The sequence below is a fragment of the Schistocerca gregaria genome, chromosome 6, assembly GCF_023897955.1.
Source record: "Schistocerca gregaria isolate iqSchGreg1 chromosome 6, iqSchGreg1.2, whole genome shotgun sequence".
Classification (NCBI taxonomy): domain Eukaryota; kingdom Metazoa; phylum Arthropoda; class Insecta; order Orthoptera; family Acrididae; genus Schistocerca; species Schistocerca gregaria.
This window is the reverse complement of record NC_064925.1, coordinates 300,428,224-301,004,939: the sequence shown is the minus strand read 5'-3', so window position 1 is coordinate 301,004,939 and position 576,716 is coordinate 300,428,224. Positions and strand designations below refer to the sequence as shown.

The 576,716-nt window shown below is 42.2% G+C and overlaps 1 protein-coding gene across 2 annotated transcripts; it reads right to left on the bottom strand.

Moving 5' to 3' along the window:
• Window positions 1-96,961: 96,961 nt before the first annotated feature.
• LOC126278393 (protein borderless) lies at window positions 96,962-567,490 on the bottom strand. Of its 2 annotated transcripts, XM_049978493.1 has the most exons (13): window positions 567,363-567,490; window positions 485,603-485,680; window positions 411,027-411,104; window positions 380,265-380,404; window positions 260,105-260,327; window positions 233,062-233,343; window positions 212,403-212,593; window positions 205,848-206,066; window positions 155,935-156,197; window positions 151,071-151,243; window positions 144,308-144,343; window positions 122,590-122,775; window positions 96,962-100,818 (listed from the first exon to the last, which is right to left on the bottom strand). In XM_049978493.1, exons 3-13 carry the CDS (start codon window positions 411,088-411,090, stop codon window positions 100,559-100,561), a joined length of 2,037 nt encoding a protein of 678 aa, XP_049834450.1. In that variant the 5' UTR covers window positions 411,091-411,104; window positions 485,603-485,680; window positions 567,363-567,490; the 3' UTR covers window positions 96,962-100,558. The 2 variants fall into 2 exon arrangements, with proteins under 2 accessions (XP_049834450.1, XP_049834449.1); XM_049978492.1 differs by lacking the exon at window positions 485,603-485,680 and having other exon boundaries at window positions 567,363-567,486.
• Between the last annotated feature and the right edge of the window lie 9,226 nt (window positions 567,491-576,716).

The following is a 576,716-nucleotide window of genomic DNA, read 5'->3' as shown; positions in this document are numbered from 1 at the left end:
ATCCACCTACCGCTTTGACATAGGACCAAAATTTCTTAGGATTTTCTGCCAAGTCAGTACATAGAACTTTACTTTCGAATTCATTGAAAGCCTCTCGCATAGCCCTTCTGACACTACATTTCGCTTCGCGTAATTTTTGTTTGTCTGCAAGGCTTTGGCTATGTTTATGTTTGCTGTGAAGTTCCCTTTGCTTCCGCAGCAGTTTTCTAACTCGGTTGTTTTACCACGGTGGCTCTTTTCCATCTCTTACGATCTTGCTTGGCACATACTCATCTAACGCATATTGTACCATGGTTTTGAACTTTGTCCACTGATCCTCAACACTATCTGCATTTGAGACAAAACTTTTGTGTTGAGCCGTCAGGTACTCTGTAATCTGCTTTTTGTCACTTTTGCTAAACAGAAAAATCTTCCTACCTTTTTTAATATTTCTATTTACGGCTGAAATCATCGATGCAGTAACCGCTTTATGATCGCTGGTTCCCTGTTCTGCATTAACTGATTCAAGTAGTTCGGGTCTGTTTGTCACCAGAAGGTCTAATATATTATCGCCACGAGTCGGTTTTCTGTTTAACTGCTCAAGGTAGTTTTCAGATAAAGCACTTAAAAATATTTCACTGGATTCTTTGTCCCTGCCACCCGTTATGAACGTTTGAGTCTCCCAGTCTATATCCGGCAAATTAAAATCTCCACCCAGAACTATAACATGGTGGGGAAATCTACTCGAAATATTTTCCAAATTATTCTTCAGGTGCTGAGCCACAACAGCTGCTGAGCCCGGTGGCCTATAGAGACATCCAGTTACCATGTCTGAGCCTGCTTTAACCGTGACCTTCACCCAAATCATTTCACAATTCGAATCTCCGTCAATTTCCTTCGATACTATTGCACTTCTTATCGCTATAAACACGCCTCCCCCTTCACTGTCCAGCCTATCTCTGCGGTATACATTCCAATCAGAGTTTAGGATTTCATTACTGTTTACGTCTGGTTTCAGCCAACTTTCTGTTCTTAGTACTATATGGGCGTTGTGACCGTTTATTAATGAGAGCAGTTCTGGGACCTTTCTATAGACGCTCCTGCAGTTTACTATTAGCACATTAATATTGTTATTCCTTGTTGCATTTTGCCTACTCCTGCCTTGCCGCGTCTCAGGAGGCGTCTTGTCGGGCCTAGGGAGGGAATTCTCTAACCTAAAAAACCCCATGTGCACTCCACACGTACTCCGCTACCCTCGTAGCCGCTTCCGGCGTGTAGTGCACGCCTGACCTATTCAGGGGGACCCTACATTTCTCCACCCGATAGCGGAGGTCGAGAAATTTGCACCCCAGCTCTCCGCAGAATCGTCTGAGCCTCTGGTTTAAGCCTTCCACTGGGCTCCAAACCAGAGGACCGCGATCGGTTCTCGGAACGATACTACAAATAGTTAGCTCTGATTCCACCCCGCGAGCGAGGCTTTCCACCTTCACCAACTCCGCCAACCGCCTGTACGAACTGAGGATGACCTCTGAACCCAGACGGCAAGAGTCATTGGTGCCGACATGAGCAACAATTTGCAGTCGGGTGCACCCAGTGCTCTATCGCCGCCGGTAGGGCCTCCTCCACATCTCGGATGAGACCCCCCGGCAAGCATACAGAGTGAACACTGGCCTTCTTCCCCGACCTTTCCGCTATTTCCCTAAGGGGCTCCATCACCCGCCTAACGTTGGAGCTCCCAATAACTAATAAACCTCTCCCCCGTGTGCCTGCTCGGACCTTCCTGAAGGAGCGGCCACATGTCCACTCACAGGCAGAGCGGGCGATGCCACACGGCCAGCCTCCACATTGACCCTCAGCCTCGTGCGCCGCGAACGCCGCTGAACCCGCCACTCCCCTTGGGGAGAGGGTGGCCCAACCGCGCACGGTACCCGCGAAGATGTCTCGACAGCAGGGACAGTGGGTGAAGCATCTAACACCTGGGGTGCACCATGCGACGCACCAGACTCCCCACTGCCGCTACACTCCGAGGCAGCAGCCTGAAGACGGCTGACCGCCGCCATCAACACGCTCAGCTGTTCGCGAAGAGTGGCCAGCTCCTCCTGCGTCCGTACACAGCAGCCACACATCCTATCCATCCTAAGAAATCAATTTACTATAGAGTGTTAATCAACTTTTAACTAGACTGCTAATTCACTAAAGGCGGTTGATTATTGACTAAACTGTGATTGCTAACCACTTCTTGTAGAAACAAGGAAAATAGCACTACCTGTCTCTGGACGGTATTGAAAACAAACACTAGCACTACTAGCACTATGGCTGACTAAAGGGACTCTCTCTGACTGTATTCAAAACAAACACGAGATCTATGGAACACTTAATAGCACTCGACTATTAAAGCTTCCTAAAAGCAAAAACACGCAGAAGAAGAAGTGACAAGTAAGAAAAATACAGATAATACTTAAATTAAGGTAGCTCGCTGCACAGCAGACGTGAAGCAGACGGCGGTTAGGGCGACACTGACACTACTGGCACTATGGCTGACTAAAGGGACTCTCTCTGACTGTATTCAAAACAAACACGAGATCTATGGAACACTTAATAGCACTCTACTATTAAAGCTTCCTAAAAGCAAAAACACGCAGAATAAGAAGTGACAAGTAAGAAAAATACAGATAATACTTAAATTAAGGTAGCTTGCTGCACAGCAGACGTGAAGCAGACGGCGGTTAGGGCGACACTGACACTACTGGCACTATGGCTGACTAAAGGGACTCTCTGACTGTATTCAAAACAAACACGCGATCTATGGAACACTTAATAGCACTCTACCATTAAAGCTTCCTAAAAGCAAAAACACGCAGAAGAAGAAGTGACAAGTAAGAAAAATACAGATAATACTTAAATTAAGGTAGCTCGCTGCACAGCAGACGTGAAGCAGACGGCGGTTAGGGCGACACTGACACTACTGGCACTATGGCTGACTAAAGGGACTCTCTCTGACTGTATTCAAAACAAACACGAGATCTATGGAACACTTAATAGCACTCTACTATTAAAGCTTCCTAAAAGCAAAAACACGCAGAAGAAGAAGTGACAAGTAAGAAAAATACAGATAATACTTAAATTAAGGTAGCTCACTGCACAGCAGACGTGAAGCAGACGGCGGTTAGGGCGACACTGACACTACTGGCACTATGGCTGACTAAAGGGTCTCTCTCTGACTGTATTCAAAACAAACACGAGATCTATGGAACACTTAATAGCACTCTACTATTAAAGCTTCCTAAAAGCAAAAACACGCAGAAGAAGAAGTGACAAGTAAGAAAAATACAGATAATACTTAAATTAAGGTAGCTCGCTGCACAGCAGACGTGAAGCAGACGGCGGTTAGGGCGACACTGACACTACTGGCACTATGGCTGACTAAAGGGACTCTCTGACTGTATTCAAAACAAACACGAGATCTATGGAACACTTAATAGCACTCTACTATTAAAGCTTCCTAAAAGCAAAAACACGCAGAAGAAGAAGTGACAAGTAAGAAAAATACAGATAATACTTAAATTAAGGTAGCTCGCTGCACAGCAGACGTGAAGCAGACGGCGGGTAGGGCGACACTGACACTACTGGCACTATGGCTGACTAAAGGGTCTCTCTCTGACTGTATTCAAAACAAACACGAGATCTATGGAACACTTAATAGCACTCGACTATTAAAGCTTCCTAAAAGCAAAATGTCTTCCAGACATTGTCATAGGTTTTTAACGCATTCACTCAGTATAATTTAAATATATGTGTGCATTATTTTGTTATGTAGAGAGACGTTCACATTGCTTACACCGACGCTTCTGCCTGTTAGAGCTGGTTTTTTATGACTCTGTGGATATTGTGGTCTTTTATTCTGTTCGTCGTCTGAGATAGTGGTCGGGCAATTCACGCAATGGTGACAAAAAAAGAGCGAGACTAGCTGTAAGTGCACATTCGTTGTTTTATTCTGTGTCAGGGATGTCCTTTTACGTTTTTGTTCTCCACTAGCAGTTTGCTGGATGATTACGCAGCTGCCGATATTGCGGCTACATTTATGTTTCTACATTAAGAATTGTTTTCTTATAGTGTATGTTACAAAGTACGTGGCTACACGCTGCCCAATGATTAAACTTTCGGACTTAGCTCGCCTTTCGTTTTCGTTATTTCAATCTTTGAAGTTAAAACAGGAGCGATGTGCAACGTTCCCTTTCCGACGCCTTTCTCATTTACTGTCATTACTGTCAGGGAACGAGGACGCGGTAGTCAGGCCCCCGGACCTACATGTAAACACGAAAAAAAAAGAAAAATGTGGTTAAGGCAACCTTTCATGAGAAGTGGTAAGAAACAAACATCGTATCTGGAACACGGGAGGTGGCGGGATCTAATTTCGGAATTAGTCTTAGTTTTAACCTAGCCTTCTCCTCTCAATGATGGAGGAGGTCACCGTGAGCGATATTTGATTTGGATTCCACATTACACTACCGGTCCCCTTGCCTCGATTGGATAACTGGTTGGTTAGGGTCACGCAAGTTCACAACGTGACGTCCAATTGAAAAACTTGTACCAGGCCACTGAACGACACACGAAAGAATCATTATCTATGTACGTAATTCAGTTTGTACGGACACCTCAGAGTGCGAGTGCTGCTCGCACTTGTTAGGTTTTTTATTTTCTAGAATGAAATTTTCACTCTACAGCGGAGTGTGCACTGATATGAACCTTCTTGGCAGATTAAAACTGAGTGCCTCACAGCTGTGAGGACGGGCTGTGAGCCGTGCTTGGGTAGCTCAGTTGGTAGAGCACTTGCCTGCGAAAGGCAAAGGTCCCGAGTTACATTCTCGGTCCGGCACACAGTTTTAATCTTCCAGAAAGTTTTTATTTCCTGTTTCGTGACATTTTGAGTAAATTATAAACTTTTTTCAGAATATTGGCAGCTGAAATCTATTTGCAGATTTTGATTCCTCAGTATTTTAGGAATCATTATGATAAAGATTTTTTCCTCTGACAATCTGTTAATGGCTCAAATCGCAAGTGAATTTTCAAGAACTGATAAGGGAGCTATGGATACACCGTTGAGTTGTTCATTACTAAATGGCCCTGTATCTGTCATCTGATCGCTTATTACTTTCTACCCGACCCTACAATTACGTGACAAATGTCATGGGACACTTACTAATATAGTGTGGACGTCTTTTTGCCAGGATTAATGCAGCAAGTCGATGTGGCAGGTAAGCAAAATCTCGTTGGAAATGCCCTGCAGCAATATTGAGCAATGTTGACTCTACGGCCGTAGGATTTTGTGCACGGGCTGGACTGTCGCTTATGTCCCACAAATGTTAGGTGGGATTCATGTTGCGGGATTCGGGTTGGCAAATCATTCGCTCGAATTCTCCAGAATGTTTTCCAAACCGGTCGCGGACAATTGTGGACCAGTAACATGTCGCATTGTCATCCCTACAAATTACGTCCTTTTTTTTTGCTGCAAATTATCTCCAAGTAGCCGAACATTACCATTTCCTGTCAATCATTGGTTCAGTTGGATCGGCAGACCCTATCATTTTCATGTAAACACAGCTCACACCATTATGGAGTCACCACCAGTTTGCACATGTTTTTGTTGACAACATGGCTTCGTGGGGTCTTCACCACTGCAGTCGGGACTGCTATTACCAGGCCACGGTTTTCCATTCGTCTAATGTCAAACCGACGTGGTCAGGTCCCAGGAGAGGCGCTGTAGGCAATGTCGTGCTGTTAGCAAAGGCTCTCGCGTCAGTCGTCTGCTGCTCTAGCCCATTAACGCTGAATTTCGCGGCACAGTCCTAAAAGATACGATCGTTGTACGTCCAACATTGACTTCCGTGGTTATTTCACGCAATGCTGCTTCTCTTTCAGCAGTGACAACTCGAGCGGCCCTGCTCTCGGTCGTTAACGGAAGGCCGTCGGCCATTGAGTTGGCCGTGGTGGTGGTAATGCCTGAAATTTGGTATTCTCGGCAAACTCTTGACGACTTAAGACGTGGAATGACGCATTTCTCAAGCTGCAAATACTATTCCGCGTTCAAAGTCTGTTAATTCCCGTCGTGAGGCCATAATCACGTCGGAAATCTTTTCACATGAATGGCCTGTGTAAAATGATAGCTCCTCCAATGCACTGCGCACTACCACCATCTGTATATGTGCGTATCACTTTTGCCGCCTCAGTGAATATTAGCCTGCAGCGTTGTGCGGCATTTCACGTGTGTGCCTAGTCGTGTCGTGGGCCTGGGAAGCTTCGTTGTGCTACAATCTCTCAGTAAACACAATTGGCAGCAGAGGGTCAACACGAGTTCGATTGCGGTGTGTGGTAATTAAACGAAGCGGACGCTTGCCTGATTCAGAAGACTTACAAAACTGCATCTGCTCTGTCACGCTGGTTGTGGCTGACAGACTATGTCCCAGCAGGAAAGATATCTTGGTTCGCACTGTTTTATATCGCAGATCGAAGTAGACTAGAAAATAATCTAGTTTTCTTTTTTTTTCACAATAGCGTTCTGGGTGTACTCAACAACAACAACAACAAAAAATGGTTCAAATGGCTCTGAGCACTATGGGAGTTAACTTCTGAGGTCATAAGTCCCCTAGAACTTAGAACTACTTACACCTAACCAACCTAAGGACATCACACACATCCATGCCCGAGGCAGGATTCGAACCTGCGACCGTAACGATCGCGCGGTTCCAGCCAGTCAGCTACGTTGTCATAATCAGGTCGGTCCTAAACACCAACTAGCTTCTTGCAGAAATACCCGTCAGCCAACAATACCGCTCACGTTCTTACTGTATTGTATTTAGCAACTTGGCCAAAATTAACAACCTTAACATGAGAAGAATAACATCAAAATTACAAACTTTCAATACGCATGCACCTAATCAGTTACATCATTGCAATTAACGTCTTTCTCTTGTCAGTAAATACATCGAAAACCGGTTTGGAAATTTTATCACTAATTAATCAACACACCATTTGCTATACGGAAAAAAATCACACTTCAGTTGAAGGGGACTAGTACTCGTACGTGTATAAGTGTCAATAATCGACTTTTTAATTTTTGTCTTAAAAAATCTCTGTAGTTTTCTGAATTAGAAAAAGTTTACTTAGAGGAAATTGCTCAAAGGGAACCCGAAAATTAGAGGAATTTAGAAATATCTGCACACCTAACGTCGCCCCCATGTCACACAAATAGCTCTGTTGAAAGCAGAATTTCATTTTCAGGTGTTTTATGACATTTTAGTCTCTAATGTCTTTGTAAGACAAGATTATTAAAGAAGTAATTACAAGGTGGTATACAAAATCGAAATGAGAGTTTTAACAACATTGTATGGGAACGGATACCAAACAGTGTTCTGGTGGGCCTAAACACTTTGGTAATAGGAGTACAAGATGCTCTGCTATCTTTCTGAGTTGATACAGTATCAGTTTAAGCTCATGGAATTGGGGCAGCATCTGGTGGACTACACATGCAAAGAACTTTGATTGTCATTGGCCGCATGAGACTATTCGAAGCTAGGAAATCAATGTTGGAAGGTACCAAAGAAGTAATAATAATAATAAGAAGAAGAAGCCTGAAAAAGAAAATAGAAGGGAGAACAATACCAGAAAAAAGATGAATATGGACCTGGGCTGCATCAGTGTTATGCAAGGTAGGTAGAGAAACAAGTTGTAATTTTAACCTGAATTTCCTGGAAGAACCTGCGATTCGATCCTGCGACAGTAGGAGCAGCGAAGTTCCGGACTGAAACGCCTAGAACCGCTCGGTCACAACGGCCGGCGATGTACTGGCGAACATTGGTTAAAACATATTAAAAACAGATGGCTGAAATTTTTTTATACTGTCTTAAAACATACTTAGGTAAAAAAATAGAGTAACCTTATGACTATAATTTGAAAATTAAAGACTTTTTTAAAGGAAAATGAGTTAATTACTGGAATGTTAGATATGAGTTATTAAAAAAAATAATTGAACCGTAATTTATGATAACAACATATTTGTAAAAGTCTGCTTGAAAGAAAATAGTATTTAGAGATTACAGAAAAAATATACTTCGTCTTTGTTTTTGTTTTAAAATGTGTGTACCTATGCTGTACATAAATAATTAACTTGTTTTATTTCAGTTGCAACACAAAATGGAACTTATAAAAATGTCTGAGACCAAAAGCTGTGGTTTATACATCAAAAGGTTCCCAAAAGATCTGTTGAAAGACGGTAAACATTACATGGACATACAACTGCTATTCTTTTAGATTCACTAATTAGAAAACTGACAAACTTTTCAAGACTTCCACTTGTGTTCGCGAACTAGTCCCTTAAACAACTGTTACTGAATTCTGGCTGTACAATTACACAAAATATAAGTAGATGCTACACTGTACTCATTGTCACTGGGAATGCACCTACGTTCACTATTTACATTCCATTGGTTAATTCTGATTCTCGAAACGAGTTTTGTCATCATTTCAATTCAAATGTCCTGTAAACTATAAGGTGAGATTATTGAAAAGCTACCTCACTTTAATCCTAGGCGAATTCTTGACGAACGCTGGAGTGTTTCGGGAAATCAGCTGTAACCTTATGACTCTAATTTGAAAATTAAAGATTTTTTTAAAGAAAAATGAGTTAGTTACTGAAATGATAGATTTTAGTTATTAAAAAATAATTGAACCGTAATTCTTCTTTCCGACTGACGAACAAGCAGCGGCCCCAGTTACGTCACTGCTCCTCTGGTCTGCCTTCCACGCAGGTAGGTTTAGAGAAGTACCCGGAAGTTCATGTATGATTGATTAAATACTACCGAAAAAACACATCCTCTTAACTCGTAGCACCGCCAACCGTAGGGTCCGCAGCTGCTATATATTTTTCGTGAAAATTGGCCAATGAACATCTAGAAAAGTCTAAGACGCGAGGAAGAAACTGCGGCAGCGTATTGCACGCACGTGGAACCCTAGGGGTCCATGTTAGTGTTGCATGATGATGAGAGGAGGCAGCGGCTATGACAGCCTCTTACTCTAGAGTAGATCAAGCGAACTGCCGAGCTTAACATTCCCGTTCCACGGTCGAAACAGGACTAAGAGTGTCACACGCCTACACTCCATGTGACACGGCTAAAATATTTGGAAATCAATCCAGGACACTGACTCCAAGAAAACTTTACACCATTACCTTCTTCAGCCAAATACTGCTGCTTTCATCATCAGGATTCGAACCGGCTTACCTCCGAGTAGAGCGTCACCGTAGAGGCGTGCTACGGAGGTGGGTAAGACAAGAAAAAACATAATTGGCGAATGGAGTACGATTTGCCTAAGGTAAAATAGTAAGCTATTTTCGGCTTCGTATTCTGAGCCATTTTCAGTATTACTCCAAGACATATTTTCATTTTTTCCGACGAAACATCTTTCAGTGAGTGTCGCTTTGAACCTATTGTTAGTAGAGTCATTGTGTGTTTTTTCTGTCAGCTCCGTACACGTTTGATGTGGTCACAATTTCGCTAGTAAAAAGAGGAAATATTCGAGCTCCGTTGTTGCGCAAGGAATTTTAGCGGGAATTCGCGCTTGCTCAGAATAAAGGGAAGTTGATTAGGTCACCACCACTATACACCCTCTGTTTTCGTCCGACTTAACTGCTACAAATTATGATCACTTTCTTTTTCGCCGCTTTCCTCGTAATTATCTCAGTGGACAGAGGGAGAGATTGTTCTAACTCAGCCCCGTCAAAAATCTTCTTCATCCTCAGTAACATCCATAAATCCTTTCGCAATAACATCTTTACCTCGTCGACTTCTGCCGTCCATTTCCACAGAAGCAATGATCGCGCAAAGACATAATGAGATGCTCACGCCTAAGTCCATTAATCCAGTACATTGTAAGTTGTACAAGTGCTGGTAGTCGGTTTCTTTTTTATTTCTTGTATGGGATGTGACTGACATGGAAAGCCCAAGTTTTCGGCCTCGGCAGCCCCCGGATCACTTTTGAATATCCCAAAAACTGCTAATTTTTTTTTACTTTTCCATTTTTTCCCATTTTGACAATGAAGGGGCCTATTTTTGACAAAGGCTATTCTGTGAATTGTCAAAGCATATTGAGTTTGCTAGAACTTTAGACCAAAATAGGCTCGCAAGACCTAACAGCTTCTGAAATACACATTTTCAGAGTTTCGCAAATTTTACAAATTTTAAGCTAATTATCATGTTTCATCGTAGGAAGTTGTCTTTATTTCTTCAGTAACCCGCCTGATATCGTTAAGTGATCATTTATTGAATTTGACATATTGAAGGGCGGTGGCGGAGGGGATGTTCGGTGGGAGGTCACTTTTCACAACAAGGCAACAGTAATGGAAGGAAAAAGTGTTCATAAACATTGATTTAACAAACATTTACATCACGTTCATACAGAAAAGTGTAAATGTAGTGAGTGATAGTGTACACGAAATGTGAATTAATCGTGTTTCCTCCTGAATGAAATTTTCACTCTGCAGCGGAGTGTGCGCTGACATGAAACTTCTTGGCAGATTAAAACTGTGTGCCGGAGCGAGACTCGAACTTCCGAGTTCGAGTCTCGGTCCGGCACACAAATTTAGTCTGCCTAGAAGTTCCGTGTTTCCTTCTCTTCGAAGGAGCAGAGACCAGAAAATCCGCCAATACCCCTCATTCCGTGCCATTTTCATCGTCCTGGACGTCCTGCGAAGATAAAGATTTATTTGTTGATTATTCAAAGGTGAAATATTGTCGGAAAGTTGTAATGTAGTATACTTGTGCGTAAGAATTAACTAATAGAGATAATGGCATCAGTAACATGTGTGGGTAAGTATTAATTAACGGAAATAATGCTAACCTTCAACAACAGTACGAGTGTAGGAGTACCGATGTTGTTCCTCGACTTCTTTTGACAGCCTATCCATCTCGTCGTCACCGTCATCGAGCTCGTCCGAATCGTGGGTGTCGAAATCGACGTCTACCATAACTTCAGGCAGGTTTTCGCAGGACTGGCCATTAGGGATCCGAAGATAACTGAACATTTGAAACCTGCTTTAACGCATCAGCATTTCTGCAGCCCTTCTTGCAACTGCAGGACATCATGTTTACCATGCTCGAGGGGAGCCACTTCTCTCGATATCATTTTTGGTGAAAAGTCTTGGACTGTAGCAACCCCTCCCCATTCGAGCGGATTCTTTTTGTAATCCAACCATCGCTTTACCTGGGGGTATGTACGAAAAGAATGTAGCTTTGCAGCATGTTGCCTGGGAGGAAGTCGGGCCAGGTTGAAACAGGTCTTGTGAAGAGGTGGTAAGCGCATGTCGTAAGAGGGTTTGAGTGGACCTATCCGCGCGATACAGCTCAATGAAAACTTTTCCCCAGGCTTTTTCAGGTAGATGTCCAAGGTTTCGCAGCTAGAACAGAAGAAATTAGAGCTGTCTCTATAAGGTGTGCATATTTCTGTAGTATTTAAAGCAGCCCCAGTTACACTTGACCAAAGAGGCACGATGTGGAATCGCAGCCACTGAAGGCATGAGTGAAAATGATGAGGTGACTGCGAATGTTGAGATGGTTGAGTAGAAGACACCTGGCGTTTTGCCTCCTCCATAGTTCTGAAGCTATGTGGTACCTCACGTGGGACCAGTGACGATGACTAACAAGTCTGTGCATTCTCCTGCAGTAAGGACGACCTGAAAATCAGACGCCTTTCCTATAGCTGTAGTTATGATAAGCGTGACAGTATCTTTTTCAGCCTGAAAAACCACAACGTGTTTGGATTCAAATTTCACTGACGGAAGGTGGATGAACCTTAACCTATTTTTATCATTTGATAAAAAATTTTCTTGGGACACGTTCCGAGTGATGTTTCCTCAAATATCACCTCGGGAGGAGAATGTGTCTGACCTCGGCGAATACGTTCTGAGCTCTCTGTACTCTTTTGGTGAGGCTCTGTTGGATGACCATCAAACACTACAGCTATGTTCTGACCCTACCATGCTCCATATAGTGCTTATATCGGGCAGCTATCAACTCAAATGAGGAGTGCTTGGGCCACACCACTTTGTGCAGGAGATGGCAACTATCTACATTAACAAATGAAGTTTTTCCTCGTAACTCGTCAATATTGACAGGCTGGAATGCTGCATACAAAGAAGATTTATTGCCCTTCCTCATTCCCTCTTGAGTGAATAGATACACCGGGTTCTTAAACTCTTCATCCGAATTTTTCAAAACGCTTATCCTGTGAAACAGTGTGAGAGGATCGATAGTGAGTTTCCTGATGCCAGAGGGAACAGTACGAACAGCAGATGAAAGACATATATTTGGTATTGCGCTTGAATTTGACGTTTTGGAAGTTTATAACGACAACCTTCAGCATTTCTCTCTTTGCAGCACATCTTGCTAAATGACAGTTGCCAACTTTCTCTCCTACAACTCCGCTGCTTAAGGGTATTACCACAACAGTTTTACGAAATAGAGGATACTTCAAAAACACGTCGTACAGCTTCTTTTTATCAGCTTCATCTCGGGTAATTCACAATGATTTTATTTCTGCTTTTTCTGATTTCTGCAATTTACTTGAAATATTAGATTAACAGAAATCATTACTAAATTTCTATCTCCCACTAAGTTTCGACATCACTATATATCTACGTATCCTCACCTTTAAAAACATTACACTGAAAAAATATTTACTTCACTTATTCTTTTCAGGCAGGTTATTGAAGATATGAAGAGAATTGCCTACAATGAAACATTAAAATTTTGAGGTTTCTAAAACTTCCCAAAATTTGAAAAGCTGTATCCCAGAAACTATTAGATCATGCGATCCCATTTTGGCCTCAAATTGTAGCAAATTCAATTGTTTAAAAATGTATGGTCTTCGTCGAAAACGTGATCCTCCATGGTCATGATTGGGTTAAAACGAAAAAGTGAGGAAATTTAGCACTTTTGGGATATTAAAAGAGATATCGGCGGCTGCCAATGTCAAAAACTTGGACTTTGCATCTCAGTCACATCCCATGGAGAAAGAAATCACTTGGTGCAACTGAGGCTACCATTTTCATGACAATGTTACTGGACTAAGTAGCCTATTAGACCCTATTGTATAGAGCAAGAAACTTGCACTATCTGATGATAGGAGTTGGTACTACAGCACCAAACATATCTGCCTTTCCGGTCGTTGTGGCTGAGCCGGTTCTAGGCGCTTCAGTCCGGAACTGCGCTCCTGCCACGGTCGCAGGTTCGAATCCTGCCTCGGGCATGGATGTGTGTGATGCCCTTAGATGTTAAGTCCTATAGTGCTCAGAGCCAATTCAACTATATCTGACTGCCTGCAGCAGCATACGGGACGAAACACGTTCCCAGAAGTTCGCCGTTCGAGCCAAAGTAGAAAATCACAACGTTGAACGAGGTCCGATTTGATGTGGAAATGGTCAAGCTCCATAAAGCAAACACGGAACACCATTCAGTGCACGTTACTATGGCAACACCTAAGTGTTCGGCACAAGTGACTTTCAGGGCTGCGGCTGCCGGTCGCACTTGGCTGTTGAAAGCCGGCGACAGCACTGCAACCTACCGGGAATCTTCTTTCGCCGTATGGAGTATAGTTTTAAGCATTATTTAGTTTACTAAATTTAAATCTATTTATTTTCGTTTAACATGTTGAGGTAAGACCTTGTAACATTTTATTTATTTCAATAACAAGAGAATCTATGAATTTTAATGATTAAACCACTGTCTGAGCAACCAAGTTAACATTTTTCAAGACGCTGCAACTGCCCAACACAGCTGACTCTTATTAGCCAGATTCACATATTAAAGAAAATCACTATTTACGATTAGTAAGTATCTGCATCATACATCTGAAATAAAATTTTCCACTACTGTTCACTTGTCCATATATACATTTAAACAGACTAAGTAACAAGGGTGACTTACACTTGTTTTCACGAATCCCCAAGATAAAGCCAACCTCTATTCTACACTTCTAGTATCTCTACCGATAAGCAGAATTGGCTGTTCCCCATTTTTCACCTAAGCAAAGTGTGTCTTGATTGATAACGAAATATAACAAATCACGACAAAAAAGTGATGCGAGCATATATCAACAAACGACTTTTGCTGGAGCTTTGCTTGCAATGAGAAGCAGATGGTTTCTGTTGACAATGTTGTGGCACAAGTTCATAAAAACGCACAAAATACTATAGCTGTTGTTGCTGATGATTTGGGTTTAAGGAGATGACACACTTGAGATCATCACTGTCTTATGCACCCCCTCCTTCCACCCGCTCCCTCCTCCCCTTGCCACCGTCCCCGGAATTGAAACAGTGTACAGCATCTTATGTGTCTAGAGTAAATGTATGCGCAAGTGTGAGAAAGTTTTGTGTTTGGGTAACGTGCATCTCAGGCGCTACGTGGAAACCAGTCCGGAAGCACGCTGCTATCTGGTCGGTTAGAAGACAATAGTGGACCATTACGTGCAAATTTGTGGGTCAAACTGACGATAACTCCAAAACTACCCACAGATTTTTGAGCCTGAGGCTACCATTGGTTCCCACGTTGCACACTACAGGGGTTGTGCGGTGACAGCTATTGCTGTTGTGGAGATGCAAGTATTTGAATGATCTCCATCAGATTACGATAATAATCAAGGTATCTCTTGTTACGCATCAGTGTATTTCTCAAGGGATAAATTGGAGATTGCTCTATAATGTGCTCGAGAATCTACGAATATTTTAGAATGGTTTCCAGTGTTTTAGAATATTTTCGAATGTTCCAGAATACAGCTTGAGAATGGCACATTTAGTGACTTTAACAAACTTAACACATAATTCCAAAGAGACTATTCCTCGCTGGCTCCGCCCCCAATCCCCTCAGCCCCTCATACCCCGCCTCAACCACACACCCACAAAATGATGAAAGAAAAGATTTCCCTGTTCATGCAGTAAAATTACCGTATTATTCACAACGTTTTAATTTATTACTTCAACACTATTAACTCCACTCGCGAAAGATTTTTCAGACTGCATTCACATCTACTAGAGCATGTACTTGAAAAAAAAATTGGTGTTCGGCACTAAGTTCAGGAAACATTACGTCAAAATCAGTGGGATGCGAGCAAAACTGCAGCATCACGTTTTAATCAGAAAGAAACTATGTAAACAAAGAATGGTTGCGTGTGAGAATACAGAATGATACCAGGGGAGGATAAAGATACTTAAATTCATTCATACAATGATAAATCAAGACGAAAGCATAAAGTCGTCAACAGGATTTCTAAATGTGCTCCAAGTTTCAGGTGTGCCGTCATAAACAATATCGTAAAAGCAGAAAATTACCGGAAAATAGAAAGGTAGTTAGTATCCATACCACAAATTCCACTCAGCCAACGTACCATTCAGCTTTAATAGGCACCATTATTCGATCTAATTGACCTAACGCTGTTTATCGATAAAGCACAAGCGTAAACAATCCATTGTTGTCGAGTAAATTTAAAAGAATCGTCTTTCTCACATGGATAGCATCCTATGCGTAGCGTGTCCGCTCGTCGGACTACCACAAAACATAACATATTCGTATTTGTTCCCGAAAGCAATAGATAAAATGTAGTTTTTAACTGTATACTAAGAATCAGATCCTAAACAAATGAGATGATGAATTTCAAACTTATTTCCAGTTCAGAAATTAAACGGAAAATAGACCAAGCGATGCAAGTATTTCTGAGCTAGTATCTAAAGAAGCTCTTGTGCTAATTTTTAATAAGTGAAATGTAGTTTAAAGAAACAGAAATTCTGGAAAACCTTTTGAGAGTTGCTGAACGTTTTACAGCAAACGAATATACATTCCAGTTTATGATTTTCTGAAATTATTGCGGGATTTTATGGAAATCCTGTATAAGTATACCTCTTCTACTAACAGTATAGCATCGCATACTAGACCAGGTAGCTTTCATTTATTTTTATTTCATCCTTTCCTGTCGATAACGTTGGGGGTTTGGCAGTATGGCGTCCAACTCTTCAACTAGAGGCTTTCAACAAGACATGATGGCTTTAGAAATATAATTAAATGGTGCAAACGTTACAAACTATCTTAACATTTATAAAACGATGTATTTTAATGCTATTTGCGGTACATAAAGTTACAGTGTTGATTTAATTGCACAGTCAAAAATAAAAATCAAATGACTAAAAGATAAATATTGAAATAGAAGTTGTAAATGAGTCGAGAAAAGCTGACGTACTTTAAATGTAGCACTACACTTTCGCGAAAACGTTGAGGAACCTGAGTAGAAAAGGTGTTTTAGAAAGGGTAAACGTTGAGTGTTGTGTAGAATTGAAAAGTATGAGTATAATTTTAGCAGTCTGTTAGGTGGTATCTACGGAAGAGAAGGTAAGAGTTCGGGTGGACAGGGGGAAGACTCAAAGGGATGAAATACGTGGTGTGCGGGTACAGCCGTAATGCAAAGAAGAGAATGGATGGGGAAATATGGAGAGGGAAGAAGGAAGGGGGTGCACTGATGTGGGATAGATGGAGAGGAGTTAAAGTTGATATGGTGGATAAATATCGGGGCTGATGATCATTGTGTGGGAAGGGAAGTCAGTGAAAACTGCGCTGGGACAATGTATGGAATGTGTGTAGGTGTAGAGACGGTGAAATGTGTTGATAAAGATGTGGCACCGTACTTGAATTTGTTTCCAGAGGAGGAAAATATGATGTTGTTGGAAGCTAATTTGCTGGCAGTGTATCATATACGGAGGTGTTGAATGTGGGTGAGAGACGGTTGAAGATTTACGTGGGGAAAACGGATGATAAAGCAAGACGGAGCGCAAAGCTCTCAAAGATATGGATGGCTACTAACTGACAGACATGCGCTTAAGATCTCACAGAAAAACGATCTACTCAGGCAAGTACTCTTGCACTGACAGTTCCCGTGAATAACCTCCGGACATGCCGCTTACGTCAGGGCGGCCGTGGACTGATGACGCACGCACGTTTACCTGTGAGCGAGGCTCGCGCGGAAAGCGAAACGGTCCCCAGCCACTCATCACCCAGGAATGCACTCACAGGCATACCGGCCGCTTTTTCTCTTATCTCTTCTTCTGCCCCCGTGCTGGTCTCCAAGCAAAATATCGCATCCACTCTACTTCACTCGCGGCTGTGACGAGCTCCCGGAGGGATGGAATAAATCGGTCATGGAAAAACAATCTGCTTTATACTGCGCTCCCTCTTTTCTGTCGTGTGGTGGATGATATGCTAGTTAATACAATACAATTAAGCAATTACACATTGTTCTCGCAAACGCCGTTAATCTCAGGAAGTGTTAGTAACTGCGTTATTGGTAGTACATTGTGTACGTGATCCTTTGACAAAGTGTGGCATTCTGGTCTTCAATCAACCACACCCGCTCCCACATTTTTTTGCCTACCCCAGGTGTGTATGAAGGCTCTGTCCTATCCTCCGTTCCTTTCATCTTGTACGCAGTAGGGCACTCCAAAACAACCAACACACCTCTCTGTACCTCCTGCAATAAGCTGGCAACACCGGCTACCTAACCACCAATTACATCCTCCAAGTTCCTCCCATTTCTCCCCAACGTTGCTTGAATCTCCTGGTCGAGTTGTGTAACTTCAAGTTAATTCACAGAAAAGCCATATCACCATCTTTGCTTACACCACTCAGCGTTTCTATCCTCCGGATTTCCACCTCATCATGTATAACCAACCTATCCCTCCGACTAACACAGTAAAGTATTCAGCTCTAACTCTGGACTGAAATCCACCATAAACGTACAACGCTGTACGATCCAACTCATCGAAAGGTACTAAATATACTAACAGGCTGCAGCTGAGGTCTACATCCTTCTCTCAGTATGCTCATCTACAAATTTCTCAGCCAAACCATCCTACAGTATTCCAGCACTGCCTGGATGTCTGTCTCCCCTAAATTCCACAAATTATTTGAAATCTTGGAAAGACGTGCACTCCATCCAACCTCCAGCATCGGGCTACCTTCCTCAACTCACATCCTACAGCAACTCGTCCACCTTCTTCTCTTCTTAGAGCACCATCGTATCCGATATATTAACCATAGAACCCTGTCCCAGCAACCAGTATCCCATCCACTAATCACCAGTCCAGGTACACTGCTATATCACTACATTCCTATTCTACCTTCCACGCCCCTTCAAACCTTATCCAATCTCTGGAACTCTAACTTACTCCAACAACTCAACGATGAAATTTGTCTCAACATTTACTCGTCTTTCCAGTCCTAGTTACAACGCTACAACTCAAGCCACCTTTCCATCTTTTGCCCTCTCACTCGGGCTCCCTTAGCGACTTCCTTAAGTCACTACCTGCATTTTCCCGTCACCATAATCATTATCACACACCACTAGGACCACGAGTATATCATAACAGCATTATCATCATCATCAGTGATCATATTTTATAAGTGGCGATCAAACAGATACCGTTGGTAGGCGGTACATTCCAGAAACCGTATGCCAATCGCGTAAATCAAAGTGACCATTGTGGCAACCATGCCACCGATGCATCGACTGAAGATACCCGTTTCGTAAAACAACGTGTCCTGTTGCTTGAAGTCCGTAACTGCCTGCGCCACATCCTCGACCGACAGGAGTCGTTGATCCTTCAAGAACTTTTTTTAAAGGGATTGAAGTCGTGGTAAACCCATGGGGAGAGAGCAGGACTACAGGGGGTGTACTCGAGTGCCTCACACTTGAGTTGGCGCAACCTCTGCGTTACGACATTTGCGATATGGGGACGTGCGTTGTCATGAGCAGGACGGAACTTGGTGCAACCCTCCTTAAGAGCGTTTTTGGACACACTCTTTCTACATTCCTCTATGAATTTTACCTGTTTTTATCCTTCGGCAGCTAAGAAAAGAATAACAGCAATTCGGTCCTGTAGGGACGCATTTGGTAATGAGTACTGCACGTTTACGAATTTGCCACTTATACAGGGTGGTCCATTGATCGTGACCAGGCTAAATATCTCACGAAACAAGCGTCAAATGAAAAAAGCTACAAAGAACGACACTTGTCTAGCTTGAAGGGGGAAACCAGATGGCGCTATGGTTGGCCCACTAGATGGCGCTGCCATAGTTCAAATGGATATCAGCTGCGTTTTTTAAAATAGGAACCCCCATTTTTATTACATATTCGTTTAGTACGTAAATAAATACGAATGCTTTAGTTGGACCACTTTTTTCGCTTTGTGATGGATGGCGCTGTAACAGTCACAAACATATGGCGCCTAATTTTAGACGAACAATTGGTAACGCGTGTTTTTGATGTACGTTGATCCACGGTTGGGAATATATGGGCTATTTAGCCCCGACCCATGTATAAACTTTCTCGTACTCATATGCGCATGCGCATTCAAGTAACCTCCCTCGTCTTGCGCATGTGCATAGATAGCGGGTCAGGCTTATAAGAGAACGACCATTTGTAGCTGCAGTTTATGGCAGGTCATGGTCCATAGAACATGGGCCTGTGTGAGATGAAGCGTGCACCATTAAGTTAAGTAGTGGTTTTGACTTTGTACATATGTAGTGTTTGTGTTTTCCTTTTCTTTTTTGTATATAAATGTATAGCTATGGTGTTCTTTTGATCATTGACAAAGGTCTTCTTAGGCACTTGTGGGTTTTATTGTTGTTCTGCAGAAGATGTAGTTATCTACGCCGAAACCTGGGTTAACACTTAACACTAGGTGCTTTTTTCGCAATCGAGGAGGGTTTCAGTTTTTCATTAATACGTTGTACAGGTGTTAATTAATTCGTTAGAAGTAAAGTTTTTCAGTAATTTCTCAGCATCAGCTGTAGGCATCCTTTCAGACGCTAGAAACGTTGACAACATCTTGATCATTTACAAACTGCCTACCGATAGTAGACGATAAAATTACCTTCACTACCTTCAGTAAAGAAACTAGTTATGGTCAACTTCTACCTCTCACTTCAGTACATCCACATTCTCAAAACAAAACCTTTTTTTATTCAGCTATCCATAGAGCCACATTCATCTCCATTTCTAGTAAAAATTTCAAATCTGAAATCAGTCTGACTAAAACTATTGCAGTCAATAATAGCTATGACCCTTCCATGCTAGATAACACTTTTAGTAGTAAAACCAATAATAGAATCACAATTCTACGCATTTCTGATTATGAACCTAATGAATTTCCTCTATACCATTTTTGGGTCCAGTTTCTTAGAAAATACAGCATCTCCTTCGAAATAAGTATTACTGTATAGTAGCCTAATAATTCTTTAAAAAATAACATCATGCATAACTTGAATCCTTACATCATACATAACTTGAAACTTACGCTTTCTCCTTTGCACCCGGTTCTAGGCGCTTCAGTCTGGAACCGCGCGACTGCTACTGTTGCAGTTTCGAATCCTGCCTCGGCCATGGATGTGCGTGATGTCCTTAGGTTAGTTAGGTTTATAGGTTTAAGTAGTTCTAAGTTCTAGGAGACTGATGACCTCAGAAGTCAAGTCCCATACTGCTCAGAGCCGTTCCTTTCTTTTTTTTTTTTTTTGCTGATTAAAATTGTATGAATGACGATTCTCTCCTCAGTATAATCTCCTAAACTTTGTTTTACCTTCCAATATTATGTTTTTTCTGTATATTGCCTGAACTGTATTTTCTTTTGTAAAAAAGGCGGTGACTTTCATACACTGGTTCCTATTTTTTACCAGTAATGTTTAAAACTGTCCTTGCAATGCCTCATTTTCTCTTAAGTTGTCTGTATTTCACTCCGGCGAGATGGCACGAATGTGTTTTCTTGTCCTCCTCGTCGCTGCCTCGACGTGTTAGCCATTTAGTCTGTATTATACTGCTCTTGGTCCTAAGCGATCTTGAGGTTGTGATTATATTTCACGGAGTATTTCATTGATTGACTATTATGTTATACTTTCGCATTCAAGTTTTTATTCTTACGACATTTCTGTTTGGACTAGGGCACCTTTGGTCAGACGTTTTAAATCTGTAGTGTGATGACATGTAAGTACGTTCTGTTTGTACGTAACTTATGAATGTAATCCTATTAAGTGTATATAATTTCAGTCCATCTCAATAGATATTTAGGTGTTCCATGTAAGTTTTTATTCTGATGAAGATTGCCGTCGTGCAATCGAAACCGTGGTCAAGTGACAAAAGTTTGTGCAAGCTATAATTAAATAGCCTTGCGTTTGTTGGATCACAGCCAATAAAATGTTTAAAATATCAGTTGCTGACATAATCTGCGCTCTGTGCTACCAACAGAAACTGCAACGTTTAACTTCATAACGCAATTCTGACACTACAACTGCTGCGTCGCTGACGTTTGCAGATAGGAAAAAGCAAGGAAGTCGACATGGAGTGTTCCAAACAAATCCAGTAAGCGTGAAACCTAACGTCGGACACACTGGACAGCTTTTGTTACGCCACTTACCTCTGGTTACCATTGTTAACGGAGTGGTTATCGCCAAGCGTTAACGCGCATCATTTCCCTTTCAATTCTTGCTCTAAGGGGGATAAGCAGGCTGCTAGCTTGTTGATGTACAGAATACCTAATAATAAATCAGTACTTAAATATACAACTGTAAAACTGGCAGTCTATTTAAAATGTGCAACCGATTTCTTTTTGGCCGGTACGTTGACATTTTTCCCTTGATACATAAGTATTATTCCATAAATCGAGAGCCAATAATGATGACGTTTTCAATGATATCGATACATCGGATCACTGATGTTCTTAAAAATATCGGCAGTCCTTTTATACAACACTTACAGTAAGTTTGAAACATGCCCATGATCCAAGATCGTGTACCATATTATTGAGCAACTGACAATGGTACTGCTTCTTTTTTTCACATATTAAAGGGTTTTGTGTATTACTGGCATTTCATTACTGTGTGTAATACATAAACATAAAAAAAATAGTCCTCTTCAGTTCCTTGCCATAAAAACTGTGTTGTAAATACGTATATCACATACTTTTTGCCCTAACTCTGTGGCTGTCTAAAATTTACAGATACAAAATTTCTATCAATGAACAAAGGAAAACCCCGTTTTGTACATCCATCAGCTATAATGACCGCGAACCATAGGTCCCTTTGACGCGGTTAAAACTGATTCCGACTGTATTTAAAGATGTTGTTTAATTCGATTTTGATGTTTTATACCACATTCCTTTGTCCATATCTGATACAGTTTTGTAATTATCCATAAGATACGGCCCTCTATGAAACTTATTATCTAATCGTGATCTTTAGTTGTTACAGACCCTCAGTTCATGGTAGCAAAATATGCGGTAATGGATTTATCCGTTTAGAACATTCGACAAATGAATTTGTTACAAGCATGTGACAATAGAATTTCAGAAGGTTTGCTTGGTATCTACGGAGTCAGCAAGCAGTCAATAATATTGTGTTGTTGTTAAATATGTGTCATGCGTATTAAAGAAACATCGAGTGACGGTAGAGTCAAAGACTATACTGCAAGGTGCTTCGATCGACGTTGTTTCCATAATCGATTATCTGTAGTAGTAGAGGGTATACAGAATTTGTCGGGGGACGCAGAAAAACAGTGCAGTCGTTGTCATAATCCGAAAGGTCATCATCATTGGCTTTCGGAGCAAGTATGGGAGCATTTCCGAAACGGCCTAGTTTCTAAACTGTATGGATGCCGGCGTTGTTAAATTATACCGTGCATGGCAAAACTGCGCCTTCGAAAACCGGAGCCGAGTCAACTTGCATCATGAACCATAGCTGAGAGGGGTGAACGATGGCTGCAGAGGTGTATATGGACGAATAGACGTGTAATTGTCGAGGAGATGATCGCCTAGGTGAAAAATGTCTCCTCAATGACTGTTCAGCGAACGTTGATGCATATGGTCCTCCGGAGCAGGCGTCTGATTCATGCACCCATGCTGGCTGTTGTTCATCAGCGACGAAGACTGCAATTTGCACGTTAGTACCGCAACTAGACATCCATTGAGGGAGCGGTATTGTTTAAAGAATCTTTTCGTAGGATTCTCTGGGTGATTTCGCCAGCCTGGAAGGCACAATGCAATTATCGTTGGGAGCCATGTCGACCCCTAGAGGCAATTTGATTTTCGTCGGCACAATGGCATCCATCGGCAGGACAATGCGAAGCGTCACACAGCTCGCAATGTACGTGCATTGTTCGAACACCAGCAGGCTGAGACTACTGTCCTGGACCTAAATGCCATTTTGAATGTGTGAGGCCATCTGGATCGGACTTCTCGCGCCATGGATCCTTATCCAAGAAACCTAGCGTAGCTGCCCACGGAACTGGACTCTCATACCTGTTGGAATCTTCCAGAACGTTACTGACCTCTTCCTGCACGTCTCGCAACGGTTCACGATGAAAGGGGTAGTTTTATTTTATTTAGCGTATGGCTAATATAGACATATCATGAAATTACATATACATATGTACATATTGGCACACAAGAAACTTAAGTTAGTCTTTACAACTGCATATCCAGTCCTTCAATCCAGCGCACTGCATCTGGAGTTGCTAGCAGGAAGTCCTCTTTGGCGCCGTGATAGGCTCGAATCCTGCATTCACTGACAATGTGGTGAACAGTCTGGTATGGAGTCCCGCAGTCACAAGCTGGATAAGGCAGCTTCTTCCACTTAGAGCACCCCTGCATCGCCCATGGCTGGTACGGATTCTGTTGAGAGTTGACCAGGTCTAGCGTGGTAAGTCGAATCCACGTGGAAGTTTAGCACCTGAGAAGATGTTATGCAGGTGCACATCTGTCACTGCTTCCCACTGACCTTTCCATTCTTCAAGAGGTTTGAAATTCTTAGCAACCATGTCAGCAGCATCGCACACAGTTGGATGGCGTGATTTCAGTCTCTTGCGATTTAAAAGTGGCAGGTCGCTATGCACGGGTAGGTTAGAATTCCTGGAGATCTTGTGGAATTCTCTCATAAGGGCAGTACATCTGCGTAGATCAGGAGGCATTATACCGGTTAACAGTGGAAGCCCAAAAACTGGAGTAGATCTGATTGTGCCAGATTTTATGCGTATTGTCGTATTCAGCTGGGTATCAACAAGCCTTGTATGATGACTGTTCATCCAAACAGGTGCACAATACTCAGCACTTGAGTACACCAAGCGCAGAGCTGAAGTTCGCAGGGTGGTTGCTAAAGATCCCCAGGTAGTTCCGCATAGGTTATGGAGGATGTTGTTTCGAGTCCTTAGCTTTTGAGCTAAGTTAAGAAGGTGTTGTTTGAAGCATAGTGTACGATCCAGGATGACACCAAGATATTTTGGGTTCCAGTTGTGACGAAGAATTCTGCCTCTGAAACTTACTTCCAGTTTTCCCTTCGCCAACTGGTTATTTAGATGGAAGCAACACACTTCTGTTTTACTCACACTGGGTTGGAGTCTCCAGATTTTGAAGTAATTGTCTAATGCAGACAGGTCATTGGCTAAAATCTCTTCTGTTGTCTTCATTTCCTGGTGTTTGACGGCTAGAGCCAGGTCATCGGCATAGCAGTATTTTCTGGACGAAGTGTCAGGTAGATCAGATAGATACAGGTTGAACAGTAAGGGTGAGAGAACTGATCCTTGGGGCAATCCGTTGTTCAGCTTCCTCTCCTTACTTATGTTGCTTCCAGTGATTACCTGGAACCTCCGATCACTTAGCATGCTGTTAATCAGTCGAGCCATTGTTCTGCAGGGTATGATGCGGAGAAATTTGTAGATAAGGCCTTCCCTCCCCACAGTGTCGAAGGCGGCAGTTAGATCAACAAATGCCACAGACGTTTTCTGCTTCATTTGGTATCCTGACTCTATGAAGGATATGAGAGACAATACTTGGTCGCAGCAGCTGAACCCTGGTCTGTAGCCTACCTGATCAACTGGAACGTTCTCTAAGATAGCGCTACTTATTATGTTATATATTAGCCTTTCTAAAAGCTTGTAGCAGCAGTTGAGTAGGGAAATGGGGCGATAGTTTTCTACTTTGTTGCTGGGTTTGCCAGGTTTTAGAACAGATATTATCTTCGCCTTTTTAAACTCAGATGGAAGTTGGACCAGTCAACAGGATGTCAGTGAAGAATTATGTCTGCCATTTCTTAGCTTTTCCTCCCATATGGATCAGGAATTCTGGATGGATACCATCAAATCCAGGTGCCTTAAGAGGTTTGAGGTCCTCCTGTCCAGAGTCAATGTCTGAAACTGTGAAGGGATGGATATACTCAGATGATGGAGATGGCTTCTTTTTCAGGTCACAAGAAACATTGGACCAACTATCAGAAAGGGGTAGTTATTCAGGCTTTTGATAGGTGGTTAAATGGTTGAAATGGGTCTAAGCACTATGGGACTTAACGTCTGAGGTCATCAGTCCCCTAGACTTACAACTACTTAAACTTAACTAACCTAAGGACACCACACACATTTATGCCCGAGGCAGGATTGGAACCGGCGACCGCAGCAGCAGCGCGGGTCCGGACTGAAGCGCCTAGAAACGCTTGGCCACAGAGACCGGCTGACAGGTGCTCACATTAATGTGACTGGTCTGTGTATCTCAAGGCACATAGATGGAATCTTTCACAAACACTGAAAAAAATAGACTGCTGTAACCAGATGACTCTGAAGCCGAATGGTGCAATGTGAGCTGCAAAGTCTTAGTCTCCACGAAAGTCACGCCTCACTGAATTGGAATGCTGGATCAAAGAACTCAAAATATGTTTCGTTGGTGTGTTAGCGTCATGTCGCCGCACAGTAAGAATTGGACGCCCCAGGGAGCTGGGTATCTGCTCCACAGACACAAGTGTCGGTAACCTCATGAATCGGCAAGTTACAATTGGCACAAAGGTAAACTTTTACTTTTGATGGGTAAATTTTTGTCTCCATTCCTGTTGAAGATATAGTCTAGTGAAACAGTATGAATCATTCTGAGACGCCCCGTACATAACTCGGAAAAAAGTGATATTAGAGAGTAAAAGTTCTCGTTTTTTTTGCTTTTCATATAGGGCGCTCTATTGATCGCCGGCGCATGGAATGTCCGATTAAATTAGCACCCAGCGAGCGACATTCTTTCGTCATGCGAGACAGCCGAGCGTAGCGGCGGTCGCTATCTGCGGTGGGTAGGAAGCGCAGCGTTGGGTGTTGCTATCTGCGAGAGAGCTGGCCGGCGTGCAGCAGCAGGCGTCTTTGTTTACTGCGCGGGAAGCCCGGCCAGGGCACCATCTGGTCACGCGTGTAGATGTGCCGTGGCCCACGGGAGCCGGCCGTGTTATTGTTCTCAGGCTGCTTTGTGTCGCCAGCCGGCGCTCCCCGAAACAAATGAGTTCAAGTTTCTCAGGCCAGAGATTTTAGCGCAGATTACACTCAGTCGGCAGCTAAAGGCCACCGCAGGCGGAAACACCTAAACCCGCGCTCCACTGTCGCGTTCTTCTGGCTAGGGGACCTCACGAACTTCGTCGCACCAATTTGATTCATACTGACAGGATGTGTAGAACACGAATAGGACTTCAACATATGGAAACAGGGAGACGCAAGTTTCAACACTTTTCGACAAAAACGAGTTTGAAAATCTTAATCGTTCATCGTAAGATCGTTACTAATCAACGATTCCCCAGTCGCAGGAGTTCGGGAATCTTTTATTGATGTCAGTTATTTGGGGGTTGATATTCTTTCCCAGTCGCTGTTATGTGGCTGCACGTTTCCAAATCACGCTCCCTCTGTGTAGATCCTATTGCCAGAGATAGATTGGAAGGTGGTTTGGTCCAGTGCAGGCCTGCGTATTTTTCCGATGGACCTGGTGTCGTCATGGTACCATGCCGTTATAGCCTTCTTCCCGTCAACGTTCGACTTTTTCGCATTGGCCTCAATGAGACAGGCCGATACAGTTGTCACGTTATGTCTTCAGTTGGGCGCCTGCACACACAGACATTGGAGTTGGCTCCGCCGAGAATTGGCCTTTCTTGCCAGAATCTCCACGCTCCCCGCGCCCGGGTTCCCGGGTTCGATTCCCAGCGAGGTCAGGGATTTTCTCTGCCTCGTGATGACTGGGTGTTGTGTGATGTCCTTAGGTTAGTTAGGTTTAAGTAGCTCAAAGTCCTAGGGGACTGATGACTATAGATGTTAAGTCTCATAGTGCTCACAGCCATTTGAACTATTTGTGCAAATCTCCAGTGAGATTCTCCTGCGTGTCGATTCAGCATCCTTTCCCAGAGAGAAGAACAATTTTGTGGCTTGTCAGCCATTATGTTTATTATGTGCTGCGGAGCGGGTAGGACCCGGACAGTAGGAGCCGGACACTTGCGCTTTTTACCAGGATATGGTTACGGTCCATTGGAGATGGCAAAGGGTGACACGCTACCGTGAGCTTTTTGCGAATATGCAGTATCGGGTGTATAATTCCTTTTCTGTTCGGAACTCTTATTCCTGTTAACTTGCTTTTGGTAAACCTGACAAAAAAAAGAGGGTTTTGAGTTCATCAGTGCTCTTGGTATTTTCGTCATGCTCCCTTTTCAGGTGAATTGTTTGACAATTTATTTCATTTTTATAGCCCTGTTTGTCTTGTTTCTTTTTTTGTTTAATTTGTAAGAAATAAACAATATTGTTGCAAGTCATGGCTGGAAATGAACGAAAGCGTGCAGGATCAAGACCGATGTTGTTTCTTTCTTTTTTGAGCAGCAAGTAGTAAGGTTTCAACGATAAATAAGTAAATAAATATAAAACATAAAAACTGTTACCATGTGTGGGGGATCAACACTGTGAGACGGAGAGCGTAGAGGCATCGTGGACAGGCCTCAGGATTCAACGACTTTCCTGCCCCCACAAAAAAGGAAGCTAGTAAACACTTAGTTCTGTGAACGAGAGGTCAATAAAAGGAAGACAGAGAGGCAGTAAGGTCTTAGTTTCATATGTGGAAGACCTGTGGACTGAATCGAACTGCCGGTACATTTATTTTCACGTAATTCTAACAACTGTGTGATGACCGAGAACCTTTGACGAATGCAAACCAAGTTTCTTCTGCAATACACACTATAAGAAAACACTGCAGGTACGAGAATTGATTGTGCATTAAAGTGTTGTTTTTAGTTTATTACTGTTACAGTAATTTACTTCCTCTTTTACTATATTGAAGAAATGGCAGACAAATCTTTAAGGTCTTAAAGGAAATGGAGCATTGTACTTCATTGTAACGTCACTTCGTGAAATTTTATCCATACCCTGGTTGGTGCCATTCTCTAATGCAAGTGATGCCCGACCACGACAGCGAAGAACTACCGTGTAAACCAGATGGGGGCGAGTGTTCCAGGCTGCCGTAAGCCTCGACACGTATAAATACGGACATTATTGTTTCAGCAATGCTGGACCCCGTCATGTGTTACGTCGTCGTTCCTCTTGGCATTGTTATTAAAATAGTAGTTAGTACTGATCACTTTTCCGATTCTGCTTGATAAATCAATAGTTTAAACCAAAAAACTTTTTGTGAACAAAAGTTAATCCTTTTAAAACGTTTGTTTAAAAACGAAACATTTTAGCACAGCTGTTGTAGGCAATCGGTATTTTCTTTTTTTGCTCAGTATTACTGAAAAGTAACAAACGGGTGTTACACTCGAGGCCAAACACATACCAAAAAATACCAGTTATTCATGACTAAAATGACTGTATCGGTTGTAAACTGTTGGTTTTTCCCATCCCTACGAGCCTTGTGACACAGCGGTACGTCGACTATATTCTGTGTCTTCTTTTGTTGCCCTTCATGGAAGCAACCCTGGTGCTACATTTCAGGAAAATAATGACAGGCCGTGCACGACGAGAGATTTTAGTGCTTGCCTTCATGTTCGCCAAATCCTACCTTGGCCAAAATGGTGACCGTATCTCTTCTCAACGGAGAACGTTTGAAGCGTTAAGAGCAGATCCTTCCTACCATCTCGTAATTTCAACGACGTACAGCGCGAACTCGACAGAATTTGGCGCGATATGCCGCAGGAGGACTTCCAGCAACTGTATCAGTCAATGCCCAGTCGAAAAATCGAAAATTGCCTGTATAATGGCCACAGGCGGACCACCGCGTTATTGACTTTCTCAATTTGTAAAGCTCTTTCTCTTGAATAAATCGTCCACTTTTTCTCAAATTGTAATCATTTCTTTTTCTGTACATGTAAATCACATCTACCGCTTTCCGTCCAATTAGGATAACTTCTTCGCAGTGCGTTTTTTTTTTTTTTTGTCTTAGAGTGTACTTTAAGGTAATTAATGTTCACAGTGACATATCACCAGTAGTATAATGGAACGTCAGTGGATCTCTTCCTTCCTTTATGCGCAGCACGTTACACATATTTACGTTCGTGGTAAATTACCAGTGCCTTCGTCGGCCGTCAGTTTTCTGCAGGTCTTCCTGCAATTCGCTAGAGCCCTCTTACGTTGCAGCCTTGGTGTAGGCAACAGCATCGTCAGCGAAAAGGCAAACGGAGCCTCTAAGTTAGGTATTACATCACTGATATAAATAGTTACTAGTAGTGGCTTTATAACACTCCACTAGGATGCTCCAGACATTACCTTTACATTTATAGATTTCGTTCCTTTAACAACGACTTGTTGAGTTCTGTCAGCAAGGACGTCAAATGTAATCACAAAGCTTGTCCTACACTCGGTAAGCGCACATTTAGTTCAATAAATGAAAGTGTGGAACTGTATCCAATGCCTTCCGCATGTCAACGAAAGCGGCATGAATGTGAACTCCTCTGTCTACGGTGCACTGAATCTCACAGAATAACAGAGCGAGCTGAGTTATGGAAGATCTCTGTTTGCGTTGCATATGTTTATTTTTATAGGGAAAATTTTCCCTCTCCACTGTTGACCGGTTTTAAACTATTATCGCGTTAGCGTCCGCCGCTTCGCTCGCGTAGGCAGTATAGTCTCCTCAGACACTTGTTATTTGATTTTTCTTATTCGAATTTCTTTCTTTGTTATTCTGGCAAAGCCAATTTGTCGTGGTGACTGTTAAATATCTTACACAAACTGAAGCACATTCTAAACCTTCCACGCTAATTAAGGTCACAGAAGCATGAATTTTTCCGAATGAAAGGTTCCAGAGTAGACTCCTTGTCCAGTACACAGTTTTATTTTGCACGGGATTTCATATCTGACTAAAATTTCACTAAACATTTAAACTTCAAGACGAAGAAAGCTGATCATTAAAACTAAATAGCCTAAATACATATCTCAGAAGCAAAAAACGCCACAAGCACTTCTCAGCTGCAGGATGGAGATATATCAATGTGAAATAATGCATCCTAAACCGGATAAAATTCTGTGGTTGATCAAAACTCTAAACTCTGCCTAAAAGACCGTTTACCGACATTCGTTCCCGAAAGAACCGAGGGTAAGAAGAACACAAACCACTAAAAAGTCGTATAGCAGACTGCAGTAATTTCCAGTAGCGCTAAATTGAAGGGGCAAACCATGTTTCCAGCCATTACACCTCCACCACAAGCTAAAGCAGCAACGTAAACCAGAAATTATGTTAAACTTGTCTCGTCGTAATAATCAAGCTGCCCGCATCTCGTGGTCGTGTGGTAGCGTTCTCGCTTCCCACGCCCGGGTTCCCAGGTTCGATTCCCGGCGGGGTCAGAGATTTTCTCTGCCTCGTGATGGCTGGGTGTTGTGTGATGTCCTTAGGTTAGTTAGGTTTAAGTAGTTCTAAGTTCTAGGGGACTGATGACCTAAGATGTTAAGTCCCATAGTGCTCAGAGCCATTTGAACCATTTGAGTAATCAAGCTGCATTCTTATACCTCCCTCTTGGTAGGCAGGTGTAAAACATATCCTAAGACATCATGAATTGGGAAATCAGTGAATGTCACATACCATTATCGAAGAACATAACATTATCCGTCCAAATTCGTATAATAATCTAACACCTGTCCACATCAAAAGAACCTTTATTACTCCCCGTAGCTATTTTATTCCCAAAGCACATCACACTGTACTAACAACGACACTGCTGTCCTTATAAGTCAGTTTAACATTTACAAAACAATACGCAAGCACAACCCTGAGATAGATCCGATATAAGAGAAGGTGTTGAGGCAGTGCGCACTTTAACAAAAATTATTATTTTGACACATTCGTAATAAGTAACGTAAAAGCAACTGTGTGTAAGGTTACTATAGTTTCTCTAAGTTTACTGCAGAGAGACATTTCAAAAGTAAACACATTGGAATGACGTTTATCTACAAATATTACAAAGATGCGGTTGGGATTCATCACCCGATAGAGGAATTATCCGTAATTGATCAACTGAACTTTACAAGGGAAACTTATGTTTAACAGTGAAAATAAGCACCAATTAAATTATCTGCCATTTTCTGTCAGGAAATTATACTGAAATGAATTTTAAACAGTGACATGCAATGTCTAATCACTTTCTTTTTCACATTTCAACAGTAATTTTCGACGGTTCATTGCGTAGATAAGCTATCATCACATTGTGTTGTGTTATCTCTTCTCCAGTCCATTCAGCAAGGTTCCAAGCAGAGAACCCAACACAGCTGTACGACAATTCTTTGTTTTTACCTACTTCTTCGCCGGCCGCGGTGGTCTCGCGGTTCTAGGCGCGCAGTCCGGAACCGTGCGACTGCTACGGTCGCAGGTTCGAATCCTGCCTCGGGCATGGATGTGTGTGATGTCCTTAGGTTAGTTAGGATTAAGTAGTTCTAAGTTCTAGGGGACTAATAACCACAGCAGTTGAGTCCCATAGTGCACAGAGCCATTTGAACAATTTTTGAACCTATTTCTTCATGGACACATCACAACTCATTACGTTATATGCTACGTGTTAATGGTGATTTCAATGCACCGGTAAATTGGTGGTCATAATCATCGTCTTCGACACAATCAAAAATATTGAAATCACCCGAAACCCCCAAAGACTCTGTTGTTACATGATTAATTCTGGTTTTCTTTGTCTTCCCTTCTGTCTGCGTAATAAAACATCCATTCTTGTTATTCAAGCCAAAGACTCTGTTGTTACATGATTAATTCTGGTTTTCTTTGTCTTCCCTTCTGTCTGCGTAATAAAACATCCATTCTTGTTATTCAAGCCAGTATATTGTTTCTTTTCGTTCCTTATTTTCTTCTTCATTTCAGCTTCTTATTCGTTGGTGTGCGCATCTTTTTTCGTTCCAGCGCATCATTTCAGTTGTCTGCCGGAACACGCTAAGTAATCAGATTCTTTGCGTAAACCCATTATATTCAGAAGGCGGGACGTTTTAATAACATCTTCAGATAAATGTAAACTACTAATAATTATTGTCTGTTATATTTACCTCACACTCTGATTCTTCACGTCAAATGGTGTCTGTCGTTTTGTTCCTGTTTGTTACTCACAAGGATCAGAGGAAGGATGCGAAGAAAAAGTCGTCATGTTTAGCGCGAGCTTGAAATACTGAATGCGTACGTTTACCCACTGTGCGGTATCACCCAGCAACACCTAACGTATTAGCCACAATAGGTGAAGATTAGTTAACAATACGATAACACGCCCATATACCGAAGATGTGATAAACATAGTGAAAATGACCAATAGATGATGTCACCAACAAGACGATAACAATAGCGAAATAGGAACTGACAAAATAACAGGACATCGGCGGAAATAGAGGTGTTTTAGTCGACAGACTTCTTCTAGAATGAATTTTCACTCAGTAGATCAGTGTAAACATAAGTGAATTTTCCCAGCAGATAAAAGCTGCATTTTAGATCGGGACTAGAATCTGCGACTCTTTCTTTCGCGACCACGCGCTATGCCGACAGAGCTATCCAGACCCGACTCACGATCGAACACTCTCTTGCAGGAATGTTAATTCCGCAGGTATGCAGGAGAACTTCTGTGAAGTTTGGAAGGTAGGAGAAGAGGTACTGTGCGTCGTACCGGGTTCCGAACCTGGGGACCTATTTGCCTTTTGCAGGCAAGTGCGCTACCAACGGCAAAATGTCACAGTTGCGATTATCGGTCCGGCACACAGTTTCAGTTGGTTGGAAATTTCGAAGATGTTATTGTCGATAATACATCCCAAAAGATTAAAAACTGGAAAATTTAGTACTACAATGGGAAAATAGGAGTTCTCATCAAGGATGTAAATGTCACTTCGCAACTGAATTGTACATGAACGGTAAACGACCAGAACTGAGCCACGATCTAAGAGAACCAATCGACATACTACAGACGAAACATTCCATTACAAGTGAAACATACAAACACTAACAACACATATGCCGTCTACGTAAGATATGATGTCGCAGTTCAAACAACGAACCGATGGCTCCTATTGTTCACTAGATCATAAAGATGTCAGATTCCATGGTTACAGTTGCTTCTAATAAAACTAATCAAAAAATATGGTAAATCGATAGGGGATTAGGTGGGGAGAGGAAGGGCGTTATACGTACGAGACGTAGCCTTTACAATAAACAGATCTACTTCGCAACGAAACGCTAGAGGGAAAAATATGACCCGTGTACGATCAGACCCCTGAGAAAAGAGATGGAGAAACAAAGTGCCACCCCGGGCAAGACCGCTGTAACCATCCGTCGGTAGCAGGCGGCAAACTTGGCACAACACTCGAAAATATTCCAAACATAACTCGAAAGTATCCCAGATTGACGAATGCAAACGGTTTATCACGAAATAGCGAGGAAAAGGAGAACAAGTTAGCTGCGAGTGTCCGTCTAGCTGCAGCCAGTATTTACAAGAACAAAAATCGACATTTAGTCAAAGATACGATACGCTGACTGCCTGCATGTCGGTGCCAACAATCTCTGCCTATACTGGATGTCTAATTGGCTCTGTCTGATGGTCCCCGCTATAGGCCCATGTACTTTGTTTCTGACTACCTGCAACCTGGTGGCTACCTAGTGTCACTCGAAACGCAAAACAAAATGCTTTCCACTTCTGCGCCATTCCTATTGATTGGAATGTTTCAGATTTCTGGAGAAGAACGAAATAAACTGTTCAAAATTAGAGCAAACAACAGTGACAGTTCCGCTGTACAAAATCATATTGTATTCCTAGAGAAAAGATCAAAATTCAGCGATATGACAGTGTGGTCATTCAACAGACAAAAATCTAGTAAACATAACTGTAAAGTGCATATTTTAAGAGATTTGAGCTCATGTGTTCAGTAGGAGAGGCGTGTTTCGCAGCACCGAAGATGAACAAGTACTCGTCGTTCGTCAGGTACCCACTTCGGGGCCCTTATTTACTCCACAGTTTTTACTTTTTTTTTCTTAATCATACCATCACCTATAAAAACGAGTAAAGCAAAGAGCTAGCAGAAGAAGAGTTTTGTTCCACAGAATAGAAGATGAAGAAGTGCTCCTGGCTCCGCATTTTACAGCCATGGCCTCTAGCCGCCCAATCATACTGCTTCACGTCGAGACTTTCATTTCGGTTGGGTAGCGTGCTCTGCTTAACATTCACTCTCACTCCGTTCTCTACTTCCAATTTCTTCCTGACGCTGTGAACACCGTTCCGCCTGCCGCCAGCTTTTAATGTACGGCCATTTGTACCGTTGGAGTAGTGTTAGCATTTGACATTATCTGTATAGTTTAATGAAAATGTTCTTCAACATTTATGCTCATCTGGAGGAACAGACGCTGCCGACGTTCAATAGCTTTTTTTAAATCCTGAAATGTATTATCAAATTGTGAATATTCTATTACATCAACTGTATAGTTTACTACAGACACATGAAAATTTGTGTCGAAGAGGCTATCCGTGCACGCGTCCCGGACTGATCCAAGCTTCGATGTATCACTATGTGTCGAGGTCCCACGGCGCTTGCCCACCGTCGTTTAATTTCCACATAGGGAGAGATAGTGTTTTTTCCTCGCCAAGTGGACTTGTTATGGCATGAAATACAGTGAGTGCACGTATGTATTCATGCACGTACGTATGTCTGAAAGACATCTGCATTGAATTGTTCAAACCCTGTCAAATACAGGCACGCCATGTTACAGACCACCTGTGCCACACTCTAGCCCACCTGTCCAGTTATCAGTTTACACGTTTAATTCAGTGAATAAATCATTTGTTCAACGTCCTATGGTAATAAAACAAACTGTTACAAAGGTAGATAGTTTCCTTTTGTAGTCCGGACTTCATCCTTTGCACGATACTGTTTCTCCTGAATTTGCATGATCGTATGGAGAGCGTCCCTTCTCTGTGCATCAGAGGAGATCAGTCTTCTAGCATCTTAGGGATATGCTAAAGAGCTCAACCAAAACCTCGCACTGGGATTCGGCAGCGGGCAACCTCAACTTATTCAGACATTGATGTAAAGGCATTGTAAATTACGAGTGCAGTGATTCGGACCATCCAGATCAGACCTTAGATCCCTCAAACGTGTCGGCTGGTCTGCTGAATCACGTTTCTTCCTTCACCAAATCGATAACAGTGTCCAGAAACCTGTCATGCAGATAAATGGCTGTTCGAAACACACACCAGGCAACTGATTCAGGCTGGTGAGACCAGTATTACGTTATGAGGGACACTTACCAGAGGTTTAAAGGAGCCGTTGGTAGTAAGTGGAGACATCGTGCCAACTGTGGACTTTACGAAAAATACTGCAGACCTTGTGGTTGGCAGGAGAGCCAACCCGTATAACTAAAGGAGGCCGAAATGCACGCGTTTTAGTTCACGCAGACTGGCGTGAGGTCTGGAGCATGACAAGGGAATTAGAATTGAGAAAAACAGACGTAGCTGGTGGAATACTTAACTTTAATCCATTCATGGAGAACGTCCCTCTTTATGGTACATGATTCACAATATCAATAGTACGGATACTGGCGCCTTCCTAGGTCGTAGCAAATAACGTACCTGAAGGCTATGCTAACTATCGTCTCGGCAAATGAGAGCGTAGAAGTCAGTGAACCATCGCCAGCAACGTCGGCTGTACAACTGGGGCGAGTGCTAGGAAGTCTCTCTAGACCTGCCGTGTGGCACGCGGGTCCGACGTATACTACCGGACCGCGGCCGATTTAAAGGCTACCACCCAGCAAGTGTGGTGTCTGGCGGTGACACCACATTCCTCCCCCGCAAATCGGCGTACGGTTGTGGCATAAGGCTTCCGCCCGCCGCGAGGAGGACCGCATGTTAACGTATGCGACGAGGTGGGGAGCCTAACAACAGGCGAGGCTGTGCCACCCGCATCCTGCCATTCGGATCGCGGGGAGGTAGGAAACGCCTGAAAACCTGCTCCAGGGTGCACGCCAACATGCGGTGTATGCGCCCGTAGAGTGACAGGAGGAGCCGAAGGGTCGACCTCCATCGGGCCGGGGCACCCGACGGGCGAAGACGACATACGGTCCGGAGCGGGCAAGAGTTCCATGTCGGAGGACAACTGGTCACGGGAAGCGATCGGCGGCGCGTGACCCAGGGAGGCGCCCGCCGGTTGCAGCGACGCGTCCACTGCGGGCGTCCCGGCGGGAGAACAGGCGGCGGCGGCGGCGGTGGCGGTGGTGGCGGCGGCGCGTCGCCGTGGGGCAAAATGGAAGGAAGCGTCGGTAACACCTGGGGCTGAGGCGAGCCAGTAGATGGGTCCCCAGGGCGCTGACCGGACGGCACCGACGCTGAAAGCAGACGGCGAGCGGCAGATCCCGTGCGACGACAGATGCGCAGCTGATTGAGATGCCGACGCACCGCACCAGAGGCCCCAAAACCAGACACATAGCACGTCCGAGGCCGCGAAGAATGCGCCCTTCGGGCCAACGCCGTGAGCCTCGATAGTGGCGATAGTAGGCAACGTCGGCTGGAGCAAAAGCAGGTGTCTGCCGCTGCACACAAACCTGATGCGGCTGATGTAGCAAAGACGACCGTGGAGCAACTCAGCCGGCGAGCGACCATCTCGGGGCTCAGAGCGATACGAAGACAAAAAGAGCAATAGCGCGTCCTCCCGAGAATGCGACTCTTTCAACTGCAACATCTGTGACTTGAATGTCCTGACCAATCGTTCAGCGGCACCGTTTGACTGTGGCGAAAACGGCGCGGACGTCAGATGTTGAATACCAGCGGCCTTGCAGAATGACTGAAATTCTGCGGACTTGAATTGTGGGCCATTGTCGGAAACAATAGTCTGTGGAGGCCCTTCAATGCAAAAGATGGCGGATAACGCTTGGATGGTGGCAGATGACGTCGTGGAAGACATCCGGACAACAAAAGGAAAATTACTGAATGAATCTACCACAACCAACCATCGAGCATTCCAGAATGGACCAGCAAAATCGATGTGTAAGCGTTACCAAGGGGAAGTGGCTTTTGGCCAAGCAAAGAATTTCCGCGGTGGTGCTGATTGTTGTTCGGCACACACCATGCAAGAAGGGCACATTTTCGTAATCGCAGTATCGATTTCGAACCAAATACATTTCTGACGAGCAAGTTGTTTCGTTCTCACTATACCCCAATGTCCATGGTGGAGAAGCTGTAAGACATAGGACTGTAACGAACGCGGGACCACGACCCTGGACTGATCATTATCAGAACGCAACAGCAAAACACAACATCGTACAAAAAGTCTCTCCTTGTGAGCAAAAACTCGGCGAACCAACGGGTCCCCGATCCGTGACTTTGACAAGGGCCATTGGGTAGCAACAAAATGCAGAACGAGAGCAAGGACAGGGTCGGCAGCTGTGGCTGTAGCTACACAACGAAAATCAATCGGGAACGATTATACCACGTCATCGGTTTCCGCATCAATAAACATGCAAGCAAGTTCGGAGGAATCAAATGCCCTATCCTCAGCAACAGGCAAGCGGGACAACGCATCGGTGTTTCCGTGCTTAGCACTGGACCGATACAAGATCTCGTAGCGGTACAGCGAGAGGAAAATAGACCAGCGAATGAATATCTGCGCTGCACGTGGAGATACAGACTTGGTCGGATGAAAAAGCGATGTAAAAGGTTTGTGGTCCGTGATTATGGTAAAGTGACGACCATACAAGAAATCATGAAACTTTGGAACACCAAATACGAGAGCCAATGCTTCTTTCTCGATCTGTGAATAATTTCTTTGTGCAGACGAGAGCAATTTGCCCGCAAAGGCAATAAGGCGATCGTGCGACCCATCTTTGTGCGCAAGCACAGCTCCGATCCCGAAATCCGATGCATCCACCATCAACAAGAGGGGCATCTGGGGATCGAATGGCGTAAGGCAAGTATTGGAAAGCAACGCCGATTTCAACTGGCGAAAGACACGTTCGTATTCCGTCCACCAGCTTCGCAGTGATTCGCCGAGTGTAAATGTGTATGAAGGCGAAGACAGAATGCGGCAAAAGCGGTCTGTACCTAACACTGGATTGGCAATGTAGGGCATGTAGAGAGGCGGGTACCTAGAAATGGACGGAGCATGTGAATTAGTCCGGAAGGAAGACGCGGCTGACGTCAGCGGGCTGCTGAATATTTCAGCGGCTTGGTACGGCCGCGCCAACAGCTGACCAGCGGGGAGGTCAAAGCCGCTGCCGTTGCGTTGGCTCTGCGCGGCTGTGCCGGCCAAGGCCACGCGCCGGCGGAGGTCGCATTTCATGGTATGAATCGCCGATAAGACTCTCGGTCGCTCGGTCTTTGTCCAGTCCTAAAGATTTTATCTACTCTGACAGACAGTTTTTGCTCCTTCTGAGAAAAACATCTGTTAACAGCTGAAGAGAATATTTACTAAATGACACTTCTCGAAGGAAGGAAAATGTTCAGCGCTGTGTACAAGGGGAGATAAGGTACAAAAATACATAGAAGAGTCCCGAGCTACCTCTGACTCATGCACAACGTACACTACTGGCCATTAAAATTGCTACAACAAGAAGAAATGCAGATGATAAACGGGTGTTTATTGGACATATATACACTCCTGGAAATGGAAAAAAGAACACATTGTCACCGGTGTGTCAGACCCACCATACTTGCTCCGGACACTGCGAGAGGGCTGTACAAGCAATGATCACACGCACGGCACAGCGGACACACCAGGAACAGCGGTGTTGGCCGTCGAATGGCGCTAGCTGCGCAGCATTTGTGCACCGCCGCCGTCAGTGTCAGCCAGTTTGCCGTGGCATACGGAGCTCCATCGCAGTCTTTAACACTGGTAGCATGCCGCGTCAGCGTGGACGTGAACCGTATGTGCAGTTGACGGACTTTGAGCGAGGGCGTATAGTGGGCATGCGGGAGGCCGGGTGGACGTACCGCCGAATTGCTCAACACGTGGGGCGTGAGGTCTCCACAGTACATCGATGTTGTCGCCAGTGGTCGGCGGAAGGTGCACGTGCCCGTCGACCTGGGACCGGACCGCAGCGACGCACGGATGCACGCCAAGACCGTAGGATCCTACGCAGTGCCGTAGGGGACCGCACCGCCACTTCCCAGCAAATTAGGGACACTGTTGCTCCTGGGGTATCGGCGAGGACCATTCGCAACCGTCTCCATGAAGCTGGGCTACGGTCCCGCACACCGTTAGGCCGTCTTCCGCTCACGCCCCAACATCGTGCAACCCGCCTCCAGTGGTGTCGCGACAGGCGTGAATGGAGGGACGAATGGAGACGTGTCGTTTTCAGCGATGAGAGTCGCTTCTGCCTTGGTGCCAATGATGGTTGTATGCGTGTTTGGCGCCGTGCAGGTGAGCGCCACAATCAGGACTGCATACGACCGAGGCACACAGGGCCAACACCCTGCATCATGGTGTGGGGAGCGATCTCCTACATTGGCCGTACACCTCTGGTGATCATCGAGGGGACACTGAATAGTGCAAGGTAAATCCAAACCGACATCGAACCCATCGTTCTACCATTCCTAGACCGGCAAGGGAACTTGCTGTTCCAACAGGACAATGCACGTCCGCATGTATCCCGTGCCACCCAACGTGCTCTAGAAGGTGTAAGTCAACTACCCTGGCCAGCAAGATCTCCGGATCTGTCCCCCATTGAGCATGTTTGGGACTGGATGAAATGTCGTCTCACGCGGTGTGCACGTCCAGCACGAACGCTGGTCCAACTGAGGTGCCAGGTGGAAATGGCATGGCAAGCCGTTCCACAGGACTACATCCAGCATCTCTACGATCGTCTCCATGGGAGAATAGAAGCCTGCATTGCTGCGAAAGGTGGATATACACTGTACTAGTGCCGACATTTTGCATGCTCTGTTGCCTGTGTCTATGTGCCTGTGGTTCTGTCAGTGTGATCATGTGATGTATCTGATCCCAGGAATGTGTCAATAAAGTTTCCCCTTCCTGGGACAATGAATTCACGGTGTTCTTATTTCAATTTCCAGGAGTGTATTATACTAGAACTGACATGTGATAACATTTTCACGCAATTTGGGTGCAAAAATTCCGAGAAATCAGTTCCCAGATCAACCACCTCTTGCCGTAATAACGGCCTTGATACGCCTGGGCATTGAGTCAAACAGAGCTTGGATGGCGTGTACAGGTACAGCTGCCAATGAAGCTTCAACACGATACCATAGTTCGTCAAGAGTAGTGACTGGCGTATTGTGACGAGCCAGTTTGCTTGCCCACCATTGACCAGACGTTTTCAGTTGGTGAGAGATCGGGAGAATGTGCTGCCCAGGACAGCAGTCGAACATATTCAGTATCCAGAATGGCCAGTACAGTACCTGCAACATATGGTCGTGCATTATCCTGCTGAAATGTAGGGTTTCGCAGGGATCGAATGACTGATAGAGCGACGGGGTCGTAAAACATCTGAAATGTAACGTCCACTGTTCAAAGCGCCGTCAATGCGAACAAGAGGTGACCGAGACGTGTAACCAATGGCACTGGCACCCCACACCATCACGCCCAGTGATACACCAGTATGGCGATGACGAATACAAACTTCCAATGTGCGTTCACCGCAATCTCGCCAAAGACGGATGCGACCATCGTGATGCTGCAAACAGAACCTGGATTCATCCAAAAGAATGACGTTTTGCCATTCGTGCACTGACGTTCGTCGTTGAGTACACCATTGCAGGCGCTCCTGTCTGAGATGCAGAGTCAAGGGTAGCCGCAGCCATGGTCTCCGAGCTGATAGTCCATGATGCTGCAAACGTCGTCGAACTGTTTGTGCAGATGATTGTTGTCTTGCAGACGTATCCATCTGTTGAATCAGAGATCGAGACGTGGCTGCACGATCCGTTACAGCCATGCGGATAAGATGCCTGTCATCTTGACTGCTAGTGATACGAGGCCGTTGGGATCCAGCACGGCGTTCCATATTACCCTCCTGAACCCACCGATTCCATATTCTGTTAACAGTCATTGGATCTCGACCAACCCGAGCAGCAATGTCGCGATACGATAAACCGCAATCGCGATAGGCTACAATCGGACCTTTATCAAAGTCGGAAACGGTATGCATTTCTCCTCCTTACACGAAGCATCATAACAACGTTTCACCAGGCAACGCCGGTCAACTGCTGTTTTTGTATGAGAAATGTGTTGGAAACTATCCTCATGTCAGCAAATTGTAGATGGAAAGAGAAAGGGGCACTTTTCGTTGAACGTTTGTTGAGTACGGATCGTAGCTCTTAAGGAGGGTTTCAGGTGATAGGAATCAGGTTGAGTTAGGACTTCGTTATGTTTAACTGGTGAAATACTTAAGAACTTTAGCTGATCTGAAGCTTGTGAAGCGAGTTATTTTTTTTTGAATGATTTTTAATCTTATATTTTGTGGAAATTGGTTTTGTCTTTGTGTGTCGATTTTGTGCCACATGTTTGGTAATCGATGACCCTTCTGGTTCACCACGGCACCGCAATAGGCTTTATTTTAACAGTTTGCTTGTTTAATGAGCTAGAATTTCTGCAAGAATATCTGTTCTTTCGTGCGCTTTCAACAAAGCAGCACAACAGTTTGATTCAGAAAGCACCACGTGCTCTAGTTCGGCCGGTTGCAAGCAGCAGACGCAGTATGTTAAATAATTATCGCACAGCCTTGTGTATTGGCTACATCTCTGTGTGAATAGAGAATGCGTAGAATCGTAATGCAAATCTCACTTAGATATTTTTATGATATTAATGCAAAGGAGATGATAGTATAATTGTCTCCAACCCCCGTCTTCTGTGTTTCTTCTTGCTGTAGTTTAATTGTGCTCTGTTTCATTCTCACGTAATTCTTACTTAAATATTTTGAGTCAGGCACCAGTTATGTGTAGTTAGGATGTGCAACCAAATATTTAGTTACAATAAATAATTTACGTGAAACATAAATCCTTTGGTGTCGATCTTACCCCCTACTCTGATTTCCATTCCTGAATTAATCAAGTTGCTTCATGGACGACATGGAGTGCTATTTATCTGGATGCTTAAAGAAATTTGCGCACTTGTAATTAGATTATTAAACTAATTAAACTAATAATTTTCCAGATCCGTTTCCTCTAAATGGTTAGGAAGGGCTTGGGGCTATTGGCGACCCTGAATTTCTGAATTTTTATCATTATTTGTGAGAGAGTAGCAGCTAGCAATGCGAGATAACGTATATGGCTCGATGAGCAACGTCGTAAACACAGTAATACGTTACAAACTCCCTATGCAATCTATGCATACAGAATCAAGTACACTAATAGGTGCATAACCAAAGCCATCCGGACATGGATTACATGAATTTTTGTGGAGAGTGTACTTCTAACACTGAAGAACAACTTGGTCTCGTAACTAAAACAGAAACGTCTGAAAACATAATGCAGTTTGGCAATTTTTCTATGGTAAATATTAACATTTTCGTCCATTACCTTTGTGTTCCCCATCCGCTTTACACCGTACTAATAGCTTCCAAGTGGTCACCAAACCACGAAACACGGATACGCCCGCATCTCGTGGTCGTGCGTTAGATTTCTCTCTTCCCACGCCCGGGTTCCCGGATTCGATTCCCGGCGAGGTCAGGGATTTTCTCTGCCTCGTGATGACTGGGTGTTGTGTGATGTCCATAGGTTAGTTAGGTTTTAAGTAGTTCTAAGTTCTAGGGGACTGATGACCATAGATGTTAAGTCCCTTAGTGCTCAGAGCCATTTGAACCATTTGAACCAACAGGGATACAAGAAGACAAACGGCCTAAGTTAGTGAATGCCTGTAGTGAATACCTCAAGAGCACATTTCACTACACCGTGTCTCAGCGAGTGTCTTAGGTCTAATCTGCAGTCTCCACCAAGAAATACTGAACTGAGCTTTATACACTATCCGTCACTGGGTAGTGTGACAATCTGTCAAGAGCCTGAATAACCATCTTTTGCAGTGCGAGACAGGTAGGACGAGAGTCTATGATGATGAGATTATGGCCGCGCGGGATTAGCCGAGCGGTCTTAGGCGCTGCAGTCATGGACTGTGTGGCTGGTCCCGGCGGAAGTTCGAGTCCTCCCTCGGGCATGGCTATGTGTGTGTGTCCTTAGGATAATTTAGGTTAAGTAGTGTGTAAGCTTAGGGACTGTTGACCTTAGCAGTTAAGTCCCATAAGATTTCACACACATTTGAACATTTGATGAGATGATGATGTTTGGTTCGTGGGGCGCTGAACTACGCGGTTATCTGTCCAAATTCCCAATCTTTACTTAGTCCAATCTCGCCTCTTTCATGAATGATGATGAATTGATGAGGACAACAAAACACCCAGTCTCCGAGCGGAGAAAATCCCCAACCCAGTCGCGAACTGAACCTGGGGTCCCGTGATCCAGAGACAGTAATGATGGCTACTAGACCACGGGCAGCGGACGAGAGTGATGTTCTGGAATGTACCAACAGGGATGTGGAACCATACTCTTTCCAGTTTCGAGGCCATCCGCACGAGGTTTTTCAGCTGAAGATCTGTAGCATGAAAAGCCCAATCGAAGTGGTTCCACAGTTTCTCGATCGGATTAAATCCAGCGAGTTTGGTGTCGAGAGGAGTATAATAAACTCATCCTGGCGCTCCTCGAACCACGCACGTACACCGAGGGCTGTGTGACTCGTTGCACTGTCCTGCTGGTAGACGTCATCTTGCCGAGGAAAAGAAAAACGTAGGCGCCAACGGCCATCAGCGGAGAGTGATTCATCTGAAAAGACCATCTGTCGCCACTCAGTGGGCATCCAGTTACGATATTCGAATGGAAATACCAGCCTTCGTCGCCGATGAACAGCAGTCAGCGCAGATGCATAAACTGGACTCCTGCTGCAGAGGCCCACACACAGCAATTTTCGCTGAACGGTCGTTGAGGGCACAGTGTTGGTAGCCCCTACGTTCATCTGGCAGTCAGTTGCTCAACAATTGCACGTCTGTTCGTCAGTACACGTCTCTGCAGCCGTCGTTTACCCCCGTTATCTATGGCCCGTGCTGCACCACATTTGCATCGGTAGCGCCATTTTGTCACGCATGGTATACTTTAACCACGGAGACACGTGAACAGTTACAGATTATGCACTTTCGGAAATGTTTCCAAATTTGGCCTGAAAGCCAATGATCACGCTCTTTTAGAGGACAGATAAATTGTTCCGTTTTCATATTACATCAAAGATTGCAATATTTCCGCGTCCACCCAACACGCTTTATGTGAGTTCTGTTGCTTCCGGTGTGTGAGTGATTATTGCACGTACTAATTCTGTCAGAGTCAGCAAAGGACTTGGAAGATCAGTTGGACGGTATGGATATTGTCTTGAAAGGACTATATAAGATGAACATCAACAAAAGCAAAACGAGGATAATGGAATGTAGTCGAATTAAGTCGGGTGATGCTGAGGAAATGAGATTAGGAAATGAGACACTTAAAGTAGTAAATGAGTTTTGCTATTTGGGGAGCAAAATAACTGATGATGGTCGAAGTAGAGAGGATATAAAATGTAGACTGACAATGTCAAGGAAAACGTTTCAGAGGAAGAGAAATTTGGTAACATCGAATATGGATGTAAGTGTCAGGAAGACGTTTCTGAAAGTATTGTAAGTAGGCTGTATAGGTTCTTTTATTGGTACCGCCACGTAGCGCTCTGTATGAAAATCACTGGCTGTGTGCCGTCTGTGCCTGGTTTGTATTGTTGTTGGCTATTGTAGTGTTCGGCAGTTGGATGTTAACAGCGCGTAGCGTTGCGCAGTTGGAGGTGAGCCGCCAGAAGTGGTAGATGTGGGGGAGAGAGATGGCGGAGTTTTGAGAGCGGATGAGCTGAACGTGTGTTCATTAGAGACAGTAAATTTGTAAGACTGGATGTCATGAACTGATATATATTATGACTTTTGAACACTGTGAAGGTATATATTGTTTGTTGTTTAACATAATCTTTCATTTGCTAACTATGCCTATCAGTAGTTAGGGCCTTCAGTAGTTAGAATCTTTTATTTAGAAGGCGGTATTGGCGCTCGCTGTACTGCAGTAGTTTGAGTAACGAAGATTTTTGTAAGGTAAGTGACTCATGAAAGGTATAGGTTATTGTTAGTCAGGGCCATACTTTTGTAGGGATTATTAGAAGTCAGATTCCGTTGCACTAAAAATATTGTGTGTCAGTTAAAGCACAGTCTTGTATGATTTTTCTAAGGGGACGTTTCAGTATTTGTATGGAGTGTAGCCATGTATGTAAGTGAAACATGGACGGTATATAGTTTGGACAAGAAGAGAATAGAAGCTTTCGAACTGTGGTGCTACAGACGAATGCTGAGGATTAGATGGGTAGATCGCATAACTAATGAGGAGGTATTGAATAGGATTGGGGAGAAGTTTGTGGCACAACTTGACTAGAAGAAGGGATCGTTTGGTAGGACATATTCTGAGGCACCAAGGGATCACCAATTTAATGTTGGAGGGCTGCGTGGAGGGTAAAAATTGTAGAGGGAGACCAAGAGATAAATACACTAAGCAGATTCAGAAGGAAGTTCTAAACATTCATGGTGGTGTCTGTTTGTTCTATATCGTGTCTCCCTACCACTTTTTTAAGGAATTGACTAGTTTCAACCTGGGACCTGTTGCTGGTAAGGAGACGCCAGACCACATATGACATGTAGAATTCAGAAGAGTTCAGTGAGACTAGCGATGATATAACCAAATACTTAATGATTTCAGCGTCAGCTCCACTGCAATCCCTGTAAAAGAATCTTAATACTAACTAAATTTAATGGAATGGGTTCAAGGCTTTCCTATTTTTAGTTAGCTGGTGAAATAACGTCGAAAAAGCAGTTACGTTTACCATTGGAAATTCTATTCTACTCACAAAACATCGTTTATAAGTTGTACTATTGATAAAACGAAATGTTTTAATACAGGATGGTAAAAACCAACTGCGTTCAACAAAAATGCAAACGAATATTCCCTGAATGGGTTTCCAAGTTCTACAATGGATTGAAGGATGACCTATGCCATATCACATCTATAATCTAGGTTTAAATTAAGTTTCACAAAAGAGAAAAACTATCAAAATGGTCTACAGTGACCCTCAATTACCTTTAATAACTTATCTAACCTATCGTAAATTATGGTCGCTGATGTGGCTTCTCAATAATTATATAACAGAGAAATCATCGCGTTTCAGAGTTTCACTTCAAGTGGCAAATGTGAACACCATGAGCTTTAATTTACGATCGACACTAGTATTACGCAAAAAAGGGGGTGTAACAGATGACACTTCTGCAGTTCTAACTGAAGCCTTAAGCGGTCAAAAATGCGGCATCGCGTACGTTCATTACCTTGTCGGTGTTTAGGCAGCGTCAGGGCGGTGGGCAGCACAGCTCCGCTCACCTCGCCATCTCGGAAACAACTCTAACTTCTCCTTACCACAATTTACCGAAGTTGGTTTAAAAAAAAACTATCTGGCTGTGATTTCATCTGACCAATCATGGTCTCAATGTCAACCTTAAGCTCCGGGCAATGTTTTTAAAGTTTGCAACGTAACAGGGACGCGAGAAAGTCTCACGCTAAAATCTGCAGCTGGTGTGGTCCTTTTAGCGTTGTCATAAGATCTATACTGTTCTTCTGGAGGGCTCTATCTTTTAAAATGGGCTCGGGGGTGGTCCTAACGTAACAGAGACGCGAAATAGTCTCACGCTAAAACTTGTGGGTGGTAGTGGCCCTTTTTGTGTTATCGTAAGATCTATACTGTTTTTCTGGAGGGCTCTAGCTTTTAACATGGGCTGGGGGGGGTGGTCCTTGACGTAACAGAGACGCGAAAAAGCCTCCCGCTAAAACGTGTGGGTGGTGTGGCCTTAGCGGTAGGCTGGCGACGTGGGTGCCCAGTCTGTCCCTTATCGTAGAGACTTCTAGCTTAACACGATTCTGCTCTCGTCCTCTGTTCTCGTTTCTCCCCTCGGAACTGCGTCTGTCTCACAGTGGGAATGTATGACATGCCTTTAGGCATTCTTGTGTTAGTCTGTGGTATTCCATTTGCTCACTCGTTACGCGTACTTTGGTTAATTTAATGTCACTATTTATTTGGAGCTATGGGACATACTACTGGACTTGCTTATCATGTCAGGGTTTTCATGGAAGGTGTTGGATTTGCCTGCCACCTTACAAAGTAGGTTGCAGTAGGTACTGGGAGTTGAAGAAGCTTTCACAGGATAGAGTAGCATGCAGAGCTGCATCAAACAAGTCTCTGAACTGAAGACCACAACTACAACACTGTCGAACATGTGTGGTGATCGCGTTAATGTGACTGAACCGTATATAGGAGATATTAGTCATTGTCCACAGGATCTAGGACTATATCAGGTTTAAAAAAAGATCGTGCCAGTATACACTGATCTTTATTGTCACACACACGTTTTATACCTCAAGTACTGTACAGTTTATATCAATAAATTATTTAAAATTATTACTACTCTGTTTTGCCATAATTTCCACTGCAGCTTAGCCAGCCATATTTCGCCCTGTGTCAAGACTGTACATACAAGGCTTGTCCAGAAAGCAAGTTCCGATCAGTCTCGAAATGAGAAGTACATTGAAAATCAGAAATGTTTTATTTGCGACAGTTGGCTCCACCTTCCAGCTACTTCTCTACACAGTCGTTGCTCCAGCTAGGACATCTGTCGCAGCGTTATACCAACTTTCCAATACCCTCGTCATAGAAGGCAGGCGCCTGTGCTTCCTGCCGATTCTCTACGCTCATCTATAGCTCGTTGTCTGTGCGAAAATGTTGTCTTAGTAGCCAGTAGTTAATGTGAGCAGAGATGAAAAAAAGAGGGAGCCCATTACCGCCAGTAATGCGGGTCATCAAACGCTTCCCATGGAAAACGCTGCAGGAGCAATTTCATTGCCCCATCAGAATGCGGCAGCAAATTGTCAGGAAGTAGGAACCGTATGACAGTTCTGCAACGTGGGTTGTATAGCATCAGGCGAAATCTCTCAAACGCTTCAAACGGCTCTGAGCACTATCAGTCCCCTAGAACTTAGAACTACTTAAACCTAACTAACCTAAGGACATCACACACATCCATGCCCCAGGCAGGATTCGAACCTGCGACCGTAGCGGTCGAGCGGTTCCCAACTGAAGTGCCTAGCACCGGCCGGCGCGAAATCTCTCACCAGGACCTCATAATTGGCGGGAGACACTATTTTCAACGCATCTTTATGTGCTCACCATGCGCACAGAATTGAAAAGAGCGAAGTGACGCAACAGACATCGGTACTAGAGACAATGGTGAACGCATATGTGCAAAGCTTTATTAGATTTTCACAGTGGTTTCCATTTCTTGACCGATCGGAACTTACTTTCCGAATATCCCTCGTACTTCATCGTGGATGCACGTCGCCTCAGGAGAGCAAGTGCTTTCCTTGGTTCGATGGAGGGGTACCTCTCCCTGCCACAGTTATATATTTCACACCAAGTACGTTCGGTGCCTGAAAAGTGTAGGACACGTGATCTTTAAATAATCTACTTACATTTTGATCCTGAAGCCAAGTTTGTGACACATGGCTCAAGATTAGTGTTATAAATATGGAAGTAATGGAGAGAAAATTTCTGATCATTAATATGTGACACATAACACTTTTTGCGTTTTGGTATTAAGTTACTTTGGACAAAAATCTTTGCATTTTTCTGTATTTGTCATTAAAAAGTAATTTAACTACTATCTGTTTAGTTTAAAAAATCAAATTGACTTTTACTTACATCACCTCAAGCACTATTTAAATCACTATATTTAGGAAACAGTTTTATATGAGGCTGAATATGTTGAAGAATAGTGGTAAATTTCACACAGAAGGTTAACAAATCATTATTTCTACATCTACATCTACATCTACATACATACTCCGCAATCCACCATACGGTGAGTGGCGGAGGGTACTTCGTACCACAACTTGCATCTTCTTTCCCTGTTCCACTCCCAAACAGAACGAGGGAAAAGTGACTGCTTATATGCATCTGTACGTGCCCTAATCTCTCTTATCTTTGTGGTCTTTCCGCGAAATATAAGTTGGCGGCAGTAAAATTGTCCTGCAGTCACCCTCAAATGCTTGTTCTCTAAATTTCCTCAGTAGCGATTCACGAAAAGAACGCCTCCTTTCCGCTAGAGACACCCACCCGAGTTCCTGAAGCATTTCCGTAACACGGGCGTGATGATCAAACCTACCAGTAACAAATCCAGCAGCCCGCCTCTGAATTGCTTCTATGTCCTCCCTCAATCCGACCTGATAGGGATCCCAAACGCTCGAGCAGTATTCAAGAATAGGTCGTATTAGTGTTTTATAAGCGGTCTCCTTTACAGATGAACCACATCTTCCCTAAATTCTACCAATGAACCGAAGACGACTATCCGCCTTCCCCACAACTGCCATTACATGCTTGTCCCACTTCATATCGCCCTGCAATGTTACGCCCAAATATTTAATCGACGTGACTGTGTCAATGGGCTACACTACTAATGGAGTACTCAAACATTACGGGACTCTTTTTCCTATTCATCTGCATTAATATACATTTATCTATATTTAGAGTTAGCTGCCATTCTTTACACCAATCACAAATCCTGTCCAAGTCATCTTGTATCCTCCGACAGTCACACAACGACGACACCTTCCCGTACACCACAGCATCATCAGCAAACAGGGAACAGCATCCACTCGGCTTGAGAAAAAGAACAAGCCGCTATAAAATATTAGTTATCCGTAATTTACTTAAAGGCTCTTTCACATCATCAAAATTTTGCTGCTCAAGACTTCCGCTGAGTAGCTCCACATGAACTGCAAGAGGTGGCCACAGTTTGCCTCGTTTCAACGTTGTGGCCCTAGACATTGAGAGAATATTAGAAAATGCTCATTCTCAAGTGATTCTGTTGCCTGTGCCGTAATGTGACAATTTGGAAATAAAGAAATGAGACACGACACTCTGGAAACAGTACTGAGTTTTCGATTACGTCTTCATCAAGACAAAGTTTGCTTCGAAAAAATAAAACGAAGTAGTACTGTGGGAAAAGGTGTAGACAACAACGTGTCTGGAACCACGAACTGTTTACTGGTTTGAGATGGAGATACCTACGACCGGGAATAAGTGTTTCACTTGCAGTCTAGGGTTGTTGGATATCTAATAAATTCGTTACAGACTAACGAGACTCTGAACGCCGTTTCGTTATTGCTTGAAATACTTGGTTACTGTTCTTTTTTTATTATATTTTTAATCTTATGAGACTTAACTACTAAGGTCATCAGTCCGTGAGCTTACCCACTACTACTTAACCTAAATTATCCTAAGGACAAACACACACACCCATGCCCCAGGGAGGACTCGAACCTCCGCCGGGACCAGCAGCACAGTCTATGACTGCAACGCCCTAGACCGCTCGGCTAATCCCGCGCAGTACTCGTATTCTTCGTCGCTTACAGTTAGTGCCCGACACGGGACGAGTGGGTTGTATTCGTAAAACTCCAATACCTTCCTCCCAGATACGTTTTACGTGTTACACATTTTACGCGCTCCAGTTTCTGCTGTGAGGCAAACGCCGGCGTTTCAATTGCCCACGGCGTTCAGCGGGGTTTTTAGCAGGGCTTTGTCACGCAGACGGATCACAGCTTCTGTCCGGCGATCGCACAGTGCGTGGCAGGGCCTGTGTAGAGGCTCACCGCCAAACGGCGCAATTGCTGTGTCTGCCCGCAGCGGGCGGTGTGAGACCAGTTCTGCTACTTCAAACGCCGTGAGCGAGCAACGGATGGTGTGCGTGTACCGTGTTCACCCTTCCACACACAATATCCGGTTCGTTCCAAACTGCGACAAAACTGCCTAAGGTGTAAGGACTTGTAATGATTCCTTAATTTGACAATGTTATGGCAGCGGTGTCACCAGCTACAAGTTCTCGCATAACACCAGAATCAGTTCTTTCAGTGCGAACAGGAAATCTTCTTGTTCTTCTTCGTAATCATATCTTCCTCAGGTTAGTGGTCTGCAGTTCCTTTTTAAGAAACCAAAAGCAATGAGAAAAAATCCGGGAGGTACAATGCATGTTAACACTCGTCGATTGTAACAGTGAATTTTTTGAAAAACAGAGGAGTTTGTTGTTGATCGATTATAGTTTCTCAATTAATATCTCTGGTTCCGCCAGCAGGTAAATTAACTTTCATCTACGGGCATTGTGTAAACTGTATCAATGGCTGAATCCTTGTATTAGTGCCACTTAATTTTGACGTCACAACCGGATGTAGTGAAACATTTCACCACCCAGTAGATCGTGCGCAGTGTTCGTGACCTACCGTGCTTTGCTTATTCAATATTGTCTTCTCGGTAGCTGCGTCCGTCTCACCTAAATCACACTGCAATTAAGAAACCAGGATCCTAGATTATGTTTTCCAAAATCAAAAGTCAAGACCGTATTCATTGTTGAACAGATATGACGACCACAGTGCGATTTCTTTGTTATCACTCACACACACAATATTCATGTGACTAGGCCTCTTACACTTAATAATCGTCACATTAGGTTGTTCAAAAACTTCCAGTCTTTAACAATTTTCACGATACGAGTTAAATGTTCAAAGCCGAATACAATTACACTTTTTTGGTACCGACCGGGAAAGTTAAGCTTCGGTTTCAAGAATTATTACATCACATTCCGGCACCGACTTGCCGCACTTATGCTCCATGAGAATCTGACCGAGAATTAACTGAGAACTGCACCAGCTCAAACCTTACATAGACGAGTGCTTGAATATTTGACCATTTCTGTTAATATATTATAGTTTATAATTTCCCAGGGTTAAAATGATCCTTTCTAATTGGTTTTGAACTTAACTAGTGGGTTTTATTACTTAAATAACATGAGTGAGCTGTATCAGTTGAAATACGCAGAACTAACTTACGCATCCGCAGTGGGCATGGCAGCCCCCTCTAACAATAATTTTTACTTATTCAAATTTACTTAATTCTTAATTAATGCACTCAAAAAGTTGAGACTGGAGTCATTTTACGTAGAAAAATATAGGTAGCAAAAGTATCAAAACAGATCTCGGAATTATTCAGTAGTTTTGTCACAATTGGCACTGAAAGCATACAGGCTAAAGATTTCAAGTCTTAATATCTATTTAACTAATAGACTAATAGATCAGTAAAATTTAGGCTTTCTTTTGGATGCAGTCTTATAGCTGAATTCGATCTATTTGCTCACTCGAATTTTGCTTAATATGTATTGCACAATATACGTCATTGTTCATAACTTTTAATAGAATGCATTTCCAATAAAACTAATTAGCTCATTACTTTCAGAATAGACATTAGAATGTACTGAAATAATAGATTTTGCTAGGGGAATTTTATTTAAACTATTTCTGAATTATGTGGTATGAGGCTGAAAGTCACAGAATCTGTAGTCGGAATATGAGTAGTGAAAATAAAAAAAAAAGAAAGTTCATTGCTTAACTAAGTTACTGAAGGAGTGTAAAACCAAAACAGGATATCAGTGGGCAACCCTGCTTCGTTACTGCCGTTTAGGTGTAAAGTGAATTATACATCTGTCTTTACAATCCTTAAAGTCACTTCTTCTTCTTCTCTTCTTCATGTATTAGGCGAAATTGCCTGTTATGGTACCCATCGTTGCTCCTGTCTTCCTCTATCTCTTCTTCCTTTCACTTATTAATTTCTACCATTTAAAGGGAGTCTGTCACTCTTCTTTCTTTCTAGATGTTCATTCCATCTGCTCCTATAATCTAGAATTTTATCATTTAGACTAAACATTTTTAGTTCTTCTCTATCATTTAGACTAAAATTTCTTAGTTCTTCTACAATATCTTGATTCCTTGGTGTGTCTTCTATTGTGTAACCTTTAACTCGTCTCGCAATTTCATTTCTTGTACCTGATACAGTTTTCTTGCTTTTTGCTAACCGCCCAGATCTATCTTCCTTAGAACAGTGCGGGAATTGTAACTGTTTTGTAGAAGTTGGGTATCTACTCTAGTTTTATTTTTAAGGTTTCTGGTAATTGTTCCATATGTCCTGTTGAATTTACTAAGAGTATCACACAATGTAGGTTTTAACGGCCGGTATTGTCTTCACTTAAAGCTTCCGGGCTGATAGGCCGTGGTCGATTTATAGAATTCTCCCTCCGACTACGAGAGACATCCTGCAAGGTAAAGCGGCGAACTAAGCATAATTTCTACATATTTCTTGTAGTGACACCTCGCCTTTCTGTTATTATGTGGTGTTAAAGCAGATTTTCTTCGTCAGACGGTATGTCATCTAACCCATTGTCATCTACTGTTTCAGTTTCAGTTTCTTGTGGTGTATCATCATACTGTAATCCTTAGTAATAATTTATCCACAGTCTTCTTCAATATTGTTCATTTATTTCTCTCTTACTGTTGCGGTTAAAGTTTTTAAAACTTCGCAGGCTATCTGCTGTCTTCAGTGAACATCATTCTCGATATTAGAAATAAATCTATCCCAGTTTTCTTGGTGTGCCTTTCTTAGTACACATTTCACAATATTTCTTCTCCCCTTACAGGACTCCATATTTTCAGCTGGTGGGTAGCTTAAGTAGTTCATATATGCATCCTGTTTTCTCTAACAGTTTTTCTTGTATCCTGAAACCAAATTTTTTGGTCCTTTGTCCTTTATTTCCCTTTTTCTACTGGAGCTTCTCCTACTAGTATATGTACCACATTCTTTAGATTTTGCCATTCTTCCTCTTTATTTTCTTTAGTTTGCAAGTGTGCTGCCTCTTTATTTAATCTGCTTTGGTAAAGATGTTTGATGCTGTCCTCTTCAAACAACTATTTTATACACTTTGATGTTGTTGGTTTTACTTGTCTTTTTCTTCTATTTCGCTAAAAGATCTGTTCTGGAGATTAGGAGAAAATTATCTGATCCTGTCTCTGGTCCTCTCCAAACTTTTTATCTCTTGCTTTACCTGCTAGCTTATCATTTATTAAATTGTAGGCAGTTATTGATCTAAGACCTCTACTGGCCTAAGAACACTTAAGCATATCTCTTTTCTTAAAAAGTGAATTTGCTCTCTTTAGATAATCGTAAGTGGCAAAATCCCTTAGTACTTTTCCACGGTCATTACACACCGGTTCTTTAGGAAGCCCTATTATATTTATTGGGATACTTCCTATTCTGGCATCGAAACCACTCATCATAGTAATCTTCATCAGTAGCACTGTATTTATTCAGAGTCTTCTGTAGTTTTTAATGGGAGATCCTAGCTCATCCTTGCTTCCTTCTTCTGGTGTATATACGGTCATAACGGTGGTTTTTCCTTTTCTTAGCTTCAGAATGACCGTGAGTATTCTTCCGCTTCTGTATGTGTAACTTGTGATCTCTTTTTCCCTTCTCTTATGCGGGAATAAGGCTACTACTTTGCTTGGTCTTACATATTTTTCGACTCCACTATAGAACATAATCATCTACTTTTTTATTACGTCTAACATTCTTTTTCGTTTCTGTGATTTGCTAGAACATCAGTATTCATGTTTGTTTAGTACATCTACTAGTTCTATCTCTTTTTAGGAATTTCCTCTGACATTTCAGAGCGTACTTTAGTACACCCATTGATCCATTTTCGTTTATTCTTTTTTATGGATTTTCCATTGAATTTTGAGACCATGCTGTTTCGGAGACTCCATGGAGAACCAGCAGTAGTGTGTGTTTTCCGAGAGTTGGTTGCCAGTCATCTGCTAAGCCCCCTTTCTAGGAGGACCAGGGTTTCCTCTCTGGGTTATCTCACTTAGCCAATGTGTTGTGTATGGCGGACAACCCACCTTTCATCCTCCTCCCGTTGATCACATACCGTACAGCGACTATATGCCATGCAATAAGCAGAGATCACGCGTCTCATATCTTCGTGGACGTGGGAGTAGCGTTTTTCGGCAGAGCTTGCATGAACTCTTCAAGGTCTGATTTATTCATCATATTTCAGATGACGTTTCTCAGAGTTCTGATTCTAAATAGGTATCAGTAGCCTGAATAGACTCTGGGATTCTTTGCCAAATTTTGACCATTGGAGATAGAAAAGGAAAAGCAAAATGAAAGACACAGACGGTTCTCGACACATAATACCGTTGGGATCGAAAAAACAAAAGTTGGACAAAGCAGGCTCAAAGAAAAGAAAAGAAAAGAAAAAACTGAAGAAGTCTGACACAAGTAAGTGGAAGTAATGCCAGAGTTAGCTAAGTGTTCATGTGGTTGCTAACGCCAGCATAGCTCAGTGGATTACTGAGGCACACAAATCTCCCCAACAACGTTACGGTGGTAGTCCATCTGTTTATATAGTAAAGTCAGCCTGATATTAGGTTGAGAGTAACCAACACACGAACGTTTTTCTCCATAAATAGTTATTAATATGCCTCAAAGTTTCTCTGTACTTCTTAACTAGGATTGTTTAAAGAATTTAAAGGCTTCGGAAGTAGACAACATTCGATTAGAACTACTGATAGCCTTGGACAAGATGTATGAGAGAGGCGAAATGCCCTCAGACTTCAAGAAGAATGTAATAATTCCAAGTCCCAACGAGAGAAAGTGTTGACAGGTGTGAAAATTACCGAACTATTAGTTTAATAAGTCATGGCTGTAAAATACTGACACGAATGGAAAAACTGGTAGAAGCCGACATTGGAGAAGATCAGATTGGGTTCCGTAGAAATGTTGGAACTCGTGAGGCAATACTGGCTCTAAGATTTATTTTAGAAGATAGATTATGAAAAGACAAACCTACGTTTCTAGCTTTTGTAGAGTTAGAGAAAGCTTTTGACAATGTTGACTGTAATACTCTCTTTGTGATTCTGAAGGTGCAGGTGTCAAATACAGCGAACGAAACGCTATTTACAATTTGTACAGAAGCCAAATAGCAGTTATAAAAGTAGAGGGGTAAGAAAGGGAAGCAGTGGTTGGGAAGGGAGCGAGATAAGATTGTAGGCTATCCCCGATGTATTCAGTTTATATATTAAGCAAGCAGTAAAGGAAACAATATAAAAATTTGGAATAGGAACTAAAATCCATGGAGAAGAAATAAAAACTTTGAGGTTTGCCGATGACATTGTAATTCAGTCAGAGACAGCAAAGGACCTCGATGAGCAGTTGAGTGGAATGGACAGTTTCTTCAAAGAAGAATATAAAATGAACATCAACAAATGCAAAACGAGGATAATGGAATCTAGTCTAATTAAATCAGGTAATGCTGAGGGAATTAGATTAGGAAATGAGACACTTAAAGTAGTTGATGAGTTTTGCTTTTTAGGGAGCGAAATAACTGATGACGGCTGGAATGGAGAGGATGTAAAATATAGACTGACGATGGCAAGAAAAGCGTTTCTGAAGAAGAGAAATTTCTTAACACCGAGTACAGATTTAAGTGTTAGGACGTCTTTTGTAAAATTATTTGTTTGGAGTGTAGCCATGTACTGATGTAAAACATGGACGATAAATAGTTTAGACAAGAAGAGAATAGGAGCTTTCAAAATTTGGTGCTACAGAAGAATGCTGAAGTTTAGATGAGTTGATCCCGTAACTAATGAGGAGGTTTAATTGGGGACAAGAGGACTTTGTGGCACGACTTGACCAGAAGAAGGGATCGGTTAGTAGGACATGTTTTTAATCATCAAGGGATCACAAAGCTAGTATTGGAGGGAAGCGTTGAGGGTAAAAATCATAGAGGGAGACCAAGAGATGAATATACTAAGCAGATTCAGAAAGATGCAGGATTCGGTAGTTATCTGGAGATGAAGAAGGATGGAGAGCTGCATCAAACCCGTCTCTGGACTGAAGACCACAACAACAACAACAACATTTAAAGGATTTAAGAAATCAGGACTCTATTAATAGTTTCCGCTGTTGAAGTCTAATCAAAGTAGTAACACTATAGCTCCGATCAGCGATTTAGTTACGAGGTAGGTCTAATTACCACTTGACAACATATATGAAATTCTCTCTGGTGTTGAATCAGTATTCCTCTGACACGTCACCGAAACCATTCGAGACCAAACAAATCTCCAATTCAAAGTAACGAGTTACATACCTTCCATAATATCAAAACTCGTTAAAGTCAGAGATATTGCTTTATTCTTCGTGCTCACGACAACGTGCTACTAACAACGTTCGTATTTCGTGTAAAAATCAGTATAAGCACCTTCGCTTAAAACGTAAAACAGTCCGGCCGCATTGTGAAAATTAAATCTCGAAGTCTTCTGAAATAAAATAATATTCTTTTTTTTTCATACATTCTTCATAACCGTCTCCAATGACGCTAGTCATAGGACGAAGATTTTTTTTTTTCAGTGATCTAGTTTTCAATGACCTGCTCACCAGTTCAGATGTAACAGTATTAACAACATTTGACATTTCATTTTATTTCAGTTTTAACTAAAGGAACAGCAGGACAACGTCTTCCAACTTCGTAGCAGCTAATTGGCCGCCGGTCAGACTGCAATATCGCACAGCTACCTCTGACGCAGTGCCACCCACAGCCGGTTGGAACACCTTGTTTCTCGTGATAAGTACGAAGCAGATAAAGCAGAAACACAAAATCAATAAAATAACTGCAGTAAGATTAAAATATAATTACACAAACATGTATCAATACTTATTAGGCGTCGCTCAGCAGAAATTTTATGCTTAATGTCGAGTCAATGTTTCATTTGTAAACATTAGAAGTGACTTGAGTGGGAACTGTGTGTTGCAGATCAGTTACTTCGACCTACATATGTTCCTTGCGGACTGGCCAGTTCCATTACAATATTAAACTGTGATCGGTTCTTAATGGAAAGATTATCGTGTTTACGCGAATCCAATGCTCACAGTTTTTACGGTTTGCAGTATTCAATATCGGGGCGCGCATGAGATTTAATGTCTCCTTACATTCGAGTACAAATTTATATCCGTTGTTCACCAGCAGTATCATTCAAATTTTAGGTATTGTTACTTAAATCACAGCGCATTGTTTTAACTCACAGCTTCATTACATTATTGTTGACCTATTACCTCCGAGTGTGTTTGTGTTAGGTAGTCACGAAATGGAAGGCAAACAGAGAAGAGTAAAGTAATTTTTTATGCGGAAACATGTGGTAGCAGGAGGGCAGAACAATTGCTCAATACAGCTGAGAGTAACATTCTCTAATGGAAGAAACAGAAATTGGCGTTATTCGCGACTACCACTATTATAAATAAAATTACTGACCCTCACAATGGAAGACATCCTAATGTTGAAGTAAAAGTTATAGGATTCTTCCGTGAATAGCGGAAGAATGTGACTAGTAGCACTATAAGAAAAAGAACAAAAGAGGTAGCTGCAGTGCGTAACATACCGAGGCAAGAGTTTAAGGCTAGCCGTGGACAGGTTGATCGCTTTATGAAACGGCGTGCAGTACCGAAAGCTGAATCCAGGATTATGAGAGAAAACTTCCATAATTTCAGCAGCATGTCATCACACTTGGGAAAGAGAAAATTTTTTCGATGGGGCGAATGGGCAACGCTGATGAGACGCCAGTTTTGTTTAATATGTCACGCAATTATACGACAGTTGAAAAGGGAACAAAAGAAGTTACCATCGAAACATCAGGGCGTGAAAAACAGCGCTTCAGTGACGCTGGCAATTACAGCAGATGGGTGCAAACTTCCATCTTTCTTCATCTTCAAGCAAAAACAAGCCCAACGACCCCTAAAAAAGTAAAGCTCTTCCCTGATGACGTCATTCTTCAATGTCAAGATAAGGCAAGAATGACAAACTTTAAGCTTGACTGGCTCCAAAAGATTTGGGAAATCCGTTCTGGTGGGCTTTCCAGACAGCTATAAATGCTTCGTCTAAATAGAATTCATGGTCATCTCACTGACGACGTAAAACACATACTGTGTCGAAGGAAGGTTCACAGAAAAATTGGAAAGAACGATCATAACTAACGATGTTCAGAAACGATAGTAATGAGTAGCAATTAATTTGTGAAACACACATTTTTCGACAACACCAAATACTCATGGCACAAAATTTTGTCGTTACTTTTACAACCCTATCGCAGTCACGTTGCGATACTGGAAAACACACACACACACACACACACACACACACACACACACACACACACTTACTCAAAACCACAAAACTTAGTGGCCAAAACTCACGGGTCTGATTGTCCCGGTTGACGTCCAGTGTATGATCGAATGATACAGCTGGACGTGGATTTTGCCGCAAGTGTACACACGATGTCTAGAGTGCGCTAACGATCCAGTTATATAAGTTTCTTATTCCCAGGTAAAATATTAATTTCAAACATGAAGTTAGGAAAATATTAATTTAAAACGGTTTGTTATGGTGGCAGAAAGGCAACAAGTGGTGTAAAATCCTTTTATTAGAAAATTTAAAATAAATTGTTTCATATAACCTGCACAGAATGTATCGAATGTATCCACTAGCTGGCATCGCACATTGCAGTGTGCTGGCTGATGTGAATGCGGTGGAGCAACACCACCTACTTGCAAAGTCCGTACAACTGCGAGAACCTGAAGATGTGACGTTAGCGAGAAGCGGCGATAGTCAACAGCTGCCTTGTGTTGTATCAACAACGTTTTGAGTGTATAAATGCTCGTTGTGCTTTGTGATCGTTACGAGACTGTTATTTAAGTACACGGAAATCATATTATGCGTAACTAAGTCGTACTTGTGTGAGTTTAATGCAACGTAATGTACATTTGTCCCGTTTTATCTTCATTATGGTTATGAAGTGTGGAGTACTGCTAGGTAATGAAAATTACATAGCAGAAAATAAGGTTCATGTGATGAAGCTTCCTAAACACGATATTATGAGTTAGAAATGACTCCATTCCATTCCAAGTTAGGATTTCACAGTTACTAATTATTTAGTTCTAAATTTAACACGTACTTTTGTCCTGAATGTAGTTTGTTAATGCATATTTTAGATTATGGTATACTATTGATTGCCCGGTCAGTTGTCTTGATTATATTATGACAACTATACTTCACTGCTTATTTTTCAGGTTCGTCACAGAATTTCAAAGCTAGATAAATTGTCTAGGAAGTAATGGTCGCAGATGGTAAAACCATAACTGCTCCATTTTCAGGACCACAGCTTGAATCAAACGCTATGCCATGCGCTGTTACGACCTTCCGGTCTACCTATTTTCAGTTGCAGGACCATCTAAAGAGGGACCAGAAGAAAAAAAGAGCAAGTTGGAGGTAGCAGCATTGCGAAACCAAGATTAGCCGTAATGAATATTTCGAAATAATATCATTTCATAGCCTTCAGGAACTGAGAGATAAAGTTAATGTATTATCTTTGCAGAAGAATTGGGTGAAAGTAGCGAAAGAAGAGTGTTTTATTTGTATGTATATTAATGTATTTGTGCGGTCCCATTACTTAGTGTGTACTGTGATCGATATTCATTTGAACGTGGTGGTCTACTGAAAACAAATATCATTAAACAAAATTCTAGTTACTGAAAGTGTTCTTGAAATTGTACTGGTAACAGGAAAATTGTTTGATTACAACAGATTGATGTGTACATTATAGAATTTTTTAATAAAAATAGTTTGGAAATGTGTGAATGTTTTACTGAGTAACTACTGTACTTGTAGAAATGCTGCAGATGTCCCTAACGGTTCATACCTACAAAAATAGGACATTTCGTTAAAGAGATGCGCTGCTTTGTTCATAAATCAGCTAGTCATGTTGTATATGCTATACACCAAGTAATCACAGTTGTGCCTTATTACTCGTTTTTGTCTCATTTCTAGTAAAGCAACTATACAGGGTGTAGTGGACATAAATGCAGATATTTTTATATCTGATACTTTAATATGTACACATATTATTGTGTTGGTTGTTTTTTGTCTGCGTCGAACAGTCATCCCACAAACACGTCACGAGTGTTGTGACCGGATGTTTAGTGCACAGTTATAACTGCACCACTAAGTGGGCTGTGCCTCTTAGTATAGACAAACTGTTTTGCTTCCATGCTTCCGCACTTCAACACGAGACCTGCTGCCTAGGTGAAAATAAACATTAATGGCTTGCTCTTTCCACGTTTACTTGGAGCTACTGACTTACTTAAAAGCATACGGCTTGTAACAGCCGTAATTATTATTCTGCTAATGACGTAAATACTGACGTAGTATTGTGAGTGTTCAGGCTTTCCCGACTGATCCGCTGCAAACACCCTTCTCGCATTTGCCATCCTATCATACTGTGTAAATCCCACAATATTTCATATATGCAACAGCTCGTCATCTTCAGGTGATGGTACTTTCTGATTTCACTCCTTCAAGACGCGACTGATGATATAATTTTATTTAGTACACAGTTCTCACTAATTAACAAATATATCTGTTACACCCTCGATGTGTTTCCTTTATCAGCTGACATCGTTCAAGTATCAACTCACAAATCGCTAATTTTACTTGCGACACAAGCCTTTTGAGTTGGCTGCTTCATATAAGAATCGCCGATTATCTATGATTTCACAGTGCGATTGTTTGGCCTTGTCTGTTGTTGGTGTTGAGTGGAGGCTCGCAACAGTCGTCTAAGAGCCACGACGTCTACAATTCGCCTTTGTCTTGCAAGAGACAAGTTCTCGATGGTGAGTGTTCATCGGAGATGAGGGTATCATCTGTAGTGCCCCAGGGAAGTGCAGTAGGTCCGCTGTTGTTTTCTGTCTATATAAATGATCTTTTGGGTAAGGTGGACAGCAGTGTGCGGCTATTTACTGATGATGCTGTGGTGTACGGGGAGGTGTCGTCGTTGTGTGACTGTCGGAGGATACAAGATGACTTGGACAGGATTTGTGATTGGTGTGAAGAATGGCAGCTAACTCTAAATATAGATAAATGTAAAGTAATGCAGATGAATAGGAAAAAGAATCCCGCAATCTTTGAATACTCCATTAGTAGTGTAGCCCATTGACACAGTCACGTCGATTAAATATTTGGGCGTAACATTGCAGAGCGATATGAAGTGGGACAAGCATGTAATGGCAGTTGTGGAGAAGGGGGATAGTCGTCTTCGGTTCATTGGTAGAATTTAGGGAAGATGTGGTTCATCTGTAAAGGAGACCGCTTATAAAACACTAATACGACCTATTCTTGAGTACTGCTCGAGCGTTTGGGATCCCTATCAGGTCGGATTGAGGGAGGACATAGAAGAAATTCAGAGGCGGGCTGCTGGATTTGTTACTGGTAGGTTTGTTCATCACGCCCGTGTTACGGAAATGTTTCAGGAACTCGGGTGGGAGTCTCTAGAGGAGAGGAGGCGTTCTTTTCGTGAATAGCTAATGAGGAAATTTAGAGAACAAGCATTTGAGGGTGACTGCAGTACAATTTTACTGCCGCCAACTTATATTTCGCGGAAAGACCACAAAGATAAGATAAGAGAGATTAGGGCTCGTACAGAGGCATATAGGCAGTCATTTTTCCCTCGTTCTGTTTGGGAGTGGAACAGGGAGAGAAGATGCTAGTGGTGGTACTAAGTGCCCTCCGCCACGCTCCGTATGGTGGATTGCGGAGTATGGATGTAGATGTAGATGTAGATGAACCGTATACCCCCAGAATTCCGCGGTGTTTCTGTGCAGTCCAGACGCTTTCCACACAACAGCTGTACAATCCCTATTACTTCGCCTTGTAACGCATGTGTCGAGGGCACAGCTCTGTCCAGACCAGTCCGCGCCACAAATGAAGAGAGATCAGGTGCACTGGGGTACACAGCCGGATAACTCCACTCCACTTCATTCCGTTGCAGTCGCTCAAGGTGTCGACTTTGCGATGTTCATCGAGCAGCAGTTAATGCTATTTCGTGACAAGTGTTGTCTTCCATTACCTTTGGAGCAGCCTTGTGTTAACCATCCGCGAGTTGCTTCAGGTGTTTAGAATTACGAAGCACGCTGCAGCTACGATGATTACGTCTGTGCTGTAATTGCATTTGAGCAGCGTAATGCTGGCGCTGTAAATCGACACGCAGTGGTTTAAGGTCTGTTGTCCGACTCATGTTACTGTCATAGTAATCACGACCCATGTTAATTCATTTTGGGCCCTGTGTAGGGACTGGTCATTATGCAGAAGACATTATTGTTTGTGTCAACGGTTGTTCTTTTGACCTGTCCAGTAGCAAGTCCATTGCTCGTCTAGCTGCTGCTTTATTACGAGTGATACGTTGGGAAGCTTGGGACAGGGCTACCTCACATTTATGTGTCATTTCTGAACAGATGCATTGCCAGTCTATACTGAAGAGATAACAAGTTATGGGATGGCGATATGCACATACGCTGATAGGGTAGTCTCACGTACAGAACGTATAACAAGGCAGTGCATTGACGGCGGTGTCATTTATACTCAGGTGATTCATCTAGGAAGGTTTCCGACGTGCTACATTCACACCACGAAAATTAACAGGCTTTGGAGCAGTGTGGTAGTTGGAGTAAGATGCATGGGACATTCCATTTCGGAAATTTTTAGGGAATTCAATATTCCTAGAACCATATTGTCAAGAGTGTGACGATGTGCCACGTTTCAGGCATTGACTCTCACCAAGGACAACGCCGTGGCCAATTAACTACATGTAACAACCTGACAGCAGTGGCATTTGAGTATAGTTGTCAGGGCTAACAGACAAGCAGCACTGCTTGAAATAACCTCAGAAATGAATGTGAGATGGGCGAGGTCTCCTTTAGGACAGTGCGGCGAAATTTGGCGTTAATGGGGTATGGTAGCAGGTGACAGACGTGAGTGCCTTAGTTAACAGCACTACGTTCCCTGTTGCGTCTCTCCTGGGCTCGTGACCATATCGGTTGGACTCTGGACGACTGGAAAACCGTGACCTGGTCAGATGAGTCCCGACAAAAGTTGGTAAGAGCTGATGGTAGCGTTCGAGTGTGGTGCAGACACCACTGTGTCATGGGCCCAAGTTGTCAACAAGGCACTGTGGAAGCTGGTTGTGGCTCCATAATGGTGTGTAAACGGTTATGGAAATTTTATGTTCGACTAAAAATGGGTCAAATTTCTCTGAGGAGTATGGGACTTAACTTCGGAGGTCATCATCCCCTAGAATTTAGAACTACTTAAATCTAACTAACCTATGGACAACACACAGATCCATGCTCGAGGCAGGATTCAAAGCTGCAAACGTAGCAGTAGCGCGGTTCCAGACTGAAGGGCCTAGAACCGCTCGGCCACACAGGCCGGCTATGTTCGGCTACTTCATTTGCAGCCATTCGTGTTCCCAAACAACGATGAAATTCTTATGGATAACAAGTGTCGCTGGGCCACAATGGTTCACAGTTTGTTTGAAGAGCATTCTGGACACTTCGAGCGAATGGTTTGGCCACCTAGATGGCCTGATATGAGTCCTATCGAACATATATGAGACGTAATCGAAAGGTAAGTTCGAACACAAAATCCTAATTGTAGAGGCATCTTGGCTCAGTATTTCTGTAGGGAGCTCCATCGACTTGTTGAATGCTTGCGAATACGAGTTTCTGCACTACGCCTGGTAAAAAGATATTAGGATGTAGCTCATGACTTTTGTCACCTAAGCGTACGAACATTGGGGTTTGCGAGGCCAGGGGTGTCTTGAGCAGATCTTCAACATCACAGAGAAAATTATTGCACAAGCGTAAGTCGCCGCATAGGACGACAAGTGCTTGTCGAACGGACGTCACGTAGCGTCCGCATAGCCAAGTAGATTGACAGCCGGTCTGCTTTGAATAGCCGGCCGGTGTGGCCGTGTGGTTCTAGGCGCTTCTGTCTGGAACCACGTACCGCTACGGTCGCATGTTCGAATCCCGCCTCGGGCATGGATGTGTATGATGTCCTTAGGTTAGTTAGGTTTAAGTAGTTCTAAGTTCTAGAGGACTGATGACCACAGATGTTAAGTTCCATAGTGCTCAGAGCCATTTCAACCATTCTTTTTGCTTTGAATATGATAGCCGCCCCCGTGAATTTGAGGCACATGAAGCCCATTTCTACCAGAACAGTACCTAGGTTTTCACCACCCGGTGATTGATCTTATAATAACTCCCTTCCCTTAACCATATAAAAAGTAAACGACTGTGAGACTGAACGATAGCTGTTAGCGTTGTAGGCACATGATGTTGTAAGAAAACTATAAGGGGCGATCAAAATTTTCTGTTTGAGGGCGCTGCAGCAGCGGTTCTGCAACGCTGTGAGACTCCGATGCCAGTGTGTAAGTACCAGCATATAGGCAACGGGCTAGTGTGGCATTCGTGTCTTTGCGACGTCCATGCAGTATATGCGGAAACGTTAAATATGGAGACGTTTCCATCAAACCAGTTCAAGCAGGGCCAACGTGCAGTTATCCTTTCCTTGGCTGTCGATGGACAAACACCGGTAGACATCCACTGGAGAATGAAGAATGTGTATTGGACACCGTATCTGTCGAAAACCATCGCTGTAGAATGGTGCACGAAGTTACATGCTGGTCACGATTGGACATAATACGCTTGTGATCGCGGGCTCAGGAAGTCAGCCTCATCCATTACGACCAACAACAAGCGGGCGGTTGATGATGTGATTAGGGAGCCCCAGCGTATAACCATTTATACGCAGGCAAAGAATCGCGACATCAGTTTCGGTAGAGTGCAACACATTATCCAGCAAGTGTTGGGCTACTGTAAGGTCAGCAGGCAGTGGATGCCATGTGCGTTGGATGCCGAACAAAAAGTGAACCATATGGCTATTTGCCTGAAGCACCTGATGCGTTTGGAAGTTGAAAGCAACACAATTCTTGAGCTCACTAATGCAGGGGACTAAAACGGTTGCCACCACGAGGAATCGGAGTCGATAGCGTCGACGATGCAGTGGTGGTGTCATCCATTGCCCTCTGAAGTTCAATAGCCAGCCATCTGCTCGGAAGGTGATGCTCACCCTGTTCTTTCATCACTAAGGCCCATTGTTTATTGATTTCAAGGAACCTGATGGCTCCATATGTGGGGAGCAGTGCTGCACAACTCCGAAGAAATTACGGCATGCAATTAAGGTAAAAACTGCGCCAGGGATGTTGCTGATTCATGGTGACGCACGTACCCATATCACAAATGTTGTGGCGTGAAAGTCACGTCAACTCGAGAATGGTTGATTCTTGTCTCACCAGGATTTAAAGATTCTTGTCGCACGAGGATGTGCAACAGGCTGTTACGAACTTCTTAATGCAACAGGATGCGGTGTTTTACCAAACGGATATCTTCAACCTGGTGCATCGATGATATGATTACCTCAGTGTTCACGGTGGTTTTGGCTGACTGACATATCAATTCATGGCTGTAGACTACGACCTTCGAACGAAAACATTTTGATCGCTACTTATATGTAAGTGGAGCACAAAGGAATGAAGAATCACTCTAGCGACGATAGCGGCTACAAATGGAGGAATTCATTCTCATAAGCGACACTGACAAAAAGCAGATTGGTAGTCGGTTGGGAACGAGCATCTGAGAAACAGCGAAGCTGGTCAGCTGTTGGCCTGCTGCTGCCGTGCAAATGTATGGAAAGTAATTGAACGACGGTGAAACCACGAGAAGAAACAAAGTGTTCGACGTCCATGTCTCAACATAGAGCTTGCTCACTCTTCAAGCAGGATTGGCAGCGAACTATTGCAGGCCTGTCGAATTTGTAATTCATTTACCACAATATGTTTCGGGACTATGCTATCCCAATATCAATTGCTATAAAATAAACAAACAGAAATAAAAACATCGTAATAGTATAAATACTCAAAATAATATCCATGATGTTGTAGCTGCATAGATAGCCTGAAAAATGAACATGGTGATGACAGTGTTATTAATTATTGTGGTAGTAGTGGTGGTATGGACGCTGCTGGGGTAAAAACCTTTTTTCAATGCTCTTCGGAGTGGTATCATGTTCGCTATGTCCAGTATCTGGGAAACGGTGACTTTAATGCATTCAAAGAAGTTTTGGAAAGGCAACCATATGGGAACAGTATAAATACAAGCAAACTGGAATGTACAGGACATGTGCAGAAAAGAAAGGATGCCAGGCTGAGAAGGTTGAAATCAATTATGAAAGAATGACGAGGGAACCTTAGACAGGAAAGGAAAATTGACTGATTACATGTCATACCACATTCAAAACTGCTATGTATTAACTAACAGGCAACAAACATCCAATGTTGAAGAAATGAGGAAAGAGGTATGGGCTTCGCATTTACACGCTGCATCCATAGATGAGCATCTGGAATACGGTTTTGGCCGCACAGCTGAGAAGAGCAGGTATATCTATACAATAGGTGACTAACAACTGGCGAGAAATGGTCATGACAGGTTACCGACAACCATCTTGGAAGGAATCGTGTCCTTGTCTTCGAGAGACATCCTGGCCAATACACAGCCTTCATCTCATTAAGGAACGACAAGAGAGCCGTACCAGAGCTTACAACAGATAAAGAAGGACTCGTTTCACTGATAACATCATAGTGGTGGATGCGCCTTGCATCATTTGTTAGCGCTACCTCACAAGCTCTCTCGTTAAGTGGGATGTCTATGACCCAGGCGTTCTCCTGCAGCGAAACGCTTGATACGTTGTGGAACTTCATACCTTACCAGAACTCGAAACTACATAGGAATGAGTATAGTCATTAAGTTACATGTACAGTTGTTAGTTACATGTTCCAATGATGGATTCACAGTAGTTATAAAGATGCCTATGCGTCAATTTGCTGCCAGTTATGATAAATAATTTTTACTCCTTAGAAGAGGGACGCAGCACAGAGGCTAGTTGGGAGAAATTAGACAGGCTGTTAAGAAACAAGGAAGATGGGAATGTTCCTTTCGTGCGTGGCTTGGAGCTTCCGTGGCGTCGAGGAAAGTCACACCCACGTTCGCTGCCAGTCCGCGCATGGACGCTAAAACAGTGTGCCCGGATAGCATACTGGTTAAGGCAACTTTTTTCATTTCCTCTCCCTGCCCGCACCCCACCCCACCCCCTGCATCTTCAATTAACATAATATGAAATAAAGAATTCCACAATTTCTACACAAAATGTGCAGAAAACAGCTAGGCCTTGATAACATGAACTTTTTGCTTCCGTTGTTCGTGAATATTTCGGTTTTCCCTATGTCGCCAGGTCCGCTCCGTTCAATGAAACACTACCAGCCAGCTAGCTACCGGGTCCGCGGTCTGAGGTCAGGGCTCCGCCTGCTGGGACCGTGCTCGCCCACTTCCAGGCAACACTCGCCTAGAAATCTAGACAAAGCCGAAGCAGTATTCCACGTGACTCACGGGAGAACACTTTCGAATGGTTGCAGTCTTTACGTGCTGGAAGCATAATTTGCTTCAGCGATCAGGATCACCGTCTACTGACTTCAGAAACTCAACTTTGAACACTACACCGGCTACACACGAGAGAGATGCCGACAAACTCCTTGATTTCACCAACTCCCAAATGGTTCCGCGAAAACACACTGTAACAAAATGAAAAAAGGACACCATGAATGCGTCGGCTCAGAAGAAACATTCTTGAAGGCGTATACAACAAATGATCACACAGACAGAGCCATACGCACTGGAGTACAGCCGGCAGTGCGTGCGAAGTGTGAGCGCTAGTACCCTGTTTACCCTCATATTGCAGCGATGCTGACTGCAATTCTCCCACGGAGACGATAGTAGATGTGGCGAATTTAGGCTTGCGGAATGGCCTGCTGTGCTGTTTCCAACTGGTGCCTCAACTAAGCCAGATTTCCCTTCGGTTTAGCACACGGTACAAGATGACGTTCGTCCAGTCCCAAATATTCTCCATGGAGGACCGATCTGAGGATTTTCGTGGTCAGGGTAGTTGACGCTTGACGAGCGAGTTCGATAGCACTGAGATGATGGATGCGTGCATTGTGCATTCTATTGTTGGAAAGGACATCGCCTTGTTGATGCAGGAACGACAGGTTGACTTTCTAAAATTTTATGTCATTTTAGAATATTCTCAAGCGGCTTCGTATACGGAAAAAAGTCTAAAAACTTGTAAATAGATGCATGTTAAAATATAAACGCTTTTACTGAAACTTTCTGCGAGTGGGTTGTGACACGAGGCGTTCTGCATCCCCATTGATACACACCTGTTTTGAATAAATTCTGTTATTTTTAGATAAAAGGCTTCGACACTGGTAGAATTGGGAAGAAAAGCGGTCTGAATATTAGATTTTCATTTTTGAGTAACTTAGATGATGTTATAACAAATAATTTATTAGAACTGTACTAAATCTTTACGTATTTTTGCAACATGAAATTTATTTCCTACTCAGCTCAGAGTAACAGCCACCCTCTCGTCCTGAGTTGTATCTTTCCTCATGTACGTCACTACCAACTGAAAAGAATGGTCTGAGCACTGCCAGAAGCCGTCACTGTCGTAAATGAAAACTGAAATTTTTCTCACTCAAAATCTGCTCGAAGTGTCTCTTAAAGGAAATGGGAAGTCTGTAAACTCCTAAAAGCACCCATCCTTATTATCGAAAGTACGATCGTATGGTGTATCAAGTAAAATGCTAGGGCACCCCATGTGGCCTTGGATGGATAGGCATCGTCAGATGTACGAGTAATTCCAAGTATGCCACAGAGAAGTGTTTTTGGGTCCAAGCTGTTCAATGTTGTATGCAATGACCTTGGAGACAATATTAACAGTAAAATCATATTTTCCAAGCTGATGCCTGTATCTATAATGAGGTATTCCGGGAACAAAGTTGTTGAAATATTGAGTTGGATATTGCTGAGATTTCAAAGTGATGCAAAAATTGGCAACTTCTTTGAAGTATTCAGAAATGAAAAAAATTGCACTTCGAAAAACAGACAAGTTACTATCCTATGACTATAATATCATTGAATCACACCTGGATTGAGTCAACGTATAAAAATAGGCTAAGTGGGTGTATCAGTTTTAATGGATACGAAGTGGAACGTTCATACAGGCTCAGTCGCATGTAAAGCAGGTGGCAGACTTCGGTTTGTTGCGAAACTGTAGTCAATCTACACTGGAGATTATTTATAAAGTGTTTGCACAACCCCTGATAGAATATTGATGAAGTACATGGGTCTCATGCAAAGCACGAATAATAGGTGCTTTTGAACGTGTGCAAAGAGGGGAAGCAGTAAGTATGACAGGCTGGTTTCATCCACGGGGAAGTATCGTAGTACCTGATCTTTCGTATGCTTTCAGTCGTGCCGGGAGTCGATAAATCGCGGCTGGCTTCCAAGTGGGTGATCTTTGCTTAGAAGGTTCGCGCGTAAGGTACTGAGCCTCTGGCGGCCGCGCGCGCTCTCGCTCTCTTGGAGTTGAACTGGCGAGCAGGAGGGAAGTAGTGTGACAAGCAAGCGGTCGGGTGTGTCCGGGCTTGGATATGTGGCGTGGGTTGTAAAATGGGGGACGCTCAACTGCGCAGCAGGTATTCGGTAGAAACCACAAGCGTTAAACACGGCTTGATTTGTTCATACATGATATATTGCAAACAACAGACACTGATGAACACGTAGGTTACGTCCTGAAGGTGAATCTGAAAAGGCTCTGAAGCTGCACAGTCCAGTCAACGTCAACGTGTGATAACCGCATACAGACGCCAGGCGAAAGCACTAGCAGTGGAGGGTATATAAAACGTGTCAGGCGGACGCAGAAGAACAATGCTTTCGTCGTCGTAATGTAGAAAAGGAGGGACTTATCTTACGTTCAAAAGGTCCTGATGATTGGCTTTCACCACCAAAGGTGGCAGCACTTTCGGTGTTATGCCTCTTCATGTTTTTAGGAAATATGATCTGTATTGCAATTTTGATTTCATACATCTTGATGAAATGGTGTGCAGCAGTTAATGATCCTGCTTGCGTGCTCTAGGGAAGGAATAACAGTAAGCTTTGCCTGTGTTAAAAGAAATAGGGTTGCCGGTTTAAATGACTACAGTACGAGAGCACGGCGACTGCGGGCCGAGGGACGCGCGTTCTTTCTGCGGAACCTGGCTGAAAACATTCCCGGAGAGTCAAGTTCCGCGTTCTCATTGTGCAGGCATGTTGGTTGGCGCCCTTCGGGAGGCAGCCACGTCCAGGTAGACGGACTAGCGCCGAGAAGTCACCGCTGCAATGCCCAACGCATTGTAGACCAGCAGTGAAGCCGAGGGTGGACCCTTGTTAGGCAGCAAGCCGACAAAACAACTATGAGCGTTCTGCAAAATTCCGCGGGGCAGGGCCACTGGCGTCAAGACGTCCAGACTCTGTTACAAAACATATTTGTGAAAGCACGAGGCTTTTAACAACTTTATGGCTGTCGTTTGTAAACTTTGAAATGGACGCAACAGGAGAGATAACACAGTCTCTTTATGGAGGGCTGTGGTCACAGCGTAAAAGCATGAGAAAGAGGCCGTGAAGCTGAATCTTTTTTTCCTTTTCTCCCAATTAACTTTAAAGTCTCTGACTGGTCAAATCGGTGTATGCAGAGCAAAGGGCCCTCTTCCACCTTCGAATACCAAGCTCCAGCTAATGATTGGCTTGTGTTAAAGGGGAGGAAGTCTAAGATGTAAATGTGCTTTGCTACTGAGCTGAGGAGGGGGCGGACAGAAAGAGGAGATCACACTTGTACTGGCGCTTTGCTAGTAAAGAACTGCAGGTCTCTAGCTACACGGAGAGACTGTGCCAGTCACCTTCTGAACCATCAGAGGTACTGCTTCTAGCATCACGCACACAACGAGTGATGCATGGGCGTACTCATTTGTATTGAGTCTGCCGTCTGAACATTTGACATATTCCGCCACGCATAGTCGTGGCACAGAGTCAAACTGGTTTGGCAGACCAGCAAACGGGTCCACCTGCACACTGGAATCCATCGGGGTTTCAGAGGTTCGTAGGAAAGTACTTTCGTTCCTAATTAACCCAACATGAGACCGCGTACTTGCATTCTTCGCTCTCACGCCCTCACTAACACACTGCGGCCATCCATGACTTCAGTCACCGAACGCATCGTTGTATGCCGCCCTGACCAGCAAGAGGGTAAGGTATTGTCTGCTACCTCATAGGGCTCCAATATATGTTTCTCAACACCCTGTTCTTTCGAACCACATTTTTCTTTATGGAATGATAGAATATAGATGCTTGTTGGTGGAGTAGCTTCTGTGCCATAACCCTGATTCAGGTGTTTGAAATCAGATAAAGCAATTAGCGTTCTGGTTAGCGTCGTGCGTCGATCCCCAGCTGATCACTTTGTCCACTACAGACCCCATGTCAGTGAAAGCGTTTGTCAGATAAAAATGTTTGTGTGACGTTTCTTTAGTCATTTTTGTTGTCTTGTGATGTTAAGGATGAATACATCTATTGCCATTAAATCACAACTTCTCCCTGTGTTCTGATTAACAGTATCTTCCCTTTTTTTTTATTAAAGTCTATATTTGAAACGGAAGTAGAAGGGTTTAAACTGTTCGCGTGTTGACCTCATTAAGGTATACCATGCATGGCAAAATGCGGCCATCCAAAGTCGTTTCTGAGGTAAGTGTGGTGCACCATGGACCATAGATCACTTGGGTGAACGACGGCAGCGGAAATGTGTAAGAGTGAATTGACGTGCAACTGACGGCCCAGATGAAGCAAGGAGCTACCAATAGTGCCTCCTCAACGACCGTTCAGCGAACTTTGCTGTGTATGTAGCAGGCTCCTGGTTCACACACCCATGCTGAATGCCGCCCGTCGGTGACGAATGCTGGAATTTGCACGCCAGTACCGCAACTGGACGTCCACGGAGTGGCGACGGGCATCCTTTTCAGATGACTCACGTTTTATGCTCCGTCGGGCAGATAGCCATTGGCGTGCACCACGCGAAACGTCTGAGAGCAAACACTATGCAACAATCGTCGGTAGGGTCCAGGAAGGAGGAGGAAGCCTTACGGTCTAGATAATTTTTCGTAGTATTCCTGGATGATTTCGTTATTCTGAAAGGTACAATGGATCTATTCTTGGAGAACATCCTTCACTATTTGCAGTTGATTTTTCCTCGGTTTGATGGCTTCCACCAGCAGAACAATGCAACGCGTCACATCGTTCACAGCGCACGTGCGCGGTTCGAAGAGCATCAGGATGATTTACCGTATTCACCTGGCCACCAAACTCTCCGGATTTAAACCGAATCGAAAATCTGGGACATCTTTGATGAGGCTCTTCGCACCATGGATTTTCAAACGAGAAACATAGCGTAGGTGGCCATGACATTGGAATCGGTATGGGTCCACATTCCTGTCGGTACATTCCAGAACCTCACTGTCTTCCGGTACGTCCGCATATCGAAAGTTGTTATTCTGGTTTTTGATAATCGGTTACATTAATAAGACTGGACGGTGCATTTATCAGGCAGGATTAACACCGCTTTGAGATTAGCTGATGATGTGGTCGTGTACAGCGCCTGAACTATAGTAGCGAACTGCACAATTGTAAGACTGATGTCTCTAACAAATAGAAAGAAACCGATAGATTGTGATTAAATCTTTAACAGTGAACATTTTGACCACCTCATACCGTAGACTATTTAGAGGGAGCGATGAAATAGGATGATCACGTTAAATCAGCATTAGGGAAAGAAAACAGAACAAACTGATTTGTTGGAACGGTGTCTTCAAAAGAAATTGCATTCAATGTGCTAGCGTGGCCAGTTCTATGGTTTTATTCAAGTGTTTGGACACCTTATCAAGTACGCATGGAAACATACATCGAACGAATTTAGGGACGCACAGCTACGGTCTAACCAAGTCGGTATAGCCCATACGAAAGTGTAACACAGATGCTCGGGGAACTTATAAGGAGCGATCAAAAAGCTTCCGATTTAGGGCTTAGCTACAGTGTATATGCAATGTAGAGCGATCCTGGTGTAGGTATATGTGGTGAATCACATAAACTTTATACTGCAAATATTGCGGAAATGGGAAGTGTTATTAATGTGCGGTTTTCACAGAATGGACTGGTAGCCAGGGGCGCGTATTTTTAGCCAGTAAACAGATTGTAATAAAACTAAAAAATGTATTTTTTGTACAGACATACACTTTTTAAATGGAATAATGCCAATTGACATTAACCAACTAAAAGCAGGGTAAACTAGAATGTCAGTGATGTGTGTAGAAAGATTCTTGTGGGAATCGCTTACGATATATAGCATTTTGAAAAGTCTCCATACCGACATTTGTTTGTGCTATTCAACCAACGAAGTTAGTAGGTACGTTGTGGTTATATTTTCTTACAGTCGCTTGTGCGTTCCTTGACTGCATTGCGATTTGTTTGTCAGGAAGTGTGTAACGGCCTACGTAGTAGGTCGTGAGTGGATGATGGGATTTACCAATGCAGAAAGAGTGTGTAGGAAAGGTACAGTTTGTTCTTGTAGGGGTATGTGGCAAGATATCCCTATAGCCGTCATCCATCTCAGCAATTATTTATCAACATATTCAAGCTGTTAGCTGAAAGTGGTACTGTAATATCTAAAAAACGTAGCAGAAGGAAACAAGAGGCGAAGAAGAGGGGAAAATTAATGTTCTTGCTCCTGTTTCAGTTGATCAGCACTTACACTCACCTGCGCAATCGCAAGAGGAAGTGTCACGAATCAGGCAAGTGTCCTACTCATTCTCTATCAACATAGGTTACATCTGCATCACATTTTTCTCCATCAAGAGCTGTATGGAAACATGTATGATAATCGTATTAACTTTTGTAGATAGGCTTGTTTCTCGTAGATGGAACACTGAAAGCGCAGCAGTATTGCAGCCTCCTAACAGAATATCTTCCACGGATGCTACAAGACATTCGTCTGCAGAACACGAGGAACCATTGGACCAACATGATGCCTGTCCAAGGCATAGTCCTCGAAGTACTACAGTATGTTTTCACAAATTGTTTCAAAGCATTTCGGTTAGAAGCAGATGACCTGAACCCTGGCCGGCCTGCTTCCCGGATTTGACGCCTGTAAACTTTCCTCTGTGGGGAAAGCTGAAAGACGCTGTGTACAAGCATATACCAACTACACCCGATGATATGCGATAATGTATTACTGTAACCTGCTAGGGCATCTCCGCTGAATGCTAGCAAAAGTGCAGTCCTTCCGTACCAGAATGGAAGCGTGTATTCCCGCTGCCGGTGGTCAATTTGAATACGACCTGTGGTGATCAGCTGTCTCGTCAATGGTCACAATCTACATTAATCCGCTCATCATGAGAATAAACCTGATTTAAACAAATACAAACGCGATGATAGATCAGAAACCGTAGCACAGGTACACTGGTGTTGTTACGCTCTTGGAAGTAGGTCATACTTGATGTATTAGATATCTTGTTACTAAGTTACGTTAAATGAAACTTTAAGATATTCAAATGTATTAAAAGCCATCAAAGTTTTTCTTAATCACACTTAGCTACGTAGTTTTTATTTTAAAAGACGGCCGCGGTGGTCTCGTAGTTCTAGGCGTGCAGTCCGGAACCGTGAGACTGCTACGGTCGCAGGTTCGAATCCTGCCTCGGGCATGGATGTGTGTGATGTCCTTAGGTTAGTTAGGTTTAAGTAGTTCTAAGTTCTAGGGGACTAATGACCACAGCAGTTGAGTCCCATAGTGCTGAGAGCCATTTGAACCATTTTTTTTTTATTTTAAAAATCGTGAACAGGCACAGCCTCCGCAGCGTTGTGCTCTGATTGTCGCGCTGTTAATGCGCAGTATGAAAATGGCTGAGGCTGCTTCCTGTTCCGTAGTGAATCACGCGCGTGGAACACGGTTAAAAAGTGCTGTTGTTCTTTAATGTTGGTAACTATAGGAACTATACAAGTGCCACTCTCAGAACTTTTCAAAATACGATATCTCGTAAACAATTCGCGCTAGTAGCCTGAAACATACACAGTGATATATTGATTTTCGCATTTTTAGTCTATTGTTTGATTTAGAAAAGCGTATGTTTACACAAAAAAGCACTTTCTGAGCATGTTACAGTCCGTTGACTGAATAACAATACGAGCCCCTGGCTACCAATCCATTCTGTGAAAACTGCGAAGCAATAGCACTTCCCATTTCCACAATATTTGCAGTGCAAGTTTTAGGTGTTTCAACTTGTGTAAGCACCGACATATGGGTAATGTAACTAGTGGGGAATTCTTGTCTTTCCGACGTGCGTGCTGTAAATGCGGAAACGTGAACTGTGGCGACGTTATTACCAAATGTGTCCAAAGAGGAACAATGAGCTGTTATTCGTTTCTTTGCTGTCGAAGCGCAGACATCTGTAGACCCATCGGCGAATGAGGAATGTGTATGGGGTAGCATGTCTATCGAAAACCAATTTTGTAGAATGGCGCGCCAATTGTCATGCTACTGACAATTCGACAGAAGACGCCGTTCGATCTGGAAAGCCAGTAGAAGTAACGGCAACTCAAGTGGGAGACACTCGATTTCTCACCCTGCAGTCCTGATCTCTCACCATGCGGTTATCACTCTTTCGCTCCCTTAACAGGGGCCTTGAAAGGTCGATGATTCCTTTCGGACGAGGATTTGCAGCAGACACTAGGACGCGGTATTTTATCAAACAAATCAAACTGGTGCGTCGCTGAGATGATTGCCTCAATGTCAATTTTGCCTGATTGGCATACGAATTCTGGATTGTAAGGCTTGCGAACGGAAACTTTTTGTCGCTCCTTATAGATACCCTAGAAAGAAATACGGCGTAGTTCTCGCGATACCAAGTTGGCCAAATTTAGTGTATTCGAAGGAGACTGGGAGACACCTATCCTGCCACCAGCATATATCTTGTATAGGGATCGTAAAAATAAAGTAACATGATTACCGGCCGCCGGTTGGCCGTGCGGTGTAAGTAACGGCTTTCCGGGCGGGAAGGAGCTCCTGGTTACTGGCACGAATCCGCCCGGCGGATTTGTGTCGAGGTCCGGTGAACCGGACAGTCTGTGGATGGTTTTTCGACTGTTTTCCATCTGTCTCGGAGAATGCGGGCTGGTTCTCCTTATTCCGCCTCAGTTATACTATGTCGGCGATTGCTGTGCAAACAAGTTCTCCACGTACGCGTACACCACCATTACTCTACCACCCAAACATAGGGGTTACACCCGTCTGGTGTGAGACGTTCCCTGGGGTGTCCATAGGGGGCCGAACCGCACAATAACCCTGGGTTCGGTTTTGGGCGGCGGAGAGGTGAAGTAGACTGCGGTCGTCGTCGTGGGGTTGTGGACCACTACGGCTCCGTCGTTTCTAGGTCCCCGGTTAACATAAAATACAATACAACATGATTATCACGTTTGCAGAAACCTGTAAACAGTTACTTCCCTCTGTCAACGCGTGAACGGAATAGGAAAGAAAATAAATAATATTGGTAGGATGTACCCTCCGCCATACACTACATAGTGGCTTGGAGAGTGCATATGTAGATGTATAAGTAGCGTCAGCACAGCAACAAGCCCCCTGTACTAGCAAGTATTCACTGGTGTGCCACAGATGTAGTTAAAAATGGCTTAGCGTAGTGTAGTACACAAAGAATGAACGCAGGTAAATAGCATTTCAGTGTAAAAACTGACAGTTGCAATTACACCCCTCTTAGCCGATTGACTTTGCACATTAAAAAATAATAACTTCCTCTTGACTACAAAGTCTGACGGTTTGAGACAGCCGGCCGGTGTGGCCGAGCGGTTCTAGGCGCTTCAGTTCGGAACCGCGCTCCTGCTACGGTCGCAAATTCGCTTTCTGCCTCGGGCATGGATGTTTGTGATGTCCTTAGTTAGGTTTAAGTGGCTCTACGTCTAGGGGACTCATGACCTCAGATGTTAAGTCCCATAGTGCTTAGAGCCATTTGAAGCATTTGGAGTGAGACGTTAGACATGGGGAGTAGAGACTAATATTCAAATTGTAGCATCATATCATTGATTACCCCTAACGAATTATCCTGGATCGTTGTCCCCGGTGACTAGCACACCCCTGTTTACTTCTTCTACATTGGCGTATTGATCGACATTGGATGACAAGAGCCTTGACAAAGTTCCTCAACAATTGCTGCATTGGAACCACGGCTAGACCAGCCTACAACTGATATAGCATCGCTCACTACGGGAGACTCATTGCGACGCCATCTCGCGCTCTCATCTCTTGCGCTTTTGAATACGAACAATGAACTGAGAACGGGCATCACAAACGCGGAACATAACTGCCTCGAATTTACAATTTACAGTTCAGTTAACAGCAACAGAATTGCCCTTCAGTTTCTAATATTGGTAGCTAACATTCAGATAATGTTGTCAACGTTAATGAAGAGAATAGTTTAACATTTACGAGTATGCATTAAATGTGTTTTATAATCAGTAAGCCAAATGCATAGCCAGTGACGGGCAAGGAGAAGCAGGGAGGCTAGCTGCTGCCCCCATCCCCACATCCAATATCATTCATGCCGAATCCTGCTCTACCACACAAACAGACGTTATAATCTCAGTATGTTTAAAGGGAGTTAGGATATTTTACTCCCCAACATCAAGTAGATACAGAGCTATTTGCCATTAAACCACAGAACCATGTTTTCAACAATGTTCTCTTTGCTTTTGCAGATGCTATGTGGCTGTCGTTATTTTTTTCATAAATATTGAAAATATCGGTGAGTAACTGCAATCTAAGATAACGCAAGTCACAGATGATAATTATAAATCACCTGTGCCTTCTTTCCTTCGTCTTCCTGTTTCTGAAGATGAGTGCGATGAACACAGAATTCAATTCTAGTACATCACTGATGTAAATCAGTTGCCTTCGTTGTCTCGTTCGGCGTTAATCGTAAACTGCTGTACTGAAGCGTTAATCGCCAAGTAAGTCTGTAGACACTGCGGAAGATTCATTAATATAAGGGGCGATCAAAACTTTTCCGTTAGAGTGCCACACCAATCCCTTTCCTAAATGTCGGTGCTTATATACTCGCATCGGTGTCGCGCTGAATTGCAGCAACACAGATATCCCTTATACACCGAAGAGCCAAAGAAACTGGTACACCTGCCTAATGTCGTGCAGAGCCGCTGCGAACGTCTCAAGTACTGCTGCAGTGAACTGACACCATGAATTTTGCAGGGCTGTCCATAAAGCCATAAGATCACGAGGGGCGGAGATCCCTTCTGGACAGCACGTTGCGAGGCACCCCAGGTATGCTCAATAATATTCACATTCGCGAAGTTTGGTGGACAGCGGAAGAGTTTAAGCTCAGAAGAGTGTTCGTGTACCCACTCTGTAGCAATTCTGGACGTGTGGGGTGTCGCATTGTCTTGCTTAAATTACCCAAGTGCATCGGAATGCACAATGGACATGAATGGATACAGGTGATCAAACGGAACGCTTACGTACGTGTTACCTGTCAGAGTGGTATCTAGAGGTATCAGATGTCCCTTATCACGCCAACTGCATATGCACCACACTATTACAGAGCCTCCACCAGCTAGAACAGCCCGCTGCTTACTTGGTGGGTCCACGGATTCATGTGGCTGTCTCCAAACCCGTACGCGTCCACCCGCTCGATACAATTTGAAGCGAGACTCGTCCAACGAGGCAACAGGTTTAGAGCCATCAACAGTCCAATGTCTGTGTTGACGGCCAAGGTGAGGCGTAAAGCTTCGTGTCGTGCAGTCATCGATGGTACATGAGTGAGACTTAGGCTCCGAAAGCCCATATCGATGATGTTTCATTGAATGGCACCTATTGGTGGCCCAGCATTGATATCTGCAGCAGTTTGCGGAAGGGTTGCACTTCTGTCACGTTGAACGGCAGTTTGCGGAAGGGTTGCACTTCTGTCACGTTGAACTATTCTCTTCAGTCGTCGTTGGTCCCGTTCTTGCAGGATCTTTTACCGGCGGCAGCGATATCGGGGATTTGATTTTATACCGGATTCCTGATATTTAAGGTACGCTCGTGAAATGGTCGTACGGGAAAATCCCCACTTCATCGCTACCCGGAAGATGCTGTCTCCCATCGCTGGTGCGCCGACTATAATGCCACGTTCAAACTCATTTAAATCGTGACCTTTACTACGGGTGAAATTAAATGTTTATAATATTTTAAGGATCAAGGAAGAGGTGATAGGCTATTTGGCCAAAAAAGTTATCTACTTGGATTAAATTAAAGAAATTTTCAACGAAATATGTGTAATCATGTCATGATACGTATCTGAACGCTGTCTCGACAGCAAAATATGTACACTTTTTCACTTAATGTTTTTTATTTTTATTTTATTTTAATTTTTTTAACGATTCGTAAGGTTTTCAACCATTGGCGAGTCGAGGACTTTTCAGTCAACTAGAGCACTTGAAGTGAGGTATTCGACATCTGTAGTGTTCCTGTGTCGTTGCCGATAACAGGCGTCCGACAGAGGTGTATATATATAGAATTAAAATGATAAAAATATCAATTTTTTTAAGGTGTTAAAAGAGGTCAATGTACACCATAGATGTTAAATAAAAGATGTTATCTTTTGACACGTAGAAAATTGTTGTTAGTTTTTAATGAAGGCAGATCACGTCACAAGGTTACACGAAGGGAATGGTGGTTGAGGGGGTTATGTGAGCGAGAAGATTTGGGTAGGGTGTGGGATGGACACGCTGGGTGGAGGTTGCTTAGTCAGGATTTTGCAAAAGAGTGGATGAAGAGACGGCCCTTTTGGTGAAGAGAAACATTCGATTTATGTCGTGGAAGGAGAAACACGCCACCGCCGCTTGTGTGGCCAAGTGAAAGCAGACCTCAGAAGGGGCAGTGGGGGTGTAAAAGCCTCCGCCGCCAAGGTGCCGAAGACCCTCTGAGTGAGACGCTGCGGCTGGCGACGGAGGCTGCTCTCTCTCACCGCAAAAACTACGCTGCTAGCTATCTAAATTAAAAGAGACAGATCGCAGGCATGCACTTGAGTTATCCATGTTCTCTTTACTACAAAAGGGGAAGATAACTTAATTGAAAATAGACAACGAGAAGCCTCATTAGAGCATATCATCTAGGGAGATTCTTTTCTTGTACAACCGTCACTTTCCATAAAAATTAATGATTAAAGCATCAGAAAGGTGGGAGATCTGACGACTCCTGGCTGATTAATACAACCAGTGGTTGGGTCAGCCTGCTGGGGAGACGATTGTTCGAAACTACTGGCTACTGGCACTTCCAGGGGCGCAGATGTGCAGCGAGACGACTCTAAGTTTGAGTGAGTAATTTTTATGTGATGGAGTTAAGTTTGCTTTAGTTTTAGCTCGACAGCATTTAACCTTTGCCAAATTTTTATGACGGAAGTTTGAGTGAGGTATTTGATGAGTTATGACACACAGAGCATTTTACTCTTTCGGCGTTGTCTCTTCTTCCCGACAAACCCCTCGTGGAGTCGTTAATTTTAAAGGAAAGATCCAGCGTAGAATAGCACTTTCTCTTTTTGGTAGCCTTTCAGTGTTATATCTTTGTTCAATGAGTAATCCTGTAGTTGACGTATCCATCTTAAGTGATTAGAATTTTTGAACACGACCTTATGTGGCAAATGAAAAATACAGAGGTGAGCGAGTGTGCTGGGACTCACCCCAGTTCACTACTAAAAGCGCCACATCAACATAACGCGCCTGTGTGTAGGTACAAAGGATTGCCCAAAAATCTAAGAACGAAATTAAAAAATTAAATATCTTTTACAAACTTCATCAGTGTATGCTTCAATATGTTAATGTTAACACTGTAAAATCTCATAACGATCAAATGAATATGTTTCGCTATACATATTATTTTAAGAAAAAAAATAAGTGGCGCTAAATAATGAAACTACAAAGCTAAAAATTGTTCAGAATATGCAAATGTATGTCACAATCAAACGTTAAAAGTCTCAACTTGATCGGATCAATATCTTGGTCAAATTAGGTGTGTTTTCGAAAAATGGAAGGCGCTAAGTATTAAACTCAGAAACATGAAAATTCGTATGTATCCTCAATTACACATAAAGCCACTAAATTTGTTACACGAATAAGCTACCTTTTGTTACTTTTCAAGTAGTTTACGAGGAAATTAATTTTTAAACGAAAACGTCCATATTCATAACAGATTATGTGTTATTTGAATTTGTTATACAAAGTTATAATTACAACACTGGGTTACTTTGAAGCTGTACGACGTTTCAAGACTTTAGTGTAAATAACAACCATTACAATGAATCTAAAAGAGGCATGTTCTGCTGTCGCTTCCAATCTAAAAATTCTTGCTGTCAAAGTTTAAATGCAGTCGAGCTAAAACTAAAGCAAACTTAACTCCATTACATAAAAATTAAGAAGATTGCAAGTTATCCATTACATAAAAATTAAGAAGACTACAGAGATATTAATTAATATGTGACCGAGAATGTGGCCATTTAGTTTCTGCTACCTATGCCTATACCAGTTGATAGTAGATGTTCCGTTTGGCAGTCTGCTGCGGCCATGTATAAATACAGTCAGAGACACAGTAGGAGGAGTTCCTTCGCACCGAGACATCAGTCGGTCTGTATCAGTCAAACGCCTGTGTAAGCTGTGCCTCGGATGACGTCATAGCCGGATAGCTACCAAAAGTGTTTTCGGTAAAAGTAGGAAGTGATATCACGAGGAGTGTACACCGTCGTGGATCGATTTTCTCGGAGGTAAGTGTTTGTGTGCCGCCCGTAGTTTTGCCAAAACCGTGTGGCAAGTGGGGAGATTAGTTTCCACTTGTAAGGTGAGCAAATTAACTTTGGTGATTATAAGCCAGGGCCATTGACCATTTTATCGTGAACTTTCCGTAGAGGTTGCCCCTGAACTGTTAATAGAGCTGCTTTTGATAGGGACAATAACGTTAATCAGAAATATTGTTTGTGAGTGTGCATTTTTACTGAATATATTAATGGGTTACAACTCAAAATTTTTATTTATTGTCGTAGTTCCTGATCCATCGAGTAAATAGCAAGTAGGAAGAGTTTCTTTCTCTGAAAATAGTGTGGACTTGCAAACTGGAAATTATGGTAAGTAAGTTCTCCATCGCTTTCAGACTAACCGCAAAAATAGTTTTTAGACTCTTGTAGACGAAGGAAGAGTTTTGTAATTTACACGCCGCCACACACTTCATATATTTGATTCTGGGTGGTTATAGGGTCGCGTTGGCATTCTAGGAATTCCTGCTGATGCTGCTCACCTACTGCATTCACAGCCTTGTCTTTACCCCTCGTGCAACCGGGCACAGAGGTGACAGTTTGGACTGCGAATAGTGCCGCTGGGACAACGTAAAGGCTGAGCTCGGTCTGTTGGCATCGGAAAGTGACGTAATTCATCACAGACACTACTAGCTCCCCGTCTTATGTTGCTTTCCAAGCAGAATGCAATGCAATAAAGGGCGCATAACCATTCCACACTTGCAACCATAACTTCCATAAAAGAAAATATTAAAATAACAACAAATCTGTTCTTCTGATGAGACTGCAGATCGTCTCTAACACTATTCAATACCCTCGTTGATGATATGTTGGGATAATGGCTGAAAGGAATAGACTTCTGTACCTACATCATCAAGCAACGGAATTATGTAAAAAAACAACAAAAAAACAAAAACACTGTGTACTGATGACAAACACCTGATATCCAGCACACAGGACACTCTCAAAAAGGGTCATTTAGAAGTGAAGCACAACTGCGAAGAGCTACAACTTAACCATCTCGAACCAAAAAATTTATCGTCATGGCTTTTAATGTCCACGATCCAAGCAAAATTATAGTAAAAGACAATAAAACAGAGAGAGTTAGTGACTTTGGGTGTATGTATTGATCCAGTTTTAGGCTGTACTGGTATTATCTGCTAAAATGATCATTCTCAGTCCCACTAGGTGTAGCTTAGATGTTTTACACAAAAAGACAGTTTTTGGAATATTATGGAAAATACTTAACTTTGGGAGTTCCATAAGGCATTGTAACAACTCAAAATTAGTTTAAAAATACTTAAGAAATTTATACAAAAGTTTTGTGTGTATAAGTCCGTTAATAATGTCTCAAAAAGGCAGAAAAAAACTTGTTTGGAAAAACAACTGCATAATTACAGGGTAAATTACAATCTTTCTGTGTTTTATGAAACGCGTTTACGTATTTATATCTTTGAACTATAATGCCAATATGCAATTATTTAATGAATACTGTCAAATATGCTCATTGTTATATATTATTTATGCCTCAGCGTCTGCGACCGCCAAGTTAGTGCCGTTTTAGCCATAGTTAAGGCAGTTAGTCTGTGTTGTTTGGTGCACTAAATGTTTGTTGATTGGTGCAATAAATGACTAGTGTGAGTTGTACTTACTGCAAGTACCATACATCCAGGTAGAGTTAGACTTCTCCCTCCAGAAGAATATATTTTCAGAATTTTTGTTAGTTTCGCATTTACCATTCGAGCTTTTTTCTCACGGTGATGGACACCGGCAGTTGTTTGGATAGTGTAACCTTTAATTTTCAAAGTTAATTATTTGTTAAGACTACGATTTTTTTCTTTTCACAATTTTTCAGTTATATATGTTAACAACGACATTGCTAATATTTGATTTAAGTGCTTAAGCCGTGGTCCAAGGCATGGTTCTCTGTCGTGGGCCATGGCTTTATGTCCATAAATCGAATATCAGCAACATCGCAAATACCGGCTGTGAAAGTCTAGCCTTTAACATGTTTACATCACTCAAAAATCATGAAAATAATAAACTTAGTAATCATAGCAAAGAAATAACGTTGTAAAAATATCATGTGAACCTATTGGAACAACTGCCATTGTCGACAGCTGTGAGATAAAACTTCGAATGGTAAATATTCTGATCCACTCGCAACGCCTGTCACACAGATAACCCTTCCATCACAGAAGGTAATCGAAACTGCATATACGTCAGGCGAAGCCAATATGCCAGCATTCCACCGGTCTTCCGCTGTCGCCAACGGAGATGGACTACACTGCAAGTCACTCGTCACGCGTAACCAATAGGATGCAGGTGTACTATTGCTCCATGCTAGCAGCCTATAGTATGGAGCTGCAAAATCACTCTGCCCTAGCAGCCAATACGACGGAGCTATAGTATCACCCCACACTGTTACTTAAATCATGCCCTGCAGCTTAGCAGACAAAGAGTGAGTGTGTATTATTCATTGGCGATTTATCCCGCAGATATAGATTTCGACTGTGTCCACAGCAGTAACCGCTAGAGGTCGAGCCACGCCCTGAATCTTACCAAGGGGGACTAGAGCTGTTCGTAAGTGTTTACAGCGGGATAGGAACTGCCTGGTGTAAGTCAAGTTTAACACACACAGGATTCTTACTAATTTACAGTGTACACGGATCTGAAAATGTGTTCTTTAACAAACGTGTGCTTTGGAACTTTGTATTGTAATCATTTCTCTAATTATGTTTTTGGAAAGCGTATCTGATGTGCGAGTGACGCTCCATTTAAACTGACAGCAGCGGCACCCCAGAGTCTGTTGTCGAAATTGTACTTGCTGGTAGGAACATATCAATGAGTTTGTGTGGAGATTTCAACTGTTGAATTGCACGTCTCCTAACATCGGGTCGTCAATCGCATCGAAACCCCCACCACTGTTCATTTGAGCTCCACTGGTCTGTTGTTTACGAATGTGTAGATAAACTTACTTTGTGAGCATTGCAATGGCTAGTTAGTATAAAGGGATGGTATTACTGCGTTTCATAATTATTAAACATACTTTTTCAATTTCTTCCAGATTTGTTTTTTAAGGTACCGTGCGACATATGTGCTGCCTCCGCTCAGACCTGCCGGTTATTGTGGCCGAGCGGTTCTATGTGCTTCAGTCTGGAACCACGCGACCGCTACGGTTGCACATTCGAATCCTGCCTCGGGCATGGATGTGTGTGATGTCCTTAGGTTAGTTAGGTTTAAGTAGTTCTAAGTTCTTGGAGACTGATGACCTCCGATGTTAAGTCCCATAGTGCTCAGAGCCATTTGAACCATTTTTTCCCTCAGTCCTCCCCAAAGGTCGGGTCCTAGGTACTCTTGGATATTCTACAACTTTCAAATTTTCGCTATGTGTTAAATCGAGAATACGCTGCTTACCAGTTGTTTCGTGCGACAGACTCGTGAACTGGTTTTAATCGGTTTAAAGGCTCCCAAATGGCGTGTGAAACGAAAACTTTCCCATATGGAAGTCATTACTTTGCAATAATGACACAATTTATAGTTTCATAGAGTCTTTACTCAGGGAGAGAACTTTAAGCATAGGTACTGTCTTGAAAACGTACTACAGTACGTCCGAAAGTCCTTTTACTGCTTTTCTTTGCTCACGTTGTGTATTTGTACTCCATATGTCTTTTTCTTTCTTTTCAGATGGCGAGAACAGGTACATATGGTGTGAAAGAACGTGTTCTGGCAAGTGCGTGGGCTAATGGACGTGCACGCTCCGGGGAAACCATAAGACACGTGCAACGGGATTTTGCGGTACGATTCCATAAAGAAGCTCCGCAAAGCGAATGATACTCCTTTGGGAACAGAAACGCTTCACAAGTGAATCGATTTTGGACGGAAAGAGGACAAGACGATCATCAACATGATAACAAACATGTGTAGCAGTGGTGGATTCTGTGGCCAGATCTCCCACAAAATCATGACGGAGAAGATCTGATGAACTTGAAATTCCAAAAACAACTATACGGATACACGTGAAGAAATATCTGGAATTAAAATCTTTTAGGCCAACATTTGTGAATGAGTTGTGGGATGACATGTGGCAAAGACATAAAGCTTAAGCAATATTACGCGATGCATTTGTGAGGCTCCCACAGCAGAGCAAAGTTTTCTTTTCAGACGAATGTGGAATTTATCGACCTTGTCGGATAGGGACATTTTCCTGGAGCAAAGAAAACCTATATTATTATGAAGAATTATTCCCCTATTTATTATGATCTTGGTGGAAATGTCCAGTAAGCACCTCATAGGGCCGAATTTCTTGGACGGTGCGAGAATCAACGTTTCCACTTGCAACTGTTGCACTAACGATGCATTCAAAAGCTCTAGAACTGAACATTTTTTGTAAAATTTCGCTTTAAGAAGACTGAGCCCACTACTCTCTCCGTGTTCGAGAATTTTTAGATGAAATATTACCCCAGAGATGGGTTGGGAGTGGGTCAGTGCATTTACTAGCGCCGATTGAATGGCCTCCGAGGAATGCAGATCTGACCTTGTGCGATAATGCCCTGTATGGAATAATTAATCAGCATGTTTGCGAAACAAAGATACCAGACAATTGAAGAATTGAAGCAAGCTGTTTCGGAAACATTCAAGAAAATCCATTGCCTGTGCTTCGGAAAATTTTCGCACAGGGCCAGGCGCCGCATCATTTTATGCCACGACAATGATGGTGCTCTTACTGATGTTCTAGATCACTAAACAAGGTGGAACATAAAGTATCAACGTTTGTTACACATCTTCTGTGACACGTTCGAAATACATAGACACACATCATGACCAAGGAAGAGGAGGTAAAAGTACTCTCGGACCAGATTGCTGAAGATATTATCCGCTTCATTATTTCCCCTGTATTTAAAAATTTCCACCCATTTGAGTTTCCCAATGTCCTCTATTTTACCCTGGTTGCCCGTTCGGTGTTCCATTCATACATTCCCGAAACCGTTTCCAGTCCCTGTTTTCCCGACTACTCATGCTCTTTCAACTCCTTCCCTCTCAACCTTGGGCAGTGCCTCCGCCCCTAGCACTCTAGGTTCATCACGTCGTCACACTCCTCACCACAGATCAGACCTAATGGCCTTTGACCGTACCTCTAGCGTCTCCTGTGTCAGATCCATACCTTCATTCTTCGTCCGCTCTCCACGATGACCTCCTCCCATTTACCCGATACCTGGAGCTAGCCATGAGGCTGAACCGACACCAGCGCAATCTTTCACAACTCACCAACAGCTAGCTCACCGAGCAAAATTAGCTCCACCGTATCAGCATCACCTTGTATTTAATAATATCACATTCGTGTCTCCTTTTCGATGTTACTTTTAGCATCGGTTTTATGTTAAATACCTGGAGGCTGAACAGCAACTACATCGCTGCTGGCAGAACAGGAGGAAAGCAAAGGAAAAAAGAACACCAAATAATAAAAAAATAATAATAATTAATTCGAATTAGGGTCCACAGACTGCGCAGAGATACCTTAGGTGAAGTTATTTTTCCTTTATTTGGTTGTAATTACTAGACAAATGTATGCACGTATCACGCAGTCATCTGATTTCGGACGTAACAACAACTTGCCGGATAACTCAGAAATATGCATGTATTGTCCAGATTATTTTTGCACCTTGACAGTTAGTTACATGTTCTATAGACGGCCTCCATGGTTTCTGTCGAATGATGTGGAACGTGTCAGTTTGCAGGCAAAGCAAACATGATTTGTTTGTGAGAATGTCTACATGCTAATTATTTCCACGTTACTGAATACCACACTGACCTAAATTTTATACTTGAGATCATGAATGAGATTTTCACTCTGCAGCGTAGTGTGCGCTGATATCAAACTTCCTGGCAGATTAAAACTGTGTGCCGAGCCGAGACTCGAACTCAGGACCTTTGCCTTTCGCGGGCAAGTGCTCGACCAACTGAGCCACCCAAGCGCGACTCACGCCCTGGTCTCACAGCTTTACTTCTGCCAGTACCCCGTCTCCTACCTTCCAAACTTTACAGGAGCTCTTCTGCGAAACTTGCAAAACTAGCACTCCTGAAAGAAAGGATATTGCGTAGACATGGCTTAGTCACAGCCTGGGGGATTTTTCCAGAATGAGATATTCACTCTGCAGCGGAGTGTGCACTGATATGAAACTGCCTGGCAGATTAAAACTGTGTGCCGGGCCGAAACTCGAAATCGGGACCTTTGCCTTTCGCGGGCAAGTGCTCTACCAACTCATTTCTTTCAGGAGTGTTAGTCCTGCAAGTTTCGCAGGAGAGCTTCTGTAAAGTTTGGAAGGTGGGATACGAGGTACTGGCAGAAGTCAAGCCGAGACTCGAACTCGGGACCTTTGCCTTTTGCGGGCAAGTGCTCGACCAACTGCGGACGGGGCGTGAGCCGTGCTTAGGGTGGCTCAGTTCGTAGAGCACTTTCCCGCGATAGGCAAAGGTCCCAAGTTCGAGTCTCGGCACGGCACACAGTTTTAATCTGCCAGGAAGCTTCACCTGAGATCATATTATCCCTCAACGAGATTTTTACAGTCTTACTTACTAGATTTTAATTAAAAATTCGCCCGTTAGCAAACGGAGTGGATCGGAAAAAAAAGATTTCAAGCTTGATTTTAAATTTTCTTTCCTGTCTCTACGATATTTTATGTTATTTATAAAAAATCACAAAATTTTGTGGCTATACATCTCCCCATTTCTAGGCTACTAACAGCTTTAGTAACCATTATGGACGTGTTATTTTCTTCTAATATTGTATCTGTGAACATCAATGTTCTTCTCAAATTGTGGTGGATTACTTATGAGGAATTGCCTTAACGAGTATAAATATGTTAGGAGTGTTTAATACGCTTAACTGATTAAAAAGGTGGTCAAGAGATGGTTGTGCGAGAACAACCCATACTAATCATTGTGCTCGCTGCTACGAGAACAGAACTTTCAATCTTAGTGATGAGTTACTCTTCCCAAAATATATACCATGAGACATGAACGGAAACATGCTAAGCACATTAAGATTTCTGTTTCCTTTAAAAAAAGTAGCAATAACGTGTAGAGTAAGTATCAGCTGCTGACTTTAGTAATCCAAACGGTCGATGATATGTTTCCCGTGATTCAGTTTTCATCAATGTGTAAGTTGTACTAACAAACTTGGAACATTCAACCCTATTCACTAACTCCTGTTCATTTACTATATTCATCCTTGGTGATATTTCACTTTTGTAAATATACAGATACAATATAAATACACTTTTCTTTAAAAATTAAGAGAGATCATTAGTTTCTTGAAGAACAATGTATACAATTCCTTCTTCTGCATTCTACCCAGCAGTATTAATTACTACGCTTGTGATATCTGCATACATTAGTAACTTTGCTTTGTGTTTAATTGATGAATGAGCTGCTCGTACACATTCCAATGTATAAGCAGTAAACAGAACATTTTCGAACTCATCACAGGTACACAGATTTTGAGGAGGCAGCTTATAAATATGCATTGTGTTCGAAGTCAGCCCATTCCGTATATATTCTTGTTTAACAGCCAAATAAAGGAAAAATTACTTCGAATAATAATATCTTAAATCTGTGCTAATACCTAGTTATTTTGTTTTATTTACCTTGATTATGAGCTATGTTATGATAAATAGTTGGTACCAAAGTCAAATTTCATAGCATTTGATCTCCTACTACATTGCAGGAATGTTGCGCTTTAATTTTTGACGTGCGTATGATTGGGATCGTTTGCTGTAGCTGATCTGTTTCGAGATTTGTTTTAAACTTTTTACTTCATGATCTAACTACGGTTATGGTAAAATGATAGATACCGTACTACTAACTTGAGTAAGCAACAGGAACGACGAAATGTAATCATTTCTGGCCTCGTTTGTTATTTTACCCTGTGACGTCATGCAGTGAAATTTGCTGGCGTAGTCGAAAGCGAACCATCATCATATTGTGGACTCATATCAAACAAAAATTTTTCGTGCATTTTAATATTCATTAATAGATCAAAATTCTGCGTAATAGTTATTTAGCATCATTAAAAAGTAGCTATTAGTTTTTCACATGATTTCGATTCACAGACTGAAATACATCTCATTCAGAAAACTAATATTTTATCGTAGTGTGTATAAAATAGATAAAATATCTCAAATGGCGCTACTGAGTTTGAAAATATTCCAAAAGAGAATAAAATACCTCTAAAATTTCCTGTGGAAATTTCTCACTGTACTCTGAGACCGCAAGCTATTAAACAGAAATGAATTTCTCTACTGAAGTTGATGTATTTACCTGTTATTAGAAATCCTTTTTGCCGAAAAGTTACTGCACGAGATAAATATTCAACTTAGAATACACTGACCTAAACTGTGTGCTGTCTACTAGCACAAAATTAAAACTCAGAGGCGAGTTGGAGTTTCTGGCGGCGGGAAATTTACACTACGTAGCCGCCCTACACGAGGATGTTCACAAAACGTACGCAACAACAAAAACTACGATTAATTTTGTAACCACTAGTCTACACAGTAAAATACATACATACTGTTGACTTCTTTGCAGAACAACATGAACAAAAAGCAAAGACTAAATTAATTTATAGTTTATCCGACAAGTACTGTTGCTGCTCTGATGCGCGTCCTCTTTTATTCTATTCACATCAGTTATAAAGTGTTGCGGCCATACAACACTGCAATTAGTACTCACCTCATTAATACCTGTTTTTTCTGGCTGGTTTTATGCGACCCACTTCGAGACTCCGTCTCTTGAGTGCAACCTCCTCTTCTCACAGAAAGAATTCCAAGCAATTTATTTATTTGTTGTATGTGTCCCAGCATCTATCTTCTCCTGTAGTTTTTCCTTCTACTGTTTCTTCTAGCACTTTGGAAATTTTCTACATATTTCTCCCGCCCGACAGTTCTACGGAAAAGCTCCTTACAATGTTCTTATATGTCCATCTACTTTGTAACATACGTCAGTAGCATCACACCCAAAACACGTCGGTTTACTGAGGGCCTATGTTCGCTACCAGTAAACTTCGATTGCCGAGGTATGGCCTCTTTGCCTTTGCTACTTTGCAACAACTTTTTATATGCTACTTGCTTCGTCCGTTGTGAATTATTTAACTTACAGTGTAGCAGAAGTGATTTCTTGAATGGCGCGGCTCTGGTGGGATCGTCTAATAAGTTCTCAAGGTTTTACTGTATGCAAGATGGTAGTAGATTTGAGCACCGAGAAACGAATCTAAATTCATTGTGAACTGTGCTAATGTTCAGCCGAGCGAGTGTTTGTTGTATTTGCATCATTAGAAGTCCCGCGTGGCAGTGCAAAATCAATTATTTAACTCTGAGGGAAACCGGTATCTAAATTCTGTATACGTAAATAGAATACAGATCGTTCTAGATGGACCTCACGTATGTTGCATTGTTCTGAAAGATAGAGCCTGATTCATTGTGAAGATAATTTATGAACATGAATGAGAGATGTGTCAACATAAGGCGCGTAAGGGAAGACATTAGCCTGATACTCTGTCATCTGTGTGTTCTCGGATTAACTACAGGTGCCAAACATTACTGTGACAGCAATTCCTTGCAGCTGAAACATGTGCTTTATTGGAGGACACTGCGTCTCTGAATTATATTTTATTTACTGTACGTCCGTGTTCTCATTTGCTGCTACACCCTGTTCCACCACAACAGTATTTGGTTGATGTTTTGCTTCCCAACATAGCCCACAGTGATAGCATGGAGAACGGGAAAGCAGGATTTCCTTTGAAAGCCCAACTTCTTCGGGAGATGTAAAAGTCGTGGTCCGTGGTGCTTGCGACACGCAACAAACTTTAGGTGGGCGTTGACCCGCTGCACGCTGCGCACCCGATTTAATACAATCTACGTGGAACCAAGGCTCTCAAGTGATTAAGCACTGACACTGCTACGTTAATAATTGTATGCAACTGATGATACATCACATTCGAGCATTTGGTTTAGTCATAATGGTAGTCAGGTGGAATAAATCTCAGTGTAGTAAACTGATCTACCGACGCTGCTAACTTCCAACTTCGTCACGATTTCATTTTATTAAGGGTCTTATAGTGCTACATACCTGTCCTTTCCTGAACATTGCTGTAAGTTCTCCTTTTGACGATCAACTGAAGTATGTCTCCCGATTCCCAAGGTTTCTCGTAGTTACCTTCCTTCTACCTGCATTTGTTTGTTCAGCTTCTGATTGTTCAATTTAGGGATGTTTTTAGGTCTTCAACTGAACTGCGTTATTTGGAATTCGGTATCGCAGTGTCTATCATCCTAAAGTACTTCACACGCACATCATCGTTACGCAATAACATAGTATTTAAGTTCTTCACAAGTTGATTGGTTTTCAAATAAGGATTTAATAAGACGTCTGTAATAGCTAATCTTTTCCGTTTCGTACTTATTCTGTCCAGCTCCACTAATTTAGAAAAATACTAGTTTAATTTTACTATTCAGGTATGCCCTGCTTTTACTTGATTTCCCGTGGTCCACATTTCGCTCACAGGAGTTGGACAAATATATGGAAACAGCGCAGATGCTAGCCAAGCCTCCACGTTACGCTGTTGTATCTGACGACGAACGAAATCTGTGCAGTGTCTTCAGTGTGTTGCAGGTGTCAGTCGTGCTCACAACAGTATTCTGCGTAGTTGCGAGGGCATTAAGTCGGAGACAACTAATTCGAACGTAGGCCAAATGTTGCTCTATGGTGGGTGCTTCTGTAACTAAGGTGGGGAAGTGTTTTGTGTTTCACTAGGCACCATACCGAAGAGTTATTCCGCATACAGGAAAAGTGGCGAATATCATCCGCTTCGTGCTAAGGTCGCAGGTTCGAATCCTGCCTCGGGCATGGATGTGTGTGATGTCCTTAGGTTAGTTAGGTTTAAGTAGTTCTAAGTTCTATGGGAATAATGACCGCAGCAGTTGAGTCCCATAGTGCTCAGAGCCATTTGAACCATTATCCGCTACGTCACAACACGGACGAAACTATGTGATGAGCGATCGTGACAGGTAATAACAAAAGAGGACTGTGACGAATAGCAAGAGGACGACAGCTAAACCAGGCAATGCAGAACTGAATGTCCCGCGGACCTTGTCAGCACCAAAACAATGCGAATGGAGCTCCATGAGATGAGAATTTGGGTGTGAGCTGGAATTCCAAAACCACTCGTCAGTGATGCAAATGCCTGTAACAGGAAAACGTGGTGCCCAAGTCATAAAATCCAGATTCTGGAGCAATGGAAGGAAGTCGTGTGGTCGGATGGGTCTCGTTTCACGCTGTTCCAACTTCTGGCCGAGTTTACGACGGGATTACGCTGCCCCAAGCCTACGATGCAGACCACGTGCTGCCAAGAGTGAAATACGCCAGGGATTCAGTGCGGATTTGGGCAGTCCGCGGACCCCATGGTTACTCTGCAAGATAGCGTTACTGCCAAGGATTACGTGACCATTTTGGCTGATCAGGTCTACCCCATGGTACAATATACGGGTCCCAGTATATCCTAAGATGACATGTCCACTGTTCACACAGCTCCAATCATTCAGGACTGATTTTATGAGGAAAGCAACTTCCCTGACCACCACAGTCATCATATCTCAATTTCATTCAGCCTCTGTGGTCTTCTTTGGAGAGAAGGGTGAGTGAACGCCATCCAACGCCATCATTGTCACCTGAACTTGCCACTACTTTGCACGAAGGAAGCTATAATATTACCTTGAAAACCATACAGTACCTGTATTTAACCATTCGAAGACAATTAGTAGCTGTTGTCAATGCAAACGGGTCTCATACATTGTGTTAGGCTTGGTAATGTGTTGTGATTTTTGTGTTTCGGTATTGTATTGTATTGTATTGTATGTTAACTGGGGACCTAGAGACGACGGAGAGGCTCCGTCCCCGCCGCAGCCGCAGTGGTCCACAACCCCACGACGACTACCGCAGTCCACTTCACCCCTCCGCCGCCCCACACCGAACCCAGGATTGTTGTGCGGTTCGGCCCCCGGTGGATCCCACGGGAACCTCTCACACCAGACGAGTACAACCCCTATGTTTGCGTGGTAGAGTAATGGTGGTGAACGCGTAAGTGGAGAACTTGTTTGCCCAGTAATCGCCGACGTAGTGTAACTGAGGCGGAATAAGGGGAACCAGCCCGCATTTCACGAGGTAGATGAAAAACCGCCTAAAAACCGTCCACAGACTGGCCGGTTCACCGGACCTCGACACAAATCCGGCGGGCGGGTTCGTGCCGGGGACCAGGAGCTCCCTCCCGCCCGGAAAGCCGTGACTTAGTCCGCATGGAAAACCGGGCGGGCCTGTGTTTCGTCACTTCTGCATACACCCTTTACGCATATTGTTGCTCCCGGTATATACAGATTCAGATACTTCCGCATTTCTTTATCTATATTCCGTTCGTTTCTTTTGTTTCCTATGGTGTTGTTTGTTTGTTCCAATTTGGTTATGATGCCTTCCATGCTTCTGTTGCTTGCTGCAGAGATGTAATCTATTTTATCTTTGACGTATCTTCAACGTGTTCTGCAAGTCTGACACATACCCAGCTGCTAATTTTCCTTTCAGTACTTTTATTTACTTTAGATATTCCTTTACTTATCTTGAAAACATGTATTCTATTCATTACATCAAACACGACCAGCTTAAGTTTGACGAAACCCACCTGATTGTCTTGCAATATATATATATATATATATATATATATATATATATATATATATATATATATATATGGAGAGAGAGAGAGAGAGAGAGAGAGAGAGAGAGAGAGAGAGAGAAGGCATATATATATAATGTAAAGAAAAACAAATAATGTCACATGTAGGCAGCACGAAGATATTCTTACTTAACCAACTATAAACTGGATAGATAGTTATTGAGACAATCGATTCTCCGAGCTTTAAATCTTGTGTCTTGTGAAGAGGAGGAATGTTATTTTATAGATGGCATATAATGTGTGATAAGCAACGCATTACGGGAATCAAAATGCTCCAACCCGGCAACAGCACGAGCACTACTGTCAGTTCTTACAATAGCAACAGTGAATCAATCGTTACCATGACTAAAAGTATACTTATTAACAAAAATAAAACTAAAATTACATCCTACAAACAAACATGTATCTTCCAGAATAGAGGTACTTGCAACTTCTTTCAGCTTTGCTTTTTGCAATACCCACTCCAGTGTCACTCTTCGCTTCTGTGCTTATAAGGCTTGAGAAAATAATAGGGCGATAATGCGCTCGTCGATACATTTCAGAAAATTTGTCGTTATGCACTGTAAGTTGTGAGAAATTTCAAAGTATCTAGTGAAACAGACATTTTCTCGCATGGGGAATCAGAGCCACACAGTTATTGAGGTTAACTACATAGTTCATATCACAACCTTTAGTTTAACTGCAATTGAAATGCAATTGTAGAAACAATGTTGTTAACATTCATTGTTCGATCTAAGGAATAATTCAGGTTCACTACGTTTTGTGTGGACGCTCATTGTTAAAATTTATTCTGCACCGTCCATGCGTGTATAGAAGTCTAGAAATAGAAATGAATTTGGAACATTTAGGCTTAATCTTACTTAAGTACACAGTTTTGAAGCCATAAAAATTGTTTGCCGTAGAATATACTCATGACTCTTTTCAACAAGTAACGATATAAATACGGAAAACATTATCATTTTCGGTAGACTGTTTTGCATATTGCACATCATAAGGATCTAAAATTACAGTGACTTAGTCAATTAACTGACTAACTAGCTAATACAAAAATAAGACATCGAGAAGCAAAAGAGTCATCTTTTTGGCGCAAATGCGTGATATTGGAACAAAAACTAGTAGATTCCTTTATTATAAAATAAATATCATAAAATGTTCACACAGTACATTTTATTTTAACAACTTATGAACACAGCACTTACTAAATTATCACTCATTGTCATCTACTTCCATTGTTTTTGGATATAGATCACATTTAAAAGGCACTTAGATTGCTCATAAAATACATATATACAAAACTGTAACACTCATAATAAATATATCAACACATTACGGGGAGACTGGTATTTACTTTCAGTATATACAAAGAACTTTGAAGACTATTCCAGAATGAGCTGACATCATTCTGAAAACATTCAAAAGAAGTTTCTGTCGAAGTTATGTCAGCTGCTGAAGAAGGCAGGATTAATACTTCATTCTAGACATAAAATGGCGAATTTATGAGCAGGTGGATATCAATCTGAAACAAAAGGCATTTACTTGGTTCGTTGCATGCCTTACGCCACTTGTGCTAACAAAATCTTGTTTTTGCATCAATTTTAAACTGTTAAGTAACCGGTTGTCCGAACGAAGGTGTTAGCGGATGCAAAAAGGAAACAAGTGAAACTAAAGAGAGGTAACATGTGTTAAACGTTGCTAACGAATATCTGACTGCAAGCCAGGTGTGTAGGAGCATAAGATGAAAATTTCTATGCTACAGTTCTTTCCAAATGACAGAAATATTATTGCAGATGACTGTTGGAAATATCAAAGAAAATTTGCTAGCCTGTAAGACTAGATGCATGTACGGTGTTTTTCTAATTTTCGATACTTAACGAGACTCTTTCTGTGCCACATACTTTAAAATGATAAAATATTTGGACATGTAACGTACTCTTTTTTAAAGATCTGTAACGAACATATTTGGCTACTGAATGCTACTACTAGTGAATACTTTTCTTCTTTCTATAAATTCTACACCACAAGTTAGAATGTAAGTGATATGAAAGGATTATTTAAACAACAACAAATAACGTCACACGTAGCCAGCACGAAGATGTCCTTATTGAATCAGCTATAAACAGGACAATTAGATATTCAGACAATCGATTATCCAGAGGCAGTTAAAAAGCAGAAGAATGATCGAAAGGAACTAATCACTTCTTCGTTACCTTCAGGGGGAGGGGGGGGGGTAAGGGACCGAAAGAGGGAGAGGGAGAGGGGGAGAGAAAGAGAGAGAGAGAGAGAGAGAGAGAGAGAGAGAGAGTTGTCACGTTGAACTAAATTACATGGGCTGGACTACACTGATCGAGAGGAAATATCTTATGAAAATAAATGCTCGTGAGAGATACATTCAAACAAATAGATGTTTCAAGGTTCTTGTTACGTGTCTTAGATACAGTGCGTAAATATACATTTAACTGGATATTATTGATAGTCCAAAAAGGAATTGATCAGTCAGTCCGTCACGGTTAATATTCCATACTCATTTTCTAAGCTGTCAATCGTTGGTGCAAGATGGAGGAGAAGAAACTTTTCACTCGCAAACTTGGGAAATGAATTATTTTAAATGTTTATTTAAACTGGACAGTAGTAAGAAGATTCAGTCTATTTTATACCCCACAGCAACAAATAGTAATGTACACCTAATATTTTCTTTGATGCAATTACTAAAATGCTTTATGTCGTTAACTGGTGTCAGCCAGCATTGTCCCTCAACGGAGCTAGAGAAGAGAAACAAATGAATATGTATTTTGCTTTGTGAGCACTATGTGTAGTCGGCAACATGATAAAAGTGAAACGAAAATTAATTTTCATAACGACTGAAATCAGCATTAGATGGTCACCAAGTTATGATCTTCCTACTGGATAAAACGGTGGGTGCATGAGTTACAAGAGGACTCTACCCCACGTCCTATCAGCGACGTCGTGGCAGAGTATGCTGAGTTTACATTGATGGCCTAGTTAACAGTTCCCTTTTAACTGAAACATTGATTAATCTTTTCAAAAGGAAAAAAGTAGTTTATGAAACCCTTTTCTGGGAAGTCCAAAAAAACTTATGTACAAAGCTTATAGTGATAAGAGGTATGCTGAACCCTCGAGACCTAATTTTATGATATAAAAGTTCTGCGATACTTTAAAAAAAACTTAAAACAAAGAAAAGTGATCACAAATACTGAGTGCAGTTTTTTCAAGTGGATCATGGTACACGTCGTGACATCAAAAATGAAACAACATTAAGTCCACAGTGACTCCTGTTCCCTCTTCATCATGGAAGTAACGTTATTTTCAGATGTTCGAACATGTACCACGTTCCTGTCGAAAATTTGGACGTATTGTTACTCAATAAACTACACTTTTTTTAAAGATTAATTTTTGTTAAAGTCTACATCACTGAATTTTACTTTGAGATATTGTCGTATCTTTTTTATACTATGAGTCGTATTTGAAGCCTCTTATAAAAGTCTTTTAGAGAGACATTCGTACCTAGAATTCTCTTAAAAATGCCTATTAAACAAAAGGGAATTTTAAGTAAACCACGAATGTAAGTTCTACCGACTCTTCGCCTATGAGTATCGCGTCTGCACATAACGAGTGAAGTAATAGCCCTCACATGGCACTTGCACCCTGAGGACTTTATTCCGACTGACAAAGTGTTACTTGGTGCTTTGAATCGGTATGAAAATTAATTTCCATTTTACAATTTTATGTTGTTTCATAGGTGTAGAGTTAGTAAAGCTTACGACACAAACATTTTGTGCTCACTGTACAGCAGATTGGTACGAACATTAGCGCCGTTAACAAGACGGCACTTATATACCATATTTTATGTATTTACGAAAATGTTGACTTGTGTTCATCTTCTAACGATGCCACTAAAGCTCCATTGTATTAGGCATATTTCTGAAATAGATGTGCCTCGTCTTATTCAAAGCGTATGATTTACAAACGTATATTAGTAATATTTTAAAATAAGGCCTATTTTACTGTTTTTAGATGTAAACAATCCACTAGTTGTATTTTGTTGTTCTCCATGTTTTGCTACAAATCTATAGATGACCACTGCTGAACGAAACAGGTAGTCTGAAGACCTAAGAAGCTTGTGATCATAGATGGAAATAAAAATATTTATTCTATACTTTTAGGATCACTGTTCTATTTGGACCATGTGGCAGCTTGTAAAAGGTAAATAAGTATTTTATCTTTATAGTATACCAGTTCCTATGATGGCCAGTGGTGGGTGATACCTGTTAACGGAAAGAAAACACTTTGTGTGAATGCATAAAAAAAGTGTACAATGAAAAGTCACTCCCTGTCTCCATGACAAAGTATCATTTCTATAAATGTTGAAGTCAGGGAAACTATACATGGTGGGGAAAATAAAGAGTGACTCGGAAAACTTTTCGTGCACCTTAACTCCTGCAACCCAACAAACCTTACCAGCCCCCTTAACATAGGCAACCCGAGTTACATCGTCCTCAACGGCGGCGTATGATGTAACGCGGGTTGCATATCATAAGGAGGCTTATGAGGTAAATTGGGTTGCCGCAGTTAAGGTGCACAATAATTCCGCACCAGTTTCCTTTTGCCAACCTTGTACGTAGGGTAAGTTCGTCATGTTAGTCGATTTTCCCTGGAAGTTGGGGATCAGTAGCCAGATGAAATCTGGCTGGCTGCTTTAGTGGACGCCACGACGGACTGGTGGCTCTCAACAGCGCGGCACGCCCTTGAGCCTGGAGTTGGAGAGGACGGCGGAGCGGCGTAGGTGTAGGCGGCGCAGGTACCAGGCGGCGGCGGCGGCGGCGGCCACCAGCAGCGCCGAGGCGGCGACGCCGAGCGCGACGGCGCGCAGCTGCTGCTGCTGGCTGGGCACGCGCACCTCCACCCGAGGGCTCGTCGCCAGGTACTCGTTGTGCGACCGCGCAGACACCTCGAACTGGTACGTGGCGCCCTCCTCCAGGTGCGGCACTGCGAACACGCTCGCGTAAGCGTCTGAGCCACACACTGGCCAAAATGATACCGCTTCAATTACTAATCTCTAAAAAATATAGTTGCGTAATGAAAATTTTGTTTGATACAATGACGGATATAACGTCGTTTCACGAAACTCTTCTCTTCTTAATGTTTCGGCCAGAATTGCGCTGAATATCTTCAGAGGCGTTGCTCCTCTTTCGGGGAGGCTCAAAGGAGGAGCAACGTCTGTGAAGACATCCGGCGCAGTTCTGGCCGAAACGTTAGGAACAGTACCTTGTACCCCGAAAGGTGCACCAGCAGCAAAACTTTTTTGTTTGCCGGTGGCGGAGACTGCCGAAAGCTGAAAAGAGCAGTAACATGGCTGATCGCTTACTCTAAAACCAGGGGTCTCCGAACTACGGCCCGCGGACCGAAACGAGCACGCCAGGGCCGGCAAACCGGCCCGCGTTAGCTGGCCGCACATCGCCGGTATCCGGCCCGCCGAATAATTGAGGTGGTACGTATACTGCCAACAATTGAGTTTCGAGGCCTATCGGGACCAATACACTGCGACATTGGCTCTGCTACTCGCTACAAGACTACATAACTAAACTTATTGAGGCGCCGCTTGAAATAACAATACGTTGACATACTCTACATCTGTTACGTCTTGCAGTAAGAGTGTTGCTAACAATTATTTTGAGATTTCGTTAACTTTGCAGGGCGCTTTCGTGAAGAATGTGCAGTGGCATACTTTTCTTGTTGGTGAAATTCTCCAGAATAAAATACGCCAGAGTTTCGGTCAGGTACGTCCACCAATCCAACTTGTTGTGGTCTTCAGTCCTGAGACTGTTTTGATGCAGCTCTCCATGCTACTCTATCCTGTGCAAGGATCTTCATCTCCCAGCACCTACTGCAAAATACATCCTTCTGAATCTGCTAAGTGTTTTCATCTCTTGGTCTCCCTCTTCGATTTTTACCCTCCACGCTGCCCGCCAATGCTAAATTGGTGATCCCTTGATGCCCCAGAACATTTCCTACCAACCGATCCCTTCTTCTGGTCAAGTTGTGCCACAAACTTCTCTTTTCCTCAATCCTACTTCATTAGTTATGTGGTCTACCCATCTAATCTTCAGCATTCTTCTGTAGCACCACATTCCGAAAGCTTCTATCATCTTCTTGTCCAAACTATTTATCGTCCATGTTTCACTTCCATGCATGGCTACATTCCATACAAATACAGTCAGAAATGACTTCCTGACACTTAAATCTATACTCAATGTTAACAAACTTCTCTTCTTCAGAAACGCTTTTCTTGCCATTGCCATTTTATATCCTCTCTACTTCAAACATCATCAGTTATTTTGCTCCCCAAATAGCAAAACTCCTTTACTACTTTAAGTGTCTCATTTCCTAATGTAATTCGACTACATTCCATTATTCTCGTTTTGCTTTTGTTGATGTTCATCTCATTTCCTCCATTCAACTACTGTTGCAAGTCCTTTGCTGTCTCTGACAGAATTACAATGTAATCGGCGGACCTCAAAGTTTTTATTTCTTCTCCATGTATTTTAATACCTACTCCGAATTTTTCTTTTGTTTCCTTTACTGCTTCCTCATTATACAGATTGAATAACATCGGGGAGTGGCTACAACCCTGTCTTACTCCATTCCCAACCACTGCTTCCCTTTCATGTCCATCGACTCTTATAACTGCCACCTGGTTTCTGTACAAATTGTAAATAGCCTTTTGCTCCCTGTATTTTACGCCTGCCACCTTTAGAATTTGAAAGAGAGTATTCCACTCAACATTGTCAAAAGCTTTCTCTAAGTCTACAAATGCTAGAAACGTAGGTTTCCTTTTCCTTAATCTTTCTTCTAAGATAAGTCGTAAGGTCAGTATTGCCTCACGTGTTCCAGTATTTCTACGGAATCCAAACTGATCTTCCCCGAGGTCGGCTTCTACTAGTTTTTCCATTCGTCTGTAAAGAATTCGTGTTAGTATTTTTCAGCTGTGGCTTATTAAACTGATTGTTCGGTAATTTTCACATCTGTCAACACCTGCTTTCTTTAGGATTGGAGTTATTATATTCTTCTTGAGGTCTCAGGGTATTTCGCCTGTTTCATACTTCTTGCTCACCAGATGGTAGAGTTGTGTCAAGACTGGCTCTCCCAAGGCTAGCAGTAGTTCTAATGGAATATTGTCTTCTCCCAGGGCCTTGTTTCGACTTAGGTCTTTCAGTGCTCTGTCAAACTCTTCACGCAGTATCATATCTCCCGTTTCATCTTCATCTACATACTCTTCCATTTCCATAATATTGTTCTCAAGAACATCGCCCTTGTATAGACCCTCTATATACTCCTTACACCTTTCCGCTTTCCCTTCTTTGCTTAGAATTGGGTTTCCATCTGAGCTCTTGATATTCATACAAGTAGTTCTCTTTTCTCCAAAGGTCGCTTTAATTTTCTTGTAGGCACTATCTATCTTACCCCTAGTGAGATAAGCCTCTACAGCCTTACATTTGTCCTCTAGCCATCCCTGCTTAGCCATTTTGCACTTCCTGTCGATCACATTTTTTAGACGCTTGTATTCATTTTTTCCCGCTTAATTTACTGCATTTTTATACTTTCTCCTTTCATCAATTAAATTCAATATTTCTTGTGTTACCCAAGGATTTCTACTAGCCCTCGTCTTTTTACCTACTTGATCCTCACTGCTTCATCCCTCAAAGCTACCCATTCTTCTTCTGCTGTATTTCTTCCCCCCATTCCTGTCAATTGTTCCCTTATGCTCTCCCTAAAACTCTGTACAACCTCTGGTTCTTTCAGTTTATCCAGGTCCCATCTCCTTAAATTCCCACCTTTTTGCAGTTTCTTCAGTTTAAATCTACATTTCATAACCAATGGATTGTGGTCAGAGTCCACATCTGCCCCTGGAAATGTCTTACAATTTAAAACCTGGTTCCTAAATCTCTGTCTTACAATTAATAATCTATCTGACACCTTTTAGTATCTCCAGGGTTCTTCCATGTATACAACCTTCTTTCATGATTCTTAAACGAAGTGTTAGCTATGATTAAGTTTTGCTTTGTGCAGAATTCTACCTATGGCTTCCTCTTTCATTTCTTAGCCTCAATCCATATTCAGCTACTATGTTTCCTTCTCTCCCTTTTCCTACACTCGAATTCCAGTCACCCATTACATTTTAGTCTCCCTTCACTATCTGAATAATTTCTTTTATTTCATCATACATTTCTACAACTTCTTCGTCATATGTAGAGCTAGTTGGCATATAAACTTGTACTACTGTAGTAGGTGTGGGCTTCGTATCTATCTTGGCCACAATTATTGCTTCACTATGCTGTTTGTAGTAGCTTTCCCGCATTCCTATTTTCCTATTCATTATTAAACCTACTCCTGCATTACCCCTATTTGATTTTGTGTTTATAACCCTGTAGTCACCTGACCAGAAGTCTTATTCCTCGTGCCATCGAGCTTCACTAATTCCCACTATTTCTAACATTAACCTATCCATTTCCCTTTTTAAATTGTCTAACCTACCTGCCCGATTAAGGGATCTGACATTCCACGCTCTGATCCGTAGAACGCCAGTTTTCTTACTCCTGATAACGGCATCCTCTTGAGTAGTCCCCGCCCGGAGATCCGAATGGGGGACTATTTCACCTCCGGAATATTTTACCCAAGAGGACGCCATCATCATTTAATCATACAGTAAAGCTGCATGCCCTCGGTAAAAATTACGGCCGTAGTTTCCCCTTGCTTTCAGCCGTTCGCAGTACCAGCAAGGCCCTTTTGGTTATTGTTACAAGGCCAGATCAGTCTATCATCCAGATTGTTGCCCTTGCAACTACTGAATAGGCTGCTGCCCCTCTTCAGGAACCACACGTTTGTCTGGCCTCTCAACAGATACCTTTCCGTTGTGGTTGTACCTACGGTACGGCTATCTGTATCGCTGAGGCACGCAAGCCTCTCCACCAACGGCAAGGTCCATGGGTCATGGTGGGGGGGGGGGGGGGGGGCCATCAAATATATGTAATTAAATAAAAATCGTAGTTCGTTTCAGTGCTAGCTATTCCCACAACCTTAGATTTTTGCGATTTCATCTTTCCTTTAGCCTCACATTACGGCGATCATGGAGTGCTGATTTTTATTTAATTACATAGATTTGATTGGTGGACGTACCTGACCGAAATTCTGGCGTATTTGACTATCCTTCATGTGCCTGTCTTGCGCATAGACTTCTGAGTTTGTATATTTTGCTTATTTTTTTCATAGTTTCACACAACGTCTTATTGTTTTCTCGATTGATCTGTGTTCAGTTTTCCAAGGCCTATCCACTGTGCCAACTTATAACTAAATCTGAGGGGGGTGCGATGGGGAGGTTCCCTTATAAGTACCACTGAAAGAGCCCAAACAGGGATGAAAAGTTCGTGTACTCCAGTTTAAGTTCCCTCTTGCTCTTACCCATAAACATGTAGAGTCCGAAGACTGGTTAAACGTAGCGGTGACCGCAAAGATCAACTGATTGCAATTCTAAATATATATAAATGACCTTGTGGATAACATCAGAAGTTCATTGAGGCTTTTTGCGGATGATGCTGTTGTATATGGAGAGGTTGTAACAATGGAAAATTGAACTGAAGTGCAGGAGGATCTGCAACGAATTGACACATGGTGCAGGGAATGCAATTGAATCTCAATGCAGACAAGTGTAATGTGCTCCGAATACATAGAAATAAAGATCCTTCTTCATTTAGCTACAACATAGCAGGTTAGCAACTGGAAGCAATTAATTCCACAAATTATCTGGGAGTAGGCATTAGTAGTGATCTAAAATTGAATGACTATATAAAATTAATCGTCGGTAAAATAGATGCCAGACTGAGATTCATTGGAAGAATCCTAAGTAAATGCAGTCCGAATACAAAGGAAGTAGGCTACAGTACAATTGTTTGCTCATTGCTTGAATACTGATATCTGGTGTGGGATCCGTACCAGATAGGGTTAATAGAAGAGATAGAGAAGATCCAACGGAGAGCAGCGCGCTTCGTTACAATATCATTTAGTAATTGCGAAAGCGTTAAGGAGATGACAGACAGACTCCAGTGGAAGACTCTGCAAGAGAGACGCTCAGTAGCTCGGTACGGCCTTTTGTTGTTCCGAGAACATACCTTCACCGAGGAGTCAATCAGTATATTGGTCCCTCCTACGTATATCTCGCGAAGAGAGCATGGGATAAAATCAGGGAGATTAAAGCCCACACAGAGGCATACCGTCAATCTTTCTTTCCACGAACAATACGAGACTGGAATAGAAGGGAAATTCGATTGAGATACTCGAGGTCCCCTCCGCCACACAGGTGACTTGCGGAGTATAGATGTCGATGTACATGATTGTAAATTGGATTTGTTTGTTCGGGGGAAGAGACCAAATAGCGAGGTCATCGGTCTCATCGGATTAGGGAAGGACGGGGAAGGAAGGCGGCTGTGCCCTTTCAAAGGAACCGTCCTAGCATTTGCCTGGAGCGGTTTAGGGAAATCACGGAAAACCTAAATCAGGATGGCCGGACGCGGGATTGAACCGTCGTCCTCCCGAAGGCGAGTCCGGTGTGCTAACCACTGCGGCACCTCGCTCGGTCATGATTGTAATGCTCTTGCCAGATGGTAATATTACCTCTCCAGTTGGTGGGACAGTCCTGTACCAACCTCTTTGGCGGGTAGCTTGCGGATAGCGTATCGGTGGTCGCTGGGACGCTGCCTCCCTTGTAGCCAGCGCGTTGCGTCCAGAGAAAGGCCACTTTCACGCTACCTTTTATTGCATATATTCAGATTTAAAAACATAAAAAACCAGTTTTGTTGAGAGACTGATCTGTTGATTTGTTTCACGTATAGGTTAAGATGGGAAGTAGCAGTTTGGTTATGCGTTAGCGAAGCCAACGAATGTGATACTAAAAAATAAAAAATAAAAAAAAGAAATAAAAATAAAAGCCTGATTGAGGAGGAGACAGACTGATATCTGCATCTTAGACTGCTTGAAAAAATCGCCAAGAACATCACGTTATTGTCGCCACTTTGTTTACGGTATTTGCCGCATGTTTCCTATATCACTGCCAAAGCCGACGACCCGTATCGATCATTCCTCAACATCCAGCATGTTTACTCCGTGTGCCAACAGACATCCTCACAGCTCGAGCTGCAATGCACACGTGATGCCCTGAGGTGACAAAAGTCACAGGATACCTTTTAATATCACGTTGAACCTCCTTTTGCCCGGAGTATTGCAGCAACTCGACGTGGCATGGACTCAACAAATCGTCGGAAGTCCCCTGCTGGAATATTGAGATATGCTGCCTCTATAGCTGTCAGCAATTGCGAAAGTGTTTCCGGAGCATAATTTTGTGTACAAACTGACCTCTAGATCATGTCCCATAAATGTTCGATGGGATTCAAGCCAGGCGATCTCGATGGTTAAGTCTTTCGCTCGAATTGTCCAGAATGTTCTTCATCCAGTTGCAATCAATTGTTGCTCGCTGTTGTTTCATTGCTTTTGGGAACATGATGTGCATGAATAGTTACAGATAATGTATCCATTTCCTGTCAATGAGAACCCAGTCCATTCAATGTAGACATAGCCCTCACCATTACGGAGCCATCACCAACTTGCTCAGTAGCTCAGTGACCACATCGGTTCGTGGCTTCGTGGAATGTGCACCACACTTGAACCCTACTATCAGCTCTTACCAACTGAAATCGGTATTCATCTGACCAGGCCTCGGTTGTCCGTTCATGTAATGTCCAACAGTGTAGTCACGAGCCCACGTGAGGCGCTGCAGGCGATGCCACTCTGTTAGCAAAGGCACTCGTATCGGTCGTCTGCTGGCATAGCCCATTAAGGGCAAATTATAACGCACTGTCCAAAAGGATACGTTTTTCGTACCTTTCTGTATTGATTCCGGCACTTATTTCATGCTGAGTTTCTTGTCTGTTAGCACTGACAACTCTACGGACGCAGCGCTGCTCTCGGGCGTTACGTGAGGGCTGTCGGTCACTGCGTCGTTCGTGGTGAGAGGCGATGTCTCACGTTTGGTATTTTTGGCACACTCTTGTCTCTATGGATTTCGGAATTACGAATTGCCAAACGATTTCTGAAATGGAATGTCCCATGCGCCTAGCTCCGACTACCATTCCGTGTTCAAAGTCTGTTAATTCCCGTCGTGTGGCCACGATCACGTTGGAAACCACATCACATCACGCACCTGAGTAAATGTGACAGCTCCGCCAATGACTTGCCTTTTTATACCATGTGTACGTGCTACTACCGCCATCTTTGTATGTGCATGTCGCTATCCCATTTGTCACCTCTCTGTATTCTGCTCGCGCGCGCTAGAGAGATAACTTATCTTTCACTTCGTTTTTATAGCTCTTCTTATTTTGGTCAAAGCTATCAATTTTGGAAACTAGTTTAAATCTGACAGTTTATCACTGGTTAAACCTCTTACAGCGCCTAACGTCTCCTAAGGGTAAGTATTACTGATTTCGTGGAATTGCATACCACATGGTGGCTAAACTCCTTCAGGTGGTTTGTTGAATCTGATTAAGGATGGTAGGATTTATTTAACTATCACGAGACACAACTATTATTTTATCCGTCAACATACGTTATACCTATTCGATTTAGTTTTGAGAAGTTCTCTATTTTTATTTTTATTCTGCATAACCATCGTTTTAATGATAAATGTACAGCATGTAGGACTTTAGTTGTTTTCTGTATTATCTGTGAACGATGTATTTGCTTTTTTGAATACAAAACTTAAATTAGCTTAGATTTCTTAACTTTTTTAATCGTTTCTTAATCCACGAGAGCTCTGTTCCACTAAAAGCCACGTGTACGTCATGAAAACGTGATCATTTAGTTATTATTAGAGACAGATCTTTCCCAGACCTGAATAATGCATTCCTATTTTCGTGTTTGATAAAGTATAACGACTTGTGGTACTCTTGTCCATCACGTATCGCCAATGTTATAATATTCAGTACGTAGCTGAATAGAGCATAATTACGCCGATAGTAATATTTTCTCCAATAGTTACAAAACATCTGCGTGTACATTTAAATTTAAATATCGTATTAAAAATCCGTTGTGTTTACACGTTCAAAAGGGTCCAATGCGCATTAATTTACTATAAAACCGTTGCATTAGTATTCAGCATTAGTCTAATTAGGAGAAACACTTAACAATCATGAATTTTCCCACATTCGAATGTAATTAGCTAGTTTACATCAGAGTTAGCCCCTTACAGCATATAAGAATACTTCGTCTGCTGCACTTGTATTCTTTCGTATAATGCACTAAATGGCATCTTACAGTGTTTCCTTGGAGTTTGCAACGGCGAGCACCGCGCCATGGAGATCATCCTAGACAAGTTATCTACTATGGGCTTCTCGACAGTTAAAAAATATGTCGGATATTCGACATGAAACGGTTCATCTAGTTTAGACTTGAAGTTGGCTCAGTCTTGAAGGTGTATACAGGTTGTTAAATGAATTTTCATGTGTTTTAAGAATTAATGCTTGGATAATAAACCAAGTCGTTATCCAGTACATGGTTTTTCTGTCAGGAACTTGGAAATGATTACAAGATAAATTTTGAGACTCTGCACAGTTGTCGTGCGACTGGCACCGGGGCATAATTGCAAGAAGTTGCAGTTCGAACCCTCGCATCTGGCACCATTGGAAATTCGCTTTGTCGACTGGTCAAGTCACAATCGCCAAGTTTTTTCCTGTTCCTGTCCGCGGAGTTGGAGAAGGTTGAATTCTTAGTCAAATTTAGCAGTCGCTGTTCGGGAGGCTGGTAAGTACGACGTGCCACTTCATTTGGGATGTGATTTTTGCTTTGACTTAATCAGTTTGCAGTTTTGGGATGTTTCTATAATTGTCAGTTCATTTGTCGGAAGTATTTTACTGGAGCCTCACAAGTGATAATGTTCCTATTGGCTCAAATGGCTCTGAGCACTATGGGACTTAGCATCTATGGTCATCAGTCCCCTAGAACTTAGAACTACCTTAACCTAACTAACCTAAGGACAACACACAACACCCAGCCATCACGAGGCAGAGAAAATCCCTGACCCCACCGGGAATCGAACCCGGGAACCCGGGCACGGGAAGTGAGAACGCTACCGCACGACCATGAGATGCGGGCGTTCCTATTGTTTATTTAGACTGAGTTATGGCCGACTTTGTTCCTCATGCAGTCACAGTGCACTTAAAGCATCATGATTCCGATTAAGTTTCGTGACGTCCTCCTACTGTGGGTCATAAACCAGGTTTCACAGCTCGAGCTAGGTCTAGATGATGAACTTCGCCTACCGTCATATTTGAGTGTATGAATTTTTGTAGCATTTGAGTGTCTCTGTTATGTTCTTTACTTAACCTAATCTTCGCTGACTACTGATGACTAACTTTGATGGAAAACAGATACTCCTTAACTACAAGCAGTGATAGGAGTATGTGCGTATGAACCGTTTATTCAAGTTGACGAGCTGGCTTCATTTCATGAATAAATGTAATCTAGCATCAACTTAGTACGCACAATTATTCCAGTAGGAGCTCCAGCAGACCAGCCAACCGTACAATGAAGTCTTTTACGATTGGATATCGAAGCTGTTGTTGTGTCTTCCTGGCTGTATGGCCGTGGTCGAAGAAAGTTTTCTGTTCCTGACTTTTGGTCCAGACTTCCGCTGGACATTTTCGGTGTTGCTCCTAGCGACGCTGAGTCTTGCCGACTGCCGAGTCGGACTACGGTGAGTGACATAAATACTGTGTGAAGTGGGCGTGGGCAGCGGAGATAATTTTTATTACGTACACTGAAGGTGGAAGATAGGGGGGGGCGGAAAGGAAAGGGAAGGAACTAATGATGTCAAATCCTTCGGGACTTGATGAAGAATCAACTACGACAAGTGAAAATGTGCGTCGAACTGGGACTCGAACACGGGATAGCCTGCTTATGAAGCAGATGCGACAACCACTGCGCCTTCCCGGCGACATATCGTAAAGGCCCTGACTATCACGGTACGGGTCCGGGCCGATTCACATTCCCGGCCAGAGCCTCCTACCCGCAGCCGCTGTGCATGCCCATCATGCTCACCGTTTTGAAATTCCCACAGGAGGTAGAAGGAAATTGTGTAGCGCGAATGAAGGTGATGGATTCATTGCCGATCAAAGTGAATTGATTATACGAATGCGTGATGACTCTTCTTTCGGACATGACCTTTAATGGCACTTCTCTTGTTGATACAGCCAAAAGAATGCCTGGACGCTGGATTAAAACATCTCAAGAGGCTTTCAGGAAGAATGGCTCTTGAGGTCAAGTAGTAAACAGTGTTCTGCGTCCGAATAACAGTAGGAAAAAGAACAACTACGAAATGAAGTAATGGAAGAACATAGTTTCACTCTCCTTTTTCAAAAAAAGTAACTGGTTAGGTTGACAAGACTTTACAGAAGAACGATATCAGGCTGGTTTTAAGACTAACTGAAAAAAAACATGCCAGGCACTCCGATATGAAAGGACAAACGCCTCCTCGTGTCAGCAAGTGGAGAATATAATATTCTGTGTACCTGTGGAATGGTCTAAATTGGATATACCAAGAGAAGGCGTGAATACATGAGTGAAAACTCATAAAAGTCTTTGCAACTAGGGAAAACAGAAAAATGAGCTGCAGTGGAGCATGGTACTCAATCAAGAAATCATGAAGTGAAGTTTCCTGACACTAAAATTCCATCTACTATGACAAACCAACCATTATCCACGAAAATACAGAGAAGCAATCGAAGTATAAAAACAACGATAATTTTAACAGAAAAGAAGAACGCATGACATTTAGTGCTAAATGGACAAGGGTTCTGCAGAATCACTAGGTAAGTTTTTATCCTCGACAGGTGACAGTCGATAGTTAAGTTTTATGTCTGACAAGATTACCTCTACTGATAACGTGTAAACTCGAGCACGCCCGCTTTAATCAGTGTCTTGTCCCTCTCCGACATCCGACTGATCAGTCGGCAAGACTCAGCGTCACCAGGAGCACCACCGAAGAGGTCCAGCGCAGCTCTGGACGACTGGACGAAACGCCAGGAACTGGCAAATTTCTTCGACCGTGGCCATAGACCCCAGAAGACTCATGAGCAACCCCACCATCCAGTATTCCAGGTCTCATTAACCCGATTTATACTGTAATGAAAATGTATGCGATGGCACATGTTGAATTTTTATCCCCCGATCAGCCGCTCTGAAGCCTGATAGAAATACCATTGCGCAATTTAGTATAAATTCAATTAACGTTTTATGTGGTTTCAGTCGGCTTGGCATTCAATGAGGGGTAAAGAATGATACGCACTTTTTGTTCAAAAAGAACTAGTAACTACGAAGAAGTTCATGTTATATGGTGAAAGTATGTCCTGCAGTAAACTCAGTTACCAATATTTAGACGATATCTATATTTTATAGGCGGTGGGCAGCTTTTAGAATAATAAGGAGAGATGTCATGACGCCACAGACTTGAAGCTCATGTCCGCCAAGTTAGGTGTAAAGGAATCATATTTCAATGTAAGTGAATTTATTCAACTGACATTTTGTTTTAAATACATGAGTTTAGGATGTGCTTTTTACTTTCTTGTAGTGGTTTTACATCAGTAATTTGACTTTAGACTTCCTGTCGACACAACTCGAAGAGCGCTCTGGTTGAAGTGTGTGAGAAGTAAATATTGCACACCACCCAGACATAGCAAAATATATTACCACCATTTAAGGGAAGAGAACGTAGACTGAACGTAAGTTTCGTCATTCCGTATCAAGGGAAACGCTAGATAATGAAGACAGCCTTTTCACATCACATACTTATTTTGGTGGTTGTTAGAAAAGTGTAACAAAAACAAAGTTACATTAACGAGGCCATATGCGTCGTATTACTAGATGAAACATGCTCTTATGACCAGAAAAAGTTTGACATTGCCTTCGTGGCACTGTGTTATTCACGAAAGGATAGTAATATTTATTTTGGCCACATGGGGTAGCAGAGAGGTTTAGGGCGTCTTGCACGGTCCACGCGGTTCCCCCCGTCGGAGGTGTGAGTACTCCCTTGGGCATGGGTGTGTGTTGTCTATAGCGTAAGTTAGTTTTAGTTAGATTAAGTAATGTTTGGGCTTAGGGACCGATGATCTATGCAGCTTGGTCCCATAAGATCTTACAAAAAATTTACAATTTACAAGTAATATTTATTATTTAAAACAACTGTTGCGTGGACACGACGCAAGTTAAGAACAAGAAGCAACTGCAGATAATAGTCTGCTAATGTTTAGGACCCACTAGCATCGCAGCCCCAGCTTCAAAGCTATGTACAGCTTCAGTCTGTAGCGCCACCTCCCCTCCGCATATTTCCACGCCCCGTTCCATAAACACAGAGTAACATTGCATCACTGGTGCCAATGTAGTCTTTGGTCGCAACTGGAGCTACTATACCTGTTAAATCCATTTTATTCCTTAGTAATGATGAAAATGATGATGAAGGATTCGCAACACCCAGTCTCCTGTCGGGAAGCGAACCCGGACCCCCTTGCGTGGTAGGCGGTAACGCTACCACTACGCTACGGGGGCGGACTCCTGACAATATTAATGGTGGTTATTGTCGAAAGCTCGGACTTTCATAGCAAATTAATGTGGGAAGTTTACTGAGAAATATTTATACAACAAATCCGGAGCGAAAAATTTTGTCGTAACAAGAAATTTTAATTTTTCTGGTGTAGATCTCTAGCTTAGATGGAAATGCAATCCTGACTGAGATTACGTTAAGCCCCATTTACATCGAATCGATCAGAAGAGAACGCGCAACAGCGAAAGACAATTCCCTCTAGTATGAAAAATAGGCATTCATGAGCTAATGGCACTCGGTCGTCCCCATTTCACATTCGCTTGTGTTCGCTCGTGCTCCGGTCGTTGTACGAATTTCAGTGAACCATCAGAGGAAGTTCACGACATTTATCCTTCGGAGTTTGCTGCACAGAAAGCTTTTCATCTATCTGGTATCTGGTTTACTTCTATTTTTGACATTACTTTGGGTGAGCGACAGAGCGTGTTATGGAATTTATCGGTGGCTCATCTTTTGCTACATATAGCACTTGTCGATAGAGTTAAGAAAGGGATTATCCAAATTTGGAAATTTGTGGTACGTTCTATGGAACCAAACTGCTGAGGTCATCGGTCCCTAGGCTTACACACTACTTACTCAAAGTAACTTACGTTAAGGACGACACACACACCCATGCCCGAGGGAGGACTCGTACCTCCGACTGGGGGAGTCGCACGAACCGTGGCAAGATGCCGTACAGTTTACATAATAAATAAACATAATTGTTGTTTTGTATTCAATAGACCTTAGTTCATCATAAACCTCACTCACTTTCTAGACGGTTCACCGTTCCGGTTTCTATCGGAATCTAGTAAGACACTTATCGCATACACAAACAAAGCAATCAAAATAAGGTAACGTACTCCGCAGGGCTGGAATTATCCGCTATATTTCAAAGATTTATTTTGCAATACAAAAGAATCTACAATTATTGCTTCACAATTCATATAGCTATAATAATATGAATAATATTATCACACGTAACTTAATTATTTTTCACACGAGCATTTATTTATAAATTTACTTATCTAATTTCATTTCCATTTCAAGTCACTGAGGTTAAAATTATTAATGGTAAACTTTGAAATCAATTTCAAAGAAAACATTATATATAAGTAAGCTATTTACATGGAGGTAAAAAGAGACTGGAGTGGTCATTACGTCACAAACCTGAAGCCGATGTCCGCCATTTTACATTACGTTCACAGCATTTGTACCTTCGTGGTTCACCGCGGTGATACTTCCCCGTGGTACTCTCTGACGTGCCCCTATCGTTTCGAGCGATGGCGACATCTGTCGACTTTTTTGTTCGTGCCCCATATACTGATTGGTGTGAAGATCTAATTTTATCATTAAAAATTCCACCCTGCGTCGTTTACGGGCGTACTATTCGTTACGATAGTAATCTAAAGTGTAAAGGAATCACATTTCATTCGTTAGTGGAGCCATTCAAGCAATATTTTCTTTTGTATACATGAATTATTATTGCGCTATGTACTTTTAATCTTTCCCCTCCAAACCGCAGACTTCCGACAACGTAGCCGCACTGTATCAACGGCCTCGTCCCCTCAAAGTACGTTGCCATGTCAACGCTCTCGTTGTTGGTGTGGCGTCTCATGCCTTCTATTTCTCCCACCGATAATTATGCAATGTTTACATTTTCTCCCACTTTGAAAAAGATTCTGCCTAGAACAGCCGGAGACAGAAACCACATGTATATGAGTTTTGTGTGTGTGATTCGATGAATTGTGTGTGTGTATGTGTGTGTGTGTTGGCCGAAAACTTATGCGAACACTCTTATCGTCGTGCCTACCTGCTGCTCGGCATGCGAGTACCAATCTAACCGCTACACGGTATAGTTATTCTCTCGTGAAGTTTGTTGTATATAATCCAATGAAATTCAACACGAGCAGTAATGTACATAATTACAATACAAGAAGAAAAAAATTACGTCCACTACGCCACATTAAGGTTGTCTATAGCACAAACAGGGCTTCACAATGATGCCACCAAAAGCTTTGATCGCTCTCCCGGTGATACAAGATGCCTGACAAGCGGCACAGTAAAATTAAAACTAAACTGAAACTGTTTCTCTTCGACAAACCTTCATTTTCCGTGGAAGACTATCTATTAATATAACATGTAAATGATGATATTTAGGAATTACTAACATCTGTCTGTCTTTAATTATAAAACGAGCTAATAAATGAATGACTTGGAGACATATTTACAAAAAAAAAAAATTAGAAATTTAAACAGACAAAAATTCAACATAAAATGACTCGCTTCACATCATTAAGATTTCTCGTGAAAATGATATGTGGAACATGTAACTAATTAAACTATGAAAACTTCAAAATGAAATTCAGAAGTAAATTGAAGCAGATGATTAAAGTAAACGTACATTCCAGTCGTGACACGTTTGGTTATTACTGAAAAACTGACACAGTTACTGGCCAGAAATATTCCGGGAAATGAAACAAACATGCTACTCTTGGAACGGTAAGCCTAAATGCTACGCAGGTTCAGCTATCATTACTAAAAAAAGTGACTTAACATACGTATTAAAACAAAATATCCATTTCTCGGGATCGGAGCGCGTGAGGTCATCCCTTAACAAATTTATAGTATTGCACAATGCTGGAACGTGTTTAAAACATGTTTTTCTTTACCCTGTAAATTTCTGTTATTGTTCACACACTGAATGACGTATGAAGATTGCGAAATGAGAAGATGTGCAAACTACATTGAAACTAATACATTGAGAGTCTTGTAAAACAAGAACTCTATTCTGCATGGAGGAAAACTCCTATGCAGTTATGTTTCTTCGACATTTTAATAATCGTTCACTTTGTCGACTTGCTCAAGATACCATAGCATGCCTTGCTTTTTCCCTCGTTGCACACGTTCTCGTGCTGGCACAGAACGCGTAGGTATGATTTTTGCAAACGTGGACATTACAAATATCGTGCTTACGAGTTGAAAGCTGAAAATGTAACGAACAAAAAGCAGTACCAGTAAGCAAACAAGTATTAGTTACGGAGTTCCAGCTTCGTTTGCTATCGATACAACACAGTAAAAGTGGAATTAATTGGATTGCGAAATCATGCTCCTCACATCACTTCCTTCTCTCCTTGATTATTCGACATATGTCAACAAAAAACAAGTTAGATTAATGAGGTCAAATGAGCCCTTTGACGAGAGAAAATACGCATTCAATAACAGTGAAACGTTTGAAATTGCCTTCCTGACACTGTGCTGTTTCTGGTGAAATAGTGGTTTAATAAACTTTCGGAAACTTTCGCTTACTGTGTTTGACAGAGTTGTTTGTGCCTTGAAGTCATTTATGAAATTTAGTACACTGATTTTGAGCTATATTGCTTATTGTATGCAGTGAAATATTACCGAAAAATTTTCGTTCACTGTACTTAACTTCGTTGAGTGTTCCAGATGCCACTTGGATTTTTGGTTTTAGATAAGAAATTATGTGAAGTTTTTGTGGTGTTGGTAATGGTTGTGGTTTAGTAGTATTAATAAAAGTAGATGCTTTCTTAGCAGATAGCGAAATTCTAGATCATTATTGTTAGTTCTATAAATATTTCTTTTGTTCTAATTGAACTTAAGTAATGTATACATGTTCCTGCATTTTTGTCCAACACCTGAGTGTGAAAAATTTTGGTTTAATGTCAAGGAAAGCTGCCGTTTCTGTGTTAAGGGTACTACCTCCAAGCATTTCACGTTTGCACACAAATTGTGACAACTAAACTCTTATTTTCCAACACCATTTTGCTTACTTCGTAAAAAGCTACATGCTGCCCATATAAAATAATCTTCTCTGAATATCAAAGATGGCTCTAACTGTACAAGGTGTCAGAGGTGCATGTGCAGATACAATCGTCATTGGTACCTCAGTACCCACTTTGGAGTATTAATTGTTTTTCCTGTGTGTCCAACAGGTTTGTCAGAAGTACGTCACGTAATTTATTACCTGATTTTTTCTGCATGGTCTTAACTGCAGCACTAAGTGGACTAAGCCTACCAGTGTAGACTAACAGTTTTACATCCATGCGTCCCCATTTCAGCACCTAAGCTACTGTTGAGAGGTAAGTAAGCGTTAATGACTTCCTCTTGCCACATATACTTGGAGCTACTAACCAACCTAAAACACACTACTCCTAATAGCTATAATTAGAGTTTCGCTCTACCAAAACTATGATTTGGTAGTTTTGGTACAACAAAGAAATGACGTAGTAGATCATAGGATTATCAATGGTGTTGGTCGTATTGGTAGGAAAAGAAACATAATTGAATGAGTGATAGAGAAATTAGAAGCATACATCCTTTCTGTTTTGATTGTTCACAGAATTAGAACCGTATATCGTTCAGTGTTAGCCAGTCGAGTACATCCATACACAAAACAAATTGTACTTTATAAGTAATAAAGGTAGTTGAACTGTAGTATCCCTTTTCTCATATGCAGCATATATATTTTGTAATATAAATATCCAACAACAGTAATCAATGTAATAAACCCAAAGTGGTAATAAAAAAGAAGAGTAGATGTAACTAAACCACGACGAATAATCTTTGCTTTTGGTCTACAGAACCTACAACATTATAAATGTTGAATTCTCTCCGACTCTGACTGCGGATTTGATTAGACTCTTGTATTGGCATCTTGGGAGTCATCCTTTGTGTAAATGAATTATGTTATTGAAATAATATTAGATTTTCGTAAGTTACTAACCTCATCAGTAAAATGATTTTCTGAATAGATGTAAATGTGGCCATCTATAATAAACGCTATCGATTAGTAATTTTATCGAGGGCATTACTGAGAGCCATGTTGCTCCATTTTCACTTTCTCATTATTTCCCAAATGTTAGCTGCCACATTTTGTAAAAGAAGTCCAATTGCCTTTAAGGTTGAATCAGTTTCCACAGATTATCATTTTGTAGTCATGTGTGTATGCAATGTCAAAACGGATTGATACCAAACAGGGATAAGCCCAGCAATCAATATGAATATTGAAAGAATTTCAAGGCTTTATAAAAAAAAGTTAAAAGATATAAAAGTCATTGTTTATTGCAAAATCAGAGGTAAACATTTTTTTAATATGTTGTTGGCTAATCACATTAATATGAATTTCATTTACAAAATTGTCAGAACTCAGATCTTGTGGTGTATGCGCCGGCGTAACATCTGTCCTCTTACATAACCAAAGTAATTACTTTTGATGGAAGTGCAGTTTGTTGTTGTTGCTGTTGTTGTGGTCTTCAGTGCTGAGCCTGGTTTGATGCAGCTCTCCATGCTACTCTACCCTGTGCAAGCTTCTTCATCTCCCAGTACTTACTGCAACCTTCTTCCTTCTGAATCTTCTTTGTGTATTCATCTCTTGGTCTCCCTCTACGATTTTTACCCTCCACGCTACCCTCCAATGCTAAATTTCTGATTCCCTGATTTCTCAGAACATGTCCTACCAACCAGTCTCTTCTTCTAGTCAAGCTGTGCCACAAAATCCTCTTCTCCCCAATTCTATTCAATACCTCATCATTAATTATGTGATCTACCCATCTAATCTTCAGCATTATTCTGTAGCACCACATTTGGAAAGCTTCTATTCTTTTCTTGTCCAAGCTATTTATCGTCCATGTTTCACTTCGACGCATGGCTACACTCCATAAAATACTTTCACAAATGACTTCCTGACACTTAAATCTATACTCGATGTTAACAAATTTCTCTTCTTCAGAAACGCTTTCCTTACCGTTGCCAGTCTACATTTTATATCCTCTCTACTTCGACCATCATCAGTTATTTTGCTCTCCAAATAGCTAAACTCCTTTACTACTTTAAGTGTCTCATTTCCTAATCTAATTCCCTCAGAGTCACCCGATTTAATTCGACTATCCGCGTTTTGCTTTTGTTAGGGTCATCTTATATCCTCCTTTCAAGACACTATCCATTCCGTTCAACTGCTCTTCCAAGTCCGTTGCTGTCTCTGACAGAATTACAATGTCATCGGCGAACCTCAAAATTTTTATTCCTTCTCCATCGATTTTAAAACCTATTCCGAATTTTTATTTTGTTTCCTTTACTGCTTGTTCAATATACAGATTGAATAACATCGGGGAGAGGCTACGACCCTGTCTCACTCCCTTCCCAACCACTGCTTCCCTTTCGTGCCCTTCGACTCTTATAACTGCCACCTGGGTCCTGTAAAAATTGTAAATAACCTTTCGCTCCCTGTATTTTACTCCTGCTACCTTTATAATTGGAAAGAGGGTATTCCAATCAACATAGTCAAAAGCTTTCTCTAAGTCTACAAATGCTAGAGACGTAGGTTTGCCTTTCCTTAATTTTCCTTCTAAGAAAAGTCGTAAGGTCAGTATTGCCTCACGTGTTCCAACATTTCTACGGCATCCAAACTGATCTTCCCAGAGGTCGGCTTCTACCAGTTTTTCCATTCGCCTGCAAATAATTCGCGTTAGTATTTTGCAACTGTGACTCATTAAACTGATAGTTCGGTAATATTCACATCTTTCAACACCTCCTTTCTTTGGGATTGGAATTATTATGTTCTTCTTGAAGTCTGAGGATATTTCACCTGTCTCCTATATCTTGCTCACCAGATGGTAAAGTTTTGTCAGGGCTGGCTCTCTCAAGGCTAGCAGTAGTTCTAATGGAATATTGTCTACTCCCAGTGCCTTGTTTCGACTTAGGTCTTTCAGTGCTCTGTCAAACTCTTCACGCAGTGTCATATCTCCCATTTCATCTTCATCTACATACTCTTCCATTTCCATAATATTGTTCTCAAGAACATCGCCCTTGTATATATCCTCTATATACTCCTTCCACCTTTCTGCTTTCCCTTCTTTGCTTAGAACTGGGTTTCCATCTGAGCCTTTGATATTCATACAAGTGGTTCTCTTTTCTCCAAAGGTTTCTTTAATTTTCCTGTACGCATTATCTATCTTGCCCCTAGTGTGATAAACCTCTACATCATTACATTTGTCCTCTAGCCATGCCTGCTTACCCATTTTGCACTTCCTGTCGATCTCGTTTTTGATACGTTTGTATTTATTTTCGCGTGCTTCATTTAGTGCGTTTTTATATTTTCTCCTTTCATCAATTAAATTCAATATATCTTCTGTTCCCGAAGGAGTTCTACTAACCCTCTTATTTTTACCTACTTGATCCTCTGCTGTCTTCACTGTTTCATCTCTCAGAGCTACCCATTGTTCATCTACTGCATTTCTTTCCCTCATTCCTGTCAACTGTTCCCTTATGATCTCCCCGAAACTCTGTTCAACCTCTGATTAGGCAGTTTACCCAGGTCCCATCTCCTTAAATCCCCTCCTTTTTGCAGTTTCTTTAGTTTAATCCACAGATAGATTGTGGTCAGAGCCCACATTTGCCCCTGGAAAGGTCTTACAATTTAAAATCTGGTTTCTAAATCTCTGTCTTACCATTATCTAATGTATCTGATACCTTCTAGTATCTCCAGGATTCCTCCATGTATACAACCTTCTTTCATGATTCTTGAAACAAGTGTTAGCTATGATTAAGTTGTGCTCTGTGCAAAATTATACCAGGCGGTTACCTCTTTCATTTCTTCCCCCCAATCCATATTCACCTACTGTGTTCCCTTCTGTCCCTTTTCCTACCCTCGAATTCCAGTCACCCATGACTATTAAATTTTCGTCTCCCTTCACTATCTGAATAATTTCTTTTATCTCATCACACATTTAATCAATTTCTTCATCATCTGCATAGCTAGTTGACATTTAAACTTGTACTACTGTAGTAGGCATGGCCATCGTGTCTGTCTTGGCCACAATAATGCGTTCACTATGCTATTTGTAGTAGCTTACCCGTACTCCTATTTTTTATTCATTATTAAAGCTATTCCTGTATCACCCCTATTTGATTTGGTATTTATAACCATGTATTCACCTGACCAAAAGTCTTGCTCCTCCTGCCACGGAACTTCACTAATTCCGACTATATCTAACTTTAACCTATCCATTTCCCTTTTTAAATTTTCTAACCTACCTGTTCGATTAGGGAATCTGACATTCCACGCTCCGATCCGTAGAACGTCAGTTTGTTTGTCTTGATAACGGCGTCTTCTTTACTAGTCCCCTCCCGGAGATCCGAATGGGGGACTATTTTACCTCCGAAATATTTTACCGAAGAGGACGCCATCATCATTTAACCATACAGTAAGGTTGCATGCCCTCGGGAAAAATTACGGCTGTAGTTTCCCCTTGCTTTCAGCCGTTCGCAATACCAGCACAGCAAGGCCGTTTTAGTTAGTGTTACAAGGCCAGGTCAGTCAATCATCCAGACTGTTGTCCCTGCAACTACTGAAAAGGCTGCTGCCTCTCTTCAGGAACCACACGTATGTCTGGCCTCTCAGCAGATACCGCTTCGTTGTGGTTGCACATACGGTACGGCTATCTGTATCGCTGAGGCACGCAAGCCTCCGCATCAACGTCCGTGGTTCATGGGGGAGGGGTTACGTAAATAAAAATAATTATATTTGTGGTTTTGTATTCAACAGAACTTCCTTAATCGTAAGCCTCACTCACTTTCTAGACGGTTCATCGCTTCCAGTTTCTAGCAAAATCTAGTAAGACACTGATCGGATACACAAACAAAGCTATCAGAATAAGGTAACGCCACATAGGTATGCAACACACTTAACATACAGCTCCTGCAGTTATGATCTCAACTGACCAGTTCCACTAGGAAAACAACCGTAGTCTGCATTAGCCTATGATAGTTTTACAACTCTAGCTTTAATTATTATTATGTTATGATGTTCCGCCATTGTACTCAGTTACCAACAGAATTATCTGCACTTACAATTTTACAGTATATCGTCGTATCCTGCTTGCCTACTGTTAGTGTCAACAATAATTAGATTATGTTCGTTATCTCTTGTTCACTTCCATTGCCTCTAGTGTAAACCCTTGTTCACAGATACAAGTGAATGACAGTGAACACTGGCCAGTTGTCAGCGCATGCACTTTCGGCTGTGTTCGCTATCACTCGCTTTGGTGAGAGGTGTGCGTACTGACCCACGAAGAAGGTGTCGGTGGTGTCTGCGCGGCCGTACAGCTGCTGGCGCGGCCCCTCGGTCCAGCGCACGGTGTACGACTTGAGGTCCTCGCTGCCGAACAGCGGCGGCTCCCACGACACCATGTAGCCGTCGTCCGTCAGCTGCACCGACACGTTGTGCGGCGGCCCGATCTGCTGGAACGAGCCTGCGCACAGCATTCCGTTCTGAACAGTCACTGCACCAAACACTGACAATACTAAACAAAATACACAAAGAATACCAACGCTGTACACACACGTGCAGTTCCTGTCAGGCTATACTTTGTCTTGGAATAAGTAAATATCACGTGAAAATGTTAATTTAATATTTTTTTATTTTTTTCTCGAAAAGTGAGTGATGAATTTATGACGGGGCCTGCTGTGTAAAATATTGTTACTAGACTAAGTAGGTGAGGTCTGTGAGTGCCACAACAACGCAGAGTATAGCAAGCAGTTATTAGATTAATCAGTAGAGATCAGTGCAATAGCCGGAGACAGATAACATACAAACTACTTCGAAGAGTATACGTGCTGTCAGTTCTTTCAGGCGTGTCCAAAAGAATACACATCATGTTGACTCTGGAGCAACTGTGAATCAAGACCACAGGTGTGCAAATTCTCCTTCCAGCATGTCTGCCTCTGGCTCCGCCGCAACCATTAAAACTGTTCAGCCTGCCGAAATGGAGACACCAAATTACATATGTTCTGAAGTACATTTGTTAAAGTAGACCAGCCAGGGTTACCACGAATCTGGAGAGCTTCATGTGACCCGTCAACAGGTTGCGTTATCAACGCAACGCGACTAGTCAGGTATAGGTAGGTAGATTAATTACAGCTAATTTATCATAAAGGTAGGAGAACCAAATGAACTAACTAAACTTAAATGAAATTTAAGAGAAATTATCAATTAGAGAATATATACCACCCAAGTTCAAAGGAGGAAAAGTTCTTGTGCGCTTACGAGGCAAATCGATAGGTGTCTCGCAATGCAAATTGTACAAAAAGTCACTAAACGCTCATTCAGGAACCTCGACTATGTTACGACAGGTTTGTAAATCTGACGAGCAGTTTACTCACTCCATAAATATTTTGAAAGAGGACAAAGACTTACTGGCTGACAAGTGTGTGAAAATCTGTACTAAGGACTTGAGTCCATTTAGCAATACATAGGCTTTCTAAATTTATGGCAAACATTCATTGAAATAAGAGAATGTCGTATACAACAAAGTGCGAAAAATGTTAAGTATGAAAGTAAAGCTCCTTTTTCAGATATGTGCTCCTTAGGTTGACATAATATGAAAAACGACCTTCGTGTTTCCTACATTGCATTTGCGGAATTTAGAATCTACTATATTGGCAACTTATAATAACGCACAACACACAGTCTGATAAAAGAAATCAATATTCGTATAATTGGTGCTACATTGGCCGAAACATACTAATGTTACAGAAACTATACTTCCAAACTTTTACTCTAGTTGTGGCTGCCATTGCAGTATAATATTCTTCAGCTTCTTAGGTCAAAGTCACTAATCTAGATTTTCAGAGATCGTTCTGCTCATTACAGAAAATACGTATTATAGATGACCTGATGATGGTTCGAACTGAGAAAAGGCAGTACTAGTCGAAACTAGTAAAGTTGCATTGAAATAAATAAGCCCGAAAACCGGTGAAAATGAAAAAAGGATAAATAAAATCCCATTTTTGATCCACTCTGACCGAAAATAATTATACACTGAAGAGCCAAAGAAACTGGTACACCTGCCTGATATCGAGTAGGGCCCCCGCGACCAGCAGAAGTGCCGCAACACCACATGGCAGGGATTCGACTAGTATCTGAAGTAGTGCTGGAGGAAATTAACACCATGAATCCTGCAGGGCTGCCCGTAAAACCGTAAGAGTACGAGATGTTGGAGGTCTCTTCTCAACAGCACGTTGCTAGGCACCCCAGATATGCTCAATTATGCTCATATCTAGGGAGTTTTGTAACCAGTCGAAGTGTTTAAACTCAAAAGAGTGTTCCTGGGCCACTCTGTAGCAATTCTGGACGTTTGGAGTGTTACATTGACCTACTGAAATTGCCCAAGTCCTTTGGAATGCACAAGGGACATGAATGGATGCAGATTATCTGACAGGATATTTACGTACGTGTCACCTGTCAGAGTCATATCTAGACGTATCATGGGTCCCATATCAATCCAACTGCACACGCCCCATACCGTTACAGAGCCTCCACCAGCGTCCTCGGCTCCGAAAGCCCATAGCGATGATGTTTCGTCGAACGGTTCGCACGTTGGCACTTGTTGATGACCCACCATTGAAATCTGCAGCTATCTGGGAATGGTTGCACTTCTGCCACGTTGAACGATTCTCTTCAGGCGTCGTTGGTCCCGTTCTTGCAGGATATTTTTCGGTCGTAGAGACTCGGAGATTTGATGTTTTACCGGATTCCTGAGATTCACGGTACACTCTTGAAATGGTCATACAGGATAATTCCCACTTCGTCGCTAGGAGACGCTGAGTCCCATCTATCGATCACCGACTACATCATCACGCTGAAACTCACTTAAGTCTCGGTAGCCAGCCATTGTAGCAGCAGTAACAGATCTAACAACTGCGGCAGACACTTGTTGTCTTATACATGCGCAGCGCCGTATTCTGCCTACATACATATCTCTGTATTTGAATACGCATACCTATACCAGTTTCTTTTGCTCTTCAGTATATACTGCATTGAGACGTAATAGTCGGGTAAAAAGAGACTTTTCGTCACCTTTCGAACCCTACTCATAACACAGAATAAACTGCTGTGTAGTGTAGCACAGATGGAAGACAGACAGGCAAGTAGGACACGTCCAATCTGCTTGGGTTGGGCATAGCTTAGCTTGGACACGAGTAACCAATCTGCTGCTAATGTGCGGCAGCTTACCTACCTAGCTAACAGACGACCACGGGCAGTTTAACATCGGAACGTGTAAACCCCTCATGAAGACACAAAGGAAAAAGGGACATTAACTGCCAGTGGTCACTGATTTAAATCAATGGGGAAAGTTAAAAATTTGTGCTGGATTCGTACCAGGGCCTCCAGCTTACTAGAAATATGCGCTGATCACTAATCCACCCTAGTACACCTCCTGTTAGACCCTAAATTCTCAACTTATCGACACGCTACTGACGTAGTGCCCCTGCTTGTTATCCTTTTACTCGCAGACATGTCCAAAATAATAGACACCATGCATTCATATAACATGTCTCAAAGGGCAGTGAATCCATTACATTTAGTGCGAATGTTCAATTACGTTTGACCTCCTGCAGGAGGACATGGACGGGAACTGTTGATAGGTGTACTAGGTGGGAATGTGGGCAGACACTGTTTTCGGGTAGCGCAGAGGTTAATGTAGCTGCCTAGTAAGCAGGAGATTCAGGTTTCGAATTCCGGTCCAGCGCACATTTTCATTCATCGCCGCTGATTCCGCATAAAGTCTCGATGCAACTTACATAAGTAGTTCCCTCGGTTTCCTTTTGTTTCTCCCCCCTTCACCTTCAATTTACATAATACCAGATCTATTCAAAAAGTAAGTTTCGATCGGTCGTGAAACGGGAACCAATGTAAAAACAAAAATGTTTTATTTGCAACAGTTAGGTACACCTTCTAGCTACTTTTCTACGTAGTCCCCGCACCAACTTAAAAATGTGTCGTAGCTTTGTGCCAGCTTTCCAGTACTCCCGTCATAGAATAGAGCAGACTGTGCTTTCCGCCAATTCTCTACGCTGGTCTACAGTTCGCAGAATGTGCCAAAATATTGTCTTCAACGCCGGCAGCTCATGTTAACAGAGATGAAACTCAGGGGCACCCACTTATGGGCTGTATTGCGGGTGATCAAACACATCCCATCGCAAATGCTGTAGTAGCGTCTTCATTGCCCAAGAGAGTGCAGTCGAGAACTTACACTACTGGCCATTAAAGTTGTTAGACTCAAGAAGAAATGCAGATGATAAATGGGTATTCATTGGACAAATATATTATACTAGAAATGACATGTGATTACATTTTCACACAATTTGGGTGCATAGATCCTGAGAAATCAGTACCCGGAACAACCACCTCTGGTCGTAATAACGGCCTTGATACGTGTGGGTATTGAGTCAAACAGAGCTTGGATGGCGTGTACAGGAACAGCTGCACATGCAGCTTCAACACGATACCACAATTCATCAAGTGTTGTGACTGGCGTATTGTGACGAGCCAATTGCTCAGCCACCATTGACCAGACGTTTTCAATTGGTGAGAGATCTGGAGAATGTGCTGGCCAGGGCAGCAGTCGATTATTTTCTGTATTCAGAAAGGCCCGTACAGGATCTGCAACATGCGGTTGTGCATTATCCTTCTGAAATGTAGGGTTTCGCAGGGATCTAATAAAGGGTAGAGCTCCGGGTCGTAACATATCTGAAATGTAACGTACACTGTTCAAAGTTCCGTCAATGCGAACAAGAGGTGACCGAGCGTGTAACCAATGGCACCCCATACCATCACGTTAGGTGATACGCCAGTATAGCGATGACGAATACACGCTTCCAATGTGGGTCCACCGCGACGTCGCCAAACACGGATGCGACCATCATGATGCTGTAAACAGATCCTGGATTCATCCGAAAAAATGACGTTTTGCCATTCGTGCACCCAGGTTCGTCGTTGACTACACCATCGCAGGTGCTCCTGTCTGAGATGCAACGTCAAGGGTAACCGCAGCCATGGTCTGCGAGCGGATAGTCCACGCTGCTGCAAACGTCGTCGAACTGTTCGTGCAGATGGTTGTTGTCTTGCAAACGTCCCCACCTGTTCACTCATGGATCAAGACGCGGCAGCACGATCCGTTACAGCCATGCGGATAAGTTGCCTGTCATCTCGACTGCTAGTAATACGAGGCCGTTGGGATCCAGCACGGCGTTCCACATTACCCTCCTGAACCCACCGATTCCATATTCTGCTAACCTTTATCAAAGTCGGAAACTTGATGGTACGCATTTCTCCTCCTTACATGAGACACTACAACAACGTTTCACCAGGCAACGCCGTCAACGGCTGTTTGTGTATGAGAAATCGGTTGTAAACTTTCCTCATGTCAGCACGTTGTAGGTGTCGCCACTGGCGCCAACCTTGTGTGAATGCTCTGGAAAGCTAATCAAGTGGTTCAAATGGCTCTGAGCACTATGGGACTTAACTTCTGAGGTCATCAGTCCCTTAGAGCTTAGAACTACTTAAACCTAACTAACCTAAGGACATCACACACATCCATGCCCGAGGCAGGATTCGAACCTGCGGCCGTAGCGGTCGCGCGGTTCCAGACTGTAGCGCCTGAAAAGCTTATCATTTGCATATCACTGCATCTTCTTCCTGACGGTTAAACTTCGCGTCTGTAGCACGTCATTTTCGTGGTGTAGCAATTTTAATGGCGAGAGTGTATATAAAGAGCAGACACAACACGCAATATATTTAGGAACGATTGACAAATACTGGGGAAAGAAATACAGTAGAAGAAGAACGGGCAATTTTGAGACTTGATATATTGAAGGCAGCAGAGGATCAAGTTGGTAAAAAGACGAGGGCTAGTAGAAACCCATGGGTAACAGAAGAGATACTGAATTGGATTGATGAAAGGAGAAAATATAAAAACACAGTAAATAAAGCAGGCGAAAAGGAATACAAACGTGTCAAAAATGAGATCGACAGGAAGTGCAAAAATGCTAATGAAGAATGACTAGAAGAGAAATGTAAGCATGTAGAGACATGTATCACTAGGGGTAAGACAAACACTGCTTACAGGAAAATTAAAGAAACCTTTGGAGAAAAGACAACAATTTGTATGAATATCAAGATCTCGGATGGAAAACCAGTCCCATGCCGATAGGGAAAGGTAGAAAGGTGGAAGGAGTATTTAGAGTGTCTGCGCTAGGGAGATGTATTTGAGGACAACATTGTGGAAATAGAAGAGGACGTAGATGAAGATGAAATGGGAGGTATGATATTGCGTGAGGAATCTGACAGAGCACTCAAAGACCTAAGTCAGAAGAAAGCCCTAAAAGCAGTCAACATTCCATTAGAACTATGATAGACTTGGGAGAGCCAGGCACGACAAAACTACCATCTGGGGAGCAAGATGTATGACACAGGTGAAATAACCTCAGATATGAAGAAGAAGATAGTAATTCTAGTCCCAAAGATAGCTGGTGTCTACAGGTATGAAAATTACCGAACTATCAGATTAATAAGTAATGTCTCCAAAATACTAACACGAATTATTTACAGACGAAAGGAGAAACTGCTAGAAGCCAACCTCGGGGAAGATCAGTTTTGATTGTTGGAACACGTGAGGCAATACTTATCCTACGACTTCACTTAGAAAATAGATTAAGGAAAGCCAAACCTACGTTTCTAGCATTTGTAGACTTAGAGAAAGCTTTTGACAGTGTCGATTGGAATACACTCTTTAAGTTTCTGAAGACGGCGAGAGTAAAATACAGGGAGTGAAAGTCTATTTACAATTTGCACAGAAACTAGATATCAGTTATAAGAGTCGAGGGGCTCGAAAGGAAAGCAGTGATTGAAAAGGGGGTTAGACAGGATGTAGCCTATCCCCGATGTTATTCAATCTGTATATTGAGCAAACCAGTAAAGGAAACAGAAGAACAATTTGGAGAAGGAATTAATACCTACGGAGAATAAATAAAAACTTTGAGGTTTGCCGATGACATTATAACTCTAGTAGAGACAGCAAATGACCTGGAAGAGTAGTTGAACGGAATAGACAGTGTGTTGAAGAAAGGAGGGTATAAGATGAACATCAACAAAAGCAAAACGAGGATAATGGAATGTAGTCGAATTAAAACAGTTGACACTCATGGAATTAGAACAGGAAATAAGACACTTAAGGTAGTAGATAAGTTTTGTTATCTGAGGAGCAATATAACTGATGATGGTCGAAGCAGAGAGGATATAAAATGTAGACTGGCTTTGGCAAGGAAAGCGTTTCTGAAGAAGAGAAATTTGTTAACATTATAGATTGAAGTGTGAGGAACTCTTTTCTGAAAGGAACTGTATTGAGTGTGGCCATGTATGGAAGCGAAACATGGACAATAAGTAGTTTGGACAAGACGGAAATAGAAGCTTTCGAAATGCGGTGCTACAGAAAAATGCTGAAGATTAAATGAGTAGACCACGTAACTAACGAGTAGCTGCTGAAGAGAACTGGGGAAAAGAGGATTTTGTGGTACAACCTGACTAAAGGAAGGGATCGGTAGGACACGTTCTGAGGCATCAAGGGATCACCTATATAGTATTGGAGGGAAGAGTGGAGTGTAAAATTCCTAGAGGGAGACTAAGAGGGGGTTGCAGTAGTTACTCGGAGATGAAGAAGCTTGTAAAGGATAGAGTAGCATGGAGAGCTGCATCAAACCAGTCTCTGGACTGAACACCACTACAACAACATATAAAAAAAGATAAACTATGGTTCTTTAGAGATCGGAGAGACATAGATTTTGTGATTAAGTTAAGAACATTATTCTGTAAATCTCTGAAGAAAGTGAGAAGAAATTGACAGATATATGTGAAAAGGATGATAACGTAAAGTGATCAACGTTAACGAAGCAGTTATCAAAAGCTAAGTAAGAAAGTTTCTGTCACAGGTATATTTACGAGAATAATATTTCTGTTTGTGTGTTCAATTAAATAAATGTTTAGTCTTCAGCTTCGGAGTTAAGCAAACTGAATTTTCATCATTTACTTAAATCTACAAAATTTTCTCCTCAAGGCAGGGGTTTGAAGAAAATATAAATATTATTCAGTAGGTAAATGGGGAATGATAAGGTGGACTGCACAAGGAGAGATAAAGTATTAGTCTGGCACTATAGAGGGTGAGTAATCAGCGGCAGTGTTGGCTGTCAGCAGAACACAAAGCTGCGAGAGGCAGACTGCATAACAGCAACATCATGGCGCCCAGTATGAGCACTGACAATTCAATCAAAGGTGGTAGGTCCGCTATTGAGTGGGTGGATGATGTTTAAATTATTTACAAGGGGAGTGACGTGTTATCATTACGCTCAATTTCGTCCACATCACACTTATAATTGTTGACTCACACACTTAAGGTCTTACCTGTTTGTGAAACATTTAAATCACATGCTTGTAATAGATGTGATCAAACTAAGTAAGCACAACGGAATCACTAAAATCCGGTATAACCGTGTACTGGAGAATTAGCTTCATCACGAAGGCTTAGAAAGCTACTTCTTAAATATATTTGCTCTGTAAAGGAATGGGATTCTGAATAATCTTAATGAAGTGGGGACTGAAGTCAATTTGTTTGATGACCAGCATGGAAAAGCCTCTTTAGACACAGAGACTATGATCTGCTTAGGGGTTGGCTACTACCTCGTCAGTGAAAGGCAAGCATTGGTAGTATAACTTTAGTTGGATTAGTTTAATGCCAAATATTGAAACAGTCTACAGTGACAGGTCGGAGATCTCTCCAGGTAAGATGGCTGCTAGCTAAATTACTCTGGTGGAAGACCACGTGCTATTCCATACCATAGTACGAAATAACAAACTCACTCACTGTTCCAGTGCGGACAGAAACGAAGTAATGCGGCACACGTCTATCTGAATTTAGAGACTTTTAAACAGAGAAGATCGGTATAAGCCTAACGACAAGTAACATACATCGTCAGCACGAACGGATGCAAGTCCCTCCAATAAAATAAAATCGCGGTTCCATATTTCACTAGAAATAAGAAGCTTCACATGCAAAAAAATTATTTGAATATAAAGAGAGTAATTTTTTCAGCGTGAAGGTGCTGATATCCACAGGTTTAAACGCTTCCTTATTCACAAGTTGAAAATTAAATGATCGTATAGCATTCTTTGCGGGCAGGACCCATCTGGGGAAGTCGAGTGCAAGTCTTATTTCAGTCGACGCCACATTGGGCGACTGGCGTGTCGGTGATGAGGATGTAATGATGAGAGGACAACACAACACCCAGTCCACGAGCGGAGAAAATCTCCAACCCGTCCGGGTATCGAACCCGGGCCCACTGCATGGGGGCAAGCAAGTTACCACTCAGCTAAGCAGGCGGATGATTGCGCTACCCGGGATGAGAAGGCTACTAACCTTCCACACGGCAAGCCACAGGACCATCCAAATAGCACGATTTTAAGAATTGCGGTTAAGTTCGGCGCTGCTTTTAAATCGCGTCCCGCCAACAAGTTTGAAAGGAAAGTTGAACGACACATCCCTCGGCTCCCAGAACAGAAGGAAGGAAACCTTCACTGGCTAGCATCTCCACCCCTATATTCTAACTTCATGCAAGTTTCAGCCTCAGGTTTTAGTACATGAGGAGGCATGGCTGGTTCCTCCAAGCATCGGCATGAAAAAGGATAATGAAGCAAATCAAAACTAGCGGGAAAATGCTCTGAGCGGAACACAAAATAGGGGAATATGCTCCTATTTAAAAGACTCTGGCTGATAAGTGCGGTACCACCACCACCTCTGTAAATTTAAAAATTTTCCAAAAAATTTTCCATGAAAATATATCACTCACTTTTATGCTGAAAGAGGAGACAATGGCAGCAGGAAAGTGACTGAGAAGTAATAAATCCTCTTTTCAACATGAAACTCATCTCCCCCTCCCACAAGGTACCCTAACTCTAACTCGCCGACATCCACCAGTCAATCGCTGTGTCTTTCATACTCGTCCACTGCCACTTGCCCATTCTCACTTATTCATCCAAACTCGTTGTCATTATCTCTTTGTGTCTCTCTGTCATTATCTGCTGTGCCACAGCCACGGCCCCTTCGTTCTACCACTACTGTCTCCTCTCACTCTCAGGGCCTCCCTATTGCTCTCTCTCCCTACAGGTATCTCATTCATTCATTCCCACTGATGCTGGCTCTCATAACTGCCGCTGTTTCTCTCGTCCTCGCTGTAGTTGCTCACTGGATCTCACCCACTTCTGCTTTCTCCGTCTCTTTTTGCCTCTCCCCCTGGCACTGTCTTCCTCACTCTTTCCTTAGCTTTGTCCTGTCACTGTCAACTATGGTCCCCTGCGACTGTGTCCTCTCTTTCTGCCTCACTGCCATTGTCTCCTACGCTCTTTCTGTCCCACAACCACGGTCTACTATCTTCTTCTCTTTTTCCCTGCCACTATCTCCTTCTCCTCAGTATAAAAAACGCGAATATGTTCAAATGCCAATATTTCTGCGAACGTTTTTAAGGTGATGAGGAAGGTAGAATGACGCTGCTGGTACCCAACTTTTCAGTCAGCTCACTGCAGAGGGGTTACACTCCGCAGCCTCTCAGGGACATAGCCAATGTTAAACAATGCAAGGCATCGCCTAGAAGCATTACGGATGAATTTGCATTGTTCACAAGTTGTGCCCCATGATGTTATCAATCACCCGTAAATCTCAGATACACATACTCTGCAACACATTGTATATGAGGCAAGTTACAGACGCCATACTTGAAGAATGTAATAATTCCTCTTCCAGGGAAGGCAGGTAGAGACATTTGTCAAGATTAATGAACTACAATCTTAATACTGCATAGTTGCAAGTTACTCACGAAAGTTATTTATAGAAGAATGGAAAAACTGGTAGAAGTCGTATAAACGAATATCAGTTAGCGATTTGAAGAAATGCAGGAAACTCGAGGCCACACTGACCCTATGACGTACCTTAAAATGTTAAACAAAGGCAATCCTACGTTGATAGCATTTGCAGCTCGATTTGTATTATCACGTAATAGGGGAGAGAGTGTGGCAGATATGATACGCGAGTTGGGATGGAAGTCATTAAAGCAAAGACGTTTTTCGTCGCGGCTAGATCTATATACGAAATTTCAGTTACCAACTTTCTCTTCTGAACGCGAAAATATTTTGTTGAGCCCAACCTACATAGGTAGGAATGATCATCAAAATAAAATAAGAGAATTCAGAGCTCGAACAGAAAGGTTTAGGTGTTTATTTTTCCCGCGCGCTGTTTGGGAGTGGAATGGTGGAGAGATAGTATGATTGTGGTTCGATGAACCCTCTGCCAAGCACTTAAATGTGAATTGCAGAGTAATCATTTAGTTGTAGATGTATTTCCATAATTGTAGAATGCTTCTTGAAATGGTAATTTGAAATTCTGTAGGTAGCAGAAACAAAATGTAGATTGTACAGGGAAGATATATTCGGTTTAAGAAGCGATGGACATGAAAGAGAAGCAGTACTCAGTCTGTACACTGAGGCAGCAGCAAAGAAAACCATTAAGAAATTTTCTAAGGGTATTAATGTTTGAAAGAAATAAATACTCTGCTATTTGTTGATGACATTGTAATTCTGCTGAAGACGGCAATGGTCATGCTAGAACAGTTGTACAAAATGGATAATAACTTGAAATGAGATTTGAAGGAAAATTTAAGAAGAAGTTAAATGACGGTAATACAATGTAGTCCAGTTAAATCAGACGAAGCTAAGGGAGTAAATTTAGGAAATGAAACACTAGAAGTAGTGTAACGTCCCCTTAGAAAAATTGTACATGACTGGTCCATATGAAACGTCCCCTTAGAAAAATTGTACACGACTGTGCTTAAACTGACACACAATAGTTTTTAGCGCAACGCAATCTGACTTTCAATAATCCCTACAAGAGAATGGCCCTGACTAACATTAACCTATATGTTTCACAAATCACTTACCTCACAAAAATCTTCGTTACTCGAACTACTGCAATACAGCGAGCGCCACTACTGCCAGCTAACTAAAAGATTAAAACTACGGAAGTCACTAACTACTGATAGGTATAGTTAGCAAATGAAAGATTTTAATAGAGAACAAACAATGTATTTACCTTAATAGTCATAATATATATGTAACAGTTCATGACATCCAGTCTTACAAATTTCAAAACTCCGCCATCTCTCTCCCCAAGTCTACCATTGCTGGCGGCTCACCTCCAACTGCGCAACGCTACGCGCTGTTAGCATCCAGCTGCCGCTGCCCAACACTACAATGGTAGACAACAATGCAAACCAGCCACAGACTGCACACGGCACAGCCAGTGATTTTTCCTACAGAGCGCTACGTAGCGGCGGCGTTACCAATAAAAAATACTTAAACAGCCTACTTATAGTAGTCAATGAGTTCCGCTATTTGGGCAGCGAAATAACTGACAAGGGCGAAAGTAGAGAGGATATAAAACACAGACCAGAAACAGCCAGAAGACTATTTCTGAAAAACAGTCATATAAATATCGAACATAAATTTAGGTGTTAGGTAGCTTCTCTGAAGGTATTTGTATGGAGTTCAGCCTCGTACGGAAACTTAACGTCGACAGTAAACAGTTCAGACAAGAACAGAATAGAGACATTTCAAACATGGTGTTACTGAAGAATATTGAAGATTGATGGGTAGATCGAATAATCAATGAGGAGGTATTGGGTATTGTCGAGCAGCTAAATTACTCTGCCAGAAATATATTATTGCTTCCCTGATGAATTTCTATTAACCCACACATTGAAATTAAGGCTAGTACTCAACAATGTACAGGATGTATAAACATTTGTTCTTTAAGAGATGCTCCAACTTCTTGTTTAGTTCAGCACTTCGAAATCGAGTTACGTTTATTACTGCTGGTTCAAATGATTTTTTATGTGTTTATGTTATTCATTATTTTAGTCTCCATGACCACATCTAGCTTCTCATTAAACTATGTACTCTACTCTGCACAAAGTTCATTGAAATTCCTTTTCCTTTCCGCAACGGTGAACTCTCAACTTTATACGGATATGCACTAAATATGCACCAGAAGGAAGCGGTGTCTTGAAAGATCACTATCTAAATCAGATTGGGCAAGGTCTGTTAATACATTCTTAGGTGAATAATAATTTAAGTTATTTAAGTTATGAACGACTTTAAAAGTATCTAAGAAGTACAACACTAATCTTCTTTTTACACAGTTTCGTTGCATATATTCAGATGCTTGCCATGATTATGAAATGATTTGTATTACAGAACTCAACTCCTTTATGGGGTGAGGCAGTCATCGCAGTCAGGATGTAAAACATATTAGTTTGTGGTTAGATGTAGCCCAGCAAAAAAGAAGCAGCTCCTTGTTTTGGACATGATAAATTCAGAAATCCTAAAAGTTCATTTACAGTCAACATTATGAAAAGCTACACGATAAATTCTTGTCTTCCTTCAATCTATTTTCCAGGTAAGTAGCAGGATCAGTATCTAATGGCTTTCGCTATGTTTCTCCTTGATACATGTTTATGGTCCCCAAAGCCGGTTTCTGCCAGAAGTCCGTACTTTTTAGATAATTCACGTTAAAGTGTTTTATTTTCTGGTACAATCACACAAAATTACAAAAACATATTACATGTTTCGGCCATCACCGACTACTTCCTCCTCTACAAGAGTGAAATGAAATGAAAATGTTGTTTCACTTAACCAGCCAAATCACTGGAGTCCCAGCGCACGTCCGATGTTTTCTTTTAATATTAATGTTTACAGACATATAATAAAAATGAGGTGTCATGTGGGATGAATCAACCATACAGTATGGTATTGCGGATACTCCTTCAGATCTCTAATCACATTAATCAAGTAAAAAGATTCTCTTTATTCAATACTTACTGTTTGAAATTTTAAATGATTTTAAAATTTGATTTTTAAAAGTAATTTCCGTGTAGTCAATACATAATTTCCTTGTAATTAAAACATAGTAACTAATACCACACTTTTTTAATAAAATTTTAAAGATTATTTTCACTAAAAACATTAATGTGCACTTTTGATGAGTGTCAAATATGTTAACCAATTCTTTCATAGCTTCTTGGTAGAACAAATTCATAAGTATAAATGAAAACCAAATATTGTATGCGTTCTACAGGATTAACTTATTATCTCAACTGGTTTTCATCTTACGAGGCCGTCATAAATCTGATACTTTTCATTTATAATAATTTTAAATATATATAATAATATATATAATAATGTTAAATGCATCAAAGGTGCATGAATAGGTACACGCAAACCAGGAAATTAACTTTTATATGTAATTACTCGTAATTAAAATACGATAAAATTTATACATTGTTTATACAATTTTGTTTGTTATCTTTACTAAAAACACCAGTGCGTGTAGTTTTTAATTGGTTTCAAGTACATCAAATCTATTTGCAAGAGCACACATGAATAGTTAGGTACATGGTCGCCAGGATTTAGCCTTTATACACAATACAGTGACGACGGCTAGTAGAAATCTTTGGGTATCAGAAGAGATACTGAATTTAACTGATGAAAGCAGAAAATACAAAAATACAGTAAGTGAAGCAGGCAAAAAGGAATACAAACATCTCAAAAATGAGATCGACAGGAGGTGCAAAATGGCTAAGCAGGGAAGAGGACAAATGTAAGGATGTAGAGGCTTATCTCACGAAGGGTAAGACAGATACTGCCTACAGCAAAAATAAAGAGACCTTTGGAGAAAAGAGAACCACATGCATGAATATCAAGAGCTCAGTTGGAAACCCAGTTCTAAACAAACAAGGGAAAGCAGAAAGGTGGAAGGAGTATATAGAGGGTCTATACAGCGGCGATGTTCTTAAGGACAATATTATGGAAATGGAAGAGGAGCTAGATGAAGATGAAATGGTAGATATGATACTGCGTGAATAGTTTGACGGAGCACTGAAAGACCTATGTCGAAGCAAGGCCCCGGGAGTAGACAACTTTCCATTAGAACTACTGACAGCCTTGGGAGAACCAGGCCTAAGAAAACTCTACCATTTGGTGAGCAAGATGTATAGATCATGCGAAATTCCCTCAGACTTCAAGAAGAATATAATAATTCCAATCCCAAAGAAAGCAGGTGTTCACAGATGTGAAAATTACCGAACTATCAGTTTAATAAGTCACAGCTGCAAAATACTAACCCGAATTTTTTAAAGACGAATGGAAAAACTGGTAGAAGCTGACCTCGGGGAAGATCAGTTTAGATTCCGTAAAAATGTTGGAACACACGAGGCAATACTGACCTTACGACGTATCTTAGAAGAAAGATTAAGGAAAGGGAAACCTACGTTTCTAGCATTTGTAGATTTAGAGAAATCTTTTGACAATGTTGACTGGAATACACTTTTTCAAATTCTGAAGGTGGCAGGGGTAAAATACAGAGAGCGAAAGGCTATTTACAATTTGTACTGAAACAAGAAGGCAGTTATAAGAGTCGAGTGACATGAAAGGGAAGCAGTGGTTGGGAAGGGAGTGAGACAGGGTTGTAGCCTTTCCCCGATGCTGTTCAATCTGTATATTGAGGAAGCAGTAAAGGAAACAAAAGAAAAGTTCGGAGTACGTATTAAAATCCATAGAGAAGGAATCAAAACTTTGAGGTTTGCCGATGACATTGTAATTCTGTCAGAGATACCAAAGGACTTTCAAGAGCAGTTGAATGGAATGGACAGTGTCTTGAAAGGAGGGTATAAGATGAATGTCAACATAAGGAAAACGAGGATAATAGAATGTAGTCGTGATGAATCGCGTGATGCTGAGGGAATTAGATTATCAAATGAGACACTTACAGTAGTAAAGGAGTTTGGCTATTTGGGGAGCAAAATAACTGATGAAGGTCGAAGTAGATATAAAATGTAGACTGGCAATGGCAAGGAAAGCGTTACTGAAGAAGAGAAATTTGTTAACATCGAGTATAGACTTAAGTGTCAGGAAGTCGTTTCTGAAAGTATTTGTATGGAGTGTAGCCTTGTATGGAAGTGAAACATGGACCATAAATAGTTTGGACAAGAAGAGAATAGAAGCTTTCGAAATGTGGTGTTACAAAAGAATGCTGAAGATTAGATGGGTAGATCACATAACTAATGAGGAGGTACTGAATAGAATTGGGGAGAAGAGGAGTTTGTGGCACAACTTGACTAGAGGAAGGGATCGGTTGGTAGGACATGTTCTGAGGCATCAAGGGATCACCAGTTTGGTACTGGAGGGTAGCGTGGAATGTAAAAATCGTAGAGGGAGACCACGAGATGAATACACTAAGCAGATTCAGAAGGATGTAGGCTGCAGTTGGTACTGGGAGATGAAGAAGCTTGCACAGTATAGAGTAGCATGGAGAGCTGCATCAATCCAGTCTCAGGACTGAAGAAAACAACAACAACAAGAACAATTCAGTGCTCATTCATTGCCTTGCATCAAGGTATCACCAATTTGGTACTGGACGGTGGCGTGGATGTTAAAAATCGTAAAAAGGAGATCAAGAGATGAATACACTAAGCAGATTCAGAAGGATGTAGGCTGCAATAGGTACTGGAAGATCAAGAAGCTTTCACAGGATAGAGTAGCATAGACAGCTGCATCAATCCAGACCAACACAACAACAACACATTACTGTGCTCATTTATTTACTTATAAAGTGTTTCTGGCAATACGACTGTGAGAGAACTACTTCTTTCTCTTGTGTTTTATATTCTTTAATTTCTTTGGAAACTGTAAAGCTTCATTTCACTTATTTTCATTGCATTTGCTCTCATGTAGCTCTGACAATGGCTGGTGATGGCCAGAAAAAGTTATTTAAATTCGAAATTTTGTGCGATTGTGTCAGAGTAAAACACTTTTTAAAGATAATTTTTTCTACCACAGACCTTGTCATGACTACTGGAACGGCATTCCTTCCAGGAACGTAATTGTTGTTGGTCTTATGCAATCATGCTTCCATATTAAAGCTGTCAAGATCTACCTTCTTCTTTGTTGGGACTGTTATAGGCATCTGTAAGTCCGAAGATATTTTGCTTGTTTCATACATATTACATACCTGTTGCCGCTGTTTTCTCGTTGTTAGGATCTTAATAATTCTGGCGGTAAGGTAACGAGTGTTACATCGCGCTCTTCCCAGGGAAGGACCTCGGATGAATTTTTGAAATCAGGTAGGCAGGTCGAGGACAGAGCGAGGTCGCAGAAGGGAGGATGCGAGGCGCCAGTACTTGCTTGAGTTGACATGTTTACGATCTGGCTGGCGCCACTACGCGCGTCTGGCGCCAGGAAGCAGCGCATCTGCGGAGCAGGCGAGTATCACTGAAGCCTCCCAGTGGCACAATGCCACGGTTGTCATGATGTTGTTGCTGTGGCCTTCAGTTCGTAGGCCATTTCGATGCTCTCTACACTAGTCTCTTCTGTGTAAGCCTCTAATCTCTGCATAACTACTGCAGCCTACATCCTCATGACCCTGCTTACTGTTTTGCTTATTGTATTCATCCTCTACGATTATAACAACTAGCAATTACCTAACTGAAGATTCGTTGATGCCTCAGGAGGTGTCCTGTCAGTTCACTCCTTTTCTTTATTCAAACTGTTCCATCAGTTCCTTTCTTCTGCACTGCTATTCAGTACCTCCTCGTTACCCATTTTATTTTCAGCATTTTTCTGTAGCATCATATTTCAAAAAGCTTCATTTCTCTTCGTGTTTGAACTGCTTCGTATCCACATCTGACTTCCATCAGAGGCTACATTGTAAACAAATTTCTTCAGGAAAGGTTTGAGAACACCTACATTTATATTAGATGTTAACAAATTACTCTTTTCAAGACACTATCCATTCCGTTAAACTGCTCTTCCAAGTCCTTTCTCCTCCCTGACAAAATTACAGTGCTATCGCTAAACTGCAAAGTTTTCATTTCTTCTCACACAATTTTAATTCCCTTCCTATTTTTATCCTTGGTTTCCTTTACTGTCTGCTCAACGTACAGATTCAATAACATCAGGCAAGAGTTATTAACACTGAACGAATTTTTCAATCTTTGGAGTGTGGAACGTACGTGACGACTTACTGGCGATGTAATGAGTCACCGTTGGGTAGCTCAAATTAATAGAACACTTGCCCACGAAAGGCAAAGGTCCTGCATTCGAGTTCCGGTCCGGCATATAGTTTCAATCTGCCATGAAGTTTTGTTATGAATCTTTTTCACATGTCAGTTATTCACTGTGAAGTTATATGTCTGGCGCGTGCAGCTACCGTCAACAATTCTTTCCAAACCTGAAATGAAAACCCTGCAACGTTTGATTTTACACGTTTCTTTTAAAACGTCTTTCGAAGTACTTGAGCTATCTGAATCGAAGTAGGAGGGTAAAATACTTCGAACCAAACAACTAGTTTCGAATAAAAAGCAATATTTTATATAGTATTAATCATGTAAATATGGTTCTCGGGTAAAATGTCGAATGTCGTTGAGAAAACTTCACAATATTTTGTCGGCGCAGCTAACCGACATCTTCAGGTACGGCGAAGAAGCTGTTCAAGCTGTGGTCGACGCTTCCTACTTTTGACATTCAGAACAAATACTGCGCAGATTTCGGTAACCAATAGCCCAGATATCCTGACCAGTGGTGAGAGATACATCTGCGCCACCTGTCGGACGATGAACACACGCGCTGAGGCTGTCAGTCATACGGTGCGCTGCCGTAGGCTGCCCCAACGTTCTCTGTCGGAAGCCTCGTGCTGGAATACAAGTCTGCGCTGGCGAGTGCCCGTCCTCGACGCTGTCCACCAAATATCTGTCACCATCGCAGCGTCATCCCTTGTATGACCAACAGTTCTTCTTTGTGTTCGCTGTGATTTCAACACGGCCAGCGGTGGATCCCACGCCATGCTGAGTTGGTATCCTGTGCCAAGCAAATTAGTCGATGTGCAAATCTCCACTACTTCTTTAATAACAATATCTCAGACGTGTGTGTCTCGATGGTCCAGATGTATGTGTCATCGATGTTCGACACATCTCTCCTCTACGGTACAAGTTTATCCAATGTATAGCCCCCAGCTACAGAGCTGGCCTTCTTAAGGGGACATTATCCGTGAAATACACTGCAATTAGACATTTTCTGTTTCCTACTCCATAACGTACTTTGGACTTTCCTGAACATTGTGGTGTACAATACATTGAAATCAGACAATTGTGAGATCTTCAAATCATATTTTGAATGTTGACGTGTGACTGTCAAATTTCGTGGCTACATATATACTGCCAGAGTTGAGCAGTCATATCTAGGGAACTACACAGTCTAGAACGCTTTGAATTGCTTTGTTTTGTGTCACTGCTAAGTCTCAGAAGTTGGCATTACGAATAAACAAATCAGTCCTTTGTTTCTGATATTAGTTTTCATTGAAAATAGTGTGATTATGGACTATTTTGGTAGTAAGATAACTTCTGTTGCTTTTTATTAATATTATTTCATTGAAAATAGTGTGATTATTGGCTATTTTTGTAGTAAGATAACTTCTGTTGCTTGTTATAAATATTATGGGAAGGCCATCAGAGATAACTGTGACAATTTAGAGAAGATGAAAAGAGCTGTGTGGAGCACTTTCTTTCATCGAATATCAACCAGTGAAAAGCCATATCATGCTTTGTGTCCACCTCCACAAAACACTTTGCGTAAATATAGGCATGCTGAATTCACTGTCATCCTGCATGAATTTACACATAAACATTCTCTTACTTTGGTAGTAATGGAGGCATTCAAACCTATTTACAGAGATTTGGCAAATCTTGAGCTACTAAAGAAGTGTTTACATGGGAAGACCCAAATGAGTCCTTCAATAATGTTGTGTGCTGCCGTATGCTAAAAATGTATTTGTTGGCCTTATGACTCTAAAAATAGGAGCGTCTGATGCTGTAATAGCTTTCAATGGTGGAAATTACGAAAGACTTGTGGTTCTTGAGATGTTAGGGGTAAGATTTGGACAGAACACAGCTAAAGGACAGCGGTAACTGGATGAGCTTCGTGTACGTGAAGCAGAGTTAGCTGGTCAGCAAATAACAAAAGAAGCAAGAAAGAAAGGAAGAAGCCAAGAACTGGGTTGTTGTGACACTAAAGAAGACACAGACTATGGGCCAGGGCGATTCCAGTGCAAAAAAGACGCAGAAATGTAAGTAAGAATTTATAACGAAAAAGCTTTAAACCTCAATATCTCTGAACAAAATTTTTTCCAATAAATGACCCGTTTTCTAAAAACGTACAGATGGTAGAGACATGAATTTTCACAACATACCACGTGTGAGACTCAACATATATGGAACTAGAATACTTAAAATATCCTGAGTTGTTTTGTTTTTATGATCATTTATTTACAAAATTCTGCCGAAAAAAAGATAACATGCCCCACAATAGAATTTTAGTAATAATTCTAGTTCAGTGTATTTCGAAAGGTGCATTCAATAATTATGGAAAATTGTAAATTGTAAGTTGGTGTCTTAAAAGGTTTCTAAGATAATGGGTCACAAAATTCGATAATTTAACATTGGCGGCATAGGACATAATAATGTCCCGTTAAACGAAGATCATCTTTCACTGAGCATAAAAGAGTTTTGTGATTCATTGGTGGAAGAAAGACGCATTTAACTTTATGTTTCTTCAATAATCTTATTTTCGAAGAAATACCGCCGATGTATGGGTAAACGACCATTGCTCTTTGTTCTTTACTTTTTTCCAGCTCCTAGCTTTCTCTAGCACGCCACGGGTCCCTTTCAGAATATCCATTCTCTAAAAATACTGTAAGAAGGAAGCATAGCTCATCACATAAGCTGTCAGAGTCCGATATGGTTCGTGCTCTATGGACCAAAGTTCTAAGCAAGCCACTTCGTTCTGGCGAGAACCATATTTACAGCCAGTCTGTCGGGAAAGCATCAAGCAACACAGTATTAATCAATTAAAACTTCAGTACGAAAAGACCGATTACTTTCTGCGCATGCTTTCTATATAAAACGTAAGACGTGATTTATATTCTTCAGATCAAATACTGTTTTTTGATATGCATGACGATGAGATTTCCTTTTTATGGCGGTAATATTGCCGTGAATTGTTATGTGAAAACGGTCCAACCATATAAACATGATTTGAACCCAGTTAAGATCTCCGTTTTTTATCATGAATCACGGAATTATACAGTTAAATGACATTCTGGCTAAGTTAATACCATATTATGTTTAATGCTCAATACCTCATTATCAAGTATAGATCGTTCGACACACCAACAACGACGTCCCGTTATACAGGTATTTGTTGTGTTCCTACACATTTCAATGTATTTGCTTATGTTAAGAGACAGGTGCAAACCCAGTCCCAGAAAATAATTTTCCGAAAATGTCCCTCTGTATTATAATAGCTTTTTCGAAAAATAATCGTTCTGTAAGTCAACTAGAAATACAGCAAGTCTCACTTGCTTAGCATCCAAATTTAAAGGTTAAAATACTGGAACGGACCGACTCATCTTTAACGGTTAACGTACTGCAACAGAGCGACTGTAACTTCTTCTCTTCCCACACCATTTCCTGCAGAAAATAGAGACGGATTCACTCTTAAAGCGCGCGCAGGGAGTACACAGTCGATACTCGTATTGTTTAATGCAGAAACATCGATCCAGACACGTTTCTAGGCAGTAACGTATATGTCTCACTCTTTTTCGCATTTGCAATTTCCATTGAAGGATTTGTGTTGTCCGATTTAACGCATCCTGTGTAGTGACTTCACAGCGTAAACATTTCATCAGATCATTCAGTACCATTAAGACCTTTTTTGAAAGTTATTTCATTTACATAATCTGCCATCGAAAGAAGATAAAACTGAATGTATTTGTAGTACTTACATTCATCATTACTTACCCAGTTCTTGTGCCGAACTGTTGTGGACAGGACTACCTAAAAAATACGATCAGTATGTCAGTCCCAGAAACACCTTATGCTACTGCACTGGTAAAATATGTAACAATATTGCCTTCAACTCTGAATATACGTACTCAGTTTATTTCAAACAAATTTCATCGAAATATCTGCATTGACATTTCGTCTTTTCCAGCGATTAGTGTTTGATTTTGTTGGTAAAAACTTGATGTCGTTTAGGTATATCCTATTTGTATCCTACTAAGGTGATATTAATCTGGCAACTTTACGCAACAGCACTTACAGAGAATTTTTGGAAGAGCTTGTTAGTTCAAAGCATTTGTGGTAAGAAAATAATTTGTGATTTCTTATGATGTAATGACTGATGACATAAACAATAGTTTAACTCTAGGTTGTTTGATTTTAAGAACATTTTATTGACATTTTATGTTACTAGGGTGCAATTAAAACTTCTAAATATATCTTTTTTTTTCTTTCGCTCAAAAGAAATTTTTTATAGAAGCAACCCGACTTACTATAACACACTTCCTATGTAAGGATTCTTCCAATGGTGTCGGATTGGAAATGTAAGTTGGTTGAGAGCTCCAAATGTAACAGGAGTCCTAAACTGTTACTCTGCGAGAAAATGACTGGTCGGAGGTTTTTAGATTGGGATAAGTCGCATTCTGACAGATCGGTTACTCAGCTCGCACCGCTTTATACTGCTTAATTTGACGTAACAAACAAAAACGCTTCTGTCCCCTATTCAAGGTGTTCATGGTGTTCATTTTAACCGAAGACATTGCAATATCATGGAAACAACAAATCAGATTTAAAAAAATATATTTTCCATTTTGTTTGTCTTGGAGAAGGCCATGCAACGACACCACTCTCGACCCGCCTCTCCACTCAGTGTGTGGTCGGTGAGGAGCAGCTTTGAGATCTTCATTGGGAATCCCCGTTTTTTATTTCAGATAGCAAAATATACATACGTTTTGTCTATAGCGTTTCCTTCGTTTCGCCAGAGAAGGAGCAGTAATCGGAGGAACAGAAATGGGTCCACAACCGTAATTTACGCGTGCTACTCAATGGCCGTTGAATATCCGATGTCAGGCAGGACTCCACCTCCACGATGCGGGTGTAGGACAGGCCAGTGTTTCGTAACTTCATTGAAAACCCCATTCGCGACGCTGTGTTCCTCCGACATTCTGAACAGGTGACTACTCGACGAGTCACCCTGGCCGTATAGCGAATTACGATGTATCGCAATAGGCAGTAAACTGCGATCGGAGGTCACCTACCGTGCAGACGTAGAACAGAGAGCGGCTCTAATCATTAGAATATTTGTTCAGTGTTTATCGCCTGCACACCCAACTACCATTTGGAGAGCAGACGTGCAAGTGGACGACGAATAGTTGCGGATACTGTTGCCTCATATGCCGAGCGTTTTCCAGAGAAAACTGTCTCGTTCGTTCTTTCAAAAGGTTGTGAACATCTTCATGTCTGATGGCAGCGTACAGACCAGCAAAAGAAAACGAAGCACACATGTAACAGGAGAAGCTAATGAAATAGCTGTATTAGCGGCAGTGCACCACAACGATGGATAAGTTGCCGGAAATTACACCGCGATTCTGGTATTTCCGTAGGAAGTACTGTCGCAATAACGCATCGTCATAAGCATCATCCATACGACGTGTCACTGCGTCAAGAACTCCATGGTGCCGATTTCCATAAACGGGTAGTGTTTTGTGAATGGGCACATCAAAAAATGCAAACGACCCCCTTGATCTTTTCCGAAGTACTGTTTTCCGAAAAGTCTACATTCACAAACTATGGTAGTGTTAACCAGAGTAACATGCAGTATTGGAATGCAGACAATTCCCACTGATTACGGCAAGCTGACCGTTAACGTCCTTGGTCGGTCGACGTATCGTGGGGCATCACGGGGATCAAACTCACTGGACCGTATTTTATCGACGGCACGTTGAATGGAAGCAAACATTGAACGTTTCTGGAACAGGAACTACCGGTACTACTGCAGGATGTTGCCCTGGATGTTTGGAAACGCATCTAGTTTCAGCATGACGGTTGCTCAGCGCATTACGCAACTGTAGCACGGAAGGTGTTTACATTGGTTGGTGGATTGACAGAGGTGGCCCTATTAATTGGCTCGCTATGTCGGCGACTCGACGTCGCCAGATTTCTTTCTGCTGGGATATGTAGAAGATAAGGTGTACCAGAAATTGACAACAGGCCGCGAAGGCTTGATCGATCGCATCAGAAACGCCAGTGCTGACATTCCCGCAGATATGCTTCTGTCCGGTGCACGGTCATTTGAAATGCGGATCACTAAGTGTATTTAAGTTGGTGGTACTACTTTTGCACGCTTACTCTAATTGGAAAAGTAGAGTAGCGTTCGATGCGAGCGACGATCATTGTGACTCGTGGAGTTCGATATGTCGGAGGGCTACAACGTTGCGAACAGGGCTTCCAATTACAAGTTCTGAAATACTGACCTGCTCTACGCTCACAGCACTGAGGTGGTGTCCCACGCGCCATTGGATATTCCAGAGACCTTGAGTAGTATGTCGTAAATTACGATTGTGTGCCCATTTCTATTCCTCCCATTACAGTGCCGTCAGTGGCGAAACAAATAAAATGCCTCAGTCAAAACGTTTGTAGATTTTGCCGCAGAATCGTAATTTGCAATAGAAAACTGGGGTTCCCATTGAAGTTTTCAAAGTTGTCCCCTGCCACCCACGCACGGTGTGGGGTGGGGGATCGAGTGTGGTATGTATGTCCCCTCCGAGAAAATTGGAATCATAAATTTTTTTGATCCGTTGTGTAGTTTTCGAACATTTGAATGTCTTCAGTTAAAATGAAAACCCTGTCTAACTAACAGAATGCAACTTTGAACTTAGACCACGAATATCAACGCGATTGGACGACATATCTGTACGTGCGGTAGCTAAAATGCTACTGTAGTTTTACGAAATAATAAAAACATATGTGTGGGAATAATTATTCTAAATTTTATCTTTCAACAGCGAGACAAGTGTTGTTACGTCACCAGAAAAGTAATTTAACACTTTCATAGATCCATTATGTGTGCTGATAAAACACGTAGGATCTCCATAGTTTCGAATAGTGCTCCGCACGCTAATAATTTGATTAATCCTCATAGGAAACAGTAGACTTAAGTGAGATATGTTAGTGGCAGTAGACATGGCATAGGACACTGAAAACAACATCGCTAGTTGAGAGGTTTTTCAGATGTGTATTTTGAGAACGGAAATTTTTAGACGTCTGGTCATGTTAAAACATTTCATCTCGAAAACCATGGACATGGAAAGCGTATATCGTACAGATTTATAAGATCCTGTATACCATTTATTGCGAAGAGAAGGTGAACCGTTCGTATGTGTTTCCGTCTATGAGCGAATTCGCTAAGAAGTCTATTTTGGCTCTTTGTCAGTCGAGTAGACGTAAAGTCAAAACACTGTTAAGTTCTATAGAGTTTTGTGAGGCATAGTTTGTGAGAAAAGCTTTGAAATATATCCGTAAACTGATCTGTTTCTAGGGGATACTGGGGTCAAAGGCATAACTTCGGTACTGAGCATACATTTTTAGGAATGAAAAGTCTCTTTTAGTGGTCAATGGATTGTTCTGGTGTAAAATAAGACTAAAATACTAAATTTAAAGAAGTGGCGTGCTTCACCAAAATTTTAGAACTTGTACGAAGTGAATGCTAATATGTTAGAAAATAACTATAATATGTGCAATATTCAGAAAACTTAATGTCAAACACGTGAAAAATATGAAATTAGTGATACTTGAATGTGAAAGTATAGGTTGCTGCTGTATGTGGACGCAGTAATATACCGAAAAAAGTATCGCTATATTGGTATTAACTAAACAATTACTTATTCGACAGAGTAGAGTATACCATCGAATTTCAGCGTATTCTAAAAATATAAAAGCTACTACAAACAAACAGAAATTTTGGTGAATAACGCAAACAGCCACAAATATTTTTAAAATTCTTTATTTCTGTACTAGAGCCCGTTTCGAACTACCGTGCCCATCTTCAGACGGCTAACATTTCCAAATGCATTGTTGCTTTCTTTGGCAGCATGTCGTCTGCTCCTGCGCTGCACACCAAATGTTTAAATATTTAGCTCCATTTTATAGGATGTTTCATTAAGAAAAACACGCCGATGTGGATGCATTTATTTAGATGTAACTTATAATCGTTTGACGTACTTATATGTGTTTCAGTGGGTGGCGATTAGTTTTGTTGTGGTAGTTATGGTTATCCACATTCTAAATAAATCACTATGGCCCACTTTATAATTTTCTTAATGTTAGGTGGAGTGCTATACATGTGCTTTGCATTTGATGATTTAGTTTACAATGCAAAGAATATCCATTGTGAGAAGATATAAAGATGTCAATCATTCCCCGTAGATCACAGACATAAACTTAACAAAGAAGATGCGTGGGATGTGTAAAATTCAGCATATTAATAATGGAAAACTGGTTGTATTCTAAGAGTGAACTCATTATTTAAGATCTATAGGACGAGTTCTTTTCATATTCTTTTATCAAACGGCAGCGGAAATTTTAACTATATATTATGAACACACCAAAATCAACACACTCAGAGTAGCCTGATAAGAATGTTTTCAAATTTTTAACGCTTCCTAAAAACCTTTTACAATGTAACTTGTAAAATTTCTGTTTTAAACAACCTTTTTACGATGTCACGTCAAAATTATGAAACCTGTTTACTTATTGTCTGTGTTGCCTTCACCCCACAATCCAGCTTTTTACTTTTATGTCCCTCAAGTAACTTATAAAATGTAATGATCCTCTGCAGTTCTGTAATATAACTCTTTGTATATGTATTTATGTAATTCATAATTTTAATCTAATGGGTTTATGATATTCCGTTAAAATTTCTACTACCGTACGAGTCATTAAGAAACATGAAAACAATTTCTTCCTTACCCTTTAATAATAATTTCTATATTAGAATACAAGCATTTTCCTGTTTTTAACTTGTTCAGTGTTGAACATCCCACACATGTTTGCTTAGTTTACATCTTTTATCAATGGGAAATCGATGAAACCTTAAAATCTCTGCTTAATGGATGGGGGAAGTATGAATCTTTCTACCTCTACTTAATGGATACTCTTTGGACTGTAAACAAAATCACCGAATGCAAAGCACATGCATGGCACTCTAGAATATTGTGATATTGTGAAGAGTGCCACAAATATTTACTTAGAATGTGTGTGCTGTTAGCTATATAGCATAACGATCACAACAAAAGTATCTGCCATCCACTCGAACATATGCAAGTGAATAAAACTCTTTCTCCTTACATCCAAATAAATGCAGGCCTACGAGCATCTTTTTATTAATGAAACAACGTAGAACGTGGCTCTAAATATTCAAATACTGTTGCAGAACGTAGGAGCAGACGGCGTGCAGCCGGCTAAAATGTCAATGTAATTGGAAATGTTATCCATCTGAAGATGGACATGGTAGCCCGTAAATGGTTATAGCTTTGGAATAAAGCATTCTCTGGTTGCGTTATCCAACAACAACCATTAATGGCCATGTAGTCCACAAGTTTAAACATGTAGGAAAACAACAATCAACTGTTTCTCGAGTTCGTGCTCACATTGTGATAAACAGCTTACTTCAAGCAGATACTGATACCTACTGGCTGGGAATAGACAGAAATGAAACCAAATGATGCACAGCACGTGCATGACGTAAAGTACATCACAGAATAAGGCACAGTGAGTTTAGTTTATTCCGGGACCTAGAAAAAATGGAATTTTGATGTTGCATACTTGATGCGTTATGCTTGACAAGGATGAGGGGCGACGAACGCTCTGGTCAGCTTTTCAAAAATCAGCGGCACTTCACACCCGCGTGATATACCTCCACCAGTGTGACAACTAATGACGGATTGCAGGCAGAATGCTCATCACTATGTAATGCGGGCATTAGCGTTAAAGGAAACTGGTACTGCACTATTCAGCAGTATGCACCTCATGCCTCTTGGATTCTTAATTGCGGTCTGAAATGAAAGGAGACTGTCATCTCAAAACGTATTGTCTGCTAAAGGTAATACCCTCTCCAAATTCCGAATAATACACAGTTGGAGATGATATCTGGAATTTTTCATTGGTTGTGCGAATGAGAAAGAAAAGAAGAAAAAGGTAACAAAGCTTCTGAAAAGCATTCACTCGAGTCAGCCTGCCGGTGTCATTTGCAGTGAGAGTACCAGTTACTCAATAAAGAGATAAAGAGATGCTTTTGGCAGTAATAAAGAGGTATTGATATGTCAATGTTTCTTGTGTGAAGATTTCGGAGGTTATTGTTCCACTCTAGCTCCATATATTTTATTAATTGCAGGTTGATTTGAATTTGGAAGAGTATTAAATATAGGGGAAGACAGAGATTGGAATACATACAACAAATAATTGAGGGCACATGATGCATTTGCTACTCTGAGATGAAGAGTCGACGCAGGAGAGAGATTGGTAGATGTCGCATCAGGCAAGTCTGAAGAGTGATGACTGAAAGCATTGATGACAAAAAATGTTGCAGAATATTACACAGACGTCGGGCAATTTTCATTCACAACGTACAAAATGTTCTACCATGAACCAACGGAACAGTCAGTTAACGCAAATGTGCAGTGTCCCGGGAGCCTCGACACAGGAGCTGTGGCCGCGCTGCGCTCACCTTTGGTGCGGACCTGCAGCATCTTGCTGAACATCCCGTCGCCGTAGGAGTCCTGGCTGAGCACCATGAACTCGTACGTCCTGCCGGGGCCCAGGTCGCGCACCGTCGCCTCTGTGCTGGTGCGGGACGCCAGCTTCATCGTCCGCCACTCTGGCGTGTCCGCCGGCCGGTACCTGCCGGCAGGTCAAACACAAGCTGCATACTTGCCAACAGGATACTAAGTAATATGGTCACCAAGTCTTTCTTAACGGAGCCTTGTTTCGACTTAGGTCTTTCAGAAATCTGTCAAATTCTTCTCGCAGTATCGTATCTTCTGTTTTATCTTCATCTATGTCCTCTTTCATTTCTACAACACATCCCCAAATACAACTAATCTAGATCCCATCTCCTTCATTTTCTGTCTTTTGGCTATTTCTTCAGTTTTAATCTATAGCTCATAACCAATAAACTGTCGTCAGACTCCACATTTGCTCCTGGAAATCTCTTACAATGTAAAATCTGGTTCCTAAATCTCCGTCTTACCATTATATAATGCATCTGAAACCTTCCGCTTTCACCAGGTCTCTTTCAGTTTTACAGCCTTCTTTAATGTTCCTTAAACCAAGTGTTTGCGATGATTAAATTGTGCTCTATGCAAAATTCTACCAGTCTGCTTCCTCCTTCATGTCTACTCCCCACTACATAGTCAGCTACTATTTTCCTTCTCTTCCTTTTCCTACTATCGAATTCCAGTCCCCCATCACAATCAAATTTTCGTCTCCCTTAGCTATCTGAATGATTTCTTTTATCTCATCATACATTCCTTCAATCTCTTCACCATCTGCGAAGCTAGTTGCCACATAAACTTGTACTACTGTCGTGGATATGTGTTTGTGTTGGCTATGATAATGTGTTCACTACGCTGTCCATAGTAGTTAACTCGTATTCTAATTTTCTTATTCATTATTAAGCCCACTCGTGCATTACCCCTATTTGACTTTCTATTTAGCCTCCTGCTACTGAACTTCACTAATTCCCAGCATAATTTCAAGCTATCCATTTCCCTTTTTAAATTTTCTAACCTACCTGCTGCGTTAAGGGATCTAACATTCCACGCTCCGAGCCGTAGAACGCCAGTTTTCTTTCTCCTGATGACAACATACTCCCGAGTAGCCCCCGCCCGGAGATCCGAATAGGGGACTATTTGATCTCCGGAATATTTTACTCAAAAGGATACCATCCTCATTGTAACAGATCTACGTGCCCTTGGGAAAAATTACGGCTATAGTTTCAACCTGCCTTCAGCCGTTCGCAATACCAGCACAGCAAGGCCACTTTGGTTGATGTTACAAAGCCAGATCAGTCCAATCGTGCAGATTATCGCCCTTGCAACTATTGAAAAGGCTGATGACCCTCTTCAGGAACCAAACTTTGTTTGACATCTCAACAGGTACCCCGCCGTGGTGGTTGCATTTAACGGTGTAGTTGTATAAATCAGTAGAAAGACCAAAGAAAAGTGGAAGGATGGAATCCACGAGGATTTGATGCAGACAAGCAGAGAATGTGATTGACAATAGGAAGCACAAAACAGAAAGCAATAGAAGAGGAGCCTTGTAGCTGAGTGCAGTTCTCTGGACATTATCATGCAAAGTAAAGTAAGTAAGTTGAATACTCTCGAAATCGAGATTTGCTGAACAATGTGTAGTGTCCGCATCCTAACTCGATTCTTTTAAAAAACTGTCAAGGTTAACTCACAAAAGATGAACGAATGTATGGACACATTCAAGAAGACGGAGCAACAGCCCACACCGCTTCCATATCTTGGTAAGTCGGCATGTGTGCTCGTTGAGGGGAGGACAATCAGCACAGGCAGTGAAGCCTCTTGGCCACCTCGACCGCCTGATCTCTCTTCCTATGACTTTTAACTGTGAAGTAAATTGGAGGTTCAAGTGTACATACTGGGGAAGCTGCAACAAAAACGCTATTGCTGCCGTCGCTATGAGTCTGACAAAGCGATCACAGTGCTGGTGGCCATCTTCTGTGACGTCTATCCCTCCTGAGTCCCAAAATAAAACAGCCAGTGATAGTTTTATTTTGGCCATCCAGGTTGAACGACCTAAAACTTGCCACTCAAATATTGCGAAAATGGAAAGCGCTATTCACGTGCGGTTTCCACAGAATGGATTGGTAGTCAGAGACTCGTATTGTTTGCCAAACAATAGATTGTAATAATACTTAGAAAGTGTATTTTTGTGCAAACATACACTTTTTAGTGGAACAATGGCTGTTGATATTAACAGACTAAATGTATGGTAAATTAGAATGACAGTGGTCTTTGTTGCAGGATTCTAGTGTACGTCGTTTACGAGATATCGTATTTTTTAAAGTTTCCACAGTGACACTTGTTTCTATCATTCAGCCAGCACAGTTGCTAGGCACAATGTCGTTATGTTTGGTTACAGCGTGCGTGTGTGTTGCTTGAGTGCATTACGACTTGCTAATCAGTTAGTGTGTGGGAGCACAAGCAGCAGGTTGTGAGTGGACAGTGAGATTTACCAATGCAGAAAAAGCCGACGTGTATAGAGAGGGTAGGGAGAATGCAGTTCGTTCTTTTGCGGTGTATGCGGCAAGATATCGCAATAGACGACAACCATCTCGGCAGTTATTTGTCAACCTCTTCAACTAGTTAGGTGAAACTGGTACTGTAACATCTAGACAACGTAAGAGAAGGAAAAAAGTGACGACAGAGGAGGGGGGAATTAACGTTTTTCTTGCTGTTTCTGTTGATGCGCACGTTAGCTCCCGCGCAATCGCACGAGGAAGTGGCAAGAGTGAGGCTTGTGTTGTACTCATTGTCCATCGACATAGGTACCATCCGCATCACATCTCTCTCCAACATCAACGGCTGCATTATTAGAATAGTTTTAACTTCTGTATATAGGTATTACGAGATAATACACTGATGTATCATTTATCTTGTTTAGTGATGAAGCCACATTCACCAGTCATTGCCAGGTAAACTTCCGAAACATGCACTATTGGTCTGTTGACAATCCTCGTTGGCTTCCAAAGGTGGAACGTCGGCGTCCATGGAGTATAAACTTGTGGTGTTGGTTAGTGAACCATCATCAGAGAGGCCACTTTTTCATAGACGGAACACTGGACTCGCACACGAGTGGCAGGCTCCTATCACGCTATCTTCCACGGATGCTGGAATACGTTTCTCTGCAGAGTAGGGGGAACGTGTGGTACCAACATGATGGCTGTCCAGCCCATAGTGAACGAAGTACTACAGCGTGTCTTTACGAACTGTTTCCAAATTGTTCCATTGTACGGGCAGAACCCGTACCTTGGTCGGTCTGTTCTCAGAATTTGACGGTTATAGACTTTTCCCAGCGGGGAAAGCTGAAAGACTCTGTCCGCAAGGACATGCCAACGACATTCGGTGAAATACAACGTCGTACTAGTGAAGCCTGCTCGGACGTCTCGCCGGCCGTTGTGGCCGAGCGGTTCTAGGCCCTTCAGTCCGGAACCGCGCAGCTGCTCCGGTCGCAGGCTCGAATCCTGCGTCGAGCAAGGCCGTGTGTGATGTCGTTAGGTTGGTTGGGTTTAAGTAGTTCTAAATCTAGGGGACTGACGACTTCAGATGTTAAGTCTCACAGTGCTCAGAGCCATTTGAACTATTCGGACGTCTCTGCTAAATTGCTAGCACCAGACTGTAAGCGCGTGTTGCCGCCGCTGCTGGTCATTTTGAAGACAATCTCTAACGGTGAGCGTTCTCGATGCTGGTCTGAACCCACGTAACTAGTGTATTCTCCTGTCGTTTTTTAGTGTGTGGCCGGCCGGAGTGCTCCAGTGTTTTAGGCGCTACAGTCTGAAACCGCGCTGCTGCTACGGTCGAAGGTTCGAATTCTGCCTTGGGCATCGATGTGTGTGTGATGCCCTTAGATTAGTTAGGTTTAAGTAGTTCTAAGTTCTAGGGGACTGATGACCTCAGCAGTTAAGTCCCATAGTGCTCAGAGCGATTTGAACCATTTTTTTGTGTGTGTTCAATCACGGGTATTGAACAAGTGTCGGTGTGGGAACTTTTCAAAAGACGTTATCTCCTAAACGACTCGCGCTAGAACCCTGCAACAGACAGCACTGTCTTGAAAGACATCATGTTTACGCCAGTGGTTGTTAAACGTGTTATTTCCACTGCTGCAATTTCGACGTGAAGCCATTATCAAGTGCAGATGTTTTGGCTATAACCCATGTCTACTTTATACAAGCTGACACATTTATATGTCGTTATCATTTCCTGTTATACACATTTGTAACGCTGCTAAGTAGTGCGAGTGTTACGAATGTATATAACAGCAAATGACAACGACACATAGATGGGTCAGCTTGTATAAAGTAGACATGGCTTATAGCCAAAACATCTACACTTCATAATGGCGTAAGGTCGAAATTGCGATAATGGAAATAAAAAGTTTAACAGTCACTGCCATAAACATGATGTCTTTCAAGAAATTTCACATGACTGTGAATCCCAGTTACGAGACGTTAAATAGACACCACTGTCATTCTAATTTACGCTACTTTTAGTTTTTCAATGTCAGTAGCCACTGTTCCAATTAAAAAGCGAATGTTTGCACAATAATTTCACTTTCTAAGTATTGTTAGAATCTGTTTATTGGTTAACAAGACGAGCCCATGACTACCAAAGCTGTGTGCTCAAACCGCCCATCAAATAGCACTTTCCATTTCCGCAATATCTGCGCTGCAAAGTCTTAGGTGATTGAGCCTGTTTGTTGAGACCTGCCGTATACGCGTAGTTGTGTGTGAGTGGTGCTAATGCCTACGACCAGAGGAGAGAAGCGGAGGAGCGGGGCTGCGTTACCAGATGCTGTAGTCCATGGGCGGCCTGGTGAAGCCGGGCACCCAGCGCAGCGTCACGGACGTCTCGTCGCTGGTGGCGCTGAGGTTGTAGGGCGCGCGCGGCGCCACGTTCTCGATCATCAGCTCCGTGTCCACCGAGATGGTGGCCGCCTCGTTGGACGCCACGCACTGGTACAGCCCGCGGTCGCTCTCCTTGATGTTCTCGATCGTCAGGTTGCCGTTGTGCAGCGTGATGCGCTGCACCGGCAGCGGCGACCCGTCCTTCTGCTCGACGGGAGAGAAGAACGAGGCGTCAACCAGGTCAGTGGCAACACATTAATTCACTCCTTATGGTAAGCTGAAACAAATGTGAAGCGTAGGGAAGCTAACGCGAAAATGCTGCATGGAAACTGTGAAAATCATAGTCGGAAGAATTGTCTCAACACAGATAAACGTCGAAACAACCGTCGGTGAATTTAAAAGCAAGGACGGCAACATTAGGAGTACAATGGGAATTCAAATGTTAAATGCAGAGGAGAGATCGAAAAGGTGGAAAGCATACACTGAAGGTCTCTCTATAAAGAGGAGGACTTCTCTGATGACTTGATGGAAGAAGGAACAGTAAAATGGTTCTGAGCACTATGGGACTTAACATCTGAGGTCATCAGTCCCCTAGCACTTAGAACTACTTAAACCTAACTAAGGACATCACACACATCCATGCCCGAAGCAGGATTCGAACCTGCAACCGTGGCGGTCGTGCGTTTCCAGACTGAAGCGCCTAGAACCGCTCGGCCAAACTGGCCGGCAAGGAACAGTAGCCGATAGGGAAGAGAGAGCGGCTCCAGTATTAGAATCACAATTTAATGAGGTTTGCAAGAGCTTTCGAATTTCTAAAATAATTCGGGGAAATGACAAGCAAGAACCATTCACGTTGCCAGAATGAGATATTCACTCTGCAGTGGAGTGTGCGCTGATATGAAACTTCCTGGCAGATTAAAACTGTGTGCCGGATCGAGACTTGAACTCGGTACCTTTGCCTTTCGCGGGCAAGTGCTCTACCAACTGAGCTTGCCCGCGAAAGGCAAAGGTCCCGAGTTCGAGTCTCTGTCCGGCACACAGTTTTAATCTGCCAGGAAGTTTCAACCATTCACGTTGATGTGCAGAGTGCGTCAGTCTGCCAAAACACCGCCAGACTCTCGGAAAAACGTCATCCACACAGTTCCGAAGATTGGAAGAGCCGACGAGTCTCAGAATTATCGTACAATCAGCTTAACAGCTCATGCATCCAAGTTGCTAACAAGAATAATATAAAAAAAACAATAGAAAAGAAAACTCAGGATCTGTTAGATGACGATCACTTTGGCATAAGAAAAGATAACTCACAAGAGAATCAATTCTGACGTTGCAGTTGATAATGGAAGCAACAATGAGAAAAACTCACTACAAGTTCATAGGATTTGTAGTCCTAGAAAAAAATGTTCGACAATGTAAAACCGTGCGACATGCTCGAATTTCTGAGAGAAACAGGGGTGAACTGTAGGAACAGACGGGTAATTTAATACACATACGAGAACCATGAAGGAACAGTAAAGCTTGAAATTGAAGAACGAAGTTCTCGAATTTAAAAAGGCTCTAAGACATGTTTTTAGTATTTCTTGCTTTCTGTTCAGCCTATACATCGAAGAACCCATGATGGAAATAAAAAAGAAACTTGCAGGAGTGTGATTAAAATTTAAGACGCAAGGATTTCAATTATAAAATTCGCTGCTGACATTGCTATCGTCAGTGAAAGTGAACAAAACTTACAGGATCTGTTGAACAGTATGATGAGAGGAGAATACGGATTGAGAGTAAATCGAAGAAAGACGGAAGCAATGAGAAGTAGTAGACATGAGATCAGCGAGAAACTTAACGCCAGAATTGGGAATCACAAAGTAGATGAATTTAAGGAATTCTGCTACCAAAGCAGCAAAATAACTCATGATGAACGGAGCAAGACCGACATAAAAAGCATTGCTAAAAAGATCATTCCTGGCCAACAGAGGTCTAATAGTATAGAATAATAGGCCTTAATTTGAGGAAGAAATTCATGAGAATCCACGTTTGGAGCACAGCATTGCATGGTAATGAAATATGAACTGTGGGAAAACGGAACAGAAAAGAATTGAAGCATTTGACACGTGGTGCATGAGAAGAATGTCGAAAATTAGGCGGCCTGGCAAGGTATAGAATGAGTAAGTTCAACGCAGAATTGGCGAAGAAAGAACATATGGAAAACATTGATAAGAAGAAGGGGCAGTGTAATAGGATATTGGTTAAGACATCACTAATGACTTCGATGGTACTAGAGGGACCTGTAGAGTGTAAAAATGGTAGAGCAACACAGAGACTGGAATACATCCAGCAGAGATTTGAGAAATGGGCTACAATTGCGAGTTGAAGGCGTTGCTACAGGAGAGAAATTCATAGAGGGCAGCATCAAACCAGTCAGAAGATTCATGTCAGAAGCATTACATGGGCATCAGTAGTTAATATTGTAGGTAGTATAGCCCATGAATGTTGTCCGGCAACATTGCAGGAGACAATAATTGCAGCCACATGTAAGCAACATTGCTGGACGGCAGACTGTGACTGCTTGACACGATCACAATACGTTTTCACGATTCAAACGCAACGCTACTCCATCAGTTTCACGACATACACCATGAAAGAAAAGAATCTGCATTTTTACAACTGTGGTGTACACTAGATAAGACACTTATCAGTAGACATCAGTATGGTGTGTATACACTGTTTGCCTGTATGATGGCTTGTATTCTGCTCGGGACCTCTTCACTAAGAGGATCTGAATGTCTGTGGAGGAAAGCAGCCTATTCTTCCTTAAGAGCAGAAACCAGAGAAAGTACTGATTGGGGGAGGGGGTGGGGGGAGGGGGACGCTGGGTCTGAAGCGAAATCGACGTTTTAACCCATCTCAAAGGTGTTCTCTTCGGTTCAGATCGAGACTCTTGCAAAGGTAGTCCATTTCAGCAATGTTTTAGTCAAACTTCCTGGCAGATTAAAAATGTGTGTAGGATCGAGACTCGAAATCGGGACCTTTGCCTTCCATGGGCAATTGCTCTATCGATTGAGCTACCCAAGCTTGAAACACGTTCCCGCTACAGCTTTACTTCCTCCAGTTCCTCGTCTCCTAACTTCCAAACTTCACAAAAGCTGCCCTGCCGAACATGCAGAACTAGCACTTCTGGAGCTCTGCAGGTTTCGCAGAACAGCCTTTGTGAAGTTCAGAAGATGGGAGACGAGGAACTGGAGGAAGACGGATCATGACTCGCTCTTGAGTAGATGAGTCAGTAGATCACGTGCCCGCGAGATAGAAAGGTCAGGGGTAGGAGTCTCGTTCCGGCACACAGTTTTATTCTGCCAAGAAGTTTCATATCAGCGCACACCCAGCTGTAGAGTGAAAATTTCATTCTTGAAAGTATTATTGAATGTTACTGTTCACAAAACACTGTCTCGCAGATGGTGCTTTATGACTGGCTCCGTTCTCACGCTGATACGTCTAATCGTTGTTTCCGAATTACGCCTCTACTGCAGCAAAACGTGTTCAAAGCGGTTTCTTAAATGCAATAAGGGGACTATACCCTGACCAAGAACAACGCACCCATACCGTAACACAGCCTCCTCCGCACTTCACTTTTGGCATTATAGATGATGACAGTTAATGTTCTCCGGGCTTTCGCCAAACCCAAACCTTTCCCTCGGTTTGTCAAGGGGTATAGCGTGTGTCACCACTCAAAATCACTCTGTTCTAATCATGCACTGCTCAGTGGCGTCTCTATTCACGTCATGTGAAGTGTCACTTAGCACTGGCTCCACAAATGTGTCAGGGTTAGGGATTTTCACCTTCTTCGAGATGACTGGGTATTTGTGTTGTCCTCATATTTCATCCAAATTCATGAAAGTGGCGAGATTGGACTAACCAAAGGTTGGGAATTTGTACGGGCACTGATAACCGTCCAGTTGAGTGCCCCACAAACCAAACATCATCATCATCATCCACAAATGAGTGGCTTATGAGGGACTGCTGGATCATTGTACTCCATTCTTTTTAACTCTCTAAGCACAGTCATTGTGATGGATGGATTGCTGTTAGCACTCGAACTCATTAATGGTTCCTTCCAGTAAAACTTTCTGGCAGATTAAAACTCGGGACCTATGCCTTTCACGGGCAAGTGCTCTAATCAGTCCCGATTTCTAATCTCGGCCCGGTACACAGTTTTAATCTGCCAGGAAGGTTCATATAAGCGCACTCTCCACTGAAGAGTGAAAATCTCATTCTGGATTCCTTCCAGTAATTTTACACGATTTTTTACAATCACTCTCCCTAATACTAGGTAGTCCCTGTCTGTCGGTACACGAGATATGACTCGTTTTGGGTTAACAGCAGTTGTTAATTCGCGTTTTCCCTTCACAGTCACGTCACTAAAACACGACTTGCTAGCTTTGGAATGGTTGACATGTTCCTATTGGAACTGTTACTCAGATAATTTCCAACGACTAGTACACTTTCGAAGTCACTGAACTCTCTTGATCGATTCTTTGTATTGTTCATGCTTTTCCACTTACAACAAACTATTCCGCACCTCAATATATACTGGTGGGTGCGCCCCTTGTCATGTGTGGTCAGCTCCGCATTCCACTGGGGTGTTCAGCAGGGATCAGAAATGGACGCCGTTGATGAGGGTTGCATACGTCACAAATGAAGTGGCCGCTGTTGCATGAGCGGTATGGTAACGGGCTTCCTTCGTTCTCGCTGTAGCTCTACAGTATGACGAGTGTGAGATGTGAGGCGCTGCGCCGGCTTCATACCAGTCAACTCGTTCTCCCTTGCTGCAGTATGCAGGAGTGTAACGCTAGCCATAAATTAGCGTGGAAGAAGAGTGCACGATCTTGCTGCTGTAAACTAGAACTGAGAAATAGGAAGGATGAGTAGAGCTTAGCGTCCCGTTGCCACCCAGGCCATTAGAGTCGGAGCAATAGATCGGGTTACAGAAGTATGTGCAATGAAATTAGCCGTTCCCTTTCACAGGGACACTTCTAGCATTGTCCTGGAGAGATTTAGGGAAATCACAGAAAATCTAAATCTGTATGGCCGGAAGGGGATTGGAACGATCGTCCTCCCGAATGCGAGTCCAGTGCAGTGTACACAAATGCAGATGTGTTGTATTAGAGGATGAGTGATGCCTGGAGTAAGTTTCACGCTGCACTCCGCGCTTCAGACAAAGAAACAGAAAAACTTCTTCCAAAGTAAACAAAATGATTCTACTCTTGTTTGTTTCACCTCCACCATGAAAAACGTGCGTGTTACGTCAAACTAAAGCGGGCACAGAGCGACGTCGCTGTTACATCACTGGATCAAAAAAGAGCGTTATTTCTGTATTCTTTAGATCGTGGCAACTTGCGTTCATGCGCTAACGGCGAGCTGTGTAGCTTATCGCTCTTTTCTGTAAGCTTTTCTGAAGACTGATATGCCGGCCGCTGTGGCCGAGCGGTGCTAGGAGCTTCAGTCTGGAACCGCGAGACTTCTACGGTCACAGGTTCGAATCCTGCCTCGGGCATTGGTGTGTGTGATGTCCTTAGGTTAGTTACGTTTAAGTAGTTCTAAGTTCAGATGTCAAGTCCCATAGTGCTGCTATAAATTTATATTAATAATAAAACACGATATAAAAATTGGTCTTCATCTCACAAGGATAGGTCGCCAGTGGTGGGACCGATTTTTTGAAACCTAATATACTGAGATGTAGGTTAAGATCCCAGGTATCACACCTCGTAGCCATTCACCCTGGAGGACCCTCGTTTTCGACTCACTGATGAAAAAAAAAAGTCGAAATTTTAAGTTATACTCAATAACATAAGTCAGATGAATGTTCTGTCTGCGTGGTGCAATGAATAGGACAACAGTATATATTTGAGGTTGTCGGTTCGAATCTCCTGAGCTGTAGTAATGTTTTTATTTTTAAATCTTTATCAAAATAACTATGATCATCATTTTTACTCAGTTAATTGATTTAAATGTAATCTTTTATTTCCATTTCTTTGTCATAAAATTTTAATCATAATACCAACTTCTTCATTTGTTCTCATTTTAATTCCTATAATTCTTTTTACACTTGACATCTTCGTTCACTTGTGTTTAATTAGTTTTATGAATTAATTTCGATTTAATTTCTTTTATTCTATCACATTGTTTTTCCTCCACATCATTGCGTTCGTTATGTCTATTTATCATTCTGTTTGAATTTTGATAGACTTATAAACCCTTTTTTCCTATAAATCGTCATTTGCGTTATTTCGTCCATAATGCAATTGGTATTTAAGTTACCGATATGTTTTAAATGTTTTATGCCGATTACCATGCAATTAGCTGTACATCTGGTAACCAAAAATACATTTTTCTCACCACTGCACAGTCAATATAAATAGATTATTTGTTGTTTTGTTTTTTAACTGACAGATTGGAATTTTAAAACAATGGTATTTTCTAATAGATAAGTATAATTAAATTCGTATTCACAAAAATTCCGATTTCAAGAAGCATGATATAACGAAATATGAAAGAAATGAAAAAAGTTCATACGGTGATTAAAATAATGTGTGAATGGAACAGAAAAAAATATATTTAAATCAATTAACTGCGTATAAATAATGATCAAAGCCATTTCGTTAACGATTTAAAAATTAACAATTCTATTGCACCTGATGGGATACTACACTACAATCTTCTGCATGTGAAGCTGCTATCCTTCCCATTACACCACGCAACCAGACTGTTTGATTCTACTTTCTTAATGCTGTTGAATTCCGAAATTTTTCCCCAATCACTCGCAAATGAGGGCCCACCAGGATGAATGGCTACAGTATGTGATACGTGGGATCTTAACCCACAGTACCCTATAGATGGTTTCAAAAACTCTCATCACACCGCTTGGGACCTCTCCTTGTCAATAAAGTCTCGTAAACGTAATTGTTAGACATCCCTGGAATACATATTAAATACCACAAAAAAATTTTCAGCAGTCTTCGAAAAAGTTAAAATAAATGAGAGCTGTTCGGTAACCAAGGAACAATCTGTCGTGAAATGTAAACCACAATGAAAATCCTATGAAGCTTTACACAGATGTGTTGGGTAGTGTCTCTAGTATTCCCATATATAGCGTCACGTCACTCTTTTGTTCAGAGGGCACATTGAGCGCGTAAAGATGTCTACAAAATAGACCCTTCCGCCAAATATGCTGAAAAATATCTGATTTCATGCAGTCCCACATAACGTAGCTGTTAGCATTCCTTCTTTATGACAGTTCTCGTCCGCACACAACTGGGCAATGGGGACGCTTCTCCAGCGTTTGCGACGAGAAGTGTTTGATCACCCGCCATAAAGCCCAGATGTGGCTCTCTCTGATTTGAATCTCTGCTTAAATCAATCACTGGCTATGAAGACATCATTTTGTCACAGACTAAGAGGTGCAGTCTAGCGTAGAAAGTTATGGCAAGGCAAAGTAAACTGCCTTCTATGATGAGGGTATTGGAAAGTTCAAAATTGTTTGAATGGCTCTGAGCACTATGGGACTTAACATCTGAGGTCATCAGTCCGTTAGACTTAGAACTACTTAAACTGGGACTTAACATCTGAGGTCATCAGTCCGTTAGACTTAGAACTACTTAAACCTAACCAACCTAAAGACACCACACACATCTATGTCCGAGGCAGGATTCGAACCTGCGACCGTAGCAGCAGCGCGGTTCCCGACTGAAGCGCCTAGAACCACTCGGCCATAAGGCCGGCTATTGGAAACTTGGTAGGAGGTTATTATGATAAATGTCTGAGATGGAGAGACTGTGTAAAAAGGTAGCTGGAAGATTCACCTAACTGTTGTAAATAAAACAGTTTTCATCTTCATTGTGGTGTACATTTCGCAACCGACCATATTTTCCGAAAAGCCCTTATATATATCCCGTGCGGGGTTACTAGTCCCCCACTGGGCGCCTCCCCAGGTGGCGAATAGGGGGAACCCTCCCAGATATGTGGGGTACCGGGGAAATCAAATACCCAGGGCGGACCAAAACTAGCGATAAGGGAGGCGTCTGTACTCCAGAGGGGCGGCCAGCCAAGGGCGTCCGTACCCCAGGTTAGGGGCGACCTCAAAATAATATCACCAATCCGTTCTGAAGCAGGAGTGGCGATTATGCTTCAAACTTTTAAGATTATTATGATGAGTACAGCTATTGCAAAAGATTCCGTATTAGTCCGCCAACTATCGGATCTCCGGGAGGGGACTGCTTTAGCGTCACACATACAGAAAACCATTAAAGAGGAAAACACCAGCTCTCTGTACATCTGCACGTATAACTGTGGGTCACTTGTGGGTGAATACAGACTACGCAAAATTGAAGAAGAATTGAAGAAAATAAAATGGACTGTAGTTGGTCTGAGTGAAGTACGTCGTAAAGGGGAACAGTGTGTAACTCTGAAGTCGGAAAACGTTCTGTATCACTTCGGAGAAGAAGATGTTAGAACAAAGGGTGTGGGTTTCCTAATAAATAAAGATGTAGAAGACAAAGTATCAAAAAAAGAAGGAACATCAAGTAGAGTAGCATGGCTCGTTATTAAAATGGTTCAAATGGCTCTGAGCACTATGGGACTCAACTGCTGTGGTTATTAGTCCCCTAGAACTTAGAACTACTTAAACCTAACTAACCTAAGGACATCACACACATCCATGCCCGAGGCAGGATTCGAACCTGCGACCGTAGCAGTCGCACGGTTCCGGACTGCGCGCCTAGAACCGCGAGACCACCGCGGCCGGCGTTATTAAAATATCAAAAAGATACAAACTAACAATGGTTCAAGTATACGATCCTGCAGCAAGCTATTCAAATGATGAAGTAGAAGCATTTTATGAAGTAGTAAAAAATGCACATACCAAAGAACGAGATTGCCACTTTAAACCAGGGTGATGTCTCAGTAGGCTGCCATGGAATCGATGAGAGGAACGAAAGGGGTAAGAGGCTAGTTCAATTTGGGGGAGAAAACGTGAACACCTTGTTTAAGAAACTCCATAATAGGAAATGGAGATGCCCAAATTAAGAGACCCCCAGTGAAATGGATTTTATCATCTCAAATAACACCAAAATAATCAAAAACGTTTCGGTTTTAAATCAACTTAATACTGGTAGTGACCATAGACTGGTAAGAGCGAAAATAAACGTTAATACTCAACAAGAACGAAGAAAACTAATATCGCAATAAAAAGAAATTTTAGGTATAATATCACAGGAAAAGGAAAGGAAAGGAAAGGAAAGGAAAGGAAAGGAAAGGAAAAGGTATGGATAAATTTAACGAAAGGAAAAAGGGTTTTCAGTATGCCCTTCGAGTGAAACTAGAAGAGTCAACAGAAGAAAATCTAGTTGAGGCGATAATGGAAACTGCAAAACAAATAGGTGGACTGACAACAATTACTAAACAACCAGGAAAGTTAAGGGCGGAAAACAAAGCTTTACTCGTAAAAAGACGAGATATGAAAATTGAAGCTTCTTGTGACAAGATAGATTATTCAGAACTGTGGAAGTGTGTAAGGAAGAATATGAAAGCCGACATACAAAATACAATGAAAACACCATAAATTTAGCGTTAGAGAATAAAAGAAACTGCAAGAAAGCTAAACAAAAGCTTATGATTGGTAAAAATGAAATCTTAGTAACTGACGGTGATAATGGGGGCATAACGGAAAAGGAGGATATTCTAAAGCATGTAAAGAATTTCTATAGTAAATTATATGAAAGAACACATGAACCACTAGAAAAACCTTACGCAGATGATGATGTCCCCAGAATCCTCCCCGAAGAAATACGAAAAGCTATAAACGAGGTACAGAATGGCAAAGCAGGGGGTCATGATGGTCTGACAATTGACATACTCAAGCTTACAGGGGAGGATACAGAAAAACATCTAGATAAAGTCTTTACTTCGTGTATACAGAATGGCAGCATCTCAATCTACTGGAACAAAGCAAACATAATCTTACTACATAAGAAGGGAAGTATTCACGATCTCAAGAACTACCGCCCCGTTACCTTACTTTTTGTTATATATAAAGTGTTCACTAACGTCCTGATAAGTCGCATTAAACTGTTAGTGCAGAGTGCACAGCCCATAGAACTAGCAGGATTCCGCAGCGGTTTCAGTACAATTGACCATATAAACACACTGAACACACTGCGTGAGATAATTGGTCGAGCCAATGAGTATTAAATGCCACTATGGATAGCATTCATTGACTTCGACAAAGCCTTTGATTCTGTCAGCCACACTGCAGTCATACAAGCAATGGCCGAGCAAGGAGTGGAAACAAAATATATAAACATATTGTGCAGCATTTATGACACGTCTGTAGTATCTATCAATATAGGAAAAACAAGTGCGAATTTCCCATTGGAAAAGGAGTAAAGCAGGGCGATCCTATATCACCGAAGTTATTCATAGCAGTTCTCGAGATGGCTATGTCCAAAATTATTTGGAACAACAAAGGAATAAGGATAAATAGTAAAAGGCTCACCAGCCTGAGATTTGTTGACGATATAGTGGTCCTAGCTAACAGTAACATGAAAATGCTGACCTCTATAAAAGACTGAACAGATCGTTTACAGAAAGTTGGACTTAAAATAAAACACTCTAAAACTGGGGTTATGCATAATAAGTGGGTAGCTGCAGGACAAGTAACACTGAAGGACCACATCCTAAACAGTAATACAGAATACGTTTATCTGCGGCAATTAATTGACATAAAAGGGGATTTGAGAAGTGAAATTTTTCGTCGACTTAAACTGGGTTGGAGGACTTACGGAAGAAATGAACAGTTTTCATATCAAATATACCAGTCTACTTAAAGAAGACAGGTTTTGGACAGTGTGTCCAACTGGTTTTAACGTACGGGTGTGAAAATTAGACTTAAAATGAACTTTCAAAAGGAAACTTAGAACTGCTCAGAGATCTGTGTAAAAGTCAATGTTAGGGTTCACTAAGGAAGATCGACAGAAAAGTGAAGACATTCTAGCAATAACAGGAGTAAAATGTATTATACAACGGGTTAAGAGTCTAAAATAACACTGGGCAGGACTTATTGCACGAACAAAGGATAGAAGATGGACAAAATCAGTTTTATAGTGAAGTCCCCGAGAAAAACGAAGACCACCAGGGAGGCCACCTGATCGCTGGGATAAGGAACTCAGGAAAGTTGCGGGGCCGGCTGCGGTATCCGTGCTGTACTAGGCGCTACAGTCCGGAACCGCGGGACTGCTACGGTCGCAGGTTCGAATCCTGTCTCGGGATTGGATGTGTGTTACTTACCTTAGGTTAGTTAGGTTTAAGTAGTTCTAAGTTCTAGGGGACTGATGACCTAAGATGTTAAGTCCCATAGTGCTAAGAGCCATTTTAATCAAAGTTGCGGGCTTCAACTGGCGGAAGACAGCAGCGGAAGGAAGTGCATGTAAAAACCTCTTAAAATGTATTTAATAACTTACTGAGGCTACATCTTGTATAGATTGAATTAGCTGAACAATATGTACTACTGACCATTAAAACTGCTTCACCACGAAAATGACATCCTACGGATGCGAAATTTAATCGACAAGAAGATGATGCTGTGACATGCAAATGATTACTTTTTCAGAGCATTCACACAAGGGTGGCGCCGGTGGCGACACCTACAACGTTTTGACATAGGAAAGTTTCCAACAGCAGTTGACCGGCGTTGCCTGGTGAAATTTTGTTGTGATGCCTCGTGTAAGGAGGAGAAATGCGTACCATCACGTTTCCGACTTAGATAAACGTCGGATTGTAGCCTATCGCGATTGCGGTTTATCATATCGCGACACTGCTGCTCGCGTTGGTCGAGATCCAATGACTGTTAGCAGAATATGTAATCGGTGGGTTCAGGAGGGCAATACGGAACGCCGTGCTGGGTCCCAACGGCCTCGTATCACTAGCAGTCGAGATGACAGGCATCTTATCCGCATGGCTGTAACGGATCGTGCAGCCACGTCTCGATCCCTGAGTCAACAAACGGGGACGTCTGCAAGACAACAACCATCTGCACGAACAGTTCGACGACGTTTGCAGCAGCATGGACTATCATCTCTGAGACCATGGCTGCGGTTAACCTTGACACTGCATCCCCGACCGTGGCGCCTTTGGTGGTGTACTCAACGACGAACCTGGGTGCACAAATGGCAAAATGTCATTTTTTCGGATGAATCCTTGTTCTGTTTACAGCATCATGATGGTCGCATCCGTCCTTGGCGACATCTGAGTGAACGCACATTGGAAGCGTGTATTCATCATCGCCATGCTGGCGTATCACCCAGCGTGATGGCATGGGGTGCCATTGGTTATACGTCTCGGTCACCTCTTCTTCTCATTGACCACACTTTGAAAAGTGGACGTTACATTTAGGATGTGTTACGACCCGTGGCTCTACCCTTCATTAGATCCCTGCGAAACCCTACAATTCAGCAGAATAATGCAAGACTGCATGTTGCATGTCCTGTACGGGACTTTCTGGATACAGAAAACATTCGACTGCTGCCGTTGCCAGCACATTCTCCAGATCTCTCACCAATTGACAGCGTCTGGTCAATGGTAGCCGAGCAACATTACACCAGTCACTAATCTTGATGAACTGTGGTATGGTGTTGAAGCTTTGAAGCTACATGGGCAGCTGTACATGTACACGCCATCCAATCTCTGTTTGACTCAATGCCCAGGCGTAGGAAGACCGTTATTATGGCCAGAGGTGGTTGTTCTGGGTACTGATTTATCAGGATCTATGCACACAAATTGCGTGAAAATGTAATCACATGTCAGTTTTAATATATATATTTTAAGGTGTCAGGCAAATCCAACACCTTCCATGAAAATCCTGACATGACAAGCAAATCCAGTAGTATGTCACATAGCTCCGAATAAATAGTGACATTAAATTAACCAAAGTAATATGAGTAACGAGTGAGCAAATGGAATACCACAGACTAACACAAGAATGCCTAAATGCATGTCCTACCTTCCCACTGTGAGACAGACGCAGTTCCAAGGGGAGAAATGAGAATAGAAGCTGAGAGCAGAACCGTGTTAAGCTAGAAGGCCCTACGATAAGGGACGGACACCCACGTCTCCAGCTAACCTACAGGACCACCCCCAGCCCATGTTAAAAGCTAGAGCCCTCCAGAAGAACAGTATAGATCTTACGATAACACTAAAAGGGCTACACCAGCGGCAAGTTTTAGTGTGAGACTTTTTGGCGTCTCTGTTACGTTGCAAACTTTAAAAACATTGCCCCACCACGAAAAGTATAACGTTTCTCATTGGACAGACAGAATTTTTGTAGGCGGAGCTTAAGGTTAACACTGAGACCCTGATGGGTCAGATGAAAACACAGCTAGATAGTTTTTTTTTTTAAACCAACTTCGGTAAATTGTAGTAATGAGAAGGTAGGAGAGAGTTGCTTCCGAGACGGCGAGCTGGATGGAGCTGCGTCGCCCGACGCCCCCTGACACTGCCTAACCAACGACAAGGTAATGAACGCTCGCGATGCCGCATAACAGCACATAAAACTTCACTCAGAGCATCAGACGTCGCATCTGTTACACCTCCGTTTTGCGTAATACTAGTGTTGATCGCCAATTAAAGCTCATGGTATTCACATTTGCAATGGTAAACTTAACTGCTTTTTCGTCGTTATTTACCAGCTAACTAAAAATAGGAAAGCCTTGAACCCCTTACTCTAAATTTAGTTAGTATTAAGATTCTTTTACAGGGAGTGCAGTGGAGCTGACACTGAAATCATTAAGTATTTGGTCATGTCATCGCTAGTCTCACTGAACTCCACTGAACTCTACATGTCATGTGTGGTCTGGCGTCTCCTTACCAGCAACAGGTACCAGGTTCAAACTAGTCAATTCCCTAAAAAACACGCTCAGAGCGTTGTTGCGCGAAAGTGTCAGGGAGACATGACTTAGAACAACGGACACCACGCAGAATGTTAGAGATCGGCGACTCGGCCAGGATGGTAAAATACCATGATTTAAGGGCGACCACATGCCTAACTAGGTCTGAAAAATATCTTGCTGAATAATTTTCGTAATAATTTTTATGAAAGGCATAAATAGTTGAAAACAGTAGCCGTAGCGATAGATAGTAAGAAAGTATTCAATAGAAAGTGAGACATTCTAGCAGACAATAGCATAATTAAGTTATGAATTTTAAAAATTGTTAGAGTTAAATTTTCTCTCCAATGCAAGCGCACAGGTGGCGGATACATCGTTGACAAATTGGTTCTGACCCAACAAGTAAGTGAATGGATTGTCAGTCTGGAGTGTTATAAGTGTCAAGTCGTGTGAACAAAAAGTTTATATTACGCGTGAGATCGGATGAGCGCATGTTGACTCGAAGTAGGGCTCGTGAATTGCTTTTAAAACAGAAAATAAGTGATTCGGAAAGATTAGCAATGGCAGATCGAGACCTTGACCGAATTGAGGTAGAGACCCAGCATGAAAATGGACAGAGAATAGAGGACAGTACAACAGACGATGCAGTATCGCGAGAAATAGGACATATAACGCACCATAACGAGGATAATGTACGCCAAGGCATAGAAAACATATATCAGCATATAACAGAGGAGCAGGAAAGTAGAGAGACAGCCGATGCTGATTCTAACTTGCATCTTGAATACGTAGAACCCACAGTACAAGTAATCAGAGCTCCCTCACCACAGAGTACAAGGAATACGAGCAGAAACGTGTCACACCACTAGAGAAATAGATAAACGTAATTACTAGACAAGCAGCAGGTACAGCGCGTGAAATTGTTGAAATCAGTGTGCTACACAAACGTATCACAAAAGCAGAGCTGAAGAGATATTATAACCGCACAGTAAAAATGGAAGCGCAAACGAAACGACAATTTCAGAAATTGCGAACAGAGTTGTTTGCAAACCAGTGAAGAGCGTTTTTTTTTTCCCATCAGTCTACTGAGTGGTTTGATGCGGCCCGCCACGAATTCCTTTCCTGTGCTAACGTCTTCATCTCAGAGTAGCACTTGGAACCTACGTCCTCTGCTTGACGTATTCCAGTCTCTGTCTTCCTCTACAGTTTTTGCCCTCTACAGCTCCCTCTAGTACCCTGGAAGTCATTCCCTCGTGTCTTAGCAGATGTCCTATCATCCTGTCCCTTCTCCTTATCAGTGTTTTCCACATATTCCTTTCCTCTCCTATTCTGCGTAGAACCTCCTCATTCCTTACCTTATCAGTACACTTAATTTTCAATATTCGTCTATAGCACCACATCTCAAATGCTTCGATTTTCTTCTATTCCGGTTTTCCCACAGTCCATGTTTCACTACTATACAATGCTGTACTCCAGACGTACATCCTCAGAAATTTCTACCTCAAATAAAGGCCGGTATTTCATATTAGTAGATTTCTATTGGCCAGAAATGCCTTTTTTGCCATAGCGAGTCTGCTTTTGATGTCCTCCTTGCTCCGTCCGTCATTGGTTATTTTACTGCCTAGGTAGCAGAATTCCTTAACTTCATTGACTTCGTGACCATCAATCCTGATGTTAAGTTTTTCGCTGTTCTCATTTCTACTACTTCTCATTACCTTCGTCTTTCTCCGATTTACTCTCAAACCATACTGTGTACTCATTAGACTGTTTATTCCGTTCAGCAGATCATTTAATTCTTTTTCACTTTCACTCAGGATAGCAATGTCATCAGCAAATCGTATCATTGATATCCTTTCACCTTGTATTTTAATTCCACAACTGAACATTTCTTTTATTTCCATCATTGCTTCCTGGATGTACAGATTGAAGAATAGGGGCGAAAGGCTACAGCCTTATCTTACTCCCTTCTTAATACGAGCACTTCGTTCTTGATCGTCCACTCTTATTATTCCCTCTTGGTTGTTGTACATATTGTAGATGACCCGTCTCTCTCTATAGCTTACTATTTTCAGAATCTTGAACAGCTTGCACCATTTTATATTGTCGAATACTTTTTCCAGGTCGACAAATCCTATGAACGTGTCTTGATTTTTCTTTAGCCTTGCTTCCATTATTGGCCGTAACGTCAGAATTGCCTCTCTTGTGCCTTTACTTTTCCTAAAGCCAAACTGATCGTCACCTAGCGCATTCTCAATTTTCTTTTCCATTCTTCTGTATATTATTCTTGTAAGCAGCTTCGATGCATGTGCTGTTAAGCTGATTGTGCGATAATTCTCGCACTTGTCAGCTATTGCCGTCTTCGGAATTGTGTGGATGATGCTTTTCCGAAAGTCAGATGGTATGTCGCCAGACTCATATATTCTACACACCAACGTGAATAGTCGTTTTGTTGCCACTTCCCCTAATGATTTTAGAAATTCTGATGGAATGTTATCTATCCCTTCTGCCTTATTTGAACGTAAGTCCTCCAAAGCTCTTTTAAATTCCGATTCTAATACTGGATCCCCTATCTCTTCTAAATCGACTCCTGCTTCTTCTTCTATCACATCAGACAAATCTTCATCCTCATAGAGGCTTTCAATGTATTTTTTCCACCTATCTGCTCTCTCCTCTGCATTTAACAGTGGAATTCCCGTTGCACTCTTAACGTTAGCACCGTTGCTTTTAATGTCACCAAAGGTTGTTTTGACTTTCCTGTATGCTGAGTCTGTCCTTTCGACAATCATATCTTTTTCACCGTCTTCACATTTTTCCTGCAGCCATTTCGTCTTAGCTTCCCTGCACTTCCTATTTATTTCATTCCTCAGCGACTTGTATTTCTGTATTCCTGATTTTCCCGGAACATGTTTGTACTTCCTCCTATCATCAATCAACTAAGGTATTTCTTCTGTTACCCATGGTTTCTTCGCAGCTACCTTCTTTGTACCTATGTTTTCCTTCCCAACTTCTGTGATGGCTCTTTTTAGAGACGTCCATTCCTCTTCAACTGTACTGCCTACTGCGCTATTCCTTATTGCTGTATCTATAGCGCTAGAGAACTTCAAACGTATCTCGTCATTCCTTAGAACTTCCGTATCTCACTTCTTAGCGTATTGATTCTTCCTGACTAATGTCTTGAACTTCAGCCTACTCTTCATCACTACTATATTGTGATCTGAGTCTATATCTGCTCCTGGGTACGCCTTACAATCCAGTATCTGATTTCGGAATCTCTGTCTGACCATGATGTAATCTAATTGAAATCTTCGCGTATCTCCCGGCCTTTTCCAAGTATTCCTCCTCCTCTTGTGATTCCTGAACAGCGTATTCGCTATTACTAGCTGAAACTTGTTACAGAACTCAATTAGTCTTTCTCCTCTTTCATTCCTTGTCCCAAGCCCATATTCTCCTGTAAACTTTTCTTCTACTCCTTCCCCTACAACAGCATTCCAGTCGCCCATGACTATTAGATTTTCGTCCCCCTTTACATACTGCATTACCCTTTCAATATCCTCATACACTTTCTCGATCTGTTCATCTTCAGCTTGCGACGTCGGCATGTATACCTGAACTATCGTTGTCGGTGTTGGTCCACTGTCGATTCTGATTAGAACAACCCAGTCACTGAACTGTTCACAGTAACACACCCTCTGCCCTACCTTCCTATTCATAGCGAATCCTACCACCTATTACACTATTTTCTGCTGCTGTTGATATTACCCGATACTCATCTGACCAGAAATCCTTGTCTTCCTTCCACTTCACTTCACTGTCCGCTACTATATCTAGATTGAGCGTTTGCATTTCCCTTTTCAGATTTTCTAGTTTCCCTACCACGTTCAAGCTTCTGACATTCCACGGCCCGACTCGTAGAACATTATCCTTTCGTTGATTACTTAATCTTTTTCTCATGGTAACCTCTCCCTTAGCAGTCCCCTCCGGGAGATCCGAATGGGGGACTATTAGGAATCTTTTGCCAATGGAGATATCATGACACTTCTTCAACTACAGGCCACATGTCCTGTGGATACACGTTACGTGTCTTTAATGCAGTGGTTTCCATTGCCTTCTCCATCCTCATGTCGTTGATCATTGCTGAGTCTTCCGCCTTTAGGGGCCATTTCCCACCCCTAGGACAAGAGAGTGCCCTGAACCTCTATCAGCTCCTACGCGCTCTTTGACAAGGCCGTTGGCAGAATGAGGCTGACTTCTTATGCCGGAAGTCTTCGGCCGCCACGCTGATTATTTATTAAAATTTAGACAGTTTCGGGGATCGAACCCGGGACCGAAGACGTATTGATTATTAATCAAAGAAGCTACCCCTAGACCACGGGACGTAGTGAACAAGACCGAACAAGCACTGAGTCTGCAATATCATCCGTATCTATAACAGCACAGGAAAAACAAGCAATTAAAGAAGATATCATGCATTTTCGATTCCAATCACAGACGGAAAGCAACATACGTGAAATCAGACAGCCTGCACCGCGGGTATGAGAAAGTTACAGTGGACAATATCCAATGGATCCACCACAATCTGAAAGAACGACGGGAGAAATGATCAGAAACAAAAGTGCGAAGAATCGCGAATTTTATATGGAACTATGACGAAGTATGACAACGATCATTTCCTCGCAGTCAGAAAATTTCAACACTTTCGAGAAGGAAACTCGTTACATCCACAAACCTTTATTGATCAATTCCGAGTAGGATTACCAGAACACTGGATGCTAGCACACAAATTAGACTTTATATGTGCACACATGTCAGGAACAGTCGCAGATACCATGCAGAATGTTGCGACGACATGCCGATAGTACGAAGATTTCAGAGAGAAGTTTCTGTCTCGATATTGGTCCAGCGAAGCACAGAACAGAGTGAAGTACGAATTATTACAGAACCCATATTTACAAAATTCAGAAGAGAAGAGTCTAGTAAAATTTTTCGAATTAATGGCAAAGAAAAATCAATGCTTAGATGTACCATACAGCGACGGAGAGTTGATTAAAGTATGCGCGATGAAGTTACCATTGAAATACCAGCAATCATTAGTAGGTCGCGGAGGCAATGGCGTCGAAGCATTTGAAGGTATTCTAAGGGAACTAGAGATCATATTTTCGGAAGATGACGCAAGAAAAAGACGAAGCGCACGTGAAAACGAAAGCAAAAAAAGTGGAATGCACAAGACACAGTACGAACAAATAATAATTACGTCCACATGATAATTTCGCACCAAGAAACGACAATAGATTTCAACAAAGAACCGGTTACGGATTAAGAAGAGAATATGGCAATAACTATAATTCACCCAGGAACGGAAAAAAACTATTACAGAAGGAATAACGACAACCGGAACGGATACTGGAGAACCAGTAGACAGACAAATTATCAACAAAGAAACCAATGTCAACAAGCTGAACAAGAAAAGAGAATACAAATAGGAGAGGTGGAGGTAAAACCATCAAACCCCGATAAACGTTCGAATTGACAGCTAAGCGCCCATACCAAAGGGAATGACGCACCGACCCAGGACAATTGCAGCACCTTGAACAGAGAAGTAAATACCTTATCACGAGAAGAGAAGAAGGAAGAAACAAATCCGCTTGGACCAGATGAAAACGAAGACAGAAAAACAATAATATCATGTTTGGATGAAATTAATTTGGAGAATACTGACGAGGAAGATGAATTACCAGAGGCATGCACAACGAATGTAGACGGAAAGGACGAAGTAATGAATATTGCAGAGCTATTTGAGATGGAAACCAGGGAAAGTAAATTCAATGAGGATAATGCGGAGTCGACAGAAGTTGAAAATAAGTTACGAGTGGGCACACAATCCAACGTATATAATGAAGGAAGTTACGAAGCGATAATTAGAGCATTTAGATGCGATTATGTGGAAGTAGCGACGAAGAAGGAGAAGATAGACGAGGATGAGGAAAAAGTAGAAGATGTTGAAGAAAGCGTAAATGAAGGAAGAAATAGAGAAGAGGAAATAAAAGAGAGAGAAGTAGCAGTCGAAGCTTATCCTACAAAAGTTTGAATTCACAAGGGAAATTCCTGAAAAGACTCATGTATGATTCAGTGGAGGATTCGTTGATGCAAGAAGAACAAGAACAGAACCAACCCTTTCAAATTCAACCAATTTTGAAGGCCATGGTAAAGCATATCCCAGTCAATATCGTAATTGATAGCGGAAGTGAACTGACTGCAATCTCAGAAAATTTATTCATGCAGTGTAATGCCAATGAGGAATTGCCAGTTCTGAAAACATGTAAGATTAAAGTAAGAGGTCCTATTAGAAACAATGCTGCGGAAGTTACGAGACAAACAAGGTTAACTCTTTCGTGTCAAGGTCAAAAGATCGAAGCCAAGTTCGTGATTATACCTAAAGTAACTGTAGATTTGATTATAGGTGCAGATTTTTTAAAAAAGACGAGCGATAATAGATATGGGTAAAGGTGGCATAACATTTGGGTATGTCTCACTTCTCTTTGAGCAAAAGCTAAAATTAGAAGAAATACCTGTTACAAGCAAACAATTAAGAATGATGCGAGATAAAGAGGATGAAGAATTATAATGGTATGCACAAAAGGGGGAATCGCCTCACTTCATGTTAGAAGTCCATAAAGATACCAACGGAAAATTGCAAGAAGTTCAAGTAAACAATTAGCAAAATATTTCAAGTTTATGTTGAAGATAAGATCGTCAGGAGAAAGAAGAATGAAGAGAGGAAGGTGGGAAAAAGAAAGTAGCTTCAATAAAAACAAAAACAACACCAATAGTACCATAGATTAAGGGGCAGGGATAAAGTGTAGATAGTTTAACAGCATGAAATATTGAAATGCTGTACACCAACAGACTACACAAAAAATAAAAAAAACGAATTAGAGGATTCTTGTAGAAGTTAAGACTCAAAATATCTTAGAATTGTAACTTGGAAAGGGCACCGAAATTTGTAAAGTTTTTTTAAGAAGGCGTAAAACAATGTAGGTACTAGACATAAGTTAGATGATTACAAGTAAAGCTTTTAGTAAGAACCATTGTAAAAAGTCCAGCAAGGACGAGATGCAACGACCCACAAGTTGCAAAGCAAGAAGTATCAAGAAAGAAAAGGACGTAATTAGCAAGACATGATTTCTACAAGGCAGAAGCGTTGAAAGAAGGGAAAGGACAGCGAGACCAACAGAGGTCCCTTGTATCGGAAGTGGGCAATAAATCTGCCTGCTAAGCAGAACCCTGCTGGGACAGAACACGGAACCACAGAGTGGCGGAACCCAGCAGACACACGACAGGACATCTAATGCCAGAAGAGTGTTGGAACGCCCCAACTCAGCGGAGCGAGCAGAAAACGGCCCAACGAGAAGACCACTTGGGCAAGCCTCCACTGGCAAAGAAAAAAAAAAAGTGTAAAAGTCACATTACTGCTGTTAAACAGCGCACTGATGCACGAAACTTAAGAAAACTACCACAAAGCAAAAATGACACACCCAAACAATTCATCAAACTGTTACTAAGAGGAGAACTTCAAAGCGACTAGTTATCAATAAATATTTCCATATCCTGCCCATGAAGAACCAAGAATCAAGTAAGAAGCAGAGAAAATGCAGGAAGAACAGAAGTTGAACATTTGCAAGATTGAGACCAAGAAAGAAGATGGGTGAAGTATAGACGACATACCTTCCCAAATCCCTATCCTATTGTAAACTAAGTGTCTGCAAAGTATTACAACAAAAAACGACCGCTTTCAGCGACACATAACGATGACTTTCACACATACATAGCCAGTAAACCACGAGATATGGCACTCACAGCTCCATTCCATTATGGGACCTCCACAACAGCAACACACACAGGCAAAGCCAACAAGGAACGACGAACAAAGCTGTACATAAAATGCTTGCCCATATCCATCTCGCTCCAGTCCATCACCTTGGTGCAAAAACATTCGCCAACCTCATGCTTAAACATTCATAGGATTGTGTGAATGTGTGAAATCAAATTATGTGATGTAGGAATTGTGCAAAAGAAACGTGTGAAAAACTAAATAAGTTAAGCACACCAGACAGTTAATAAGCTACAAAATAAGAGTCATAGTTTACGGACTTAAATAAACAATAGACTACCGATAAAAGTAAGTCATTAGTACTGAAATGGACAGTATATAAAAAACAAAAAGTAAGGCATAATAAACACTAAAACTATATGCCACTTATTTTCTCCTCAAAAAAATAAAAGAATAACTATATTTTACTTATTTTCTCCTTATAACAACAAACAATAAAACATTATCTTGTTGGATGTTTTCCCTTTTTTTAAAAAACATTTGTACCATTTGTAAGGATATAATCTCTATACTTGTATATATATATATATATATATATATATATATATATATATATATATATATATATATATATATATATATGTAAAAACATTTTACTTGTACATGATATTTAGAAATTTGTTAGGAATAGATTTTACTTAATTACTACATTTATAAAAAAACAAATTTCTAAGAAAATCGATGTGAAAGACTCCTCACTTTCGATAACAAACTTCCTAAAAAACAAACTTCACAATTAAATAAAGAAAGAAAATAATTAAAAATAAATAATAATATAAAAACATTCTTCTCTTGTCAGTATAAACATATTTTTGAGAATAATGTGGAAGAATATAGAAATATAAATTAGTAATACAAACTAACATAGAACCAGGATAATATGGCTGAATAGTAGGCAACTAAATTTAGATAAAGGAATAATTTTTGACTGACTTAGACAACGATTCAATCATTGCCTAACTTCAGTGCAAAAATTAAGTTCGAAGGGTGGTGATATGTAAGGTGTCAGGCAAATCCAACACCTTCCATGAAAACCCTGACATAATAAGCAAATCCGGGTCTACTGAAGCAGGGGATACAACCCGTCGGCTTTGACCACTGACGTCACACATTAGTCATAGATAGTAATGTCTTCACTTTGAGGCATAGATAATAAAGCAGTTCTGTGTTCCAAGTAAGCGCTATCATCGTACATTAAAATAATTACTCGTAATGATATTGAGGTAATTTGGAGTATTATTTTGTTATTGTAGAACAATTTTAGTGTCTTATTTTCGTTTATAGGAAGGGATTTGTCTGTTTGTGGGCATGTCATTTTCGTTACTGTCTGTCTAGGAGAGCTTCGGTTATTCCTCGATATTTCCGTGTGACAAGTTCACTTTCCCATTAGCTTCTTTCACAGTATTTCACTATTTTTACATATTTCACTGTTTTATTGCACCAATATGTGTAATTTCGTGTTGTGAAGTACGTAATAGAAATTTCTCAGCTGTCGATCTTCTTTCGTTTCCCAGCACTAGTATCAGTACGACATTTTCGTATGTGTACTTGCTATATTACAGGCGAAACCTATGACACAACTACAACTTGTATCCCGTCCTTCACTTCGCCTTTACACAGACGACACAACTGAAATTTGTATCCCGTCCTTCACTTCGCCTTTAGACTGACACTATATATGTCAATTGGCGAGCAAGATACAAATGTTGCGTATAGCTATATAGCTCAAGTAACGAATGACATAATATTAGCGTCCAAGGCAACAAGGAAACTGTACCCTATAGTGACGTACGGGATACGAATTGTACATGTGTTGTCTTCTTGTCTCCATGTAGCTCAATTGAGGTACAGGTTGCAAATGTAACTTACGTCTATTTCCACCTTCTCGTTACCAGTGTGCATATATAGAGGTCAACGGAAGTCTGCTATACATATATTAGATGCGTAGGTCCTTCTGTCATCAGTAGTACTGATATGTACGTAAGAAAAGACTATTAGTAATAGCGAAGGCGAAGTAAACAGCACATCTACAATTTGTATCCCATGTTCCACTTAGTGTTTCTGAAGCGGAGGATGCATCGTTCAAGTGAAGAACAGGACAGTAATGCTAGTGAAAACGAAGAAATCGACTTACTATTCCGTACTGTACTTAAGCAACACACTTCGAACGAGCTTTTAATTTGGATCTTGTGTTTCATTTATGGTTTAGTGAATCAGGGGATACATAGTTCAGGTGAACAATAGGACAGCAATGTAAGTTGAAGCTAAGAAATCGACGTACGCTGAACTTGTATCCCGTACTGCACTTAACCAATACAGTTCGAAAGAGTTTCGAGATACAACTGACATACATCTCACGTGATGTATTCTTTGCTAGTAACATATTTCATTCCTTTCTTTCCATTGTATTTTGGGGAGAAATACTAACATATAAATACCCGATATCGTTAACGTGAAAATACTACTGGCCGTTACATATGTGAAATTCCCTTTTTCTCTCTCGCATTTCTTTGTTTCTGAACATTCTTCTCGGCTCTTTCATCTTTGTAATACATGCTCTCTGGCCAATTCTGATGTCATTGGTCAAAGGCGACGGGTTGCATCCTCTGCTAAACTAGACCCGCAAATCCAGTAGTATGTCAAATAGCTCCGAATAAATCGTGACATTAAATTAACCACAATAATACGAGTAACGAGTGAGCAAATGGAATACCACAGACTAACACAAGAATGCCTAAATGCATGTTCTACCTTCCCACCATGAGGCAGACGCAGTTCGAAGGGGAGAAACGAGAACAGAAGCCGAGAGAAAAACCATGTTAAGCTAGAAGGCCCTACGATAAGGGACGGAGACCAACGTCTCCAGCTAACCGACAGGACCACGACCCCCCCCCCCCCCCCAGTCCATGTTAAAAGCTAGAGCCTTCCAGAAGAACAGTATAGATCTTACGATAACACAAAAAGGGCCACACTAGCCGCAAGTTTTAGTGTGAGACTTTTTCGCGTCTCTGTTACGTTCCAAACGTTAAAAACATTGCCCCACCAAGAAAAGTAACCGACAGGACCGTTCCCCCAGTCCATGTTAAAAGATAGAGCCCTCCAGAAGAACAGTATAGATCTAACGATAACACTAAAAGGGCCACACCAGCTGATAGTTTTAGCATGAGACTTTTTCGCGTCTCTGTTACGTTGCAAACTTTAAAAACATTGCCCCAGCACGAAAAGTATAACGTTTCTCATTGGATAGACAGAATTTTTGTAGGCGGAGCTTAAGGTTAACATTGAGACCCTGATTGGTCAGATGAAAACACAGCCAGATAGTTTTTCTCTAAATCAACTTCGGTAAATTGTAGTAACGAGAAGTTAGGAGAGAGTTGCTTCCGAGACGGCGAGCTGGATGGAGCTGCGTCGCCCGACGCCCCCTGACACTGCCTAACCAACGACAAGGTAATGAACGCACGCGATTCCGCACAACAGCGCATAAAGCTTCACTCAGAGCATCATACGTCTCATCTGTTACACCCCCGTTTTGCGTAATACTAGTGTCGATCGCCAATTAAAGCTCATGGTATTCATATTTGCAACGTACGTTAAAATCTGAAACGCAATGATTTTTCTGTTATATGATTATTCAGAAGCCACATCAGCCACTGTACTTTATGACAAGTTAGATAAGAAATTAAAGATAATTGTGGGGCACTATAGACCATTTTGACAGTTTTCTCTTTCGTGAAACTTAACTTAAACCTTGATTATAGATGTGATATGGCATAGGTCATCCTTCGATCCATTGTAGAACTTGGAAACCCATTCAGGGAATATTCGTTCACATTTTTGTTGAACGCAGTTGGTTTTTATCATCCTGTATTAAAACATTTCCTTTTATCGCTAGTGCAATTTATAAACAATGTTTTGTGAGTAGAATAAAATTTCCAATGGTAAACTTAACTGGTTTCTCGTCGTTATTTTACCAGCTAACTAAAAATAGGATAGCCTTGAACCCCTTCCACTAAATTTAGTTAGTATTAACATTCTTTCACAGGGAGTGCACTGGAGCTGACGCTGAAGTCAGTAAGTATTTGGTTATATCATCGCTGGTCTCACTGAACTCTTCTGAACTCTACATGTCATGTGTGGTCTGGCGTCTCCTTACCAGCAACAGGTCCCAGGTTCAAACTAGTCAATTCCCTAAAAACACGCTCAGAGCGTCGTTGCGCGAAAGTGGTAGGGAGACAAGACTTAGAACAACAGACACCAAGCAGAATATATATATATATATATATATATATATATATATATATATATATATATATATATATATATATATATATATATATATATATATGGAACTTAAGGAGTGGCAACTACTTATTCACAACCGATAACAAAGAGTTACACGTTTGCACCTGTTACTGCCCTTCAAAGTAGTCCCCAGCGTCGTGTAGAACCCGTTGCCAGCGATGTGGAAGGCGTAGTATACCGCTAGCACAGCCTCTTCTGTTGATGATGAGAATGGAACTGTCTACTGCCTGTAGAATCTCTCGAACAGTTATGAACGAATGCCACGAAGTGGTTCCTTCATCTTCGGAGTGAAATCAAAGTCACAAGGACTTAATTCCGGGAAGCATGTTGGATGGTAAAGTACTTCCCAGTCCCATTGACCAAACAGAGCAGCGACAGCTTGTGCTGCATTCGCCCGCGCATTGTCTTGCAAAATGATGGTTGGGTTGCGCAGAAAGCGTTGCCGCTTCTTTCGCAAAGGTTGTCGCAGGCGATGCACCAAAAACGAACAAAAATACTGTCCATTGACGGTCTGTCGTGGAGGAAAGTAATGCGTCAGGATAACTCCATCACAGTCGTACACAAGTATCACCATAACGTTAGACTGCTGCATTTGCAACACCAACAAAACGGCTATGCTAACGGTATACTACGCCTTCCACATCGCTTGGAACGGGTTCTACACAAACTGGTGACTACTTTGAAGGACAGTAACAGGGGTAAACATGCAACGCTTTTGTATCGGTTGTGAATGAATAGTTGTTACTACACTCCTGGAAATTGAAATAAGAACACCGTGAATTCATTGTCCCAGGAAGGGGAAACTTTATTGACACATTCCAGGGGTCAGATACATCACATGATCACAGTGACAGAACCACAGGCACATAGACACAGGCAACAGAGCATGCACAATGTCGGCACTAGTACAGCGAATATCCACCTTTCGCAGCAATGCAGGCTGCTATTCTCCCATGGAGACGTTCGTACAGATGCTGGATGTAGTCCTGTGGAACGGCTTGCCATGCCATTTCCACCTGGCGCTTCAGTTGGACCAGCGTTCGTGCTGGATGTGCAGACCGCGTGAGACGACGCTTCATCCAATCCCAAACATGCTCAATGGGGGACAGATCCGGAGATCTTGCTGGCCAGGGTAGTTGACTTACACCTTCTAGAGCACGTTGGGTGGCAAGGGATACATGCGGACGTGCATTGTCCTGTTGGAACAGCAAGTTCCCTTGCCAGTCTAGGAATGGTAGAACGATGGGTTCGATGACGGTTTGGATGTACCGTACACTATTCAGTGACCCCTCGACGATCACCAGAGGTGTACGGCCAGTGTAGGAGATCGCTCCCCACACCATGATTCTGGGTGTTGTCCCTGTGTGCCTCAGTCGTATGCAGTCCTGACTGTGGCGCTCACCTGCACCGCGCCAAACACGCATACGACCATCATTGGCACCAAGGCAGAAGCGACTCTCATCGCTGAAGACGACACGTCTCCATTCGTCCCTCCGTTCACGTCTGTCGCGACACCACTGGAGGCGGGCTGCACGATGTTGGGGCGTGAGCGGAAGACGGCCTAACGGTGTGCGGCACCGTAGCGCAGCTTCATGGAGACGGTTCCGAATCGTCCTCGCCGATACCCCAGGAGCAACAGTGTCCCTAATTTGCTGGGAAGTGGCGGTGCGGTCCCCTACGGCACTGCGTAGGATCCTACGGTCTTGGCATGCATCCGTGCGTCGCTGCGGTCCGGTCCCAAGTCGACGGGCACGTGCACCTTCCGCCGACCACTGGCGACAACATCGATGTACTGTGGAGACCTCACGCCCCACGTGTTGAGCAATTCGGCGGTACGTCCACCCGGCCTCCCGCATGCCCATTATACGCCCTCGCTCATAGTCCGTCAACTGCACATACGGTTCACGTCCACGCTGTCGCGGCATGCTACCAGTGTTAAAGACTGCGATGGAGCTCCGTATGCCACGGCAAACTGGCTGACACTGACGGCGGCGGTGCACAAATGCTGCGCAGCTAGCGCCATTCGACGGCCAACACCGTGGTTCCTGGTGTGTCCGCTGTGCCGTGCGTGTGATCATTGCTTGTACAGCCCTCTCGCAGTGTCTGGAGCCAGTATGATGGGTCTGACACACCGGTGTCAATGTGTTCTTTCTTCCATTTCCAGGAGTGTATTTATGTCCCAAAGCTCATATGGAGACTGCACGTCACGAAATGGAAACCACAGTGAAAATGAAAACAGTTTTATTTGCAACGGTTAGCTTTACCTTCCAGCTACTGCTCTACACAGTCGCCGCTCAGACTTAGACATCTGTCGTAGCGTTGTATCAACTTTTCAATTCCCTCGTTATAGAAGATATCCGCCAGTGTATTTCGACAATTGTCTGCTGTTAACTGCAGCTCTTTGTCAGTGTCAAAATATTGTCTTCATAACCAGCCGTTCATTTGACCAGAGATGAACCTCATGGATAGCCAGTTACGGGCTGTATTGTGGGTGATCAAACACTTCTCATAGAAAACGCTGCAGGAGCGTCTTCATTGCCCCTGCAGTGTGCGGCCGAAAATTGTTGTGTACAACGAACCGTATGAGAGTTGTGTTATGTAGATTCCATAGCTTCAGGCAAAATCTTGCGCCAGGCCCTCATACTTGGTGTGAGACGCTAATTTTTAGCCATCTTTACGTTCTCACTGTGAGCTCAGAACTGAAAAGAGAGACATGATGCGATGGACGGGCGTACTAGACACAGTGCCCAATGTATCTGTGCAAAGCTTCATCAGATTTCCACTGTATTTTCCATTTCGTGACTGGCCGTTCCTTACTTTCCGAATAACTTGCGCGTGTGTGTGTGTGTATGTGTGTGTCTGTGGAAGCCCTCTGAAGCCCTCTTTTTTCTCAGCGAGTCAACGTGCACCCGTCAATAAGAACATATGGCAAGCTCAAGTGGGCAACGGCGTAAGTCACGAGTCGAATCCACGAGCCACAGAGATGGAGACTTTGGAGATGTAGCGATAGCAGTCACTGGCGTTTGTAATGAGTGTATACAGGGTTCATTCCTGATCTCTGGTGTTCGGGTACTTAGGATCAGATAGTGAGAGATTATAAGAGTCTACTTAGAATGCCGAGCAAGTTCCCTAATCGCTATACCAAAAGACGAGCGTGCCTCAAACGCAAAGGTAAACACCCGAACTGCACCCGCATTATATGTGTGTTTACATTTGGTGCAGTAGTAGGGGAGACTTTTGTGGGACCTCTTCTACTAACAGCAGGGCGGTGATTAGCGGCGCTGTTATTTTGTACTTTTGTACTTGATCAAACTTCACACATGGTATGTCGTTCAAACCTGTAAGTAGGCTGTTTAGGTTTTTATGTTGGTAACGCCACGTAGCACTCTGTATGAAAATTACTGACTGTACTGTGTGCAGTCTGTGGCTGGTTTGCATTGTTGGAATATTTGCTATTGTACTGTTCGGCAGTTGGGTGTGAACAGCGCATAGCGTTGCGCAGTTGGAGGTGAGCCGCCAGCAGTGGTGGATGTGAGGAGAGAGATGGCAGAATTTTGAGAGCGGACGATCTGGACGTGTGTCCAACAGAAAGAGTAAATTTGTAGTGCTGGATATCATGAACTAAAACATATATGATGACTTTTGGACATTATTAAGGTAAATACATTGTTTGATCTCCATCAAAATCTTTCATTTGCTTAATCTATCAGTAGTTGGGGTGTCTTCATTAGTTAGAATAGTTTTTAGCTGGCAGTATTGGCGCTCGCTGTATTGCAGTAGTTCGAGTAACGAAGATTTTTGTGATTCATTTAAGGTAGAGGTTATTGTTAGTCAGAGCCTTTCTTTTGTAGGGATTATTGAAAGTCAGATTGCGTTGCGCTAAAAATATTGTGTGTCAGTTTGGTCTTGATCAGAATAAGTAAAGAGAGAAATGTCTGAGTACGATCAGATTTGCTCAGCTGTTAGAAAATCAAATAACGGAGAGGTTTACCAGCACTGTTATTTATAAAGTTTTTTCTGAGGGGTTGTTACAAACTCTATTTTAAGACTCTTTCCAATGCAACAGAAAAATGTATAAGTTATATTAGAAAATCAAAGGTGGTGACGTAACTCGGTATCTATAAACATGAAAAACTGTTTGTGTAACACATAAAATTCGCCACATTTCTCGTTATAGCGTAGTGGAAACCGAACCTGATATATTTATTCTTTCTAGATATATTTTAAGTTTCCTTTCTCTGACGGCTCACCCTATATTTCTGCATCCTTACGAGTGAGCCATTAATGCTAACAGAATCAGCGTGTAACAAGTGCGTAACTGTAGGCGGCTATTTAGACGACTTTGTGGAACATTCGCCCACTTGCGCATTCCATGTCACTTCAATCCTTGGCTCTACGCCAGACTCTGAAACGCTGTTATATGGGTGACCCATGACATTAGCAACTTCGATGTACCTCGTCTAACCCTGATACATGTATGCTGTTGCATATTATCGCTTTATTGAACTGGATGCGCCCAACTTTGGATGTCGGTCCAGCGTTTGGAAAAATGAGAAACCAACGACGTCGGCTTTCTAACGTTACTGACGTGAATCCCGCCTTGTTTCCTTCGTAATATCCACTGTTCTAAAACAAACTAGTTGTTTCATTAACACAACACAGTTGTCCAGGAGCCGTTAAATGTTGACAAAAGAATACTTGCTGTATTTGGCAGATGCACAACGTCTAATTTCTCCGCAAGCCGCCGTACAGGACTGGCGGAGAACACTGTGCATCAAAATTACTGGACATAAGGTCCACCTGTTATCAAAACATTGTTTTTCCATGTAGAACTAAGCTTCCTTCAGCAACTTTGTGTAATCATCCGGGGGTTTTCTTTGTTTACACCTGTAAAACGTGATGATGTTTTAAGTGATAATTAGTGTATGAAAATTAAGCCATTAACATGTTTTTCTTTTTTGTTGTCAGTACCTCAGTTTGACGTTATAGGTTAACGATAACGTTGGAAGCTGAAGAAATGAATTAAAATTTGTGCTGCGACCGGCACTCGAACTTCTCGGTTACTAGACAAATATGCTGACCACTACACCACCACAGCATTATGGTCGACGTAGCTGCACCAATTACCCAAGTCAAATACCCTCCCTAACACAAACTCCAATTCACATTTCCCCTTATATTGTCACTATTACCAGGCCCTCTAAAATTCGAATAGCACCCCAGCATTGGACGTAATGGGGAAGTGCTGTACTACATGTGATCGTGTAGATCTTAAATTAAAATATCCCTGAGACATTTAAGTCTCTAATTTATCTACGATAAATTTAATTCAACATCTGTACAATCACATGTAGTACAGCACTTTCCCATTACTTCCAATGCTGGGGTGCTATTCCAATGTCGGAGAGCCCTGGTAATAGTGACAATATAAGGGGAAGTGTGAATTGGAGTTTGTGTTGGAGAGGGTATTTGACTTCGGTAGTTCGTGCAGCTATGTTGACCATAATGCTGTGGTGGTGTAATTGTTAGCAGATCTGTCTAGTGAGCGCGAAGAGCCGGGTTCGAGTCCTGGCCCCAGTACAAACTTTAATTCACTTCTTCAGCTTCCAATGAAACCTTCATCGTCGATCTTGTGGATTTTTCCCAGGGGTTCTAATACAGCAAGTTGTTTATTTAACTAAGGAGAACGTTTCCGCCAAATGTGATATATATCTGGACTCGAGTATGTCTGTAATTTACGGCTTTGACATGTTTAGGTGTTTAATGCTCGTACGATTGATTTCACATATGCTTAGTGCTTACAGCTCTAGCACGTGACACAGGTACAGGTAAATTGGACCAGGGTCCCTCCTTCGATAAAGCGTCGAACTGTATGAGGAGGTATAAATTATCGACCCTTGTTTAATACATGTGCAGTTACGGTGTGTCCAACTGTTCCGTTTTATTATGAGGTAGATAAATTGGATACTTAAATGTCTCAGGGGAAATTTAATTTAAGAGTTATGGGTTACTGCAACTAGTGGGTTGTCATTCGCACATCAATTGTGTTAATGTTAATCTGGCTGGTAAGTTACCACATCGCTTTATACCTAAACGAAGACATTTTGCGACTGTATTTGCTATAACATACATTTAGCTTCCACTCTTCCTATTGCATTGGCAATCCCATAGGTTGTTGAGAAGCACACACAAACATCCTGTTTTTTGCCGAACTTTGTTTGTAAATAAAGCTTTGTAGTTTTGCCAGAACACAAAATATTGCTGTTGTGTTGGCAGTCCCAGTTGGAGTCCACTTATTCTCGAATGTGTGTGGTGCCAAATAATAACACAGTTCGCTTACTTCCTAACCCTATCTCCCTCACACAGACACACACTCTTTCCTCCCCCCTCCTCTCTTTCCTTCTCTCTGTTGTCGTTTATAATATGTTTTCCTCGTGCTAATGCCTTCTATATGCAGAAATTTCCTTTTAAGACTGTGGTGTAGGCTGTTGCTGAATTATAGTATTTTAAAACTGTTTCTATTTTAGTTAGGCTGTTGGATAAGGTTTTCAGCAAATGTACAACGGGAGCTGTTACTTTTTAGAGCTCTGAAGCGTTTTGAATTTTTTGTTTTACAGTCTTTGCCTGTGTTCCCTATATATACCGACTGACAAGTATTGCACGGAAATTCGTGTACGTCTGATTTGTTGAATTTATCTGTTCGCCTATCCTGTATTCTGAGTTACTTATGTGTTGCGTCATCTGGCCTACATCATATTTGAATTCCCCCTTGTGAATTATGTAGGCTACAATTAACATTCTGTCTTACAGCATTCGTATATCCATCTGGAGAAAAATGACCGGCTCTCTAACAAACTAATCTCCCTGTGTCTTATTCCCACGATCCACACAGGAAAATTACATTAGTGACAGCATAATGGCTACACAGTCGTACCCAACAAGGCTGCGAGACAAATATGTCGTCTATATTCCCAAGATATCCATTTAAGATGCCAGAGCATCTCTGTTCCACTTCCCTGTGGGCCATACCGGCATGTTATCATCATAACATCACGTCTGTGTAACCATTCGAGTACTGCTACGGTGCTGAAATTATAATGAGTTCAAATTTTGGTGCAGTATGCTAGAATTGGTCGCACTTGTGCGTTTTTTCCTTTACACGTGTACCACACTTTCCCAGATCCGCTTTCCCAGAACAGCTGTGTGAACGTCCTCGTCATTAGAAAATCTCTCTCTCTCTCCCACACGTTCCCTCAGCTTTCCGAAGTAATTGCGTGGGCATTGTGTTGCCTGTGGTCGACGTCGATGGCCTTCCTTGCAGATCAGCATCAGTCATTTGTGTGCGTCCTTGGTCAAATTGTTGGCACCATTCCACTACTGCTGGACAGGACAATGCATCTGGTTCGTATGCCGCCAGAATTTCACTGTAAATCTGTATGGAACTTAGACGTTTTGCTCGCAAGACTCCTGCAGTCTTGCGTACTTCAGCTTTGAAGCAAGTTCCTAATTGCCGCGTCATTTCAGTCACACTCTGCGACACACCTGCTATCTGTACCTAGCAGAACTGTGTCAACAGGAAGGCCAGAACATGTACTCTCTTCTGAAAATGCGTCTCATTAAGTATTTGTTTCAGCTACTATGGTGTAGCAGTTTTTTTCTACGTATGGTCCAAGTTTCCACTGAGCTACGTTACTTGGCAGTAACACATCAAGTTGCTTTCGTCCTTAAATTATGCTCAGCAGGGTACATATTATCACTCAGAATAACACAGAACTGTATCTGATGACGCTGCTAACAGTCAATCATTTTCACTAATTTTTGGAGTTTAGGGGGTACATTAACGGAAATAAGTTATAGCGGAGATTAACACCATGCACAGAGAGACAATTATAAAAGGTAGTGCAGATGGTTTCTTTTTCTGGTCTCAGTTGCTGGAATGCAACTACGGAGTTTATCACGTAATCCGGTACCCGTGGCTCGGTGTCTTCACACAATGAAATTAAAAATTGTAGAGAGGTGAACGACTGCCGCTTGAAAGTATATTGTGATATGGGCATAGATTTTTGGCTGTCCGGCGAGGCTCAGTAAACTTGTGGGTAGCGGTTTCACAGTTTGACTACTGCATTCTAGAGTTCGGACTGCTGACTAACGCAGCTTCAATTAACTTAAGTAGGCTGTATTCAGAGCTGTGCGGTGCCGAAGAGGCATTGCGGAAATACTGTTCGAGGCGCCGTTAACACTGTGTAGGGCCATCATAGTGCAGGGCTGTGGCGTAGAAGCCTTCTTTCAGCAGTAACAACGCATTCACCTACATACCCTACGGCTTAGATTTTTCTGTGCAAACGTGTTTGGAGTGAGGTCCACTCACCTTAGTGAGGCGGAATGAGTAGCTGCTTGGTTAGTCAAGCAGCTAAACTGACATGCAGTACGCCGAAACGATAACAAACAAAAAAGCTTACACCAGACTGGAAGCCACAACGCATTTACAGGGGTTCGAGAGATGTATGGAAACATCGTGAGAAACGCGGGCTTGAGCATAGATGCAGATGTTATCCAAGCCTGCAGTTTGCGTTGTTGCGTTTGACCACTAACGGCACCTCTGCAGTGTCCTCAATACGTTGCGTGTCAGTCGTGGTCGGAACACTGTTCCGTGTAGTTATGAGTGCATTACTTTGGGGGTAAGTGAAGTCGAATATGGGAAAATCGTTGGTGCTCGTATGATGGGTGATTCCGTAACCTGGGAGCCGAATTGTTTAGCGTTTCAAGAGTGAGCGTATCGAAGATATATACTGCATGCACAAAGAGGGTGAAATCATCATCCACTGAGTCACGACGTGGACGTAACTGTGTGCTGAGTGACAGTGTGAGACGCTCATTGGACAGGATTTTGATAAAAAATTAAACGACAGGTGCAAAAGTCGCTGCAGAACTGAATTTCGCAGTTGCGCACTATCTCAGCACCGAGACAACACGAAGGGAGCTCAGTAAGCAGGAAATTGCTGGACGAAATGGAATCCCAAAAGCAATCACCAGTAATGCAAATGCCCGTAACAGGAAAACGTGTGTCGAAAGCAGAAAACCTGCATTGTGGAGCAATGGAAGAAAGGTATTTGGTCGGATGAGTATTGTACATCACTGTTTGCAACTTTCGGCCCAGTTTACGTCCCAAGAGTGAAAAACGGCGGAGATATGGCGACAATTTGGACAACATGGTATTCCATGGGCCCCACGGATGCTCTGTAACGTATCATTACTATCAACCATCTTGTAAGCATTTTGGCTGGTGAAGGCCATCACCTGCTATAGTCTTTGATCGCCAATGGTGACGTTGTGTTCCAGAAGTCCAGGACCTTTCCTCACCAAGGATGAATTGTCGCAACTCCACATCAACAGACCTCAATATTATTCGGATTTTATGGTCTAAGTTTGAGAAAAGAGTGCGTTATGACCACCCACCTCCATGAACCTTGCCTGAACTTGCCTTATTTTGTAGGAAGAATGGTATAAGATTCCAATCAAAAACATACAGGATCCGTGTTTGCTCGTTCCGAGACGAGTGGAAGCTGCTTTAAAAGCCAACGCTTTTCCTACACTGTATTAGACATCGGTAATGTGTTGTGTTCTCCATTCCCTGTAAATTCTGCGTCCGCCTTCTCCATACTAATACACTATGTGATCAAAAGTATCCGGACACCTGGCTGAAAATGACTTAAAAGTTCATGGCGCCCTCCGTCGGTTATGCTGGAATTCAATATGGTGTTGGCCCACCCTTAGCCCTGATGACTGCTTCCACTATCGCAAGTATATTTTCAGTCAAGTGCTAGAAGGTTTCTTGTGGAATGGCAGCTAATTCTTCATGGAGTCCTGCACTGAGGAGAGGTATGGATGTCGGTCGGTGAGGGCTGGGACGAAGTCGGAGTTCCAAAACATCCCAAAGGTGTTCTATAGGATTCAGGGCAGAACTCTGTGCAGGCCAGTCCATTACAGGGATGTTATTGTCGTGTAACTGCTCCGCCTCAGGCCGTGCATTATGAACAGGTGTCGATCGTGTTGAAAGATGCAATCGCCATCCCCGAACTTCTCTTCAGCAGTGGGAAGCAATAAGGTGCTTAAAACATTAATGTAGGTCTGTGCTGTGATAGTGCCACGCAAAACAACAAGTGGTGCAAGCCCCACTCTTGAAAACACCACCACACCATAACACCACCACCTCCGCAGATGACGTTCAGCGGGCGTTCGCCATACCCACAACCTGCCATCGGATCGCCAAATTGTGTACCGTGATTCGTCACTCCACATAACGTCTTTCCACTGTTCAATCGTCCAATGTTTACGCTCCTTACACCAAGCGAGGAGTCGTTTGGCATTTACCGGGGTAATGTGTGGCTAATGAGCAGCCACTCCACCATGAAATGCAAGTTTTCTCACCTCCCGCCTGTCACAGCGTGATGTGTGGCTAATGAGCAGCCGCTTGACCACGAAATGCAAGTTTTCGCACCTCCCGCCTGTCACAGTACTTGCAGTGGATCCTGATGCAGTTTGGAATCCCTATGTAATGGTCTGGATAGATGTCTGATTATTACGCATTTCGAAGCTCTTCAACAGTCGGCGGTCTATGTCAATCAACAGACGAGGTCGGACTGTGCGCTTTTGTGCTATACGTTCCTTCATGTTCCCACTTCACTATCACATCGGAAACAGTGAAGATGTCTAATGACGATTGCGGTCGCTGATATGGAATACCTGGTAGTAGGTGGCAGCGCAGTGCCCTGATATGAAAAACGTATGTTTTTGGGGATGTACGGATACTTTTAATCACATAGTGTAGTTCCCAAGTAGACATCCTACCACGAAACATGGATATAAGCAGATGCAAGTGCTAGCTACTTAGTGAGTGCATCAAGAACACACAGCACAGCACTGTGTTTCAGGGAGTGTCTTAGGACTAAACTGTAGTCTCCACCCAGAAGAGCTGATCTGGGCATTATACGACATCAGTCGTTGCTCATTGGATCAAAGACTAAATCAGGCTTAAAAGTAGATGAATACAACTGAACATTGGTGTGTATTGCCACACACAATTTTCATACCTGTATAAAGTATCCATCAATAAATTACTGCAAATTGTTGATAATCCGTGTTGCCATAATTTCTGCTGTAGCTTGCTCAACACTATTTCGCCGTGTGACGAGATTCTATATACTTACAGTGTGGATGGAAGACACCTCATAACAGCAACTGCTTTCGGTAGTAGGAAGTTCTCTTCCTGCCAAATGCATATGTTTGACACCAGGTGCATTTGGTGAATACAACATTCTTGAAACAAAAATTTTAAATAATCTACTTCAATACTGAAACCTAGTTTTTGGTACATGCCTTCAATTTTGTGTTACAAATATTAAAATAATAGAGAGAACATTCCGATCTTTTGAAAGCGATAGATAGTATTTTTGGCATTTTGTTACTACACTAGTGGCCATTAAAATTGCTACACCATAAACATGACGTGCTACAGACGCGAAATCTAACCGACAGGAAGAAGATGCTGTGATATACAAATGATTAGCTTCCCAGAGCATTCACACAAGTTTGGCCCCGGTGGCGACACCTATAACTTGCTGATATGAGGAAAGCTTCCAACCGATTTCTCATACACAAACAGCAGTTGACCGGCGTTGCCTGGTGAAACGTTGTTGTGATGTCTCGTGTAAGGAGGACAAATGAGTACCATCACGTTTCTGACTTTGATAAAGGTCGGATTGTAACCTATCGCGATTGCGGTTTATCGTATCGCGACATTGCTGCTAGCGTTGCTCGAGATCCAATGACTGTTAGCAGAATATGGATTCGGTAGGTTCAGGTGGGTAATAACGCCGTGCTGTATCCCAACGGCCTCGTATCACTAGCAGTCGAGATGACAGGCATCTTATCCGCATGGCTGTAACGGATCGTGCAGCCACGCCACGATCCCTGAGTCAACAAATGGGGACGTTTGCAAGACAACAACCATCTGCACGAACAGTTCGATGACGTTTGCAGAAGCATGGACTATCATCTCGGAAACCATGGCTGCATCACAGGCAGGAGCGCCTGCGATGGTGTACTGAAGGACGAACTTGGGTGCAAGAATGGCAAAACGTCATTTTTTCGGATGAATCCAGGTTCTGTTTACAGCATCATGATGGTGGCATCCGTGTTTGGCGACATCGCGATGAACGCACATTGGAAGCATGTATTCGTCATCGCCATACAAGTGTATCACCCGGCGTGCTGGTATGGGGTGCCATTGGTTACACGTCTCGGTCACCTCTTGTTCCCATTGACGGTATTTTAAATAGTTGACGTCACATTTCAGATGTATTACGACCTGTGGCTCTATCCCTCATTCGATGCTTGCGAAAGCCTACATTTCAGCAGGATAATGCACGACCGCATGTTGCAGGTCCTGTACGGGCATTTCTAGATACAGATAACGTTAGACTGCTGCCCTGACCAGCACATTCTCCAGATCTCTCACCAACTGGAAACGTCTGGTCAATGATGGCCGAGCAACTGGCTCGTCACAATACGCCAGTCACTACTCTTGATGAACTATGGTATTGTGGTGAAGCACTGTTTGACTCAATGTCCAAGCGTATCAAGGCCGTTATTACGGCCAGAGTGGAAGTTCTGGGTACTGATTTCTCAGGATTTATGCACCCAAACTGCGTGAAAATGTAATCACATGTGAGTTCTAGTATAATATATTTGTTCAATGAATACCTGTTTATCATCTGCATTTTTTCTTGGTGTAGCAACATTAATGGCCAGTAGTGTAAGTTACAATTGTAGCGGAATCGCCGCATTTTTCTGTATATTGTCATAAAAAAAATTCAGATTTTATATCTACATCTACACTCCTGGAGATTGAAATAAGAACACCGTGAATTCATTGTCCCAGGAAGGGGAAACTTTATTGACACATTCCTGGGGTCAGATACATCACATGATCACACTGACAGAACCACAGGCACATAGACACAGGCAACAGAGCATGCACAATGTCGGCACTAGTATAGTGTATATCCACCTTTCGTAGCAATGCAGGCTGCTATTCTCCCATGGAGACGATCGTAGAGATGCTGGATGTAGTCCTGTGGAACGGCTTGCCATGCCATTTCCACCTGGTGCCTCAGTTGGACCAGCGTTCGTGCTGGACGTGCAGACCGCGTGAGACGACATTTCATCCAGTCCCAAACATGCTCAATAGGGGACAGATCCGGAGATCTTGCTGGCCAGGGTAGTTGACTTACACCTTCTAGAGCACGTTGGGTGGCACGGGATACATGCGGACGTGCATTGTCCTGTTGGAACAGCAAGTTCCCTTGCCGGTATAGGAATGGTAGAACGATGGGTTCGATGACGGTTTGGATGTACCGTACACTATTCAGTGTCCCCTCGACGATCACCAGAGGTGTAAGGCCAGTGTAGGAGATCGCTCCCCACACCATGATGCCGGGTGTTGGACCTGTGTGCCTCGGTCGTATGCAGTCCTGATTGTGGCGCTCACCTGCATGGCGCCAAACACGCGTACGACCATCATTGGCACCAAGGCAGAAGCGACTCTCATCGCTGAAGACGACACGTCTCCATTCGCCCCTCTATTCACGCCTGTCGCGACACCACTGGAGGCGGACTGCACGATGTTGGGGCGTGAGCGGAAGACGGCCTAACGGTGTGCGGGACCGTAGCCCAGCTTCATGGAGACGGTTGCGAATGGTCCTCGCCGATACCCCAGGAGCAACAGTGTCCCTAATTTGCTGGGAAGTGGCGGTGCGTTCCCCTACGGCACTGCGTAGGATCCTACGGTCTTGGTGTGCATCCGTGTGTCGCTGCGGTCCGGTCCCAGGTCGACGGGCACGTGCACCTTCCGCCGACCACTGGCGACAACATCGATGTACTGCGGAGACCTCACGCCCCACGTGTTGAGCAATTCGGCGGTACGTCCACCCAGCCTCCCGCATGCCCACTATACGCCCTCGCTCAAAGTCTGTCAGCTGCACATACGGTTCACGTCCACGCTGTCGCGGCATGCTACAAGTGTTAAAGACTGCGATGGAGCTCCGTATGCCACGGCAAACTGGCTGACACTGACGGCGGCGGTGCACAAATGCTGCGCAGCTAGCGCCATTCGACGGCCAACACCGCGGTTCCTGGTGTGTCCGCTGTGCCGTGCGTGTGATCATTGCTTGTACAGCCCTCTCGCAGTGTCCGGAGCAAGTATGGTGGGTCTGAAACACCGGTGTCAATGTGTTCTTTTTTCCATTTCCAGGAGTGTACATCAATACTCGGCAAGCTGCGGAGCGTACTTCTGGTACCACTAACTCATCCGCCCTTCCCTAGCAAATGGCGTGCGAGAAGAAAGTTGGCAAAGCTTTGTATTGGATCTAATAACTCGAATTTTTTCATCGCGATCATTTCGAGAAATGTGTCTTGGAGAAAGTAATATGTTGCCTGACTCTTCTCGGAAGGTACAAGGTACTCTCTCGACATTTCCTTACTAAACTTCTCCGTTATGCACAACGCCTCTCTTGTGGAATCTGTCACTGGAATTTGTGGAGCATCTCTGTAACGCTCGCTCGTCGACTATACGATTACGTGACCATTTTGGCCGACACGAGCACTCCGCAGTACAACGTTTGTTCCACAATTGTGATGCTGTGTTTCGGGACTACAGGGCTCCTGATCACACAGCTCGCATTGTCCAGGACTGGTTTCGCGAGTACGAGGATGAACAGTCGGCAGATCTCAGTACTACTGAGTCCTTGTGGTCTGCCCTGGAGGAAAGGGTGTGTCGTCCATACCCACCTTCATCAGCGTTACCTGAACTTACCACTGTTTTGCAGGAAGAATGGCATAAAATTTACTTGGAAAGTGTACAGGATCTTTATTTATTCAATGCGAAGTGATAGTAGGCTGTTTTGAATGCCAACCTTATTACGCAAAGCAGGCCTAAAGTGTTTCCATGTTTTTTCCTAACTCCTGTAATTATTACTAACAACTCCCTAGAGATTACAGCGCCTGCTGCTCCCCTTTGCTGAATGACGGATCTCCTGTGACTGCATCTGGGTCCCCTGTGGGCGGCCATTCTTTTCAGCCGCCTTGTTCCGTTCGTGGGGCAGAAAGTCTCCTCCACTCCATCGATCGGCCTCCGTTATGCAGACAGGACGTTACGTAAGCATGCAGAAGGGTCATCTCGCAGTAGACCGGCAGCAGACGCAAGAGATTTTCACCGTATAAGCTGCGCAGCGGAATCAGATGTGTAGAAAAAGTTCCCAATTCCTACGCTATTCAGTCAGCTCAAGAATTCATATGAGGTTATGTATAAACATAAGCAGGTAGTTTTTCTGGTCTTGTTCTTTCTCTCTACCCTACACCTATAAACAAGTTCCGCACACACGTTCCGCAAGAGACAGTGAGGAGTATAATACAGAACAGTTTGCATCAACGTTCGCAATTTTCATTCCTAATACGGTAAATTCTCGTAGTAAACGAGGAAAAAAGACTGTATATACGCCTTTGTATTCACCGTAATTTCTCATACTTATTACATGACACCTGTATGAGACATACCACAGAGGCACTATAGCTGCCACACAATCTTCTTCGAATACACGAAAACCGTTTCGTGACACAAATTTCATCATCTCCTAAGATTTCCCGTTTAAGTTTGTTGAACGTTTCACTGGGACTTTCGTGTGGTCTACAGCGACCTCTCACGGCCCTTTGTACGCGTCTCTTATTTTTTTCTATGTCTGCCGTCACGGAAATTTTTTAAGGATTCCTAACACTGTAGCAGCACAGTGTTATTCATAAGTACCTGTGGGGATTAGGAAGACGACGGCAAGGAAACTACAGAACACACAACACTTTGCCCAGTACTAGCATGACTCGCACACTGAGGATTCTGTACAGACTTAATTATGTACGAAGATAATTCATCCATTCTGGGAGTCGAGAATCTCGAGCATTTTTTGCCTGTTATTGACACTGATACTAATAAGATATCGGTCTCAAGGATTTCCAGTTTTTCGAGAATGTTTTGGTTTCAGTAACATAAATATGACATAAAATCTTGCAGGAGGTAGGCGACCACTATTATAATAATCAGCAGTTCTGCCTTCAGGCTGACTGGTTCCCAATGGTAAAATTCGAACGTCACGCAGGGAACGACTTTGTTACTCAGATGATGTGTTTCGGAACTTATCCATCATCATATATACAGGAGTCGTTACTGCACGTAGGTATGGCGTTTCACATACAGCTTGAAACACCATATCTGCCGACCGTTGTGGCCAAGCGGTTCTAGGCACTACAGTCTGGAACTGCGCGCCGCTACGTTCGCAGGTTCCAATCCTGCCTCGGACATGGATGTGTGTGATGTCTTTAGGTTACTTAGGTTTAAGTAGTTCTAAGTTATAGGGGCTGATGACCTCAGATATTAAGTCCCATAGTGCTCAGAGCCATTTGAACACCATATCTACCTGCGATAATGACTCCTGAATTCCGGGAAGAGTCATATCACTAATAAAGCCATTTCTTGTCTTCGTGTTTGACTTTTATGTTTGCGCTCCAGTCACACTGAATGGAGAAGTGCTCACTATTTTAATTTCAGTTATGACGTCTGATAACAGATGACAAAATGAATATTTTCATATGTGATATAATTACAGACTAACAGTATTCGCATTTTTCCTTTGCTTTTACTGTAAAGTTTTGCTTCTGGCCAAATTTTATGATTCTAAGACTTTAAGAAGTATCCTATAAGTCCTGACAAGAGAGTTTACGAGCATCAAGATCTGTTTTATAGATTGCTGTACCTTTTGATGACATTGACTTGGAAGCTAAGGTTTATTATACCGCTAAGGGACCATATAGCTTTGTAAGTGACATATACGAGGGTCAGTCAAAAAGTAATGCCTCCTTTTTTTTCTACGTTTAATTGTCAGGAAATTTAAATGCAATTACATAGGTTGAAAACCACAACATTGAGGATCATTTTGTCATTTTTCAATGTAATCTCCGCCCATCTCTACAGTTTTGGTCCATCTTTGAACAAGGGCATGTATCCCAGCACGGTAAAAATCACAGCTCTGCTTCCTAAGCCATTGACGCACGGATGTTTTTACGGCCTCCTCATCTTCAAAATGAATCCCACGATGAGCTTCTTTTAGTGGCCCGAACAGATGGAAGTCTGATGGTGCCAGGTCAGGGCTGTATGGGGGATGAGGGAAAACTTCCCATCCAATTTTGACAATCTCGTCAGAGGTGTGACGACTGGTGTGTGGTCTTGCATTGTCATGCAAAAGAAGAACATCTGCCATTGATTTTGTTGGGCGAACTCGCTGAAGACGTGCTTCAAGTTTTTTGAGGGTTGTGACGTATTGAACAGAATTTATTGTGCATCCCTGCTCCAAAATATCAACCAGAATCACACCCTCTGTATCCCAGAAAACTGTTGCCATAACTTTCCCTGCCGATCGCACAGATTTGAATTTTTTTTTCCTCGGCGAGCTTGTGTGACGCCACTCCATTGACTGCCTCTTTGATTCGGGTTCAAAAAAATGCACCCATGTTTCGTCCCCAGTCACAATTTTTTTCAGAAACTCATCTCCCTCCAAACGGAAGCGCTGCAAGTGTTGGGAGGCTATTGTTTTCCTTGCCTCTTTATTCTGATCAGTTAACATTCTTGGAACCCACCGTGCACAAACTTTTGAGTACCCCAATTGTTTAATAATCGTGATCACACTGCCTTTACTAAGAGAAATAATGCGACACACTTCATCTGCAGTCACCCGACGGTCACCACGAATGATGTCATTAACTTGCTGAATGTTGTGTGGAGTCACTGCACTCACCGGCCTGCCGCTCCGCTTTTCGTCAGTCAACGGTGTTTGCCCTTCAGCTTCCTTACAACGACGAACCCATCGTCTAACAGTGCTGACATCCACTGTCACAACACCATACACCTTCTTCAGTCTTTCATGAATGCGTATGGGCGTTTCAACTTCTGCATTCAAGAATTCAATCACACAACGCTGTCTCAAACGAACATCGATGTCGGCCATCTTACAAACTTCTGCTGTGCTGCCACCTGTTGACACAGAAAGTTACTACTGCAGTGGATTGCAGAAGAAGGTTTGAGGAATGGCGCCAAATTCAAATTTTTCACTTAACTTAATTTTTTTAAGTAGAAAAAAAATGGGAGGCATTACTTTTTGACCGACCCTCGTATTTCAACATGATGTATCTACCCGTTCGTGAAAAGCGAACGTAAAAGGGTTTTTACCGACAAAGGCATGGAGCCCTAAAAAACAGACATACGTGAGTGGACAGAGCGTCTCTCCTAGTTTTTAACTCATGTTACTGGTGCTCAATAACGGTACAGTTAGTGTTTTAGCAGCGTTGACACATTCGTGAATTTTGTTGCAGTGATGTACACCAATTCTCCAGGACGGCGCAACGAGTGTCCACTTCGGAAATTTGTTCATTGAGATGCGTACTGCAGGCGCGAACTAATTGTATACGACAGTACGGAGCAGATGATTTCTTTGCACGTTCTGAGGGGCCTGCTCCGCAGTTCAGCTAGGCCATGGTACGTATTACACATCGAAACTCGAAGACCTCCTGTATCCATTGGTATGTGTCATTTTTCTGCATATATTGCAGTTTTGTGTAGTTGTCTTCTGAAACCCCAGATGTGCTTTCGAATAACATATAGTTCATCATAGTATCCCCTTGTACGAAATTTCCTACACACATGCAATTTATTTATGCAGTACCCTCCCAACAGATCTAACTCCTCCATTCCTTGCCGCTACTTGTGATTTTACGTAATCACATCATTTCATACCGTTTCACAGCACTAGCGTGAATTATTTAAGTTATGTAACGAACTTGTAACACTACTAATCTTCGGTTTTTTATCTTTGTTGTGGAATTATCTTGCATGTACCCACATTTCAACAAGTAGCGATTCAATACATCAAGTAAAACTTTTGTCCAAGTCATTTCATTGTTTCTTACTGTCTGCCAACGACGGTACTTTCCTATAGACAACAGGGAAGTCAGAAAAATATCTGTCAGGGTTACTAACTGTACCTGATAAATTTAATTTGCGTATTAAGAACACTAATAGTCTTATTACGCTAACCTGGAAACCACTGGATGTTACTTCTGTTTCTGTTTAACCTATTCAGTGAAAAATAGTAACTTCTATTAATGATAGTTCTTATAGCCAGTCCCAGTTCTTTGAAGATATTCCATATAATCGAATCTTCATTATTTTTCAGCAGTACGGTATTTTTTAAACGCATCAGCTGTACGCGCCGACTTGTCGACTTGTTTCATATGGGTGCAACGAGCACCACTTGCCACTCCACTGTTTTCCTAAGAATTCATACTTTCAGCGCATTGCGATATATAATATCTCTGAACGACTCGCCCGTATCATGTCGGGTAATATTGGCATCACAAAACTTCCTGCAAACGTTACGTAATTATAACGTCACTCGCAATATCGAACTGCTATCGATTTTCGTTAGTGTTTGATGTGGACCTATCTCGCATAAAGCTCACACGTGTTGCTGGGAGCTCAAATATACTAATGGTTTGCAAAAAATCTTGTGAGAAGAGTGTTACCCACGAAGTACGACCAGATGCAATTGCTCCTCGTTTCACCCGTAGCAGTTAAAGCTCTCCTCCTTGGTTCCTCTCTAAGCACACACTCGATAATCGCTACATGTTCGGAAATACTTATTTCATTTTTCGTTCTCTAAACAGATGGAAACAATAGGTAATATCGAATATTGCACAACATACTTGTAATACATTCATAAGGAAGTCCCAGAATGTGTTAACATGGTAACAAAATATGTGTGCTTAATACATTCGTGAGCATTCATGACAATTAATCTCCCCTCCCCCATATCTCTCTCGGTCTCTCTCTATTATTTATAAGCGGACTGCTTTGGTTAAGCTATTTTTTGCGTGCATTGTAAAACTAGGAATTTGATGCATTTTGCGCAGTCCTTCAGACGGTTAGCAGTTTCGCATATAGAGCTGCCTATCCTGTAACTAAATCCCACTTTACAAAAGTGTCAACATTTCTTTATTCATTATGTTGACATTGCTTTTTATATTCATGAAACGAAGTGGTTCTGGACAATCACTGTTCGTAATGGGTATCGGAGATCTGCAAAGACGTAAGCTACCTGTTTAAATTTTCTATTATTAGAAAGGTATCGTGTATGTTAGTTAGTTAGTTAGTTAGTTAGTTACGCATATCATATGAACGATTCTTTTATGGAAATGATGTGGAATGAACCAGTTTACAGTACACGTATAGGTGATAAGTTCAAATGGTTCAAATGGCTCTGGGCACTACGGGACTTAACTTCTAAGATCATCAGTCCCCTCGAACTTAGAACTACTTAAACCTAACCAACCTATGCACATCACACACATCCATGCCCGAGGCTGGATTCGAACCTGTGACCGTAGAGGTCGCGCGGTTCCTGATTGTAGCGCCTATAACAGCTCGGCCACCCTGGCCGGCTAGGTGATTAGTATTTTACTAGTGAACACATTGTTTTTTAGTCCTTATCATGTAACTACACTTACAAGGGAAGTTTTTTTTTCAGGCTACGAGCCTTCCAACAGAAATTCGTCCGTGAAATAGAAAGAATCGTCCAGGAGAAATGCTATTAGGTCAGATATTAAAATTAGTTTGCTGCCTGTCAGACAGTTTATGTTATTGAGAAAATGATCAGAACCTTTTTGTTGCTGCATACTGAACCCTTTCTGGGCCACTTGGCGCTCTAAGAAGGGTAATAAAGGTCTTTTTTCCTCTAATGTTGGAATTATGAACATCACTGTTCTCAAATTGTGAATGGTGACGAATTTCGTTAGTAAGTATGTCTGACGTCACAGTTAAAATACCTTGCTCTTGGAAGAGGTTGCTACATGTGGACCGTTGGTGAGCAACACATATGGTCCTTACTGCCCGCTTTTGTGCAAAAAATACTTTATTTCTAAATGATGAGTTACCTAAAAAATTTTACATCAGACGTTATCGAGTGGAAATATGATTTGTTTGTTTGCAACACTAGCAATCAGACGAAGGGCGAAGGTAGCTTAATTTAATTTTTGACAAGCTCATTAATATATGTATTAGAAATATCATTAACAATCATTAACAATCTTTTTAGTGGCTTTCTCTCTAGTGGTATTTATTATAACACTAGTATTGTCTGCAAGAAACGAATAAACATTCTCTATAAACATTCAAATCATTTTAATAATATTTATTTTGTTTTAATAGTAACAGATGAAAATAGTGAAACAGAAATGTCACATTTCAACTGCAGACTGTGCTAGTCATTTGTAAAATATTTAAATGAATGTAGTGAACTTTGTTAAAAATGAAGTGGCCAAGTGCGAGTGGAGCTCGCCCACTGAGGGTTACGTACAAAATTATGTATATGAACACTTCATCCATCCTGAGAATCGAGAATCTCGATGATTTTTGCCTATGATCGATATCGATAATGGCAAGATATCAGTTCTGGCAATTCTAAGAGCGAATAAAAATTTCTAGAGTAGTTCCTGAGACTAGTTGGGATGTACAAAAAGAAGCGAGCAGGGAATTTCAGTTTATGTATGAAGAAAGAGAAGATTAATCTATTTTTTATTTGGTTACTAAACATGACTACAAGTTACATAATATGTTTCCACGCAGCAGTATTTTCTGTCATACTTGTGACGGATGATGAATGCAATGTAAATTCTAATGGCAAAAATTTATAATTGCAGTTCAACCATTTTCGGGTGTTTTTCATTTACTTGTACTGTGAACCCTTTCATCTTGCTAAATTTCATTTTTCTAGGACAACCGGGAGCACTATATAGGGTTTGATGTGTGAGTTTGCGAGTATCAAAACAGTTGACGTGAATGGCCGTATCTTTTAATTGCATTGATTTAGAGGCTTACATTTTTTACACCGCCAAAGGACCATAGACCTTAGTTGGTAACATAAATTTCTACTTGATACGTTAACCCTTTCCTGAGAAAAGGGGATCTTAACAGACTGATAGACAGATAGAGTGACAGACAGACGGACAAGAATGTGGTCCTACACTGACGAGCCAAATCATTATGACCACCAACTTACTACCTTGTTTGATCGTGTTTGGAACGAAATACATCACTGACTCTCCGTATCAAGGATCCGACAATTTGTTGGCAGGTTTGTGGAGGTATGTGCCGTTAGGTGTCTACATACAGGTTAAACAAATCGCATAAGGAGCGAATTGCTGACTTACGCACGCGGTGATGGCGCCCGATACCGAGGCCAATGGTTTCCGTAGGATTTACATCTGGCGAATCTGTCGCCGAGATGACAACGTGAGTTTGCTCAGAAGTTCCTCTAACCATCATAGCACGGTTATGGCTCAGAGACGCGAACTGCTGAAAGATGATGTCGCCCTCGTGGAAGACATTGTGAAGGAATGCAGGTGTTCCGCAGCTGTTAGCGTGTCTCTGATTAGTACTAGAGCTCGCAGGCAAGCCCAGGAGAATGCCTCCCACGGTATAAAACTGCTCCGATCAGCCTGCGTAATTGGCGCGCTACACGTTTCGAGCTGCTGTTCACCTCGATGACCGCGTTCGTGGAGACGACAATCGACGTAATGTGGCAAAAATGTGATTCAGCTGAAGAGCCGATACTTACCAACTGATCGACGGTCGAATTCCGATGGCCCCATATCCAATGCAATCTTAACTGACGATGTCGTTGGGTTAACATGTGAGCAGGTAGGGGTTATCTGCTGTGGAGCACCGTGTTCAACAATGTACGATGAACGGAACAATGTACGATGAACGGTGTGCTCCGAAACGCTTGTGCCTGCAGCTGGACTGTACTCTTTCGGCACAGGTGCCACAGATCAGCATCTATTATACATTACAGAGCAGACAAGCCTCTGACCCCCACGTTCTGTGATGAATTGTTGACATTCAACCATTTAGTGCCTAGTGGTAGCTTCACTGTCCTTGTGGCTCTATCCGCAGATGCTCAGAACAGTAGCACGTGAACATTAGAACAGCTTCGACGTTTACGAGATACTTGATCAAAGGCTTTGGGTAACAATCTGTCCTTTGTGAAAGTGACTTATCTCATTGTATTTCACCATTTGCAGGCCATATGTTCTGTAGGTTGATCCTCTGTCCGCGTCTCCGCAACGCCACTGGGCGACATCCAACATCGCATGGGCAGTGGTAATAATGTTTTGGCTTATCAGTGTTTAAAAGTTCTGTTTTTACCGACTGAGGTACGGAGTCCTAAAAATCAGGTAATCGGCTTGCTTATTCATTGCTTTCCACCCTATCATTGATTCACTTCATATCGGCAGATTTAATTCAATTGGAAAGTAAAATGGTTTATGCATATTCATTGCTTTCCACCCTATCATCCATTCACTTCATATCGGCAGATTTAATTTAAATGGAAAGTAAAATGCTTTGTGCATGTGTCTATATTCTTAGCCTACTGCAAACAAACGTTGTTAGCTGCAGTACCCAGCAGCAGCACCGCTACGCGTGTATCTGTAGCGAGACAGAGAGAGAGAGAGAGAGAGAGAGAGAGATAATGTGAGTGAGGGAGAGAGAGAGAGAGAGAGAGAGAGAGAGAAAGAGACAGAGCCGCTTACCCGGAACCAGACGATGGTGGGCCGGTGGGCTTCGTCGCCGTCGATGGCGTCGCACGGCATGACGACGGAGTCTCCGGCTCGCCGCAGGTAAAGGTTGTGGGGCCTCACCGTGAAGACGGGCGGCCGCTGCACGATCACCGTCATGGCCGGACTCGGGCCCTCCGAGCCCAGCTCGTTGGTGGGCGTGCACGTGTACCTGCCACCGTGAGACTCGTCCACCTGCCAACAGTACCCCTTGTTAAGCAGGTATTACATGATACACCTATCTCTTACACAGGTCTGCACCAGCGCCCCGAGCGTACAAGTTTCGAACTGACATCTTTCTCGTTAGCCCTTTTTACACGGTACACCTAACTTGTAAGTTTGCACCAGCGCCCAAGGTACATAATCGGACTGCAGACGTATTTAAGTCGTTAGGTGTGAACTCTTTTTTTCTTTTTTTCTTTTTTTTTTTAAATCTAGTGTTCATTCATATTGAAACTTCTCATCGGTGATGCTTCGTATTTATTTTGCATTGATGGTAATCTCGTGTAGCTAGTAATATAGAATTATGGACCGAAGCTTTCATGTCAGGCTGGTACAACCAAATAATTATCTATGTTAACGTTTCATAGCATTTTAGACATGCTGGACACAATTATCTACGCAGCATTTGCCCTGACAGTTTTCTCCTTAGTTGTTAGGAGAAGGGCAGAACCACGACGTAATGTCAGAAGTAGGAATCGTATTCGATCTTAGCTGGGAAGGAGGGGTGGAGGTAGGGACATACACTATGTGACCAAAAGTATCCGGACACCCCCAAAACATACGTTTTTCCGCGGAATTAGCCGATCGGTCTGAGGCGCTGCAGTCACGGACTATGCGGCTCGTCCCGGCGGAGGTTCGAGTCCTCCCTCGGGCGTGGGTGTGTGTGTTTGCCCTTAGGACAATTTAGGTTAAATAGTGTATAAGCGTAGGGAATGATGACCTTAGCAGTTAAATCCCATAAGATTTCACACACATTTGAACATACGTTTCTCATATTAGGTACACTGTGCTGCCACCTACTGCCAGGCACTCCATATCAGAACTCAGTAGTCATTAGACATCGAGAGAGAGCAGAATGGGGCGCTCCGCGGAACTTACAGACTTCGAACGAGGTCACGTGATTGGGTGGCACTTATGTTATACGCCCGTACGCAAGATTTACACACTCCTAAACATCCCTAGGTCCAATGTTTCCGATCTGATAGTGAAGTGGAAACGTGAAGGGATACCTATAGCACAAAAGCGTACAGGCCGATGTCGTCTGTTGACTGACAGAGACCGCCGACAGTTGTAGAGGGTCGTAATGTGCAATAGGTAGACATCTATCCAGACCATCATACAGGAATTCCAAACTGCAACAGGATTCTCTGCGAGTAGTACGACAGTTAGGCGGGAGGCGAGAAAACTTGCATTTCATGGTCGAGCGGCTGCGCATAAGCCACACATCACTCCTGTAAATGCAAACGACGTTGACATTGGACGATTGAACAGTGGAAAAACGTTGTGTGGAGTGACGAATTACGGTACACAAGGTGGCGATCCGATGGCCTGGTGTGGATATGGCGAATGCCCGGTAAACGTCATCTGCCAACAGTAAAATTCGGAGACGGTGGTGTTATGGTGTGGTCATGTTTTCCATGATGGGGTTGCACCGCTTGTTTTTTTTTTTTTTTGCCTGGCACCATCACAGCACAGGCCTACATTGATGTTTTAAGCATCTTCTTGCGTGCCACTGTTGAAGAGATTCAATTGAGGGATCGCGATTTCATCTTTCAACACGATCGAACACCTGTTCATAATGCACGGCTTGTGGCGGAGTGGTTATTGTTAATAACATTCTTGTAATGGACTGCCCTGCACAGAGTCCTGACCTGAATCCTATAGGACAATTTTGGAATATTTTGTAACGCCGACTTCGTGTCAGGCCTCACCGACCGGCATCGATACCTTTGCTCAGTGTAGGACTTCGTGGAGAAAGGTCTGCCATTCACCAAGAAACTTTCCAGCACCTGACTGAAGGTATGCCTGTGAGAGTGGAAGGTGTCTTCAAAGGTAAGGGTGGGCCAACACCATACTGAATTCCAGCATTATCGATGGAGGGCGCCACGAATTTGTAAGTCATTTTCAGCCAGATAATTTTGATCACATAGTGTATACTACCAGTTAATGAAGGAGTTTAGGCCCGAAGATCCAAGCGAATTTAGGAACTTCGTCAGAATGGATGTGTCTTGCATTGACAAGCAGCTGTCGATCACACATGCCAGACGTCCAAGAACACAGCAATGAGGGAAGCTATTTCACAACAGTGCGACCGCAAAGATGCGAAACGGCTTTTACAGTGCTCACTGCTCGGGCGGGCACAGTTCCTCTAGCTCCTGTGGCTTTCTCTCAACATTCTCAACATTATCCGTCCTGCCATCCTGAAACAGTACAAGAGATCCAATCAAATCAAACATGAACGATACTTTCACTAACTAAGGTGTTAATTACACATATCTAAAGTAAAATTAAATGTAAATTTACGTAAATCATTTAAATTAAGTATCGGACATTTGTAGACGCACGTTATTACTGTACAACCTATCTATCATATGGAAACTTTTCCTTGCTGTATGCCTCCATAAGCACGCTTATATTTTCTTTGTTCCATTCCATTTCTACAAGAAGAAGCTATCTTTAGATATGCAGCCTTTCTCAACAGCTATTCAGAAAATTTCATTTTCATTTGTTTTTAGCTGGAATTTTTAAAAAAAGTTACTCGTTGCAATATATGTAGAAAATCTCGCGCAATAGCGAGAAACGTCCTCAAGAGCTCAGTATTTTCCGTCTGCTGACCACCAGACAAACAATAACAGGCAGGGAGCCGACTCCAAATACTGCGTTCTGCGTGTCCGCCCATACATGGCAGAATAAACAGTTCCTAATTCTTCCCGACGGATAACCATCTGCTAGAATCGCAGCTTCAGCCCTTCTGCCGCGAGGTGGAAGGGCGTCTACACATGATTTGTTAGGTCTGTCGTCTAATACCGGACTTAAGCAAAACGTCTGTACTGACGAAGAAAAAAAAAGGCTCAATCTACACTCCAGTGCACGATTCCTCGCATACTACAGCCCGATTCACGACCTGTGATAGTTGAAGCTGGTAGAGGCACGAAGGGACGGATGGAGATGGCATTGTTGCCGGTTCAAGCGGTACACGCGAACACGTACTTTACACTTCACGAAAGCGTCTACCCTGCAAATTACTTCTCCCGCTTTTTTATGTAGTATTGGTCGCTTACCACTACCATCGGCGATGGAAAAAAAGTTCACTAAATAACGCTATCATGTTTAATGGTCGTAACAGCTACGACCTTCACAGCAGAGCGCTCCCAATATTGCTGAACGCTCATGGCCGTCCGCGAATGCGTGACTTAGGTGCGCAGAGCCTAAACTGCACAGCTGTCGTTCGTGACTCCAAATTCAGCAATGCAAAAATATCATAAAAAAGTATCATATCCGATAGAACGAGAAGGTTCTGACAAAATCCTTAAATTAAGAACGACCTTTATTACACACGGATCCTTTGTTCAGAAGCTCATTGATCACAGACCAAATTCGACTGGTATTTCCTTAAATGTAATATTCACGAAGTTCGTGCACTGGAAAAAATACACTTATACACAAAGAATAGGCACTCTTTACAGTTCTCTGTCTGACAAGTTGTCATAAGTCCTCAAGTAAACGTTGTTATAAAACTATCAAGGTCCTTGAGTGAGATACATACTGTATTTACAAGTCTCTTGGCCGTGGGTGCGAACGTTGTGTGCATCTTAGCTACTCACTGAAGCAAATTTCTTGCCCACCTCTACACCCACAGCCACAACTGTTTCCTCATGGCTACCTATTTCCAAATTTGTCGAAAAATAATACACTTCGAGAGACAAGTAAGGATCGCGTTTTGGAAACACCATAATTGACTCCCACTGTGAAGTGGCTCAAAGGTGACTACAATCTTCCTCTGTAATGGGGCAAAATCATGGCCCGCAGCGACCCCGCCTTCGGATCCGGCGACGTTTCGGAAGGGAAGGTGTCGACACATGCGAATAAACGTCACAGTTCAGAAGTCCATGTGACGTCATAAGTGTGTTAATGCTGTCACATTATCCCCACATTTCACCATAGTTCTCCCCGACAACACCTTGGACCTGTCATACGTTGGTAACGTCGTCACAGGCCCTCTTACCCACATTTCATCCCTTCTTTTGGCGCCTCTGCAATGGAGATCACAGCCGCGACGCAAAGCGTTGACATCACGCGGTTTTCTTATGACAGGCCGAGAAAAACATTTCAGATACACCGCAGCTCAGAACCGACACGATAAGGTCTCACGGTGTGACATAAGAGGGCGTTAATGAAACCACTATTTTCCTTAGGACGTTGAATCCCACACATTTCGCAATCATATGAGCAACAGCAAGACGTTCTTTACAATCTTTGTTCCTGCTGATATTTGCCTGACGTTTCAACTCTTCTCTAAGAACGTCGTGGACTAACAATCCCACTGAACGTCATCTCATTCCTTTGGAGAGTAATACGACCGCCAATTTTGATCTGGTGTACGGGGGCACCACCAGAACAGGGAATGTTCAAAATCATTCAACGATGTTTGAAATTTAGCCGAAGCAGCGAAGGGCACGTAAGAGTCTTCAGCCCTCCTTTTTTCCGCCGCCCTGAGGCGTGATCACGTGGGAGTTCAACATCAACATGTGCGGGAATAAAACGGCAAAGGATCGCTATGAAGCCTGGCATTTCGGCAACCATGTCGGTGCACCCGTCCACATTTACCGACAATTTTTAATTGGTGTCGAAATTTCTGGAGATCAGTTTTTACGCGTTCCATAAAATTACGTGAGTGGCATCGAGGTGTTGCCGAACGGGTGGATCTTAAAGGGAACCTTCGACGTTTTTGTTTCCCCCCACACGTTAATGTTGCACGTCCGCGTTATTGCGCCGCAGGGGGGCGAAAAATAGAAGTGCTCAAAAAGTAAATGTACGCTTTGCTGCATCGGTTAAATTAATGGTTTCGAAAGGCCTCAAGCGGTTCCAGCCTCCGTGGCACAGGAAAAATTACGGTCGTGCTGTCCTCTAAAGGGGTCAGATCACGTTCGATGTGGATGCAACCCAGCAATATCCAGAGGAAGGTTGGAACGTTCGAGGGCGTCAGCAGTGTCAAAGGTTGTCAAGAACACCTTGGTAATGTCAACGATGCGTGACATTTTTCTAACCTCTATGGAGAGACGTCAAACGAAGGGGTGAAATGTGGGTAGGAGGGGTTGGGAAGACCCTCTCATCATGTGACACGTCCAAGATGAAGTTGGGCAGAAATGTGAAATTTGGTGCCATGTGATATCATCAACCCCCCTTATAGCTCACGTGAACTTCTCTGAGCTGCGGCCTGTTCTTCGCATGTGTCGACATCTTCTTGTTTAAAGTGTCGCTGAGCCCAAGGATGACTCCACAGGGTGCCACAATTTTTCATCTTCGAAGAGCAGGATTATATGTACCTTTGAGCCAAATTTCAAACTTATACATCCTAATGTGATTCAAGTACGGGGTTTGGGAAAGGCGATCTATAATTCCGTTGCGCAGTGTAGTTTGGAGAAACGATAAAACCTGTAAGGTCATTGCCGTTTATCGCTGTAAATTATAACGTAACAAAGAAATTCATTGTACCAGTATGTGTACCTTTGAGATGTGCAATATCGCAAAGAAATGAGATTATATTTTTCATCAGTTTCTGTATACCTAAATCTGATTCTCGTCTACAAAATATATTTAATATGAAAGAAATCACAGATTATACGTGAAGAAATATTTGCACGTGAAAGAACTGTATGCTTCACTTTTCTGAAGTATGCTAATTGTAAGCTTAAAACGTAAGACACATTGGTTTTCAGGATTGTTAATTTAGTTTCTTGATGTAACTAACTAACACGTTGTTTCAATCAGATAGTTTCTATTTACTGTGTTTTGTAGTAAATAAATTTCCAACAAATTACGTACCTGTCATAAGCCAACTGGATTCACTGCGGACATTAGCGGGTGTCGTGCAGACACCTGCCTGCGACGTTTGTTTCTCACTGCGAACGGAAGCACGAAACGAAGAAGTGGACGGGCGCGAAGCTCGGTCACCACCAAAGAAGAGAAGTACAATACTGATTGCTAACTGGTGTGCTGATTTAGGTAGAGGCCAGTCAGTGGATGAAAAGAGCGGGCTGGGAGGGTTGTGGGAAGTTGAATCACTGCTCAGAAAACAACAGTGTAGTAGTAATGATACAAAATTGGAAGACAAGACGGTGAGTGTTTTAGAAAGTATTCTGCCACCTTTTAAGTGAATGTGCCCAATATTTCTAATTGTCAGCAGTGCCGAAACTCCGTACGTTTGATGTCCTGTATAAGGCTTACGCAGGTCGGGTGATGACAGCCCAAAAAGCGGGACGTCCCGCGACAGTCAGCTCACCTGGCAACGACAGTAGGTACACGCACCTTGCTGAAGTAGAGGGAGCCGTTCCTGCGCGAGAAGACGCCCTGCACGTTGAAGGGGTCGAACAGGAAGCCGTCCTTCTCCCAGCGCAGGTTGGTGAGCGGCGGGTTGGCCCGGAAGTGGCAGTCCAGCACGGCCGGCCGGCCGTACGGCAGGAAGATCTCGCGCGCCGCGTACACCACCTTGGCCTTGTCTGCAACACTCGCCGCAACCAGACGCAAGGTCAGCACCTGAGCGCAGATCGGTTGTCATACTTAGATAGCTACTTTCGTGTTCCATGCGTCATTTGTACAAGTGGCGTTCAATAAAGAATGCTACACATTTTTTTTCGGCCAATTTCGGCTGAAAAAATGCCTAATTTGTTGTGGAACAGCCCCTATAGCTTCCTAAAGTTTCGATAGAGGGCGGCGCTATAGATCGCCTTCAAAATGGCGTCTGTAATGGAAGTGCGTTGCAAGCATAGAGCTGTCATTGAGTTCTTTTTGGAGGAGAACCAGAGCATCGCAGATATTCGTAGGCGCTTTCAGAATATCTACGGAGACCTGGCAGTGAATAAAAGCATAGTGAGTCGTAGAGCGGGGCGTCTGTCACCATCGCACAAATGTTGCACAATCCTGCTCGGTGTACCGGGTGTTGGCCGGCCGCACAGCTGTGACTCCTGTAATGTTGGAACGTGGGGATACTCTTCATCGAAGTTATCGATGAATCACAATGAAGCACCTCGCTGCTCAGCTGGACGTCTCTGTTGGTAGTGCTGACAACTCGTCCACCAGCAAGACGTTGGCTCCGACGCCGATCAGTATACTGGTACAATCCGGGCCTAAAGCCCCCCCCCCCCCTCCCCCCCAGTAAGTTGGCGTAAGGACGTCGCACTGAACGGAGATGATATTGATAAAATAGGTTTTTGTAAGAAAAAGAGTGGGGAATAATATGATGTACTGGAATCTTGAAAAAAACAACATACTTTCAGAAAAATAATGTGTTGCATTACTTACAGAACGCACCTAGTCCTATTAGTCGTAATGATGTGTCACTTCACATTAATGTTACACATTGTTGTGAGAGTAGGAAAAGGGCGACAAGGAAACATAGTGGGTAATTATGGTTTGGGGGAGAGAAATGAAAGAGGAGACCGTCTGGCAGAATTTTGAACAGAGCATAACTTCATCATAGCTAACACTTGGTTCAAGAATCAAAAAGAAGGTTGTATACATGGAAGAATCCTGGAGATACTATAAGGTATCAGTTAGATTATATAATGGTAAGACACAGATTTAGGAACCAGGTTTTAAATTGTAAGACATTTCCAGGGGCAAATGTGGACTCTGACCACAATCCTTGGGTAACAGAAGAAATATTGAATTTAATAGATGAAAGGAGAAAATATAAAAATGCTAAATGAAGCAGGCAAAAAGGAATACAGATGTCTCAAAAATGGTCACATTTCCGACCCTTCCAGATATGCTAGAACTCTCTGTTACTGTGGCTTCCAGTTGGTTGGGCAAGGTTATTTTGGTTCAGCCTGAGGAGGGAAGGATGAACGTCCTCTAATTCTCATGAATGGGTGGCTGCTGCAGCCCTCTAGGCTGATTTGACGATATATATATATATATATATATATATATATATATATATATATATATATATATATATATATATTTCTCCGTTTATATATTTGTTTGTATTTTTTTTGTAAGTCATACAAATCCACAATTTTATTCAGATAATGATGAAATTTTGCATAATTTACCTTCAAGGCAAGAGGAAGGTCACTGTCTACATAAGATTTTTCAACCTGACATGAAACATATGTCCATATAATATACGAACGGAAAAGGTTGTTACCAAAAGTCTCTTACAGTTCATGGCCGATTTACTTCAGATTTCTACACGATCCCGTAATGAATATTTGGGAGGATACATATATGCTTCAAAGTTTTTGTTCGATTTATGTACTTCAGATTTCTATATTCAGATGAAACAACTAAGATAGGTAATGAAAAATTAAATGTCTAACAAACGAAATTTGTCGTGGTAAACTGAGCATAATCCCTACCGCGAGAATAAATTACAGCGGCGATACCCATCTTGGAGATAATACCGTCAGACGTCGCTATATGTGAGGGACGTGCGGAAGCTCGACAGTTTGACAGATACATGATTGTAACCACTTATTTATTAATTCGTTGCCATTCTTATGACATATACACTAAAAGATTTTTTAGTCCGTATTTTACAGTCATTTTTATTATTAAAATCCATGTTGTTGTGGTCTTCAGTCCTGAGACTGGTTTGATGCAGCTCTCCATGCTACTCTATTCTGTGCAAGCTTCTTCATCTCCCGGAACCCACTGCAACACACATCCTTCTGAATCTGCTTAGTGTAGTCATCTCTTGGAATCTCTCTACGATTTTTACCCTCTACGCTGCCCTCCAATACTGAATTGGTGATCCCTTGATGCCTCAGAACATGTCCTACCAATCGATCCCTTCTTCTGGTCAAGTTGTGCCACAAACTTCTCTTCTCCCCAATCCTATTCTATACTTCTTCATTAGTTATGTGATCTACTCATCTAATCTTCAGCATTCTTCTGTAGCACCACATTCCGAAAGCTTCTATTCTCTTCTTGTCCAAACTGTTTATCGTCCATGTTTCACTTCAATACATGGCTACACTCCCTACAAATACTTTCAGAAATGACTTCCTGACACTTAAATCTGTACTCGATGTTAACAAATTTCTCTTGTCTAGAAACGCTTTCCTTGTCATTGCCAATCTACATTTTATATCCTCTCTACTTCGGCCATCATCAGTTATTTTGCCCCCCAAATAGCACAACTCCTTTACTACTTTAAGTGTTTCATTTCAAAATCTAATTCTCTCTGAATCACCAGACTTAATTCGACTACATTCCATTATCCTCGTTTTGCTTTTGTTGATGTTCATCTTATATCCTCCTTTCAAGACGGTATCCAATCCGTTCAACTGCTCTTCCAAGTCCTTTGTTGTCTCTGACAGAATTACGATGTCATCGGCGATTCTCAACGTTTTTATTTCTTCTCCATGGATTTTAATACCTACTCCAAATTTTTCTTTTGTTTCCTTTACTGCTTGCTCAATATACAGATTGAATAACATTGGGGAGAGACTACAATCCTATCGCACTCCCTTCCCAACCACGGCTTCACTTTCATGTCCCTCGACTCTTATAACTACCATTGGTTTCTGTAAAAATTGTAAATAGCATTTCGCTCCCTGTATTTTACCCCTGCCATCTTTAGAATCTGAAAGAGAGTATTCCAGTCAACATTGTCGAAAGCTTTCTCTAAGTCTACAAATGCTAGAAACGTAGGTTTGCCTTTCCTTAATCTATTTTCTAAGATAGGTCGTAGGGTCAGTATTGCCTCACGTGTTACAACGTTTCTGCGGAATCCAAACTTATCTTCCCCGAGGTCGACTTCTACCAGTTTTTCCATTCGTCTGTGAAGAATTCGCGTTAGTATTTTGCATCCGTGACTTATTAAACTGATAGTTCGGTAATTTTCACATCTGTCAACACCTGCTTTCTTTGGGATTGGAATTATTATATTCTTCTTGAAGTCTGATGGTATTTCGCTTGTCTCATACATCGTGCTCACCAGATTGTAGAGTTCTGTCAGGACTGGCTCTCCCAAGGCCGTCAGTAGTTCCAATGGAATGTTTTCTACTCCGGGGACCTTGTTTCGACTCAGGTCTTTCAGTGCTCTGTCAAACTCTACACGCAGTATCGTATCTCCCATTTCGTCTTCATCTACATCCTCTTCCATTTCCATAATAGTGTCCTCAAGTACATCGCCCTTGTATAGACCCTCTATATACTCCTTCCACCTTTATGCTTTCCCTTCATTGCTTAGAACTGGGTTTCCATCTGAGCTCTTGATGTTCATACAAGTGGTTCTCTTACTCCAAAGGTCTCTTTAATTTTCCTGTAGGCAGTGTGTATCTTACCCCTAGTGAGATAAGCCTTTACATTCTTACGTTTGTCCTCCAGACATCCCTGCTTAGCCATTTCGCACTTCCTATCGATCTCATTTTTGAGACGTCTGTATTCCTTTTTGTCTGCTTCATTTACTGCATTTTTATATTTTCTCCTTTCATCAATTAAATTCAATATTTCTTCGGTTACCCAAGGATTTCTACTAGCCCTCATCTGTTTACCTACTTGATCCTCTGCTGCCTTCACTACGTCATCCCTCAAAGCTCTCTGTTCTTCTTCTACTGTATTTCTTTCCCCTATTCCTGTCAACTGCTCCCTTATGCTCTCCCTGAAACTCTGTACAGCCTCTGGTTCTTTTAGTTTATCCATGTCCCATCTCCTTAAATTCCCACCTTTTTAAAGTCCATAAAAATCCATAATGGCAGACAAATGTTAAGACAGCTCATGGGCATAGTAACAACAAAAGTCGCTAGATCACGGCCTGTTCAAAAATTATGCAGAACGCGAGATTTCCCGAAGTGTGACTAGTCTGTTTGAACATTTGAGTCACACTCAAACATAGGCCTACTTGAAACAGTGAAAATTTGGCTAAACACTTACGCTATGGACAACACACACCCACCCATGCCCGAGGGAGAACTCAAACCTCCGAGTAGGGGGGGGGGGGGGGGGGGCGGGTAGCCGCACGGACCGTGTGAGAATGCTCCTCAGACCACGCTGCTGCGTCATTAACTGCTTGGAAGTGGTGTTCAATAATAGTGATAGATTTGGATACGGTTAACTGGTACCAATAAATGTAATTTGTTTCCGTAGAGATCTGGGGGAGGGTGTGGGAGATTAGACTTTAACGTCCCTTTGTCAGCGTGGTCATTAGAGAAGAAGTACAAGCTCAAATTACGGAACCGTGGGGAAGCAAGTAAAATTATCAACACTGCTTCAAATTTGGCCGTATGTTTATTCAGTGTAGGCCTTACTGCATTAATGCATGTGGCAAATTAGACACTAATCAAAATTGACGATGAAATGTGCCAATTCTGTGAAGATAGAGACGTCAGCAGCGATGGGCTCGGCGACGAAAAGAACTTTGGGGACGAAGTTGAGGGCTTATCAGGTCAAAGTAGCAGAAAGCGACCATCCATTAGCCTTGGCGATAGTTGTTATAGACCAGGCATCGATGATGTCTGTACGTTTCAAGTTTTACTGTATGGTAAATACTTGTCAAGCTTCAAACACGTTTTTCTCAAAAGCATGTTTTTCGAAATGGTTGTCGTCGTCCACGCTACAATTTTCATCCGATTTTAATGATTTTTGGTCTCTCTTGAAGCAAACTGAATTCTCTTCAGTTCATCGAACCGACGTTTTAAGTATTGATATTTAGTATTTGTGTCAGCCTAAACAGAGGGGTCCCAGAAATGGCCATTTTTTTCAAATAGGCTATCTATAATTTCGCAAAAAATTCCCTACGATGAACTAAAGTTACATCTGTAAATCTGGGTTTCGGATTACAACAACCGGAGTTATAGTGACAACCGTTGTTCTATCTCCGTTTAAAGCTGCCTAGGAAAAATCCCAGTCACACATTGAAGATACTAATACTTTTCAATAAAAAATACCAATAAAAACTGCGATGTATTTTTATTCATTGCAGTAAACCTCATTGTCTACTACATTCCAGTACTGAGGAAAAAAGTCCTGAATTTGAGCAATATTTTCGTCCGTGACAAATGGTTCAAATGACTCTGAGCACTATGGGACTTAACTTCTGAGGTCATCAGTCCCCTCGAGCTTAGAACTACTTAAAGCTAACTAACCTAAGGACACAACACACATCAATGCCCGAGGCAGGATTCGAACCTGCGACCGTAGCGGTCGCGCAATTCCAGACTGTAGCGCCTAGAACCGCTCGGCCACTTCGGCCGGCTAAAGTCGTCGGTGACCATGTCGCTTCCCTTTAACCACTTCGTCCAGTTAGAGAATTGAGTATGGTGCCCCTCCCTCTCTCTCTTTCTCTCTTTCTCTCTCTCTCTCTCTCTCTCTCTCTCTCTCTCTCTCTCTCTCTCTCTCTCTCTCCAATTCTCCTGTTGAGTTTGAATTGTATTCCTGCTTTTTTGCTGCATGCTGCATCGACTATCGGCGTGAGTTGTTAGAAGACATTTGGAGTCGGTGCCGGAACTATTAGCGATAAACGCATTCAAGTCCGCTGGTCGGATCACGGACTCTTCCCTGAAAGCAGGTGGATTGGTAGAGGGCTTTTAATTATAGAAATTCGAGTTCTGAGATACCCCAAACTCGCGAGTCAAGGCGAAAACGGCGACCCTTATTTAGACTGATTTGTTGGAGTGGTGGAGCAGAAAATTAAGCCGAGTCCACAAGTAAACGTTTCTAATAAAATCCACGGAGCTGTACGCTACGTGATTTCTCTTGCACGACGCACATCGCTATAGTGCGTGCATTCTGGCCGCCGCCGCAATGGTAATTTCGTACGACAATACAGAACATCCGAGGAATGGACGAGAGGCAACATTTCAGTATTACACAAACAGAAATTTTTTTATGTAACAGAACGAGTTGCGAAGGATATACCTTCTCAGTTCGTTATCAAATTAAATTTTCATGTTTTGTTATCAAATTTAACTTTGATGTCTGTCAGACATTTTATGTCGTTGAGAAAGTGATCAAACCTTTCTTTGGCATCATTTTGCATCCGATAATGTCGAATAATGAATGTAATTTTTGCTTCTGGTATATCAATTATTTACATAACTCTTCCTTTCGAACTATAACGTGTTAATTCAATCAAACTTCACGAGGAAATACGACTGCGAAGTAGTCGAAATACCTGACTCCTGAAACAGACGTCTGCAAAATAATCATAGGTGAGCGCCACATATTATTCTTACAGCAATTTTCTGAGAAGTAAAAACTTCTATTCATAAAGATGACTTATGCCTGAACATAATTCCACGTCACATTATTGAATGAAAATGCGAACAAAAAGGGGCAATCAAAATGTCTTATCTTCAGGAAGTTGTCCGGCGTTTGCAACGTAGTGCGTCTCCGATGTGGCTATGTAAGCAACAACATGCGTTTTAATTTTCATCTATATGATAACTTAATTTTTTTAATTTTACATCTTTCTTATAATTTTCTTACCATGTGTTATGTTCAGCATTGGTGTTGTATCTCTAGATACGGCTGCAGCTTAGAGTACTGGAATTGCGTGGTTGGAATTGCGTCATCTCAAGTGTTAAAATTAGAAGTATAAACGTCCTAGAGTGGGATATCTGTCGAGTTGTTTAAAAAGACACTCTGATGCAATTTCTGATTTCTGGTGACCTACGGAAAAGAGAAGCTCCCCATAACATAATGAAATGGATGACAATGTCATGCAATCGAAACGTCTTATTGGGTGATAATTAATAGGGGTGACCCAATAAAGCATGAAAATATGGGTACGACACCACACACGGATATATTAATGAGAGGGGGCATCATCTACCTCCAACAGAACCAAGTGACCACTGTACTAAGCAGGTTTATTATCATAAACCATCAACTTATGAATTACCCACTGTTAAAAGCAACAGAACATTTAACAAACAAACAAGGGATTATAAATGTGTAATCTAACATTTACACATGTGGCTGAACACGATAAAGCATGTGATGACTGGGTGTTGTGTGCTGTTCTTAGGTTAGTTAGGTTTAAATAGTTCTAAGTTCTAGGGGACTGATGACCATAGATATTAAGTCCCATAGTGCTCAGAGCCATTTGAACCATTTTGAACGATAAAGCATGATTTAGAGAATACATCGCGGATAGGGCCAATGACTAGAAGAATTGTTAGTGGATTGAAGCAAGAACCCAGTGAACCAGAGACACCAGTAAGATCGCCAAAGTGCAGGGTGTAAGTAGCCGGCTGGCTATGAGGCATTAAAACTAGGCCATTAGCTCCTGATGGGAGTTAACTAACATCGCGTCGCTACCGAATTGATGACTGCGTTGGCAGCCTATTCTTACCACACTCGTACAACATAAAGGTGGAAGACGGCAGCTGTAACAGCTGGAGATTCTGAGGCCACCATGGCCTCTGTATTGAGTACTAAAATGGAGACATCGTCCTATATGACACCAAGTGTTGCCTTACTCTACTGCAGCAAGTGATCTCTATCCTAACAGTCTATAACTTGGCTGTGTCTGCCAGAGCAGATATCTCCAATCCAATACTAGCAGACATTACGAGTTCCACTGAGAACAATTTTGTAAGAAGGGTAAAAAAGTCCTAGTCCTGAGAATTTTTTATGGCTAACCATTAGAACTGTGGCGTCAGGAGGGAGCCAGAAAACTTCTCCTGCTCCTTGATACGATTCTGAAGTTGACAAATAGAGAGGCTTACACATAGACACGCACGAGAAAGCATGTGCTCTACAGAAATAAACAGTATGACTTAATCAGGAAGCCTGTATAGGGAAATTGAAAAGGACGTTCTTCTGTGCCGTGGATGCCGGGGCAAACGGTGGTTCTTATACTCTACCATCTCTACTTTAGATTTTTATCGTTTCTAGAAGGATTCTTCACTGCGTCTCGAACAATATTGTGTTTGGCAGATAGGTGGCTCTTTGTACCGCCCCGAGTGCTGGGGTTGGCGAAGCGAATTCCCCTTCGAATACTGCACTGAAGTCAGCACTCAGCTCTGAACAAGTTTAAGGTTTCTCATGGCCCTTTTAAGGCAACTTCTACGTCGGTACAGCCCACGTGCAAGCTTTCAGCTCTGCAGAAAATAACAACACTCTAACTGTAACAAAAGACGGGCAGAGAAGAAGCTATTAGCTGGGCAGTCACTGGTGCTATTGAATACTGTCCGCAGTTATGTTGCAGGAAAAGAGATCGACTGCACTGACCAAGGGGAATGAGGATACAATATTATGAAATATGTTGTGGAGCAGTTTTGGAGAAAAGCTGCCACGTAACATGAGCAATAAAAATTGATAGCCACAGGTTTCTTATCTGTATGGTGTGTGCTGCCGATGCCCACGTTTCCACTTATCAGCCTCTGAATAAAACAAATGAACATTAACATTCAGGACAGCTCAAAAAGAATTTTCGAAAACAAGTGGCTATAAATATTTAATATTTAATGAAAGCGATTCAGATGTTAATATGAACCATCATAACTATACTTCAAGTGCTTTTGTTATGCCACTTTAGCATTTATTCTAAGTGAACATCTTCAGGTGGTCTGTACTTCAGTAAGACACAGATTAAACTAAAAGCTATTAAAAAATACGTGTAATGTAGGATATATGAATCACATCGAAAATTCACCAGTTAGCTTCGTAACTAATGACAAAATGGTAGAAATGTTTCACTCAAATGACTCAAATGTATACCTGCCAAATATAACGCTAAAAGGCACGCAATGAAACAAGACGAGCCCACAGAAACACTTCATCAACTGCCTGACACAAGCACAGCCTGCTGCACCTGCTGGGAAAATAACAAGATGCTTGACTTTTGAGAATAAGTTCAAAGTTCTGTGCCCTAGCCCTAGACGGGCCAGTCACGTCCGGCCGACCGCCGTGTCGTCCTCTGCCACTGGCGTCACTGGGTGCAGTAGGGAGGGGTGTTTCGTCAGTACACGGCTCTCCCGGTCGTTCTTGGGTTTTTCGATGTTGGAGCCGTTGCTAATCTGTCGAGTAGCTCCTCAGTTGGTCCTACCAAGCTGAGTGTAATCCTGACAAGTCCTACCACCAAGGGAAAGCGGAAACGGGACCAGGTCCTCCGCATGGCAATTAGCTGCAATGAACATTCTGGTACGGAGACAGACTTTGAGAAAAAGACTTTGTGAGAGTTAGTTAGTAAAACCGTTGGTGATTTTTCAATGTGCGTTACATGGCATGTATTACGTGTATGTGTTATAAGCTTTTAGCAAAATCTGTGTCTTGTCGAACGACAGGTCAACTAAAGAAGTTCATTAAGAAAGAATCTGGGTTCAGCGTAATAAACGCACCTGAAATACCATTGTGGTCGTTTTTATTAACATTCATGTTATTCAGCTGTGGAGGTACAGAATGATCATGAATGTCTGCCTAGCGATACGTCGATAAGAATTACAGAGATCGTAGAGACTAGTTAAATAAAAGTTTTCGACGTCGTTTATAGGTTTTCCTCTTGGTCACAGGCAAATATGTACGTGGTAATCCATTTCACACCATACATTCTGAAGTAGGCGAGCTATTTTTCCGGTCAGTCACCAAATTAAAATCACAGTGAAAGATTTGAAAAAAGCTTTGCCTAGATGTCTTACACAGTGTGCCTGATATGCCTGTCGATCGCGTCACGTCGCAGGATGTACATCAGGGGGTTTCGTACTTCTTCACGCAAAAGGACAGGGTATCTTAGAAAACGGGTATCTCCAGCCTCATGCATCGGTGGGATGATTGTCACAATGCTCCTGGCTATTTTGCTTGATTAGCATAGAGATTCTGAACTGTATGGTCTTCAAACTGAAGCTATTTAATCGTCCATTATTTGTTAACTTACTAGTTTGCCTCTCCAAAGTACTTGCAACAATTCGAAGTGCAGACTTAGCTGAAATGAATCGTTTTTTAGTTTCAATTCTCATCTACGTGGTCACATAATTTTTTGAAGTTTACATCCTACTTATTATATACTCTGACAGTAGAATATATTGTGGCATATGTGGTAGAACAAACAGCTACTACCATTGAAGTAAGCATTATACTTTTTATTGCATAATTTAACAAAACGTCGTGCAGTCATTTCAGGATCACTAGAAAATAGCCATTGCCGAAATGAGCTAGTCGTGACGTAAATATAACGAGTTAAGTTTGTGTCAATTACAGGAAAATCTCGGAAGAATAGGTATAGCATGTTTCCTCTTCGACCCTGTATGCATTGTGGTCCCATCAGAGGGAAAACGTATTGTACTGTGTTTGTCCTCGAGTACATATATACAGTTTTGATCGTTTGTGTGTTCACATATCCAGTCGTAATAGATCGTACGGGCCAAACCACTGGTTTCCGGACATAGGTTTTTTGGGACTATTTCCTTGTTGGTTGTCTTCTAGTTGCCGCTTTCGTTTGTATAGTCAAACATATGGTACATAAAACATATGCTTATAAATGTAATGAAACATGCGTGATAGCAGCATAAGAAGCCTTACATAATCGCAACATTTTCAAGCAAAATTAGTACCGCCACAAGATGTAAACGAAGTTAGCTTGGAAAGTCGAACAGGTATAATAAATGATTGCAAGTCAGGCAAAGTGTGACACATTCCGTTTCCACCAGAATGGAGGTCCGTGCATGACATTGCCGTGATGGTACAAATATGTTCCAAAAAGCCATGTAGGAAACAGGTAGTCATATTTCTGGGTCAGCTGATCACAGAGTTAAGAGAGCGAGTGCTTTCGATAGACCTTGGCGTAGCGGACATTTGTATATCAGAAGAACGGGTGTACTATAGCTATCTTACAGTTCAGGATCAAGATTTAAACATTACATACTTACTGCAGTAAATGTGAATGGAGCATAGTGTTTCGTCGTTTTGTGCTCTAGGGTGGATCTTAGACGGCTTATAAAAGGACCACCTGATCATGGGCGATTCCTCATTTTTGTGTTTGAAAAGCGCTAGTTATGGAGATTGCCACTTCTGTAATTTCCATTCATGTCAAATCGTCGAAATTTTTACCACGTGTTCTTAAGGTGATTTCCTCGGGAAGGCTTGAAAAAATTTTTATATCATTTTTCGTTACTGAGATCCAGTTACCGCCTTTATGCACGTAAAATATGCACGTAGTATCCTGTCTGAGGCGTAAACGTAGGTTTGACTAACGCATTGAACACATGGAAAACATACTAGATTATCGGAAGGTTTCTAAGGTTAGTAAATTACAGTTTTAGTCAGTATTTTTTCACGAGTAAAACTTTATGACTCGCTGTCTATGCATAATGGACACTTCACGCCTATACAGACGTATCCAAGCTCTAGTGTATTGACAAAAAATTGGCTGCAAAGCCTGTTAACTTGCCTGAAAACAACTTAAAACGAGTGCCAAAAGTAACGTAAAACTGGAAAGACTGCAAATTCGATAACAGAAATCTAGTAATGTTTTTCTTCTTTTAAGAAACGGATGATAAGCCGGGCTTTTTCAGTGAATTGCGTTCAGCAAGTGAAGTATCCAGCAAAATGTAAAGCAAACGATTTTGATTCAACCTTATATTATGCGAACTTATGTGTTACTTACATGTGCCAAAGTACGTAAGTGTGTCAAATTATATAAATAAACTGTAAAAACTTTTTCAACCAGTAGAATTCGTTTTATATAACCAGCACACCCTGCTGTGGCAGCGAAAAAAAGGGAACCAGAGGAAAAACTCGCTTATCGGACCACAGGAATAGAATATGCTCCTCTTTAGAAGGCAGAAAAGTGAGAAACAACCTGCCTTAATTCTCGTTCGGCGTTCATCAGCAAAACTTTTTCCATGCGAACATATTCGCGCTTTCTTTGTGCTAAAAGAAAGGAGCAGAGAGACAGTGATGATGGGAGAGGGAGGATGTAATGCCAGTGGGAGAGAAAGAGAGAAAAGACAATGATGATGGGAGGGAAAAAGTGGGAGTAAAATAGTGACGGATGAAAACAATAGCACTGGGAGCTAATGAGTGAAGAGATATTGATGGACAGTGAGATAAGTGGATATAAAAGAGAAAGAGATATGTTAGGAGATAGATGCAGTGGGATCAAAAGAGAGGGTTCAAATGGCTCTGAGCACTACGCGACTGAACATCTGAGGTCATCAGTTCCCTAGAACTTAGAACTACTTAAAGCTGGCTAACCTAAGGACATCACAAACATTTATGCCCCAGGCAGAATTCGAACCAGCGACCGTAGAGGGGAGACGATGAAAATAAAGAAGAGAAATAGAGTAGAGGCCATACATAAGCTTGGGGGTGGGCGGCTTGACTACCTGACCGATGAACTTCAACATGTGGCTATAGGGCAGACCTGCCCAATATTTACGCTCCGCGAGCGCAGCCGAGTCTACTTAGCACGCCGATTAACTCCACCACTGCGCTATTCCGAGTAGGTGAGTGAGAGAGACTGCTGTACGCCGAAGGTTGCATGTGGAGGGAAACTTGAAAGGCTTACTTTCAACATAGTGCGACTACTTCTAAAAGGCGAAAATTGCACTATACTTTAGAAAAGGAGGATTTTATAATTATTACTTATTTTCAGCATTTTATTTTTCAGCTGAAGCGGAAAAATTAACTCAATAAGAATATTAGACAGTGAAAATGCAGCGAGCAAACCCACAAAAACTTTTACATACAGGTATTTAACGTTAAGTCGTGATGTTTATAAATTTATACACATTTAGAATCTAGAATATGTAATTTATCTGAACTATGGTTTGTGATATAGTCAAACACATGCAGTTATGGAGATTAAAATCTGTTAAACCTGAACATTGATTGGACTTCCGCAGTTACATAACAGAAAAAAAAACGTTCACACATAAGCATTAAACTAACCTTAACGACTTATCTCTGCAGTCGAGGACATGACTCTTGGGGTAACACTTTACAAAATTCTTGTAAATTCCTGGAAGGTCAAACATGTTATTGAGCTGGGTGCTAGATAGCAAGTCTCTCACCTCAGGCAACATCAGCGGAGACAAGTGAGAATAGTCACAAATAAATCGAAACGAGTCTCAAACGTGCAAAGTCTTGAGGATTCTTCGAGATCTCCTGGTGAAACGTATCAATTATTGAAACATTATCCACGATGTCATTTCAAGAAATGACTACCTAGAGTACCGAAAAATGTTCCGTGGCATGATCTTGAAGCTGATTTTTCCATAGGATTAATGTTTGTTACATAGCATCAAATGGTTCAAATGGCTCTGAGCACTATGGGACTTAACATCTATGGTCATCAGTCCCCTAGAACTTAGAACTACTTAAACCTAACTAACCTAAGGACATCACACAATCCACGCCCGAGGCAGGATTCGAACCTGCGACCGTAGCAGTCGCGAACATAGCATCAATCTTATCCGTCGTACCTGTTGCCAAATGACTCTTGCCTCGCGTTATAAAACTCGATGAAATCAAATAATTGGTGTAATCGACTATAAAAGACTTTTTCACTGCCCCAGTTACCCTTAACTCAGTTTTTTCACAAATATTCGCCTTATGTTCAGCCACCATTCACTCTCGTTTGTCAGGACACACACGCATCATACCGTCTTTCTAGCTACTGTTGTAATGAAGTTCCAGTGAATGTTTGTCAAGCTCATAATAGTGGTATGGTGTATTGAGCACCTTTGCATGGAGTTCAAATTACACGAAAAGTAAGGTGTTTCCATTCAAGTTTGAATGTTGTGACTTCTCAACTTTTTATTTGTTGGGCAAGTGCGTAGACACCATGGTATTCTTAATTTAGAATTTAAATTTACTTTAACCCAATTAGTATTAAAGCACAAAGGAACTACAGACACTGGCTGCGACGGGGTATTGATTTAGATCAAAGGGGGCAGCTGAAAAGTTGTACCAGACCGGTATTCAAAACTGGGTTTCCTGCTTGCTGGGTCGGAGGGGAGAGTTGGCAGGGTCCGTGCTTGGGGACCTGGCCACGGTGTCCCCATCTCTTGACAGATAAGGGAGAGGCAGCGGGAAGGAAAATTTTTGCATTTATTTCAATTCTTTTTTATGTATTTATTTTTATTTTTTACATATCACAGGAAATAATAAAAGCCAATCACATTTGAAAATGAGAAAAAAGAAATGTAGGGCTGAAGTGTCATACTCGACACCCCAGTGAGAAGAATATCCTAGCCCATCTAACTGCACAAACCTGTGATCCCCCATCGCAAACGTGCTGCCTAAAAAGTTTGAAAAGTGCGTTTTGTATTAAGAGCGACGTCGAATGATCTCAAGTCGTTCTAGCAGATACAGCCAATAACTGAAACGCGTTATCACGGTTCACCGTTCACGAGAGCACGTAGTGGGATGCATGTTGTGCAATCCAGCGGACTACCGACGTTTCTCTGTGAGAGAAAGTGGACCACGAACAAAGCGTCCGTCGTGATCGCGAAATCGTGGGTTCGTTGGAGCAGTGACTTGATGCCTTGCGTCAGCCGCCCAACATTCTCCGCCTCATTGCACAGCAGACGGTGTTCGTTGGTGTCCTCCATGCCACATATAAGGCAGATTGGGAAATTGACAGTGTGAATGTCGTACAGTCGTTGGTGTGTGACTGTCTTGCTGTTGATAAATGTGCCTGGGGAGGAGATTCGTATGGACAGATGGTCAGATCTGTCACCAATCACTCGTTGGGTTTTTAAGTTTGGTAACAGTGCTGCCATGACGGCGCCTCAAGTATCGATAATATCCCATGGGTGATGAGGATCCTCGAGCAAGGTATTTGCAACTGACCGTCAGTAAAATCAATAAAGAATCGCACTACGTGAGGAAAAGAGAGCGATGTTGTGCCTACCGCAACTGGTGATTCAAAGGACCGGGGAACAAGACGTCCAGGATTGCCAACGTAATGACGTTTTCCGTTGATTCTAAGGTATAGAGCGTGAGCCTTGTCCCACACATTCGTGACCTTAAGTCCTCCAAAATAGTGTGGGAGAGTCTCGTATTTGACATTGGCTCTCATAGTATCCAAAGGCCGCCATTAACCTGTCGGCAATACCACTTGGCATCGTCAGTGCCTGTGTCAGGTGTGGCAGTCGGGAGGCAAGATGAACATTAGTGTATTCCACCATTTGGAGTAGATCATGGGATCGGACTTTACTGTTGCGTTCGAGCAGTGGGACGTGCCGTAGCAGTCGCTGGCAGCTCGCTGCCGCTGATTGCACATAGCCATCCAGTGAACAAAATCCGTACGCATAGTGTAATGTGCATCGTAGTAAACATCCTGTGCTGATTCGCGCAAAGATTTTTTAGTCAATGTTTAGCATTGTGAGCGGTCGAAATTGATGGTCGCTGAGACTTCCTGCCGTTTTGGTACTGGTATAAGCATTCCCGCCATGAATTGTGACGGGCGCAGTAACTCACCCATTGGTAAATCATTACATCCGCAAGTTCGAGATAAATTTGAGTGTCAATCCATCTGGCCCAGGGGATTTATGCACCACACATTTCTTGACTGCCATCGTTATACCATCATTCGTTAAGGATTCCAATAACGCAGCTGCATCCGAACCATTCACCTTGTCGCAATCTGTCTCCTCCCATCGTATCGCCCATCGGCGTACAGGCGAAAAGGAGGCGGTGTTGCACCAGGAACCCAGAAATAATGCTCTGTTGTGACGTTAAGGGCCAATCATCTCCACCATGGAGCAATGTAATCAACGATCAGTGATTACGTGCACGTCCTCTGGACACATGATGTATGGAAATACGTTGTTTATCGACGTTGTCCAAGCACAGATCTTGGATCGAAAGTCCATCCAATCGACATATCGTGGTCGATAAAATGCACACGTGAATACGATGGACTTACCCTTGACACCCGGACAACGGAGGTCACGAAGCATCATTTAGTAACATTGAAGTGTATCTCGAAACTATCTCGCTTTTTGCTTGCTGTAAGTTATTAGAGCCCTTCGTATCGGATCTGCAGGCTGCATTTGGGATCCGCCAATAAGGATGAATTAAGTTTTCACGAACAAGGGCCCCACCAGACCTGCTGTTGTGGGCGGATTAAAGTGCATAAATATGCAAGGTGATTCATACGGGCCAACTTTCAGCAGCACAACACATGACCTCTTAATTCGTCAGAAACATAAATGCGGTCCAGTCTGCTCGCGGAGTGGCTAGTAAAAAACCTTGTAGCCCTCACTCTGCCCATGGATTTTCCCCCATGTTCCCATTAGTGTCATGTGGAATGTACATAGCAGGAGTTAAAATTCAGGGTTTTATCCTTCAGCGTGAGTACGCAATTAAAATCCCCTCCTACCGAGATGTGACAAAGTAAGAGCATACGGACTATCAGATCAATTGTGTGATTGGATTGAGGAGTTCCTAGATAACAGAACGCAGCACGTCATTCTCAATGGAGAGAAGTCTTCCGAAGTAAGAGTGATTTCAGGTGTGCCGCAGGGGAGTGTCATAGGACCGTTGCTATTCACAATATACATAAATGACCTGGTGGATGACATCGGAAGTTCACTGAGGCTTTTTGCAGATGATGCTGTGGTGTATCGAGAGGTTGCAACAATGGAAAATTGTACTGAAATGCAGGAGGATCTGCAGCGAATTGACGCATGGTGCACGGAATGGCAATTGAATCTCAATGTAGCGAAGTGTAATGTGATGCGAATACATAGAAAGATAGGTCCCTTATCATTTAGCTACAAAATAGCAGGTCAGCAACTGGAAGCAGTTAATTCCATAAATTATCTGGGAGTACGCATTAGGAGTGATTTAAAATGGAATGATCATATAAAGTTGATCGTCGGTAAAGCAGATGCCAGACTGAGATTCATTGGAAGAATCCTAAGGAAATGCAATCCGACAACAAAGGAAGTAGGTTACAGTACGCTTGTTCGCCCAATGCTTGAATACTGCTCAGCAGTGTGGGATCCGCACCAGGTAGGATCATTTAGTAATTGCGAAAGCGTTACGGAGATGATAGATAAACTCCAGTGGAAGACTCTGCAGGAGAGACGCTCAGTAGCTCGGTACGGGCTTTTGTTGAAGTTTCGAGAACATACCTTCACCGAAGAGTCAAGCAGTATATTGCTCCCTCCTACGTATATCTCGCGAAGAGACCATGAGGATAAAATCAGAGAGATTAGAGCCCACACAGAAGCATACCGACAGTCCTTCTTTCCACGTACAATACGAGACTGGAATAGAAGGGAGAACCGATAGAGGTACTCAGGGTACCCTCCGCCACACACCGTCAGGTGGCTTGCGGAGTACGGATGTAGATGTAGATGTAGATGTATCTGCCACGCAATAGGGGCGCAATCTCCTCGGAATAGAATTTCACATGCGCCCGTCTATTGTCATATCCAGAGAGTGCATAGATGTTGACAATATGAATTCCATTCCCATTCCCAGTCACCGCCAAACCCCGGACCAAAGGGAGATAATCTAGGTCACACGCTAGAACTTCCTGGGCCAAGATCGCCGTGCCATGTCCTGTGTGTAGAGTCGGCACTGGGTAATTGTTATAGCTACATGCATCTAGAAGGGTAGCATTGCAAGTTTTCTGCACCAACAGGATATCCGCGTCCATGGCATAGAGCATGTCCTAGAAAAGTTGCAACTTTCCAACCGATCATACGATATTAATGTTCACAGTTCCCACGTTATATGCTTGCTTCAGTGTCGTCGCCACGCTCGTGTCATATTGCTGTAAACTCCAAATGCTACAGTTCACTACTTGTCCTCAGACGATTACCTGGCGTTGTTGTCGCTCTGTAGTGTGCGACGTGCAAGTGAGCTGTCGCCACGTGGAGGTGCCAACTCTGGTACCTCTTCGACTTCCTCTGCTCACATGCTTCATTTATCCCAGAAACTCCCTCTGCCGCATTTCGATGTAATTGCTTAGACGCAGTAACTGACTCCTCCACAGCATTACCGAGTCAGTCAGTGTCAATGGAGGGGGACCGTCTGATAGGCAGGACATCCGGTTACCATCTGAAGGAATCCTTTCGATATCCACTAAAGACACGTGTTCCCTGTCAGATGTCTCTTTGGCTCGGAGATTTTCCGTGACCCCTCGAATAGGGGAGGACGTGTTACCTGAACTATGGTGATGCCTTTTTCAATGCTTCGGTGAGCGTTTTTTCCGCGCCCTGCCCTGTGCTGCGGTCGAGGACGCCTCACGTTGTTCATCAGGCGCTTATTGGTCCGTTGCTGCCACTTAATTCTCGACTTCCACGCTACATGCTACTTTTGAGGCTGAGGAAGGCTCGTCCCTCATCTGGCCTGAGGGGCACCCGCCCTGTCACCTTCCTGCTCCCCTACCTCGGCCCGCTCTTGCATCAACACGTCTGAATCACGCTCTGACCTCAGCAACGCCTCCCGGAGGGCAACAGGTACGTATACGGCAGTTGCGTCGGAACTTCTCGCTGTGACGCTCCTCCATGTGGCACCTGCATGATGTGGCGTTGCATGCACTCCGTCCATCATTCAGTCATATGACTGAGTACTGTCCCATACGGTCGCAGTGATTCAATAACCATCGATTCTGGTACCTCAAACGGCATTTCAGAGATTTGAATGACCGTCACTCCCAAGCTGGAAAGAGTCACTGTTACATCGCTGATGTGGCCAACAGAGAATCAAAATAAAATGATCTTTGAGCAGCGGTGATGGTTGTCTCACATGCAGCTCCATCGGCCATCTTGACATACATTGTGCCGCTTACAATGTATAGGTGCATCACAACTAGGTCTGTAGCAGGTAAACTAAATTCCTCTCTCAAACAACATTGCTTTTAAAAAGCCTAGTTTGTGGCATATTAGTTGTAAAACTTTAATTGGATCGTAGCCTTTCTGAAATGATGACCCATGGCGATCTATTCAAACAACACCCACGAATATCAGTGGAGTAAACATGGAGCCACACCACTGCCTAATGCAGACTGTGACCACTAAGCCATCTAGACAGAGTGGTCATTCCAACCGCACTGACTACCTTAGCCTCTTAACAGACACAAATTCTCACCTTAGCCGCACACTACGAATGTACGACCCCCTTCCCATTGTTTTCATTACTTTTGGCGTTTCGCCTGTTTCCGTAAGAGTTTGAATCTGGTGTGCATGTATACTGAAGAGATCATTGGGTCTCTTTGCTTTAGTTACACGTATATGTGGTGTCTGTTCGCTTGGACATGTCCAAAAGAACAGAAACTAATGTGTACAATTGGTATCATTGGCTAACTGTGACAAGCCGACTGCCTGGCACTATCTGGGTCCAGCTGCAACCTTGCTTTTCCTGTTCGTCTTCGCCCCTCAGCCTCAATCGCTGCTGCACTCAGAGCGCAGTGCGGCTGGAGCGCTCGCGGTCGCAGAGCCTTGTTTGGCCAGGCCTGGTATAGGAGAAAAAGTAAGGTGGATCCCCCAGAAATTTGGAGCGGCCGAGGTGTGGTGGTGACAGCAGTAGCAGTGGGAAAGAGAGGAGAAAGGAGACACTGGAATTGAGAGAAGAGACAGTGGCAGTGGGATATGATGTAAATCCATGGGAGAAAAAGGTGGTAAGGTCTTATGGGACCAAACTGCTGAGGTCATCAGTCCCTAAGCTTACACACTACTTACTCAAACTAACTTACGGTAAGGACGACAGACACACCAATGCCCGAGGAAGGATTCAAACATCCGACGGGAGAAGCCGCTCTGACCGTGACAAGACGCCGCAGACCGCTCGGCTACCCCGCGCGGCGACTGAGGCAGTGAAAGGGAGATGCTGAGAAAGAACGTTTGGAACGTTCTCTGTTAAAAGAGCTGTTCGCTTGCCAAAATGTTTGGTGTGGGTTGAGGAGCTGGCTCCCCAGTTTTCTGTCTTTTCAAGAGAAGTATGTTCATCTTTTTGTTATCAGACAGGTGCATTTTTCAGCTGGTGAGGTAGGATGACTGGTGCCGTGCGGTGCAGGCAGAGGACGGGACAGAGGGGGCGCCGGGCAGCGACTCACAGTGCACGTCGAGGAAGGCGCCGGCGGTGTGCCGGTGGCCGTGCGCGTTGGTGACGACGCAGACGTACTCGCCGGGGTCGGCCATGTCGGTGCGCGTGATGGTGAGCGAGCCGTCCTCAGAGACTCGCACGCGGCCCGCCAGCCCGCGCAGGTCGGTCAGCGGCACGCCGTCGCGCAGCCACGTCACCGTCGAGTTGCTCTCCTTGGTGACGCACGGGAAGTGCGCCGGCTCGCCCTCCATCACCGTCTGGTTGATCGGCGGGATCGTCAGCAGCGTCCCCCCTGCCGGAACACATCGATTCTGCTGCTATCAGAACGTCTACCGTCCCAGTCCCTAGCCTGCTCGACTAGGAAGCAAGTACCCGACATGCTCGAGGAAAAGGGCGTGAAGTTTTCCAGGCATCTCATCACAATGGACAAATGAAATGAAGGACGCAACAATGGATACACACAGATTCCCCTCAATGAACGACGACGTAATGGGAAGATTATGTTGTTTCTCGTTTGGGATTATTACTAAAGGAAATAAATTTCCTGAATGAACCGTTGTCGACGTTTGTGAATAAAGCCATCTAGGTAGCTTCATATACGAGGGTCACTCCTAAAGAAATGCACACTATTTTTTTTAAATTCCATCTTTTATTCTGCATGTTTGAAAGTTCTACAGTGTGTCGATACATCCTTTAGGAACAATATTTTCATTTCTCCACATAATTTCCATCCCTCTCAACTGCCTTACGCCATCTTGGAACCAGCGCCTGTATACCCGCACGGTAAAATTTTGGACCAACCTGTTGGAGCCACTGTTTGGCAGCGTGCACAAGGGAGTCATCATCTTCAAACCTTGTTCCACGAAGATAGTCTTTCAGTTTCCCAAAGAGATGATAGTCACACGGAGCCAGGTCAGGACTGTAAGGCGGGTATTTCATTGTTGTCCATCCGAGTTTTGTGATCGCTTCCATGGTTTTCTGACTGACATGTGGCCGTGCATTTTTGTGCAACAGCAAAACATCCTACTTTTGCCGATGTGGTCGAACACGACTCAGTCGAGCTTAAAGTTTCTTCAGTGTCGTCACATATGCATCAGAATATGCAGTGGTCCCGCTTGGCATGATGTCCACAAGCAAGAGTCCTTCGGAATCGGAAAACACCGTAGCCATAACTTTTCCAGCGGAAGGTGTGGTTTTGAATTTTTTTTTTCTTAGGTGAATTTGCATGATGCCACTCCATTGATTGCCTTTTAATCTCTCGTGAAAAATAATGGAGCCATGTTTCATCACCTGACACAATTCTTCCAAGAAATTCATCTCCATCATTCTTGTACCGTTCCACAAGTTCGCTGCATACCGCTTCTCATGTTTCTTTGTGATCCACTGACAACATCCTGGGAACCGACCTGGCACAAACCTTTTTTAACGCCAACACTTTCAGTATTCTGCAAACACTTTCTTCCCCTATCCCAAAGTAGCGTGACAATTCGTTCACTGTGACGCGTCTGTCAGCAGTCACCAATTCGTTAACTCTCTGCACATTGTCTGGAGTGTGTGAAGTACGAGACCTGCCACTGCGAGGACAATCCTCAATATTTCCGTGCCCACTTTCATCACGTAATCTGTTCGCCAAACGACCAACCGTACTGCGAACGAGAGCAGCATCTCCATATACATTTTTCAACCTCTTGTGAATGTTTCCCACTGTCTCGTTTTCACAGCACAGGAATTCTATGACAGTACGTTGCTTCTGACGAACGTCAAGTGTAGCAGCCATATTGAAGACATGCTGTGACGGCGCCACTCACGGGAACAGGTTGAACTAAATTAAAAAAAAAAAAGAGCAGGAAGCATGTATCTACACACTGGAATTCTATGACAGTACGTTGCTTCTGACGAACGTCAAGTGTAGCAGCCATATTGAAGACATGCTGTGACGGCGCCACTCACGGGAACAGGTTGAACTAAATTAAAAAAAAAAAGAGCAGGAAGCATGTATCTACACACTGTAAAACTTTCACATATTCAGAATGAAAACTGTATTTTTCCAAAAATAGTGTGCATTTCTTTTGGAGTGACCCTCGTATATTTCTCAAGTCCGGCACTGCCCATTTATTTATTTGTAGCTGCGTCAGAGACTTCATATGCATGGAATTTATTTCTGACTTACAAAGCTTCTTTGTATACAATGTTTGAAGTAGTATGGAGTCATACACAAAATGTCCAAGAATTTCATTGTAAAAATCAGATAACTATACTTACATCCTGACGTCCTCCGTCACCTTCAGAGGAGTCTCGTCGGGCGTGTATGCAACGATTCTAGCGTTATTTCCACTTTGGAAGCACTTCTGCGAGTCCGCAGAATGAAGAAAATTCAGGGCTGTAGCGATTCCAGATGGATGTCTTCAGTCAAGTTAAAACGTCGCTCTATCTAAGTGATTTTTCATCTCCATTATTCAAAATGACAGTTAAAATAGCATTATTTATTTTGACGCCTACCGGTTTCAACCCGCGTTCGGGTCATTCTTCAGGGCCATTTACACCATTTGGTCGCTTGCTGGAGTCGTTATCATGCCTGTGCAGGTTGGTAACTATGCCCTGAAGGTGATTGTGACTGTCATTTTGAGTAATTGATTATAAGTAAATCAAGCGCTGTTTTATACCAATGTAACTATCGTGTTTAAAAATTTTTGATTTTTCATCTCCGGGGAGAAATTTTACAGGGTTACATCTGCTGATTAGGGAGCATGGGAGACAGTTGCCATATCGCTTTTGGCCAGGAATTCACCACGAAGTGTGATGTGTGTGCGTGTGCGTTGTAATGGTGCTCCAACCAGTTTTTTTCACAATTCTGGTTGTTTGCGCCGAACATTTTCCCTCAGTCGTCTCTAAATGTCGCAGTAAAACTGTCTGTTGTCAGTATGACCAGGTGGAACAAACTCCTTACGTGCTATACCCCGAATGTCGAAAAAAATTATCAGCGTTGACTTCATACTGCTGCGACCTTGTTGAACTTTTTTCGGCCTTAAAGTAGGTAGCGTTTTCCATTGTGATGATTCCTGCTGCATTTCAGTATCTTAGCCGAAAGCCTAACATTCGTCACCTGTTATGACTCTGGGTACCCTAGAACTTTTTGTTGCAGCTCAGTGCACGTCTCAATATTGATGTTTCGTTGGTCGATGCTGAGAAGGCGAGGGACATACTTCACAGCAATTTTTCTTATGTTCAGATCATCTGCTGAAATTCGTTGACATGTACCGTACGACAGCCCAGGTCTGCTACAAACGTGAATTACCTCCCTTCGATCTTCGTGAATCACGTTTCGCACTTTCATGCCCATTTCCGGTGTGAGCTTGTTGATGGTTGACCGGAATGTTTGTCATCTTCCACAGATTCTCGGCCCTCCTTGATGCTCCTGAACCACTCAAACATTTTTGATTGACACAGTCCACTCTCACCAATCTGTCTAGCAGCATTCAACTTGAAACAGAATTTGATGCAAATCCATTGCTCCTTCAAGTTATCCATTTCACAGGTCGTAGAACCACTAAATCACGTTCTGACACACTTCACTACAACTAACAACTGCATACTCCACGGATGAAGCAGTTATGTGCCTCAGCAGCGGATACGTGTTCATTGAGAGTTCTAGCGGTGCACTGTCGTACAATGGAATTCTCCGATATTTTTGGTAGCCCCTTGTAAGATGGGGACAGGATCGATGAGCTAGTTATTTCAATAACACGGGAAAGAGAGACGCAAAAGCGTGCGGAAAAGGTACGACACTATAACATGAATTCAATTCACAGTTGCAAATATGGGCAGCCTTCAGCTGTGTAATTGAATAACGACATTGAAAATTTATACCAGACCTGGACTCTGCTATACATGGGCGGTCGCCGTAAGTGTTTTGGTTATCCGAGCAAGACTCACGGCCCGACCTAACCTTCCATACGTTGTAATCCATGTGTCATACCTGTACTCGTACATCCCATTAATATTCTTCCCGAACGGGAGAGATATTTTGTTTGCACATCACAGGCCCGGTATCGACCGATAAATAAGAAATTGCAGTGCCAGTGTTGTCAAGAAGGGCGATACAACGTTCCCTCTGACATGCGTGCATGTGGTCCACGCCCGCAATACGCCTTGTCCTTTCTTTAATTGTCATGGCATAACATAAGGTCACGGGAAATTGTACACATTTACAGCAAAATGATGAATTGTTAGAAATAAGCACGCTCTGGGATATAAAAACTCGCTCGTCTGCGCCACCACGCGTCAGAATTCCCGCTTTTATAATGTTGCGTTGGAGAAAAGTAACTTTACGTCTTTGTAAGCGTACGATACTGAGGAGTGAGATAATGTACGAGGTTATCCATCAGAACTACATCGAGCTGCACTTGGGGTAGAAGTTTCCAAAGAGCGAGTTAAAGCCTGATGTTGTCGAGCTGCAGTGGGTCTCGCCTCACGACCTTCATTGGGTTCTTAAAACCTAATAATACTTAGTCTTTTAGCTGTTCTGTTGTGTTCAGAAAGACTCGAGCATTTCTACACATGTTTATTCGTAAATAAAATGAAAATAAAGTGTAATTAGTAGGCTCCCAAATCCTAAAGCAAATTTAAGAAATCGGTTTTTCCTAGCAAAGAATACTAATAAAACCTATCGAAAAAAGGACAGAAATCTCGTTAAATTTTTAATACACAAAACGAAATCTATAAATTCATATATCCTAGCCAAGTAAATTCAATGTTAGTTTCTATTCGTTAAAATAAAATTGTGGTGCTTAATTCTATCACTGATGCAGATTTCCAAAATTAAGTCTGCCGCTGAGTTAAAAATCAAAGCAAAAAGAAAACTACGAGTAATACTACCTATTGGTTCTTTGACTGACTACGAAATTAACACCGCTGTCTATTGGTTCTTTGTGTCCTACGCCTTGATGATCAAACACCGGAACTACAATGCTGAAGAGACGATTTTAGAGAAAATCTCAGATTCTGATGAAATAAAGTATATACACTGCTCCAAGTTGCCTCAAGCTACCTATGAAGAATCCACTAAACCTCATCTACTACTTTTGGAGATTAGCATGTTGAAACAGACAATGAAGAATCCATGAAACCTCATCTACTACTTTTGGAGATTAGCATGTTCAAACAGACAATGAAGAATTCATGAAACCTCATCTACTACTTTTGGAGATTAGCATGTTCAAACAGACAGATGCGAGAGTTTACTGTTTATTATTAGGATAAATTTATAATGACGTTTGGGCTACTGCCATAATCGAATCAGAACTCGTAACTTGTAAAACAATATTCAAAATCAGTTACAACAGAATCTATTCTCAAGCAGGTTATTGACTCCCCACTTCCGCCTTAGTATGCTTTATAAAAACTGGCTTTGTTTTACAAGATACAAGTTTTGATCTGATGATGGCAGTAGGCCAAGAGTAGAAATAAATAGAAGTAGTACTCGTTTTGGATAAGATTATATTAGATTTACTCCCATTCCAATTGATCTGTAGTAAGGATGTCCTCCAGGATGTAGAACATGTCAGAAAAACCATAATACATGACAAATATTTACAACTAAAACAAATAAGCTAATGTACCTTCCACAGGTCCCAAGTGGAATGATCGTTATTTTTTTAACAAACACTATATGAAAGGATCATTTACAACACTCATTTACTAAGATCGCATTAATGCACTGAATTTTTTTAAAAAAATTATTTATAAGCTAATAAACATATAATAGAACTACTACAGTACTTATTTACAATTAACTCATTACTCCACTGAAATAGAGCAGAAGTTAGATTGTACTTTATATACACTCTCACACAAAATCAGTTGGTCCTACTGAGAAATTCATCAATGAATAGAAGGAGATTGCCACCAATAAATCCTTTAGGCTTCTCTTAAACTGAATTGCATTGGTTGTTAAGCTTTTTACAGTTGCTGGCAAGTTATTGAAAATGTCTGTTCCTGAATAATTCACACCTTTTTGTACAAGAATAAGTGACATTAAATCCTTACGAAGATTATTTTTACTTCTAGTACTGATTCCACAAAATGTGCCATTGGTTTGAAAAAGTGATATATTTTTAATGACAAATTTTCTTTAGGAATAAATATATTGGGAAGCAATAGTTAGTATCCCTAGTTCCCTAAACATGCCTCTGCAGGATGTTCTTGACTTCACACCACATGTAACACTTATCGCACGTTTATGTCAACAGAAAACTTTAACTTGGCTTGATGAATTACATCAAAAAATAATTCCATATGACATTATGGATGGAAAGTAAGCGTAGTATGCCAGATTTTTCATTTTTATATCCCCTATGTCAGACGAAATTTGCATTACAAATTGAGATTTGTTTAAACGTTTCAGCAGTTCTGTGATGTACACCTCCCAGTTGAATTTATTATGAAACGGTAATCTCAAGAATTTAATCTTGTCCACTTCTTCCATCTGCTAGTCGTCATATGGTAGGCATATACTCGTGGGACACCCCTTACAAGTTCAGAACTACATGTGGTATGTTTTTTCAAAGTTTGGCTAGGGACCATTGATTAATGTCTATAAATATTTTATCATCCGATCTTTCTAAGACTACACTTGATTTGCTATTTATTGCAATGTTTGTATCATCGGCAAACGAAAGGAACTTGGCATCTGGTAATGGTACTGATGAAAGGTCATTGATATACACAAGAAAAAGTAAAGGCCCTGAAATGGAACCTTGTGGGACGCTACATGTAATTAGTTCCCAGTTGGATGATGCCTGATAGCTTGATACATTTCTCTTTCCTAATAACTTCCTTTGTTTCCTGCCAGAGATATAAGATTTGAACCATTTTGCAGAATATCCTGTTACACTATAATATTCTAATTTACTTAAAAGGATATTGTGATTTACACAGTCAAATGCCTTTGACAGATCACAAAATATACCAGTTGCCTGCAATTTTTTATCTAATGAATTAAGCATATTTTCACTGTAAGTGTAGATAGTCTTCTCAATATCAGAACACTTTAGAAATCCGAACTGTGACTTTGACAGTATGTTATTTGAGATACGATGGTTATAAAACCTATTGTACATTACTTTTTCTAAATTTTTTGAGAATGCAGGCAAAAGTGAAATTGCATGGAAATTTGATGCTATTTCTTTATCTCGCTTCTTAAACAGTGGCTTAACTTCAGCATATTTTAACCATTCAGGAAATATTGCACTGATAAACGACTTGTTACACAGATACTTAATTCAGAATCACACTCTTTAATTATTGTTGTTGATATTTCATCATACACACTAGCAGCATCTACAGAGCCTGACAACTCCATCTTTTCAGTAACAGTTATGAAATGTTTGTTAAAAAGTTCTGCAACACTATACATATGTCACCAATGTATCACTTACTCTTAATGCTATTTGTCCCTCTTCATGTCTGGTTCTACCGGTCACCTCCTTCACTATGTCCCATATTGTCTTTATTTTGTTATGTGATTAACAATCTTTTCCTAGTAATATATTTGCTTTGATGTTCGTATTATAGTCTTTAATATTTTGCAGTATTTCTTGTAATGTGCTATAGCATCAACATCGGAGCTGTTTAGGATTGACAGATACAGTTTTCTTTTTGTTTTACAAGATACCTATATTCTTTGAGTATTCCAGAGCTTCTTTGTAGCTTTGCTCTAAGCTTGGTTAGTTTTTGGGGAAAACAGTGTTAAAATAAGGTAAGCACTTTATAAGAAAAAGTGTTATATTTTTCATTCATGCCATGATCACTGTAAACATCACTCCACTGAATGTCTCTGAGGAGTGTCGCAAAATAATCAGTTTTTGGCTTATTGATTACCCTCTTGAGTTCAGATTTAAAAGATTTTGTATCCTGTTCAGTATTAAAATTTAACAGAAGGAACTGCATGTCATGGTATGAGATGTCATTGACTATAATATAGTATATAATATAATTTTGTTCATTGGACTTTTCTATAAAGGTATTATCACTGACTGTTTGTGAGCTATCCTATTTGGGAATTAAGTAGAATGATTTTGTTCATCACTTAAATAAGTTCTTATTGGGACAGTCTTTAAGGAAATCAACACTGAAGTCACCATCAACCACTATTTCTTTGTTGTTGGCTGTTAAATTGGCCAGTACAGCTTTAAGGTGGTTTATGAACAGATTAAACTTACCTGCATGCCTTGATATACACTTAATACTATGAAGGACATTTTATGAAATTCTACTTCTGTTGCACATCTGTCCATATGCTGTTCTAGGCAAACTTTATGACTGTCTATGTTCTTAAATTTATGATATTTCCTGATGAATGTGGCAACTCCTTCTTTCTCCATTTCTGCTCTACAAAACTGAGATGATAATCGAAATCCTATAACACTTAGAAGTTCTATACCAGTGGTCACATGAAACTGAAAGAGGCAAATTATGTCAGATTAATTCATTAAATTTATCTCTCAGTCCTCTAATATTTTGATGTAATAAAGACACCTGACATTTCACATTGACTGAGTTAAAATTGGATAGAGTCGAAATTTCTGCGAATTGTTGAAAATTCTTAACCAAGAACTGTTTATGCTGATGTATTAAGTTAGAATAATTTTTTTTGTTTCTTTCTCAAACTGAAGGTTTTTCTCAATCCTGACCTATCGTAAAACTTTGTTTCTTTCCGTCCTACCCTTAAAAAAGGATTTTTGTGAACCCTAGAACCACTAGTTTTTTATGACTCATGACAGTGCCTGCCCCCTTTAACTTTCCCGCTGTTTTCCCAGCCAGTTTACCCTTCCCTTTCCTGCTGAGGTGAAGGCCATGCCTAGTATAATCCCACCTATTGAGGGAATCGACAGGAACGACACCAATGTGTGACCCTGTACCCGACATAACCAGCCGTTCCAACTCCAAATTAACTCTCCTGAGAGAAGAGTTCAAATAATGTCAGTCATGGCGCCCAAGAACAGAATGAAACTTAATACTAGTATGCTTCGATGCTGATGCAATCTTTGCCAGGTCACACTGTATGCTGTACTCATGATCTCTGTCAATACTACTATTATCTAGCCCACTCACTATAACCACGATGTCTTCCTTAGTAAAATCTTTACAAAGTGATTCTAAATCCTCTGTCACCTGCTCCAGACCAGCACTAGATTTAAAGAAATTGGTGACCTGGTATTCTGATCCTAGTTCATCCTGCAAAACTTGGCCAACATCTCTTCCACGGGAATTACGTGACAACATTTTCTTTCTCTTTACTGATTTCCCTACATTCTTACTTTTCAATTTGTTGCTGAAAGTTTGTTGTGCCCTGTCTACACACGCAACTGCTTGAGGCTCACTAGCTTCTAACTGAAGCAACAAGTCAAATCTATTTTCCACATTCACCACGAAGCTGTCAGACAAAGTTCAAGGCTGGTTCCTCCTGTTGCCTGATGCCGCTTCCCACCTCTCTGTACCCTTCTCCCTCCTTAACCTGTCAAGACCTCTCCTGATAGAGTGTGCAAGAAAGTGAGAAGACGACCATGTCGCAGTATAACAAAAATCGTCTAAGTAATCGTCAACCTGAAATCAACAGAAGATAACTCGAATGACTGAGACATACGAGCGCTATTTTTTAAATCAACAATGGGTAGGTCGCATAACGCGTCAAATAGTTAAAAAAAATTGTTTATCTGCATAATTTAGCTACAGCTTCCCGCTACTGATCTATATAGTCATCACTCCATTTCAGACAATTGTAGTAGCGTAGTACCGGTACCAACATTCCAATACCATCATCAAAGAGGTTGCCTTCTGCCAATTCCCTACGTTAGTTTGCAGCTCGCTGTCTGTACCAAAACGCTTTCCTCATAGCCAGTGGCTCATGTGGGCGAAGAAATGACAATCATAGGGACCAAGTGTGGACTGCAGGAGTGTCATTGTTGCACGTGCAGTGTGCCGTCGAGCATTGTCATGAAGAAAGAAACGCGTGACAGCTATATTACGTGGGCTGCATGGAACAAGGAGGCAGCCCTCAGCAGTCACTTCTCACTTGGCAGGAAACCCTATTATTGTAAGCGTATTTATGTGATCACTGCGTGATCAGAACTGAAAAGTGCGACAGCCTTACTATTGACACTACGGAACACACCTGCGCCAAGTCTTAAGAGATTTTCACTGTATTTTTAATTTCGTGACCGATCAGAGGTTGAAAAAAATATAGCCCTCATATTTGTGACTCGTCTATGACAATATGCACACTCACATTGTACAATGCACTGTGATTCTTTGTTTATGCCTAGAGTACTAAATCTGATAACATTCGACTTATTATCTGAACCTGACACCCAAGCGATTTCTGCCCCTTTTGAAAACTAAAGGAGTTACTACGTGAACGAAATGTCATTAATGGTGACGAGGTGATTACAGAACGAGGAAACTTCCTCTTAAGCTAAGCTGAAACCTTCCAAATTGTGCTACGTTGTGGGCTGTAAGTTAGATTGCTCAGAAAAAATGTATAAACTACTCTCCGTGGTGGAATTTTTTCTACCCAAAAGCAGGAACGTTACTCTCCTACGTACATCCGATACAGCTAGAGAAAAAAGGCAAGGAAGGAATTGAGTCAATTATTTAACCACTCTAGAGATCTGAGCAAAGAATTTGATACAATCAACTGTGACATAATCTCTCTTTCCCTTTTATATGACAGGACCTACGTCGATAACAAGCCTGCTCCACATGCCTCCACCATTTATTTATGTTTCTGCGCGTACATTTGCTGTTGATGTCCAACGTTGCTTTGCCGTTAGTGCCGTTGTCTAGTCACTTCCTTCTGGCTTGGCCTTTTCCTCACTTTCCATCTACTTTCCTAGAGTATGCTGAGCCGTACCGACTGGAGGTAGGGTGTTCTAGTTACATCGCTGATATCGATATTCGCCTGTCTTGCCATCTTTGACTGCTCCTCCCGGCGGGTTTTCCTAGTGAATGTGTGACGAGAGTGTCTCCTGTCGGCGTTTAAACGAGCCAACTTGTGTTGAAAACAAGCCTGCGTCCCTAACCGTGGTGCATGGGCTCACCGCGCTCGCCACCCTTCTCTTTTGTAGCGCCGGATGTACGGTGACGATCATTGGGCGCCTTGACGTGCAAAATTTTGGTGGGCTCGTCGTCTCACGCTGAACAGCTTCCCAGCTCCAAGTTGCGTATGACTTTTATTCTGTGTTTAACTAAAAAGATTGATGAAACTTATTCCGGCATGGGTAGCTGCCGGAGATGTTCCTCATTTCGTTTCTCATCATCTGTGGAATGTGTGTTTTAAGTGGCTTCCATGCAAGTTTTAACTTGGTTTATGACACATTGACCGCTTTGGGACTGGTTGCGGTTGTGTATGCGCCCGGCAGCTGTAGAGTTAATGGTTTAATCATTTGTCATGGCAGGATTTACACTCCTGGAAATTGGAATAAGAACACCGTGAATTCATTGTCCCAGGAAGGGGAAACTTTATTGACACATTCCTGGGGTCAGATACATCACATGATCACACTGACAGAACAACAGGCACATAGACACAGGCAACAGAGCATGCACAACGTCGGCACTAGTACAGTGTATATCCACCTTTCGCAGCAATGCAGGCTGCTATTCTCCCATGGAGACGATCGTAGAGATGCTGGATGTAGTCCTGGGGAACGGCTTGCCATGCCATTTCCACCTGGCGCCTCAGTTGGACCAGCGTTCGTGCTGGACGTGCAGACCGCGTGAGACGACGCTTCATCCAGTCCCAAACATGCTCAATGGGGGACAGATCCGGAGACCTTTCTGGCCAGGGTAGTTGACTTACACCTTCTACAGCACGTTGGGTGACACGGGATACATGCGGACGTGCACTGTCCTGTTGGAACAGCAAGTTCCCTTGCCGGTCTAGGAATGGTAGAACGATGGGTTCGATGACGGTTTGGATGTACCGTGCACTATTCAATGTCCCCTCGACGATCACCAGAGGTGTACGGCCAGTGTAGGAGATCGCTCCCCACACCATGATGCCGTGTGTTGGCCCTGTGTGCCTCGGTCGTATGCAGTCCTGATTGTGGCGCTCACCTGCACTGCGCCAAACACGCATACGACCATCATTGGCACCAAGGCAGAAGCGACTCTCATCGCTGAAGACGACACGTCTCCATTCGTCCCTCCATTCACGCCTGTCGCGACACCACTGGAGGCGGGCTGCACGATGTTGGGGCGTGAGCGGAAGACGGCCTAACGGTGTGCGGGACCGTAGCCCAGCTTCATGGAGATGGTTGCGAATGGTCCTCGCCGATACCCCAGGAGCAACAGTGTCCCTAATTTGCTGGGAAGTGGCGGTGCGGTCCCCTACGGCACTGCGTAGGATCCTACGGTCTTGGCGTGCATCCGTGCGTCGCTGCGGTCCGGTCCCAGGTCGACGGGCACGTGCACCTTCCGCCGACCACTAGCGACAACATCGATGTACTGTGGAGACCTCACGCCCCACGTGTTGAGCAATTCGGCGGTACGTCCACCCGGCCTCCCGCATGCCCACTATACGCCCTCGCTCAAAGTCCGTCAACTGCACATACGGTTCACGTTTACGCTGTCGCGGCATGCTACCAGTGTTAAAGACTGCGATGGAGCTCCGTATGCCACGGCAAACTGGCTGACACTGACGGCGGCGGTGCACAAATGCTGCGCAGCTAGCGCCATTCGACGGCCAACACCGCGGTTCCTGGTGTGTCCCCTTTGCCGTGTGTGTGATCATTGCTTGTACAGCCCTCTCGCAGTGTCCGGAGCAAGTATGGTGGGTCTAACACACCGGTGTCAATGTGTTCTTTTTTCCATTTCCAGGAGTGTAGTATGTTTACTTAATGTCGCAAGTGCCTTAAGGCAACTGGAAGTGATCTCTAAGTTTCCTGCTAATATTCTGGGAGACGGGTAATGTTAGAGTATTGCTTCATAAGAATTTGGGGGCATGCTTATTATATATCCCAGTGTGGCTGAGATTTGACCTTGTTGAAAGTGCCTTAAGGCAACTGGAAGTGATCTCTAAGTTTCCAGTTAATATTCTGGGAGACGGGTAATGTTAGAGTATTGCTTCATAAGAATTTGGGGGCATGCTTATTATGAGGTTTGACCTTGTTTTCATTGCAATGTACTTGTGCTGCAGGCCATTTGTTAAGTCTGCTCGTTTCCTGGCGTCGGTGCGATTATGGATTCTTATCATGACCGCTCATTGTGAGGCAGGTCGGACTATATATAGATACATACCGCCTGCTAGTGTGCCTGTGCACAAGCCGTTGGGTTCTTATTTAACACTTATATTAATCATTTGTGTATCTTTAATGAATGTGCACTTGTTATTTTCCCTGTGTGTCAGTTTTGCGGCATTGGTTGGCCCACGTTGCATTTTTAGTATCAGCATGCTTCACTGTAGACCTTAATGTCGGAAGTTCAGTTTTATTAAGCTTTCAGATCTTTGTTTTTGTAATGAAGTTGTGTAACTTTGGGTTGGAAGTGTATAGTGCTACTAGTCTTTCGAGATATGGTTAAACTAGAACGATTGTTTATGATTTATTATTTCACAGCGCCTACGGTCAATGATTTTGGTTTCGGACGCCAAATATGATTCTTATTCGTGTTTACGTAATTCAATTAAAGTGAAGATTTGTGTATTGAATCAGTAAGAGAGCAACTGTCCGAATTGAAGTTTGTAATAACCTCTGTTTTGAGTTAAATTAATATTGTAAAACAATCACAACCTTGTCCATCACCACTGATCTCGGGCTTCCTGTTTCCTTTAAATAACTGTGGTGAGATTATAGTTTTTGATTTTCTCAAGATGTGAGTAGCACCACGGTTCATATGCTATATCAGATAGTCCATCTATCGAAGCAAAGCTCAACCTTCTCTTCTTCGGGTTGTGAAGAAGTTAGGATGTCTGTCAAAGCAACGTATTTTTTCATATTTTTAACCACGCTTTCCCTGGTATTTTCACTGATTATATCATTAAAATTTTTTTCTATGTTTCTTTAGAGTGTTAACAATATTTTCTCATCTTTATTCCTTAATGTCATATGTGCACGTCTGTTTAATAGCGGCGTTATAGCAGACTGATATAAAAGGACTGGATATATTTGCTGAGCGTTCTTTTTGTTAAGATTTGGAGGTAATAGTTAAATATTCTGTTAGCAACTAATAAGTGCGCCTGTTATAGTTTTGTCCTTGCAGGATAAATAAATAGAACTCTCCCATGATAACAAAGAAATATAAATTATACTTTAAATCTCTTGGTCTGACAGTCATCTGAGCAACGTGGCTTTGAGGTGCCTGTAGTACTCAGACTAAATTACTTATTATGGAACCTATTTATTGAACGTTCCATTTTCCTTGCTACTATGGTTCCCAAAATTTCGGAAGGATACCTGTGTTAGTCTGCTTAGTTATCTTCCCTGCTTCGGTTTCGGTCATCCTGCAAAATCCCCCTTGCCACTTCTTCCACTCCTACATTTTTCCTAATTTTGTTACTAAGAATGTTGTTACTCTCCTTTCTAATATATTTCAGATACTTTGGCTCCGCTTTTTTTATCATTACGACATCTATTACTACACTCTACATTGCTTTCAAAAGGTTTTTAAGTTCTTCACACCCGGCCGTAAGTGCTAACTGTACATTCAATCAAAATCAAATTGCTTCCTGACGAACGGCTGGGAAAAATGAGTTGATTATATATGACAACACATCAGTCATCAAAAGTAATAATGTTTGTCAGCAGAATCTATATCCTTCATGTAGAGACAGAAAGTATTTTTGCCTGGTCACGATGATAACCTTAATACTCGTTCAGACGGTGATAACTACAATCATGATACGCGTTTTCTTATTTTACGTGTTGGGCTCGTAAATAAATTTAGTAACTGATTAGCAATTGTATTTTTCTCCAGAACGTTTTAAGCTCTTCACGAGTGTCACCTGCTTTTTTTTACATCCCTGTCTTCATAGTTTCATTGAGTAGAGTCAGAAATTAAACTGAGATGCTGCTGTTCGGACACATTAGTGAGACCTTTATGATTTATTAGAATGAATCGGTGCTTACATTCCACAGAATTCACTGAATTAGATGGCACAGGAAATTATTTATAGTAGCAAGTGTTTATCAAGTGTTTCAAGCTTCTGTCTCTTTGATTACACCAGATCGTGGATATGGATATACTGGGGGGTTGCTAAGGAGCCAATAATCACAAATTGAGAGAAGAACGAGACAAATCTCGTAAGAATATTTATTTGTTTGGATCAACATGATTATGTGAACTATGTTATGTCATAAAGTAGCTGCACTAAGATCCAGTTAAAATTTTTACTGGTGTCTCTGGCTGGCAGACGTGTAGGCAAAAAGAAAACTACTGTTCACCTGTACTAGTACTAACAGAGCGTCTGCGCTGGTGAGACCGGCTAGAGGGATCCTGGCTTCCACACTGTAAGGAAGTGCCAGAGGCCACTGCGACCAATTATTTTCGAAGCGGCAGCGTGGCTGTTGCCGCCCAACGTCTTTGTCAGGTCCTAGGAAAACTACAACTGTGTGGTGTGGTAGAAAGCTTATGGTTTTCTCGAAAGTAAATACTTCGTTATAATTGTCGTCTCCACTAATTTTAACACTTACCTATTGTAGCAGATTACCTCAGACTTACTTGGTATCTTCTTTGAAGAACTTGGTCTTACAGCAATCGGAAGAGGTAGGGCAGTTTATCCATTAGACAAAAAGGACGAAATTATGCAAACTGTATAATGTAGAGTGAGAGACGAATTAGGGATGAGAAAGTTTGCGGAGTGGTGACTGACGAAGAGAAGGAAGTCCGTGTGCTGGTAACTGACGAATGGAAGGAAGTCCGTGTGTTCAAATTCAAATGGTTCAAATGGCTCTGAGCACTATGGGACTTAACATCTGAGGTCATCAGTCCCCGACAACTTAGAACTACTTACACCTAACTAACCGAAGCACATCACACACATCAATGCCCGAGGCAGGATTCGAATCTGCGACCGTAGCAGTCGCACGGTTCCAGACTGTAGCGCGTAGAACCGCTCGGCCACAGCGGCCGGCCTCTGCTAAAGTGTCTTGGGTTATAGGAACACCGCGGAAGCGACCTTAATCTTTTGGACTGAGTAGTTGCAGGCAACTAGACACGGATTTTCGAATGTTCACAGCGATGTACAGATGCGAAAGGAATATAATTTTAAAATTTTTAAGCTTCTTTACATTAAGAAGCAATAAATGTCTTTAAAAAAAATTTCCTGAAACTTTTGGGTGAGGTGTTGTGTACATTAATTTTTCGGAAACATTATGAGCGTGACAAAAAGAAGTGCCTCAACTTCTCCTTAAAAGCAACAGGACATTGAGTTGTGCACGAAGTACAGAGTAGCTTGTTCCAGAGGCGGAGAGCATCTACAGGAAAGGAATTTGTGAATCTTTGAATTTGATGAATGGTGACAGCTGGGTTACCTGGAAGTGAGGCCTTTTGCTTCGATTATGATGAGAGGTATGTTCGCTGATGAGAGGTAGTGGAATGCATGAGCTCTGAGGAGCAAATGTAATATATGGTACTCATGTAACTTGTCTGACTACAAGCTGTCAAACTGGGCGTATCAAGCACTGCCGCAGTGAAAAATAGGCGCTTGTTGCCTATGTAAGGCATATAACCATCGATAGGTAATTCTGACTGTGTGGTGTTCTCGTTCCTCGTGCCGTGCTGGATTACACCGCAGTAATGGATATTCAGTAGTACGTTTCGTATCCTATGGAAATATGTTCCGAAACTGTTTGAGGGCGTAGAGGAAAGATGAAGTCTTCTTGCATGTGGTAATAGATAACTGTCAAATACGGATCGAGAGGTGCGACATTCTGTAGTCCGTCAGTCCTAGGGTTTTCATTTCACTTATTGCCACTTTCAGCTCAGGTAACGTTTGTTAATGCAATAAAATGTCTAGTCACACCGTGGTTCAGGGTTCACGTTCAGCTGTACGTCGCTGTATAACCGACTTGTGCCAAGTCAACTTCAGTAGCCCCGTAGTTACAATATGAACATGGTGTTCACCACGCAGATGGATATGACCGACACACCAAGAAAGTTACGATTTCGTTGCCGCTGTGGGCATGCGTGCGGTTGGCACAGCGTAATGCTCTTGGCTTAATAACTGCAGTGCGATTATTATCCGACAGCAGATGTGGTTGAGTATGCCACGTTTTCTCTGGTGTTCTGTACGACGAGGGGGAAGTTATATGTAGGTGGTTCACGCAGTTAAAAACATATTGTGCAGTGACGACCGTTCCATAGTTGCACAAATCAAGATTTGTCAGACAGGTTCTAGTGTCCCGTGAGATATAAATGTTTACGTACTGATTCTGTATACGTGATTCCCTGCAAGTTGAAAATATTTAACACTCGTTTAGTCCTGGCTCCCGCTTAACAACTTTGGAAGCGGAGCATATCTGAGATCTAGCTCTTGTTTCTGCTTAAATAGAACCAAACCTCAAACGAAGATAGTCTTGGATGGAATGTAGCCATACAGTTAATCTTATCAGACTGCGTTAATCCTCGTTTCTCCACTAAAGTAATAGTGAAGTATACTGCAAACAGCACATGACAAAATTAGCAGTTATAAAGCTACTCTTGTGGTGTCTATAGTAGGTTTTGACAGTTCACAAGGAAGAAAAATAAGCGATCTACGTCGTCTTGAGGTTTTATTTTTCACTTTCAAATTTCATACAAGGCATGTAAATGGTAGCTTTTATACTCAATGTTTGGAAACTTCATTATTGTGTGCTAATTTCGTGTAGGATGATTCCGTGGGGACCAATAGAGAGATATCAGGCAATTTAGGATCTAAAGTGATTTTTCAGTGGGCTTTGTGACCAGAAACTAATAAATTGGTAACCGGTTGCGATAACAACGAAAATGGGAATATGAGAAACGTAATAATGCACGTCCTCACCAACAAGGATTTACACAGAATCATTAAATTATTGTGGTCTTTTTAACTCTGTACTAAGACAAGCTTGCACGATGTGTTACAAAGTATGTACTACCAAAAAATAGCATACGTAATACACGATAATTCAGTATATTAACATACTCTAAGAAAACGTTTCTTGGAAGGAAAGGAAATATGCAGTTGCCTGTAAGTTAAGCGGCCCGCTCTAGTGCCTTGAACGTCATGTAAACCGATGTTCTAGCATTCTGCGTCCCTCTCATTGCGCTTGTGATTAAGGCTGTCAGAGGATCGGTTAACGCTTTAGTCCACAATGTTCCTCTCAAGCAACACTGATTCCTAGTAGCTATGAGGTGGGCACTAAGAACCCTGATGTATTGTAACTGGCACCGTTTCTAAGTCATTCGCTGGCTAGGCACAATTGGGAGCACCTAAATTTTTAGCGTCATACTTAGTCGACCAACAAAGCGTGTTGCTTCATAATTGGGAACAGCCAGACAGTTCCTTTCCTTCTTTCTTCGTTGTTGTCCTTTCGTTTCATGAGTGAGGAAAGAGATTCACGCAGGCTTTGTCAGATCACATCTTTAGAACACTAACGTGCCACACCGCCTTCGCATGGGTAGCACTAAGAATCTACCACTGAACGTCTTGTCTGGCGTAGCAAATAACTTAGTTTACAGACCACTACATGTAGTTATGAATGAAATTAAACAAAAAATTGGTGAGTCAATACTACCACTGATTTAAACAACTGAAGCAGTGCATGCAAGGTTGCACAGATGTTGTTGTTATGGTCCTCAGTCTGAAGACAGATTTGAAGCAGCTATTCAAACTTGTATCCTGTGGAAACATTTTCATCTCTGAATAACTCCTGTGTCCCACATACTTCTGAATCTGGTTACTGTATTCATGTCTTGGTCTCCATATGTGAATTTTGCTCCCTGACCCTCCCCCCCCCCCCCCCCCACACGCACACACACACACACACACACACACACACACACATACAGTTATAATACTAAACTGGTGATTCCTTGAGGTCTCAGAATGTGTAATATCAGGTGATCCCTCCTTTTAGTCAAACTGTGTAACAAATTTCCATCCGTCTAATCTTCTGTATCCATGTCTGGCATCACATTTCAAATGCTTCTCTTCTTTTCTTAACTATTTATCGTCCATGTTTCACTTCCTTACATGACTCACTCCAATTAAATACCACCGGAAAAGACTACAAAGGCTTAAATCTACAGATGAAAAAAATTGCAACACCAAGAAATTGTTGTGCAACATAAGTAGAAGTCAGTAAGCGAGTTTCCACATCTGAAAGATTATATTTATTCAAATTTCGTGCGAGTGGCACGAGAATGGGGACAGTAGCGCCACTTTCAGAATTCAGATCAGGTTTGCGTTAAATGCACGCGGTAGCGGTCGTGTTAGTTGCCTTTGAGATTGTACGAAGTGAACTGAATTTAGCTAAAAATGCTTTTAAGGTGACAAAGCCGATATTGTCAGTACCTCACTGAGTTTGAACGAAGTCGTGTAATTTAGCTACGAGAAGCTGAATGTTCCTTCTGCGACATTGCAGAAAGACTTGGCAGAACTGTAGCCACTGTACACAACTACTGGCAGCGATGGTCACGATAATGTACGGTGGCAAGAAGACCGAGCTCCGGACGGCCACAAGGCACTACCAAGAGGAAAGACTATTGAGTTCGGCTTATGGCTCCGGCACGTCGTACTGAATCTTCAGCAGTAATCTGAGCAGCAGCTGGCGCAACTGTGACACAGTAAACTGATAACAAATAGGTTACTTCAAGGACAGCTTCGAGCCAGACGCCCTGTTGCGTGCAATGCACTGACCCCAAGCCACCGCCATTTGCGATTTTTGTAGTGTCAAGGGAGAGCTCATGGGTGGGCCGGATGGAGATCTTTTGTGTTTCCTCATGAAAGCTAGTTCTGTCTCGGTGGTAGTGGAGGGCCGTGCGTTGGTTAGGAGGGGACCAGTCGAGGGCCAGCAATCAACCTGTCTGCATGCTGGACACACCAAGCCTACACCTGAAGTTATAGTCTGGGGTGCGGTTTCGTACGACAGTAGGAGCACTCTCTTGGTTATTTCACGCACACTCGTGATTCGACCTGTTGTGTTGAAATTTACGTGCAGCATTTCAGGGAGTGTTGTCCAACAGCATAAGGTTCGCCCACATACCACTGTTGTAACCCAACATGCTCTACAGAGTCCACATGTTGGCTTTGCCTCGACCACCAGGCCTGTCTCCAATCGAACACATATGGGAGATCATCGGACGACAACTCCAGCGTCATCTACAGACAGCATTAGCCGTCCCTGTACTGAGTGACCAAGTGCAAAAGGCATGGGACTCTATCCTAGAAACTGACATTTGTTACATCAACGACATAATTCATGCACGTTTGAATGATTGCATTCAACATGCTTGCTGTTACACCAGTTTTTATAGTACCAGAATTTTACATTTTCAATGGTTTATCTCGCTCTTAAATAAGCCTGTGATCTTACAGTGTTAATGACTTAAATATGCTACCTAGACAAATGAATTCTAGAAATTTTATTACTCTACGCCTTTTTTGTGTTGCGAATTTTTTCCGTCAGTGCATATTTGTTCGAAACTGATTTTTTGCGATTGTCAGTTTACATTTTATATCCTCTCTACTCGTGCCGTCATCAGTTACTTTGCTCCGCAAACAGAAAAACCGTTTACGCAGTTTTCATATTTCAGCCAGTTTCAGTGAAGTATTTATAAAGTATACACACACTTTCCCCGTAGTTCAATCAATCTGTTGGAGAAAACCCCATCACCAGCTGGAGTGGACGAGCGGTTCTAGGCGCTACAGTCTGGAGCTGCGCGACCGCTACGGACGCAGGTTCGAATCCTGCCTCTGGCATGTATGTGTGTGATGTCCTTAGGTTAGTTAGGTTTAAGTCGTTCTAAGTTCTAGGGGACTGATGAACTCAGAAGTTAAGTCCCATAGTGCTCTGAGCCACTTGAACCAAAACCCCATCAAAATACATAACAACACTAGCCCAAACATACAGACAGAAACCATGGAAGGTTCTTTAATTTAAATGTATGTATACATATAAATGTGTGTATAGAGTGAATCACATAAAATAGAGCAATATTTTAAGCACTAGAATGGCGTAATCGCTAATGAACAGGTGATTTTTCTAAAAGAAACTAATGAATTTAGACATTTAATTACATTCAGGAAACCGCTTTTACTTGGCAAACAATACACTGAGTTATTTTTTCCAGAAACGTTAAAGTACTGCCAAATAATCGGTTAACTGGCGAGGAATTCTGAGTTATCGTGCAGCGTCCTTCCTCTGATCATGTGCTGTGTTATCATAGTAGCCGACGAGTCGGAGGGGATTATTTTACCAAATACAGCCGACGCACGTAGACATTGTGTGTTTTAATATGTGTACCATACGGAGAAGCACGTGCATCGAAATTAATTTAGATCCGCGGGTTCTTCTTCCATAATTACTTTCTCTGACAATCGGAAATCAAGTACTTTTAGGTATGATAAATGGAAATTTGATATGTGGCAGGATTTTTGAAACAGCTGAAGGCAGCAAACGATGTTCTTGTGTAAAATGTATTAGGCATCACTCGGAATTCAATGCAACTTTCAACCATAAAATTCTTTGCCAAGACAGGAGATACCTTATTAAATGTATACTATCTTTCTTTTAAGTTTCAAGGGAATGCAGTAGAATCAAAGTTGCGTTGATCAGGAGTATTTGTCTCCATGTTGAAGTTCATTTAATTTTTGCTCGTTGTAAAATGTCTACTGTCGTAGGATTATTAATTTGTAAATTTTGCGATGATTTTAAGGAATGAAGAATTGAAGGAAAATCTTATTCCTCCATTTTTTTTTTTTTTTTTTTTTTTTTTACGCAACCAACGTTTTGACATTTCTATTGGGATCTCCTTTACAAGTGTTGTCGTAACTGCCGTCTGCTTCACCGTCTGCTTCACATCTGCTGTGCAGCAAGCTACTTAAATTTAAGTATTAACTGTGTTTTTCTTACTTGTCACTTCCTTTTCCGTGAGTTTTGGCCTTTAGGAAGCTTTAACTTTCGAGTACTAGTAAAAGTGTTCCATAGATTATGTGTTTGTTTTGGATACAGTACAGAGACAGTTACTGCTTATTTTCATTGTTTCCAACAAGAAGTAACATTTTAGTCAGCTATCAGGCGCTTTTGGTGAATTAGCAGTGTAGTTAAAAGTTTATTACTTAACTCTCTACAGTAAACTGTTGATTTCATAGGAGGGATGTGATGTGTGACTGCTGTGTACGGACGCAGGAGGAGCTGGCCACTGTTCGCGAACAGCTGAGCGTGTTAATGGCCGCGGTCAGCCGTCTTCAGGCTGCCTCGGAGTGTAGCGGCAGTGGGGAGTCTGATGCGTCGCATGGCACACCCCAGGTGTTACATCCTTCACCCACTGTCCTTGCTGTCGAGACATCTTCGCGGGTACCGGGCGCGGTTGGCCCACCCTCTCCCCAAGGGGAGTGGCGAGTTTCAGGGCGTTCGCGTCGCGCGAGGCGGAGGGTAAATGTGGAGGCTGGCCGTGTGGCATCGCCCGCTCTGCCTGTGAGTGGACATGTGGCCGCTCCTTCAGCAAGGTCCGAGCAGGCACACGGAGCGAGGGGTTTATTAGTGATTGGGAGCTCCAGTGTTAGGCGGGTGATGGAGCCCCTTAGGGAAATAGCGGAAAGGTCGGGGAAGAAGGCCAGTGTTCATTCTGTCTGCTTTCCGGCATGGCCGCTGGGTTCAGAGGTCATCTTCAGTTCATAAAGGCGGTTGGCGGAGTTGGTAAATGCAGAAAGCCTCGCTCGCGGGGTGGAATCTGAGCTAACTAGTTGTAGTGTCGTTCCCAGAACCGATCGCTATCCTCTGGTTATAAGCCGATTCTGAGGAGATCTGGGGTGCAAATTTCTCGACCTCCGCTATCGGGTGGAGAAATGTAGGGTCCCCCTTGAAAATGACAGGCGTCACTACATGCAGGAAGTGGCTACAAGGGAGCGGAGTACGTGTGGAGTGCACATGCGCGTTTTTTAGGTTAGAGAATTCCCTCCCTAGACCCGATAAGACGCCTCCTGAGACGCGACAAGGTAGCAGTAGGCAACAAGGAATGACAATATTAACGTGGTAATAGTAAACTGCAGGAGCGTCTATAGAAAGGTCCCAAAACTGCCCTCATTAATAAACGGTCACAATGGCCACATAGTACTAGGGACGGAAAGTTGGCTGAAACAATAATGAAACTCTAAATTCAGATTGTAATGTATACCAAAGAGACAGGCTGGACAGTGAAGGGGAAGGCGTATTTACAGCGATAAAAAGTGCAACATTATCGAAGGAAATTGACGGAGATCCTAAATATGAAATATTTTGTGTGAAGGTCACTGTTGAAGCAGGTTCAAATATGGTAATTGGATGTCTCTATAGGCCCCCTGGCTCAGCAGCTGCTGTGGCAGAACACCTGAAGGAAAATTTGGAAAATATTTTGAATAGATTTCCCGACCATGTTATAGTTTTGGATGGAGATTTTAATTTACCTGATATAAACTGGGAGACTCAAAGGCTTATAACGGGGGACAGGGACAAAGATTACAGTGAAATTTTTTAAGTGCATCATCTGAAAACTACCTTGAGCAGTTAAACAGAGAACCGACTCGTGGCGTAACATATTAGACCTTCTGGTGGCAAACAGACACAAACTGTTCGAAACAGTTAACGCAGAACAGGGAATCAGTGATCATAAAGCTGTTACTGCATCGATGATTTCAGGCGTAAATATAAATATTAACAAAGGTAGGAAGATTTTCCTGTTTAGCAAAAGTGACAAAAAGCAGATTTCATGGGACTTGACGGCTCAACGCAAAAGTTTTGTCTCAAGTACAGATAGTGTTGAGGATCAGTGGACAAAGTTCAAAACCATCGTACAATATGCATTAGATGAGTATGTGCCAAGCAAGATCGTAAGAAATGGAAAAGAGCCACCGTGGTACAACAACCGAGTTAGAAAACTGTTACGGAAGCAAAGGGAACTTCACAGCAAACAAGCAAAAATTAGACGAAACTAAATGTAATGTGAGGAGGGCTATGCGGGAGGCGTTCAATGAATTCGAAAGTAAAGTTCTGTGTACTGAACTGGCAGAAAATCCTAAAAAAATTTGGTCTTATGTGAAAGCGGTAGGTGGATCAAAACAAAATGTCCAGACACTCTGTGACCAAAATGGTACTGAAACAAAGGATGCCAGACTAAAGATCAAAACCTTAAATGTCTTTTTCCAAAGCTGTTTCACACAGGAAGACTGCACTGTAGATCCTTCTCTAGAGTGTCACTCAGATGTCAACATGGTAGGTATCGAAATAGATGACAGAGCGATAGAAAAAAGATTAAAATAGCTCAAAAGAAAAAAGGCCGCTGGACCTGATGGGATACCAGTTCGATTTTACACGGAGTATGCGAAGGAACTTGCCTCCCTTCTTGCCACGGTGTACCGTAGGTCTCTGGAAGAACGTATCGTTCTAAAGGATTGGAAAAGGGCACAGGTAATCCCCGTTTTCAAGAAGGGATGTCGAACACATGTGCAGAACTATAGACCTATATCTCTAACGTCTATCAGTTGTAGAATTTTGGAACACGTATTATATTCGAGTATAATGACTTTTCTGGAGACTAGAAATCTACTGTGTAGGAATCAGCATGGGTTTAGAAAAAGACGATCATGTGAAATCCAGCTCGCGCTATTCGTACACGAGACTCAGAGAGCCATAGACACGGGTTTCCAGGTAGATACCGTGTTTCTTGACTTCCGATAGGGGTTTGATACAGTTCTCCACAGTCGTTTAATGAACATAGTAAGAGCATATGGACTATCAGACCAATTTTGTGTGATAGGATTGAAGTATTACTAGATAACAGAACGCAGCATGTCATTCACAGTGGAGAAAAGTCTTACGAAGTTAGAGTGATTTCAGGTGTGCCGCAGGGGAAGTGTCGTAGGACCGTTGCTATTCACAATACATATAAATAGCCTTGTGGATAGGCTCACTGGGGCTTTTTCGTGATGATACTGTAGTATATCGAGAGGTCGTAACAATCGAAAATTGTACTGAAATGCAGGAGGATCTGTAACGAATTGACGCATGGTGCAGGGAATGGCAATTGAATCTCAATGTAGACAAGTATAATGTGTTGCGAATACATAGAAAGAAAGATCCTTTATCATTTAGCTACGATATAGAAGGTCAGCAACTGGAAGCAGTTAATTCCATGAATTATCTGGGAGTAGGCATTATGAGTGATTTAAAATGGAATGACCATATAAAATTGATCGTCGGTAAAGCAGATGCCAGAGTGAGATTGATAAGAAAAATCCTAAGGAAATGCAGTCCGAAAACGAGGCAAGTAGGTTACAGTACGCTTGTTCGCCCAGTGCTTCAATACTGCTCAGCAGTGTGGGATCCGTACCAGATAGAGTTGATAGAAGAGATAGAGAAGATCCAACGGAGAGCAGGGCGCCTCGTAACAGGATGATTTAGAAATCGCGAAAGCGATACGAAGATGACAGATAAACTCCAGTGGGAGACTCTGCAAGAGAGACGCTCAGTAGCTCAGTACGGGCTTTTGTTGAAGTTTTGAGAACATACCTTCACCGAGGAGTCAAGCAGTCTATTGCTCCCTCCTACGTATATCTCGCGAAGAGACCACGAGGATTAAAGCTCACACAGAGGCATACCGACAATCTTTCTTTCAACGAAAAATACGAGATAGGAATAGAAAGGAGAACGGATAGAGGTACTCAAGGTACCCTCCGCCACACACCGTCAGGTGGGTTGTGGAATATGTATCTAGATGTAGATGTAGATAAGCTTCTGTTGTTCACGCAGCGGGAACTAAAGGGGTACCAGAGAAACTATGAACTAGTCACTACAACAACCTATAATTACTTAAAATTTGAGAGTTTCGTAAAACACCGGAGAAAACAGCATTAAATTGCTTCCTCTCGTAAACTGTTTTTGTATTTAAAAACATTTCGAAAAAAGTTCTCATACAGTACCATAGTGTATGTATATGTAACCATTCACGTTGATTTTTAAGTAAAGCTGCTAGTCAAAGGGGGAAATGTCGTTTGAGAAATATTATTCGACACAGAAACAGGCACATTTCATTTGGTTTTGAGAAATAGTAATAATGTTCCAAGTGTGTTGCATATGAATATTTCGATCTCTGTACCCATTTTAGACTAACAAATGAAAACGACACCAGCTTTTAGTGATACTAGAAACAGGATGGTATCCGCAAATGAAACAAGATGAAAATTAATGAAACATGAAATCAGTAATAACCAAATAAATCCCACGAAACTGACCGTAACTGTAATCGAAAATATATTATAGCAGCAAGACCCGTCGTGGCGACACCATCAACAGAAGTCACTATATCGCAAACCGAGCGAAAACTCTAGAGCTGGACTGGATCCTCTATTGCGAAAATTTGTGGTAAGGTCTTATGGGACCAAACTGCTGAGGTCATCCGTCCCTAAGCTTACACAATACTTAATCTAACCTAAACTTACGCTAAGGACGACACACATAACCATGTCCGAGGGAGGACTCGAACTTCCGACGGGGAGAACCGCGTGGACCGTGCAAGACTCCTAAGGCCCTCTATTGCGATCTTCTATTTATTTATTAGTTACTGTTGTTACATGTAAGCTGCACCTAACAAGATTTTATAATCCATGTATCATAGTTATTTATATTATTAAATTACGTTAAAGTGCTAAGACACCTCTTAGTAATAATACTAACGAAAGTCACTAGATCGCGGCGTGATTGGAAGATCGAGAAGAACACGAGATTTTTCTGACGATGAAACAACCAAGTCGAGTAGTTCGAGTCGTACTCAAACACAGCACTACTCTGGCGCAGCAGTGTGCGGATAGCAATAGCACCTAAGTAAGACTGACGGAGGCGTACCTTCTACGGCGAGGTGGAACCAGGTGCCGTTGGGTCTGGTCGCCGGCGTGCGGTTGGGGAAGAAGACGACGCACTCATACCAGCCGGAGTCCGTCTCCCTGATGGACGTGAGGTTGACCGAGCCGCGCCCGTACGGCGCGTCTGGAGACACCAGGGACACCCGGCCCAGGTAGCCTGGGTCCGCCGTGAGCACGCCGTCGTACCAGGAGAACACTGCGCGTCCCTGAAACCACACAAGCAGTCGTGAGGCGGTGAGAGCTCAGGAGCTGGGCGTGCGACATATGGGTCTATAAACTAGACGTGTGTCTTGTCCATTTGAAGAGGTGGCGAGTCAAGACTACAGCTAAATACTTTGAGGGGTGGCAGTATCGATGATTCGGAACAAAAACTTCAAATGGACATATGACGTTTTCTTAACCGTATCCAACATACAGCTGTTTGAAAATCACAGGCATTAATCGCACGTCCTTCTTCACCAGCATACACATCCGAATATAACAAAACGACATCAGGCTACGCAGCGTCGTCTTTACTGACCATTTCTATGAGTACTTCACTTGTGTGTGGTGAGGTGAAAGAACTGCAAGTGTACACGTTGTTTACTTCACGTTTTAGTACTACAATGGCTGCACTAGTGTACTACAGTGTCATAACATGTACAGTCAAAACAGTATAGGTCAGCATACTGAAAACGCCACAGTTCTTCACACTTGCGGAGTGCAATAATATAATCTTTGTCTACAGGTTTTGCAATAGGAATTCTAGAGCCGCTGTTCACAAATACGGATGTCTATTTTCTAATCGCAGAGTTCCAGACAGCAAAGTGTTTGACAGATTGGGTGAGAGTGGTAGGCTTCCCAGAGTAGAGCTCGCGCATGGCTACTTGGCCAGCAGGCATAAACACATTCTCGTTCTTCGCGCTGGGCAAGCCCACCCGTCTGACCCGAAGGGACGGCCGCCACAGTTGCCTATCACCTACATGGCTGTGAGCTTCTTCCGTTACGAACGAAACGTTTTATGACCTCCTCAGCTACGGCGCGAGAGTGGAGTGTACGCACGCCAGTGGCACAACAACTTTCCTCAAACGATTTTAAAGAAACTATTCGGTGAAAAAAATTATCCTCACACATTTCATTGCCTCATGATGAACTGTTTGTCATTTCGTTACAGATCATAGTTATTGAGATATTCCTGTATTTAGTAAGGTACTGTGCTAAATTCGAATACTTTGCAATGAAAAATTAGTGTGCGCTGATGATACGCCATAGCCCACATATTGTTGGTAAGATATGGAGCTAAGGTACTGGAATTATCTTTAAACTTGAGATCTATATCGATCGCCAGTCTCGAGAAAATGGATTGCCTGCATTGCACTTAGTTCCGATCGTCTGTGCGAAGCAGAGTAGAAGTGAAATATTCTTGTCATCCTTCAGATCTCATAAACGGTTCGAGATTCCGAAACGAATTTTTGGCAAATGACAGCACACAAAGCGGAGAGTATTTTTCCACATAGCTAACATGCGGAATTTTGTCTACTGCGATATACGACTACAATTTTTTTCTACGAAATAATGTATTTCTTCCAAGAATTATCGACAGCTTGTGAAATGAAAACTAGTATGAAATTTGTAACACGATAAATGAATGCATCACACTATTATTTTTATACTAAACATGAGATTTTCATAAGTTGCTGACGTTCACGTTTTCTCAATTATCTGATTAATAGTAAACTATTTCAGGATTAAATTGCAATTACAGCTACATTAGCATGTTAGTGACGTGAAATTGTGCGAACACCGCTGTGTTTTAGGGAAAGACGCTAATTTTAACATGGCAGCAAGAGAAAGAAAAACAAAGTGTACAAGACAAGCGAAAATAAATCGCTCTCTCTGATACAGTTTCTGCCCAACCTTGAATTGAGTTTCCTGAATTGAGTTTTCAATAATAAACGATTGACTTGTCGAATTATTCGTCGTTCTGGTATAATCTGTTAATACGTTCTTTTGCATATTCGATTACAAGTTCTGCGCTGTAGGCGTTTGTGCGAAGACGTATGCCGTGGAACAACTCGTGCCCTACCACGCTGTTCCGTCCGCAAGAGAACCCCCACTCCCGTCGACCTCATTACAACTGTTGTCCCCTTCCACACCCCGCCTTCTGCGCAGCTGATGGCCAAATAATACGGCAAGCACTCTGCATGTGGAATCTGAATGTCCCGCTCAACAAGTTCGTAATGAAGTTGAAAAATGCTTGGTTGCAGACCAGCTACAAGCTCTAGAAGAATTGCTGCACAGCTTGTGGATAACATTTAGGAGATGACGTCAAACAAAAAAAATTTCTTCAATGGATCACTGCCAATTCTGTTCACTGATAAGTCAGTATTTACCCCCAAATACATTAATAACACGCGTAACTCTCACTACTGGACAAATGAAAATCTGCACGCTACTGTGGAAACAAATGTTCAAGAACGTTTCTCAGTGAACGCCTGGTGTGATATTATTGACGACCAACTCGTCGATCCAGTTGTTTTAGATAACCGTCTTAATGGAGTACGCTATCTTCATTTCCTTCAAAATCTGTATCTCTTATCATAATGCTTGTTGGATATTTCTTTGGCAACACAACGCCATATGTACTTTCAGCACGAAGGAGCACCTGCACATTCCTTACGGTCAGTGACACAATAACTAATTGAAACTTATCTTGGGTGTTGGATCGGCCGCTGTGCTGTCATATCTTGGTCAAAGAGGTCACTCGAACTTACTTCATTATATTACTTTTTGTAGTGTTGGCTTAAGAGCTACGTCTACAAGGGCAGAGTCGCCACAAAATAGGAACTTCTCGCATTTTACATCCGAGTGGTCAAGTATGAACGGGCTCAGATCAGGAACGCAGCAGCTGCCTACAAGTGCTGCAGAAAGCATTGCAATTGACTGTGAACTTTCTGAAAATCTTTTCTGAGAAAATGTACACAATCAAAGGAAACCTTACATCACAATGTTTTATTTATTATCACCGACTTTTGTCCTGTTCCCCATTTTTTCGTTAAATCCTCGGAAACTGATAAGAACAGAATGCACGACCAAACGACGTTTCTCGTTAAGTACACTAGTACTGTTACGCCACAGAGCATGTACCTTTCCTCCTGACTCGCCCTGTATATGATTCATCTACAGATGCGCACAGAGGGAGGTAATCGAATCCAATGACCCCAGCTGCGGGTCGATTGCTTGCGTGTTAAGTGAGTTGGAAAACTTAATATGCAAATTTCTCCCATAAAATCAGTTTTCCTCGGGAATCTAGACCTACCAACGCGTTACAAAAGAATCGGATCAGAAAAATTTTGATACCCGCCAAGCATGCACTGACGTGACAAAAGTCGTCGAATAGCGATATCCACATACAGAGATGTCGGTAGCATCGCTTACACGTGGTATCAAAGGGCAGTGCATTGAAAGACCTATCATTTGAACTCAGATGATTTATATGAGAGGGTTTCCGTGATTATGATAGCATGACAGGAATTTACAGACGCAGAAGGGTATTTGGAGCTAGGTGCCTGGGATATCGTTAGGGAATTCAATATTCTGAGACCCACAGTGTCAAAAACGTGCCGAGAATATCACATTTCAGGCATTATCTCTCACTACGAACAACACAGTTGCCGATGGCATCACTTGCCACTATGACAGAGCACTTGAATGTCATTTGCAGAGTATCCACGTAGATGTCGACTAAACGACCGAGAGCAGCGGCGTTTGTGTAGAGATGTCAGTCCTAACAGGCGAGCAACTCTGCGAGCCGACCACATACGGATGCTGTTTTGATAAGAGCTATCGCAAAGGCAGCACTTTGTATTCGAATCTCATTGTACCTCAAGGTCAAACAATGTCTCCCCTTTTCCCCTCAGGGCTGTCCCCGGAGTTGTTTTTACCGACTGCAAATCCCTAGAGGCTTGGCGAATTTATTATTCATCGTCTTTGTTCTTCTTTTATAAAACTAGAATCCCCTGGCGGACATGCAATTGTTGTGGACAATCTGGAATTGTGGACTGATATTGTCCGTCTCTGTAAAGTGTGCGTCGAACTTCATTTCTGTTTACAGTTCAATACATACAACATTTAATTGACGTTCTGCTGCTGTGTTACTTTTTGTGGTCTGCCCCTGTCCCTAACTGTGGAGACACTGTCCTGCTGGAATATCTGCTACAGCTTACGTTCTCAAATGCTGCCACGGCGACGGAGACAGGAAGAGGTTGAAACTGTCTGAATACGCGATTACTGTTGTAACAGCATGCATGTAATGCAACCTTTAACTTCCGATTACATATTCCGATCTAGAATAGTCTCATCTGCCCTACTTTTGAAAGTGAACATAACTCTGCAAATTACTTTCTATGTGTGTGATAACCAATTGAAGTAAACTGCATCTGACTAGCTGTAAATGAGACTCAATGGAAAAAACGGTTATCAGAATGGTTTCCTCGTGAAACGGTCGCTCGCAACTGCTACGTTTAAGCCCTAAAGTAGATTATTACCTGTGTAGCGGATAATTCGGCTCTACTGTTTCAGCACACTGCAAGAATGTTAACTCTGAGCTCCATAATCTGTTATAAATGACTGATCAGCAAACGTCTTTACCTTATTTTATTAGGCTGCTTTCCTAAAGTAAACCTTCGTTCTCTTTCTGAAACTAGGTTCACTGTACACGCAGTACTGCAAGGCGAGACAATGCAGGTTATCCCAACTCTATCTCTCACTTAAATGTGTGAGGATAAGCTTCAGGATATATTTAAAAACGACAAAAGGAAAGTATTGTGCATTTGTAATTAATCCTTTTAATGAGATGGAAAATAAATTCCAACTAACATGAACAATACCTTTTTATCACCACTGCCGTGTATCAAAATACACCCCTGGAAATGGAAAAAAGAACACATTGACACCGGTGTGTCAGACCCACCATACTAGCTCCGAACACTGCGAGAGGGCTGTACAAGCAATGATCACACGCACGGCACAGCGGACACACAAGGAACCGCGGTGTTGGCCGTCGAATGGCGCTAGCTGCGCAGCATTTGTGCACCGCCGCCGTCAGTGTCAGCCAGTTTGCCGCGGCATACGGAGCTCCATTGCAGTCTTTAACACTGGTAGCATGCCGCGACAGCGTGGACGAGAACCGTATGTGCAGTTGACGGACTTTGAGCGAGGGCGTATTGTGGGCATGCGGGAGGCCGGGTGGACGTACCGCCGAATTGCTCAACACGTGGGGCGTGAGGTCTCCAGAGTACATCGATGTTGTCGCCAGTGGTCGGCGGAAAGTGCACGTGCCCGTCGACCTGGGACCGGACCGCAGCGTCGCACGGATGCACACCAAGACCGTAGGATCCTACGCAGTGCCGTAGGGGACCGCACCGCCACTTCCCAGCAAATTAGGGACACTGTTGCTCCTGGGGTATCGGCGAGGACCATTCGCAACCGTCTCCATGAAGCTGGGCTACGGTCCCGCACACCGTTAGGCCGTCTTCCGCTCACGCCCCAACATCGTGCAGCCCGCCTCCAGTGGTGTCTCGACAGGCGTGAATGGAGGGACGAATGGAGACGTGTCGTCTTCTGCGATGAGAGTCGCTTCTGCCTTGGTGCCAATGATGGTCGTATGCGTGTTTGGCGCCGTGCAGGTGAGCGCCACAATCAGAACCGCATACGACCGAGGCACACAGGGCCGACACCCGGCATCATGGTGTGGGGAGCGTTCTCCTACACTGGCCGTACACCTCTGGTGATCGTCGAGGGGACACTGAATAGTGCACGGTACATCCAAACCGTCATCGAACCCATCGTTCTACCATTCCTAGACCGGCAAGGGAACTTGCTGTTCCAACAGGACAATGCACGTCCGCATGTATCCCGTGCCACCCAACGTGCTCTAGAAGGTGTAAATCAACTACCCTGGCCAGCAAGATCTCCGGATCTGTCCCCCATTGAGCATGTTTGGGACTGGATGAAGCGTCGTCTCACGCGGTCTGCACGTCCAACACGAACGCTGGTCCAACTGAGGCGCCAGGTGGAAATGGCATGGCAAGCCGTTCCACAGGACTACATCCAGCATCTCTACGATCGTCTCCATGGGAGAATAGCAGCCTGCATTGCTGCGAAAGTTGGATATACACTGTACTAGTGCCGACATTGTGCATGCTCTGTTGCCTGTGTCTATGTGCCTGTGGTTCTGGCAGTGTGATCATGTGATGTATCTGACCCCAGGAATGTGTCAATAAAGTTTCCCCTTCCAGGGACAATGAATTCACTGTGTTCTTATTTCAATTTCCAGGAGTGTAATTACCTGTACACACAATATTTGTATTATGTAAGATTATTCTTTGCCCTTTAAGGAGAAATATCTTTAACTAATAACGATGAGAGAAATTAATTAGTATTCACCCTGGATACCAACACGTAGACATCGTTAAACAAAATAAAATATTTGCACTACAATAATTACTCTGCTAGCGTTTGCAGCAAAATAACCTCTAATTACCTTTCTCAAAAGTGTCATCTCTCTAAAAAATTAAGTCAAATCATCCTTTATTCTTAAACCTCACTTACACGTAACGGAGTATCCAAGATAAAATTCCGTTCTCTGCCCGGCTCGTCCGCCACCCAAGCTCCTCACTCTGCCACGACTCAACACTCTCTCTATTCCTGGCTGACAACAAATCGCCCGCCGCTGACAACCAAAGAATACGTATCACTGCTGTGTTCAGTCATGCAAAGATGCTCGTAATGGTAAACATTCCAGATAAACTGTCAAATGCACCAAACAAACTGTCATTTAACATGAAACGTACATACTTCATAACCACTTTTCCTAATATTTACACTTTTCAATATTTCAGGTGAATTATAATTTGTTCAAGCCTTTAGCGTGAAATTTTGCAAGCGACATTGGGGCACCTAGAGGTAAGGGACAATTGGTCGAAAATGCACGCTTTTAAGCACCTTCAGGTCTTGAAAATGGCTAGAGAAGTAACGACCAAATTTTATATAGTAGGTTTTGATACTGTTGAGCCAGATAGCCGTTATAGAGCATTCGTTACTAAATACTTTCGTTACTGAACGTCAGTGCTGGTGTAATCAATACACACAAATACTATTTTATTAACCCATACAGTTGTGAGTATAACCATGCTCTTGACTACGCGCTGTTTGAGTGGGATCTCATTCCTCAACGGATTCTTGTCTTTCGTAATTTTTTGAACATGCACTATGGTTGTATTGGAATTAGCGTAACAGCTGAAGATGCAAGAGTTGAATTCACTGTCATATCATAACACTTCCAAAACCATGACACTGCTTTACCTAGGCCACTACAGATAGGCACGGCAATTCTGTGTGTGTGTGTTGCGGCTTATGGGCGTCCAACGTCGAGGTCATCAGCGCCCTGACACACATTAAAGAGAACGAATGTGGGCAGACCTAACAAAACTGAAGCACACACGCAAAGAAAGCAGGAAAAGAAGGAAAATGCTACATAAGAAAGTAAAACGTAAGGAAAGGGAAAACGTAGCAAAAAGGATGCTACAGTAAATTGTTATTGGCTGGCCACTTGCATAAAATATGGGCGATCTTGTCACACAGTGAGGAAATTAAGATCCTCTCCCTAAAATCTTTGTAACAACATTTGACATGGCACAGAACTTAAACTTTAACCACATTCGTCCGAGTGTTGCCTAACAGAGATGGCAGGTCCGCTGGTAAGTCAGCCGCGGCCCGCTGGTCAGAAAATAAAACGTAATCCAATAAAACGTGGCGCACCGTGACCTGGACGCCGCAAGCACCACACATTGGAGGGTGCTCTCGCCGGAGCAGGAAGCCATGCGGCATAGAGCTGTGGCCTATTCGAAGCCGAGTGAGGAGAACCTCGTCCCGTCGATGGGACTCAAAGGAAGTACACCTCACACGCGTTGTGGGCTTGACTATACGGAGCTTATTGTCAGTCACTTCCAGCCACTCATCCTCCCACCGACGCATGACTCGTGAGCTCAACAGTGAGGTGAGAGCGTGCAGGAGCATAGCACACTGAGATACTTGTGGATCGAGACACGCCTCCATGGCTGCGAGATCTGCCCTTTCATTCCCAGAAATGCCGACATGCTCCGTAACCCAGCAGAAAGCCACTAACTCCCCCAATCCCTGTAGTTGGAGGTGGGCATCCTGGATGGTCTGGACTGTCTACTGGATACAAACGTTGTAATGGGTGAAGGGCACCTAGTGAATCGGAACAGACAAGAAATTTAGGACAAAATGAATGTCTCATATGCTCCAGTGCCCGCAAGATCGCAAACAATTCTGCAACAATGACAGTGAAAGTCTAAGGCAGTCGGACCTTGAGGACACGATCCGGAAAAACAACAAAGCAACCAACGGAATCCCCTTGATTCGATCCATCCGTAAAAACAGCTATATAGTCGTGGTGCTCAGATAAAATGGCAGAAAATGCTGCATTAAAAACGGTGGCAGGAGTGCAATCTCTCTTGTACTGCAATAAATCTAAAATCACTCCGGGCCTCTTCAGTAACCAGGGTGGCAGGCGGTTAAAACCCCGGATATGGGGTTGTATAGACTCCACACCGAGGGACCCTAGCACACGTTGCACACGGATCCCAAACGGCAACGTAGCCCGGGGACGGTGGGAAAAAAAGCGGTCCAGAGGTGGATGAGCAACAAGATGGCGAGCAGGCGAGGTGGGAGCTGCCGCCGGATGCTAAGTGGCGGTTCCCCAGCCTCATCACAGAGGCTGGGTATGGGACTGGTCCGATAAGCACCCGTAGCTAGTCGAACCCCAGCATGGAGGACAGCGTCAAGGATCTGCAAATAAGACGGCCTCGCTGACCCATACACAGTGCACCCACAGTCCAGCCGTGAACGCGCAAAAGCTCGATAAAACTGAAGGAGACGCGCCCTATCCGCTCCCCATGACCTGTGGCTGAGGCACTTGAGGATGTTCAGTGCTTTCAGGGTTCTGGCTTTCAAGTCGTGTAGGTGTGGCACCGATGACAACCTGGAGTCAAAAATTAGGCCCAGAAACCGCAATGTGTCTCTAGATGTAGGACGACGAGAACGATTAAAATGAACACAAACACACTTATGAGCAGAAAACCGAAAACCCGTCTTTGCAGCCCACTCCTCTAACCGCCGCATTGGTAGGTGCAACTGACGGCTCACGGTTGCAACACTGGAGGAGGAACAGAAAACAGCAAAGTCATCCACAAATAAGGAGCACTGTACTGGACTCCTTTCTGTAGACGTTATACTGTTGATGACTATGGCAAGGAGGGTAACGCTTAAAACACTGCCCTGGGGGACACCGTTCTCTGACTCAAAGCGATCAGACAGTGTGTCACCAACTCGGGTCCGAAAAAATCGCCGAGACAGAAAAGACCGAACCATACGCGACTGGAACAGAAAAGGGAGGTAATGACAGTGGCACGTAAAGTGCCCTCCGCCACACACCGTTGGGTGGCTTGCGGAGTATAAATGTAGATGTAGATGTAGAAAATGGGGAGACGGCCACGAAAGCCCCATTAATGCAGTTGTGCTAGAGTACAGTGTCTCCAAGTAGTGTCATATACCTTACTGATATCAAAGAAGATACCGATACAGTGATGCTGACAGAGGAAAGCCTGCTGAATAGCCGCCTCTAGGAGGGTCAGGTTGTCGACCGCGGACCGAAATTTTCGGAATCCACACTGAGAGCAGCTAAGGGGCTGTCTGGTCTCTAACAGCCAGACCAGACGACGGTTAACCATCCGTTCCAGGGTCTTTCCGACACAGCTTGTCAAGGCGATACTCCGATAACTACTGGGACATGTGCGGTCCTTTCTTGGTTTGAGGAGAGGGATGAGAATTGCCTCCCTCCACGAGGGGGGCGGGGGGGGGGCACTCCTGTCTGCCATATGAGATTAAAACATTCGAGGAGGATTTCCTTTAACTTCGCTGGCAGATGGCTAAGCATTGAGTACCGGATGCGGTCGTGACCTGGTACAGTGTCAGAAGTCTCAATAAATGAGGATTCAAGTTGCCACATGGAAAAAGGGGACTTGTAGGCCTCAGAACCGTTCGACCGAAAGTTTGCTCTTTCGACAGTCGCACGGTAGCGACGAAACACTGGGTCCTGGTTTGCAGTGGCAGTTCTTTGTGCAAAATGCACTGCCAGCATCTGAGCAATGGCTCTGGGTGTCGTTTCGAGGCATCCCTGGTTCAGGACTGCAGCTATTGGTAAACGGCTGCGTTTACCGGAAATCCTCCGCATGGCTTCTCATACTTTTGTGGAACAAGTGGAACGGTTGATGGAGTCCAGGAACTCCTGCCATGAACTTTTCTTGCTCTAATGACAATTCTGCTGTAGGGCGGCCGCACCCTATAGCGTCTAGGCACGGACGCACGCTCTACGGTCTGTACAATAGCTGTGTGCTGAAGACTTGCAGCAGTCATTTTAGAAACCTCCCCTTAGCGCTGTGGGCTGTCGAAAAGCCTCCGATCTCCTGTACGTCACAAATCGCAGCCAGCGAAAGGAAGAATTGTAGGATTGCGAATACGACCGACTCCGCTTGAGTCACACGCGAACTACATGTTTGGTAAGAAAACATGGCGACTGACGACATGTGTTCGGTACTCCGTACCACTAACGACTTACTACAAAGGCAGTCAGATATTGGAGGAATACGAAAACTACCCACTTGTAGCGAGTAGGGTACGAAGTGCTAGAGGCGGAAAAAATATTAAGAGTAGAGAAACGTTTCCAACAGTGAGGATACACTACTTCGAGCCTCAGCAACTAATACATAAAATACAGAACAGCCCTAGTACTGAATAGGCAAAGCGTGTGAGGCCACTACAACGTAATAGAGAGTGAAGCCGATAAGATAGGTCGGCCGATGTATATCAGAACGAGTAAATAATAACAAGATGTGAGTTTTCGCAAAAACTATAACGGATGACGTGGAAAATTTTCTCATATACGCAAGTAATTGTTATTTTTTGCCATGGCTGAATTATTGACAGTCGCTCTATGCTTGGAGTGCCTACAATACTCGTACTTGGGTGGGACTGAGCGAGATGGTGCCGTCGTTAGCACACTGGATTCCCATTTGGAAGGGCAACGGTTGTAACCCGCATTTGGCCCTTGTGATTTAGGTTTTCCTTGAGTTCCTTAAATAGCTTCAGGTAAATGCTGTAATGGTTCCTTTGAAAGTTTCACGCTCCGTCTCTAATGACCTCATTGTCGAGGGGGTGTTAAACGCTAATCTCCCTCCTGCTCCCCTGCTTCCCTAAAGTTGGGTGGAAGGTATTTGAACGACCAGTTGCGCCACTGGAACCTAGAAGCGCCGGTTGGAAGTTATCAACCCAGGGAGACGCCACACAATAAAGCGACTGAAGAAACCACTACGTAGTTGCTACTTAATATCAGCAAATAAAGCCCTGTCTTAATTGAAATCTAACTGCATACCCAGAGTTGAAAGACCACTGCGCCTATAGCTACCACTGCCGAAAGTCATAAAAACCTCCAAATATCAATCTTCTGCAGAATAAGCTTGTCACTTACAGAAAAAAGTCTTTCAACTCCCTATTAAAAATTTCCAGATCAGTTTTGCGTTCATACAGGTAGGAACTCGTTCCATCAATTCATCTAACTACTCCTCTAAATCCAAAATAATAGTCACAGTCAAAATTGGTTTAAATACATGTCACACTATATTCTCGTATCCATGGAGCAGTACATCGTTACTATTCACTAATTTGAACTGACTCACAACTTAAAATTACTCCACTAGAAAACATTTCCGGCTTAGTGGGTTTATCTACATGAGGCCACGTACAACGGATGACTCCTTCGTATTACAACTAGGCTTTGACCTGCGGCTTTGCCCGTGTGTGTGTTCATCACACATATTGAACATACCATTTCTTTCTCCTCTCTGTGCCCATATGAGCCTCCGTCTGTTTGTCCACCTAATTTTACCACCTCTATATTTCTTCTCCTTCTCCCCACGATTTATGTCTCTTCATTCCTCCTCGTCCTCTCTTTGTTAATTTCCTCTAACTCTCTCCCTGACCATATCTTCCTCCACCCTTTTTGACAATATCCTCTTCCACTCTCTTTCTCCATCTCTGTCTTCCATCTTCCTTTTCTACATGCCTACAGTCCCTCTCCACCTTCCACCTTCCACCTTCCTTATTTATCTTCCCCTCTTTCCCTCTTTCTGTGCATTTGCTCCTCCCTCTCACTCAGTCCATCCCCTGCTCTCACCATCTCAATCTCACCCCAGATATGCTCATTGGCACATGTAGCCCCTATACAGTCAATACAAGAGGATGATACTACTCCCACAACACAATGTTATACAGGACAGGCTATACAACGTGGGCTTGAAAATAATTTATTTGCACCTGTCGTTCTTGCTGTCATGTAAAGCAGGTTCATAATGCAAGTTTGACACTACTGCAACACAACCTACCTGAAATGCAGAGCTTCCTGCATGTCGGGGCTGGGAAAACCATTTCATGCCCCTGACACACTTTCCTTGCAAAGTTAGTAGATTTGGCAGGCCAATATTGTTCTCACAAAAAATGCCTGACATGCAGAGCAGCCTGTATGCCAGGGGCTGGACAAAACACATTTGTCCCCATATCTCTGCTCTTAATGGGGCTAGTTAATAAACCTCACAATACTGACACTCATGAAGCTCACTGTTTCTGTGTCAAATTTGCTTGAAATCGATCCAGGGGTTTGGGAGGAGATACCGGACTCACACACACATGTACACTCTGTTTTATATATAAAGTAGATACTAAACATAAACTCAGTCTGCATCTGTCTCTGTCATGTTCTCTTTGGCAGCAGCCGCATTCTCACTGCCACATCAGCTGTCCACTGTTAATGTCACATGTTCCCCAGGTTGCAGTACACACAGCAGTGCCAAGTTATTCACATCACTCTTTCTCCAAGATTTTTTGTACTAAGATTAAACACACAAATTCCCCTGATTATGGACCTATGGCTATCTTCTCAAGTGTCTCTATATTAAACAACTTCCCTGAACAACTAGCCAGTCACAGTGGCCTAGCGGTTCTAGGCACTTCAGTCCAGAACCGATTGCTATTGTCGCAGTTTCGAATCCTGCCTTGGGCATGGATGTGTGTGATGTCCTTAGGTTAGGTAGGTTTAATTAGTTCTAAGTTCTAGGGGACTGATGACCTCAGATGTTAAGTCCCATAGTGCTCAGACCCATTTGAACCATTTTAACCAAGCAACTAGACCAATGAGTCGACTAGTAAAGTAAATTAACAAGGTCCTATAAGCAGACAGTTACAATTATGATACCAACGATGATTTTTTTTTCATGGAATTTTCTTTCCCTGCGCTATTGGAAACTGCGTTTTAAGGAGACTTCAAAGACACAACGTTTCTGGTACTTCATTAAATACTACCAAGATGACAGTGCCACAAACCACTGCTCTGCCATCAGGAGGAAGGGTCCCACAAATGTCTGCTTGTTGCACAATATATTAAAATTACATAAATCAAGTCTGGTCAGAGTTTTACCTGTACGCTTGGAGCCAATCCGTTTCCACTCTGACAAACCGATTGTGAAGCCATTTACACTCCTGGGAATTGAAATAAGAACACTGTGAATTCATTGTCCCTGGAAGGGGAAACTTTATTGACACATTCCTGGGGTCAGATACATCACATGATCACACTGACAGAACCACAGGCACATAGACACAGGCAACAGAGCATGCACAATGTCGGCACTAGTACAGTGTATATCCACCTTTCGCAGCAATGCAGGCTGCTATTCTCCCATGGAGACGATCGTAGAGATGCTGGATGTAGTCCTGTGGAACGGCTTGCCATGCCATTTCCACCTGGCGCTTCAGTTGGACCAGCGTTGGTGCTGGACGTGCAGACTGCGTGAGACGACGCTTCATCCAGTCCCAAACATGCTCAATGGGGGACAGATCCGGAGATCTTGCTGGCCAGGGTAGTTGACTTACACCTTCTAGAGCATGTTGGGTGGCACGGGATACATGCGGACGTGCATTGTCCTGTTGGAACAGCATGTTCCCTTGCCAGTCTAGGAATGGTAGAACGATGGGTTCGATGACGGTTTGGGTGTTCCATGCACTATTCAGTGTCCCCTCGACGATCAGCCTCGACGGCCAGTGTAGGAGATCGCTCCCCACACCATGATGCCGGGTGTTGGCCCTGTGTGCCTCGGTCGTATGCAGTCCTGATTGTGGCGCTCACCTGCACGGCGCCAAACACGCATACGACCATCATTGGCACCAAGGCAGAAGCGACTCTCATCGCTGAAGACGACACGTCTCCATTCGTGCCTCCATTCACGTCTGTCGCGACACCACTGGAGGCGGGCTGCACGATGTTGGGGCGTGAGCGGAAGACGGCCTAACGGTGTGCGGGACCGTAGCCCAGCTTCATGGAGACGGTTGCGAATGGTCCTCGCCGATACCCCAGGAGCAACAGTGTCCCTAATTTGCTGGGAAGTGGCGGTGCGGTCCCCTACGGCACTGCGTAGGATCCTACGGTCTTGGCGTGCATCCGTGCGTCGCTGCGGTCCGGTCCCAGGTCGACGGGCACATGCACCTCCGCCGACCACTGGCGACAACATCGATGTACTCTGGAGACCTCACGCCCCACGTGTTGAGCAATTCGGCGGTACGTCCACCCGGCCTCCCGCATGCCCACAATACGCCCTCGCTCAAAGTCCGTCAACTGCACATACGGTTCACGTCCACGCTGTCGAGGCATGCTACCAGTGTTAAAGACTGCGATGGAGCTCCGTATGCCACGGCAAACTGGCTGACACTGACGGCGGCGGTGCACAAATGCTGCGCAGCTAGCGCCATTCGACGGCCAACACCGCGGTTCCTGGTGTGTCCGCTGTGCCGTGCGTGTGATCATTGCTTGTACAGCCCTCTCGCAGTGTCCGGAGCAAGTATGGTGGGTCTGGCACACCGGTGTCAATGTGTTCTTTTTTCCATTTCCTGGAGTGTAGATTATTACAATGAATGCGACAGAGTAGGTGCATGTATGGCAAATTTTGTCGAGTTTTCAGAGTAGTGGTGACACTGCATGCTGAAAGGTAATGTGATCGTGCCAACCCCACAAAATCTATAGTTTGAAAGATTATTAATAAATCAAGAAACTCGTGATGTGAGGAAAAATATAAACCCAAAGAAACAAAACAACAACTTAGAGTAACGCAAGTGACATTTGATCAGCAGTACTAGTAAATTCACACTTGACTATGACACAGCATGAATATGAGAGTGGTATCAGACAAGGCATGATCTTCAAATACTACATTCCCACAGATGTCACTCTTTCCGCAATTACCATGATCAGCAGCGTCATGGTAATTCAGTTCTTGAAAAAGTGTCTACTAAAACTGTAAAGGGACGTGCTGTGTCTATCCAAGAATTTCAAAAATGGCTCCGAGTACTGTGGGACTTAACATCTGAGGTCATCAGTGCCCCAGAACTTAGAACTACTTAAACCTAACTAACCTAAGGACATCACACACATCCATGCCCGAGGCAGGATTCGGACCTGCGACCGTAGCGGTCACGCGGTTCCGGACTGAAGCGCCTACTACCGCACGGCCATTAGCGGCGTGCTATCCAAGATTTTCTTTACAGCTGAAGCATCATTTACAAACTATGGGCAAATCAAACATCGCAATATGTACTACTGATCAACTGAACATTCATGTTGCCTGGAAAGTCGATAAACAACGACCTTTGCCCGTCAACGTGCGGTGCGGGCTTTCTAGATTTGTGGCCTTTTTTGTAGATGGCACTCTGTGTAGTCAGAAGTATCTACAGCTTCTAACAGATATACTGCCGCATTTATTGGAAGACATCCCACTGCACATAAGCAAATCCATTGGTTATTTACATTATTTATGTCCTGCACATTCTTCACAGATATTTGCAGACGTTCTTAACAGAACTTTGACTGGTCGTTCGAGGAACACAAAATGGCCCCCATGTTCACCAATTTTAACAACCTTGAAATTTTATCTCTGAAAAAGTAAAGGAAGAGTTCTACGAGGAACACAGACGACTCCCAAAGACATGAAATGCGTTGCAAGACAGGCCTGTGCTGTGAGGCCACAGTTTTGTGGCGAGGCTTCTCCTGATGGAGGAACAGTGGTTTGGAACTACGGATCATGAATCAGAGTTTATCAAAGACATGTATTAGTGAAATTATTTAATTTCATGAGAAAGTAGTATTTTCGTCTGCTGTTCCCACTGAGGTAACTGAATTGCAACTAAAGGCTGTCATAAATGTAGCAGTGCTCTTATTCAAGGTCTTGTGGGATTAGACCATGTAAGTTATCCACCAAGTAACGTGTTACTTCCCTGCGAATAAAAGATAATTCTGACTTTCAATAAAATTTACTAAAGTTTGGCACACTTTTTAAAAGAGAAATCAAAAGCACAAAACTTGGAGCATATGATGAGAACTGATGGGGTAAATACCGTTAATATGATTAGTATGAAAAACAGACTTGCAATTTTAGACAATTTTTTATTGTGGTCTAAGGAGGGAGCAAATTTATATTGTATCCTACAGCGTCTTTAATGTTACATCACATCTAACTTTTATTAGCAAAGTCAGATTATCGAATAAGCAGCAGTCTATTAGATGCTGGCTGAGTGCTTGAAGTCGGTCTTTCATTGACAAAAATGGCGGTGGATTATCTGAATTATATAACAGAGCGTCTGCCTGCTAAGATGTAGAGTGACTCAGTGGCTATCGTTCTGAGAAAGTAGTACTTTTCTCAGAATATGTCCATCGTCCTAAGGATGCCGTCAGACGATGCCATCACCGTCGAAATCGTCCACCACTAGTATTCAAATCATGTACTTCATTTCGGAAACGTCACCAGAGTTTAGAAACGCCATAGAAGGAATATAAACGGAAGCCGCCAACAAAGGAGGTGCTGTAAAATGCGTGTCTGAATGTTGTATGTGGCGTCGGAAACGAGCTGTGAATCTGAGAATAGGAGGAGAGAGAACATGCTTCGGCAGTGTCCTTATAGTGAGTCTACACTACCTGCCTGACGAATCATTTGCGCGAGGCTGCTTCGCAAAACGACTTCGTTGCCCTTTGATTTACACTGAACGAAATGTTGTGAGAAAGAGTCACACAACGGAGATGTGACTTTGGTCCACATAAAAAAATGAAGCGAATGGAAATCATATGGAACTATTCCATAGGTGCTAAGAATAAGGAAACCGGCTAATAAGGGTAGCGGCAGTTCAACTCACCCAGAATACCATAACGAATTACATCTGCATGATTATAGAAGGTGTAAGTAGGCTGTTTAGGTTTTTTATATTGGTAACGCCGCCGCCACGTTGCGCTCTGTATGAAGATCACTGGCTGTGCCATGTGCAGTCTGTGGCTGGTTGGCATTGTTGTAATACTCGTCATTGTAGTGTTGGCAGCTGGATGTTAACAGCGCGTAGCATTGCACAGTTGGAGGTGAGCCGCCAGCAGTGGTGGATGTGGGGAGAGAGATGGCGGAGTTTTGAAATTTGCAAGACTGGATGTCATGAACTGCTATATATATTATGACAATTAAGGTTAATACATTGTTTGTTCTCTATTAAAATCTTTCATTTGCTAACTATGCCTATCAGTAGTTAGAGCCTCCCGTAGTCTGAATCTTTTATTTAGCTGGCAGTGGTGGCGCTCGTTGTATTGCAGCAGTTCGAGTAACCAAGATTTTTGTGAGGTAAGTGATTTGTGAAACGTATAGGTTAATGTTAGTCAGGGCCACTCTTTTGTAGGGATTTTTGAAAGTCAGATTGCGTTGCGTTAAAATTATTGTGTGTCAGTTTAAGCACAGTCATGTATAATTCATATGAAACGTCCCCTTAGAAAAATTATACCTGACTGTGCTTAAATTGACACACAATATTTTTAGCGCAACGCAGACTGACTTTCAAAAATCCCTACAAAAGAGTGGCCCTGACTAACATTAACCTATACGTTTCACAAATCACTTACCTCACAAAAATCTTGGTTACTCGAACTACTGCAATACAGCGAGCGCCACTACTGCCAGCTAAATAAAAGATTCAAACTACGGAAGGCTCTAACTACTGATAGGCATAGTTAGCAAATGAAAGATTTTACTAGAGAACAAACAGTGTATTTACCTTAATAGTCATCATATATATATATATATATATATATATATATATATATATATATATATATATATATATATATATAGCAGATCATGACATCTAGTCTTACAAATTTCAAAACTCCGCCATCTCTCTCCCCACATCCACCACTGCTGGCAGCTCACCTCCAACTGCGCAATGCTACGCACTGTTAACATCCAGCTGCCCAACACCACAATGGCGAGTATTACAACAATCTTAACCAGCCACTGACTGCACACAGCACAGCCAGTGATTTTTATACATGGCGGCGGCGTTACCAATATAAAAAACCTAAACAGCCTACTTACAAAGGATGAATCCAGATTTACTTTATCCTTGAAAACGTTGCAGTATTTGTATGTGGACCATTTAGATTCACATACATCATGGGTATCCGTAAACCAAGTCAATTGTTATTAATAAAAATTCAAGAAAAATAATAAATTAGTATTTGTGAAACGTTATAAAATAATACAAAATGTGTACTCGATCGAATGATCCCACTTTTCTACTCCTTCGAACTTCCCTTCATCGTGACTTCAACAGAGATTCCATTTCTTAAATTAAAGCTGAGATATCAATTTAATTTAATGCATTCAGCCATTTTACCTGACTGCGATGATCAATGTCTTTGGGATTCCACTACAGCGAGTTGTATCTGCAGAATTCAGTTTGTTTAATACCTTTCCCTTGATAGATTGTTTTGCGTGCAAACAAGTAACGACATTTATACTATTCGAAAAGAGTCATGTGGCTTTCTCATCAATGCTAAGAATCTGACTTCAGTTTGCCTCCCCCCCCCCTCTCCCCCCTCTCTCCCTCCTGGAAAGCCTCGACATTAGGTTTTGTTATAAAGATCACGTTTAGGTAACGTGAGATTCATCTCACGAAACACTTTCGCAGGATTGTTTCGTGTAGTATAAACGCGCCTTTAGAAGCAGAAGAGGCTTAGAGGCATACTCTTCCCAATCGGTCTTCAATGCCCTGGCGTTCTTCAGTCGAACGTTGAGACTGGAAAGCGAGAATTGACCTCCGGGTGCCAAGTTAGGTGTTAAATTTTGTGCTTTGTTTCACAAGCATTTTGAAGTAACCTGCAAACGGACGCATATGAGTAATATAGCAAACAGTTGTTTACCTAAATATAGCCAATTAATGCTAAAATATAGTTATTTCGATACCTAGAATCAAATGCTGTGGTGTACAAAAGGTAGACCGAAACTTTGCAAAGAGCTTATTAGCCAGTTCAAAGGCTTTGTCTGCACCATTTACGTCACTTGTAGCTAAGCTTCGAGAGAGTAAAGGCGTGCAGCTCAGTGAACTCTTCAAGGTGTAGTATGGTAGGGTAGGTGTTTAATTATTAGTCATCATTCAGAAGACGACTTAAAGCTATACTAAAATGTAGACTTTCACGGGCGGAAATATCATGTCCATTATAATTATCTGGGCTGTTATGCCGTGGTCGGTTGATGAATTCTCTGTCAATTCCCACAGAATTGACATAGAATTCATCAACCGACCACGGCATAACAGCCCGGATAATTATAATGGACACTGAAGCTATATTGTATGGATATAGTTTGTTGATTGAGTAGGTAGCGTCATTCCTTTGCATATTACTGAAATACTTTTAAGAGGTGGAGTCATGTGCCAATATGAAATTCGTTTGTTTTGTTGATGTAGGCATCTTCGTCTCTACAGTGACTTTAGGGTAGCAGTTTGCATTCTAGGGTTCTGGTAATAATACTCTCGATAGCACGTGATGGGGTCATACCAGGCTAATGAAGGTTACTCATCCAGTTGTAGGCTAGATAAGGATCTATGCCAATTGAGTCTATTAAAATGATGGAAAACTGCACGCCTGCCAACTAGACCAATATAAAAGAAATTTCGCTGTCCTCTTCCCCTGTTTTATTGTTCTACTTGTGTGAGTTTTGACTTTTGATGTCTGTACATAATAGTGAAAGGACCACCATGAAACTCCAGCAGCACAGGTTGGCCTCTGGTCAGAATAAAAACCAAAGTACTTGTCCATCCACAACTGTTAGTATTAATTTCATTATTCGTAATATTTTCCATGTGTTTGTATTTACGTTTTTTTCACAACAGGACAATAAGCCCATGATGCTGTACTAGCAAGAATGTGGATCAGGACATGTAGGTGTCGAGCTGCTATTGTCTGCACCACCACAGCAGCCCACAGGCAGTCTTCCAAATTTGTCCACATTAGACCTTCCTCAATGCTACAAGATACAGTTCAGTGGTTCTAGAAAACCGCTCTTTGGCAGTACTTGTAACATGACTGCCAGCAGATGGAAACATGTAAATGGAGGCGCGGCACCTGATAATGACTTTGATGCAGTAACTGAAATCGAGAACGTTCAGTGAGTTAGTGCTACAATCCAGCATGTATGCTAGGAGTGGGACTATATATGCAGCAGTATGGAATACCTTGAGAGGAAGATGGAGACCGAATATGATCCATTCCACACATCACTTGATGTCCATATGTTTGGAAGGAAGGTGTTCCATTTCGATATGTATGAAGAAGCAATGTTCGAATTAACTTCAGGAGACACATGCATTTGTATTAAACGTTCAAGCATGTACTGTGCATTAGTGATCGTGTCAGGTAGACTGACCCAGTGGCATCTAAGTGTCAGAGCCACATTCTATGACTTCATGGACTATTTGCATGATCACAGTGTAAATATGAAATAATTAGAACAATGTATAAATGGCGGTATACATCCAGTGCCAATGTGTGCTACTATTGACTCTGAAAGCATAAAACTTGTGGACGCGGCAGATACATGTGAACTACCCATTTATAAAGCTCCCAGATGGTTGAACATGATTTAGGCTGAGTTTAAAGCATATAATAACCATTATCTGCAAAATATTGCAGAGCAGAATGATTGTAAATGTGTGACAATGCATGTAAACAAATAATTCCTACAAAACTGTTCTTATTTTCTTCAAATCTTATCATTAAAACCTTTATAGCCACAGTGTCCTGGATAGAGACAAAAGAAATGATACCAAAAATACAAAAATATATCAAGTCATGTGCATGTCTGTGCACCGTTTGTCCAGGGTAATCACAACTCAAGCAGTGAGGCCACAGCCTGCCGCCACCAATGCCATCGCTGCAGTGGCAGTCAATAGTCACCACTGTCGCCAAATTCCACAGGTTCTGACCGCATTTAAGTCAATAACCAATGCAGGACTCTACATGAAATGGTGCAAGTAATTGCCAGATGCTTTATAAAGCTGACACATGCTGATTTCAAGTATCACACATACAAGATAGTAGCCACCACAGGTAAAGTCGCCAGTGCCCACATACACACCCAAGGAAAAGATAAGAAACGTACCAGCCACCTACACACACACACACACACACACACACACACACTTTAGAGAGGGAGATAATGCATCACTTCCAACAGCAGCAGCAGTTAGTAAACAAATGTGAATTAAGAGTTAATAAAAACTCCTAGTCTTCATAGCATAGTGTGTATGGTATTTGACTGGTGAACCAATTAACAGTTCTGCAAGCTGTTTCAGTAGTAGCTGGTAAGTGCTGACAGCTGTAGCGGCAGCGTCCTTGACTGTCGCATGCTGAATTCTGAGGTATGAATTACAGTGACTCACGACAGAGAGTGCAGGGGCATTAGAGCGACTTGATACATACTAACCTCTCCCTTTGATGAGATTGCTATTGACGGGAATATTAAATCGTATATAGTGCTTCTCATATTTTATAAGTGCTCAGTCACATGCTCAACAGTTTCATGAACTATAAAAAAATGAAAAAAAATCAGGCGACTTGTCAATAACAGCAAGAAGAACACAGAATAAACATAAAATCAAATAATTACAAATCCAAGAAGTAAGCAATAAACATTAAAACCGCGCTGCAAGTGGCGGACGCAAACTTGGCGGTTGACTCGATTAATTTGTTACTGCACAGTCATTAAACTCGTGCCACAACTTCATCTCTGGATGGCGTGACTGGAGCGAACGCATGTGACCACAGCAGTCGACGTATGTAGTGGTCACTAAGCTATTATCTATATCCAGCAATCTGTGGTTATAAAACATATTAACACTAGAATGTGGGGAAAATAAGAACAGTTTTGTAGGAATTATTTGATTTCTTACATACATTGTCACACATTTACAATCACTGTGTCCTTTAACATTTTGAAATAATTGTTTTCTTTATGCATTAATTTTGGCCTGTATCGTATCCAGCCCTATAAGAGGACCTACGTGCATGGGTATTCCACCTGTTTATTGCTCTTTGTAAATTTTGTGTTCATGGGGTCAACAGCTGCAGACTTTGGTACTGGACGAATACAGTCATTTATATACTGTTGTAATTGACTCATAACTGCACTTTGCTCGTGCAAGATCTAATGCAGTTCAGACATACATGTGCCAGCCGATTAGTCTGTCTTTTGCGTTCGCTAACACATAGAATAGGTTGTGAAAATTCATGTTTAATGTAAATGCGAGTGCCTCCTGAAGTTACTTCGAACATTGCTTCTTCATACACATCGATATGGGCCCTTCCTCCCAAACATACGGACGTCACGTGGCGTATGGGATGAATCATACCCAGTCTGTGTGTCCCTCTGAGTAGACTCCATGATGCTTCACATGTACCCGCTCACACCATGTATACTACACTCAACCATCAAGTCGTTGAATGTTCGTCTGATGTGATGATAAAGACGAATCATCACTGACATCAGGAGGAAATGATAACACGCTGGACTTTATTATAGAAAGTAAAGAACAACAATATACACCAGACTGGGACATTGTACTTATGAGTATACAACCTTCGGAAACTTCGTAGTTCTAGTAGTTTTGCCCCACACGGATGAAGCTGAAGTAGGGGTACCGAAGTATATTGTAACCGTACACATACATAGGTAGATATTTCCTAAGAATTAATTTGTGAGGGACAGTCAAATGAAAATTCTGAGTCTAGATTTATCGACAATGAACTGAAAAAATTGTCTAACAGAAGCTCATGAAGAAGTAAAACAAGGGGCAGTCAAATAAAAAAGGGACAGGTGGAAAAAATAAGTAAATTGTTGATTATTTCAGAAGTAACTGCCACAACTGTTAATACATTTATCCTACTATCAGACACGACCATCAGCTCCTTCTTGGAAAAAATTTGGTGGTCGCCTATGGAACCGTGATTCTACCAAGCTGTGCATCTCTTCGTCCGAAGCACATCTGCGGCCGCGAATGTGTTTCTTTGGCGCTACAAAATATGGAAATCACATGAGGAGAGATCGGGACTGTATGGAAGATGTGTAAGGGATTCCCAGAGAAACTTCTGAAGTGTTGACGAAACAATATTGATAATATGTGATCGAGCTATGTCCTGCAACATAATAATGCCGTTCTCCAACATTTCTTGGCGTTTGGATGTGATGGAGCGCTTCAACTTTTGAAAAGTGTCCGCGTACCGCTGTCCGTTAAATATGGCACCGTCTTACAAAAAGTCAATAAGCAGTGGGCTTTTGCACTGAGTTCACATGAATGGGTAGACGTCTGCGTTGCGTACAATCATTGTTCCGTACGCAACCACACATACCATCTGGTCTCGCAGTGTGATAAATGTGTTAACAATTATGGCGCTTACTTCTGAAATAATAAACAATTTACTTGCCTTTCTCTATCCGTCTCTTTGTATTTGATTGTCATTTATATTTTAGGTCTTCACTATTTTCTGTTAGACAATTGTTGTAGTTCATTGTCGACAAACCTTAAGTCAGAATTTTCTAAGGGAGCCTCTTGTTATTTATTCTGCAATCATAAAATTTCAGTACTTGTTTCCTGGTTATATCTGTGAGTTTTCTTGTGATCTGACAGGTTTCCTTTAATTTCTTCTTCATCCAAATTCCATTTTCGAATTTTGGTCCTTGTATTTGCTTCAGAAAGTTCCTTTCTCGTTTTATATACCGATTGTAATGGGTATAATGGCAGATATTCCTATTGATGCCCGAGGAGGTATACTGAACAACATTAAATCAGTATATACGTCATTTGCAGACCAGGCTAATAATTGTAGCTCCGTTTTTCGGTTGGGCAGTACATCCAAGCACATGTAGCAAGAGGAAGCCATTAACGCTTATTTTACACAGTGCAGAAAGTCAGGTGCTGCAATGTGAATGCGTGGACGAAAAATGTGCAGTCTATACTCAGAGATGTTGTCCAATTAGTGGTGCAGCTACGACTGTTCAGAAAACATCGGGTTGCAAAGTTCGTGACTTGTGTGTCGGAAGACTGTTCGATGCAGAGAAAAAACAACACGCCGATGTGTGTAAATATAAAGGTATCACACATATAAATGTCTGCACCTATACGAGTTACATCCTGTATCAGTAATTTGAGCTCGGACAGCAATTGTCATAGTTATGGATAAGTAAGTAGGGCCTACGAAAGTTTCAGTAACAGTGACATAACTTCATATGAGTATGTTAGAAATTTCTGATAGTGACTTTTTAAATTAGGGTAAATCTTTTGCATGCGACTTGTACTTTTGCAGTTCCTTCTTTGTTTGCTTCCTGATTTAGCCGTGGTGGTTCTGTAATCTCATTTAAGTATTTGAATGCGACTTGTACTTTTGCAGTACCTCCTTTGTTAGCTTCCTGATTTAGCCGTGGAGTGTCAGTAATCTCACATAAGTATTTGAATGGATGATCTACGGAGTTTTTTCCCGAATCTCGTTCCTTCCGTGTACTGCGTCTTTTCAAGAGTCTGATTTTTACCGATATTTCATGAACTTTCTCTACAGACAACATTTATTCGTATCGGCTGTTGGGCAGGTTTTCAATGTCGCCGGAGAATATGAGTCAATGAATATGAAAACTGATTTGGAGATATACTCCAGTAGCTATTTAGATTCATTTTTGTAATTATTTACTCCATAACGAAATTTAAAACTAGCTGGGTAACCTCTCCCAATTTCTGACACCCACCTTGTTCTAGAAAGGTGTAGGTTTATTCCGACAGAGTCACTATTCAGAGAAACAGTTATACAATGCATACAGATCAAATCGAGTTCAGACCAGGAAGATTAGTCAAGACCTACAGGCCTCCAGTATAACGGCCTTCTTGAGACATTTTTCTAGAATCGAAAACATCCTTTAGAGATACAATGTTTTAGGCGCTTCGGTCCAGAACCACGCTGCTGCTACGGTCGCAGGTTCGAATCCTGCCTCGGCCATGGAAGTGTGTGATGTCCTTAGGTTAGTTAGGTTTAAGTAGTTCTAAGTGCTAGGGGACTGATGACCTCAGATGTTAAGTTCCATAGTGCTTAGAGCCATTTGAGTCATTTTGAGAGATACGATGTTAAGTGCATTTTTCGTCCACCCACAAAATTGAGGTAGCTGTTGTGTTTGTTCTTGGCCTAGAACAACGTATATAATATTCCATACCAGTTTGGGAATATACTGGACACCCACGCCCACTATGCAAGAAACTCTGCGTTGAAAATAATCGATATACACGCATGGGCCGAACTTACGAATCAGCAGCAGCCGAGCACTATCTGAACACAGGGCATCGCACGTTTTATGAGAAGAGTCAAGCTTTATCCCCATCGTAGCAGTTATCGGATTGTGTTATTAAGGGAGCGGTAACGTGCAAATAATCTCATCAACAGGGATGCAGGACTTCGGTTAACACAGTGAACACCTGTAACGCAATAATCCGTCATGCAACGTGGAAAGACGGACAAGTTGCATCCAGAGAAACAGACGTGGCGCGTCGGGCAGAGGGCCGAGGCGTGATAAACGTGCGTCACTGACAGGTGTCATTGAGGGGGGGGGGGGGGTTTCTCTGTTATACCTGCAAGGAACGTAGCCAGAGCTAGGAGGTAAGCAGAGGTAGGAAGGCAGGAGACGAGGTACTGGCAGAAGTAAAGCTGAGAGGACGGGGCGTGAGTCGTGCTTGGGTAGCTCAGTCGGTAGAGCACTTGCCCGCGAAAGGCAAAGGTCCCGAGTTCGAGGCTCGGTCCAGCACACAGTTTTAATCTGCCAGGAAGTTTCAAGAGGTAAGCACTTTGGAAGGTAGGAGACGAGATACTGGCAGAAGTAAAGCTGTGAGTACCGGGAGTGTGTCGTGCTTCGGTAGCTCAGTTGGTAGGGCACTTGCCCGCGAAAGTCAAAGGTCCCGACTTCGAGTCTCTGTCCGGCACATAGTTTTAATCTACCAGGAAGTTTCACTCTCTGATAAGTTGTCGTTAATGTGGGATGTGCCCATCCTTCATCTTTATGACAGTTTGGACTCTACTGAAAATACTTTCAGTGAAGTGTCTGAATCTCTGTAGAGGTATGAAAACCCAGTGTTCCTTAAGAGCTGAGTCCATAGAAGGTAGTAATGTTACACGCCAAGGACTGGAGCAAAGCCGACCTAAAATGGTTCAAATGGCTCTGAGCACAATGGGACTTAACGTATGAGGTCATCAATCCCCTAGAACTTAGAACTACATAAGGACATCACACACATCTACGCTCGAGGCAGAATTCGAACCTGCGACCGTAGCGGTCTCGCGGTTCCAGACTGTAGCGCCTAGAACCGCTCGACCACTCGGGCCGGCCCTACGTTCTAAATTATTCTAAATGTGCCCCATTGGCTTCACATCGGGCTCCTGGGGAGGCCAGTCTATTCCATGAGTTTTACTGTGGACAAGGAGGCCAGTCTATTTCATGAGTTTTACTGTGGACAAGTCACTGCCTCTAAGGCGCTGCTTTATGACACAGTGAATTGACGTGCTGATAAAATCATCGTCTTTTAATTGTTTCTCTACTATAGGCAGTACAAAAATCCGTAAAATGTGTTCATATATATCCGAATTTTCCGTTTTGTTAAGCGCAATGTGGGAACAGCACCGTAATCACGAAAAAAAAACCACACTAGAGCACCCCCTCCTCTGTACCTCACTGTTGGCACTACAGAAGATGCGAGTTGATGTTCACCAGGAACTCACTAAACCTAAACGCTTCGATCGCACTTGCACAGAGTATTGCGTGATTCAACATTTCAGATTACTCGTTTCCTGTAAGCCACTTTCCAACGACGCCGCTCAATGATACCGTTTCGAGTGTCGCATAGCGTTGACTACAGAAATACGTGGCTCATGATGAGATGCTCGAACAATGTACACCCCATTATTTTTAACACTCTACGTTCCGCCACTGTGCTATATAGACTGGTGATACACTTTGGACCTCACAAGTGATTTCTTCCAACTGATTTCATGCTCTTTTTTTACAACCGTCGTTCGCAATACTCGGTGGTCGCCGTCTGCCAGTACATAATGTCTGATTGCTGTCAGCGCAGCTGTGGTTGTCCCTTCGCGTTTCCACATAATAATCACATCACCAGTAGTCGATTTGGGTAGCTCAGAATGGTTGAAACGTCCTTGAAGGATATGTTACTAAGGTGACATCCAATGGTAGTTCCACATTCGAAGTAACTGAGTTCTCCTTATCGTTGTTGCCATTTCTCTGTTGACAGTTCAATAACCGCTCCCTCCTTTTATATCCTCGGCTCCACCTCTTGTGACTGCTGGTGATCAGTTACGTTTCACAGAAGCGTGTCCGGCTACTTTAGATCAAATGGTGAATGCGAATCGCGGTGGTCAGTGAGTAAAACACAGCCGGTACTTGCCATGTATCGTCAGTGTCTGCCATCGACCATAGAAAACGGTGGCATATCATAAAGTAGGCATTACACTTATTAATGTTGCAGACGCACCACTAGAGTTATATAATATGTGAAACCACGATCAAGTGCACAATTTATTCACATGAATTATGTGCCGACGAGTACCACACCAGGGTTAATAAACTATAGCTAAAATAAGAGCAGTAAATTCAGTAAATTGTCAAAATTAATAACGTCTAAAATAATTAATATACAACACCATAAAACACATCGTTGGAGCCAGATCAGCAAGCATTATTTAATGACATCATTTAATTCGAAACTTCCTGGCAGATTAAAACTGTGCTGGGCCGAGCCTCGAACTCGGGACCTTCGTCTTTCGCGGGCAAGTGCTCCACCAACGGGGCTACCTAAGCACGGCTCACAACACGTCCTCCCAGGTTCAATTCTACCAGTACCTAGTCTCCTACCTTCCAAGGTTCACAGAAGTTCCTCTGCGAACCTTGCAGAACTGGCACTCCTGGAGTCTCAGCCCGGCACACAGTTTTTATCTGTCAGGACGTTTCGTATCAGCACACACTCCGCTGCAGAGAGAAAATGTCATTCTGGAAATCATTTAATTTTATATGATTGTTTCATTTCAGCCACGAGCTGAGGTTACCAGTTTCCTTCAATAACATGTAATCTGAGCTGATTACACATGTGCAACTTATGCGAACGCATCAACCTGAGATAATTACACTCCATAGCTATAGTACAGCGTTTATTTTGTTTACGTATGTATCTATTTTCGATGGTATTCCAGATACCTAAGATCAGAAATTCACGTTTTTCATAAATAAATCATCATTAACGATTCTGCTAAATAGCATGCAGAGAGGGCAGTTCCCGTTAAAATAAGTAAGAGAAATAACTGAAACGATAGTGGGTATAAACCGTTTAAAAAATTCTTAAATATGAAATCGTCATTACTCCAAAAATAGTAAGCCAGTACATCGAGTTTGCCGTCGACAGGTACCAAATTCACACACGAACTCCCCGATAGTTTCAGTCTATCAAATTGTTCAAATGTCTCTAAGCACTATCGGACTTCGCATCTGAGGTCATCAGTCCCACAAACTTATAACTACTTAAACCTAACTAACCTAAGGACATCACACACATCCATTCCCGAGGCAGGATTCGAACCTGTGGCCGTAGCAGCAGCGCAGTTCCAGACTTAAGCTCCTAGAACTGCTCGGCCACAGCGGCCGGCTTTAGTTTATCTGCGTGTGTTAGATTTTAATAATTATTTCAGTTTACATATTTTATTTTTCTGCATTTTTTCATTGCATGTAGCCAAGTGAAAGATTTCTTGCATGCTGTCCAATTTAGACTGCTTAAATGTATTTCGATTGACAACTATAGGGGGAGCTATTTCATAGCACCGTCCACTAATTTTCTCTCGGTGTCGTGCGCGAATGACTGACGTCTTACACTTTACTTTAAGACTCCTATTTTGTGCCTGTCGTGGTACTGAAAAAAGGTCGTCATTCATACCTGAGAGGGCAGCAGCAATGTTCAGAGAGCTAGCGTTTACATACAGCTGACTGTCGCCAGCATGTAAGTATTAGATACATGAAGGAAACACAGATAAAATGTCATTGGCATAGATCAAGAGAACCAGTGGACCAAGGAATGAACCCTGGATGAGTCCAGAGAGCACATGTTTCCATGATGACTTCTACGAGCCACGAATGACTCTCTGACTTCTCTTTTTGAGGAAGGTGTAGATGGTTCAAATGGCTGTGAGCACTATGGGACTCAACAGCTGTGGTCATTAGTCCCCTAGAACTTAGAACTACTTAAACCTAACTAATCTAAGGACATCACACACATCCATGAGCGAGGCAGGATTCGAACCTGCGACCGTAGTAGTCGCACGGTTCCGGACTGCGCGCCTAGAACCGCGAGACCACCGCGGCCGGCTGAAGGTGTAGAACCACAGCTTCGCACCAGTTGAGAAATTGAGCTGTTTCATTTTCGCGATTAGTATATCATAATCAACATTATCAAAAAGTCTCGCTGAGTTCAAGCACTGTTAAAATGGTCGCTTAACCCTTCTCCATGGATTATTTGATGTCGTCAGTCACTTTGATTAGTGCAGTTTCTGTCCTATGATGTTTTCGAATTTTGTTTTCTTTACGTTATTTTATCCCCGCGTGCCCCATATGGGCGGCGGGAGGGGGGGAAGGGGGGTGAGGCTGTTGGCGGTACAGGCAATACATTGACAGTAAAATATAAATGAGATAAAAAAATATTAAACAGATAGGGGGAATATTTAGAGTGCATTTAAAAATTTTTGGCGTTGAAAAATAAAACAGAAATTTATAGACTCACGAGAGAGGTGACTTCTTGTATTGTAATTAAAAACAGCAATAATAAAAGTCAAAACGAAACGCAATAAACGCACATTTAAAAACATCGAAAACATGATGCAGAAACACTAGTATTTAAGAAAAGCGCTTTCCTGTCATTAAAAATCGGAAGTATTTGCTCTGAGATAGAAAGTCTGTTGCTATAAGGGAAAAGGTTGGCTGATGCGGAACGTAGGAATGTGGTAGTGTGAAGCTGGAGGACATGTGCATAACAGCGATGGGGGTAGAAGTGGCTGTTGAGACAGAGGCCGCGGTGGAGTAGAAGGGGGAATTGGTGACAGTAATAGTTGTTGGGAAAGGGGATGGAGGAAGGAAGACATATGGGGAAAGATCAGTGGAAGGAAATGTGGGGACGCGAGGGACAGGAAGTGTAAGTAGGCTGTTTAGGTTTTTGTGTTAGTAACGCCACGTAATGCTCTGTATATAAATCGCTGACTGCGCTGTGTGCAGTCTGTGGCTGATTGGACTCATTGTTCGACTATTCGCTTTTGTAGTGTTGGGCAGTTGGATGTGAACAGCGGATATCGTTGGGCAGTTGGAGGTGAGCCGCCAGCAGTGGTGGATGTGGGGGAGAGAGATGCCATAGTTTTGAGAGGTTACTATGAGCGGACGATCTGGACGTGTGTCTGTCAGAAATAGGAAATTTGTAAGACTGGATGTAATGAATGTAATGACCTTTGCTAACTATGCCTATCAGTAGTTACTGCCTTCAGTAGTTAGAATCTTTTATTTAGCTGGCAGTATTGGTGCTCTCTGCACTGCAGTAGTTCGAGTTTTTGTGAGGTAAGTGATTCATGAAAGGTATACGTTATTGTTAGTCAGGGCCATTCTTTTGTAGGGATTATTGAAAGTCAGATTGTGTTGCGCTAAATATATTGTGTGTCAGTTTAGTGATGATCAGAATAAGTAAAGAGAGAACCGTCTGCTCAGCTGTTTGAAAATCAAACAACTTAAGAGTTTTTCCAGCACTCACATTCTTTACATTCAAAGGGGAATGTGAAATAGGTGCGGAGAACTTATAGCTGGTAGGAAGAGCACAAGTGGGGGTGGAGTTCATAATCTGAGAGGGGGAGTTGGTTGAATTCTGTTTGGGAGAGAATGTTGAGTGTGTGTGCTAGTAGGGTTGGGGGGATGTGTTGGTAGAGGCGTGGTAGCACATGAGGATTGGATAATAGAGGTCAACGATAGGATTATTGGCGTCGAGATTCTGGAGGATTTTTGTAAGGTCAGAATAAATCTAATATTTTCATAATGAAACTCCCTATTCTCTCGTTAGTCTATTCCTTTTTTTCCTTTTTTGCTAGTGTAAAGTATTTATGTGCGGCTCAAAAATACTCTTCTTCTTCCATTGTGGCTCAGGTAAGCTGAAAGTTTGGACATCCCCAGTGTAGACTATTCGGAGGTGTTCTGTGTGAGCGGGGAGAGGCGGAAATTTGATGAGTTAGTAAAGGATCCTTGTGGGTGAGATATTTTTGGAAGCGTGAAAGAGTTCAGTTATCAAAATGCAGTACATCGTTACCATCAGACAATGCCTTCCACTTAGACGCAATGAAGCAGAACTATCAGTGCTCTTTTACAGTGCCTCTGAGCATGGAAACCGACGATCTGTGGCCTGCCGTTTAAGACGTGCCGTGTTTATGGCGGCAGCCCCGTGGCAATTGACGAGCAGTAGCGTGGGCGGCCAGAAGGCGGCGGAATGGCCGGCAATTACTGGCGCACATGTCGCTAATGAACTGTGCAGAGCTCTATCAGCCGATGCCATCAACGGGACTCTGCTCCCAATAGGGCTCAACGAACCATGCTCCAAACAGTGGGCCGGCCGCTGGGAACCAAGCCCGTGAGAATAGATCTCTATATACACTACGGTCCTTACTTGTCACGTTGGTTGGTTATGTATATCACTTTCTACGCACCCTTAAACCGTCCTCTCACGGGGCATCAAAATGCAAGCACATGAGGAGCTGGTGACGTCACAGCGTCGAATTCCGCGTCCCGTTATATTGCGATGCTTAAAATGGAGAGTCTAGCATGTTAATATTTTGCCTCGTTGAGAGGAACGTGGTCAATGAGGTGCGACTACAGAGTACGTGGTACGAATATAAGCTGTTTAAGAGCATCAAAATATTAGAAATTTTCGGAAACGTATCGTTTTAGCAGCGATTTGTTATAATAAAATGACAGGTGACGACATATCGATAGTTAAAGCACTCCCGTATTTCTACACCTGCTACATAGATATTCCGCAATCCACCGTACGGTGCGTAGTGGAGGGTACCCTGTACCACTTCCTTTCCTGTTCCATTTTCAAACAGAACGAGGGAAAAACGACTATCTATATGCTTCTGTTTGAGCCCAAATTTCTCGTATCTTATCTTCGTGGTCCTTACGCGCAATATATGCTGGAGGCAACAGGATATATCTGCAGTCAGTTTCAAATGCCGGTCTCCTAAATTTTCTCAACAGTGTTAATCGAAAAGAATGTTACCTTAGGTCCAGACATTCTCTCTTCAGAAGAAGTATCTTCGTAACACGTGTTGTTCGAACCTAGCAGTATGAAATCTAGCAGCCCTCCTCCGAAATGCTTCCACGCCATCATTCAATTTGACCTGCTGCTTATGAATAGGCAACACTAGCGTCCTACTAGAATGAGATTTTCACTCTGTAGCGGAGTGTGCGCTGATATGAAACTTCCTGGCAGATTAAAACTGAGTGCCCGACCGAGACTCGAACTCGGGACCTTTGCCTTTCGCGGTCAAGTGCTCTACCATCTTTTTTTCACAAAGCCATCTTTTTTTTTATATTATCGAACACACGGAGAGTACAAATGTTTATATATACAAAGCAACAGTTCTTCAAGGTACCAGTTAAACATATACAAATGAGTGTTAGGTAAACAAATTATTAGAATAACATTAAATACAACAAGATATAACATATCCTGGTTTCTTTTTCTTTTTTTTTTTTGTTTCTCTTTTTCTTTAAATAATTTGTACTGAACAAGCAAACAAATAAATAAATTAATTAAAGAGAAAAACATTAAATACAACAAAATATAACATATTCTGTCTTCTTCCTTTTTTTTGTCTATGCATCGGAACGTGGATAAGGGTGTTGCATCATGTGACAGGTATGCATGGTACACCCCAACTTTGAGGGGGGTCAAGGAAGACGCTGCGGAGATAACCGGCAAAAGTTTGTTGGTAAGATGGTTTTCGGGTGAGGGTGCTATGCGCGGTCACAACTTTGTACCAGAAGTCAAGGACTGTATGCGGACCACTTTGAAAGAGGTATTCTAAAGCCTGTCCTCGAAACCAGATGAGGGTATGGTGCTTCGCAAGAGGGTAGTGAAATGTCTGGGGCAACAACAGGAAATCCGGGGTTACCGTCGTTGGCGGGACACGGAGGTAAAAGCCCACGATTCTTTGGATGAGGAGCCATACGTTTTGTTTCAGGGGGCACGTAAGACGGTGCTCGTCGGTGTCTTCGAGATGACAGTCAGGGCAGAGTGGGGAGATGGCCAGTCCTATGCGATAAAGTCGACTATTAGTCGGGAATTTTCCATAGACTAAAACATACCAGAGTGCAGACACAGACGACGGTAAAAAGGGTGCATGTACACACCCCCAAACCGTGCGCCAGTTAATGTCAGGATGCTGTAGCACCATGGTGTCGCAAGGGATGGACAGCATAATCAAACGATAATAATCTTTTGTACGGGGAGGACGGGTGACTGGAAGATCGGCCTGATCGTAGCTGAGTTCTATGAAACAATTGGCGACGTGGTACAATAATGGAGAAATAGGTGCCACATTGATCGGTGGATCGAGAGAAGCTGGTCTTAGGATATCTAAGAGACTGCGTGTTCAGGACGGAATCGTCCCCTGCCAGTGCCGCAACAGAGTGTGGACAAAGAGTGCAGAAGATCGTGCCCGCACGTTGATGAGTCCGAGGCCACCTTTTGCAGGAGGCAATGTTAGAGTGTTGTAGCGGACTTTGAAAAGTGCCCCTGCTGACACGAAATATCCAAAGGCTGATTGGATGCGGCGGCCAAGGAGTAACGGAATTGGGAGGATCTGGGTGACGTGTACCGGTTTAGGGGCTACATACATGAAGACATAGGACACACGTTGGAGTTGGTTTAAGTTACGGTGCACTTGACCGCGGACATGGTGCCGAATCGACTGCAAAAGCCGCCGGTATGTCAGGGCCACTGTGCGGTGTGCGGAGCTCGTAAATTCGATACCCAAGTAACGAAGGGTGGTACTGACTGGGAGTGGGTTCGGCACCATAGCATTATGAATGCTACCAGGTGAGAAAGAGGAGATTGTCCGCATAAGACCTACAGTAAAAGGTGTAGTCACGCAAAGTGAGGCCTTGCAGTCTAGAGGTAAGACCAGTGATGAGGGGCTCAAGTGCAGTGGCATATAGTAAAGTAGACATAGGGCATCCTTGACGTACAGAGCGGCGTATAGGAATCGGTCCTACAAGCCTATGGACTTGTACCATCGAGACCGCGGGAAGTAGTAACCGGCGAATGGCGTCGACAAAATGTAATGGGAACCCCATACGTGTCGCCACCATGAGGAGGAATGGGTGTCGAACGCGATCAAAGGCACTCGTGAAATCGACGGATACCAGTGCTGCACGAAGGCGACAAAGCGACGCCACTGCAATGAGGTCACGGCATTCTCCTAGGGCTGTTTGTGAGGTGGCCCCACAACCACGTGCAGTCTGCTCAGGTGAAAGGACCGTAGGTAAGACAGTGCGCATGCGCGCTGCTAAGAGGCGTGCATAGATTTTATAGTCTGCATTCAGTAGTGTAAGGGGGCGATATGCAGAGACATGAGACCCTCCCTTCGGTTTAGGCACAGGTAGAAGAATTCCAGTGAAGAGTTCAGGTGGAATTGGGAAGGACGGAGTAAAGAGTTCCTGAATCATTTCCGTCCAGCGAGGAAGCATTAACGTGGCGAACGCCCGGTAAAATTCCACTGGGAGACCATCTGGTCCGGGTGATTTGTTCTTGGCCCCTTTGTTGATCGCGTCTACCACCTCTTCTGCGGTGATTGTACACATCATGGACGTTGACTCCGCTCCGGTGAGGGTCCGATCAGGGGAAATACGGAGATCATCAGGAATGGGCGTCGCCATCGGTTCATCATCATAAAATTGGCGATAAAGTTCAGCAAAGGCAGACAGCACCGCCGCCTGTGTTGTGTGGTGAACACCATCGGAGGTCGTGGATCATTAAGGAGGGAGGTATTAAGCTTCCAGTAACCTCTGCTGCGCCACACTGACTGAGGTGGCAGAGCCAGGGAGCAAATGACGGCGCAGTGGTCCGAAAATGCAAGGGGCCACCGTTCAGCTTGGGCGACGTCATTGCCAAGGTTGGCAGAGACATAAAACCGTTCTAGTCTGCTCGCAGAATGTGCTGTATAATGGGTAAAACCTGGGGTATTGCCATGAATTTTCTCCCAAACGTCCACTAGATGAAAATCTTCGATTAAGGTGAGAAGCGCCGGGCACGGCGAATAACCAGGCATTTGGTCCTGCGGATGGAGGACACAGTTGAAATCGCCTCCCATGATAAGGCGATCGTAGCGTCCAGAAAACAGGGGCGCCACGTCATGTCCGAAGAAAGTGGACCGCTGCCGACGGTTCGAGGAGCCAGACGGAGCGTAGATATTGATGACGCGCGTGTCGAAGATGGTAACAGCCATGCCTCTTCCACAGGGAAGGATTGTAGTGTCCTTGAGTGGGATTCCTTCGCGTATGTAGAAAGCCACTCCACGACCTGGTTGATCACATGTGGACGTGTATGAGTCGTAGCCGTAGACTGGTGGTAGTGTGGCAACGCGTACTTCCTGAAGAAGGGCGATGTCGACGTCAGAGGCCCGAAGCATGTCACATAGGAGTTGCAGCTTGGGTGCAGTGCCGATCATGTTGATGTTCAGTGTGGCAAACCAGTACGTTTGTTTCAGTGGTGGTGGACGCGCATCTACCATCACCAAGGGAAGTAAGAGGAGGGCACCGACAGGAAGTCCCGTCCCATCAGCTGCAGTGCATTGCTTTTGATGTTAACAGGCAGCCTTGTCCGGCGGAGGCAACTCATCCGGAGGAGGGGGCGTATCTTCCTAAATATCGTCGGCCCATGCTCCTGTTCCGTGGGTCAGTCCAATGTCCATGGGAATTGTGTCGTGGTGAGAGAGATCTGGAGTTGTCGGCGGGGAGACAGGCGGCTCAATCGGCGCACCGATCGTTACATTGTGCGCGCGACCTCCATGGTGGTCCCGTCCTGCGAAACGTCTTGTTCATCGTGAAAGTTGTCATCCGACCTCTGCGTGGATATGTCGGCTGGTTGGGTGCCGTCTTCGTCGTCGCGGGTGGCGACGCTTTGAGAGCCCGTGGGTGAACGGCGTCGGCGTTTGCGCCAACGTGGCGAGCGTTGTTTGCGCAAGTGTTCCTCAGTGTCGGACGATGGCAAGGAAGAGCGTCGACCTGGTTCGACGGCGTCGGTGGGTACAATGAAATTGTCAAATAGGTGTTGTGAAGAAGTACTGTTCTCCTCAGCGTCCGGTGCGGGAGCCTGTTCGGCGGCAAGGTCGTCAGGTGGGACGTCCGCACCGTCCATAGGTTACTGGGACGGTGGGACGTGCCGATCGGAAGGACCGGGCAACGGACTGGACGAAACTGTAGACGTGGCAAGAGCCGCTGCGTAAGTGACCGGTAGGGCGGTCATCGTGGGTGTGAAGAAAGCTTCTGACAACGGGAGCTGCGCGACACGTCGTTGAATGCATTCAGACCGTAGGTGACCTTCTTTCCCGCAACCGGAACAGGTTCGAGGCTGCCCGTCGTACATTATAATGGCACGGCAGCCTCCGATACGTAGATAGGAAGGCACGTGTTTCTGCAACTCGATGCGGATCTGTCTAACACCGTTTAAAACGGGATAGGTCTGAAATTGTACCCATCGTTCGGCAACATGTTCCAGAACGTTGCCATAGGGACGGAGCGCCTCGATGACGACGTCTGCAGGTAGTTCGAACGGCAGTTCGAAGATCCTTATCGTCCGTGTGCCGAGACCTGCGTGATCGACGGTAACGGGTTCGACGTTGCAATCGGAATGACAGAAGCGCAGTCCACGTTTTGCCTCTTGAAGCACCTTGCCGCACGCCGGATGGTTGATCATTTTGACGTAGACGGCACTGCTAACTATCGACAAGTGGATACCAATTAGATCCGTTGGAGTATTTTAACTTCATCGCGAATAAATCGTTCTACCTCCAGGGCCTTGGGTCGGGCGAAGTCGGAACAAAAGTTGAAACGTAATGTCTTCTTCCGATAGTTGTGCGCCATGGTGGTCTAGAAGGGAAAACGGCACTTACAGCGGCCGAAGTAAACACAAACACAACGTGCGCGCCTCGCCCGCAGCGCTCTGGCGCGTGACCGCCTCGCAGCACTGCCGGCGGCGGACTGCCCATCTGAGCTACCGAAGCACGACTCACGCCCGGTACTCACAGCTTTACTTCTACCAGTATCTCGTCTCCTACCTTCCAAACTTTACAGAAGCTACCAAGTATACAGACCCACACCTGATGTACTAGTCAAACTCTATGTACGTTATATCATATTCTTCACCTCATCACGATTCATCGTATGTGAAAACTTGGCTGAATAGGTTTGATTGTTATTAACGATATGTAATTAAAATTAAAGATACTTTCACATTAAAGTGAAAGATAGTCACGTAAATGTTCTGTAAGGTGCCACATTTCTTAACGACAAAACATACTACAATTGTAAGCTAACAGATTCGTTCGACATCATAGCGACAGAACACTACTAGGATCCATGGAACACGCAGATAATTTAAATTCAGTTATTTCACGTTACTCTTTGGAAGTTATTTCTTACTGGCTACTGGGAAGATTGCACTCTAGTTCCTCTGTAAATCCTAGTACGAATGGCAAACTTTCTGATATCGAAATAAGTGACCATGAGATAGTAAAAGCAACTGAAATCGCTCAACAGAGGAAACTCACGGGACCTGACAATACTAACACGATTCTACCTAGAGTATGCGGAAGATCTTTCCCGTCTTCTACCAGATGTGGGCGGTGTGTCTTTGGAGGAGCGAAGAGTTCCTGATGATTGGAAAAAAGCACAGATCATTCCCGTTTTCAACAAGGGTCGTCGAAAAGACGAATAAAACTATATTCCTATTTCTCTTATGTCGATTAGTTGTGGAATTTTGGAATACTGTCTATGTTTGTCTGTTACGGCACTTCTGGACATCGAAAATTTCGCCTTTATGAACCGACTTGTGTTCAGGAAACGACGTTGTGTGAAAGAAGCCTCGCTATGGTCGTCCACGAGAGCGAGAAAGCAGGCGAACATGTAGAATCCAGTTTCCTTTGCTTCCGGAAGCCATTCGATACAGTTCCCCTCTATTGCCTAACGGACAAGAAACAATCGTTGCAAAATCAAACGCCGGCCGATGAGCCCGAGCGCTTCTAGGCACTTCAGTCCGGAACCGCGCTGCTGCTACGGTCGCAGGTTCGAATCCTGCTTCGGGCATGGATGCGTGTGATGTCCTTAGGTTAGTCAGGTTTAGGTAGTTCTAAGTTCTAGGGGACTGATGACCTCTGATGTTAAGTTCCATAATGCTTAGAGCCATTTGAACCATTTTTTGCAAAATCAAACCAACTGTGTAAGTGGACTGAAGAGTTTCTAGCAAACAGAACACACGTAGCATCGCAGCTATTACGTGACTGCAGACTTGTGGTCTGCCTTATGTGTCAGAGCCCCACCTGTCGCTAAAGCGGCCCATGAGAATGCTCACTGTGGCGCGCACTAAAAGCACCTCACCTAAGAAACTAAATAACTATGTTAAATATTATCTGTTTTATTCCTAATTTGGTACGTGACCTTTTGTTATTCTTCAGACGAACTCTATGTCGAAATTTGATACCGCTACCTATAATAGTTTCTGAGATATAAAAAACTCATTAAAAAGTACTTAACCGACACTTAGGAAAGTAAATTCAGATAGGAACAACAAAGGTTTATATTTCTTTTGTTATTTGAAAACAGCAATAGCACTCTCATTATGCTGCTTTATTTTATAAGATTTTCAACTCTAAACTTTCGATAGTTTTTCTTTCATAATGAAAATAACAGTTTAAAATTTAATATTTATATTTTGTGTAAGGGTGAGAGTAAATGAGAGTGAATGTGAGTGTGTATGTGGGACCTACGTCAAATTTCAATTCTATATTGTATTGCACCTTACGTAACAAGCAAGTGTTGCGCCACCAGGGTGTCATGAAAACTGTAAATACCTCTAACTGATGTATGACGTATGTCTACGAGTGTTTGCTTTTGTAATAAGGCAGCCAGAAAAGTAATAAGTGGATAATCAGTTCTAAAGTATATTTCAAGCATATTTTTCTCTTAGTTTTCGTTTATTTTGATTTTGGGGGACATTTTGTTAATATTTGCACCATGGAATGAAGTAAATACATCTGCGAATGTTGGTTTAAGCGCGAATATGATCTTAAAAGATTGATATGATTGGCTTATCATTTCGATCAACCAATCAGAGTAAAGTCTTTCCCGCTAATTGGAATGAGTTATATGCCTTGAAAGCACAGGCAATGAGACAGTCGTGGACTAGCTGCCTGACGAGAAAGTCATGTTAGACGTGTCCGAAAAAGTTATTTGTAAAACGAACAAGTGACTGTTATTTCGGTTCGGTTTATTTTCGCCGTGCAAGCAGACGCATTTACGGACAGTTCTGTGAAGTTTGGGAGATTTTGGAGTGTTTGTTGTACAGAAAACCGCGTGTGAAAATATCGGCCTTTGTGATAAATTCTGCGTGGCGTGTTCAGTATGCATTAACAGAAAATTGTTTGGAGAGGATGTTCCTTTGAAGAATCCACTGAAAAGGATCGAGGATGGAACTCATTTCGTAGCACAGTATTGACTGCATTAATCTCGGAATAACTTGGATTCGACTCAGATTCGACTTGCGTGTAATATAAACTGCCTGAACTAGTAGTAGATGTGTTATCGACGTAAATGTGGGCTTGTTGACACCATAACTAGAAGACAATAAAAACATTAGTGTCGGGAAGCGGACATTTTGAATGAAGGAAGGAAGCATCCACTTCTTCCCGTTATTGCTAGAGATCTACAGGTTCATTTTGTTAACTGAGTTATGCGGACTATGCAATCTTAAGTATGGACGATGGTTTTCTTCAATGCCACCTACATAGTACCTACGAATGCACAGCAACGGATGGTGAACGAACGCTTTACTGAGGTAGGTGTACATTAATTTGGAGCTTGCTTCACTCAGTGCTAGCGAACTTTCCGCCGCACACACAACGTCATTTTGAACGGAGAAGAGTATTCGCACAGAGTAGCTTCAGGCGTGCCCCACGAGGGTGCTGTAAGACCCCTGCTATTCAAAATATATAAATAAATAAAGTTAAACTCTACCAAAACTACGATTCGAACGTTTTGGTAGACTACATAAATGACGCACTAAATGTTAGGATTACCGAAGTACTGATAGCATTGGTAGGAAAGAAGCATAAATTAATGTGTGAGAGAGAAGCTAGAAGCCGATGACTTCTCTTCGTTTTCTTTGTTTGTTTGTTTTGTACATAATTAAAACCACAAGTCGATCAGCGTAAGTCTATTTTGTATTTTATAACATTACCAAATATAAACAGCACGTTGGAAGTAATAAAAATTAGTTGACCAATTAACTTCTGCACTCTTCTGTAACTAAAGCAATGATTACTTTTGAGGCAAATACAAATTGCATACACGAACATATAAGAATTTATATAATTACTATTGTTATGTTGTACTCAATAGAACGTTCTCCATCACGATCACATCCAAGCGTTCCCTGATATTATTTGTCAGTGAAAAAGTTGTTTAGCAATAACGGAAGCATGTTTTACGCAATGTCGATGAGTACTGAAGCGATGTTTTGCGTTTTTCAAGTTTTGCCTTTTTTGAGGATATAAATGTGTATTATTTTTTATTTTTACTGCAGTATCCATCTATTCCACGTTACAAATCAACAATTTTTGAATAAAATCTCAATTAAACATTGACAGTTTCAATTTTGCTATAAATTTTGTTTGTTTTTAAGTAACAGACCGAGGGATAAGTACGTAGAACAAAAATGTTTTGTTGGTTACGTGCACTTTATATGTCCTCACTCAGTTTCTAGGCGCCTCACCGCTTCCGGTTTCAAGGGGAATCTAGTAGCACACTGATCACATATGAAAATAAAGCGTTCGTAATTAGGTAACGCTTAATAGGGATGCAACACGTATAACATCCAGGTAACGCAGTTACTCCCTTAAGTGACCGAAGTTACAAGTAAAACTATCGTAGTCTACGCTTACTTATTGTAGTCTATGTTAGACTATAGTAGCCTTACGACCCTACATACAAATGATCTAGTGGATAACATCGGAATTTCCATGAGGTCTTCAGTGGATGATGCTGTTGTGTAGAGATGTGCCGCGATACTAGAAAACTGTAGCGAAATGCGAGAAGACATGCAGCAGATCAATGTTTATTGCAGGGAGTGGAAATTTACCCAAAATGTAAATAAAACATACTGCAACATTGGAACAGAAATACTCTATACGTATAGTTAAACAATTGAAAACCACTCACTGGAAGCAATTACTTTCATAACTATATGGCAGCATGTGTAAGAAGCGATTTGAAACGGAATGACCACATAAAATTCATTGCGAGTACGCCAGATACCTGATTGAGATTCATTGAAAGAATCTATCAACAAAGGAAATAGCTGACTAAACACTCATTCGACCAATACTCGAGTATTACTCGTCAGTGTAAGATCCGTACGAAACTGGGCTTATAGAGGAAATAGGGAAGACGCAAAGAAGAGCACTGCGGTTTGTTACAGGTTCATATACCAAGCACCACAGCGTCAAAGAGATGATCACTCAGCTCCAGTGGCAGACCCTGCAAGTGGGTCGTTCTGCATCACGGTGTACTTTATAGTCAAGTAATCACCACATGTTTGATAGCGATGGAAAGAATACCAATTCTGACAATATTTAAATGCCAATTCCTGTCATCCAGTGGCTCATAAACTATCATTATTCCATTCAATTACTAATAGATTAAATAACCTATCACTAGAAAAACCAGCAATTGAAAAAGAACTTAACGTACTTCGGTATACAGCCTATACAAACAATTTTGACCCCAATGTAATCACAAAATTATGCTACAAATGTAAAACACCAAAACAGAACTCAATACATTGCAAGATATTCCTAACTCGAGAAATATCATCTACGCAGAAGATAAGATAACTACCAGCAGTCTATCTTGGAAGAATCTCCAACAGAATTACTGCACTTTTTAAAGCCACAAATATTCAACTAACCCTCTGAACCAACAACAATCTTTCAATAAAATATCGTTCCGCTACCACTAGAACATCGAAATATGATAATCGAGGCATACATAAAATCACATATAGCAGCTGTAATAGTTTTTGCATTGGCCAAACAGGAAGAAATTTTAATGTGATGTGCAAAAAACACCTTTGACAGAGCGAACATATTCAGTCAAGCTTCTTTCTACAGTGAAAACTCAAAATCACACTGTTGATAGGATAAAAAATGCACTCCAGATTCCGCACAGAATACCAAAAGGTTTTGCAGTGAGCATTCTTGAACAATTTGAAATCTATGTGTGCACGAGAAAATATCCACAAGAAATATGAAACGAACGTATAGAATTTAGACAGAAGCACTAGCTCAAAAACTTTATTGAGCTTTTAGAACACGAAAATGGATGTAACGAAAATAACATATACAAAAATTGAAAATATCACTGTACGTCAGCACAATCAACAGATAGCGTCGTGAGAGTGAAACTATCAAACTATTGTCGCATCATAATTAACATTTCATTTTCAACATATTGACATCATTTACCATCTTATTAAAACAGTGACAGTTATAAGACAGTCCACTAACGACATGATATGGACGTTATGTCAATCTAGATATGAATACGATACAGCTACTTTAATATAAATGACATTCACATTTACACATGTTCTCACCAAAATTGCAGTCGCAGGTGCTTGAAAATGGCGATAAAGCCGAAACAGTCTGTCGTAAATAAAGATTACTTATTATAAGCAGCTGATTGGTGCATCTACACAATAAACATGTCTTTAGTGAATAAAAATATTGATTCCTTCTGTCTGTACCTCGCGAAAAGACTATCAAGATAAAATTGGAGAGCCTCGAGCCCACACGGACGCTTACCGGCAATCGTCCTTCCCGCCGCGAACTGTTCGCGACTGGAAGAGGAGAGGGGGAAGTGAGAGTGGTGTAGTAAGTGCAGTAAGTGCTCTCCGCCACACACCGTAGGGTGGCTTGAGGGGTATAAATGAAGATGAAGGAAAGTATCCAATTTTAGGAGTAATTATAACAAAGCTACCTGCAAATCGGGTATTTCTGCAGCTTCAGTTTGTGATTATTTTCAGCTGTCACATTTTGCAAGAAATTTCCAGTATTTCTAAAAACAGAGAATTTCACTTAACGCTAGCATCTTTTCTCTCACTGATTACAACAGCATCTGTTATCTACGGTCTGCAACGACGTTAATTTTCATAAAACGTGATTATCAGTAAGATTATTGAACTTAACCACTGAAGGTCGTTCATTTGAGTGCTACGCTAACATGGAAAAGCAAGTGGGTCGTCAAGAGATGGAGCATTAGCATGGTTCGGGAAAGAATATCAGCCATGATCCTTTCAGAAAACCATTCCCGTCATTTGGCTTGGGACATTTGTGGACACTACGTACATTCCAAATCAGGATGGCCGGATGAGGATTTGAACCGTAGTCCTGTCGAATACAGGTCCAGTGTCTTAGCACTGTGCCATCACGATCGATACAAAACAGGTACCGATAAGGGATCTGAGCTCACATATCCAATCAATATTTCATTCAGACACTACATTTAGCTAAGATTGCAAGAGGTTCATTTCTCTTGACAGGTTCTGTATTCGCACGCCACGTTTGCATGATGTATCATAATGGGTAAAACGCATGCATTTGATAGTACACGCTAGTTTTATTAAAACGCAAATTTCCTCCCTTGCCATTATGCTACTCATGTTGTTCTGTTTGTGGTATACATAAATAAGAACTTCGGTGTCCGTCAACAAGTAATAAGACAAATAGCATCGTCGACGTTAGCTTGAGAGGTGGAACGGCACTCTCTCACTTTAACACCTTTGTCAGTCAAGCTAAAGTTCATATTTTAGGTCATGATTTCAGTGTTCTCTAGTACTGCATTTGGTATGTGGGATGTACGACTTTTTTATATAAGGGAATTCTTATAACTGCATGTGTAACCTGCAGAAAACGTTTGCATGAGGGGCCATAGTGGAGGCGATGGAGAACTGGGAGAGAGATGAATTGGGGGCCATAAATGTCGAGGGCAGCGAACTGGCCATGTCAGTGATTCTGGTAAGCACCGCAAAATAGATCGTACCTGCAGAGTCATTTCTGTCCGACGCCCTCTCGTCCTTCCATTTAGGGTCGGACAGAAGGGCGTCAGTTCACAAAATATTTTCTTGGGTCAGGCGACAGTCCATCGCCAAAGAGGCCAGTTGGCAGAAATAAGGTGGAGGGAGCCATTTAAGAAAGATTACTGTAAATTGAGCCTTTGTGCAAACGGTGGGAAGGTAACAAACTCTGTGTATTCTTGTATTAAAAGCTGGGATGATACAGACCGGATATGTGGTCATGAAGGGGATGAAGTTAAGGAATTGTCCTACCTTGGAAGCAAAATTACCAATTGTGGATAAAGTAAGGAGTACATAAGAAGTGGACTAGCACACGCAAAGAGGGCATTCCTAGCCAAGAGAATTCTACTGGTATCGAACGTAAGCAATAATTTGAAGAAGAAATTTCTGAGTATTTACGTTTGGAGCTCAGCGTTGTATGGTGGTGAGTCCTGAACAGTAGGAAACCCAGAACAGATGAGAATCAAAGCGTCTGAGGTGTGTTGCTACAGAAAAGTGGAGTAAGTGAGATAGCCTGAAAAAATGAGGAATGGGGAGGTTCTCCACAGAATCTTCTAAGAAAGAAACATATGGAAAACACTCACAATGAGAAGGGACAGGATGATTGTGCATGTGTTAAAGCACCAGGGAATAACCTCCATGGCGCCAGAGGGAACTGTAAAGGTCAGAAACTGTAGAGGAAGACAAAGATTGGAGCATATGCAGCAAGTAACTTAGGATATACAGTGCAAGTACTACTCTGAAATGTAGATTGGAATTAGTGGTGGCCATTTGTAAATGGTCATAAGACTCATTACTGGAAAAAAAGTTTAATCAGACGGTAATGGATGTCTTGTTTTTTTTATATTTTTTATAAGCTACACCTTACAACGATTTACATTTGGAGCCTACTGCCAGTCCCTCTATCTTTCGCCGAACCAAACCAGGATTTTGCTAGTTAGTTATTGTTGCTATCTTCCTATAGACAACTAACTCATGGAGCTTTAGGAGTTATCCTATTGCATATTTTCATAATGGTTTATAATTAACGTGCCCAAATCTTAAATAAATGCAAAACCTAGTAACCCGAACCAGCTTCGTGCGGGCATCCGTGGTCAGATCACTTGTCTGGTATAGCAGTAGTCAATTAAACAGAGTGTGATTCTTCAGTTTCTCAGTTTGTTGATCAAACAGTCCACGAGTGTACTGCCAGACTCAATATTTCGACTGTCAGACATGTCGCCAACGCTTGCGGTGAGAGGAGATTATAAGTCGGCCGCACGCCCTCAGGAGCTCAGTTCGCCAACGCATTTGACGATGGAGACATGTCTGATCGCCGAAATATTGTGCCCATTGGACACTATGACCGGCAGTACACCAGTGAACTGTTCGAACACTGACACAGTGTTAAAAAAAGTGTGACATTTACCCACAGGTTGTAGCATTCGTCAAAACTGGAAAAAGGTCTGAAGTGACCAAGTAGATCTTTCAGAGAAATACTGTATTACACTCAACTTTTGGTACAGAGCATTCTTGGCGAAAGTCATATAAAAGTTAATCGCAAAGCCGGGATATTTTAAACACTTTAACATTTCACTACACAGGGTGATTCAACATTAACTGTACACACTTCATGGGTTTAATGCATGCATCAAAATAAGCGTAAAATGAAAATAAAGTTTTGTCTGAAATGCTTTACTCTCGAAATATACAGCAGTGTAGGGATCACAACTTCACAAGAGACAACACAAAATTATTTAGGGATGATTCAAAATTAACTGTATACACTTCATCGGTATAATGTATGTATCAAAACCAGTGTAAAATATCAAATAATGTTTAGTCTGAAAAGATTTGCTTTCGAGATATGGAGTCGGATCACAAGTTCACAAGAAACAACACAAAATTAATTCCAGGTGGTCCAAAACTAACTGTACACACTTTGTGGGTGTAACATATGCATCAAAATAAGAGTAAAATGTTAAATAAAGATTTGTCTGAAACTGTTTTGTTTCAGAGATGTGCAGGACAGTAGGGACCACAAGTGCAAGACAAACCCCACGCAAAGCTAATTCTTGTTAGAAACAACCAGAAGATATCCGAAATTCAGCACAGCTGCGTACTGTACATTTACTCCACAAACTGTTCGAAATGATGCAGACGAACACTACAAGATTGAAGCGCGTACCGGCCCCTGATGTAGAGCCCATCACAAGTGGCATCATGCGTCATAACTCTGAAATAAAGTAATTTCAAACAGAACTTTATTTAACATTTTACTCTTATTTTGATGTTTTTGATGGATACATTTCACCCACGAAGTGTGAACAGTTTTGAATCAGCCTGTATAGAAATAAAAGTAAGTCTTGAGGTGAGTCCCGATGTACTGCTTTCGTAGAGAAAGTAGCAACTGCACTATAATGATCCTCGACTGCTGCTAGCTGGAGCTACTCGACAAATCGGCAAGATTAGCGAGAACTGGCTACAGCTGCAGTGGGGCCACCTCTTGTTCACGTGATCCTTGGTTCCTCAGCTAAGGGGGCGTGGCACTAGTGCGCCCAGCTGATGGACGGCGTCTGTCGCTGCTGCTGTCGGACAACAGCGGAACCTCTAGCGCCAGCCTCTGTACACGGAACGATCGCCCCTGTGTGGTATCGACTGGCTGCAATACCACAAGTTGCTATGATGATATGCCCGGAAACTAGCACGCATTGAGACATTTGTCGATCTGTCCTCTCATTCCCACATGTCAGTTACATAGAAGCAGTGCTTGATGTGGGTACCACGTATCCTGCCAAATCCTTCAGCCCTCCTTCGCAATGTATAACGTGCCCTTTCAAATACTCCTATCTCGTTTCTCATTGAATCACTGCACCGGTCGAACAGTTTACTGTCGCCTTATACGTGTAAATGTCCGCATAGTCGAAAATCTAACGGGTTCAGATCCTGTGACAGGGTAAGTCACGTTGCCGGACCTCCTCGACCAATATATCGCCCATGAAACGTTGTGGTGACTTATTGTCACACGATCCTTAGAAAATAGAGTTGTGCTCTGCCATGCATAAAACACAGGTGTTTTTTGTGAGCAGCGCAAATAAATCGGTCACACACAACATCTATTAATCTGTGTGGTAAAATGCATGGCACCAGCAATTCTTTGCAATACATTTATTGTGAAGCGGTCCTGTTGCACACCTCCGCGAATACCTTGAGAGGTGGTAGCATCCATCGAAACAAGAAAAATAAGCCCAGTAAATACGGGTTGAGAAATGCATACTTTGTGAGATAAGTCCAATAAACATGGCTCCGGAAATGCATACTGTCTGCGACAAACACGTGGCGTACTTTCATGACAATGCACTCCTGTGCCCTCCTGTGTAAGGAATGATGCAGCTTTTGAAGTACGACCGGTTGTTATTGTACCTGCTGGAACACATTGAAGGTGGAAACCTGTAGTGTCCGAACATCGTTGATAAATTGCTTCAACTGTCCCCGTAACCAAAAGTCTAGGGGATTGAGGTCTGAAGAACGAACAGGCCAAGGTGTGGACCCTCCCCTCCCCTTCCCCCTCAGACCAATCCAGCGGTCCTGAAACGTCTGCGTCATATGATCTCACACATTGTCACGAAAATGTGCTGGTGCGCCATCATGCATGAACCTCATTTGTATTCGTTGCTGCAATGGCACAGCCTCCAGAAAGGTAGGCAATACATTAATGAGAAAGTCCAGATAATGCGCCCCAGTTAACCTTTGTGGTAACACGCATCGCTCTATAAATATATCGCCAAGTACACATGCCCATACGTAGATTGAGAATCGCGTTGATGCAATCTATCCTGAATTTCTTGGGGATTTACATCTGCCCTTACGTGCTGGTTTTAGAAATTCACAACACCATCACTTATGACCCCTGTCACATTGGCAAATAAAATCTTGGATGTGGGCAATGGATCTGCGGCACACTTCTGCAACACCCATTGACAGAACCACCGTCTGCCATGATGATCCTTTGGGCCTAGGATCTGAACGCGATGATATCTGTACGGTAATTGTTCATTAAGTACACACAACACCCCCCCCCCCCTTCCAGATAAGAGACCGAGACACGTCTTCCGCTGCTGCTAATTGTCGCACACTGATCCCCTAGTGCCCTGCCACCCAACGTAGCCTACCCTCTGCCACGTCAGCTAGCGAGCGGACTGTATGGGGCCTTCCACTGCCAAAGTGCGAGGGCACCTGTTCCTTCAGACGCTGGAAAGGTCTGCCGAGCAGCTTATCACGGGGTGCTCTGGGCTTTGTATATTTCCAGTGTAGATGGCACGGGCACACAGGCTACGTACATTTGCTAAACCTTAGCAGGATATCATATCCGCCATTTCACTCGTCGAGCAGTAGGCTTCCATTGCAAACAAGTGGTGGAAGAAAGAAAATTTTAATGTAGTGCATCATTTGTGAGTATAAGCAGCACAAAAAACAGTGAACACGTAAGTGTATCCGCGTTTGGAAGAATATAAAACACCATGTTACGTACTACCAAGGATTGACAGTACTATACAGTAAGGCACACGAACACGACGAAAAGTAACGTAGCTTACAACACGACTCGAACCACACAACTGAGCGCAGACCATCTAATGGTAGACAGAGTACTGTAAGACGTCATTATATACTACCGACACCTTCGATGGAGCGCCAATACAAGACTGTGCTAATATCAGCAACCAAGCGTCGCGCAGCCCTTCCTATGAACACGTGTTTATCTCGGAAAGTATGCGTTTCCGGACCCACGTTTATTGGACTAATTTTTCTTGTTTCGATGAGTACTATCACTTCTCAAAGTATTAGACACATTCTTAAAAACCCTGTGTATAGGGAGAATCACTTAAAATTGCACCGCAAATATTGCTGAAATGGAAAGTGCTATTGATGTGCGGTTTTCACAGAATGGACTGCTGTCCAGGAGCTCGTATTGTCAGCGAATAAACAGAGGGTAATAATAAAGAGAAAGTGTATTTTTTCAGCATACATACACTCTCTTAAATGGTACAATGCCTCTTGACATTAACACACTTAAAGTATCGTAAATTAGAAAGTCAGTGATGTTTTTTTACAGAATTGTAGTGCGAGTTTTTCACGAGATATTGTATTTTGAAAAGTTTCCATACTGACAATTGTACAGAACCCAATGTAGCACACAATAAAGAACACCACATGTCCATACAATAGTTACGTGGACTCTAACCAGTAGCGAAACAACTGACCATCACAGGTTGGGTCGAAAACGGCCTTCAGGTGCAGCAATACACGCTTCCAGTCTGGTATGGAATGACCGCTGCATACGTGCTAGCATTTCAGCAGAGATGTCTAAGCAGGCTCCGGTAATACGTCGTTGTGTATCATCGGATGTAGTATATACGTCCTTGTAGACAGTATCTTTCAGTTTTTTTCCGCAGAAGAAAGTCTACAGGCGTAAACCCTGGGAACGGGACGGCCAACGTACAGGTCCTGTGAGTCCAGTCCAAAGATTCGAAAACAATTCATGAAGATACGCTGTAGTGCTTCGTCCTCAATGGGCTGGAAAGTAATCGTGGCACTAGCTTCCTCCTAGTGTGCAGAGGAACGTCTTCTAGCTTTCGTGGCAAATGGTATGTTATGAGGCTGCGATACATGTGTGTGTTCAGTGTTTACTATCCCACTTCACACGTTTACACTACATGGAAGTTGACGATCCGTCTGACGAAGCCAATGGGGATTGTCAACAGACAAGTTGAGCGTGTTTTGGTAGTTTACCTGACCATGACTGGTAAACGTTGCTTCACCAGTAAACAAGATATATATCTTAATATCGGTCAATGTACAGAAGGCAACACGATTCTCATAATCGCTTCCATGTATCTCCTGATGGAAGGATATGTGGTGGGGATGGAACATATGCTAATGGAGAATGCGTAGGAGACTTCCCTCAGTCATGGCACTTCCTCGTGCTATTGCTTGGGAGCTAGCGTGTGGATCAAATGCAACAGCAGCAAGAACGTAATTTCCCCCTCTTATGTTGTCATTCTTTCCCCCTGTTACATTGTCTAGGTCTACACTACCACTTTCAGTAACTGGTAGAAGAGGCTGAAAAATAATTGCCGAGATACTTGATATCTGTTGTGACACCGTACAAGAACGAATTGCATTTTACCTACACTCTTCATACATCATTTCGGTTTTTTTCTGCATTGGTAAATTCCATCGTGCACACTGTAAGTAAACATAACAACATCATATCTAGCAGCCGCAAGTTGAATGGCAGAAACATGTATTGGTACGGAAACTTTTGAAAGTACGATATTTCATAAAGGACTCGCACTAGAATCCTGCAACAAACTTGACTAACATTTTAATTTACCCTATTTTTAGTTTGTTACTGTCAATGTCAATAGGCATTGTTCCAATTAAAAAGGGTATCTTTGCACAAAAAACAGACTTTGTAAGTATTATACAATATGATGATCGACTAACAGTACGAACCCCTCACTAACAATCCATTCTGTGAAAACCGCTCATAAATAGCACTTACCATTTCTGCAATATTTGTAATGCACGTTTTAGGTGATTCCTCATATACAGGGTGGTCCATTGATCGTGACCGGGCCAAATACCTCACGAAATAAGCGTCAAACGAAAAAACTAGAGATATTTTGCCCGTTCACTATCAATGGACCACCGTGTATATTACGCGAGGGGCTACACAAAATACCGGAGAACTTTATTATGAAAATCAGAAAAGTGTACTTGAATTCCAACATCCTCCGTCACCTTCAATGCAGTCATGTCGGGGATGGATGCAGTAAACCCAGCGTTGTTCCCATTTTTCGAAGCACTCCCGGAAGTCTGCAGGGTGAAGGGTGTTCAGGACTTGGATGTCTCAAATCGAGTAAAAACGCCACCCTTTCAACGCGATTTCCATCTATGGGAACTAGTGGAAGTCGCACGAGGTAAGATCTGGTAATTAGGGAGTGTGGGGGGACTGTTGCCATGTTGATTTTGGACAGGCATTCCTCCACAATCAGTGAGGATTGTGCGGGTTTGTTGTCATGGTGCACCAACCAGTCTGTCTTTTAACATAACTCTGGTCGTTTGCGTCGAACATTTTTCCTCTTTCACCTCAAAACCCCGCAGAAATTTGCCCACTGTCAGTCTAAACCGGTGGAACGAATCACTTATACACTATTCTTCGAAAATCGAAAAATATGATCGGCATTGACTTCACTTTGCTGCGGACTTGTCGAACTTTTTTCGCCCTTGGAAAAGATAGCATTTTCCATTGTGGTGGCTGCTGCTTCGTTTCATGGTCTTAACCGCAGGCCTAAGTTTCATCACCTGCGATAACTCTGAATAAGAATTTTGGATATCCTCGAACTTTTTCTTGCAGCTCAGTGCACGTCTGAATACTGAAGTTTCGTTGGTCGATGCTAAACAGACGAGGGACATCGTCTCATGTTCTGTTCATCGGCTGGAATTCGTTGATATGTACCGTACGTCAGCCCAAGTCTGCTACAAACACTTTGAATTATTTCCCTGCGATCATCGTGAACCACGTCTCGCAGCTTAATGACGATTTCCGGCGTGTGCATGTTGACGGTCGACCAGAGTGTTTGTCATCTTCCACTGATTCTTAGCCTTCCCTGAAGCGCTTGGAACCACTCAAATGATCTTTCTTGACTCAGTGCACTCTCATCAAATTCCTGCGTACAACTCTCACACCCACTCCCGAGGGAGGACTCGAACCTAAGGCGGGAGGAGCTGCGCGAACCGCGACAAGGCGCCTAAGAACACGCGGCTATCAGGCGCTGCCAGGGTCCCCTGTGAGTCGTTGCCCACACTAGGCGAGGCGAGTGCGACGTTGTGAGGGTGTGAGCGACAAGTGCTGTTAACGGTGGGCGTGCGATGAGCACTGCATCATGCAGACGTTTGCCAATGGTACTAGCACTCGTGGCCAGCGGCATAGATGGCAGGACAGGTCGCTGAATGACCTATGTCGATGCTGTTGGATATGTTCAAGTGTAGCGGACAATCAGTCAGTCCTTCCTCTTTGTGGCACTCGTCGGACATCTGGATCCTACACGTCGTGTATGCCTACCTTCCTACATCCATTGCTGCCAACAATGACGGTCTTCATACAAACAGTTAATCCACTGTAGACTGTTATCAGTAGTAAAGTCGACTTCAAGCAGTAGTAGGTGAATGTCCAACTGGACATATAGCATTATAAGACTATTAGCAAGTGTGAAGGCGGTGACAGTTTGCTATGCCAATGCAACAGACAGGTAATTCGGGGTGTTGCAGTAGAAGCTCAGATTGGGGAAACATTTGCCCCGATATCTGACACCACAAATGAGCGTTGATTCACTGTGAATCCCATCAACTTATTAGATCTTTTTTAGTAAAAAACGCTCTGACGATCCTTACTTAGGTGCGGCTGGCCTGTCTACAAAACTGTATGTACATATTTTGATACTCGAAAACTCACGTTTAGAAACCTATAGGGGACTTCGCGTTTACCTAGAATCATGAATTTTGGCATGAAGCAATTTCCACGGAAGAAGCGAGTTAAGAATCCTAAGACTGGTAATTTGCAGTTATATCACACGAAAACATGTTTTTTAAAATTTGATATGACTGTTAAAACCCACTTTTCCTTCAGGATTACAGTAGTAAATGTGAAATTACATTAAAAAACTTGAAAATTAAAGCGTACTCAAAACTCTAGGAATTACCGAGGCCAATATCTATCCAGTATGGATATCGATAATAGAAAAAAATTGTCGAGACTCATGATTTCCGGATGGATAATCTATGTATATACCGAATTAAATTTGTATCGAACACTCAGGGCCCTAGTCTTTATTTGCACGTGGCCAATTTCTTTTGACCTCATTTGTCTCCTTTTAGGTTAACTGGCCCTTATATTTTGAGAAATTGTAAACTTCCTTTTGTGTCTGACGAGATTATGTACTTAAGCACTGTTGCACCTGTGACACAGTTTCAGATATCATTTTCATAGGACATACTGCCTTGCTCATCAATGCGTAGGTAACAATAGCGCGGGTCGGTCTCCTAATAGCGTAATTAAAGGGGAACAAATAGACACGCTTTTGTAACATCGTCATTATGGTCGCTGTCACCGCGGAGTCATATGCCACCGACGGCCTTCACTACGCAGGACTCGACCGCAGTCGATACCAGCAAGCATGGGCTGTCCGCAAACAAGTCGGCTGGAATCCAACGCCACGAGTGGTTGGCTGCCTTCCGCACCGGTGGCTGCGAGTGGGACGTGTCGGGCCTGAGAGCCGGAGGGCGCGGCCACACACTAAACGACGGCACAACGGAGCTGTTAGAAGGCGAGCGGTGTGCTGGGGCCGACGGAGGCTCCCGCCCGCGATTCCCTCCGCCTCGGTGGCTCCGGGTTCACGGTGTAAGAAGTCCGGCTCGCAGCGCTCTTCCCCTCGTGCTGTCAGCTTCTCCTGAACTGGAGTGCTGCCTTGTAGTTTCCTGTCCTGTGTGTGATATTGGCATCATCCGTCATTAACTTCTGTTAAGATTTTGCTTAGCCACAATTAACAGCATTGAAAATGCTTCAAATGGCTCTGAGCACTATGGGACTTAACTGCTGAGGTCATCAGTCCCCTAGAACTTAGAACTACTTAAGCCTAACTAACCTAAAGACATCACACACATCCATGCCCGAGGTAGGATTAGAACCTGCGACCGTAGCGGTCGCACGGTTCCAGACAGTAGCGCCTAGAGCCGCTCGGTCACTTTGTCCGGCAAAAATATTGAAGCTGCTACTAGAAATGACAGGTAGGAAGCTTACAACGCTAAGACTTGTATTCAGACTCAATGGGATATTTAAGTCGCCAGATCCCTCCCCAGCTGAGAACGTCCTCATCATTATGGGCAGGACACTCCATGTAGCTCGGGATTTTGAAGATCTAAAGTGCCAGGGCAAGGATTTGGCACGATATTGCTTACGAGGATATCCAACGACTATATCAATTAACGACAAGCTGAATAAATGCTTGCATAAGAGCCAGAGGCGGACCATTGAGTTATTGTCTTGCTCAGTCTGTGAAGCTCTTTGTCTTGAATAAATCATCCAATTTTTCTGAAATTGTACTTATCTGTACATGTACATCACATCTACAGATTTCCGTCCCACTTGGATAATTCCTTCTTGGTATCTCCTTTTTTTCCTGTGTGTGTGTGTTTTAGACTCTACGACATGTAGCGTCCACGGCCTTCTCAGTTGTTTATACCGGTATTGTAAGCACATTACACAGGAGGCGATCCGACATTAGGGGACATGTGTGGTTATTCTGATTATTTTATTGTGATTTTACTCCATGTGACAATGTCACACATGGCTACATAGTTTAACTGCTCTCTCTGTTAACTTCATGAAGATACGTATGTTTGCTAACTTTTCAGTCTCTGTATATTACGACACTGCTTAATAGAGTATTCGCTCTGAGCACTATGGGAGTTAACATCTATGGTCATCAGTCCCCTAGAACTTAGAACTACTTAAACCTAACTAACCTAAGGACATCACACAACATCCAGTCATCACGAGGCAGACAAAATCCCTGACCCCGCCGGGAATCGAACCCGGGAACCTGGGCGTGGGAAGCGAGAACGCTACCGCACGACCACGAGCTGCGGACTATTAGAGTAGTTAGATTACGTTATGTACAATTTATAAACATATGCACAGCTAGACTAGTACGATTTCACCTCATACAGACTATTTCTCCCTTCATTTTTGCTGCTCATTCAGTAAAACTTTACCATCAGGTATGGAAGGTCAAATTATCACCTCTTTACTACTAATTCTACACCGAAAACGTTTCGTAGATCGTGTATACATATACCACTGGATGTATCTTCAAAATTACCGGTATGTCATTCTACAGCACTTAGTTCAGGAGGTACGACATCATAATGAGTTCGATTTTATTACTTACCTTTTCTGTGACTAAGCTTGAAATGAACAGTTTGACACTATGTACTATTTGCTAAAAACTTCTTTCGTGGACATGTTAAGGGGTTTTCGATTTCTTAGTTTACCATTCATGGTTTTGGCTTTTCATTGGTCTATGGGTGAATAATCCAAACTAACATTTCCGTCTTTAACCATAAAAATATTACCACGCTTAACGTCAAATATTTGACACATTACCTCATTTGTAAAACAATCAGACGTTTGAAGCAGTTTTATTGATGAGAGTAACATTCTTTAAAACATTGGGGATGAAAGGGGGGGGGGGGGGGGCAGCTGCTAAAAAGAACTGCCAGTTGTACAGTGATACATTACAAAGCACCATCGTGAGGAACATGTTCTCTATGGACGTTCCAAGTACTTAGTACAGATACATACAATTTGTACTGTATAAAAATCTTCCGAGACTAGCCTAGTAGCATTATTGATCATCATGAGTCCATCTCATTATGTGAGTGGTGTCTGTGCTATTTTCATGTCAAGGGAAAATAAGATGAACATTTCGATGACTGCACAAAGTCATCAGTGTCATGCTTGGTGGCAAGAATTAATTTATAAAATGCTTCAAGTTTAGCAACAAATGGAAGATGCCTTTTGTATTTTTTGCTGGTACAGAATGCATACCAGAATTAGTTGCTACTTGCAAATGTAGTAATCACTCTGGTTCGTATTCCAATTAGGTACATCTATATACACCATTCACACAAGCTACGCTCTAGCTATGATGAGGGATATTCTGCGTTTAAATTGAACAGAAACAGCGAGTACATGAAACAGTTCAGTATGTAACCGTTGGGTCAGCGAATCAACTTTTATTGCAATATGAAAAGATGGAAATAAGTTCTGATGAAGAATTAGTTGCACTTAGCGAAGGTATGTTACATTTACAAGAAAGTGTTTAAGGAACAAGATGTCAAACACAGATATCTCTGCCATTTCACTGTTGCACATCGAGGTGCAGCACAATCCACCTGCAACCTGAAGTACAGTCCTCACTGTATAGTGAATGTTATATTCCAAAATCTGAGCAATTATAACTGCCATATCTAGGTCATGAACATTGTGGACAAACGACAACACATGGTAACGGAGAAACTAAATCCAGTCCATGTTTCCCTGCAGCTATCTAATATGGAGAAGTATAACTAATCTGCGTAGCGTATTGCAATGTTACATCAAGAGACGAGATGTAGTATAAATTTCCAATTCATTAATTCGCTAAAATTTTTTATGTGCTCTGTTCATCATATTTGAATTCAAATGAACTTGAGATAACGAGGAAATGTTTTCTTACGGTTGCAGGTTGTAACTGATTAATCAGAAGAGAATTTTTCCGTGTGATAATGTAAACAGTGAATCGTTTGTATTGGGAGGTCATTTACTCCAAGTGGAGAAGATACCATGTTTATTGACAGGCGAATCTATAAGAGAAAGCGAGTACTAAGGAACTTACGGCGTTTGGAATATATTCAAGAGTACAACTCTTAGAGAGTATTCTGATTTATATTTTAAAATTGACATACTGATCAGCGTAATGTTTTCGAAATCTTCCGTGGTTAAAACATATGAAAGGGATCCTGCCCATTACGTTACTTCACCTGACTTGATGTAGAATGCTCTGCTGAAATTTACTAGAGCAGAATTTCAGCTAATTACCAGTGTTTAAATGTTTCACTTAATTGAAAGACGTTTATTGAAAGAGGCTTTGGAAGCGGTATTGTTAACTGTTCTAAGGGACATGCCTTAGCAGACAACAGATTCAAGGCAAGTAATGATTGATAAAATTGACGAAACTTGCATTATATATCTTGAAGTGAGTAGCCTTTATAGATGGGTGATGTTGCAATATCTTCAGTGTCCAGTTTTCCATTTGTTGTTGTTGTTGTTGTTGACAATAAACCTCTTTCAATAAAGTGAAACTTTTCAACACTGGTAATTAGCTGAAATTGTGCTCTAGTTTTCCATAGCTTTCTCTAAAAAGTGTTTAAACTTTTGATGTGGAAAATGTACCAGACGATTCTGAAGTAGGGTGTGTTTTAGAAGTGGTTCTTGGATATGCAGAAAGTATTCACTACTTTCATTCAGAGTACCCTTATATGCATGAAAAGTGTCACCATCACCTGACAGTAACAAAACGAAGAATTAATTTCGACTTTATATGATACAAAAAAACTATGTTGTTCTTAAATATGTCTCAAAAAATGTTTGCAACTTAAATTGATTGAAAAATCACAGAAATGTATCATTTAGGTAAGATCCTTGGATGAAGTCATACAGTGAGATTAAAGCACAAACATGTATAAGTAAAGCAATAGCTCGGAGATTTTTTTTTCAAACAGTTGAACATGAAGTGTGTGGGAGACTCACGCAAAATGGGCGACAGATGCAGGATATAAGACTGGCGACATCCTGTGAAGATAGATATGGAGCATCTTCACTCATTACCAAACAGATTTCCGGAGGAGTGTTACTTTTAACGCAAATTTAGTAGTCATTTAAATGAACAGGTTCAACGTGCTGATTCGTAAACACAGTGCAGTAGGAAACACTATTTTCAGTATTTCATTAGCCCTTCTTGAAGACTTTCCGCATGGATACATACACGTACATTTCGAGATCCTTTTCCCACGCAGTCGACATATCATTCGGCGCCTCACCCCCCCTCCCACTTTTCCCTCGTACAATTTCGTCCTTCTCAGTTCTCTTTTTTAATTTGTTCTTGTTGTTTGTGCTAGTATGGCTTTTAGCGGATTTTTTTAAATTAAGGTTGATTTGCCCTTAAGGCGTAAAATTCTTTAGGCCTTTAGCCTAATCAAAAGAACTGTTTATCGTAAGACCTTTAGCATTTTAAAGGTTTTAATGTTGTTGGATTTTAAGTGTTGAGCCTTCAGCCGATTTTGAGTTTGAGTTGTTTTGCTCTTCAGCCCTTCAGTGTAATTCAAAGAACTGTTTCACGTAGGCATTTGGAATTCTAAAATTTTAATTTTGTTGAATTTTAAGTGTTGGGCCTTCTGCCGATTTTGAGTTTGAGTTGTTTTGCTCTTAAGGCCTTCAGCCTAAATTAAAGAACTGTTTCACGTAATGCCTTTGTAATTTAAAAAAAAGTTATGGAGTTTTAAGTGTTAGGCTTTCAGCCGATTAGAATTTAACTTGTTAATTTCAGTCTAATTAAGAAGGGACGACGAACAGATGTGCAGAACTATAGACCTATATCTCTAACGTCGATCAGTTGTAGAATTTTGGAACACGTATTGTGTTCGAGTATAATGACTTTTCTGGAGGCTAGAAATCTACTCTGTAGGAATCAGCTTGGGTTTCAAAATAGACGATCGTGTGAAACCCAGCTCGCGCTATTCATCTACAAGACTCAGAGGGCCTTAGACACGGGTTCCCAGGTAGATGCCGTGTTTCTTGACTTCCGCAAGGCGTTCGATACAGTTCCTCACAGTCGTTCAATAAACAAAGTAAGAGCATATGGACTATCAGACCAATTGTGTGATTGGATTGAAGAGTTCCTAGATAACAGAACGCAGCATGTGATTCTCAATGGAGAGAAGTCTTCCGAAGTAAGAGTGATTTCAGGTGTGCTGCAGGGAAGTGTCGTAGGACCGTTGCTACTCATAATATACATAAATGACCTTGTGGATGACATCGGAAGTTCACTGAGGTTTTTTGCGGATGATGCTGTGGTATGTCCGGAGGTTTTAACAATGGAAAATTGTACTGAAATGCAGGAGGATCTGCAGCGAATTGACGCATGATGCAGGGAATGGCAATTGAATCTCAATATAGACAAGTGTAATGTGCTGCGAATACATAGAAAGATAGATCCCTTATCATTTAGATACAAAATAGCAGGTCAGCAACTGGAAGCAGTTAACTCCATAAATTATCTGAGAGTACGCATTAGGAGTGATTTAAAATGGAATGATCATATAAAGTTGATCGTTGGTAAAGCAGATGTCAGACTGAGATTCATTGAAAGAATCCTAAGGAAATGCAGTCAGAAAACAAAGGAAGTAGGGTACAGTACGCTTGTTCACCCACTGCTTGAATACTGCTCAGCAGTGTGGGATCCGTACCAAATAGGGTTAATAGAAGAGATAGAGAAGATCCAACGGAGAGCAGCGCGCTTCGTTACAGGATCATTTAGTAATCGCAAAAGCGTTACGGAGATGATAGATAAACTCCAGTGGAAGACTCTGCAGATAGACGCTCAGTAGCTCGGTACGGGCTTTTGTTGAAGTTTCGAGAACATACCTTCACCGAAGAGTGAAGCAGTATATTGCTCCCTCCTACGTATATCTCGCGAAGAGAACATGAGGATAAAATCAGAGAGATTAGAGCCCACACAGAAGCATACCGACAATCCTTCTTTCCACGAACAATACGAGACTGGAATAGAAGGGAGAACCGACAGGGGTACTCAAGGTACCCTCCGCCACACACCGTCAGATGGCTTGCGGAGTATGGATGTAGATGTAGATGCAGAAGTAGAACTGTTTTTAGATAAGGCTTGCCTGTTAAATTTATGATTATGCTTGCTTTTTAAGTTATTGGCCTTCAGCCGTTTTTAAATTAAAGTGGTTTTCAGCTGGTAATTAAGTCCAAATTTTTTTGTGATCTTTGAATGTCTGACCAAATAATAAAGTTTTATGTTCGAGTGTAACTGAAAGCTCTTATTTTGGACCCCTTTAACAATTCGTACTATGTGTCCTGTCCTGCGGGATTATCAGTGCGTTTCCTGTAATTTGTAACAAATTAACCTCTCTCTCAAAACTTATATCAAATTGCGTGCTAGACTACTACTATTTGTATATCACGGCTTAAGATAAACTTTTTTTTAAAAAAAATAAGAGAGGCACAAAGACTCTCGTGCTTCTCATCCCTTTTTTATACCTTGAATCATCTAAGCACGCCATTTTTCTTGCTCACTGCGATATTAGTATATAATAAGATTAATTAAAGTGGGATATGTTTCATTTCTTAGAAAAGTTACCAATATCCGATATGAATTATATGTGAAGTTCTTCAGTAACGTTGGGAATCGATTGATTTGGTGTAGTTTACGCGTCATCCTGCGCCGTTATATGCGCATTTGCGTTGTTTATAATTCGAACCTTGCAGTCCAATGTGTAAAACATTCTCTTGCATTATACATCATAGTTACATTGTCTGCTGTCACGAAATCTTTCAGCTCCTCAATGGCAACTCTGCGTCTGCCTCCAAGAAAAAAAAACATAATAGCAGGTAACAGAGGCGTTTTGCCCAGTAATCGGTTTGATGTTAATGAACACTGATATTTTAATGACTTTATTTTATTGGTCACTGCGATTTATACTTACTCTTCTGATTCCTTTTACAACACTTCAGTGTCTTTGTCTAGACTGGGGAGGGCAGAGAAAGGTGGGGAGGGAGGGGATCATGATTATGTATGCATTTAAGGTCGTTGATGATGTGCTGTAATTCGGTCAATGTTAATGAGTTGGAGGTCATATTTGATCCTGAATCCCTATTGCCTTAATGTGTGAAGTAATTAAAGAACCTACTTGCTCCCAAAAATTTCAAGCAATTAATTAATTATCACATGAAGTTCACTTCACAATGTACGTACGTAATTGAGCCACTTCACAGACTGTTAAGGAAAGGCACAAGATGGATTTGTAACAGTGAATGTCAATGTGCATTCGACAGATACAGTTTGCTGGACGTCGTATATCTCACGACATATGACCCAAATAAAACGTTGCAACAGATGCTTGCGAAAACGCAGTTAGCACTGTCTTGTCTCTTAAACAATGTGCTTTTGAATAGACGATCACATTGCCGTCCAAAACACGGTCAGTTCCTCAAAGAAACTACAGTCAGATTGAGAAGGAAGCTCTCGCAATCATTTCAGATGAATACATTTATGGCCAAAGATTAATTCTTCTTACAGGCAACAAGCCTTAGTGCCTATATTTCGACCAAATAATATTGTTCCTTCTTAGATGGCCTAACTATTTCAGCACTGGGCACTGCTATGGACAAACTATCGCTGTGGAATAATCCACAGATAAACACAAATGCTCATTTTCCATCATGACTGCCAAAAATATTGGATATAAATTTTGATTCTTCTGCTGATGTATATTTTGCTTTAGGTTTAATCACTCAAAACGCTGTTGAAAGAGTAGTAACAAGGAATGTCGTTAAGGACGTGTGGAACCGTATAGACTCGCAATAGCTAGAAAAAATAATTGACCGCTTGCCTCGAGTTTATGAGGCAGTAATTAACTCCAAGGGAGAATACTTTGATGGAAAGAATCTATAACTTTTTCTGTTTATATTGTATATATTTAAGTGTAAATAGTTATATTTTTGGAGAAACAAATTTTGTTTGTGTTCACATTTGGCATATATAACAGTCAAAGTTTACTGAAATTAATGACTGTATAACCGCAGAGGGTATCACCAGTCATGCAGTTAAAATGTGGTGTCGCGGAGTTGCAACCGCTCGCCACACGATTCGTAAATAGTCCGCTCCATGGGCTAATAGTTACGTCAGCCACCACAGAGTACACTGACACCAGGGACTACCTACTGCATCCACAAAATAGATTTGTTGATGGAGTGCCTGCCTCCGGATGTGGATAAAAGTTGACGCACAGTTTCGGAAGCTTGTAGCGACTTGCTGAGCAGGTGTCTACAGTTGTCTCATATGCTGACCAACTGTCACCGTCATAGTTGCCACAGCACTGGCAGATCATCTGTTGCAGCCGTTAAAGCCAAGCAACTAACAGTTATCATCAGACAGTAAACGGTGACTGGCAAAGGTTTAACTTTCACGAAGCCTGAACTAGTGGACGGTCAGCAGACAGCAGTCCTCAATTTAACTTCTGTGAGACCAGATACTGGTACTTCAACAATCCGCATTTTTATCAGACTAAGCTGAGTATTTACAGTATTCCTCATGTTAATAGGTGCTTATTCAAACGACTCTAAGCACTATGGGACTTAATATCTGAGGTCATCAGTCCCCTAGACTTAAAATTACTTAAACCTATCTGACTTAAGGACATCACACACATCCGTGCCCGAGGCAGGATTCGAACCTGCGACCGCAGCAGCAGCGCTGTTCCGGACTGAAGCCTCTAGAACCGATCGGCCACAGCTTCCGGTTAATAGGTGATCATTAATTATATTTCATTGTGTTGCTCATATTATTTGTGTTACAGATATAATAACCTACGGAGATAATAATGAACAAGGAAACTAAGACAGTCAGGCTGATCGAAACAACTAACAACTGAATGTAATAAACACAGCTAGCGTTCAGTGCAGTTTGCAGTTTACAATGTACTCGTTCATTCATTCCCTCTTCTGTGTTACCATAGATAGCCTCCAACTGTTCCAATTTTTACTGGAAGTGCAGCGTATGTGAGGGCTCTGTACGCACTCTGCCACAATATGGCAGAACACTGTAGTGGTTCCCCACGTGACGTCTTGCAAAGTGTGTCCTTGCCCCCGCGCAAACGTAGCACTGAAGTCGCGAGGCTGTTGTTCTTGTCGTGAGACTATAACGTTTACTAGTTAGATGGATAAGGCTTCAAAAATAATCAGTTAAATATCAGTCGGGGAAGGCACAGGTTTTTATTTGATTACCACTCGAATCACGCATCAGACCAAGCCTCAATCGAAAGACAGTATATTATACAAACGTATGTCTCCAGGTCACATCCTATAAAGTCACACCTATCGCAGTTTATGTTAGTAACGCTTATAAGCCTGGTACATTTACTAAACTGGAAAAATTACATTCGGAAAATAGGTTATACGTCTTCCAATCTGTTCTTATCTGGTTTGCACATAGACTCGAGATAATTTAAGACCTTTCTTCAGCGCATCTTAATCGTGCTGGCCGCAAACTGAACTGTTGCATATGAGCCCTCGTACCAGACTGAAGAAGTCAGCACTAATAACTTCTCTCGACATGCACTTATGGCGGTCGCCAATGATGCAGAATGTCTTTCGTCTGATTGTCACTACTCTAATGTTACTAAAACTTATTATAAAAATGAAATCTGAAGTAATTGGATGATGCCTTACTATTGGGATTAAGGAGCACGAAAAACAGTTATTAGTTATGAGCTGTACCTTATAAAATATTAATAAATGCAAATTTCATGGCACCCAGTCGGATTATCCAACTACTGAACAGGCGCAATTTCTCACAGAATTGGTACACACAGTATCATCTGTTGTCTGCACTCAGATAGTGACGTGGTAATTGGTCTTTGGGTGCCTGAGTGCAGTTGAAATCGCCTTCTGCCGATCCAGGAAAAGAGACGAGAGTGCCTCTGTGAAGAACGTGGAACATTCTCAGCGGCGAACTGAACCAGATGTCGCATAGGCATCGATGATCCTGATGCCACTAAACGTAAGAGTCGTACCTCTGGCATCAGGGAGATAGGCGACTGCATCAGCGAAGATACCGTCACGCAAGATGACGTCATCCCACTACCAGTAGGGGAAGCATGAGAGACAAATGCGATAAAACCACGGGGAGCACAGTAAGTTGGAACGTGCACCTCCTGAAGGAGAACAAAGTCAACGTCCGCAGCATACAGCATGTCATGGAGTAAAGACAGATTGTGATGAACGTGAACGGTATTGACATTGACTGCATTGACTGTGGTTATGCGATAAGTCTGGAAAGCTGCCATGAACAAGAGGATTGGCGATTCAGACTTGGGGGAAGCACAGGGAACTCAGTCCACCCGTGGAGCGAGCGAACTCCACCAAGGAGGGTCCGTCGCTCTTTTTATCTCCAGAAGGTCCATCCTCAGCGTCGACGTCGTTCGTCCAGGAGACACACGTCTCACCGCGCCCGTTCAGAATAACACTGTCACAGCTGCGCCCGCAGGTAGCGTCAGACACAGAACGGGAAACAACCGCATCAGACACCGGCGGCGGAAGGTCGGTGTCCGGAGATAGACGCTGACTGGGGATGGAGGCTGGGGAGGAGGTTGCGTCGTCAGCTGTCAGGAGGTCAGAGGACAGCGCACCATCAGTTGCAGGGTCGTCAACCTGTGCACACGTTTGATGGAGGCAGTCATCAGAAAGGATACAGCCCTGTCTCATCCGTTTCTTCGGTGACCGTTGCTCCCTAAAATGCCATTTCCTGTCGGATGGTGGGAGTCTACCATCCGAATGTGACCAGATGGTAGAAATCTTTTGGTTGTTAGGGATTTTCTCTGCCTCGTGATGACTGGGTATTGTGTGATGTCCTTAGGTTAGTTAGGTTTAAGTAGTTCTAAGTTCTAGGGGACTGATGACTATAGTTGTTAAGTCGCATAGTGCTCAGAGCCATTTGAACCATTTGAAACAAATATTTTTCTCTAATGTCGTATTTTCCTGTGAAGATTTCTTACACCGGTAGAGGAAACTTTGTCTGGCTGAAAATTAATTAATCTAACATAAACATGTTTTATTTCTTTACTACCAAGCGGCGACAACATTAACTCAAGTACTTCAATTACAGTATATGTTCATAAATGCCTCCACTGGCAGGTTACACCAATGGGTCATGTCCCGTCTAACACGATCAAAGGCTGCAGCAGTGTCCTTAATTCCTACTACTGTTGTTGCTATCGGGGCAACTAGATCCTCTTCTGATTCAACAGGGGTTGAATAAACAATGTCGCACATCTCTCGTTACACAAAACAGTCCAGCGAGGTCGAATCGAGGGTTCGAGTAGGCCATACTTCAGGACCACCACTGCCAATTCACATTTCTGGAAACTGTCGCTTCAAGATTCGTCGCACAGGACGACTGAAATGTGACGAACTCCCCCCCACCCTCCCCCCCCCCCCCTTTACGCTCGAAACCACGCGCGCTATTTTGTAGCGAAAGATACGTTATCCAACAACCCTGGCAGTGTTCTGACGAGTAATTTGTGATAATATGGGCCAGGTAGGAGATATGGCCCAATTACACTGTCAGCAACAACATCTGCCCACACATGTACGTAGATCCGCAATTGATGACCTCGGTAGGTGCGCTGTAGGCTGGGCGCGTTGTTAACCAAAGAGACACGGGTTCGATTGCTGACCGAGTCGGGTATTTTCTCTGCTCGGGCACTTTCGTTCGTATAGTCATTACTGACGTTCCATTGTTGAAATGGCTTTACAGGTACGTCTCGAAAGCCAATTAAAAAAAAAAGAGGGTAAGTAAATGTGGCATGTGGGTTAACCTCACTCAAAACATGAGAATTGTGAATGCTGAAGACCTGATCAGACAGCACAAAGAACGGAAATGTAGGATGTATTTGACACTGTTCCAGGTATCAGTAAGAAAACTGTGCTGTAAGTCGATAATCATTTGGTTTCAAGTTATTCACACGCTACAAGTCAAATTTATTAACATTCGCACATGAAGAACGCTTATTGCATTCGTACAATTCGTCCCCATGTTACGCGGAACTGCATGAGTGCTGAGAGCAATTACGGCCTCTACCTGGTCAAAAAATGCTCTCAGGTAATTATGACATTAGAGGATATTTTCCTTTTGGTGTCCTGTGAAACCACCGAGAGTCTGTCGGTTTAAATAATTTTCACCACGTATTAAGAACGGCGACCATTTTTAAGGCCACTCTACACTAGAGTTTGTCGAGTTTAATCCACGACGAAATATTACACTGCGAAAATATCAACTGTAGCTATGCGGAACACAAAGTGAATGTATTGTTATTTCAGGAAAATAAACATTTAACGTGTTGTTACATTATCTATAAGGTTTCATTATGGAAGACGTTCTTATCATCAGATGAATGCATTAACGAAAGCATCACTGAATGTAAGAAAGTATTAAATTAAAATTAAACAAAGTGTCATCATTCATAAACTGTCTGGCTGAAAGGAAATTAAAACCAGTATCCAGCCAATTTTATTCTGTCGATTTACTAATATGCTACACAAGTCATTTACAGATATTAATATTATTCAATTAAAGTTTACATTAAAGAGGACCCTGTTATATGCCTTGAATCACTAGATAAGACACGCATGTTGTACTGCCTACTTACACTTGACATAAGAGATGCAGCTACCGCTACTCTTCTGGCCACACATTTATGGTGTTTCTTGACAATGTGCATTATTAAACGGTAAAGCATCTTATATTCTGCACATCTATGTGGAGAAAGCAACATCTGATGGGAAATGTTCCAAGATTCTATATGATTACAATTCCTTATTGTGATACAAGCAACATAGGTAGATTGAAATTGCTTGAAGAGTGAAATTAGGTAACAGCTAAATCATGAAATGAAGCGATTATCACAGAATTTGAACAGTCTACGCAGAAATATGACTTCCCTCAAGAAATTCATGGCGCTATAGACCCATGTTTAGAAAAGGCTATTATAAAAAGTTCGGACTATTATCGCAGGAGATTTCATTATGCTGAAACCGGATGCTTGCAACGGAAGAGAAAACGAATTTTTAACCATTATTTTACAACTTGACTAATCACATGAAACTTCCTGGCAGATTAAAACTGTGTGCCGGATCGAGACTCGAACTCGGGACCTTTGCATTTCGCTGGCAAATGCTCTAAACAATTATTTTTTTTCGATATAGATAATTGCATTTGGTCTGGGCGGACGTCACAAGACGTCCGTTCAAGTTGATCGTTGATTCCGTGACTCAATTTTTTTTATTACAGAGAGCACCCAGCCCTCTGACCGAACACGCTGAGCTACCGTGCTGGCTGCCAACTGAGCTACCCAAGCACGACTCACCACCGTCCTCAAAGCTTTAAATCCGCCAGTACCTCGTCTCTTACCTTCCAACCTTCACAGAAGCTCTCCTGAATACCTTGTAGATCTAGCACTCCTGGAAGAAAGGATATAGCGGACACATGGCTTAGCCACAGCCTGGGGGATGTTTCCAGAATCAGATTTTTACTCTGCAGCGGAATGTGCGCTGATGTGACCAACCATATCTCTAGAAGATTCGGACTAAATTTCGTTTGGAGGTTTCTTAATATAGCGTGCACCTCCATTCTTATGTCGGATATTTGCAATGACTTGCATCCAGGTATCGATAAGCGAGGAGGCCTGTTCAGAAAGTAAGGTCCGATCTGGCGAAAAATGTGAACTACAGCGAAAATCTGATGAAGCTTTGCGTAGATGTGACGGACAGTGTCTCTAGTACGTCCGCCGACCGCGTCACGTGTCTCCTGTCAGTTCTGAGCACACACTGAGCCCGGAACGTGCCAAGAAAATAGTGTCTGCCGGTCATTATGAAGGCCTGGTGAGAGATTTAGCCTGATGCATGCAACCCACGTAACATAACAGTCATCCGTTTCCTTCTTCTTGACAATTCTCGGTCGAGCTCTGCAGGGGCAATGAAGACACTCCTGCAGCGTTTCCGATTGGAAGTGTTTGATAACCCACAATACAGCCTGTAATTGGCTCCCAATGAGTTACATCCCTGCTCACAAGAACGGCTCACTACGAAAACAACACGGCACAGCTAACGAGTCAGACACCAGCGTAGAGAATTGGTGGAAAGCACAAGCGGCTGTCTTCTACGACGACTGTGCTGGAAAGTTTGTACAATGCTAAAGCAGTTTCCTACGTCGGAGCGGCGACTATGAAGAGAAGTAGCTGAAAGTTGTAGCCCATTGTTGCAAATAAAACTTTTTTGATTCACAGTGGTTTCCATTTCGCGATCGGTCAGACTTTAATTTCCGAATAGACCTCGTAAATGCGAATAAACCGATAAATTATTATTCCATCACTTTTGCCTTTGTGCTGCATCGGCGGAAAGTCTGAACGGTTAGTTTTAGGGGTTGCCTCATGTCCTTCATGTCGCCACCAATTACCCCTCGGGACATAATATTTTTACTCCATCGTTGGCTGTGTGTAGTGTTACTCATGGGAACGTGAGCGAGAGTTTTCTAACTGACTGCATCGTGTGACAGAGGCGAGGCTCGGGTACCAATCAAGTATTCACTTTATGGGGTGTGGGAAACCGCCTGAAAATCACATCCAGGCTGGCCGTCACAGAGACCCTCGACGTTAATCAGCGGAACGGATACGGTCTGGGGCCGACGCATCTCCCCATTCAGAAAGGCTATTCGTGCGTGTAAAACGATTAAGAACTGTGGTGGATATTTACCGATTAATGATAAGAGATCGTGGCAATGACTTTGTAAGTCATTCACATTCAGAGACGTTTCGAGGGTGGGTTGGAGGAACAGAAGAAGGGGGCCTGGCACGTGGAGAGCACGTGTGGGCGAGACCGGCGCTGTGTGGCCTACTTCTCTGGCAGCGGCGCCTCCCACGCGTCCAGCTCCGTTTCCTACGCACTCCACATTCCAATGACGTAACAGCAGACCACTAGAGCACAGATTCTATCTATTTGTACACCGCTGACCATTTGAGATGCAACATCAACAAGGATAACAAATGAGGAAATTTTACATATTGTGCGCATACACTAACGTAGGAAGAATGTATGGTTAAATCTGCAGGTGATAAGGGGGTCACACTCTGACAGAACTACCGATATCCTTGGAAAAGCCGGCCACGACAAAACTATTCCATCTGGTGTGCAAGATGCATGAGACACGCGAAATACCCTCAGACTTCAAGAAGAAGGTAATAACTCTGATTCCAGACAAGTCAGGCGCTAACAGGTGTGAATATCACCGACCTATCAGTTTAATGAGTCCTGGTTTCAAAATACCAAAGCGAATTGTTTTTCGGAAGAGTCGAAAAACTGGTAAAAATCGACCTTGGGCAACATCAGAGTTTAACCTGCAGAAATGTAGGAACACGTGAGAAAATACTTGCAGCGGTGTACAGTAGATCCCTAGAAGAAAGTAGCGTTCCAAAAGATTGGAAATGGTAGACGTCATACCCATTTTCAAGAAGGGACGTCGAACAGATGTGCAGAGCTATAGACCTACATCTCTAACGTCGATCAGTTGTTGAATTTTGGAACACGTATTATGTTAAAGTTTAATGACTTTCTGGAGACTAGAAATCTACTCTGTAGGAATCAGCTTGGGTTTCAAAATAGACGATCGTGTGAAACCCAGCTCTCGCTATTCGTCCACGAGACTCAGAGGGCCATAGACACGGGTTGCCAGGTAGATGCCGTGTTTCTTGACTTCCGCAAGGCGTTTGATACAGTTCCACACAGTTGTTTAATGAACAAAGTAAGATTATATGGACTATCAGACCAATTGTGTGATTGGATTGAAGAGTTCCTAGATAACAGAATGCACCATGTCATTCTCAATGGAGAGAAGTCTTCCGAAGAAAGAGTGATTTCAGGTGTGCCGCAGGGGAGTGTCATAGGACCGTTGCTATTCACAATATACATAAAAGACCTTGTGGATGACATCGGAAGTTCACTGAGGCTTTTTGCAGATGACGCTGTGGTTTATTGAGAGGTTGTAACAACGGAGGATCTGCAGCGAATTAACGCATGGTGCAGGGAATAGCAATTGAATTCAATGTAGACAAGTGTAATATGCCGCGAATACATAGAAAGAAAGATCCTTTATTATTTAGTTTCAATATAGTACGTCAGCAACTGGAAGCAGTTAATTCCATACATCATCTGGGAGTTGACAGTAGGAGTGATTTAAAATGGAATGAGCATGTAAAATTAATCGTCGCTAAAGCAGATGCCAGACTGAGATTCATTGAAAGAATCCTAAGGAAATATAGTCCGAAAACAAAGGAAGTAGGTTACAGTACACTTGTTCGCCCACTGCTTGAATACTGTTCACCGATGTGGGATCCTTATCAGATAGGGTTGATAGAAGAGATAGAGAAGATCCAACGGAAAGCAGCGCGCTTCGTTACAGGATGATTTAATAATCGCGAAAGCGTTACGAAGGTGACAGGTAAATTCCAGTGAGACATTGCAAGATAGACGCCCAGTAGCTCGGTACTGGCTTTTGTTGAAGTTTCGAGAACATACCTTCACCGAAGAGTCAAGCAGCATATTGCTCCCTCCTACGTGTATCTCGCGAAGATACCATGAGGATAAAATCAGAGAGATTAGAGCCCACACAGAGGCATACCGACAGTCTTTCTTTCCACGAACAATACGAGACTGGAATAGAAGGGAGAGCCGACAGGGGTACTCAAGGTCCCCGCCGTCACACACCGTCGAGTGGCTTGCGGAGTATGGATGTAGATGTAGATTGTGAACTCTTTTGTCTAAGGAAAGGCAAAACTACAGTTGCAGCATCTGTAGGCTAAGAGAAAGCTTTTGACAATGTTGACTAGAATTCGTCCTTTGAAATGCCGAAGGCAGCATAGTTAAAATGCAGGGAGCAGAAGGCTGCTCACAATCTGTACAGTAAGCAAGTGGCAGCTATAGGAATCGAGGAGCATCACAGGAAAACAACATTTGAGAAGGGAGAGAGACAGGGTCATATCCTATGCCAGATGTCATTCAATCTGTACACTGAGCAAGCAATAAAAGAAGTCAAACACAAATTTGGAGAAGGAATTAAAGTTGAAGGAGTAGAAATAGAAACTTTGAGGTTTTGTCGATGAGATTCTAATTCTATCAGAGGCAGTAAAGGACTTTGAAGAGCAGTTGGATGGAATGGACAGTGCCTTGAAAGGAGGTTAGAAGATGAACATCAACATAACTAAAACAAGGATAATACACGCAGTCAAATTAAATCAGGCGATACTGAGGGAATTAGATTTGCAGACATTCAAAGCATTGGATGAGTTTCGTTATTTTGGCAGTGAAATAACTGCCGATGACCTAATTAGGGAGGATATTAAATATAGACTTGAAATGGTACGAGAATAGTTCCTTTAAAACAGAAATCTGTCAACATCTAATATATATTCAATCGTTAGTATTTTCTGAAGGTATTTGTCTCCAGTGTTGCCTTGTATGAAAATGAAACTGGGCGGTTAACAGTTCAGGCAAGATTAGAATAGAAGCTTTTGAAATCTGGTGCTAGGGAAGAATGATGAAAATTAAATGGGTACATCATGTAATTAATGAGGAAGTACTGAACTGAAATAGGGAGAAAATAAATTTGTGGCAAAACTAAACTAAAAGAAGGCGTCAGTTGATACAGCATCTGAGACATCAAGGGATCAGCAGTTTAGAACTTGAGGGGATCGCGGGGGGTTAAATCGTAGAAGGAGACTGATTATGTGTGTGGATGAATGCCAGGGTGAGGACAGAAATATAGAAGTACGGAAAACACAACGGGTTGTCATGCGTAATACAATGTTGGGAAACCGTTGAAATTCAAAACAGTTTCCAGTCGTCTTGGAATAGATAAATACAGGGCCTGTACAGTTTCCAAGGGAATCTTAAACCATTCCTCTTGCAAAATAGTGGCAAAATTCAGGAAACGATATAGAGATGGGTAGCGATCACGTACCACAGGTTCCATAATATTGAGGTCTGGTAGCTGAGGTGGCCAGAGGCGACGCGATGGTTCATTCTCCTGCACACAAAATCCGTCCAAATGTATGGGAGCTAGGAGAACATGGGCCTTGTCCTCTTGGAACAACACAGAATTACCAATCGGGAAGAGGCACAACATCATGGGATAGGCCTGATCAACCAAAATTATCACATAGTCCTTGCAGTAATGCGACCTTGCAAAGTAATCTAGGGCCCACGGAATCTCACGATATGGCACAACGCCTGTCATGTTTCACTCTTCACAGCAAGTAGTCTGCATCGTAGGCTTGGGACGGCGTAAGCCACAAGCGAACTCGTACTGAAGTTGGAAACATCCGACCAAATTACTTTCTACCATTATTCCGTATTCAATTTTTTATGTTTTCGGCACCAAGCTTCCTATTTCAGACATTTGCATCACTAATGAATTGTTTTGCAATTTCAGCTCACCTCACAACTACCATCTTATGGAGCTTCCTTCGTGTTGTGTTGGTGCTGACAGGGTTCGAGCGCTGTTCAATTGTGCAGCTACTTTTGCACCTTTCCTCTTATTTTTCCTCACAGATCTCTTCAGTGATCTTTTTTCACTGTCAATGAACACATTTACGTCTGCGTTGTGACAGCGCATGGCGTTTCGCGTCTTCGATACGGCTCCCCTTGAAATACCAAACACTCCTTCTACCTTGGACACAGAAGCACTCACCATACGAGCACTAACAGTTGGCTCACGTTCGAATTCACTTCGCCCCGACATAATGCACTCACGACTACACAGAACACAGTTCTGACCACAGCTGACGCTTGCCACGTATTGATGACATTGCACAGGTGCCGTTCGAGGTCAAATACAACAGCGCCAACTGCAGGCTTGGCTAGGATCTGCATTTAAGTTGAAGCATGCATTTGTAGTGGTATTTCCGTATTACTTACTAATTTCTAATATAATAATGAGTTACGTCACCAACAACTTTAATATTTTTATATACATGATCACCTTTGATCCATATACATGCTCCTTTCTTTTCATTAATTTTACGAAGTTTCCTAGTCCTTGGTACTAGTGGAACTGTAGATGTAAAATAGGATTTACCCATGTCTCTGTTATATACTTCTCCAATTTGAAAAGTACGATAAGCAGCTACATCCCTACTATTAAATGTCTCAAGCCCTGGAACTGATTTTACCATATCTTAAAAGAAGTTCCCGGGCTTCAGACATTTAACAGTAGAGATGTAGCTGATTATTCTACTTTTCAAAATGGAGATGTATATAACAGAGATATGGGTAAATCCTCTTTTATATCTACAATGCCAACCTCTGTAAGGTTATTATAAGGAGTGGCATCCGGCACCGATCAAATGCAGATTGTCAAAGAGAAAACAGACAGTAAGTGCGAATCCTACAACCATAAATAACACAAGAAAAGAGTATTAGTCATACAGAACATACTGTCCAGAGATATACTCTCTTTTAGGAAATCTTTGCTTGTCATATTGTTTTGTATTTCCACAATTTTCGAAGTTTGCAAATGGTTCAAATGGATCTGAGCACTATGGGACTTAACATCTTAGGTCATAATGTAAGTAGGATGTTTAGGGTTTTTATTGGTAACGCCGCCGCCACGTAGCACTCTGTATGAAAATCACTGGCTGTGCCGTGTGCAGTCTGTGGCTGGTTTGCATTGTTGTCTGCCATTGTAGTGTTGGGCAGCGGCAGCTGGATGCTAACAGCGCGTAACGTTGCGCAGTTGGAGGTGAGCCGCCAGCAGTGGTGGACGTGGGGAGAGAGATGGCGGAGTTTTGAAATTTGTAAGACTGGATGTCATGAACTGCTATATATACTATGACTATTAAGGTAAATACATTGTTTGTAAGACTGGATGTCATGAACTGCTATATATACTATGACTATTAAGGTAAATACATTGTTTGTTCTGTATTAAAATCTTTCATTTGCTAACTATGCCTATCAGTAGTTAGTGCCTTCAATAGTTTGAATCTTTCATTTAGCTGGCAGTAGTGGCGCTCGCTGTATTGCAGTAGCTTGAGTATCGAAGATTTTTGTGAGGTAAGTGATTTTTTGAAACGTATAGGTTAATGTTAGTCAGGGCCATTCTTTCGTAGGGATTTTTTGAAGTCAGATTGCGTTGCGCTAAAAAATATTGTGTTTCAGTTTAAGCACAGTCGTGTATAAATTTTTCAAAGGGGACGTTCCAATAAGTTCCCTAGAACATTTCTTGTGAAGAAAATCAGTGGTCTAGCTGACATACTTTAAAATGGATTAATTACAAAATGATTCAAATGGCTCTGAGCACTATGCATCAGTCGCCTAGAAATTAGAACTACTTAAAACGAACTTACCTAAGGACATCACACACATCCATGCCAGAGGCAGGATTCGAGCCAGCGACCGTAGCGGTCGCGCGGTTCCAGACTGAAGCGCCTAGAACCGTTCGGCCACAACGGCCGGCTTCAAAGTGTGTAAGCAACTGAAGCCATCCTGTCGTCTATCGGGATTGGTGGAATTTTCTGCACTGTCAGTATTCGTACCAAAAGGGAAAGAATGTCTTTTATTTGTTACTGAGTCTCTGTAAGTATGTTATTTAATTCATAAATAGTTGCACGGTCTCATTTTCAGACTGCCTCACAACTAGCTACAGGATTACAATAATTTGATTTTCAGTATTTCATATATTCACAGTACTTAACAATTTTAAATACTTTGATGTCTACTTATTAAGACGTGTAATCTTACGTTAAAGGCCTAATGTTGAAGTTAAAAACTGTGATATGTCCTGGGGCATCGTATTCAGAATTGGAGAATTAGAGCCCTTAGCATTTCCAACAGACCTTATAATTTGAAATCTTTTTCAAACATTTTCTCGCAGACACGGTGCGCAAAATGTTTATCGCTTACTACATATTCATTTTTCGTGGAATAAAACATCAGCACCAAGCGTCAAGTTTTAACTTATTACTCTTTCACTACTTATTCTGTCAGCAACACATCTTTCACACAGTATCCACACAAACCTCTGAATGCACCTGCAAAATTATATCATTGTACGATACACAGATCAGGAGATATAATGTCATACCCAAAGAGGTTCGTAAAAACAATGTTTTGTTAAAACGGAGCGTTAATTATCCAGAAAACACTCATCCTATGTTCGATAATAAGAGAACGTAGCGACATCCAAGAAACTTTATAAGTAATCTGAAGCCTTTCCTAATCTTTATGATTTGTTTGTAGGTGAATAACCCGGACTAATAAAACAAACATACGAGTAATTAGGATTTGGCGTCTCTAACAACGAAAGTTTTAGAAGCCTAACATTAACTGTTTAACAGAGTAACTCATTTGTAAAACAGTCAGACGTTTGGAGATGTCTTATACGTTGAAGTTAGATCCCTTAAAAACCAAGAGTTTGTGGATTAGTGGTATATGCTGGCAAGCGTGTGTGCAGCCGGCGCCCACTGCGCTATTTGTCTGTGTACAGCGCCTCTTTTTGGGCACAGGGCCAGCCTGCTCTAAAGGAAAACGGTGTACTTGGAGTGAAAAAGTGTGTCATATCCGGAATGGCTCGCGAAACATAATCGTGGCAGCCCGCTTAGACTTCCAACTCTGTTCTCCGAGTGAACAAACAATAACAACGAAGAATGGAAACTGTCTGGCAAGGCGGCCTTGTCGACTGGCCGTCTTTGATTTGCATCATACTTGAAGGATTTAAAGGGCAGTGACCGGACATCAGTTCCGTAAAACATTGCTGTGCAAGTCCTATAAAACTCGAAAAAATCGTCTCGTCTTTGAAGCTCAGAAGATATCCGCATGTTGCTAAGAACCGGTACAGAACATTTCATTTGCAATACATTATTACACTGGCTGAAAAAAAACAAGTGAAGCCACCAAGGCGAAAGAAGGAAACGAAATGAAACTTGACGGTCTGAGATGTTAAGTGATTTTACAGCACCGATTACAAAATCGAGGGAAATTTGTAAAGAACTGGGCCCACTTGCTGGTGTGACGTTGAACCCTTCCACTCTTCCCTCCCCCCCCCCCCCTCCCCTCTCCCTGCCGTGCATGTATGGTACGATTCGGTAGAGAAATGTGTCACACACAAATTCTTTGTATCCTCTCCTGACACATGCTAATTAAACTGTCGTAATTGGTTCTAGATAATTAATTGACTATTCGTACAGTATAACAGTTGTTTACGTGTGGGTGTTAAAACAATTAAAGTCTGAATGAAAATAGTACACAATAGCAGTATTTACTGAAGTCGATTACGGAATCACACAACCTGTTCCACAACTTTTATGTAGCATCTTCTCGCGTACGGTATATAATGCTGTTGTGTCGTATGGTATAGGGAACCACTATAGAAAGCCGCAGAGTAGCAGTTGGTGTGGCTAGGTATAGTTCTCAGCCTTCTTGGTAAACACATAATCAACGATGAATGTCCAATCTGTGTTAAAGTCACGATGAACTGTCATCACTACTAAAATATGTTACTTCGGGCCTATGTTGAGCAACTTGCGATAGGCTGAATATGGCACTGGGACAGACACCCAAGACGGTCCCACAAACATTATATAGGGGACAGGTCTTGGGATCTTGTTGGCCAGAGGAGTACCTCAACTTCAAGTAGATAGTTCATAGCGTCGACCAGTGCCATGTGTGGAAGTGTCGTGTGTGGACGAGCATTGCCCTGATGAAAAATGGCACCAGATACTGTCGCGTGAGACATAGCACATGACGACGCAGAATGTTTCTGAATTACCGTTGTGGACTCAGAATTCCTTCAATCACTACCAGCCGTAACATGAGTTCATACCAGATGACTCCCACAACTTGACCCCAGCAGATTTTCGTTGTGGTGAAAATATCTTTGCATGATTGTGTCATCGAAAATAGCGCGGCTTTCTTATAGAAGAAGTGCTTTCTTCGCTGAATACTAAGCAAGGCTGTACACTTTTATGAACATTGTATGAATCCTTGCTATGTGTGTATGCTAGCTATCCCTATCTATAAAACAAATACATACGCAAACTCTTCGCTGTTGCTTCTGCCCGTCTCTGGAGTAAACTACCATGGAACTTGCATACAGCTGAATGGCCCTGCTTCTTTTAAGAAACTCAAGCGCTTCCTTCTGTCACGCTCAAAACGTTTCTCCAAAAATTAATGGGTTGTGTTGTTTGGGGAAGGAGACCAGACAGCGAGGTCATCGGTCTCATCGGATTAGGGAAGGAAGTCGGCTGTACCATTTCAAAGGAACCATACCGACATTTGCCTAGAGCGATTTACGGAAATCACAGAAAACCTAAATCAGGGTGGCCGGACGCGGGATTGAGCCGTCGTCCTACCGAATGCGAGTCCAGTGTCTGACCACTGCGCCACCTTGCTCGGTTCCCAAAAATTAATGCACACGACCACTTTTTCCCTCTGTAAAAAGGTATACCAAAGTTCATCTTTGTCCAGTTGTGCTTCTTTCTCTTCTTAACACGTCTTTATTAGGTCACTTTATTTGTCTCTTCGTTACAAATTTTCTAATTGACTTTCAACTGATTTCCCAGTGAGTTAGAGACTTGAAACTTCTACTATAGCTCAGAACTGGATGACCTGCAATATTAACTAGCTTTCGTGTCTGCTTTGTGGCGGAGAATACTTCGTTTTTCTGTTTCTCGTCTCTTCGGTACAAATTTTGAAATGGCTTCAAACTGACTTTCCGATGAGCAGGGTACCTGAAACTTTCAACGTAAGTCAGAACTTGATAAAGATGCTGTATTATCTCGTTTTCTAGCCTAATGAGTGACGGAGGGTACTTTGTGTACCACTGCTATTTTCCCCTCTTCTTTTCCAGTCGCGTATGCTTCCGGATAAGAATTATTATTAGCAAGCCTCCATACAGCTCGACACTTTCTCATTTCTACTTTCATGCTCTTTTCGCGAGACTTACATGGGAGGAAGCAATGGCTGACTCAGGTGAATAATCTGAAACAAACCTGAAATTTACCAGCTGTCTGTTGCAATCTAATGAAAATATTTGAAATCTATTGAAAAATTACACACACTCAAAAATAAAAAGCACAAAGTAATTAATTAAATAAAAAGCTTATTAATATAACATGTTTTAAAACGAACAATAAGGTACAAAATAGTGCCTCTTAGCCCCATACGGATTCCTAACCCACTGCAGACAATCCTAAAAATAAGTGCTTTCTACTTTTTAATAGCTATGGCAATACATGCAAAACTTCAAACGGAAAACGGGGAGCATGTAATAGAAAATACTGAAGAGAGTATCCGTCATTGGGAAAAATCAACAATAAATTTGTTAGTGAATTATGTGAAATATACATGCATCAGTTACGTATTGCATGCGCCCCACGTTTTCCGTTTTTAAGTCATATCTATTAAAATAAAAAAGCATAAATTTTCTGGGCTATTTTATGGGTTTAAGAATCTGTAGGGGCAAAGAAACTATTTTATATATTTTAGTCCGTTTAAAACAGGTGTTATATTAAAATATTTTTATTTAAATTACTGTTTCTCAATTAATCACATCACTTTATTTTCCCCCTCTTTTCATTAATTCTGTTTTATCACGTTCTTCTTCCTCTCTTCATTTCTCTCTGTCGTTGCTCCTAATGCTGATACACTCCTGGAAATGGAAAAAAGAACACATTGACACCGGTGTGTCAGACCCACCATACTTGCTCCGCACACTGCGAGAGGGCTGTACAAGCAATGATCACACGCACGGCACAACGGACACACCAGGAACCGCGGTGTTGGCCGCCGAATGGCGCTAGCTGCGCAGTATTTGTGCACCGCCGCCGTCAGTGTCAGCCAGTTTGCCGTGGCATACGAAGCTCCATCGCAGTCTTTAACACTGGTAGCATGCCGCGACAGCGTGGATATGAACTGTATGTGCAGTTGACGGACTTTGAGCGAGGGCGTATAGTGGGCATGCGGGAGGCCGGGTAGACGTACCGCCGAATTGCTCAACACGTGGGGCGTGAGATCTCCACAGTACATCGATGTTGTCGCCAGTGGTCGGCGGAAGGTGCACGTGCCCGTCGACCTGGGACCGGACCGCAGCGACGCACGGATGCATGCCAAGACCGTAGGATCCTACGCATTGCCGTAGGGGACCGCACCGCCACTTCCCAGCAAATTAGGGACACTGTTGCTCCTGGGGTATCGGCGAGGACCATTCGCAACCGTTTCCATGTAGCTGGGCTACGGTCCCGCACACCGTTAGGCCGTCTTCCGCTCACGCCCCAACATCGTGCAGCCCGCCTCCAGTGGTGTCGCGACAGGCGTGAATGGAGGGACGAATGGAGACGTCTTCAGCGATGAGAGTCGCTTCTGCCTTGGTGCCAATGATGGTGGTATGCGTGTTTGGCGCCGTGCAGGTGAGCGCCACAATCAGGACTGCATACGACCGAGGCACACAGGGCCAACACCCGGCATCATGGTGTGGGGAGCGATCTCCTACACTGACCGTACACCTCTAGTGATCGTCGAGGGGACACTGAATAGTGCACGGTACATCCAAACCGTCATCGAACCCATCGTTCTACCATTCCTAGACCGGCAAGGGAACTTGCTGTTCCAACTGGACAATGCACGTCCGCATGTATCCCGTGCCACCCAACGTGCTCTAGAAGGTGTAAGTCAACTACCCTGGCCAGCAAGATCTCCGGATCTGTCCCCTATTGAGCATGTTTGGGACTGGATGAAGCGTCGTCTCACGCGGTCTGCACGTCCAGCATGATCACTGGTCCAACTGAGGCGCCAGGTGGAAATGGCATGGCAAGCCGTTCCACAGGACTACATCCAACATCTCTACGATCGTCTCCATGGGAGAATAGCAGCCTGCATTGCTGCGAAAGGTGGATATACACTGTACTAGTGCCGACATTGTGCATTCTCTGTTGCCTGTGTCTATGTGCCTGTGGTTCTGTCAGTGTGATCATGTGATGTATCTGACCCCAGGAATGTGTCAATAAAGTTTCCCCTTCCTGGGACAATGAATTCACGGTGTTCTTATTTCAATTTCCAGGAGTGTAGTTTAAATCTACCTGCCTGTAATTTGTATCCACTGTCACACTTAAATGTATGTTATTTCTTCACTGAAGCACTTTCTAAATGTTGTTTACTATAGGTATGTACCTAATAGCATTCTTCTCGCTATATATGCCATGTACGACGTATTTAATGGCTCGTTAGCTGTGAATGATGAAACTAATCTTCTCAGGTTAAGTAAGTTAATAAACGAAATATAAATAAAGATTCATTTGGGAGAAATATTTAATCTATTCCTTTAAAGTCTAAAAAGCGTGGAATCTTGTTTCTGTTCCGTTAAATATGAACATCTTCAAAAGCGGTCTATGGTGATGTGAGAAAAAGGCAGAATTTTCTTTCAGACTACAACCTGAAGGAATTTTCGCTACACCAAAATCAGCCAACATTATACCTACAACACAAGACGAAGATAATTTTAAATGTGAACAGCCATTTGATGTCGAACCTGTGTGTTTGGTAATCTCGCTATTTTTCTTAAGAAACAGCATTATTAACAAATCGTTGCTTTTTTTAAAAGAAATCATTCGTGTTTTTACAAAGCCATCGTATTTACATTTCAATTTTCTACGAAAGAGAATTTAAAAATTCAAACTGAAATACGTAAGGTGTGTTGCCTCAAATGTTAACAAACGTTTACAATACTACACTCCACCCTTTGAATATCCAGTTAATGGTCTGTATACAGCGTGATTCTGAGATGATGTTACAAACTTTCACGGATGATGGAGAAGTTTAAACGTATCTATTTGAGGTAAGGGACCCGGGTCCGGAAACAACCTAGTCGAAAGTTATAAGCCAAAATCTTTCTGATGACTCTGTCAGTGGAATGTTCATACCGGTGCTATACGCAGGTTCCTGGAACGAATCCTAATAGAGCTGCACCTCACACTGGACTGGATCAGACATTCCATGAAAAGTGGACAGGCAGAGCAGGCCCTATTTCGTTGTCAGCATATTTACCTGATCTCACCCCCACTTGATTTCGTCTTGTAAGGCAACGTGAAAAGTCCTGTGTAGAAGACGCCTTTAGAAACTGAAGATGATCTCCTGACAAAAATTCTCGCTGCTGGCGCCACTGTTCAAACGACACGGGGGATATTAGAAAGGGTACGGCAAAATTATGTGCAACAATCTATGCCTACTTTGTAGTTGGGTGAAGCTTTTTTGAACAACTGTGGTAAATGTAGAAGCTTGTCAAACTTGTGCAGAGAAATGGAATCCGTTATTACTCTACAGTAGAAGTAGGGTTTTAAGTGTTTCTGTCATGAAGTTAGGTGCGTTGTTACCAGTCCATCAAAAGGTGTATTTCTCTGGTTATAATGGAAAGTATTCAGGGGAAATTCTGTACCTCATGATCACAGTTAGGAAGTTGGGGCTCTTAGTGTGAGCGCTGATCGAGGCTAAGGTGAACGTCAGTAGTCTCCCACTTACCATTCTCGACTCGGTAGTTTCCAGACTAAGGTCCCTTATGTCAAATAAAACATTTACTCACAGTCCCTGAAAGTTTGTAACATCCTCCAGTAATCACCATATATAGTAACAATCATGATGGTAATAATGAAGTGTCGTTCCTCGTGCTTCGATCCCTGAAAATTGATCATGAAACAAATCTTGTGGAAAATCCGTTGTCTAGAATGTGTCCTGTTGACGCTACTTCGTCCAGAAAACAAACGCCGTCCGGGAAGAAATGAATGGCCCATGTCCTGGACTTACAATCTGAGAACGAAGCGCCGGTCCTTTGGTCTGGCTCGTTAGACTGTCGTTAGCAAATTGCTTTATTGCCGTCATCAACTTGCGCCGAAAAATGACTTGACCGACAGAGGGACGCTTTTGATGCTGACAGATGTGTGACGCACAGGAACTCTTGAATGGCTAAGAATTGCAGTAGATCCAGTAATAGGTCAAGGAAAAAACTGAAACGACATCAGCGTCTGAACAATATGAAGGGAACATAATAAAGAATCTATATTTTTATAAGCTCTCAACAACAATACTCTAAGAATTACGATAGCTATGAGAGCACGTGCATGACAACCGCTATATTGGCTGAGTCGAGAGAAGTCATTGTCAGACTGTACCTGCACGTTACCGAGGTTTCTTCAAAGTATAATGCCCCGGTTGTAATTTTTTTTATACTGACAGAATTTCTGTTGGTAGGCACTATTTAGTTATGTAGTGCCAATATTATCCCATTTCAGTTACAGATACGGCACTAATTTCCTTTTCAATACTTTGCAGAGCTTCGTCGGAGCTCCACGATTTTCAGCGGATGGAGAGGCCATCCATGGCCGTCACACCTGACACACCTCAGCTAGCCCTCTCGGACTTACACTTGTTTGGGACATTGAAGGATGCCATTCGTGGAAGACATCTTGAGGACGTTAAGGAGGTGATTCACACAGTGAAGCACTAACTCCGTTACCAGGACAAGGATTGGTACCGAACGGACATACACGCCCTTGTTTTGCCTGGAGGAAGGTCATAGAACTGGATGGAGATTACTTGGAAAAATAGGATGTGTAGATAAAACATAGTTCTTTCGTGTATGTAATTCTCCTTATGTACTGAAGGAAAAAATGCGGTGTATTACTTTCTGGACAACCCTCGTAATTTCTTCATTTTTATTTCACACGAGACGTTAATCATGTGCACTTCAAACTAAAGAATTTCATAATTACTGGTACACGTGTTTTACAGTTAGGATTGCGAGTGGTCTGTAATCCCTAAAACTTAATACTAATATTTCTCGTATTTATTTAAGTAAACTGTTTTTTTTTTATAGATTGTGCAGTTGTGGAGATCTATGAGGAGTACAGCGAACAAATCGGCAGAGAATAAGTGACGTGCGCTAGATCGGCTCACAAGTTTGCTTGAAATCTGCAGGTGCTATTAAGCAGTTAGGCAGTCCTGTATATTCGAGAATCATGTCACGAGTGCCTATGTCACATTAGCAATTCCTTTTGACTATATGTTACGTGAATCTGCTCTGTAAATGGAATAAAGACGAACGTCGCACTGCATTGCCAAGAACAAGGCCTTCGAAAACGCTGGGATCGAGCCGACACTTGGAGTTGCGGTCTTGTCACACGACATCGCTGACGTTGCCACACTCGACAAAGCTGAGATTAGTGCCGCTCTAAAAGCACGGGGCAGGCTAGGGCTTGTTGTCCAGACCAACGCTGACGCTGTCACTGCAGCAGTGACGGACAAAATACAGCAAACTCTGAAGCCAAAGATGAGCGATGCTCTGAAGAAATCATTGGAGGAAACTGTGGATAGCGCACGACAGCCTGAGAAGAAGTTGGTTGAGAAGTGTGACGAACTGGAACATCAGAGACGTAATTACCTTTGACTTCCCGGAATTTCAGACGATGGCAGTGACAAAACAGTCGAAGTAGTCATCTTGTGCGTGAGCAGCTAGGTCTACAGGTGACACTGAATGACGCTGACGGAAGTCATAGAGCGGGGCATGGGGCACTAGGATCTGCAAAACCTAGACCAATATTAGTGAAGCTCATGTTGTACAAGAAAAGATATGAAATCTCCAGAGCGAAGAAGAAACTGATGAAGTCAGGTTTGACTGGTTGGTGGTTCTGAGCACTATGGGACTTAACATCTCTGGTCATCAGTTCCCTAGAACTTAGAACTATTAAAACCTATCTAACCTAAGGACATCACACACACCCATGCCCGAGGCAGGACTCGAACCTGCGACCGTAGCAGTCGCGCGTTTCCGGACTGAGCGCCTAGAACCGCGAGACCACAGCGGCCGGCAGGTTTGACTGTAGAAGAGGATTTCACCCCTGTAAGATTACACATTTTGAACAAAGTGATTTCGGGATCTGGGCTACAAAAGGTATGGACATATTATGGCACGATAATGACGAAGACCGGAAATCGAAAAAGAGAAGGAGATCAACTTGAAGCCTGTGATTTAGGAACTAAGAACATGTCCAGCTCTTAGTGCCGCTAGTTAGTGCGTTTGTAGTGTCATTGCAGATCACAGTGTCATTGCAGTTAATGAAAAATTATTTAAAGTGTTAAGTGTATTGTTGTAATTCATTACTAATTCCTGATTTTTTTTATTTTTTATTATTTGCTTTGTCACTTACTGACCAACTTAGTCTTACTTCCGTCTTTACTTAGCAATGTATTACCATATTGTTAGTGTTACTCATCATTGGCGCTAATAATAGTATACTCTTGTTTTTATTCCATTTCTATTGCGCTTTCAATACTGTTTCACACAGATTATTCTAGCTCCATCGGGCAAGATTTTAAGATTTTGTTGCTGTCACCACTTATAACACTACCGTCTGCTACTGCTGTACCATAACCTTAAAGTTGTAGGCAGGTCGTGAAATAAAACTATCTTGTTAAAGCAATTATGGTATAAAGCAACAGAACAGTGTTACCCTCTGAGAGGGATTTTGTTATATTGACCGTGTTGTACCTAACAGAGGTGCCTTATCGGAAATGGAAGTCGGAATTACGTAAATATTTGAACAGTAACAAACAAATTTTGCATATCTGCACTGTTTAACGGACAAAGAAAACGGACGCCAGCCTAACTAGACAAGAGAATGATTAACATTCTCGTTCAATAAAATAGTTGTTAGTAATTTTAATGGATAAACACAACCTATACTTTGTCAAACGCGAGTGCAGTGAACTCTGACACATACGTATGTTTAAGGTAAGATTGAAACTAACAGTTAGAGCAGCACAAACTATTTCCAAAATTATACCAGATACCGAAACACGCTATTACTTTCCCGGCTTACACAAACTGAATGGTTTTTATAACGTTATTATTACTATTCACTGCGGAATCATTAATTGGATATAGGTTAAGTCTCTCTCAGTTAAATACTTTACTATTTAAAATGAAAGTTAATTGGAATCCACTAACAGGCTGCTTCTCACTATCTTTTGAATAAAGAAATTATGGTTTTCATAAATAGTGGTCTTCCCGTTACTTGTTACCTAGCATTAGCACAATAGACAAACTGTGGATCCTGTTATACTATTAATATGCACTTCTAATACACAAGAGAGACAAACACTTAGCAAACATGAGTGTATAACGTTTCACAACTGCAGTTTTCCACTTTTACTACAGTGAGAGACAAAATTAACATACATGTAAGATACTGACTCTCCTCCTGCGATTTACAACAGGCAGTAATGTGATAATTTACTAAGCAAAATATTAGCCTCAGTCTTAAGAACTTTTAATTTGAAGTTGGCACCAACACATTAATAAGCTGTTTAACTAGGAAAATTATTTTCGGCAAGAATCATTAACTTTAACTCACTCACTTGCCACATTAACTTTAACTTTCTTTTTACTATGTTCAAGAGGCATTAATTAGCAAAACACTGGTCTTTAACGTTCTTTCAGTAGGGACACTCGGTAATCACTTTAGTTCAAACGGAGAGGAACCTGAGAGGTGTTATGATAAGGAAAAAATTGAGGTAGGTACATAAATTCAGTTATAAGTTACCTTATATTTGTGTACACTAAAACATCCACTGAGCTGATCCTTCACTGTACATCATTATAGTATTCTGTTACAGTGATTGCGCAATGTAGTGGCAACTGCATGTTGGTAGGTGGATTCGCAGGCGGAATTACTGGACTCTGGCCCTTCATGGTGTTGATGATGAATACCAGTTCCAGAATCGTTCCAGCTAGTTATCCATCCATCCGAGGCATTGGAAAGTAGCGGAAAAAGCCTCTCTCGGAACCTGTACACTATGCAACTTCTGCATGGCAGTTCACTGTTTGGTAGTTCGTCCCCGACTCGTAGCTCGTCCCCGACTGACTCTTGTTCCACCTTTTCTACCTAGGCCAACCATAATTTGAGCGCGCTACACAATTTCGTTCCGGAGGGGGAACCACAACAACTTTTACATGCAGAATAACTAAGAACCCTAAGTGAGGATCAGCATTTGACATAACAGTAACCAAATACATTACATAAAACATAACATTTGCACATATCGACATTTATACCAAAAATTTATCACACAGATATTACAATTATATACAGTAAGTTTTGTTCCCTCCAAATGGGACAAAGAATTTAAATGACAGATACACTACATTGTATAGAATCAAATCAAGACATCAAAGTTCTTACAAAGAAAGGAGTATACAATTTAGTGCTATCGATTCATTCAAACAACATTTACAGAAGCTTAACGATGTAATATTAAATGAAACAAAAACATCAGTAGAGTTCTAGAGTTACGTTGTTGCACACTCGCCTGTTTAACAACTGCAGCAAACACTGCTGGCCTTGGCCATAACACTTCCCTCCTCCATGAAGATACCTGCCACTTTAATTTCCGGGAAACCGCACTCGTCACCTCAGCACGTTTCCTTATGCTTTGTTCACACGCCAACGCTGACCCAGGGCTGTGTCTAGCTGTGGCGTCCTCGCACGCTGTGCACGTGAACACGCCAAGCTCCATACTGCTCGCACAATTGTACAATCTCTGCTAGCTCATCGTGATGAGTTCCAGCATATATTTCAAGAAAGAAATCCATGAAATTCTTCTGTAGGAGGCCTAGATCTAACCAAGTTTGGTAAATCTAGACGGCTTCATCTAATAAGGCACGACAGATATAGCAGACGATGGACTGGAGTAGGGGCATACATATGCTACGATGTCACATACTGTGTTGCACACATTCAGCAATAAAAAAGTTAAACAAGTAGTTGAAAATATGTTCATAGAGACCAAATCCCTTAACAGAAAGTGCCTGGTATCTGTCCTCTAGCAACCTTTTATAGTAGGCAGGTTTACCTGCTTCCAAACTGCTCTTTCAAGTCTGTTAATTATAACTGGTGACAATAATATAAATTTTCTCTACAATAGTCCTTCCAGTGTGAAATTTAAAAGGACGCTCTCTTCTTCAAATGTTTTGCTACTTCAGTTTGCTCCTGCCCATCATACGAACAGCAGTCACTCTCTTACATATATTTACAACGTAATTTCCAGCAGAGTAATTTGTATCTCTCAAATATTTGCACCTCGGGTGTCTTACCTATGACATAATTTTCGTGTCTTACTACCTACAAGGTCTTAGAAGGAAACAACTGACTACGTACCAAGAATTCTAACGCATTAATTTATCTGAACTTGCAACTGAGCTGCAAAGAATAACTTGGGGGTCGTCTTATATTCCTTTCTCAGACACAAGTGGAAAATTCCATTGGTTTACTAACAAACTTATTCAGCATATTCAATCTCAAAGACGATGGACATTGAGCATACGAACTGCGTTCTACAAGTGAAAATCATATTGCTTCCAAGCAGAAGCGGATCAGAGACAGTCAATCTGTAAGAAATGCTAAACTCAGACATGCCCATACATTAATCGACAACATAAATGCACCAGCTATACTACGGAAAAACCTGGTATACGCAAATAAAAAAACGGAACCTAATCCAATTTTCCCATTCTATCAACTGAACTGGTACTTCACATTACCTAGTACCACAACTGAACCACAAACCGAACAAATCCATAGACTACTTTATCGGCATAAACGATTGTAGCCACGAAAAATTCTGTCTCTAACTTGTTACCTGCAATACCGACAAAAAAGCCTGGATGCATATCAGAGTAGCATCAATGAAAGCGATGGCATGACAGTCTAAACGATGAAGCGTATTATTGACCCACAAGTGCCCACTATAACAGATATCTTTGCCACTCCTTGACCACAAGTGTTTCCCTGAGTCCTAACTGAGATTAGTTAAGCCATTACCTAAAAATGAGTGTCACAGCACTCTCCCATTACCGACCTATTTTTATTCTTTCTGCACAGTCCAAGACCTTAGAAAACATAGTTCGTCGCCCGCTACCAAACTACAAACAAGCTACTAGACGAATACCAATCAGGTTTCCATGGATATCACTGCACAACATCTACCTTAACAAAACTAACACATGAGATGAAGTTTATCATGGATGCGCAAGAGGCAACAGTCATGTGCTTCTTAGAGTTCAGGAAAGCCTAAGAGACTGTCAACGTCAACATTTTAATTGCCAAACTTAGCAGCTTACATTTTTCGCCAAGTGCAGTTGAATGGTTTCACTCGTACCTCATGCCTCGTCAACAAAGCGTCATGTCTCGCACCATAAGATCATAATGGAGGCGTGTAATATCAGACGTCCTCCAGGGTTCGGTATTAAGTCCTATACTCTATCATTCTGTGTCAACGCTGTCTCATCAGTTTCGTCCTACTGCAAACACCACATGTATGCTGGTGACCTCCAATTGTATCAAATTGCAAAACCAATAAACTGATGACAGCTATCAAGAATCTTAATACCCGCCTGTGTGCATTATCAAAATTGGCTCATGGTATGGGATTAATACTCAAACCGTCCAAAACCCAATGGGTCTGGTTATTCATTCTAGACTCGTTAGCTCTCAATAAGAGGAATGTCTACCTTCTTTAACTCTAAAGGGAACAGACATAAACCTATCTCCATCGGCAAAGAAACTCAGAGTGCTAATGGACAAAATCTAAATTGGACTGAGCACGTACCTGCAACATGCCAGAAGGCATCAGTAACTCTCGATGCCCTACAAAAATCAAAATATTTGATCTTTCGAACATTCACATCTGAGGAACATATATGTAGAATAAAAAATCCGCTTCAGTTTTCAGTAATTTTTAATTTATTGCCCTACCGGTTCTGAAACCTAAGGCTTCATCTTCAAATGCCACTAAATAACATCCAGACATTTATGTTTTCGTAATTATTTGGTAGCACTTGAATATGAAGCTTTAGGCGTTGAAATTGATCGTGCAATAAATTCTACAAATACCCTGCAAAAGTACTAAAAAAGTCTTCGCTCTTGAACTTAAAAAGATTATGGTGATATTATCCTGCACAGTCTTTCTCACAAGGGAACCTCCCAATCACACCCCCCCCCCCCCCCCCCCCCCAGATTTAGTTATAAGTTGGCACAGTGGATAGGCCTTGAAAAACTGAACACAGATCAATCGAAAAAACAGGAAGAAGTTGTGTGTAACTATAAAAAAAATAAACAACATATACAAACTGAGTAGTCCATGCGATAGATAAGCAACACCACAGGTAATAGTAAGCCCAGGAGCGCCGTGGTCTCGTGGTTAGCGTGGCCAACTGCTGAACGAGACGTCATTGGTTTAAGTCTTTCCTCGAGTGAAAATTTTAATTTTTTGTTTCCAGACAATTATCAAAGTTCAGGTTGGTTGTTGTGGTCTTCACTCCTGAGACTGGTTTGATGCAGCTCTCCATGCTACTCTATCCTGTGCAAGCTTCTTCATCTCCCAGTACCTGCTGCAACCTACATCCTTCTGAATCTGTTTAGTGTATTCATCTCTTGGTCTCCCTCTACGATTTTTACCCTCCACGCTGCCCTCCAACACTAAATTGGTCATCCCTCGATGTCTCAAAACATGTCCTACCAACCGATCCCTTCTTCTAGTCAAGTTGTGCCACAAGCTCCTCTTCTCCCCAATTCTATTCGATACCTCCTCATTAGTTATGTGATCAACCCATCTAATCTTCAGCATTCTTCTGTAGCACCACATTTCGAAAGCTTCTATTCTCTTCTAGTCTAAGCTATTTATCGTCCACGTTTCACTTCCGAACATGGCTACACTCCATAAAGTTCAGGTACTTCCACATAATGGACTTCGCTCTCCAAAATTCCAAGACATGTTCAGATTTGCTCGGACATATGCAGGATTTAACTGTCTACGCACTGAAAAATTTGAAAGCGTTAAAAACATATGTTTTGACAGAACACAGGAAAAAATTATGCGACTGTGAAACAGTTGCATTCATTTGTTGCAGTTTATGTGACAAACTCTTATGTTTGCATCACTATTTTGGGAGTGATTATCACATCAACAAGAAAACATAAATTGGGCAACGTAGAAGAATCTTTTTACCCATTCGCCAAGTGTACAAGTTAGGTGGGTCGACAACATTTCCCTGTCATGCCGTCACCAGTGTCGTATAGAATATATCAGGCGTGTTTTCCTGTGGAGGAATCAGTTGACCTATGACCTTGCGATCAAACGTTTTCGATTTCCACTGGAGAGGCACTTTCTTTCGTCTACTAATCGCACGGTTTTGCGGTGCGGTCGCAAAACACAGACTCTAAACTTATTACAGTGAACAGAGACGTCAAGGAACGAACGCACAGATCATAACTTTGCGAAAATAAACAATGAAAAATTTTTCGGTCAAGGTAAGACTTGAACAAAGGACCTCTCATACCGCAGTTGCTCACGCTATCCACGGTACCACGGCCCTTCTGAGGTCATGATCCCCTATTATGTTACATATGTTGCTCATGGGCTACGCAGTTTGTATATTTTGCTTATTTTTTCATAGTTCCACAAAACTTCTTCCTGTTTTCTGGATTGATCTGTGTTCAGTTTTTCAAGGCCTATCCACTGTGCCAACTTATAACTAAATCTGAGGGGGGTGCGATGGGGAGGCTCCCTTGTCAGGAGATCTCACGGTCCCTGTAACTGGTTATGGATTTATATCTTGATGCTAGACTCTTTGATCATGTTTGACAAACAAATCCACGGCTACCGTGGCTGTGTGAAGACAAACTCAGAGATTTCCATGCCCTCTGCCTTCTCTACTGCCGTATTAGCTATATCCCTTCACGAGTTCTAGGCTCATGTTTGAACAACATGGCAAAACACCCGTTACCATCAGATCAAAATCCTATCTGCCCCACTCCACCGTTCAGTCATTTTCTGGAAGTCTTTCTCAGTAGGAGGAACCCTACTCTGGAATAACCTCCCACGTTATATTAGAGAATTGTATAACATATCCGGCTTCGGAATACAGTTAACGGCGCAACTACTAAAGCTACAAAAACGATTACCGTTGTCCCTGTACCCTCTCGTTACCACTATAGCATCCTTCTGTCCAACCCGATCTTCGTCATTTCCCAGTATTCTTAGCAGGTAAAGTCTCTTTACATTTACTTTCCCTAGAACTCTCTATATCAGAGAACATCTATCTCGTACAACCATAAATTCTTTCTATATATACCGTTTTGATAATTGTTGTTTTGTCATTACTGTCATTATTTTTATTATTATTGCTATTACTGTTACCGCTATTAGTGGCAGCAGCAATCGTACAAGTACAGCCAGTACTCGCTTTAATAATTTGTATCATTACTTATTCGCATTATCTCTATAGACCTTCAAATCATTTTAATACCATTTGTCGTATTAAAATTGTTATTTCTTAGGTAACTATGATATAAAAAGTTAATGTATGTGTGAAACCCTGGTCCCGTGTAAGGGCCTGATTGACGTAATCAGATAAGTACCTTGTCCTGTCAGAATTTAATGACAACCCATTTGTTGATGTCCTCAAATATTTCGTTAACTGCCGCTCACTAAGAGTATTACTATTTTTTTTATTTGGACACATGTACTTCCATAATCTGCAATAAGAAAAAAACAGCAATATTTTCTATGATGCAAGAAAAAGTTCGTTCATGTGTATCTGAAAAAAAGAGATAATTTAACCAGAACCCTGCGATGCAGTAGGTCTAATGTAACCAAATTCTGATTGTTTGCTGCGGTGTGGACAATACGGAACTGATGCAGTGCTTTCTGGTAATATGAAGTCACGAACCGTTCAGTTAACTATCCCATAACATTTCAATTTTCGAAAATGATATCAAATTGCACACTTAAGAGCCTTAGAGAAATCACAAAATGTGCCCTATGGAAAAAAAATTAATTTTATAGTATCTTTTCAGGTAGGCAAATCCTGTTCAGTACACAGTTCCTTTTGAAAGCCGACCTGTTTGCTGAGGATTTTTTTTTTTTTGTATACATATTAAGATTCTTGTTTTCGTGGAAAATTTCCAGAGCTTGACGGTGAGGCTGTAAGAGAATCGAGAGAATTCGTCTTTTAAGATGTACGGTTGCCAGACTCTCGCTGTTCTTCTCCTTCGGTTCTGCCGTCGCGCTCGGCGAGTCTGGCAATAAAGATGCCGAGAAGTAACGACCTCTCCACACAGATTTACAGTCCGAGAAATCTTGACTAACGTCCCGCTGGCGAGGTGCGTCGAGGCCAGCCAGGCCTACATCGGCGCACGTTCTGGTTCGGCAACCTGGAGCGCGAACTGCGTCCTGCAATGTACTGAAATGCAGCACTGAAAGAGGGGACGATTACAGTCTTTTACATCATACTATTCAGCTTCACCACACACGAACTGTGAGGTCAGTGGTTTCTACTTCTTAGAAGTCATCATCAGATGACACTGTCAAAATTAAAGGAAAAGTGTGATACTAAAATACTGGTGAACTACCTATATATCTTACTACCGTCTTTCGCTACTATAATAGAAATATTATTGAGACGGTTTATTTTAAAACATCTTCAGTGATCACTGTAACATTATGGCTTTTCTTACAATCAGGTCTGTTGGGTTCATTAACAGTTTCGTGCTTTAACTTACGACTATAAACAATATTAAGTTATAATTTTTACCCACGGTATTTTTTTTACGTCATTCTTCATGGGTGATAGATTTTACAGCACAACACTTTCACTAACAGTAAGTATTTTCAATTTTTTGTGTTTTGAACCTCCACTGCCGTCTCGCCGTTTCGTGTACGTTGTTTCGATATTGTGGGATGCGTTCGTCTTTTGTTTTGTTTCGGTGGTAGGGAAAGCGTCTACTATTGCTCTGTATGTTTATTTATATTTTTTAATTGGTGTGTGTGTGTGTGTGTGTGTGTGTGTGTGTATGCGTGTGTAGGCAGAGCTCTAACTTCAATGTGCCTAAATCATTAGTTCACTATGGCACAGTGATAGGTAATCTGTGATGCATATATTCGTTAATTAATTTGAAACTATTCTGTGATGTCTACGGGATTATTCTTTATCTAGTTTATCTTTATCCGTTTAAATAACGTTCGTCTGCTAATGTTTGTTTGCTCATTTATTGTGTGAATAATTTCTGTTATAGCGTTTTGGATTTGGAACTTCTCTTGTAAGTTCAGATGTTTCTCCTCACTGAATCTACTTTTTTTATGTCTGTTACTATTGTAGTACAGTGGTGGTTTCCTTGTTGCAGCAGTTCTGAAAATGTTCAATGTTTGATGCCATATTCTCATATTATTTATATCTTATTTCACATGTTCTGCTAGTGAGTTTCAGTAATAAGAAACATCTCCTAACACTACAACAGAACTTCCAATACAAGAAGCAATAATAGAAAATAAACACATAATAAATAACCAAACAATCATAAGCAGCCAAATATTATTGAATCTAATTCAATAAGTATCACATAAAGAACAACTCCCACAGACACCAAGAAGTATTAGCTATCCTTGCACACACACACACACACACACACACACACACACACACACACACACACACACGTACACTCGAATTGAAAAATATAAACAAACATACAGAGCAATAGCAGCCGTTACCAGTACCACCAAAACAAAACAAAAGACTAACGCATCCCGTAGTATCAAAAGTAAGTGTGCGAAATTGAGAGATGGCAAATGACCTTTGCACACAAAAACTTGAGTATATTTACTGTTAGTGAATTGAAGTAATGGCAAATAATGATAATACTATGGAAAGGAAATGAGTATTGCTGTTAGTGAAAATGTTTTGTGCTAAACCCTACCACGTATGTCTTGAAGAACGACGTAAGACAAGACGTGAGTACCTAAAATAATTTAATACTGTTAATAGTATTACATCAAAGCATGACAACTGTTCATCTCCATAGCAGACGAAATCGTAAGAAAAGCCATGCTGTTGCAGTGACCATTGAAGATGTTTTAAAATAAAACCAAATGTGTTTGGTTTTAACAAGAGTTTTACTGCAGTCGCAAAAGACGATATTGACCTATTTAGCTTGCATAACTACGACTGCGAAAAAGAGAGGCTGCAAAACGAAGAAGACAGCATGTACTAGGATACGAAATTAGAAAATCAAGCATCTGTGATTATACACGTTACGTACGAGTAGTTAAATCATTAGTGTGCAACAGAGCATATCATGAAAGGCTTCCATGGCAAAGGCGCTCGCAATCAAAACATATCCTTGCTACGATTGTTGGAACCAAAAGCTATGGTTGATTATGTAATACTATAAACTTGTTAGTTCTAAATCGCTGATATAACACAATTTCTTTACAATATAAAATTGTGGTCTACGTCCTTCTCTAACTGAAAGCTACAATAAGCGATAACATAGATGACTACTAGGAGCAGGATAAATGTCATATACTAAAATTACCAACTTTATGCCGGCCGGTGTAGCCGTGCGGTTCTAGACGCTACGCTCGCAGGTTCGAATCCTGCCTTGGGCATGGATGTGTGTGATGTCCTTAGGTTAGTTAGGTTTAAGTAGTTCTAAGTTCTAGTGGACTGATGACCTCAAATGTTAAGTCCCTAGTGCTCAAAACCATTGAACCATCTTTATGCCATAACGCAGATAAGTCCCGCTTTCAATTCCAGTCTCCAGCGCGTGGACTGTTACATCGAGAGCGCCCATCTTGACCGGTTCAGATGAGTTAATTTAAACATTTAGAAGGGCATGTACACTGCCCAACAGAATTAAAGGATCACTTTTTCAAAACGCCGTAATTTCCACCTTTTGAGACGAGTAAGTTAAAAATTTGCCTCAAAGGCGCGTACAAATTTCCTCTCTAACGGTGCAAAGGCCTAGCACCATCTGACGTCACCTTCTCGCTGGACGACGTTTCAAACAGCAAGGCCACGGGCCATATCTTCTTGTGAGCCGTAAGGTAGGTCAATGCTGTCACATTGGCACTAAATTTAAACAAAATTATGCCCAGTGCCACCGTGGACGTGTCTCACTATGGAGAGGTCGCCACAACCCTTCTTACCCGCATTTCAAACATTCTTTTAATGCCTAAGCGATGAAGGGTAGAACCGTGACGCCCAGAGTTGAGATCCTGCGGTTTTCTTACGAGTGCCCGAGGATAACATACCTGGCATGCCTTCGCTCAGAATCAGCTCGAAGACTTCTCACAGGTTTGCATAAAGGGCGTCAATGAAACCATACCGTTCCTGGAACGCTGATTCCCACACATTTGGTGGTCGAAAACAACAGTCCACAGCGCGGTGAGCAACAGTAAGACGTGCTTGACAACCTTTGACACTTGTCATACCCTCGGACGTTTCATCCCTTCTCTAAGGACGCTGTGAGATTCATCTCAAAAAAACAAAAAACAAAAATGTGTGTAAAATTTTATGGGACTCAACTGCTAAGGGCATCAGTCCATAAGCTTACACACTACTTAAATTAAATCATCCTAAGGACAAACATACACACCCATGACTGAGGGAGGACTCGAACCTCCGCCGGTACCAGCCGGCTGCATCTCCAACTGACACCTTTTGAGGGGAGCACGACCGCAACCTTTGCTCATGTACTGGCTGTAAACACTAGGACGAAGCAGAAATATTCGACGAAATTTGAAAGTGATGCGTGGCAGGAAATGGTAACTATTTTTCCCGACCTCATTTCGGGTGATCACGTGGGAGGAGGTAGAAGCAACTCATGTTGCGTGAATAAAACGGCACCTATGTAAGTGTGCAGGCTTTCGTGGACGGTCTCATATAAGTTAAAATCTTCTGGGTTGTTACGCCAGGTCATATTTCCTTCTAAAATAATCGACGTTTCGACCCTCCTTGCTGGGATTTTCTTCAAGATGGTACATTGTCCACTACTGCCAACAGAAAGACGTCCTTGACAACCTTTGACACTGGTGATACCCTCGGACGTTCATCCCTTCTCTAAGGACGTGTGGACTGCATCTCCATTTGACGCCTCTCCGTTGCGAACAGCAGTAGTGGACACCGTAACATCCTGAAGAATATCCCAGCAGGGGGTCGAAACGTCGATTATTTTAGAAGGAAATATAACGCGGCCTAATAACCCCGAAAACAGCACCTGTCGGAAACTTCGCCACACATTAAACCTCGTAGGTGCTCAACTACGGAGTGTCGAAAAAATGAGCCTTTAGATCTTTTACGCTCTTGTACTTGCGTATAGAGATTAATTTGGTCTTATAATTTAGTATCGGAGTCGAAACATCGATTATTTTCGAAGGAAATTTGTCGTGGCCTAATAACCCAGAAAAAGGCACCAGTCTGAAACATCGCCACACATTAAACCTAGTGGGTGCTCAACTACGGAGTTTCGAAAAAGCGAGCCTTCGTATCTCTTACGCTCTTGTACTTGCGTATAGAGATTAATTTGGTCTTATAATTTAGTATCTTAACATTTTTTGAAATAGATCATCTCAAGATATCTTGCTAATAAAATGAAACCTGGAAAGATACGATTGCTGAGTTCTGAGAGCAGAATACCCTGATAAACAAAACAAAAATTATCATCCGTTTAATAACGTGTTGGTCTATCATTCGAATGCAACACACCAACGATTCTGCGCGGCACGGATTCGTCAAGTTCTTGGTAGGTTTCCGAAGGTATTTGGCATCCGATGTGTAGCCATGGCTAATGCAATTGTCGTAAATTACGGGTCCGCGATTTTCTGGCGAGGAACTGGCGCTAGAGTGTGTCCCATATGTGTTCCATCAGGTTCAGATTAAGCGAATTTGGTAAAAGAAGAAAGATTAGTGTCTGGCGTCACCGGACACTTTCTTACGACAGACGGACGAATTTGGCGACCAAGACGTCAACGTGAGTTCATTATCATTTTCGTCAAACCTCTGCAGCACGTGATACGAACAATTAACCATAGTACAATATGCGTGAGATGAGTATGTGCCAAGCAAGATCGTAAGAGATGGAAAAGAGCCACCGTGGTACAACAAACGAGTTAGAAAACTGCTGCGGAACCAAAGGGAACTTCACAGCAAACATAAACATAGCCAAAGCCTTGCAGACAAACAAAAATTACGCAAAGCGAAATGTAGTGTGAGGAGGGCCATGTGAGAGGCCTTCAATGAATTCGAAAGTAAAGTTCTATGCACTGACTTGGCAGAAAATCCTAAGAAATTTTGGTCCTATGTCAAAGCGGTAGGTGGATCAAAACAAAATGTCCAGACACTCTGTGACCAAAATGGTACTGAAACAGAGGATGACAGACTAAAGGCCGAAATACTAAATGTCTTCTTCCAAGGGTGTTTTACAGAGGAAGACTGCACTGTAGTTCCTTCTCTAGATTGTCGCACAGATGATAAAATGGTATATATCGAAATAGACGACAGAGGGATAGAGAAATATTAAAATCGCTCAAAAGAGGAAAGGCCGCTGGACCTGATGGGATACCAGTTCGATTTTACACAGAGTACGCCAAGGAACTTGCCCCCCTTCTTGCAGCGGTGTACCGTAGGTCTCCAGAAGAGCGACGAGTACCAAAGGATTGGAAAATGGCACAGGTCATCCCCGTTTTCAAGAAGGGACGTCGAACAGATGTGCAGAACTACAGACCTATATCTCTAACGTCGATCAGTTGTAGAATTTTGGAACACGTATTATGTTCGAGTATAATGACTTTTCTGAAGACTAGAAATCTGCTCTGTGGGAATCAGCATGGGCTTCGAAAAATACGGTCGTGTGAAATCCAGCGCGCGCTATTCGTCCACGAGACTCAGAGGGCCATAGACACGGGTTCACAGGTAGATGCCGTGTTTCTTGACTTCCGCAAGGCGTTTGACACAGTTCCCCACAGTTGTTTAATGAACAAAGTAAGAGCATACGGATTATCAGACCAATTGTGTGATTGGATTGAGGAGTTCCAAGATAACAGAACGCAGCATGTCATTCTCAATGGAGAGAAGTCTTCTGTAGTAAGAGTGATTTCAGCTGTGCCGCAGGGGAGTGTCATAGGACCGTTGCTATTCACAATATACATAAATGACCTGGTGGATGACATCCGAAGTTCACTGAGGCTTTTTGCAGATGATGCTGTGGTGTATAGAGAGGTTGCAACAATGAAAAATTGTACTGAAATGCAAGAGGATCTGCAGCGAATTGACGCATGGTGCAGGGAATGGCAATTGAACTTCCGATGTCATCCACAAGGTCATTTATGTATATTGTGAATAGCAACGGTCCTATGACACTCCAGCTTCTGAATGGGTTCGATTTTTCAGCAGGAACCGGCCACAAAATTAAGAGTTCAGTTATTATTCTGAATTTATAGCACTTCAGTAAAATTATAGGTATGTCAATCAAATTTATGTTTTCTTCCAAGAGACATTTTCGGCGTATTCAGCTTCTATGATGATGCAACCCTGTTGTGGCTCCTCCCAAATATAATCTTTTAAAGCAAATAGACAACTGTATTTTGTTGCTGCCACACTTCGTAAAATACTTCTAAACGGGGGATGGTGCCACTCTGCAATTCATCCGATGTCTGAGAATGACCGCGAGAAACTATTGTATAACCAAGAGGAGGCAAATCTTGGGCACGGCGCCTACATGTGTATAGTCTATTCTCTTTACCAGACCGTACCGATTCTTATGTCGCTAGTTTCTGACTGTAGGCGTTGTTATTAAAAATAATGCTAATCGATTTTCCAAATTGCTATAATAATCACTGTTTCAAAGCAATGGAAATTTTGCAATAAACATTACTGCAATTTTAGAAAAATTCCATTTAAAAACCTAAAATTTCAGCGCGATGCTACGGAATATTGATATCCCGGATTTTTACGAAACTATCAGTAAAAAATTAAAAAGATAAAATGACGCGACCAAGATGAAACAAGTACCAAAAAATATATGTTACTCACAACTACAATACAGGTACTGATTTTAAATGGTCGGTTTTCACCATGCCTACTTTGCCCGTGGCGCGAGGCAACATTCGAACAAACAACCGCCTGCGTGATAGTATGTATCTGGGCTAGACCATCGATCTGTTGTAACGAGAAATTCGTCCTACCAGCTGACATGTTTCGACGGTAGAATTTCGAGAACATCGTGCCCACTGAAATCGTAAATTTTTGATGTCGATGAGTAAACAGACGTACAGAGATCGTGAGAAATGGGAGAGTTTGGTAAGAAAGACATCAAAGTGAGTTCAGTTTACGCTTCTTAAACTAATGCAGCGGAGTAGAGATGATAGTTATCGCTGAAATAACTGGTTTTCGGTTATATCGTTTTTCTTTCACGTCAGTTAAACTTAGCCTTATAATCTCTCCAACCACCAGTTTCTGGGATAACCGATTTTCATTTTTTTATTCTAATTATTTCCTGCAATAAACGTAGAAATCAAACAAAGATTGCAACATTTTGACTCTCTCGGTTTCAAGACACATGGAATCAAAAAAATTACATTAAAAAGGCAAATAAAAGAAAAATTAGTCCATCCACTGTCCGCTGTTTTGCTCGAAAAGTGATAAGCACCACTGTTTCCGTACTGATTCTAATATTCTGAAACAGTCAGTGCTATAGATTGAAAACTCGAACAACTCTGTTTTTCGTGTTAATTTGTCCGTTTTCTAAAGCTACAAGCAGATAAAGACATGTTGTTGTTGTTGTTGTTGTTGTTGTTGTTGTTGCTGTTTTTAGTCCATAGACTGGTTTGATATAGCTCTATATGCTTCTCTATCCTGTGCAAGCTTGTTCACTTCCAAGTAACTACTGCACACGACATCTTTCTGAATCTGCTTAGTGTATTCATCTCTTGATCTCTAAGATTTTTACCCTCCACGCTGCCCTCCAATACTAAATTGTAGATCCCTTGATGCCTCAGAACATGTCCCACCAACCGACCCCTTCTTCTAGATGAGTTTTGCCACAAATTCCTCTTCTCCCCAATTCTGTTCAGCAAATCCTCATCAGTTATATGATCGACCCATCTAAACTTCAGCATTGTTCTGTAGCACCACATTTCGAAAGCTTCTACTCTCTTCTTGTCTTAACCATTTATCGCCCACGTTCCACATCCATACATGGCTACACTCCATACAAATACCTTGAGAAAAGACATCCTGACACTTAAATCTATACCTGACGTTAACAAATTTCTCTTCATCAAAAACGCTTTTCTTGCCGTTCTCAGTCGACATTTTACATCTTCCCTACTTCGACTGTGATCAGTCATTTTGCTCCCCAAATAGCAGAACTCATCTACTACTTTAAGTGTCTTAGTTCCTAATCTAATTGCCTTAGCATCACCCGGTTTAATTAGACTACATTCCATTATCCTCCTTTTCCTTTTTTTATGTTCATCTTATTGCCTCCTTTCTAAATACTGTCCATTCTGTTCAACTGCTCTTTGACGTCCTTATCGGTCTCTGACAGAATTACAATGTCATCGGCGAACCTCAAAGTTTTTATTTCTTCTCCATGGATTTTAATACCTAGTCCGAATTTTTCTTTTGTTTCCTTTACTGCTTGCTCAATATACAGATTGAATGACATCGGGGAGAGGCTACAACCCTTTCTCACTCCCTTCCCAACCACTGCTTCCCATTCATGTCCCTCGACTCTTATAACTGCCATCTGGTTTCTGTACGAATTGTAAATAGTCTTCTGCTCCCTGTATTTTACCCCTACCACCTTCAGAATGTGAAAGATAGTATTCCAGTCAATATTTTCAAAAGCTCTTTCAAAGTCTACAAATGCTAGAAATTTAGGTTTGCCTTTCCGTAATGCATTTTCTAAAATAACTCGTAAGGTCAGTGTAGCACCCGTGTTTCAACTTTTCTACGGGACCCAAACTGATCTTCCCAGAGGTTTGCTTCCACCAGTTTTTCCATTCGTCTGTAAAGAATTCGCGTTAGTATATTGCAGCCGTGACTTATTAAACTATTAGTTCGGTAATTTTCACACCTATCAGCACCTTCTTACTTTGTGATTGGTATTATTATATTCTTCTTGAAGTCTGAGGGTATTCTGTCTGTCTCGTACATTTTGCTCACCTGCTGGTTGAGTTTTGTCATGGCTGTCTCTCCCAAGACTATCAGTAGTTCTAAGGGAATGTTGTCTACTTCCGGAGCCTTGTTTCGACTTAGGTCTTTCTGTGCCCTGTCAAACTTTACACGCAGTATCATACCTACCATTTCATCTTCATCTACGTATAATAATAATAATTCATCATAATAAAGGCATATTACTTACAAAAAGGGAGCAGAAGAGCTATTTTCTGTTTTTATTGTATACTGTGAATTGTTCTTAAATTCTAATTTCTTACTGTTACCATAGTTTTCTCCCTCCATCATTACTTCGCAGAAATGGCAGACAGATCTTTAATATTTTAGAGGAAATGAAGCATTGTACTTCACTGATGAGTCACTTCATGACATTTCCACAATAGACTTGGTGCTATTCTGTATTACGGAAGATATCCGGCGTCGGCAGTGAGAAACTACTATGTAGACCGGGTAGAAAAAGTCATGCACACTGCACGTACACGCGTACCGTGAGCCATGACGCACCGTAACAGCAACATTACTGTCTCATCAATGCTGCGTCATATCCTACGCCACGTGTTTGTGGCTCGTTTCTGTCTGTATTGTTATTAAAATTGCACCGCCGCTTTTCATTTTCTACAGTAACGCACTATTTGTAGCCAATGCTAGTTTTAAGAATAAAAATTACTCTTACTTCTAAAAACGTATTTTAAAAATGACAAAAATTCGCAGTGCTGTTTTATGTCTAATTTATATTTCCGCTTTTTAATCCGGTTATTACTAAAAATGAAACATCTGTTATAACCAAAAAATATCGGTTATTCAGAACTTATATAACGGTATCGGTTTTAACGGGTCGGTTTTTCCCCTCCCTACAACATATCGGCGCCCATCATTCTTCACGGAGCAGACAAGCCTACAAACTCCACGTGGACATGCTGCACCTCGTGCTTTTACCATCCTTCCATAGATGCCCACGAACAGCCGACGGGCCTGGATATTTCTGAGATGCTCTTCCCCAGGAATTGGGCCATAAGGATGTGTCCTGTGGAAGAAGCGTTGAAGTCAGCGGATTTGTCCACTTGCGGTGCGATTCGCCTCTAGAACAATTCCCATTCGCCCCTCCTCCCCTTATGCACTATCTTTACAGCATCAAGTGATCACATTGCCACTAGTCGCATTCACTCTCGCGGTGGGTACTGGTCAAAATGTTTGGTCTCATCGGCGTAAAAAAAAATAGTTGGTCACAAAATAGGGGGCCTGTTTTCCAATAATTAACCGTATGGTGGGGACTGACAGGCTAATCTAGAGGTTTCATATACCCAAAGGTATGTCACCATCTGAAACGAGTACCGTAAACGGTGTGAGAATGTGCCTAGGTGCGTGACAATAAGCCAACGACGTACTTGACGCTTGCATGCAATCTAGCGGTTTCCTGTGGAAATAGGGGGTTCCGTCTGGTCGCTGAAGTCCGGAAGTATCGTCAACTGTCACTTTAGATTAGTAGCTTTGTATACTTTACCTCATCACAGCAATCATTATCTAGAGTCCTGTTTCTTCACTGTAGTGTAATTCAAATCACAGGAAGTTAAATTAGCACATTAATGCAATAGCTATTGTAGAAGATAAATGCTTAGGGACGTTTCTATAAATTGAATAGTTTCTAAATAATACTTAATTCCGTCCACACAGATCCACTCCTATGCATTAACTTTAAATGCTGCGTTCTCATGATACTCTTACCTCGGCAGTCTACATTCAATCATCTCTTCGCTCAACTTTGTTTTATGTCAACATGACGGCCTTTCCGTTTTACTTAATGCAGCTGTCTATGTGTTTTTATATCCTCGTGTGCAACAATCATTTTCCACTCATTTATGTCTATATTTTAGTTAATAAATGAACCAACCTTTTATATTTTAACTTATGCAACAGGAGATGTGAATTTTTACAACACAAAACGTTTCTTTCGTCAATCACCATGCTGAACCTTTGTATTATGTTTTTCAAAATTTTCCTCTCATGTGCCTAAGGACTGAGAAAGTGCCCACCCTCTGTTGGTATGTGACAGGGATGAGGAGGGGGGGGGGGGGAGGAGCTGTATGAAATAACAATAAAGACAAAAACTGACACATGAAGTTGCGAGGTCACCACTCACGGGGATGAGTGTGACTCAATAATTTTTTGCCAATTTTTCCTTTGATTTTTAGAAGTATGTATCGTACATACACAAAAAAGGTCGGAGGTTGACGGTATCGCTTTTGGACAGATGAACAGTTACGCCTAGCATTGGAGAAAAGAAAGAATAGGAAGATTTCCATCACAGAAGCTGCTAAAAATGAGTGCAGACAAAATTTTAATTTAATTTTGTTCATTGCAGCCCTCATTATTTTAGAAACATACTTGTAGGTACCTGAGTATACTATTGGACATTAAAATTGCTACACCTCGAAGATGACGTGCTCCAGATGCGAAATTTAACCGACAGAAAGAAGATGTTGTGATATGCAAATGATTAGATTTTCAGAACATTCACACAAGGTTGTCGCCGGTGGCGACACCTGCAACGTGCTGACATGAGCAAAGTTTCCAATCTATTTCTCATACACAAACAGCAATTGACCGGCGTTGCCTGGTGAAACGTTGTTGGGATGCCACGTGTAAGGAGGAGAAATGCGTACCATCAAGTTTCCGAGTTTGATAGAGGTCGGATTGTAGCCTATCGCGATTGCAGTTTATCGTATCGCGACATTGCTGCTCGCGTTGGTCGAGATCCAATGACTGTCAGCAGGATATGGAATCGGTGGGCTCAGGTTGGTAATCCGGAACGCCGTGCTGGATCACAACGGCCTCGTATCACTAGAAGTCGAGATGACAAGTATCTTATCCGCATCGATGTAACGGATCGTGCAGCAACGTCTCGGCCTTTGGGTCAACAGATGGAGACGTTTGCAAGACAACAACCACCTGCACCAACAGTTCGACGACGTTTGCCGCACCATGGACTATCAGATCAGAGACCATGGCTGCGGTTAGCCTAGACGCTGCAGCACAGACAGGAGCGCCTACGAAGGTGCACTCAACACGAACCTGGGTGCACGAATGGCAAAACGTCATTTTTTTCGGATGAATCCAGGTTCTGTTTACAGCATCATGATGGTCGCATCCGTGTCTGGCGACATCGGGGTGAACGCACATTGGAAGCGTGTATTCGTCATCTCCATATTGGCGTATAACCCGGAATGATGGTATGAGGTGCCATTGGTTACACCTCTCGCTCACCTCTTGTTCGCATTGACAGTACTTTGAACAGTGGAGGTTACATTTCAGGTGTGTTACGACCCGTGGCTCTACCCTTCATTCGATCCCTGCGAAACCGTACATTTCAGCAGGATAATGTACGACCGCATGTTGCAGGTCCTGTACGGGCCTTTCTGGATACAGAAAATGTTAGACTGCTGCCCTGGCCAGCACATTCTCTAGATCTCTCACCAATTGAAAACGTCTGGTCAATGGTGGCCGAGCAACTGGCTCGTCACAATATGCTAGTCACTACTCTTGATGAATTGTGGTATCGTGTTGAAGCTGCATGGGCAGCTGCACTTGTACACGCCATCCAAGCTCTGTCTGACTCAATGCCCAGGCATATCAAGGCCGTTATTATGGCCAGAGGTGGTTGTTGTGGGTACTGATTTCTCAGGATCTATGCACCCAAATTGCGTGAAAATTTAATCACGTGTCAGTTCCAGTATAATATATTTGTCCAATGAATACTCGTTTATCATCTGCATTTCCTCTTGGTGTAGCAATTTTAATGGCCCGTAGTGTAATATTATGTATGTTCAACTTTCATCTTAAGATTTGCTAGTAGGTACCTATTTCGAGTGACAGAAATGATTGTTACGTGTATTGCAGGTGTAGCATACATCGCATCACCGTTAGCGTCAAAGTAAAAGGGGGCTATTCTGGAATAAACATGATTTTTGATCAAGACAGTAAGTTGAAAAACATTTTCTTCCCCAAGGTCTGTAAATTTCTAATAATAAGTAGAAATTGTTTTCTGGTGAGTAAGTGAGAGGTGAGAATGTGCCACAGACGTGGTTCTACTCGTTCCAGGCTCAAATGAGTAGTAGCACAGTCTCACTCCACATTCGGGGTGAGAACGTTCCACAAAAAAACCTGTGTTACTCTTTTCCTCTCGCTAGATAAAAGTTTCGTTGGCCCACATTTTGCAAGGAGCCACGTGTAGCAAAGCTGTAACAAAATATGAAAGCCATACAATCATTTGTTTTGAATCAGTGTAAGAAAAGCTACAAAATCTGGCACATTCTCACCCCATTTAACAACAAACGTCGTTATTTTGTGTGTGTATGTGTATGCGTGTGTGCGCACGTGTTGTGCGTGTTGTCTTTCGTCGCAGCGAGAACATAGCGCAGCGTCCCACAAGACAGCTAATGACAGCTGACGCTGACTGGGGATGATAAGGAAGAGGGCCGGCTAATTGAGTTGTATGCCTAATCCAGGCTAACAGGATGATGAAGAATGCATGGGAAGGGAAGCGTCGCGGAACACGTGCCAGCCAAGGTCACGCGGAACCTTCGTCCGTGACAGGATAATCCGCGAGTCGGCTCTCCCGCAGTAATGGAATCTCTAAACAGCGCGATACGCACAAGAGCGCTGCTAATCATGCTATCCTAGGCACACAATCCTTTTTAATGAGAAACGTCCGCCTTTCCGGCGTAGTAGGGGGGGGGGGGGGGGTGATTTTTGTGCTGACCACTCGAGGAGACGTTAAGAAATTTACAACTTCCTGCCAGATTGAAATTGTTTTTGCAGAAATGGAAGTCGAACACGGCACCATACATTCCACAGGCAATACTCTACCCGACTGAGGTATTCAAAATAGCACATTGAGAAAAAGCACTGGCTGCACAACGAAGGGTACACGCTCTCCGGAAGACTGACACAAAGCGGTATACATTTAAAAAAATAACCTAATGGTTTCAATCACATTGTAAGGGTTTTATTGCTCTTTGAGGATACCTTTTCGTATGAACTCTTTATCTGACAATGTTGCTCTCATAGTGCATCAAAATTGCGAACTGTTTTCTGTAACATATTTCAACTACCGTCCTTGTAAGGGAAAAAGTGCTTGCAAGCCACGTTTAAGCTCTCATACACAACGATATTGTGGATCTCTGCTGAAAACTTTCTGCATAGTATGCATCTTTATCAAACACCGTGCAAAGTTATATGAGTATTAGTGTACGGCGTAGCAGAGGAACGAGTTATTACACAGATGTGTTAATGAATTCTTTATCGGGACTTATCTTTTCTGGGAAGAGGAACACTGACTTTGGCTACTGTATGGACAACAAGTTCAGAATAATAAGAAAACACCCCTCTTGTACCAGTGACTGACGTACACTACGGCAGTTTTTGGTAACTGGCCAGAGTATTGACCAAACCTCATGGGTATTCGACTGTAAAATGTGGAAAGTGGGAAACTGTTCTCTGCTTTGCAGAAGAAAAGGACATTTTTTAAAGGTAATTTACATGAAATAACTTACAATGCAACCATTTTTTCAGGCACAGGAACAACATTGCTGTTATTCACTTTTCGTGAGCACTGATACTTACAGGCAGCATACTGTATTATGCATTTGCCCTTCTCCATTATCCTAGACTGTTTTTAACATCATCTCAGAATCACGCTTTATATACGCATCTATTTGCAGTAGCCGGTGCCTATAACTTTGACACTCCGTAGCGTCGTTGGTTGACATTTCCGGACATGGGTTCCTCAGTAAAACTTGATCCCGTCTTCAACCTCGAGAAGTGTGTAACATCAGTTGCGAAACACCCTGTATACATGGTGGATCGTCTAAAACTTGTATTGCAAATACTGCCGAAATGGAAAGTGCTATTGATAGGTGGTTTTCAAAGAATGGATTGATTCAAATGGTTCAAATGGATCAAAGCACTTTGGGACTTACCATCTGAGGTCATCAGTCCCCTACACTTAGAACTATTTAAACCTAACTATCCTAAGGACATAACACACATCAATGCCCGAGGCAGGATTCGAACCTGCCACCGTAGCAGCAGCGTGGCTCCGGACTGAAGCGCCTAGAACTGCTCGATCACCACGGTCGCCATGGATTGGTAGTCAGTGGCTCCTAATGCTAGTCAATCGACATAGTGTAGTACTACTTAGAAAGTTACTTTCTTGTGCAAACATACACCTTTTAAATGGAACAATGCCTATTGTCATTAACAAACTAAAAGTAGGGTAAATTAGAATGTCATTGATGTCTGTTGCAGGGTTCTAGTGAGAGTAGTTTACGAGATACCGTGTTTAAAGAAGTTCCCACTCTGACAATTGTCCAATACCTTCGGTAGAACACACTAAAGAGCAACACAAGTACACACACTGGTCATGTGGATTCTGACCAGTTACGAGACAACTGACAATCACAGGTTGTGCTCAAAATGACCACTGGAAGTGGCAATACACGTTTCCAATCTGGTATGGAACGACTGCTGCACACGTGCTAGCATTTCAGCCAAGATATCCGAGCAAGATGAGGTAATACGTCGTTGCATATCATCATGTGTAATTGATATGTCCTTGTGGGTAACGCCTTTCAGCTTTTCCCACAGAAATATATCTACACCAATCAAACCCAAGAAATGGGCCAGCCAAGTTGCAGGTCCTTGCCGTCCATTCCTACGATTTGGAAACAATTCGTGAAGACATACTGTTGCAATCCGCGAACTACGGGATGGATAGCCATCCTGTTGGAACCATAGGTTCCTCTTAGTTTGCAGAACTTCTTTTAGCATCCGTGGAAGATGGTTTGGTAGGAGCCTGCGATACATATGCGTGTTGAGTGTTCCGTCTGGGAAATACGGGCCTATGAGGTGATGGTTCGCTATTCCACACCACACATTTACACTCCATGGACGCTGACCTTCTATCTGACGATGTCAACGACGATAGTCAGGAAACCAATAAAGCACATTTCGTCGGTTTATATGGTCATGACTTGTAAATATGGCTTCATCATTAAACAAGATACACGATACATCTGAAGCATTTTGTACTAATGCCCATGTACAGAAGTTAACATGATTCTCATAGTCGCTTCCATGCAGCTATTGCAAGAGAGAGATCTGGCAGTGTGGGAACCCATGTCGATGCAGTATGCGTGGAACACTTGGCTGACTCATGCCACTTCCTCGTGCGATTGTGCGGGAACTGACGTGAGGATCAACTACAACAGCAGCAAGAACATTAATTTCCCCTTCACCTGTTTCTTTCTGTTGTGTTGTCTAGGTGTTACATTATCACTTTCACGTAACTGGATGAAGAGGTTCATAAATAATTGTATAGATGGTTGATTTCTGTTGGGATATCTTGCGTACACTGTACGAGAACGAACTCCGTGCACAATGAGCATTCCGGCTCTCTCTGCATTGGCAAATCCCATCGTCCACTCAAGAGCTTTTACTTGGACTTCCACTCATTAACTGACCAGCAAGTCGCAGTGCACTCATGGGACACGCAAGCAAACTGCAAGCAAAAATAACAACATCGTACCTAGCAACTGCGCAAGTTGAATGACAGAAATAAGTGTCGGCGTGGAAATTTTTGAAAACTACAATATCTCATAAATGACTCGCTTAGAATTCTGTAACAAATGCCACTGACATTCTAATTTACTTTCCTTTTAGTTGGTTACTGTCAACAGGCATTGTACCTTTTAGAAAAGTGTGTGTCTACACAAAAAAATACATCTTAGAAGTATTATTACAATCTGTTTACCGGCTTACAATACGAGCCCCTTACTACCGATCCATTACGTGAAAACCTCACATCAAGGTCACTTTCCATTCCCGCAGCATTCGCTAGTTTTAGGTCAGTCACCCTGTATATCAGTACAGTAACTGTCTTATATAGTGGACAACATACAATATGGATTCCTTCTTTCTTTCTCCTTCACCTCCCGCCCCCCCCCCCCCCCCCCCCGTCTCTCTCTCTCTCTCTTTCTGTCTCTCTCTTTCTCTATCATTTCTTCTTCTTCTCATTTTTTAACGGAGCTAACACGTTATCACATTATGCCTAATTCTGAGTTTTTGTGCGACCTCGTTATAGAAGTACATTCTCATGTAACTGAAGAAAAGATGTTTCATCCCGTATATCTACATCTCCATCTGTGCTCCGTAAGTCACCTTGTGGTGTGTGGCGCAGGCTACTTTATGCACTCTCGCCACTTTTCCCATTTCTTGCTACAGTTGCGAAAGGTTCGCGGAAAGAAAGATTGCCGGTAGGCCTTTCTGTGAGCTCGAATCTCTGACTTTATCTTAATGGTCTTTTCGAGATATGCAAATAGGAGGAAAAAAATATTTGTTGACTCTTCTAGGAACATACGCTCTCGGAACTTTATGAGTAAACCTGAGCGTGACACAGGGACTCTTCTCTTGCAGCGTCTGCCACTGGAATTCGTTCATTATTTCGATGACGCTTTCATGTTTACTCCATGTACATGCAACGAAACACGATGCTGTTCTTTTGATCTTATCTGTTTCATGTATCAATCCAATCTGTTACGGGTCCCATACGAGCAATATTGAAGTGTTGGTCAAACGAGGGCTTTGTACATGAGCTCCTTTGAAGAAGGAGTACAGTTCCTGAGGATTCTTCCAATGAATTTCAGTCTGGCTTATGCCAAAGGCGACTAGATCTAAGTCATCCTTGTAGTTTAAATTGTCTCGTAAGTATTTTGTGGAAGTAACTTCTTCCCGTGATTGTTCGGCAATCGTATAGTCACACAATAATTGATTTTTCCCTGTATATGCATACGTAATAAGTTTCAGTGGTTTATATTCAGGGTCAGCTGTCCCTCCCTGTGCCAAGAGTCTTTGCAAGTAAGTGGCTGAATGAGTAAAGAAAAAAAAGGAAACAAAGTGAGAACTGCAACTGAGGGCAGGCTATCTGCCGTGATACCTGCGGGCTCCGTTCTAAACCATTACGTCATTTATCAACGGATCTCCCTTTAGTCTTCTCCTTATCCTGTGTTGTTTTCTGTAGTGGTAGACGGACCCATACAGAAAAAAAATTCTTATCAATTTCGGAAAGACGTCAGAAGAAGAACACCGCTTTCGAGAAGATACCAGAACATTAGCAAGACTTTCAAGCTGAGAAACTGAATGCTAGCCAAACTACACAAGCACAGTTTGTTTACAGATGCACAGGTACACGGTAACAGTATCGTCAGGCGGCTATGTTCTGTAATGTCAGTAAAGTATATACTGAAATGCCAGACCATTATGACCACCGACCTGCTGTCTACATAATCCCGTCCAGGCGATAGCAGTGTCATATGGCGAGGAAGGACTGCTAGTTGGAAACACGCACGTTGCTTGTAGTATCAGTGAGCGTGTTGTCCTTGTGTAAAATGGGGAAGGCGCGCGACCTGTATGAGTTTGACCGAGGGAAGTTTGTGATGGCTCGAAGGCTCGGCACGAGCCTTTCGGAAACTGCACGACTCGTCGGTGTTCGAGGAGTTCTGTGGTGAGTATCTTCAACACGTGGGGAAACCAAGGTAGAACCACGCCCAGACGTCTTGGTGTTGGGCGGCCACCCCTCATTGAAGATGTAGAACGTCGTAGATTATGTAGACTGATAAAACAGGACAGGCGAAGAACTGTGGTTAAACTAATATCAGATTTAATGCTGGGCAGAGAACAAGTGTGTCTGAACACACAGTGCACAGAACATTCCTAACAGTGATCCTCCACAGCGGACGACCGATGCATGAGCCAATGTTAACATCACAACACAGGCAACTATCACTCAAAGGGCACATGACCAACGGCACTGGACGTTGGCACAGTGGCAGAGAATTACCTGGTCTGATGAATCCCGGTATCTTCTTCATCATGCGGATGAAAGGGCGCGAGTCCGCCGTCTTCCAGCTTCTTAACACCTGTACCGTGGAACGGAGACAAGCTGTCGGCGGCTTCGTTATGCCAGAACATTCACGTGAGCATCCTTGGGTCCACTGGAGCTCGTCCAAGGCACCATGACGTCGCAGGCAAAGTACACATCTTCGTGACATATTTCAGGATGTCACTAGCATTTTTCAACAAGATTATGCGCCTAGTCACAAGGCCAGGAGTGAGATGGAGTGGTTCGAGGAACACAGTTTCGAGTTTCAGTTGATGTACTGGTCCTCCAATTCGCAAAATCTGAACCCTATCGAAGACATCTGGTACGTGATTGAACGTGGCGTCAAGAGTTCATAGCCCCCTCCCCGGCACTTACTGGAATTAGGAGACTTACAAGTTCATATGTGGTGCCAACATGCTGCCTGTTAGGCAGGCGGTCATAATTCTTTCTTACTGCACACAAACGAATACCCGCATCGAAATATTACAGTTCGCTCTCTGTGGTGGAGATACGGCCGTATGTTACCGTTCACTGTCGGTGAATTTTTCGAGCACTGACTCAAAAGAAACGAAATTTCTCTCACTCTTAAGTAACAGTTTTTCGACAGCGATCCGTATCTGACTTGGCGTCAAGTTTCAAAATTGTTCGATCAACTCAGTGGCAATAGACAAAAAAAGCGCTTTTACGCCGTAGAAACTGGTTTCTATAAATGAACAGTCATAAAACTTAAGGTTTCTTATGAAACTTACAAAGTCAGCGAGAGGAACTTTTCAGATGCTGTCAGAAGCTTCTGCCGACCGTGTTCGTTGCATGTGCATTAGAGATCAGAAATGAGTTCCAGTATACTCGACTTAAAATCGCCAGCGAGTCCTGCGGTATCCCCGCTCTCACCGTGTCAGTGCGCCCATAGATTCATAGATTCGACTCATAAGTGTCCGCCGCCACAGATGGATACTGACGTGATACAAGCCGTCTCCCTAATGCATCCCATTCCAGTCATGTTCTGTGGGATTCAAATCGGGTGAGCGAGCAGGGCACGCCATGCGTGCTGTATCTTCCGTTTCGAGTAAAACATCAAACACTCGTGCTCTATGAGGCCGAGCTTTATCGTCCATCAGTACGAAGTATGGGCTCACAGCATATAGCAACAACTGCACATGTCCCAAGATCTGGTCAAGATAGCTAACAGCGGTCAAACCTTGTCGATTCACTCTTATAATTTGATGAAGAGGTGTTCGAGTGATCAACATAATCCCTGCCCACAACATTAGGCATCCTCCTCGATACCGATCTCTTTCCAAAAAGTTTGGGACCATAAATTCCACGTTCCCTCCAGATATGAATTCTTCCTTTATTACTCTCCAGACCAAATAGGTACTCATCTGTGAAAGAACATTGGCCCACTGTTCGACCGTCCACGCAATTTGCTGACAACTCCTCTCTAGACATTCCCCTCCGTGAAGAGGCGTCAGAAGAAGACATACAGCAGGTATACGACAATAAAGGCCACTCTGATGAAGTCTTTTGTATGCCGTTTGTCACGATACGACGCGTTCAGTGAATGCTGCCAGATCAGATGCCAGTTGCCGCGCTATACTAAGGCTGCTCCATCATGCCCTTACAGCCAAATAACGGTCTTCTCTTTCTGATGTCATAGGTGGTCGCCCATGCTCTGGTCTTCGACATAAAGTTTTGGTCTCTATAAACTGTCGCCACATCCGGCAAACAGAACGATTCCTGAACGAAATGTTCACTCTGCAGCGGAGCGTGCACTGATACGAAACTTCCTAGCAGATTAAAACTGTATGCTGGACCGAGACTCGAACTCGGGACGTTTGCATTTCGCGGGCAAGTGCTCTACCACCTGAGCTACCCAAGAACGACTCACGACGCGTCCTCACAGCATCCGCACAGCATGGATAAGCCATGTCTACGCAATACTCTTTCTTCCAGGAGTGCTAGTTCTGCAAGGTTCACAGCAGAGCTTCTGTGAAGTTTGGAAGGTACGAGACGAGGTACTGGCGGAAGTAAAGCTGCGAGGACGGGCCCTGAGTCGTGCCCGGGAAAGGCAAAGGTCCCGAGTTCGAGTCTCGGTCCGGCGCACTGTTTTAATCTTCCAGGAAGTTTCGTAACAGAACTATTCACGTAAAACCATCGGATCACATCAGTTTGTTACTGTCCTGCTTCCATTCTTCCTATGGCCCTTCACCGCAGACAGTCTTCTCTGTGCCATACCGTCTGTGACTGTGTGCACAGCTATTGTGGATGTAGGACTACCTGGCAAACACTACCTCATTTGATAGGTGCCCTGACATCTTCGTAGGCGAGGTTGCCCGTTCACCGGAGTGCTGTCCTCCGTGCAGAACACGATCGTACGGACATCTGATGACAGTTAGTATGATTATATCATTAGTTGGCCACAGGACGGGGAAATGGCGGTTTGTTGCTTTAATTTTGGACACTAGTGTACATCGTCTAAAGCCTATGACGAATTTAGTTCTCATATAGATGCTGTTCGTGCTGCTGCTGATTGAAGTGTACCGCATTTGTAATAGCTCAGATTTTGTGAATATTTTGCAATCCATCCAATGTTTGTGCTATGTCTTTATCTATAAATAAGAGGTTTTGAAATAACCTTTCATTTATTCGCGACGTCGAGGTTATTCAACTGCTTAGGTATCGTATCGACAAGATGCTTTCGGCTACAAGCTGTCAACCCGCTACGACCAGCGGGAGCCCTGCATTAACAGCTCTCAAGTGTCAGCGGTCGGCGGCACCACCTTCGTCTACGATCACTGCGGCCACAATGAGACTGCAGATTGCGAACACGTTTTCAATTTCAGTGTACGCGACAGAGCGGAGAAGGAGACGCCTGACCTCGCTCTACAGCTTAGCCTGCCTGAGTTACGTGAGTTATGTATATTTTATTCTCCAAGGCAACTTTCCATTCCTTGGCGATTTACAGTCGCTAACCACTCATGAATCGATTAATTGGTGCTGTTATCAGCTGCAGGTCACAATACTATTTTCATGATTTTTAACGCTTTAATTTTCCAATTCTGTTTCTGCCTTGTTCTCTGATGATGTCATAATAATTTGATTTTTTTTTGTACTACGGTTGAAATAATTATTTGTTTGCCCGTAATTTGTTTTGTGACCACCATTTAAATCGACATGTCGAGTGTAATGTTGGTGGTGACCCTTCGTAATTAATTACTCAGTATTACTTGTTTAAGAAAGTCCTATTTCAGTTGCTATTCTCTTTCCAATACATCATAAAGTTTCCTGATTTACCTAATTTCTTCTCAAATTAAGTAAAATGTTTCCTCGCCCATCTCTTTCACTTACTAGTCATTAGGTTCCCCTACATATTCACAGCCCGAATTCCTTAACCAAGAGCTAGTGGACGAGGCTGTTGGATAGTTTCGTATATTTATCTACAGCGTTTCTTATGCGCAACAGTCTTGATATCCGTGTAATCCAAGTGTTTCATAGGGGTATTGCATCATCCCTCAAGATCAGATATTATGAATTAGCAAGATTTGGACATTTGCATATCCATAGACTATTCGTTGAGGCGGTGTTATGCTCACAGTACACCGACTTCTGATAAGTTCAGTGTTAACTTTCATAAATTTTATCTCCTACTTTAATGCTCTTTCGAATTATATTGATAGCATCATGTGTAGTTCTTCTGAGATCGTCTTGGAGTTCTTTCATGGGGGTAGCATTATTCATAAACTGGACGATCAATTCGTCTCATGTGCTTAATTTATCTTTGTAGAATTCTCTACTTTTTCTTTGTCGATTTCGCCCTTCCGCCGTCCCCACAGACACAAATCGAAAGTGGTAAGGTCTGGAGACTTTGTTGGTAAAGAATCGTGACCCCTTTTGCAACTACCAGCGAGGGTCAGACTTCCATGATGTGTCAACTGACGACTAGATAGTGGAGATTCCGCTTCATGCTTGAAGACCGTACCCATACCTGTAACCAAAGAATGGGGAAGGAAATCGGCCATGCCCTCTCAAAAAACCATCACTCCATTTGCCTAAAGCTATTGAGGAAAATTATGAGAAACATAAATCAGAATGGCCAGATGCGGGTTTGAACCGTTGTCCCGCCCTATGCGAGTCCAATGTGCTAAAGACTGAGACACCTCGCTTGGTGACGATAATATTGGAAACCAGTTTTCAAGAGAGTCTAGGACTATGAGGCAACACAACAGGTCCTATCAACGTCAAGGCTTAGGGAACACAGACTCTACGACTTATCTGAGAAGGCAGAGTGAAGAAAGGCAAACTTACGTATTTGGTCATAGCGTGTAGGCTTTCACGGCCGGCGTCTTCAGTAATTAAAACTTCCGGGCTAAGAGGCCGTGGTCCAATGGCAGAAATACTTCTCCCTGACGTTTCGTTGCCAGCTGCGGGCAACATCATCTGAGGTGAGTCTACGACTGGCTGCTAGGCAGTGGAGGTCCTGTTTATATAAAGCGTGTAGAGGGCCCCACCACTTGTCACTTGCTGTCAACAGTAAAACTATCTCTGGCTGGCGTCATTACTCTCGAACGAGAGTACAGCAAGCACTGCAGTCAGCCAGAAAAAGGCCTTTGAAGTGGTATCGGTATGTGGACGACACTTTTGTCATATGGAATCACGGTGAAGAAGAACTGAACCGTTTTTTGAAGAATTTGAATGGCATCAATTCAAAAATACAATTCACTATGGAGACAGAAAGTAATGGACAGATTTATTTTTAGGACGTCTCAGTAATTAAACGAGCAGATGGGACTCTGGGTCACAAAGTCTACAGAAAAGATACGCATACCGATCGTTATCTTCGTAACTATTCAGACAATCATCCCAGGCAGAAGAGAGGTATTATCAAGGTATTGGTGGACAGGGCTAATAAAATCTGTGAGCCAGCTTATTTGCAAGAGGAACTAAACCACTTGTGAACCGATTTCCAGAATAATGGGTACGCTGGCAAGGAGATAGATAGAGCACTCCATCCCAGAAGAAAAATGTCCGAAAACGTGCAACAACAACAGCCATCGACGGGGAAGTTTTTCTTCCATTCATCCACAATATTACGGACCGTATCGGGAAAGTGCTGGCCAAGTTCAGAATTGAAAAAATCTTCAGACCCACCAAGAAGATTAGTGAATGCTTAAGATCGACGAAAGATACACGACACCCTTTAGCTACTCCTGGTGTGTATAAGATTCCGTGTAGTTGTGGGAAGGTTTACATTGGAACCACAAAAAGAAGTATCAATACTCGCCTACCTGAACATAAAAGGAACTGTCGACTGGGACACACAGACAAATCGTTTGTAGCGGAACATGTTTTTCAAACGGATGACCATGAAATAAAATTTAGTGAGACGAGCGTGCTAGCTAAGACATCGCATTATTATGCACGTATGTATAGAGAGGCTGTAGAGATTTTTAAACACCACAACAATTTTAACAGGAAAGAAGAAGGCTTGAAATTAGATAAGATATGGCGATCGACTTTGTACCAAAGATGTGACAATCGATTACTTTCGATCAAGAATAATGAAGCCAGCCAGAGAGAGTTTTACTGTTGACAGCACGTGACGAGTGGTGGCGCCCTCTATGCGCTCTGTATAAACAGGACCTCCACGGCCTAGCAGCCAGTCGTAGACTCACCTCAGATGATGTTGCCCGCAGCTGGCAACGAAACGTCAGGGAGAAGTATTTCTACTATTGGACCACGGCCTCTTAGCCAGGAAGTTTTAATTACTGATTACGTATTTGGTATTAGTAGATTTTATGCTGAAACTCTTGAATGGAAAACACTCTTTGAAAGTCTGAATGCAGCGAGTACAAAATGCAAGGACCGAGAGCTCATAAAGAATTTTTACAGAAAACAAATGAAGGACATGTATGGGAAACAGTAGTCAGAATAGAGTGAAAGTAGTTCTAGCCTATCCCTGTGTTATTCTGTTTGTAGGCTGAGAAATTTGGGAAGAGGATTGAAGTTGAGGAAGAAGAAATACAAAATCTGAGAGTTGTTGATGACCATGTAATCCTGTCAGAGATGACAAAGTACTTGGAAGATAAACTGAACGGACTGCATAGTGTCTTGAAGACAGGTCACAAGATGAATTTTAATTAATACACAATTTATATTAGGATGCTGATTCGTCTGTCTCCAAGACTAGCAATTACCCAAAGAGCGAAAGTACCTGAACGTAGTTGTTTCTTCGAGTTCACGTTTTCGTTTATATATATACCAAAAAAATTTGGGGCGTTCTACCCTCCAACTTGCACAGTTCATATGCTATATCAGTTGTCCGCAAGACTATTTGTGTACAAAATTGAATATAGTGTTTTTCTCGAAATTTAGAAAGACGCCACTTTCATAGAGTCACTTAATTCTTCAGAAAATAGTTTTAACGCTCTCTTCTGTTGCGTTATTTCTAATGGGATTTCTTACAGCACTAGGGGCATCTGCAAAGTGAATTCTGATTCATGGATGTAAAGTGCAAGGGCATTCACGTATATAAGAAATAGGAACGAACCCAAAACTGAACAACTTAAATTGGAAGGAACACACAGAAAATGTTCTGGGGAAGGCTGCAAAGACTGCATTTACTGGCAGGACATTTACAAAATGTAACAGATCTACTAAGGAGAATGTCTACACTACGCTTGTCCGTCTTCTTTTAGAATACTGCTGCGCGGTGTGGGATTCTACCAGATAGAACTGACAGACTACATCGAAAAGTTCAAAGAAATGCAGCACGTTTTGTATTATGGCGAAATATGGGAGAGAGTGCCACTGAAACGATACAGGATTTGGGCTGGATATCATTAAGAGAAAGGCGTTTTTCGTTGCAATGATATCTTCTCACGGAATTCCGATAACCTACTTTCTTCTCCGAATGTGAAAATATTTTGTTGACACCGACGTACATAAGGAAAAACGATCATCACGATAAAATAAGGGAAATCCGAGCTCATTCGGAAGATGTGTTCGTTCTTTCTGCATGATATAGGAGATTGGAACAACAGAGAATTGTGAAGGTGGTTCGATGAACCCTCTGCCAGGCACTTAAATGTGATGCAAATTATCCATGTAGATGTAGATGTAGAACCCTGTGGGATTCTTTTCGGGATTTCTCCACAGTCTCTTTCCAATATTGTTTCAATTATTTAGCACGATGTTTTGCATCTTGTTCATTAAGTATGGTTCAAACTAGTTATTTGTAAAGTCACCAATTTAATAAAATATGGTGTTTCTCAGAGAGTTACATGATTTACACTGCAGATGGGCAACTGTGATCATCGGGCCGGATCAGCGCGCGAATTATTTCAATCCGGCACGCGAAAAAAATTTGTGTGAAAGGGGGAGTGAACGTAATAGAAAGTTGCACTATTGAAATTCAATGTAATTTACAATGAGTTAACTGCAACCAGTTGCATTTATAAGCGTTTATTTTTACCTTTATGATATTTCGAGGTGCCTAACATCCCCTCTTCAGATATTTATATTTATTTACGCACTGAACAATGACGTGGCGAAATTTAGCAACGTACGTTTTTAAGATAATTATTGCAAAACGTCGAAAGTAAAGAAACACTTTTTCACGACATGTAAATAAATTTAAACTTCAGAAGATGTGGTTAACATGAAATGAATTTAACTGCCAAAACGCGTGTTTTGAAGTAGAATTTACTGTTGTGATGTGTCGGGAAGGGGATGCAATTCCTATCGGAGCGTTATTTCTAACATAGTGTCACGGACGCCAACACCCAAGAAACCTAAGAAAAAATCGTTAAATGTGTTTATTAACAACATACTTTTTAAAATCAGTACTGATGTGTAAGTTGGTTAGAGATCCTGAAAGTATCTTTTAGCGCGATCTTAGCTACACCAAAGTATTTTCCGTAATGTTTACACCGACTGATATGGATAAAAGAATAGGTATTTCGTTCATTGTAGTTGTTTTTTATTCAAAACATACATTTTAAGCGACCTAAATCGGAAAAATGGATATGACACTTATTAAAAAAACTCACTTAGGCTTTTGGGCTAACTTTCACTGAAAAATTTAAATCAGTTACGGAATATGGTACAGGAAATCATTAAAAGCAACATTTTTTTTTCAGAATGTTAAAATATATGAAGTACCAGACAATATTACGATATTTACAAATGGTGTGCACAAAGAACCCTCCCACTTGCCCCCTGCCTTAGTATTGCGATGGTTAATGAAGTATGTGAATGAGGCCGGTGCGTTACCAGAGGCTATCCAAGTGTGATAATTGGTGAGTGAATGTGTAAATAGCATTCTTAGAGGAGCAAACCTTCTGTAATACAAACGGTCATGTGGTATGCATAAGCAAACCAGTGTTCTGATTAAAGATCACATCAACAACTGAGAGTGTAGAAATCTTGTTAGTACGATAGCATGTTGGAGAGATCCGACAATGCGGTGGAAGATATTACGTATAAGAGCTCTCCAAGCTTTAATGTCTTGTTGGAGGTATCGTCATCTCCGTTGGTAACGAATGCCGTTTGCAGACATTTTACTGCATTTTCGTCCCGACAGTTTGGCTATGAAAGTGACGAGAATGGGCTGCCAAAGGCGCCAGCTAATCGCAGCGGCGAGAAGACAGTGAGGTGGACGGAACACTCACGTCTTTGTTCCAGCGCAGGATGTGCGGGATGACGATGTCGTGCGGGAAGTCGAGCTGGCAGTTGAAGACGACGTACTCGCCCACGGCTGCCGTCAGGAACGTCGCCTGCTTCTCCTCCTCCATCAGCGCGCACGCGCTGCCTGCGCACAGCACAACACAGCACCAGTCACAATCAGAGGTGTACAAACTCTCCTGCCAGCCTGGCAGCCTTCCGGCCCCTGTATCCGCCGCAACCATTGAAGCAGTTCAGCCTGGCGCAACGGAGACACAAGGGTACGCGTGTACTGCAGCACAGTGGTTAGTGCAGGCCATATTATGTTTGTGAAAGCCTGGCAAGCCCCATGGGTCCTGCCTGCTGCTCTTGTCAACAGGTTGCGCTATTACTCCAACGCGACTAGCCAGGTGTATGTTTGCTGATGTAGCATCACAACGATGAGAGCAGCAAAATGAATAAACCAAACAGATAAATATGAGGAAAAATTAAGAATTAGGGATTATACCAAGTGATTCAGAAGTAACTGTACACACTTTATGAGTGTAACGCATGCATTAAAATAAACGTAAAATTTTTAAATGAAGTTTCGCCTGATATTGCTTGATTTCAGAAATATGGAGCAGAGTGGAACCACAAGTGCAACACAAGAAACCTTAAATAAATCCTTCTCGGAGAGGAATGACACGAAGAGACCTGAATTTCAATACAGCTACGTACTGTACATACGCGGTAGAACATGCTCGAAATAATGTCCATGCATATGGAGACAGTACGTGAAATACGTCTTACAGCTCTCGGAGCGTTGCAGGTTCCATTCATCTCATTCAGCACAGTTGCACAGCCATTCTCATTTCACAGATATAGTTTGTGCCACATTCTTTATCCAAACACCATACACGAACTCCCTGAAATAACCCCAAAGGTCAAAATTCAGGGTCTAAGATCCGGAGATCTGAAGGGCCAAGCAACTAGCTCTGCATGACCTGCCCATATATCGGGATAAGGAAAATGACGTACCTGCTTGTCTTCCAATTGATTTGTGTATAAGTCAGTTCGTGTAGCGAGTGGGACATCATGAAGCAGAACGACCAATTCATGTTGCTAAAAGAATGAGATTTTCACTCTGCAGCGGAGTGTGCGATGATATGAAACCTCCTGGCAGATTAAAACTGTGTGCCGGGACGGAGTGAATATCTCATTCTGGAAACATCCCCCGGGCTGTGGCTAAGCCATGTCTCTGCCATAACCTTTCTTCCAGGAGTGCTAGTTCTGCAAGATTCGCAGGAGAGCTTCTGTAAAGTTTGGAAGGTAGGAGACGAGGTATTGTTGGAAGTAAAGCTGTGAGGACGGGGCGTGAGTCGTGCTTGGATAGCTCAGTTGGTAGAGCACTTGCCCGCGAAAGGCAAAGGTCCCGAGTTCGAGTCTCGAACCGGCACACAGTTTTATTCTGCCAGGAAGTTTCATGTTGCTAAAACTTTCAAAAGGCTCTGCCACTCAGGAGCTGTGGAATAACAAGCGGTCCACTACACCATGCCAAATGTTCACAGGAAAACTATGTTGATATCGTCATTGCTAACCTGAAGATCCTCATAAGCCCAAACGTGAACTACATCCCCGTAGATTACAATAGTCAAACAAACAAATCATTTCGTACCAGAATCAACCGAGCAGTGTAAATGTGTGTCTAAGGCAACATTAGTCGATAGGCAGGTGAACACGACACGCCAGAAGTCTGTACTGGTCTATGACGTAATACCTACCAAAAATGACATTATGCATCATAACTCGGAAACAAAGCACTTTCACAGAAATCTTTAACATTTTACTCTTATCTTAATCCATACATTACACATACGAATTGTGACAGTTGCTTTTGAACCACCCTGTATACCAGTCACAAAACAGAGCACAAGTCCAGCAGGAGGAAAGTTTTCGTGTGTTTTGAGGCCGCTTCAAATAAACCTGTAGCTCTCTTGCAACGTAAATTGTGTAAAAAGTTGCTAAATACTCATTCAATAACGTCGAGTACGTTACGACATGTCTGTAAATTTGACCATCAGTTTCTTCCATCCATAAATATTTTGAAAGAGGACAAAGACTTATTAGCTGACAAGTATGTAGAAATGTGTGCTAAACTTAGAGTCACTTAACAATACATTCTAAATTTACGATAAAAGTTGATTGAAATAGGAAAAAAGAGAATGGCTCAGTCGCCATTAAAAACCACATCCTGGTGGTATTCAACGTAATAGGAGGAAAGCAGAGAATCAAAGAAAAGCTTCTTCTTTCAGACATATACGTTTTGCATTAAAATAATATGAAAAACGAACTTCGTGTTTGCTATAATGCATTTGGGGAATTTAGAAATGAGCACAGACCTACTATCGATATAAAATCTTATGCATATGAGTAAGGCTTGACATTGTACCACACAAGCGGCTTGTAATGAAATTGCGTGCTTACTGAATATCATCTCAGTTATGTGGCTGGATTCGTGATTTCCTTTTAGAGAGGTCACAGTTCGTAGTAACTGACGGAAAGTCATCGACTAAAACAGAAGTGATCTCTGGCGTTCCCCAAGGTAGTCTTATAGGACCTTTGCTGTTATCTATATAAACGATTTGGGAGACAATCTGAGCAGCCGTCTTCGGTTATTTGCAGATGACGCCGTCGTTTGTCGACTAGCAATGTGATCAGAAAATGAAAACAAATTGCAAAACGAATTAGAAAAGATATATTTATGATACAAAAATTGGAAATTGAGTTTAAATAACTAAAAGTGTCAGGTCATCCCATCAGTGCCAAAAGGAATTCGTTAAATTTCGGTCACATGACAAATTCGTCAAATCAAAAGGCCGTAAATTCAAACAAGTACCTAGGTTTACAATTAAGATCACCTTAATTTGGAAGGAACAAATAGAAAATGTTGTTGGGAAGGCAAACCAAAGACTACGTTATATTGGCAGGACACTTGAAAAATATAACAGACCTACTAAAGACACTGCCTACACTATGCTTGTCCGTCCTTTTTTAGAATACTGCTGAATACTGTTGCACAGTGTGGGATACATACCAGCTAGGACTGACGGAGTACATCGAAAAAGTTCAAATAAGTGCAGCACGTTTTGTATTATCGCGAAATAGGAGAAAGAGCGTCACTGAAATGATACAGGATTTGGGATTGACATTATCAAAACAAAGTCGTTTTTCGCTGTGGAGGAACTTTCCCACGAAATGCCAATCACCGACTTTCTCCTTCGAATGCGTAAATACACTACTGGCCATTAAAATTGCTACACCAAGAAGAAGTGCAGATGACAAACGGGTATTCATTGGACAAATATACACTACTGCCCATTAAAATTGCTACACCATGAAGATGGCGTGCTCCAGGCGCGAAATTTAACCGACAGAAAGAAGATGCTGTGATATGCAAATGATTAGCTTTTCAGAGCATTCACACAAGGTTGGCGCCAGTGGCGACACTTCCAACCTGCTGACGTGAGGAAAGTTTCCAACCGATTTCTCACACACAAACAGCAGTTGACGTGATGCCTCGTGTAAGGAGGAGAAATGCGTACCACCACGTTTCCGACTTTGATAAAGGTTGCGATTGTTAGCAAAATATGAAATCGGTGGGTTCAGGAGGATAATAAGGAATGCCGTACTGGTTCTCAACGGCCTCGTATTACTATTAGTCGAGATAACAGACATCTTATTAGCATGGCTGTAACAGATCGGGCAGCCATGTCTCGATCCCAGAGTCAACACATGGGGACGTTTCCAAGACAACAACCTGATTTCTCAGGATCTATGCACCCAAATTGAAAATGTAATCAAATGTCTGTTCTAGTATATCTGTCCAACGAATACCCGTTTATCATCTACAGTTCTTCTTGGTGTAGCAATTTTAATGGCCAGTAGTCTATTGTACAAGAACTGACACGTGCATACGTTTTAACACAATTTGGGTGCATAGGTCCTGAGAAATCAGTAGCCAGAACAACCAACTCTGGCGTAATAACTGCCTTGATACTCCTGGGCATTGAGTCAAACAGAGCTTGAATGGGGTGTACAGGTACAGCTGCCCATGCAGCTTCGAACGATTCCACAGTTCATCGAGAGTAGTGACTGGCGTATTGTGACGAGCCAGTTGCTCGGCCACCATTGACCAGACGTTTTCAATTGGTCAGAGATCTGGAGAATGTGCTGGCCAGGGCAGCAGTCGAACATTTTCTGTATTCAGAAAGACCCGTACAGGACCTGCAACATGCGGTCGTGCATTATCTTGCTGAAATGCAGGGTTTCGCAGGGATCGAATGAAGGGTAGAGCCACGGGTCCTAACACATATGAAATGTAACGTTCACTATTCAAAGCGGCATCAATGCGAACAAGAGCTGACCGAGACGTGTAACCAATTGCACCCCATACCATCTGGCGGGTGATACGCCAGTATGGCGATTACGAATACACGCTTCCAATGTGCGTTCACCGCGATGTCGCCAAACACGGATGCGACCATGATGCTGTAAACAGAACCTGGATTCATCACAAAAAATGAAATTTTACCATTCGTAGACCCAAGTTCGTCGTTGAGTACACCATCGCAGGCGCTCCTGTCTGTGATGCAGAGTCAGTGGTAAGCGCAGTTATGGTCTCCGAGCTGATAGTAAATGCTGCTGCAAACGTCGTCCAACTGTTGGTGCAGATGGTTGTTGTCTAGCAGACGTCCCCATGTGTTGACTCAGGGATCGAGACGTGGTTGCACGATCCTTTTCAGCCATGCGGATAACATGAATGTCATCTCGACTGCTAGTGATACGAGGCCGTTGGGATCCAGCACGGCGTTCCGTATTACCCTCCTGAACCCACCGATTCCGTATTCTGCTAACAGTCAGTGGATCTCAACCAACGCGAGCAGCAATGTCGCGATACGAGAAACCGCAATCGTTATAGGCTACAATTCGACGTTTATAAAAGTCGGTAACGTGATGGTAAGCATTTACCTCCTTACACGAGGCACCACGTCAACGTTTCAGCAGGCAACGCCGGTCAACTGCTGTTTGTGTATAAGAAATCGGTTGGAAACTTTCCTCGCGTCAACATGCTGTAGGTATCGCCACCGGCACCAACCTCGTGTGAATGCCCTGAAGAGCTAATCATTTGAATTTCACAGCATCTTCTACCTATCGGTTAAATTTCGCGTCTGTGGCACGCCATCTTCGTGGTGTAGTAATTTTAATGGCCAGGAATGTATTTGGTTGACGCGTCCTACGTAGGGAGAAACAATTACCATGATAAAATAGAGGAAATCAGAGGTAGCACGGAATGATATAGGTGTTCGTTCTTTCGGCGTGCTATACGAGATTGTAATAATGCAGAACTGTGAAGGTGGTTTGATGAACCCTGTGTCAGGCACTTAAATTTGATTTGCAGAGTATCCATGTAGATGTAGAAGACGATGGTAGCATTATATGGCGAGGAATGATCAGTGAGCGTGCTGCCCCTGTGTTGAATGGGAAAGGCGCTCGATGTATCTGAGTTTGTTCTGGGGCATGTTGTTATGGCCCGGAAATTGCAAGCGTCGTAGGGTTGGGCGGCCACCAGTCGTTACAGATGTCGCACGACATAGCCTGGGAAAACTGGTAAAACAGGACATGTGGCGACCCTGTGACGGGACTAACATCAGTCTTTAATGCTGGGCAGAGTAAAGATGTGTCTGAACACACAGTACACCGAACACTCCTAACAACGATACTCAGCAGCTGACGACACATGTATGTGCCAATGTTAACAGCGCGACTGAAATGGGCGTGTAACCATCAGCATTGGACGTTGGCGCAGTGGCAGAGCGTTGCTTGTCTGATAGATTACGATGCCTTTAGCATCATGCCGATCGGAGGGCGCGAACCCGTCGTCTTCCATGGGAACAGCTCCTTGACGTCTGTACTGTCGGACGGAGACAAGCTGGCGGCGGCTCCATTATGCTCTGGGAGACATTCATGTGGCTATCAGTGGGTCCAGTGGAGCTCGTGCATGGCACAATAACGGCCAAGGAGTATCGTACGCTGGTTGTAGACCGCGTATAACCTTTCGTGGCAATCATGTTTGCCGTCGTCAGTGGCATTTTTCAGTAAGATAATTCGTTACCTCCCTTCCCAGAAATTAAGTTGATTAGGTGGTTTGTGTGTGCAGAAGTGGTGAAAACCCCCTGCAGCGACCTACCAAGGATACACATTCCAGAAAATGTTATTAAAATTTGCATAACTGAGGTTATATTTGGATGAAACACACTAAGGTAAAAAGAAACTAGATTTTCGAACCCTTACTTTAGTTGCCGTTGCAGTATAACAGATATCTCCAAAGTCTTAGGTGCAAACAATCTCGACTTTCAGAGATTGTTCTGCTCACTACAAGAAAACATGCATCAGAGATGACCTAACGATGGGTCGAATTGAGAATAGCCTAGTCGAAGCAGGATGAAGTTGCAGAGAAAATCCTTCATATCGAAATAAATAAATATGCTCGAAATACGCCGAAAAGCAAAAACAGGTCAAATGAAATCCACCATTTTTTGACTTAAAATGACCCAAATGAATATATATTGCACTGAGGCTCCTCTTGTGATTCTCGGCTAAAAAACACTTCTCAACAACTTCCGAACCATTCTGATAAGTGCACAGAATAAACTGCTACTTAGCGTAGCACAGAGGGAAGATGGACAGCCAAGCAGGACATCTCCAGCCTACTTGGATTGGGTATAGCTTGGCTTGGACGGGAGTAAAGCAACCTGCTCGTTCTTCTGCTGATGCGCCGCTGCTTGGTTAACGGGTAAGCATGGACAGGTTAAAAGCGGAATGTGTACTCCTCTGGTGACACTGAGTCCTGTAAAGCTATGGACTACATTTAGTGAGGTAAGTTTTGGAAAAAAATTGTTGAATTAAAGCGGGTACAAAAATATTTGGAAGAGATTGTAGTGACGAAATGGATACGACAAAGAGGATGAGCTGCTCAATTTGCATTTTGCTGATGACCAAATCATTTTTGAAGAGGGTAAGGATAATAGGAATCACCTGGTTAGAGAATATCAGAAAAGGACTTTAAACATTAATTTAGAAAAAAAACAGTATTTGGTTACTGGAAGGTGTGGATTAACAACTGACATTAATTTTTTGGGTAGTTGGCTCGGTGGATTCATATAAATAGTTTAGATTCATTTTTAGCACACATAGATCCAATAGAGTCGAAATTAAGACTTGCTTTGGTGAAGGTAGACAAGCAACCAAACAATTAATTAGAACTCAAAAGCACACATATTAGGTCAGGAAAGAAGATTAAGATATTTAAAACTATTGGAGGAAGAATAGCAATTTTTGGGGCAGAAACAGGAGAGAAAGTCTGATACCAGTATGCAGAAATGGAGTCAGAAGAGTTATATCAGAGAGGAATTTGAAGGGGGAAGAATGGAAACGTAGGAGACAGGAAACTGGAGCGCGAGAAATGACAACAAGGTTGTATTTAATTACAGTAATAAGTTTACTGGGTACTGTGTTTGTTTGTGTGGGGAGGGGGAGGGAGGGGGGCGTTAGAGGCACTCGCCGTCGAAGTTATCAGCGCCCAAACGAAGATCAACTGAAATGAATCTATTTAAACCGTAAAAAATGCGATAGAAGAAATAAAAGGCAAACTGAGATAAAATCGCACTCATTGTCTCCGAATCTCACCCGCGATCACACTAGCCCAAAAAAACACCACAAATGGGAAGAATTACGAAAACTGTTAATTAAAACACAACAAAAGCCAGGGGAAAGCTAAAAAAGATCTGCAGTAGTAAGTGGCTGGCTCAGCCACCCTGATAACATCTTCACAATGGTGCCCAAAAATTTCAGGACTAAGTCGGACGAATCACGAAGTTTTAAAAGTCGTACCTGATTCGGTTGAATGTCAGATAAAATAGATAGCAAATCTGTCGGCTATTGACTGCCGTACTTTGGTCCGAAAATTAGGCACAAATTTAAGCTAAACGTCGTCCGAACAGGTCTCGGAAGACTCTGAAGTTACTGGGTGACCACCATGTCATTCTCAGCCTTTAGGCGTGACTGGTTACGGATATCGAGGACCGTGTGGTCAGCATACTGCTCTTACGGCTGTTGTCAGTTTTCGCGACTTCACAAGGACTGAGTGCATCCCACCGGACGGTCACCCGTCCACGTGATAGCCGACAGCGATAAACAACGGTAATCTGACGGGAACCGGTGCTACCCCTGTGGCAGGGCTCAGTAAAATGTGGCGCACCACACATTGTAGTGCCCTCTCGCCGGAACGAGAAGCCATGCGTCATAGGCTGCTGCCCACTCGAAGACCAGTGAGGCGGACCTCATCCCGCCTACCTGTCTGGAAGGAGATTCTCAGGGCTGCGTTGTAGACTTCACGAGACGCAGCTTACGTTACCTGCCACTTCAAGCCACTCTTCTGCTCACCGACTTTATCTGGATTACTTTCTCTTTTGGGTACAAGCGTTCGGTGCTGTCGAAAGACCTGCCCGTTAATAATTATTCGTAACTCGTTAGTTGAATTAACTGACGTCATTACATATAGAATGTCTAAAAACACTCCGTAGTCGTTGAGCAAGTTGGCGCTGGTGAGAGTTGACAATTGAATGCTGCATCGGGTGACGGAGCCGAAACTGAGGACAGATATGGGCCAAACGGTTATGTTGGGATATCAGATACTGAAGTTACATTAATCTTTAGTTGTCGGATATGGTTTCATATTTATGAAGGTAAAGTTCTTTACGGGGTAGTTTTTCAATGGCTGCGATAAAAAAAGGGCACTTTCTAGCCGCCGGTGCTTTTAAGAGCTGTAAATAGTGCTTCTTTTTCGTACGATTTGTCAAAATAAAGGTGCGTTTAATGACATGTCGATAGAAACTGAGCACTAAGTAAACCAGTACTCAGCGAATATGGCGGTGGGAGCCTGAAAGGTTGCACAACATTCGGACTGGTTTCATATTCCTGTGCACATATACACTGTCGACTGGAATACGAGGGAAATGTTAATGGAGAAACTTGTGATACCCGTTGTAGCTATGGTGAAATAAATTATCAAAGGTAGATCGAAGTTTCGTTAGTAAATGTTTTTTCAAGTTTATTGTGATTTATTGTGGATCCCCTTATGACTAAATGCGATTGTCGACATAAATCACACTGTGTTCTGTTTCCCGACTCTTTTCTGAAAAAAAAGACACATAGCTTATTTCTCTTCCGCTTCATGATGATTTTACATATTATACAGTGCAAAGGGAAAGTTTGATAAACTTCCCTTCTTTTGAAACAATACGAATAGAATAAAATTATTCGCCTAAAATCACGATTTAATTTTATAATCTACCTGAAAACCTTGTTAAAAAAAAACCTTAAGTAGGTCAGAATAAGCGACAATGGAGACATGTAGATCCTGCACGACACGTATTACACGTCATAATCGTATCTGGGAATTAGGAATTGGAGGATTACGAATAATGCCGTCTCTACCAGAGTCGAGCACAAATTGCACGCTGGAAAGAAAACATGGCGATTGATAGTTTGTTTGGTGCTCCGCGTCACTAGCGTTTACCAGCGTAACTGTAGGGACCCGGGCCAAGTACCACAAGTGAAGCGCCACTCCTTCTCACACACTCCCCCTTCCCTGTTTTCAGTCACGCAAACTCCATCTCTGACGGTCAGCCCCGCGGCCTATCGTCTCGCACATTGCGTCATTAAACTGAATGCTCTTCTTCCACTTACACAGGGTGTCATGGGAATAAGGCTACCACGATATTTCGACAGCGGTCCTTGCTGTCATCTTCAGGTGGTACCTGCAAACTGAGCGTCTCTGCTGAATCTCATCCCCTTTATACGCAGATCACTCGTGGTTTGAAAACGACTGCACCCGGCTGGAGAACCGAGAACAGTATAAACAGTTAATTCGCCGGGAAAGCCTAAGATCACACATCAGACTCCTCTACGGGGAGGAGATGAACCAGAGGCTCAAGAAGCTGGAGAAGCTTCGCCAACGGAAGGAGCGTCTACTGAGTTCTCTCGCATTCCTGATGCGGTGCCGTGACCACAGCATAATACCGACATTCGCGAGGATTACGCATCACATAAACACCGCGGCCGCGCACCGGACCAAAAGAAAAGCTAGCCTGGCGCTTGTAAGGGAAAGGTACCGGAACACCCGTCGGCGGCTAGGCACGACATCTAACTAATTACTCGCACTACACTTAGGAATGGCTTGTTTGCTCTCGCCCGATTCTTGGGAATGGGTCGACACTGTCTCTTGGACTCATGCGGACCTGTCTCGACAAAATGCCACTTCTAAACAAGTCTCCAGCTTCCAACGTCTGGCAGCCAGCGAACAAGAGGCGTAAGAAATGCAACGACGAACCGTAATCAACTTCACCGGGAAGGAGATTGACGACGCGGCAAAGTCAGTTCTGGAAAAGGGACCTACACCGGCTACTGTACCCATCGCAGACTTCATCAGTGATATTGAACAAGTAATTTCCACCCTTCCCAGGGAAGAAGCAGAAGAGATACGTCGGGAAACGTGCCGCGCGATTACCAAAGCCGCTCTACCGAGGCCTAACATCACTAAAGCAGAAAGAACTGCAATTTGAGAACTAGGGAATGATTCTAATATAGTTATTTTACCCGCGGATAAAGGAAATGGAACTGTATTGCTTCCATTATCAGAGTACAATCACAAAATGTATGACCTACTCGAGGATCCAGTATATAGAAAACTAAAGGGAGACCTGGAAAACAGGGTGAAAAAGAAGACCATTGAGCTTCTCCACCAATTCCTGCTCAAGGAAATCGTCAAGAAGCTCCGACCTCGAGCTGCTGCACCCCCAAGGATCTAAGGGTTCCTAAAGGTGCACAAAAAGGATGTTCTTTTACTCCCTATCGTCAGCAACATAGGCGCTCCAACGTACCAGTTAGACAAATATTTAACGGGGGAATTAAGCCCTCATGTCGGGAAAAGTCAGCATGACATCAGGAATTATGTACATTTCATTCAACGGCTGCAGAAGCTGCGCCTCCGTAACCACTAACTCATGGTGAGCTTCGATGTGGTCACGCTTTTCACCAGAGAGCCGCCTGATGACTCTCTTAAGTTGATTAGGGAGACATTCAACCCGACAATAACTAATCTTTTCGAATCTGTCCTCACATCAACATTCTTTCTCTTCGATGGAAGCTACAACGAACAAACGGATGGTGTTGCCATGGGGTGTCCCCTGTTACCGGTGGTAGCAAACTTCTTTATGGAGGACTTCGAAGAGAAAGCACTGAAACTGCAGCACTGAAGCCTATGTGCTTTTACAGATATGATGATGACACATTTGTGATATGGCCACATGGAAGAGAAAATCTTCAATAGTTCCTCTAACATTTGAATTCTCTGTATCCTAACATCAAATTCACCATGGAGTTGGAAGAGAATGGTGAACTCCCGTTTCTGGACGTCCTAGTCAAGCGCAAATTGGATGGCACTTTGGGACACAGTGTATACAGGAAAGAAACCCACACTGATCTGCAACTCCACGCTACCAGCTGCCATCATCCTTCACAGAGTGAGGGTGTACTGCCAACACTGGTACACAGGGCCAACGCAATATCGGATGAGGAAAGCCTACAAGGAGAACTTAACCACCTTAAGGACGTTGTCAAGAAGAACAGATATAACGATAGTCAAATTCGACGTACTTTCAGGCAGAATGCACAAGCCCAGCAGAGAGAGAACGAAGAGGACGAGAAGACAATAGCGTACCTGCCTTACGCAGGCAAAGTATCCAACAAAATCGGCAGAATTCTGGCTCGATGTAACATCGAATGTGTCTTCCGCCCACCTCCGAAAACGCGTGCCCTACTAGCTACAGTAAAAGATGACCTGGGGCTCAGCAAACCGAGTGTTTACCGTATTCCGTGTAAATGCTGTAAGGCATACATCGGGCAAACCGCACGGACAATCGAAGAAAGCTGCCAGGAACACAGAAGGTGCACTGAACTGAAGCAGCCTACAAAATCTGCGGTTGTGGAACGTTACATGGATACTGGAGATTCTCTGGAGTATGCGAAAACTTTTCGCCAGGCCACGTCTTTTTGGGACTGTGTTCTGAAGGAGGTGATTTAAATACGTGTAGCTCATGGGCTGATCAACAGAGACGCCGGGTTCAACCTCAGCAAAGCCTGGGACCCAGCACTCAGCTAACTAAAAGCACAGCGCCGACCCAAAGCGACTTCCGCACCCGACAAAGGCCACAGGACATCTGATGGTCTACAGTTCGCATCCAGCAGCCAGCAGCCCGCCCCTCCCCGCCACCCTTCCACGGGGCACCGCGTGCGCAGGACGCGGGGGGAAGGGTGGGGAGCGATCAGAGTATAAAGGGGAGGAGGTTCAGCGGAGACGCTCAGTCTGCAAGTATCACCTGAAGATGACGGCAAGGAACGCTGTCGAAATATCGTCGTTTGAAAACGACTGCACCCGGCTGCAGACCCGAGAACAGTACAAACTGTTATACGACATGTTCGTACCTTCCTTAACAGCCTGTAATGGGGCATCGTGTCAAATGCCTTCCGGAAATCTAGAAGTATGGAATCTGCCTGTTATCCTTCATCCATAGTTCGCAGTATATCATTTGAGAAAGGGCAAGCCGAGTTTCGTGCGACGTGTTAGTTTTGAAACCGTGCAAATTCGTAGAAATAAGCTTCTCGGTCACAAGAAAATTTACTGTATTCTAACTGAGAATATGTTCAAGGATTCGGCAGCAAACAGAACTCAGGGATATTGGTCTGTAATTTCACGGGTTCGTCCTTTTATCCTTCTTATACACTGGACTCACCTGCGCTTTTTATCAGTCACTTGGGAGTTTGTGCTGGGGGAGCGATTCATGATAAATGCGTACTAGCCAAGGGGCCAGTGCCGTAGAGTACTCCTTGTAAAATGGAGCTGGAATTCCATCTGGACCTGATGATATATTTGGTTTCAGCTCTTTCAATTGTTTCTCAACGTCATGGGCGCTTATTACTATGTCGTCCACTCGGGAGTCTGTCCGATAGTCAAATGAAGAAATCTGAACGCACCTCATTGGAGACTTAAATGTTGTAAGTGGGGTTAATGTTCACTCGCTCGATTCGGCATTAGTCAACTTCCGAGTCGGAGGGAAAGATTCCAGGTTAGCATGGACATACATTCTAGAGGAAGAAGCAGCTATGGTGCCGTATTTGGACTGGGATTTCCATTTAAAAATCATGCTAAAGTCGATCCGGCAAGGTACATAGTTGGGCTTCAACTTACAGTATCCCATTTAGGTGCTACAGCTGACAAGACATACCTGCTGCAAGAGATGGACCTACGTCAGTGGAGGCCTCTTAAACAGCGTGTATGATCCCTTAGAATGACTTAGGACCAAAAATACTGCTATGTACAAGAAAACTAATCTGTGTAGATGTAGCGGTGGATCTGCCTACCAATACTTACTGTTTAGTACAGTGCTTAGCAGAAGATGACGAACTGGACAAAGCACAATGTTTAGTGCACGATGTTGATGGAAGCTGGGTAATGACTATCAGCAGTGATGATTTTGGCTCATAGTATATTCCAAGCCACGAAAATCTGCCAATTTAGCCACACTTTGAAAGCAAATGTTGTGTTTACACATAAAAATGGAAAAATTGTAAGAATGTTATGCATAGTTGTTTAATTGTCCCAGACTATTGACAAACCACCAATAGTGCAGCATAAAATTTCCACCCAGAATGAACTGATGGTGTACAAGAAACGCACTGAGTTCAACATCACTTTCAATCAGCGACGGAAAAGTTTATAAACAGCAGCTGTATAACAGGATTATAGAAGACTGTACAAATTTTTGCCTATGGTCCTGTACCAATGAAATGTTATTAGGAAGCTCCACATTCAGAAAATACTAACACGAAGTTTAACTAGAAAATTGTCCCTCACGAACAGAAGAATAGAAGACTGTACAAATTTTTGCCTATGGTCCTGCACCAATGCAATGTTATTAGGAAGCTCCCCATTCAGAAAATACTATCACGAAGTTTAACTAGAAAATTGTCCCTCATGAACAGATGTTAATGTTGAAGCTTTTCATTAATGCCGCTGAGCAAAAAAATACGTGACTCATTTAAAATTTTGTGTACAGTAAAAGTATTAGTATACCATCAATATATCCATTCACTCTTACATACACTGTTCTTAAATTTACACGTGTCACATTTTCTCGAATTGTTTATGTCGTCTTTACATTTAATTATAACATAAACCCCTCAACGTGTGAGGTCGAGCATACAAAAAAACACCACTCTACCAAACAGCAAAGCCAAGAAATTCAAGGGTAGAAGTCCGTTGCGACAATCAAAAAGTGGTCGAAAGCAATGAAATGAAACAAAGCAATATCAAGAAATAGATAGCCAAGTCAACATTTTACAAACATGAGTCGTATTAGAATTCATTTTTACTGCTCATCTGATAATTGAGAACCAATTATTTTGTAGTATGTGAATATTTAACTACCTCCATTTCTTCTAGAAGCCTTTCTGAGCACAGCGTAAGATTCTTAAGATGCTCAGTAAACGCATAGTCGCCTTTCTTTGTTAACAAATGCTCGTAAAATCTAGTTCTGAACGTACTACCGTTTTGCGCGATGTGAGTCATTTGGCAATCCTTACATTATAGTTTATAGACATGAGAACTAACTATTTATCCTTGTGGGGCTGCTTATTGTGAATGTAACTACGTTGGGTTCTATATTTGGTCGTGAAAGCATTTAGGTTGTCATGACTTTTAAAAATTTTAGTTCAAAATAAGAGCTACAAAACGGCATCAAAAAAGACACTAAAGGATGTAACCACAAGAGAAAGAAATAAAATCAATGCGGAACAGCATTGGACCTGATGCTGTGTTACCTAGCCTCTAGTCCGCTAAGAAGACAGGGGTCGACAACTGCCTTCCCGTCGCGAGAACTGCATAGGTCAATTACATCTCACGAACAGTAAATGTCATACCCGGCATTCGAAGCCTCTCACTACTTCTATACGTTGGAAATGTCAGAACCAGACCTTGAACAAAATGGCGCCCAACACGATTTCCTGTCCCTCATACTTGTTAATGTTTACCATAAGTTCCTTCCCTCGCCGATCCTTAGGAAAACCTTCACATTCCTTATCTCACCAGTCCACATAATTTTCAACATTCTTCTGTAGTAACACGACCCAAAGGCTTCCATTCTCTTCCTTTCCGGTTTACCCACAGTCCATGTTTCATTATCATACAATGCAGTGATAAAAACGAACATTCTCAGAAGTTCCTTCCTCAAATTAAGTCCCATGTTTCATACTAGTAGACTTCTCTTTCTCAGGGATGCCTTTTCTGACGGTGCTAGTGTGCTCTTTATGTCCTCAATACTCCGTCCCTTATGGCTTATTTTACTACCTGTGTAGCGCAGTTCCACAAGATCACCTACTTCCTGATCACCAATCACGCTGTTAAATTTCTTACTGTTCTCATTTCTTCTACTCCTCATTCCTTTAACATTTCTATAATTTATCTCATTCCATATTCTGTGCATTAGAATGTTCTCTCCATTCACCAGATACTTTCACTGAGAGTAACAATGTCGTCAGCAAGTCTTATTATTAAATCCTTTAACCTTGAGTCTTATATCCTTTTTAATCCAAACACTTCGTTCTTGGCTCTTATATATATTGCATATTACCTGTCTTTCCATATAGCTTACCCCTACTTTTCTCAGAATTTCAAACATCTCACCATATGACATTGTCGAATGCTTTTCCACGGTCGACAAATCCCATGAACTCGTCTTCATTTTTCTTTAGTCTGCATCCATTATCAACCGCAACGTGAAAACTGCCCTCTCTGATGCCTTTACCTCTCTTAAAGCTTAACTAATCGCCATCCAACACAACGTCATTTTCTTTTCATTATTCTATGTTATTCTTGTCAACAACTTGGATGCTTGAGCTGTTAAGTTGATTGTGCGATAATTCTCGTTGGCTCCTACAATCTTCGGAATTGTGTCGATGACTTTTCTCCGAAAGTCCGATGGTACACTCCTGGAAATGGAAAAAAGAACACATTGACACCGGTGTGTCAGACCCACCATACTTGCTCCGGACACTGCGAGAGGGCTGTACAAGCAATGATCACACGCAAGGCACAGCGGACACACCAGGAACCGCGGTGTTGGCCGTCGAATGGCGCTAGCTGCGCAGCATTTGTGCACCGCCGCCGTCAGTGTCAGCCAGTTTTCCGTGGCATACGGAGCTCCATCGCAGTCTTTAACACTGGTAGCATGCCGCGACAGCGTGGACGTGAACCGTATGTGCAGTTGACGGACTTTGAGCGAGGGCGTATAGTGGGCATGCGGGAGGCCGGGTGGACGTACCGCCGAATTGCTCAACACGTGGGGCGTGAGGTCTCCACAGTACATCGATGTTGTCGCCAGTGGTCGGCGGAAGATGCACGTGCCCGTCGACCTGGGACCGGACCGCAGCAACGCACGGATGCACGCCAAGACCGTAGGATCCTACGCAGTGCCGTAGGGGACCGCACCGCCACTTCCCAGCAAATTAGGGACACTGTTGCTCCTGGGGTATCGGCGAGGACCATTCGCAACCGTGTCCATGAAGCTGGACTACGGTCCCGCACACCGTTAGGCCGTCTTCCGCTCACGCCCCAACATCGTGCAGCCCGCCTTCAGTGGTGTCGCGACAGACGTGAATGGAGGGACGAATGGAGACGTGTCGTCTTCAGCGATGAGAGTCGCTTCTGCCTTGGTGCCAATGATGGTCGTATGCGTGTTTGGCGCCGTGCAGGTGAGCGCCACAATCAGGACTGCATACGACCAAGGCACACAGGGCCAACACCCGGCATCATGGTGTGGGGAGCGATCTCCTACACTGGCCGTACACCTCTGGTGATCGTCGAGGGGACACTGAATAGTGCACGGTACATCCAAAACGTCATCGAACCCATCGTTCTACCATTCCTAGACCGGCAAGGGAACTTGCTGTTCCAACAGGACAATGCACGTCCGCATGTATCCCGTGCCACCCAACGTGCTCTAGAAGGTGTAAGTTAACTACCCTGGCCAGCAAGATCTCCGGATCTGTCCCCCATTGAGCATGTTTGGGACTGGATGAAGCGTCGTCTCACGCGGTCTGCACGTCCAGCACGAACGCTGGTCCAACTGAGGCGCCAGGTGGAAATGGCATGGCAAGCCGTTCCACAGGACTACATCCAGCACCTCTACGATCGTCTCCATGGGAGAATAGCAGCCTGCATTGTTGCGAAAGGTGAATATACACTGTACTAGTGCCGACATTGTGCATGCTCTGTTGCCTGTGTCTATGTGCCTGTGGTTCTGTCAGTGTGATCATGTGATGTATCTGACCCCAGGAATGTGTCAATAAAGTTTCCCCTTCCTGGGACAATGAATTCACGGTGTTCTTATTTCAATTTCCAGGAGTGTATATCGCCAGTATATCGCCAGTCTTATACATTTTACGCTCCAATGTGAGTAATAGTTTTGTTACAACTACCTCCAATGGTTTTAGAAATTCTGATGGAATGTTATCCATCTCTTGAGAGTTACTTGATAGTAAGTCCTCCAAATCTATTTTAAATTCTGATTCTAATACTCGATCACCTACCTGCTCTAATTCGGCTCCTGTTCTTTCTCCTCATAGGAGCTTTAAATGCATTCTTCCTACATATCCGCTCTCTCTCTCTCTCTCTCTCTGCATTTAACAGTGGAATTCACATTGCACTCTCAACGTTAGCACCCTTGATTTTAATGTCACTGAAGACTGTTTTCGCTTTGCTACTTGCTGAGTCAGTACTTCGGCTAACCATTTATTTTCCGATTCCTTAACATTTTTCGTCCAGCCACTTCACCTTACCTTCCCTGCGCTTTCTACTTCTTCATTTTGGTGTGACGTTTAGTTCTATATTCCTGAATTTCCCTGAACATTTTAGTACTTCCTTCTTTTATACATCAGCTGATGTATTTTTCTGTTACCCATGGTTTGTTTCTTTACAGCTACTTTCTTGTATCCACGTTTTTGTGTCCATCTTCTGTGATTTCTCTTTTTAGATACATCCGATTCTCTTAAACTGAAGTGCCTACTGAGCTATACCTTATCGCAGTATCAATATCCTCACGATAACTTCAAGAGTATCTCTTCATTCTCATTCCTTTGCACACTGATTCTTCCTGATTCTGAAACTTCAGCCTAGTGTTCATAGCTACTAAATTGTGATACGAGTCTATATTTGTTCCTGTATCCACAGGACATGTGGCCTGTAGTTGAAGAAGTGTCATGATGATTTCTCCATTGGCAAAAGATTCCGGAATAGTCCCCCATTCGAATCTCCGGGAGGGGACTGCCAAGGGGGAGGTTACCATGAGAAAAAGATCGAATAATCAACGAAAGGATAATGATCTACGAGTCGGGGCGTGGAATGTCAGAAGCTTGAACGTGGTAGGGAAACTAGAAACTAAGCAAAGAGAAATGCAACGGCTCAATCTAGATATAGTAGGGGTCAGTGAAGTGATGTGGAAGGAAGACAAGGATTTCTGGTCAGATGATATCGGGTAATATCAACAGCAGCAGAAAATGGTACAACAGGTGTAGGATTCGTTATGAATAGGAAGGTAGGGCAGAGGGTCTGTTACTGTGAACAGTTCAGTGACCGGGTTGTTCTAATCAGAATCGACAGCAGACCGTCACCGACAACGATAGTTCAGGTATACATGCCGACGTCGCAAGCTGAAGATGAACAGATAGAGAAAGTGTATGAGGATATTGAAAGGGTAATGCAGTATGTAAAGGGGGACGAAAATCTAATGGTCATGGGCGACTGGAATGCAGTTGTAGGGGAAGGAGTAGAAGAAAAGGTTACAGGAGAATATGGGCTTGGGACAAGGAATGAAAGAGGACAAAGACTAATTGAGTTCTGTAACAAGTTTCAGCTAGTAATAGCGAATACCCTGTTCAAGAATCACAAGAGGAGGAGGAATACTTGGAAAAGGCTGGGAGATACGGGAAGATTTCAATTAGATTACATCATGGTCAGACAGAGATTCCGAAATCAGATACTGGATTGTAAGGCGTACCCAGGAGCAGATATAGACTCAGATCACAATATAGTAGTGATGAAGAGTAGGCTGAAGTTCAAGACATTAGTCAGGAAGAATCAATACGCTAAGAAGTGGGATACGGAAGTTCTAAGGAATGACGAGATCCGTTTGAAGTTCTCTAGCGCTATAGATACAGCAATAAGGAATAACGCAGTAGGCAACACGGAGAGGAATGGACGTCTCTAAAAAGAGCCATCATCGAAGTTGGGAAGGAAAGCATAGGTACAAAGAAGATAGCTGCGAAGAAACCATGGGTAACAGAAGAAATACTTCAGTTGATTGATGAAAGGAGGAAGTACAAACATGTTCCGGGAAAATCAGGAATACAGAAATACAAGTCGCTGAGGAATGAAATAAATAGGAAGTGCAGGGAAGCTAAGACGAAATGGCTGCAGGAAAAATGTGAAGACATCGAAAAAGATATGATTGTCGGAAGGACAGACTCAGCATACAGGAAAGTCAAAACAACCTTTGGTGACATTAAAAGCAACGGTGGTCACATTAAGAGTGCAACGGGAATTCCACTGTTAAATGCAGAGGAGAGAGCAGATAGGTGGAAAGAATACATTGAGAGCCTCTATGAGGGTGAAGATTTGTCTGATATGATAGAAGAAGAAACAGGAGTCGATTTGGAAGAGATAGGGGATCCAGTATTAGAATCGGAATTTAAAAGGCTTTGGAGGACTTACGGTCAAATAAGGCGGAAGGGATAAATAACATTCCATCAGAATTTCTAAAATCATTAGGGGAAGTGGCAACAAAACGACTGTTCACGTTGGTGTGTAGAATATATGAGTCTGGCGACATACCATCTGACTTTCAGAAAAGCATCATCCACACGATTTCGAAGACGGCAAGAGCTGACAAGTGCGAGAATTATCGCACAATCAGCTTAACAGCTCATGCATCGATGCTGCTTACAAGAATAATATACAGAAGAATGGAAAAGAAAATTGAGAATGCGCTAGGTGACGATCAGGTTGGCTTTAGGAAAAGTAAAGTCACGAGAGAGGCAATTCCGACGTTACAGCTAATAATGGAAGCAAGGCTAAAGAAAAATCAAAACACGTTCATAAGATTTGTCGACCTGGAAAAAGCGTTCGACAATATAAAGTGGTGCAAGCTGTTCGAGATCCTGAAAAAAGTAGGGATAAGCTATAGTATATTGCTCCCTCCTACGTATATCTCGCGAAGAGACCATGAGGATAAAATCAGAGTGATTAGAGCCCACACAGAAGCATACCGACAATCCTTCTTTCCACGTACAATACGAGACTGGAATAGAAGGGAGAACCGATAGAGGTACTCAGGGTACCCTCCGCCACACACCGTCAGGTGGCTTGCGGAGTACGGATGTAGATGTAGATGTAGATGTAGGGAGAGACGGGTCATATACAATATGTACAACAACCAAGAGGGAATAATAAGAGTGGACGATCAAGAACGAAGTGCTCGTATTAAGAAGGGAGTAAGACAAGGCTGTAGCCTTTCGCCCCTACTTTTCAATCTGTACATCGAGGAAGCAATGATGGAAATAAAAGAAATGTTCAGGAGTGGAATTAAAATACAAGGTGAAAGGATTTCAATGATACGATTCGCTGATGACATTGCTATCCTGAGTGAAAGTGAAGAAGAATTAAATGATCTGCTGAAGGGAATGAACAGTCTAATGAGTACGCAGTATGGTTTAAGAGTAAATCGGAGAAAGACGAAGGTAATGAGAAGTAGTAGAAATGAGAACAGCGAGAAACTTAACATCAGGATTGATGGTCACGAGGCCAATGAAGTTAAGGAATTCTGCTGCCTAGCGAGTAAAATGACCAATGACGGACGGAGCAAGGAGGACATCAAAAGCAGACTCGCTATGGCAAAAAAGGCATTTCTGGCCAAGAGAACTCCACTAATATCAAATACCGGCCTTAATTTGAGGAAGAAATTTCTGAGGATGTACGTCTGGAGTACAGCATTATATGGTAGTGAAACATGGACTGTGGGAAAACCGGAACAGAAGAGAATCGAAGCACTTGAGATGTGGTGCTATAGACGAATGTTGAAAATTAGGTGGACTGATAAGGTAAGGAATGAGTAGGTTCCACGCAGAATCGGAGAGGAAAGGAATATGTGGAAAATACTGATAAGGAGAAGGGACAGGATGATAGGACATCTGCTAAGACATGAGGGAATTACTTCCATGGTACTAGAGGGAGCTGTAGAGGGCAAAAACTGTAGAGGAAGACAGAGAATGGAATACGTCAAGCAAATAATTGAGGACGTAGGTTGCAAGTGCTACTCTGAGATGAAGAGGTTAGCACAGGAAAGGAATTCGTGGCGGGCCGCATCAAAAAACGCCTTACAATCCAGTATCTGGTTTCTGTATCTTTGCTTGACCATGATGTAACCTGACTGAAATCTCCCCGTATCTCTCGACCTTTTCCAAGTATACCTCCTCCTCTTGTGATTCGTGAATAGAGTATTCCCTATCACCAGCTAAAATTTATTGCAGAAAATTATCGTTTCTCCTCTTTCATTCTTAGAAACAAGCCCACATTCTCCTGCAACCCTTTCTTCTAATCCTTCGCCTGTAACCGCATTCCAGTTACCATCAACTATTAAAATTTCATCTTCCTTTTGTACTGAATTACTTGTTCAATACCCTAACATACTTTACCTGTTTCCTCATTTTAGGCATGCGATGTCGGAATGTAAGCCTGAACTAGCGTTGTCGGTGTTGGTTTGCTATCGATTGTGATGAGCACGAACCTGAGCCGTTCACAGCGACTAACTTTCTACCCTACATTCCTGTTAATGATGAATCCTACTCGTGTTATATCATTTTATGCTGCTGCTGATATTACTATGTACTCATCTGACCAGAAATACTTCTTTTCCTTTGTATTTCACTTCACTGATCCCCACTATATCTAGACCGAGCCTTTGCATTCCCCTTTTCAGATTTTCTAGCGCCCCTACCACATTCAGACTTCTGACATTCCATGCCCCGATTGTTAGAACGTTATCCTTTCGTTTATCATTCAATCATTGTCCCATGGTCACCTCCAAGAGATCCGATAGGGGATTAGTCCAGATTATTTTGTCTATGCAGAGATCATCATGAACGTTTTTCAATTACAGACCACATGTTCTGTAGATACATATTATGTGTCTCCAGTGCAGTGATTTCTATTGCCTTCTGCAGCATCATGCTGTTGATCATTGCTGTTTCTTACTGGTTTAGGCGCAGTTTCCCATCCCAAGGGCAAGAGAGTGACCTCAACCACTGCCCACTCTTTCGCCCTGTTTGACAATGTCGTAGGCTGAATGGGGTTGTCTTCTTACACTGAAAGTCTTAGAATGTCATTGCTGATGATTTTTATTCAAAATGCACTTGGTGGCGGGGTTCGAAACCGTCCAGTGATACGATACGGAAACAGAGACAGTCACCAGCACTGCAAGTTGTCCTGTCAGTGAACTCCGAATTCGATAAAACATGGCGCAATAATCTGTATTCCTGTTTTGCGTAGTACGAGTGCCACATGGTAATCTTTTTCATTTATTCTTTATGGTTGAGTTGGTACTTTGCAGGTAAACTGTAATATCTCGCTTTTAGTCCTAATACACAATATCGCAATTTCGAACGTGTGGCTGTTGTCAAGTGGAAGCTATGTTCCTCATTACGATCTTCCATATTACTGTCTTATTGTGGGTATTACTCTCTTTGAAATGCATTGCAGATAAGTTGTTCGTATTCTGTCTAATTTTTTCTCTAATCCGTAATAATGGTTGGGGTGCAAGATCCCATATTTTTTTGAATAATGTGAAACAGAAGTGATTTTGCCCTTGGCCCGAACAAAGCATGTTCTTTGAGAAATTTTTCTCAGTATGTGTTACAGGTATCAATGCCAAATTTCGTCAAAATGTTTATTGATACTTCCTCTACAAACTGGAATTTTTTCGACCGGAAATGTCGAAGACCAAGGCGGAAGTGCGGTGTGGAACGAAACAAAATTTCGATGTAGACCTCCACGCGCGGTATGTCACAGGTCAGCTGGCTCGTATGATATCAAAAATGAGTTGACGTTAGCAATGAATATAAGATTCTTTAGGAGTTGTTCCTCGCTTAAGTTATTTGAATCATAGGAAACTAAATGGAGGCCATTTGAATGAAAAAGGGCTTTTTCATCGATTTTTCGAATTCATCGACCAAATAAAAATATTTATTTTTGATGGATTGGAATAAAAGTGGTACAACTCCTAGACAATTTAGTTATCTTCATCGGAAACAAAGAATCCGCGAGATAAAAAAAAGTCATTTCGAAAAAAAAACGCATTTGAAGTTTTGACTACACATAAATGCCATATTATGGAACGTACGTTCAATCTGCTATTCCGGGTCCATAAAGTAGTCATTCGTCTTCCTCATAGAGGGCGTTCTGCTTGATCTGGGCCATCCTGCGCTCCTCCAGCGCCGCTCGTACGGCCGGTGACAATTGGTTTTCGGCCACTCGAATCCGGTGGTCGTGCTTGTCGAACTGCGTCGAATGGAGTCCCAGGGTGACGTCCATTGTTGTAATGGTCTTCAGTATTACTGAATAGCCGCTGCTGAAGCTGCTCACAGCCAGGAAATTCGCAATCTCCACAGTCTTCGCACCAGAATGCAAATGCTTGTAGGCTAATTTCCAAACACACGATGTATACCTCCATCCCTTTCACAGAAACAATAGAAATCGTAGAACAAAGTCTCATATCCCACAGAAACCACATTACAGAAGCAATGTCCGAAATAACATATTTGCTCAAGCTGAAAACCGAACAAAACCACTTCCAGTTCGAAAATGAATATTGTCTGCAAAGTGATGGACTGCCCATTGGATGCCCAATACCAGGAACATAAGCAAACATTTTTATCAGTCATCTGGAAAAATGAGATATTTGGAAAGATAACCACTAATTTAAAATCATATACTGATACAGATATGTGGATGACATTATTTGTCTGGAGACGAGCCCAATCAAAAAGTATATTAACTCCACTCTGAAATCAACACAGCACAGCCGGCCATTGTGGCCGAGCGGTTCTAGGCGTTCAGTCTAGAACCGCGCTGCTGGTAAGGTCGCAGGTTCGAATCCTGCTTCGGGCGTGGATGTGTATGATGTTTTTAGCTTAGTTAGGTTTAAGTAGTTCAAAGTCTAGGGGGACTGATGTCCTCAGATGTTAAGTCCCATAGTACTCAGAACTATTTCAACCATTTAAACACAGCACATCAGAACACAAAATTCACACTTGAAAAGGAAAATCAAATAAATTTACTTGGTATAACAATAATAAAAGAAAATGTTAAACATGTATTCAACATCTTCAGAAAACCAATAGCCACAGACACAATCATACATTCCACATCGAATCATCCCCACAACTAGAAGTTTGCTGCATTAAGACATATGTTATGCAGATTACACAGGATCCCACTCAACACCAGAAACTATGAATAAGAAACGAGTACAGTTACAAAAATATCTAGGAACAATGGGTATTACACATATGTAGTATACAGACTGAATCAAAAAATAACAAGACAAATACAAAACAAACACAACATTTCCAGAATACAAGATAATTCAGAAGCTGTAAACACACAGACACATTCATCAGCCACACACAATGACAACATCACACAGAAAAGAAGCAGATGGTGCACTTTGACTTATACACACATAAATTAATACACAGAGTGGAAAACATACTAAAGAAACCGGGCTTCGAAACAACATACAAAACTGTGCAAACCCTCCAATAAAATTCAATCCAACCAACAACTAAGAGAGATAAATTCCTGAGATCTGGAACATGAAAACTTGAATATCAAAGTTATGGCATGACATACAGGAATTGTAAAACGTGATGCAAAGAACTCATCAGGTGTAGAAGTACGAAGTAAACCACTCTACATTTGCAAAACACTTAAAACATCATAACTACCTTGCTAAAAACATGGAACAAGATTTGAAAATAATGGGAATAAACAACCATGACAAATACCTTATACAAATGCAAGAAAACTTCCACATCCAGAAAGCCATTGCTGAAAACAAATACGTGATAAATGACAAACACACATCAGCACAGACTCTCTACTACACTTGATGAAAGAAATGATAAAAATTATCCCTCTTGCACTTGCAGCCACATTGAAAGAAATACACATCTCACCTCTCTCTCTCTCTCTTTCTCTGGCTCCCTCTTTCTCCTACCTCCCTCCCACCTTGTTGCAGCCACACACACACACACACACACACACACACACAAACATTCACACAACTCCCCTTCTCACACATGCATACACAAAAAAGAATATGTACCAAAACAAATACCATTTCTCACAGACACAAACAACCACACACACACACACACACACACACACACACACATGAATACACACTCAGATCACAGATATCAAAAAAAAAGAAATAACATTATGAAGGTGGCAATAACATTCTATCTTTGACAGTAACATCCGACGGTCGGCAACACGAACCAAAACACAGTAATAAAACAAGTCTTGAGTTCCTAGTGCTGTGAAGCGTGGAAAGCAAAAACCGAAATCGCAATTATAAGAAGAAGAACAGCGCCAGAAACGGAACTAAAATGCAACATGTAGAAAATCATCCACGGAACCCGTAAGTAGAATTTGAACTATTACTACGTCACAGAAAAACCAGCTGTTAGAACTGTTTATAACCTGTATATATATTGTTCCAAAATGCAAACCAAAGAGTAAAAATATGTAAATATTCCAGGCCTCTGAAGGTGCTTTGCAGATAATGAAGACTAATCACGTATTGCAAGAAAACTGTGTTTCATTCAGTTGCTGTTAAACGGTCAACAAGTAAAAATTAACAATATACCTTAATATCACACGCAAGTGAAGAAGACAGGATAGGAAAGTTGAAGATGTCCCTCCATATATGTTATTTTGTCATTACTTGACTGGATCTAACGGCCAACTCTCTCCCAGAATTGTATCCCTACGCTTCTGGTGTCCATGTTCACACAAAGGTATCGGCCTAATGGTAACAGCCACTTCGGGGCCCACCAATAATTATAGTCGAATTTATCTGTATTAAAATTAATCAGGTCCAATACTACTCTTCTCTAGAGAGAATTTTGCTATGTAATTTTCATCACATTCTCGCCTCGAAGACACATAGAGAATCCAGAGGGAGTTCTTTGTACTTCAGTTTATAACTTGATTCCCTAAAGAAATAAACGATGTACCGCAGTGTCAACATGTTCCTATAATAACATGGATAAATATCTTAAAGGCTATTTGACATGCAAAGTGAGCTTCGATAAAGGATCTACGCAATTCCCGGAATCGGGATTTGAGATGCCAGCAATGAGACTGAAGAACAAAACGTTTTCTTAACCCCAGGTTCAGTGATGTGGAAGCAACCCAGAAGTCTTAAGTTACTATTGTGCATTAGCAGTCCAGGTCCATACTGATCAGTGAGAGGTGGTTGCATCTTACACTTGCCTTCAGAGCTTGTCCGGAATGTGGAAATAATATCAAGTTTTTGCAGTCTCAGTTATTATTCTCTTGGCATACTGGTCGTATAACAACCCCGAAACCTACGGGAAGAAGAGTACTTGGCCGAAGTTCCCCCTCATTACCCTACGGTATTCCCGTTAAGTGCGTAATTATCTTCGTTTACTTGGGATAAGCGGAGTAGATTAACTAATACAGGGTAGATAACAGCTTGAGCATAATACGAAAGGTAAAAGTGGGGCAGTATCTTAAGAAACTTCTAAAAGCCTATACGGGAATGGGATTCATATTACCTTACGGCTCTTAGTTCTTGGTCACCCATTCTTCCTGTTATTACGCGTCTTTCTCTATAGCTTACTCCATTTTGTCACAGAATTTCAACCAGCACGACTTTACACTGTCGATCACTTTTTCCATGTTGATTGATCCTATGAACCTATCTTGATTTTTATTAAGTCTTGCTTCCAAAATCAATTACGACGTCAAAACTACTGCTGTTGTGCTCTTACGTTTCCGAAAGCCGATTCGATCGTCATCCAGTAGATCCTCCTGTTCAGTTTCCATTTTTCTGTTTATTATTCTTGTCTGTACCTTGGGTGCATGGACCGTTAAGCTGATTCCACGATATTCCTCGCTCTTACCTGCCCTTGCTATCTTCGGTATTGTGTGGATGATATTTTTGCGAACTTCCGATGGTATGTCTCCCGACTCATAGATCCCACGCACCAAACTGAATAGCTGGTTGACTGCTACTTCCGCGAACGATATCAGAAATTTCTATGGAATGTTATCTATCCTTTCCGCCTTATTTAGTCAGACGTCTTCCAAAAGTCCTTTAAACGTTATCTCTTCACTGGGTCCCCAATCTCTGCCGTATCGACTCCCATTCACGTCATCAAACAAGTCGTCCCCATCGTAGAGGCTTCCAGTGTACTTTTTCCCCCTATCAGCTCCGTCTTCTGTGCATGGCATTGGATTTCCTATTGCACTCTGAATGTCGATGTTCTTGCTTTTAGTTCATCTAGGGTTATTTTGACTTTTCCATATCCTAAATTAATCCTTCCGACTGCTATTTATTTTTCGATTTCTACACTGTTTTCCTGCACTCAGTTCACTTTGGCTTCTCTGCACTTCCTGTTTACTTCATTCCTAAATTACTTACATTTCTGTGTTTCTGAATCTCCCCTAATATTTTTGTACTTCCTTCTTTCAGCGATCAATTGAAGTATTTCGTTTGTTACCCATTCCTGTTACCCACGTTTGTCTGTCCAACCTCTCTGATTGCCATTTTAAGAGATGTCCATTCCTCCTCAACTGACGTGCCTGCTGTAGTATTCATTAAATTTCGACGTACTCTTCATCAGTGCTAAATTGTGATTCGAATCGAATCTATATCTGCTCTGGAATTCACCTTGCATTCCAAAATTTGATTTCGGAAGCTCTGTCTGATCATTTGTAGTGGAGCTGGATTCTCCACTACTCCGCCTCTAGTGATTTTTTAAAGATGTATCCACTATTGTTAGCTGAAATTTAGCGCAAAACTCAATTAGACTTCCTATTCTCTCATTCCTGCTACCAAGCTCACATTCTTCCGTAATTCATTCTTCTCTTCCTTCCCCTACTATCGCGTTCGAGTCCCCCGAGAGTGAATTAGATTATCACATTCTTCTACGTACTGAATTACTCGTTCAATATTCTCATACAATTTCTATATATTTCCAGCTTCGGTACGTCAAGTCAACATGTATAACTGAAGTACGGATACTGGGACTGGTTTGCTGTCGACTCTGACGAGTACAACCCCGCCGCCTTACGTTGGAAATAATTCACTCGCTGTCCTACTTTCCTGTACGTAATCAGTTGTTTCTCCATCATACAGTTTCCCGCTGCTGTTGACATTAAACCATATTCGTCTGATAAGAAATCTTTGTATACTTTTCACTGTAGTTGACTGCCCCTCTCCCCCCCCCCCCCCCCCGTATCTAGATTGAGCCTTTGCATTTCTTTCTCAGAGTTTCTAGCCCCCTATCACATTAAGACTTTTAATATCCACGCTTCGAATCGTAGAATCTCACCTTTTCATCGGCTATTCAATTTTATTTTTCGTAGTTATCTACCCCTTGGTAGTTCCCTCACGGAGATGCAAATTGGGAACTAATCCAGTGGAGTGATCATTGTGAAACTTTTTCCATTTCAGGCCACACGTCCTGGGATAAACATTGTGTATCTTTAATGCAGGAGCTTCCATCGCCTTCTGGATCGTGATGCCGTTGGTCGCTGCAGATTCTTCCACCTTTTAGGGACAGTTTCCTATAAAAGGGCAAGAAGCTTTCCTGAAAATTTGTCCTCTCCTCTGCCCTTTTTGACAAGGCCAATGGCAGAACGTGGGTGACTCTTACGGTATCGTTCGGCATCGACGCTACTCGAAACCAGTCCATTTTCCAGAGATGGCAGCAACTATGTGATTGCACCGCCAATCTGAGGCCGTCTTCGAGAAACGCCCTCATCAGCACGCTTGGTCAATGCCTTCGCCTGTTGGAACATTACACGTAATTTTACTTATAACCTCCATTCCTTCATTAAAAATGAGAAACCATTTCGTGACAAGTTTTGTTTGGCTCATGGTAACTCACGGATCTCAAAATTTGTATTTACTGAAGACGATAACAGCAAGTAGAGGTATTCGAGATGTTACATTCTACAATCAGTCATGTCTCCTCACAGTCATCTTAACCCAAGACGACACAGGTTAAAGTCAGTGGCCTCATAACAAGCACGAAGACGGCAACTACCACCACCCAGTAAAGATTGTTGCCGTTTTTATGCCCGTTACAAGACAAATATGAAGATGGCCAAGGGTTTATTAAAATATTAGAAGGTCTTTCCGTGCAGGCTCAGGGATGACAACTGGTGTACTATCATGATAACTACTAAGAGTAAGACCAAGGTGAAGGAGGAAGAAGAAAATGGCTTAAAAAGAAAGAGGAAGAAGAGGAGCAGGAGGATAAAGAACATGAAAGAGGATTTGGCAAGGAGGAGGAGGGGGAGGAGAAGGAGAGAAGGTGAAAGAGGATGACAGCGAGGATGAGGAGAAGAAGGAGAAGAAAACGAGAAGGTGTGAAAGTGAAGGAAAAGGAAGAGGAATGGGAGAAAACATGAATACAGATGACCCAAAGGTGTAGGAAATAAAGAACAAGGAAAATTTGTTGTTGATGATGGAGATGATGGAGAATGGTGAACAAGGATATGATCACGATGGTGGTGGTGGTGCTAGTGGTTACGAAATGGTACGGATGATGACGATGATGATGATGTTTTCATTGGAGGAGATGATGGAGGAGGAAATGGCGGAATGATGCTGATGATGGAAAAGATGATGGTGAAGATAGAAGAGTTGATGGTGATGATGATAGTAATTAAGGAGGAGATGTTAAGTGATGGTGTGGTAGATAGAGATGCAAATTATGGTAGATAATATGATTAATAAGTTCAGCACACTTCATGACAACACTAGCGGAAATCAATGATACCAATCAAAAATGACGCTTACTCTCTTATGAATTCTTGACGAGGGGGGGATTTATTCAGACTCGTCACATTAGAAAAGTTTAAGTTCAAATGTTCAAATGTGTTTGAATTCCTAAGGGAGCAAACCGCTGATCCCTAGAGTTACACACTACTTAAACTAACTTACGCTAAGAACAACACATACACCCATGCCCGAGGGAGGACCCGAACCTCTGTCGGGAGGGGCTGCGCAATCCCTGGAATGGCGCCTCAAACCACGAGGCCCCTCCACGCGGCTAAAAGCTTAAGTGTATAGTAATTAGCAGCGATTATTATAGAAGTAAATACTGAAAATATTTACCCTTATATAATGTACAGCACGCACTACTCACAAACAATGGCTGTTGGCGGAAATACACGTTTAAAGTTTAGTTGCGTTATCTGGCGAATACTGCAAAACAGATGCTGCTAGAAGAGAACTCACCGGCACAAGTGGCGCAGGTGGCAGCAATCAGGAGAACCGTAGCGCTGCTCCACACGGCCGCCATGTCTCCGCCCCCACCTGCGGCAGAAGAAGATTTGCCTGAATCACTGGATTCACCCTCGGAAAGGTCAGGCTGCGGCCGCATTGACGGAAAAGAAGCGACATGAATGTCAGGCTTGAGTAAGCTCTTTGAAAGAGGTTTCGCCTCAGAGCCAAGGCTGAAAGGTTAACGCTAGCTCGTACTGAGTCACTGACGCCGTCCTTACAAACACTTATGTACGAAAATTCCTCTCTGTTTCATAAGCTCGTCACGTGGTAAATATTTAATGCATACTGTATACACTATCTCTTAGTTTTCGTGCAAGATACGTGAGTAAGCTAATACTGCACACATTTCTAGTTTTCGACCCGTCTAATAGGTAGTTACATATAGTGTGGATTATATTCCCAGAGCGTGTTTTTATGTGGAGCATTTATACAGAACACACAAATTTCAAAAATAGTTGTAAGTATTGTCCATTTGTAGGTTAGGAAAGAGACACATTGAAAATGTGAACATGAATCACTTTATTTTGATACCAGCTGTGGCCATTAACTACCATCTTCAGTCACCCTGTGCATAAATAATCATGATGTCCTAAATAACTACTCCGTGTCAGTTTTGTTAAAATAAGGTGCAATCTGCTAAAATTTGAAATTCTAGTTAATATTTCGTCATGGATTTACAGTCAAACGTTAAGTAGAGAAATCCATGACGTAGAGACATCCATCATATAGACATCATAATTTTTCACGATGTCACAATTTTTTACGGCTACGAGTGTTAAGGCGGTGGTTTTTATGCGTGGGCGTGATTTGTTTACGATCGAAATCGAAACTGCAGGAAAAGAAGCTGATTCATCGTATTACTAATCAATTTTTTTTCAACATGACTTTCTTTAAATGTACACAAGCTATGAAACACAAGTTATGTAAATTATTACAGGTCCCTATTTGATTATTTATATCTATTCAAGTAACCCTCTGTATTTCGGAAGAAGCTGTAGAGAAAACACTGTTGTAATCCCAATATGAAATCACTTCTGCAAAATGTAAAACTTTTTGTTTATGTTGACGAATTGACAAACATTTTTGAGGCGCTGTATTTCACTCGTTTTTGAGCCGAAATGTGTTTTACTAGACGACGATGGAAATCACTTTCTGTTCTAGTGTTGAAATTGGGTACGTCACAAGCAGACATAGGGTTGCCAACCCGCTTCATTTACGAATTTACGTGCTGAGCATTGGTATTTAACATTCCTAGACACACAAATACATCATCCGTAAGTTCTTCATCTACATAGATACTCTCCAAATCACACTTATTTGCCTGGTAAAGGGTTCATCGAACAACATTTACAATAATTCTCTATTATTCCACTCTCGAACAGTGGGCGGAGAAAACCAACACATACATATTTCCGTGCGAGTTCTTGTTTCCATTATTTTGCTGTGATGATCGGTTCTCCCTACGTAGTTCGGCGTCAATAAAATATTTCAGTATTTTCGCCTTCGGAGGTGAAAGTCGGTGATTGAGGTTTCGTGAGAAGATTCCGATCAACGAAAAACGACATTGTTTTAATGGTGTCCATCCCAAATCCTGTATCATGACCGTGACACTCTCTCTCCTATTTCGCTAAAATACAAAACGTGCTACTCTTCTTTGAACTTTCTCCATGTGCCCCATTAATCCTGGTAAGAATCCCACACCGGGCAGCAGTTCTCCTAAAGAGAACGGACAAAGCGTAGTATAGGCAGTACCTTTATAAGCTCAGCTACATTTTCTGTGTGTTCTGTCAATACAACGCAGTCTTTGGTTTGCCTTCCCCACAACGTTTTCTATATGCTCTTTCCAATTTAATTTTTTCCTTACTGTAATTCCTGAGTATTTAGTTGGATTTACGACCTTTAGATTACACTGATATATCGTGTAACCGAAGTTTAATGGATTACTTTTAGCACTCATGTAAATGACCTCACACTTTTTATAACTTATGATCAATTGCCAATATCTGCGCCAGACAGATATCTTTTCTAAATTGTTCTGCAGTTAATTTTGATCTCCTGATAAGGTTACTAGACGATAAACGACAGCGTCATCTGCAACAACCCACGACGGTTGCTCCGATTGTCTCCTAAAACATTTGGATAGATAAAGAACAGCAGAAGGTCCATAACTCTACCTTGGGGAACGCCAGAAATTACATCTGTCTTACTCGATGACTTCCTGTCCATTAACTGTGACCTTTCTGAGAGGAAATCACGAATCCAGTCACGTAACTGAGACGATATCCCATAAGCACACAATTTCACTACAGTCCGCTTGTGTGGTAAAGTGATAAAAGCCTTTTGGAAATCTAGAAAGACGAAATCAATTTTACATCCCTTATCAATACCACTCAACACTTCGTGTGAGTAAAGAGCTAGTTGTGTTTCACAAGAACGATGTTTTCTAAATCCATGTTGACTGTGTGGCAATAGACCATTCTCTTCGAGGAAATTCATAACGTTCGAGCACCATATATTTTCCATAATCCTGATGCATATCGACGTTAATGACATAGGCATGTAATTTAGTGGGCTACTCCTATCACCTTTCTAGAATACTGATGTGACCTGTGCAATTTTCTAGTTTTTGGGTGTGGATCTATCGCCGAGTGAGCAGTTGTATGTGATTGTTAACTATGGATCTACTGCAACAGCATACTCTGAAAGCAATCTTGCCTTTTTTAAGTGATTTAAATCGCTTCACTATTCCGAGGATATCTACTTCTGCACGGAGACTATCCTTCAGTAACTTGATTGGGAAACACTGCAACGTCCTCCGTACAGCCCGGATCTTTCACTGTAGGTATGTCACATCTTTGGTGACCTAAAGAAAGACATATATGAACTTTGGTTCCTGTTGGACGAGGAGGTGCAAGAGTGGGTGCTGTTGTGGAACCGTCAGCAGCCGACAGCTTTCAACGGAACAAAAATTGGTCGTGTTGTCTCGCTGTGGGATAAACGCCTTAACGTGGTGGTTACTTTTGTATGAGACCATTCCGTGCTCCCGTTGTGGCTGGTGTCTGGTTTCCATTTGACTTCCCCTTGTACACACCTACATACGAGTACATGTACGTCTGTCGCTCCATGAGGTGTTCCAGAGATAATTACGAGTCGAATAAGGATATTAGAAAATTTTACAAAGGAAAGGAGCAGCCAAATGAAGATGAGATAGACTATGAACTGAAGTGACAAAAGTCATGGGATACCTCCTAATATAGTGTCGCACTTCCTGTTGCCCGGAATATGGCAGCAATTAGACGTGCCATGGACTCAACGAGCCGTTGGAAGCCTCCTGCAGAAATATTGAGCCATGTTGCCTCTATAGAACGTCCATAATTGCGAAAGTGCTGCCGGTGTAGGGTTTTGTGCACGAACTGACCTCTCGATTATGTTCCTTAAATGTTCGATGGGATTCTTGTTGGGCGATCTGGGTGGCCAAATCATTCACACAAACTGTCCAGAATGTTCTTTAAACCACTCGCGAACAGTTGTGGGCAGGTGACATGGCACATTGTCATCCATAAAAATTCCATCTTTGTTTGGGAACATGAAGTCCTTGAATGGCTGCAAAATGTCTCCAAGTAGCCGAACATAACCATTTCCAGCCAATGATCGGTTCAGTAGGACCAGAGCACAGCCTACAACACCACCACCAGCTTGCACAGTGTCTTGTTGACGCGTGTCTGGTCATATAGGCCAGATCTGTCATTAGTAAAAGACAGGTAAAAGTGAGGACGTCTCTAAAACGTCTAAATATGTTTCACAATTTCATTTCTGTACCCTACAGTACAGCTGTTGTTTAAGATCGCTAACCAACAAACAGGTCTGCGCCTTAGTATTGTGTCTGAATAACTGAAATGGACATAGACGAAACGATATTCCTTACGAATTTTGGTTTCTCCCCCCCCCCCCCCCTTTGGGTGGAATAGTGTAAAGAAGTGAGTATTTCTTTACACTATTCCTTACCTCACTTTCCTTGCCACCCACACGATTTCCACGAGTAACCAGTCTGAATAATGTCTCATGTTCTGTTGATTCCACAGCTGCATCCACGTTCCTTCCCCCTGATGACCATTTCCTCACCATTGCGTTGTGGTTATCTTGGTTGATTGTGCTGGTGTAAGGGAATTTTGGGAGCATTTGTATATTGCTGTTGGAGTTTGTTAGCGATACAAATTACTACTCACCTATACAGGGTGTTACAAAAAGGTATGGCCAAACTTTCAGGAAACGTTCCTGAAAGTTTGGCTGTACCTATTTGTAACAATCTGTATAATGCACTATTGTTTTCATAATTAACTGTATTACTAGGCTGTAATTCCAAGTTTGTTAGAAATGTATCATGGTAAGACATTTCACGACGGTTACTTGTTAATTGTAATGGCGAATCTTCATGTCATATACTGTTGACACTGATGTACCAACGTCTGCAAAGACAATGTCATTATCATGCAAAATAAACAGTTCAGCTACCTTGTTCCCTAACAGACCACAGATTGCATTGTGCAGACTGTGATGTTTCTGAGACGACGGAAGATCGTTTCATCTATGTTCATGTTTGCTTTTTCTTCAGACACAATAGTGTTTCGCATACCTTTCTTCCAGTTTCGTATAATAGCTGTGATGTAAGATCCAGAAACTATAATTTACAATAAATTTGGCGTGTTAAAAATGTTCTCACTTCTACTAACTACAGATCTGATTTATCAATGAGGACACCCCCGCCCTCTGCCACGCCTTCACTTTTGTGTCCCCCCTACCCTCCACCTCTACATCCTTCATCTCCTTTCCTAAAGTGGCTTCCGTCGACTCCCCTCCCACATGATGCCCTCTCTCCCTCCATTTATCCCTCCTATCAACTGTGATCCTCACCTCCCGCTCCCTTCTTCTGACCTTTTCCTGGACTCCCTCTCCCTCTCCCCCCCCCCCCCATTCCATCCTGTTTTTTCCTCGCTTACCCTCTCTCTGCCTCCCTTCTCTCCCTCGAGTCCTTTTTGCTCTCCTCTCCACTGCCCCCCCCCTTTTCTATGTCCCCTCCTTCCGTTGGCTCCCCTCTATTTTCCTTTTCTCTGCTCCTCCCCCTTTTTCCCCCTCATCGGTCTGGGTCCTGTCCTCCCTCCCCTGCCTCCCCCCTCCACCCACAGTCTGCCGACGTGTCGCCTGTATAGTGCTGTTTTACGTGAGTGTTTTAGTGTTGCGCGGCCCCGGTCAGTGTTGTGAACAGCTACCATACTGTCGCTAGTTGTATATTTTTATCTCATGCGAACAGAAACTAGACTGTTGCCGTGTTTTTTTTAATTCTGCCTATTTACTACTTGTTTTAATCAGCATCGCCGACAGTTTCGTTTTTATATTTTATTCGTATCTTTTGCTGCATGTTTCAGTTTTTAACAGTCACCGTTTTATTACCTGCTTTTGTTTTGCTTTTCATATCTTCTGATCCTGTTGTTTTAACTTTCCTGTAGGCTGCCGAGCAGCGTATTGTGCTATTGCTAGCCCCAACCCTCCCTCTGTAGGGGAATCGGAAGAACACCAGACTAATTACTGCACTCACCCAGGCAATTAAGCAGTCACTCTCCTCGTGCTCGATTCGTGACTGTAACTGGTAGAAGCCCTAGTAAATGGTACAATGGAAAGTACCATTCAAATGGTTTGCAGAGTATGGATGTAGACGCATGTAAACTCTGGGTAATGGTTCTTTGATACCAATACTCGCAGACATCGTTTATGATATGGTAGTCACTGGCACCTACCAATACAACCCACATCGTATTCTCTGTGCATTTCAAGGCAAGTTGACGGTTCCCTATTAAATATTATCCCCTCACATGTTGTAGCTCTGCGTATTTAAATTTTACGGTGTGAATAATTCTGAGTCGAGAATCATGACCCATCACTCTGTATCTTGAAGAAATTAGTTTTTTCCTGTTGAAAATTTTCCTCGCCACATTTATTACGGCCTGCATCTCACGGATTAAACGTACGTTTCCAGGATTGTGGAGAAACCTGTGCTACTTCTTCGACAAACAATCATGAACGGCACACCGTGGATACGTTACAGACGACTGCGTGTTGTTTTCCAATGTAGTTCTAGTAACGTCAAGACAGAAGCAAAAATAGGGTTTACTTCATGCTGAAGCACTTTCCCAAAACGGGTGAGAGAGTGCAGCTGCTCTACTCTCTTATAAGACATACTGTAAATATACAAATCAGCAAGATATTGTCAATCGGAGGAATGAATGGGTCGAATATTTAGAATCCATTCATGTGAAATACTTGGTTATTATTTCAACAATATTCTACAACATTTCTTGTGGAGAAAATCAGTGCTCTAGCAGACATAGTTCAAAATGGATCAATAACAGTCTTAACTGCAATATAATATTTATTTTCGATGATAACTTGTTTCGGTCGGAATGTGACCATGTTTAGACCATTTATACTGAAGTACAAATACAGAATGGACCTAGTGGGAAGTCTGGTAATGGCAGTAACATACGAGGGTTGTCCAGGAAGTAAGTTCCGATCGGTCGCGAAATGGAAACCACTGGGAAAATCCTGCGAAACTTTGCACAAACGTGTTGCTCAGTGTCTCTAGTATGCCCGTTGATCGTTTTCAGTGAACAGTGAGTACGTAAAGATGCATAGGGTATAGAGTCTCCCGCCAAGTATGAGGGCCTGGTTAGAGATTTCGCCTGTGTCATGCAGCCCACATAACACAACTGTCGAGCAGTTTCTTCTTCATGCCAATTCTCGGTCGCACACTGCAGGGGCAGTGAATAAGCTCCTGCAGCGTTTCCGATGAGAAGCGTTTGATCGCCCACAATACACTCCGTAATTGGCTCTACCTGAGTCTCATCTCTACTCACGAGAGCCGCTGGCTATGAAGACAAAATTTTTCCACACACAACGAGCTGCAGAACAGTGCAGACAACTGGCCGAAAGCAAAGGCGGTTGCTTTCTATGACGAGTATATTGGAAAGTTTTTACAAAACTACGACAACACTCGAAGTTGGAGTGGTGACTATGTAGAGAAGTAAAACTTTTCAGATTTTCTCTGTGGTTTCCATTTCGCGACCGATCAGAACTTACTTTCTGGACAACTATCGTATAAAATACATGATATACAACCAAAATTAAAAGAAGAAAATATTCTCTATGATGGGACACGGGGGCGGTGAACGGAGCAGGTGTTGTGGCACCACAAACATAAATTGCTGACGATAGCAACGGTGTTGTTGCTCAAAAACACGATACTCCAACCACTGCATACAACATTATATCTGCAATGCAGGACGTAAAATAAGTATCACAACGAGGTATTTTCAGTATTTTATCCGTCTTCAGCAATTGTAGTCGTATTTAATGAAGTAATAAGCAACCTGCTGCATAAAAGAAATGTAATTCCCTTACCGGTTTTGGGCCCATAGTGCCCTTCTTCATAAGGTCCAATCACAAATTCCAGGCCCATGATGCGCTTAATGGGGCTGGAACTTGTGATTGGATCTTCTGAAGAAAGGCTCTAAGGGCCCGAAATCGGTACAGAAATTTAATTTTTTTGGTGTAGCTGGTTGCTTATTATTTCATTAAATAACAATATTATGCAATGGACAGTTGCTACTCTCCATATAGCGGAGACGCTGAATCGTACATAGGTGCAACAAAAAGACTGTCACACAATAAGCTTTCAGCCAACAAGACCTTTGTGAAAAATAGATCTCACACACACACACACACACACACACACACACACACACACACGCACACGCACAGGCACAGGCACACCCACCCATACTAACGTAACTCACACACACACATGACTATTGTTACATTCAACTCTGGATTTCCCACTGTTTCATTTCACTAAATAAGGTATATATAGAAAATAGTTTAACAAAAGTTAATAACACATCAAGAAATAGGTACATTACATTGCATAAAACACTTGCTACAGACAAGGATTCTTCAATATGTGGTAATAAACATAGGACATCGATAGCCATTTGTGGGGATTTGCCGAAAACACATAGATCGTATGCCAGCAAAGACAGAGCTTAGTTCACGCCAGTGGTATACATGGGGCTTCGTGGAAGTTTCGATGTGCGCAATCCAGCGGAAAACGATCTGAGAACTGCGACAGCGAGTGTGTGTTAAAACGTACTGGCACGCAGGCAGGCATGTAGAAGATCATGTGAGATACTGTAGAGTGCTCGTAGATCGCGGTTCCAGTGAAATTACTGCTTGAGTGACGCCGTTAACCATGGAGGTGGCGTGGAAATGTTGACATACACGTTTCAGCAGATGCAGATCTCAAAGCTGGGACAGCGACTATTTGTTATAGAACACTGGTCTGCAGATAGGACAACCGTAGTAATGTATCTCCGATTTCGTAGATGAATGTGACTAAGTGACGAACAAGTGAAATAGGCGTACATAATATCAGATGTACGGAAATACTAAGACACAAAACATCACGTACCCATAGGTAGTCATAAATGTAAAACAAAACCAGCTGCCGTCCACTGTCATGGGTATAATTTCTTCTTCCAATTTTGATTTTATATTGTTTATTAGTACCACTGTCAGACTTCTTTCTAAATCCATTCTGAATTTTTATTCCAGTATAAACGGCCTGAATGTAGTCACACTGTGAGCGAAACCCATTACCATTACAAATAAACATTTTATTTCGATTCAAACAATTTTAAATAAGACATAATAATCATGAGATGTTACTTTTTCCTTGATCTCCTCTTTTCGAACTGATTTCACTTTTTAATGAGACGTTCTGCAGTTCAGCAGTGGTCGTGTAATATGCCTGCCACTATCACGAACTCAGCAAGAAAAAAAAGGTAATCTCTCCTAGCTATTTCACGCCTTCCTGCTCGTTCCGCTTGGGAGTCTTCAAATTGATCTCAGGGGGGGAGGGGGGATACCCGTATTGCAATGAATCATGGATCACCAGCACAATGAAAGCACATATTAAATTACACAAACGTGACCGAAAATATTTATAAAATGTTTAATAATGAAGAGTCGCTTACAACTACATCTACATGACTACTCTGCAATTCACATTTAAGTGCTTGGCAGAGGGTCTCTCTACCATTCCTCTCCCCAACAGCACACGGGAAAAACGAACACCTAAACCTTTCTGTTCGAGATCTGATATGTCTTATTTTATATTGATGATCATTCCTACCTATGTAGGTTGGGCTCAACAAAATATTTTCGCATTCGGAAGAGAAAGTTGGTGACTGAAATTTCGTAAATAGATCTCGCCGCGACGGAAAACGTCTTTGCTTTAATGACTTCCATCCCAATTCGCGTATCATATCTGTCCGGTTTCATGAATCTGAGACAAAAGGGTAAGTGGATCATCTGAGACGAAACGGTAAGTGGATCACTTTCAATTAATGTAGTTTATTTGGATGATGTAGAAATACAGTATAATCTGAAGTCAATGATACACGTAAGAAAATTGAATTTGTTGTTACAATAGTATAATTAGAAAAAGTTAGCTTAAAACTAAAAATCATGGAATCCTTACTATCCACAAAATTTTCAGTCAAAAACTTATATGTGCCACATCGGTAAACTAATTAATAAGAAAGTCTCTTCACAAAGAAGATCAGTCTATTAAAACCCGGTAGTTAACTGTGATTGTTTGAATGACACAAAAATCTGCATGGATAATACCTCAATTATCTATGAGCAATTGAAACTAATAACAAGAAAGACTGCTAGCGGAAGTGCGGGTTTTGTTCTAATAGATCTAAACACCTCAGAATCCTAACTAAAGAAAAGTGTTGAACAGTAAGTCCAAATGTCTATTAATACAAATGCAACACTAGGTACAGCTTAATGGACCCTCAAGTTGCGAGTTGCTCAGAACCAAAAGGTCCGCACTATTGCTAAACTGCGATACCTACTCAAACAGTAAAACCGTCCAAAATCGCATATCAGCATCATGGCGGTCGAAAATCGAACCTTGCGGACCACGCCGCTCTCCACCCTCTCTACAACCACACTCCACCACTCCGAAGAACCATGTCCTCAAGGCAAGCATCTTTCACGATTACCAGCCTGACAACCCAGGATTGCTCTTTCCAGCACAAATCGCAAGAGAGAAGCTGCTAAAATTCTTGAATAGTACCCACTGTGTATTTGTTAGTTGTCTGCAGGTTGACGAGCCGATTGCTACGCCGCTGCTCATTGGGTAAACAAAAAATTCAGGTGGGCGACTGCTGGAGCCCTGAGAATACGAAAACGTCTCACGCTGTGGAAGCACAGAAAGGCGGAGTCACATACATCGGTGCCCGGCAGGGAGAGCAGATTCGTCACACTTGCAAACCCTTTATAGTCTCAGCGGTACTTCCTGATTTCAGAGGGTGCGCTCTGTCCTGCCGAAAAGCAAGAGCGGTCACAGGCATCCTGTGATTTCTTGGATATTCCAGGCCGTTGAGAAGCTAAGGGAAAGAGTGCCATGCACACGACATTCGCCTAATGTGTTCGGCAACCCCTCAGACACTGAAGCATCACGGGCTTGCATATGCTCAAGGCGTTGCTTCCCCGGACTGCGGCAGGATAAGCGCCACCAGAGTCCTCCGTGCCAGGGACCTATTTCCTCCGCCGTGTCACAGGATCGGCACAAATTTCTCCGCGCCCCATCTATATAGGGTGGTGCAAGTCAACCTATCGGCAATTTGCTCCACCGAAGCTGTGGGCCAATTTATGCTCCGTCCCTTAGTAGCCCATCAGTCAGAGGCCGGTTGGAAACAAGCGCAGCGGTATCTAGCGATATCTCGAAGCGTACCTGTCGCCCAGCTACGCCGAACGCTGAACCTCCGTCATTATACGTTTAATAACTGCTTTCAGGCGTATGGCTGTTAATGTCTGAGCAGTTTTATTATATTTTATTGAGAAGAGTTTTTACTTAGTTATTAAATCGCTTCTCTGTGGTCGTAATAAAGCCTTGTTCTTGTTCACCTGTGTCTTATTACTGCTTATCGGGCAATTTCCCGTGAGGGCTATGGCAAAGGGCCCTGTGTTTCAAAGTGATCAGCCCTCCCAGGCACGATGCTAATTCGCCTGAGCTGTCTCACACAAGAGAAAAATACTGTAACTTGGCTCCAATTGTCACTACAGGCGTCTTTTTCTCCCAGTACATTTAAGAAAACACAGATGTTTTTAGACAGAATGAACACCGCATAATGATATCTAACAGACCAGTTATGTTACAGTTGTGAACTAGGAGGACAGCTAGGCACCTCAAACTGTCGTTCTATTTTCATCTCATTAAGTACAACATCGATGGCACATTTATTTGAGTTAACAGTAAAGTTGCAAAATGTACAGACAATCTGAGTGCAAAGAAAAGAGCGCCAATTGTGGCCATTAGATTCTGTAATACCAAGATTCCCAACAACTTGTCACCAAGGGTGCAGCACAAAACGCATTCACTGCTTTCAGCACTATGTAGCCGCTTCTTTCCGACAGTGAAAGATGCTTGTTCCTGGTTCGTGCGAGGCATTCGGATCCATCAGGTTATCTCCCCTTAAGTTGGTATCCTGAGCCAGATGGTGAGTTGTCTGCTCAACGGACAAATCTAAAGTTATAAAGCTGCCAATGTGTCGTTAAAAGATCAGTAACCCTCAGACCATCTTGACCAACATCACCCCTGGAAATTTGTAAAGAGCTGCGCTGACACGTGAGCAGTTTCTCCATATGAGATAAGCCGGTCTCGTCACTATCTTCCCTTCTTTCACACTCTCGACTCTCGTTAATCCTTCGATATACTATACTCCTCAAGGTGACTAGCTGTAGAAGAGCTGTGCGTTCTTTCTATGTTTTATGTAGAACAAGTACATATGTGTTTATGTGTTGTAATGTTCGCATGAGCCATATTGGTCAATTCATTTTTAAGGGGTAGCATGAAACGTGCTTTTCTTGGATATAGAGATATTTTCATGAAAATTTCTCAGTGAGCGACTATATAAAATATTTTTAATGGTAATTACTTCTCATAAAGTCTAGTCCCTTCAATCCCACAAACCTACCAACTTCTCATAAGTAAATATCGCGACGGGAATGCACGTTCTAACGACGATGAGCAAAATTCTTTTGATAGAAGCACCGTGAAAATAGAAGTCATTTACATTTACCCATGTCACCGTCAGAAAAATAATAGTGAGATCGCATAAGGCCAGTGAGCATGTTGGGTGACGTCATTGTACAATGACGTTTGATCCCTCTCTTTACAAACAATTCTTACTAAGAGAAATAGGTAAGAGAAAGAAAACGATCAGCAAATTAAGCTCAGGGGTGTTCTGTCTTCGATTAAAGAAGAATTAACAATAGAACACATATAGTTTTCCATCGTTTCGTCATCGAACAATCGGCTTCCGATTTCTCGGCGTTGTCCCCTGGAATTCATCAATATACACTGAAAAGTATGTCCATGACAAAGGAAATGAATAAAAAATAGTCACTTATTACCAGCAAATACGACTTCAATAAACTCGTATCTGATCTCTTAGAACTAGCACACGCAAAAGCATTTACACAGCTGAAGTTACATGTTTGTTGTAAACAATATAAGATATAATTCTTAAAGAATTCCAGAATCTTGGCTTCTTAGATAAATATTAACTTTGATTAAGAACAGAAAAAATAATTCTTTCTTCGTTACTGATATTGTTTCATGAAGCTGCATTCATGGAAATGCACAGCGATTCATTATCTTGTCGTTCCATTTAATTTTAAGGCAGCCTTTGTCCATATGTAGGTGCCAGTTGTAATATAATGAACACGGTTCTGGTAGACCAATTTAAGTTATTTCCACCAAAGGCACGAAAACTCATTTTATATTATATTCTCCTATAAGTATGACTTTTTCATCTTGAGTAACTACTGCTAAATACTAAAATTTCAGAAGATAGGCTTACATCAAGTGTTGTCGTTGTTTAAAAAAGAGAATCACAGCAAAACTTCAACTTGTAGAGGTGTTAATGTGTTAAACACAGCCTACAAAAAATAGTTACGTGTATTAAACAACAAATTAAAGTTTATTACAGGTGTGCTACTTATAGAAGAACAAAGTGGTTTCATAAGAGAAAGGTCGTATACCGATAATAGAGCATGACTCAAAGAAAAAGGTAATTGGAAAGTGTTGTGGCATCGCTGAGGGGTAGGTAGCGCCGAATGATATATAGAATGCTGATAGCTCTGTCTCGCCTTTTACTGAACAGTACATATGGAGCAATGGAACGCTGTGCAGCATACCTTTGCGGTAAAAGCCTACGGCGGGAACGGAAGTGTGGGGATGTCATTCAACAACGGATGTCATGGTCGTGTCCCTCAGCGCATGCAATGAACACCTGGGTCCACAATTTTAAGACAATGGCTTCTGAATTGTAGAAACAATCTGCAAGAAGACCTCGAACCGCTCATACGGGAGATAATATCGAGGCTGTGCGAACTGCTTTCGCAAGAAGCCCACAACGTTCTGTCCGACATCACGTACAGTCTCTACAACTACATCGTCCGAGTGTTCAACGAATACCAAAAGCGGATTTAAAGTCCTTGCCATAAAAGCCGCAGATTGCTCAGCGACTTCAACTTAAAGACCTGCTAATGTGTAGACAGTATGCTGAACGCATATTAGCAAACGTGAAACGACGACAGTATCATTAACAACCACTTGATGTCGGAAGAAGCTCACTTCCACATTAGTGGCTTTGCCAATAAACAGAATTTTCCTACTGCTCCCACCAAAATTCACGTCACCTACACGAGCGTCCGTAGCACAGCAGCAACGTTACTGTATGACGCTTTTTTGAAGATGATGATGGATCTGCAACCTCTGTAACGTCTCTTCGGTATTTTACCATGATCGAAAATTTTCTAGCGACGAACTGTCCAATTTTCGTGCCGACAGATGATTTCAACATGATATGACACGGTTATGTATGGGAGCTGGACGACTATTTTTGTCGTTTCAAGCAACTGTGACATTAACTCATTCAAGAAATCATGTTACATGTAGTATACTTGATTCGTTGTCTAAAATTAGTTTTAGATCTTGTAGCGTCTATAAAACTTTGGCTCTAAGTATACGGAACACCTGCATACTGCGAGGAGCTTGATACGTGCAGTTTTGGGATGGTGTTTAGGGGCCGTGGCCTGGTTGTTGCGAGACGCCAGTTCAAAGCTGGCCACAAGCAAGTATTTACGATTTATTATTCGTCATTTCTGAAAGACCCTGGAAATATCTTAATATTGTAATTTTAGAGTAAAGTACAGTTGTCGCTTGCACAGATATTTTTATTTCTCTATTTCTTGTCGTCTTTACAAGGGTACAAAATTATCGACATTATAAGTCTTTAGAGCTTGAATATACATTTATATGAAGTATAAGAAGACCATTACGGACGCTTACTTAGCTTTGGTTTAGCAGGTGTCAATATCTTCTTCACAGAAGCATAATGCCATTTTATGTGCAAAAATGTACACACACTGAGGTGACAAAAGCCATGGCATGCCTCCTAATATCGTGTTTGATCTCCTTTTGCCCGGCATAGTTCAGTGACTCCACGTAGCATGGACTCAACAAGTCGGTAGACGTCCCCTGCAGAAAGATTGAGCCATGTTGCCCCTATAGCTGTCCATAACTGCAGATGGTCTCCAAGGGGCCGGACATAACCGTTTACAGTCAGTGATAGGTTCATTTGGACCAGAAGACACAGTTCGTTAAACGTAAACAAAGGCCACACCATTATGGAGCCACCACCAGCTTGCAAAGTGCCTCGGCTTCATGGGGTATGCGCCACATTTGAACCCAACCATCAGCTCTTACTAAACGAAATCGGCCTCACCTGACAAGGCCACGGTTTTCCAGTCGTGTACGGACCAACCGATATGGTCAAGAGCCCAGCAGAGGAGCTGCAGGAGATGTCATTTTGTTAGCAAAAGCACTCACGTTTGCCAACTGCTGCTATAGCTCATTAACGGCAGATTTCGTCGCACTGTCCTAACGAATACGTACGTCGTGCGTTTCCCATTAATTTCTGCGGTTATTTAACGGAGTGTTCCTTGTCTAACAGCACTGACATCTGCACGCAAATGCCGCTGATTTAGGTCGTTAAGTGGACGACGTCGGCCACTGCGTTGTCCGTGATGAGAGATAGTGTCTGAAATTTGATATTCTCGGCTGTGGATTTCGGCTGTGGATTTCGGAATATTGAATTCCCTAACGATTTCCCAAATGGAATGGACTATGCCACTAAGCTGCAACTGACATTCTGTGTTCCGAGTTCACAGTTTGTTAATTTCCGTCTTGCGGCCATAACAACGTCGGAAACCTTTTCACATGAATAATTTGGGTACAAATGACAACTTTTCCAATGCACTGCCCTTTGATACCTTGTGTATGCGATACTACCGTCATCTGTAAATGTGCATATTGCTATCACATTTATTGTAATTATTGTATGTGATTTTTGTAAACACACGAATTTATAGTTCAGTAATATAAAGAAGTACGTACACGTCAAGCTCTTTTCCAGCAGCAATAAACATATATAAAACATATAAAAAGTATAGCTAAGGAATATAAGGAAGTTACATATAATACATTTGAAAAATCATGGTGCTCAGATCTAATACCTAAAAAGAATAGATTAATCTTCTCATTTTATAAGTGACACTATCCACTCAGAATAGTGTCTACTTTTCAGGACAAGTTGATTATTCAACAAATCTTGTGAACTTACTTTAGAATGTTTATATTTGTCAGTTTCTAAAAGGTTCATGTTGAAGCCCTTGTCAGTCACATGCAAAATTTCCATCTTGAGCAATGATGGAGAAGGAAGGCTATGTTTCTCAATTTTGAGATGTTCTGCAAAACTTGACTTCATGAATTCTCTATACTCAATAAAAATGGCCTTACTCTTAATATATACACTAGAATTCTATTTCTAGGTGTCATTTCATATCGTGTAGATAATCTGTTCCAAAAAATATGGCGCCACTGTGACATTTCCTACCGATAGTGTAACCAAGCTGATCTTTATACACTGACACTAATGTAGAGTAATTAAATTTCAGGGACACATTTGTCTAGTTAATATACTTGAGTGATTAACACTGAAAGATCCCAGGTTAATATAAGCGCGACATGAACGTTTGCAAAAGTGAAACGCTGGCAGATGTTGATGCTACAGTGGAAACGTGCTTGCATTATGTTGTACAGGAGCCGGATGTCACGATGTGCCAATGAGTTCCATGTCTATTGCTCTTGCTCGGTCAATAGAGGGACGGTTATTGCTGTGTGCGGATGGTGCTGGAGTTGTCATCCAATGATGTCCCATGTGCGCTCGGCTGGAGACAGATCTGGTGCTCCGGCAGACGTATCGCGGACGGAACGTCTATCTTCCGCCGCCCTGATACACGACATCGTTGAGACTGAATGAGGTGTTGATAATGGCCCCTTCACCGCTTTATCTGCATGCTTGTTTAATATCAATTCACCACGTCTAATCTCAAAAGTAATTAACGATCACGACCGCTACATCAAGCGTGCATTGAAGGAATCTCATTTGCATCCTCATAGTAGCGCTAGTAGCGCCACTGTTATGCTACTGCCGCGAAACATGAATAGCCATCCTCTAGCAGGTACAGAAACATGCCTACCAACTTTTGCTTAGGTCGCACAACTTCTTCTTGGTGCTGCGATTTTTTTTCCATCAGTATACATAATGAGAATCCTCCAAGTGATGAATTTCTCAAATCTGGGGTGTATGAAATACAATGTAATATGTATCCGAGATTGTACACAGAAGACAGGAGGGGAATGTGGTAAGACGTGCTTTCGTGAGCATTCATACAAGTCAACTTTTGCAGAAAATCTCAATATCGACAAACGCATTCTTTCTCCTCCATAACAGCTCAAAATGGAAAAACTGCACGCAGTTGCCGAGGCTACAAAACGAACCTTTTAGAAATTGAAATGTATAAACAATCCCATCAAAATTCAAAAGATTTGTTGAATAATTAGCTTGATCTGAAAGGGAGACACATTTTGACTGTGTAGCACATCTTATAAAAATCGGAAAATTAATCTATTTTTTTCAGCTATTAGGAGCATCTTCCATGATTTTTCAAATATATTATATGTAATTCCCTTATATACTTTAGTTATACTTTATACATGTTTTTGTATACACACGTCAAAAAAGTTTTGCATCATTCTCGTTCCCAGAACATCTGAAAATTGACGTTGACTGTGGATATCGTATCACAGACACACTCCCATCGTATCACAGACACACTCCCTTTGACTGTTCAGAGATGTCATTAAATCCGCCCAAAGATGTAAACAACCATGCATGAGCAGACCGACAGCCAATCAGTTCCAGTCATTCCACCAGGAGTTCAACCATACCTAAACGGTCAATACCGCAGTTCGATCGCGTCCGCATTGTTACTTTGTGCCAGAAAGGGCTCTCTACAATGGAACTGTTTAGGAGTCTCAGAGTGAACCAAAGCGATGTTGTTCCGACATGGAGGAGATACAGAGAGGTATGTCTCACTCTGGCCGCCCAAGGGCTAGAACTGCAGTGAATGACCACTACCTACGGATTATGACTCTGAGGAAACCTGACAGCAACGCCACCGTGTTGAATAATGCTTTTCGTGCAGCCACAAGACATCGTGTTACAACTCAAACTGTGGTCAATACGTTGCATGACGCGCAACTTCACTCCCGGCGCCCATGGCGAGATCCATCTTTGCAACCACGACACCATTCAGCGCGTTGCAGATGGGCCCAACAACGTGCCGAATGAACCGCTAAGGATTGTCATCACTTTCTCTTCACTGATGAGTGTCGCATATGCCATCAACCAGACTGTCGTGGGAGACATATTTGGAGGCAACCCGGTCAGGCAGAACGCCTTACACACACTGTCCAGCGAGTGCAGCAAGGTGGAGGTTCCCTGCTATTTTGGAGTGGCATTATGTGGGGCTGACGTACGCTGCTGGTGGTCATGGAAGGCTCCGTTACGGCTATTCGATACGTGAATGCCATCCTCCGACCGATAGTGCAACCATATCGGCAGCATATTCGCAAGGCATTCGGCAACATGGACGGCAATTCGCGCCCCCATGGTGAACATCTTGTGAGTAACTTCCTTCAGCATAAAGACATCGCTCGATTAGAGTGGCCAGCATATTCTCCAGACATGAACCCTATCGAACATGCCTGGGATAGATTGAAAAGGGCAGTTTATGGAAGACGTGACCCACCAACCACTCTGAAGCATCTACGCCGAATCGGCGTTGAGGAGTGGGACAATCTGGGCCAACAGTACCTTGATGGATAGTATGCCACGACGAATACAGGAATGCATCAATGCGAGAGGATGTGCTACTGGGTATCAGAGGTACCGATGTAAACAGCAATCTGGACCACCACCTCTGAAGGTATGGCTGTATGGTAGAACAGCAATAAATGTGCGGTTTTCATGAGGAATAAAATGGGCGGAAATGTCGGAACCGAGGTGTTGCAAAACATTTTTTTTTTTATGTGTGTATGTTTCTTGCTGTTGGCAGAACCGCTTGACATTTACACAGATGTTATTCATTCAAGGTCTTCTGTAAATTATCAATTTGTCAATCTCTGTTTACAATTATCACATAAATTATGTACATTTCGTCTACATCTACATCATACTCCGCAAGCCACCTAATGGTGTGCGGCGGAGGGTACTTTCAGTACCACTATCTGATCCCTCCTACCCTGTTGCCCTCGCGAATAGCGCGTGGGAAGAATTATTGTCGATAAGCCTCTGTATCGGCAGTAATTTCTCGAATTTTCTCCTCGTGGTCAATACGCGAGATGTATGTGGGGGGAAGCAATAGGTTGTCTGAGTCCTCCTGAAAAGTGGTATCCCGAAATTCTTGGTAAGTATCATGGCATTATGGTTCTATTAAGAAGATATTGACATCTGACAAAGTTTACTAACAGTAAGTAAGTTTCTGTAATACACTACGTATACTTTACGTAAATATGTAGCCAAGCTCTAAAGAGTTATAATGTTACTAATTTTGTAGGCTTCTGAAGATGAGAAATTAATGTGTGGGAATTGGTCAACTGAAATAAAATTATCTATGTAAGACATATACAACAGTTACTGAAAAATAATAGCTACGAATAACACACTACTTTTGTAATGATTGTATGTTCTGGAATACTCGATGCTTCTTTAAATAGGAGCAGTAAGGAATATTCGACGTTTGTATGAATAGGAAATTTGTCAGACCTGGAGAACAGTTCCGCTCTGGCTGTACGGTGCTGTCAGTCATAAACGTACTTAACAATGCTAAGTGTTGTGCTTTATTGATGATACTGCTTTCGGATTTGGGCTTGAGTGTGGTTAAGACGTAAAAATATCAGTACTATAAAAATAAAGCAAGCCAATGGACTATGTTTAGAACCCAAATTTGTTAGGTTATATCTGGAACACTCGCTCTCGCGGATATAATTCATGACAAAAGAATCAGATCCATCCCAATGAACTTAATAGAAATGGTTTTGAAAGCTGACGAACTGAATGCGGCTTATAACCTGTTTTGAGTCTAGTGTGACATGTTCAGTTACTGAGTGGGCTGTTCAAGAGGTGGAAATCTGAACTCGTTTGAGAGATGTAGAGTTCTAATTTGAGCCCAGCCAGTTAAACAGAAATGACTAGCGGCGGTATCTGGTTACGATAGCGCCCTGCACAACACGATGCGTGGCTGTAAAACTACGGAACTGATGCTGTCACAGAGTAATTACTCATGTGCCAAAGATAAAAGACCAATAGCTATGAAATGTGAAGCGCTCTCAGTCGAATGAGGCATCTCTGGTGTCTGTAGCCAATTCAGTGTGGCCGAGGCCTCCATTTGTGTAAGAGCTGTTCTGTTTTGCCAAAAAAAATTATAAGTGTAATAACAGAGCAACGAACTATCATGAAATTTCACATGAAACATGGAAACACTGCTACGGAAACCTATCTTTTACTGAAAGAAGTGTGTGAGGAGAATTTCTTATCACGCGCTTGAGTTTTTGAGTGGTTCATGCCTTTCCAAGATAGCTGAAGTTGGAGATGACTCAGGACCAAGACGCCTTTCAACTTCAAAAACGGAGGGAAGTATCTAAAAAGTAAGTAAGCCGACTCGATATGACCGTTGAGTGTGTACCCGATCGACTTCTGAAACTGCAGGAAGTGACGAAAAATAGGTAAAGCAAATTTTACATGATCAGTTTAACGTGAGAAAAGAGTGAGCGAAACTACCGCCTAAAATTCTCACGATCGAACAAGAAGCAGCTCGCCTAACTGAACTCCAGCGTGCTGAGTATAATGGGACAGCAACCGATTTTCAGACTGTAATACTAAAAGAGACAGCCAGAGTTGCAACTGAAATGGATGTTTGTTTAGTCGATGACCGGTTTCAGCTTGATCCATTCTCAAAGCAACCAATGGTTGCGAAGTAAAGTGTCCGTCCAAACAAGTCGTAAACAAAGTGGATACATGTGTATGTTATCGCACAAGAAGAAGCCCGCGAAAATGTTTGTACTGACATTTCGAATGCCACTGAAAAAGTCCTAACTTTTAGGGTCCTGCTAAACTCCGTGAGAAAATAGAAAAAAGGCATGAACTGTGGAAGAACAAGTAATGGGTTCTGCATCAAGACAACACATCGGCCCGCACCGCAATGCCTGTTAAGAGGTATCTAGCGCAGTACAGCATCGCAGTGTTAGACCATTCACCATATTCGCCTTGCGTTCTATCTATTATTCCCCAAGGTCAATCCTGCATTAAAAGGGGCAATATTTCTGTCCGTTGAAGCAGTGAAAGAAAAAGCGTCACGAGTCATCAAAGTGTTCCTTCAGAAAGACATCCAGCACTTTTTCCATTAATGGAAAATTCACATGGAGCATTATGGGGACACAGGATGGGAGTATACTGAGGGTGACAGTAAAAAAATACGTATATCTTTGAAATAAAACGTTTTACTCCCATAGTCCCGTTATTTTATAGGTACACCTCGTAGTTTCCGCAAACTCAGTAAATTGGAGTTAAACACTCTACAAGCTCACGTGAGTGGGAGGAATGAAAGTAGAGCGGACAGTACTAGAGTGGAGCCTCGTTTATCTGGCGCTCAGTAATCCGGATCTCCTGCTCAATCGGAATTGCGCTTCATTCAGATTATTTTGAACAGCTTTCGATACTAAGGACATAATAGCAGCAAAAATCGATGACGACAGAAATTTAATTTGGACTTAGTCAACCGCCATCCACGGATCGTGTCTCGACGTCAGTTGACAAGTTAACAATAAGGTATTGCTCTCGTTTGTTGCGTAGTGGTGACCATCAATAAAAAGTTGGATGTACTGCATAGCATGGGTGAATGCGAATAATCATTGCTGCTGAATTTAGTGCTGTCACTCCAGTGGCGTCAGACTGCAAAAATAATCGGAAATAAATCGAAGACTTTTGTTTCGAAATGATAAAGAACAGTTTAGACAACCACATAACAAAGAAAAAAGCGGTGAATGAATCACGAGATGAAGTATTTTTTGCATGGATTAGTCCAAATTCGGTGAGTGGCGTTCCGATTTCAGGCCAAATATTGCAAGGGAACAGAGATAATTATAAACACGAGGTTTTCTGATTATGAACCTAGCTTCACAGCCAGCCGGGTCTGGTTACAAGAGGGAAAAGATCGACACAGGGTATTTCAGCCTGCAGCGGGGATGGTTGGTCTGTAACTACCCTTTAAACAACCTGTCCACCCAGCTGGATAGGCTTCACTTTTCTGTCCCTTCCCTCTGCGATTTCAGATACTGGTTTAGCCAAAAAACTCAGCATTTTCGACTAAATATCTATCACGCAAAGGCCACGTGACTGCAGTCCGTGGGTAGTAGCTGAAAGTTAGTTGAACTATAGAGCGTTTGGGATTATTGCATGAGTCGTTTGAAAAAAATCTCAAAAATTTCCTTTTAATTGTTTTATAGTCTTTAAAACAAGAAAATGGCTATCAAGTGCGTTATTAATATCCTGACATCAATTATGCAGTGTTACTGGCTGGCTGGGTAACAAGTTCACACCCAAAAGCAGCCAGTAGATATTTAGTCCGACCCGACATTTTAAACGTCCTAAATAGTCACTGACCCACGACTACTTGCGAGTTACACATTTACTCGTTGATAAGGTTTCTTGTAAAGAAGTGCTCTCCATAATCTCATGCATGAAACACGCCACACGGAGTTTATGTACGACATGAAATGTTCACACGCGAATGTCTCCAGTTGTAAATCACTCAGAAAGCTAAAAGTTTCACAAAATACTCAATATTGTAGTCACTGTTCGTCAACGACGCGAGAACTGATCAACCGTGCCAGTTGCTTCATTTTAGTACAAATTTCATCAGCGTGGTTTACCATGGGTGTTAACCAGAAGACGGCTCCCAAAAGACCATCTCGACCCCTAGTTCTGAGGCACAAAGCCCTACTCAAACGCGCGGTAAATGCTGAATTCTTGTTGGCTAGTATGTAGAAGCCAATCGGATCACCTGGAACACTTTTATACTCACGATATATGTAATGTCAGCCAATCAGATTACCACAAGTAATTTGGATTAGAAATCTCATAACTCCGAAAATAAATAAAATTTAATGAAAATGAAATACTATTTCTTTCCATAAAATAAATTAATAATAAATGTAATACTAGACGTCGTTTCTGGCTGCCTTTTACAAAATCCAGCTCACTTGGAAATGTGTAAAAAATTCTCCTACTGCACAACAACTTTCTCACGCATATATTTACACAGTTTTAATAAAATATCACATTCTCACTTTACGTATGTCCTTCAGAATTCTGCAAAGTACTTTTAATTACGTCAGTAATCTGTGGTAACGAAACTAAAGAAAATTCCAGAAAATTAGATTATGTGAACCTATTCTCTTGGTTGTTGTTTCATTTGATACTATATACGAATACATTTTAGTTCCTAGCTCAGTTACACAATCCCAGCACCCTTATTATGTCTCTTAGGTAAAAATTAAATCTCCGAAGGTATTGAAGTAACTGATTTGAAATTTTAACAGTATGACAGTATTATCCATAGAATTTGGTATGCTAAGTATGAAAAATATCGATTGATTTTTGACAGTACGTCTTCAAAATCACAGAGAGTATGCGCGACGTACTGTATGCAGCGTTAAGAAAGTACACGGCTCGCTTGACCCAGTACCCAGCGTCGGCTGTGCCAGCGTGCAATCCAAAATGTGCCCTGCTCCCAGTTCTGCGGCAAACTGCGCTTTCAATGCAACGTGAGAACTCTTAATAATTTGCTACGTTGCAAACTTAGTGACTCGTAGAAGCCTTTACCGGGATACATAAGCTGCTGAAAATTTGAAAGAGGAGTTTGAAAATATTGCATCCTTTGACACATTGGGCTCCAGACCAAGTTTTCTGAATTTCAGATAATCTAGGTGGCGTAAGGTCCCTCCCAGTCCTCATTAGCGAGATTCCACTGTAGCTGACTTGCAAAAACGTATCTTTTCGGAAAGTCAAAAAACATACGTTTGGCAGCCTGTTGTTATCCGCAGTCGCACAATGAGAATGTTACAAAATAAATGAATAAATACAAAGTAAATGCGATCTCGATATTTCCAGTAGCGTCTGAGGCCATAGGCGAGGTGGGTTTGGTGTTTGTGCACCTTTTCGAGCAACGATACTTCCTGTTCCAGAATTTAAGTCACAGGGGCCGGGTTAGTTTTGGCGTAATGCTTGTGTTTTTATTTGTATTTCTCATGCAGTTTTACATTTCGCTTCTCTGTGATAACTAGTCTGATAACTTTTAAAAACATTCCCAGCTCTCTGAAACGCTGCCTTTTCATTCTTATTAAGCACCTGAACTAATTCCGTAATGTGATATGCAATTTTTCTGTTAATAATGTAATGCATGCTTAATGTGGGCCGGCCGCTGTGGACGAGCGGTTCCCGGTGCTTCAGTCCGGAACCGCGCTCCTGCTACGGTCACAGGTTCTAATCCTGCCTCGGGCATGGTTTAAGTAGTTTTATGTGTAGGGGACTGACGACCTCAGATGTTAAGGCCCATAGTGCTTACAGGCATTTGAACCCTTTTTTATTGCTTAATGTTGATTTGATGCATATATGGGGCAGGAATGATGACTACAGAGGTTACTCTCTCCTATTATGAAACGTTTCTTTCGGTAGTGTGTTAACAAAATTAAAGGATCACTTTTGCGAAACCAAGTGCTTGTATCCCAGTGCACCGCGTAAGATGAAATTTTCCTAAAAGGTGCCCACAATCATCCTCTGTAAAGGTCCAAATGGGTGGCGCCTTGTGACCTCACACCCGGTATCGGCAACGTTATAAACAGCGAGGCATCAACACATACGAAAAAAAAGCTACAGCTTAGAAGTACATGTGAGCTGTAATTGAGCCACGATTCAGCCGACCGTCACTATGGAGGTGTCATATGATGAGAGCGTCATCACAGCTCCACTTAGCCACATTTCGTCCCTTCTTTTAACGGCTTTGTGAAGGCGGTCACATTCGCGACACCCAGCATTGAAATCATGCAGTTAGGCTACCCGAGGAAAATATGTTAGACAAACCGCCACTCAGCATACACTTGAGAAGGCCTCAAGGATGGCACAAAGGGCATTAATGAAACCACCACTTACCCTGGAACGTTGATACCCACACATTTTGTGGTTGAAAACGGTAGTTCGATGAGCAGCAGGAAGATGTTCTTGACAGCCTTCGACACTGCTCACACCCTCGGACGTTTCAAGCTTTCTATAACGACATTATGGCTGTCCATCGCTCTTGTAGAGTACTGGCGCGACAACAATTTCTGCTCTCGTGTAGATGACAGAACCACAACCATTCAACGAAATTATCCGAAGTACGAAAAGCGTACTTAGACCTTTTCAGACCTCTCGGTTTACACCTTCCTCTGGCGCGATTACGCGGGAGCGCGCCTTGACATGTGTCAGCGAATACAACGGCGAAGAGTTCCTCTGAGGCCCCTTAGTTCCGCAACATCTTCGGGGCCAGTTACACAACTCGGTTGAGCACGTTAAAAACGTACCTCCAAAAATGTCGACACCAAATCAGCCTGGCAGCTGGTCTAGTACCGCCGTTATGCAACCCCTGCGACCCCCCGAGTGTACGGTTTGCGTACATTTGGCGCTTAGAATAGCCGGCCGGCTCAAATGGTGCCGAAGTTTCTGACAGGGTAAAATTCTAACGTACTCAGTAAGTCTGCTTGCGTGACACCAAGGGTGTTGCCGAACTAATGGGAATAGAGGAATCCTTTGCCGTTTTATTCACGCACATGTTAATGTCGCTCTCCCTCTTGATCATGCCATAGGAGGGCGGAAATCAAGAGGTCTGAAAAAGTAAAGTACCCTTGCCTTCTTCGGATCATTTCGATGTTGTTCCAACTAGTACACGAGAGCAGAAATTGCGGCCGCGCTGCATACAAAATACTTGCGATCACTTTTAATGCGAATGGAGTCCCACAATTCCTTAGATATGTGTCGAAACGTCCGAGGTCGTTAGCAGTTCCACAGGTTGTCAAGAGCATCTTCCTCTTGCTCATCGCTCTCTGAACTGTACTTTTCGGCCACGAAATGTGTGGGAATCAAGGCCCAGGGAAAGGGGTGATTTTATTGACGCCCTTTATGCTACCCACAATTATTAATTTCATACAAGATCCACAGCCACAATTAATATGTTAGCGTCACTCATCTTTTCTCTTTTCTTTCGCATACCTATCAAACATCTGAATTGTAGTGGTGCGACCTGTATGTCGAGAGAATATGCTCCCTGTAAATCATTGATTTAATACGGCTTGCCTTGTATTACTATACGTTCTCTCACTCAGCAATAACTGGCTACATATCTACCTCCATTTTTCATTACGACTCTCATAAGAGCTTTTCCAAATGGCTCTGAGCACTATGGGACTTAACATCTGAGGTCATCATTCCCCTAGAACTTAGAACTACTTAAACCTAACTAAGGACATCACAGACATCCATGCCCGAGGCAGGTTTCGAACATACCACCGTAGCGGTCGCGCGGTTCCAGACTGACGCGTCTGGAACCGCTCGGTCACTCCGGCCGGCGTCATAAGAACTGTTAGCGAAGGTCGCTAACTCATTCCCATATGTTTGTACTCGACTCGGAGGTAAGCCGTCGGGAATCCTTTCGGCGGATGAAATTTTCACTTCCAGTGTTCGGTCGGCAATGGGAGCCGATGGCGTAAGGTTTCTGATCAACAGCCTTTGCGCCATTGTCCTAAATTAAGTTCCAAGCCCATGTACAATGTCTCCCCTTCATTCATAAACCTCATACAAAAAATATATAGCTCTACACTACAGATGCTTTTAGTACACTAAACTACACCCTCCAAGTACATATACGTTCAGCCGGAAGGAAAGGCGCCAATGTGCGTGGAGCAAAAACACCTTGTCTGACAAGCTGCTGATCGTACCCCATAGCATGAACTTGTAAGCAGTAACATACGAAATTTACATATCTAATGGGTACATCATTTTCATAGATACATAGAACAACAGGACGCCTTGCTAACACATTTTAATTGATTTTTGTTGTTTCCTTTTTCTTTCGGCTTTTATGTTCTCCAACGATTTCGTAGTCCCTTCATGCCTGCTGCAGTAACATCTACAGTTATTTATGCTATTCCTCATATACTTTGCGTCCACTACAAAACCCTTTGGTACTACTGTATTAGGCATACTTACAAAATTTGTCGTCTTTGTGTACCTTGCGAGCAATGTTGAAATGCCATTCGGTCTGGATGATTATGTTCCCCTTGCCGCCACAGACTGATTAATGTGAATTTCTATTTCATGCTTATGCCTTATCTCCGTATGTACATCAGTACTCAGTGAGCAGCTAAGAAATGCATGACAGAGACCTCCTCTCATTGTGTCACTTGTTGGAATTTTATCAGATTCCATTCTTGCATGGAGCGCTAGAAGCTTTATTGCTCAACTGCTTCGGTGTATATCACATATTAAAAGACTGAACTTGGAGTTGATATGGCCTTCCGGGTCATTAACACACAACTTGAGCAGCAATGTACCCAACAAACTTCCCCATGGTGCGCATGATGTCATTCTGAATTTGTCGATGACTATCCATCCCAGATAAAATGCTGCATACTGCCCATCTACATATCCGCAATCGAGTCACTAATTTCATTTGGTACCCCAGAATGAGGGTATTCCCACTGATAATCGTTGGTGTCGTGGCCTATGATAAATACAGGCCTGAGTGCACGTCTGTGTGACGTAATAGATGTGGTGTTATCTGCCATCCGACACAAACGCATGCTTTCGCCATACTTCTTTGAGCAAATTACTTCGCTGCAGCTATTACAGAATCGTAAAATTTTTCCTCATAGTCGTTTGGGAATGGATGTCGAACAATTAACATTATCCCATGTTGGTGATGAGAGCTGTGCTTGAAAAGAAAGATAAATGGAAAGGATTATGGGTGGAACTTTGGACAGTGATAGGATAAAATCGAAGTATTCATCAGAATTTTCTTCAGGAGCTACAGTGCGACGGCATAAAGACAATTAAATTGTTTGACAATGGACGAACGAATATTTCAACTTGCTCGGATAAAAGTAGCCTCTCATACTTGCATACACAGTGCTCATTTAAGAAATCACATTTTCATTTAATTCATTACAATCAATGTTTTCGGAAAGCCTTCAACTGTGTTATTCATGATTTAAATAATGAAACACTGCACTAGTTACGTATTTTTCCGTTCATAATAAGAGGGTTGTCCAGAAAGTAAGTTCCTATCGTTCGCCAAATGGAAACCACAATGAAAATCAGATGAAGCTTTGCACAGATGTGTTGGGTAGTGTCTCTAGTATGACCATCGATCGCATCAAAACCCTCTTTTCAGTTGTGAGCCACTGTGAGCGAGTAAAGGTGCCTAGAACAACGATATCTCCCGCCAAGTACGAGGGTCCACTGAGAGGCTTCGCCTTAATGGATGCAGCCCACCTAACACAGCTGCCACGCATTTCCTTCTTCATGGCAATTCTCAGACGCACTCTGCAGGGGCACTGAAACGATCCTGCAGCCTTTTCGATGGGAAGTGTTCGATCACCTACAACACAGTCCTAATTGGCTCGTCCTGAGTATCATCTCTATTCACATGAAACGCTGGATACGAAGACAACACTTGGGCGCAGGCTACGCGCTATAGAGCAGCGTAGAGAATTATCGGAAAGCACAGGCGGCTGCCTTCTATGACGATGGTGTTGGAAATTTGGTAGAACGATCCGACAAATGTCTAAGTCGGAGCGGCGACTATGTAGAGAAGTATCTGGAAAGGGTAGCTAAATAAAATGTTTCTGAGTTTCACCGTGGTTTTTATTTAGCGACCTATCGGAACTTACTTTCTGGACAACCCTCATATGACGCTTCTCGAGAATTTATTCTCATTATCAAAAGGAAATATTCACTTAGATACCTTATGTGGTCTTTGAATTTGTGTTGTTCTGTCTCTATTGCCCTGCAGTTCTGTTTCTATGGTTTACTGCAGTCGCACAGATGTTTCCGATTTTCCTACATATCAAATAAAATACCTATGTAAATTTTTGTATTCTATCATAAGGATAAATACTAGTAAGACATTATGCAAATCGTGAAAAAAACACGTAACTGGTGCAGCATTTAATTATTTTAATCATGAATCCTATTTCAACTAAAGGTCGTCTAATTGCTAAATTAAGATTTTTAGCAAAAACTGTTCCATCATGTAATATAGTGCTCGAATCTCACAGCATACCATTTTACGTATTATTCAAGAAACATGTGAACCAATATATAAATAATCTAATGAGGAGTTCATGAGAGGAAAGTTAGGTCATTTAGAGTACAAATAAATGCATTTATTTCATTTATGTACAATTTGTACACACAACACCATCCGCAGTGCAGCAACTTCAGATGTAGCTGAATTCTGCAGCTTTCTTTGTAAAATTTCATCCACTTGTTACGGTTTTTGTAGTCAGCGTCCTTTGTGTAATGAAGAATTTTGTATTCTTCATATTTTGTAATGATTGCTATGGTGGTAGCCACGCATCAAATATACTTCGTCGTTTTGTAGCTCAAATGCACTAAAGCAAGAGAAGCAACATTTAATCAAACATCTACGCTAAAAAAACATCCCTACTACAATGTTAAAGAAGGGCTTTGATGAGTACATATCGTTGGCCACAAACACTACAGTGCTGACGTCACACAAAAGTGCGATCAGGCCCATATTTATCGTTGGCCATGATTTGTGTCTAATATATTGACAGCGATGGGACCTTCATCTGTGGCCTTCATTACCTTCTGTTTTCCTAAACCACAGTAAAACGTCGTTTAGGTGCTATCCCCAAACTACTCAGCTAAACCGCTAGGAGTGAGAAGTTAGGAAGAGATAGCTTCCAACAATTGTCTGTTTCCAGTAGTTCTCCTATACAATGAAAAGAAGGTCGAATATTAGAAATAGACTTTTCTACGATGCATTTTCAGTTCGACAAATTAGTTTACAGCACAGCCATCGGTTTCTGTTGATGGCCTCGTTGAAATCATCATGTGTCTGCCAAACTCATCATATGTTGTTCCTCTGTGACCACTAGGGACGTTGGTCACTACATGAAAATGGGGCTAATAAAAAGAAGGACGATGCACGAAACATTGATAATAATTTGTTTTTCAGCTGGATAGTACAGGAAAACGATGGCAATAACAACGTACAGGTGTTTACAGATTGTTAAAAGCGATTGGTCACATGCTCATGAATCCCACGTAATACGCAGAGTACCGTCAAGCAGACGAGGAACTGAAATATTGAATCCAAGGTCAATAGTAAAGCACACAGCATAAAGCAGTTGATGCTCTTGATAGTAAATTTACGGGGATAATTTATGACGTCACGATACTCTCGCTTAAAACGTTGTTTGCACAGTGTCTCTGGCAGTGTTAAGAAGCGTGATGGCCATTTCCTTTGTATTTGCTTCACTTGATATACAATGCTGTAAGTTAGCAAGCTAAGTTCGCAAATACTACAATCAACAATACATTGCAAAACATTCGAAATATAGTGAGACACAATTTTACTATTGCATATCTATATATTTAAACAAGAGTGTCAATTTGTTGTTTGTATGTGCTTGATTCAAATCTACAATTTTATTCCGATCTTGATTAAATTTTGCATACTTTCCCTTAAGGACAAGAGGAAGTCACTGTCTAAATACAATATCGTATAATCTTACTTGAAACGTGTATGAATGCTATATATAGAGCGGAAAGATTGTTATCAAACTTCTCTTAAAGTTATTGGCTGATTTACTTAAAATTTCTACATTCAGATAAAATAATGAAGAAAATTAATGAAAAATTAAATGCCTAACAAATGAAGTATATGGTGGTAAACTGGATGTAATTCTTATCTCTAGAATAATTAACAGCGGCAATACCCGCATTCGAGATATTACCAACAGACGTTAGAAGATCACGGGACGAGCGAAAGATGAAGAATTTTACAGAAACATGATTGCAAACTCTTCCTTATCGATTAGTTGCCGTTGTTGCATGTACATATGCCCTAGAAGGTATTTTAGCTAGTGTTTCAATTATTAGCACTGTTAAAATTCACAGTGATATACAAACGCCAAGGAAGATCGTGGATGTAGTATCAACAGAACTAACGAGATCGCGAGCCGATCAAAATATCAAACAGAACCTGAGATTTCCCGAAGTGTGACGCAAACTGTTCGATTAATTCCAATCGCGCTCACATAGCTCTACTTGAAACAGTGAAAACTGATCTGATACAAAAGAAGTTACTCTTAAAACGATTGTAGTTTCCCACGCGTTTTGCATTCGCTTCGATTATCACCAAGGCACAGGAACAGTCACTTTGTGTGGGAGATATTTGACACCCCTGGCAACGCCGGGCACTGCAGCTAGGTACCATGTAAAGACAAAATGTTATTTAAGGTTGTTTTCAAAAATGTCGTAAAGTTCTTGACCGATTTACTTCAAATTCCTACACGACACAGACTTACCTTACATATTTTGTCAAAGAACAATGTAAGGTTTTCAATTCAAATCGGCAACAAGAAATACAATGTGATACTCTTCCCTGAAAATATGTGGTTTCGTTTCCTATCCCGCAGTCAGATTTGCTATGATAGCAACGATTTTAAACCATTAAACGAAGTGTTTCTACCATGTATATTTTTTTCTTCACATGTAAATAAAAAATGTATACTCAGTAATGGGATGTTATGTTTTCTTCTTCGCAGTAGATTTTAACAGAAAAAAGAAAAGCTGTACGTATCACTTATTGGGTTACAATTAGAATACCGAACAACTATGGAATATAAATCGTCTGAAACTTTATAATCCTACCTGTATGCAGAGTAAAATTATGCGATATAGTGTCACTGTAGCTTCTGCCGTCACAGATTTAGCAGTTGGAGAGATCTTTCTCGCACCCCATATACGAATGGTCGCAACCGATCTACTCTTTCACTTCAAGCGAATTAAATTCCCAATCCAGGTACCGTTTGCAAAAACAATAAACAAGGATCAGGGTCAGAGGGAGGGGGAAAGAGGAGATGGACGGAAAGGGATGGGGAAGAAGAAGAAATGAGTATGACCTGAGGAAAAAGGAGGTGGAAAGAAAGGGGAGAAGATCGAGGAAGGAAGGGGGAGGATGAGATGGACAAAGAGAGGCGGAGGCGATGATGGATAGAGAGAGGGGGGAGGAGGAGATAAACAAAGAGATGGAGAAGGAGATGGGCCGAGAGGACGGGGGAGAAAATGATATGATTGTACTGTATATCCAATTCGCATTAGTATATTGCAATTCGGAAGCATAGCGGGTACGCTAATTTCAGCCTCCTTAGCTGAGCGTTTACACTATCTGAACGCGATGCAGGGTACCCAGGTTCAGTTCCCTGCACTGCCAGAAATTTTTTCTCGGCGTGAGAACTGGAACGATGTCACTCTGCCTCGTCGTATCAACTGTGGAATTTCTTTACCGACTACTAGCGGCCCCATGATTTGGGATACTGACAGTGGCCGGAAGAGAAGTGTGCTGATCTCATACATGGCACATCTGTACGACCACATATGACAGAAGGTGCCGTGGCGGGCGGCCCACATCACGTGGTCTTCAGGTCCTGACCGCCGAGTCACTTACTTGTATACTTCGTACCCTCTGAGAAGAAGAAAAGAGATGCACCACGAATAAATTATCCGAATAGGACAAAAATTGGTAAATATAATGTGCATGCGCAAAAAATCCAGATTATTATAATTTCGGAAAATTTGAATGATTTGTTCAAGACAAAGCGGCTCACAAATTGAGCAAGTCAATAATACGTTTGACTGGAATAGAGTTGTCTTCACTGATGAGTTACACTACGAACTGAGATCCCATGACCAGCGAAAACGTGTCTGGAGATGACGTGGACAGGAGTGGGATACCAACCTGACTGTTGCCCGCTCTATAGCAACACCCCTATGCGGTTCTAGGCTCGTCAGTCCTGAACCGCGCGACTGCTACGGTCGCAGGTTCGAATCCTGCCTCGGGCATGGATGTGTGCGATGTCCCTATGTTGGTTAGGTTTAAGTAGTTCTAAGTTATAAGGGACTGATGACCTCAGATGTTAAGTCCCATAGTGCTCAGAGCCATTTTTTGAACACTCCTATGGTTGCCATCCACGGTGCGCTTCGAGTACAGCGGTACGCCGACAATATTCTACTGCCCGTTTCGTTGCACTTCGTGGTAAGTCATCCTGGGCTTACATTTCAGCAAGATATTGCCCCCGCCCTCCACCCTCCGCACACGGGGAGAGTTTCTACTGCTTGTTTTCATTCTTACCAAACCCTACCTGGACCAGCAAGATCACAGGATCTCATCTGAGAAAGTTTCGAGCTTTTTGGGCAGGGCCTTCCAACTATCTCAGGATTTTGATGATATAACGCGCCAGTTGGACAGAATTTGGCACAATATCCCTCAGGAGGACATCCAACAGCTCTACTAATCAATGACAAGCAGCCTAGCTGCTTGCATAAGGACCAGAGATGAACGATTGCATTACTGACTTGGTCAATTTGTGAAGCTCATTCTCTTGAATAAATCGTCCAATGTCTCTAAAATTGTAAACATATATTTGTCTGTTTGTATCCATTACAGCTACAGATTTCCGTCCCATTCGGATAATTCCTTCGTGGTGCGTCATTTTTTTATGGCTTACTACTCCAAAAATTTACTCTCTCTCCCTTGACATTCTTTTACGACTTACTCACGCTTTTCAACAAAAGTGCAACTCTGCGAAGATGTCATAGTAGCATAGAATTTTTTACATATTCCATTGATGATTATATAAATAACTAATATTTCACCTTTATTGAATTGTATAAAAATAGCAAAGGCTGTATTTAATTGAAGACAGTCGATATATCATACTCGATATACTCGAAGCTGGAATGCGATCGTGCTATATCTTTGGTTCATAAATTGTTATAGAGAATATTTTCTTTCGTATGACATGATTCTGAGATAACACATTTTAATATTTCGTGACTCATATTAATAAAAGTCTTTCATAAAATAGGTTCACTGCAAGCGATTTCGTCACTTGAGGTTTGAATAAGATCACCGAAATATTTGACCGTGTCTCCTATCAGGAAAATTGTCGGACTTCTCTAATGTAGAAAACTGCAGATTGCTTTTTCAGATACAAAATGTAGTTAAATGTCTGTGAAGCTGATTCTAATCTCTCCCACCAAGACTTCGACTTTAACATATGCCATTGGTTTCACAATATTTTTCAAATAAAGTTGTGACTGGGATTGCATAAATAGTACACGCGAAATTGAGTAACACTTTGCGTTCAAATTATATTTTCAATATACATTTTCATTAATTCAACAACGAAGAGGCATCAGAGTCAAATCAGCAAAAGAATGCGATTCGAATGCGAATGAGAACTCGAGTGCTAATGACAGAGACTACATTGTTTCGTCACTTATATATCAATTGTGAGAAAATATTCTCGTCACGTTATTACATAGTTTGTATTATGTGTCTACGATTACCTTCCTCTTACATAATCTTAGCCACTGTACTTGAACATTACCTGTTATTACTCATGCGTAACTAACAAACCATAAAAACCATGTAAAAACTCAAACTTCAGAAAAGAGGCGCCACAAAGGCAAACCTACGTTTATCGATTGTGTAGATTTGGAGAAAGCTTTTGACAGTATCGTTTGACTAAAAAGTATAAAATAATTTCTCATTGTCCAACAGACACTCCTAATCCCATACAGATAATCCTGAAATTTTGTAACAGCTGTGACAATACTTGTAAAATTTGAAACTAAAAACGTAGGGCACTTTAAGTGTTTCAACACTGGACTTACTAAAAACTACTAAAAATTGTAGAGTTGATTGTAGTATTAAGGAAAATTTTAAATGCAGAAAGTAGAGTAAAATGAGGACAGATAATTTTTCATGAAGGTACATGGAGAAGAATTGTGTCGCAACTTTACAAACTAAGGGGAAATGATTTAAATAGTGTATTTAAGAGACACCAATGCTGATCTAAACAAAAGTGCTAGGGTTATTGAAACATATGTGGAATAATTGCAAAAAAGAACTTTACAAGTTAGTGAAATAGTAGGAGCAGGATTATCTAGGTCAGTTAGCTACGAAATACAGAACTAGGGTAGAACTAATGTTAGTTTACCATTGTACAGAGCCGGAAGGAGACAAATGTACACTCGGCCTCGTACTGCAAAGGACGCATTAGACCGGTTAACCAGTTTAGATATTTTAACAGACCGAGACGATAGGTCTTACTTGGTAAACCTGGAAAGTAAAAGAGTATTTTTCACTTGTGAACAAAGTCTGCAATTTGCGCGTAGTAATATACGTACTGTATTAGCGGACGGCCCTTCCAATCTTACACCAAAACACTTTCATCGCCGTTATGCGTTACATAATCACCTTACGGTACGGCCAAGTTCTTTATGTTAAATGACATCAAAAACTTTATAAGCGTATGAATGGATATGGAAAAGAGTTGGTAATCTGTGCGCTAAAAATTTTAATCATGAAACATTAATCTTATATTTTAAAGTTGCAGTTCATGTGGCGGCACAGAAAGTGTTTTCAAGCGTTTTCACTTAGATCAAACATTATACTGAAAGATAGTCGAACTTGGGCTACGTTCTGAGTATAATGTACCAAACCTTGAGTATAAGCGTACGATGACGATCCAGTATTAGAACAAGAGTCTGTAAGAACTTTGTAAGACTTTAGATCAAATAAAACGAAACGAGTTGATAACATTCCATTGGAATTTCTAAAATCATTGTAGGAATTCGCAGCAAAACAACTGTTCACGCTGGTGCATAGAGTGTATAAGACTGGTGAGGCACCATCGGAACATGGAAGAAGTATCACCCACTCAATTACGAAGATAGAAACATCCGACAAGTGCGAGAAATAGAGTACCATCAGCTTAACAGCTCATGCATCCAAGTTGTTGATGAGAAAAATAGTCAGAAGAATAAAAAAGAAAACTGAGCATGTGTCAGTTGACGATCAATTTGGTCTTTGGAAACATAAAAGGACCAAAAAGATACTTCTATCGTTTCGATTGATAATAGAAGTAAGACTGAAAAAAAATCAAGACACATTCATAGAGTTTCTCGATCTGGAAAAAGCAATCGACAATGTAAAATGGTGCAAGATGTTCGAAATTCTGAGAAAAGTAGGGAAAGCTACAGGAAAAGACGGGTAATTTACGATATGTACAAGAAGCAAGAGGGAACAGTAGACTGAAAAACGAAGAATGAAGTGTTCGGATTAAAATGGATGCTCTACAGAGATTCAGCCATTTCCCCTACAGTTTACATTTCCCCTATGTATCAAAGAAGCAATGGCGAAAATAAAATGTTGAAGAGTGCCCTGAAAATTCAAGGACAGATGGTTTAAATAATAAGATTCGTTGATGACATTGCTATCCGAGGTGAAAATGAAGAACTGCAGGATTTCCTGAATGGAATGAGTAGTCTAATGAGTATAGAATATGGACTGAGAGTGAATCGAAGAAAGACCAAAGTAATGAGAAATAGCAGAAACAAGAACAGCAAGAAACTTAATATCGGGATTGGGGATCATGAAGTAGATGGGGTTCAGGAATTTTGTTACCTAAGTAGTAAAATAGCGCATGGCGGAATTAGCAAGAAGGACATTAAAAACAGACTAGCACTGGAAAAAAGGGTAATCCTGACCAAGAGTCATACTTTGAGGAAGAACTTTCTGCGAATGTACGTTTGGAGCACATTAGTGCATGGTAGTGAGAAGTGGGCTGTGAGAGAAACGGAACAGAATAGAATCGAAGCATTGACGTGTAGTGCCTGGTAAGGTAAGGACTGAGGAAGTTCTGTGCAGAAACGGAAAGGAAAGGTATATGTTGCAAAAAGTGACAAGAAGATGGAACAGGGTGATAGAACATCTGTTAAAACATCGGGGAATAACTTCTATGGTACTAGAGGGAGATGTAGAGGGCAAAAACTGTAGAGGAAAAGAGAGATTGGAATACATCCAGCAAATAATTGAGGACGTAGGTAGCATGTGCTACTCTGAGGTATTTTTTGGAAATTTGTAGGAAGTTCCTACGGGACCAAATTGCTGAGGTCATCCGTCCCTAGGCTTACACACTACTTAATGTAACTTAAACTAACTTACGCTAAGGACAACACACAGACCCATGCCCGAGGGAGGACTCGAACCTCCGACGAGGCGAGGCGCCTTAGACGGCGCGGCTACACCACGCGGCTACTCTAAGGTGATAAGGTTGGTACAGAAGAGGGATTCGTGGTGGGCAGCATTAAGCCAGTCAGAGGAGCAGAGGAGTGATGGAAAAAAAGTGAGTTGCACATCGGTTCCTGCCTATCCCACTGTTTCAGTGCAGCAAGCAGTGTGGTGCGCTGTATTTCTTCAGCTTTGAAGGTAAGCTGTTGTAAACGTTTTATTTGCAGTAATGATTTCTAGTATTTTACGGTAAAAATATGTGCAGTTTTGCGGTGGTGAGAATAGCATGTTTTTTCGGTGAAACTAGGCTGTTTTTCGGAAATGCAATCCGCCGAGAGGGCCGCGATAGACGCGGGGGCGGGTGGCGGTGGGAGCTCCAGCGCGTACGGCCGCCACACGGCAGGGGAGTCTTGCTAGATGCTGTGTGTCCCATCTCAAAGTGGCCGGTACACAATTCCCCACATCCTGATTCACTTTCGCTAAGTTTTAGAGAACGAATTATGTAACGAGCAGTGAGCCATTCGGACAACATGCCCTCACGTCTGCATCACTTTTAATGCGGAGCGGCGTCTACATACGTCATCTGGAAACTCTTGATCTGTGGCCAACTCATGTAGGCGACAATGTCAAAAGGAAATGCGCTCCTCATGATACAGCCAGTTTCTGTCCTTCACTTGAGACTTTGCCAGCATCTGTGTTCGGAGTGAATTGAGTTGGGGTTGGCACGATATACTTGTACTTTGCATATAGGCTGCCTGTATTTTCGCTGAATGTATTACGAGTACATCAAATCGAAGAATTTAGCGATGTGCTGAGAGCAGTAGAAAATCGTTAAAATGGGTCAACATGCAATAAACCAACATTTAGTGTAAACAAAACAAATCGCATAAATTGTTACACTCTCAGAAAAAAGAATTTGGTAACATTAAGTGTATATGGTATTTCCCACTATTATTCAACAATGTTAAATGGCTCAGACATGAATATTGATTGCCACCTGAAGTTGTAGCAAGTTTCCAAAAGGGAGAAACTGCAGCTTCCGTCCTCTCTTTATAATGTGTAGCGAAAACATAGCACTTAGTCGGGTATTGGCAACTCCCAGAATGAATAGTTGGTATACTACAATTCCATTAATGGGAAATAATTAAATAAAAATGGCTTATCCTTATAGTACCAAACTTTAATCAGACTATTAAACCACTTGCATGAAATGACGAGCTATACTCAGAGAGGAAAAAGGAAATGAAAGTCCATGGCAGTGTGCAAACTAAGGTGTATCTCTACATTTAGAAGAATGTTTTGAGGTCTACCGTTCCCAACAATCATGCTGTCTCACATGTAAAATAACAGTACTACTTGATATGTATTACATCTGATTTCACAGCAACCATGGTGGTTTCCAAATACAATTTCAATATGAATGAAAACACACACAACACAGGTGAAATATTCAGAAATATTTATTATTTATTTCTCAAACCAATTTTCGGCTGTCAGAGCATCATCAGGTACAAAGATAAGTATGTGGTGCAGTATGTCCTCCCGGCTAGCCGCTCGGTATAACGCCCTGCTTCCGGAGCGGGAAAGCGTGTCGGTCCCCGGCACGAATCCACCCAGCGGATTTGTGTCAAGGTCCGAAGTGCCGGCCAGTCTGTGGACGGTTTTTAAGGCGGTTTTCGATCTGCCTCGACGGATGCGGGCTGGTTTCCATTATTACGTCTCAGTTACACTGTGTCGACGTTTACTGTGCAACCACTGTCTCAACGTACGCGAACACCACAATTACTCTAAGACGCAAACATAGGGGAGGGGGCGGGGGGGCTGGGTGTCTACTGTGGGCCGAACTGTGCAATAACCTTGGGTTCGGTGAGGGGCGGCGTTGGGGTAGGTGGACTGCTGTGGCCTCTCGTGGGGTTGTGGACTACTGTGGAATGCGGTGGCAAGAAGACTCTCTGTCGTTTCTAGGTCCACAGTTCAATACACTATACACACAGTGTGGTGCAGTGAAATTTTAAAGATTTTTAAATTAGTGCATCTACAGTATATCTCCATTTCCAGAGATGAAAAATGTTAATGTTAGTTTTAGGAACAAAACAAGAGGGTTTATTTCTGTACAAATGCGATGCAGGATTATTAAACTAAGATAAAATATGGATCACACTGACTAATAGAATCAACAAAATTGCAACATTTGTTCATAGAAGAAAATAACTGAATAATAAACTTTGGTAACATATTCCAAAGATGTGCCTGAACAAAATAATCTTGTTTGCAATAGGTCCTAAATTGCAAACAAACAAGGTGTAACAGTGATATTAAGCAGCTGAGCGAAGCAGTTGTGATTATACGAAGTAAAGTTTTGTACCGCAATAGAAATCAAGGAAAATGGGGCGTATGATTAAGTGCGGTAATTTACAATATGGTCTGGATGGGATTATGAATAGTATCTGCAGTCAGAAATAGCGAGTAAGGGAGATGTGGCTGGTCATTCAGTACTAAGCTTTGGCTGATGTACAGGCACAGTTGCTACATTATGATCGACAATAACTTAATCTTCGACAGATTCTGTTAGATGATTTATATACAAAGGGGTCCAAAAACTGTGTCCACTGTTTAAAAGTCCATAACTGGCAAACAGATTGACGTAGTTGTCTCATCTTTGGTAGTGTAATAATTTGTAGTTCCGACAATCGCGACGTAAACATTGTATTGCGTTGTTTTGTTTTGTCAGATGACAGTCGCCAGATAGTCAGTGTTTTGTTCTTAGTTGCACAGTTACCGATGAGGTGTACCTTCAGAAGCTTCAGACATCCATTTTACCTGCCATCCGAGACTTGCACGGAGACGGAAGAGTGCCTCAGCCCACTACCAAAATCTACGTAAATCTACGAGGAAGATGAATAGGCCATAGAGGTGCTGTGGAGTATCCACCACGTTCCCTAGACCTAACTCCCTTGGTCTTTTACCTGTGGGGAACACTAAATGACATCATTTATTGACAAAAACCACGTACATGGGATGAACCTCGAGAATCTATCGTACATTCATGTGCAAATATGCAACTGAACACTTTGCAGTCGGTAGTTCGTGTTGCAGTTCGGCGGCATCGTTTGTGTCTCAATGGTGACTATTTCGAACACCTACAGTGATGTCTTGAAGTTGGACTTTAAGCTACACTTTCACCAAAAATGAGACAACTCCATCAATTAGTCTGCAAGTTATCGACTTTTAAATAGTGGATACATTTTTTATGGATCCCTCTGTATATTGGAAACAATATGTCCTAAGACACTTCCATGACGTACTCCGGAAATTAGCATTACATCAATCGATGTTGTTCTGTTAAGAGCGACGTGTTGAATTCTGTCTCCGAGCAAATGACAAATGCAGCAGTAGCAAATCCGGTCCGACAGTCGACACGCTCGTATTTTTTCAGTAAACGGCAGTGAGGGCCTGTTTAGAATACCTTCCTGGAGTCAACGAACAAGGCGTCAACGTGAGCGCCGTTGTCTACAGCGCTATGCATCTCATGGGGGTGCAGAGAGAGCTCAAACACTCTTAATCCCTCGCGCTGCTTCAGCCACAACCCACCATGGAAATCTACGAGTTCAACGGGCTAGTTAAATGACAGAAAGATATTGCGGTCAAAGAAGTCAAAAGCAACGAGATGGGATGTGCTAGAATAAAACTTCAAAGAGGCTGTGTAGGTAAGATACGTACGTGCGCGCCGCTAGTACTAAAACAAATGTACATTAAAGGTTTTCTATCTCGAAAACTATTCAGAATAGAGTACATTTCAATATGAAGTGTTTTTTTTTTTCGAATGTGCGTTCCTATTGTATCCCAGAATATTGATCGTTCCTCCTGGGGCATTCTGTATATGAGCTGCTTTCCACAAGGCAAGCCCTCTCATTATTACTTATTACTTACTGTAGTTGCGGACTGTATCCTTTCTGCTCGGGTTAGGCAATTGGTACATTGTTACTTAGGCTGACAAGATACAGTAGAGCAGTAAGCTGCTTCTACGTTTTCATTATAATGTGTGTGTGTGTGTGTGTGTGTGTGTGTGTGTGTGTGTGTGTGTGTGTATGCATTGCTTACTGTGATTTCAATGCACTCATTGCACACAGCTAAGTTCTGTCTAATATAAGGAACAAAGTTTTGATAGGCTACTGCAACTGTGGTCTCATTGCTACACGCATTAAAAAACTAAAAAGTACGCTCCGTCCGAATGGGCCCCTGAAGGGCCAACGGTAGCGACCGATCACCTTGTCATCCTCTGCCGATAGACATCACTGGATATGGATATGGAGAGGCTTGTGGACAGAATACCGTTCTCCAGGCCGCTGTTAGCTATCGTGACCGGAGCCGCTACTTCCGAGGCATGTAGCTCCTGCACTGCCATCACAAGGGCTGAGTGCACTTTCCAACAGCGATCGGTAGTAGCGGAAGATCACCCACCCAAGTGCTAGCCAAGCACGAGAGCGCTTAACTTCGGTGATCTGACAGGAACCGGTGTTCCACTGCGGCAAGGCTGATTAAAACCTAATTTTATTATTTTTCTCTGATAAATATAACTAATTATTGTGTTTATAAATGGTGACAGGAAGAATATAACTTACCCATCGCAATACCCATTATATAGAAAATCCACTATCAGCAAAATTACAGGACACGAATCTCTCCTCCAGATACGTAAAGAAGGCAGAATGCTTGTGCTAGGGATAAGTTATAGAATCATCCTCATTGCGTGTGAACTAATTTTACGAGCAAGGCAATATCTCCCCGAAAGACTATCCTCTCGCTCCACACCCTCTCCAGTCTACCCTCCCCGCCCCCCATTACCATTGCCCAACCACCCCTCTACAGCTTCCTGGCTGCAAGGAGGTATCAACAACAAAGATACTTTGGAAATACTGCGTTCTTCTTGAAGTCTGTCATATCTTTTGCGCACCAGACGAAACAGTTTTGTCATCTCTCACAGTTCTCAATGCTGACGGCATCTCTTCTACTGCAGGATCCTCGTTTCGGCTTAGGTCTTTCGGTACTCTGCCGTATTCTTCTCTCAATTTCATATCTCCACTCTCATCTTCATTTACTTACCATCCTCTTTCCTGTCTTCCAGTTTGTGTCCCTTATACAGGCCCTCTATACATCTCCTCCACCTTTCAGATTTCCTGCCTGCCATCTGAGCTGTTGGTATGTATGTAGCTGCGATTCTTTTCGCCAAAGATGTCATCTACTTTTTCCTCCGGTCGAGCTTTCTTCTATGACTGTGCATTTGTCCTGTAATCATTCTACGTTACAAGAATACATTAACAAATTAATCTCTTATTTTAAGGAGAAAAAGCACAGAGAAAGATACCAGTCGCAGTAATCGATCTCGGGTGAAACTTTAGGCCGTAATAATTGTCATAGTACGCAGTCATAACGTTATAAAAGTACGGCTTTTAAACTTTCTCGCACACCAGTTTTTGTTACTCGCTTCGCCCCACTCTAGCCGTCCAATCAGCGGGCGCGAAGTATGTACAGTAGAGTGAGTACGAGGTTTGTGAGTTTCTGTTTCCACATTGTTAACATGCTTTGTTCGCCTTATCGACGTGCGTGGTTTCTAACCCGTAGCTCGTGCCAGAGATCTCTTTGCTTTGAACATTTTTATGTTGCGATTCGCAAATGGAATATAAATGAACGAAACGAATTAGTTGGTCGTCAACGGAGTAGTGTATCGCTATCTAATTATTAAGATCGCTGTTGTGCATTATCTTCTTTGCATCTTAAACTTGAAGCGAACGATATTTGCAGGAAATTCGCTGTGCTTGAACATGGCTGACATGATCAAACCGTAAATCGAAAATCATTAACTTTATTTCATATGTGTAATTATTCTTTAGTTGCTTAGGTTTGTTAATTTTGATACTGAGGCTTGTGTATATCTGCAAATTATCAAAACGAAAATCTTGTTAAAATAATATTGAACATACATGTGTATGAGCTTGAAATATTGCGTAGTCACATTTCGCGTAGAATAGCGTGTTCTCGAACAAGATTTCATAACACTTTGAAACACGTGTGCACTTCCCTCCCTCCCCTTCCGACTCCTTCAACATCCGGCAAACAACAGAGCTCTGGTTATCACTCCAGTGTACAGAACTTCGCACTCGGGCATTAGACAGCTGCAGTGGGGCGGAGCGAGTAATGAACATTCGTTGCACGCAGAAATCACAAAGCTGTACTTTCACAGGGTTATACATGCATACTATCGTAATTATTGTGGCCCAATTTCGAGGGGGAGGGGGGGGGGGGTGGGGGTGCAGGTGCTAGCGGTGGTAGATATCATGGTGGTAGATATCTTGGAAGTGTCCAGAATGAGATTTTCACTCAGCAGCGGAGTGTACGCTGATATGAAACTTCCTGGCAGATTATAACCATGTGCCGGACCGAGACGCGAACTCGGGACCTTTGCCTTTCGCGGGAAAGTGCTCTACCATGTCCGGCACACAGTTTTAATCTGCCAGGAAGTTTCTTCTTAGCAGTGTCTTTTCTCTCTACGTGAAACATGAGGTCGAGTTTGTTTCGAATGAAAACAGTCTCTGTTGCAAAATTGTTATTATAATAATTAAGCGTATCGCCCTTCTAAGGTATCATCAAATTACGTAAAAATGTTGTAGGATAAGCTCCATCCGTCAATTGCCCCTGAAGGGCATTAATAAGTATAAGAAACGTGTTTTGTGTCCTAATCGACAGTTGTCGGATGGAGGTTATTCTACTACATTTTTGCACAATCTGTTTGTGCCTTGCAAGAGCGAAAAGGGTAATTGTTATCAGTAAAAACAATTTTGCAACCAAGACTCTTTTCATTCAAAATATTCGTGACCTGTAGCTGCATCAGACAGCCAAAATGGAGTGGAACCAATGTGAAGTCGAAGTTTGCGATGTTTCCTTCTTAGACATTTTGCAAAGGGCCCTCTGCCAGTCTTCAACACCGACACCGACTGTAAAGCCGTCGGCACACGGGGCGAGGGAGCTAACGTCACCACGTTATCCCACAGCGCCGTCGGCACACTGCACAAGCTGCTTGATGCGATATTGCGATCACTAGTGGCGGTTGTCGACTTCATTTGGCTCTCACATCATACAGTTTCTTCACATAAATAGACTCGCGTAGAATTTCTACGTTAGCTCTATTAAAACGAATATTTATTTTCCTGAACATATGCTAATCGTGTTGCTATGTCTGTAGTATACATAAATAAAAACTTTAATATCCATGAACGTATAATAAGAGAAAAATGAAAGACACATGTCCATTCTGGAAAGACATCAGCTAACGGAAGGTCACCAAATCAAACAAACTCACTCTTGACAGAGAGCGCACTTACATTTAAATAAAATCAAATAGCACAGAAATTATTTCTATTAACTTCACCCGAAACTCCCACGACCTTTTAGAAAACGCGAAGGTGAAAAACAACACTATGGATACATTGGGACACGATCACCCATCCGATTTGTCTACGGTTCCGTATCGGATTGCCTCAGCCAACTACAGTATGTTGAATTTCAGTTTAAGTTAGCATCTTTTTTGTGAGGTACTTTAATTCCTTTTATGTTACTGAATTTATTTATAACAAATCCTAACCCGAACTACATGCTTTTGTGAATCGTAAATGGCTCGTTGCCTTAAAACGGTTAACTCTCATAACACGCGAGTTATAAGGCGAAAGTAACTGAATACGATGATTCTTTGATCATCAATACGACGTTTATTACAATAGATGGTACAAATGACGATTCGTTCTCGAGCCATTCAACGAGCTGGCGCTTGAAAAAGCGTATATTCATAGGGTGTAAACATGAAACCCACCAAATATGGACTTCTATTGAACGCGACAAATACAGTATGGCGTCTTGCTATCTGCTTGTGGCGTAGGGAGCGTTCCTGCTTCCTATTGGTTCTATTTTTGTGGCACGTTGCCGAAATATCGCAGGACTTACACTGATGAGTCAAAAGATTACGACAACCTATTTAAAAGAGTCAACATCTGTATCGCAATTCAGTAGTGATTATGCTTGCCATGAATTCGACATGTACTTGATACGTTTCCAGAGATTTGTGGCACCAGATGCCTATAAACAAGTCTCACACTTCCTGTAATTTAAGGGCGGCTGGTTTGCGGGCGTGGATCTGGCACCCGACAGCGTCCGAGTTGGTTTTGTCGGAGTCAGATAAGCCGATTGTCATGCGCAAGATATTAATTTGAGTTCACTATCATGGTCCTCATGTAAGTAGGCTGTTTAGGTTCTTATATTGGTAACGCAACGTAGCGCTCTATATGAAAATCACTGACTCTGCTGTGTGAAGGCTGTGGTTGGTTTTCATTGTTGAAGTATATGCTATTGTAGTGTTGGGCAGTTGGCTGTGAACAGCGCGTAGCATTGCGCAGTTGGAGGTGAGCCGCCAGTAGTGGTGGATATGGGGAGAGAAATGGCGGAGTTTTGAGAGCGGATGATCTGGACGTGTGTCCATCACAGACAGTAAATTTGTAAGACTGGATGTCTGATATATATTTTTTGACTTTTGAACACTATTAAGGTAAATACATTGTTTGTTCTGTATCAAAATCTTTCATTTGCTATCTATGCCTATCCGTAGTTAGTGCCTTCAGTAGTTTGAATCTTTTATTTAGCTGGCAGTAGTGGCGCTCGCTGTATTCCAGTAGTTCGAGTAACGAAGATTTTTGTGAGGTAAATGATTTGTGAAAGTTCTAGGTTAATGTTAGTCAGGGCCATTCTTTTGTATGGATTATAGAAAGTCAGATTGCGTTGCGCTAAAAATATTGTGTGTCAGTTTAGTGTTGATCAGAATAGGTAAAGAGCGAAATGTCTGAGTACGTTCAGTTCTGCTCAGCTTTTGAAAAAGCAAATAATGTCAGAGGTTTATCAGCACAGTAAATTTTTCTAAGGGGACTTTTCACTCAGACCATAGTAGCACGATTCTGGCCTTGTGACACGGACACTTATCCTGCTGGAAGATGCCATCGCTGTTGAGAAATACATCAACGATAAGGGATTATAGGTGGCCCCTAATAATGTTCACGTACTCCACAACTGTCACGGTCGCACTGAAGCCTAGGTGAACGTTCCCCGTAACATAAAACTGCTCTCACCGGCTTGTGTCTAGAGCGCGCTGCATGGCTCGAGCAGCCGATTGTCTGGATGATGGCGTATTTGGGAACGACCTCGACCTGGTTTAACAATAAAGGGATTCATCCAACCGGAGACGCAGTTCCAGTGATCCGCTGTCCAAACTCGATGAACCCGTGCTCACTGTAATCATAATCGACAATTTGTCGGGTCAAGGTGGGAATGCATATGGGTTCTCTGCTGCGGAACACCATTTTCAACACTGTGCGCTGGACAGTGTGCTTCAAAGTATTTGTGCCTGCGCCAGCAGTGTCAGATCTGCCTCAGATTGCCGCCTGCCTTGCTTTAGAGAGTGGCCAAGCCTCCGACCCCTATGTTCTGTGATGAGGTATAGACGTACAACTCCTTCTCGTCTAATCGTGGGTTCAGCATTATTCAACCACTTTCCATAGATGCATAGTAGCACGCGAGCAGTCGACCAGCTTCGCCGTTTCCGAGATGCTCGCTCCCAGGCACTGGGCCACAACGATCTGGCTTTTGTCAAATTCGCTTAAGTCGGTGGATTTATGTATTTGCTCCTCCTATCGTCTTTGGAATGATTCCCCATTCGTCACTGCTCCGCTCATACACTACTGTTACCGCGTCGCACGCCCTCAGCGCCACCAGGCAATATACAACCTCGCGGTTGGCAGTGGTCGAGATGTTTTGGCTCGTCAGTGTGTTTTGTGCTTCACACATGGCTTCTCGACGAGAAATAGCAGGAAGTGACGTCACAGAACACGTAGAGCGCCTCGTCACGACGTTAGCTAACTCGTCCCTTGTGCGGCCGGCCTAAGGTTCGGGGAGAGTGTTAATAAGAAGATACGCGCCCAGGGCTGGCGGCAGCAGCTGACCGGCGTCCGGCCGCCAGCGCGAAGGCCGCGTGCGTGCGTGGGCGGGAGCTCCCGGCTCTGGCCCTGGGTTCGCTGCCGGCGGTCATTGTGAGTGACGGCCGCGATTTCCACACAGCCCGGGCCGGCCGCGGCCGCTCGTCCCCACACTCTCTGCAGGCCGGCGCCCAATTCACACACCGTCCCGATTCCTCCTCGCCATTACTGTAGAGATGACGAGTAACGCACCACTCTCACAATCGATCGCCTGTTGATTCGTTCCCCTTTGCGTCATCTGAACTTAAGATAGTTAATCATCTAATGCAGTGGCTTTAACCTGCTACTAACTACGTACAAACGTACCGTCATTTGACCACCGGACAGTCTCCCGTGGGGACGACATACTAATAAGCTTCCCTTGTGTAGAGAAACAACTGAAAGAGTTGAAAAACCAATAAGCCGCAAGATCAGGATTCCAATTCAGTTTTCCGAAGATTATTCTACGTCATTGACCTCTTACCTAGCTCGCATTTATTGCGAATTTCTCGCCCAGCGCAAAGACCCAGGCCACTGGCAAAAAGTGCAGATGACTCCTGTATACAAGGAAGGTGAAACAACGGACCCGCAAAATTACAGACCAGTATCCCTGCTATCGGCTTGCTGCATAATCCTTGAATAAGTTCTCAGTTCGAATATAATGCATTTTATTGTGGCCAGGAAGGTTATGTCCGCAAAGCAACAGAGTTTTATGAAGCATCGCTCGTGTGAAACTCCGCTTGCCCGTTTCTCTCATGAGGTGCTGCGAACAATGGGTGAAACAAATCAGGCAGATACCTTATTTTCCGATTTCCGCAAAGCCCCATTGCCGGCTGTTATGAAGGTACGAGCAAATGGAATAGGTTCAGAATGTGCGAGTGGTTCGAAGATTTGATAATTTATAGAACCCAGTCAGAAGTGTCCCAAGGAAGTGTGATAGGGGCTCTATTATTCTCTACACAGTATATTCCTCTATATCGGTTGATAGAACACATGCTAAGTAATCAAGAAGTTGGCTATTTTGTAATGGAAGAACTTGTTTGTATGTGTTGAGGTTGGGGGGCGGTGGTGGCGGGGGGGGGGGGGGGGGTGAAAAATTGTCGATATGGCGACGTAGGCTCGAATAAAGTAAGAATGTAACTTTGTCTCTAAACTGGCAGAAAATCCAAAGAGATTCTGGTCGTATGTAAAATATGCTAGCGGAAAAACACAATTAATGCCTTACCTGCACTATGGCAATGGAAATAATATCGACGACAGTGCTGTTAAAGAAGAGTTACTAAACATAGCTTCCAAAATTCCTTCACCAAAGAAGACGAAATAAATACTACAGAATTCGAATCAAGAACAGGTGCCAACATGAGCAACTCAGAAGTAGACATCCTCGGACTTACATCATTTAATAAAAGCAAATCTTTCGTTCGAGACTGTATACGAATTACATTCCTTTGAGAGTACGCTGATGCCATAGCTCCATACTTGACAGTCATATACAAGCGCTCGTTCGACAAAAGAGCCGTACTCAAAGTTGCATAGGTCACACCAATATTCAAGAAAGGCAATAGGAGTAATCCACTAAATTACAGGCCCATGTCATTAACTGCAATATGCAGCAGGATTTTGGAACGCGGATTTAGAAAACATCATTCTTGTGGAACACAGCTAGTTCTTTACTTACACGAAGTGTTGTGTGCTATCGACAAGCTATTTCAAATTGATTCTGTGTTCCTAGATTTCCATAAGGCTTTTGACACTGTACCACACAAGTGGCTTGTAGTGAAATTGCGTGCTTATGGGATATCATCTCAGTTATGTGACTGGATTCACGATTTCCTGTCAGAGAGTTCACAGGTCGTAGTAACTAACGGAAAGTCATCGAATAACAGAAGTGATTTCTGGCGTACCTCAAGGTACTATTATACCCCCTCAGTTGTTCCTTATCTTTATAAACGATTTAGGAGACAATCTGAGCAGCCGTCTTAGATTGTTTGCAGATGATGCTGTCGTTTATCATCTATTAAGATCATTGGAAGATCAAGACAAATTGCAAAACGATTTAGAAAAGATATGTAAAATCGGAAATTGAACCAGAATAATGAAAAGTGTGAGCTCATCCATATGAGTGTTAAAATGAATCTGTAAACTTAGGTTACACTGTAAATCAGTCAAATCTAAAGGCCGCCAATTCAACTAAATATCTAGGAACTACAATTACGAACGTTGTAAATTGCAAATAAGACATTGAAAAAACCAAAGACTGCGTTTTAGTGGCAGCACACTGAAAAAATGGAACAGATCTACTAAAGATACTGCCTACATTACCTTCGTCCTCTTTTTCAGTACTGTTGCGCGGTGTGTAATCCTTAAGAGATGTGATTGATTAACGGAGTACAACGAGGAAGTTCACGGAAGAGGAGCACGTTCTGTATTGACGAGCAATAGGATGAGAGTGCTCCGGACGTGATAGAGGATTTGTGGTGTAAACTATTCGTTTGGCAGGATCTTCTCATGAAATTTCAATCACCAACTTTCTCCTCCGAAAGGGGAAATATTTTGTTGACGCCGAATTACGTAGAGAAAAACGATCATCTTAATAAAAAAAAGGAACTCAGAGCTAGCACGGAAAGATGAAGTGGTTCGTTGTACCCTGTTCCAGGAACTTAGGTGTGATTTGGAGAATAACCATTTAAATGTAGATCTGAACTTCAGATTACTAATTTGTAATGCTTGCTTCCAACTTGTGGGTTATTAACCTCAGTCAGGTAGGGCGAAATTTTGTAGGGGCTAAAAACTAAAAGGATTTGGTTATGGTTCCATCACTAACTTATATTCTATGGTCAAATGTTTGAGCAGAGCGAAAACAATATTCCGCAGACATTATGCAATGAATTTTAGTCCGGAATTTTCATATCAGAACGAAGTGTGGAAAATGGACGATCGGATATAAAACTGATCATCGAGAGGTCTAGTTTTTGCAAGAAAACATTTAATTGCTAATTAAGGTAAAGTTAGTCATATTAGCAAAAAACTGAAGTGTTTAACGAGCAGCCGCTGGTACCTCGCCTTCGAGTGACGACTAACTATTGTTTTCTTGAGTATTTCTCATCTGCTGTACACGATTTCAAGCATCATTAAAAAGTCCGTGAAATGTTTCTTTAAACTATTTTATTCCTTACTTTTAGACAAATCATTTCACCAAACAGATGACCAGCTGAAATTAAACATAATACAGTCTAAATCAGAATGGCTGTACACGTACAGGAACCGCTGAATGACGAGAGTCAGCTGCTCTACTGTCGTCATTCAGCGGTTCCTGCTACGTGTACAGCCATTCTGATGATCGAATCCGGTCACCTTGTAATAAATGTGTCTTTGCGATTTACACTGTTTTATAATTAACTAACTGATCACCGCTGCTGCGCTCGGGTATCGGTAGTTTTGTTATGATGAGTGATGGTAAGTAAGCTAGTAAATTTCTATGTACATTGTGGTGTGGAGTCGTACATACAAAAAATGTATGCAGTGCCGGTATCTAGGTACATAATGAACGTGTTTCTATTATTGTACTGTACGTAGAATCTGAAAGCATGCATTACATTTCCTAATAACATTTAAAAATGTCTCGATCCGTATTTTTAGGTGTTGCTCTGACTCAGCTAGTACTGGCTGTGAGATTCTGCCACCAGAGCAACAATCAGTTCTTCCTTCGATTTTGATGCATTATCGTGCTTACATTTTTGATCCATCCCCCTTAGATGACTAATTTATGATCTACGTAGTCAAGTGCAACCTTAGCGGAAGCCTCCCATGTTCCACATGCGAAGCTACGACTTGCTGCTGTTTGTCGTACAGCCTTTAGATGATGTCTTGTTTCTGGATCTTCAAGCTTCATGCGGCTATAAGAGACACTTGACGCTCAGTGTCTAAAATGCAACGGGGTTATGACTGTTCTACCGTCTCTGTAACTCTCAAGGCCACATGACTTTCTGCATCTAAGTTTTGATGGACATGAGATTGCAACGAGCTTTGTTGAATTGGAGTAACTTTCGGGATAAATTCTAATGCCTGGTTCCACTCGTCGGCTTTGACCAATGACGTCATACCTAAGGCAAAGACACTGGTTAGAGGCAATATGTGAAAGGAACGGATCACACTCGAAAACAAACGAATGTAGCATACGATAAAATTACACTCACGTTTAAGGCGATTATTATTTACGCAAAAATTACATCTAAACGCGTCGAAGACAACGAATACAAATAAGAACAAGAATAGCAAAAAAAATATGTCTTATTGGTTTTATTTCCATAATTTATACGAGTAGAGGGGGGACAGAGAACCATTAAACCGCATGACAGTAAAGTGATGTCCTGTTGTGATGAAACTGCGTTAATTTTAATATTAATTACCAATTCAAACGGTAAAAGTGCAGGTAACTTGGGGTTTTGGGTGGGAAGAAACTAAATTGCAACAAAAGAACGGGAGAACAAAGAGAATGATAACTGATACGAATTACTAACATGAAATATGGAAAAACTACCACAAAATACGTTGATTCATGTGTGCATTTCTTATGCAGTTAACACCTTCCACATCATAGCAATCACCGTGAGATCGATCAATAGAACACGTAGTTGACTAGCTATCTAACTATAACTAAATTTAAAAAAAGGCAGGCACACAAGAGGAGATCCATAAAAAGTAACAAATATTTGAATCGATAACTAGAATTGGTGTATATATGACGTCAGTTCTAGTTACCGACTCCAATGTTTATAGTTTCGTCGCAGTGCTTCAGAGAACAATTAAAAAGGGAAAAATATTATTACATTTGACACAGTTGCTGAGCGGTTCTAGGTGCTTCAGTCTGAAACCACGCGACCGCTACGGTCGCAGGTTCGAATCCTGCCTCCGGCATGGATGTGTGTGATGTCCTTTGGTTAGTTAGGTTTTAGTTCTAAGTTCTAGGGGACTTATGACCTCAGATAGTAAGTCCCATAGTGCTCAGAGCCATTTGAACCATTTTTTGAAAAAATCGATCCATTTAATAAGTAGTACTGACCTACATATAAGACGTCAATTCTAGCTACCGATTCCAATATTACTAACTTTTTCGAAGAAGTTCAGAGAGCAATGACGAGTGCAGAAATGGTATTATATTTAACACACGTCCTGAAAAAACGATCTAATTAATGAACCAACTAACAGTTGGAACCGGTAACGCCGATATATGTGGTCAATTGCAGTTATCGATTCCAATAAAAAAACTTCTTCATGGTAATTCGTAGAGCAAGTAGGATTGCTGAAATCCCATCACATTTCAGTCCACAAACCACCTGCAAAAACATCCTAAAACATAAAGGACTGAGTTGCTGGAATCGGTGACCTACATAGAAGGTCCGTTCTAATCACCGATTCCAACTATTCAACCATACATTGGCAGGAATATGTAACTAGGATTGACCTATGCATGGAAAAAAATGTATAATGAACTATGAAATGTTTGTAATTGGTAACTACAGTTGACCTATATACCTAAATTCCAGTTATCAGTTCCACGTTTTCCATCGGAAATAAAAAACAATATATATAAATTGTAGTTACGGATTCCACAAGTCATCATTTTTCAACGTCTTTGCAGTAATTATGTGCAGTATTATGTTGTAGGATTTCTATTCCGCTGTTACTTTCTGTACGACTGCACTAAACAAATTGTTTGTCACAGAAGTACAGCAAGTAAAGAAGCAGTGGATGAAACCACTGCGGACACAAGTAATAAAAACTCAGCATTACATACGTTGGAATCCACAAAAGAATTCTCCTGTACAGGACAAATTTACTAATCCGTTTCAAAGAAGATTATTGTCCAGAAATGGAGTGAAAGATCGAAGCTGACAAGAAGCACAAAATAAGGGCATAACAAGAAGTAATAACATTAGGAGTTGAAACTATAACGAAATATGCGAAAACCAGAATAACTAAACAAAAAATTAACAAGAAACGCTAACTGCCAGGCACGAAAGAGGCTCCATCCAAATAAACTCTTCCCCACCACCCGCCCGCAACCAGACGCAAAATTTTAAAATAAAAATACAAATGATATCACAAATCAATCAATACACCCACAGGCACACGGGCACAAGACACAACAACCAACCCCTCACCCCATTGTACCCAAAAAATATTAAAAGGACGGACAAATCGTCCCCCAAACAAACTAAAAAAAAGTAGCAAATCTATAGATCATGAGAAAAACAACAGAAATAAAGAATAAATATGAATTTCACACACACCAAGCTAACAAAATAAGGCTTGTACGTTTTGCTGACTATTTTTGTAAATACTAGAAATTCACAATAGCCTTTAGGAATACTCTTCCTCCAACAGTGCTTATCCAAACGGCCTTGAAACACTATAATCCTTCTCTTTCCCTTCCCGACAACGGATTTTGCAGCCCCCCCCCCCCATACCCCTCTACAGTATTTGTACACACCCCTGTGTGTTGTGATTTACAGTCAACTGATAACCCCTGTCACCCAACCCCTTATAGGAAGCAAATCCATTCGATATACTATTGAACCTTCTTCCCCATATTCTTCAGTTCAACATGTTAACAGTTCTTTCGTACGATTTGAAACAACCCTAAATACTAGATCGGCACAATCACCTCCAGGAATGAATACTCAAGAACCCAAAACCCGACGACCTTATGCCCCTTTTCATACTTTCTCTTTCCAAAACGCGACTCATCTACTTGAACTGTAACCCATGGCCAACTCCCCCCCTATGACCCCATGTACATTTCAAATTCCCCTCAGACTTTCCTACAAAATGAAAACCAGTCAAGTACAGCGCCACACGCAACCGCTGTTTCGTGAGTAACAGATTTAGAACTATATTTATAGTGAAAATAGTAAGTTAACATGACTATTACTTCGAATACTGCCCCGATCTTTCGAATCAAGTCCCTTTGCGTACAGACCTTCATATATATTTTTTTCTGCACCTCCACATGCGTTCATCGGGAGTTCTAAAAGACAGAACCTCTTTGAGTAGCGTAGAACTACCACAAATACTGCACTTGCGAAATTCTGCAATAACGCCCAATTATTGTATATATCTTATAGTAGATTTACGGTCAGTCATTCTGTCAAGGAGCTTTTGCGCCTTAAACACAACTTATTCATCCATAATGAAAATCAACTGTGTAAAAAATAAGAATTTTATAAAACATGAATACTTTCATCAACAAAAGATACCGAAAACAAATTTTGATATGAAAACCAAACAATATACATCAGATTCTTAATATACACAAGTAACGACGAACTCCAGAGAAATCATTTAACATTCATAACTACAATCTTTGGCATCATCATCATCACCCAGTTCTTTCACATAATGATGTCGCCTCTTTGAGTTGGAGTGTAACAAAGCATCCCAGTAAGATCTTCCATTTCTTGCGATCTTGAGCTTCCCGTTGCCAACTGAATCTCACTGTCTTCCTTATACCTCTGTCCTCTAGGTCTTTTTTGGTAAATTAGGCTCCATTCTAGGACTCGTTTAGACCATCTACCATCGTTTGTTCGAACAGCATGACCAGCCCACAGCCATTTCAATGTATTTACTCCTTCCATTATGTCGGTGACCTTCGTTGTTCGTCTTATTTGAACTGCACTCTTCCCGTCGTTTTTCGTGTAACCCAACATTGATGTTTCCATTCCCCTTTGGGCTACTGTTAGCTTCCAGACAATGAACTCATTTAATGTCTATGTTCGCAGCCGTAAGTTATTACTGGCAATATATATTGGTCGAAAATAGATTTCTTCAGCTCAGCCGACATCTTATATTTCAAAATTGAAGAGTGCCTCCCATAAGTTTGCCAGCTCAATTTAATCCATCTTATTATTTTTGGTTTTAATTCTCCTTTCATTTTTATCAGTTGACCCAAATAGATATATTCTGCGACTCTTTGGAGTTTTGTACTTCCAACTGATGTACTTCCCTCAGGTTTCCATCCATCCATAATTATCTTGGTTTTATCAATGTTCATTTTTAGTCCAACTTCAGAGCACACTAATGCAAATTCATTAACTAATACTTGAAGTTCTTCTGACATTTGCAAATAGGACAATATCATCCGCAAATCTGAAATTGTTCAGTCTTTTTCAGAGAACTTGAATTCCCTTACCTACCAATTCAAATTTAGACAGGACTTTTTCTAAGACTGCTGAAAATAGTTTGAGAGTATAGAATCACCTTGCTTTACACCCTTTTCAATGGGAAATTTATCAATATCTTCGGCAACGCTCACAAAGGCTGTAGAGGTTTTGTAAATGTTATGTATGGTTTTGATATAGCCCTTTTATACTAATTCTTCTTTTAGAGCTGCAAAAATAGCTGGGTGACTGATCGAATCAAAGGCCTTTTCAAAGTCTATAAAAACAAGGCAAAGGGGCAGATGGTACTCATTTGTTCTACTAATTATTTCCCGTAGCGTGAAGATATGGGCAACTGTGCTAAATCATGATCTGAAACCGGCTTGCTCCATGGGTTGAGCCTGTTCGAGTGTAGTGCTCAATCTGGTAGTCAAGGTCCTAGCGAAAACTTTGTACACTATGGAGAGTAAGATGAAAGGGCGATAGTTATTTATATATTTCTTACTACCTTTCTTAGGCATAAACAAAATAATATCAGACATTACGTCATTAGTCAAAGCCAACGGTTGGAATCAGACACTAGAATTGAGCTTTATTTGAACTATGCGCTAATTATAATTATGTTTGAGGTCTTATAGTAATAGCTTTAAATATGCTTCTCGGCCTTACCGTCTGATTTATTGTCGTATCTCCACCAAAATTCTGCAGCAACGACAGATGGTGTAGCAACTCAATATCACAATCCACAGGCACCATAACATTGGATTTACACTGTCACGGAGTAATCTACGAACACTAAGAGTCACCAGTCATCGTGCCATCATCGTCTACCTCCCACTTACGTATAACATATTTCAAAATGTTAATAACACCCAAAGAGATACAACCTTCTAAGGTGGCCTGTGCTCTTCCTCAGAGTTCGAGCTCTCCCAGTAATAGATTTCACTGGAATGGGTTCACCGGCACAGTCGTGAAAACGTAACGAGCTGAGTTATTTTCGGAGTTAATAACAATGATATTAAGGATTAAATACGTTGAGAATTGTATGAACACTGTACTGATTACTTGGAATCGTATTACGTGGAACATACAACCAATTAAATCATTTTCACAAATATAATAAAGATCAAAAGTGAAAGAGTAAATAGCTTCTCCAAAGAGTAAATATTTTTCTTTAATTTGTGTAATATTCTCCGAATAAATATCTTGTACAAACACTATGTTGTCCATCACGTTTTCAAGTTATCTCACGACAAATTAAACGGATATCGGTTCTGCGGTTCAGCCGTGAAAGAGTAACAACAGACAGACTTACTTTTTCATTTACTTTATAATGTTAGTACGGATACCTGGATTGGCATGAATTAAATACGTTGAGGATTTTATAAACATTGTGTCCTAGTTGTTGCCCATGGCTGCACTCTCATATCAGTAAAATGAAGTGAACTGTGCGTACAGCTTTATTGACCGCGGGAAGATTATCGGGGAGTTCAGAAGGGTGGTGTAAGTGTTTTTATCTGACGCAGCTTCAGTGACTTACACGTCGATGATAAAATGATGAAGAGGACGACATACACATGTAGACGCGAAGAGAAAAAGAAACTAACACATGCGCGAATCGACCACAGGTACCAATAAGCAAATAACTGCCACGCTAACCAAATCACCCCAAGCTCCTGGCGCAAATTAGAGCACAAAATACAAATTATAAGTTACGCATGACGCTCAGCAACTGAAATGCGACCGTCTTGTGACTGAAATTAGCATGGAAGTGTTGACTAAACACGTAGACGATTCTATAAGCATTTCGTTAGTTGAATCGTGTTATGTAGAATATATCAAACAATAAAAGCATTTTCACAAATACGATAAAGTTCAAAAGCCAAAAAGTAAACAGCTTTTCAAAGAGTAATTATTGATACATTCTTCGCGTTATATTCTTCAAATCAATAAACATGTCGTATTACACACTTTCGAAAGTTGCCTGTGTTCTTCCTCTGTGCTATCAGCATGACAAATTTTATCAAAATCGGTTCAGTGGTTTAGTCGTGAAAACTCAACAGACAGAGTAACTTTCGAATTTATAATATTAGTATGGATTTGTAAGGATATGGATTTCAAATATGCTTTTAGGCGCTGACTTTCTCTAGCAATGTTTTCAGATCAACCGGTTGTTGTCTCAAAATTTTGTATGTTACATCTCTGCTAGCATTATTTCGTCAGCGTTTTCTTGTTGGAATTGTGCTCTTCAGGATGAAGAGTGGCATCGTGCAGTTCTCCACGCTAGTCAATCCTGAACAAACCTCTTCATTTCTGTGTAACTATTGCATCCTGTATCCATCTGAATCTGCTCACTGTAGTGCAGCCTTGATTCCCCCCCCCCCCCCCCCCTCTCCATCCCGCCAGCCCCCAACTACAGTTTTCATTCACAACAGTTCCCTCCGTTACCAAAGAGACGATACATTGATTCCTCTGGTTGTGTCCTATAAAAAAAATACTTTCTTACTTTCTTTTAGCCAAGTTCTTTTTTTCCTCGAGTTCTAGTCAGTAGTTCCTCATTAGTTGTTCGATACACCTGTCTAAACTTCAGCCTTCATATGATGCACCCCGTTTCGCAAGCTTCTCTCCCATATTGTCTGAATTGTTTGTCTTCCACGCTTCACTTCTGTGCCAGGCTACATTCCAGATAAATATCATAAAATACGTCCTGATATTTAATTTTGTATTCAGTTTTAGTACATATCACTTTTACAGGTACGCCTTTCTTGCTGTTGATAATCTTATCTTACATCCTCCCTATCTCACCAATCGTCACTTAGTTTCCTATCCAGAAAGCAAGATCCTAATATCCTTCCCTAAATCCTACCACATCGCCAGATGTGATCAGTTAACATTCCATTACTGTTTCTTTACTTTTGTTAATATTCATCCTTATTTTCTGTCATAATCCTAACAGTTCATAATGACTGAGCGGAAAGTCATCGTGTGCAAAAGGAGTAACATCTGGAGTTCTCCAAGGGAGTGTCATAGGCCCTCTGTTGTTCCTGATATACATAAACTATTCAAGAGACAATCTGAGTCGTCCTCTTAGATTATATACTGATGATGCTGTCATTTACCGTCATCTAAAGTCATCAAGTGATTAAAACGAATAGCAAAGTTCCTTAGACAAGATATTTGTACGGTGCGAAAAGCGGCAGTTGTCATTAAATCATGATAAGTCTGAAATCATCCACATAAGCACTAAAAAGAATCAGGTAAACTTCAGTTACACGATAAATCACACAAATTTAAAAGGTTTAAACTCAACTAAGTAGCTATGCGCAACAATCAGAAATAATGAATAATCTAAACTGGAACGATCATACGGACAATGTTGTGGGGAAAGCAAAGCAAATACTGTGATTTATTGGCAGAATATTCATAAAATGCAACAGGTCTACTAAAGGGAGCGCTTACACCACGCTTGTTCGCCCTCTTCTAGAGTACTGTTGTGCGGTAGGGGATCCTCACCAGATAGGATTAACGGAATATATCAAAAAAGTTCAAAGAAGGGTAGATCGTTTTATATTATACCGAAATACGGAGAGAGTGTCATGCATATGATACACAAATTGGGTGGCAATCATTAAAATAAACACCTTTTTCGTTGCGGCAGGATCTTCTCAAGAAATTTCGATCATCAACCTTCTCATAGTGTGAAAACATTTTTTGGCGACCACTTATATACAGAGAAACGATCATTATAATTCAATTAGGAAATCAGAACTCTCACGGAAAAATTTAAATGTTGGTTTTTCCCAGGCGCTTTCGAGAGTGGAAAGGCAGAGAAGCACCTTAAAGGTGGTCTGATGAATCGTCTTCCAGGCACTTAATTGTGATTTGCAGGGTAATCATGTAGACGTAAATATAAATAACCTCTTTTCGGGACTAACCAATCCGTTCAACTGATCTTTTATTTGCCTCTCTGAAATAATTACAACGTCATCAGGAAACCTCAGTCTTACTTCCTTTTCTCTGAACGTCAATTTCCTTTCCCAATTTATACTCTGTTTCCTTTATTGTTTGTACGATTTATAGATTGAAAAACATCGAGGAGAAACTACAGTCTCGTCTACTCCCTTCTCACGTACGAGCTTCAGTGAATTACTTGCTGTGATACAAGCCGCCGCTCGTTAAAAGAATCTATGACCAACTCTATTTGCAAATGTACCCACAGTGAGCGATAACCACAACTTTCGATAAAGGGGCACTTTCTTCGTGCGGAGCGCTAGGAGATTATATTGTTATCTAAAATAACAGTTAACTTTGGATGTGTAGATGGTGCGCCGTAATGTTAAGCGTAACTAAGGTTTTCGCTTACGGCTTGCTGAAGGATCTCAGATTCGGAGAGCGACAGTATATTCACCCAACGGTAAAACAAAACACATCTGCTAAGGGCAAGAGTCCTGTCTGCCTAACACTCAATTGTAGTTATTGTATAATTTCCGGTGAACGCAGCGATAGTCAAACAAAAGCCAAGTTGTTTCAAGATTAGTCTCGAAAAGCCACAGTATACTGTAATCAGCCAGAACATTATGACTAACGAACTACTACAGACATCCAGGCGATAGCAGTGTCACCTGGCGAGGAAGGACTGCTAGTCAGACACACATACAGTGCATGAAGCAACAGTGAGCATGTTGTCCGTGTGTAGAACGGGGAAGGCGCGCGATCCATCTGAGTCTGACGCAGGACAGATTATGATGCCCCACAGGCTCGGCACGAGCATTTTGGAAACTGCATGAGGAGTGAGTGCTGAGGTGAGTGCCTTAAACACGTTGTGAAACGAAAGTGAAACCACGTCGTGACGTCGGGGGATTGGGCGGCCACTCTTCAAATGACAATTACGGGCATTGGTTGACTTTCGTGTGCAGATGTGATGCTGACTGCATCCAGAGACATAACAAAGCCTCATTGCTTCCATACCACGACGTGTCGCCGCTGTTATCTGTGCCAAAAGTGGACATACCGGCTATTAGGTAGCTTGCCACAATTTTCTGGTTGGTCAGTGTATCTCACTGTGCACGGAACAGCTAAATATGTGCTTTAATATAATTGCAGAGAACCGCTGCTAGAAATCCGTGATAATTCTGCTACGAGTATTAAAAGAAATATACAGGGTGATCAAAAAGTCAGTATAAATTTGAAAACTTAATAAACCACGGAATAATGTAGATAGAGAGGTAAAAATTCACACACATACTTGGAATGACATGGGGTTTTATTAGAACAAAAAAAAGTTCACAAAATGTGCGACAGATGGCACTGAACAGCAAAACTACTATCGTGACGGTTGAGAGGTACGCCAATATGTTACAGAATCGCATCACCCCAACCTGGCTGATAAACACCTGCTGGAACGTACGATGTTTATGCAGGATGACGCTCCACCCCACATTGCTAGACGCGTGAAAGATCTCTTGCGCGCGTCGTTTGGTGATGATCGTGTGCTCAGCCGCCACTTTCGTCATGCTTGGCCTCCCAGTTTCCCAGAACTCAGTCCGTGCGATTATTGGCTTTGGGGTTACCTGAAGTCGCAAGTGTATCGTGATCGACTGAAATCTCTAGAGATGCTGAAAGACAACATCCGTCGCCAATCCCTCACCATAACTCCGGACATGCTTTACAGTGCTGTTCACAACATTATTCTTCGACTACAGCTATTGTTGAGGAATGATGGTGAACATATTGAGCATTTCCTGTAAAGAACATCTTTGATTTGGCTTACGTTGTTATGCTAATTATTGCTATTCTGATCAGATTTGTTTGGCTCTAATGAAACCCCATGTCATTCCAAGCATGTGTGTCACTTTGTACCTCTCTATCTACATTATTCCGTGATTTATTCAGTTTTCAAATTTAGACTGAATTTTTGATCACCCGGTATATTGGCAAATACTTTGGAGTTGGGGGCGGGTGTCTGCCAAGTGGCGTCCTCTTGCCCCTCCTCTCACATCCCCCTGCCGATGATTATGTCCTCGTCAGATTAGTGAAATTTAGAAACACTACGATCGGCGAAATGTTTAAAGGGTACAGTGTTTAGAAATGGCCGTACCACTGTTCGTGATGAAGTGTGAAGTGGACGACCATCTGTCATCAATGAGAAATAGGGGCAAAAATGTTGCGGCAAAAATCAGTAAAAAGATGCTTTATGATTGAACCGTTAGTTAATGGTTTTCATCAAATTGAAACGTATTACCTTGATGGAACTCTTACATACAACTTAAGCACGTTATGCTGAGATCTGATACCAAAAAAGGTGACCAGGGTTCACAAAATCAGTCTAGTACAATTGGGTGGCAAAGTAATGAAAGTGACGAATTTTGAACCCTACTGTCAGTGGAGAATAAGGATGGGTGACGCCTGTTTACTACGGTCCAGGACACAAGTCATGGAATGGAAGCAAGCAACATCACGAAAGGAAATGTATGTAAAAAAATAATTTCATTAAGCTATATGTTTTAAGAAATATAACAGAAGAATATGGACTGATAACATTCGTATATTACACAAATCAAAAGTAATGCCATTTCTGGGGGAAAACATTACAATATCCGAAATTGAGATATCTGGCAAATAGGTAGCGACACAGAGCCAAAAGCTCACCAATTGGAACATATATGTGGAACAACTCATAGAACTTTGAAATATAGACCAGATAAGAAACAAAACAACCGTTTTGCAAACATTCATGAAAATTCAGTGCGTAGAATCGCCGTTATTGTAGGGGAAGAGAGGGGGAGGGGTGGTCTCGTGCTCGCTTCATATTTGATCTGGGAATGTGGGGAAAAAGTTTTTGATTTAGCCAGGACCAGCGAACATTTGGAATACTATTAGAACATGTCTTAACTGTAGCTATGTTACAATATGTTAAGCAAGGTCTGAACCTTGATAAGGAAAATTGTGCCAATCGATTAATTCCTTTTGCAAAAGATTTTAACTGGTATACTTTTAACTGGTCAGCTAGTGATAGCAATTGCATGTCCGTCCTTTGGATTTTACGTGTAGAACCTTAAATAGCTCCGGACTGTAGTGACTCTGATAGTTCAAATTTGATCCACCAGTGTATCAGACCGTGGTTTGAAACCATTTGAAAAAAAAAAAAATCTTGCTTCATTTTGATTCCAGGTACAAGAAACACGTTTTCTGGGAGGTTTTAGAAAAGCGAAAAGTGTATGCTTTAAACTTCTACGAATCGGTTTAACTCTGCACGAAGGTAGTTAGACGGATGACGTCAGGCCAGGACCACATGTCGACATTCGGTCGAGCATGTTGGGTTACAACATTGGTATGTGGGCGAGCGTTAACCTATTGGGAAACCCCTATGGAATGTTGTTCATGAATGGCAGCACAACAGGTCGAATCTCCAGACTGATGTACAGTCCTCCAGTCAGGGTGAGTGGGATAACTAACAGAGTGCTGCTGCTGTCATTCCAAATCGCACCCCAGACCATAACTCCAGGTATAGCTCCAGGGTGTTGGCCCTCAGACTGGTTGGTTGCAGGCGGTCAACTGGCTTCCTTCTGACCAACACACGGCCGTCACTGGCAGCCAGGCAATAGACCTACAGCCTGTTCTCCAATGAGCTCTCACTTGACACCAATGATATCGCGGATGGCGGTGGTTTGGAGTCAAATGGAATCTACGGTACATGATGTTTGGCTCGGAGCTGTCCTTGAAGTACTAGGGCCGAATGTACTACTGAAAAGAGTATCCTCTGAGGGAGGATTACAGTGTCACACTAACATTGACCTAAGGGTGCACCGAGTTCAAAGATTTAGAGGTCACTATGGCCATGCACCCCATTCCATAACATCTGGAGCATCAGAACGACCATAGTCGTTAGTGTTCCCACTTCTCTTCAGCATCGCCGGACATTATTTACGTTTTGTTGGTCCAGGTGTTATGATGTGAGGCGGCATACTGTTTCATGTGTGTACTATTCTCCAAATCCTTGAACACAGTAAATTAACCGGTCAAAGTTATTCTGACACTGTACCCCTTCCCAATGCACATCATTTTTATGGATGACAGTTCGAGGCCGCATCTAACTGTGAAAGTGGAGGAGCTCTTAGAACCAGAAAATATTCGTAGAGTGTATTGTCCCGTCCGCTTCCCCGACTTAAATCTTACCACGTGCGTGTGATGTGCGTAGGAGAGACATGTTGCAGAAAGTGCACATGCACCAACGACCGTCCAGCAGCTGTCTACGCGCTGATGGGGGAGTGGAAGGCCCCACCACAAGACCTCCCCACTAAACTTGTGACCAGCATGAGTGCACTTTGCAGAGTACGTATTGCTGTCCGTGGCGATCACGCACCCTATTAAGAACCATGTCCCAGCCTTTTCTTAATGTCCAGGGCCCGTCATAAATAACAGTGACTTCAGAGTAATTCCTGCCGTTGAATAAAAGCAGCATTTCTGTTCGTCTCATTGTATGTCTGTTTCAGTTAACCTCTGTGTTATACAGGGTGTTACAGAAAGGTACGGCCAAACTTTCAGGAAACATTCCTCACACACAAAGAAAGAAAATCTTCAGTGGACATGTGTCCGGAAACGCTTACTTCCCATGTTAGAGCTCATTTTATCACTTCTCTTCAAATCACATTAATCATGGAATGGAAACACACAGCAACAGAACGTACCAGCGTGACTTCAAACACTTTGTTACAAGAAATCTTCAAAATGTCCTCCGTTAGCGAGGATATATGCATCCACCCTCCGTCGCATGGAATCCCTGATGCGCTGATGCAGCCGTGGAGAATGGCGCATTGTATCACAGCCGTCCACAATACGAGCACGAAGAGTCTCTACATTTGGTACCGAGGTTGCGTAGACAAGATCTTTCAAATGCCCCCATAAATGAAAGTCAAGAGGGTTGAGGTCAGGAGAGCGTGGAGGCCATGGAATTGGTCCGCCTCTACCAATCCATCGGTCATTGAATCTATTGCTGAGAAGCGTACGAACACTTTGACTGAAATGTGCAGGAGCTCCATCGTGCATGAACCAAATGTTGTGTCGTACTTGTAAAGGCACATGTTCTAGCAGCACAGGTAGAGTATCCCGTATGAAACCGTAATAACGTGTTCCATTGAGCGTAGGTGGAAGAACATGGGGCCCAATCAAGACATCACCAACAATGCCTGCCCAAACGTTCACAGAAAATCTGTGTTGACGACGTGATTGCACAATTGCGTGCGGATTCCCGTCAGCCCACACATGTTGATTGTGAAAATTTACGATTTCATCACGTTGGAATAAGGCCTCATCCGTAAAGAGAACATTTGCACTGAAATGAGGATTGACACATTGTTGGATGAACCATTCGCAGAAGTGTACTCGTCGAGGTCAATCAGCTGCTGATAGTGCCTGCACACGCTTACATGGTACGGAAACAACTGGTTCTCCCGTAGCACTCTCCGTACAGTGACGTGGTCAACGTTACCTTGTACAGCAGCAACGTCTCTGACGCTGACATTAGGGTTATCGTCAACTGCACGAAGAATTAATTGCCTCGTCCATTGCAGGTGTCCCCGTCGTTCTAGGTCTTCCCCAGTAGCGCGTCATAGGCTGGAATGTTCCGTGCTCCATAAGACGCCGATCAATTGCTTCGAAAGTTTTCCTGTCGGGACACCTTCGTTCTGGAAATCTGTCTCGATACAAAAAGTACCGGGCCCGGCTATTGCCCCGTGCTAATCCATACCTCAAATGGGCATCTGCCAACTCCGCATTTGTGAACATTGCACTGACTGCAAAACCACGTTCGTGCTGAACACAGATGCTACGTACTGATGTGCTTGATGCTAGTACTGTAGAGCAATGAGTCGCATGTCAACACAAGCACCGAAGTCAGCATTACCTTCCTTCAATTGGGCCAACTGGCGGTGAATCGAAGAAGTACAGTACATACTGACGAAACTAAAATGAGGTCTAACATGGAAATTAAGCGTTTCCGGACACATGTCCACATAACATCTTTTTATTATTTGTGTTTGAGGAATGTTTCCTGAAAGTTTGGCCGTACCTTTTTGTAACATCCTGTATTGTAGTACTTCTTTCTATGTATGGTCCAGGTTTCACCAAGGTATGTTACATGGCAGAGACACATCATGCGGAAGTTACTTTCGTCTTAAGGTTTTGACATCAGTGTGTTAAGAAAGTGGTCATAAAGTTTTGGCCTCTCAGTGTAAGTACACTGTGAATTTCTTCAGATTGATGTGTTCCACTTATCAGTTCAATATAGCGTCACGCACGCGACGTCAGCTGTACTACTGTGATTAGGTGCTCAGTGTACACGTAGTCTGGAGGGTTCCGGCAGCGACAGCGACCTAGGCCAAGCGTCACTGGGTCATGGCGAGGATGACGCTGACTGCGAAACCAGACACCGCTGGCACGCAGCTGCAGTTTACACAGTACACACGTCGCTACTGCGCTCCAGCTGCCTCCTAAAAAACGCAACTCGCCTCGCAAGAAGCCGTGTCCAGACCAGATGAGCAACTCTTGCCCTAGAACGATCTACATCTACATCTACATGATACTCTGCAATCACACTTCAGTGCCCGTCAGAGGTTTCATCGGACAACCTTCCCACTAGTTCTCTATTATTCCACTCTCGAACAGCGCGCGGAAAAACGAAAACCTGTATCTTTCCGTGCAAGGTCTGATTTCCTTTATTTTATAATGATGATCGTTTCTTCCCATGTAGATCAGTGCCAACAAATTATTTTCGCATTCGAAGGAGAAAGCTAGCGACTGAAATTTGATGAGACTATCCCATCGATGGCTCTAGACAAAGGTAATAACTTTCTTTCTGTCACCAGGTCTCTTGTTGGTTTTCCACATTTACATCTACATCAAACTCCGCAAGTCACCTAATGGTGTTTGGCGGAGGGTACTTTCGGTACCACTTTCTGATTCCTCCAGCCCTGTTCCACTAGCCCTGTCCCACTGCGTGGGAAGAATAATTGTCGGTAAGCCTCTCTATTGGCTCTAATTTCTCCAATTTTCTCCTCGTAGTCAATAGGCAAGATGTTTGTGGGGGGAAGTAATATGTTGTCCGACTCCTCCTGAAAAGCCCTGTACCGAAATTTCAATAGTAAAACTCTCCGTGATGGACAAAGCCTCTCTTGTAACGCCTGCCAGTGGAGTTTGTTTAGCATCTCAGTAACGCTCTCTCCTTAGCTAAACGATCCCGTCACGAAACACGCCTCTCTTCCTTGTATCTTCTCTATCACCTCCATCACTCTTACCTGATAGGGACCCCAGATAGATGAACAATACTCAAGAATCGGACGTACAAGCGCCTTATAAGTGACTTCCTTTGTGGGTAAGTTACGTTTCCTTAAGATTATTCTGACGAATCTGAGTCCGGTGTGCTGGCCAGAGTGGCTGTGCGGTTCTAGGCGCTTCAGTCTGGAACCGCGTGACCGCTACGGTCGCAGGTTCGAATCCTGCCTCGGGCATGGATGCGTGTGGTGTCCTTAGGTTAGTTAGGTTTAAGTACTTCTTAGTTCTAGGTGACTGATGACCATAGCAATTAAGTCCCATAGTGCTCAGAGCCATTTGAACCATTTTGAGTCTGGTGTCTAATTTTCCCACTTTTATATGGTCATTCCACTTAAGGTCGGTACGCCTAGATATTTTACGTGCAGATATACTGCATCTTTACGGCTTCTGGGATGTAACTGTTCCTGCGGCTGTCGATGAGCGCCGTCGGCGCTTTCGACCTGTCGAAATCCTCATCGCACAGTTTTTAGTAGCGATTTCAACAAACTGCGTGAAACTGGTGTTCTTCCAAAGTCCCATTTCTCTTCTGAACGTGTAGTGCAATAACCTCTGCAGGAATAGCAACACATTGTTCAAATGTAGCATAATCTTACTACCAGCACACGGCGACTCTCTGTGCGTATCAGTGTCCCACAAACACGTCTTCCACCTTCCTTTACCGAGCGATGTGGCGCAGTGGTTTGCACACTGGACTCCCATGCGGGAGGACGAGGGATCAAACCTGCGTCCGGCTATCCCGATTTAGGTTTTCTACAATTTCCCTACATCGCCCTAGGCGAATGTTGGGAAGATCCCTTTGAAAGATGACCTCGATACCGGGTGGACGTTAAACCCAAACTTACTTTCTTTCTTTCACATTCTTTTTGTATCTTTGGCAATGCTTTCGACTCCAGTAGAAGAAGTCATATCATACCCCGGACCAAGTCAAGAAACGGCAGTTTTTAATTTACACAATTAAAAAATACATGAGAAGCGCCCCAACGTGCACGAACGTCACACGTCTATCTCACAATTAGTAAAGTTCAGAGCAGTTGTGTCAGTTTTGTTGTACGCCATTTCATGTTTACCCATGGAGAGAACAGTGTCATGTTATCTTTGTTCCAGGTAGGTATGCTTGGCTTATTTAGGACGAGTGGCTCATTCTTAGCTCCGATACAACTCAGGTACAACGTATGTTGAAGATAGTTTTTAATATATTTGATTATTTCAATGTCTGTGTTTGTACGGTGTCTGAACCTTACATGCATGTTTGACGGAACAGACATTTCTTTGGCGATTACAAATGCTGTAAATATTACGAAGCTTCACTGCGGTGCAGCGTACAAAAAGGGAATGAAAATTTCTGGTTTAAAGAAAGTTCATATTGAATCCCTTTTCTCGGAGACAGTTATTCTTACGTTACATAGACACATTTGTGATTGTGTGTTTCGTAAACTGTGTGTCTCAAATTGTACGTAATTGATGTGCTCATTAAACTGTAATAATTTTCATTGATTATAAGTTTGCAATTAGTATTTTTCTAATAAAACAATTTCGACTTGTTTTTAATTTTTTATCTTAACCTAAGTTTTAATTTTGCCTGTTGGAGCTTCTAATGTTGTATTATAGCAAGTAACATATTCACTATAACAAAAATAATTTTTTTAGAAAAAAAGGAGAGTAGCATAATTCGAAGTAATTAATAATTATCTGATATTACCTCACATTCAATGAGAACAGAAGTGCATGTCCACAGTACTCACGTATAGAATATAATGCAATTTACTGCCAAATATACTGACCAAAAATTTAAAGCAAACTTATACTATTTCAATACAAGTTACTACAGATTTCTTTAAGCCGATTTTTTGCAAGCGTATGCGATATGTCTTTAAGAAAATACGCGATACCAGAGAAGATAGTAAAGGTTTTCAGGTAAACTTACAATAACTACACATGGCTAGTCATCCATGAGGGTAAAGTTGCGAAGCTCTTCCCAGTTAACTCTAGAATTCGCCAAGGATGTGTTTTGTCTCCAACTATCTTTTCACTGGTGCTGGATAAATTGATGAGGAAGGTAGTGGACGTGAAGAGAGCGATACAATAGGGACCGACTGAGCGATGGAAGAGCTTGACTTTGACGACGGTATCTGCCTCTTCTAGCAGAAAAATGCTGACGTGGAAGGGAAGCTGCAGGATCATGAACAAGAAGCCAAGAAAGTGAATGCTGCTAAGATGAAAATTATGAAAATTAAGACAAGAGATAGGAGAAAGCTGAGAGTGAACAATGAGGATATTGAAAAGCTAAACGAGGTCACGCACCTTAGACAGAGGAGCAGATGCCGATGTCAGAGCAAGAATCTGAACGACGAGTGGGGGCTTCATCCAAATGTATCCAATACGGAGGGCAAGAGATATTACCCTGACAACTAAACTGCGAATATTTATTCAAATGTGAAAGCAGGGCTGCTATACTGATGTAAGACTTGGAATGTTATCTCTACACTCACCAATGTTTTGCAAGTCTTCCTCAATAGATGTCTTAGGAAAACTCTTACAATCTTTTGACCAAATATGGTATCCAACGAAGACATCTGGAACAGAATTAGAGAAGAATCTATCGTCATCGAAATCAAGAGGAGGAGGTGGAGGTGGATCGGACACACCATCCAGAAATGCCAGGGTGCTGTAGACAGACAACCTCTCTGCTGGAAACTCACAGGGTACAAGGAAACGAGGAATACCAAGAACATCAAAGAAGATGACAATGTCGGAAGAGGCTGAGAGGGAAGATAAAAGTCCGGCCCTATATCTGAGTGGTCAGCGTGACAGATTGCCTTCCTACGGGCCCGGGGTCGATTTCCGGCTGGGTCGGGGATTTTCTCCGCTCAGGGACTGTGTATTGTGTTGTCTTCATCATCATTTCATCTCCATCCGTCGCGCAGATCGCCCAATATGGCATCGAATGTAGTAAGACCTGCTCCAAGGCGGACGGACCTGCCCCGTTGGGGGCCTCCCGGCCAATGTCGCCAAACTCTCATTTCAGTTTCCATTTACTCGTACAAACGTCATTTGATTTCATTAATACTACTCACTAATGATGCCACGTTTACATTGGATGGAATTAACAACATGCGTAAAATCATCGATGGTCGTTGGAAAATCCACACGCTATAGTGTAAACCAATTTCCATGTTCATTTTTCGACAAATGTTTACTGCGGGCACGATCGGTAACATGATGATAAGTCCAGTCACTTTAGAAGAGCGAATAACGCGGCAGAATTACTTACAATTTTTGGAAAATTCGTTTGCTGAACACCTTGTGGATGTCCGTTTGGCCACGTGGACAGCAGTGCACTTCCAGCATGACGGAGCCCCTCCATATTTTACCAGTCATGCAAGGGAACATCTCAACTTCACTTGCCATAATCGCTGGATTTGTCGTGGTACTACGATTAACTGGCCACCAGACGTCACGCCGTTAGCTTTTTGTTTATGGTGTTGGATGAAGCATAGGGTGTAAAAACGAAAGGTGTGAGTTTCGCACATTTATTATGAACTGTACAACGGCTATAATGTGGGGCTCATGATAATGCTTAGAGGTGAATGTGTTAAAATTCGTATTCTTCAGCTCAGACTTTGTAAAACGCGTGTTGTAATGTTTCGTAATTGTTGCACATATGCACATATATAAACCTATTTACTGAATAATACAGAACCTTAAATAATAATGTACATTAAATGTGTTAAGCCGCGGGAACCATTCGCAATAGGATTACGTCCCTAAGAAGATTTGGCTTTAAGTGATACTCCCTGTGATTTCCATGAGTGTTGACCATTCCTCCTGCGACATCCTGTACATTAGTAAGGTGCACTGTAGAGTGATACGAATTAAACATTCTTCTTAACATCTGTTTAGAAATACAGCCGGTTACAGAGAGGTTTCCATTTCATAACTATTCGCTAACCTTTTACCTTTCGCTTATTAGTTCACGACACTGTCAACTGTGACTTCGACAGGGTTCAAGCGCCCAGTTCTGTATTGTATAGCGTGTAACAGCTCTATCTAGAAATGCCATCATTTGATATTTAACTATGACTAATTGTAACCAAAACAACGCGCTTTTTATAGATCGTCTTGTGACTTAGCATTGAAACGGTATGCTTCCATAGTACAAAAGTTATAATACTGAAATCATCAAATACGGGAAGCCTTTAGTTACCGAATTGTAGTTTGCTGTCTTTTATAACGATTCATACCTAAAACAACGCGTTTTTGAGAGATTCTCATTGTGTTGATGCCTTGAAACATGATTTATTCTTATCATGTACTCTATAGAACTAATAAATAAACACCAAATACAGAGTTTAATTTTACGCAACATGGCGTCTCCTAAGTTCCATGTGTGACGTAAACCAGATGCCACGTCTCACTGACTACATCCCTCTGTACCTGGTAAGATTCCTCATTTCACGCTTTGCAGTAAAGCAGAATGTGGAATTCCACTCAGTGACGTAACCAGCCCCTCGCCCATGTGCGTTCTCACGTCACGTAAGATAATGGCTTAAGCGTGCAGAACGCAACGTATTAATGGTATTAATATGCGATTTAGAATAAGCCAACAACATAATTACAATCGTCTAACCTCATCTCCTTTTCAAAGGAGCTGAATTCGCTGTAAATGATATTCAAAGAGGCCGTGCATAACTAATGGCCGCCATATTCTTGTATGTGGAACACAAATATGTGCTGATATTTTTTTCTCCAAATATCCCCACTTCTCTATTCTAATACACATAATAAACACTTGATTTCATAGGTTCAACAAGTAGCACAATGCGATGTTTTTAAACGAATACACGATATACGCATTGAAACAAGTGCAACTGAGGATAATTACGTTAAATATTAAAACCATAAGATGCAGATAGATGCTTGCTGGTTGTTAGATAATATTTATAAAATATGGCACTTATGTAGATTACATGCTTTATTTAAAGCAAACCCACGTCAATACTCGTCGAGAAAACCACAGACTACATGGCTGTCGTGGTATAAACGTATGTTACAGATAACTGCATCTATATTCGAGCCTCAAAAACTGCACTGTTATCCACTACTACTACGTTGATCATGCCATCACTAACTTGACATTTCCTCGGTGGTCCTGCCGCCTTGGAGTGACATCGCATGCCTTGCTTCTCTGCCTGCTTTACGCCTTTGTTGCTGCATTACTGGTCACAACATGTTGTGCCTGCATGCTAGGACCAGGTGTTGCCTTGCTACCCTTCCACTTACAGAGCACCACCATTCCACTTCCAGTCATCAACATGCTGTATCGCACGCACAAGAATCTATCTGCATCTTACAGAGTCAATGTTTACCTATTGCGTTAGGTGGCAGACGTCAGGCGTCTGGTGTAGGGCATCAGGCGTCAGGCATAGAGGCAGCTGTCAGTCGAAAGTGGACATTGCCGGCTGTGACGTGAGTGCATACACTATGCTGGTTGCTTCCGCAAAAATACTATCAGCCGGCCGGAGTGGCCGTGCGGTTATAGGCGCTTCAGTTTGGAACCGCGTGACCGCTACGGTCGCAGGTTCGAATCCTGCCGCGGGCATGAATGTGTGTGATGTCCTTAGGTTAGTTAGGCTTAAGTAGATCAAAGTTCTAGGGCACCGATGACCTCTGATGTTTAGTCCCATAGCGCTCAGAGTTAAAAATACTATCACGCAGTCCACAAATAAATAACTTTGTTGTAAACGGAATTTTGTATGTATTTATTCACTTCCAATTTACCACCACGTAACTTACAGGCTTCAGGTAAATATTTGACTCATGTCGCCTGAGGTTCTCTTGAAGAATAGGACAAATGATTTTGGAGATATCATCTATATGATAGCGCCAACAGTCGTTTGCTACTTTCATCCAGGGTCCCTTATGACGCTTTCTTTATATGGCAAAATCACAATCGTCCAATACGTAAATTTATCTGCACGCATGGTCTGGAAATTGGACGTTCTTCCTTGTGTTCATGTCTCCAGCAGACGTTCCTGTTCTCTAGTAGCACTTGCAGGTCCACCAGGCATGGTGTGGAGGCGTCGGTTCTCTGGTTCTCAGCTTTGGCTCTTAACAAGAGGAGCCTCGCACACGCGACCGTTTCTCGGGTTACACTATCAGGTCGCAGTATTCATGGTATTGCTGTGCTGATCCGTCAATTCTCTGATTCCACTGCAGTTGCACATGTCGCACTAGTGTGCATTGTTGTGTGTGTGTGTGTGTGTGTGTGAGAGAGAGAGAGAGAGAGAGAGAGAGAGAGAGAGAGAGAAAGAGAGAGTGTAGGAGGTAGACCTGCAAGGAATAAATATACGTCCAAATTCTTTTACAGAATCAATTTCTCAAAACAGGTCAGCTGAAATCGTGCTGGAACCAGTATGGCCTAAATCAGCATTCATGAGGCTATATTAACGTCATTTGATTAGTAGCCTCTTCCTACTAAACAGCGACTGTTTGAGCTAAGTGAACTATAGCATTTTACACCGGTTTTTGCGATGAAATAGTGTGTTTTGACTGTGATGGTGAAAATTGTCCTCAAGCAACATTTTAGTAGGGGCAAACGTAATGTGTTGTGCTACTCACCAGAAAAAATATAAACGATGCTACTGATTGGATTTTATTACTATTATTACAAATTACAAAGGCCTACTGAAGACTATGTTCAATAACAGCAGTTTGTAGGCTGACCAATGGTGGTAAACCACAACGGAGTTGCAAAGTAATTATTTTCCCTAAGTAAGATGTTTAAAAATTCTAAAATATCTGCAAATACATAGGCAGTGCAAAAGTACGTCGTTTACATTGATAGTGAGGATACTACATCAAAACAACTCCAAGACTCAAATCAATAAATGAAGTCACACATGTCTGCACTGTAAAGAAAGCACGAGCTAATTTCCCAATATGCACATATTCACCGATTTTGTACTCAAAATTCTAAAGTACGTGCCACAATGTCTGATTTCCTTGTCTAGAAGTTAGGCTTCATAATTTAGTCTCTTTGAACTAACCTGACCAGGCTTAGAACTGCAAAAGAAAACAAGTTACCTAAAATATTACTCTAAACTGGCAAATAGACAGACTCAATGTAACTAATTAAGTCTATTTATTATCCACGTTACAACACACCTTCAAGATATACACATCAAAAAAGTTTTGAATCACCCCAGCTCCCAGAACTCAGGAAGATAGACGTTGACTGTGTATATTGTATTGCAGACACAGTCCCTTTGACTGTTCAGAGATGCCACTAAACCCGCCAAAAGATGTAAACAACCATGCAGCCCCTATCCCTATTAGATGGAGGGGGTCCGTCAGCCGATCAGTTCCAGTCATTCCACCAGGAAGGAGGTAAACGGCTCGTGTTGTCTGTGGTTCAACCATGCCTAGACGGTCAATACCGCTGTTCGATCGCATCCGCATTGTAACTTTGTGCCAGGAAGGACTCTCAACAACGGAAGTGCCCGGGCGTCTCCGAGTGAACCAAAGCGATGTTGTTCGGACATGGAAGAAATACAGAGAGACAGGAACTGTCGATGATATGCCTCGCTCAGTCCGCCCAAGGGCTACGACTGCAGTGGATGACCGCTACCTACGGATCTTCACGGCAACGCCACCATGTTGAATAATGCTTTTCCTGCAGCCACAGGACGTCGTATCACGACTCAAACTGTTCGCAATAGGCTGTTTATGATGTAGCTTTCGAAGCACTTCAGTGTGCTGTCTGAAAAATATCGATGTTGCATTCTTCTCAGCTGTATGTCAAAGTTGACAAATCAAAAGAACTTTGTTACCTCTAATAGATCTACTATACTAGTTTCCTTCTTGGTCAATTCTTGGTTTTCACCTGTTAAAATCTTAACATTGCTAGATAAATGTACAAAACGTTTCGCGATAGTGATGCTTCATGAATGTGGCTGGACTCGCCAGCTTCGCTTACCGTGTTGCTCTGCCGCAGGCGAGGGACGCACTGCACTTCCGCGGGCGCGCCACCACGCACGCACAGTGGTGGGCGGTCCTGGAACACGCCCCAGCAGCCAAATCAGTCTTCGCATTGTGTCTCCTCCCGTCAATCTAGCAGCCATCAAAGCTTTGCCTCAATAGACCGGAATCCACAAGCCTGTCACAGCTCTTCGATAAACACCACGACTTCTTTGTGCCTGTCTGCACACTCCACCAGCCATCAGGGCTTCTACTGGCGTCATACCATTTTTCATTTACTTCTGCCCTGTGCCGTTTTCTATGTACACGCTACGACCAGTGTCCTCAACATCTATGATACACGACAATTGTTTGTTTTGCCCTACATTTTTCCTCTCTGACCCTCCCCGGTGCTCCTGCCAATCCAGATAATGTGGATCCTTTAGTAGATTTTGTTTTACAATTGCTATTACAGGCTTCTGGATGCTGTAGAGAGGACTTTTGATGGAGAACCAATGTCCAGAAACGTATCGTTTGTAAATAAAATATATTTGAATACCGAATCACTGTAAAATCTCCCGCTCCACCGTATGCACACAAATTGTGAAGAGTGTTCCATAGTCGGTCCCCGCTCTGTATACTTCTTCCGACTACAACGACCGGAAGAAACTGCTACGTTCGTAAACTGGAGGGTTCAATGCGGTGCTCCACGAACGCGAACCACTTTCGGCTTTGAAGAAGCGTCAGTCATTATGTAGAACAGAACCCAACGATAAGTTTTCGAAGCACTGCCCACGTTGATGATTCCTGTAGAGCGCAGAGGTCAGAGCTTACTGCTTCCCATGTATGCAAGCAGACATGCGTGGAATTTGAGTGTGATTCGATCTTCAAACTTATTTCACATGCGAACGATACATTTCCGAGTATGGGTTCCTTAAAGAATCATTATCTTCTAAGTTCCCTCTGAACCCTTATAAACCTGTGATAGGAACTGTGAAGAATACGGCACATTCATATCCTCAAGGCTTTTTTTATCGTGGAAGTGCCACTTGGCACGACCGGTTTATGGAAAAACCAGGGTCCTTTTTTTACTTGACATGATGTGTTAAAAATTAAACTTAATCATCATTGATTAAAATGCACTGGATCGAACGAGTCTCCACTCTTTGTGCGTCTAGGCTTAATGATCGTTTACATGACACAGCCTCTTCACAGGATGAATATTTTTCAACTGTTTCTAGCAATCATTTTATCCTGAAACAATAATTTTATCTTGAAACTCTTCCATTGCTCAGTGTTTGCATAAAAACGACAATATGAGGTTGTAGGCCCGCCTTGATGACAAACAATTTTATTTTTACTTGTTTATTCCCAAACTAGTTACAACGACAATATCACCATGATCAGAGTTTTTTTTAATTCTAAAATATTCAAAAATTGGCGTCGTTATAAACGTTATTATATACGTACTGTTTGGTTCAGAATAGTGTATTCTGTGAATAGCTTCACAATTTCTTATTTGCTTTAAGCCACAGAAAGGATTTTATATTTGTTGCCGTTATTTCCTGTGTATTTTCTGTGTTTTTGTTGTCGTTTCTTCGGCATACAAATTTCATCTGCAACTGTATCAGTGGCAGTTGTCAAACAAATATGGAAACGCCGAGTAACGAACGTGAGTACATGACAAATTACGCAACAACCTAGTGACCACCAAAACTATATCCACAACACTAACGCAATTCCCAATGGTATACGTTGACGTATATAAGCTCACTTTTTCATAATTATATAACAGCCATTCCTACAGTTGAAAATGGCATATCTTATGCCGAAGGAACGCCAACAAACCTAAAAACCATACTGTGACTTAAGGTAAATGAGGTACCATGAAACTATTCACAGAATACGATATTTGGAGTCAAGCAATACACATCTAATAATGTTTTATCATGTTTATAAATATTCTGTTTTTGTGTGTTTTAGAATTTGAAAAACACTGATGATGCTATATTGTGGTTCAAACTAGTTTGCGAATAAATACATTAAAATGTTTTGCAACATGGCGGACCCAGAGTCCCATACTGTTACCTTTTTATCAGATTCGAAAATAAGAAACGACAGGAATAAGTTAAGCGCGCGACCAACTGTACAGAGCAGTGGGATGCGAAATGAAGACACTGCCTAAACACACGTCAGATTTTCTAGCGAATAAATTGTGGATAGAATCATTGATATCAAAAGCATGTTTGGAAAGAAGTGAAAATGGATGAGGATCAATGCCGATGGATGGATCAGAGGAGGAGGAAAGTTTGGTGCTGGACTTCGAGGAGTGTTCGATATGAAGGTGCTGGAACAGAAAGCAGTGAGGGTAAGTTGGTTGTGATCAAGAGTCTGGGAGGAAAATAGGAGCAATAATCTAACGAAAGGATATAGGGACTAGGGTTACATTGGTAGGATATGTGAATGTTAGCGTGGGCTTTTGCATTAAAAAGAGGGAACCTGTTGATATTTCCTGGCTGGTTGAAACTATGTGCCCGAGGGGGACTGGGATCTTTCCCATTCACGGGAAGATGCCCTGCCGACTGGGCTATCCAAGATACCTCACGATCCCATCTCACAGATTTACTTCCGATAGTAGCTATTTTGTTAGCCTTCAAAATTCAAAGAATATCTCCTACGTACCTTGCGGGTTCCTGCTGTTTCTTTAATATGGAGGATGTAGCGTTGGTTCTAGGTGGAAGGCATGTGGATATTGATGTTGGTGCCGCAGCAGTCCAGGATTGGAGAGACTTGACGTGACTGTGAGGTTTCTTTTGTTAGGGAATTGTATAGGATTTGCAAGTATGTTTGAAGAATTTGCAGAGGGGAGAATATTATTATCTGATAGAGGATACAAATAGAAAAGGAGTGACAGGTGCGGAATGTGAGATGGAGCAAAATAAGTGTGTTACCAATGTAGGGTTGGGATTTGTTTGACAGGGCATGTTGGTAGGTGTGCCCATGACATTCACACATAGCACTCCCAGTGTGTCGGCTTGATGGTGACTATACATTGATCACCTAGAACATTACGACACCTTACATAATTGGTGATACCTTTGGCACAAGTAAAATTGGTGATGCATTGTGGCATTTAAGCAATGAAGCCTTGGTAGGTTGTTGGAGGGAGTTGTCACCATATGTGCATACACGTGTCACTTAATTCCCGCAAAACTTAGGGAGGGGGGCGGTTATCTCTGACACCATGTTCAATCACATTCCACATATGTGAGACATGTTGCGGCTCGCGTTGTTGCCATTGGTAGGTTAATAGGGATAGTGGCGTCTCGTTTTCTTCTTGTGTTTACTGGCACCACTACGTTTGCTAGCGTTGTTTATCTGCAAATGGCAGCAGCATTGGTTATCGATATCTAGTACGATGGTACTATCTTTGGAAGGACGTCAAGTTTTCCGGGTCGGAGTGTGTCGGGGAGTTCGGTTGGGATGGGGCAGCAGTGAGGTCCGGCAGCGTGAGGACATGCCGGAAAGCTGGCGGCATGCAGGCACTGATGGATCGAGACGCTATAGTTGCGAGGGCCACAACCTCATTGTCCACTGGACACAGGACGTTTGATGGCCGCTAACGCCCCAGTTACCTGCACTGGAGGTTGGCTTATTTTTGCGGCAGTGTACCTTTCCTCGGCTTGTCGCTGCTGACCGGTAAGGCGTGTAGTTCGACAGCCTCCTTGATTGTGGTTCGGATATTTTGTTTCTTTTGGACTATTTTGGTCGTAGTGGTCCCTTCTGCTTATTGATGTTCTAAACACCAGATTCTGAAGACGCAGTGCTGTCCGCCAGTTCCGCCTTGCCTGGGTTATTCCATCATTGCATTGGTTGTCAGATGTGTAGATTTTGCAAGAGTGTTTCAACTGCCACTAGTTTGAGTGCCAACCGGTAAAGTGAATACAACTCTTGGCTACCTGTTTCATCGTTTATGAAGTTGAGCGACTTTCCCAGGTCGATCCTTGGAGCACTGCATGAAGCCCACTTCTCTCTTGATTTGTGCAGACTGAAATGATCGTTTTTTGAAAAAAAATTTTGAATTATTACTGTTTGTGCCTTCAGCCGACAAAGAGTTTGAATTTCTTGTTAATACAGCCTTCATCCGTGAGTGTAACTTGTCTTAAGAAATTTTAATTACACAAAATATCTTAACAGTGAAATGTTGATGATTGTTCTTAAAATCTCTCTCGAAGAAGTTTAATTGCTTCTCAAAAATTTGCTATCCAGGCCTTCAGCCATCAAGTTGTTTTTTTGAGTTATTACTACTGGGCCTTTAACCGACAAGTAATTTGAATTTCTAGTCAAGAAGGCCTTCAGCCGTGAGTGCAACCTGCTTAAGATTTTTCTTTAACTAGACATTGTGTCTTAATAGCCAAACTGAATAATTGTTCCTTACTGTCAACTTTATTTGCAATTGTTTCCAAATAAAGTGTATGTGATCACAAAAAATCTGAGAAACCAACAGTAACTAATTAGGCCCCATCCACACCGAATCCTGCCTTTCCCTAAGTACCATGTCTCAATATGTTCAGTCGGTTTCAGATCTGACGACTTCGAGGGCCAACACATCAACTGAATTTCGCTGAAAAATGATGATGATGTTTGGTTTGTGGGGCACTCAGCAGCACCTGTACAAATTTGCTCAGTCCAATCTCGCAATTGTGAGGAATGATGATGATGAAATGGTAAGGACAACACAAACACTCAGTCATCTCGTGGCAGGTCAAAATCCCTGACCCCGCCGAGAATCTAGCCCGGGACCCCACGCTCGGGAAGCAACAGTGCGACCGCGAGACCAAGAGCTACGAATGCGCTGAAAAGTGCCACTGCCGTCGGGAAACATAATCGTCATGAAGTGGTGAACGTGGTCCGCAGCCAGTGTACGATACACCTTGACCGTCACCATGCCCAAGTGAATGTTCCTGCAGCATAATGGAGCGGCAGACAGATTGTCTCTTGCCCCACAGTAGAGATGTCAAAGACCAGTTGCTCTTGAAGACCACGGGTTCGCGCTCTCCCATCATCGTGATGAAGAAGGTGTCGGGATTCAGCGCACCATACAACACTCTGCCAATGCGCCAACGTCCAGAGCCGATGGTCGCGTGTCCATTTAAGTCGCAGTTGTTGATGTTGTAGTGTTAACATTGGCACATGCATGGGTCGTCGGTTGCCCACGTTAGAAGTGATCGGTGCACTGTGTGTTTAGACTTACGAGTACTTGTACTCTGCCCAACATTGAAGCCTGATGTTAGCTCTGCCACAGTTCGCCGCTTGTCTTGCTTTACCAGTCTGCCCCAGCCTACGTCAGACATATGTGATGAAGAGTGGCCGCCCAATCCCCCGGTTGGACTGTGTAAGATTGGGTCTTTGTACGGGCGCTGATGACCACGCAGTTGACCGCATCTCAAAACAAACATCATCTTCAACAACCCACGACGGGACGTGGTTTCACCTTGGTTTCACCACATGTTGAAGACACTCACCACAGCACCCCTCGAACACTGACCAGTCGTACAGTTTCCGAAATCCCCGTGTCGGGCCATCACAATCTGCCCTCGGCCAAACTCAGATAGACGCCCGCCTCCCCATTCTACACAGGGACAGTAGGCACACTGACACTACATACAACTTGCGTGTGTCTGACAAGGAGTCATTCGTGGCCATGCGACGCTGTTGTCCCCTGGACGGGTTTATATCGACGGTAGGTAGGAGGTCTTAATGTTCTGGCTGATCAGCGTACGTGCTGGACCCTGCCAGCTTCCGTCCTACCGACTCTCCTTCAGAGATCTTACTCTTTCGGCGCTCGTGATGCGTCCGCGATTGGTTGTAGACAGGAGAAACAACCCTGGCGGCGAAGACTGTAGCTATGAAAACGTCCATTATAGTTGGAGCCGGCAGCGTTGAGCGCGTTTTGGGATGGAATTCGTAACGAAAAAGGTTGTTGGCCATTATCGGATTATATGTTGTTGGGCATTCTGACTCGTGACCTGCCTCTCTGGTGCTCTTGGACAAGGACTTCAACTGACATAATAAGGTAACATCATTGTATTTATGTCATTCGTTGGGGACACGTTTACTGTCCTCCGTGTTGCAATTGTGATGAACCTGAGACAGATTACTGGTTCATTCTCAAACACGAAACTCTGTGCACAATTTATCTTGTGATACGGCGCTACCAAACTTGTTGTGCCATTCCGACTCCAGTAATTCATGTTGACGTCTGATTGCATTGATATTCTGGTTTACCACTTAAACCATGGGACTTACTGTGTATTATTTCTTAGTCTTAGTGTATAGTCTGTTTCAGAAAGCACTGTATATAATTGAACAGACCACTGCACCAATGTATGGTCACTCCGCCAGATCTTTCTGCGGAGTCTTGAATGTTTGGGTCCATCAAGGATGTATAATTAATGAAAGTCTATTTTATCATTTTATGCCTTTTCTTGAGGTAATTTTACGCTAGTTTGATTTGAATTGCTTGTTTAAAACACCTTTGGTTGAAGTGTGATTTGGTTACTGCTTGGAGGTAGTGACAATTTATTTAACTAGTTTTGGTATTAGTTTGATCTTGTTTTTTTTTTTCTTATAGCGTTCTAAGTGCACTTTCTTGGGTTCATTAGGATAGGATTATTTATTTAAAGAGTTTAACTTGTAGCGTGTTCGTTATCGTACAGGGACGCTTGATTTATTGCATCATAATTTCTTACGGTTTGTTGCCTCCCTGAACCTGGGTTGGGCATTTGACATACGCCTTTGGCCCGTTTCGTGTCTTTCTTATTTAGTCGAATCTGACGTTTCGTTTATGCTCCAGGTACACTCAATAACAGTTTCCCGTTGTGAGATTAATGCTGTTTGAGGGGGTATATGTGAAACAAAGTCGATCTGAGACTTGAATACCTCACTCTATTTGTCTGGTTGGCGCCTGCAGCTCAGATACATTTATATCAAATGGTTCAAATGGCTCTGAGAACTATGGGACTTAACGTCTGAGGTCATCAGGGTAGAACTTAGAACTACTTAAACTTAACTAACCTAAGGACATGAAAAACATCAATGCCCGAGGCAGGATTCGAACCTGCGTCCGTAGCAGTCGGGCGCTTCCGGACTGAGCAGCTAGAACCGCTTTTTTTCGGTCAGATACATTTACAAGATAAGCGTCGTTTACTGGTCCAAGATCAATAAACGTAATGAATTTCTGTATATGTAATTATTGCCTCTCCTTTTCAGGAGTAAGCTGTATTAAGATGAAAGACATACGCGTGCTTATTCTGTCTATTCAGTTACGAATGCATTTAGCAAGCGTGTTGTCCACTGTCTGTAAGTCAATTTTATCACTATTCAGAATGCTTCAGACTAGTCCTTGAGATACTTAACACTGAAAGCATTTTATTGTACTCGCGTGACTACAATCCCATGAAGTTTGCATTAACGTAAATTGGCTTTTGCCTTTCGATCTGTAACGATCGATTCCTATCAGTCGACTCTTATTCATGGCACAATAATCCCATGAAAGCTGCATTAGCGTAAATCGTCTGCTGCCCTCTGACGTTGAACTAGTAATCACTATAAGAACAAGCACTTCAGGAAACTGTTATCTAATCCTAGTTTGTTGTTTTCACTAATTGTATCTGTATCAGAATTAGTGTCTCAAGGGAATCTTGTGCCTGTTTAGATATCTGGTAAGCATTCAGTTGGCAAAATTTTTCATTATAATTGTTGTTTGAATTCATTGTTTTCATGAATAAAACTTTGTGTGCAATGAAAGATGAAGTTCTCCCTCGCTCCAAGGTCCAGTCATTCCACTTAGTCCGTTATGGGCGTTTTATGAGGCGCCGATGTATCCCCTTATCAAGTGCACTGGACAGAAACAACACCTTTGATGTGTTGTCTGAGCCAATATATACGTTGACTGCGATACAGAGGGCGGGGAATTATTCCTCAACGGCTAGTAAGTGACTACGCATATTTATAATGAGACCTTTTCTGCCCAGTGTTGTTGGTTGATCTCTTTCAGCTTGTACAAGCAATCCTGTCTTGATATATTATTGATAGTAAGAATGTCTGTGTTTATACAGACATTATAAACACAGACATTCTAACGATAAAAAATGCAGCCGTACCTTCTCGGGCTAAAATGGTGTCAAAGTATTTTGTCACGAGACATGCGTGGTAAGGTTTGTGGACTCCATGACAATTTGAATCTGTCCTGGAACTCGGATAGCCAAGTTGTAAGAGGTCCATAATTAGAGAACTTGTTGCTAGCGCACACGAGCTGATGTAATTTAGATGTATTGCTCACGCGCTGCCTGTGATATGTAAGCTTATCAGACACCGTGCACATTTTGGATTTTTTGTGTATGTATGATTTTTTTCCTATCGAAAGTAGAATTTGTGTCTGTATGCACTATGAAATCTTTAAGATGTAACAAACAACAGTAGACTTTGACATTTTTCATTGTGATATCTCAACATCTTGACTATTTTACATTTTTTGCTACTACATTATGATACAGTGTGTACATTTTTTGCACTTGAAAACTGTCTATATTTTTAACCTAATACGTTTTCTGTCATGATATTTTGCCTATTCTAGGTTTTTTTGGCACTACATTATGATACTGTGTATACATTTTTTGCACTTGAAAATTCTCTATGTTTTTGACCTAATATTTTTTCTGTCATGCTATGCTGTATGCTTACTAGAAACAAGTTTTTATATAATGGATATATGAATTAAATGCAAGATATTAATCCTTATTCATCATTTTTCAGAAAGCAATACCGTGTAAAAGAAATGAATTAAACAACCTCAGTGGTTTACTATGAAATGGGAATTTTACCATCAGAATGAAGGAAAGAAAATGCAATATCTTGTCATGAAGAGTAAATGGATCAGAATTAACAAGCATTAACCAGAATATACTGTACACATCGTATGATAGCAGTCTTGACTAATTATTTTTCTTTCAGAATACAAGGCGATTGATGCAGACTGTCAGACAGAACTACAGATGTTAATTTTAGTGATGAAATATGCTAGAAGTAAGAAACTCTATACTATATGAAGTAATGAATGATAATGAATAATTGTATGAAGTAAATGGTAATATGAATATGCATAATGAAGTGTCTATTTTTTGCAGATGATGATAAATGATGATGAATAGTTATATGAAGAATATGCTAATATGAATAATGAAGTTTCTCTTTGCAGATGATGATAATGATGAAGTTTATATATTTACTGTTAGTTAAGAAATGCTATGTAGTTAATTAAGTATTTGTTGCAGTTCCTTTTGACAGTATGTCTTATGTCGCATAGTATAATGACTGAATGTTTTGGGAAAGACAGCTAGAGTACATACATATCATGTACACGTTTCATTACCTGTTAATTCGAAGTTCACTACTTTTCAGCATAATATGCATTTCTTCTTTCAGTTCAATAATCCATTTTGTATTTTTTCCAGGAGAAGCTTTTCGTGACATAATATGCTATAAGTAGTTAGTTATTAAACCTGTTCTAGTACTTGCATTTTTTTACCCAGTTGTGTCTATCATTTATGAATGTGATCACATATACTGTACTTGTTTCATAACCTTGCTACAGCTGACTCATGACGAATGACGTTAATAATCCTTATTTCCAGCAATAAGTCAAAAGCAAATATTATCTTGCCCCAGCAATTAATTATCGATCCCAGTGCAATGAATTGCCAAAAAAAAATTATTACAAGTCCCAACTATTACCAGTATACAACTAAATAATGCTACCAGGTTAAGATATATTTTTAGGCCTAAAGATAATGCAAATTTTCTGTGTATTGATTCCATTACGTCTATGTATTATTGGACTACCGACCTTGAGTAATAGTTCCAATGTCTTACATTTTAAATATGTCTTATGTCACTTACATAAAATCGTATATAAAGACCAGTAACTTGATGCTACACTCAATAACTCCTGTTTTAAATGATGACTTGTGAATAATACTGAATAATGTTTTGTAACTCTATATGAATACTTTGTAACTGGCCAATGAATGCCACTGATTGACTTGTGAATAACACTGAATAATGTTTTGTAACACTATATGAATACTTTGTAACTAGCCAATGAATGTCAGTAACTCAATAGCTCCTGTTTTAAATGATGACTTGTGAATAACACTGAATAATGTTTTGTAACACTATATGAATACTTTGTAACTGGCCAATGAATGCCACTGATTGACTTGTGAATAACACTGAATAATGTTTTGTAACGCTATATGAATACTTTGTAACTCGCCAATGGATGCCACTGATTCAGTCAGATGAGTTATGAATAGTATTTCGTAATACTCAATATTGTTCATATCGGTTGATACACTAGTGTAATTCTATGATGACTAGCATAAAACTTAATGTGTCCTTCACCTTCTGACCTAATTACTGCAATATCCGTTTATCCTGTCCATCCTCATGATCATGGAGCACTATATTGGTTTTTGCACTAATTCTACATTGCTGTAAGAGTATGGATTCTACAAGAATATGGTGTTGACATATCAAGCTGTCCACCACCTTGAACGATGGAGATGTTATTATGGTCCTACTGTTTGGTGTACCTAATGTACTACCAAAATGATAACATTGAATATTAATACAACATTTCAGTGTCTTGGCTACACTGATAAATACTTCAGGGAAGAGAACTTCAGATTGTCTCACTTGGTGTTGTGCTTCTGTAGAAAGATATGGACTTTCAGAGCAGCTACGTGCAACCTACTGTGCTACAACCATGATGCAATCCTTCCCATTCCTTTCCCAGTTCCTGTAAAATAGTAAAGGCTTATACAGTGCATTTAAATTCTTGTAAAATGATGTTTTATACTCAATGCGTGTGCACTCTTTTGTTAATATATTTTGTACTCATTGCGTATATACTTTGTCATTTCTGAATATGTTTTTTACTTAGTGCATGTGCACTTTGTCTAATTTCTTAATATGTTCTCCACTTATCAATGATGTATATACTCTGTGATTGTAGCCTTAGTAAACTAAATAGATTATAGAAAAATTTGTTGCTCGTGGCAAGTCCAATTGACTCACCATCGCTGCCAAATTTTTGCCCCCCAGTGGAGGGTTATGTAAGAAGTCCATAATTAGAGAACTTGTTGCTAGCGCACACGAGCTGATGTAATTTCGATGTATTGCTCACCCGCTGCCTGCGATATGTAAGCTAGAAGAGAATGTGAGACCAAAGAGTAGTATTGACTGCGGTAGGAACAGTAGCAGTTAGTTGTTGGTAGCGAGCAGTCTGGTCTGGTGAATCGTGTTGGCTGGGCCGGTCGTGTGCAGCGATGGCAGAGCCTGAGCGTTATAGGATAAGGTAAAAGCAGCCTCGCACATATGTAGTATTGTTAATCAAGTCCCATGTAAATGTTTAAAAACAAGATCTGTTAATAATAATCTTTCTCATAAAAAGTAACTTTTGACATTAATCTCAAATCAAACAATTCAATAATTTCTCCAATCCTTGGCCATCCCGATTATTGAAAAGAAAAATCAGTTCTTCCCTTTTATATAAGACAAATCTATCGGCCAGCATTGTACTTAGCTGCGCCAGGAAAAATTTCTTATAGGAGCAGATATATACGCGTTATCCGGCGATCTAATTAAGGTAAGATTTTTCAGTTTATTCAGAATGATGTATCAGGGCCATGACGCAGCATTGCTGACGTCCAAGATTTACCAGGTTAACTTGACTGTCAATTATTGAAAGGTTGTAGGTTTGTCACATTGTATTATATTTGTTGGGTAGTTTCGCTAAATGAGAATATTATTCATATTATTTTATTTTGTTGGGAAGTTACACTAAATTATTTTGTGGGGAGGTTACAAAGTGGTTAAGATGACCACTCGCGACTAGCGGGAAACACCGATTGGAGCCCTGACAAGGCACAACTTTTCATGGCTCGCAAACAGCTGATGTTAATCCAGATTCGCAAAATGGAAATCGATATCGTATTATCTTGATGCGTAAAAAGAGCCGTCAGAGTTTCACCTGTCTTCAGATTATCAGTTAATACGTCAGCCTGTGAGTCGCTAAACCACTGGTAGGAAATTTTGCCGTTTCAACTTTGTTTTAGCCTGTCTCGATAAACTTTAGACGTCGCTGATCCGCAGTTCCATTTAGACTGCCATTTCTGGAATGTTACGAAGTATCCGTGTTTTGTTCATTGTAATTTTGCTGATACCAAAAATCATTCGGACAGTACTTCAGCTTCTCCATAGGCATGGAATTACCTTTTCCTAGCCGGCCTTTGTGGACGAGCGGCTCTAGGCACTTCAGTCTGGAACCGCGCTGCTGGTACGGTCGCAGGTTCGAATCGTGCCTCGATCATGGATGTGTGTAATGTCCTTAGGTTAGTCAGATTTAAATGGTTCTAAGTGCTAGGGGATTGACGACCTCAGATGTTAAGTCCCATAGTGCTCAGAGCCATCTGAACTAATTTTTTGTTGGTAAATGTAACAATTATATTTTTGTTGTTCATTAGCAACTGTGAGGTCTAAGAAATTTATAGCTTGATTTCTTTCATTTTCAATTATGAACTTCGTTTTAATGTTCATTCAGTTGATCTCTGGTGTCATCAAATAGAAGTAGAGTGTCATTCACGTATTTTCTTTAATAATTTTTTCTTCAGGAAGTTCATTTTTCCCTTCAAAAAATTTATTTTCTAAGTGGCTGATGAAAATGTCAGGTAGAATGCCTGACATGTTGTTACCCATGGCTAAGCCTTCTTTTTGTAGGTATATTTTATCATTAAATGAGAAATAGTTTACAAATGCGGTGTAGAGTGGGAAGCGTGTATATGCCTACAAAAATGGGTACTCATACCGAGATTAAAACCATGTCGCCAGTAGTGAAAACATTATTTTTCGATTTATCTTAGTTGTGTGAACTAGGAAAGAGACTGGACTGATAAATGTGGCACGTTACTGCTGGCTATTGTTGACAGCATATTGTAAAGTTGTGTAGCCGTGTTTTAGTCACTTGGTGTTGAATTGTAATGACCAGAAATTTACTGCGCGTCTCTCACCATTATCTGTGTTATTGATAGACTGCATAAATCTCTCGCATTCGGAAATTCCTGGAACGTGTAGGGCGGGCAGCACTGAGTGGAGTCGCTCACCACGTTATATCTTTCAATGTCGATGTGAATACGAATGATGGGATGGTACTGCTAGTGTTCAGTTCTAGAACAGTAACCTGCTTGATTCCTGCTGAAACAAATGAAGTTAATTAAAATCTAGGTGACATACGTGGGTTGCACAGGGAGACAATTTAATCCTCTGGGTCTCTTCACACATTGGGAGAGCTCAGGACAGGATGATGTCACTCATGCTGTGAAACCTGTTCCAGCCATTGACAGTGGAGACACTTAAATCGCCGTTGTCGAATACATATTGATAGAAAGGTACACTTAGGATAGACTTTTCACTGTCATAGACAGCTGACAACTCCAGCTGTTGAGCTTGCGTGTAAGACCCATTTTACGTAAAAGCTCAACTGCAAATAAGTACTCACTTAATAACCTCTAAATAACTGCATTATATATACACAAACTCAGAAAAATTATTTTGTCTACTCACATAAAATGACTGTACAGGAAATACTGGGAAGGTATTATCCGTCTGTAAACGGAAAGGCGGGCAGCGCTCGTCGTGCGGCCTCGCGGGGTAGCCGCGCTGCCTTGGGCGCACGGTCCGGGCGGCTCCCACAGTCAAAGGTTCGAGTCCTCCCTCGGACATGGGCGTGTGTTTTGTCCTTGGCGTAGGTTAGTTTAAGATTCCCATAACACCTTACCACAAATACCGATTTTCCTTGTCGTGGAGGGAAGCTGCATTTCGCGTAAGGACGTTGCGACTGCCGCGCAGGATGACTAAGAACCAGTTCCCCCGCTAGCAATGCAGAAGAGTGTGCAGAGATTTACGTACATTCTGTGCATGATCATTTCCGGTGTCAGTATTATTAGTAACTCATTTTTGAACTTCGTGTAGTGTTTTGAGTATGACTGTGCACTGAGTCGTCAGTGATTCATAAGGCGCGCTGCGGAACTGATGATATAATTTTATAAACACTCTATAGTTGCTTCTTGTGACGTAGTAGTGTGGACAGAATAAGAATAGGGGTTCGTCTCCTCTCCTCGACCTTCAATTTGCAGACCTTTGAAGGAGGAATGTGCGTGAATCGCAATCTAACGACCGGTCTTTGCTCACACTTCTATCTTAAGAACACCTCCTCCTTCCCTGCACCCTAATACACCAGTATAACAGAATTAATCCCTTAATAAGGCTACATTGCACTTAAATATGGTACACACATTTAAGCTTTGTTCTAAAACCAATTTCACTTTACAGTTACTATTAATTTTATACCATTAAAATACTATTTTGAATAATCTGTGGTTTTACCATCCTTTACAACACGGAAACTGTTAGTCCAAGCGAAAAGATGAGTAGGAACTTTTGTGTAGGACATTTAATCTAATTTAATTATTTATTTGGAAAAAATTTTGCTAGAAGCTGGGGATTTAGAGATAATCAAGAAAAACATAAAACATGACCTTTAAATGCACCCCCAGTCCCACGTTTACACCCCAACAAACAGGATTTGTAATATGCTGTTCATCGCACTCCCTCCTATCTAAACACGATTTTTTCCCTAGTTTTCTTTCGCTGACTGAAGTACAATTCTCAGAACCACCAGCGATTTTGCTTAGTGGGAGGATTCGAATGAGGTCCACTGAGCCACGTGGTGCCAGTTGGCGACATATCTGAATGTGCAGCGTCGGAACCCAGGTCTGCAAATCCGACAACGACCGGCAAAGCGGTGTGCTGCCTGTATACTACCAAATGACACAGGGGTTTCTTACTAATTTATGTACATTCTTTTTACTAGTGTTGACGCCATCAGGTTTCTGATTTTACAGTAAATTGTAGTAGATGATAGTGACCATCCTACAACGCTCCAAGACAGATCATAAGATTAGAAGACACGGTAAGCATGATAAGTATTCTGTCATTGAGACAAACTACACGAGACAGGTAATGAAAGCGAACTGAAGTTGACGCTATGTTCCACAAAACACAAGTCTGAGGACCCAGACGCAGAACACCACCCAAAACACGGAACGGCAGCGAGGGGCGGTCATTAGATGTGACCGCGTTGCGCAACTAATTGTCCGCGTCGTCCTGTGTATAACCTTGCCGCCCGGCGCCGGTGTAGGCCATCTTTCCCCACGTGCCACGAGGAACAGGATACGGCCGTAGCATTCGCGTAGGAACGCAGCTTCACTTCCAAGATGACGTGGCTCTTGATTGAAGGATGTTCCTCATTTACATCCCACGGAAAAACGACGCGCCGTCTACAAGCCACAAATACGCGTCGCAGATATCGCAGTAATGGCGCGTGTTTCTGACGGAACCTAGATGTTGTGGCAGTCTTATACATCTACATGCACAGTCCGCACACTACGTCACGGCGTGTGGCGGAGGGTATTTTCAATATGACTGTCACTTCCTCTCCTTTACCTGTTGTAGCTGTCAATGCTGCGCGGAAGAATCAGTTTTTTGTAAGCCTCCGTGAGAGATCCATTCCCTCTAGTTTTATTTCCACAGTGTTCTCGCGAGATATGTGTTCGAGGAAGAAATATATTGATTTACTATTCTAGGAGAGTACGCTCACAGAATTCTAATAGCAAACCACTGTTTGATGATGATCGAGATGACTGGGTGTTTGTGTTGTCCTCATCATTTCATCATCATTCGTGAAAGTGGCGCGACTGGACTGAGCAAAGGTTGGGAATTTGTACGGGCGCTGATAAGCTCGCAGTTGAGCGCCCCACAAACTAAACATCATCATCATCTTTGATGATCATATGAAATTGAAAAATGTATGGAATTGAAGGCTATACACACAACTGGTTTGAATCATACTTAATGAACAGAAAGCAAAAAGTTGTGCTTAATAGCACAAATAATGTTGGGAGGGCGATAAATTCTAGTGAATGGGGAGTTATCACTAAGGGAGTCCAACAGGGTTCAATTTTAGGTCCTCTGCTGTTCCTTATTCATGTGAATGACCTCCCACTTAACGTTCAGCAAGCAGAACTAGTAATTTTGCAGACGACATGAGTGTTATAATAAATCCCATTTCAAAAAAAAAAAAAAAAACAGCTGATGATATTGTTAAGGATGTCTTTCAAAGAATTATTAAATGGTTCTCAGAAAATGGACTCTCCCTCAATTCTGAAAAAATTCACTACATCCAGTTCTGTACACCGAATAGGGTCATATCGACAACTGATGTAGCATATTAACAGGGCTCAGTTAACAGAGTAGATTTCTACAAATTATTGGGTGTTCACAATGATGACAACTTTAACTGGAAGAAGCATTTTACTGAGCTTCTCAAACAGCTAAACTCAGCTTCTTCCGCTCTTCGTATAATCGCTAGTATTGGTAATAAACAGATCAGCCTCATAACGTACTTTGCATATGTCCACTCAATAATGTGTTATGGAATAGTTTTCTGAGGTAACTCACCACTTAGACATAAAGTATTGATAGCTCAAAAGAGAGCAGTGAGAATAATTAGTGGTGTTCAACCAAGGACGTCATGTAGGCACCTTTTCAAGGATTTGATATTTTAACTGCACCATCAGAGTACATATATTCGCTAATGAAATTCGTTACAAATAATCCATCTCTATTCGCTAAGAACAGTGATGTTCATATGTACAACACTAGAGGGAAAAATGAGCTTTCTTGTCCTTTATTGAAGCTGCCAGTTGCTCAAAAAGGAATCATTATTCAGCAACAAAAATCTTTGATCATTTGCCCAACAACATAAAGTGTCTGGAAAGGAGCAGATCAAGTTTTAAATATAGCTTAAAATCATTACTTTTGGACAACTACTTCTACTCCATGGACGAGTTTATATTTGAGAAATGGTAAAAATTAAAAAAAATTACCTCTAAACGTAGTTGCATGTGCAGAACTAAAAATTTCTGTAATATTAATATTAGCACTATTAACATATATACCTTCCAATCTGACTTGTTCCACATCATATAGATAAAATAATCGGAAAAATGATCTACTAAACATGACACAACTAAACCTAAACTAAAAAAAAAACTATATGGTTCCAGAGACCTTTCCAAGTTTCACACAACTGTGATTCATGCATATATACAGACGAATGAAAATTTCTTCCAAGGCCACCATCCGAACCCGTGTCTTCTCCTCACTTGGCAGATACGCTAACTTCTACATCACCCTCAAAGTGACTTTGTGTAACTGCTGGGGCTACCCTTACATGCCGCCCTCCACAACCCAAATTCCCATTCACACCTCAGACCATTTGGTATTTTTATAGAATTACCTATCTCTCTCTGCAGTGCTGCTCGAATTAAATACTAAGTCGACTGAGGTGTGAATGGGAACTTAGATTGAGTTGTCCAAGCCACTGTGTCAGGATAGCGAAGTCGGTAGTGCATCTGCCTAGTAAGTACGAGACCTGGTTTGAATCCCAGCCTTGGTACAAAATTCCATTGTTCACTTCAGTGTACATACGTACATCACTTTATGATGCACAACGACCCTCGTGGAAACGTCTGCCACTGGAGTTGAGTGTCTAAATGAACCTGGGAGGAGGCGCGCTGCTCTTCTTTGTTTCTTTTCTCTTTCTTTTATCAATCCTTTCTGATACGAGGTCCAGACTGATAAGCAATATTCAAGTATTAGTTGAACGAGGCGTTTGTACAGCCTGTGTCGGTGTCTCTTCCTAAGCATTCTCCCAGTGAATCTGCCTGGCATTTGGCTTTCAAAAGATTAGTTTTATGAAATCTTTGCACTTGAAATCACGCCGAAAGATCGGATTTGGTTAGTCGAATGAAGTAAACGAGTTTGAAATTGATCTTTATTTGAAACAGAACAGAACGGTTACGTTTTTCTGCCTTCAGTACCACTATTTATTCTCAGGCGAAATACATATTCCTATTTGATGACTCAATGTACAGAAAACCTCTTCAGATGACGTATTAAGTAACAACAAAAATATTTTGGAGATGCTGTGGGTTGAACTGAGGGTCTCTGACATGAACAGTGTGCCACTGAGCTCTTGATCCTTGCCGTCTTCGCGTAAAATCAGGATCGACGGCAGGATCTAAACTATACCAAAACAAATGATTTAGAAGGAAGAGCCTTTGTTCTTCGTAACCTGAATAGTCTATTTACTAATATTTTCCTTACCAAACTTCTTTGTGTGAGTCAAGATGTCACATTTCTTATTCCATGTAGAAATTATCTTCAGTATTACTAAAATTCATTGGAAATCAGATTCAGTCATTATTCGCAGCCACATAATAGTTTTTTTAACCGAGAGCTTTCATGACCTAATCATACAGTGCTTTATGTGAGAGCACTGAAGAACTTAGTTTCCGACATTTTCTTCTAAAAGCATCCTTAAGTGAGGATCACAGTCCATATAGGAGGTCGAAATATCTCGGTACTAGTAATTTCTTACACACGGAAGGCTATATTCTAATGAATATTAATTACCTAAAATAATGATACAGAATCATCGATAACTTAAAAAAATACTCCGCCTTGCCAAAACTCGGAGAGGCGCGGAATTTGAAGTAAAAAATGTCATATGATTCTATTCCGAGTGGATCGGAGATAGAATACATTTAATGTACACTGTTATTTATGGAACTGAGCGTTACAAACAACTTGTTTGTATCATGTAACATAAACAGTATGCCAAAAGTTCTGTTGAATAATTCAATGTTAGAAAGACAGAAAATTTTGGGGACTGGGGAGAAATCGTAAAAGGAGTCCCACAGCATCCAATTTGGGTCCGCTACTATTACGATGGCTGAAAGAGATACGAATCAAAGAGATAAGTTGGGCTAGAACATAATGTCAAAGAAGTTTTGTGTATAAGACACATATGTATGTGACACTGGATTTGTAACCTAAAATCTAAATCAAATCTTTTGATATACTCGTATACAGGGTGTCGCAGGATGAATGATTAATACTCAAGGATGTAACAGGAGCTCATCTGAAGCAAAAAAATTCATATGACTTTATGTCTTATTCCGAAAGATTTCCGAGATGGAACATATTTAATGGACAGTGTTATTTGTGGAACTCATAGCTTTACATACAACTTGCTTGAATCATAACAAATAGAATGCAGAAAGTTGTATTGACTAATTCAAATGTCAGAAAGCCAGAAAATTTTAGGGACTGGGAAGAGATCGCAAAGGCAATCCCACAGGGTTCAATTTTGGGGCCGCTAATAGTCCTATGACAGAAAGAAATACGGAGCAAAAGTCAAGTAAGATGGGTGGGTAAGACACATATGTATGTGCCACTGGACCAAAAGCAAAGGAACATTAAATCTGTTCTACCACGGAAACAATTAGCAACAGGCCATATGTCTTTACATTTTTGATTCTTTTTATTTATTAGTTCATTTTTTAATTTACATGAACGTTACTGTCACATCTCTCAACATTGACCATTCCTGCTGGGACACGCTGGATACAGGGTGTTATTCCTATAGGAGGTAGTGTTAGTGAAGACCAAAATAATAGTTACGATAATGATATGTCTGGAGACTAATACCTGTTGAGATACGTGCCGCTGAAGAACGACAGTTAGCGGCCTACTTTTTATTTACAGATGAGATAGGATTCACAAGGAATGGTACAGTAAATTAGCACACGGAGCGAAAAAAAAAGCTTCCGTTTGAAGGAATTGCTGCTGTGAATACGCAACATAGCGCGACTCCGATGGGTGTATATAAACACTGACATGTAAGCAAAGGATTAGTATGGCATTCACATGTTCCCGACTTGCATGTGGTAAACGCATTAACGTGAAGTTTCGCAAGGTTACTGCCAAATATGTCCAAAGAGGATAAACGTGCAGTTATTCTTTTATTGGCTGCCGAAGAACAAACACAGGTAGACATCGACTGAAGAATGGAGAATGTGAATGGGGAGCATGTCTGTCTAAAACCACCGCGACGCTACTGCGACAAGGGGTGCGTCTACATATTACAAATTCGTAACGCAGACGTTACGCAGATCCAAGTGGGAGACACTCGAGATGCCGCTGTATCGTCCTGATCTCTCTCCATTCGATTATCATTACTTCGGCCCCTTAAAAAAGGGCTTGAAGGGTAGACGATTTCTGTCGGAAGACAATTTATAGCAGGTATTCACGGACTTATTCACACAGCAAGACAAGGTATTTTACCAAATTATCCGTGCAATGGTTACGTCAACGCTCACGGCGACTTCGCCTGACTGGCATACCTACTCTGGACTTTACGGCCTCCGAACGGAAACCCTGTGATTGTCCATTATACTATACGCAAGGGTGGGCAGATGCAAATCCCAGAGGAGACACGGAGGTGAGACATTAGGATTGCATCAGTATCAACGTATAGACTTATTTTGTCGATGACAGGATCTTAAGCTCACACACTTAACCAAGCAGACCAACAGGAGCTGCATGTCACCGATTTCTACGCGATAAATCACGAGTGATATTGGAGAACGTTACCCCTGCAAAATCATAGTGACTGTGACGTATGCACGACGGGTTACCATCCTATTTGCTGCGCACCATGCAGCAACATGACACTGCAACTTTTTATGGACGATTGACTGGTCGTGGAGTCAGGTAGCATGTGACGTGGTGCACCGAAGTTGCCTTCACGTCCGTTTTGGATAGCGGCATTTTGGACAGTTTACAAACTTAGCCGTTTCGGAAATTCTTACGCTCTTGGCCCGATAGTCAATATACTTGCCCTTTTGGCGTTAGATAAATCGCTACGTTTCCGATCTAAGACAACAACTGCATTGTTTTCTTCGTCTATCCGACACGCTTTATATACCTTCCACTGTTATTGCTCTCAGCTGCCGTCTGTGAACGGTTATTGTACGTCAACATCGAACATGGGCGGTAGTAACTTACATGATCAGGTTGTGCAGTATAACGTCACATGCGTCTACTCTAAGCGCCGACGTGGAGAGTGTACACATATGACCTATATTACGTGTAAAGGAATTAATTTGAAGTTCTGAGAACGGGATAAGCCCGATACGGGTAAAATACAAAATATTTTTACAACCAGACATCTGTTGCTGCAAGATATAAGAAGTCTTTTCCAGGTTAGATACGTTTTTACGTTGAAAAATATCCTCTTTACTTCGACCATCATCCGTTATTTTACTGTCCAAATAGTAAGACTGATGTAGTACTTTTAATGTATCGTTTCCTTAGCTAATTCCTTCAGCGTCACCTGATTCAGTTCGACTACACTCTGTTATCCTTGTTTTGCTTTTGTTGATACTCATCTCCTCCTGTCAAGAACCTGTCCATTCCATTCAACTGCTCTCCCAAGTCCTTTGCTGCTTCTGAGACAGAATTTCAATGCCATCGACAAACTTCAAAGTTTTCAAAATATCCACGGGTGTACTGCCGGTCTATAGTGTCCAACGGGCACAATATTTCGGCGATCAAACATGTCGCCATCATCAGGTGAACTGACGGACTGAGCTCCTGTGAACGTGCCGGCACGGAGATCCGTACGCTATGGCTGCTCAGGGGGAACTGGGTTCGGTCGAGGCGACGGCCGATTTAAATACCCTCCGCCCGCGGCGCGCTCCCTCCGCCGTCCTCGCCCCGCGCCACGTCTTGCGGTGGAACAGATTGCGACGGCGTCTGAGATGACGTCGGTGTGATGGCTCTGTCCGCCGTGGTCGTCACAACTATGCGTTTGCTCGATTTACTCTTGATTAACCCAATCGCTGGTTCCCAAGCCTTGCTAAGATTATAGCCACAGTCACGGTTTATGAGGTCGTCATTGGTGCGAATTTCGATGGCTTCTCTAACAACGCTGTCCCAGTATTCAGAGTTTTCATTTTTCTTCCTGAACATTAATTCATTCTCCAAATTTTTCTTCGGTTTCTTTTACTGGTCGCTCAGTGCACAGACTGAATAACATCTGGGATAAGCTACGACCCAGTTCACTCCATTCTCAACCACTGCTTCCCTTTCGTGCCCCTCGACTCTTACAAATGCCACCTGGTTCCTGTACAAACTGTAAAAAGCCTTGGTACCTTCAGAATTTCAAAAAGTGTATTCTAGTTACATTGTCAAAAGCTTTCTCAAAATCTACGAAAGCTATAAACGTAGGTTTGCTTTCCTTAACCTAGCATCTAAGAAAAGTCGTAGGATCACTATCGATTCGCGTGTTCCTACATTTCTCCGGAATCTAATCTTCCCCGAGGTCGCTTCTACCAATTCTTCCATTCTTCTGTAAAGAATTCGTGTTATTGATTTGTAATCGTGACTTATTAAACTGATAGTTCGGTAATATTCACGCCTGTCGCCATTTGCTTTTATTGGAACTGGTATTATTACATTCATTTTCGAGTGTGAGGATATTTCGCCCGCCTCATATGTCTTGCACACCAGAAGGAATAATTTTGCCAAGGCTGGCTATTCAAAGTTGCCGTCTACTCCCAAAGCCTTGATCCGATTTGGATCATTCAGTGTTGTCAAATTCTTCTCGGGGTTTCATATCTCCCATCTCATCATCATCCACGTCCTCTTCTCTTTCTACAAAATTGCCTTTCCACCGTACCACACATAATAAACACAGAATGTCATTGTTATCACTGTCATCTCTCTTACCACACCAACGTTTATTAACAACTGTACAATGATAGGAGTTACCAAACAAATTTTGTGATTGCGTTAAGGATTTCTTCGTATGGAGGACGCATCATGCTATCTTGTGTGGAATCTAAAGAAGTGGAAGAATAAAGACGTATAAAGTTAATAACGTTAGTTTAAACTAAAAAGCTTTAAGACTTTTCTCATACAAAGCCTGAGGCGCTACTTTCGAACACGCTCTCGTATAATAACAGTTATTCACAACCAGAATCAGTCAGCTCACTCAAATGCCTAGGTGTAACAAATTGTTCGGATGTAAAATGGAATGTGTTTTGAAGCTCATTTACAGGCGAGGCAACTGGTAGACACTGTTTCGTTGACAGTATACTGGAGAAATGCCTACAGTGAGCATCGCTTGTAAATCACTTGTGCGTCCCGTCGTAGAACACAGCTCATGTTCAAATAGGGCTAATAGGAGACGCTGGACATACTATACAAAGAAGAACGCAACGTGTGATCAGAGGTGAACCTGCCTCACGGGACAGTATCACGCAGGTGGTGAAAGAAGTGAACTGCAAACGCTTGAGGACAGGTGCCAATTATCGCTGAAATCTCACTTACAAAATTTTAGAGGTCATTATTAAGCGCAGAATCTAGAGATATTATTCAGCTCCCTCTGTATAGCTCCCGTAGTGATCGTGAAGACAAAATTAGACTAACTGCAGCACGCAAAGAGACATTTATATCAGTTATTCCTCCTGCTCTCCGTTCACGTTTGGAACCAGAAAGAACGCTGAAAGCACAATAAGTACCATCTGTCATGCGCTTTTCAGGGATCTGGAGACACTGCACGCAGACGTATATATAGATATTTATTAATTTATTTATTTATTACAAATTTAAAGACGTGCTACCTGATATTTTAAAACAGGTCGTACATCTTACAGTTATCGTTTATCATTTATTTTGTCAGCAATGTTTGACAAAGGATAAGAGTAAGAGAGTAAGACCTTCTTTAAAGTAACCTTCTTTAATGTAACAGTAATTTATGTTAGTGCTGTCACCAGTTGTGAATGACAGTGAATACTTCGGAATGGTTTGTTGGAGATGTTGACTGCTAGTCACAACAAAACTGTTTAGTTGCTAGGAGAGAAGTGACACTGCTGACCCTATGCATTAACATTAGGTAGTCATGCGCCTTCAACATTGAGTGTTTTCTTGCTAGATCATGGCCGTTCTTTAAATACTGTTTGTTAGTGTATTTTGTTGTGCCCAATGTTCCTCCTTTCTTATTTCTGTTCATGTATCTATGTATGTAAAGAAGGAACCTCTTGAGTGCGAGGTAGCAAAAGGCCAATAACGTTTACAGCGTTCGGCGCCCACATATTGTCTACCATGTAAGCACAATATTGGCTACTAATGGGCACAGGGGGCGGCACTGGAGGTATCCCATGGCAAGCACAGCACGAGGCTACGGAGCGTAGCTGAACAGCATGGTCCAGTAGCTCAACAGTGTTTGTGGTGCTGATACAAATCAGACCAATAGTAACGACAAAAAAGCAAACATTTCATTACATATACAGTCCGCCCCGATAGCTGAGTGGCCAGCGTCACGTATTGTCGTCCTACGGGCTCGGGTTCGATTCCCGGTGGGCCGGGTATTTTCTCCACTCAGGGTCTGAATGTTGCGCTGTATTCATCATTACATCCACATCCGGGAAAAAGGTCACCCAGTGTGGCGTAGAATGTAATAAGACCTGCACCAATGCAGCCAGACCTGCCCCACAAAGGTCCATCCGGCCAATGACGCCAAACTCTCATTTCCATTTCCATTACATATACAACAACAGTTGCCGAAGCCGACAAATCGTTAGAAAGGAACCCAATCAACTCTGAAGAGTGAGAAAGAAATAGCAGATGAAATATTAACGGTTCTCTAGGATAAATCAGAAAAATGTGTCCTGTCGTACTGTGTGGACAATGTACATGAGAAGTACAAAGACGATGCGTTCTTAACACGTGAAAGTGATATTGAAAGACGTATCAGACCATGTAATTCATCATCATTGTTGGACATTGAGCTCAACTCCCTTCTCCAGTGAAACGTAGTAAAGGACAATTATTGTCCACGTAGGGAGTACTAAATTTAATTACGTACATGGAAGATCAACCGTAGCATAGAAAAAACAATTATGGGCAGATTTCGAATAAGTCCGCAGCAATATGATCGTGTAGTGCATAAGAAAAACTAAGGATATTCAAGGAAGGAAAGTGCGTACTTGTTACAAAAGCTGGTGTTTTCGCGTTTCAAGGATGCTCAATACAGTTTACAGGAGGTGCACGATAGTGATGTACTACGTTATGGACATCAAATCGCGCACCACACATGTTACAGTGATTTCGAGGGAAGCAGTGGATGGTTGCATAACTTCAAACAGTGCTACAGAACTGTGAGACTGAAGACTACGAAATTTCCAACAAACCGTCGACTGAACGACGAACATTCAACTGGGGAACCGACCAGAAAATATGTAGATAAACAGACATATCCTATCGTTCAGTAAGGAAGTTTATTTCAGCTCCGGTTGATCGGGATTTGAAGAGGAAATGCATATGAAAAGAACATTGGAAATTAGAGGTACCAAGAGAGTTATACCAACATCAATTATCATCAATGCCTTAACACATTCGTATACAATTATGGCGGCTTTTAATCTGGGTGGTAAATTGGATGGAAAGTTATTTCTTTTTGTGAAGCGAGAAACTGGAGGCGCTCTGCACTCTACAGTTCTTTCTCGTGTGCTTGATAGTCCAAGGGCAGAAGGAAATGTTTACGTCACAGCAAGCAAGAATGGGAAAATGCGCGTAAGGAAACTACAAATATGGAATGTGCATTACTTTTGGCTAATAGATGGTCAAAATAACTTGTTTTTGCTTCATTTGTGGTTTTCGTACAAAAAAATCATATTCCTTTAGGGCAAACTTTCCCTCCGTAAAGTGTGTGGCATTGCAGTTCGTGCTACCTAGAATCACTGCACAAATTCATCCCCTGGATGTTTCTTTTTTCTGCGTCTATAAAACATTATCGCACTATCTGCAGCTACGCGTTAGTCGACAGCCAGTTTCACGATTAAATTCTACGACAGACTCTTTCGCATGCGGTTGCATACTACCTCATTCCATCAATTCTCATCGCCCCGTTATATCAATATAATTTACATGCATTCCTTAAGAGTGGCTATCTGCACGGTTTATAGCTCCCGAGAGGTTCGCTTTCGATCTTGATGGTACGAACCTTTGTGATCACTGTGACGCGCCGTTTTTCGTTCGGTGATCACGGTGTAAGTTAATGGTCTGTTTTTTACATTTCTTGAATGTCGACGATGTCCATTTCGTGAAGAAAATGCATACATCCCAGAGACGGTTTATATCTGCACTTCCCGTTTTCCTGTCGTCTTCCTGGTGCACGAGGTGTATTATTAGCACATAATATTTTTCCTCTCATAACACAACACTTTCAAATGAGCCCTACGAAACATTGAAATTACGATCCCACACTCAAGAGGTTCCTTAAATTGTGGTGTATGGCTGTTGTTCGCGTATTGCCCGCAGAACAGGACAGTGTGTTCTGGGGAACCTTTCTTCCCGCATTTGCCTGTAGGTGTCCATCTCAAACTAAAGCGGCTTAAGTGCATGGGATAAGGTCTGTGTCCAATTAAGAAATATACCACACTGCGAACGCAATCGATATGTTTCATTCTCAACCGCTCCATTAGGTCAGGGAGGAAGTCGTGCAGTACGTTCCGTATCACTTACATCCGACTTACGTTGTCATGTATTCAAACGCTGACTTTTAAGATGGCATGTCGTCTGTATCGGTACATCAGTTGTTGTGTGTACCTTATTTAATCCTCCCATCTTTAACCAGCACCTTGTAGCTCTGTATTTAACCGTGATATCCCTAAGGCATATTCTGAGCACCATACACTGCGCATCCACTGAGGGGGTGCCAAAGGCTTCATGTAGTCTGAGTAGGACGCTTCTCTTCTCTCGTCTGAGTGATGCTTCGTTGACGACCAGCTTCAGGCTGTATGCCCCCTTGCTAGCTGCGAAGCCGAGTACTGATTCGAATAGCGCATAGCATGTCCGTACGACTGCTGCAGGTCGTGTATACTGTTTTGAATTTAGCCTCACCAGTGTATGCTTTGTCTGTTGTTAGCATTACATGTTCGTCGAAATTCAGTTTCTCATCTATGTGTACTCCACGACAGTTTGTCACATGTGTTCGTTTGATGTTTGAGTTTCCTATTTTAACTGTAGGATTACTTTGAAGATACTGATGACCTCAGATGTTAAGTCCCATAGTGCTTACAACCATTTGTTTTCCTTTGAAGATAGCGGAGCTAGGGCTGAGAATATCCCAGATCATGCCTGAATGTGGCGGGCTGACTAAAGTGCCGGTTCGGTCTCGCTGCGGTGTTTGCTGGCAGCCTCCCACGGGCCAACGCAACTGTGACCGCTGCTAGCTGCCCGCACCTAATTGGCGGCTGCGTGGGAGACGTTAACGAAGCGGCCGGCCCTCGGCCAGCCTCAAGAAAGCTCCAGAGTTGCCCCTGGTGACAGGTCTGCAGCGCCAAATACACTGTCCAATCACATTAGAGTGACCACCTGTAGAAAGCGTAAATGCCGACCTTTTGCAGCGCGGACCGCTGCGAGGCGCGCAGGAAGAGAGTGAATGAGGTTCTGCGAGGTGCACAAAGTCATGTGGAGCCATGCCGCTCCAGTGCTGTAGCCAGCAGCGCTAGGTTTTTTCGGTTGAGGATCCATGGCGCGGGCAGCTCGGTCAAGGTGGTCCCACGGACTCTATTGCAGCGGTATGCAACCCATGAGCCGCAACCCACTCGCGAGCCGAGGCCAGATTGGCGCTGCGCCGTATGCACTGGCCGAGAGCCGGACAGAGGATAAAAATTATCGGAAGCTACAGTGGCTTCACTCGTCAGTCATCATTATCATCGAGTAAAGAATTAAATAAGAGTTGAAATGACCTATCGGTAGGCTATACCACTCACAATGGAATGGTCCATTCTGTCATGTCGGAACGTACCCAGTTTTTCGTTTTTAATTTTTTTTTAATACACAGAAAGAATAGATCTAAAAAAGGTACTAAGATAGACTGCCAGTACTTTTATGTTGAAAATTTTTAGTTGATGATGGTGTTTGGTTTGTGGGGTGCTCAACTGCGCAGTTATCAGCGCCCGTACAAACTCCCAATCTTTGCTCAGTCCAGTCTCGCCACTTACATGAATGATGATGAAATGATGAGGACAACACAAACACCCAGTCATCTCAAGGCAGGTGAAAATCCCTGACCCCGTCAGGAATCGAACCCGGGACCCCGTGCTCGGGAAGCGATAACGCGACCGCGAGACCACGAGCTGAGGACGAAAATTTATAGTACCCCTGTATTCAGTGGCGCGAAGCGGCTGGATGTGTACACGCCTACAGACTGCCCTACGGGACTGGCGTGCCGCCTTGGTTTTCTGGTCATGGCGTAAACACACACCAAGCCACAATACGATCATAATTAATCGAGTTGGCAGTCTCTCGAACACAAGAACGACTCGCTCATTTAATTCCCTGACACAAGAAGAAGGACAGACAATTGGTGTTTTACGTCCCATCCATGGCTAAGATAATGAGAGGTGGAGCTTTGCTCTGATTTCTTACAACTGGCGTGGGAGGAAGAGGGGAGGTGACCTTGGCCCTATTAGGGAACCGTCACAGCATTAGCACGGAGTGTCTAGCATGACGGCAGACGGCCAATATCTGGATGGCCGACCGAGAACTGAACCGGGTCTCTCGAGTGCGAATTGAGGAGTTAGCCACTTCACTTAATCCAAGTGGAGATATTGCTCAATTACTGTTCACGGAAGCACTTGATGGACTTTTCGAAAAACTGTGTAATCGAGCCTTTTCAATTTTCCATTTTTTGGGGGGAAATAAGCACACGAATAGATTGAAAGCAGATATTTGAGGCTAAAATAAACATTTTAATTCAGGTTTGGATTCTCTCATGGATAACGAACAATATCAAAAATCCCACTGAGTTTCTTTTTCAATATTGACCATTTGATTCTGAATTTTCAATTAAGTCTACACATACAGACATATATATGTCAAAGATTGAGTAACTAAATATGGAAGTAAATATACAAAAATACAAACACATACACGCACTCGCGTACGCACGCGCGCGCACACACACACACACACACACACACACACACACACACACACACACGCACACACACATTTATAACAACTACAGTCGTTCACTTGCTTGCCTTTACTGCTATTGCGATTTGTGTTATTAGATTACTAGTTATACTTTTGACGGTATTTTGTTCAATATATGTTTTGTTATTGTGGCGTTTCCTGTTCTTTATTTGTGTTTTTAGAAGTTTTGCTATATTTAGCATAAGCTGTTATTGTTTAGACGTTGTTTCCACATGTATTGTAATTTTCGTTGCGACTGAAATTTTTCATACTTGTGTTGTATAGTCGCGGTTCCATATTGTATTTGAGGCCTTGGTAAGTACTCCTATTTCATTAGCTGTAAACTGTATGTTAGCGAGTTTTTTTATGTGTGTGGAAAGTTGGAATGATGATGTGATTTTGGTTTAAGGTTATTGATTGTTACGTTTACGTTGCACATCTGTTAGCTTATCTAGTTTCGTTCTGTGAATTGAGCGTACAGGCCCTGATTATGCTCATATATTTATGATGTAGTATGCTAGTGATTTCCTGATTCATACAAATTTTTGCTCCAAGGCTTTTAAGGCGTTTCAGAATATACGATTTTGCTTTCGGTTTTTGCACACATACTACAGTTTTGCACTTGAGACACATTTTGTGTCTCACCGAGAGCATACAATTCAACAACATGCTTCCTGAAAACTAGAGCAGTCATTCTTCAAAACTTCAAGTTCATCATTTTGTTAACAAAGGAAAAAAACTTGGCCTTCATGAACAACTAGAAATGTGTATCAATACAGATTTAATATCATATTACATCCACACGGGATTAGCCGAGCGGTCTGAGGCGCTGCAGTGATGGAGTGTGCGGCTGGTCCCGGCGGAGGTTCGAGTTCTCCCTCGGGCATGTGTGAGTGTGTTCGTCCTTAGGATAATTTAGGTTAAGTAGTGTGTAAGCTTACGGACTGATGACCTTAGCAGTTAAGTCTCATAAGATTTCACACACATTTGAATATTTATCATATTTCATTATCACACGAGCAAGTACTCCAGCGGCAACAGCACTACCGTGTCCGGCGGTGATTGCTACCGCCACAAAGCAAAGTTGCTCAGTCGCTGGTGGGGAACTGGATATACTTAGTGTTTTACTGTTCTTTTAGACGCATATCAATAAAACGAATCGCGCGTCACTCTAGCGAATGGGCACGTAACATCCGGTTTAAAAACGATTTTATTTGTAATGGGGATTAATTGACTTTTTCCGTTGACAATGGGCGTCGCATGAAAGAAATAACGAGCAGCTTATTTTCGGACGGAGTCCAGCTACATACTGCAAAACTAAATTGAAAATAATTGTGGACACACCAGTGAAAATACACCTGACGGCTCTTAGGAGGGACACTTGATATAAACGATCTAGTGCAGGGGTTTCCAAACTGTGCGTCGTGGCTCCCAGTGACATTGCGTTGTTTCATAAAAAATAACAATTTGATTTATCTGTTTTCTCGGTAAAAGAATAACTTGTGAGCTAGTAGTGATGTCTAACGGGCCGGTAAGTAAAAGTTGTTAATATGCCAGCGTTGTTGATGGCTGTCGAATGGTAATTAATGAATTCTTCATTAGTGTGGCCGTATTGTCGTACGAGATTCACTTTTTTTATTCAGTAGTAGTGTAAAGGTTAGTTTTGTCGAATGCATATTATTTTAACTGTTGTTTGTTTTCTGTGATATACAGGATGGGTCAACAGGAAAGGTACACGCTTTGAGATGAGATAGTATTAGTGATTCTGAACAAAAAATTTCATATGGACGTATGCCCTATTGTGACTGGTTTCCGAGATAGAACACGATTAATATAACATTTGCATGGTTTTCTTCTATAACTCGAAAACCGCACACTCCAACGAAAACGTGTCTCAGTACATAAATAAACTAAATTAAATTAGATGCAGATAAGGTCCTACTTATTATTTGTCTAGGACTAACAGCTTGCGCGGAGAGATCCCGTGAATATTGAAAATCTCGCTCGACGCGCGTACGCTGTAGCTTAGGCACTTTTTGTGGGCAAGTTTGAGGTAGTTTTCCGACTTGATAGACCACAGGCGCCCTGTATCAAAATGTTCGTCTCAACTTCCTCTATATTACTGTGGTACGTTGTAAACAATGACAATGAATAATACAAAAAATAAATATAAATTACATTAAACGTGTTCTATCTCGGAAACCATTCGGAATAGGGCATATGTCCAGATTAAGATTTTTGTTCAGAATCAGTAATGCTATGACCCGTCAAAACACGTACCTTTCCTCCTGACTGCCGGCCGCGGTGGTCTCGCGGTTAAGGCGCTCAGTCCGGAACCGTGTGACTGCTACAGTCGCAGGTTCGAATCCTGCCTCGGGCATGGATGTGTGTGATGTCCTTAGGTTAGTTAGGCTTAAGTAGTTCTAAGTTGTAGGGGACTGATGACCACAGATGTTAAGTCCCATAGTGCTCAGAGCCATTTGAACCTCCTGACTAACCCTGTATGTTTCTCTGCCACCATGAAGATTTTTCAAATGTAAGTACGAATAGTGATTCTTCATATGTACCATGCAAATCCAAAGGCCTGAGTAGACGAAAATACAGTAAATATGACGACAGTTATTCGAATTTCTTTTTTATGTGTACGTAGCACAGAGCGTAATTTTTGTTATTACTGCAAGTTAATGAAGTCCTTGTTAAATGAAACGAAATTTGGCGTCCTATAATGTTAGTATGATAAACATACCACGAGAATATCATATTTTACCCATAATTAAAAAGGAATTACAGAACAAAACTTTCATTAAACAAGATACTAATCCTGAGACAGCTCGTCTTTCCTCTTCCTGAGTTGCCTACAGTGTAGCAAAGAGCAAGAAATCTCACCCCAAAGCGGAAGACCTTATTTTACCAGTTGCTCTGGGCAATAGTATTGTAGCAAAACAAGCGCTGTATCATCGGAGAAATACAGAGGCGAGCTAGTGTGCCGTTCACTGCTAGAAGCGCCACATAACTACAACCCGTCTGTGCGTAGCACTCAAGTATTGCAGCATAAATTAAGAATGGAATTAAAAGTTAAGGCTGCCTTCCCAAACTTTGTTAGCATAAAAATATGAATTTATAAACTGTCAAATTTCAGAATCATCGGGTCAATATTTTTCCCTAAATACATCTCTTTTAAAAAAAGTAAGTGGCGCTCGATAATAAAGGTAGAAAAACAAAAGTTGCTCATAATGTGCAGATGTATGTCAAAATTAACCGGTACAAGTCCCAACGTGATAAAACAAATATTTTGATCAAAGTCCGCATTTATAAGAGAAATTCAAGGTGCTAAATGTTATTTTGAAAATATGTATGAAGCTTCAGTTCAACAACAAAACATTAATTTTGTAACCCCATTGAGCTACCTCTAATTTCGAGTAATCTGCAGAAAACTAAATCTGGAACTAAAACAGCTTATTTGTAGTATATTTAGTAGCTGTTATATTAATGTTTGAAAGTTTTGGTTACAGCACATAATGAAACCTGTTAAATAATAGAGCTATAACAAGTTTCAAGGCGTGGATGTAAATAATAACTAATACAATGTTTCTTAAAGTTGTAGTTCAGAGGTCAGGTTCTATTGCCACTTCCGTTCTGAAAACTCTAGATGGCAAAGTTTATGTGTAGGAGAGCTAAAGCTTTTTCTGTGGTTTTAACCAACTTAATTACATGCATACAAAAATTACGAAGATTCTAAAATTATAAAATTCTTATAAAATATAATGTGTCCGACAAAGCGGCCGTTTAGAGGCTGCTACCATGGACATAAGGCGGATGACTGCAGGTGTTCCCTTGGCCGTCCGCTGCACCACATACAGGATGTTACAAAAAGGTACGGTCAAACTTTCAGGAAACATTCCTCAAACACAAATAAAGAAAAGATGTTATGTGGACATGCGTCCGGAAACGCTTAATTTCCATGTTAGAGCTCATTTTCGTTTCGTCAGTATGTTCTTCCACCTACGCTCAATGGAGCACGTTGTCATGATTTCATACGGGATATTCTACCTGTGCTGTTAGAACATGTGCCTTTAGAAGTACGACACAACATGTGGTTCACGCACGATGGAGCTCCTGCACATTTCAGTCGAAGTGTTCGTATGCTTCTGAACAACAGATTCGGTGACCGATGGATTGGTAGAGGCGGACCAATTCCATGGCCTCCACGCTCTCCTGACCTCAACCCTCTTGACTTTCATTTATGGGGGCATTTGAAAGCTCTTATCTACGCAACCCCGGTACCAAATGTAGTGACTCTTTGTGTTCGTATTGTGGACGGCTGTGATACAATGCGCCATTCTCCAGGGCTGCATCAGCGCATCAGGGATTCTATGCGACGGAGGGTGGATGCATGTATCCTTGGTAACGAAGGACATTTTGAACATTTCCTGTAACAAAGTGTTTGAAGCCACATGTCCACATAACATATTTTCTTTCTTTGTGTGTAGGAATGTTTCCTGGAAGTTTGGCCGTACCTTTTTGCAAGACCCTGTATATAAATACAGCCACTATACAATCCGCGTCAGCTAAACGCCGGAGTGCAAGCTGCCTCGGAAGACGACAGAGACAGGCTGTTACTAAACGCTTATTTTCAACAATAATAGAAAGTGAAGTCGCGAGGACTGTTCACTGACCTGTATTGCTTAGATTTCGAGGAAGTAACTGTTAGTGTGCCGTCCTAAGGTTAAGAAATTCGCCTGGCAAGTGGAGACTATTATTTTCTACTTTTGTGGCCAGCAATTATTTTGATTATCAGAAGTCATGGTAAAAGACAATCTAATTGCAACTTACCGTAGAATTCGCATCTGAACGTCTCATAGTGCTGTTAGGATAGAGAGATTTATTGTCAGTATTAATGTAATGAAGATTGCAATGTAGTGTGTGTGAAACTTTACCAAATATATCCGTCAATTAGAACTCAAAATCTTCATTTGTAATCATAGTCCAGATGTCGCTGAGCAAACAGAGAATATAAACATTTTTGCAGTGAGCTGGACAAGAATGTGGACTTGCAGACTGGGAACTAGGGTCAGTATGTTCTCCTTCGCTTTCTCGCTCACCACAGAAATACAGTGTAGTTTCCAGGTTCTCGTAAAAGACGAAATCAATATTTCAATATTTACAGCATTTCAAATAATCCTTTCCGATTGTAATACTGACTAATTATTAATTATTAGTATTAACCCGACTCCCCACAGTATCTATTAAGGTATGTGTGTCAACTGTCAGTAAACTGATAGGAATGCCTTTGCCGGCCCGTGTGGCCGAGCGGTTCTAGGCGCTACAGTCTGGAACCGCGCGACCACTACAGTAGCAGGTTCGAATCCTGCCTCGGGCACAGATGTGTCTGGTGTCCTTAGGTTAGTTAGGTTTAAGTAGTTCTAAGTTCTAGGAGACTGATGACCTCAGATGTTAAGTCCCATAGTGCTCAGAGTAATTTGAATCATTTGAATGCCTTTGTCAGACAATAATATATGTTGTCAAATACTCGATATTACTGTAAACATTAATAATAAGCTGACTGAAATACCTCAGTGGCAATGGTGCTTTCACTGTTCAGTTGGATGAAGCTACAGAGAAGCAATATGTTGCGAAAATAATTTGTAAAGTGTGGTTTGCATTTGCCAACATATTTCAAGAAAATCTTCCTTTCCCCAGGAAAAAACTCTTGGAATAAAAACAACAGACGTCTTTGATATATCACGGTGTTCGATGGAAGGAAACAGCATTAACTGGGAAAATTATGTAGGCATGTGTTCAGGTGGAGGTCTTAGTATCGCTGAGATGAAGAGATTCCGCGTGCTATTTAGACACACTGTTTTATTCATCGAGATGCATGGCATGGCATCAGAAAGGGTGAGTCCCATCGCTCATGGGTGAAGTGATCGAAGTGGTAAATTCGATAAAAGTTGGCCATATACGCTGAAGGGGGAAAAATCGTGACACCAAAAAATACTTAACTTAGGGTAATGAAATTTCCCAATGCAATTGTCTAGGTAAGATATTTAAGCGTTTAACATTGCAAGATCACAGGTTAGTGTAAGTACGAGATACGCCATTGCAAAAATGACATGCTGGTACATTAAAAACTGGTGTAACCCCCTGAATGTAGAATGCAAGCATGCAAGTGTGGAAATGTGCATACATCGTACCATTACCACATGTGAGTTTGTCGGGTCGAATTTTATGCCTGTACATTTGGTCTGTCAGTACAGGGATTGTTAATGCTGGTTGTGGATGAGGCTGGAGTTGTTGCCGATGATACGCCATACGGCACGATTGGAGACCGATCTGTTGATCGAGAAGGTCAACTTGTGGAATTATAACAGCGGTATGTGGGCGAAAGTTATCCGGAAGGAAAACACCCCCTGGAATGCTGTTCATGAATGACTGTGCAACAAGTGTTATCACCGGACTAAAGTACGAATTTATAGTCAGGGTGCGTGGTACAACAACGAGGGCGCTCCTGCTGTCATACGAAATTGCACGCGAGACCATAACTCCAGGTATAGGTCCAGTGTGTGAGGCTCACAGGTTGGTTGTAGGCCCTCAACTGACCTCCTCCTAAGCAACAGACTGGCACTAAGGCAAAATCAGCTTTTACCAGGAAATACAACGGATCTCCACCCTGACATCCAATTAGCTCTCACTTGAGATAACTTGTATGACGTCTATATTTCTATTGTTTATTGTCAAATCACAATTTATGAAAGATGTTTATATTTTATTAATAGGATTAAGTAGGAATAATTAATATTTATCATGTTGGAAATAATTGTGGTAGCAGGGAATGTCGGCACCAAAGTATTGTTGACCGCAAATTGACATAATTTTAAAAAGGGCGGGAGAGACCGCGTATGGATACATTTTAAGAAAAGAGCGGGAAAGACCGCGCATTGATATATTTTGTAATGGTAGCAGGTATTGTCTGCACCAGAAAGCATTGTTGGCAGGAGAGACCGCACTTTAGCGTTCGTAGGATGTCAGTAGTAAGCGAGAAGTGAAGCGAGTCGGTAGCAGGTCTGAAGCGAGAGATTGAGAGGAGCGGTGTGCCTGCCAGCCACTAGCTATGATTTACAAGAGATTATAAACGGATGTACAGAGACATCAGCTAACTATTATAATAAGAGGAACTAATAATATTGAATTAATTTTTTGAGATACTCAAGGCTACTGAAGGTATGTTTGCGCATTGCTAGTTGTAAGATTATTGTAAAAAGTAAGTCCCATTTGAACGTTTGTAAAAGCATTTCATTCATAATATAATTAACTTTTGCCAGCAGTATTGCATTTCTGTTTATAATCCACCCCAAAAACCATCAACGTAAAACTTTGCAATATTTTATTGTTGTCAAGAAGAAGTTTAACTATGAATTACGTAACTTCAGTCAAATTAATTAAAGAATAACGTCAGATTTACCATTAAATAATAACGTCAGCTTTGGTAATAAATACAGCCACTTATTATGACAGCCCACCATCAGCTAATAAAGTATAGTAAAACAGAGTAAGTATATTCATGTCGCAGTTCGATGTAGCAGTCAGATGGCGATCCAGTAACGGCAAAAAGGGAAGGAACAGTTTTGGGTTATTGCAGATAACGACTGAGGGCCACGACGACGACACATTCTATGTTTCATCGAAATAATCAGAAAATCACTTTTAATAAGCAGCAATTAAATTTGTATGCGAAGATTGAGAAAGAGAATAAATTTCAAAGGGAAGATTTCATTTGTTATTATTAAGCAATAGTTAGAAATCCTAAGGAAAGGTTTCATAGTTTATTGTAAAAGGGAAGGTTATAATTAACAAAATAGGTATAGAGGAGACGGGAAGGTTTTAAACTGAAGTCGAAAATGGTGGTGGCTTGGGTCAGCGGAATCCACACTACAGAACGTCTGGCTCGCAGCTCTCCTTGAGGTAACCGATTTGTAACAATTCGTTACGTCTTTGTGGTAGCACCTACAGCTCATATTGTACGATGCGGCACAGCTACACACCGACCACGATGTCTTCCCTCTCGGTAGTGCCACATTATCGTCTGGAGCCCGGTCTTCCTGCGACCTCACGTTCTCGGTATCACCGGTGCTAGCGATCCTACCAATTCTTTCTGCAGTATCGCGGAAGGAACATCCATCTTGTCGTAGCCCTATTACATAACCTCGTTCGAATTCAGTGAGGCGTTGGTAATTGCGTATTTGTCGTCTTAAAAGCATTCTTAACTGGCATCAACTCACCTCGTCAAACCTCAAAGATAACTAATGCTCATGACTGTTTCAGCATGTGTTTAAAGCAAACCTGTTTTGCATCTTAACAGTGGTTTTACAAGCGTCATTCTAATGCGGCCCTCGAAAATCTGAACTGACATCTTTCACGTGTAGAAACACGCCTACCAACTTTCGTTTATGTCGCACAGCTGCTTCGCTGTGTTGCGATATTTCTTCCGTCAGCGTAGATCGAGATGTTTAAAAAAAAAAAATGTGCGTCGATTTGCAGCCCGAGCAGAGTTTCTTAATTCTTTACCATAATTGTCGCTGGCTTTCACTTGGGAGATTCTTCAAAATGGTGTATTAACTCCGGAGCAATCTTTGTTCACAACTTGCTCAAGAGAAACATTTAAGGTTCGAGAAGTTCATAGACAGTGACTGTTTTTAAGCTGGCGTGTTTTGTGACATCATTAAATGTATCCCTTCAGTGTAATGAAACCAACGTTCTTCGACTGTGAGACAAAATTTCAGCTTTCGGAAAGAAACTGTCATTGTGGAATAGAAAGTTGGATAATAAAGTGATACAGTACGTTTTCCTTCGTCTTCGCTTGGTTTTAGGAGACAACAACTTTCTGTTGAGTGAAGATTTGAAGTCTGTGTTTGTGGTGCTTTTAAATGAAATCGTTGGCTATTTTCTCAGGTATTTTCCTGAAGAAGCTGATCGGCATAACCAGATCTGCACCTACATCTTCATCCATACTCCGCAAGCAACGTGACGGTTTGTGGCGGAGGGTACCTTGAGTACCCCTGTAGTTCTCCCTTCTATCCCAGTCTCGTATTGTTCGTGGAAAGAAAGATTGTCGGTATGCCTCTGTGTGGGCTCTAATCTCTCTGATTTTGTCCTCATGGTCTCTTCGGGAGATATACGTAGCAGGGAGCAATACACTGCTTGACTCCTCGGTGAAGGTAAGTTCTCGAAACTTCAACAAAAGCACGTACAGAGCTACTGAGCGTCTCTCCTGCAGAGTCTTCCACTAGAGTTTATCTATCATCTCCGTAACGCTTTCGCGATTACTAAATGATCCTGTAACGAAGCGCGCTGCTCTCCGTTGGATCTTCTCTGTCTCTACTATCAACATTTTTTAACATTTTTATGCAGCGACAGCAACTGATGTTGTTTATATAAGAATATACAGGCAACAGTTGCAGGTTAACTTTACCGTTTACCTAGCTCTAGTCACACGACGAGGCCCATATAACGAGCTTAAAGTGACAAATCCTTATGGTTATGCATCAAGTTTTATAAAGTTGACTTAGGACATGGCTTGTTTTAGGCAAACATTTACATAATATTTTATGTTCTGAAGAAGACGTTATTACTAACGTTGAAACCTAGGTAAACCATAAAGTTAACCTGCAACTGTAGGCTGTATATTCTTATATAAATCTTCTATCAACCCTATCAGGTACGGATCCCACACTGGTGAGCAGTATTGAAGCAGTGGGCGAACAAGTGTACTGTACCTACGGTACAGTGCTGCAAGAAGGGGAGCAAGTTGCTTCGTGTACTCTGTGTAAAACCGAACTGATATCCCGTCATGTCCAGCGGCCATTCCTCTTTTGAGCGATTTGAATTGTTTTTCTATCCCTCTGTCATCTATTTCGATATCTGCCATTTTGTCATCTGTGTGACGATCTAGAGAAGGAACTACAGTGCAGTCTTCCTCTGTGAAACAGCTTTGGAAAAAGACATTTCGTTTTCGGCCATTTAGTCTGTTATCCTCTGTTTTAGTACCATTTCAGTCACAGAGTGTCTGGACATTTTGTTTTGATCCACCCACCTAGAGTAGTAGGGAGAGCTGCATCAAACTAGTCTCAGGACTGAACAGCCGCTTTGACATAAGACCAGAATTTCTTAGGATTTTCTGCCAAGTCAGTACATAGAACTTTCGAATTCGTTGAACGCCTCTCGTATAGCCCTCGTCACACTACAGTTCGCTTCGTGTAATTTTTCTTTCTCTGCAAGGCTTTGGCTATGTTTGATTGCTGTGAACTTCCCTTTGCTTCCGTAGCAGTTTTATAACTCGGTAGTTGTACTACAGTGGCTCTTTTCCATCTCTTACGATCTTGCTTGGCACATAATCATCTAATGCATATTGTACGATGATTTGGAACTTTGTCCACAGATTCTCAACACTATCTGTACTTGAGATAAAACTTTTGTGTTGAGCCGTCAAGTACCCTGAAATATGCTTTTTGTCACTCTTGCTAAACAGAAAAGTCTTCCTACCTTTTTTAATATTTCTATTTACGGTTGAAATCACTGATTCTGTAACCGCTTTATGATCGCTGATTCCCTGTTCTGCGTTAACTGTTTCAAATAGTTCAGGTCTGTTTGTCACCAGAAGGTCTAATATGTTATCGCCATGAGTCGGTTCTCTGTTTAATCGCTCAAGGTGGTTTTCAGATATATTATGCAAATTAAAATCTCCACCCAGATTCGAAATATTTTCCAAATTTTCCTTCTAGTGTTCTGCCACAACAGCTGCTGAGCCAGGGGGCCTATAGAGACATCCAATTACCATGTTTGAGCCTGCTTTAACCGTGACATTCACCCAAATTATTTCACATTTCGGATCCCCGTCAATTTCCTTCGGGGCTATTGCACTTTTAATCGCTATAAACACACCTCCCCCTTCACTGTCCAGCCTGCCTCTGCAGTATACATGCCAATCCGAGTTTAGAATTTCATTACTGTTTACATCTGGTTTCAGTAAACTTTCCGTCCCTAGTACTATGTGGTCATTGTGATCGTTTATTAGTGAGAGCAGCTCTGGGACCTTTCTATAGGCGCTCCTGCAGTTTACTATTACCACATTAATATTGTAATTTCTGTTGCGTTTTGCCTACTGCTACCTTGTCGCGTCTCTGGAGGCGTCTTGTCGGGCCTAGGGAGGGAATTCTCTAACCTAAAAAACCCACATGTGCACTCCACACGTACTCCGCTACTTTTGTAGCCGCTTCCTGCGTGTAGTGCACGCCCAACCTATTCAGGGGGACCCTACATTTCTCCACCTGATAGCGGAGGTCGAGAAATTTGCACCCGAGATCTCCGCAGAATCGTCTGAGTCTCTAGTTTAAGCCTTCCTCTCGGCTCCCTACCAGAGGACCGCGATCGGTTCTGGGAACGACACTACAAGTAGTTAGGTTTCACGCCACGAGCGAAGCTTTCCGCCTTCACCAACTCCGCGAACCACCTGTATGAACTGAGAATGATCTCTGAACTCAGATGGCAGGAGTTGTGCCGACATGAGCAACAAATTGCAGTCGGGTGCACCCAGTGCTCTCTATCGGGGCCGGCAGAGCCTCCTCCACATCTCGGATGAGACCTCCCGGCAAGCAAACAGAGTGAACACTGGCCTTTTCCCCACGACTTTCCCGCTATTTCCCTAAGGGGCTCCATCACCCACCTAACATTGGAGCTCCCAATCATTAATAAACCCCTCCCCCCGTGTGCCTGCTCGGACCTTGCTGAAGGAGCAGCCACATGTCCACTCACAGGCAGAGCGGGCGATGCCACACGGCCAGCCTCCACATTGACCCTCCGCCTCGTGCGACGCGAACGCCCTTAAACTCGCCACTCCCCTTGGGGAGAGGGTGGGCCAACCGCGCCCGGTACCCGCGAAGATGTGTCGACAGCAGGGACAGTTCGAAGCATGTAACACCTGGGGTGTACCATGCGACACACCAGACTCCCCACTGCCGCTACACTCCGAGGCAGCAGCCTCGCGGCCATCAACACGCTCAGCTCTTCGCGAACAGTGGCCAGCTCCTCCTACGTCCGTATACAGCAGTGCACAGCTGTCCATCCTGAGAAATCAACAATTTACTGTAGAGGGTTAAGTAATAAACTTTTAACTAGACTGCTAATTCACCAAAGGCGCCTGATAGCTGACTAAACTGTGGTTACTAGACACTTCTTGTTGGAAACAATGAAAATAAGCACTAACTGTCCTTGGACTGTACTCAAAACAAACCCGAAATCTATGGAACACTATTACTAGTACTCAAAAATTAAAGCTTCTTAAAAGCAAAAACACATGGAAAAAGAAGTGACAAGTAAGAAAAACACAGTTAATACATAAATTTACGTATCTTGCTGCACAGGAGATGTGAAGCAGGCGGCAGTTACGACGGCACTGGCAAAGATCCTTTCAGTACAGAATTTCCATCGACACTTACCACTGAAAAATAAAAGCAATTTATCGATATTTATTCTGGCTTCACTTTGGAAACTTCTTTCGCTTTCTCATCACTGCTTGAGTTTTGAAGCTTCGTGAAGTAGGAGCATCTGGAAGTCGGTAGCAAGCCGCTACGAGTATTCAGATCTTTTTGTAACGTCCTACTTATGTTGCAGGGTTACCGACGGTGGAGTAGACTGTATCTATGTTCCATAAATTGCAAATACTCTTGTTTTCTGTAATACTTTGCTCTGTGTTCGTGCCTGTGTAACGTAGACTTAAGCCTTTACCTACCTTCAGGTAATTCCTATGTACATCTCCACCTCTTACTGTTTGCTGGAGTTCTTAATTAACAACAGCGGTCCGACTTTAACAATATATATTTCTGGTTCTGCATGGAAACTAGAATCTTATCAGTTTAACAACGAAACGCACAATGTTAACTGTACTTCGAACTCATTTGTTACACAGTGCGATAACTGTCTGCTTTATCATGACCATAGTAAAACTTCTATTGACTTCTGTTCCCTTAAAGCTTTAATCATTCATGTACTTCATATTTCAAATCATTCTTTGCAGTGGTGTTAAACACAGACTGTATATACTCAGAAAAGAGAGGAGTGATCTCTGCATTTACTAGGGAAAGAGAGGGGTGACCTGGTTCTATCTATCTCAAAATGTGGTTCGTGATAAATGTTTGTATTTATTATTCTAAACCATTGTCGTCAATCTGAGGCATTATGTATAGCTCTGATGCTGATTATGGTAATCATGTTTCAATTAATGACGAAAGTTAAGAATTTTGCCTTTTTAATTTGAATTTTAAAAACCAACAGACTCAGTTGCAAGTTTACCTAAATTTACGTAGGTTTCAGTCGGGATAACCAAACCTTCTTCAGAATAAAAGTAACTACCGTTTGTCCACAGTGGACATCGTCAAGCTAAAACTTCAAATCCATAAATTATCGTCAGACTGTAAAGCCTTATCTGAAACTGCCTCGGCCCCATTTCGGGACCGCGATGCGGCAGCCACGAGTGTTGTACTGGAACTGACCGTAACGTCATGAGGCCCGCCTAGGCGGACACAATACCTTGCGCCTCCGCATAAACTGTGTGATAGGTACTTGTTGGGACAAGACGCGAACCTAACTCCTCACCTTGAATTTACTAGTAAAGTGAAATAAAATAGAGGTACAGCTGAGGGAAAGGTCGTATATGTTATCCTGTGCAGAACGTACTTAGATCGACTGTCTTAGCATTTATGAAGTATTCGTTGGTCACGATATGAGGAAGACATCACGTACTTACAACGTATAACCTGCCTAGGAAAATTTGTGCTTAAGCACGAAGTTTAATCACCTAAAAAGAACTTAAGAGTGGGAATGATAATATAAAGCCAACATCGCCATTATTATGACTAGGTCTAGAAAAATTTGAGACGTAAATAAAGATGGTTGGGTTATCCCGACTGAAACCTTGGTAAATCTAGGTAAGCTTTCCAACTGAGGCTGTCGGTTTTTAAAATAAAATTAATATTTATACAGTTGCTGACAGGGCCGCGAAATGTTGAAAATATTTAAATTCTACCTTATTTTGTCTCATACGCATAAAAGGTACTTCATACTATAGGGTATGGCCGTAGATTAATTTCAGTGTCGTCCGACATAGCAAAAAAAATGGCTCTGAGCACTATGGGACTTAATTTCTGAGGTCATCAGTCCCCTAGAACTTAGAACTACTTAAACCTAACTAACCTAAGGACATCACACACATCCACGCCCGAGGCACGATTCGAACCTGCGAGCGTAGTGGTCGCGTGGTTCAAGACTGTAGCGCCTAGAACCGATCGACCTCCACGGCCGCCCAACGTAGCAGTATGCAACATAATATACACATACGAACATCTGAAAACTGCAGTAAAAGGGAGGGGGGGGGGTCAGGAGGCGTGGTTGGTATTCCGACTAATTGCTCTAGCTTGCACCGTCAGAAAGCGAAGTAAAACGAAGATTTCTGAGGGGCTTTGTACATATAACTGCACATTGACGAATACGGAAATTATGTCTGTCAGGGTAGTCATCTTACCTGATATCGTTTTAGCAAAAGAAGTTGTTGGCTCAACAAATGAAATCTACAGCGAAGTTGAAAATGTGATATACATTAATAAATTTTGCTTTGATGGGCTATTTTTCCATACGAAGGGGACAGAAACAAACGGCTTAGACGGTCATGGGATTGTGAACATGGAATGGCAGGAATACACGACGTCCGTTAGCATTCACAAAGACAACTCACCGAAAATTTCCAAACTGTCTCACAAGACATGCCTGAGGGCCACTAAACACATTATAATTACGGCAAGATGTTAAACAACATTTGAATTACTCTCGATTTTGGCATCACTCGAACTATTGCTACACGCATGGCCAAACCTTTCTTACAAACAAACCAATTAAGCGCGAACGAAATTTCTCACAAAAAAGGTATCGAATATCTTAGAATCATTTTTAGAAAACATTAAGATACTAACACACTCTAATACCTTATGTGGACTCAGAGCAGTGCTCTGGTCAGCACTCTAACTCTAGTACAAGTTGCAACATAATTACCCAAAATTTACAAAATAACTGGATGGATATGCACTGTTCCGGTTTGCACTTTCTTTAGCAAACATTTAAGATGGTTAACCACCCGCAAAATTTTGAATTTCTAATTTTTAATCTGCATTCACTAGACTGGCGCAACATGTGCTCATGTCCACATTACAAAGTAACCTGTATAAAATTCAACGATATCCCACAAAACTTAACTAGCAAATGAACAATATTCTATCCGCAGCTATTCTCCAAACAGAATGCAGAGCTAATGACCAACATTCGTACTCAACGGTCACGACCACAATTTACCAGTTACTTTATACCATCAAACCATAAAACCATCTTCTAGTATTTCTATGGCTAAATTGACTCTAAGCGAAATATTGCGAACGTTATCCACGATTATGTAACTCATTTTCATAGGTTTTATTCGCCATATCAGCTCCAGGACAGCGTCCGGACCTGAGGTTAGGTAGTCAACATTGCATGGCGTACTTCCTGAAACAAGGTCTCCTTGTTAGAACTGCCCGGAGTGGAACCTCACCTATTGTCTGTAAGTATCTCACATCCGCTACTATCTGTCAGTCTGTTCCGAAGCCTTCAGGCAATCTCTTTGCTTAGCTCTCTTACAGGTTAAACTATGACACTCTATCTTTGGATAGTCGCTCACCTTTCTATATGCTATCACATTAAAGCTTCATGCAATCACACAATGTGACACATTAGAATAAGACACAGATGGGTCCATTCTCATATACAAAAGTCATATTTCGTGATTAGTACAACAGAAAAATTCTTTTTATATCACAGAGTACCACGACAATCAGTGTAACGGCACTCTGACATCACTGGCATGCAAATGGTTTAAATGGAGTGTACTGATAGTACCGTTTCAATGTGAGGTAGAATTTTCAGCATTGATAATCATCAACACAGATTACAGATCGCGAGTGAATATGGAGAAGGAGATGACAGTTGCCACATCCAATCTTATGACGAAGTTTGAGGAACTAATGGCGATGCTGATCCTTCCCATGATTTCGTTGCAAGAATGAGATGTACTAACATTAATAGTTGATTAAAATATATTACGTCAAGACCTAATAATAAATTACTACGACTACTCATTTTTCTTGAAACTTAAAGGTTCTTTTTTTTCCCTCACACTTCGAGGTGGAACTCACGTGTGAAAGGAGCCTCTGGTGTTTAAATTCAGGTCAAGGGAAACGTGGACTCTAAGTTTTAGAACTACTGCCCTAGTGGAAAATTTTGGTATCTTTGTGAGGCTGTCGCAAACAATGCTGAAGGTTGCAATACCAAACGACTGTGGCGAAGTGAAGGAAGCTGTAACATATTCTACGCTTAAGTAGACATCCTCTACCCTTCCATTGCAATACTGTCGATAAATGCCTGGAAACAGTAAAAACCAGAAAACATCTAGAAGTAACAGTCAGGACCAACCGGAAAATGTAGATAATGCAGATATCAGTCTGATATTTATTAGAAGAATTATGGAAATGTAATTCAGTTACGAAAGGCTTATCCTACAAAACATTTGTTCCACCGATTGTTGAGTACTGCTAGCCAGTGTGGTGATCTTATCACATTGGATTAAAAGAATATATATATATATATATATATATATATATATATATATATAGAGAGAGAGAGAGAGAGAGAGAGAGAGAGAGAGAGAGAGAGAGAGAGAGAGACAGCGATAGGGAGATAGTTCCAACCCTGATGAAGGACGATTGGACGAGACACTAAGAATTCCATTTTAATGTAAATGAGTTGATCAGTTTGAAGATGCGTCATAACGCAAGAACTAGATTTTAAATGTGACAAAAACAACTTATTATGATACCATTCCGCGCAGCAATACTCCAGAAGAGCATGGACAAGCATAGTGTAGGCGGTCTCTTCAGTAGATCTGTTGCATCTTCAGAATGTTATGTCAATGAAACCTAGTCTTGGCTTCGCTTTCCCCGCAACGATTTCTATGTGATAGTTGCAATTGAAGTTGTTCGTAATTGTAATCCTTAGATATTTACTTGCATCGACAACCTTTAAATTAATAGTTTCCCCATGTTCGGAGGTGTTGGGATTCTGTAAACAGTATTGAGGTAATAAAAAGTAGCATCAATTGCTAATAGGTATTTTATTAAGGCCACCACCGATTGTAGCCATTTTCGAATCCACTTTAAAACAGCCTGAAGCGGCTTTTCATTGACGTCTAAACTTATGTGATTTTTTAGTCTAACATAAATTTAATTTTTAGTACTCATGTGCAGGACATTAAATTTTTTTATTGTTTAATCTAAGAGGTCTGCTGATATTGTCTCATAAATTGTTTAAATAGATTAGGAACAGCAGGGGGTTTGTAACACTTCTTTAGGGAACTGAAACTATCACTTCTCGTTCACTCGATGACTTATCGCCAGTTACTAAGAACTGTGGCGTTTCTAACAGGGAATCACTAATCCAGATCGTACAACTGAGACAACACTCCATACCCAGGCAGTTTAATTAGGCAACCCAAAAACGATGTCAAAAGGTTTCTGCAAATCTAAAAATATGGGCTCAACTTGAGAATCCCTGCCGACAGCATTCACTAGCTCATACGAATAAAAATTCAGTAGTAGTAGACAATAACGATATTTCCGGAATCCGTAATGTTTATATGTGCCAAGATCGTTTGCTTCGAATTATTTCATAATTTCTAATCACAGTGTTCAAAAATCCTATTGCAGATCGTTTTCAATTATATGGGTCTATAATTCAAAGGATTACTTCAGTTTTCTCTCTGTCCTGCATCACTGGAAGAAGGCACACTTGTCGTTTCCCAACTCAACATTGAACAAACTATCAGTGTAACATTACGTTCAGTATCATTAAAAATAACACTAAAAGCACTGACCCGGATTATACGTGATTCACACTTTGAGCCACTTGATCTAAGCTGCAACATAGCACCCACTGGGCTACAGACGTACATTAGCATGCCAAATTTCAAGCCAAGGCATCAACATAGATTTTATAGGTACGAAGGAGAGAATGTTGGATGCCACATCGTACAAATCGCGTAGACGATCTGGACCATCACTTACAGAGATTCATTATGGAATCTGGACATTGACTGAAACAAATATTCTTTTTTGGTTAACCTGTACGTAATGGGTCAGAAGTGTAAGGTACACTGTTTAACACAACTAAAGGGTCACTTCTACAATCCCCTGCAACTGACTCCCATTGTGTCGAAAAACTTGGGAATTTGGCTCAAAGGTGCCAACAACATTCCTCTGTAACGGTGCAAAAGCGTGGCTCGCTGTGACGTTATCCTCGAGCCGAGAGAAGCTTCACACAACAAGGTGGAGAGACGTGAAAGAAGACCAGAGATGAGAAATTCATGTCGGAGTAAGGTGCGTTAATGAGGTTACATTGGCACCATATTTCACCACAGTTTTACCCAAGCCGACGTGGAAGTGTCACACTAGGGTTAGGTCGTCACACCCCCTCTTACCCACATTTCATCTCTTTCCTTGACACCTTTGCAATGGGGGTCAGAATCGCGACACCCAGCGCTGATATCAAGCGCTTCTCTTACAGCTGGCCAAGGTAAACATTTTAGACACACCACCGCTTATAATCGACACGAAAAGGCCTCAGGGGGTGGCATGAAACCAGCTATTCCATTGGGGCTTTGATTTCCTCATATTTTGTGGTGAGAAACGACAGTTCGCAGTGTGATGAGCAACAAGACAACTTTCTTGACAACGGTTAACACTGCTGACACCCCCTTACGATTCATTCTTTCCCAAAGGACACTGCAACCTCATTAAACATGATTACACCCCTTCAGAGTGTACAGCGACTGCATTTTTCGCTCTGGTGTACAAGTTGGAATCTAGTGGGACCGTTCAGAATAAACGAAATTTGAATGTGATCCGAACTAAGAAAGGTCGTTAATGCTTTCTCAGCCGTTCACGTTCGCTCCCTCTTGTGCCGTGAGCACGGGAGCGTGCGACGTGGACTCTAGCGTAAATACACTCCTGGAAATGGAAAAAAGAACACATTGACACCGGTGTGTCAGACCCACCATACTTGCTCCGGACACTGCGAGAGGGCTGTACAAGCAATGATCACACGCACGGCACAGCGGGCACACCAGGAACCGCCGTGTTGGCCGTCGAATGGCGCCAGCTGCGCACCATTTGTGCACCGCCGCTGTCAGTGTCAGCCAGTTTGCCGTGGCATACGGACCTCCATCGCAGTCTTTAACACTGGTAGCATGCCGCGACAGCGTGGACGTGAACCGTATGTGCAGTTGACGGACTTTGAGCGAGGGCGTATAGTGGGCATGCGGGAGGCCGGGTGGACGTACTGCTGAATTGCTCAACACGTGGGGCGTGAGGTCTCCACAGTACATCGATGTTGTCGCCAGTGGTCGGCGGAAGGTGCACGTGCCCGTCGACCTGGGACCGGACCGCAGCGACGCACGGATGCACACCAAGACCGTAGGATCCTACACAGTGCCGTAGGGGACCTCACCGCCACTTCCCAGCAAATTAGGGACACTGTTGCTCCTGGGATATCTGCGAGGACCATTCGCAACCGTCTCCATGAAGCTGGGCTACGGTCGCGCACACCGTTAGGCCGTCTTCCGCTCACGCCCCAACATCGTGCAGCCCGCCTCCAGTGGTGTCGCGAGAGACGTGAATGGAGGGACGAATGGAGACGTGTCGTCTTCTACGATGAGGGTCGCTTCTGCCTTGGTGCCAATGATGGTCGTATGCGTGTTTGGCGCCGTGCAGGTGAGCGCCACAATCAGGACTGCATACGACCGAGGCACACAGAGCCAACACCCAGCATCATGGTGTGGGGAGCGATCTCCTACCCTGGCCGTACACCTCTGGTGATCGTCGAGGGGACACTGAATAGTGCACGGTACATCCAAACCGTCATCGAACCCATCGTTCTACCATTCCTAGACCGGCAAGGGAACTTGCTGTTCCAACAGGACAATGCACGTCCGCATGTATCCCGTGCCACCCAACGTGCTCTAGAAGGTGTAAGTCAACTACCCTGGCCAGCAAGGTCTCCGAATCTGTCCCCCATTGAGCATGTTTGGGATTGGATGAAGCGTCGTCTCATGCGGTCTGCACGTCCAGTACGAACGCTGGTCCAACTGAGGCGCCAGGTGGAAATGGCATGGCAAACCGTTCCACAGGACTAAATCCAGCATCTCTACGATCGTCTCCATGGGAGAATAGCATCCTGCATTGCTTCGAAAGGTGGATATACACTGTACTAGTGCCGACATTGTGCATGCTCTGTTGCCTGTGGCTATGTGCCTGTGGTTCTGTCAGTGTGATCATGTGATGTATCTGACCCCAGGAATATGTCAATAAAGTTTCCCCTTCCTGGGACAATGAATTCACGGTGTTCTTATTTCAATTTCCAGGAGTGTAAAACGCCAAAGGCTCGCTCTAAAACCTCTGTTTGGCAACACACTCTCCTGCTCACTATTTTTGGGCACATAAAAAAAGTATCCCTGTATAGTGACAGCTATTCCTTGATTCCTGGCCGCTGGTGTGATAGGCAACCATCTCGACACACCCCACCCGAGTGGCGTTACACCATTGTATTAGTGCCTGCTGGCCGCATGTGAGATTTGAGTGGTGTCAAAAGGGATGCCATTCATGGAAGCCCCTCGGAATCAGTGCACCGCCGCCGTCAGTGTCAGCCAGTTTGCCGTGGCATACGGAGCTCCATCGCAGTCTTTAACACTGGTAGCATGCCGCGACAGCGTGGACGTGAACCGTATGTGCAGTTGACGGACTTTGAGCGAGGGCGTATAGTGGACATGCGGGAGGCCGGGTGGACGTACCGCCGAATTGCTCAACACGTGGGGCGTGAGGTCTCCACAGTACATCGGTGTTGTCGCCAGTGGTCGGCGGAAGGTGCACGTGCCCGTCGACCTGGGACCGGACCGCAGCGACGCACGGATCCACGCCAAGACCGTAGGATCCTACGCAGTGCCGTAAGGGACCGCACCGCCACTTCCCAGCAAATTAGGGACACTGTTGCTCCTGGGGTATCGGCGAGGACCATTCGCAACCGTCTCCATGAAGCTGGGCTACGATCCCGCACACCGTTAGGCCGTCTTCTGCTCACGCCCCAACATCGTGCAGCCCGCCTCCAGTGGTGTCGCGACAGGCGTGAATGGAGGGACGAATGTAGACGTGTCGTCTTCGGCGATGAGAGTCGCTTCTGCCTTGGTGCCAATGATGGTCGTATGCGTGTTTGGCACCGTGCAGGTGAGCGCCACAATCAGGACTGCATACGACCGAGGCACACAGGGCCAACACCTGGCATCATGGTGTGGGGAGCGATCTCCTACACTGGCCGTACACCTCTGGTGATCGTCGAGGGGACACTGAATAGTGCACGGTACATCCAAACCGTCATCGAACCCATCGTTCTACCATTCCTAGACCGGCAAGGGAACTTGCTGCTCCAACAGGACAATGCACGTCCGCATGTATCCCGTGCCACCCAACGTGCTCTAGAAAGTGTAAGTCAACTACCCTGGGCAAGCAAGATCTCCGGATCTGTCCCCCATTGAGCATGTTTGGGACTGGATGAAGCGTCGTCTCACGCGGTCTGCATGTCCAGCACGAACGCTGGTCCAACTGAGGCGCCAGGTGGAAATGGCATGGCAAGCCGTTCCACAGGACTACATCCAGCATCTCTACGATCGTCTCCATGGGAGAATAGCAGCCTGCATTGCTGCGAAAGGTGGATATACACTGTACTAGTGCCGACATTGTGCATGCTCTGTTGCCTGTGTCCATGTGCCTGTGGTTCTGTCAGTGTGATCATGTGATGTATCTGACCCCAGGAATGTGTCAATAAAGTTTCCCCTTCCTGGGACAATGAATTCGCGATGTTCTTATTTCAATTTCCGGGAGTATATATAGGAATGGTTTTCGCTTACAACTTTCAACTCATTCGTTTCCGGTAGAGGTTTCCGGATGTAGACTGGGAGACTCAAACGGGGTGGCAGGGACAAAGAATCCAGTGAAATTTTTTAAGTGCTTTATCTGAAAACTACCTTAAGCAGTTAAACAGAGAACCGACTCGTGGCGATAACATATTCTACCTTCAGGTGACAAACAGACACGAACTATTTGAAACAGTTAACGCAGGACAGGGAATCGGCGATCATAAAGCGGTTACTGCATCGATGATTTCAGCCACAAATAGAAATATAAAAAAAGGTAGGAAGATTTTTCTGTTTAGCAAAAGTGACAAAAAGCAGATTTCACAGTACCTGACGGCTCAACACAAAAGTTTTGTCTCAAGTACAGATAGTGTTGAGAATCAGTCGACAAAGTTCAAAACCATCGTACAATATGCGTTAGTTGAGTATGTGCCAAGCAAGATCGTAAGAAATGGAAAAGAGACACCGTGGTACAACAACGGAGTTAGGAAACTGCTGCGGAAGCAAAGGGATCTTCACAGCAAACATAAACATACCCAGAGCCTTGAAGACAAACAAAAATTACGCGAAGCGAAATGAAGTATGAGGAGGGCTATGCGAGAGGCGTTCAATGAATTCGAAAGTAAAGTTCTATGCACTGACTTGGCAGAAAATCCTAAGAAATTTTGGTCTTATGTCAAATCGGTTGGTGGATCAAAACAAAATGTCCAGACACTCTGTGACCAAAATGCTACTGAAACAGAGGATGACAGACTAAAGGCCGAAATACTAAATGTCTTTTTCCAAAACTGTTTCACAGAGGAAGATTGCGCTGTAGGTCCTTCTCTAGATTGTCGCACAGACGACAAAATGGTAGGTATCGAAATAGACGACCGAGGGATAGAGAAACATTTAAAATCGCTCAAAAGAGGAAAGGCCGCTGGACCTGATGCGATACCAGTTCGATTTTACAGAGAATACTCGAAGGAACTTGCCCCCCTTCTTGCAGCGGTCTACCGTAGGTCTCTAGAAGAGCGTAGCGTTCCAAATGATTGGAAAAGAGCACAGATCATCCCCGTTTTCAAGAAGGGGCGTCGAACAGATGTGCAGAACTATAGACCTATATCTCTAACGTAGATCAGTTGTAGAATTTTGGAACACGTTTTATGTTCGAGTATAATGACTTTTCTGGAGACTAGAAATCTACTCTGTAGGAATCGGCATGGGTTTCGAAAAAGACGGTCGTGTGAAACCCAGCTCGTGCTATTCTTCCACAGGACTCAGAGAGCCATAGACACGGGTTCACAGGTACATGCCGTGTTTCTTGACTTCCGCAAGGCGTTCGATACAGTTCGCCACAGTCGTTTAATGAACGAAGTAAGAGCATATGGACTATCAGAACAGTTGTGTGATTGGATTGAAGAGTTCCTAGATAACAGAATGCAGCATGTCATTCTCAATGGAGAGAAGTCTTCCAAAGTAAGAGTGATTTCAGGTGTGCCGCAGGGAGTGTCATAGGACCGTTGCTATTCACAATATACATAAAAGACCTTGTGGATGACATCGGAAGTTCACTGAGGCTTTTTGCAGATGATGCTGTGGTTGATTGAGAGGTTGTAACAACGGAGGATCTGCAGCGAATTGACGCATGGTGCAGGGAATGGCAATTGAATCTCAATGTAGACAAGTGTAATGTGCTGCGAATACATGGAAAGATAAATCCCTTATCGTTGAGCTACAAAATAGAAGATCGGTAACTGGAAGCAGTTATTTCCATAAATTATCTGGGAGTACGCATTAGGAGTGATTTAAAATGGAATGATCATATAAAGTTGATCGTCGGTAAAGCAGATGCCAGACTGAGATTCATTGGAAGAATCCTAAGGAAATGCAATCCGAAAACAAAGGAAGTAGGTTACAGTACGCTTGTTCGCCCACTGCTTGAATACTGCTCAGCATTGTAGGATCCGTACTAGATAGAAGAGATAGAGAAGATCCAACGGAGAGCAGCGCGCCTTGTTGCAGGATCATTTAGTAATTGCGAAAGCGTTATGGAGATGATAGATAAACTCCATTGGAAGACTCTGCAGGAGAGACGCTCAGTAGCTCGGTACGGGCTTTTGTTAAAGTTTGAGAACTTACCTTCACCGAAGAGTCAAGCCCTATATTGCTCCCTCCTGCGTATATCTCGCGAAGAGATCATGAGGATAAAATCAGAGAGATTAGAGCCCACACAGAAGCATACCGACAATCCTTCTTTCCACGAACAATACGAGACTGGAATAGAAGGGAGAACCGATAGAGGTACTCAGGGTACCCTCCGCCACACACCGTCACGTGGCTTGCGGAGTATGGATGTAGATGTAGATGTAGATGTAGATACCCTTACCTCAAACTGATACATTTATCCTTCTCCATCATCTTATAAAGTCTGTAACATCGTCACGGATTCGCCCTACATATATATACATTTACAGGTGCCAGCACCTATAATTTAGACGCTCGTCTCTGGATGTTTCCAGACAGGTGTTCCTAAGGAAAACATAATTTATTGAACCCCTCTACGATGTATAGGAGCGTGTAACGTGAATTGTGAAACACTATGTCTCTACATATATAAAATAAGTAAACGGGGAAACACTGTTAGCAAAAATGTCGACAATTTCTTGACCGATTTACTCCAAATTTTTACGCTATACACTATTTAACATCAAGACGGGTGTAGGCTATATTTTTCCAAAAACCAATGTATAGGTTTTCTCTTAACTCACCCGCTTAGAAAGAAAATGCTCTGCCGTGAAAACGTACAGCTACGTTTTTCCTTTTGCAGTCAATTTTTAATACGGTAGTAAGGCATTTAAACTATGTTGTTTCTCTCGTTGATATTCATTATTCATATATATATATATATATATAATTTATATATAATTTTAAAGAAGAATTGTATACACATCAATGTACTATTGTGTTTTCTTCTTTGCAGTCGGTTTTAAGAAAAAAAGAAGTTGCGTTTATCCGTCATCGGCTTATTATTAAAATAGTACTAAGGAGTACGAATTGAACGAAAATTTGTAGTCCTACCCATTCACAGATTATTATTATGAGAAATACTATCACTGAAGCTCCTGTCCACATACATCCAGCAGCTGGAGAGGTCGCAGTGATAACGTCCATAACGATGATCCATATAGATTTACCCAGTCGTTTTAAACGATCTCTGTTCCTGATCAAGATTTGTTTGCAATAACAACAAACAATGCTCAAAGTCACAGAGAGGACGAAGAAGAGACGGACAGGAATAGGAGGGGGGGGGGGGGAGTAGAAGGAAATGAAATTGAATGGAATAGAGAGCCGAACAAGCAGATGGACGGTGATATGGGGTGGTGGTAATGGACAAAGAGAGAGTGGAGAAGGAGATGGATGGGCAGAGAGAGGGGGGAGAAGGCGATTTAGATTAGTATCCAAGTCCCAAACATATGTAGCAATTTCGAAGCATCCCTGCCTTCACTAGTTATTATACAAAGATTCAACACATCTATATGAGCGTGGAATGTCAGATCCCTTAATCGGGCAGGTAGGTTAGAAAATTTAAAAAGGGAGATGGATAGGTCGAAGTTAGATATAGTGGGAATTAGTGAAGTTCGGTGGCAGGAGGAACAAGACTTTTGGTCAGGTGAATACAGGGTTATAAATACAAAATCAAATAGGGGTAATGCAGGAGTAGGTTTAATAATGAATAGGAAAATAGGAATGCGGGTAAGCTACTACAAAAAGCATAGTGAACGCTTTATTGTGGCCAAGATAGACACAAAGCCCATGCCTACTACAGTAGTACAAGTTTATATGCCAACTAGCTCTGCAGATGATGAAGAAATTCATGAAATGTATGATGAGATAAAAGAAATTATTAAGGTAGTGAAGGGAAACGAAAATTTAATAGTCATGGGTGACTGGAATTCGTCAGTAGGACAAGGGAGAGAAGGAAACATAGTAGGTGATTATGGATTGGGGCTAAGAAATGAAATAGGAAGCCGTCTGGTAGAATTTTGCACAGAGCATAACTTAATCATAGCTAACACTTGGTTCAAGAATCATAAAAGAAGGTTGTATACATGGAAGAATCCTGGAGATACTAAAAGGTATCAGATAGATTACATAATGGTAAGACAGAGATTTAGAAATCTGGTTTAAAATTGTACGACATTTCCAGGGGCAGATGTGGACTCTGACCACAATCTATTGGTTATGACCTGTAGGTTAAAACTGAAGAAACTGCAAAAAGGTGGGAACTTAAGGACATGGGATCTGGATAAGCTGAAAGAACCAGAGGTTGTACAGAGTTTCAAGGAGAGCATAAGGGAACAATTGGCAGCAATGGCGGAAAGAAACACAGTTGAAGAAGAATGGGTAGCTCTGAGGGATGAAGTAGTGAAGGCAGCAGAGGATAAAGTAGGTAAAAAGACGAGGGTTGCTAGAAATCCTTGGGTAACAGAAGAAATATTGAATTTAATTGATGAAAGGAGAAGCAGGCAAAAAGGAATACAAACGTCTCAAAAATGAGATCGACAGGAAGTGCAAAAAGGCTAAGCAGGGATGGCTAGAGGACAAATGTAAGGATGTAGAAGCTTATCTCACTAGGGGTAAGATAGATACTGCCTACAGGAAAATTAAAGAGACCTTTGGAGAGAAGAGAACCACGTGTATGAATATCAAGAGCTCAGATGGCAACCCAGTTCTAAGCAAAGAAGGGAAGGCAGAAAGGTGGAAGGAGTATATAGAAGGTTTATACAAGGGCGATGTACTTGAGGACAATATTATGGAAATGGAAGAGGATGTAGATGAAGACGAAATGGGGGGTAAGATACTGCGCAAAGTGTTTGGCAGAGCGCTGAAAGACCTGAGTCGAAACAAGGCCCCCGGAGTAGACAACATTCCATTAGAACTACTGACGGCCTTGGGAGAGCCAGCCATGACAAAACTCTACCAACTGGTGAGCAAGATGTATGAGACAGGCAAAATACCCTCAGACTTCAAGAAGAATATAATAATTCCAATCCCAAAGAAAGCAGGTGCTGACAGATGTGAAAATTACCGAACTACCAGTTTAATAAGTCACAGCTGCAAAATACTAACGCGAATTCTTTACAGACGAACGGAAAAACTGGTAGATGCGGACCTCGGGGAGGATCAGTTTGGATTCCGTTGGAATGTTGGAACACGTGAGGCAATACTGACCTTACGACTTATCTTAGAAGAAAGATTAAGAAAAGGCAAACCTACGTTTCTAGCATTTGTAGACTTAGAGAAAGCTTTTGACAATGTTGACTGGAATACTCTCTTTCAAATTCTGAAGGTGGCAGGGGTAAAATAGAGGGAGCGAAAGGCTATTTACAATTTGTACAGAAACCAGATGGCAGTCATAAGAGTCGAGGGGCATGAAAGGGAAGCAGTGGTTGGGAAAGGAGTGAGACAGGGTTGTAGCCTCTCCCCGATGTTATTCAATCTGTATATTGAGCAAGCAGTAAAGGAAACAAAAGAAAAATTTGGAGTAGGTATTAAAATTCATGGAGAAGAAATAAAAACTTTGAGTTTTGCCGATGACATTGTAATTCTGTCAGAGACGGCAAAGGACTTGGAAGAGCAGTTGAACGGAATGGACAGTGTCTTGAAAAGAGGATATAAGATGAACATCAGCAAAAGCAAAACGAGGATAATGGAATGTAGTCAAATTAAATCGGGTGATGCTGAGGGAATTAGATTAGGAAATGAGACACTTAAAGTAGTACAGGAGTTCTGCTATTTGGGGAGCAAAATAACTGATGATGGTCGAAGTAGAGAGGATATAAAATGTAGACTGGCAATGGCAAGGTAAGCGTTTCTCAAGAAGAGAAATTTGTTAACATCGAATATAGATTTATGTATCAGGAAGTCGTTTATGAAAGTATTTGTTTGGAGTGTAGCCATGTATGGAAGTGAAACATGGACGATAAATAGTTTGGACAAGAAGAGAATAGAAGCTTTCGAAATGTGGTGCTACAGAAGAATGCTGAAGATTAGATGGGTAGATCACATAACTAATGAGGAAGTATTGAATAGGTTTGGGGAGAAGAGAAGTTTGTGGCACAACTTGACTAGAAGAAGGGATCGGTTGGTGGGACATGTTTTGAGGCGTCAAGGGATCACAAAGTTAGCATTGGAGGGCAGCGTGGAGGGTAAAAATCGTAGAGGGAGACCACGAGATGAATACACTAAGCAGATTCAGAAGGATGTAGGTTGCAGTAGGTACTGAGAGATGAAGATTCTTGCACAGGATAGAGTGGCATGGAGAGCTGCATCAAACCAGTCTCAGGACTGAAGACAACAACAACAACAACAATATGAAAGTTAATGAAAACTGTGCTCACCAATAATGAATGATAAGCGACATTCCTCTTAGGAAACGACTGGGAGTTCGAATCATATAACATAAAACATGTCGTAAGAAGTCATGTAATAGTAATAGGAGATAGTGGAGACTGGCAGTAGGTTAGGCAACTTTTATGAATTTAACTATGAATAATGAACAGCTATAGTAATAATTTTCAGTTTCACCTAATTCTGCCCAGTATATTCAAATTAATACATCTACCGTCATTCCCCCCTCCCAATGGGGATGGGTGGTATCTCATTTCCCCATGTAATTCAAATAGTAACACGAGGTAACAAATTTTTGTTAAAAAAAAGGTACACCAAAGTTACTATACTAAATATCATTTACAAAGTAAACTCCATTTCCTCTAAACAAAATAGGTTATTAGTGGGAATCTGGAAAAGAATAACGTATATCAAACAAACTACATAGCTCATATGAATCCAAGGGCCCACGGTTGTTGTGAATGAAATTAAATGTTCGTATACCATTGATGGCTGGGATTCCCCATATGGGAAATTCGGCCGCAGAGTTGCAACTCGTTTTAGTTGACACCTCACTGGGCGACTTAGGTGTCGATGATGTGATGCAATGATGATGACAATACAAAGTCTTCCACCCGGCCGGGATTCGAACCTGGGCCCACTGCAATCCAGTTAGACACTGACCATTCTTTTATTTATAAGGTAATAAACAATACTTATTTACAATCAACACATTACTGCACTGAAATGGTTCAGAAGTTAGATTGTATAGTAGGTTCACGGTTAACTGAGAAATTCATTAATGGAGTAGAAGTAGTTGGCTTCTATTAAACTGAGTTTCATTGCTTGTTAAGCTTTTTATGGCTGCTGTCAGGTTATTAAAAATGTGTCTTCCTCAATAATGCACATCTTTTTGTATAAGAGTAGGTGACTTTAAATTCTTGTGAAGATTATTCTTATTTATAGTATTGATTCCATTAACTGAGCTGTTGGTTTGAAAAAGTGGTATATTTTTAATGACAAATTTCATGAAGGAATAAATATATTGGGAAGTAGTAGTTAGTATCCTTAGTTCCCTAAACAGGTCTCTGCAGGATGGTCTTGAGTTCACACCACATATGACTCTTATTGTATGGTTTGGTCCCAGGAAAATATTAACTTGGCTTGACGAATTACCCCAGAAAACAATCCCATACGACATTACAGAGTAAAGGAAGCGTAGTATGCCAGCTTTTTCATTTTCATGTCCCATATGCCTGACAGAATTCGTTTTGCAAATAGAGATTTATTTAGACGCTTCAGCAGTTCTGTGGTGTGCTCGTTAACAGTTACTGGCGGCCGATCTGCGTTTCAAAATGAATAGATGTCTTTGATTTTGCGCAGCACATGTACACCGTATTAATTCCTTCAAAAGTCACAGAGTTCATGTTTTGCTTGTTGAAAATTATTCTTTTTCACACTAATATGGAATAAACTATTATTATTATTATTATTGTTACTGTGCAGAGAATATCCAATACACAATTGTGTTTTCGTGATACTCTGCTCGAAATCGCAGGACACTACAGTCTTTTCTTAACTCGATTTTTATTAACACAGTTTCTTTCATTTCGGCTGAGGATAACATGGTGGTCGGTCGGTAACGGTGGGCCTTCCGATACCTGTTCGGGTGGAGTTATTCTGCTCTTCATGTCATCCTTACTTCGTCCATGATAGGTTACTTTGTTATCTAGGTAACAGAACTCCTTAACTTCGTCTCCTTCTTGGTCACCTATTATGATGTTAAGTTTCTCTCTGTTCTCCATTGTGCTTCTTCTGATTACTTTAATCTTTCTTCGTTTTGCTATCAATCCATTTTGTGTATTTATTACATGGTTCATTCCATCCAAGAGATCTTGTAACTTTTCTTCACTTTCACTGAGGTTAACAATGTCATCAGCCAATCTTATGATTAATATCCTTTCCACTTGAATTTTAATACCACTCTTGAACCTTTGTTTTATTTCCATCATTGCTTCTTCGACGTATAGATTGAGCAGTAGGGGTGAAAGTCTACATCCCTGTCTTACACTCTTCTTAATCGGAGCAGTTCGTACTTGGTCTTCTGTTCTTATCGTTCCTTCTTCGTTCTTGTACGCATTGTGTTTCAATATCGCTTATCCCTATTTTTCTCAGAGTTTCAAGTATTTTGCATCGTACTACATTGCTGAATGCTTCTCAAGTCGACAAATCATACGAAGGTGTCCTGAGTCTCCTTCATTCTTGCTGTCATTATCTAACGCACGTCAGAAATGCTTCACTGGTGCCTTTCAGTTTCCTAAGGCCAAACTGATCGTTATGTAACTGATCCTCAATCTTCTATTCTATTCCTGTTACATTGCCAACAGCCTTGCCGCAGAGGTAACACCGGTTCTCCTCAAATCACCGAAGTTAAGCGCAGTCGGGTTTGGCTAGCACTTGGATTTGTGACCATCCGGTCTGCCGATCGCTGATGGCAAGGGAGGTGCACTCAGCCCTTGTGAGGGAAACTGAGGAGCTACTTCATTGGGAAGTAGCGACTCCGGTTTCGTAAACTGACATCCGGCCGAGAGAGTGGTGTGCTGACCAAATGCCCCTCCATCTCCACTTCCAGTGACGCCTGTGGGCTGAGGATGACACGGCGGCCGGCCGGCACCGTTGGGCCTTTCAAGGCCTGGTCAGACGTAGTTTATTCTCGTTATATTATTCTTATTAGCAACTTGAATCCGTGAGCTGTTAAGCCATTTGTGCGATAATTCTCGTACTTGTTGGCTCTTGCAGTTTTCGGAACTTTGTAGATGTTTTTCTGAAAGTTTGTTGGTATATCGCCAGCCTAGTATACTCTGCGTACCGACGTGAATATCGTTCTATTACCACTCTCTCTCTCTCTCTCTCTCTCTCTCTCTCTGATTTTAGAAATTCCAGTGGGATGTTACCTACACCATCTGTCTTATTCGACCGTAAGTCTCTCAAAGCTCTTTTAAATGTTGATTGTAACACTGGATCCTCTATCTCTTCCCTACCCACTGCTATTTCTTCTTGTCTCACAATTTCAGACAAGTCCTCCTCCTCATAGAGGCCTTCAGTGTTCTCCTTCCAGATATTCGCTCTCTCCTCTGGATTTAATAGTGGAATTCCGATTGCAGTCTCAACGTTACAGCCATTGGTTTTAATTCCAGACAATATTGTTTTGGCTTTCCTGTATGCTGAGGCACTCCTTCCAACAACCATTTCTTTTCTTGACATCTTTCATGCAGTCATTTCACCTTAGCTTCCCTATTTATTTCAAGGCTAACTGACTTGTATTTCTGTATTCCTTAATTTACTTGAACATTTTTGCACTTCCTTCTTTCGTCTAAACTGAAGTATTTCTTCTGTTAGCCATTGTTTCTTCACAGTTACCTTCCTAGTACCTACGACTCTCTTTTCAACCTTTTTGATTGCCCTCTTTAGAGGTATCCATTTCTCTTGAATTGAATTGCCTACTAAGCTATTAATTACCGCAGTATCTATAATCTCATAGAACTTCAAGAGTATCTCTTCATTATTTAGTGCTTCCGTATCCCATTCTTTGTGCAGTGGTTCTTCCTGATTAGTCTCTTAAACTTCAGCCTGCTCTTCATCATTACTAAATTGTGATCGGAGTCTATATCTGATCCTGCCCACGCCTTATGATCCAGTATTGGATTTCGCTTGATCATGACGTAAACTAACAGAAATCTTCCTGTATCTCTCGCCCTTTTCCATGTCACTTTCTTCTCTTGTGGTTTTTCAACAGAGTTTTCGCTATTAGTAGCTAAAATTTATTGCAGAACTTACTCAGTCTTTCTCCTCTCTCATTCCTAATACCAAGCCCATATTCTCACGTAAGTCTTTCTTCTCCTCCATCCGAGGTACGCGAAAAACCGACCTGTTAAAAATGATACCTGCATTTTAATTCTGAATAATCGCTATTTTTTTGTATTTAATTGGTCTCGCTCGTGACAGGTGCTTCTATTTTTTAGTAGTAACCGAGTAACGAGTTGAAATATCATTTAGCCATAGCAGCAGTGCCGAAAATTTGCGTTTTTAAATAATTTTGTAACGAAGGAGCAATTTTTATTCGTAAAATTTCTGCATCTACATAGATACTCAGCAAATCACGTTTAAGTTCATCGAACCACCTTCACAATTCTCTATTATAATCTCGCATCGAGCGCCGAAAGAACCAACACCTATATATATATATTTCCGTACGAACTCTGATTTCCCTTATTTTATCGTGGTGATCGTTTCTCCCTATGTAGGTCGGTGTCAACAAAATATTTTTGCATTCGGAGGGGAAAGCTGGTGATTGGAATTTCGTGAGAAGATTCCGTCGCAACGAAAAACGCGTTTTTTTTATGATGTCCAGCCCGAACCCTGTATCATTTCAGTGACACTCCCTCCGGTATTTCGCGATAATACAAAACGTGCTACCATTCTTTGAACTTTTTCCATTTACTCCATAATCCTATCTGGTAAGGATCCCACACCGTGCAGCAGTATTCTAAAAGAGGACGGAAAAGCGTAGTGTAGGCAGTCTCCTTAGTAGATCTGTTACATTTTCTAAGTGTCCTACCACTAAAACGCAATCTTTGGTTAACTATCCCCACAACATTTTCTGTGTGTTCCTTCCAATATAAGTTGTTCGTAATTGTAAATCCTAGGTTTTTAGTTGGATTTATGGCCTTTATATTTGACTGATTTATCGCATAAGAGAAATTTAACGGGTTCCTTTTAGCACTCACGTGTATGATGTCACACTTCTCGTTATTTAGGGTCTACTGCCAATTTTTGCACCATACAGAAATCTTTTCTAAATCGTTTTCCCATTGGTTTTGATCTTCTGATGACTTTATTAGACGACAAACGACAGCGTCATCTGCAAACAGCCTAAGACTGCTGCTCAGATTGTCTCCCAAATCGTTTATACAGATAAGGAACAGCAAAGGGGCTACAACACTACCTTGGGGAACGCCAGAAATCACTTGTGTTTTACTCGATGTATTTCCATCAATTACTACGAACTGTGATCTCTCTGACAGGAAGTCACCAATCCAGTTACATAACTGAGACAATATTCCATAACTCGCAATTTCACTACAAGTCTCTTGTGTGGTACAGTGTCAAAAGCCTTCTGTAAATCCAGAAACACGGAATCGATCTGAAATCCGTTGTCAATAGCACTCAACACTTCATGTGAATAAAGAGCTGGCTGTGTTTCACAAGAACGATGTTTTTAAACCCTGTTGACTGTGTGTCAATAGACCGTTTTCTTCGAGGTAATACATAATGTTCGAACACAATATATGTTCCAGAATCCTGCTGCTTATTGACGTTAATGATATGGGCCTATAGTTAAGTGGATTACTCCTACTACCGTTCTTGAATACTGGTGTGATCTGTGCAACTTTCTAGTCTTTGGGTGCGGATATTCCGTCGAGTGAACGGTTGTATAAGATTGTCAAGTATGGAGCTAACGTATCAGCATGCTCTGAAACAAACCTAATTGGTATACATTCTGGACCAGAAGACTTGCTTTTATTAAGTGATTTAAGTTGCTTCCCTACTAAGGGCCATTTACTTCTACGTTACTCATGATGGCAACTATTCTTGATTCGAATTCTGGAATATTTACCTCGTCTTCTTTCGTGAAGGCATTTCGGAAGGCTGTGTTTAGTAACTCTGCTTTGGCAGCACTGTCTTCGAAAGTATCTCCATTGCTATAGCTCAGAAAATGTATTGATTTTTTCCTGCCGCTAACATACTTCACATACGACCAGAATCTCTTTGGATTTTCTCCCAGGTTTCGAGACAAAGTTTCGTTGCGAAAACTGTTATAAGCGTCTCGCATTCAAGTCCGCGATAAATTTCCAGTTCCTGTAAAAGGTGGCCAATCTTGGGGGTTTTGCGTTTGTTTAAATTTTGCATGTTTGTTTCGTTTTTTCTGCAACAGTGTTCTGACCCGTTTTGATAACCAAGGAGGATCAGCTCCGTCGTTCATCAATTTATTTGGTATAAATCTCTCTATTGCTGCCGATATTATTTCTCTGAATTCATGCCACATCTGGTCTACACTTATATTATTAATTTGGCAGGAGTGGAGATTGACTCTCAGGAAGGAATCAAGTGAATTTTTATCTGTTTTTTTGAATAGGTATATTTTTCATTTATTTTTGGAGGATTTAGGTGTTACAATATTCAAGGTCGCTACGACAACTCTGTGTTCACTAATCCCTGTATCCGTTTTGATTCTCGTTACTAACTCAGGATTATTTGTTGCTAAGAGGTCAAGTGTGTTTTCACAACCGTTTACTATTCGCGTTGGCTCATAAACTAGCTGCTCGAAATAATTTTCAGAGAGTGGGTTTAGCACAATTTCGGATGATGTTTTATGCGTACCTCCGAAATTAAACACGTATTTTCACCAACATATCGAGGGTAAATTAAAGTCACCACCAACTATTATCATATGAGTCGGGTACGTGTTTGAAATCAAACTCAAATTTTCTTTGAACCTTTCAGCAACTGTATCATCTGATTTGGGAGGGCGGTAAAAGGATCCTGTTATTATTTTATTCCGGTTGCCAACAATGACCTCTGCCCATACTAAGTCACAGGAACTATCCAATTTCGCGACAAGTTAAACTACTTTTAACAGCAACAAACACGCCACCGCCAACCGTGATTAGCCTATCCTTTCGGAACACCTTTAGGTTCTCCTCAAAAACTTCGGCTGAGCTCATCTTCGGCTTTAGCCAGCTTTCATTGCCTATAACGATTTGAGCATCGGTGCTTTCTATTAGCGCTTGGAGCTGTGGTACTTTCCCAATACAGCTACGACAATTTACAACTGTTATACCGATGGTTCCTGTATCTACGTTCTTCCTGTGTTCGTCCTGCAGCCTTTGTGACTGGAGCCCTCCTTGTGTTTTCCCGAGACCCTCTAAGCTGAAAAAGCGCCCATTCCACGCTACACAGCCCCTGCTACCCGTGTAGCCGTCACCTGCCTTCAGTGGACACCTGATCTATTCAGCGGAACCCGAAACCTTAACCACCCTTTGGAGCAAGTCGAGGAATCTGCAGCCTACACAGTCGCAGAACCGTCTGAGCCTCTGATTCAGACCCTCCACTCGTCTCTGTACCAGATGTCCGCAATCGGTCCTGTCGACTATGCTGCAGATGGTCAGCTCTGCTTTCATCTTGCAAGCAAGACTGGCAGCCTTTACCACTTCTATTAGCCGCTCGAAAACAGGGAGAATCTCTTCTGATCCAAAGTAACACACATCATTGGTACCGACGTTAGCATCCACCCTGTGCTCTTCATGGCATTCGGGATGACCCGTTCCACATCAGGAATTACTCCACCCAGTATGCACGCGGAGTGTACATTGGTTTTCATTCCCTCCTTAGCAACCATGTTCCATAACGCGCCTTACGTTGGAGCTCCAAACCACCAATAATCCCACCCTCTGTGATTGGCCGGATCGAGAGGTTTCCTCCGAAACAGGACAGGCAACAGCACCTGGCCCAGTGACAGCAAGAGCCACAGACAGCGCCTGGAACCTGTTTGTCAGACAAACCGGGGAGGCCTTACGTGCGGCCGCCAGGGACATCTTTCGCCGCCTGCTATGCCCTGGGGCGACATCCCGCTCGACCACAGGTGTGTTAGCACACACTATTAAACAAGTGCATACACTAGTTATGTGGATTCTGACCAGTAATGAGATAATTGACCATCACAGGTTGTGTTCAAAATGACCATCGGCGTTGGCAATACAAGCTTCCAATCTGGTACGAAACGACTGCTGCGTACGAAGTTGCATTTCAGCGGAGATGGCAGTCTGCGGTAATAGGTCGTTGCATATCATGGGCTGTAAATGGTGCGTCCATGTAGACAGCGTACTTCAGCTTTCTCCACAGAAAAAGATCTTCAGGCGTCAAATCCGGAGAATGAGCCGGCCAAGATACAGGTCATCTGCGTCCAATCCAACGATTTGCAAACAATTCATGAAGAAATGCTGTTATATATCTTACATTATGAGCTAGACGGCCATCATGTTGGTACCACAAGTTCCTCCTAGGCTGCAAAGGAACGTCTCCTAACAGCCAAAGAAGATGGTCCGTTAGGAGGCTGTGATAATCGTGCGCGTCAGTGCTCCGTCTACGAAACACAGGACTATGAGCTGATAATTAAGTACCCCACACCACACGCTTACATTTCATGGACGCTGACGTTCCACTTGACGAAGCCAATGTGGATTGCCAACATATCAACAGTGCATGTCTCGGCGGAATATGCCAGTGTTTGGTCATTATAGCTGCTGATGTAACCAGGGCGTAGATTCGGGGTGGGACGAAGGGGTTCGAACTACGCCCCCCCCTCCCCCAAAAGTTATGTACTTTTTTTAGTCGCTCACGTGGAAAGATGGCAATTACTTCTTGTAATGAATATGAATTTTGCCTGTTGAACACTTACAATGACTCCAGAATGAGATTTCACTCTGCAGCGGAATGTGCGCTGAACTCGGGACCTTTGCCTTTCGCGGGCAAGTGCTCTACCATCTGAGCTGCCGAAGCACGACTCACGCCCGGTCCTCACAGCTTTACTTCTGCCAGTATCTCGTCTCCTACCTTCCAAACTATACAGACGCTCTCCTGCGAACCTTGCAGAACTAGCACTCCTGAAAGAAAGGATACTGCGAAGACATGGCTTAGCCACAGCCTGGGGGATGTTTCCAGAATGAGATTTCACTCTGCAGCGGAGTGTGCGCTGATATGACTCTTCCTGGCAGATTAAAACTGTGTGCCCCACCGAGACTCGAACTCGGGACCTTTGCCTTTAGCGGGCAAGTGCTCTACCATCTGAGCTACCGAAGCACGACTCACGCCAAGTCCTCACAGCTTTACTTCTGATAGTATCTCGTCTCGTAACTTCCAAACTTTACAGAAGCTCTCCTGCGAACCTTGCAGAACTAGCACTCCTGAAAGAAAGGATACTTTCCCGCGAAAGGCAAAGGTCCCGAGTTCGAGTCTCGGTCGGGCACACAGTATTAATCTGCCAGAAGTTTCACTTACAATCTGTTAGGTTGCAAATTTTTGCAGCAGTGAGAAGTGGCACGATGAGTATAAGTCTCGATGCAATGCTGAGCTTCGGCTGTCTGTTTCACATCGATATATGTCGATATTCTTCGTGTCGCTTGTCTTACGTTCACGAGTGCTGCCAACAGCAGCATCACTCTCGTAGTCCAGCGAACTCTTTTGTGTGTCAACTGAAATATAAATAGTGTAACGAGTGTACCTGGACATGAACAACTGTATGATGCACTTTCATATACCCTTGTTGCATCTGAGTGTAATTTATACCATATCTCACGATTATCTGCACGCATTCATGCCTAAAATGGAATAATTGCGTAAGAGGCAGATAACATTTCTTTCTTACGTCTTTCCAAGCACATAGTCTCTGTATATTTACTATTCATAATTTAAATACCCCCCCCCCTGCGCTGAGTTTTTGCGTCTGTATATGATGTCTAACCTCAGGAACTATTGTAGGGATTTTACTCATTCTACACTATATCACGAGGACGATTTGTGTACACAGTTTGTCACCAGAACTCCAGGCATGTCGTCCGGCCGTAGAAAGTTAGTGCTATCAGTGAAAAGGCAAAGCAGATCGCTGGTTAATGCATATTTAAACGGAGATGCCATTCAGTGCACCGAGTACAAATACTTATTTGGCAGCTTCAAAGACAGTTAAAAAAAACATTTTCACATATTCGCACTTTTTACTTGTTACCTTTAGTGCCCATATTATGTAACATAAGCATCGTGTCAGGTAAAGTAATATGGTACATGATGTCATACTCGATAACATCTCACATGCCATCATGTCAACCAACGTTTGCCATGCCGCGCAGTATCACGCAACGCCTCTCTAAAGCTTAGAATGCGTGCATTGCCATTCTAAGATACTTTCTATTATTGATACACCCCTACTCTCTGTTACTTCCTACTGTAGATGCATCCCGCTCTCTAGAAGCACATAAATCTGTGTGTTTTTGTTCTTACACCTCTCCCATACGTACAGCAAGGGGTGTGTTTGGGAAGCAATCGTCATCTAGCGAAAAAAATCAATCTATCTCTTCGACTTACCTGGCAAGTTCGAAACATTTAAATCGGAACATCTTGTCATATTAGTAGCATTTACTACAGTATTAGTACCCCTGCCATGTAATATAATGCATCGTTTAAAGTAAACTAACTTGCTACATCATGTCATGTTGTATAACATGCCATCATGCCACATAACATGGCAGTTTTAATATCATGCAATATGACACAACGTCTCATTAAAGTTTAGAATGCTTGCATGCCCATTCTGGCATACTTCCTATTACAGATCCACCTCCATTCTCGGATACTTCCTATTGTAGATGCATCCTACTCTCTAGAAAAATGTAAATTTGAGTCTCTTTGTTCATACACCCCTCACCATGCGTGTAACAGCGTGTGAGTTTGGTGGAGAAATGGTGCACTTGGTGAAAAAATCAGTCCTCCCACTCACCCAAAAATCACAAAAATAAAAAAATAAAACGGTTTAGTGTCCCCATAGGAACAAATTCTCCCCCAGAAATTTCATTCTCCAGAAACCCTTTTCTATCTTTTGTATGTATGCCTTCAGCCGTATGATATTATACACTGTTTACTACGGCTGCAGAACCTTCTGGATTTTGGGCACGAGATCATGGACTTAAGCCTATAAGTTAAAAGATGCAGATATGCCAACACCTTGCAGCTAAGAGAACTCATTACGCTAGGGAAGTAGGATCAACTCGTAAAAAAGCGCGATGTTTTTAGATGTCTTTGAAGCTGTCAGGTAAGTCGAAAACTTTGTTCCCTTTTTTACAACCCTGGCTCTGCACAGGACATATTCTTTTTTGTGCTATCACAAAGTCATTTTCCATTCAGGTTGCCATCTTTTACTCTACCATAAATTTGATTTTAGGCCGCCATAGCTTGCAAAACCGATGTAGAGTTTTGTTGACTCTGGCGATGATTGATACGGTATAGGCTTTTTATTGACTTCCGAACCATATTGCTTGATCTGTTATCTGCCTGACGTGGCTCAGGTTGTATAGTATAGCCTACTCTGTCCTCAGAGCACAAAAGCCTCAACACCAAATCAGGTTCACATTCCCGCGGGAGGTTTCTATCTTATTTTTTTATTTTTTCACATTTTTATTTGTTATTATCTTCATTACTATGTGACTTTGTTCTCCATTTTGTATTTTTTAAATTCTGTTTAATTCTTTTATTGCTTTTAATACTTTTTGATTTATAGTTTCACGCTTATTCACATACGCATGATACTATATAAGTAAACATACGAAAAATAGCCATAAATACTTAATACGACGTATGAAATAACAGGAAACAGATACTACACCTAACAAAATATTGAATACTGTGTGAATTTTACGGTAATAATGCATGTAAATAGTTTATATTTCGTAGATAAACTTACGATACGACCATATTATATCGATAAATTTACTCAAAGGCTTTCTATACAGCAAGCTGAACAATTCGTACAACAAATAACAAACATTTGAAAAACATGCATCTTGTTATTATAAAACTGTATCTTATCTATCTTAAAATACTTCTCATTTTTTATTTAAAGTACGCAGTAACAAAATTTAAGAAACCGCCGCTAGAAAAACTCACGCGAATGATTTTGGCGTGAAATGTTGCAATAACTGATCCGAATTAGATATGAGTATGATTGGCTGAATTAAGCAGCGAAACAATGTACGCACGAGAAAATACCATCGAATCTTCAATCCTGTACGAAAACTGTCAAACTTACGCTCGTTTTGTCGGAAAATAGATTTTCTGCAAGATGGCATAGTAGTTTTTGAAGAAAAGGCAGTAAAATATTTTCTATTGGTTAGAAATAAGGTTGGCCTTTTTCTAACAATTGTTTTTATAGCAGTTTTGGGGTTAGTTTAATATCCTGCGTGGTCATCGATGAAACTTGCTGGATCGAAAAGTACATCATTTTGTACAAGGATGAGCGTATTATGCTTTGGTACATGCATTGCTTTGAACGTCCAAAGACTCCTTCACGATTTTATGCTATTGGTGAATGAAATCTTTAACGTATGCACAACGAAATGATAAACAGCTGTTTTTAAATTATCTGCAAATTCAGCGCTTAAAATGCAATGAATTTATACGAAACACAGTTTCATGTGCAAACGAGTGATTTATCGGCAGTAGAACCTGAACGATTAAAGATTTTTGCAAATGCTTCTTAGAATTAAGTTAAGAATATGTTATTTATTATCATCTGCATCGTCTCAGCACGTACGACACGTGAGAACTGGCTATTATGTGCATTTTATAAGCAAATTTAGACTGTTATTCGTTTCAAAGGAAGAATTTTTCACAAAACAATGGGAAGACCATTAATGACATGTATTTCTCTGTCTTCTTACAAATTTTAATCTATTGTCTCAAGTCTGAAATTTACGAGTGGCACGCTTAGAAAGACTAACAAAAAACGTGTTTTTGCCGGTAAAATCCGAGCGAAATTAGACTTTTCGAGGGAGTTTCCAATTCTGTTTTGAGGACACATTTTGTATTTATTTGATTCACTTTCCGCCCATTCACTTCAGAGAACGAACTTTACGTGCTACATTTAGCTCAACTTTAAATCATCGGATCTCGACAGTGGATGAAGATTAATAGATAAAACAATATTGTTTTGACTTCATTTATCAACCTTCGTGCAAAATGTGAGCCAGTTCTTTCAAGTTTGAAATATAGAAGTGGCACGTTTCAAAAATCTCCATCAACAACGTATCTTTTGCACGTAAAATCCAACAGAAGCGAGAAATTTTCAAACGTTGACAACTTGCCTTCGTCCAAGGTCTGATATACCGGTGGACCGAATTTGAATCATCAGTCTCGCTCCAGTCCGTAGTTACTTCAGAATGACTGTTTCTGAACGTAAAATCCCAACGGTGCATATATAAATGGTGCCATTAGCTGATGATTAATTTCAGCCCAACTAAAATATTTTGCAAAATGAATTAATCGATTCGCGCTATTTGCCTGAACGCTAGCTCCGATTCATGGTTCAAATCTTGTTTGATATAATACAACTATAGTAAGACTGATGTTCAAATGGCTATACAAATAGCCGCTTGTCCGCGCTAAACCAAAACCTTTTCCCTCATGTTCCTAGCTCAAACGGGAATCGAGCACCAAGATCCACCCAAACCGCGATTCTGCGAGAGGCCTTTTCATGTATATCCGTCGAATCGAGAAATTAGTCTTAAAAAACTTCAGCTGTCCTAAACTCGGTATGTACACAGTAATAGAACACTTCCTAGGCAATCAAAAAATCATTCTAGTGTTCTATTACTCTGTACATACCGATTTTAGGACAGCTGAAGTTTTTTTAAGACTAATTTCTCGATTCGACGGATATATATGAAAAGGCCTCGCGCAGAATCGCGGTTTGGGTGGATCTTGGTGCTCGATTCCCGTTTGAGCCAGGAACATGACGGAAAAGGTTTTGGTTTAGCGCGGAAACTAAAATCTATACGTTCATAGTGATGAAGGAAAATGGTGCTAGAAAATTTGAAAGAATTTGGTTGGTCGGCACAGTTCACGTTTTATTCCTCAGATACCAAGAAACAGAGATAAAGAAAACTAACTGCCAATCCTTTATTCCACCCAAAAACTCTTTCAGATCTACAAGTCCTTTTCATGTTGTATGAAACGTCCCACACTAAAAACTACTCCACTATAGACTCCTAATTCTGAAAATTACATTACAACTTGAAGAAGGAGCTATTGCCACAGTAAAGGACGTGTAGCTCAGGTAAGTTATAAATACCACCTTTACGTCAACAGTTGCGGCTATTCCAAAATGACGAGCCGCCCTGTGTGCCCGAGCAGTTCTAGGCGCTACAGTCTGGAACCGTGCGACCGCTCTTGTCGCAGGTTCGAATCCTGCCTTGTGTGTGATGTCCTTAGGTTAGTTAGGTTGAAGTAGTTCTAAGTTCTAGGGGACTGATGACATCAGAAGTTAAGTCCTATAGTGCTCAGAGCCATTTGAACCGTTTATTCCAAAATTACGAAGAAAAATTGTATAACCAAAATCTGTCCGCACCCACCTAGACATATGGCTCGAAAATATTTCGGCATACCGTGAAAAATTACAACATTCATTCACTTTGCAACCTCAAAATACTGGAGCTTCCCTCAGAAGTATCGAAGATCTGAGGTATCGCTTCGTAAATGAAATAGCGTACCACTAGTGTTGTGCCAGAGCCGGATTATACAAGAGAGATTAATCATTCTTTTGCGTCCTGTGGACTGGTGCTTCCCGATTTTACTCACGCTTATGCTGGGATATTAGTTTCTTAAACCAGCACGACTCAGTTCTAAAAACAAATTCTAAAATATCGCCTTTGAAGATATCATAGAACTATTTAGAATAATACATCCCCGCTATGTTAAAAGAATCATTGGTACCCGAGTGTGCAGCGTTTTAAGTCTTGCTTTCGTGAGATTATTGGTGCGGTTACCATTAGTAGTAATTAATTTCGTTGAAATGCTATTGTCATTATTAAATAAAACTGATAGTTTAGTCAAAAATATATTCATTACTAACAAGCTGAGAAACCTGGCTGTGTCCGGGTTCGAATATATGGCATGGGAGGAGACATGAGTACCATTCCAGTTATGACATGAATACAGACATATATCTCATTAAGGTTATTATGAATGCAATTATCGCGGTGCGTGGTAGTGGGTGAGTTTGGTGGACAAAAACCGCGAAATATGAAGGAATACTGTTAGGTAAAGCTAAATAATATTGTCTTACGAATTTCACCGTGGATGTGAAAATAATTTTATTGTTTCATTCCCAGTGCAGTGCAATGGTGACAGGGTCCTCAACTTGTTTCATCGTTGTTCTGGTGGGTGGAAGTTGGTGATTGTGGTTGGCAGAGACACAGATATCTCAGATGTGGAACACTTCGTTCTCTTGGTAAAAGCAAAATTCTCTATGAATTTTGAACTTTCTTGTATTAGTGAATACACTCACTTATATAATTCACAACCTTTTCCAACCACATTGGCATTAACATTATGTTACACAGACATATTTTATCTCGGGTAACTACACGGGGCCAATGTTGGTTTATACTAATGTGCAAACATAACAGTATTATGTCGGATGAATGAAGCAATAAACGTATTTTATGTGTACGGTAAAATAAGTAAGTCACAGATTATATAGTTTTCCCTAAGAGTATTCATGGTTTCAGAATTCGTTAACTTTTGCTCACCGCACCGTGACTAAACTTCCTTACTAACGGTATGAGACCAAGGTTACCTACCACAAGAGCAACGAGTGTTTGGGAATAAGTGTTCATGGAGACACTTACGGCAGTACGTACACATGCAACCCTTTTATATATACATACATATTACTAACCTAATTAAAATGTTAGTAACTTATTTCAGGTACATTAAAATTTCACGCAAAAATGGAAAGCATCAATGACTTCTTTTTGTTTCTAGAGACTGAACAGCGCCATTGGTGTGTATAATTTTTTTAATGTTACGAGAAGGTACTGCGAACAAAATATTCGAGATAGTTTGATGTTGTTGTTGTGGTCTTCAGTCCTGAGACTGGTTTGATGCAGCTCTCCATGCTACTCTATCCTGTGCAAGCTTCTTCATCTCCCAGTACTTACTGCAACCTACATCGTTCTGAATCTGTTTAGTGTATTCATCCCTTGGTCTCCCTCTACCATTTTTACCCTCCTCGCTACCCTCCAATACTAAATTGGTGATCCCTTGATGCCTCAGAATATGCCCTACCAACCGATCGCTTCTTCTAGTCAAGTTGTGCCACTAATTTCGCTTCTATCCTACTCTATTTAATACCTCCTCATTAGTTGTGTGATGTACCCATCTGATCTTCAGCATTCTTCTGTAGCAGCACATTTCGAAAGCTTCTATTCTCTTCTTGTTTAAACTATTTATCGTCCATGTTTCACTCCCATACATGGCCACACTTCATACAAATACTTTCAGGAACGACTTCTTGACACTTAAATCTATTGAAATTCATACTTCTTATGTTTCAGCTACTACCACCATCAGATACCTGCAGTTATTATGAAAGGAACATAAAGAGATAAAGGCGTTTGTTATAAGCCGATAGGCTAACAAAGAATATTTAATGAAAGGGTTAAAAGCATTTTTAAAAGCCTACTTATCAAATAGTTTAGAACTTAAGAAAGAAGAAAGTTCTGTGCTGGTACTAAAACCAACGCCTAGTAGGGCGTCCACTTACATCTTGGTTTAAAAACTTTTACAAAGTTGGAAGATTCAGTCGAAAGGTGGCTCTAATGTCGGCGACGTTGACCTGAATTTTTATTTTAATATTTACATTTTGTTTTATTTTATTGATGTTTTTTTTTTGCTTTTTCATACTTATACGCATAGTATAAGTACTGACACAGAATCTTCTTTTTTTAATTTCTCATCTTTTTTCTGAGGATACTTTTAAAAATATTTTTTAATCTTTTAATTTATTATCTTTTGTTATTTTGTTGTATAACAAACGCCTGTCTCTTTTTATGTTCCATTCATCTTAATTACAGATACCTGACTATGGTAGTAGCCGTCACGTCGTAATAAATAATTTTAATAAACGGTGTAGACGATTTGATTCACAGAATATTCACAATGATCACGAACTCATAGAAATTCATTACAAACGTCAATAACAAATTGCCTTGAGATTACTAATTAAAATCAACGAGATTTTTCTTATCGAAAAATGTTGGCCATTTTTTTGCTAGTTAACTTTTCCATTCGATAATAGTTACAGAATTCAAATCAAACTAAAAAAAGTATCTGCTCGCGAGAATCGAAATTTGATGTTCGAAAACACAAGACTTACGCGCTTCGCTTTCAGCTACCGTCGGCTTTTATAATACGCAGGAAACCTTTGAATATGACAGCGTTCGAAAATCTAACATACAAAATCAATTTTCTCGTGTTTAAAAAAAAATTCACCTTACTGCATCTGAATTTGATGTCTGGCGCGCTAACCAAGTTCTATAGTACGAAGAAAATCGAAGATCCGTAAGATAACCTTGTGAAAACTGAGTAATATGCATTGATTGATCATTCACCAACACTGTGATGAAACAGTGAATGGAAGGCTGTATCATAGAGCAGTCTCCGTTGCTCGACGGATGAACCGTAAGTATTTGTAAATTTTGCAACGTTTTAGAACTGAAAAGCTGTGAATATTTTGTGCTGGGATGTCACACCACTAGAAACGCATGTTCCGTCTCGTGATTCATGGAACGAGCGTGGGGCGTGGCACCGCCAGAAGGGCCAGTCTTCCCGTCGTCACGCGGTCACCGTTGCTGATCCACATTGGCGTAAGAGCGACGGCTATTTGGAAAGAAGACTTCCAGAAGCGACTGGCACGACCGTACATTAATAATGAAGACAAATGAAATTTGTAATTTTCAATTGCAATTAGTTAAAATATACAGGGTGGTCCATCTGAAGTTTCGGATGGGATTATCTCGAAAACAGCACGTCGGGTAAAAACTGTGGGTAAGACAAGTTCGTAAGTTCAGAGGGGGACATCAAATGATACTACACGTGACCCCAAGCCCCTGCCCCCTTAGGTGCGGCGGGGGGCATCTTTTAAATCTTAAATGGAAACCCCTCATTTTTTTACAAATTCTGATTCTCCATAAAAAGAAAAGAAATCAAGTTTTGTCTGAAACATTTCTTAAACCATTGGCAGATGGCGCTAAAATCGAGAAAAATTAAAATTGGGGAAGATTTACTTAGAATGATGAGTTGTTTTGAACTGTCACATGGAAACTTGTCTCACCGTCAGCTTTATTTGTTCTCTTCAAAAGCGGTATAAAGTCATTTTAACTATTGAAAATGTCTCCCGAAAACCACTTTTATTCACTGTCGTGAAGTAAAGTCCACGAAATCTCAATAATCCAGAGATATTCCTGTCTCTTACCACTTGTTGCAATATTTTATAAATGACGCGTCAAAGTGAAGAAAACTTCACATGATTTAAACAGGACTTTCTTTCAGATCACTCGTCCGCAACATTTCTCTCCACTAAAATTTCCAAAATATTCAAAATTATTTACATTCGTTTTAAGCATTTTTACAGTTTCTGGTTGATCGTGGCAAAATCTGAACAAGAAGTGAACATACAGGGTGGTTCATATGAAATTTCGGATGAGATTATCTCGAAAACTACACATCGGGTAAAAATAGTGGGTAAGAAGTTCGTAAGCCCAATGGGGTGGGGAGTGACAGGGGGGGGGGGGGCGAAGGGTAACTTTTAAATCTTAAATGGAAAAACCCATTTTATTGCAGATTTGGATTCTCCATAAAAAGTAATCAAGTTTTGTCTGAAGCATTTTTTAAACCATTGACAGATGGCGCTGAAATCGAGCAAAAAGTAAAATCGAGGAATAACTCTGATTTATTTAGAATTATCCAAGAAAGACGCATCAAATCGATACAAAATATGCACCAATTGTCTCATTACGCCAAATTAAGCTATTTTTTTTTACAAAATGTATCCTACCCTCCAACAGTTTTTGATGGAGGGAGGCAACATGACATTAAAATCTCGATAGGGAACTCTTCACAACTACATTACTCACCGGACTGTGGCGCTACCGTGGCCCAACTTGGTGCAATGCGATCAGACGTCACTTCACTTTCCGATTGTGAACCGTAAACATCAATTGATGAAAGTAAATTATTCTTTAGTGTGACATGGCTCACTATCCTCCTTCAGAGATTGTTGATATGACGTTAATTTTAGGTGAATGCCATAACAATTACGCTGCAGATGAGCAGTTGTATGCCGATTGTTTCCCAAACAGATGACATCCAAGCGAAAACATTATTCGAAATTGCACCCAACGAGCTCGAAATGGATTCGTGCACCGTCCACCTCACCATCGCGAACACAATGAAAATGACGCTCGTACCCTTAGCGTTCTCGCCTGTGTGCAACTGGATCCCGAAATGAGTAGTCGTCCGATTCAGAGACAAACTGGCATACAGAAATCAACTGTTTTAAGGATTCTGAAGGCACATAACTATCATGCGTATTATATCACACTGACACAGGCATTAACGCCCAAAGATATGCAAATACGCGTCCATTTCTACCGATCGGCCTTGGAAATGATAAGAGGTGACAATGATTTTTTTAGATACGTCATGTTCACCGATGAAGCCACATTTAAAAACAATGGCGAATTAAATCGTCATGATTGTCATCATTGGTAAATCAACAATGGCACAGACCCGTTGACAACCAACACAAATGGTCGTTAATGGTCTGGTGTGGGATTTTAAATGGTTACTTGATATGATGGTATTTTTTTTGACCGAAATGTTACTGGGGAATCTAATTTACTACTTCTCCGTGATGATTTGTTAGAGTTAATGGAAGATGTTGATTTAGAAACTAGGTAACGTACGTGGTTCCAACAGGACGGAGCATCTCCCCATTATGATTAAAATGTGCGGAACGTTTTAAATTTACGGTACCCTGGTCGGTGAATAGGACGTGGCGAACCATCTCCTGATTTTTTCTTGTGGGTATATTTAAAAAATACTATTTATGAAAGACAGCCCAAAACCCGAAACGATATGAGGCAACGCAATCGAAGAGCGTGTGTAGCCATACCACCGGATGTGCTGCTCAAACCTGTGGACAACTTTCACAGCCGATTGACCTTATGCATTGAAGCAAATGGGGATAATTTTGAAGAATTTGTTCGTGGCTAATTTCATTAATTAAGCACCCCAAATTGTGAGAGGCAAGGGGACTCAGACTAATGAAGCACCCCAACATATGAGAGGCAAGGGAACTGACACTAATGAAGCATCCCATGGGAATATCATTCTACTACGTACATGTCGTTGTTCCTGGGTAACGCTAAAAGTAGGATACAGTACATTTTGTTCAAAAATAGCTTAATGTGGCATAAAGAAAGAATTGGTGCACATTTTTTATCGATTTGATGCGTCTCTCTCGGATAATTCTAAATAAATCAGAATTATTTAAGATTTAAAAGTTGCCCTTGCCCCCTCCCCACCCCCGCCCCCCACCCCATTGAGCTTACGAACTTGTCTTACCCACTACTTTTACCCGATGTATAGTTTTCGACATAATCTCATCCAAAACTTTAGATGAACCACCCTGTATGTTCACTTCTTGTTCAGATTTCGCCACGATCAACCAGAAACTGTCAAAATGCTTAAAACGAATGTAAATAATTTTGAATATTTTGGAAATTTTAGTGAAGGGAAATGTTCAAATGGCTCTGAGCACTATGGGACTTAAGAAGGGAAATGTTACGGACGACTGATCTGAAAGAAAGTCTGTTTAAATCATGTGAAGTTTTCTTCGCATTGACGCGTCATATACAAAATATTGCAACAAGTGGTAAGAGACAAGAAGGTCTCTGGATTATTGAGATTTCGTGGACTTTATTTCATGACAGTCTGAATAAAAGTGGCTTTTGGGGGACATATTCAATAGTTAAAAGGACTTTATATCCCTTTTGAAGAGAACAAATAAAGCTGACGGTGAAATAAGTTTCCAAATGACAGTTCAAAATAACCAGACACCTATATTCTTCGCTAAATGTTATAAATTACGCTAAAAGTAATATTAATGTGTAAGGTCGTAGCACTCAAAGATATAGCTCTGATTGATAACAGGTCAAACCTAAATCATTCATTGAGTCTAATAGACCATATTAATTGAAATTATGCTTCGTAAATTAATTACAGGCTATGTCAAAACTGGATATGGACGGAACAGAAATAATTTACGTCGTCGATTTCACAAAAAGGGAATATGTGTGAGTTACTATACCAACGAAAAACACAAGACGTGATAAGATCCAGATCTCAAACAGTGCAACTGTTATTAACGATAAGAAACTTATGCTTCGACGATCGACCGTCGACACAGAACTCGCAAACCCGCAAAACGCGAGTATGTTGCCGTTGTCAAGAAGGAGATATGCGATTTGTTGTAAATATTTTACATGAAGTCAAAATCCCACATGAAATCTTCTTTAGTTGGATGGGTTACTAGTTTCGGCTAACAAGCTAGCCATATCTAGATTATAAAATATTATTCATTATTGTTTGTGCGATTACGGCTTCCCACATCGTTAAAAGCTTTCTTAAAATGTTAATGTCCATACATGACACAGTTAAAAAGAGCTTTCTAACGTTCGTGGCCGCTATAATTGAAGGATTGTCATAAAACAAAGGCATTATGCCGTTAAAACTTGGCAGCTGACGCAATTAGTATTTTCATCATTACGTAACAGAGATCATCATATATATGTTGCTGTAACGTGATACGTGTGAATAGTATGCCAGTTGACGTACATTTCAACGTTCAAGAAACGCTCCTTTCGGCATACGAGTATACGCAGTATAAACATGTGTGGCTGGTACTACAGCGGAATAGAGACTATATATACGCTGAACGTTGCGTTTCTTGGACGTTGTAATGGGCATCAGCTGCCATATTATACACATGTACCAAGTTACAGCAGCAGATACAGGGTGTTCGGAAATTCTCGTTATAAATTTCTAGGACATGTAAAGGGCAATGAGTACATAATATTTGGAATAGGAACGCATGTACGGAAACGTATTGTTTCCGTTCTGCGACGTTTGGAGTTCGTATGTGTCCACGTCTGGTGAGGGAAAAAGTTTCAGAGTTATTGGTCCTGACATGCAGTAGGGTAGGCATGTTGAAATGGACTACTTCTTGTGGAGTCGTAGGTAAAATTTAATTTACGTGACTCCTGTAGGGACAGAGAACTCCTGGCACGAGTTCTGACCGCTGCACTACAAACTTAAGAGGCACCAGGTGGGATGAGGAGTATCTAACAGAACATGCTTTGTAGGTACAACGTCTGTAACAACGTTGGTGGTCGCCACATCGAGCCGCTGTTGTTATGCATCAGTACTGTTCTGTACGTACAGCATGCTGGGTTCTTTTTTGTTTTGGAACAATGTAATCACGTAATGTTTAGGTGCTAATACAGACAAATGTGCTTATGTGGTAAATGAATGTTTCATTATGTTTCCATTAGAAATATTACCTAACAACTGTACTGTGTCACACCTAAGTCCCTTGCTCAAAGAGAAGTGGATTAGTTAAACATCTGAATTATAATCGTCGTACAACTAAAACGATACGTGTCTGATATGGGTTCCTGTTCAAAATATTATGTACTCTTTACCCTCTACAAGTCCTAGAACTTTGTAACAGGAGTTTCCAAATGTCCTGTACACGAAGTAAATACTGTGTCAGTTACTTAGTTTTTACGGTGTAACCATCGGTCTCGCTCCAGTCCAGAATTATTTCAGGTGACTGTTTCTTCACATAAATTCCGAGCAGGAATGACTGTTTCTTAACGTAAAATCCGAACGGTGCACATACAAATGGTGCCATTAGTTGAGGATTAATTTCAGACCCATTAAAATCTTCAGCAAAAGGAATTAATCGATTCGCGCAATTTGTCTGGACGCCAGCTCCGATTCGTGGTTCAAAACTTGCTTAATATACTGCAACATAGCTATAGAAGACATGTTCGAATGGCTATACAAATAGCCGCTGGTCTGCGCTAAACCTAAAATGTTTTACCTCTCGTTCCCAGCTGGAATAGAAATCGAGCACGAGGATCTCCCCAAACCGCGATTCTGCGCTTGGCATTTTATACATATTTGTTAAATTATATAATTAACCCTACAATAAGTTCAACTGTTCTAAAATCGCGCATGTACACAGTAATAGAACCTTCGTAAGCAATCAAAAAATCATTTCGCGATCCTTGATCATGAACGGAAACTGGAATTGATGAGTTCGTGGTCCTGAAGGAAATGGCGCTAGAATGTTTCAGAGAATTTTGTAGATCAGAGTAGTTCACAGTTTGGTGGTTCAGAACCGAAACGAAAAAAACGCCAGCTGCACGTCTTTCATTCCGCCACAAACTCTTTCAGATCGACAAGTTCTTTTTCAAGTAGTATGTCATGTCCCACACTAAAATCTAGCCATCTATGACTTTCAATACCGAAAATTACATACAACATGAAAAAGGCGTTATTGGTGCAGTGAAAGAAGTGCAGCTGAAGCGGAATTATAAATACCGAATTTACGTCAACGGTTGCTGTTATTGCAAAACGACGAAGAAAATTTGGATAGCCAATCCTGTTTGTACCCGCCTAGGCCGATGGCTCACGCGTCCCAATACCGAAAAAAACACAACATTCACTCAGTTTGCACACTCGAAATATTGGAGCTTCCCTCAGAAGTTCCAAAGATTTGAGGGTATCACTTCGCAAATGAAATGGCATACAAATCAGTTCACTAGCGTTGTGCTAAAAGCGAACAGTACAAAAATTAATCATTCTTGTCGCACGGATTGGCCCTTTTCGATTTTATTCGTGCTTATGCTCGGATATCAGTTTCCTAAACCAGCACGATGCAGTTGTAGAAACAAATTCGAAAATATCGCCTTTGAAGATCTCCTAGTACTGTTAAGAATAAGACATTTCCCTTTGTTAAAAGAATCGTTGGTACTCGAGTGTGTAGCGTTTTAAGTCTTGCTTTTGTGAGATTGTTGGTAAAATTATCATTATTAGTAATTCTTTTGTCTTGTGGGTATCGTTCAGTTACACTGTCCACGAGCGATGAAAACTGTTTATACTGTATCATGTACGGTTGTTCTTATTAAGAACGATTTTAGCGATGTGTGAAATAGAAATGGCACCAGTACTAACTAAGAAGGTGTTATGACCTGAAGATGGCTCACTGTTAGCGAAAACTAGTAATCATTCCAAAGAAAGAAGATTTCGTGTGCGATCTTGAGTTTTCAGTTCCTAAGGTGAATATAAAAAAAAGATTAAAAATAATCTTCGGAACTGTATTTAAGCATTATTTGCCAGGCATCACACCCCGTCGCGGTGTAAGAAGACCTATGGAAACACTGTAACATGCACTGCCTAGCAGTCGACACTCAGCGACCCGACGTCGTCTGTGTACGTGCGGACTTACAAACGTGGAGGGTGAGGCCAGCACGGAGCGGAAGTCCGTGGAGACGGCGGGCGGACGGACGGACTCGGAGAAGCGGCGCGCGGCTGGGCCGGGCTGTCGTTGCCGACGCAGAGGTCACTGGCGGACTGATGCGGACTTCCGCGCCAGCCGCTGCCGCTGCCCGCTGCCCAGGCCTGGAGGGGGCGGAGGACTCATCAGTCTCCTCACTCATCAGCGGCCGCCCGGCAGCGCCGCTGCAGACCTGCCAAAAGCAGAGCGAGGCTCACTCTGCGCTAGAGTCGTCGCTAGGAAACTAGGCGATTTGAGGTCATCTCACCATCTTAAAGTAAAACGACTTAGTGGTAAGCTCAGATGTTACTAAAAATCTATATACACTGATCACCCTGAAAATAATGATTACCAACCTAACAGCCGGTATGTCCCCTTTTGGCAAGGATAACAGTGGCGAAGCATAGTTTAGTGGAAACGATGAGGCCTTGGTAGGTCGCTGGACGGAGTTGGCGCCACATCTGCATACACAAGTAACCTAATTCCCGTAAAATTCTGGAAGGTGGACGGTGAGCTCTAATGCCACGTTTAATCACATCCCAGATGTGCACCATTGGGTCATATCTGGCGAGTTCGGGAGTCAGCAATTCAATTGGAACTCGTCTCTATGTTCCTCAAACCATCGCACTTCTGGCCTTGTGACATGGAGCATTATCTTGTTGAAAAATGTAACTGACGTCGGGGAGCATGATTGTCACAAAGAGATGTACGTGGTCTGCAAACACTGTACGACACTCATTGGCTGTCATGGCGCCTTGCTCGAGCTCCACGGGACCCACTGATGTCCACGTGAATGTTGCCCAGAGCGTAATGGATCTGCCGCCAGCTTGTCTTTGTCAGTATAGGTGTCGAGGAAGTGTTCCTTTGGAAGACGACGGATTGGTTCCCTCCCATCGGCACGATGAAGAAGGTATCGGGATTTATCAGACCATGTGACGCTCTGCTACTACACTAACATTCAGTGCCGATAGTCATGTGCCCATTTCAGTATTAGTTGCCGATGTCGTGGTATTAACATTGGCACATGCATAGGTTATCAGCTGCGGACGCCCATAGGAGTGTTCGATGCACTGAGTGTCCAGACACACTTGTACTCCTCCTAGCATTAAAGTCTGGTGTAAGTTCTAGGCCCTTCAGTCCGGAACCGCGCTGCTGCTACAGTCAAAGGTTCGAATTTTGCCTCAGGCATGGATGTGTGTGATGTCCTTGGATTAGTCAGGTTTAAGTAATTCTAAGTCTAGGGGACTGATGACCTCAGATGTTGTCCCATAGTGCTCAGAGCCATTTGAACCATTTTTATGTAAGTTCCTTTACAGTTCTTCAGGTGTCCTGTTTCACCATTTTGGCCAGCCTACAACATCGGGCATCTGTAATGGGGGCCGTCCGACCAACCCCACGACGTCTGGACGTGGTTTCATCTTGGTTTCGTCACGTATTGAAGACACTCATCAAAGAGCTGAACGAACATCGGAGAGTCGTGCAGTTCCAGAAATGCTCGTTCCGACCATCCAGGTCACCACAATGAGCCCTCGGTCAGCCTGAGATAGATCGGGCGCCTTCCCCATTCTATACACGAACAGCACTCTCTCTCATTGATACTACTAGCACTCATTCCTCGCCAGGTGATGCTCTTATCGCCTGGAAGGGTTTATGTCGATAGTAGGTCGGTGGTCATAATGTTCTGGCTGCTAAATGTATGTTGGTCACAGTGTCAGTTTGTAAATGATCTCAAAGATATATTGTTCTTGTATAATCAAGTTTAACAAGACCGCTAGCAATTCTTATTATCACTATGTATATTTGCACATGCATGTTACAATACCGGAAGTCACTTAGTGATATTGCGTGAAATAAAACATGGCACGAACATAACCATATCAGCAATAAAATAACACGCGATAAAAATAGAGAACATGCTGTGCTCATGTCCCAGCTTACGCTAAACGCTTGACACCACAATGATGACTAGATAGTGTAATATGTTCATAGGGAAGGGAGTACACAATTGTTTCACAGTGGTGTCCGATAATCGAAACTGGGATGTTTGTTTTTGTAACTTTCAGATCCGATGATAACACCGTAGATCTGTCGAAACCGGACATATAAATAAAAAAAAATGCTACCGATCTTGTCAAAACTTGAATCTTGAAGAACAATATCTTCATTATTAGTCCACGATATCATGGTGTGCTTTCCAAATTATTTCTATTTCCATTTTTTTACGAAATTATTCTACACTAGCGCTACAACAAATATAAAAAAAGAGTTTTCGGTTTGTAAACTGAAAAAGGTAAAAAGTCAAGACCAAGTACGTACGCTAGGATATCATAGGGAACACTGTATTGAACTGATGAAACGGGAAAATATAAAAGTGCAAAAAAGGATGTAGGCAAAAAGGAATGAAAATGCTTAAAACATGAGTCTGAGAGGAAGTAGAAAATTGCTAAGCAGGAAACGCTAGAGAACAAATGTAACGATGTACAGTGACTGGTCACATTAATATGACCACAGCCTAAGTATGAAGAGTACCGGCGTGTGTGTAGGGGGGGGGGGGGGGGGAGCATAGAAAACAGTGAAGTCGTTGTAGTAATGCGGAAACGAAGCGATTTATCTGACGTCCAAAAGGATCGTCATTGGATTTTGGACCAAGGGCGGAAGCATATCCCAAACAGCTAAATCTGTTAGCTGTTCGCGTGCTGCCGTGGTTAAAGTATAGCGCGTATGGCAAAATAGCGCTATCCAGAACCGGTGCCGAGGCGGCTGCGGTTCACCGGGAGCCATAGATGAGGTGGTGAATGATGTGCAACTGTTGAGTAATTGATCGCCCAGAAGAACCAAGGGGCCACCAACAGTGTCTCCTCAAGGACCTTTCGTCGAATGTTGATGCCTGTGGCCCTCCGCAGTTGGCACCTGGTCTATGCACCCAAGCAGACTGAGACAAAGTCTGGAACTGAATGGTGATGTGTGGCTTTTCCTGATGAATCACGTTTTATGCTCCTTGGCTTGAACAACCTTGCAACAATCGTTGGAAGGGTCCAGATAGGAGAAGGAATCGCTATGCTCTGCGAAATCTTTTCGTGCCATTCGCTAGATGATCCTGTAATACTGGAAGGCATTACGGATCAACAACAGTGCGCATCTATCTTTGCATACCAGGTCCACCCCTACAGGCACTTTGTGTGTTGCACGATGACAGCTTCTCGCAGAACAATACAATGTGTCACCCTGCTCGCAGTATATTTGCGTTCTTCACAGACCGCCAGTATGACTTTACCGTACTTACCTGATCACCAAACTCCTCGGATTTACATCCCACCAAGCATCTGTGGATCACCCTGATCGGGCTGCTGGCCTTATGGATCCTTAGCCGAGAAACATAGAGCAGCTAGCTGTAACATTAGAGTTGTCATGCTCCACGTCCCTTTCAGTACGTTCCAGAATACGTTCCAGAACCTTTTCCATTCTCTTCCAACACTCCTGCCCTGCACAAACCGATTTTTGGAGTTTTTGGTAGGTGGTCACATTAATGTGACTGGACCATGTACCAGCAGATGCAACTAGGAGAGAGACAGATGCATCCTATAGGAAAATTAGGGGGGCCTTTGGAGAAAATATCAAGAGCACAGACGGAAAACCTCGGAGCTACTGATATCCTTTAGAGAGCCTGTGATTAGAAAATTATTGCATACGGTGTGCAAGATGTATGTGACAGACTAAACATCATCAGACTCAAAGAAGAATGTAATATTTCCAATTACAAAGAAAGCAGGTGCTTACTGGCGTGAATATTAGCAAACTAAAACTTTAATAACTCATAACTGCAAAATACTGACTGTATTATTTACAGTAGAAAGGAAAAATTTGTGGAAACCGAGTATGCGGGAAGCACAGTTTGGATTCCCAAAAAATACAGGAACACGCGAGGCGATACTGAGTCTACGACTTCTCTTAGAAGATAGAATAACCAGGGGAAAAATATGTTTGTAGCATTTGTAGATTTAGAAAGAGATTTTGACCGTTTTGATTGGAAGACATTCTTTAAACTTGTGAATGTGTCAGATGTAAAATATAGAGAGTGAAAGACTGTTTACGACGTGTACAGGAACCAGACGGCAATTATAAGAGTCGAGAGGCATGAAAGGAAAGCAGTGATTGAGAAGGGAGTGACGCAGAGCTGTAGCCTGTTCCCAATTTTATTCAGTCTATCCTTCGATGTAAGTGAAACATGGACGATAAAAAGTATAGACAAGAAGAGAATAGAAGCTTTCTGAATGTGGTGCTACAGAATAACACTCAAGATTAGATGGGTAGATCACGTAACTAATGAGAGTGTGCTGGACAGAATTGGGGAGAAGAGCAATTTGTGGCACAACTTGACTAGAAGAAGGGATCAGTTGCTAGAACACTTTCTGAGGCATTAAAGCACCATCAGTTTAGAGTTGGAGGGAAGAGCGGAAGGTAAAAATCGTAGAGGGAGACCAAGGCATCAATACACATTCAGAAGGATGTAGGTTGCAGTAGTTACGCGGAAATGAAGAAGTTTGCACAGTATAGAGTAGCATGGAGAGTTGCATCAAACCAGTCTCTGGACTGAAGACCACAACAACAACAACAACATTGAGCAAGCAGTAAAGGAAAACCCAGAAAAAGTTAGTGATGGAATTATACCACAGGTAGAAGAAATAAAAACTTTGAAGTTTGCAGATGATATTTAAATTCTGACAGAGACAGCAAAGTAGTCAGAAGAGCAGCGGACAGTCTATTGACAAATATGAGACATCTTCTTCTTCTTCTTCTGCACACCCACTAATGAATGTCTGTGATCTCATTTGCCTAGTCTTCTCTATCTCTTCCAGTATGGATCAAGTCTCCCTCCCCCAACCTCCACCGCCATTTGTTATTTCTGTCCACTGTCTGACGTTGCGGAGCCATGACACCTCCTCCTGCCAATTCCCCTCTTGCCTTTAATCTTCCCCTCGATTACCCTTTGTGGAAAGTGATACCTTTCATTTCGTATCAGTGACATAAGTAAGTTTTTTTCACATTTGATTGTGGTTAACAGTTCTCGATCTCTTTTTACTATTCTCAAGATCTCTTCTTTTCTTCGTTGCTCTTCATGAATTTTAAGGATTCTTCGGTATAACACTACGCGAGTGTGATGAAGTGTTTCGAGCATCACAGTGGGGAGTTCCAATTGATTGTGCTGGCCCCCAGTTTGCCAGATCTGAACTCGATCGAACATATCTAGAATGTGACTGAATTTGACGTCATAACTCATCAACCCCGGCCCCCTCCACGGAATTTACGGGTATGTAGGTGATTTGTATGCAGAGATGTGGTGCCAACTCCCTCCAGCGACGTACCAATACCTCATTGATTCCATGCCACGACGGTCCGCCTTTGTTAACCGGGCTAAAAGTGGACATTCCGACTATTAGATAGGAGGTCATAATGTTCTGGCTGATCAATCGATAATATGCAATATACCCATCTACTGGTACAAACGTGAATGGATATGCTTTGTCAGTGCTCATGGTACTCGTGTGAGGAATGAACTTCCAGAAAATTATAGGGTCGTCCCAACCCAAGCCCTTCTTTACACAACAAAGGTCAGACCGAACTAGAAAATGTCATAAGGCTGGATAATTGGAGTTTAAGGGGTAAATTTAACTCAGTCAAATAAAACGAAATTAAAAAGTGTAACCACCCAACAAATTAAGCAATAAATTAATAAAGTGTGGGCTATGCTCTTCAGTGATGAGAGCTCTTCCTCAAATCACGTTACTTTTCTGTCACTGTCCCCTTTATGCAGTTTGCAGAAGCAACACCAAAATATCCCGAAGAAACATAATCATTCCGCCCCCTGTATTTTACAATGAAGTTGACGGCATGGTAAGCCAGAAGGAATACGATAGAACACAATATATTAATTTTCACTGGAAACATTGATTCTTCAGTTACACAGGATAAATGAAAAAAGGATAACATGCTAATCCAATATCTGGTTGTTGCCTGAGCATAAACAACTTACCAGGGCACGTTAAAATAATACCACTTAGTTCATCGTGATCAGTTTTGCGGGAAGTGAAGGGAGAGGAAAAGGAACTTTTAGGCACATGCACTCAAATTGGAGTCACACAAGAAGATAAAGTTTGGAAAGAAATCAACCATCACCACAAACACAACAATTACGCGAAGAGCATTACAACGACTGAACAATTGAAACAGGTACAGGATACGGGAACTCGAGTTTAATGTACACATGATGAAAGTGAAAGAACACATGGGTGAATAAATTACCATTGTTGAAACAGAAAAAGATCATTTAGTTACAGAGAAACGAATACACGACTACGTAAGTTAGATTAAATCATGAAGAAACTGCCAATATATCAATGAGACAAGAAAGATGAAGGTCCCACTGGTTAGTGCAACCAAAATCCGTCAACGTTATGAAAATATAGGTACCCAAATAGAACTTTAGACGATGATTAGTTAGTCTAATATGGATCATCCACTGAAATATATAAATCTGAGCTGAGAGCTATCTGATCGAAGAACAAGTGAAACCAGTGAAATAAAGCACAGGCAGAAATCAGTAAATCTAATCACACATAAAGCTGAGGTAGGAAAGACAGGTAAAATATAACAGAAAGCATTACATGCATACGAAGACACAATTACTGCCACATTCACAAGAAGTAAAGATCGCCATAACTATGCACATTCATCACGTGGTGACGAACATTCCACACACGATGTTCCAAAGGAACAAAGCAGACTTGCGATTGCGGTTATCGCGGAAACAAGGGGTTCTAGGTTATATCTGGTTTTTGCACGGAAACTTGAGTGTTAAAACCACGAGAAACAGCCGGTTTATGAAATAACCGATTTCAGTTTTTTCCTATTATTTTCTGTATTAAATGCAGAAATAGAGCGAAAATTGAAAAATTTTGAATCTGTGCTCAGATATATTGTAATCGGGGATCATGCCACTATTTGGGCACTATGAATAGTCATTGGTTAAGGGTTAAAGCTGAGACTGAATAACTGTATTTTTCGTGTTAATTTGTCCGATTTCAACGGCTCCTTGCAGGTAAAGGCATATTATGTACACACAGGCAGCAGATCAGTTATTTTCGGTTTTTTTTGTATACTGTGAAGGAATTATTAGTAAGTTCCTGATGTATTGCATTTATCATAAAATCCTTCCTCTTTTATTATTTCATAGAAATGGCAGACAAATCTTTAATTTTTTAAAGCAAATGAAGCATTTACTTCACTGCTACATCGCTTCATGAAAACGTTTCCAGACTATGGTCAGTGCTGTTCTTCAATTCATCGAATGTGCAGCGACAACAGCGAGAAACTACCGTATAGACCAGATGGGAGGAAGTCTTGCACACTTTAAGTACAACATGTAGCAGCGGAACATTTTTGCTCACCAATGCTGTACCAATTTTTATGCCATGTGTTGGTTGCTCGTTTCTGCGGCCATTATTATCAAACTAGCATTGATCACTTTCCCCGTTTTCTGTAATATCGCAATATTTCAAATCATTGCAAATTTTCAGACTAAAATTACTCTTGAAAAAATTACAAGAACACTTTTCCTAAATACTTTGACGACACTGACAATCTTTCATTGGTTTTCGAGCCGTTGTCGAAAATGTTTACCTTTTCAATCGAAAGCGCCCCTGTGCATGTGCAAGTGTAACTGATTCACATGCACAGTATTTGCCGTTTTAATGACCTATCCATTTACATTAAGACTGTCCAGGACGTCTACGGTGCTTTCTTCTTGTAGAGTTTCCACGTTTCCATCATAAGGTTGCAGTAGTGCTGTAATATTTCAGTTGACATATTTGTGCCGAATACGTGGGAACCTGAGTGTGAAAATCTGTGAAATTGTGTGCATCTGTCCATAAGCCGAAGATCTGTACCAGTTAATAATTATATTATGCCTTCAGTGTGACAGAACTAATTAAATAATACAGAAAAATTTGTTATACTTGTGATCTGTGTTTTTGAGACGTGTGGAGTATAAAACCGAGTCGTATGCAGTGTCACTGCACCGTCATTTAAATGCGCCACATTCGCAGTTCCCCCCTCTGCCGCGGCAGTGGGGGAAATGTGCAGTGAGGCTGAGCGCTATGGTAATCATGCCACAGCATGGATCGCGAGACGAATCCTTGCCTCCCCCGATGTAGAACATCTTGCTGCAGGTACAGATGTTGCAGACCACATTGTTCAGCAGATGTTGTTGAACATTAGGCAGCACTGCATATGACTCTGAGTGCTCCTCTGTCGTACGAACGACATCGACAATCATGGTTCGGGGGCTCGGGATCCTAGGGACTGGATAGTAGATCAATGGAAACATGTCGCCTGCTCGGATGAGTAATTTTCATGTTACACGTCGTGTCGAGAAACGCCGTTATCCAGATGAACGGCAGCTGAAAACATGCACCGAAACATGGATGAAGGCTGATGGAGCAATAGTATGCATTGGAGGAGATTCACTTGGGCTTTCGTGAGGCCTGTGGTAGCGATCTAAGGCACCATGTCAGCTGTGAAAATTATTGCAGACCACCAGCCTGCTTTCACGCTAGATGTTTTCCCTGACAGTGATGTCATCTTTCGACAGGATAGCTGTCTGCTTCGTGAGGCGAGAACCGTGGTGCAGTGGTTTGTGATGTATAACAGTAAACTCATGACGCTGTTGTCTTGGCTACTAAATTCCCATGATCTCAATCTGATGTTACATTTAAGGCGCTATCGGATACCAGGTCCTTGGCCACAAATCGCCGGCCCATAATTTACTAGGAATCCACGATCTTCACGTAGACATCTGGTACAACAAACATTCAGAAACCTAGCAAGGACTCATTGAATTCATGCCACCCAGAATCGCTGCTCTATTGCTTTCCAGAAGTGTACCAAAACTCTGTTATGCGTAGTGGAGATGTAACGTAGTGGCCAGCGTATAAATATCACGTGCAGAATGTTGTGGATTCGAATCGCCTCAAGTGCTTCAAAATTTTATCGAGTGAAACAGTAGTCATATCCGGCGTTCCCCAAGCAAGTATTATAAGTCATCTGCTGTTCCTAATCTACTTAACGTGGCTATTGCCTCTCAATGAGTAAAAGTGTGAGGTCATCCATATGGGTAGAAAAAAAAAAGTCGAATGCGCGATAAATCGCACAAACCTAATGGTTGTCAGTTCGACTAAATACTTAAGAATTACAATTAGAAATCATTTATGTTGGAACGACCTCATAGATAATATATTATTCCCAGAACAC

What these genes read in the sequence shown, in the direction of transcription:
- LOC126278393 (XM_049978493.1), bottom strand. Translation starts at nt 411,090, where the DNA reads ATGGCGGCCGTGTGGAGCAGCGCTACGGTTCTCCTGATTGCTGCCACC. An exon ending in CGCCTTCCTCGACGTGCACT is followed by an intron (nt 212,594 to 233,061) that starts GTGAGTCGCTGC and finishes CGAGTGTTGCAG; the next exon opens with ACAAGGCCAAGGTGGTGTAC. An exon ending in GCTGCAGGTCCGCACCAAAG is followed by an intron (nt 144,344 to 151,070) that starts GTGAGCGCAGCG and finishes CGTATTTTTTAG; the next exon opens with GTAGTCCTGTCCACAACAGT.